Here is a 518,614-nt window from a genome sequence, read left to right as displayed (position 1 = left end):
TATGGATAAGATATGGAGCGGTGGTTTTAATTAAAAGTGGTTCTATTTCCTTCTATTCTACTTAATTTACCCCGGAATTAATTTGTTTGCAAGCTGGATTAGAGTGTATAAATTTCTTAGATAATAAAAAAAAATAGTATATCAAACCATTCCGTTACAAGTAATGCAGACAGGATTCCACAGAGCACAAGTCATACGTTTTAGTTACTTTTAACAATATCTACTTAGTAATGTAGGTAATATGGGTGTCAATTGTGGTTTACAATTGTCACTGACTAGGATTTCTTTTCTGCTCTGTCGGATAATAAAAACATACATTATTGTTGACCGTCTTGAAAAAGGAAGTTCTCAATGCGACCGTATTTTTGGTAAAAAATCAAAACCTAGGTAGATACCTAGTTGACAGAGCGAGCGAAACGAGTGAGGTCTACCAATCAACTTGGTGTGAAAATACATATTTTTGTATGTATGATTGTAACGCGATAAATTACAAACTGTAGTTCTGATTTTTGAATGAAACATAAGGTATGTAGGATCTGTCAACAGATTTTTTTAGGTTTTCACTCGAGGTCTAAATTCGCGGCGAGCGAACGTCTAGTTTTATATGTAAACCGAATTTTTGGTTAACCCATAGTAACAATATGCATACAGACGGTTAAATATAGCAGAGTAAAGTGTTCCATGTTTTATCAGCAGTAAATCTCAGTTGTGTTGACTCGAATGTTCGCCAGTAATTGGGTCGTTTCGATCTCGTTTGCTTAGCCCTGTGGGTCGTAAACACGTGTTACGCAGCTCAAACAACACAACACCCACGCATAAACACAATGCGTTCGTAGAAAGCGCGCGTCATCATGAAACGTGAAATGGAATGGTTTTCGTAATTCAAATTTTTCATGGCGGCCAGTGATCGGGGAAATTTCAACATTTTTTATTAGCGTCGGTAATGTTACACATTCGAATTGAATATTAAGGCCCGTATTACGGAAAATTTCGCCGCCAAAAATTTTTTAAACATGAAATCAGATGAGATTTTCTCAGGTCCGCAGATAAAAAAATAATCTATTTATTTTATTTTTATGGCGCCATGAAGTTACTTTATCAGTAGATAATTTTTACAGTTGCATTTCTTGTGGAAAGTTTCGCTTATCGAGTTATCAGTGTGTTGAGAATTTTCCCCTAGATATTTAATCAGTACCTAGGTACTTGTTATATTTTTATGGTTAAAAAACACATTGACTACATCTACCTTCTCGAAGAACGACGTAATTTTTTTTACATCAAAGAGGAAAAGTGAGTTCCAATTGGGCATCATCAAATAGATATTAAATTCAGTATTTATTCACAAAATGAGCCCATCAATTCATTGCCCATTTGTATAATTGTTATCAAAAATACAATTTAAAAAGAAACTGGTATTTAATTTCATTAACTTCATTACTATATAGATCTATTTATTATTATGCTACCAGCGACCCGCCCTGGCTTTGCATGGGAAGCTTTTATATACATATATAAACAATATTAGAAACCTTCTCTTCAAAATTTCAAATAAGCGCGAGAGAAAATATGGTGACTTTCTATAATTTGCAGTGATAATGAAATTGTTTAAAAAAAACATGACGTGAGGTGAGGTGATTGGGATAAGTAGTATCTTATCTACCCTAATTAATCAATTTAATCCGATTCTTGTATATATTTTTACACTAAATTACTTCTTATTATATTATATCTATAGGTATAAATATATCATCAAAAAATTTTAGACAAAAATAGCTTAAAAATTAAATTTAGATAATTAACTTTACCGCAATGGCTGGATGCCCCTGACAAACTCTATTTGCTTAGTTATAATATATTCTTTTTATATCTTAGTGATAGAAAGTTCCTTCCCATTTTGCTCCTTACATTCTGCTAGCAAGATGAAATATGTTATCATTTAAGAAATTTTTTTAGTACTTAAAATTTTAGGGATCTAAAAGGGATAGGCTTACAAACTTGGGATGCTTTTTTAGGCGATTGGCTAGCAACCTATCACTATTTGAATCTCAATACTATCATTAAGCCAAACAGCCGAACATGGCCATTCAGTCTTTTCAAGACTGTTGGCTCTATCTACGACCATATGTATGTATGTATGTAAAAGTTTTACAAGAACAGGATGGAATTTTTACACAGATGCCGTGGTCGAATTTAGTGTAAGACAAGTCCATCTCTTTTCCATTTATATTATGAAATGTTTGTTTAAGGATAGGCTAAAAATCTTGGGATTCTTTTTTTAGGTGATGTGCTAGCAACCTGTCATTGTTTGAATCTCAATTTCATCATTTATCCATACAGCTGATGTTTTTTTCTAGTCGTTTAGAGACTCTTGGCTCCCGTATTCATGGGATAATCACGTCTAAAAACGTCGTAAACGTGTGATTATCCGATTTTTTTAACTTCTTTCTTGATTTCCAGGATGTAAACCTAATAAGTACTTACGTAGTTGCCTACTTTTGGGGGCACGCCCCATTTTGACGTCAAGATTTACGTAGGTACATCGGAATTGTTTATAAAAATGTCTACCTATTTTATGTTCTCATGAAACGGAACGCTTTGATGGAGTTTCAGTAATTTTTATTGTCGTTTTATGGGATGACGTTGGGACATGCTTGGGATACGTCAGCGATCACCTTGGTTGCTCATCAGAATAAAATAGTTACTAACCATTTAGTTTAGATGTGTGACCGTGTGATGTTCAGCAGAATAAAAGGAGTTATCAGGTATCAGCTGTGGACATATCTTTTATTACATGATTATCATCTATGATTATCGTGTGGTTCCCGGCACCACATGAAAAACAATTTGGTCACTCTTTGATGTCGTAAAAGGCGACTAAAGTATATGCTTACAAACTTGGGATTTTCTTTTGGGCGATAGGTTAGCAACTGTCACTATTTGAATCTCAACTCTATCATCAAGCCAAACAGCTGAACATTGCTTATCAGTCTTATCAAGTCACCTGGATCTGTCTACCCCGCAATGGATAAAGACACAATTATAGTATGTATGTATGTAGAAAATGTTATATATTCTGACATATTTAACCTACAATGTACTAACCACAGGGCACATAGCCACGTGTATATGGCCTTCTCAATCTGCGCCCTATGTTACTATCATACCATAAACAACAGTCTAATCGGTTTGTTCTTTGACCCACTTTCCTTGTTTACAATGCCATACGGTAGGGCCCAATCAATGGGCCGAATAGATAGCGGTATCCAAGGGCCTTCCGTGTTATACCTTCGAATAATTTTAATTTTCGAACGTAGGTGTTTTATTTTTATGAAGCTAGTACTCAACTATCTTTTCGAAAAAAAAGAGGTTGCTTGTCAACATTTTTACACACTCATTTCACATTAATCTATGTTGTTAATTGCAACATACATACATATAATCACGACTATATCCCTTGCGGGGTAGACAGAGCCAATAGTGTTGAAAAGACTGGTAGCCCACGTTCAGCTGATGGCTTAATGATAGAATTGAAATTCAAATAGTGACAGGTTGCTTGTCCATCGCCTAAAAGAAGAATTCCAAATTTATAAGCCGATCCCTTAGTCGACATCCATGGGAACGAGATGGAGTGGACCTATTCTTTTTTTATTGGTGCCGGGAACCACGGATTAATTTTTGTAATTAATCCGTGGTTCCCGGATGGATTTATTTCGTACATTAGTATTAGTTACATTATTAGTTTGGTACAAATTTTTCATACTGTCGATAACATTATTGTAAGATGTTAGATAAGTCAAATTAATGTAAACGTAAAGCAAAGTCAATCTAAAATAAAGAACTTATTATTAAAAAAGATAAGATGCAAGTTACACGGAGATTGGAGAAGTTAAATTGCATTGCAATCGATTCATTTATTTTATAACTACTAATATAATAATATATATAATATATACGGGACAAATTACACAGATTGAGTTAGCTTCGAAGAAAGTTCGAAACTTGTGTTACGAGATACTAACTTAACGATACTATATGACTATCCTACCTACATGTCAGTAAATTTAGTAAATAATTACTTCACTAACATTGGTAAGAACTTAGCCGAAGCTTTACAAAATAGTCAAACTCAAATCGACGCAGCACCGATGTCAGCCCCCGTACGTGATTCAATGATGCTATATGAAGTCGATGAATATGAAATAGATTCACTCATTACTGGCTTACGATCTGATTGCGCTGTTGGGTGGGATGGCATCTCTGCTCGTATTATAAAATCAGCGCGGCAAGTTTTTGTCCCAGTTATGACTTATATATGCCAACTTGCTTTGTCAACTGGAACATTTCCCAGGGCTTTTAAAAAAGCAATAGTACATCCTATTTTTAAAGCTGGCGACAAAGAAGAAATAGCTAATTATAGACCGATATCCATATTAACTGCTCTGTCTAAAATTTTAGAAAAAGTGCTAAATGATAGGCTGGTAAAATACCTAGACTCTAAACATATAATAGCAAGTAATCAGTTTGGTTTTAGGAAAGGCACCAGTACCGAGGATGCAGTCAATGAACTCGTAGGTACGGTTGTCAGAGGCCTTGATGAGGAGAAAAGGTGCATTGGTATGTTCCTAGATTTCTCCAAGGCCTTTGACACTATTTCAATACCTCTTCTGCTGTCAAAATTAGAAAATATTGGTGTGCGCGGCCTTGCTCTTTCTATATTTAAAGACTATTTACATGAACGGACCCAATATGTGAAGATTGGGGATTTTATTAGTAATGAGAGAAACTTGTCCTACGGTGTACCACAAGGCTCGGTACTGGGCCCTACGCTTTTTATAATATACGTAAATGACCTCTGTAAACTTGATATTCCAAATTGTGAGGTATACGCTTATGCCGATGATGCAGCCCTCATAGTAAAAGGCTCAAACTGGCAAAATGCTTTTGCTCATGCTGAACATTCATTAACAACCGTTATGTCCTGGCTTAATAAAAATTTGCTGACCTTAAATGTTCAAAAAACTATGTGCATGACATTTTCGATAAATTCTTCGACTTTGCCTTCTGATAAAGAAGTGAACATTAAAGCCCATACATGCAGTAGAAATATACCTGATTGTACCTGCTTATCACTTGTTAGAACAAACAGTATTAAGTATTTAGGGGTACACATAGATCACTTTCTTACATGGGAGAAACATATAAATTCATTAGTGCCGAAAATAAGAAAATTAATTTATCTTTTTAAAAATTTAAATATGTGTGCTGATATGAAAACCTTAAAAGTTGTTTATTATGCTTTGTGTCAATCTGTTCTAGCATATTGTATAACCGCTTGGGGTGGTGCTGCAAAATCCAAACTTCTCCCGCTGGAGAGAGCACAACGCGCTGTTCTCAAGGTCATGATCAAAAAAAATTATCGATATCCTACTGAACAACTTTATGCTGATACCAAGGTCATGACGGTGAGGCAGCTCTTTATTCTGCTGACACTCATAAGAAAACATGCCCAACTCCCATATGACCCCACACTTTTCATTCGCCGACGCAGGACTGTTCGTGTATGTTCAATCCCCCGACACAGAACAGTTTTTGCCTCTCGGTTCTTTGGAATATTTAGCTGCAAGATTTATAACAAGGCACACAAAACTATACAAATCTACCCATGCACCAAAAGAGAAATAAAGCGTAAAATACAGGAGTGGTTGTTGAAACTGAATTATACTGAAACTGAAAATCTCATATACAGTAACTTTTGAAATTTCTATTTAAAACCAAGATAGCACAATTTGATTAATGATTATTGCAGTATGTATACATCATAGTTGATAGATTCTTTTCTTGCTGAAGTACACAGACGTACACATATATTAGTAGTGCTCAATATATAATAGTATCATAAATGTTTAACGTCGTATACAAGTATAAATATATAAGTATAAATATATGTATATATACCTATATAAAGATATTTAAGTATATAATTATAGACACTAAGGCGGCTGAGAGCATTTCCGTAGCTACATTGTATGTTATAACCTCACTGTAGCTAGAACACAATTCCCAAAATACAGAAACTTCTAGTTTGGGAATTACTACATTCAAACCTTTTGTTTTCCCTTTTGTATTGTTTCTAACAATTAATTCTTAAAGATGCAATCGTGTCTCATCCTACTACTCGAGATACAGGTTTGTTCCTAGTTCGATGGTAGGGAGGGACAACAGAGTTGCTTTTCTCATTGTTACTATGTACGCAATCTGATTGTAACATTATTGTTAAGAAGCAAGTTCAATAAACTTATTTTTTTTTTTTTTAATATTTTTTAATAAATACGTATATAGATAAACATCCAAGACCCAGGCCAATCAGAGAAAGTTCGTTGCTCATCATGCCCTGGCCGGGATTCGAACCCGGGACCTCCGGTGACACAGACAAGCGCACTACCGCTGCGCCACAGAAGCCGTTTGAAACCACTTATGAACTACTATGTAAATTTCTGTGCAATAAAGATATTACAAACAAACAAGCAAACAAACAAATTCTAACCGACGCTCTAACGATGTGGGAAAACATCGTGAGGAAATCTGCATTGCGTTTCATGCAACCGAATGTGTTACCATAATTGAAACTTTTTCACGAAGTTCGGGTGGAGTCTTTTTCTCTGTTTTAGTAACCACCCCTGGCTGGATCGTGGTGATAGGCAGGTCCTAGTCTCCCCTCTGGTGCTAAGTCAGTCGACTTTTTATTTTAATTTTCTCCCACCTAAGGTTGGACTGGAAGAGATTGCTTTAGCAATAAGCCCGCCTTTGTACCTCATTACCTGTGTTTTTTGTTTTTCTTTTTCTTATAAATCAATAAAGAGTCTATCTATCTATCTATCTACATATTTATCTAAGTTCAGAGGTAAATCTAAAATTATAACCAGCAGCAGTATGTTGATCTAACATCTAACTAATAAGTAGTAGCTAATCAAAACTCAAATAACGTTTCATGAGTCGGAATTAGCTCATAAATAATATAATGGTTATCAGGGGAACTGCAGGCTCCATTCATAAAGTTATTTGTATGCAAATTGTTCACGAACTTAGCTTTAGGTGAATAAATAATGAGATTATTATGTTCAGTTAATATTTGCGGTAAAGAAAATACGAAGGTTATTTTTATTAAGTGCCGTGTGTTTACCCGGCATTAATAGAAAAAATAATAGGTCCACTCCATCACTCTCCCATGAATGTCGTAAAAGGCGACTAAGGGGTAGGCTTATAAACTTGGTATTCTTCTTTTAGGCGATGGGCTAGCAACCCGTCACTCACTATTTGAATCTCAATTCTATCTTAAAGCCAAATAGCTGAACGTGGCCTATCAGTCTTTACAAGTCTGTTAGCTCTGTCTACCCCGCAAGGGATATAGACGTGATTATATGTGTGTATGTTTTTTATTATCAAATTTGTACCAAACCAATATGCAAACTGACGGTTATTCATCATAACCTGGAGAGAAAGACAGAAATGACACTATTATATATATTTTTAAATCATATAATCCCAATTCCAATTAATATCATAAGTTTATTTGTGTGTTTCTCGGGTTATAAACTGAAGTAATCTTCTTGAAATACATATATACGTACGTATAAGTCATTCGTAGATATTATTCACGCAATTAAGAGTCAAGATAAAGACATAGGGTACCTTTCATTCCGGTAAAAAATATCACTCCTGCGGGATTTGCGAAAAACCTGTATTCTTAAGTAGGTGGCGCCAAATTCGTCACTTTTTGTAAACGGCGTTTAATTAGTTGCTTTTTATAGGTGCTGCTTATTTCGTCGTTTTTGTATAGATGACGTCACAATCGTCGTCCGGCGCCAAAATCCCGCAGGGAAAGCTGCGCGTAACAGCTAGTATTATACATACTTTTTCAATCATATCTTTTGAAAATAACAATACGTAATAAATTGAAACAAATGGAGTAAATTGAAAAAGTATATAAATGTCGATAACACGATATGATTATACCTACGGTGACGCAGATGCAATGCATACTGAAAATCATTTATCGCTTATCGCCTTTAGTCGTGATGGAGCGATAAACTTAATCTTAGAAGCTTAACTGAAAATTAAACTGCCCTATTTAAATGTCAACGTATATTTATTTTCCTATTATGGAAATAGTTACAAGATTATATTTAGTTAAGACCCTTTCAGTTGTAAGTAAAATTTACTTTTGATGCACCTTTTAGGCGATTACCAACTTTTTACTTTTTAAATCTCAATGCTATCATGGCATACGCTGAACTTTCAGTATTTTCGCAACTGTAGGCTATGTCAACCCAGTAACGGATAAACACGTGATTGTATGTATATAGTGGATAGTGACAATAGTTTCCAGCCCATCGCCTAAGTTAGGTATAGAAAACAAATCTTTGTAAGTTTTTAGTGCCATTACGAAATAACAGTGATCGTCACACCTCTATAAAATAATCCGTACAGCAATGGACTATCTGCACAGCTCTGAAAGCGTCATTGAAGTGCTCATGCGCTCACACTTGGATCCCAGCCAGATACGACCACCGTAAATAGTATTATGCCCAAATAGAATACGTTGAAACCAGTACAATCGAGATTCTAAAATTGGAATCTGGTAGTAGTGATTTTCTTTGAAACAAGATCAAATTCCAGTTTAAAACGGACACATTCCTACGAAATATAATTAAAAAAAAATAGATAATTTGAATTTAGAACGTTAAAACGTGAGTTTGGTAAATATTCTTTTTTTTGTCTTTCAGTACGTAGGTACGTAAAAGATTAGGATTAAAAACTAGTAAACCATAGAGCACTATTTTAATGTGCATTGAATAAAGCAGTCTTTTGTAAATGTATAACAATTTCAGATCGCAGTTTATCTTCGTACATACATAAACACCATGACGTCTTTATTCTCATAGGGTAGACAGAGCCAGTATTCTTAAAAAGATAATTTCGTTTACTTGACTTAGTTAGTGACTTAGTTCGTCACTGCTTCGGTAGCAGCTGTCCGCGACATTCATCACTTTGTCATATGACTCTTACATGACGAAAACATTGTTTCTCGAAATTCATCATTAAAAGTCCACTCTTATCCGACAAAAAGAAGATTATTCCTGTAACAATTGAGCCGCTCCCATCTGGTTCAGATTGCACGAACAAATTGTCCGGGACAATTGCGATCATTAAAAATGGTTTGCATGGATCATGAATTAATGAATCGTTTCGTAAGCGCATGATCATGCCTTACGTATGTACCTAGTTACTTTAAAACAGGCCTACATCTCGCGGTTTCGTTCACGTGTAAATTTGAAGTTACAACAAGAAATTAATTATTTAGTTCCGGTGACCACACGGTGATTTCATGAATGAATGAAAAATATAAATATTTTCATTTCATAATTTAAACAACTTATAAAACCGCGACTCCGCCCGCGTGATATGTCCTTCTCTGTACACTTCACCATATTTTTGCAAAATTTCGTGGACATTGGTTAAGTGGTTTTTACGTAAAATGCGAACAAACAAACATACTTCCACATTTAGGTAAAATACACTTATGGATATGATTAACAGTACTATATGGTTAACAGCAGTTCAAAATAAGACAACTCCATATATTTCCCATAGATGTTGTAAAAGGCGACTAAGGGAAAGGCTATTAAACTTACATTAGTAAGCCATAAAACTGAACATGGCCTTTCAGTCTTCGAGACGGTTCGCCCTGTCTAACCCGTAAGGTTTAATGACGTGATATGTAAATAACATAGCAATATCATATTTTAAATCAAATTCAACACATTCGAGAACATTCTTTGACCTTTGAACCTGAAGTTCAAACGTCTAGAGTTTGCCAGCCAGGAAATTAAATCGTCAGCGGCGTAACGAACCGTAACGCTGTTGAGAAATTGTGGCTGAAATTTTTTTAATAAACAAAATTGTTTTACCGAGAAGTGTTGTTGGAAAAGAAATTTTCTTTTAAATGGTGTGGTGAAATTGAATTTTAATTAACCGACAGTACCGTGTTGCTGTAAATTTTAAGTAGGTACCTACAAACTGAAATGAACTGAAGACTGGTCTCATTAATTAGTTTTACCAAGTAAAATTAATTATTTAAGTAAGAAGGTAAATTACCGTTTTAGGTTATGCCGTGTGGTTACCGGCACTTTTGAATAGAACAATTTCATATCTGTCCCATGGTTTAAATTAAAAGGCTACTAAGGGATAGGCTTATAAACTTGGGATTCTACTCTTGTAGGTGATGAGCAACCTGTCACTATTTGAATCCACCATGAAGCCGTACAGCTGAACGTGGCCTTTTTAGTCTTTCCAAGACTCTGTCTACCCCGCAAGGGATATAGACGTGACTAATGTATGTATCAACTTTATAAGACTTCACTAAGGTGAGGTAAACCCAACTACATACCCGATGCTCGTTACAATGCAAATAGCATCCTTTTCCACCGCACAAAATGCAAATTTGTCTAAGTAATTAGTACACAAAGTCACCTCCTGGCCAAGTTCAATAACCTTGGCACCGTTAATACAAACTTTATTCAACCCAATAGATCAAATATGATCAGTTATTTTTGGCCGCAATTGAGAAAATAAATGTGGACGTGATAATGAGGACTTCATGTTTTTATTGACAGTTATTCTCAAACTGTTGGTTGAATATCTCCAGAGGTAAGGTTACCACTCGATTTTGTTAGGAGTCAAGAAAGGGTGCGCAAACGCACAAGTAGAGTCATGGGTAGTCAAGCTAAAATTTTCAACTCAATAAAATCTTCAACTAAATTTTTCAACTTTTAAATTATTCATAAATAATAAAGGTATTAAACGCGCACATAACGTACCTTTTGTTTTATCTCAATAGACATGCGATACTTATGATATGACTAGAGGCCGCCCGCGACTTCATCCGCATGGAAACCCTATCAATCCCGCGGGAACTCTGGGATAAAAAGTAGCCTATGTGTTATTCTGGGTCTTCAGCTACCTACATACCAAATTTCATGGTAATCGGTTCAGTAGTTTTTGCGTGAAAGAGTAACAAACATCCATACAAACTTTCGCCTTTATAATAGAAGTAGGATATGCGCATTATATACCTGTCTTATTTATAAATAGTATAATGCAACGTTATATAAAAATCATTTATAACTGTTTAATAATTATAAATTTTAAAACTAGTAAACGCCAATTTTTTTTTAGCTGTAACAATTTAACTATGGTGACTAATATTCCTAATCTGCTGGCCATGTACTTCTGAGTCATATTCACAGATCATCATTGGAGTGCCAATAGATTCTCTCGCAATAAGGAAAAACGTCAATAAAAAACCTGCACATTCAGGCAACTGAATGAGTAACCAAAATACGCGTTAGGTTTCCCTGCACAAGTTGCGGAGGTCAGATGGGAGTCGCTTCGTGTAAAATCCTGCCTAATTCAATCCCGGACCATAGTCAAAAAAGCGCACCTCGGGCTCTGATCTAGAGAGGTGAGGATGTATCCGGGACTTAAGCCAGGAGGCAAGAAGAATATAGATCAGAAATCGAAGAAAATAGCTAACCGCAATAATTTTTTTCTTAATTATTTTTTTTCATTGTCGGTGTAAAACGGGATTTTTTTTTCAATAGTGAATTAGGCATTTGTCTTCCATTTCACCTGATGATAAGTGACGATGAAAACGAAGATTTACATGCCTATCCAAGAGAATCTTGTCCATGACCAAAATTTCGTAGGTATATTCCAACTGCTTTCTAGGGCTAGAATACATGAATATAGTTAAGTCTATATCCCTTGGGGGGTAGACAGCGCCAATAGTCTTGAAAAGACTGATAAGCCACGTTCAGCCGTTTGGCTTAATGATAGAATTGAGATTCATATAGTGACAGGATGATAGTCCATCGCCAAAAAACGAATCGCAAGTTTATTAGCCTATCCCTTAGTCACCTTTTACGACATCCATGGGAAATAGATGGAGTAGTCCTATGCGTTTTTGTTTTGCCGGGAACCACAAGGCACAAGAATATTCGAAAATATTTTTGTTTTTTTTTTTTACTCCGGAGAGTCGGCAACCCTACTCCACATTATTCGCAGGCCAAAACAAACACATCCCGATTGAGTGTTGATGATTCGAGAATGATCCAGCGCTTATCCCTGTCACAACATCGATCGCCCTACATACGTGATTGAGTGTCTGGCCGTCATGGCTAGAATGATCCAGTGCAGTAATAATGTATTACTCGTATACGCTCGTAAAGAAAAACACGCAATGCTGCCTTCAATATATGTGGTATACCTTTGAAATTGTTTTTGGAAAATGCTATGAAGGAACATGAACGACGCACGATTCTTCTCCTTTATTGCAGCTCTTTAGAATCCACAGTTTAGGATCCATTGAATCGTCCTTCGTGATATGACGCCATGTCACGATTTTTAAATTTTAAAATCATAATATGACCTTAGTACATTGAAACATTAAAACATACCTATCCACGCCAATCCCGAGGCGAACGAAATAATAACTCCAAAATACTCTCTGATGGCAAGTGGTTACCTTACACTAAACATCAGTCACTAGGAATTTTGACTTATTGTTTGCAGCGCTTCTTCGTGTAGCCTGAAAATATATTTCCATGCGAATCGCAATGTGTGTTTGTCCAGCACATCATATCGACTTACATCGTAAACATCACAGATTTTCAGGGAACAAACATGTCACTAGTGGAGCATTTCCGAGGTGTTACGTGTCACTCTTTATGTTTTTACCGCGGCTTCGCTACTAAGGGATTTAAGTATGCATATAGTCACGTCTTCATCCCTTGCGGGGTAGACAGAGCCACCAGTCTTGAAAAGACTAATAGGCCACGTTCAGCTTTTTGGCTTGATGATAGAATTGAGATACAAATAGTGACAGGTTGCTAGCCCATCGCCTAAAAGAAGAATCCCAAGTTTATAGCCTTCCCCTTAGTCGCCTTTTACGACATCCATGGGAAAGAGACGGAGTGGTCCTATTTTTTATTTTTATTGGTGCCGGGAACCACACGGCCTATTAAGAATGTAGGTATAGCGAATAAATAAATATTTACGGGACAAATTTCACAAATTGAGTTAGCCTCGAAGTTAGTTCGAAAATTGAGTGACGAGATACTTTGCCGGGATGTGAACCCGGAACCTACGAGTACTGTGTCACAGGCAAGCGTACTACCGTTACGCTACAGAGGTCGTCAAGCAAAAAGCACGAAGAGTAAAGATAGGACAAAAAATATTAAGTCCGTCCATCCATATAATCACGTCTGTATCCCTTGTGGGGGAGACAGAGCCAGCTGTATTTAAACACTGATAGGCCACGTTCAGCTGTATGGCCTAATGATAGAAATGAGATTCAAACAGTGACAGGTTGCTAGCCCGTCGTCTTTAAGAAGAATCCCAAGTTTATGAGCCTATCTATCCCTTAGCTACCTTTTACGACACCTATGGAAAAGAGATGAAGTGTTGATGAAAAATATTATAACCTTACAAAAAATCTGTAAAGTCAGAGTCATAGATAAAAAAAAAAACTTGAGTTTTATTCTTCTTTTATTTGCCATATGTATAATGCTCAATGACACGTGTCAGCTGTACATCGATTAATCTACACACTTTCTTTTTTACACAGTTCACGTGGTATACAATTATATGTCCAGTCCAGGTCAGTAGCTATTGTGGTTATTCAGGCCAATCAATATCCGTAGGCCGTGAAGCATAATTGTATGGGACATTGAACGCACCTGGTGACGCTCCCATTAAATTTTTATTCCCATAAAATTCTCCAAGAGTTGACATAGTAACCTACATACATACATACATATGATCACGTCTATATCCCTTGCGGGGTAGACAGAGCCAACAGTCTTGTAAAGACTGATAGGCCACGTTCGGCTATTTGACTTTAAGATAGAATTGAGATTCAAATAGTGACAGGTTGCCAGCCCATCACCTAAAAGAAGAATCCCAAGTTTTTAAGCCTAGCCCTTAGTCGCCTTTTACGACATCCATGGGAGAGAGATGGGAGTGGTCTTATTCTTTTCTTAGTAACCTAGTAGCTGTATTCAGAAGTAAGCAGGAATAATACCAAATATTTATGTGATTACATTTATTTTCTTATCAGCAAACCGACAGAAATTCTCACGAGTCAAACGTAAGCAGAAGAATGATTCCATTGTCAATTCATATAGACCGGTTCTCAAAAACAAATCATCGATATTAGAATACATTCTTATTAAACCTTTTTACTTTACAACATATAATAATATGTTGAAACAATTTGTAGAATAAATAACATATAAAACTTATGTAACATAAATTATTGCTAACAAACCTAATTGATTTATTGTGGTTCGCGGTACTGATGGTTTTGGGACTGAAGACCGGACGAAGTGGAAGTCTTAGAGCAATGTCAATGTAATGTAGACTGAAAGGTGCGGTGCGTTCACGTTCAGTTGTGTGGATTTATGATGGAATTGAGATTAAAATAATGGACTGGTTGCTAAGAAGAATCCCAAATTGATTAACCTAGTCCTTGATTTTTTTAAACTTATTATTAACTAGAGGCCGCCCGCGACTTCGTCCGCATGGAAACCCTATCAATCCCGCGGGAACTCTGGGATAAAAAGTAGCCTATGTGTTATTCTGGGTCTTCAGCTACCTACATACCAAATTTCATGGTAATCGGTTCAGTAGTTTTTGCGTGAAAGAGTAACAAACATCCATACAAACTTTCGCCTTTATAATAGTAGTAGGATGGATTTTACAAGCAGATTTTACTTTCACTCCCAAAGTGACTTGACATACTATTAGATACTAAGCCGATTCCCCGAAAAATATGTATACATATATTTTTTGTAAGTACCTACTGAAATATTTTTCCGTTACACTTTTGAAACAACATTATTTATTTATGTGAAATACATATTTCAATGATTAATATCACACTTCATCGGAAAAGAACTAAATAAAATGTTTCATTTTACATTTCAAAGGAGAAAGATAAAATATTCACGACTCCAGAGTTCATTGAACCGTCGTCGGCAGCCATGATGGATATCTGGAAACTATCGTGGAAATTGTGGAAAAACTTGGCACGTTTCTGGGGTTTAGTCTGAATTTTATCGCGGGTCTGAGGTGTGCACACATTTATGACTTCTTTATTTTATGTGTTTTCAAATCAAATGGTAGATATGAATATATGTGTATTTAATTGTAACTTTCTAGGTACTTACGTACATAGATATATAATGTTGACTTAAGGTCGAATAAAGGATCAAAGGTTTCTTAAAAAATACTTTGCTGAAATTAAGCAAAGTTAGCACAACGGAATATCTATACTTATGTATATTAAGTACATCAGTAAAAAACCATTTTAAGGTTATGAATACATTTATATATACTTTTATAAAACTACTCCAAACTTTGATTACTATATTGACAACTTAATTAGGTATGTAGAAACTTCTGTATAAACCGAAAAATATTAGAAATAAATGTATTCCTTTTATATATATTTTCTTATAAATTTCGCATCACAAAATGAAGAAAGGTTGAAAAGATCACATTTTAATATTCCATTCAATACCAGTGCTCCACAAACACGACGTAAAATCCGTAAAGGCCGCAATAAATTCTGCAGGGGATGCTAGGATCCCGTAGGATTATGAAGAACCCCACCTTCACGACTTCCAGCGGTGTGTCTCTGTAGGTACATCCCTCCTATAACCATCGTAATATGTATCTTGATGTAAAAGTTATGAAGGAGGGGGCGATTCCCAACGGTCTCGCATCTCTGTACATCCCTCGAAATATCCTTTCCTTCTATAACAATCGAATTTGTTGTCCTATCTTTTTGTATTAGAACCACAACCAGAACCACACGGCTATCTATGTTGTGAAGAAACACTCTGTTTTTATGAAATTGCTTCTGTTTTACAAATCAGAAAGCTAACAATTTGGCTCTTACAAATCACGGTATCGTCTTCCTTCGGACAAACTCAATGAATTTATTGCTATATACATTTACGGTAGGTACCTACATTCAAAGATAAAATAATCTCCCGTCAAACGAACCTTCCTTCGGACAAACTCAACGAATTTTTTGCTATATAGGTACATTCTAGATAGGTAGGTACATTCAAAGATAAAATAATCTCCCGTCAAAAGAATCATCAGGCTACAGTCCATTTCTGAACTGGACGTCATCGATGTGTAACAGCCCGCCTTCAGGATGACAAGAATGAGAGAGGGCTATTTCTTACTTAAATACATATGTAGTATGTCTTATTTTCACGTGTTCATTTTGTAAAAGCTATTAAAACTCCATACTTATTTCAAACTTTATTAAAACCTAAAGCTAAATGTTAACATTTTGAGCGCCACTCGTCAAACGCATTTCCGTGCCAAAGCAAAAAGTAAACCAGAATACCATAATGTTTCCAAAAGTCGATATATGGATATCGACTCTTGGTAACACTAACACGCAATTACCTATTATTGTTGGTTGTTTTGTCCAATAAATGTGTAGATACTTATTATCTGAACTGTTATAAATATTGTAGTATCTCCCTCTATTTGTTAACCTAAAGCTACATATAAAACGCATTATTTACCAGTCACTTAAAAAATACCAAACAGATAATTTATCCAGCACGGATAGCCACCACGTGATAACTCGTTATTTTCAGTGTTACAAAACAATACGACTCAAGCGCCTCTGACGTCAATACTTTATTCCGCGTAACTGTTAACCGGGATAGCGCCGGGATCTGGGTTATGTTAACGTGGTAACGTTACGGTTTCAGTGTTCAACTGCATGTTTTGACATGTTGGATATAGCACAGGCACAGATTATGTAAAACTTTACAGATTAAAAAACAATATTCAATTGTTTTTAGCGAAAATGAGAGAGGAATCCCAACTGATACATACATACATATAATCACGTCTATATCTCTTGCGGGGTAGACAGAGCTAACAGTCTTGTAAAGACTGATAGACCACGTTCAGCTATCCCAACTGATATTACCTATAAAATTAATAGTTTACACATAAGCATTAAAATATGGCTATTTTATGCACTAAGTCTAGAGTCAACCTGGACATGTTTGATGAGAATTATAGCATATCCTGCAATTAACCAACATTATACCTAATAAATATTTTAAGACTGAATGTTAAATGTACAACTGAATTGTTGAGCATATCAGAATAATAAAAACATAGAACTATAAGTGCCGTGTGGTTTCCGGCACCATTACAAAAAATAATAGGACGACTCCATCTCTCATCATCATCACACGGATGTCGTAAAAGGCGACTAAGGGATGGGCTTATAAACTTGGGATTCCTCTTTTAGGCGATGGTCTAGGAACCTGTCACTATTTGAATCTCAATTTTATCACTAAGCCAAACAGCTGAGCGTGGCCTATCAATCTTTTCAAGACTGGTGGCTCTGTCTACCCCCTAGGGATATAGACGCGATTATATGTATGTATGTATGTGTATGTAGAACTATAGAAAAATCACCTGTTTGAAATTTATTCTGCTGTGATTAGTGCCGTGTGGTTCCTGTAGTATATGAGTACTAGATCACTTTTCTTGATGTGATAAGAAGTGACTCAGGGAAGAAAGAGAGTTACTTAAACACAACAAGCCAATTCTATAAACTCTTTATTTTTGCAAAAAGGCTATAAAATTGCTACTGAACAATAAATAATTAATAGCGTCATTAAAATGGAATACCTATGTAGATATTAAAAAATGTTATACCTACATATACAGCTGTTAAATAGAACTTCCGTGATTTTATAAAGACGATTTTTACTACATTTTTTTATATCTACTAGAGGCCGCCCGCGACTTCTTCCGCATGGGATCAATCCCGCGGGAACTCCGGGATAAAAAGTACCTTATATGTTATTCTGGGTCTTCAGCTACCTACATAACAAATTTAATCGTAATCGGTTCAGTAGTTTTTGCGTAAAAGAGTAACAAACATCCATACTGACATACTCACAAACTTCGCATTTATAATATTACTATGATAGTAGGATTCCTCCTGGCGTTGGGAAAAGAACCCAGGGGTTTACACGAAGAAACACCCCTCTGACCTCCGCAACCTTTGCATTGTTTTCTCATTATGTTAACCCTCTCTTTAAGAGATTTGACATTTATATTCAGTTTAGCAGAATACTACCCGCAACTGACGAGCTTGCATGCATGGAGTTATAATGTGAATGAAGCGAAAGAAGTATGCAGGGATCGTATGCAAGTGAAAAGATGTAGTCTTAGCCTACCCCTAAGGGAAAGAGGCGTGATTTTATGTACGTATGTTATGTTATCAGAAAGGTCTCATAAGCTTAAAAGAAATTACATAATTGTAAGGGCTTATTCTAAAAGCTTCGCATGCCGAAGTGCCTGTTAATTTTAAATCAGATCAAATCAAATATTTTATTTTCTCTCAAATCTTAAGCAGTAAGTAACCTTAACATTACATAGTTAAAAGATTATGAGAGATTGGTGTCTGAACTAAGCAGATGCTTGTATCTCAGAAAACCAGTCTACCTCCACTGGTAGTTAATAGAACTCATGGTATCTTAATGTACAATCTCATATGTTATAGAAACATGCATAATTTATAACCGTCAGAATTGTTTACATTCATAGCATTTCAATCATGTCTCCGAACTGATGACAGAATGTAGGCTTGGAGCTGATACGATAACCCAAATAAACAAGTGTACTTTATACATTTAGGTAAATAGTAAACAGTCTTCATAACATTTCACTCACAAGTTATAAATAACACTTTACAAGTTATTATATTAGGTAAGTTTATTATAAGGCCAACATTTGAATTTGGATTGAATAATTGCATCCATGAAAAATTCAACAAATATACATACATAAAGTCATGTCTAAATCTCTTGCGTGGTGGATAGAGCCAAAAGTCTTGAAAAGCCTGAAAGGCCTCGTTTAGCTGTATGGCATTAAGATGGAAATGAGATTTGTGATTCAAATATTATCAGGTTGCTAGCCCCTCACCCATAAGAGTGTATCCCAAGTTTATAAGCTCGTTCCTTTATCGTCATGTACAACATCCACGAGAAAGATATGGAGTGATTTCACTCCAAAGTGCCGGAAACTACACGGCACACGGCGATACAAAACTGTTATATCGACGAAAACCTATCAGTATGAATTTCTCACGTCTTATATACATATGTATACATTTATCATCATACATCATAGGTGTACACCGGTTGCGTCCTTCCTCAGAAGGTGATTTCTAATTAGACACCTCAATTTAAATCTACTATCACTTGGCCTACTTACCTTTTCACAACTATCTGTACGAGACTCTTATCATGCGCACACACATCAGGATATCTATTTTCGTCGCACATTGTCTTTGGCTTCCGTATACTAAAATAGATGTGTATTTATATGCTGACACGATATGCCATGCAGCCTTTGTTTGCTGAACTTGTTTTTAGAAGCCATAATTATTATGTTATATATTATAATTGATATACCTATCTATATGTCATTTTATTTTTTGTAATCGTCCACGATTTAGATTTAAGAGATATATATTTGTAAATTGGCTTCCGGTGAAAATCCTGCAGTGTAGTTTGTTCTTTTGGTTCTTTTGCTTTGGAAGCGGTAGTAGTTATAATAAGATTTAAGTGATGTGACGTCAATAAGTGATACCTTGTATCCAATTTTGTAAATAAATCTTTTCTATTTTTGGTTGTTTTTTTCATGTAATTTGTTAAAAAGTATGAGATTTCAAACAATTCTTGCATAAACATTTTTAATGATACATATCTACTTAAAACATATCCTGTTTTGAACTCTGAAAGAAAATAAGAAAAATAGTTTATTTTGTCAGTACATAGTGTTTTTGTAACTACTGTTGTGCAAATATCCTGTCAATTTAACACAAAAATAATATAACATTTATAATAATATATCGTTTTATTGTGTAACTTTTACCATATCCTATTAAGTATTCAAGCGGCTAATAGTTCCTAGGGTCCTAGAAATAGGTCCATTTATGTCCTATAAACGAGTACCCGAATGTCAAGTCATATAGAAGCAATATTGAAGCAAATAAAATTGAATACATAATTGCAAAAAACCTTCAGCTGTTTCGGCGAAAAGCGTGGCATCATTAGGCGTGCCTAAATTCTAACAATTAGGTGTGAAAATTAAATAAATTAATCATTGACGTCACTCGGGTTTTGAGGCACTGTTATTTTTCAGTTATGTGTAATTTGATACATGTAACATGACCTTCTTATACACCTTCTATTAACAAAATCGTTAACCAATACCCATAATCAAAACATTATATTTATATGTTTGTGTTTTGTCCATCGTTGTTTGTCACTTTAAAATTTGAAGATTTCTCCTGTAAAATGATATTTTATAATTCCTTACCCTTGGTTTTCCTTTCCTTTAAAATCTATCAGGTTATGGGCCCTGAATATGCGATAAACTCCTAAAATAATATTGTCGCGGGAAAATATAAGTCTTCCCCCATGCACTCTCGAATTTTTTTAAAGATAACTCACGTATAGTACCTATACTATATTCTTTTATTCTTTATATGTATAAGGACATTTTATTAACAACTAAAATTTAAGGCCGAACTAAAACATTAATTAAGTATAATTACTTATGTCTAATATTATTAAATACTGTCTACTTCTTTAATGTTCGTGTACCTTTATTTCAGTACCTAAAGATTTTAACTATACATAAGCTTAGAAGGTACTGTTACGTGAGTGTACAATAAAATATTTATCGACGAGTGCTATCAAGAAATCGAAAAACCATCGACACCACATATAACTAAATTATTAAGACGTATACAGCAAGTAATCATTAATTTCCTTGAAAACATATAACAGATTTTTTTATTAAGGAAAATTTGATACCAATGACGTCCAAAAAATCGATAAACATTTACGAGTTCTCTTTAAAAGCTCAACTCCTTTCATAACAGCCAAGAAGTGGGAAAGAAATGTCTTGAGAAATCATAAAGATCCTGAAATTCTGCGAACTGTAAGTCCGGGAGTGGTAACAAAAATGGAGGTTGTGAATTTTACTAAGTATTAAAAATGCGAGAAGTTTATTAATTTCACACTTTCGGGCCTGAAAAGATGATACGTTTGATAAATGCGACAGCATTTTGTCCAAACGACAGAATTATAATCCTTGCATATAAGTATCCAAAGATCAAATCATTTCAAGAGTATCGGCAATCTGAAATGAAGAGAGAATGGATATACATACCTAGTAGTTGAAGCGAGTGAAATATGCAAGAATCGTTGTAAGTAGGGTAATTTTATTTATAAGCGTATACGTTTATGTAATTTAATCTATACTAAGAGGTATATTTTGTCTTTAGTATATCTTTGAACCCGCTAACAGCTGAGAATGCAATCGGTGGTATACCATGTCAAAATAGGGACTCCAAATATTTATCACGTCCTTGATCTTGCGTTACGACAGAGTTCATATTATTTTTTTCTTCGAATCTGAATCCCTGGCTTCCCGCCAATACTACGGAGATACGCAGTAACCTGCCACTAAATAACTAATTTTCTGTATAATTAGCCGTAGTGATAAATTAGTTAGCACAGAGGCTGTTCAGCCTTGAGTTTACGCTCATAGTAAGTGGATTAGTTTCCGTCTTGGCAACCTTGATCATCATCACATCGGCTTGGCAAGACTACGGGTCGTCAATGAATCTGCTGGTTTTGTTACATTTTAGATTACATACCGTGTGGTTCCCGGCACCAATACAAAAAAGAATAGGACCACTCCGTCTCTTTCCCATGGATGTCGTTAAAGGCGACTAAGGGATAGGCTTACAAACTTGGGATTCTTTTTTAGGCGATGGGCTAGCAACTTGTCACTATTTGAATGTCAATTCTATCATTAAGCCAAAAAGCTGAACATGGCCATTCAGTCTTTTCAAAACTGTTGGTTCTGTTTACCCCGCAAGGGATATAGACGTGACCATATGTATGTATGTACATATGTAGATTACATACATACATATAATCACGTCCAAATCCCTTGCGGAGTAGACAGAGCCGACATCTCACAAAGACTTTCAGCCACGTTAGATTTATGGTTAAAGGATCAGAATGATATGTAAGAACAGTCATTAATAATTTAGATCCAATACGGGTTAGGTTCCCCTGCAAAGGTTGCGGAGGTCAGACGGGAGTCGCTTCGTGTAAAAACCTGACTCACCTAATCCAGAATCCATGGTCAAAGGCAAACCCCGGTCTCCTCTCCAGAGTGGTGAGGATGCATTCTCCGGGACTAAAGCCAGGTGGACGAAGAAGATGCCTACCCGGGCACCCCTGTAAGATCAGCGTTGGTTCTGTAGCATATTGTTTACAGCCAGCATTATGCTGAGGGGCACCCTTTCAGGAGCACCATACTACATGTCTATTTTTGTACATATTCTTGTTTCCTTTTTTTGTCTTTTTGTTATGGTATTTTATGAATAAATTCTTTTTATCTTTTTTTTTACTTTTTAAGTCATGAACGATCTAGCTGTACCAAATATCTATAATGTATCACAACGTTATAAAAACGAATTATAAAACAAAAATAGCTACTATGATTCACAATCGACACATTCAATTGCATTGGCGTGGTCATGTGACCGCTATCACTTGGCAGCGGCGTGCCGTTTTCATCAGTGGTCACATGGTCATGGAGTCTTACAATCATTTGATTTTATTGTTTTATCATCCGATACTATCAATCAATTAATTGTATAGAACTGTTGTCAATTCAGAGCGTTGGTAGTCAAACCATGGATGGTCACAGGTCAGACGAGAGTCATGAGGCGCACCCCGTTGAATTGTATGGATAGATTTAGAATTATTTTCAAAATTGGATACAAGGTATCACTTATTGACGTCACATCACTTAAATCTAATTATAACTACTACCGCTTCTAAAGAGTACCTATGTGTAGAAAAAGCGGCGGAACAAACTACACTGCAGCATTTTCACCGGACGTTAATTTACAAATATAGACCTCTTAAATCTATATTTGTGAATGTTAATATACATATAGATAAGCTCTTCTTATCATGCGTCTGTCTTTAATAGACTTACGAAGTCTCATTATAAATTGGAATTCCACAAACTAAACCTGTTATTCACCCTTACCTCAATTTTGTATGCGATCCTCTTAATGACAGGTTGGCTGGAAGAGATCCCACTAAGGGATAAGCCTTTGTACTGTACTACTGTTTAAATTTTTAACGTACTCATTTATTGAACAATAAAGCATTTACTTACTTAATTAATTAAAAATCTCTTTGTCTCCTTTCTCTGTTTCATCTGAGTCTTTCATTCTCGTCGCAAAAAAGAACAATGTTGATTTGTATGCTGTGACTGCAATCAATAATCAAATATTGGCTTGCAGCCATAATATAAACGGTTTTTAGGATACAATACTTGTACGTAATCAATAGATGTACGATATGATTCGATCTTACCAATATATGTAATGTAGTGCCGTATGGTTCCCTGCATCAATAAAAAAAGAATAGGACAACTCCATCTCGTGCCCACGGATGGCGTAAAAGGCGACTAAGGGAGAGGCTTATAAACTTGGGATCCTTCTTTTAGGCGATGGGATAGCATCACGTCACTATTTGAATCTTAAATAGATAGATATTTAATCTCAATTCTATCATTAAGCCAAACAGCTGAACGTGGTCTGTCAGTCTTTTCAATACTTGGTAAGTAATTGGTAATTATTATTGGTAAGTATTTGTACTAAAACTTTCTATGTATAAGTATAAGTCTAAATATAAAGTCAAATGAATTATAAGTTCTTTTAGAATTTAGTTAAAAATATCTGTTCTCTCATTCAAGATACTGACGCACTAACCCCGAAGTGGATTTCGTCTCAAAATCGTTTATAAGTCGAATCAGATGCCCACTTGAGAACAGGGTCCCTACTATAGTTCTTACGATACTTATTCCGTTTTCGAAGTTCGTAATCGATCTGCAAAGAAGTAATCAAAATATAAAAGTGAATATATTGTAATATATATCGTATGAAAAACTTATCCTACTTCGCTATTATTAAACCATAATATACCTAATGCATATAATATGTAGTTGTTTTAAGCTCTAGATTTGCCAAAGACAACACGATGACACAAACATTCTGTAAAAAGAAGATTTTGTAGAATCGAGTTAAGGTATTGATCTGCACTTGTTATAAATTTGATCACCTTTCTTCTTATGCTTTCCTTTAAAAGACTTGATTTCCATTTTTTTAACCGTAACCTTCGATCACCAGAGCACGCGGTATTTAATTTCACTTTTATGCCGAAGAAATATTACGTTTCGTTTTCGTCACAAACGAAGTTCGATCGATCGAGGTTCATGGTAGTATCGTGAGCTCAAAACCAAAGACTATTGGGATCAAAATAAACGCACTTGGAGACAGCACGGCGCTTCAATATAGATACTGACGCAAGTCTGTCTGTCTGTAAGCATGGTCATTATCAAGTGACACTGGACGCAAATAGTGACCTGAAAAATATACGACCCTGGAGATGGTGCTTGTCAGCAGCCGCTTTGATGTCTGAAATGTCACTGGCTTGGTATCGATCACAGTTTTTTTTTAAATAACTGCAGTACTCAATCTTCTTTTTTCAAAAAGACGATTGACTCACTCTATCTATCACAGTCATAGAAATCGTCATAATTAGTTGTTTTTTCTTTGATCAAATTGACCTGAATGGATTTGTAAGAAATCTTCCCTTGGTTAGGTTTCTGATACATAACATCTGAAAATTTCTTTCTTTCTTTCATCTAGATGCATTAAGAAGATTAAGAGGCTAGGCTAGTGGAGTTTCTACGTACCTGAAAATTTCATCTGGGTGGACTAGGGGACCTTGATTAGATAATATAGCTCATCACATCACCTTTTGAGGTGTTTACAAATATAGAAAAGTTCAACAAGTTTAAATAGAAATGTAGTGCATCTAAATAACACGTAAGGTAAATAATTATTACATACATATAGTCCCGTCTATACCCCTTGCGGGGTAGACAGAGCCAATAGTCTTGAAAAGACTGATAGAATAATAATAATTATTTAAAAGTGGACGGTGCAACTGATGATTTCATGTATTTATGTATGTACATATACGAGACAAATTGCACAGATTGAGTAAGCTTCGAAGTTAGTTCGAGACTTGTGTTACGAGATACTAACACAACGATACTATATTTTATAATAAATACGTACATAGATAAAAATCCAAGACCCAGGCCAATCAGAAAAAGTTCATTTCTCATCATGCCCTGACCGGGATATGAATCCGAGACCTCCGGTGATACAGACAAGCACACTACCGCTGAGCCACAGAGGCCGTCAAAAAATAAGAGAGAAACGTACCTACTACTTCGAAGTATTACATTTCACGTCCATGTCACCATTTTCCACGAAAATTACCAGCTTCCGTGCAATTAAAACTTGGTTACTCCGATGATGTGTTCATTACACCAAGTGGCAAAAAAAAACCACTAATTTATATGCCAGCGACCACATTAATTCGGACCAGAAGAGTGAACCGGTGATCATTTTACCGACTAACACCCCAGACACTACGTCTCCGTTTTTATTGATATATTTAGCATTTTGTAGGTGGTCTCAGACGTTATTTACGAGGGTAAGGAAGTTTTTATAAATTGATGGTACTATTTTGTTGGCGGTGATATCAACCGTATTTTTAGAATTAATATGAATTTCGCTCGCTTGGCAACAAGCAAATTTTTTGTCGTCATATTTTTTATTTTTTAATTTATGTGCCTATTGTCACCATTCAACAAACGCAATTTTTTTTTTATTTCAAATTGTTGACTTCTAAGCTACAGCTACAGCTAAGGGAATAGGCACATTAATTTAGTGCACCTTTTAGCATAATCCAATATGGAAGGTCACCCTGCAAAGTGACATTCGCTTCGGGTGAAAATCTGACTCACACTATCCAAGATGATAACTAAATATCTCACCCTAGACTCGTCTCTATAGATATGATGGTGTAAGCCGGACTAACTCCAGGAGAAAAAAAGAGTCAATTTGCTTTGACTTTGGACTTTAAAATAATTATTACAGATATGATTATTATACGAGTTTCTACTTTTCAAAAACACCGTATACTTCTTTTCTTTATGGTTTAGTTTAGCATTTTTATATTATATTTTCATTTATATTTAATAATTATTATTTGCACCTATTTTCCCTGATAACATTCGAGCATCTGAATTTAAAAAAATGGTTTTATTATACTAACAGAAGCGCACCGCAAAAACCAGGTTAATTTCGCAATAAAGTCAAAAACGAAAATACATTTATCCTCATCAGATAGACATTTTTTTACAAACTGTAACAGTTTACAAACAAAATTCGTTGGAAGTAATCCACATAAAGCGACTTGGCATGGAAACGAGCGATTCATTTTATCTCATAATAAATAGATTATGGTTACCAAGAAATTATGTCATATGACGAAAGTTCACGAGAAACATACCGCTGTAACCGTGTTTTTAGGTCATTGTTACAAAGTATAGTTATCATAGAAACATAGTCGCGTTAAAACCATACAATACTAAAAAAAACTTGATTAATTGAGAGATAGCTGTCAAATTAATTCATTATAAAATCTTTGTCGCTCTTAACATAATCTTCTAGCGACCTGTCCCGACTTCACAAGGGTTCTTCCGTCTTTCCAACATTTCAAACAGGAACAAAATCCCTCCACAACTTTCCGAGATTAGCGCATACATACAGACAGAGAAAAAAAATTAATTGAATTTTTTTTTGTAAAGACTAATTGAACATACCTAAATACTTTTTTCATGAAACTAAAACAATATCAATTCTTTTTTTAAACTTCTCTAAATAAAACAAATGACAATTTTTTATTTTTGCGAGAAAGAAACATTTCTCGCAATAATTAAAAATATAATCATTTAGGTATTACTGTTCTCTTAATATTTTGTGGCACCGTTAAATTTGCATACATTTGAAACTGTGAAATCGTGGGTCGCTGACCGTGTGTCCAATCGAAATAGGCCGGCCGGGTGCAGTGACGTCAGGGCACGTTAGGTGGAGTTGGTTCTGTCCACCTTGGAATACTAAATATCGTGCGCGCAAGCCCAAATGATTCCTTTTCACCCTTGCCTTGAATTGAAAATCTGTAAGGATTTTTTAATAATTATTTATAGGGTTTTCAATAGGTATTTATAGATACCTATAAAATTAGAAACAGTTCTCTGTTGAAATAAAGGAAAATTTGCAAAAGTGCATTTCTGTGTTTAGAAAATCTTATTTTTACTACCTAACGTTTTTGTCTTTTATTAATGTTTCTCATTCATTTTAACGGACGAAGTCACGGCCAACAGCGTCTACTAAACAATTCATTTCCAAGAGTCACAGATGGTGAAGATAATATTACGTCAACTATCGGTTGCGTTTGACCTTCGTGTGCTGTATCGGGTTTTTTTTAATGAACAAGCAGAACATAATTGTATTTGCTAAGTACAGGAAATGTTCAGTGCTGGTCGGCCACGGGTTTCCCATGTAATTTTATGGTTTGATGTTTATCTTACTGATATAAGCATTGTAGTTTCAGTGGGTAGAACAAACATTTTTTCGGTGACAATTAACGCAAAATCCCTATAAATACATACATACATACATACATACATATAATCACGTCTATATCCCTTGCGGGGTAGACAGAGCTAACAGTCTTGTAAAGACTGATAGGCCACGTTCAGCTATTTGGCTTTAAGATAGAATTGAGATTCTAATAGTGACGGGTTGCTAGCCCATCGCCTAAACGAAGAATTTCAAGTTTTTAAGCCTACCCCTTAGTCGCCTTTTACGACATCCATGGGAGAGTGATGGAGTGGTCCTATTCTTTTTTCTATTTGGTGCCGGGAACCATACGGCACTCCCTATAAATACCTATTAAAAATCCTTAGAGATTTTCAATTCAAGGCAAGGGTGAATAGGAATTATTTGTGGGCTTGCGCGCACCATCTTAGGCCTCATCTTGTTTACCACCAGGCAGATTGAGGTCAAACGCACTCAAATCTATTACGAAAAAATCCTTAACCAAGCATTTACACTTGTCCATACATACATATAATCACGTCTATATCCCTTGCGGGGTAGACAAACAGTAGACAGAGCCAACAGTCACACTTTCCACTTGCCACGATCTCTACATACTTCCTTCGCTTCATCCACATTCATAACTCTCTTAATGCAAGCTCGGCGGTTTCGGGTACTCTTGACCTGACCCTTTACCAGGACGTCCTTAATTTGATCAAGATACGTTCGTCTAGGTCTTCCCACTCCGACCTTTCTCTCCACTCTCTCCTTGTATATCTGCTTAGTCAACCGAACCATCTCAACATACCCTTTTCTATTCCTGTAACTACATCTTTCACATCACAACATTCCCTTATCACGCTATTCCTTATCCGGTCACTCAATTTCACACCCATCATACTCCTTAACGCTCTCATTTCCACTGCATTTATTCTGCTTTCGTGCTTCTTTTGCCATACCCAACTTTCACTCCCATACATTAATGTCGGGACCAACACGCCCCTATATACACAGCCACAGTCACAGCCATGCTTTTTATTAGGATATCCATAGATGATATACTATTTTTGACTGAATAAGATACATTGAAAATACTTAAAAAAAACTTATAACACAAAATCGATTCGTTCCATCGCTACACACGTGTAAGTCGATTACAAATTTAACGTACGTATGTATGCAATTTGTGACGCGTGGACAAAACGCTTATCATCATATTACCTAACTCTTGGAAATGCAAGTTGCATATCGCAACAAGTGCAATGTCGACGTTTTCTGACGACGCAGGTGTATCGTTACTAGCACGTGCTGGAATGAGGTCATTGACATACATACATATAACATACATATATATGGTCACGTCTATATCCCTTGCGGGGTAGACAGAGCCAACAGTCGTGAAAAGACTGAATGGCCACGTTCGTTCAGCTATTTGGCTTAATGATAGATTAAGATTCAAATAGTGACAGGTTGCTAACCCATCGCCTAAAAAAAGAATCCCAAGTTTGTAAGCCTATCCCTTAGTCGCCTTTTACGACATCCATGGGAAAGAGATGGAGTGGTCCTATTCTTTTTTGTACTGGTGCCGGGAACCACACAAAAAAAATGTAAAAAGCTTTAAACTCGGAATCCACCAATCAGGCGATGAGAATCAACTTCTCACTATCACTGGTTCTTAATTACATAACGCCATCCAGTTGTGGCATTGTCTTGACTATCGGCTCTGTCACCTCGTAAGGGATAAACACACTAAGCCATATAGCTTAACGTGCCCTTTTATCTCTTTGAGACTGTAGCCTCTGTCTTCCCCGTAAATGTGTGGATGTGATTAGACATGTCATGTCATAACACCATCAGTTCATAAGCCGGAAAATTAACGAGCACGACAGGTGGCTGTATCGTGACATTACACAATATGTTCAGAAGGTCAGTTGTGGAAATCTTTAAACTTTTGACGGCCTCTGTGGCGTAGCGGTAGTACGCTTGTCTGTGACACCAGAGGTCCTGGGTTCGAATCCCGGCCAGGGCATGATGAGAAAAGAACTTTTTCTGATTGGCCTGGGTCTTGGATGTTTATCTATATAAGTATTTATTATAAAAATATAGTATCGTTGAGTTAGTATTTCGTAACACAAGTCTCGAACTTACTTCGAGGCTAACTCAATCTGTGTAATTTGTCCCGTATATATTTATTATTATTATTTATTATTTAAAAGGATAAGAAAATATACGAAGTGTCATATGCAGGTTGAACATGACAGATCGTGTAATTTTTTTTCCTAGTACATCATACATTACTATTTTGATATTTTATGTATGTATATGTATTTTGTACGTATTTTATTTATCTTGTATGTATTTTATTTGTAATGATGTATTTTGCAGTAGGCATGTGCACTTCATCGCACCATCAACTTAAAGTTTTTCTGATTGGTCAGCTAAAAGACTGGTAGAGAATGTCAAACGGCATTAAGTCCGCCCTTTGTATATTTTTTGTGCAATAAATATAATAAAGTTTAAAATAAATACATACATATAGTCACGTCTATATCCCTTTCGGGGTAGACAGAGCCAACAGTCGCTTAAACAGTAAATGGCCACGTTCATACTCAAATAGTTACAGGTTGCTAGTCCATCACTTAAAAGAAGAATCTCAAGTTTATTATTCTATCCCTTAGTCGCTTTTTACGTCATCAATACGTGAAAAAAAGGAGCGGTCAATGAATGAGCATTATAAGGAATTATTATTTTTTTACAAATTCATGGTTGCTTTATCAACTTTCTGTTATACTTATGTTGTGGCGTCTACACAGTCAAAACAAACGAAGGCCTTGGCCCGCTCGTCGCTCGTCGAATGCGTGGGCGCACTCTATTCCTGTTTCGGTAATGTTTATTCTAATTATTTTCAATATTGCCGTGATATTTGTATTTTGGTCAAGTAGTCACCGAATTTACCTTGGGTAAGTCCAAAAAATATGGATAATGATTAAGCAATGTTTGTAAATATTTTTTAATGTATAATCCTTATAATCTATGCATAATATGAATAAAGCTTGATGAATAAGTGCTTTATTAAGATACCGCCGTGGTATGCCACAGAAGCAGTTAGTAATCTATGAAGTTAATATCTCTCTATGAGTCTATCTATCTATGGATTCTTTTGTGAATTGAGATTTCGTGAAAAATTTATTTCCATTTTGACTGCCGGTTTGAAACTTACAACACCTCACTCTTCGCGCGTGGCTGAAATATCTCGACATTGACTGATGAATTTGATTTATCACGGGATAAGTTATCGATTTCGATATAGAATCATTATAAACATCACTCAATGACGTTATCGTATTATTATATCGACTGTTTTTAACCGACTTTAAAAACGGTGGTTCTATTTTATCTGAATAAAATAATATTTCTACCTAATAATTGATAATTTACCATATATTCAAAATAAATTTATCATACTTCAAATAAAAAAAAAAATATACATACATACATATAATCACGTCCTTATCCCTTGCGGGGTAGACAGAGCCAACAATCTTGAAAAAGGCTGATAGGCCACTTTTGGCTGTTTGGCTTAATGATAAAATTGAGATTCAAATAGTGACAGGTGGCTAGCCCATCTCCTAAGAAGAATCCCAAGTTAAAAAGCCTATCCCTTAGCCGCTTTTTACAACAAACATGGGAAGAGGTGGAGTGGTCCTATTCTATTTCATTCTATTAAAAAAATTATAATTAAAATTAAAAACGATATGTATATCGTTTTTAAGTAGTTCCTATTCATCTACATATTTTTAAGTTGGTTAAATAATAATACTCTTCTTGATCAGCTGATAAGACTCAATTTTATCAAACTTTATCAAAGCGACCGGTATTCCCGCTAATTTCTTATCCTCAATAATATTATTGGAATAATTGTTACCGTCATTGATAAGAAAGTAATATTTATTGAGGTGTGATTCACAACAATTATTATAAATTAAATTAGATTATTATTTTCTTCCAAATCTTAATTATTTCATTAAGCCATACAGCTGAAAGTCTTTTCCAGACTGTTGATACTATCTATCCCGTATGCGATAAAGATGTAATAACATGAATTTTTGTAGTTTTTTAACAAACAATATAACTTGTTTTCGGTAGAATCAATACTAAGGCTAAAGATTTAGTCCATATGCATGGATAAATGAAAAACAATCCGTTTTCCTCCCAATTTTTCCGAAATTAGTCCAGCGTTTAACAGTTAAAACCTAACAGACAGACCAACAGACGGATAAATGATTACTAAACACGTGATTTACAACTGAAACCCCAATTGAAAATATTACTTTGTTTTACCATTTTTATCAAAGAACTTTTTTATCTGATTGACGGCAAAGATACCAATATAAGATCGGGGTGCGGTTATCACCAGCCATACTATATGTTCAAAATTATGATTAAGTCTCAATATACAGTACCTATCATATAGAATGATGAAGATTTTTGTGTTGATTAAATTTTCCGTATACCTACAAAGTTGTTTTTCTTTTATTTGATAGATGTCCAGTAAGAAAATTGATGGAGTTAGCTGTAACAAAGACTAATTTTAATCTTAGCCAGTTTTAGATTATTTATCGTTTAATATTATGGTATCTGTCTGATCATGCGGAGCTCGGGATTTTTTTAAAAACTGTTGTAAATGACATCAGAAAAAAACAATTATTAAAATTATTTTGGGTGTAAAAATGGGGAAAACGAATTTTCCCAGACGTGGGTTCCAGATAGATTAATTTTTTACCCCCGGGGTCCACCTACATATATTTCAAATTTTAATTAAATCGTAAAAGTCGTTTTCAAAAACGTGAGTACAAATTTGTTTGTAATGATTTATCTCCAAATGTACTTGGTCGATTTTGATGTTATTTTGCACAGTGACAGACAACTTTTAGTAGCAACGTAACATAGGCTTTTTTCCTGAAAAGAACGTAAAAGCTAGTCCGTTTATAATAAATTCTTTATAATAAATTAATAATAAATTCTTTATTGTCTTGAAAAAAAAAAAATTACATTTTTAGAACCAAGGTTGGGCCTTTCTTTTAAGTTATATAAACCTGTGTTAGAAAGACCCGCTCTTAAATAATTAAATATGTGTTATTTGCAGACAATGTGCAATTACAGGTTTTAGTGCTTAAAAACAATAAAAATAACAGGAACAAACATGCAAATAACAGAAAGCAATTATACAATTTAAACTAAACATTATGGGGTGGAATTTAGTTAATTCTAGATAAAAGTGATTCGACTTCTTCATATGTTTGGGATTTCAGCCAGTTGTTTATAAGTATTTTACAATTACGGCTAGTTAGATGGTATATATTTAACTCTCTATTTAACTGGTTATATAGATGTGAAGATAAGTGTAAAAATTGTCTTTTGGCAAAAGCGGTTTTGAATACATATATTGGGGCTACCACATGCTTCCTACGCTTTAACAAGAGTCTGGGGTCGAAAGACAGTGACTTATGAAGTTTTAGTACTGTGTTCAATATGAATAGTTTTCTTACGGTCAAAACGTCGCTCAGTGTGTACAGGGTCTCTGTAGGAAAACGATAAGGTTTAAAATGAATAACCTTTAGCAGAGCTCGTTGTGCCCTTTCTAGGTCTAAGTATTTGGTTCTGTTTGCGCCACCCCAAATCGGAATACAGTACCCGAGAACAGACTGGACCAGAGATATGTATATTTGTTTCAATAATGCTTTATTGGCGATATGTCTTAAGGTCTTAAAAGTCCATGTTAATTTTCTTATTCGGCTCATAAGTAATTCCAGGTGTGAGTGCCAGGATAAGCGTTGGTCTAACATGACGCCGAGGTATTTTACAGTTTTTTCCTTTGTGATAGCTGGACAATCACAGGGCAAGTTGGAAATGTAATTGCAGTTATGTATTTTTATTTCAAAGTCTTCTGCTGGTTGAGTAGAGGTATATTTAGTGAAGCACATATAATTTGTCTTACTTTTATTCAAAGTGAGTAAATTTGAGTTAAGCCAATTCGACACCCTGATGAGACCCTCTTCCACCGAATGCCGTACCCTTTCCCACGTATCTCCAACAAAGACCAGTACGGTATCGTCTGCATAGGTTTATACATTCAAACTACAACTAAACTCTCCCTTGACCTTGAAAATGTTCCCAGAAATAAACCTTACTTAGTATCGGATAATCCCGTATACATCTTTATTACTTTTGACAGTCGTAACTACGAAATTGGTTCCGTCCCCTTGACCATGCTTCGAATCTTGGCCCGTCAGGTCGTTATTCAGACACACCCTCGCTGGAACCAGGTCAATGTTAGACGGACAGGAATAGATTATAGGAAGCTGCGTGTGAGTTAGATCCGTTAATATTATTATTATTTTGTAAGGTTATTTTTCCTTCATTACACTTAAGATGCACTATTATTTTCTCAATTCCATCATTGGGCCATACCACAGAAACAGTGATAAATAAATATAAATATATATCTAATATAAATAAATAAATATATACGGGACAAATTACACAGATTGAGTTAGCCTCGAAGTAAGTTCGAGACTTTTGTTACGAGATACTAACTCAACGATACTATATTCAATAATAAATACTTATATAGATAAACATCCAAGACCCAGGCCAATCAGAAAAAGTTCTTTTCTGATCATGCCATGGCCAAGATTTGAACCCGGGACCTCCGGTGACACAGACAGACAGTGATGGCCACAGTGACGTGACCTTTCAGTCTCATCGACCGTTGGCTCTGTTTACCACGTGAGGGATAAAGACGTGATTATATGTATGTATTTTATTTGCACTTTAGAATAGGACCCCTCTATCTCTTTCCCACGGATGTCGTAAAAGAAATAAATAAAAAATTCTAAGGACTGTTCCCTTGGGATTAACTTGTTAAATACGCGAAAGAAGCCGTAGGCAAAAACTAAATCTATCATGAATATAAATATTTGACTGAATAAACAACTTTATGATCTAGATACGAAAAAGCGATTTTACCTATATGTCTCATAAATATATATCTTGATCATATTATCTAAATATATTAAATAGATGTATATGCATACATTCTACCGACAAAATGACAACACATTGTTGTCTGTCTGAAGGTCGAAATGACGGTCCGCTAAACAGGTGTTCACCTTAAAAAAAGTCATTAAAAATAAAACAAAAAAAATGTTAATGAAATATTTGACAAATAGGTACCTAAAGTTTTATTTTGTTATGAAACCAGATTGCAAATTTTGTCTTTACACATGTTGACCATGATAGTTGATTAAGTAAGTCAGGTTTTTACACGAATCGTCTCCCGTCTGACCTCGGCAGTCTTTACGAGGGAAGGAAACATTGGACGATGGAAAAAGCTGCACTACATGTGCATTTTTTCTTTCCTCATGTTTTTATTTGTGTTTTATTACGATTCTTTAAAGAAAATTCTATGTTGCACCTCGTATAATTAACTAAACTTACCTACTTTACTACAGCTGTGGTAGCGTGCCAGAAGGCCAGTATTATACTCGATACTAATATACATACATATGTACATATGTACATATGGTCACGTCTATATCCCATGCGGGTTAGAACGAGCCATCGCCTTAAAAGAATCCCAAGTTTGTAAGCCTATCCCTTAGTAGCCTTTTACGACATTCATGGGAAAGAGATATAGTGGTCCTATTTTTTTTGTATTGGTGCCGGGAACCTCACGGCACTAATATTTATGCGAAAATAAATATTAGTATCCAGTATAATACTCGTACTAAGTAAATATAAATATATACGGGACAAATTACACAGATTGAGCTAGCCTCGACGTAAGTTCGAAACTTGTGTTATGAGATACTAACTTAAAGAAATTATATTTTGTAATAAATACTTGTGCCGTGTGGTTCCGGGCACCAATAGAAAAAATAATAGAATCACTCTATCCCTTTCCCAATGATGTCAAAAAAATGGAAAGGTTTATAAACTTGGAATTCTTCTTTAAGCGATGTGCTAGCAATCTATCACTATTTGAATCTCTATTCTATCATTAAGCCCGACAGCTGAACGTGGCCTATCAGTCTTTTCTGAACTGCTGTCTCTGTCTACCCCGCAAGGGACATAGACGTGATTGTGTGTGTGTGGTTCCCGGCACCAGTACAAAAAAGAATAGGACCACTCCATCTCTTTCCAATGGATGTCGTAAAAGGCGACTAAGGGATAGGCTTACATACTTGGGATTCTTTTTCTATCATTAAGCCAAATAGCTGAGTGTGGCCTATCAGTCTTTCCAAGACTGTTGGCTCTGTCTATCCCGCAAGGGATATAGACGTGATTGTGTGTGTGTATGTACCAATATGACGTTTTGTTCGTCTGTCACACATACATGTTAACATATTCAAACCACATTAAATCGAGTTTAGACGCTTAAAATCTAGTTACATGATAATTGCTTATGTAGCCTTTCATGCGTATTTGTTTTCAGTGATAATGACGTAGCTCTGATGTGATGATTTGTCATCAGATCGTTGTCAAGTGATCTCGTTCAGACCTATAAATATATATATAATAAAATATTTATTTTATAACAGTTGCGTGCCGTGTGGTTCCCGGCACTGATTGAAAAAAGAATAAGACTACTCCATCTCTTAAACACGGATGTCGTAAAAGACGACTAGGGGATTGGCTTATAATCTTGGGATTCTTCTTTTAGGCGATGGGCTAGCAACCTGTCAAATCAGTTACGAAATAAACAAACAAAATATTCAGATTAACTTACATAAGAAAACCAATACAGCAATCTTTGTTAACATATGTCATACATATACGCTTAACATATGCGTCATATTTTTCCTTTAAGCGCATATACGTAATTAAAATTTTCACATACAATGCGAGGAAATACGAATGGATGAGAAAAAATTGTATCGACATTTATCGATAAACGTTATTGAATGACGTTTCATGAATATTCCATAAACGATTTGTTATGTATAAGATGAAGAATTACATACATACACTAGCTGGCCCCGCAAAAGTTGTTTTGCATTTTGCGGGTATGAAAAATAGATGTTGGCCGATTCTCAGACCTACTCAATATGCTTTTGCACAAAATTTCATGAGAATCGGTCAAGCCGTTTCGAAGGAGAACGGGAACAAACATTGTGACACGAGAATTTTATATACAAGATACTAATATTATAAAGCTGAAGAGTTTGTTTGTTTGAACACGCTAATCTCAGGAACTACTTATTGGTTCGAATTGAAAAATTCTTTTTGTGTTGAATAGACCATTTATCGAGGAAGGCTTTTTAGGTTTTATAACATCACTCTGCAACTATTAGGAGCGAAGAAATAATGGAAAATGTGAAAAAAAAAAAACGGGGAAAATTATTCATCCTTGAATGATAGAATGCTTAATGATAGAATTGAGATTCAAATAGTGACAGGTTGCTAGCCCATCGCCTAAAAGAAGAATCCCAAGTTTATAAACCTATCCCTTAGTCGCCTTTTACGAAATCCGTGGAAAAGAGATGGAGTGGTCCTATTCTTTTTTCTAATGGTGCCGGGAACCACACGGCAACAATAAGCATAATACAAATAAACTAGTCCTATTAAATATTGGCTGTATTCTTATACAATAAACAAAACTATAAAAAATCCTCACTTATTCAAATTAAAAGACGCCAGCCTTGAAATCGATTTAGTTGCCATGCTGCCTTTTGCTTCCAATATTTCAAGCGATCCTGTTACCACCTGGTAACACTGTTGACGACCGGTTACGTATCACTTTAGATGGATATTATAATAAATATCACATAAAAGTTAGGTATTTTTGGCGAAACTCTCTTGTTCTTAAACCTTTAATGTTTGAGATGGAAAGCAAATGCTTAATCCAATAATGAATAAAAAATAAGATCATTTTTGTAATGCATTGTAATATGTTTAATAACTACACATATTTACCATGGATGTCGTGAAAGGCGACTAAGGAATAGGCTTACATACTTGGGATTCCACTTGTAGGCGATAGGCTAACAACCTTGAATTTCAATTCCATCATTAAGCCTTACAGCTGAAAGTGTCCTTTCAAGACTGTTGGCTCTGTATATCCCGCAAGGGATATAGACGTGATAAATGAATGATTTATTACATACATCATCCCCAAGATACCACCCTTCACATATAAATAAGTCTCTCTACAATAGGTACCTAACGCATTAAAATCGGAGTAATATACCACGTGATACTATTGTAACAGATTTTTTGGCAATATCTTTCAAGTAAAAACATCGGTCAGTTACAATCTATACTAATATTATAAAGTTGAAGAGTTCGTTTGTTTGTTTGTTTGAACACGCTAATCTCAGGAACTACTGGTTCGAATTGAAAAATTCTTTTTGTGTTGAATAGACCATTTATCGAGGAATGCTATACTATACTCGTAACATCACGGTAGGCTATCAACTTTTAGGAGAAAAGTAATAATGGAAAACGTGAAAAAAATGGGAAAATTATTCATCCTTGAGGGCTTCAATGATGCCCAAAATAACAATTCCACGCGGACGAATTCGCAGGCACAACTAATTTTATTATATGTAAGATGTTTCTCTCAAAACGTTTTATTTATCAATGAAAATTGACGTCACAAAACGATAAATTATTCATTGTTATGTTGCAAACTGTATTATTTAATTCATTTTTATTTATAACATAATGTTTTGAGAGAAAGTTTAATGTACTGAATCCGATCACTGTACCGCTAACTGCTTTAAATAAAAACACCGCAACGTGCTTTTAAATTTTAATTTTTTTTAAATAAAAATTTTGCTTTTCCATATATTCCGTGGAATTTTCGAGAAGTAAAGTATAGCTTATTATGTTACTCTAGAAGGTTTTGTCTGTTTCTATGCCAAATATCATCAAAATCGGTTAGGTAGTTTTTCTGTTTATTAGCTACCTCTAGAAACAAAACTAAACGAATTTTGTCTTTAAAATATTAGTATGAGTTAACTTTTGCCCTAGACCTCGCTTCCGTAGTAATTTCTGTGCTCCTTCCATAAATTGATCCAGTTGTGTTTATTCTGAGCCAAATAAAAATACAAATTTGTTTCTCCTTATAATTCTGATAAGGTACATACAAGTTCCATGCGTTAAAATAAATTACATTTTATTTTGGATTGAATGCTCTAATCTAACATGACAAATAGTCATTCTTTGATCGGAAGAAAACAGGGACTTTGCACTACATCCATTATTTTACGAATATAGCTCAGTTACGATTTGGGCAGTTGGAAAATAAAATAAGCATTTTATGACAAGACTAACTAATATTAATGGCCCGGGACTGATGGTCGTATCATGCAATTGTTTTGAGGAAGTGACGCAAATACGCAAGGAAGATAGTTATTCAATTGACAGAAATAACATTCTTAATTTATTTATAGAGTGATCCTATTCTTTTTGAATTGGTGCCGGGAACCACACGGCACTGTATTAGATTGAAGGGATAACATCACTCATCAGATGGTACCGTTAACTTATAGTTTAAACCTACTCGTATTAAATTACATTTTCTTATACAATCACCACGCACGCAACGACCTACCTAAAAGCCATAAAAATATTACGCAAGCAATAAATCCGATGGAATAAACTATAAACCACTATACTGCATTGTTAGCCCACTTTCTGTAATGTAGGTCCTGCCTGCGTCATCGTGCAATACTTATAACTGGGGATGTAATCTGTGACGTCACGGATCAATACCGCCATTACAGGACGACTGAAAGGTCAACGAACTCGGAGAACTTATGTAATTGGCACTATCAAAAAGCGTGATATCTATTTGGTTTCTTTATTTTATACTAGAGGCCGCCCACGACTTCGTCCACGTGGAATCAATCCTGTGGGAACTCCGGGATAAAAATGTTATTCTGGGTCTTTAGCTACTTACATACCAAATTTTATCGTAATCGGTTCTGTAGTTTTTGCGTGAAAGAGAAACAAACATCCATATTGTTCATATAGGTACTACCATCCTGACATACTCACAAACTTTCGCATTTATAATATTAGTAGGATAATACATTTCTTTTCATTAATTTATAAAGAGGTATGAATATGTGATAGATATATGTATGCCCTTCATCACCTGGCTTTGGTCTCGGTTCCATCCACACCACTCTGGAGAGGAGCCCGGGGTATGCCTTTGACCATGTATCCTGTAGTGGGTGAGTCAGGTACGAGTAACAACTGTAATTTTGTCTGGTAAACCTAACCCATATTGGATCATATGATTACACATCTCGTTTCTTGAATGTGCAGGTTTCCTCACGATGTTTCCCTCGCAATTAGAGCATCGGTTAGTTATCGAACTAATGTATATAACTTCGAAAACAGTCATTAGGTGGGATTCGAACCTGTGCCCTTTTTGCGCAACACGCATGTCAACCTTACCGATTCGGCCACCGACTCTCTACGATATTCATAGATAAATGTATGCCCATATAAGTTATATTAATTTAAGCAGTTAAAAAGGTGTGTAATCATAACATAAAAATCGATTATGTTCACATTCCAAAAATGGTCTTTCGAAATCTACAGGGCAGGTTGGTGACGTTTTCTGAGTCAGAATTCACCAAATATGGAGGGACCTTGCCGCTTGAGAGTCAAGGAAACACGTCTTGTTAACCGTATGTCACTGATGATTGGTTGTATCATAACAAACTGTTACGAATCGAAGGTTACGACGAGCATGAGTGCTAAATAGTTTGAGAGGTTAGTTTTGTTTTGACGTAAACAAACAACTTAGGTACGACAAAAGTTAGATATATATTTAATACACATTGTATAAATCTGATCAAAAATACAAAAAGTGAGAAATGAAAATTATGATTTGGTTAATTCAAAAATGTTACACTAGACAAGGAAAATAGGTTCCATTTCCTTATTGCGCACACGCACCCGATTAAATCTCTATTGATTTCTGCCATTGTATATACTCGTACAACCATTGTTGAACATAGCAATGGGAATGTTTAAAAATGTCTATTGTATCACCATTTTGAAACAGGAAACTATTTTATCTTAAAAATCTAACTTAAACTACGGTAATAACTTTCAATCGAACTATAAACTGTCATGTCAACTTGATAAGGATTAATTAAATAAAACATTTTGACATACGCCGCGACAGCTGATAGCAATTGTCTCCAGGCAGGAATCAAACCCGGAACATTGGCATATAGCGACAACCAGTGGTATTTTCCTCTCACCAGACCGGACTGAAACTCATTTGCATTCAATCCGCTTTGTTTTAATTATTTAATTATAAGATCGAATAATTTCATTCATATTATCAAGTCAATATTCTTTGCGGAGTAGACAGCGCCAGCGGTCTTGAATGACTGACAGGCCACGTTCAGCTGATATAATTGAGATTCAAATAGTGACAGGTTGGTATCGGCTTAAAAGGAATCCTAAGTTTATAAGCCTATCCCTTAGTCGACTTTTACGACATCCATGGGAAGGGATGGAGTGCTCATATTCTGTTTTATATTGGTACAAGGAACCACACGGCACTATAGTGTGTACATACATACATAAAATCACGCCTCTTTCCTGGAGGGGTAGGCAGAGACTACCTCTTTCCACTTTCCACGATCTCTGCATATTTGTGATTTTTGTTAGGCATAGATACATTATAAGAAAAATCACATAGATATTTTCTCAATCTCTGCCTACGGCGCCGTCGCTCGCGTCAACAGTTTAGCGGAAATTCCTTATAAACAGGGTTTTATAAGCAATCAAAGAAAAGAAACATACAAAAATACCCAATATACAAAGTTATTTCCTTTTTTTTTACTTTGTACACCTTGTGAAATAAAATATCTATTGAATTAGAGTTCGGCGAAAATGTTTTAATTACTTTTAATATACTAATTGTATGATTCTATACAAATTTTGTCAAGTTCTTATTACCAACCAAACCAACTAGATTTAAACCTGGGAAATGTGGGGATATTTATTTTTTTACTCTGTTCACTTTTTTTGTCGTTTATAACATTAGCATATATTTATAATAAGGTCGTTTATTGTTATATTTCCAGAATTAATACGTAGGATAGATGGATATGCATTTTATACTACCTACTTATAGACTACTTAATAGTATTTATGTTATAAGGTGTACCTTACCTCAATAACTGAACAGTCAATATCCTTGGCAGTTTCCATTGTTATTGAGTTGGTTGGATAATCACTATACCGAAACCTACTATTAAAAATATTCTAGAAGATTTTGTCTGTCTGTCCGTCTGATCGCGGTAATATTACTTTGATCTATAAAGTCACTGAGAAATGACTGTAGTCTACTTCTTCAATACTGCATCTATGTATAATAGTAATAATGAAATAGCTGAACGTGGTATCAGTCTTTCTTCAAGACTGTTGGCTCTGTTTACCCCGCAAGGGATAGAGACGTGATTATCTTATACGTACGAACGTAGGTACTTCTTCAAGTATTGATATATAGGTATACATACAGTCTGAAAACGTCATTTCATTAATACATTACTGTAAAGTGGTGTCCATAGTTTACAGCAAAAGTAATTACATATATCTTTTATGTTATATTTTAGCTAAAAAATTAAATATAGTAATTAATACCGCGTATTACTTAAATACTATATATAAATTCGAGCTACATTAATAATATCGTCTGAACTATTTTTAAATGTAACCAACATACCTAACTAGTACCTAACAATAACATAACGAAAACATGTTGATTACTTAAGACGAATACAATAACAACTTGAGACCTAATTATAAATAAATACAATAAAGATAACCTATTTTCTTCTTAAAATTAGTATCCTCTTCACAATACCACCAAAAAAAAAGAAGAGTATTGACTATTTGATATCTGTGCACCTTTGCAGTCAAAAAAAAAGTTAATAAATTTTGATTCGCTCTTTTCGTGCTTTTTTTTAATATCTCTAGATCAAAAAACGCCAAGCAAAAATGTACAGCTTATGGATTTTGTGATTTTTTTTAAATGTTTTCTTTTTCAGAACTATTATTTACGTAATGATTTTTAAAAGGAATAATTTTTCTTAGTACTTTAAAATTAATTTATTGTTTTTTTTTACTAAATTGTATCAACAAGTCTTGTTTTTCTGAGGCCAAGCGAATATGTACTAGTGCCATATTCGGTGTTCGCCTGCCAGGTGCCAAGTTGGACAGATGAATAAAACATGTCCGTATGTTTGTTACGTGAGCGGCTACATATGAATATATTTATGATTTAGAAAACAGTTGAGATATAAATTTAGAAGTACAGTAACTTCATGTTTTATTAAATTGTAACAGTTTATAAAAGCTTGTATAAAAACGTGATAACTTGTGTACCATTATATTATGACTACTCTAAAATAGAGGCTTTGGACTTATTTAGCTGCTCATAGACTGCGCTTACAAAGACAATAATGTTCAAATTGTGTTATAGAAATTAAGCCTATAATAATAACTGTATATAAATAAATATAATAAAAAGGACAAAAGAACAACAAAAAGTATTTAATCAACATGGCAACACAAAAATACGTAAAACAAAATGGCGGCCACAGGGGTGAAATGTACCTGACCTTTACACAGTTCGCAAACAAATTGAATCTGCTTGTAGAGTCTAGACGAGTGTCGTCTGACGGTAATGAACTTTTGAATATTAATACCTGGTCATGAATTTAGTCTAGGTAGTTTCTTGCCCGGTGAAATAAGCCAATGGTTTTTGACATTCTTAAAAATGTAAAAAAAAACCACTGATGAAATAACAAGATGACCAAAGCACTTTGGACCAAATCACGATGGGTGTACGGGTATATATAAGGTTCGACTGGCAGAGAATACCAAATAGCATTAAGTCCACCTGTTGTATATTTTACGTGTACAAATTTAAAGAAACATATATATGTGTACCAATAGACTAAAGTCTTTCAGAAGTAGTATAGGAAATAGGATACGTTAGCAACAAAAGCACATGAGTTGTCCTGATTCTGTTAATGATCTTAGATTTGATTGTTGGAATTGGACAGGAATGCTGAACGAAACACCAATAAAAGTTTCATCACCAACCAACGAACTAAATATTAAAAGGTTTACACGACCCACGAGACATATCACGTGCTGAAAATGTTACAAGTTATTCAGGAATGATGAATGAAGGACATGACACATACATAGATTGCATCATGCTTTTTTATTTAAACTTCATTGTAGGTACAAATATTATAATGCAATCTGTCACTATGTGAATCAACTATCGCCAGGAGAATGATGACTCTTTAACCAAAGTTTATCAAATACAATCGGCTGAGAAGAAACGTCAGTGCTATGGTTTTGGTTTACATGAAGGGAGGACCATGTTTCTCTGCAGACTACTGTACTTCTATTCCCTTCGTTCCTAGTCAGTGCGGAAACGTTAGTTTCATTCTATTTTCATCAGATTTACACTAGTTCAAATTCAGAAATTCAGTTTTTCCCATTTAGAAAATCGGTCAAGGTATTTGGTAATACGTAGCTACATGCGCATTTTCGTAATTAGTAGGGTGTCTGACACACGTTTTGTTGTAAATTGAATTAGTTCGTGCAAATAAGGCGCAGTAAGGCGACCTAAATAAATACATTCGCACTGTCACTGCAAATACACGACCTGAGAGTAAATAGCTCTTTTGTTTATTCATTCATTCATATAATTCAAATATTTTATTCATTATACTTCATATCACTTAACAATTGTCATATCTTTTGGTTTCACAACATACAATCACGTCTATATCCCTTCGGGGTAGACAGAGCACGCAGTCTGAGTCTGACTGATAGGCTACGTTCAGCTGTAAGGCTTTGAATTGAGATTTAAATAGTAAAAAATTGCTAGCCCATCGCCTAAAAGATCCCAAATTTATAAGCCTATCCCTTAGTCGCCGTTTACGATATCCTATGCAAAGAGACGGAGTGGTTCTATTCTTTATTTTATATTGGTGCCGCGAACCACACGGCACGGCCTTGTTTGTTTATAAACTCTTTAATGCACGAAACCATTTGTATTACACAAAGACGAATACAATATTGCAATATGAAAACAAAACGTGCAACGGCGGACTGATCCCTGGAAGATATCTCTTCCAGTAAACCAGATATCTGAAACGAACATTATGCGCGGGTAAGGGGTGGAAAATTAAATAAAAGATAAAATCAAGCGAACGAAATTCGATTTGGAATTTATTCTCCACACCTAAGAGGAGTCCGGGATACCTTCTTGACCATGGATCCTGGATTGGGAGCAGCTAAACCTCTGCAACCTTGAGCAACCTTAACTGCACTACATGATTCCTATTCCCTTAGTCACCCTTACGACATCCATAGGTAAGAAAATTAGGCTGGCATATATTTTATTCTAGCCTCTCCATAAAAAAAGAAAATAAATGCGGTAGGAATACCCCTTCTAAATTGACTTGTCAATGTCCCTTGTTTGACATAAAACAATATAAACAAGGATCAATACCCGGGCAATCTGAGGCTGGAACACGCTCTCAAAGGGGTGTAAACAACCATAGACATACATTCAGCTAGATAACTCACAACGCGAGTTATCATTCACGTTGTGCGGGTCTTGGCGAAAATTCCTTGGTCAAATACTGAAAAACAATAACACAGCCAAACACATAAAGCAAAAGTATTCGTTAGTATAGTTATGTATTCGAAAGTTTTCGTTGAACGTGACAAAAGGTATGATGTGGTCCTTGTCTAGTCCTCTGAGCTTTATGATTTACCAATAAAAATTTTAAACAGCAAAAAAATAACGATTTGCTTATTGTTTTAGTAAGTAACTTCGTGTGCCGGTTAGGCCTTCGGGAGATTTTCATTTTAATTATTCTGTTTTTCTGCTTACTGTAATAAAAAAAAAATCATCCCTTCTCAACTAAATTTATCATGTAAATGTGTTAGCTATGACAGCAGATGAAACATATCATTTATCACCATTTATCCTCGCAATTAGACACCCGAAGTTCTAAACAGACGCGGGATCTAGCCAGATCTATGTCTTTGTAAACCCTCCCCGATCCAATGTGAGGACAACGCCCTCTTTACTCTCATGCGCCCTCTTGTCTGTAGCAAGGTTGTTGGAATTTAATTATATCACAAAAATTCTGACGAAGAAAATCAATCCTTTGATATTTTTTTTAAGATTTTCTAATGATCTCTCATCACTCTTAAGTTCGTTTGATACATGGAAAAGCCATGAAGTGCATAACCACACGGTTCGTCGACAGTGCATCAATGATAAAATACAACATACATACTGTATACATTTGGTCACGTCTATATCGCTTGCGGGGTAGACAAAGCCAACAGTCTTGAAAAGACTAAATGGCCACGTTCAGCTATTTGGCTTAATGATAGAATTGAGATTCAAATAGGGACAGGTTGCTAATACATCGCCTAAAAAATAATCCCAAATTTGTAAGCCTATCCCTTAGTCGCCTTTTACGACATCCATGGGAAAGTGATGGAGTGGTCCTATTCTTTTTTGTATTGGTAAAATATATCACAACTTAGAAAAATCTGAATACCTATTTGATAGAGCAAACTCCACAGCACATAACGGCCATACTACATTGCAATTTACACCGCTACCATTGCTGACCTACATATACTTGACAAAAGATGATGCGGCATTCTGTAATGATGACATAATTGATTGGGTGTGTAATTGCTAAATAAGGAATTAGCAGTCCTTGACCGATTCGTACAGTCCACTACAAATCACGCCGGCCAATGGACTATATTTATACCTAATTTATTCATTAAATTCAAATTTTCATTCATTATTATAGGATACTATTATATCGCTTAATAATTGTCAAATCTTTTGGTTTCACTAAGTTTACTGCCGCTTCCAAGGCGTCAGTGCAGAAGAAGCGGTAACAAACTGCACTGCAGCATTTTCTTCAACAACGTCAACTTCACAAATATCCAAACTTAGAATAGAATGTGGACGAGAGAATACATTGTAAAAACTTAATTTTCCCTTTTTAACTTTATAGTTAGCACCAAGAGAAAAAGAATAGGACCACTCCATCTCTTTCCCATGGATGTCTTAAAAGTCGACTGAGGGTAAAGATTTTTAACTTGGGATTCTTCTTTTGATACGATGGGTTAGCAACCTGTCACTATTTGAATGTCAATTATATTATTAACCCAAACAGCTGAACGTGGCCAGTCTTTTCAGAGTCCTATCAGTCCGGTCTCCGGTCTCGAGATAAAATTTATTAATTGATATACGATATATGATAATGTATAACTAATTTAGCAAACCTACACGAATATGTAGGTTATATATCGGTTGTAATTTAATTTAATGCCGTGTGGTTCCCGGCACCAATACAAAAAAGAATAGGACCACTCCATCTCTTTCCTAAAAGGCGACTAAGGGATAGGCTTACAAACTTGGGATTCTTTTTTAGGCGATGAGCTAGCAACCTGTCACTATTTGAATCTCAATTCTGTCATTAAGCCAAATAGCTGAACGTGGCCATTTAGTCTTTCAAGACTGTTGGCTCTGTCTACCCCGCAAAGGATATAGACGTGACCATATGTATGTATGTAAGTATGTAATTTAATTATATTTGTCCTTTGTGCATATAATAAGTTACATGGTAAATTTTGCATAATTCTACAGTGCATTGCTGTAAGTGCAAAATTATGATATGAAATAACATCAAAACAAGTACTGTTTTGTTGGTTAATTACCAATAACTGTAGAACAACAGCCTGTGTTATTGAGGGAACAATCTTATCACTATAAAAACAACTTGACCTTTGCATTAGGTATGCAGTTGTAATGACTGATAGGCATTTACAAGAAAAATATTTCTTGACATTTTATATCGGGAGTTGCATACCTGTAATAATAAATTGATTATTATAACGCAACCTCAATGCTTTTTTATATGCGCTGACTCTTTGATTTTGGATTATCCTTTATATTTTGGTTGACTGGAAGAAATCCCACACATACATACATACATAAAATCACGCCTCTTTCCCGGAGGGGTAGGCAGAGACTACCTCTTTCCACTTGCCACGATCTCTGCAAACTTCCTTCGCTTCATCCACATTCATAACTTTCTTCATGCAAGCTCGGCGGTTTCGAAGAAATCCCAATTGGTATAATTCCGCCATTGTACATATATTATTTTATTCCAATAACTGTTTTGTTATTTGTTTTTATGTGCAATAAAAAGTTTACAAACAAAAAAACTAACTAGTTTTTATTTCTTATCGTGGCCTTTAACTGAGAGTATTTAATTTTTACTCAAACTTTACTATTAGATACTAATAGGAAAGGTATGCATTTTCTTGTTAGTTTCTAATTACGTATTTAACTTTAAACTTGTTTTGTTGCTTCCCAAAGGAACAGGGCTATAACGATGCCAATTATATTACTTAGGAATTATTTGTAATGATATTCTTCTTTTAGGCGATAATCTAGCAAACATGTCACTATTTGATTTTCAGCTCCATCAGTAAGCCATATAGCTGAACGTGGCCTTTCAGACTTTTTGAGACTAAGCTGTGTGTACCCCTGAGGTCCCCGTTAGGGATTTAGATGGGAGGGATGAAACGTTATTATATGTATATATTTATGAATCCAATTCGTACTTTCGTTAATTCAGTTACTTATTTTTAAATTTTGGTAGTAAAATAAATACTTACGGATTGTCTAAATTTAATAAATTCTAACACCAAAGTGTATGTTTACTATTCAGTTCTTGGCATTAGGCTTAGCGTTCATTAATTTCCTCATATTTTCATAAATTTAAATAGTGTAATAATAAAATACTTTGCCAAAATTTCATTGAAATTCAATAAAATTATCAAGATCACATGATGTTTCAAGGGAAGAAAATAAATTTCAGTTTTAATTATTGACTTATTGAGAATCTTGTAAGCATTTTGTTTTGTGTTAAAACTTTACTGCTTAAACCTTATTATCTCAAATATTTATTTGTTCTAATAAGTTATATTTACTTATCTATTGCGTAGTTACAAAGAGGACATGCACCTCTAGTCCTCTGTTATCACGAATGTTAACACAACCAATTAATTCATTGAGACACAAAATAAGAACATTAAACTGTCTCTCTCTTCTGCGTGATTAAATCTTAGTGATTCCCTTAAAACTATGACAGATTCGTACATACCAGGATATTAAATAATAGAAGTAAATTTGTTTTAAAACCACATTTATTCTCAGTTAAACATTATTCCTTAATTAATCTTATCACCTAAATTGGTATCAAATGCTTTGGTATTGCAGCTTTTGGTTCAACATCACTAACGTTCGACACATTTGCGTCCAAATCACATCGGTGAATCACAATCACAGTCCACTGGTTCCGAGCAGATGGCGAGTCCCTGGCCCTGGGTTGGAGCCATGTCATGACCTGGCCTGGCCGTGCAGAGCTTCAAATCTTCGTTCCAAATACATCGGCGAGGTGATCAAGGCTCTTCATCTTCAGACAGCGATGGCAGAGCCAAGTGCCGTCGCATTCTCTCTCTGCGCTGCGGTGATAGAGACTTCTGTCTTCTCAGCCCTTCTCCATGCAGGATGAAAGACTTAGGTTCAGCCTCGTAAGCCTCAACCTCGGAGTCATCTTCTACCAGGGCCGGCAACGAAGCACCCCGCATCTTCTGGCGCCTCGGGCAGTCCATTGTGATGCACTCTTCCCGGCCACGAGTTTTAGAGATGGCGGGATAAACGTCGGCGTACAACGCGGCAACATTTTCTAGTTTCACAACCATTGTAAATTTTTCAGAGTTTTCCTTGGCGTGCGTTCGCTGCGAGCGCTCAGCGAGGAGTGAGGGGAGACGAGCCTCCCCGCTTTATTTATAGGCTCGCGTCTGTGTAGTAAATTGGTTTGTGTGCATTTCGTCTGGCGTCACGGCGCTACGCAGAGCCGTCGTCCACTTGGAAACCTGCGTTAATCTCAAATATTCTGTGACATTATATGCTCTCATTGTTTGAATAATGTTAATATTAGTATGACAAGTTACAGCCCCGGCGCCGGGTAGTCTGATGTCCAATTTGCATGGTTTATTAGTAGTTGTCGAGTTAAACGTCAGTCATCGCATTGTTTTGTCATGCTTTCCGCTCGTGACTCCTATTGTTTAACGAGGGAGGTTAAAGGTGCTGCCTTTACCTCGTTGCTGGATGTCGTAAAAACCGGTTAATCCTTGAATTGTCTGACGCTAATCCGAATACTACAATAGTTGTTCATATTACATGACGTAGAAGTGTTTACTATATTACCTCCCTACATTACTATCAATGAAGTAGTTGTTACACGTAAACTTGGTCTTTCAATCTTTTCAATATGGGGTAGACAGAGCCATCAGGGCTCTGTCTACCACATAAAGGATAAAAACGTGATTATATGGAGAAATATGAACTAAGGGATGGCTAACTCATCGCTTAATATAATAATCCAAAGAATCGAAGTTCTCAATCACAGAATACGGCTTCAATAAATCAATGACGTAGGTACCATGTTAGTCTTGAGTCTAAATTGTTTGATCATTTGCGGGAATTCTCACAATTTTGGCCTGACGACAAGCAAAGGAAACATCGTAAAAGATTCGCAAACCGATCGGTTTCTACCGCATACATGTCTGTTGGCTTATTGAATTGCTTTCTCGGAATACAACAGAAACTTATACGCAAACCGTGTCGTTATAATACCTTGTAACCATGCCACTGACTTTTATCGCATGGTGATAAGAACCCGTAAATAAATGTTTTTATTTGTATAAACTATACGCGGCTGAGTGAAATTATTTTCGTGTTCAGTATTTAGTCCCTCAGTACAAAATTTCCTAGTTTAAATTTGAAATATTATTATAGGTATTAACAAGAGTAAGTTATGTCAAAGTTAGTTCAATAAAATCTTATATATATTATCGACCTTCATCAGAAATTGCGAAAACAATAAATAGGTACCTACCCACTTGAATTTATTGTTTTAAATTTTTATTACGTTTTAGGGAACTTTATCACATAATGTAACAAAAATGTCCAAATTGTTTATTTTTATTTTTTACGCCACAAAATCTTTATTTTTGTGTAAGACTCTATAAGAACCTCCTTTTACATAATGGGTAGAAATTATAATGTTACGAGTTGTTTATATAACTTTGATTTTGATGTGACTCTTGTTAATAATTAATTGATTTGTATAACCAATGCTGATGTGTACCTATGCTTGGTATGTTTGTAAATCTACGTATTCAAACCAACTGTTTATTACATACCTACTTAATGTTGTGGTGGTAACCTCATTTTAGTTGATAATATAAAGAACTAGCCGTGCCCGCGACTTCGTCCGCGTGGAATAGTTATTTTGGGCATCATTGAAGCCCTCAAGGATGAATAATTTACACTCATTCATTTTAATTGATTGATTTTTTTCATATTTTCCATTATTTCTCCGCTCCTTATAATTGAAGCGTGATGGCCTAAAGCCGTCCTCGATAAAAGATCTATTCAACACAAAAATATTTTTTTCAATTCGAACCAGTATTTCCCGAAATTAGCGCGTTCTAAAAAACAAACAAACTCTTCAGCTTTATAATATTAGTATGGATGTAACTTATTAAATGTTTATTTATGAAACGTTTTCACAATGTGACCCTTTTTGGTGAAATATATGTATAGTTTGAAACCACTTTACCTCACCGCTCTGGAGAGGAGCCTGAGATATGCTCTTGACCATAAATCCTGGATTGGTTGAGTCTGGTTTTTACACTAAGCGACTCCCATCTTAACTTCGCAACTTTTGCACGAGAACCTTACACGTATTGGATCATTGTGACACATCCAGTAATCTGAATGTGCAGGTTTCCTTATAATCCATGTAGGTATTGCATAATATCAATTTGCAGTGTACACAATCCTTTACATGACTCACTCATAGCATAAAACAGTATGATACGTCTCGACCTGAAGGAAGCCTTCTAAGATCAGTATAAATAGCACTCCACTGGCATTGTGACCTTCTGACATGCATCTGTGACACCTGTGACCTTATTTACCTCAATATATTTATAGGAATGTAACATATACATATAATCATGGCTATATCAAACTCAAATTCAAAATCTTTCTATAATGGATAAATCCATTATTATAGGATACTATCATATCGCTTAATAATTGTCAATTCTTTTGGTTTCACAACATTGGTTGACGTGAAATAGATCACTTAAAACTAAGTTTACTGCAGCTTCCAAGGCTATCAACAACTTAAAAAGACTTACTACTTTTCAAGGCTAACAGTCTTGAAAAGTAGTAAGTCTCGAAACAATTATTCATAGTCTACAATTAAAATAAGCAGTGAAAATATGGGATAGAAGACGTCAATACTTAGTTTATTCAAATGGCATGCCAAATAACTATTACACTATACGTTTACATAATTAATAATCACTCTGAATGTGTACTATTTACAATCGTGATGCGTAATGCTATCATAATAGCTGAAAATGGAATATTTTACGCGCGTGAAATTTAAATCTGAGGCATTATAAACACATGTCCCAGACACGAGTCGAAGCCATGAACGACATAGTCGACAACGTGAGACTAAATTTATAGTCCTGCCTGTATGTCTGTCTGTCCTGTACCGTGTGGTTCCCGGCACCGATAGAAAAAAGAATAGGACCACGCCTTTTCTTTCCCATGGATGTCGTAAAAGACGAGTTAGGGATAATTTTTTAGGCGATGAGCTATCAATTTTTTAATTAAGCCAAATAGCTGAATGTGGCCGTTTAGTCTTTTCAGGACTGTTGGCTCTGTCTACCCCAAGGGATATAGACGTGACTATATGTATGTACTAATATAAAAATAAAATAAAATTATTGTGAGTCGTCTTTACTGAATTTACATGATAATCAATTTATCAAACTAGCTTTTGCCAACTGTTTAGTCTTTGTGAGTCCTCACTGGACGAAGCAAATTTTATTTATTGTAATAAAAAAAATTTGCTTCGTTCAGTGAGGTAAAATACCACAGATTAACAAATATGGAATTTATTAAGTACCAGTCGAACATTTTTCTAATATAAATACGGTCGAATTGAGAACCTCCTCCTTGTTTTAAAGTCGGTTAAATATAATATCCTTTATTTGTCCATATATTCTCGATACCAACATACTCCTGGCTAAGTCCCGGCTGTGACCCCTCTGGAGAAGCCCAGGGTGCGCCTATGACCACGAAGACCGTGATCATAAGATCGGGTAAGTCAAATATTCACACATTGACTGGTACCGGAAATCATTCATCGCACCGCATCATTCTAACGAATACTAACCTATTATTTACATAACGTAAATAGAAAAAAAAAATCTTTTTCTCTGAACCGGTAAAATAATACTTACCAATTATGTTTTTCCGATACAGAGGTATGGAACAACAAACATGTTTGTTATTCTTCACACTTTTCCTTAACAGTATTTAGTTCTATGAATACTCTTCATTTTCCGCTATTCGACGCCTTGACTTAGAAATATGTTGATGTCAGTAGATATTAAGATAAACAGCATTGAGATAATACATGCATGGATTCGTCATTAAAATTCTCAACACGGCAAAAATCTATTCGTAATAAGAACAGTGAATTTAAACCATACATTTCGACCATCCATATTAGGTTTAATAAATGAATAGTGTTTTTTTGCCTAATTTTTTTAAAAAACATTGTTTCTCTGATGTCTAAGCTCTGCGGGCTATCAATCGTTTCTTTATTCTTTTAATTCTTTCATACCTATGTTTAATTGAATGAACAAAAGTAAGATTTTATCACAAAATCGCTATTAAATAATACATACATACATATAGTCACGTCTATATCCCTTAGGGGGTAGACAGAGCCAATAATCCCGAAAAGAAGGTCGGCCACGTTCAGCTGCTCGGCTTAATGATGGAATTGAGATCCAAATAGTGACAGGTTGCTAGCCCATCGCCTAAAAAAGGATCGCAATTTTATAAGCCTATATCCGTGAGAAAGAGATGGAGTGGTCCTATTCTTTTTTGTATTGGTGCCGGGAACCACACGACACCTTTTAAACAATTGCAGTAGATAACCATTTAGAAATAACACATTCTTCGTCTTGGGGTTTTCGTCAATACATCAAAAATAGCCAGCAATACATTATAAGCATATAATGTTGAAAATACAGCCGAAATAAGTGGAAGGATTTCGTCTTTTGTCGTATATATACTGTTATTAAATGATATCCTTAATGGATATTAAATTAAAAGTGAATCCTTCTAATGTTATACACGTGATAGTTAGTAAGGATGTTTGTCTGATCGTTATTCCTTCACGCAAAAACTATTAAACGAATTTTCATAAAACTTTGCAGTAATATAACCTAGACATTGTAATAAGTTAACAGGTAGTAGCTAGCTTAGTATAATTATTCTGTTGTTCTAGAATAGCAGTGGTTTCTTTAAATAATGAAATGTCTGCTCTAGCGGTAAACATCTCAATGGTAACATTGATATTGTTAGCGCCCCAGTTTTCAGTTATTCTGAAGTAACAGTGGTTTCAGACGATGAAAATAGGTCAATACACTTGTAATAGTTTGGACACAGAGTTAAGAACGCCACGGCCTTTGTTTTTTTATTTTCTATTTAATTTAACTAGTTTCGGTCGACATCGTCCCAAATTAGGATTAAAATTAAATCTTTCCCCTGGTTTTCCAAAAAAGTAGCTACTATGATGATGGTTAGTCCATCTTTATGCTAAATATCATCAAAATCAATCAGGTTAACCTAACCCGTATTGGATCCATCATGGTTACACATCCAATGGCCTGAATGTGCAGGTTTCCTCACGATGTTTTCCCTCACTGTAAGATTACAATACGAATTACTTACACTCACTTAAATTTACTCCTTTTACTAACACTACCTTTGGTAACTACTTGAAAAGAATAAAGGAAAAGAAGAAAGAAGAGATCCCCACATGAGATAAATCTGCCATTGCAAGTGATTCATTCCTTTTATAACTATGTAGGTAGGTACTATTTCTTGTAACTGTAAATTTCTGTTCAGCAAAGATATTAAAAACTAACAAACAAATAAATTTATATAACAAAGCTAATTCTTTGAAATTCAGTACAATCACATGGATATTCCGGTGTACCCTATTTCATGGTCTTGAAAACTACAATTGTCAGACGAAAGCAAAACAAATCACCAACCGAGGTCGCGTGCGGTAGCTAGTTGACAAAAAAAATTATCAATTATCACAACTTGTCAATGTAATCAAGGCAAAACAAATTTGTTTACATCGCTGAATTGTTTTTTAACGATCAAATAAACAATTAATCAATATTTCAATGCGTTACTAATGATGAATTGATATGATGATAGGAGATATCTTGCGGCTACGTAACAGTTATTAGTTAGATAGCAAAATAATTATTGCGTTGAATTTATATTTTACTAGCTGTGCCTGCGACTTCGTCCACGTGGAATAGTTATTTTGGGCATCATTGAAGCCCTCAAGGATGCTCCTTCCCCGATTTTTTCACATTTTCCATTATTTCTTCGCTCCTAATAGTTGCAGCTAGACGTTATATAGCCTAAAGCCTTCCTCGATAAATGGTCTATTCAACACAAAAATAATCTTTCAAATCGATCAGTAGTTCTTGAGATTAGCACATTCAAACAAACAAACAAACTCTTCAGTTTTATAATATTAGTATAGATAAATCTAAGTGCCTATTTAAACTAAAAAAAATATTCTAATAGAATTATACCCAGAAATATGTACCTACAACTTACAAAAGAAAAAGAAATGAAAATAAAGTTGAAACGCCTGTGCAATACCATCTTGCCGTCTTCGGGTCTTCCCATACTCCCTTAGGGGAGTCGAAGTAGATTGGTGAGGGCTTTTGGCCCTCTTCAATGGCATCATCGCTGCCAACGACTGTAGGCAGGTCGATGGGGCGGCCGTGACGGCCTGGGTCTTCACGTCTTCATACACTGGGAGTTCCCATCGGCGGCGGCGTCGTCACTGGTCGACGACGTCTGCCGCAAGGCAGCGAGGGGAGGGTTTCACCCGACGGCCCGGAGGGAGCGGAGTGGAGCGGCGCGATGCCGTGCAGGTGGCTGTGTGATGACGCGTCTGTCCTCTCGAATATCTAGGTTCTCCCACTTCAGGTCCCTGAGGATCGTCGAGTTCCTCACGTAGCGCGGGGCTCCGACGACTGCTCTGAGACTTTGGTTCTCTTGGGCGCTGAGTCTTCTCCTGTTGGTCTTAGAGCAGAATGCGTACCACGCCGGGGCCGCGTACGTGAGGCGGGATCTGACGTACGTTTGGTAGATCCCGATTTTCGTCCTCAGGGGGAGGCTGGAGGAGAGAACTGCGTGAGGTCTCCCCCTGGCTGCCTTGGTCATGAAGCTTGCGCTCGCCTCCTGCCCCTTTTATACCCTGCCGCCGCTAGCCGCGTCGAGCGCGGTAACCGTTACGCAAAAATAATCCTTATAGCATGATTCAGTATTTACGCACGATGGCTTGTTAGGGTATTTTATTTCATGTATAAGTTTGGTGTTTCTATACCGATTTCGATGATTCTTTTTTTATTGAATAGGTACTTATATACATTTTTAAGAATTACGAATGAGTGTGCGTGTTATTGGTATTATAAACATTAGAGTAAAGAAATATAATCAGAAATCTCCGAACTACTAAGCTATTAGGAATTACACGTGTTATTGTGAGTCAACCATAAAAGATAGACTTATGCTGTCGTGGGATATTTTTTTAATAATTTTATGTAGAATATTTCCGTTATACATGGTTTCGCTGTATCTTTAACCATTAAAGCTGCACACGCGACGGAAGCTTAAAAAATCAAGTAACTTCTCCCATTTTCCCAACATTTCCTTTCACTGCTCTGCTCCTAGTGATTGTAGCGTAATGAAAAGTATACTATAACCTGCTCAGGAGTATGAAGAATAACTGTACTAAGTTTCGTTAAAATCTGTCAAGTAGTATTTGTTTCTATAAAGAACATACAGACAGACAGACAGACAGACAGACAGACAGACAGACAGACAAAAATTTTACTGATTGCATTTTTGGCTTCAGTATCGATCACTAATCACCCCCTGATAGTTATTTTGAAAATATATTCCATGTACAGAATTGACCTCTCTACAGATTTATTATAAGTATAGATAGTAGAAATTATAGTAGTATGTCCTCTTTTAGGCGATGGGCTAGCAACCTGTCACTATTTGAATCTCACTTCTATCATTGAGCCAAACAGCTGAACGTGGCCATTCTGTCTTTTCAAGACTGTTGGCTCTGTCTACCCCGCAAGGGATATAGACGTGACCATATGTATGTATGTATGTATAGTAATATGTAAAATCAGATAAAATTCTGCAAATGTCTCGAATTTTACAATTGGATTTGATGCTTTTGTAAGTATATCCCGAACGGGCAGAGAAAATTAAAAGAGTCAAAATACTGGTCCACACTTAGTTCACACACTAATATACTTGGGATTCTTCTTTCAGGTGATGGTCTTGCAATCTGCCACTATTTAAATTTCAAGCTAAAAGCTGTGCGTGGCTTTTCAGTCTTTGCGAAATTGTTGGCTCTGTTTACCCCATAAGGGATAAAGACATACATATAGTCTATATTCCTTGCGGGTTAGACAGAGCCAACAGTCTTGAAAAGACTGATAGGCCACGTTCAGCTTTCTGGCTTGATGATAGAATTGAGATTCAAAGAGTGACAGGTTGCTTAGCCCATCCCTTAGTCGCCTTTTACGATATCCACGGGAAAGAGAAGGCGTGGTCCTATTCTTTTTTTATTGGTGCCACAAACCACACGGCACTAATACATGATTATAAAGATAAAGACATGATTATATGTACATACATTTATATATATGTTCCTAGTTATTGTCAAAAATCACATGGCAAAAACCTGTCTGACCTAACCTCATTAAAGGGTAAAATTTTCCGACAATTAGTCGAGTGTTACAGTATTATTGACATGTCGGGTCGTTGTACGGGTTGACCCGAATGGAAAGTAATCAATTACCATCGTTCTGACCAGTAACAGTGTATGTATGATTCATTTATGCCAAATAGGTACCTGCCTCCATAGCATGCCAATCGCGACCTTTTTTCATCGCGCGAAAAACTATCGCTGTCCCGTTTCACGTCATAATAAAAAGCGAAACAGCTATAGGTTTTCGCGCGATAAAACGGCGTCGCGCGTGTCATGCCACGGGGCTGATAAAGTTAGCACTTTATTAAGTTTTATGATACTAACTGGAGCAAATATGACCATATAAACGAGTGGATAAATTAGTTTTTACTTTATCATGCTATTTTTTACGAATAGTAAGAAAAGTATTTGAATCTCAGTTCTATCATAAAGCCATATAGCTCTATGTGGCTTTTCAGTGTTTTGTAAACTGTTGGCTCTGTCTACCCCGGGGTCTACCCAGCAAGGGAAAACGTCGTGATTGTATGTATATAAAGAAGTTTTCCGAAGTTATGTACCTACATTCGTTTGAGTACTAACTGATGCTCTTACGGCGAGGTAAAACATCGCGAGGAAACTTGGACATTCAGGCAACTGGATGATTGATCCAATACGGCTTAGGTTCTCATTTAAAGTTTGTGAGATGGGAGTCGCTTTGTGTAATAAAGCATCCGCTTTGAATAAAAACCAGGTTCACCCAATTTAGGATCCATGGTCATAGGCATACCCCGGGCTCCTCTCCAAACTGGCGACCGAGACTAAACCCAGGAGGAAGAAGCTATTTTTGTTCATAAGAAAGGAATAATACTAGACAAAAACCACTTACAATACGAGTACTTAGTGTTTTAAGATTGTCATTGTTTACAAAACTGCAATCTTGATTTGAGATGACGTGTAAATAGTGGCGTGTCCCGTGACTTTCATCGTTTTAATATATACTTTTTGTCAAACAATTTTAAGAGTATGGATTTTCTGTTTTCTTTTTCTTTCTTTCCTGGCTTTAGTCCCGGTTGCATTCTCACCTCTCTGGAGAGGAGCCCGGGGTGTGCCTTTGACCATGGATCTTAGATTGTAGTGTTGTTTGATGTATAGATTTTCTGTGACATGTTAAAAGTTGATCCGTTAATTGAGCGGCTACTTCACTACAGACAGATGGAAATTTTTGTAAATAGATATTAAATGATGTAGTTAAATGTCCAAAAAAAACGGGTCGAGAGAGAAAATTACAATATCAATACATACAAAAGCAGCTTCGGTCGCATCTAACGAAAAAACCTCACACATTTCCGGTACCCATGGGAATTTCCGAAATCCCCTTTAGTTTTTTACGTTACGAGTATAGACGGAATCCCAGCTTCCTCCCCCAGTAATTTCGGTTGTACATTGTCTGTCAGTCAATTATTTAATCAGTCAGTAATTTATGTATTTAAGAATGAACAACACAGACAAACCGTAAAAACAATGTTTAAGTAATAAATGTATTAATCGATAAGGCCCTACAATATCTTATCAATAAATAAAATCGAGACGTTATGATCGAGTGACACAGATAATCACAAATTTGACGTGGATTAATATTATATTTCGAAGGCAATTGAAGGTTAATAAAATTGGTGAAAAAAAAAACACCAAAAGAGATTTATGCAAACCTTTTTTTAATTGTATTTAAAGACTAGCAAAAAGTAGTAGTATCAGCCAACGTCCCGCCCCTATTCATGACTCTACCAACATTCCGGTTATAAGAGCCGAATCATTGAGTATTCGTTAATTATACCGTTAATAATTTTTAAGTTTGACCTAAATAGAAGTTACCTCATCTTCCACTATTTGATAAAATTACCCAATGAATGGTCTTCAGTAGGATATGAAAAAGAATTTAAACGAAAGCGGAATCCAGTGTCCAAAGCATTCCAGTTAAAAGAAAGATTAAGAAAGATTAAATCTAGTATGGCAGATTAAAAACAATTCAATAATACATATAGTACTGATAACTCAAGCTAAACGGAAACAAGAACCAACATTTATTTTATTCTTGCTGACTACGACGAATCCTGGAATCGCAATTTCCCAAAAGACCTTAATCATAAAAAAAAACGTGATTTAGCGCCGCGTGAAATAGCCATGTCAATCAAACTGGAGATTTGCTCCTTTTGTACCTACCTCTTTTATCCTTTATAAATGGTTTTATTTAAAAAACCTTCTTCGTGTTGATTAATAAACCAGGCCAAAGAAGACGGAAAAATATCTGAAAATAATAAATATCTGAGTTCTCATAAAGTTTCACTAATGACAATTTAGGCTCAGCGATGATTGTTTCTTAAAAAATGGAGGAGGCAGAAGTCCAATGAAGTGAGGTGAGAAATATCGAAGAGTTTTTTTACTTAAGAAATGCAAATATGATAAGTTACATTAATCAATGATTTTCTTCACAGGTGTGGAAGGAAAGAACCGCGAGGTTATTCGCGATCGTTAGGAAGGCGTTGTCTTATCTATTATCTCTCTTGATTTGAAGGTAAGGTTACCAGCAAAGAGAGACAGAAGCTAATCTCAATATTACTTGTTCGTGAATAGGCCGTTAGCAATAGCAATAGCTGTGAAGCCGTTTCGGCGTTGTTTGCTGAAATTAAAATTGTTGGTCACACTTACGAAAATCTGACCGAAAACTTGGGTCTCTAAATTTTTTGCCACGTTTTTAAAGAACTGGCGAAACTGTGGGGTCAATACTGAAACTCAAAATTGAAGTAAGTTCCAAGGAGAACAAACCAAACGTCGGATATTTGTCGGAAAATCGTGTTTTCGAGGAAGACATCGCTCGCCTTAAGTCGGCTGGCGACCGCCCAAAAACACCTATTTACTTCATTTCGTGTTTAAAACGTGATTGTTTTAGACTAATAAACTTCTTTATCCTCATGATCATCTCAACCCATCTCTCTTTACTCCTAGCCACATGGTGCTGGGGTGAAAGTAATATGCCTAATAAGTCTAGACTTAAATATACCTAAGCCTACTAAAATATTGGCACACTAAATGACCTCCAAATATAAGTACCTACGTAATTCCCTAATAAAATCATATTAGACTGAACTGATAGTACTATGAATTTTATAAATATCTCACTCACTTTTTATGAAGAGAGTTATGAATGTGGATGAAGCGAAGGAAGTATGCAGAGATCGTGGCAAGTGGAAAGAAGTATTCTCAGCCTACCCCTCCGGAAAAGAGGCGTGATTTTATGTATGTATGTATGTATCCCACTCCCATCAGGTACCAGCAATGAGGATATAAATCTCGGATTTCTGGTTTCTCGCGGACGAAACCGCTATTTAGTGATAGATTTTTATTACAATTTATACCTTGTTTGTCATGTCGATGTCAAACAGGTAAGTATTTTTAATAAGTAAATATATGTGTAGTACTAAACAAACTAGCAAACTCCTGTTATTTATTCGGTCCGGGCATCGCAGGTCATTAACCTGCAAAACCTTTTTACGACCTGCAAACGAAGGGCTAAAGTACTCCCAGCAAATTGATGTTTACATCAAAATTGGAGGCAACGCACGGCGCTACGCAGCAGACCCACACAGAGTAATTAACAGCTACAGAGTACGCAGTTACATGAATACTTTTTACGAACAAAAGGTGGGTATTTCTCTTGTCTCTCGTGTGGTTTTCGTTACCATTCCATTTATTTCCTATTGATGGTGTAAAAGGCGACTAACGGATAGGCTAATAAATTTAGGATTCCGCTGACACTATTCCAATCTTAATTCTATCATAAAGTTAAACAGCTGAACGTGGCCTATCAGTCTTTTCATGACTGTTGGCTCTATCTATCCCGTAAGTATGTATGTATTACTCTTGTCTTATTCTATCGACAAGTTTGTCGAAACATTTTTAATTTTTAAAAAATATCTGCGAAATTAGTTTAAGTTAGTTTTTACCTAGAATTATTTAATATGATAAAACTATTGCGTAGGTACACTTTACATACCAATGAAATTAAAATTTGTGCATCTCATAATAAAATGACGTTTTTTTCCAGTCTGCTCGCACGAACGCAAGAAAGAAGATTTTTCATCTTTTTTTTTTATCTAGATATGAGCCTTTCATTCTTTAATTACTCTATGTCCGGACAATGTCATAGACTTACAAGTAATGATATTCCAAAGTTAATTTATTCTAAACTGTAATTAGCTAAGAAACAAACAGTCTGAAAGCATTACCAACCTAAATGCTTCTAAATGCGTAGTTTGTTTGTGAAAAAATTCAAAAGAATATGGACACAATGAAAATAAAATAGAACTTGCAAATTTTTATGTCTTATATTTATCTAAATTTGCACATCGCTATTGAGTTTTAATAATAGTTGTTTTCGTCCGTACACCATTTTACGATTTACGAATTCGTTTGTTCAAAAAAGTACGTCTATATCTCTTGCGGGGTAGTCAGAGCCAACAATCTTGAATAGAGTTAAATGCCACGTTCAGCTGTTTGGCTTATTGATAGAATTGTGATCCAAATAGTGACAGATTGCTAGCCCATCGCCTAAACGAGGAATCCCAAGTTTGTGTATAAGCCTATCCCATAGTCGCCTTTCACGACATCCACGGGATAGATATGGAGTGGTGAGTGAAATGATTCTTTCTTATATTGGTTTATCGATTTAGAGAGTGATAAATAACAAACCTGGTTATTTTTTGTTTGTAGAACGTACCACGAAACGCATACGCAAGTCATCAAACTTGTGTGCGTAGGTATGTCCGTTTGTTTTTGTCTGGGTTCTGCCTGTATGTACATATTTTGTAAACTGCTTGCCAACGATTATATGGTGATTTTTAGAAGTTTAGTAATTACTGTACACTTACTTCCCTTGATATTGAGTTGGCACACTCGTTAATAAGTAGTTTTAAAAACCACACACAAATACACATATAATCACGTCTATATCCCTTGCGGGAAGGACAGAGCCAAAAGTCTCGAAAAGACAGAAAGGCCACGTTCGCTGTATCTGCTTCATGATGGAATTGAGATTCAAATAGTGACTATACAAGAGAAATCCCAAGTTTAAAAGCCTCTCCCTTGGTATGTATGCAAACCATATAGACCGTTTTCATACGTTAGAAGTACCTTAGTACATATAGACTCTGTGGCGCAGCAGTAGTACCCTTGTCTGTGACACCGGAGGTCCCGGGTTCGAATCCCGGCCGGAGCATGATTAGAGAAACCAACTTTCTCTGATTGGCCTAGGTTTCGGATGTTTATCTTTATAAGTGTATTAAATATACAATCGTTGAGTTAGTAGCTCATAATACACGTCTCAAACTTACTTCCAGGCTAACTGAATCTGTGTATCTAATTTGTCCCGCTATATACTTTATTTACTTCATAATTACTTTGAAAAAAAAAGCATAAAACTACGCGTTATAGTCATAGACGTGTCCAAATTGATGTTAGGGTTTCTATTTATAAATGGCATTGGATAATGAGCATGAAAACTGTAAAATTTCTGATATTATTCAGACAAAATTACACTTTAAAATACATAGTAATTAAGTATTTATCAAACGCTAAGAATTTTTGTGACTTTGCTCTAAAACTTATTATATTTAGGGGAGACCTGGGTGAGTTGTGACAGAGGAGAGTTGTGACAGCGATGATTTCTGAAAATTCGTGACCGTTAGCTGGACGGCAACAGCGCACAATAGTCTCTCTTGTGACGCGCTATTTGTCGCAGTGAGCACGGGGGCCCATGGCAAGTGGTTGCAAGAGCACGACGACGGCACGAAAAAATATCCAAAAAGTAAGTTTTTTTATTAATGTTTTGATTGTGTTCATATCACAACCTATAACACTAACATGGGTTTTCATTATTTTTTTATGGAGCATGACTATTTAAGTTTCTAAGCATGGTAATGTTTTATTGTGTATGCATCTTGTTTCGAATTTACAAAATAATATTCCGACGGTGTCCTGATTTTTGCCACCTAGGAGAGTTGTGACACGCTGTCACAACTCTCCTAGGTGGCAAAAATACGTCTAGAGCTTGTACTCCTCTTGAGCTACTGTCTCTAATGTGTTCTCTCCAGAATCAGTTAGGCCGTTAAGTACCAAAAGCTGCACCAAGAAAAAAGAACCAGCCTAATAGACGCAAGATCAAGTCAGCGGTGCTAACCAACACACCTATCAAGAATGAAATTGCTGCTATAAAAGAAAAAAGGAAGTTAAAAAGTATGAAAAAGCGTGTTTTGACCGAAAAAGAGAAGAAATCTAAGAAAGCCAAGAAAATCAACAAGAAAGGTGAAGGCGATTTAGATGAATATGCGGAAAATGATTGCTTTTGCTTATGCTGCCTTGAACCTTATAAAAATAGCAGATCAAATGAAAAGTGGGTTCAGTGCCTTGAATGCAAAGCCTGGTTTCACGAAGACTGCACTGGAGGCGAGCTGCAATATGTCTGTCATAATTGTTTGTCCGATTAGATTAATAATTTTACCTCCTTATAAAACTAATTATCTCTTATCAATAACATAAAATAATTAATGTTTTTTTTATGTTTAATGTCATTCTAGTTCCTATATTCAAGACAAAAATGATAATTATATTACTTTTATGCAAAATTATGTGTTTTTTGGTTTATATACCCATAATATTATTTGTATTTATCTAGAAATAAAATTGTCACAACTTACCTCGGTGTTAGGAGAGTTGTGACAAAAGGAGTACCTCCAGTTTTTTCGAAAATTCTCAGAAACCTTCCACTTTTTATTGACTTATGTGATAGTTTTTGAAAGAGTAAGGGTTACGCTATAATATGATATAGAGTTTATAATTGTGCTGTGATTCTCCGACGAGATAAACTCCTTAAAGCAAAAATTGTCACAACCTTCCTAGGTCTCCCCTATGTTAAAACCATAAAAAAAAAGTTTTTGCACATTAGTATGTAAAGGATCTCATATCTGCCTATAATGACAAAATAATAAATTATAAAAACTTCACATCCAATGTATCCATTATTATTTATTATTTTTGTAATGGAATTTATTATTATTTAATTTATTATTATTATTCAATGTATGTACTTATTAAAATGTAATTTTTGTGTCAACGATATGGGTCTAGAAACCTGGAATAAATGATTTTTATTTTTATTTTATTTTTTAATGTATTTTCTCAAAATATTAAAAATGTATAAAGAACAAGCCACATTTAGCCCCGCATCTTCGCCCTTACACTTACACAAGTGAATTTAACGCTATCCACAACAGAGTACCATGTTTGTCGCAAATTTCACGTGGACTATTTATAGTTTTTACCCGGATGAAAAATACCCTACGTATGTCCTTCTCCAGACTCCTAATTATTACGCGAAATTTCAAGAAGATTGTTGAAGTAGATATCGCGTGAAATAAACAAACTAACTTAGTTTCGCATTCATAATATAAGTTGGGATTTTTTTCATAGGAAAATCTTCTAGATACCTACTTTTTATATCTCCATCTTAAGCTGAAAGTACAAAGATTTATATTTGTATCTGCTAAAAGCCAAAATAGACGCTGTCAGCTGACATCAAGGATTAATTTATGTTAATTTAAAATGACAAGCATACGTTAACCGAGTAAACATAAGTGACGTTAATATGTACCAATGACGTCACGATGACGTATGGATAGAAGCCTCTTTTTTAAAAATAGAAGCTGCCTTAAAATTATCTTATTATCTTATAAATTACTAGCGACCCGCCCCGGCTTCGCACGGGTGCAAAATTATAAATGTTATTATACATAAAAACCTTCCTCTTGAATCACTCTACCTGTTGCAAAAAAGCGCATCAAAATCCGTTGCGTATTTTTAAAGATTTAAACATACAGACAAACAGATTAAATAGCGACTTTGTTTTATACTATGTAGTGATATTAGAAATGCGTTTTCGAATAGTTTTTCTAAAAAAAATCTTGCCTTTCTTTACACTTTTCTGCCGTGAGCTTGCTTGAAGAAATTTCTCTAGATAAAAGTAGTGCCCTTGTACTGAATTTCTTTATTTTAAATTTTATTCTTATTTTCCTTGGTGTACATAAAAATATATAAACTGGGATTGTGTCAAGTGGAAAGATGTTAGCTCTGCCTACCCTGCCGGGAAAGAGGCGTACTTACATATGTGTTTGTAAATCTCTTCCAGGAAACCCGAGACAAACGTAAAAAAACTTCGAGACGACTCATAGACGGCGCCTGATAACAACTGATATCTTGCAACATATAAAGATTAGCAGGTTATCAATTACAATTTATATATCTACTTACAATAAAATTAAATACGCAGAACGCAGTGTTCATTAATACGTAATATTTTTTTGACAACTCATTCATGTATTGATAATTAATGTAGGTATTTCAATTGTCTGGAATTTTCCATTTACTTACTATAAAAGTTGTTGTTGGTTTCCAAATGGATAGGTAGTTATATATGTACGTGCGATGTAGGTTAAGAAGTGTATAGTATATCTTTTCCCTTTTTTGTCACAATCTGATTTAAATTTGTGTCTAACTTTCGAGAAATGTGTATTTTAGTGTAATTTCAAAGTATATTTGCGATACAGCGAGAAAATTGCCGCCATCTTTGGCCAAGGGTGCCATATTCATATTCATAAGATTGATATATGTATAGTTTTAATTTTAGCTTTTGTTTAATTTATTTTCTAAATAAAAGTATTTATGATATTATAACATTAACGTCCATATCATGACCTTTTTTAAGTTGGTTAATTAAATAAGACCATTTCTCCGCTATGTATTTATGTGCGTGTAAATGTACTTACATATAAATATTTATACATTATATGTATAATTATTATGTATTTTATTTAATTCTCAATTCCATTACAAAGCCTTACAACTGAACGTGGCCGTTCAGTCTATTCAAAGTTGTGGTTCTGTCAACCCCGCAAGGGATATAGATGTGATAATAAGTATATATGTAACTCACTTAAATCTAAACATTTTTTATGACCAGATATCTAACATCCTCTTCATATTTGTATGTTACAGAATTTAATTGTACAAATTAATAATAAGCAACATGATAAGTGAACTAACACTATCCATTTCTTGAAAGTGCAAGTTTTATCTAAATATATCTACCAACGTTTAATTAAAATGCGAACGAGTAACAAACACATTTATTAATAGCGCGATAGCAATTAATCTCTCTTTTATTTATAATAAGAAAATACGAATAAAAATAGTCCCTATTTTTATTCGTCTATAGTGTAAACAAAAACAAACCAATGTTGTTTGAAACTGCGGTTTTTCCGTTGTAACTAACCTAGGCTGCTGGTTATAAAGAACTTTAGTCTACTTCAGCGGTCACCAACAACCTATCCTCAGGCGACTACTTGCTGGATATCGTGTCTAAGTATAGGTAAACCCACGCCCTCTTAAACATTGTAAAACTAATCCTATAAAGGTTACGTGGTTATTGTACATACATACATATGGTCACGTCCTCATCACTTGTGAGGTAGACAGAGCCAACAGTCTTGAAAAGACTGATCGGCCACGTTCAGCTATTTGGCTTAATGATAGAATTGAGATCTAAATAGTGACAGGTTGCTAGCCCATCGACTAAAAAAAGAATCTCAAGTTTGTAAGCCTATCCCTTAGTCGCCTTTTACGACATCCATGGGAAAGAGATGGAGTGGTCCTATTCTTTTTTGTATTGGTGCCGGGAACCACACGGCACTAGTTATTGTATGGATTTTTATATTAACTCTCATCAAAGTTAACAATGAATCAGATTGTGACGGTTTTGGCGGGACGGGTGTTGAGACTTTATTGTTTTCCCAAATTTGATACAAGGTATCACTTATTGACGTCATATCACTTATTACTACCTATAACTACCGATTCCAAAGCGCATGTGTAGAAGAAGCGGCGGAACAAACTACACTACAGCATTTTCACCGGACGTCAATTTACAAATGTAGATTTCTTAAATCTAAATCGTGGACGAATGCACATTGTCTACATTCAAAAACATGAATGAATGTAAAACTAATGATTTCAATACGAATATTTCGTCAAATGATCTGTGTCCCCCACCTCGAGAAAAGAGCCTGGGATCCACATTTGACCACTTTTTAATCTCATAATTATATATAATGCCGTGTGGTTCCCGGCACCAATACAAAAAAGAATAGGACCACTCCATCTCTTTCCCATGGATGTCGTAAAAGGCGACTAAGGGAATAGGCTTACAAACTTGGGATTCTTTTTTTAGGCGATGGGCTGGCAACCTGTCACTATTTGAATCTCAATTCTATCATTAAGCCAAATAGCTGAACGTGGCCATTCAGTCTTTTCAAGACTGTTGGCTCTGTCTACCCCGCAAGGGATATAGACGTGACCATATGTATGTATTATGTATTATTATATATTAATCTGTTAATATGCCGTATTCTGGATTTCAACACAATCATTGAGTAATAATGGTCAGTATATGTGGTCACTTATCGCTACTATGTTGATCTTGTGTGCGGAGGTCGGACGATACGGCGATCAAACAGACACAAAAACTTTCCACTGTTTGTTTGTTTGTTACATTTATACATATAATCTCTTTTTTACCCTTGCGGAACAGACAGAGCCAACAGTCTTGAAAAGACTAAAACTCCACGTTCAGCTGTTTGGCTTAAGATGGAATTGAGATTCAAATAGTGAAAAGTTGCGAGCCCATCGCATACTTATAAGAACAATTACACTCATTTTATTAATAAGCCATTCTCTTATTGTTTGTTACCATGTTAAATGAGCACATTTTTTTATTTCTTTTGAGCTCAAATTACGCACGATTTTATAATCTTTTGAAATTCATAACAACACAACAAGTGGTAAAGTTAGACAGAACTAATAGTCAGGAGACTCGAAGGTCTCTTTCCAGATATGGAGGTATAATTAATTCTAAGGAGTTGCATTAATTAGCGAAGAAGTAGTCTTTTAATTCCCTTTTTTACTTTGAAATCACTAAATTTTAAATACTTAACAAAATTTTTCTATAAAAAACAGGAATAGAAAAGGATATGTTAAGATGGTTTGGTCATGTAGAAAGGATGAATGAAAACAGGTTGACTAAGTAGATATACAAAGAGAGTGTGGAGGGAAAGGTCGGAGTGGGAAGGCCTAGACGAACGTATCTTGATCAAATAAAGGACGTCCTGTTAAACGGTCAGGTCAAGAGTACCCAAAACCGCCGAGCTTGCATGAATAGAGTTATGAATGTGCGAAGGAAGTATGCAGAGATCGTGGCAAGTGGAAAGATGTAGTCTCTACCTATACCTCCGGGAAAGAGGTGTGTTTTTATGTATGAGTTAAGATTTAGGTATATTTCTGAGTAGCCAATGTTCTTACAAAACAATAATATTTTCCACACCAAGATTGAACCCACGACCCTTTCCAAGTAGCGACTTACTCACAGACGCGTTGATTCGCTTTTATCTAGATAGTTCTACACACATAAACATCACGTCTTTATTCCGTACGGGTTTGACAGAACTAAAAGCCACAACACTCAGATTAAAACAAAGTGACAATTCCTAGCTAATAGGAGAATCACAAGTTTATAAGCCTAGCCCTTAATTGACTTTTACTGTCTGTCGGGAAGAGAAGCATTGATATCGGTACCTACATACTATGATCGCTACCAGACTTTACCTAGTAGCTAACAGAATTTAAATTTGAATTGATTGGACCAAGACGGAAAATAATCTTTTTCAGTTTGGTCTCGGTCAGTGGCACGAATTGAATTTATTTTAACAGCCAGGATTAGTTTTGGGGAATCGGATAAAATACCTAATTTTAGGTTATGAATAAAAATACGAGGTACTTATGATTCAAGCAAGTAAAATCATATTGTGTCTGCCTACTAAGAAAAGAGTCGTTATAATTATGTACTTACTAATGTATTAAAAAGTTTATGCTATAAGTCACATTTGAGCACCGAAAGAATCCTACTAATATTATAAATGCAAAAGTTTGTAAGTCAGTATGGATGTTTGTTACTCTTTCACGCAAGAATTGCTGAACCGATTACGATGAATTGTAAGGTGATTGGTATGTAGGTAGCTGAAGACCCAGAATAACATAAAGGCTACTTTTTGATTGGATTGATAGGGTTTCCATGCGGACGAAGTCGCGGGCGGCCTCTAGTATTTAATACTACAACAATTTTTTTAAGACAGTACATACATACATATAGTCACGTTTATATCCCTTGCGGGATAGACAGAGCCAACAGACTTGTAAAGACAGAAAGGCCTCGTTCAGCTGTTTGGCTTGACTTGACAGATTTAAGACAGTTCATTTGAATAGGCATTTTCTTATCAACGAGTCACGCCACGCCATGTTTTATCAGTAGACAGCAATGAAAACATGTTCTCAACATAATCTTCTAAGAACAATCTTGTGTAAAAACTTGAATACCACAGCTTCGCAAACCAAAAAAAACCCTGTTAACTGCCGTTGCACTAGGGGATTCGGGATATAAGTAGTCTTCCCAAGGCATGAGTCGTTATTCCGTGTTGTCTGGAAATAAGCAACCTTTTATGTTTCTAACTGGTCACAAATAAAAACTTAAATAAATGGAATGACGAAATAAAAAAGTGACGATCGGAGGACTAGTAAAACAGCAATTGTTAACATTATAAGACCCGATCGTATTGTTTTTGTAATTGATTTATCATAAATATAAAGATCTAAATTAGAAGATACAGGAAGAGTGGAGATTTAGTTGCATTTCTTGTTATATTCTTCCCGTTACGGGAAGTATATAACAACAAATGTAATAATAATATGTTGCGGGAATCCCGTAACATATTATTATTACAAAGTGCATGAACAGTGTTCCTATGGATCACCTTTCGATTCCATCATCAGCTCAGCTCCATGTCATAATTATTATATAGGTGTACCTAATTAAAAATGATAGAAACATCTGAAATGGTCGGTTATACAAAAACATTCAGTCATATTTTTTTCTACTTTAAGATGAAGCATCGCAAAATATTGTCTTCTTCTTCCTCCTAGCATAAGTCCCAGTTACTTATATATATACTGGTGGCTCTGTCTACCCCGCAAAGGATATAGACGTGACCATATGTATGTATGTACTTAAATCCTCACCTATCTAAAGAGGAGCCTTGGGTGCACCATTTTTGGTCATGATCCTGGATTGAGAGAGTGGCGTGTGGTTCCCGGCACCATTACAAAAAGAATAGGACCCTCCATCTCTTTCCCACGGAAGTCGTAAAAGGCGACTAAGGGATAGGCTTATAAACTTGGGATTCCTTTTTTAGGCGATAGGCTAGCAACCTGTCATTATTTGAATCTCAATTCTATCACTAAGCCAAACAGTTGAGCGTGGCCTATCAATCTTTTCAAGACTGGTGGCTCTGTCTACCCCGCTAGGCATATAGACGTGATCATATGTATGTATGGATGTATCCTGGATTGAGACTTTTGTCTGATTTACATAATCCATCTAAAATGACAAAGCGGCCCCGACTGACGATGTATCTATCACCTCATCGTTGGAGCATGCCAAAATATTGCAGGTGTATATGGTAATAACAAAATACCTATACAGGTTTGCACATACCTAAGTAAATGAAATATCTAACAGTCGTTTATGCCAATATAATGGGCTGTAATCAGACAAATATCAGTTGGCATTCTTTAATTGTATACTTTATCTACAAAATAACCGGAAAACGGGACTAAAAGTCCGCTAACAGTAGATTACTAGTAATATTTATCAAAGGACTTCGCCTAATCCAGGGTTGGATTGTTAAAAACTTGAATTCAATATAAATAGTATCGATGAGCGAAAGATTAAAGTTTTCAACAGCAAAAAATACAAAAATAAAATAAAAAATTTAAAAAAATTTTTACCTCACAAAAATTCATGCCTAAATTGAAATCTGTCATAGTAGTTTGCTTTGTGCGTTGCTATCAGTCACTCAGTCAACATTTATATTATACATAGCCAACAGTCTCGAAGAGACCAATGGGCCGCGTTCAGCTGTTTGGCTTAATGATAGAATTGGGATTCAAATAGCGACAGGTTGCTAGCCCATCGCTTAAAAGAAGAATCCCAAGTTTATAAGCCTATCCCATAGTCGCCCTTTACGACATTCATGGGAAACAGATGCAGTGGTCCTATTCTTTTATTGGTACCACACGGTACTTATATCTTGTAGGTAACCACATTTATATCTATAAGTAGGTACTACATGTTAACCGCAGTTCCGCTCGCGTGAAGATTATATTATCGTTTTTCCTGTTCTAAAAACCTTCCTATGTTACTTTTGAAAGTCTTTTCTATATCTGTGCAAAGTTTCGTAAAAATCTGTTCAGTAATTTTTAAGTTTATTCGTTACAAATTAAAATTGAAATCTTTTCATTTTATAATATTTATATTGATATACATACCTAGATATAAAAGTCAGTAGAGTTGTATAATAAGTAAAGAAGTACATTACAAATATAAAACAGTAGTACAGTACAAAGGCGGGCTTATCCCTAAGTGGGATCTCTTCCAGCCAACCTGACAATAAGCTCGGATACACAATTGAGGCAAGGGTGTATACTTACCTTTAGTTGTTCTAATCCGGCCCTGCCGCAGATGCAATATCAAAAAGCAGTAAACACGGCCGATAAACACTCGATATCGTATCTAATAATAAATTAATCGTACTGATAGCGATTCTAATAACTCAACCCTCTTGTTAAAGCTATATTTAGTCGTGATCCTGCTATGGTATCATGCAATTTTGTTGTTTTAGACCGTCTAAAACGAGAGGTTCTCGAGTTAGTAGGACCATAAAAAACGATTAATTCTCAGAATCTCCAGTAGACGATGACTAAGTACCTATATGCTTTAAATTATCCTTGAGGAAATATTATTTGTATCTAATGTTGGAATCACAGCACTGTACCACTTATACATAAGAGTGGTTCTTTCGTTTCGTCCTAATCGCCTTTCCAGGTCAAAAGTCGTTAGGAATATTGTAATCAACCGTATTTTTTTTATTGAATAAAGTAGGACGTACTTTTATCTTAAATATCCATCATCTATATCAGGTTTAAACCCCATAACAAAAAAAATTTTAGAACAGAAACATGTATTTTTTTCATTCCTCTCCTTGTTCAAATGGACCCTCAGAACGTTGTGACACACTTTTGTTGACTTTCCTAGGAGAAAAGTACATATTTTTTTTTCTTTTATACTAATGTATTCACTGACTATTATAAACCTGCAATACAGTATTTTTTATAAGTGTTTAATATAGAAAGAATCGACTTCAAAGTTTTGTCAACCCAAAAACTACATTGCCTTCCACAAAAATATAACATTAAAATTTTTATGCACGTACAATACTATCTATTTCTTGCCAAACAAAAGACGCTCCCGCGCACCTCAGTCCGTCGATACAAGTCCTCAGGAGAGGTCACACGCTGCCCAGACAAAATATTTTTACGATTTAATTTCTGAAAACAGCGTTTGTCACGAGTAAGTAAACATTACTTTCCATAGTTTTTGTATGTAAGTGTAGACGTAATAAAATAATTTCAACTTTAGGTAATTAGCATACTGTAGGGTCTAGTTATCAATTAATTATGAATATCTAGCCTTTATTAATTTATGAGTAAATTCAGGAAATCTGCTCAAACTTCATTTCTTTCCGTATAATTCCCATCCGTTCCCTCCATTTTTTTAAAGGAGGGCAATGAATCACTTTGGATTGTAATGATTTTTTTTTAAATATAAAAAAAATTAAGCTCAAAGATTCCGTTACATACATACATACATACAACCCAAGCTAATAAAAGCGTAGTAATTAATATGTACCTACCTATGTCTCTTTGTTAAATTTTTTCTATTATTTTGATTATATCGAATTATAACTTGTGTAAGTATTATGTCAGTATTATTGAACTAACCTAAAATTAAATCTGTACATTTTGTAACCTACCTAAGTACTTATTAGTAAATAATAATTCCCCGCTACTTTTTTCTTTCTGCCTGCCTCTCTGTCTGTTCGCAATAAACTGAAAAACTACTGAACGAACGGAATAAGTAGTTTATAATTACTAATTAATAAAGAAGGTTTCGTGAAATATTCGGTTATTTTGCTTAGTTTTGTTTTTTAGATACATCTGCAATAATGTCGAAGCCGAAGAAATAGGAAACTAAAGAAGAAAAATTTGCTAAAGACAGATTGCGAAAGAAGGTAAAATACGCAGAAATCAAGGCGGATCCTGAAAAATACAAATTAGAGAAGGGGAAACAAAAGAGGAAATACCTTGTAAAAAAAGAAAAGAAACAAGTCCTAAGTATAACAGAGATGACGGCACGACAAAAGAGGGAGCAAAGGCGATGATGGCGAAAAAACTCCAAAAAATATTTAAATAAGCTAAAAGAGCAGAAAAAATTTCAAAGAATTTTAATAGACAACTCTCCACCCAGTAGTGAAACTGAGGAAATTATAAACATCCAGATCCTACAATACGCGACCCTCTTGTGTTACAAGAAGAATCCACATCAAGCCAAAGTACATCGAAGTCACATTTAGTGCATCAAAAAACTAGTATTTCAAGCGCAATGAGAAAATTGCGATACAGATCTAAAAAAGCAATTACAATCTTACAGAATGATATTGACAAACTAAAAAAATGAGAAAGCGATTTTAAGAAGACATTAATTTATGGAGCGGAAGTTACAAAAATATAAGATTCAAGATAGCATAGAAAAGAAAGTAGATGAAGTCATAAAAAACATAAATAATGAGAAGGTACAAGAAGTGAAAAAGAAGTTTTTGTTTAATGAAACAGTTTGTCGAGGAGGATCAGAAAAACACAAAAGCCTTCCGAAAAAAGAGGAAAGAGGAGCTTTTGCTGGAGATATAATTGATAATTCGAGGTTTAAAAAGTATGGGATATTGTCAAATATTACTTTTGCTATGAAAAAAAATTTTCTACAAGACGATGTAAACAGTAAAATGGCGCCAGGAAAAAACGAATTTATTAAAAAAAGGTGCATTAAAAAAACAAAAAATATATTTAACCGATAATATGAAAAATTTACATGCGAAGTTTTGTAAGAAATGGGGCCATATACATTACTCAGTATTCTGCAAATATAGACCATTCTCGATAATTCAACCTTCATCAAAAAGAGACACGTGCCAATGCAAGCTGCACTCTAACATTGAACTTTTTATTAAATTTTTAAAGGAAGCTAATATAATCACAGAAAATTCTTCATTTGAGGTTTTGAACAATTTATGTTGTAGTGTGTACGAAAGACATTGTTTAGAGAGAAAGTGCAAAATCTGCAAAAATAGAGTCACGACGTACCAGGAATTTGACAATCGGAAAACTATTATTTATCATGAATGGATTTTTGAGAAGCAAGACTACGTAGGAAAAGATGAAAAAAAAAACAAGAGAGTTACATTAAAAAAGAAAAAGGAAGATTTACCACGTAACGTCATTATGAAGTTCGAAACTCTACTGGCAGTTTTTTGAAGAAACAATAGTGTTTTGAATATAACAATGCAATATTCCGCTATTAAGAATCTGCAATGTGATTTATCTCCTAGTGAAGTCATATGCCATATAGACTTCAGCGAAAATTATTTATTAAAATATAATGAAGAAGTACAAAGTTTTCATTTCGGTGGAAGCCGCCAACAAATCTCTTTGCATACAGGAGTTTTATATTTTTATGATCAGGAAACCAAAGTAGTCATTCATAATTCTTTTTGCACAATAAGCGAAAATATAATGCACGATGCTTCTGAACATGGCCCAAGAGTTAGTCCCAATTTTATCGGTAAAATTTTAAATAGAGTGCAAAGTTCTCTATAGTATAAAATATTTTTTTAAGGAAAGGTCAGGGCAAGTCTAAGAAATTTGGATGGCCGCTAATTAGCGATGATGAATGAATGATGAATTAGCGATGATGAATACCCGAATCACAAATTTTGCAACGTTTGAATGAGCTGGAAGAATTTAGAAGAGGGCAAGTTATGTATAAAAATTTACTAAATATTAATTTTAAATAAGTAAAAATGACTGATTGTAACTTTGATTAGACTGATTACTAATTTAATTCTTGAGAGTTCCTACTTATTGTTTATAATGTTAACTTATCCGTTACATTTTATAACATTTTTAATGTATGGGAATGAAAGTTTGGTATGGCAAAAGAAGCACGAAAGCAGAATAAATGCAGTGAAAATGAGAGCGTTAAGGAGTATGATGGGTGGAAATTGAGTGAACGGAGGAACAGCGTTATAAGGGAATGTTGCGATGTGAAAGTAGATGTAGTTACAGGAATAGAAAAGGGTATGTTAAGATGGTTTGGTCATGAGGAGAGAGAGAGATCATTCTGATTATTCATTACTTTCCATACAAAATCATTACATTCCCGTCATATTTAATTTTATTTCATTACCTTCCAAATTCAAGCATTACCTTCCGTACTTATTTCATTACCTTCCGTGGGTTCATTACATTCCAGCTATTTTCTTGACAATGAAAGCTTTTTCATGAAGGCCTTTACTGATAATCTATACTTGAAAGGTACCCGAATGATTATATGTAACTTAAAAATCGATTAAAAAAAAAATATTATTCAAAATCGTTGAGATTTGAACGAAACGGAAGAATCACTCATAACTATGTACCAATCTTTACGACTACCTACTTACTATATACATACATTAAACCAAAGTCAAGTCTGTCTGCCAATTCGTCCGTCAATCCGTTGCGTTTAAAAAAAGTGTTTACAACACTCTTCTTTGAAACCACGCAACGGATTTTGCTGCAGTTTACCACCGGTATTACCTATAATTACGTTTTTATCACTTACGGGGTCAACAGTCTCAAAAAGACTGGAAGGCCACGTTCAGCTGTATAATGTTGGAACTAAGATTTAAATAAAGACAGGTTTCTAACGCCTAAAAGATGAATCCCAATTTCATTAACCTATTCATTAATCGCCCTTTACCACATCTAAAGAGAAAGAGTCGAACATTACATCTATCTATTTCAGTTCACACCCTACTTTACAAATGATCCACATTCATCTATGAATCATATTGATTACTTGCGTAAGAAGGCAGATGTTTTGTGACTGACTGACGTAATTTCCTAATCATTGTTCCTTGTGTCACAGGCTCACACATTAATTATTCTCTGATCTTAAGTAAGATCATATATTTATATTTTTTTAATCTCTACAAAACAAATAGACTTAAAATATATAAGTAGCCCGTGGCATTGTTACGTTATGTGCCCAAGCGCATAAAGGGCAATGGCTGACCGCAATTACCTCTGAATTCAAACAATTCCACCACAACATACATATTAATATGTATAACGACTGCCCTCCCACTGAACTCCAGGTAGGTACGACGGCTTGTAAATTTGACTTTTAAAGAATTTGGCCGAATAAATAATTTCTTTATAAAAGCTATTTATTGACTGTGGAAAACCAGTCTTTCTATCACAATATACATATATATGTATATAATACATATAGTCACATCTATATCCCCTGTGGGGTAAACAGAGGAAACAATCTTGGAAAGAGTGAATACCCTATGCTCGTTCGTAACGTTTAATGGAATTGAGATTCAAAAAGTGACAGGTTGCTAGCCGATCGCCTACAAGAGGAATCCCATTGAATCTCAATTATATACTAAAGCCTAAAGCTGAGCGTGTCCTGTCTCTCAAGACTGCTGGCTCGGTCTACTCCGCAAGGGATATAGACGTGATTATGTGAATGTATGAAATGAATGAGAAACCTGATTTACCTACCTATTCTCTCAAAAAACTGAGCTTCAATGTTTTGAACTAATAGTAGACTTAAAGGAACTTGTGGTTAAATAAGTATAGGGAAATTATCGTCAGGTCAAGAGTAGGTTATAATTAAGTAATTATTTTATCAGCTGTGAATTGACCCTGAGCCCGTGCGGTCTTTACATTGTTTAGGTAAACACTATTGTTACTAACATTTGTTTTTATGGTGCAATATTTTAGAGGACAATAATATTTATACAAGTATTTATACCTACTTTTATTATTGGAAGTTATGAGGAAGTGGTGAATCAGTTGACGGTACAATACAAATACAATACAACTCCCTAATCAAAAAAAAATGGAGGAAAATCACAAAATGTTGTTTCTTTCATTGGCCTTATTTGAAGAGGTGGAAAGAAAAAAGTTTATTCCATGTGATTTTTCCATTCTGATATTTCTTATTTTGAATGCGTTTCGAGTTTTTTTAGACCAGAGGTCTAGATGAGTCTCATAACGAAAGTTAACAAAAGAGCATTTATCACTTGTAAATATTTGTGTTTTCTAATTTTGAAATGAAACTATTTTTTTTTTTATAAACGTAGCAATAAATTTATTAATATTATATAAAGGTAAACAGGTACAAAGGCAGTGAGCAGCGCCCGCGACACGAGCGCCATCTCTGTATCAACGGCGGAAGCTGCACGAAGACGATTTGGCGCGCTGGATTTTTTTTAGCAGGATCTGAAAAAATGGCGCCAAATTATTAGTTTTAGGCCATGGATACAAGTTCAACAATAGTGTCAAGTAAAATTCTGTCTATCCCTTGATGTGTTAAAGAAATCCAAGGGTTTGCCAACAATGTTTCAAATTAATGACAACAAAACTCTCTTTGCCTGTTGCGTCCAAATTAATAGATGAGTTCTGTCTACCTGTACCTAATTACCTACACGAAGCCAACCTCTTCTGTCTACCAGCGGCCTTGTGACAGGAGTTTGAATCACGTTTATTGCACACAGTGAAAAGTGCTTATGTCAGTATCACGGTCGCCTCTTACGACATCCATTGGTAGAAAGATATAAGAAATGTTATTCAAATGTGCCCGGAACCACACGGCTCGGATGAGACACACGTTATCAATCACAAAATATTTTTCTCCAACAACATTAGTGCCTCTAATGTGTTATTCAACGCAGTGAGAACTGCTGAGATAAACATAATCCCGGAAGCTGGTAATCATCACTTAAAATAGACATCAAAATCAACTAACTGTCCGTCTACATCAAAGACTTGACCTTACCGAAACGCAATCTAGCAATAACGGTGTAAAATATCTAATGGATGTTTGATAAACAATAACAAATTTGAGTGAAATCACTTACGCCAACAGTTTGCGAATTTTTAAATAAACTTAACTTTATCTAATAATCATACCTCTTACGCGGGTAGACAAAAACTACAAACACAAAAACATATGTCTGACGAAAAATCATTCACCTTTACCTATGTATCTATAAATGGGTTAAACATCCAAGGTGACGCAACACATCCTTGCCAACTTGTCAAACTACTCAGTGTACATAATTATACCCTTTGTGAATAGAATCATTAAAATCCCTCCCCACCAATAATCGCCATCATCTAATACCGTTTTCCACTCTGTTAAGGCGCTTTTGCCTAAAAAAATTCTTGAAAATAACAACCTGCAAAATCTAAAATTGTATGAACTCTTACCATGTTATCGTGATCAATTTGTTTCTGCTGCTTTTTTCTCATGAGCGCCGCGGGCGGCGTGGGCTTCCTCTGCGGCGTATCCCTCGGGGGAATGGAAGATTTCCTCTGATTCCTCGCGCTGAGGATCTTTGTGAGGAGGATGTGGTTGTGACGCTCGATCTCCCGCAGCCTCTCGTTGGTGAAAGACATGTTGACTCGGCGGGTTGACGGGACTGATACGGATCTAAAAGAAGTGATTATGATATGTAACTTTAAGTCGTGAATGTCAAACTTTGAGGAGGCGTAAGAAGCTTATCTGACCGTGAATCGTGGCCGCATTTACGGAGGGGCTTTTTCCAGTGGTGTCTTCTTTTGGAATTATGTACTGAATAAACAAAATTAATGCTTTGAACAAAATCTACAGTGAGCACAGTGGACTATTATAGAAATGATATTCTGTAAACTCTGCCGAGAAGACCTAACACGTTATTTTATTCCGAGATAACGACATAGCCAACCGGTCATCTTTTTAATAACCCTGGAAAAATAATCAATTTTACTAAAGCCCAAATTCCACTTACCCATAATCTGTTCTGCCAGATATCGACCCCGGCGCCCTACTGAACACGGAAGACTGACTTTTCGATAACTTTGTCGACTGACTTAAACATTTGCTAGGACTCTCACTGACTGTTTGATGTGTCTCTGTTTTCACTGACTCTTCTTCATCTGACTTGTCTTCCTCGAATTCCTCATCAGAATACGCGTCTTCCTTGTCTTCATTCTTTGAATCGTCTTTCGCGTTTTCATCATCCGATGATTCATACACACAATTTTCGACGCAGATATTTGGCGGTCTTTTCACTGCGTCCACGATGCATCCCATGTCTTCGAGTGATACGTCAGTCACGCATTTGGACAGTTCATCGACCTCGTTGTTGTTTTCCTCCTGATATTTGGAATTTCTGTTAGAATCGCCCGAGGAGTACTGTGCGTCAATGTAACCGCTCACTTCTACTTGTGACTCCCTGCGTGCCATTGTGTGGGCAAGCGTGCGAGAATTCGGCTAAAAAATAATAAAAATAATTGCTACTTTTACAAAATTACATAGTAAGCTTGGGTATGATTGTACCTGGGATATTTTGTATTAGAAGGGAGAGAATCGGTAAAGCGCGCGTAAATCCAAAGGCTAAATAACTACTTAAAAGTTTGTACAGTGTCTATCTAGGTTGAATAGTGCGTTACAGTGACGTACATAGACACACATACATCTATCACGTCTCTGTACTTTACGGGATAAACAGAGCCAACGAGCCGCCAGTCTTAAAATGACTGACAACATTTTTCACGTGGTTCACCTTAACTTGTTACAATCTTTTTGTAATTTTACGTAGGGAAATTCACTGACAATGTTTATTTCGCATGAAATGTACGACACTGAAGGGCAGCTTACACATTAAAATAAAGAAATATAAACTAGATTTACCGATTTAGTAAATCTAGTTTATAACTAACTAACTGCGCCTACATAATGAAATAGGACCTATCAAAATGTAATTACTTTATTCTACAAAAAGAAACTAAGTCACTAAGTGGAAAATGAAAAAAATACTTTGTTTGGTAAAATATTTATACCTACCGTACCTAAATATGTTGTATTTTGTTAGATGTTTTATAATTTTGCAGTGTAGGTATTTGCTATCTCGTTACAAAATTGCTTGCCACTAAGGATGAATAGAAAAAACTAAATCTTCGAAAATAACACAACAAACAACTTGCAAATCTTGCAATGACAAAATTATTTGTTTTTTATCTCACAGGAATTTTGAAAGATCCTCTATCTACTATGTCTACAATACACGGCCAGTAACAAATAGTTGGAACACTTTTTAAACACCCACAAACACAGTTGAAATCTTCAAAACAGCAATAAATAATCAAAAATCAATAATAATAAAAAGTTCCTAGCAACGCATAAACACATCAAAACAAATATCGCGCTTTTGGCAATAGCTGCGTTCCAATATCGATAGAAATAAAAGAAGAAATCTACACACGTTCATGATTTAATTATTTTTTAAGTCGATGAGTTAGCAAAGGTATTATTTTGCAAAAATATCTATTTATACAATGAATTTCACAGCAGAATTCTAAATAATAAAACAATAACAACTTTGCTGTACAATTATTACATAATTACATAACCTCTTTATTTTCAAAAAGTTATGATTATGACTGATATAGGCTTGATATCGGTACAATGTAATCTTAAAACATATTGAATTACGTTTTTTATCATTACCAAATTAATGTTAAGATTAGCGATACCAATTAACTTTATAAATAACGATTCCAATTAGCGGTATAAATATTGTTACCGTTATGTGAAATGAAAATCTGTTCGGTTTTATAAAATAAACTATAGGTAAAGGTATAAAATATACCTAAAGTTTGTACCTGTCGCAACGAAACTGTACGAAACGCGACGTGATTAGAGGTGTTTACGGCACGTAACATTATATGAGTATATACGGTAAATGAAGCCAAAAATATAGTTACCCAGCATAACAGTACTGAATTTTTAACGGTAACCCTGTTCGACATTAACAACGATACCAATTTTTTGACGGTAATTCAAGCCTTGGTTTACAGCCTTCGAAGTTTAGTGGACAACAGCCACACAATTTCTTTGCAACCGTTTGTCTTCTCTGTTTACGTTTGCAACCAACTGCCCAACCCTACCTATGAATGAAAACATGATTTGACATTGACATAAAAACTGTTCGTTCCGTTCGTTCTGACTGAAGTTCATTCACTCCACAGATTCATACATTCATTGCATTGCCATTTGCCGTCATCAATCAAGTTCTCAAGTTCATTCTTTCTTGATTTCATTCACAAAAAGGAAAACCTTTGGTTTGGGATGGGAAATTCGGTGGTGCGATAATGATTTTTGTTAACTAATAATGTTAAATTAGTTAGAAATAACAAATTACACTGAAAAAATGGTGACTATAATAAAAAATCAGTTGCTGAAGCATCTATCAAGGTAAATTCGCAGTTAAGATATTACGGTGATAAATCATATTAGATTTAATTGAATTAATTTGCACAGTGTTAATTAAACAAGCCCAGTTTAATCATAGCATGATATAATTTATATTTGCACTGATATTGTATCGTATTATGCAGTATCCAGGTCATGAATGGAACATCGTAGTTAAACACTTCTTTGTCTTTACTATTTGTTTTTCTTTTGCATAGGTTTACGAAGAACCTTTCGCCAGAACAGATCTCGTTATCAGCTCTGAGGGGGTCTGGTGAGCTGCAGGATCTGACCCTGGATGAGGAGTTGCTAACAGACCTGTTGGAATTGCCAGGCTGGGTGCGGCTCACTTCAGCTAAATGTAATAGAGCCTCCTTCAGAATACAATGGACGAAACTCAAGACAGTTCCTATAGTACTGGTGAGTACTACCCACTGAGGTATAACAGCAGCTAATATTTTTTATTTAAAACATATTGAAAATCAAAAACACAACAGAACATCAGGAATCACATCAGGCACAAGCAGTCTCTAATGGTGGTCATATTCAAGAGTCTTTTGGCGGGTTTACTATGAGATGTACCAACCAAGTCTGAACTGTTTACATGTAGAATTAGTGTACATAAAAATATGATGGACAATTTACTTGAATGTGTTAATGTTATTGATACACTAGCTTTTACGTAGTGCTTTGCTCATGTTGGCAGAAAAAAAAAATGTTCCTCCCAAAGATCTTTTCAAAATTTCGTGTAAATCAGTCCAATAGTTTTTGAGTTTATTCATTACAAACATACAAATATTTATTTTTAATGTGGAAATTTTGAAATAATTTTTTTCATAAAATATTTAAGGGTCACAGTTATTACCCCATTTGAAATTTGCTGGTCCTTTGCTTGGTATACAAGTAGAAATTGTTTCAATAATTTTTTTAATTTTTTAAAGGTGTCGCAAAAAAATATTTAAAATATTTTTTTTGTGACACCTTTGCAAACAGCTTTAATATGCAAAGAACTGCTGAACTAATAAACTGAAGATAGGTTTTATAAAATTTACAACCTTGTTTTTGTTTTCATAAGGTTGGTAATTAAGGTTGTAAATAATACAACTAGCTGTTACCTACTACTTCACCTCATTTAACCTAAAGTCATAAACTACATTTTTGAAATCAACAGGGTTATTTCGCTACGAAACGGGATAGCGATAGTTAATCGCGCGTTGAAAACGTCGACGCGCATGCCTTGTTAACCCGCAGGCGGGCAGAGTAGCCATTTTGAAAACATTAGTCTGAGAGAATTTTACATTTATGCTGTTGGCTTTCATAGAACATTACCTAATGGTAGACTGGTAGATAAACAAACATACATATATTAACATCTATATCCTTTGCGGGGTAGACAGAGCCAATAGTCTTGAAAAGACTGAATGGCCACATTTATCTGTTAAGCTTACTGATTGAATTGAGATTCAAATAGTGACAGGTTGCTATCCCATCGCCTAAAAGAAGAATCCCAAGTTTATAAGCCTATCCCTTAGTTGCCTTTTACGACATCCATGGGAAAGCTATGGAGTAGTCCTATTCTTTTTTCTATTGATACCGCAACCACACGGTAGATAAATGTGCTAGCATTAAGTCCTATTATTTATGCTTTACATTTAAATTTTATATGATAAAGATTAAATAAATTTATAATAGCTTATAAACAGATGAAGAAGTACATAACAGAAGCTTAATGGTTGTTCATTCAGTAATAACTTGACAATTTGGATTGCAAATGTGAAATTTGATTGAATGATATGAATATTTATCAAAACTCACTGAACACAAAACAGTGAGAATACAGAAATACTAGACACAGATAAAACAGGGTGCCGTGTGGTTCCCGGCACCAATACAAAAAGGAATAGGACCACTCCATCTTGATGTGTAAAAGGCGACTAAGGGATAAGCTTACAAACTTGAGATTCTTTTTTAGGCTAGCAACCTGTCACTATTTGAAAAAAAAATTGGGTCCCAATCCAGGCCTGCTGCTGGGTCATGGTCAAAGGTAGATTCTGAGAAGCAGGGTAAATGCAAATTATAGTGCAAATATCCAAATATGTATTAATAGTGCAAACAATGACAATAGAAGAATGAGAGACATAACAACGAAGGTGGATCAACAAACAATCTAGGAGACAAATCTAGTTTTTTTTTTTTGTTTATAATGTATAGTCTCTGGCATTGATATAAAGATCATTGAACTGTAAATTATGTTGACACTGATACGAATTTCTCTTGCGGAAAATGTAAATTTAGCTCATCTTATCATGTATGATGTAAAAATAAAATGACTGAGTATAATGAAGTGAACATAAAATACATGCATAAAATCACACCTCTTCTCACTGGAGGGTAAGGCTAGTTAAGTTTCATTGAAAGAAGTTTTAAAACCGTTTGTGCCGTGTAGTTCCCGGCACCATTGAAAAAAAGAATAGGACCACTCCATCTCTTTCCCATGGATATCGTAAAAGGAGACTATGGGATAGGATTACAAACTTGGGATTCTTCTTTAGGCGATGGGCTAGCAACCTGTCACTATTTGAATCACAATTCTATCATTAAGCCAAATAGCTGAACGTGGCCATTCAGTCTTTTCAAGACTGTTGGCTCTGTCTACCCCGCAAGGGATATAGACGTGAACGTATGTATGTATGTATGTAAGTTTTAAAACAAAAACGCTAAACATTTTTACAGTGTTTAACCTCATCTCCGTTTCTGAGATCAAGGACAGACGAACAATGAATTCGGCGGACCGTGACCGGCACTGGTGCTGAAATAAACGCTAATGCTGCATGCATACAAATGATTGATTTGATAGTGACCATTGTCTCGTGATAACGGCTGCGGGTAGAACCCGTTAATGCATAAAAACGTACCATAAAAACAAATAGCAAAAAAAAGTCGCCCATGTTACTCTTTAATGTCTGTTCTATAGCTGTGCCAAATTTCATGAAAATCAGGGTCCAGTAGTTTTTAAGTATATTCGTTGCCGACATACAAAAATACTCTTTTGGTAATCCGTAGTCTTTGCCTACCCCAATGGGATGGATGTAGGTATAACTACATCCTGACTAATAATATAAATGCGACTGCGCTTGACGGCCTGTGTCATTGTGTCTATGTCTCTTAAATAAATATTGTTTATATAGGTACATACGTATAGTCATATATATATCCCTTGCGGGGTAGACAGAGCCAAATAGTGACAGTAGCTACACCATGCCTACAAGAGGAATCCTAAGTTTATATGCCTATCCCTTAGTCGCATTTTACAACATCCGTGCCGTGTGGTTCTTCTTTTAGGCGATAGGCTAGCGATCTATCACTATTTGACTCTCAATTCTATCATTAAGCCAAAAAGCTGAACGTGGCTTATCAGTCTTTTCAAGACCGTTGGTTCTGTCTACCCCGCAAGGGAGATAGACGTGATTATGTGTATGTGTGTTGTTTGTTAGTTTGTAACATGTTAATTGATAATACTGTGCCGACCCCACGTAGAAAGTGGGAAAATGTAACGACGAAAATGGGATAAGTCCGCCATTGTACATATTCTTCTATATCCAATGACTGTTTTATTTTTGTTATATTTATTTTTATGTGCAATAAAGAGTTTACAAACATAGAAAAAATATGTTAACTTGATAAAGTACTCCTTTGTTTCAGAATCTAGACGAGGTGCACATAGCATTAGAAGTGTGTACTGAACCTCGAGAAGTGAACCCGACAGCGGCCGGTGCGGCGCCTATACCTGGCAAATACAGCTACATCCACAAGGTATAGAATAAGGTTTTTAATTTATAGTTTATGGTATCGTAATTAATCAGTGTCTGTCTGTATGCCGTGTTGCACTTCGTACCAACAATCTCGAAAAGACTGTATGGCTAATGATAGGATTAAGATTCAAATAGTGACAGGTTGCTAACTTATCGCCTCTTAAAAGAATCCCAAGTTATATTAAAATAATGTACAAAATCTATGAGCTAATTTTTAACATAATGATCTCTTATTTTCGTATGGAAGTGTGGGTCAGTTTTATCTGCCACGACATAACTATTATATTCTACAGTTCCACTCAACTACAGCATATAGTCATAGCCTGATAACCACTGATAACAGTTTGAACGAACCTCACAAAACCTCTAGAACGGATGATAAAGCATGTATTATGGCTTAAAATGAGTCATCGCGGTTATAATACATTTAGTGTAACAAGTGAATAATAATCTGTTATTACAAGTATAGCTAATGACCATATCTTAATTAACCTAGATTAGCAAATTATTAAACGTTTTACTACAGTGTAGTTTGTTCTGTCGCTTCTTCTACACATGCGCTTTGAAAGCGGTAGTAGTTAGTTATAATTAGATTTAAGTGATGTGACGTCAATTAGTGATACCTTGTATCCAATTTTGAAAACAAACGTTTGTATTTTATAACCGACTTTAAAAAGGGTTCTTAATTCATTCTAAATCGAAGTCTTCCCCAAGAAGAATACTAAAGGGACAATGTCACGATATAGACACCTTCGGCTTGTCGGCCTCGGTGGCGCAGCGGTAGTACGCTTGTCTGTGACACCGGCGGTTCCGGGTTCGAATCCCGGTCAGGGCATGATGAGAAAAGAACTTTTTGTGATTGGCCTGGGTCGTGGATGTTTATCTTATAAGTATTTATTATAAAATATAGTATCGTTGAGTTAGTATCTCGTAACACGAGTCTCGAACTTACTTCGAGGCTAACTCAATCTGTGTAATTTGTCCCGTATATATTTATTATTACCTTCCACCTGGCTCCTCCTTCTAGTTTGGTTTCCTTCCACCCCAAGATTGACTGGAATAGATTGCATTAGAGATAAGTCAGCTTTTTATTTTAAAATACGTTTTGATTACAGGTAATAGACGGTATATCGGTAGCTGTGAACCAAGTGCAAATCGACTTCAATTGTGATGCATTCACCAGCAGTGTTCAGGTAAACGCAAATAATACGAACGTATTATTTGATTGTTGTAAAATAAATAAATGTTTCCCACTAGAATGAATGAATGAATACAAATAAAAATTACTCGTAAAGGTTCAGGTCAAAAGTGCCCAAAACCGCCGAGCTTGCATGAAGAGAGTTATGAATGTGGATGAAGCGAAGGAAGTATGCAGACTTTGCCTACCCCTCCGGGAAAGAGGCGTGATTTTATGTATGTTTGTATAATACCTACAGAAAATAAAATTTCACGGCCAACAACACGAGATGGCCCGCGGTACCGCCCGCGTGTAACGAAAAATTCATTCATTCATATAGTCACGTCTATATCCCTTGCGGGGTAGACAGAGCCAAAAGTCTTGAAGAGACTGGTAGGCCACGTTCAGCTGTTTGGCTTTATGATAGAATTGAGATTCAAATAGTGACAAGTTGCTAGCCCATCGCCTAAAACGAGAATTCCAAGTTTATAGGCCCATTCCTTAGTCGCCTCTTACGACATCCATGGGAAATGAGATGGAGTGGTCCTTTTCTTTTTTATGTTGGTGCCGGGAACCACACGGCGAAACATCATTTCTTCTTAGTCGTGTCACTCTTGACAGAGTGGTCGTGGTCATCATGTAGTGTTGGAGGCGGGCGCCAATGTGCGCCCTACGATGTCCCGCCATCTCTCCCTGCTGGAAGTCATCCTGCTGCACTCGTTAAGTGAACCGCCAATCACAGACTTTATACGGTCGGTCCATCGCATAGGTGACCTCCCGCGCGGTCGAGAGCCTTCTACTTTACCCTGGACAACAAGCCGTTCTATGGAAATATGGAAATCGAAACATCATGCTAATATTTTAATTTTTTTTTCAGATCTCAAGGGTGACGGTGGAGTCGCGGACGCCAGATGGTCGGAAAGGTGACCTAAGACTGACTAGGATCAAATCGCCCGACACGGGGCAACTACTTATTTTTAAGGTAACTGAACATTAAAGAAACAACATCATCTATCTACATAAATATATAATAAAGTCTTCTTCCTCCTTTAGTCTCGTCTCTGGAGAGAGCCCGGGGTTATGCCTTTGACCATGGATCCTGGATTGGATGAGTCAGGTTTTAACACGTAGCAATTCCCGTCCGACCTCCGCAACCTTTTCAGGGGAACCTAACCCGTATTGGATCGATCATGGTTACACATCCAGTCGCCTGAATGTGCAAGTTTCCTCACGATAATTTCGCTCACCGTAAGAGCATCAGTTAGGGTATATATATAAGAAAGTAAATGACTGAAATACAATAATTATAAAAATAGATCGTTTGACATAAGATCTTCAAAATCTGATAGCGTTGCGAAAACGCCGGCCGCATTGCCCCTATGAATTGCAACACTTATTTTTAGTCAAAGAATAGAATAGAATAGAATAGAATAGATTTATAGCGTAATAAAGTAGGCCAGCATTAACATAATCCTAAAACAGGAATATCCAGGTGCAAAAATATTTATAAAAATGGTTCATGGATGTATTTTGCGACTGTAATAAGTTTGTATTTTGTTCCAGGAATTAGAATGGCAAAGTGCCCGGATTGAAGCCAAAGCCCACGGTTCAGTGGGAGCCAATTTACCCCCACTAAGGTTGTTATTGGGCAATACGCATTGCAGAATAGTCATAAAGAAGAGGCTCGCTGGTAATTTCCTCTTATACTTAACTCTCAGTTTTGTAAATTTTCTTTACCTACTTCAAAAAAAAGGAGGTTCTCAAATCAACCGTTTTTTTTAATTCATTACGAAGTTTATTATTATCATAATTTCGGATCTAAGTAAAATTAAAAAGAATTGATTCGTAAAACACCATTACAAATATAGAACAAAAAATAAAAAAAAAGAATATGTACACGTTTATAAGTAGACAGGTAAGATGGTGTTCCCGAAAGGGTAGGTACCCCCCTCAGCATAGTGCTGATGCTGATAATCTAGATCCGAGGCAGATTGTGGTCAATGTGACAGAACTTAAATGTTTTATTTAACAGTAACGAAACATGATTGTCATAATTTTGTCGTGTAGTTCCAAACCGCGCCGAGCTAAGTTCAATTATGTCTGTCTAAACTTTAATGATATTATAATAAGTGAAAGCAGAAAGTGTAGTGAGTACGTTTTAGTTAATTTCTTGTAGATAAAATCTGAGATACACATAAGTACATACATGACACAGCTAATGATTCGAATAGAATAGATTTATTTTTCAAAATTGGATACCAGGCATCAGTTAATGACGTCACATCAATTAAATTTAATTATAAATATTCCAAAGCGCATGTGTAGAAGAAGCGGCGGAACAAAAATTCACCGGACGTAAATTAAAATAGAAGAGAATGAGCTGTATACATACACACATACATATGATCACGTCTTTATCCCTTACGGGGTAGACAGAGCCAACAGTCTTGAAAAGACTAATAGGCCACGTTCAGCTGTTTGACTTAATGATAGAATTGAGATTCAAATAGTGACGGGTTGCTAGCCCATCGTCTAAAAGGAGAATCCCAAGTTTATAAGCCTATCCCTTAGTTTATATTATATATGTTTAGCTATGATTCGCCTTAGTTGCACAGTACCTCAAATAGTTTAATAATGAATGTGGTGGTGTCCAGACTGCGCAGTGGTGGCGTCGCGGCTGGCGCTGCGGCCGGAGCCGCTGTGCTGGGCGCTGACGGACGGGCAGCTGCGCGCCGCGCTGGCGTGCGGCGCCGCGCTGGCCGCGCCCGTGCGCCGCGCCACCGCGCGCCACACCCGCGCCAAGGCGGCCAGGAAGGTCACATACATCCTACTACTATTATAAAGGCGAAAGTTTGTATGGATGTTTGTTACTCTTTCACGCAAAAACTACTCAACCGATTACCATGAAATTTGGTATGTAGGTAGCTGAAGACCCAGAATAACACATAGGCTACTTTTTATCCCAGAGTTCCCGCGGGATTGATAGGGTTTCCATGCGGACGAAGTCGCGGACGGCCTCTAGTACATACATAAAATCACGCCTCTTTCCACTTGCCACGATCTCTGCACACTTCCTTCGCTACATCCACATTCATAACTCTATTCATGCATGCTCGGCAGTTTTGGGCACATTTGACCTGAACCTTTACGAGTAATTTTTATTTGTATATTTTCTGTAGGTTTTATATATACATACATAAAATCACGCCTCTTTCCCGGTGGGGTAGGCAGAGACTACCTCTTGCCACTTGCCACGATCTCTGCATACTTCCTTCGCTTCATCCACATTCATAACTCTCTTCATACCTCGGCGGTTTCGGGTACTTTTGATCTGACCCAAAAAAAGGAAGGAAGGTCACACTTACCACTATACCTATACTATACTATACTATGAGAGTGTTTGTTTGCTTTGATGACTGGTAGAACAAGATGAATTTTTCTTTGTTAATGTATGTACGTGCAATGTTGAAAGAGCGAGCGGGAACAATATTTGGCCCGTGACTGAAGTCTCGTAAATACAAATTTGAGTAAGTAACGTTATTTGATAGTTTTCTAATACTATTGATTAACGACGATTTTTGCGACATCACTTACTTCACACATCAACTGTCAATCATAGCGAAGAAAATGACTCGCTCAGCCAATAGCAGCGAAGAACTTAATATATGTATCTAAATCGCGCAAAGAAAGATTTCACGAACATCATCTGTCGCGCGGTTCTCTTTAATCTTCACTTTGGTTGCGGTCTAGCCGAATCATCTTTCCCGATACACGATCATGCGAGAAACTCGGATTTCATACATGAGAAAATACCGAGAAACAAAAGTTTTATTTCATCCAATTGCAATTTTTCAAAATATGCTTTCCTCCCTTGACACATTTTCACAGATGGTTCATATTAACAAGTTTCATCATGTAGGTAAAAATAAAATACACATAAATAATTTTCTGTAATTCTTTATCTCAGGTCGAAGAACCAAAAGAACAGATCCACACCAGGGCATCGGGCACCAGCGAACGAGACATCTTGGCCCGAATGTTTGCCAAACACGACGTGCGAGAAACCTCGTATCACCTGTTAGCACCGAGAATAGACTTGCACCTGTGCGACGATCCCGGCTGTGAGTAGACAGAGAATCATATACCCGCGGACAAAAAATATATATTATATATTTAATATAATCATATATTAAATATATAATTAAGCGCCGCCTACATAAGAATACATGTTCTCCGATAACCCTACGGGAACTATGTTCTTACTCAGGACGAAAATGTCCTACTCCTCTTTGTCTTTCTTACTTTATTTTACTTTTACTTCTTACATATGTTAGTTTATTTTTTGTTTCTTCAAAGAAATTTACGTTTATATAATTAAGAATTCAGAATGTTATTTATGTATACGCAAAATTTCAACAAGATTGGTTGAGTAGATAACGCGTGAACAGACAACAAACAAACGAAGTTTGCCGAGACAGCTACTTTATTTTAAAATATAGTATCGTTGAGTTAATATCTCATTACACAAGTCTCGAACTTACTGCGAGGCTTACTCAATATGTGTTATCTATTCCGTATATATTTATTTATTTATTATTAATTTCCCAGTGGGCCGATCTGAAAAGCCATCTTTAGCAAATGGCGGAGCACTACAAGTGACCCTGGTCAGCATGCAAGCGGACCTGTTCCCGTATCACAAGGCGACCAATGACAGGCGGCATTGGAGGGGATACAGGTGAGACGCCATCTTGTTTCCGTTGTCAAATTATTTACTACTTCTCAGAGAATGAGGTCGATTTAGTTCTACGGTGAGAATCACAATACATCTATTTCTTCCTCCTGGTTATAGTTTCAGTTTCATCCTCAACACTCTGAAGAGGAGCCCGAGGTGCGCCTTTGACCTGGATTGGGTGAGTCAGGATTTTACACGAAGCGACTCCCATTTGACTTCCGAAACCTTTGCAGGGGCACCTAACCCGTATTGCGTCATCAAATTTTCTGAATGATGTTATTTCTCACCTCGGCAATGTATCAATTTCTATTTTCGGTGTTATGTACGTTAGTTTGAATACTAACCGATGCTGTTACGATTAGGAGATGATGGGGGAGGGGAAGAGGATCGTGAAGAAACCTATATAATATATATATATATATATATATATATATATACGGGACAAATTACACATATTGAGTTAGCCTCGAAGTAAGTTCGAAACTTGGGTTACGAGATACTAACTCAACGATACTGTATTTAATAATAAATTCTTGTAGAGATAAACATCCAAGACCCAGACCAATCAGAGAAAGTTCGTTTCTCATCATGCCCTGACCGGGATCTCCGGTGTCGCAGACCAGCATATTACCGCTGCGCCACAGAGGCCGTCACATCAGTTTAATACATATACTACTCTGTCAAGAAAGTAGCAGGAAAAGATCAATAATACACAAACTGTTTGTTATTCATCCAAATTTATTTTATCACCTTCAAAATATGCTCCTTTAGAAACGATACACTTACGCCAACGAATAATCCAATCATCAAAACATTTTTTAAACGCTGTTTCCGGAATTGAGGTCAGTTCTCGCCGCGAATTCTCTTTTATGTCTTCTACCGATTGAAAACGGGTGCCACGAAGTGGTAATTTGAGTTTAGGAAAAAGAAAAAAGTCGGCTGGAGCCATATCTGGTGAATATGGTGGTTGCTCGATGGTATTTGTTGAGTGTTTGGTTAAAAATTCGTTCACAATGATGGCCTTGTGCGAAGGTGCATTATCATGGTGCAAAATCCAAGAATTTTCTTTCCACAAATCTGGCCTTTTTCGTCGGATTTGCTCTCTTAAACGCCGCATAACACTCAAATAATATTCCTTATTTACCGTTTGACCTTCCGGCAAGAATTCCGAGTGCACAACACCGCGATAGTCAAAGAAAACAGTCAACATGACTTTGACTTTTGAACGACTTTGGCGTGGTTTTTTCGGTTTCGGTTCAGTTGGAAGGCGCCACTCCGAAGCTTGTTGACTAGTTTGCATGTCAAACTCGTAAACCCACGTCTCGTCACCAGTAACAATGCGTTTCATGAATGTTGGGTCGGAATTGACTCGTTCTAGCATGTCCTCAGCGACTCTCATGCGATTGAGTTTTTGAAAAAAATTCAGGTCTTTTGGGACTAGCCGAGCGGCAACATGTTTCATACCCAAATTATTAGTTAAAATGGTACGGATCGACTCGTGAGATACAGAAAGTTCGGTGGCTATCTCTCTCAAAGTTGAATGAGGATTTTCAGTCACTATTTCCTTCACTTTTGCGATGTTAACTTCAGTTGCAGACGTTGATGGCCTACCAGAGCGAGGCAAATCTTCCATCACATCTCGACCGCTTTTGAACGCTTTGTACCACTCATAAGCACGAGTTTTTGATAAAGTCGATTCACCGTAAGCCTTCTGTAACATTTTCAGTGATTCCGAACACGATATTCTATTGGCAATGCAAAATTTAAGACAAACTCTTTGTTCGATGTTTTTATCCATTATGAAATTAGCAATACACACTAGATATGATATAACTAAAAATAGCACTGTATTTAATGTAAACAACAGATGCAACTCAAACTCCGCGCCAAAATGGAAAACAGTTGTGCCAATCTAACAACAAAAAAAAAACAAAAATTTGAATTTGGAACCATAAATAAATAATCCATTCCCGATACTTTTCTGACTGAATGTATATATACATATATGGTCACGTCTATATCCCTTGCGGGGTAGACAGGGCCAACAGTCTTGAAGAGACTGAATGGCCACGTTCAGCTATTTGGCTTAATGATAGAATTGAGATTCAAACAGTGACAGGTTGCTGGCCCATCGCCTAAAAAAATAATCCCAAGTTTGTTAGCCTATCCCTTAGTCGCCTTTTACGACATCCATGGGAAAGTGATGTAGTGGTCCTATTCTTTTTTGTATTGTTACCGGGAACCACACGGCAAATTAATGATTGCATTTTAACAGGGAATCAGCAACGCCGCACAGTCAATGGTTGTCACAGGCGTTATCGTCGTTCTGTGCGACCCTGCTCGACTCTTTGGATCCGCGACCGTTAACGCCAACCAATAAGGTACATTTATTTTCATTTCTGAATGTAGAATAGAATAGAATAGATTTATTTTCAAAATTGGATACAAGGTATCACTTATTGACGTCACATAACTTAAATCTAATTATAACTACTACCGCTTCCAAAGCGCATGTGTAGAAGAAGTGGCGGAACAAACTACACTGCAGCATTTTCATAGGACGTCAATTTACAAATATAGATCTCTTAAATCTAAATCGTGGACGAATGCACATTGTCTACATTAAAAAACATGTATGAATGTAGAACTGATTATGTCAATACGAATATTTCGTCAAATAAAATAAATATAAAATAAAATATGTACATACTGTACAAATTATGTCAAGATGTAGCCTGACAGATTTCAATGGGATATGTATGTATACGTGATTATATAAATGAACGAATTTCCATTTCCTAATTTTAACCTTGCTCGTTATGTGAGTAATTTTTTTCTCTGGAATAATTAAATATGACAAAATGATAAAATAACTGAGAAAACTTGACTATAAAGAGCTAAATAGAAGGGATACAGCAGGGAACCGTGTGGTTTCTGGAACTTGAGAGCACCACTCCATATCTTTCCCATGGATGTCGTAAAAAACGCCTAAGGGAACGACTAATGAACTTGTAGTTCTTTTTGTAGGCGGGTAGGCTAGCAACCCGTCACTATTTGAATCTCAATTCCATCATTTAGCCATACAGCTGAACGTGGCCTTTCAAAAATTTCCAGACTGTTGACTCTGTCTACCCCGCAAGGAATACAGACTTGACCTATATTATCCCTTGTGGGGTAGACAGAGCCAAGAAGTATTTATTTATTTATTTGGAAGACCAACAACCGTTTACAAAAAATAGCGCCACATATGTAAAACAAATGGTCAATTATAGGTCCTCACAGATACTACTAAGTATGTATATCTTAAAGTGCCGTGTGGTTCCCGGCACCAATAAAAAAAAGGAATAGGACCACTCCATTTCGTTCTCATGGATGTCGTAAAAGGCGACTAAGGGATAGGCTTATATAATTACTTAGGATTCTTCTTTTAGGCGATGGGCTAGCAACCTGTCGCTATTTGTGTCTCAATTCCATCATAAAGCCAAACAGCTGAACGTGGCCTATCAGTCTTTTCAAGACTGTTGGCTCTGTCTACCCCGTAAGGATATAGACGTGATCATATGTATGTAAATAAATAAGTATATCTTAAAGTAAAATTCCTTTTACTTCACATCGCAGCCGCCGAGTCAACCGGAGAAGTTGGGAGAGCCGCTGTCAAACGGCATCGGTCACAAGCCGCCCAGCGCTTCCAGTACTCCGTCCAGTAACACTACTACCTCACAAGGTGGGTTCGCAGTTCGAATCCCGGATAACATAACCGGTCCGAGATTGGAAGGCCCCTAAGTCAAGTCAAGAGTACCCGAAATCGACGTGCTTGCATGAAGAGAGTTATGAATGTGAATGAACGCAGTGCCGTGTGGTTCCCGGCACCAATACAAAAAAGAATAGAACCACTCCGTCTCTTTCCCATGGATGTCGTAAAAGGCGACTTAGGGATAGGCTTACAAACTTGGGATTCTTTTTTAGGCGATGGGCTAGCAACCTGTCACTAGTTGAATCTCAATTCTATCCTTAAGCCAAATAGCTGAACGTGGTCATTCAGTCTTTTCAAGACTGTTGGCTCTGTCTACCCCGCAAGGGATATAGACGTGACCATATGTATGTATGTATGTATGTATGAAGCGAAAGAAGTGTGCAGGGATCGTGGCGAGTGGAAAGATGTGGTCTCTGCCTACCCATCCGGGAAAGAGGCGTGATTTATTTATGTATGTATGTATGTAGATTGGAAGTCCTGGTCTTGAAGTACACCAGAATATGTTTTACAAATCCCGCGTGTTGCGGGATAACGGATACGGAAATAGCGATGCGCAAATGCTTTAAAAATTCAGTTGATGATGTTATACCTATAGCCTAAAGCCTTCCTCGATAAATGGTCTATTCGACGTAAAAATAATTTATTAATTCGAACCAGTAGTTCCTGAGATTAGCGCGTTCAAACAAACAAACTTTATAGCTTTATAATATAAGTATAGAAGTATAGATATAGATTTAGGCGCCCGGACAAGTGACAAGATGCGGTTTCTGCCTACCCCTCCAGGGAAGAGGCGTGATTGTTTGTATGTAATTTAATTTAAGATTTACACTCCATTTCAAAACACACATTGGCTATTATAGGTACTGATTTGTATTGTTTAAGTAAGATTTTATATGTAAATCTACAGAAATGGCGTGTCAAACTGTTTCAAGCAAGCCGGCAGTCGTGAGGCAACCGCTGTTATATCGATGTATGAAGTTTGATGTGATTGCATGTTAAGACAGAATGATCCGTAATCTTTTAACCATAATAATAAAATAATCTTAATCTATTAACATTCTCTAACAAAGACAGTTATTCTATTGTATCAGTGGCTGTAAACTTTTGTATATATATATAGATATATATATTACACATTTTCTAACCAAACTGTTTAAAAATGCTCATGAATATGTTAACTGCGTATATATGATTTAAAAGAGAAGAATAATCGCTTAAAAGCTGCGCAGTTATTATAAAAGGAACCATTTCTAATCAGATAGTAGTTCTAGCAAAAGGTCAGATCAAGAGTACCCGAAACCGCCGAGCTTGCATGAAGAAAGTTATGAATGTGGATGAAGCGAAAGAAGTGTGCAGGAATCGTAGCAAGTGGAAACTGAGGTCTCTGCCTAACCCTGCGGGGAAAAGGGCCAAGGTTATTAAATCACCAACTCTTTCCTGGAAGGGTAGACAGAGCATACATCTTTTCACTATCTATACTTACAGACTTCTTTCGCTTCATCCACATTCATACTAATATGTATAGTATAATTGCTAATAAATATTAACCTTCTATGTCATCTGTATATCATACACATTACCACGTCTATATCCCTTGCGGGGTAGACAGAGCCGAAAGCGATGAAAAGACCGAAATGATCAAAAATTATGAATAGATATCGGATTTCATGTAAACATAACCATTCTAATTTTCAGAATATAACCATAAAAAAAAATATCCCGTGTGGTTCCCGGCAACAATACAAAAGAGAATAGGACCACTCCATCTCTTTCCCATGGATGTCGTAAAAGGCGACTAAGGGATAGGCTTACAATCTTGGGATTCTTTTTTAGGCGATGGGTTAGCAACCTGTCACTATTTGAATCTCAATTCCATTATTAAGCCAAATAGCTGAACGTGGCCATTCAGTCTTTTCAAGACTGTTGGCGCTGTCTACCCCGCAAGGGATATAGACGTGACCATATGTATGTATGTATGTATGTTCTTCTTGATATTTTTTTACATACATACATATGGTCACGTCTATGGTCCCTTGCAGGTGACAGGTTGCTAGGCCATCGCCTAAAAAAGAATCTCAAGAAGAATACATTAAATATATAAATATTATAATTATTATTGTTACAGCGTCGCCCACTCGCACTCGTATACTGCAACAGCTTGGCAAACTGATGACCACGTGCCTCGTGTTGAGGATAGATGACTACACCGTTTATAAGGTGAGATTTGACAACATTTTTAATAGCTGATCCATTATTATTACCAAGGTCATGACTGATTATCGGCGTATTGCTCTATAACTATGAACTCGTTGAGTTATGACCATTTTGTATTGCTGCAAGACATACCCCTTTTTTATTTGTTATTTTACGTTACGTTATGTTGTATACTGTTTGTGTAGAAAATCAAATAAATAAATGAACTATCCATCTATTATGGCCGAAAGGCGCACACACCAGTAGTGTGACAGTTGTCACAGATTATCTCACGAAATGGCGTGTTTACTGTCACGCACGCATGCGTACAACGATATTTTTTCAAGCCACAAGAAATTAGAGTAAGATATTATGTCACAAAGGAGTTGTGTAATAGATCACAGAAAGATAAGTCGTCTCTATTGTGGTGAATTTTTTAAGGAAAATGATTTTTTTGTGAGTGCCGTGTGGTTCCCGGCACCAATACAAAAAAGAATAGGACCACTCCATCTCTTTCCCATGGATGTCGTAAAAGGCGACTACGGGATAGGTTTAAGAACTTGGGTTTCTTCTTTTAAGCGATAGGCTAGCAAATTTAGATAATCATTCTTGTTAATTAGTTTTATTAATTACTTTGTGAAGGTGTCTACGGGATCAAAATCAAGGGAAGCCCCCCGGCCGCTGGTCAGCGCTGAGAAAGCGACCTTACCAGGGGACGCGGGGCTGCTACACGCGGAACTCACATTCTTCTATTACCCTGGCGATGTGTGTTTCCCTGGTAAGTTAACATTCAGGTGTCTAGAGGATCGAAATCAAGGAAAGTGCTCCGTCCGGTAGTCAGGACTGAAAAAGCGACCTGCCGGGGCTGCGACACGCGAAACTCACTTTCTTCTATTACCCTGGCGATGTCTGCTGTCTCAACCCTAGTACATACATACATATATTACTTTATCCCTTACGAGGTGGACAGAACATAAGAAATTGCGGGGCATTTAGTTGATGAACAGAACCAAAATAGTGACGGGTTGCTAGTCGCAAGGTAGTCTCTGCCTACCCCTCCGGGAAAGAGGCGTGATTTTATGTATGTATGTATGTATGTATGCTAGTCGCATCGCCTATTGATTATGAATGCTTATGTAATACTTATTCCATGAACCGACATTTTCGCACTTTTTCACTTTTTCCCTGGTATACACTTAAATTACATGCACTCAATATGCATCTCGGCTAACTTTGAAATCTATACTAATATTATAAATCTGAAAGTGTGTTTGTATTGTTTCTTTCACATTTAAACCACTGAATTGATCGCCTTGAAGTTTAATACAGTACCTGGTTGACCGAGCTTTGCTCGGTCTACCAGAGATGGCGCTGATATAGTTTCTTAAAACGCGGTTTTTAAAATGTTTATATATCTTGGGAACCGAGCTTTTCTCGAACCTAGGACCTTGATAAATCGATTCCTTGAGCCGAAAAGCCCCTAATCTGTAACAATTCCGGTTTTAAACAAATGTTAGACCCATATTCTTTTAGATAATTTTTTTATCTCTTTCCCCAGTGCCAGCGCCGAAGCTCTACGTCCAGGTGTCTCCGGTTCGAGTCTCGGTTGACTCGTCCAGTGTGATATGGCTCGGGGCATTCCTCCCTCACGTGGCCAGAGCGTTGGATAGTGGTGATGATGATGGGAAACCTGCTTATATGGATGTGCGGTGTGAAGCTATCATGCCTAAGGTACCATACCTTCCATTAAAGATTTTGTAGGGTCAAGAAAGGGTAAAGAAAGGGCCGTTTGGTTCCCGGCACCAATTCAAAAAAGAATAGGACCACTCCATCTCTTCCCCATGGATGTCGTAAAAGGCGACTGAGGGATAGAGGGATAGGCTTACAAACTTGGGATTCTTTTTAGGCGATGAGTTAGCAACCTGTCACTATTTGAATCTCAATTCTATTATTAAGTTCAATTCTACCAAATAGCTGAACCTGGTCATTCAGTCTTTTTGGCTCTGTCTACCTCGCAAGGGATATGGACGTGACCATATGTATGTATGTATGTAGAAAGGGTACTCTGTGAGGAAGCCAACGTGAGAGCAGCGAACTCTAGCCACGATTTGGTAAATCTAACACTCGTTCCAATCAAAAGCCTGGTGTTAGTCCAGGTTGCGACCTTACCTTTCTAAAGATGAGCCCGAGGTCTGCCTATGTACGATCCCGGATTGAGAAAGCCAGGTTTTTACACGAAGCTGTTGCATTTTTCCAAACTCCGCAAGGAATTCCAGTCCATATTGGATCATGATTCATATCAGAGCTGTGACAATATTTGCCTGAAACATGTGCACGAATCTGCGGGCATGTTTCCTTCACCGTTAAAACTTCGGTTAGCAATAAAACTAATGTACGTTACTCGGAAAAGTGTCGTCAGAGGACAACAGACATTCGCAATTAATATTGGACCGTAATTTGGTACGTTATTAGTAATAGTTCCTTGGGGAGGGAAGCTATTTCTTTTGAAATATCTATATTTTTATTTCGATTATATTAAAATCGTTCCGTTTCATTCCAGATCGTTCTAGAAGCCGGCTCTGAACACGTCTCCCAACAGCGGGATCGGCCCAAGGAATTGCAGATTTGCACCGCTCGGGCTATACTCACCAATGTGCGAGAGTCTGCGAGAACTAGTTAGTTAATTATCAATTATTATATTATAATTTGTATAAGTAGGAACCGCGCACCTAGGGCTCCTCCCCAGGGAGGTTAGTATGTAAGCGGAAATAACACAGGAGGATAAAGAAGAATGACCCTTTCCATCATGTCTCCTATCTCGGGTCTGCTGGAAGAGATTTCTTTTGAAATAAGCAGAACCCATGTAATTTTGTTTCTTGTGTTTAACGTTCTCGATGTTTAAAATTAGTAAATAATTAAATGAATGAGAAGGATTAACTAACTTACCGTTTTTGTACTATGACTTAAGAATAAAAGAAGTGTAATGAACTTGATCTAATAAGTTATTTGTTTTATTGTTCTCATTATAATTCCTTGTTTTCAGATGGCGCGGGTACTAGAGCAGACTTGGCCGCCATTTTGTCGGCGTTGAGGCGGACAGCGCCACCTCGCGGAGAATTCCCGTGTACACCTGAAGATTTGGATCCGATACACGAACAGTTTATATTGCACGCTGACAGTAAGTTCCGACAATATTTACATGAATACATAAAATCACTCCTCTTTCCCGGAGGGGTAGGCGGAGACTACATATTTCCACTATTGTATAAATCTATGGTTTATCTGAACAATGAAAAGGGATAAATCAAAACGGTAGCCATGATAAAAACACGAAATCATTGTAAATTTGAAGAATCTGAATTTTTCACTCGACTTACAAATATACCTTTTTTGATCGAATCTGTTCGTATATTAAAAATTTTATTTCAAATTTTGTCATATAAAAAAAGAAAAACTTGAATAAAAGAGAAGAGGAAGTCGAATTTATTTGACGATGTCGAAGTTAACTTTTCGAGATAATATCACGAACATTAGAACACCTACATACTGACTTTTGATCATTAAGTGTCTTTTTTTTTTCATTATATTATTTACTAGCTTTTGCGCGGGGCTTCGCTCCCGTGGGTAAATCTATAAAAAGTATGTCACTCTGAAGGTCTGTGCTATATCTGTGGCGAATTTCGAGTGAGCGAAAATATTTAATGACTTAAACGAGAATTTAAGGGATTCCACAACTTTGGCTTCCTTTAGAGCGCAAGAACTAGCACGAAGACTAAATAGTTATATTCAAAACAAGAAATGTCAATTATAGATAAAAAATTAAATACACAACTGCGACGTTTGTATCCATTCTTAAAGTTTGACATACTGTCTGTATTAGTTTTAGGCTAATTGTAATTTATGTATTTTTATGGGTCGATAAATATCTTTAAACCGAAGTTTTTTGAGTTTATTCATTGCAAAACATACAAATATTTTCTCTTTATTATTAATAGCTCTGCCCGCAACTTCGACCGCGTGGAATAGTTATTTTGGGCATCATTGAAGCCAAGCCAATCAAGGATGAATAATTCTCCCCGTTTTTGTTAACTCCTTATATTTGCAACGTGATGTTATATAGTGATGGCTATTCAATACAAAAATAATTTTTCAATTCGAACCAGTAGTTCCTGAGATAAGCGCGTTCAAACAAACAAACAAACAAACTCATCAGCTTAATAAATAAAAGTATAGATTAAATAACTCACTTCTTTTTTCAGACTTGGACGACATAGACCGCGGCACGGCCATGTCGCCGGAGCTGCTATGGAAGGAGTGCCGCAGCGTGTGGTGCGCACGAGTGGAGCCGCTGTGGGCGGACTTCTGCGGCGCGAGGGCTACCAACTACAAGCCTGCACCTCTACTGGACGCCACGCCTTTCACTGCTTGGGTTGGTTTTGTAGTTATCTTACATACATACATACATATAATCACGTCTGTATCCCTTGCGGGGTAGACAGAGCCAACAGTGTTGAAAAGAGTGATAGGCCACGTAGCTTTAAGATAGAATTGAGATTCAAATAGTGACAGGTTGTTAGCTCATCGCCTAAAATAAGAGTTTATAAGCCTACCCCTTAGTCGCCTTTTACGACATCCATGAGAAAGGTATAGAGTGGTCCTATTCTAAGGTGCCGGATACCACACGGCACATCGAATGTAATCGTAAAAAACTCGTATCACATTATAGATATGCTTCGACGCCGGTTTCTCTCGCATTTCCGTCGTGGCTCGAGCGTCGGGATTGGCTGGTCTCCAGCTCAACCACTATCAGATGCTCTTCCTCTTGAGACAGTTGGAGAGAGTCTCTGACATGGCCGCTTGGCTGGCACACGACGCCGATAGGCAGCCGGACGCTAAGAATGGGTGAGTACTATCCTTTTTACAAACCCATCGCCATGTAAGTAGTTGTGTTGGAAGAGAAGTGATAAGTTAGCTGTCGGTAACTATGCCATTTACAAAAGGATATGCTATAGAAATAAACACTAGCGCCATCTACGTATGTTTGAAAGAATGTTGCGGTAGCTCTTCTTCTTTGTCCAACCCATTGTTTGGGGTCGGGTCTCCTCAATAATTTGCGCCAGGGTAATGTCAGCTTTCCTGGGTTTTCAAATCGGGAAGTTGGGCTTTTAGAATAGAATAGATTTATTTTCAAAATTAGATACAAGGTATCGCTTATTGACGTCACATAACTTAAATCTAATTATAACTACTACCGCTTCCAAAGCGCATGTGTAGAAGAAGCGGCGGAACAAACTACACTGCAGCATTGTCATCGGACGTCAATTTACAAATATGGATCTCTTAAATCTAAAACGTGGACGAATGCACATTTTCTACATTAAAAAACATGAATGAATGTAGAACTAATTATGTCAATACGAATATTTCGTCAAATAAAATAAAAATAAGTTTTCTTTTTTTAACTTTCTTTTAAATTTTCAACTTTCTAAACAACAACTTTCTACAAGTCTATGTCGATGCTTGACCACCAGATCAATGGCGGGCGGCCTCGTCCACTTTTAGCTTCCAGTAGGTTTAAGGCGTCTTCCATCACATAGGCCTCATTATATGGCCGTACTTGGGCCTTCTTTGCAATTGGTGCTCTTCAAAGCTTCCGCGGATGTATTTATTGCGTATCCTTTCTAGTCGTGTCAGACTTCCTTAGGTACTTACTTACTTACCTCCGGACCATCTCAGCATCTTTATTTCGTTCTCGTGAAGTGTTCGTTCATGAGTCTTTGGGTGTCCAGTATTCGTAACTGGACAGCATCGCACGGAAATATATTGAAGTGTTTACTATTAAGTGTTTTATGTTTATAAAAATAGATGGCGCGGAATCATGTGAGGAGTGCGCTTCTCCCGCGTTTGCTCTTTACCATTGCAGTGTCCTTCTAGTTCTGTATTTCCCACCCCCTATTCTAGGTGATCTGACGATATACGTTACAGTACCTTGCGTAGCCTGTGCTTATGTCGGACTCAACCATCTCCCTTTTCCAAAATGGTGGCATAATAAAAAAAGAACGTACCCACAAGTGTCCATATCTCATGTTCCTGTGGTCATTTAAAAAAAATCTATGGTCCGTCTTTTCAAGATTGTTTACCCCGCAAAGGATATAGACGTGACTGTATGTATGTTCTTTTCAGAGCAATTGTAGTAGGTCTCGTGGTACCAGCGGTGGAGTTGACGCTAGTGCTGCCTTCCAACTGCCCGGGACAAGAGTCCTCCCGGGACCTTGACAGTGTGCCCCTGGACTCGTCCAGCCTTCAGGATATGAAGATGGGTGAGTATTCGAACTTCATCACTACATAGTATAAAACAAAGTCGCTATTTTAGTCTGTTTGTCTGTATGCTTAAATCTTTAAAATTACGCAACGGATTTTGATTCGGTTTTTTGTAACAGGTAGAGTGATTCAAGAGGAAGGTTTTTATGTATAATAACATTTATAATTTTGCACCCGTGCGAAGCCGGGGCGGGTCGCTAGTGAAATTATATTCGTTTTTCGGTACAATGAAATTAAAGTAAGTTAAGTAGCTTTTAAATTTAAGAAGAAGAGTATGATGATATAAAATTTTCGTGTCACAATGTTCGTTCCCGTACTCCTCTGAAACGGCTTGATCGATTCCATGAATTTTTGTGAGCATATTGAGTTAAGTCTGAGAATCGGCCAACATCTTTTTTTCATACCCCTTAGTGATAAGGGTTGTACACCCTTAAACTAGAAATACCTTCAAAATTATTTATATGGCAAAACAACGTTTGCCGGAACAGCTAGTATATTATAATATTGGACATCACGGCGTGGGCAAGGATTCCACCCGTACATTGTCGATACCCTTCACACTGCAATGCAATCTCTTCCAGTCAACCATTCTTGCTTAATGTATATTTTTTTTAATGAAAATTTTGCCTTATTTTATTGCTTTTGATAATATTTTTGTCATCGTAGTTATCCACTAAATAAAAATAACGACACAGGTTCGGAAGCGACGATGGCGCCATCTATGCAAGACCGTGACAGCGGAGTATTAGCCACCGCGTCTGTGGAGGTGTTCACAGCCCAGACATTGCCCGCTGATGAGGTCCATCCGCCCAGCCCTGGACTCGGCTTCGCTGGTGAGTTCCCATCATTGGTCATCTTGTCTTTTGGAAGAAGCGTCTTCGCGGTAGACAAATCCAAGAATCGGGGTTTAAAAAAACTTGGAGATATCATTCTTCAGCCATTAGTCGCGATTGCGTCCTCAACAGAGAGACCGAGTTGCCACTGTTACACTGTCAAATCCTGGGTGTCTGTGATAGAACATCGAGAAAATGAAATTCTCGGTAAGATCATTTACAATTTGCAATTTTGAACTAAGATTACAATAAAACGAATCTTTACAATAGGGAGCTATACAAAAGTAGTGTGGCGCGTATGACCAGAGACAGGTTATTGAGGAAACGAAGGGAAGGCGCTAAATGGCGTGCAGTAAGGCCTGGAGCGGCTGCATGGCTGTGATTGGACGCGTAATCATCGCGTGATATATAGTTATCTTGATTGGTAGTCACGGCGTAAACACTGGGTGTGAAGTTTAGATTGACTAGAAACTTTTTGCCTGGTGCAATAAAGAATGTTTTTTTTTTTCATATTATAGTTTCCGTCGTTATTATCCTGGCAATTGTCCTGGTTGCATTCCCCCCAGAGGAAAAGAGCCCAGGGTCCGCTTACGAACAGGTTTCTCGTTTGTGCAAAGCAGGTGATTACTACTAATGTCCGGTTTTTATATGCTAACAAGAAATTAATCCTCTTTGGGGCGCGGTATCCTTTTCTATATGATTCTTTGCCTATCCCCCCGGGAAAGAGGCGTGATTTTGTTATGATCCCGGTTGCACATCTAGTTGTCTTAAATTGCAGGGTATCACTTCGAAATTTTTACCTTCGAAACTAATTTACAACCAGGTTTTAAACTCGCCTTTGCTATAGCTTGACTTCTTGGATTTGGTTGAGTAATAACCTGAAGTATTGTATATTTATTTATTTAAACTAATCGGGAAAACTTACGACTATAAAATTAACAATTATATAATTACAAAAAAAACAACTACAGCCCATATACAGTGTCATCGTAGTTAACTCAACTACCAGTAAACTAAATCTTAAAACCAACGAGAAATAAGGTCATTTATAAATACTGCAGATATTAAACGCGCACGGTACTCACTGTAGGCAGTATAGTTATTAAAGTTATTTATTCCTACAGAAGAAAGAAGAAGAAAAGAGGAGAAAATAATCAGTATAAAATCACTATATTATTCAACATATAAATTAAGAACCTTTGACAATAAAAATTATTTTTGACATATCTCTAACAAACAACATCATATTCTTCTGCCGCCGAGTTGTTGACACGCCAAATACCGTCACAAAACACATTAACAGAGTCGGTATTTTGGAACGCGGCCGTATTACGGTAAAATGCATACTTCTTTCGCTTCATCCACATTATAACTATCTTCATGCAACCTGGCAATTTTTTTTGCAACAAGACAAAATATGCTCTGATCCCTTCTTTCTTCGTGTCGTCTCATGTATAACCCGTTTCAATAAAGAAACGAATCTAAAATGACGGCCAAACTCATGACTTCTCACTCGCACACTAATCCACGTCTACTCACACACGGTGGTACTGCATGCGAAAAAATGGCCTAATTTATAATAATAAGTTCTTGTTTTATATTTACGTGTAATTATAGGTTTATTAATTATATCATATTGTTTTATATATACATACATATGGTCACATCTTTATTCCTTGCGGGGTAAACAGAGCCAACAGTCTTGAAAAGAATTAAATTGCCACGTTCAGCTATTTGTTTAATGTAAATTTATATAATGTACCGTAGTTTTATTAATTATGTTTTTGATTTAAAAAAAAAAATATAATAACTACAAACTGTAAACAAACCTCCTTTTTTTTTGCTAACTCTACAATTTGTCACTGCGAGTACTTGACGCCATTTCGGATTTAACAAACATTCACACATATAATCACGTCCCCCCTTGCGGGGTAGACAGAGCCCACAGTCCCGAAAAGACTCACAGGCCACGTTTAACACGTGTATCAGTCATATCATCAGTCTTTTCAAGGCCATTTCGGATTTAAACAAATTCAAATTCGCATAACAACACCGGCCCGCCGTCAGGTTTCTCGTCGATGCGGCGCGGCCTGACGTCGCTGGACGGCGCGCTGGAGCCAACAGTCCCGAAAAGACTCACAGGCCACGTTTAGCACGTGTATCAGTCATATCATCAGTCTTTTTAAGGCCATTTCGCATTTAACAAATTCAAATTGTGATAACAACACCGGCACACGAACAGGTTTCTCGTCGATGCGGCGCGGCCTGAAGTCGCTGGTGACGTCGCTGGACGGCGCGCTGGAGCCAACAGTCCCGAAAAGACTCACAGGCCACGTTTAGCACGTATATCAGACATATCATCAGTCTTTTCAAAGCCATTTCGTATTTAACAAATTCGAATTGTGATAACAACACCGGCACACGAACAGGTTTCTCGTCGATGCGGCGCGGCCTGACGTCGCTGGTGACGTCGCTGGACGGCGCGCTGGCCCGCGAGGACGCGCGCAGCGACGCCGCCTCCACCGCCAGCTCCGACAGCGAGCGCTACGTGCTGGTGGGGCTCGCGGCCGAGTCGCCCGACGACGCCGATGTCGCCTTCCGGTGAGATGGATTGAATCTTTAAAACTACTTATATGTTGCATGGGTTTATATGTAATATAGTCAATTCTTTGCGGGTTACACAGGGATTCGTAGGTCATGTTCAACTGTTTGGATTGATGATGGAATTGAGATTCAAATAGTGACAGGTTGCTAGCCCATCAAATAACCGAAAATTTATAAGCCTAGCCCTTAGTCGCACTTTTACGACATCCATGGGAACGATATGGAGTGTTTCTATTCTTTTTTTTTATTGGTTTTAGTTTAAATTTTAGTGAAGTTTCATAAAAACTTTTAGGTTCACGTCAGAAGTCAAGATTTTGGCTTGTTTGGTTTTGCCGAACGATTGGCAGATTTTATCTCTAATGCTTCAGCTTTAGATCATAAGGGAAACTTTCAAAGAACTTCGAAAGTATTATGTGACGCTAGATGACGCTGATGTTACCTTCTGTTGAGACGGTCTATCTTTATCATCAAATAATTGCCACTTGATTGTAGTCCCTCGTCAGATCAATATTAGTGTTATTTCACTTACGAGAATGCCGATACCTTGCCGAAATCAAGTGAGAAATGTCGAGAAACTATGGCTTTCTCGTTACACGTCATAATAAAAAGCCACACGGGGGCACATTTTTTTATTTAAAGTCTGAATTTAGGACAAAGCGAAGTTATGGAGAACATTTGAAGTGCGCAAATCGCAATATTACAAATCGAATTAATAGTAATAATCGTATTTGCTAAATTCTTTCCAGGGAATTTGAACACGGCCGCGCATCGAGCGGCGTCGAAGTAGCCGCTGAAGTGGTGGAACGGTCATCGTCACCGAGCGATCACTCCGTCACCAGTTCCTGTAGGAGGAGAGACGTGGTGAGTCATCGTATGAAGGATAATTAATCGATTTTGATGCCTGTCTGTGCAATTCTTTTGTTCTTCGTCATCCTTCAAGTATAAGTCTAAATTGCTTCACGATTCTATAGATATGTCAGTACTACTAATGAATATGGTTGTAGGAAGTAAAGTCACAAAGTTGGTTATTCCTACGGAAGATAGAAGGAGAAAAGAGGAAAGAAATAATTCAATTTAAAGCACAATACCATGGCAACGGTTGCTATGGCGTACGTAAACAAAGTTGTCTACAATGGTACTCCAAAAAATAGCAGTACTGTTTTTTTAACAGTATTGAAATTTTGTGGGCAAAAATTTCGTTTAATAAAGCTAATCATGTACTCATACAAATGGAAAGAAAAAAATGTAGGATGTTATGCCTATGTTTATTGTACCTTTTTCATACCAGAAAAATGCGATTTTTGTTTAGGAGAAAGATAGTACATGAACGAAGTTGCGACTGAAAACTAGTTATACGTTCACAAAACATATCACTCAGATATCAACGTGTAAACAACATTTTTTAATTAGAACCTCCCCCTCCCCCCATTCTCCGCCCCCACAATTAAAAAAGAAAAAATAAAACTAACATTCCACTCAGATATCAACGTGTACGTGGCGTCTGAACAACATTCACATAATACATCAGAGCGTCGCCGGTCATTCCTGCGTGAGGCTGGTGGGCGACGATCTCAACACGGACGAGTGTTGCGCCATACCCTGGGATGAGTTCCAGGTGTGTACCAGTTATATGTGTGTGTGTGTAATGTGTGTATTTTGGGTTTGATTCGCTTTGGAGATGGGAGAGGTAAATAAATATGTTACGCGTCAAATTAAACAGATAAATCTAACGTTTATGCTCTTTTTTTTTGTGTATTTTTTTTTTGGATTCTCACCTTTTTAAATTCTTTTCGAACGGATAGCTTTTATTTTCTTGTTAACTTTTTCCCATCTCTGATTCGATTTTTAGTGTCTTTCCATCGAGCTTCGAAACTAGAAATCAAAATAAAGTCCTACCTTAGATTTCGAAACAAAACATTACTCTTTTTATAGATACTAGAAGACTAAAGTGTATCCAAATGTTTGCAGAGATTTAGTCAAAGATTTACCTAATAATTTTGAAGCATTCCATTTTATTCTTAAGATAAAAGAAAATTGTTAAAGACAGGTATTAAAATATTGGAAAAAATATCGTTCTTGCTGGAAAGATACTTTTTATTTTTAAAATTCACACGATTAATTTTGCTACAGTTTGTTTTGTAGGTATTTTAAAGAAGTTAACAATATTACCACGTGACTAGGGATATACTGCATATGGCCATCACACCAACAGAAAATTTGTGATACGACCCCAATTTTGATTGGCCGAATAGTGCAAGTCACGTAGATTTTGTTAAACTTCTTCTAAATACCTGTTTAAACAGACTATAGTCTAAAGGTCATGCATACGTAATTCACAAAATTTGAAGATTAAAACAATTATAGCATATGAAAGGAGATACATTTTATATTACTTATAAATTAGCTAAGGTACACGGTAAAAGGGGCCGTTGGGATATTTATATTTTTAAAAAAAATCTTAAGAATTATAATTACGTACGCCTGTGATCTTTGATTTAATGTGATTTAATATAAAAACATTGATTTAATTTTGCAAATAAATAAACTGAATATAGAAATATTTCACATACATTCCCTCATTTTAACATTGACATTAATTTAATCATTATTATTTTTAAACACCGGCAATTGATTTTGTCAGTCAATATTTACTTTTCGATACAAATTTGTAAAATTTTAATAAAATAAAAAACTTCTTTCAGAAAGATAATCAAACAGTGATATCATTTTTAAAAACATAATATTTTACAAAAAAAAATTGTTAACTTTAATTACATTGGTATAATTTTTTTTATATTTGTAATAACGCTCTAGTTTGAGACATCTGTCCAGAAATATTGTCATTATCAATTGCTGGTAGTAATCAAAATTTAATTTGTAACACAAATGTAAATTAAGAATCATACATAAAGGTGTTAATTAAGAGTAACCACTAACAATTCTATGGCATGTCTTAACATTTGTCAGTCAGTATATACTTTTTCGATACTATAAAATAGTATTTAATCGGACGACAAGCGTTTACCATGGTTGAATAAAGAGCTTCATTGATTTCCACCAACCCAGCAGGTCACTTATTTTTTTAACTAGCTTTTAAATTTCCATCTGAGTTGAAAATCATTCAAAAATAAAAAGAAACAAAACAACTAAGGGAATGGCTTACAAAAATTGGGATTCCTCTTGTAGGTGATGGGCTAGCTACCTGTCACTATTAGAATCTGAATTCCATCATAAAGGCATACAGCTGAACGTGGCCTTTCAGTATTTTCAAGACTATTGGCTCTATCTACCTCGCAAGGGATATAGACGTGACTATATGTATGTGCGTATGTAAACAAAATAAAAACAATTCTCTTTGTAATATTTGTACGTTTTACAAATGAGATTAGATTCAGTTATATCGACTGATTATAATCGGTTAATGTCATATAAACTCACAATCTTTTTCGGACGTTAATCGTTCATAGTCTCTCAGATAATGTCGTGTCTGAAGTTGTATTTATTATCCAATCTGGAAATACTTAGAAAACTTTTTCGTTGGACCTACCAATCTAGCTCCCTCTGTTTACATACATACACATAGTCACGTCTATATCCCTTGCGGGGTAAACAGAGCCAACAGTCTTAAAAACTTAAAAACCACGTTCAGCTGTTTAATTTTTAATATGTTTGACTTGCGGTTTAATATTGGACTTAAGAATGTCCTGTATGACCTTGACCATGGTAAATGCTCTTTCTGCATGACCGTGCCACCGTATCACGTCACAATCCATCGTAATACCCCTAAGATTTACAGCTGATTTGGGCAATAATGTTAACGGGAGGTAAAAGCACTTCGTTTACAACTAAGCTTGAAAATATTATATTGTTATGTTGCCTGACTGGCTTCGGAAAATGTTGGCAACATTACTTAATGGAACGACTTAATGGGCTTGATTGAATAATATTTATAAAAGACCCATATGAACTGAAATACATACTATATGATTTATTGCATAAAACTTTTGAATTGAATTGAATTATAAATATTTCACTTTAGCGTTGCTTTTTTAAGGTAGGTATATTTATATTTCGGGTATAGTACACGCTAAACAAGTTATGACAATATTTAGACAGTTTTCTAACATATTTGCCGCAACCAAAAAAAAGACTTTTAAAAATCGAAGCGCCTTCACCCCCCGCCCGCCACAATTGTCTATGCATCCGTTTTTTTAACTCCGTGTCTGTGTTCTCTATGGCTCATCGCCCGCTCGGCTATCGTCACCGAAAGAACCGTCTCAAGGTACTAAATTAGTGCGACCACGTCGCTATACCACCGAGTAGTTGTTACGTGCTAGATCGTAGGTTTGTGTCGTAGCCAAGGGGGTTTGGTTGTGTGAGTGGATGAGACGGGGATATTTCTGTCACGTTCTCTTTAATTTAAATTTTTCGAAGCACACGGCTGAAGGTCATTGATAAAATTAACCTGTGAAAACTTTTGAAAAAAGATTAGTTTGTTATGGCCTATTTACATTGACAGAGTAATTGGAAACAGTGTTTTGGGGATTCTGCGTTTAAACTAATCAAAGGTTTTAAAGTACATTCGTGCTGATTAAGTAACTGTGTCAATGTAAATCAGCAATAATATTTTAAAGACGTTCTTAAATTAAAAATGGTTCTATTACTCTACAAAAAGAAAAAAAAAACAATATCTAATCAATCGAGTGTTTCAATTTTTTATGTGGCTGGAAATGTCCCTAAAATTGCTTCTATTCTCCTTGTATGTTATCTAACCTATCACTTTAGCTTCACAAAGCCATCCGAAGTTCACACAGGTATTGTATTATTAATTATAAATTGATTTAAACACACGTCGTTTTATGCTCAGTGCGAGTGGCTATTTCGTTTTAAGTATTAAATTTAAAACACGTTCTGAATCAGCACTCAATAGAAACTTACCGGCTATCATATTTTACTTTTTACTTGTTATCAAGTAAGTTGCTCACACTAAACACTAATCTATGTATATATCTATGTATATAGCCGTGAGAATGTAACCCCATTAGGTACCTATGACGTCATAAATTTTAAACTTGAAATAGACAATGGGGTCTGTAAAACAAAATATTTTTGTTACAGCAGAATGAAATGGTAACTGGGATCTTGAGTCTATACATACATATACTTTAGTGATGTTTATTTGGGTTAAGCCTGTAATAACACGCTGTAATAGATAAATGAAAAAGAATATATATTGTCACGTCTATATCCCTTGCGGGGTAGACGGAGTCCATCAGGAACAGATTATGAAATATATATAGATTTCTACATTTATCTTCAAAGCAATGTTTTTAACAATTCTCTGCTTAATACTTTTATTTTTACTTTTTTTATAATTTGCATAAGGTGAGTTGCATGTATGTTATGTTGCACATTCACCACATTGCACGCATGTGTATGTGAAGATTTTGGTTTTTAATATGTATAAAGTCGAGTATTTATGAAGTCACATTTAAACGTAAGCTTAAAGTTCAAAGTTATAAAGTCCTCCTTTGAGATAATGACGTGGTTATGCGATTATTTCTTAGTTAAATTTTTTCATCAAAAACAAAATATAACGCATGAGTGATGATGACGCTTGAATGATCTTGGATTCATAGATTTCCTAAGAATACAAACAGGTTTTTATAAATTCCAAAAAATTTAATAGTCAACTCTTTTTCATACAATTATATTGATAATTTTCTTTTCTTACATTCTTCATAGTGGTATTTACCTACTGTATTTTCATATGTCTCAACTATCATTTTTGCCTAGTTACTTAATTACAAATAATTATTTTAACTGTCTAAATGTGGCTTAATACATAAATACACGACAAATGAAAAAATATAACGAATACACAAATATACGTCTACAACATTTGAGTGGCTTAAGTGTGTGTGTGTGAAGGCTAGTACACAAACAGTTTAGATACAAAAAAAAAATCATATCAATAATACACTAGGTGTTAAGCTTTTAAATAATTTCGTTTTAGGAATCGCTACGTTTATAGTTTTACTTTAAATCCATTTATTGTAATTTATCTTTTCAACTTTTTACTTTTTTCTATGGATAGCCTGGAAGAGATATATAGAGAAAAAGATAGAATACCCAGTATTATTCATAAGTTATAAATAACTAATCCTTAACATATGCTAAGGTGATGCACAAAAGGCGGCCTTTTGTTTCTGTGACGAGGCTACTTATGGTTTCAACTTTTTTTATGTTCTTGCCGTTTTAATTTTGCATTAGTGTCTTTATTTTTAATTCGAATGTCAATCCACAAATATCGTAGCGATTCCAATCGTTAAAAATACGAAAACATCTCAACTTTTCTTCTATTTCGTTTAGAACAAATTCGCGATGCGCGCGCGCGCATTCTCCGAACCAGTGACAGACGAAATGGAAGAGTTGGCGCCGCGTGAGACGCCGCGGATCGCAGCTAGACTTATAAGGACACAACTACCTAGGCTTCTCAATGATAAGGTATGGTATTCTTTTACAAATTGAGGAATAACATCTGATAAAAAAAAGAATGACTTGATATCAGAAGTGAAATACATTTTTTTTTTTTTTCAGGGTATACCAACAGGCTTGGCGCCTTTCGACGAGCTTCTAGAAGCTAGAGTGCGAGAGCTGAGCATAGCGCTTAACATGAGCACAGCATTAGCTTTAGCGGAGTTTATAGAGGACGAGGTGGTGGTGCCACCGATGCCCTTAGAGGTGAACCTTGGTTGATAGATAGTTATCTTTAGAAAATTCTACATCTTGTCTTTGGAAAGTTCTAGAAGCGTGAAATGGAACGTATGAAGCGTGTTACGAAGTGGTGTTGCTAATTATGTTTTTATAGAAAAAAATAATAATACTTGTTTTGTTTGTTTGTTTGTTATATGTTTATTGCACAGACATTTATATAGTTACAAGATATAGTGCATAGTTATAAAAGGAATTAATCAATTGCAATGGCGGACTTATCCGCATGAAGGGATTTCTTCCAATCAGCCAGCAAACAATAAAGGAACTAGATAATTAGAATACTAAAAGTTTTGTCTTTGGAAGCTTCTACCATGAGCTCTCAATATGAGCCCTCCAGTGTTGCCAGTTACACACACGAAACGAAAAACAAATGACCGTTCTACCGTGCCGTGTGGTTCCCGGCACCAATACAAAAAAGAATAGGACCACTCGTTCCCATGGATGTCGTAAAAGGCGACTAAGGGATAGGCTTATAAACTTGGGATTCTTCTTTTAGGCGATGGGCTAGCAACCCGTCACTATTTGAATCTCAATTCTATTATTAAGCCAAACAGCTGAACGTGGCCTATCAGTCTTTTCAAGACTGTTGGCTCTGTCTACCCCGTAAGGGATAAAGACGTGATCATATGTATGTATGACCGTTCTACATTTCAGGTTCTGATAGACAACGTTAAATTACATCTCATAGAAGATCGTCCGACCCGTTCCATATCATCCCCCCCGCCCCAGCCCCTGGACATCGACCTTACAACCCTCAAACTGACCAGGGATTCGGCCGGAGTGGTCCGCTTAGGGCCGGTTTCCACACCCTCGACTAAAGACCTCCCGGCGACGCCGCAGCCGCAGCCCGAGCTGGAGGAAGCGAGACAGCAGATAGAGAGGCTGAACAGAGAGAACGAGGAGTTGAGGAGGAGGCTGGTCACTTTGGCCAGGATCGCTGAGGACAACAGGGAGCTCAGGGCGTGAGTGTTACGCTTGTTACGTTAGGTTTTTTTTTTATTTTTAGTTGGCAATAATTTCTATGTTTGGCTATACTAGGTGTTAGTGTGGACAGGATAAATATAAAAAATTAATATATACGGGACAAATTACACAGATTGAGTTAGCCTCGAAGTAAGTTCGAGACTTGTGTTACGAGATACTAACTCAACGATACTATATTTTACAATAAATACTTATATATATAAACATCCAAGACCCACGCCAATCAGAGAAAGTTCGTTTCTCATCATGCCCTGATCGGGATTCGAACCCGGGACCTCCGGTGTCACAGACAAGCGCACTACCGCTGCGCCACTGAGGCCGTTAAAAGGATTACGTTAATGGATACCTGCTATTCGATACAGGTATGTAATGTTAGGTTAAACTGTCAAGGCTTGAGGCATCCATCTGATCATGGTCATCCGACTGTTTTGGAGACTTTAGAAAGAATCTGGGATTGGGGCTAGCGAAAAGATGATCAACTCTATAGTAAGTTAGTCATCGTGTATAAAGAACCATTAGAAAAAGAATAGGACCACTCCATCTCTTTCCCATGGATGTCGTAAAAGGCGACTAAGGGATAGGCTTATAAACTTGGGATTCTTCTTTTAGGCGACATGCTAGCAACCTGTCACTATTTGGATCGCAATTCTATCATTAAGCCAAACAGCTGAACGTGGCCTATCAGTCTCTTAAAGATTGTTGGCTCTGTCTACCCCGCAAGGGATATAGACGGGTTTATATGTATGTATGTATGTTCCCGGAGATAGGCAGATACTACTACTTTCGCTTCATCCCCGTTCTCTCTTGTAATACCCGAATCAATTCGATCATTAAACCATTTGACTGAACGGTGGCCTTAGAGTCTTTCTGAGACTGTTGGCTCTGTCTATCACGTATTTGATAATAACTGATAAAGACATGATATGTCTATAATTAATTGGGAAGATGATGTTAAATCATAAAATATGCCTATGGCTTAAGAAAATAATAATTTTATTTACAGTAAAGTGGAAGAGGCCTCAGTTTTAAAGCAATGTGCGCACGCGGCGCAACAGGAAGCTGCCAGGTTGTTGGCCGACAAACAGGAGCTTCTGGAAGCTATGCGGATCCTACAGGTACTTTTCATTAATATACATATATATATAATTTCACTACTGTCAGACAGACGCACGCGCATGCGCAGATCTACGCAATCAGTGTAGGTTTGTTATAAGTAGGTAACAGTTGAATTACTAATTAAGTTATCTTTGTATTTAATATTAGCCTATAGCCTATAAGTATTTCTAAACAATAAATAAATTATGGATCACAAACACCATACTTATTTTTCAGGAACAACAAAACTGTCGCGGCAAAAGATAGCGATCCCGAAGCGGTCAGCAGCATAGCTGTCTAGACTGTACGGCTTGCTGTGGTGACCAGCGCAATTAGACGGGTCAGGAGTAAGAACTTGTTGTAAGCTACGCGTCAAAGTGGCTTGGTCAAGTCAGTTCACTAGCCATTAAAGATAGACCCATGGATGTGTATAAAGTGTTCACAGCGGCGACTCATGATAAAGTGGTGAGAAATATTTGGATACCTATGAAGATTCAGATTGAAGTCACATTCAGAAATTTAACACAGTTGAGACTAGCCATCGTAAATAGACGCATGGATACTAAACAAGTATTCAAAGCGCCGTCTCAAAATAAAATAGTTTGACATGAGAAATTTAACGCAGTAAGACTGGCCAATGATAGAAGCATGTTGATAACGATGCGTCAAGGTAAATTGGTGGAGTGTTCATTTCACTAGCCATCAAAGATAGACCTAATCTACCTATTAAGTGTTCATAGTAGCGACTCAAGATATACTGGTAACCATTGAGAAATTCTTTTAAAGAATTTAATACAAGCCAATTATAAGTCATCACATCGAGTAAAAAAACATGTGTATCAACGCGTCAACATAAAACTACCATCATAGATAGGTAGACCTATCAGTAAATAAAAATTGTTCACAGCAATGTCTCAAGATACAATGGTTTACAACATCGGATTAACTGATTAAAACGTTTTGAAAAATAATACCTATATTATTAATAAAAAAGTTTTAATCAGTTAATAGTTGTTCGGTTATAAAACCACCGAAAATAGACCCGTTGTTTCTTAGAAATTGTATGTTGAATAAATCATAAGTTAAAATGGATTATCGGCGAAAGGAATAAACACAGTAAAGACTATTTGTAATCTATGGATTATAAATATATATACATATATATCCCAATTGTGATTTACATTTTTGAAGTACTTACGGAAAGCATTTACTATATAGAATAGATATATTTATTGTAAATAATGTTGGAATCAGCCGTGTCATATCAAATTAAGAAAATTATAAAGAGCTGCGTATTCATGTGCATTGGACTGTAATCTTTGAAGACATGCTTTCTTTTCGTTTTTTTTTTTTATTATTTCTTTGATTATTATTGTTTATTATACAATATTAACTTTCGCCCGCGGCTCCGCCCACCCTATAAAGTACCCTATATTTTTTTTGCTCTCCACACTATATTTTTACAAAATTTTATGTTGATCGGTTGACGTTAAAATCGGAAAACAAACATACAAACACACTTTGACATTTATAATGTTGCTTACAACAAATATCAGTAAAGTTAAAGGAAAATATTCATCCAGGGAATCTTATCCCAGTGGGATGGCTTAGTAAATTAAGAACTTATAGAAAATTGGCTGGCGTGTAAGTCTTAACAATTTTTCTGGGTCATAATTTTTGAATACGCAGCTAGTTTAGAAAATAAATGAAAAAAATTAATAAAAATCGAGAAATTAGACCATCTCGTATATTTTATTATCGTCGTAGTTAAACCATCATATACTCGAGTTGATTAAACATATTATCGTGTCACACCAAAATTTTCTACTGTATTTAGACGCCAAATGACCTTTGAATAAGTTTTGGATGAAAATATTTACTTATCTTTTAGGCAGAAGTGGGCAAAAGGGTTTTGCCAATGAAGAGAACTGAAAGTCACAATCACTTTTAGGGAATTCCTAAAAAAATAATATTTTGATTCCCTTTCTTTAGGTATTTGTCTATATGTCTGACACATCGCAGCTCCCGACTAATAGATTTTTTTCTTTGTTTGATAGGTGACTTAGCCTGTATTTTAAGGAAATCTGTCCAAGATGGCCGCCGCCACAAAATGTCCGATCACATATTTTGCCACTACTCCCTCAATATGGGTATCAAATTAAAAGACTTTAGTAGTAGAATACTTCTTTATAATAGCCAAATGAAAAACTATTTATCTTTGTCGTTACCTTTTCCCACCCTTCACGTGAGGTCGGCACCGTATGTTAGTTTTTATTTCACTTATCTTACTAGAAAGTTTTAGCTTTGATTTCATGACCGGCTGCCTGCTTGTCGTCAACCCTCTGTGGTGTACTTTTGTGGCACCAAGATGTATGTGATCTTTTCCCTTAGTCGGCTTTCACGACATTCACGGGATGAGGCTCTATTCTACTCTGCCGATGACCACATAGTTAAACACACAAAAACAAAATTATATCAGTTCAATTACTTTAATTTTTCATTGAACGTTTCGCCTATCGTATTCAAAGGTCAATGGCATATTTAGGAATAAGAAATATCGTATACATTTTCTATATAAAATTTAAATTGTTGCCATATATTATTCTCGTATTCGAATTGTAAATAAATAAATTTCAGCTCTTGTATGTGTCATATGTTAACGTTATATCGACAAAAATATCTCAACGTTTGAAAAAATTGGTTTTATATTTGTAAGTCATGTGAAACATTTTTACGTTTATTATGCAAAATAAAAGTTATACAGTCAAATCGAATAAATTGAGCTGGCCCCAGAGTAAATTGGAGTTATATGTTATGGGTTACTAAATTCTAACTCAACGACTCAGTTTGTTATATGTATATGACATGAAATCAATAAAAGATATAAATTTTTCTCTGAAATAAAGAATATCAAACAGATATTATTTTCAAAAAATAATTCTATAATATATTCATGATTGGTTGTTGGCACAGCCAGTTTTTGTCATCTTGCTTTTTCAAGAAATCATTACATCAATGATCATTTTTTTTATATTTTTTACAATCTTATGATTGTAACTTGACTTGTGATTTATTAAAAAAAAAGTGTATAAGAACTCTATAGAAAATGAAAATCACACCAATTTTGTCCAAATTGATGTGTAGTGTGACTGGTCCCAGTCAGAATATTTATCCAGAATTTTTAAATATATTATTATTTTGGTGCCAAAATTTCTTAACTGGTTTTGATGTTAATTATTTAAAATATTTTTTTACATGATAAAAGTATTTTGTTTCCTTTTTTCTGAGTTTTAAGAATATATTTTCTTTTCATGTGTAGCTGTTATAATATTTTAGTGATAGTTTAAAATTTAGTGAGATTTTTAGATGATGTATTTTCAAAGATTTTTATCTGTGAATGTGTACGCGTCGAGTCACCTGTTATGGATTTGCAATTTATTGCATTTTATGTAGCTATGAACTGTATACCTACTTGTAGTTATATTTATCCCCTTTTTACTATGTGTGTTAGGATTATTGACAAAATGTGCCTGTATTTTTAATTAGGTACTTACGAAAATTTTAGATCTACAAACTTTCCTTTGAAGGGTTCTCACATCTGGGTTTTGTCTGTCCCAAAAGAGGCTTAGAGTGAAGACTATGGTCATTGTAAATGTATGTAAAAACTGGGAATTAGTTTTCTTTAAAAAAAAAGCCATCATATTATTAATAACAGAAAGTTTGTAGATCTTAAAACCCTGTTTTATTGAATATTCGCTTATCGTGGCTATACCATGCCATTTTGCCATATATTGTATTAAAATAAATATGTATTCCAAAATAAATTTTTATTTTATGTCGTTGTAAATATATTTTTTATTGTGATGCTAAATATTTTTTTACTCAATATATATAGACAGATATATGCAGAATGGAATTTTCTTTTTTGGAATGAAATAAGAGAATCAAGCCTAAACATTAATATTTTTTAAATAAAAATTACGTCTTGGCCCCTTATATGGCAGCAGGTTTAATAAATATAAGAAATGTTTCTCAAATTTTTCACTGTGGTATGACTATGAGTTTTCTATTGATTAAGTCACGTCATGCTTACTGGAAGCCAAAGTTAAAATACTTTATTGTTTTTTATTATAATGAGATACAATAAGAAATGTTAAATTTCAATCTGATTTTTTTATGTATATAGGTATGGGTTTGGCTGCCAGTACTGCCGCATTAAAGGGGTTAAAGTTTTTTTTTTATTCATCAAGATTTTTAATGACATATTTTATTCTTGTAGCAATATCTTGTGTTCATCAAGTTTTAATACAAGATCGTACATTAAAGTTTGAAGCATTATTATCAGTTAATCAATAATCTGGCAACTGGCCCCACCAGTTATTTGTGTATAAACATCTTTTAATAATAAATTGTCCAAATGACAATGAAATGTAAATCAAATACCGTTGCTTGGTTTTAAAAAAGAAAGCTTAGAAAAAGGACGAAAATAGAGAAAATTCCGGAAGTGGTGGAGAAGGCTTCCATTGTGTTAATTTTTTCTGTCTAGTTTGTACTTGGATCAGTTGCCAGAAAACTGAATGAATATAACTTATGACAAATATGATCATCTTATATGTATGAACTGTTGTTGCGAACTGTCTAGCTACGATGGAATTGTTAAAAATAAACCTGATAATCTTATAAACCGGGTTTTATTGATTTCCCTGTAGTTAATTTATCTATACTAATCACGAAGTGTGGAATACTTATATTTCAATGAAAAATTTGGATCTATTTTGTAGAATTTCGGCGTAAAAATATATTAGGCCAAGGAAAATGTAGCAACATGTATGTATATCTAGCTACATGCCAAAATATTCCGAAAGGAGAAATGACATTTGTATTCTAATGATAGAATTACCTATTTGGTATTTTTAAATAAACTGTTGTCTCTATGAAAATGCTCCATGTAAATGATTAAAAAAATTTAAAAATGACATTCGACATTTTGTGTTGCCATTTCATAATCGGTTGTTTTAAACAGGGAGAAAACTACAGAAGTTTGAGAATATCAAAAACACTTCGTAAGATGTAATTTTGATATTACTCTTTATTTCCTATAAAGAATGGCTTGAAAGGAATGAAAAAAGCCAAAGTTGTCTTATAATAATTTGTTATTAATAAAAATATTCAAATTAACACAGTTTCTATTTAGATTCTTATTTGAAATTTTTTTCTGATTCCAGACTCATGTTTACCGGTCTTAAAATTTATTTTTTATCGGTTTCGTTTAATAAAGAACATGTTAATGGCACTCGAGGAAAAGCATCCAAAAAAAGGTCACTCTATTCCTTACCATGGATGTCGTGAAAAGGCAACTAAAGTATAGGCTTATACTTGAGATTCCTCTTTTAGGCGATGGGCTAGCAACATGTTACTACTTGAATCTCAATTCTATCATTATGTCAAACAGTGGAACTGATGACTCTGTCTACCCCACAAGGGATATAGACGTGATCAAATGGATTTTTGTATGTAAGGAGAAATGAATTCGCAAAAAGTGTTTTCGTTGTTGCTTAAACAAATATATAATTTACCTTCTACGTATACCTACAATGAGGTAAGATGGTTTATTTTTTTTAGGTTGTATAACAGGCAACACTGCGACAAGTTTTTATTTTATCACTCACACAAAGAACCCAGCCGGCCACATCCTAAAGTTGGATTTAAAGTATGGCCGCTAGGAACACACATACAAGAAACTAGTATTTTCTATAAACTATAGTGCCAGTATTATGAATATTATTAATAAGAATCATACAAAATGGATGTGATGTGATCTATTTAGTAGAATCCACAAAATTTTATCCTTATCCAAGAATATTAATGGCTGTTAGATTGTTAACCAATAACAGATACGAACTTTTATTTTCTAAATTACTGCTTGCTGCGCTGTTTGTAGGTTACAATTTGTAAGTTACAAATAACATTAAAACCAATAACTACAAAGTAGGGAAATTTTAAAACGCATACTAGCAATAGAAATACACGTGAGTTCAAAATAACGTGACTTTAGTTTGGTACTGGCAACATTTTTAGTGATGGCCGATATTTCAATTGGAATGGATGCATAGAAGCGTTTCTGAATTTGAGTGTTGAAGTAAACCGATATTGCCAATTTGGTGTTTATATTGTGAATTTGATTTGATAAAAATATAAAGACATCATTGTGCAAATTGTGTGTTACGTGTTGACTAAAGTGTGTAAACTTGATAGAAATAATTGTTGTGTCCATTTTCTAATAGGATTGTGGTTGATCTGACTATTGGATTACTGCTTATTTACTTGTTTAGGAATAAAGGTAAGTGGTTTGTTCGTTTTATATAGTTATTAGGTATTCTGTGTTCGCGGGACTGGTTTTTGCCACGAACGCTGGCGTGATGTGTCGCGCAGCGGCCGGGCTCTGGTTGAGATAACGGCAGATTAGAAAAGATTGCACGGAATCTGATAACATTCCTTTCCCTTTGAAGTTGAGAGGTTCTTATAATTCCTTAGTTTAATAATTTACTATCTGAATCAAGTGTTCTAATGTAACCCCTGATGTACAATCTGTTACTCAAATTTAAGGTATTTCGGTAATTTCCGCTCTATTTCCCGTATATAAACCGAGAAATCTTGAGTGAGAGGCGTTAATATAATATTTTGTGCGGTGTTTTTAACCGCATGAGTCATAAAAACACTTGAAACTGTATTTACGCCGTTTGTCATCCTCTGCATAGTTTTCATTCATTTCAATTAAGATTACAGAGTACATGACTTCTTTCAGTTTCTCCAAACAAATGTTTCATTCTTCAAACATTTGATTTGGTAATACATTCCTATAGGAAATTTTGATTTTAAAGAATAAACTCAAAGAACCTGTACCATCTGAACCTTCAGGAGTATCATAACTAACTTTCTTTTTTTGAAATTTCCTATGGTACTGAAGCCTCCACTCAAAAACTAATTGACCAAAGTCTATTTTAAGACTTCATTAGCCCCAAAACATAGTAGTTTTCCACTGAAGTTCTACTTTACATTATGTACTGCATAACACTGCAAGTCACTACTTTACATTATGTACTGCATAACAATTTACTTATTCCTTGTCTAAATCAATGGGAATTAGCACAGAGATAGACTAGACCCTCAGGATAATCAAATTATACTTTTTATTCCTGTATATCTCTTTAAAATGGTGTCCAAGACATAACTAGTCAACAGTGATCTTGAAAAAGGGCATTAATTATTATTATTGCACACAGATTGAATTGATGGGATAATTCAAAACATCTTCACTACCAATAATTAGCAGTAGATAGAATCATATGCTATAAATATGGCTGATACATAGATAATGATGACAGATTAGTTATAACAAATGTATACTAAATACCTATGATGTGTTATAATCAAGGCTACAACTTGTTATCATGTAATATTTGTATTAAGTAGTCATTTTATAGTGCAGTACCTACATACTTAGATAATTTTTTATGAAATTTATATTTTAATATTAATTATCATTTTACTAAAAGCGTCAGGTTCCAATTATGCAAGTTTAATGCCCATTATGCAGGAACAGGGCAGTTTGAGACTATTAAAATTACACATCACATCTTGTCATATGATTTAACAATATGGAAATGACGTTGAGCATTTTGTCTCAATGTGAACTGTCTCAAGTCCCTTCCACCCAAAGCGAGAACTGAACCCCTCTTTAATTATTTTATAGATCGGTCTGTGATTATAATTCAATGTTTACTTTATCTTGCACATTTAAAGTCCTTGTGACCATTGCTAATCACTTTTAATTACTGTCAAGTGATAAGGAAGACCTTCAGTAATTTCACTGTTCAGACGAGGCAAGATATCTTTTACAATATTTCCACCTGTACCTATATTTTTGGTGCTCGTGAGTTTGTACAAGTGGAAGATTGTCATTGAATTGAATCAGGTTTCTTACATAATTAGGCTTGATGGGATTTACAACAAAATCGTGTCAACACAATCTATCAAATGTTATAATTTATGTTTAAATTACAATACCTGTAATTAATATTGGTAGGTACAAACTATAGTAGAACCGCCTAAATGAGTCCTCGCCCGCGGAGTACAGGGGCGCGGGGGTATGACGACGAAGGGGAACGAAAGAGGTGCGGGCGGCGGTCGAGCGTAGCGTGTAATACAAGGGGCGAAATGTTACTGGACATTTCTTGAGATATGTGACGTCATAGTGGTTAGCGGCAAACAGGTGAAGATTTTTATTAAAAAAATAATAATGGCTATACAAAATTTGAATGAAACAACTGTAAACTATACAACGTGTTCCTTTTGTTATCCCATAACTCCATGGTATCAACGAGACCACGTACATGAATTAAATAGCATAAGCATTTTTCGATTATTGTTATTTTCAAATTTTTATTTTTCATACAAAACAATTCGATAAAAATGTGATTTTATGATATATAGGTATGATATGTAGGTAAAAAAAAGGTAATAAAGTTATGTATGTAATATTTATTTATGCAAAATTTATCAAAATTATAAATCAATCACTTATGTCCATAATATCACTATCACTGGAACTTGATTCTTCACTTTCACAACAGCCATCATCAGAATCATCAGAATCGTCTTGCACATTAATAATAAAATCAACAACTTCATCTAGGACTCCATCATGTTTGCAATATTCGTCTTCGATTTTAATCACGTGTTTAACACAATTCTCCCATTTCTCTTTGGGATATTCAGCAAATAATCTCTCTAATATTTCTTTTTTCTGGTCCAAATTAGAGTCGATACTTTTTTGTGCTAATTGTCCTTTGATATCACCCCAGACCAACTCAATTGGGTTCAGGTCTGGGTGATATGGAGGCAAACGCAATACTTCGTGTCCGTTTCTTTTCAATACCTCGTCAATTTTGTAAATATCTTCTGTGAAATTACTTTTAATTAATTTATATAAGTCATCCTTTCTAAGTTTTTCATCAAAAGGCACGTTATGTCGTCGTAGCCATTCTTGCATAGTTGGCTTGGTAGAAGCCATAGTTGGCTTTTTCTCTTCTCGAACCGAATGATAAGCTGCGTTGTCCATTACTATGACAGAATTTTGCGGTATATTAGGCATGAGCTTTTCATTTATCCATTTACTGAAATTTGCGAAATTCATAGAATCGTGATAATCACCTGTTTTACATTTGGATTTGAATATCACAAGGGCTCCGTCTACAAATCCAATTTGACCTCCACAATGTACGATGATCAAACGGTCCCCTTTACCAATATGAGATAGAACGCCAAGTTCATCCTTTGATTGCCAACATTTTGAAACGTTATGAGACGCGTTTACATAAGTTTCGTCAAGGTATAAAATATGTCTTCCTTCTCTACGATATTTTTTAATAGTATTTAGGTATTTCCACCTCCACGATGTGATATTTGGCTGTTCGATAAGGAGTTTCCTTTTAGATCCGCATTTCTTAAATTTAAAACCTAGATCATGTAATAATAGCCTTAAATATTCCCTGCCGCAGTGTAATATATTCTCTTCTCTAAGTACAGCGTTCAAAGTTTTCAGAGTAGGTATTTTTTTGAAAATTGTGTAAAACTGAGTGACTTTTCTTCTTACCACTCCTTTTGTGAAATCGTCTATTTCCACTCTTTTTCTACGAACCTGTTTTGGTTTTCTCGGTGATTTAAATCTCTCGTTGTCATTTAATGCTTTCCCTTGTTGTACAATTCTAGATACAGTCTTTTCTGATAGTCCAGTAACTTCTGCTACAGTTTTATTTAAAGGTATATCTTGTTTATATTCATCAGAATTTGGGTCGAGTTTCTTTTTTCTAAAATATTCATATACGTTAAACGCCATTTGTTTGCACTGACTATTAATTCTATGTCCGAAAATATTTCGACTCATCTTGAGAATGTAATCTCATGTATAATTTTCACAAGGCGTCCGCAACTGTCAACACGTGTGATCGCTAACCGCGTAGCGAGCGAACTGAGTTTTTACAAGAATGCGCCCGCCGCCCGCACCTCTCTCGGTCCCCTTCGTCGTCATACCCCCGCGCCCCTGTACTCCGCGGGCGAGGACTCATTTAGGCGGTTCTACTATACCAACCTTATTTAAAGTTTACTTCAATTCGACTTTAAATTACGCAGGCAAACCCCGTAATGAATAAATATATATATATATATTTCTTTATTTTCAGATAACTATGTATGATCCATAAAAATATTAGTACAAGAGACTTAAAATAATTATGTTAGTACTTACTCTAACTTAAATTATTTGATACCTGCCAGAGAAATCAGGAGGACGACAAAGACGTGATGTGATATTTATGTATAAATTTAGCTTACCACACATTTGACAAAGTCATCCCAATTTCTGACGAAGATATTCGATATGGAATGTCTCCCTAACGCGTAAAATATCATCGCGTGATGGCGCTCACACTAGCCGGTTCCGTGTCTGAGTCGGGACCCAATTTGCCGCGGGATACCGCAAATGTTTCAGCCTAGTGTGAATCGAGAAATCTGCGGTAGTCTCACGCGCAAGTAATTCGAAAGTAGGTGGGCGGAATTTTTGCTGATTATAAAATTTTAATCCAACACCTGGCGTTCATGTGGTGTTTCAAATAAGCTACTTTTTTTTTAAATGCAAGAATGTAGTTCACGTTGTGTTTATTCTTATTACTGAAATATTTTATAAATAAATAAATTCATCGATCAATAAAACTCTTGCGTTACTAAGCGGCTGGATGACATACAGCATACAGCCGAAACGACTTATTGTGAGTAGGAAGCTAAAATTTGGCATGTATGTTTGTTGGGAAAATAAAAAGAAAAATAGAAAATAGGAACATACTACCGCTGATTGCATCTTTTCTTCTGCTAAATCCAGATACACATCTGGCTAACGCAGGCCAATGAATTTTGACGCTAAAATGTTGGTGTTGGCGGTTGCTGAACCTTCCTAATAGGAACTAACAAAGAATACTAGGAACCTCCTTTGGTTGTTCCTGTATGCAAGTAGCTTATGATAACAACAAACATACATATCATCACGTCTATATCCCTCGCGGGTTAGAACTAACAGTTTTGAAAATACCGAAAAGCCACGTTCACGTGTATGCCTTCATGATGGAATGGAGATTCAAATAGTGACAGGTTGCCAGCCCATCGCCTACGAAAAGAATCCCAAGTTTATTCGACTTACCCTTCTGATAACAATGACATTATGTATTACATATTAAAAGTAAAGAACATTCTATCATTTCTCTCACAAGAGTTGTATGACAGGAAGATCCAACTCTGGCTGTCCAAATAAACTTTCAGTGTATTGACCGTCTCAGACCGTAACCTATTTGGCACACCGCCACGTTTCATAAACTGCACAGTTTTTATTTTAAACCTCGTAATAAGCTGTTAAATTTGAGAAGCTCGTTATTTTAATTAGCGCCGTATAACGAAAGTTGGTGTATAAAATTAATAATTTTAAATAAAATTTATTGCATACAAAATAAAGTTGAATGCTTCCAAAAAATATGTACAAGCAGTGCCAGCTGGTTCTAATACTGCTCTGATTTAAAAAAAAAAACAAGGTTAAATGTAATAAACTTGGGATTCTTCTTTTGGACGATGGGCTAGCTACTTTCGTTTTCTAAATCTCATGTCCCTCACCAGACCCTCAAAATATTACCAATATTAACATATATGTCTCAATTAAGATTTCAATGAAGCCATTTTTAGCAGTCTTTTGCTCGTGTCATCTCACCTCACGGTCTCTTCCACCACCTCATGGTCTCTTGGTATGTCATCTAATCTCGCCTATCACACTAGTCCAATTGTGGAAGTCACTGGGTATCCATTTAATAACTTATCTGGTAGTTCCAAAATGCCGAAGTTCCAGGTCCAGTTATTCTATATAATTTTATGTATTCTGTTAACTGTACATGGTGTAGTTAGTGCAGTTACAATGGCTACCTGGTGACAGGCGAGCCGACCTTGCAGCGGCCGACCGTGCCAGTTCCCAAATTCCGACAATACCACAGTTTACACTCAGATATGCAAGTTATACATTTTACGTGTACCTAGATATATAATCGACCAGAGTGCCGATGGTCGAATCGGTAAGGTGCCCGGTTAAAATGCGTGTGGCGCAAAAAAGCACAAGTTCGAATCCCACCCCGGCCAATGACTATTTTCGAAGTTGTGTACCTACATTAGTTTGAATACTAACCGATGCTCTTATAGTGAGGGAAAAGGAAAATATTGTGAGGCATCCAGCACATTCAGACAACTGGATGTGTGATCATGTTTCTAGATCTCATTATAGATCTCTCAAATACATTTGATCAGTTGAGGATGGGTTTCCGCTTGCCACAATCCCTGCATGTTCTTTTTTGCTTCATCCACATTCATCAATATTTTTTACGCAAATTCGTCGAGCGCTATTGATCTGATAGATTTGATCAAGGTACTAGGCTCGTTTTAACATATATATATTATATGGATATACAGAGGCAACATTAAATATAAGATACTTACTAATTTTTGCATGAGATTGGAAATCTTACAAACATTTATAAATCGTGTATAAAATGTATGACTAATGGCATTCAATATTGGAATTTCAAACTGGTTCATCGATGGTATGCACAATTTGCGAACCAGCCAATTAGGCACATTGCTATGTAGACCAGTATTGTGCAATAACGCTATGGTCATGACGCAGAATAGTATAGTAATATAATAGGGAGTACGAAGGTAACGTGCCGTGTAATTCCGGGCACCAATAGAAAAAATAATAGGACATCTCTTTTTCCCATGGATGTCGTAAAAGGCGCCTAAGGGATAGGATTATTTTAAGCGATGTGCTTGCAACCTGTCGCTATTTGAATCTCAATTATATTACATACAATCACGTTGTTATACATATAATCACGTCTATATCCCTTGCGGGGTAGACATAGCCAATATTCCTAAAAAGACTGATAGGCCACGTTCAGCTGGCTTAATGATGAAATTGAGATTCAAATAGCTGCAGGTTTGGTTCAAATGGTTTCCTTGGCAGCTTAGCATAGCATTATAAGTAGGTGCTTTTATATAAATTGAAAAAACCTCCTATGGGACTTTGTCTCGGTTACTTCTCACTTAAACACTCAGCCATCGACATCATTTACATATATGTACACATCGTTACACAGTATTAATAGTTGTCATTCATCGACTCCCGCGCCGACCTTGGTGTAATAATTTCGATGAACGCTGGAATCACGCTCCACTGACTGTTGCGACATCTTCCGCACACTGAGCGCACATAATATCATCACGTCTGTTTATCGTAACGGGTAAGACAAATCCGTAAAACGAATGCTCCTTCTGTTGAGAAGTCGCGTGGCAAAAAAAAGAGGTTTTAAGAAGACACTCTTCTTTTTCGTCTTCTTCCACCTGCCGTTAGTCCCGGTTACATCCTCACGTATTTGGAGAGGAGCCCGGGGTCCACCTTTGGACTATCATATTGTATTGGGTGGGTCATGTTTTTGATGAAGCGGCTGCCATTTGACCTCCGAAACTTTAGGAAACCTTACCCATATTTGAGCATGGTTACAATATGCAGTTGAATGTGCAGGTTTCCTCACGATGTCCGTAAGAGTATCGGTTAGAACTCAAAATAATGTAGGTAACTCAGAAAAGAGTCATCGATCAATGACCTAGTAAGGTTTTAAGGCGACACTCCCTGGGATAATAAATGATCCTTTCTTAATGTTACTCCCCCAACCTCACGAACCCACTTAAAGCAAGTAATTGGCGATCACAAACAATCTGTCTTCGCTTAATTAAGATTTCCGAGGTCATTGCACCCGGAACAGATGTCACCAGCTGTTATTGAGCGAGACTCGGTTAACTAATTGTCCCGATTCCCGGTGTAAGGATTTTTTTAATTTCATTAGGTACTGTTACCGATTTTACAGATCATTGTAAGATGATCCAAAACGTCCGAGATAAAATAGAGGTACTTACGTTACGTGCGCGTTGAATACATGTATCATTGGAAATTCTTTAATGTTGGCAAAAGTATAACTGTTATTAAGTATTTTTTGATATTATCACGTCTACATCCCTTGCGGGGTAGACAGAGTCAGCAGTTTTGAAAAGTCTTTCAAATCTGCTGGCTCAATGCTGCATGATGAAAGGTCAACAATCTTTAAAAACTAGTATAAAAAATCACTGATAAGGGTGTCCTATTAAAGTGTGTGTAAGCTTTCGTATGGAATCATCGATTTACCCAGAACTTTATTCTCAATCATTTCGGAACATGATGCCTTTGTTTTTAAGATTCTACATACATATACACATATGGTCACGTCTATATGCCTTGCGGGGTAGACAGAGCCAACAGTTTTGAAAAGACTGAACTGGCCACGTTCAACTATTTGGCTGAATGATAGAATTAAAGATTCAAATAGTGACAAGTTGCTAGCCCATCGTCTGAAAAGAATCCAATGAATTTTAAGATTCTCTCTGTAAAATTTCACGCATTTTTTTTTACTTTACGTTGAAGACATGTTTAGTTTAAAAAATTTTTTGGAACAAGTAAAACATCTTTAGTTTAAAATTTTTTGGAACATGATATATTCGTCATATTTGTCTATCTCCGCAACCTTTGCAAGGGAACTTAACCCGTATCGGATCATGGTTACACTACACATCCAGTTACTTGAATGTGCAGGTTTCCTCACGATGTTTTCCCTCACCGTAAGAGCATTAAGCTGCATACTGAATGTTTTCAATTTAGCAAACGCTAAAGTGCCGTTTGCGTCATACCTATAGCGCAGTAAATAATACAGCCGGGTAATAACAGAGCCGCGCAAAGTATTTAAATAACACCTAGTTTTATGGCAAATACGGATGTAGATCGAGTTAAACACACCTTTGTAATGGCCACATTTACTGGCTTCTAATGATTTATGGTTAATTTTACTTAATTTTCATGAATGCCGTGTGGTTCCTAGCACCATTCAAACAAAGAATGGGACCACTCCGTCTCTTTCCCATGGATGTCGTAAAAGGCGACTAAGGGATAGGCTAACAAACTTGGGATTCTTTTTTAGGCCATGGGCGAGCAACCCAGAATTGAGATATATATTTATTAAATAGTGATTATTTAATAAATATATATCTCAATTCTATCATTAAGCCAAACAGCTGAACGTGGCCGTTCAGTCCTTTCAAGATTGTTGGCTCTGTCAACCCCGCAAGGGATATAGACGTGACCAGAAGGCGTTTTATATATATTTCTTTAATTATACCTACCAACCATGTTTGTTGTGTTTTCATCGTTGGAGGTAAGCCCCGGCCGACCGCAATCCTGTAATAGCATTAGCCCGCAGTCTTCTACTGAGGTCGCGGGTTCGAAGCCATGTTTGAGCGTATTTTTATACTCGGAGGCATAATGCAAAGACGAGAATTGAAACCGCAGAGACTGGTTTATGAAAGGGTAATTATAGCCTGCCTATTATAAAAAAATATATCAAGGAACAATTCTAGAGTATATTAATTGCTGTTTTCTTGTTTAGTATTCACAAGTAATAAATATCCCTAAGGAAAAGGCGAATAAGGGATAGGCTCATAAACTTGCAACCTGTCACCATTTGAATCTCAATTCTATCATTAAGCCAATGTATGTTTTTGTCGTTGTAACGAATAAATTCAAACTACTATTATTCCGATTGTAATAACATTTGGCACGGAGATAGACAAGGCATTTAAGTTTTCATTATTTCTTCTTTTATCCTACTACTATTATAAAGGCGAATATAAAGGCGAAAGTTTGTATGGATGTTTGTTACTCTTTCACGCAAAAACTACTGAACCGATTACCATGAAATTTGGTATGTAGGTAGCTGAAGACCCAGAATAACACAGGCTACTTTTTATCCCAGAGTTCCCGCGGGATTGATAGGGTTTCCATGCGGACGAAGTCGCGGGCGGCCTCTAGTATTATATAAGTATATTTAAACTAGCTGTGCCCGCCATTTCGTCCGCGTGGAATAGTTATTTTGGGCATCATATTTAGTTTTGCAAACATCCTCCTCGGCTTTATCAATTATAGCTGCTAATTATTATGCGACTTGGCGACGACTTGGCCCACATCATTACCCGCGACCGAACGGAGACCGTATATATGCGTTTAGGGTGAGAGGTTGTGCGTTTGTTTGTGCAAACCAATGTTAGCATATATCTCCAAAACTACTGGTCCGATTTTAATAAATAAAAGGTCAGGCGGTCACGCGTATTAGAAAGAACGCTGGTTCGCCGTATTAAATGTTTCGCTGCAAATTGCTTATAACGACTATATCTCAAAACCTATTCGTCTGATTTATATACTGTAAATGGCAATTTTAGTCTACATGAAAAGCCGAAAGTAATAAACATATTTATTTGGATAAGGATTAATACTGAATTAAAGAAAATTGGTTTCAAAATAACTCATGTTTATAATGAAAAAATAATCTTAAAAAATTAACATAAAAGTGGTTATTGTAAGTAAACCTTAAGAGATAGATATATGCTCTCGCGGACTTTTCTGTGGCAAAAAATGAGTACTTCACATCTTTAGTACATTGTTTTACTATATGTTTGTTGGTTTGCGCAGCGTTCGCGTGGAAAGCTCGCAGATGGCCTACTCATTCAACTTTCACCTGCATTGTTGACGTTTCCCGTAGGAAATCCGGGATTAAATGTAGCCTATAGCCTTCCTCGATAAATAGACTATCTAACAGTGAAAGAATTATTCAAATCGGTTCAGTAATTTCTGAGATTAGCGCGTTTAAACAAACAAACAAATAAACAAACAAAACAAACTCTTCAGCTTTATAATATTAGTATAGATATGCAAAAAATGCTTTTCAATGCCACATATTCCAAAAAAATTTACCTACATACATACATTTAGTCACGTCTATATCCCTTGCGTGGTAGACAGGGCCAACAGTCTTGAAAAGACTGATAGGCCACGTTCAGCTTTTTGGCTTGATGGTAGAATTGAGATTCAAACAGTGACAGGTTGCTAGCCCATCGCCTAAAAGAAGACTTCCAAAGTTATAAACCTATCTCTTAGTCCTCCAGGAAAGAGGCGTAATTTTATGTATGTATGTATGTATCCCTTAGTCGCCTTTTACGACATCCATGGGAAAGTGAAGAAGCGGTCCTAATATTTGTTTTATTGGTTCCCGGCACCCGGTCCTTCTTTTTTTTGTGATTTTATACTTTAGCGTTGCGGTCAACTTTGACATTACGGTAGCATTCGCCTTTTTCTTGTCAAGGCGCAGATACATAGATACGCATCGTGCGCCGGACCTCGGGGTGCCCTTTATCGAGATAATCAGGTCCCCCATGGCGACCAATGTCCCCGTCAAGATTTAAGTCAGAAGGTCGTTTGTTGATTGTGCTCTTGTTAGTTTTAATTTGTTTTTATATTGATAGTGTTGCAGAGTTTCAAGTGTTTGATTTATGCTGTGATGTTGATTAGATGTCTTTAAAATAATATATTTGTAAAAATCTTGGTTTAGTGTTGTCTCATACGTACATATAATCACGTCTTTATCCCTTAAAGAGGAGACTGAGCCGACAGACCGATTCTCGACCCCAGATGATCCCAGAATATTTTTAAACAGTCCGCTGAAAGTGATTCAATTTATTTAAATAACATCTTCCGTTTAAACTTTATAATGATTATTCCTAAAAAAGTATGAACGTAACGAGGCTGAGCTTATGAAATTAAAAAGCAATTTCGTCTTCCTAAATCATAGACAATGACATCGCGTGCCTCCGAGCATTGACCAGCCGTCATTATGGCCGAAAATGGCGGCCATGGCGGGAGCATCCATCAGGGAGTTGTCAGCTTTCGTTGTTCAGAACTTCCGATGATTAAAGACTATGGAAAGATTCGCGTTTCTGTGTTGAATGAGAGATAGCTGAACTTTTGAGGCTTTAAACAATTTCCCGATTCATAACTATAAATGCAAAGGAGATTTAAAAAATCAGCTACAGTAAACTCGTATAGCAGTTTTATCAGAGCTGTGTAGTACAAGTATCTAAAAAGTAATAAGTCAAAGGCGACCAAGTAAAATTTCATAAAAATTAATTGGCAATTGGTTGTTACGTAAAAAAGTGCTTTTAGTGAATGTGAACTCAAAGTTGGAATAATATACTAATAATGCGAGTGGCCCGACACGCACTTGACTGGTTTTTTTATGCGTATCTCAAATCCTGAATAGAAAACACACTACGTGCGTTCGATACGATTGACCAGTTTTATCAGTGCACCGCACAAAATACTGGCCGGCAACCACTTTCTACGTTTAAAAAGAAATCAACACGTCCCGGCTAGATTTAAATCAGAGCTTGCTTTTTTTTTTAATCATTCCTCTTTGGCCTGGCTTGCAAAATGTCCAACGTGTACACACTTAAACAATGTCATTTGTGCCTTTTTGCGTTTGGTTTAAAGTTGATTTTTGTTCAATGTTACATGATGAAGGGGGAAATATGAATGGTTGCCGAGGGCTGGCCAAGGACGCTTATTGTGCAGATCCGGTGGCGAGATGAACGGCTCGGATGCTGCGTTATGTAACGTAGATTACGTATTCTCTAGTTTGTAGGTCGTTGTCTATGGTATGGCGACTTATGAGTGTATCTGGCCGAGTTTGGCATTGGCATTGTTATAATTTTTAACCCGCAACCGAAAAGGATGTGTGATGTATCCTTCCTGCACCTGTTATTGTCGGGAGGCTGGTTCCTGAGGATTTCATTTGGAATAAAAACACTTGATTTTTATTTATGTAATCTATGTGTGTAAATAAAAACAACCTGAGAATTAACCGGTTAAAGCTCGACTCGTGACTCTCAGCTTAACCTCATAATGAACTGCAGTAAAGGTTCCATCTTTACGACAATCGCATTCAGACCGCAATCGTGTTAATGTGCCTTTATTTTTTTATTTATAAACTAGCTGTGCCCGCGACTTCGTCCGCGTGGAATAGTTATTTTAGGCATCATATTTATTTTTGCAAACATCCTCCTCTGCTTTATCCATTAGGTATAGCTGCTAATTGTTATGCGACTTGGCGACGACTTGGCCCACATCATTACCCGCGACGGAACGGAGACCGTATAGTGAGATGAAAGGCCTTTGCCCAGTATTGGGATCTTACAGGCTGATACTTTACTTTACTTTAAAATAGTAATATCTTCTAAGATGTAAAGCGGTCAGGCGGTCACGCGTATTAGAAAGAACGCTGGTTCGCCGTATTTAATGTTTCGCTGCAAATTGCTTATAACGACTATATCTCAAAACCTATGCGTCTGATTTATATACTGTAAATGGCAATTTTAGTCTACATGAAAAGCCGAAAGTAATAAACATATTTATTTGGATAAGGATTAATACTGAATTAAAGAAAATTGGTTTCAAAATAACTTATGTTTATAATGAAAAAATTATCTTAAAAAATTAACATAAAAGTGGTTATTGTAAGTAAACCTTAAGAGATAGATATATGCTCTCGCGGACTTTTTTGTGGCAAAAAATGAGTACTTCACATCTTTAGTACATTGTTTTACTATATCTTTGTTAGTTTGCGCAGCGTTCGCGTGGAAAACTCGCAGATGGCCGACTCATTCAACTTTCATCTGCATTGTTGACGTTTCCCGTAGGAAATCCGGGATAAAATGTAGCCTATAGCCTTCCTCGATAAATAGACTATCTAACAGTGAAAGAATTATTCAAATCGGTGCAGTAGTTTCTGAGATTAGCGCGTTTAAACAAACAAACAAAACAAACTCTTCAGCTTTATAATATTAGTATAGATATAATTTTACTCCTCTGCTTTTGGATAATGGTGAAGTGGCGAATACCGTTAACATGTTTTGATGTCCATATCTTGTATGTTTCAAAAACTGTACCAACCGAACAGTGTTTGTATGTATCTCTCTCCCATGGATGTCGTAAAAGGCGACTAAGGGGTAGGCTTACAAACTTGGGATTCTTCTTTTAGGCGATGGGCTAGCAACCTGTCACTTTTTGAATCTCAATTCTATCTTAAAGCCAAATAGCTGAACGTCGCCTATCAGTCTTTACAATACTGTTGACTCTGTCTACCCCGCAAGGGATATAGACGTGATTATATGTATGTATGTATAAACATTTACACAAAACACTGAAGCCGTCCAGGCCGACGCTTAGTTCTTGGCCCTTAGAGTAAAACGGATGCGCCGTGGTAAACCGGTATTTTTGGGTAACGCATATCCCTTGTTGATACCGGTACTTTTTCCTCCTAACGTTAGTCCCGGTTACTTTCTTACCTCTCTAAGAAGAGAAGAGCCCTAACTCCGCCGGTGACGAGAAGACGAGGGCGATTGGCAATGTCCCTCCCTCCAAAAATTTTAACCGACTTAATTGTGTCTAAAGTGAGTTATGTTTTTGTTCGCAGAGTCAGTGATAAGTGGGGTGTCATCGATGAGATACCGTTAGACAGAGCGTGGCCACGCCGCGAGTACTCACTTGTAAGTTGTTTTTACTTGTCTATACTAAATAATAATAGATGAATTACTTCATGAATATTAAAATAACGAATCGTGTGATTGAGGAAAAGAGGTGATGGACTGGCGTCTAAATTACTAAGACCTTTTAAATTTCGGAAATTAAAAACTAATGATTTCAATACGAATAATTCGTCAGAGACCTACAAAGTCTAAGAGTGCGAGAGCCTTCTTTCCAAAAAACGTGAATCACACGCAGGTAGAGCTGCGGTCTACTCGTAAGGATACTTCAAAACGCGACAACTTAAACACGTTTTTATCAAAATCACTTAATCAACTTTGAAAAAGATTACTCTTCACCGCATCTCGGAAATCCTTATCACCCCACTTTATTCAGAACCAGATAGCCGTGGTCAAGTGTAAAAATCTTGTACTTCAGAAGGAACAACTTGAACACCTTCTGATCTAAATCGGTTAATAAAATCTATGCTTATATTATAAAACTGAAAAGTTTGTTTGTTTGTTTGAACGCGCTAATCACAGAAACTACTGGTTCGAATTGAAAAATCATTTTTGTGTTGAATAGACCATTTATCGAGAAAGGCATTAGGCTATATAACATCACGCTGCAACTGTTAGTAGCGAAGAAATAATGGAAAATGTGAAAAAACAAAAACTGGGTTAATTATTCATCCTTGAGGGCTTAATAACTGCTAAATAACTATTCCACGCGGACCAAGTCGCGGGCACAGCTAGTTTGCAATAAGATGACTCCACCATCTCGGACATCCTCATCACATGACTTTGTTCACATTCAGACGGCCGTGGCCAAGTGAAGCCCAATCATCCAATGAGCGAGGGTCGTTGCACCACTACAATGTGATTATCAATTTATGACTTGGTGTTGCCAAGGGAATTATTCTGCAGTGTGAATGTGATCTATACATGCAGCTTGTTGTGATGCTGACAGACTTTTGAACTATTTGTCAATTGCTTTACCCTAACTAATAACGAAACGAATATAAGTTAGACGGCCTCTGTGGCGCAGCGGTAGTACTCTTGTCTGTGACACCGGAGGTCCCGGGTTCGAATTCCGGCCCTGGCCCAGATGATGAGAATCGAACCGGGGATGATGAGAAACTAACTTTTTCTGATTGAAAATATAGTATCGTTGAGTTAGTATCTCGTAACACAAGTTTTGAACTTACTTCGAGATTAATTCAATTTGTGTGTAATTTGTCACGTATATATTTATTATTATTATATTATAAATGCGAAAGGAAGTAAAATTTTTTGTTGTCTCTTCGCGATACGCGAATGTGCTTAAGTTATCCATTATCAGCACATTACTATACAATAGACTTAGAAGTTATTGCCAGAAAAATTACACTATTTCTATGTCGTAGGCTGATACCGTAATCAGATGTGACGGTTGCTTATAGAAGAAGAAAGAGAACTCCAGAAGTAACGGAGATCCTAACGTTTCGAGTAGTGACCACCGGCGGAAGTGCGAAGACTTTTCCATTGTCACGTCATAGTAAAAAGCGAAACAGCATTTTTTTATCGCGCTACAAAAGTCGCGTGTCATCGCTACCATGGGCAGCTAGCTCTAGAAATGCACCAATGCAAACGATATTCTCTCCTTTTGGGCTAGAAGAAAGACAATTATTTCAAGAGGATCGGTTCTTTTTCGTTCAACAAAAATATTTGAAGAGTTCTGCACAGATACAATTTATGCATCGAAAGTATTTTTGGAAACTTAACTCTGGTAAGGTCTGTTTTATGTGATACGATTCGTGTTGAGTATCTCAACCACGGGAAGACGTGTAGTGGTTCTACTTCGGAAACCGCAAATATTCCACATTATAATTCAATTTAATTTCCAGCTTAGCCTTGCATACCTGAAGTCTATAATAATATGATAATGAAATCAGGTCTTTGCCCCTACGCGTCTCGCCTTCCACTTGACATAACTCGTTTAGCAGTGGACACTTACCGTTAGTCCAAAGTGTGACTTCCTAACTTCACGGCAGCATGTGAATGGCTCTTGGATTAGCACGCTTCTGAGGCATGTTGATACCTTGTTTACATATACATATAATGTTCAGCTCAGGTTGTTGAAAATCATCATGTAAGGAAAACAAAATTCTTGTAATTACGAGTTACATGAGAGGAACTTGCTACGTCATTATACTCTGTGATTTAACTGGGACATAAATATATACATATACCTATATCACGTCTCGATCCGGTGTAGACAGGGCCAGCAGTCTGGAAATATTTTTAAGATACTTTCAGCTGGATGACTGAATGATGCAAAATATTCAGTGATATGTTGCTAGTCCCTAGACAAATTTCATTTTTCAAGAATAAATATACATACATAATACATAAAATCACGCCTCTTTCCCGGAAGGGTAGGTAGAGACTACCTCTTTTCACTTGCCACGATCTCTGCATAATTTCCTTCGCTTCATCCACATTCATAAATCTCTTCATGCAAGCTCGGCGGTTTCGGGTACTATTGACCTGACCCTTTACCAGGACGATCAAATTAAGGTAATTTGATCAAGATACGTTCAAGAAAAAACAAATGACTTTAACAAACAAAAAAAATAAAACAAAACACTTAGTTATAAAGAGTGAAATGAATTGCAATGAGTCGTAAATTTCGCATTACATCCGCGGCCGTAATAATTTGCGTGTAACGCCGTTGTTCGCGAATATTGCTTCTTACGATAATACATCAAAGCTGTGATTACTTCACGCGTGTTATAACGCTTTGGCGAGTACCTACTAATTATTTTATGACGAATTTCAATATAGAAACAAAAATATTAACTGTAACTCTTTTCTTAGTTACTTTCATACCCTTCATTGGTAACTATAACTAATGCTTTTACATAACACTGGCTGACCAGTCGACCTGATATAACAACGCCCAAACCGCAGTGTATAGAGATTTGAAATTAGGCACGTTTAGGTTACATATGTGCACTAAGACAGGGATTCCCGAAATTCCCGCCGGAACGGAAATTAAATTTTTATCATTTAACTTTCTACATATATACATACATATGGTCACGTCTATATCCCTTGCGGGGTAGACAGAGCCAACAGTCTTGAAAAGACGGAATGGCCACGTTCTGCTATTTGGCTTAATGATAGAATTGAGATTCAAATAGTGACAGGTTGCTAGCCCATCGCCTAAAAAAGAATCCCATGTTTGTAAGACTATCCCTTAGTGTCTCCTTTTACGACATCCATGGGTAAGAGATGGAGTGGTCCTATTCTTTTTTGTATTGGTGCCGGGAACCACACGGCAATTAACTTTCTTCATTATCGTTTTACGTTTAACACTCCCAATAAAAGACGACGATTATGTAACGATACTAGTATCTTCACGGCCATCCCGACATTGAAAACCGTGTATGTTTTAAATAATATGATATAATCTATGAATTATGCGAGCGTGCAGTGAGTGTGGTGACTCACCTTCACAGCACAATGTCGTCTTGAACGCTCTAATTATTTTAACTTATTTTTCTATTTACATATACATATGTATGTATAACAAAGAGGCTCGTTGGTTATTTTCAAGGGCAGGCTTTGTATCCTCCAAATTATATGATCGTTGTTTTTCTATTAAGTAAATTTAAATTCTCTTGTTTTGACTACAGTATGAAAGTAGGTGGATATGTGTAAATAACGCGTGAAGAGGTAACAAAGGAACAAACTTAATTCCGCATTAATTATATTAATTAAGATTGCTCTTACGGTGAGGGAAAACATCGTGAGGAAACCTGCACGTTTAGACAACTGGATGTGTAACCATGATCGATCCAATACCGGTTAGGTTCCCCTGCAAAGGGAGTCGCTTCGTGTAAAAACTTGACCCACCCAATCTAGGATCCATGGTCAAAGGCATACCCCGGGCTCTTCTTAAGAGAGGTGAGCATGAAACCAGGACTAAAGCCAGGAGGAAGAAGATATTATTTAGGATTGGAATATATTTTTGTTGGATAAAGTTGTTTTTAGTTTCATTGAGTGCACACAGTCTGCAGTTGTGCCGTGTAGTTCCCGGAACCCATAGAAAAAAAGAATAAGACCACCCCATCTCTCTCCCATGGATGTCGTGAAAGGCGACTAAGGGCTAGGCTTATAAACTTGGGATTCTTCTTTTAGGCGATGGGCTGGCGACCTGTCACTATTTGAATCTCAATTCTATCTTAAAGCCAAATAGCTGAGCGTGGCCTATCAGTCTTTACAAGACTGATGGCTCTGTCTACCCCGCAAGGGATATGGACGTGATAATATGTATGTATGTATGCACACAGTCTGCAACATAGTCTACATATCGTAACGCGCCGATTAACGCACCGGTTACGCGAATCACTCCATTGTAATGGAAAATTGACTTGGCACCCCGATGGTTGGGTAATCGTGGCTTCACACTTCGAAATCAGTTGCTTAACTACATTGATAATGTAGTTTACTCTTTATTGCGCGATCAAGCTTTATAAAAACTCATGTGTAGCGGCAACACGTACGTCGTAACGTATAACTGAAAATACTGGGCGTAGGATTTCCAGAAATTATGATGGAAGGTTTTGGAAGATGAAATGAAGGTGTAGAGAAGCATTGTTTCGGGCGAGAACCATTAAGAGAAGATTTTCTGGCAGGCTATGCCTGACACCACAGCTTCCTACGATGTTAAGTAGGAGATTGTAATTTTTCTATTTTTAAAAACAAATTCTTCGTCGTGATTGGCTGATGACGTGTGACGTAGAGATGATGCGTCACACTTATGTAAAGAATCTACGCCAGTGATACAAAAACATAATGCGATCCTAGTTTCCAACAGGTAATAATATTGATATTTCCATCTTTCAAAATTGATGACAGGCGGTCGGAAAATGAAGAAAATTCTCTATATAATCGATATCTAAGTTCGATAGTAAGTCGCGGGAGCCGGCTATTTCAAACTTATCATATAAATCCCAAATGACTGCCACTGAATCTAAACTAATACCATATCGCACTTGTATTAATACTGTTTGTTTATCAACCTCTCTATACATAGCTATACCATACCATTCAATTGCCATATCGCGATAAAATCACTTGTGATGTGACTCATACATATGTGTAATGTAAAACATAATACTTTTATATGTATAAGTAGAATATTTTCCATCTTGATGATTTCCATCTTCCAAATGCAGTTGAACGTGGCCTTCGAGTCTTGTGACTATAAGCCTTGTCTATCCCATAAGAAATAGTAGTCGTTATTTGATTATTTCACGCTTGAAACTAGAGGGGTAGGCAGAGACTACATCGACGTTGATCAGTTCAATACAGTGCTCATGATAATGTAGCCTGATAAATTTCATTCGATTTTCTCTTGTTTTTACAGTGCCACGCGAAAGTTGGTCAAGAAATTATCGTGGTTATGTTCGTGTGAAAAATAATGCGCTCGTGAACCGCAAGCGATGACTTATTGAGACATATAGGTATTTTGTAATATTTTCAAAAGACATCTGTGGGTTGGTCTACAAATGTTGGGTTTTTTTCCCCGCGACTTCATTTCTACACATACACGTTTGGAATCTTCAAAAGACAAAGCAATAAACGCATATAACCACGTCTATATTCCAGCGGGGTCGACAGAACCAACAGTCATCAAAAGACTGAAAGGCCACGCCCAGCTGCCTGGCTTAATGATAGAATTGAGATTATGACAGGTTGCTAGCCCATCGCCTAAAAGAGGAATCCCAAGTATATAAGCCTATCCCATAGTCGCCTTTTACGACATCCATGGGATAGAGATGGAGTTGTCTTATTCTTTTTTTCTATAAGTGCCGGGAACCACACGGCATAAATGCACATTGCACGAGGAATTAATACTCGTTCTACAGCCTTATTCATGAATATTTTATCTACTTTTAAACTATTAGGTAGGTGTGGTTTTGTTATTGCTTACGCGAAAGCTAAGTTAAATATTTTGTTACTCTCATACGATTTATAATAAGAATTTGCTAGCTTTATCCCCAAGCTGTGATCTTCTTCGTCCTGGCTTTTTAGTCCCAATTGCATCCTCACCACTCTGGAAAGGGAGCCCGGGGTATGCCCTTGAACATAGATCCTGGATTGGGTGAGTCAGGTATTTACACGAAGCGACACCCGTCTGACCTCCTCAACCTTTGCAAGGGAAACTAACCCGTATCGGATCGATCATGGTTACACATCCAGTTCCCTGAATCTGCAGGTTTCCTCACGATGTTTTCACTCACCGTAAGAGCATAGGTTAGTTTAACACGTTCATCGCCGACTATTATTTTACAAAATCATAAAAAAATGTCATTGGTTTTTATGATTATTTATAGGTTTATTTGTTCATATATAAAAGTTTTACAGTGATATTTGTTTATTTTGGCTTTATTTTAGGGTTTTTTTAAGTGCCGGTCATTATGACCCGGCGCGGCCTAAACGGAATAATTATTACATTCAGGCCGTGCCGGTCACAATGCCGGTCAGCGTACTTATGTACGCGTAATTTTCGATCGATGAGACATAGACAAACGTTATAGACACGTCTACTACGCACGGGTACCGCGCGCCTAATGGATGCTAGCGCGGGAGTACACCGTGCGTGCGGTTGTTGTTCCCGCCTCCCTTCACCCCTTTCACCTCTCCCTATGACTCAAGCCAATCACGGATTGTTTTTGTTAGTTCGCACCTTGTTTTGGTCATCAAATGCACACTAAGATTTTGTTTAGCAGAAAAAATAGTTTTATTGTTAAAATGGACACTTTTTTTGACTTTGAGTTTACACAAGAACAATTACATGTAATTGACAGTTTAGAGAGGTCACATTGCAGTACTGACCATGTCTTATGTGAGGGTGATGAAGTGATAAATATTCCACGTACCAGAAAACGTAGAGTTATTTTGTCGGACAGTGAAGAAGATGACCGTGATTTGTCTCCAGCTTTATCCGGCCATACACCTGAATGTGAGTGGTACCAGCCACGTGGTAAGCAGCCTCGTTTAATTCCTTTTACCGAAATACCGGGACTGAAACCTTACTCACTTCGAAATCAACTAGCCAATGCTACACCTATTGATTTCTATTCCCTCTTAGTCACTGACCAGTTATTTGAAAATATAGCACATCAGACGAATATATTTGCCCAACAGAGTATCGATAAAGGTGGCATTAAAGATAAGTCGAGACTACGGCTCTGGACGCCAACCGACAAAGAAGAAATGAAACGATTTTTAGGCGTGATTATTTGGATGGGTATAGTGAAGTTACCAAAAATCGTAGACTATTGGTCTAATGATGAAATGTTGGGTCAATCTTTTGCAAAAAAGACTATGAGTCGCAACCGCTTCGAAGTTTTGCTTAGAATGCTCCACTTTTCCAACAACGAAGAAGTTCCAAAAAATGACCGGCTGGGTAAAATACGAAGATTGGTTGAAATATTGAACCAAACATTTTCAATTCATTATACTCCCGATGAATGTTTATGCGTCGATGAAAGTATGATACCATTTCGTGGGCGTATCATTTTCCGCCAATATAATAAGTCGAAAAGACATAAATATGGCATCAAGCTATTTAAATTGTGTACTACTCCTGGCTATACGACAAAGGTGGAGGTATATGGAGGAAAGACATTAGATTCACAGGATAATACTCCAACCAACGTTGTCTTGAATTTAGCACGTAACTACTTTGGAAAAGGTCATACCATGTTCGTAGATAATTGGTATACAAGCTTAGATCTAGCTGAGAAGTTAGTTCAACACGATACTCATTTAGTAGGGACCCTACGAAAAAACAGGAAGAACTTACCAAAGGACGTCATGACTGGAAATCTGAAACCGGGTGAGTTTATGGCAAAAGAAAACAACAACGGAGTCACGGTTATGAAGTGGAAGGATAAGAGGGACGTGTGTTTGTTGTCAACCAAACATTCAATTGGTTTTACAAAAAAAAAGAACAAAAGAGGGGTTGAAACAATTAAACCGAAAATTGTGATTGATTATAATAAAGCCAAAGCAGCCGTTGACTTGTCTGACCAAATGAGTGCTTATTCGAGTCCATTGCGAAAGACGTTAAAGTGGTATAAGAAGCTCGGTATCGAATTATTACTCAATACTGCTGTAGTAAATGCAAGAGTACTATATGAAAGTACAACGAAGAAGAAGATATCTGTCGTCAATTTTAGGCGACTGTTGGCAAAGCAGTTGATTGAGGGTAGTCAAGAAAATACGGGATTGACCACACCACGACCCAGAAGACAAAAACACGAGCTTAAGAAAAAAGAAGGTGCAGCAGTATCAACAAGAAAATTTTGTCGTGATTGTTACAAATCAAATGTTGAGTTGCATGGAAGAAATGTCGCCAAGAACAAAACAAAGAAGGTTTCTTGGTTTTGCACTATTTGTCCCGGCAATCCCCATTTATGTCGTCAATGTTTTGACAAATGCCACTAAAATGTTTAAATATCCATTTAGAGTTGAATTAATCTTTAGTTTGATTGTTGTTCGTATGACGATTTGTAATTGTGGTTTGATAAAAAACGTTCCTAATACATATTTTTTGTTCTATTGTCTTTCTTTTTTTCTTAAATTTTGATAAAAACATGCCTAAAATTAATAATATTCTGTTGTCTTTTCATTTTTATGCATAAATGCAACTTATAACAGAAATAAAAATATATGATTCGAAATCCTATGTTTTTTCATTAACTTTTTTCTCTAAGTCCTAAAAACAGGTATGCCATCAAAAAATCAAAAAACCAAGTAGTTACAGGTGTTCATTGGGGCCGCGCCGGTCACATTGTATGGCTGAATACACAGATTTTGCATTCTGCGGCGCGAACGGGCTTCGCAAAGGTAGGTCTGGCGTGCCGGTCATTTTGATCCCCCATGGCCCAAATGGCTAGATCAAGTGCCGGTCATTTTGACCCACCATGGCGATGAACGTGTTAAAAACAAATACACGTAATTTCGAAAATAGTCATTGGAACATGGCCGAAATGGGATTCGAACCTGGGCCTTTTTGCACAACACGCATTTTAACCGGGCTCCTTACCCATTCGACCACTGACGCTCTGTCCTTAGCTTTGAAAAATATATTTACGCACTTGCGAAGCGAAACCCAGTAGTAGATTACTAATGTTTATAATAATCTTTGATTAAATCATAATTCCAATTATTGTTCTATAACAGGTATAGCATGCCGCCCGATGACATCATTGATGATGATCATCATCAATGGTATTGTTTGATTAAATAGTTCGCCTTTTTTATATTCTTTGCAATGTTATTGAAAAAGGTTATGCCCTACCTTTTGTTGCAGTAATTTATTTGTATGATGTAATGGCTCCGTGATCTAGCGTTTGACTTATGATCTTGAGGTCGGTGTCTTCAGTCTCACGGGAAACGTATTTTTGTGATTGTTCCCGTCTTTTTAGTAATAATACTAGATGTCGCGGCAAACGTTGTTTTGCCATATAAATATTTTTTTAATTTTTGTGTAAATTCTTAAGTAATTTCTAGTTAAAAAAAATGTTTAAAGGGTGGACAACCCTTATCACTAAGGATTATGAAAATAAATGTTGGCCGATTCTCAGACCTACTCAATATGCTCACAAAATTTCATGAGAATCTGACCGTTCGGAGTACGGGAATGAACATTGTGACACGAGAATTTTATATATAAGATTCCATCCGTGTACCAAATTTCGTCATAATCCATCCAGAAGATTTTGCGTGAAACATAGATTCACACATTTTTATAAACTTTCGCAAATACATACATATATATTAATAGGATGCGAGCTAATCAGCAGGCGACAACTAGTAATTAATCAGCTAATTATATATATAGATCGGCGGTCGCGATCGGAAATGCACGATCGTCTTATCAACCACAATCGCGTTTAACAGTGTTACTTATTTGCTGATTGCTTGGATGTCGCCTGCGCCGCGGTCTTATAGGGTTGGCGACTGATGCCACTTTGACTTGATCCGGGATCAAGTCACCATCTTGAGTCGAGATGATGAGTGAAAACTTAGAAGCAATTTTATCGCTATTGTACAATAGATAATTAATAGGTATGTATAGGTATGATGATAATAGTTTATTGGTTATGGATCGAACTGTTGAATCTATTTGGATTCTTTTACATAAGATGCCCTGTTATTTTTACCACTGATAATGCTCACTCTATATATTTCTCGTTGAAGATGTAGATGTGAACAAACACTCAAGATTCAAGCTGAGTTCCCTGTTTTTTGTGTTTCTCCTGTTGTTATTTCATTCAAGCTAAAATCATGGAGGTCAAGATTGTCCTTGCGATAACCTGACCTTAACACACCTATCAAGAGAACGATGATGACCTGAAAGGCTCCTTTACGCTTTTTTTTATAAAACACTCGCATTAGCAAAAGCTAGGTATATAAAATGTTTGATTTTTTCAGGCAGCCCTGACGTCGTGCAATGATTTAGTTTGTGGCAAGCCTGCGGTTAGCTGGTCTTTGACCTTGAGAAGTAGAAGATATTTAGTATATATATATATATAAATAAATGGCGTTGTAAATACTTTACATAATCGGGATTAATTACATATAACAGAATTTAGGAAATAGTAATCTTAGGTGCCGTTTTAGGTACATATGCAAAAGAAACGTAAATTTGATTAACTGTTTATAATAATGCTAGCAGCTTTGTATTATTATGTCAAAAGTACGTTGACAGAGAAAAAGAAAAAGTAGCGTGTTACGCGTTTACATTTTATTTTATTATGTCTTGTAAACAGTTAGACTTGTTGCATTCTGCATTATCCGCTAGTGAAAGTGATGAAAGAAAACAGATGCGCTGTTTTAAACGCGCGCAAATACTTTCAGCTCTTCATTATTGAAACGATCGCCTTTATATTTATCTTCTCTTTGAGATCTCTCTGTGTGTTATTATACATGCAGCATGCATGCAGTCAGTTACCACTTGTCACGATCCCCGCATACTTTATTCAGCTTCATCCACATTCATTATCATTAAAGCTGATCGGTTTTGGGTAGGTACTCTTGACCTTTTACCAGGGCGTTCCCGATTTGATCGAGGCACCTTCGTCTAGGCCTCCCCGCACCAAGGTTTCCATTCACACTGTGTATGCAACAAAGCGCTATCAATTTTTTTTGCTTAATTATCAGCGCTCAAAATATGGCAAAACCTCGTCCATCTCAAGTCGTTGACTTGTCAATTGTCGACTCCGGCAGAAGCGCTGCAGCAGGCTTCTTCGTCTACTACAGTCTTCTGCATGATGGAGAGCTTGAATCATCGGCATTTGGAGTACCCCGGTCTCCACTTGCCTTGGCGGTCATGGCATACCTATCAAATAAATTTAACATACATATACATACATACATACATAAGGTCACGTCTATATCCCTTGCGGGGTAGGCAGAGCCAATAGTCTTGAAAATACTGAAGGCCACGTTCAGCTGTTTGGCCTAATGAAAGAATTGAGATTCATATATTGACAGGTTGCTAGCCCGTTGCCTAAAAGAAGAAGCTTATAAGCCTATCCCTTAATTGTCTTTTACGACGTCTATGGGAAAGAGATGGAATGGTACTATTCTTTTTTTGTATTTGTGCCGGCACTTAAATTTTTCACACAAAAATTTAAAATATATAATTATTACGGTAGTCGTTGAGAAATCTAAGCGCCTACTTTCAATCGAAACTCAAAAGCTACATTTAAAATTCCTAACATAGTTACCAAAAAATTATCACAACATAATTGGCCAATCTGAGAATGAATGCCGGACCTAAGGGCGACTCGATTGCGTCTATCGATTAACATTCGGGTTATATCGATATCGTGGACAGGTTTGATGCGATCACTTTCTTCCACGCCCACACGTGTAACACATACCCACTTGAATTTGCATTTTATTAAAAGAACAAATAAAAACATTCATTTACAATATTAACAACATTTTAGTATTTGTAAATTTTTTTATACAAACATTGCTTAATACAAACATTAGTTAGTTTATAAGCCTACTAGCTGTTGCCCGCGACTTCGTCCGCGTAACCCACACTAAAAATTACGAAGTTTCATACAAACTTGCAATCCCTATTTCACCCCCTTAGGAATAGAATTTCCAAAAATCCTTTCTTAGTGGATCCCTCCTAATTAAAATCTACCTTCCTGCCAAATTTCATCTTTATTGGCTCAGTAGATTTCGAGATTTTGTGATTCCTAAGTGAGTGTTTTTCGCTTTTATATATATAGATCCCTTAGTCGCCTTTTATGACATCAATGGGAAAGAGATGGAGTGGTCCTATTCTTTTTTTCTATTGGTGCCAACTAATGACATTTTTAAAACGAGGTTATACTAAAATCACTATCTGTGTTTCCACTAATAATCCTACTACTATTATAAAGGCGAAAGTTTGTATGGATGTATGGATGTTTGTTACTCTTTCACGCAAAAACTACTGAACCGATTACCATGAAATTTGGTATGTAGGTAGCTGAAGACCCAGAATAACACATAGGCTACTTTTTATCCCAGAGTTCCCGCGGGATTGATAGGGTTTCCATGCGGACGAAGTCGCGGGCGGCCTCTAGTAAATGCATAAACCTGTGTAGTTTGCCGACTCAGCGTTAGGGATTTCTGTTTTTTATATCTTTTTCATACGTGTTTCATGCAAATTTGATGCCTACTCGTAGCAAACCTAAAAGGCAGGGCTGCCATATGTGATCAAAGACACTGATACGTGCATAAAAAACTGACAAATTTTAATAAATACATCGTAATTATGGAAATCTCGGGTGAAAGTTGCAGGGCCCTAAAAGATTGTATGTAAATTTGTGACCGTAACGGAAAAATTGTCACGTTGAAAACGATTTTTGGAATACTCATTAGTCATCGTGATGGTGAACCCTGAAATTTTGTGAAGTCTTACTCATAACATATATATATATGTATAAAGTTGAGATAAAATTATGAGTGAGTGCATAAAGCGGTATCGTTTAATCTCCCTAAGTTTTATTTTAGTAGTAATAGAATATTAGTTATACAATTCAATTAGTACTGAAATTGGTTATTTATTACAGGCTCCACCTAAGTATCTATATTTTTTTAATGTATATGTATTTAAAGTAGCAAGTTTTTGTTGCCAAGGGTGACAAGGATTCTTATACGTATAATAAAGTGCCCCTATTCAGATGTTGCCATATCAAAAATTACGTGCAAATTTATAGAAAAAAAATCATAATATTTTTTTTTACTCAACGCAACTTTTGACGAATGACATTCGGTGTCAAATATCTATTCAGCTATTTTCGCACAGATTTCACTGACAAAACATATTTTTGTGCTTCGCTGTCTATTATTTATGTGCATGGTCTTTTGTGGTGTTAATGAAACGCCCTTGGTCGCCAATGAAGCGTGACAAAGAACAAAACCGTACAATGCCGTGGAAAATTTGACGAATAACTAAACGCAAATACGCGTTTTGTTCAAAAGCGCAGTATTTTCACTTTATAATTGAAATTTATACTATGTCGTTGTTCACCGCGAACTTAGACCTCGCGAGCAATTTCATTTTTTTACAAAATTGTGTATAACTCAATAACTACTTGACCGACTTTGATGATCCATGCATACTTATGCATGTATAAGGCATTTATAAATGCCACGGGAGCAGAAAACGGAGTAAAGATTCGTAAAGAGAGCAGAATGGTAAATTATTAAACGTTTATCTGGCAACTATGAATCATAAATATAAAACATTTATGTTCTTATAGGTACATACATAGCAACTCAGTGAGATTGAAAGCGTATTAAACTATTCCATACAAACTCACAGTTTACAGACTTAAAGTGAAATTTAAGTGGCCAGCGAAAATTTCATTTTTAAACCAACAGAGGTGAAGCCTACGCGATGTACGGCCACGGAATTTTAAGTTTGTCCATAACCACTATAAACAGTCATTATTTACCGTTTGAGCGAAGACGAAGAAAGTCGCCTCCGATGTGGTAACGATTATTTTCTCAGCGAAAGGCCGAGGTATTATAATCTTGTTAGCCTCCAAGGTAATTCTTTTAGCGACGCACAAATCAAACGTATGTACGTATATACAACCTTGTTATAGCTTCAGTGTTGTGTTTATATTCCATAGGCGGAAGCGGCAGCGGAAGATGATGAAAAAAAGTTTGTTCATTTACTTCTAAGACGTCGTGTATTGTTATTGCGACCATTTTTTTTAATTATGGGACATTTCAACATCACGTAGGTAATAATTGTCATATCTTTTGGTTTCACAACATGACACAACACAAGCGTCAGTGCAGAAGAAGCGGTAACAAACTACGCTGCAGCATTTCTTTAATGACGCCAACTTTACAATTATCCAAACTTAGAATGGAAGTGTGGAGGAAAGAATACATTGTTAGGATTTATTCATTTAATTGAAATTTAAAAATCGCATCGATATTTTAAAATTGAAATGCGTGAGTTACCGAAAGTGCAGCATTCCTTTTATTAACTTCCTCTACCGCCTCCACTAAGTCCCAATCCTAACCTTAACAACAAACAATAGGCGTAACGGTTAATCAGCGCACGCGCCTAAACAATGGCGACTCGAAACAGAGTACGAGTATACTTAGTTTTATTGCTTTATACTACGCATCTTCTCTGATATAATACTTTCAATTCTGCTTTCTTCAACCGATATCGGTTATCTCTGGCGAAAACATTCCGAGTTTTTGAGATTGCCGCTAGTTTGTGAGTGCGTCAAAAAGCATTGCTTTTGGAATGGTTATTTATAATGATTTTGTATGTTAAATCTTTGCTTAGTTATCAAATTTTATACAAGATAAATGAAGTTGTACCATCTGCCTTATCGACTGCGTTAACATCTTGATTATTTGTAGTTAAGCTTTTCTTTTTCTTAACTTTTATAAAAGCAACCGATTTGTGGAGTAAATAGATATTTTTCTTCTCTCTTCATAATTTTTAATATGGATTGAATTTGACAATAATTTCGGCCAACTCTGTTCGGTAACAATCAAAGGGCGTGGCGCTGCGCACGAGTCACTACAATGCGTCGTCTATGATTTATTTACATAGACCGTTATGCACTTGCGCCTCAATGTAATTTGAACTGGTTGTGTTGTGACGTTTTGAATTATCATCAAATAAGCTATTTTATCCTGCCTGAATTCCTTGGTTATTCGTAGGAGCTTTCCTTATTACGTTCAGAGCTGTTAGTTTCGTCAGAGCAGTTAAAGTAAGGGTAAGCTATCTGAAAGACACCACATGTCATTAATCATTAAGTTTTAGTCACCTCGCACGTCATTCACTGGAAAAGACAATAGTTCAATTCTTGGGACACGCATAAGAAATTATAACAATTTACAACTATTAAATTTACGACTTCATCAAACTGTTGTTGGTAGTGAATGAAATATTCACCATGATACATGCGTCGTTCTAAATATCGTAATGGCGGGTCCACATGCGATCGAAAGTGGCCGAGACCTGTAATTATAGTTCGTCTGTTTGTGTGTTGGTACCGTTATTGTACTTACTAATAACCACGCATCAGACTCCACTTGGATTTCTATTAGTAGGTAAGTAACTATGAATGAGCCGTGTGGTTTCCGGCACCGATACAAAATAAAAAATAGGACCACTCCATCCATGACATCCATTCCCATGGATGTCCTAAAGGGTGACTTATTTAATTATAAAAGAAAGATATTATATAAGTTAATAAAGCATATTTTATCAATCCCCATGTGTCTTCATTCGTAATAAGCAAAAAGCTGGTTGCATTAAAAAGCATACAAAACCGGAGCCGTCCCATTAAAAGCCCGTGGGATGCCGGGGAACACCATAAATATAGGCGAGAGTTGGGTAAAGCTGTGAACGAATACACGCGAGTATTGTAAGTGACAGTAACTGTTTCCGTCAGTCGTTTTAAAAAACTCGAAGTTGTAGGAAATCGAAGAAAAAAATGGTGTCTTGTAAGGAAGCAGACGAAGAGAAAATTATTTTTTCACAGACACAAATTGTGCCTAAAATATAATTTCATTAAGAATGAAATTCTTTTAACCTTTTAATTTGATTATTTAATTTCTAACAAGATTCAAAACGGAAAGGCGTCTTTAAAAATTTCAATTAATAATCGTTCAATTCTATTTCTAAATTCCCAACGAGATTCTAAATTCAAAATGGAAAGTGCGTTTCGTGTACACTTAACTAAGCGCATCAGTCCATTCCCAGCTTTATACCATTCCTTCCTTGAGGCAGGTCGGGGCGCATTCCACAGCACTAACCTCTATATCAGAATAGGCGGGCTATTCACATAAATATAAGGTGCATGCCGTTACACAATAATGAGGGCACAGAAATGTGTACTCTCTTTCACTTATGTGTGTCTCATTTAGGTAGATAATATTCAAAGTGAATTCAATTCAAATTAATAGAAATAAATTCTATAAGAAACAAAATAGTTCACTTTGAATTGTGTCGCTTAACTTCAAAGTCGGATAAATCCACTCTACACTTTTAGAAGATATTCAGAAAACAGTGATAATAATATACACACTTTGATTTCTAAGGCAGTTTTTATTTTAAAATGGCAACAAAAGTTAATAAAACCGTCCCTTTCTTAAATTATAATAATTTATCAATTCGTCTTTGCAAAAATTTAATTTTAAGATTGGATCTACCCATATTCGATATAATGGAATGCATTTTATCCATCTTTGAAAAAACTTATGATGGATTTATATTATTTTGATTTAACCTGTCTGGATTTAACTAGATTTAAAAAAATACGACCCGAGCTAGGGATGTGCTCTATGTGCTCATGACGATATCACGGTAAATTATCAAGGGTCAAACGTGTTAGCTAACTGAATAGAAAGAAAAATAACATAACTTCCTAGTTATGTTATTTTTCAAACCATTTTTTTTTATTAAAATAAGGTGTGACAAAATTTATTAAAAACGAAGTTTTTTTTTTTTATTAAAAGAGTGAGTAACAAAATAAATTATTTTAAACAAAACTTAATACTTCTTCTGAGTCATCATCTGCAATCTCTTCTTCGAGCGTTGGTCGCCCTATCACATTTTGACTGTTGAGCATATTTTTATAACTAAAAAAACTAACTAACTAACTGCGGCAACGAAGCCCAATCTTGTTCAAAGTGAGTTTTCAGCAATTTGCGAACATCAGTGAATTTTGGTTCATTAATCGGAACTCCAATTGCATATTCTCTGGACAATTACTTATACAGATAGTCCTGTATACCTACTAAAAGATCGGAGAGGTCGTATGTAAAACAAAACTTGTTTCATATTTCGTCACATCCAAATTATTCTGTAATAGTAGAATAACACAATAGTAACTGTAGGTAATTGAGTCGATAATGGCTAGCCACATCACTAGCGCTGTCTGAAAATTTCAAATAACGCTTGCATACGTATTACAAATTTACCGAATATTCGCTCTTTCCTCTTTCTTACGGCGAGTTTTTATATTAGGCCGTTTACGGGCATTACTGGGTGACACAATTTTAATAGAATTATCCATGGAAACGAAGTAATTACCCAAAATAAATAATAAAACACGGGAGCGCAAGTTGTTAAAAGTCGTAAACTTTACGTCAATTGTCGGACATATTGGATAAAAGCAATGCGTTGATTGGTCGTCATGGATATACCATCATTTGAAAAAAAATGGACAGTGGATATATCTGGCTTTCATAAAATGATATGACTTTGACTCTTAATTTCTCACAAACTATGTGGATTTATACACAACTGACAAAATAGATTCAAAGCTTGTGTTTTTTTCTTTTTAACGATATCAAAATCTTAAAAATCATTGAAGAAGGATTTATCCAAGTTTGAAGTTATGCGACACAATTCTCCTCTACGTTCGTTCTTGCGTAGGTACCTTTATATTGCAAAACAAAATTAGAAATAGTAAGTATTTGATTGATTACAAAATGAATAAAGTATTAAGATCAACCGATTGACTGAAGTTGTTCCAATCGATTCCATTTCATTATCGATTTACTAGAAATAGAATAAGGTTCAAGAAATTTAAAGCTACCGTGAGGAAGTCGGTGGCATGTCTGTTATTTTAATAATTTGTGCTTCAAACGGGCTCGTCCGCTCATATTACATCCAAGATGTAAGTAATAACATGAAATAACATTATGACATTTTTTGTGTGAATGTATAGACATCCGCTTTTAATATCAATGATAAAGACTGTATCAAATCTTATCACAAAACATTGCATCACTTTTTCTTATTATATATTTTATTTCGTATCTACCGATTTGATTATTATTTTTTTGCGGTAAACTTGGTATTGTATTTGGAATAAAATAAAAAAAAAAACAGTGTTTCTTCTGAGAAACAACTAACTATGTATGTGATCCGAGGTGATTAATTAACTGTCCTCTTGTATGACAATATGACAATTTAGAATTTCTAAAGATCAAAATATTAAATTAAAAAAAAATTACGTAGGTTAGCTAAATGTTGCGAAGTGTAGCATTAAAAAAAAAACCCGACATTCTCACGGGAATTGGAAATAAACGAATTTTTAGATTTAAATGGGCGGGTTCTGCTGGCATAATCTAGTTAATTACAAAATTAACGTACAAATCTTGGATTACAAAAATGCCCTTCCTTTTCAAAGTTTTTAAGCCCAGGATACAATAACAACAACAACGACCGACCAAGGCGAGTGAAACGCGCCATCCTTAATTCGGATTTGTTAATACATACATAATTGCGTTCCGTTCGCGGGAAATCGCATTAGTGCGCGGGCGCCCGGCGGAACCGTTCCGTTCTCTAGTTTCACCATTGAACCCGCGACTTTTACGTCCGATACAGATATATTATATACTGTATTCACTCGTCCTGTTGTGTGTTGCCCATTTTGTATTGTGTCTTGGATTTGTGGTTTTGTGATTTGTGTTTTTTTTTTGTGTGTGTGTGTGTGTGTGCTATTGTATATTCTATCGCAGTGTGAAGCTTTGCGAAAAGGACGTTGTAAAGTTATTAAACGATCTGCTGTGATAGGATGAAAATACCTGATACAGAGTGAGTTATTGTAAATTAATTGTTGTTTTCTTTATTTGATGCAGTTTTTACGCATTGGTATTGGATGTGGTTTACACTGTTTTCCTAGACAATTATGGAACGTAGACACATATAAAAACATCGTGAGAAGTCGGTCCAGCTAGTCTCAAATATATAAGTATATTTGTTGACAATTTAGATTTGTTATGCCAAAACCGTAGGTCATAAATCACAAGAATCTCTAAAAACCATTATCTGCAACACATATGATATGATTAAGAAATGCCATGAATAATCTTAATTGCACTCGATGAAAAATATATTGTAATAAATTAGAGTGTACCTACGTTACTTTACATTTTATTCAGTTAAGTGACTTTATCTTATGCCTGTTTTAAATTTCAATCAGTCCAATCACAATTGCCCTCGAGTGTACACTAGTAAACCTGTCGAAGTTACGACGTCCCGTCCCCGGTACGGCCGGAGCCGTAACTAGACTACGGGATAATTGAACGGGTCAGATGAACGAGTACATAAACATGCACTTCCAGCACGGCCTATGCTATAAATAGAACTGTTTGCTTTGCAAGTGATTGTGCTGTCGTGGCTAGATGAGATTTTTTCTGATAGGAATTACGTGTTCGCTAGAGAAGGAATTTTAATTTTAAACAATTAAAATAACATTCGGATTTTGTTTTTATTTTGGCTTCACTACTTATAAATAACAGACAGTTAGACAGACAAGCTTTGTCAAATAGCCACAAAAATTCAGAACTAGATATCTGCAATTATTTCCCCTCTCATTTTGGGACATTTCTGAATATAAATAAAGTAAGAGTAATTATTAGATTGTAATTTGATGTTTTTTATATTTTCTATTTTCCACTATTACATATAAATATTTTCCACTTTTATCAAAAGTGGAACAAAATCGCCAAACTTATATAAAAATCAGCATCTTCCGTAACAAATATTTTTATAACGACGTAGGTACTAATTGTTATCTGCACCTATAAAGCTATTTCCCAAGAAAATTGATGTTCTTTTCAATCGATTACAATTAAAAACGTGTGTGTCAGGTGAAGTCGTAACGAAAGTAACGTTTCGCCACCAACCGCTGCACTACTAACCGTATCGCTATATGAATGAAATCGATTTGTATCATTTCGCATTTCCTCAACTCGAGCGTGACGATTCTCGATACTTATTATTGCTATTGCCCGGTGTTTCTCAAACTTTAGTTACACATTATCTTAAGAAAAGTGGATGAAGTTACAGCAAAAACCAATTAAAAATTAACTTTTCGATTAAAAAAAAATGCTTTTAATTATGTTGTATAATTTTTAAAAAGTACCTTTTTTAATTTTACTTGGGTGTATTTTACAGTAAATGCATTTCGTGACATAATATTATTATTATACGTCTCCTTATTTCTAAAAAACTACTTAAGTTGTTATCAAGGTCAACCAATTTGTATGGTCTAGTAAAAAATGTTTTCACTTTTTGCTATTTGTTTCTATTGCACTATTTTATATAAAAATGCACCCTATGTTTGTCACCCATTCCATGGAGTCACCAAGGCCATGGTTTGTGCACCACTGACTCGGGAAATTACTTCTCTGTCGCTCAACTGTTTTTTATTTTCAGTGGGAAAGAGACAGAGTTGTCGCACAATCGTTTTCCAGTCCGGGTAATGTCATTGCGCAGTAGATCTCGTGGGAATTTCTTCTTACACGCATGATGTATATGTGTTTATTATTCTGCCAAGTCAATTAGACCACTGGCTGGCCGCTTCTTTTTCTCATATTTAATACGCCCTTATCGAGATAAATCATTAGCTGTAATGAAGAAATGTTTAATAAAACTTTCAAAAACACTACAGAAAATATTTTTTTTTAGGGGTACTGTTATCTTAAAATTCGTAATAAATAATATACTATAGAAATGGTAAGTGTTGTTAAATGTGACGTTGCAACAGAAAAGTCGATGACCACACATCATTCAGATAATCAATTTCAAATTTAAAATACAATATGGCATTACTGTTGACTTATTTTATTACGTTTTTTAATAGCTTACGCTACGTCATATATTAAATGTGTAGGTATAAATGATTTAATCTTATTCGCCTTGTTCTACCCTTCTTCTTCCTGGCTTTAGTCCATCCATCCATAGGTTACATCCTCACCACTCTAGAGAGGAGCCTGGGGTATGTCTTTATCCATGGATCCCGGATTAGGTGAGTTGGCTTGTATGAAACCCACATTATGAATTTTGATATTGAGTGAACAAAAGCGATATAGCGAGTCTTAATCTGAGATCAAACGCCGCAGTTTCATTATAGCTATACTCTGCTAAACTAATACAGTAGTATACCACTATTATTAGTGTCTGTGTAAGTGTGAGTGTGGAAAACATCTCTTACAGCTGCATAAACATACGTTAGAACACTAGTTTAAATGAAACAACAGTAATATTATTATAGTTGATGGTCCCACAGTCGTTATTTTAATCACTATAACAGAGGTTGTGTAATTCTTTCATTTTTCTTTATATCTGGCGGCCTATTACTGTTATGGAAATATCACCAGGCTGTGCACAGTAAATAGCATCACTTTTATGATTTGCGATAGAGAGGATGAATATATTAAGAGTAATCATAATAGCACAGATTCAAATAGGCCCTTTATCTTCTTAGTGCTGTGGGATTCTAACTAAACATTGCTTATGATATATCGTGTTTGTGGTAGATATATATTCATGTCCTTGTTTTTGTTATTGGTAGAAATGTTATTTTCCACTCAATATTCTAACAACAGGCCAAAGAAATTCAAAAGTAAGCTTTCCAAACCCAGGTAAATATGAAAGAGTTCGTTTTGATCATAGCCTGACCTGTTCTGAACTGATGATACTGATACTTGCCATAGCAATCATCATGCAACTGTTACGTCCGCAACACAATTAGGTAATACAATAGGTTTCCAACACTCGATATGTTAACTCATGAATCAGCCGTATCCACAGCAAGGTCGCTTCGCTTATAACCAGCTAATTGTGTCTGCACACCGGAATTCTACCCTTAAAACTTTAGTTGTAAAGACGATTTTAACATATTCATGAGGAGTTCTTGTAAATTTTGAGTTTTCTCGACTGCACACGTATCGTTCAGTATTTGTGCGTGGTTGGGTTGAGATCCTTGTCGAGAAACGATGAATTAAGTCTTTCTATATTGTCAGTGATCAAATTAATATTTGCTAATCTTAAAAATTAGTTTTAAGACCGGTTTAAACTCTCACAAAGGAAATATCTTCATCTCAGGCTCGGTGTTATACTAACTTGTCGTAGTTAGTATAACACCGTATTAAGTCGGAGTTGTTTTTAAGTCTTTTTATACCAATTCTCCTCGTTTGCATTTATGTTTTGTGTGACATTTTCGAAGATAGATACTTCTTAACGCAAGTGTAGTGTAGTTATGACGTGATCTTTTGGAATTGCGCCAAAACTGACGTGTTTACGTATAGGTATTATTCTGTGATTCACTTCCTACATGACCCCGCGGTCGAGAGCTGTTAAAATTTGGTCGTAAACGTTACTTAGTCTTCAGGCTCTTGTTAGAAGTTTTGTTACTTATTGTAAACTTTATGATTTGTTTGTTTCTGTTAGTTAATTTCCGTATTATTTTTAAACTTAACTATTTTTGTCTTGTTGTCTAAGAACAAGGATCATCCTGATCATGTTAATGTGAAGTCTAACCTCTGGAACTTTGTGAGTAGGAGAACTGTTATACTGTTGAATCTTAAATAACTTTAATGTTTCGTTAGGTGTCAAGTAACAAAATAAAGATGTTAAAATATGCTTTTTAGGGATCAAATTTCTAGAAGGAACAAACTAAGAAATTAATGTTAATCGATATACAATTAAGATAAACTAGAAGTTGTTAATTTAATAGAAGCATTTGAATTTCCAAATGGAAATGTTCTTACAGGTTCAAATATCTCTATCTCCAATAACGAAGTGTAATTTAATTATTGAGGTCGTTAAGTTACTATCGAGGCCCGCATTCCGTTCAAATTACATCTAAACGCTACGTATTTCATTAAAATCATCTCTGAATTCCACAAACAGATTCTGACAACTAAATTGGACGCAAAAGACCGTTCGTTTGCCAGTTTTATGTTTTTGATGCTCAGTACAAAGTTAACAAGTTTTGATAATTACTTTTGCAAATTTATATAATATATCTTGCTTGGTATTTATATTAAATCACACATAATTTGTACATTTAAATTTACAAAGTCATGCATAAACCACCGGCCATTTTGTTCTCATACTTCGCAGCAATTCTTATTCAAAACTTGTTTCAACAAATAACCGTAAATTAAAACTTATTAATATTCAAACTCATATTTATATTTCGAACACGACAAAAAACTAGAAAAAAAAGGACGATTAGCGTTCGGATACGCGCTGGTATTCTTGTCTATGAATAGAATCGCGTTGTTTATTTACCGCTGGTATCACCGTGATAATATCACCTCGCGGCCGTGGGAGGAACTTGATGATCTAATGCGGTGAGACTGGATACGCATACCAGTTAGTATAATAGCCTGCTCCTGGGAGGTTATACGCGACCATCCTGCTACGAGTGTATCCCGAAATATAGAATCGATAAAAATACTAGTTCCTTTTTCAAACTGGTTATCGCTGTTCGGATACGTGGATAGAACATAGCTCGGGAATTTTTGATGGAACAAAGTTTACCTTTAACTTGGTTCTTGTAAGGCAGTTTTTGACATCAGTGAAAGTGTGTTTCAGTGAAATGACTTACTTAAAGTATAGAAGACGCAGACTGAGAAGATGTAAGGGCAAGCTGTATCATATGCTCCACTTTTTTGGGTAATTTTCATTTTGATTTAAATTTATTGGCAGAACATACATACATGTCAAAATTAATGGCGATCACGTACTGGCAAGCACAGCGTAGGAAAGCCACTACCTACTAGCTGTTCAAAAGACCATATTAAGGATGCAGTATTTGGATAAACGCCGCTTTTAACCGATAAAGTAAAGTTAAGTAAAGTAAAAATCTTTTATTTTCTCCAACAATCGTACATGAAAAATACATAGGTTATAATAAATTGTTGTTACCAACACCGATTGAAAGAGACTGGAGACTGATGAAGGCAGGACCCGTGTTACAGTACTCCAGATCTTTTGAGGGAGACAAATAAAAGTCCCAGTAGTGAACTTTTTCGGCTGAGTCTAAAACGGTTGATGGTACCAACACTCGATTGATCCATGAACGGTTCGCCCCCAGAATCTTTAACCCCTGAACGTTTCACCCACAAACGTTTCGCCAACGTCCTTACCTCACATTAGTTGTTTAACATTAGTTGACGAACATTTGTGGATCGATTGAGTGTTTCAGACTCTTTTTGGCTCGCTCTTAAGATGCCGCTCTCTTATCGGCCCTGCACCGGCTTTGAAAACCTATATAGCCGTCTACATCTAACTCCTCACTTATTAAGTTGGCACATGAACCGTAGAGAAAACGAGACTTTGAAATGACATTGTCGTTTTTAAGGCGTTCTCATTTGTTTCGTATATATGTCCAAATATATTGATCTATTATTTTTTTCTTTTAAATTTTCTTCCCGAACAATATCACGACATCCATGGAAAGCTATGGAGTGGTTCTATTCTGCAGTGTCTTTTGACGTCTTTGTATTTTAAGAAACAATAATAAAGTCAACCGAGATTTGCTTTTTTTATCAAAAGCTTTTATTTAACTTGCAATGAATTTTAATTATAATTCTTAACATTTGTATTCAGAAATTAATTGATTAATGTTGTAAAGTTCATGTGTATTATGTACCTAGTGGTTTGTCATTAAAACTAATTACAGTTATTTCGCCTTTGGCATTGAACTTGACATTTTGCAAACACGCCAGCAATGCGGCCGTCACAGTATATCAAATAGTGCTAGTGTATAGTGCATAGCTGTGCCGTGTGGTTCCCGGCGCCAATACAAAAAAGAATAGGACCACTCCATCTCTTTCCCATGGATGTCGTAAAAGGCGACTAAGGGATAGGCTTACAAACTTGGGATTCTTTTTTAAGGCGATGGGCTAGCAACCTTTTCTGTCAGTCTTTTCAAGACTGTTGGCTCTGTCTACCCCGCAAGGGATATAGACGTGACCATATATATATGTATGTATGTTACATAGCTTTAATCCGCGACTTCGTTCGCGTGTAGATTGTAAATTCATAGGGTACAGTTTTTGTATACTCTCTGTGTATGTAAAAAAACTTATATTATTATTCCAGGTAGTATTGATTTGATAGTCCCAGTGCAATATATTTTTAAAATCAATAGTTTAAGTTTTTAAAGAAATTTACCTATTATTATTTACGTCTGTGGTATAACAAATCCTCAAAGTATACAACATGATGGTCCATTTTAAAGTTCAAGGGACATTCTACCAGTTTCATTAAGTAATAAATATTTATGAAATCACATAGCAGCGGTGGTACCATTCGTAAGAGTTGCGTACGCGACGTTAGGCTGCGACAGTATGATTTTTTTTAAGTAATCTTGGGCTCCGTCAGAATAGACATGATCCAATATCATACTCTGGGCGTCATGAGAGACAATTACAGAAACACATTACAGAACATCTTAATAGAAGCTATTATGTATTATGTGTGTTTGTATGTATGTTTGTCCGCGACTACAGACGAAATAATAATACATTATACCAATCGGAGAACCACCTTTTTTTGAAGGCGAATAAAAATACTTCTTGACTTGACCTAGTTCTGAGTAATAGTTTCATTAATCATTCCACAAAATAAACGAAACAATTATCTGGATTCGGAACTGATTGGTCAACTTTAAATTGAAATTTCAACAGCTATAAACACTGATAATGTTAATGTGTGTTAATCTGGTTGTTATTACAACATGGCAAAGGCGGTCTTTTATTTCACTAATCCGATTGAATTATTCACATAGTGGGGACAAGTGGGACGATTTCGTACTATTAGTAGAAATGGTTTCAATTCTGTGGGACAATACTATGGAACTAGTGAGATGCGGTGTGGTTCCCGGCACCAATAGAAAAAAGAATAGGACCACTCCATCTCTTCCCCATGGATGTCGTAAACGTCGCGACTAAGGTATAGGCTTATAAACTTGAGATTCTACTTGTAGGCGATGGGCTAGCAACCTGTCACTGTTTGAATCTCGATTCTTTAAGCCAAATAGCTGAACGTGGCCTATCAGTCTTTTCAAGACTGTTGGCTCTGCCTACCGCGCAAGGGATATAGACATGATTATTATGTATGTATGTAGTGAGATAGACTATTACATTCATAAATTCACTCCTCATTCCTCCTAAAGATGTAGTCTACCTACCCCTGTAGGTAGAGACTCATACTGCATCTCACCATCTTCATCCACATTGACACTACTCGCTTTCGTGCAAGATCGACGGTGTAGGGTATTCTTGACCTGACCTTTTATCAGAGTGTCTTCTAGTTGTCCAAGATTTTGGATTGATACCATGTATTTGTGTACCTTTTTAATATGTATTTTATCCTATGATGTCCTCAAAATGTCGAGAAGGGCCCACCGGAGGGTTTTTAGTGAGAAGGCTGGCACGTTAGATGCCAGAAGACTCCATTCCATTTCAAAAAATCACTATATATGAATCTCAATTCCATATTTAAGACTATTATATTTCTTTAATTTTTTTTTGTGGCGGCCAATCCTACACAAACATTAAGCTAAACCAAAATCGGTAACTCACAATTTATATGTTTTAACCTGTTTGTCCTTCTAATGGGCCGATGTTCGTTTTTGTGTCCTGTCACAATATTTACAAACATGAGGGTTCTTGGAGTATTTTTCCCCGGCGCATAATATTAAGCACTCTCTTATTAAGTTTTCCGATTCTGCCCCAATGTGGGTAATTTTTGTCAGGTTTTTTGTTACATACGAGTATTTTGTAGTGATATTAAATGAAGTCGCTCGCTGAATCTGCAGATTTTGATGTCGTATTCATTTTTACACAAATATACGACGCAAATCTATACAAAACACTGCTTAAAGGATTTTAGCTAGATCTCAAATTAACCGTGTAATCAGAAGTACTCATATAATCCAAATTATCATATCTGAAGCCTTATTAAAGGAAATCACACAAATAAATTTCAGAATTGTGCAACAGAGACTGGGTAATGTATATCACAAATTACCTGTAACTACACTGTATGTACTGTACTACTGTATGTATGTATGCTAATTCGAGATTAGTATTAGCCTAATTGGAGCGTGTAATGCTTCCTCTCTTTTCACTTATTGCTCAACATAGTTTTGAATGACGCATAACGTTGAAAATTTATATAAATCGTATTATGTGACGTTCAGGTAAAACGGCGTTGTTGGCATGAGTGATGAGGGATAATTTAAAAATTCATAGACTAACGACAATCTTTATTGCGCACTAGTTTTACATTTTTAACACTTTGCGACGCGGAAGTTCGACCTAACAATTTCATTAAATGACGCCAAAAATTCCATACAAAATTCATCACGGACATAACCGTACTGTTATAATAGTATAAAATATATTGAACTCTACCTCGAAAAACTACGTCTATAGCCGCGGAGCGGTTTTTTAAGTTGTCCAAGCAGTGTTAAAAAGTAGATCATAAAAATAATTCTCCATTTCACTAATTCAGGGTCATGAACAAAAAGCGCATCACGGGCTCCTCTAGAGGTGACTGTTATCCAGATTCTAAGGGCACAAGTGTATATCTAAAAACTGGCGTATGACATTTTTCAGTTAGAACTGCCTTGTATTAATTGGGTATTTGTGTGGGTTGATCGCTATTGGTACAAACATACAGAATACAGACTGATATTATTATTTTTTTTACAATTAATTTTCTCTTGTTCCAGAGGGGCGGTGTGTGAGTGTCGCACCGCCATGTCCCACCACAGCGACGAGCAGGCTCTCCTGAGCGTGACGTCAGACTCTTTCTGGGAGCCCGGCAACTACAAGCGAACCACACGGAGGATAGACGACGGCCACAGATTGTGTGGCGAACTACAAGCGCTGGTGCAGGAAAGAGCAGATATAGAGAAAACTTACGCAAAGAGTCTAAAGGGGTGGGCGAAGAAATGGAACGATCTTATTGAGAAAGGTTAGTAACTCGTTGATTTGAATTAATAGTTCTGTTCTAAACTTTGACTTCTAGTCTAGTCCTGAGCGTGACGTTAGACTCCTAATTTTATTCTGAGCGTGATGTCAGACTCCTTATCTTGTCTTGAACGTGACGTCAGATTTCTTATCTAGTCCTGAGCGTGTCGTCAGGCTTCGTCTTGTTCTGAGCGTGACGTTCTAATTATTTGGGCAATACAAACGAATCTTATAATTATCCTTGCAAGTCCTCCAAATGAACTTAGCTTAAGCATTTTTGAAACTGTTACGACGTGATATATGTATTTATCTTTAGAAAACCACCATTCTTTATAGATAATTGGCTTAAAAATTTTACCGTGATTGTCATAAAATTGTCACCTAATTGAGATTTAGCTTTAGAGTTTGCGCATAATAATTTAAGTCTATCAAATCGGCTTCCGTATAATTAACGTTCAGTATAATGAACGTATAATTTTATTACACTGGCTATATCTTAAGTTTACAAAGCTACGGGAAGTTTAATCGGGCTTTTATATGCGCAGTGGCAGCCTATTGGGAGCTAATGAAAATACGATGAAAGCGTTACGTATTGTATCAGGGACAAATACAACGATTTTGAATCGAATCGAAATCGAAACGAATCGATGCCTAAATGCTTACCTAATGAGATAAAGACGTAATATATGTAGGTACATATACAATATTCGCATACAGGTGTCTGGTTAATAATGTTGCCATATTAATGTAAACATGTGGTAACAGTTGTCCAATCGACCGGTTAAGCGGTTGGTTGAGACAACACCGTTTCACAATGGACGTGTCCACACTTGCAATTCAGTTATGTGAACCGTCTGACACACATAATTTATGTGAAGCAGATTGGTGGGCGAAACGTATAATATATTAACGTCTTTGGCGCTGACGGGCTAGACAGAGCCAACATATTTGCAATGAAATAAAAAGCCGCGGTTAGCTGGTTTAATCACGATGTTGAGTTTAAAATCTATCATTAAGTCAAATAGCTGAACGTGGCCTGTCAGTCTTTTCAAGATTGTTGAGCTCGTGTCTACCCCGCGAGGGATATGACAGTGACTACATGTATTTATGTAAAAATCATAAATACTGCAAGTTCTAAAGTAAAGGTAATGCTAGTAAAATTTATTCATCCTCCTTATATTTATAAATGCGAAAGTTTGTAAGTATGTGTGTGTTTGTTTTCTCTTTCAGGCGAAAACTTAATAAAATTTTGTACACGCCTAGTTTTGTATCTGAAATTGTGTGTTTTTTTCCCGAAATTTCTACGGGTACAAATCTCCTGGACGCAGTTAGTTGTCCATACGTCTATGGGATACCAACATTATGTAGCGAACATTTGTATTTCTGTTCATTTTTTAAATCGAATTGTCTCAAAAGCTATTTCGAGTTTATTTGGCACAGAGACAGAAAAACTCTTTAGTAGAAAAAAAAGCTACTGTTTTTTCGGGAAATTCCCACGGGATCAAAGCAAAAGCAAACAAATTTTATCCACACGTTGTCAATATTTATAATTAAATATTTTTTTTGTCTTCAATTTCACGTCACATCGCGTTTTATGAACTTTGGTCCAAGTAACGTGTTCACGTATAGTAAAAATTTGTTAACACTAGTTCAGAATTCACGCGAAACGTCAAGCATAGGTATTTGTAATTATTTAACGAAAAAGGCATGTTAAGATGGTTTGGTCATGTGGAGAGGACGAATGAAAGCAGACTGACTAAGCAAACATACAAGGAAAGGTCGGAGTGGGAAGGCTTTTAGACGAACGTATCTTGTTCAAATTAAGGACGTCCTGGCGAAAGGTCAGGTCAAGAGTACCCGAAACCTGAAGAAGATGAAGCGAAAGAAGTATGCAGAGATCGTGGAAGTGTAAAGATTTACCCTTCCCCTCCGGTAAAAAGGTGTGATTTTATGTATGTAGGTATATAAAATGTTGAATGACATTATCCACCAACGCCGCCGCTTAAACGAAAACGGTGTAAAAGCTAGTTCGTTTATTACCACTAGACCATCATACTACTTGACTAGTTATTGACTGTTGGTTCTGTCTACCCCACAAGGGATATAGACCATCCATACAGACCAACTATATTTATGTATGTATGTATGTATCGTTTCCCACTAGCGTTAACGTAAACGCATCGAATTTCACTTGTTTCGAACATTTTTCACGATTACACAATCGAGTACAAAGTGGAAAGTGTTGGAAAACGAAAGGTAATCGAGTGTTCGGTAATCGATCACGTATTCGGTTCACAGGTGCGTATTACACATACATACAGTATGTGTAATACACAGTGTGTATACAGAACTGTGTTTAGCGCTGATATCTTGTCGTGTCTTGGGCTAAAGCCCTTATCTCTTAAGTCTTGGGATTTCGAGGCATATTTCAGCCTTTCGACAGAAAATCCAAGGGCGTATTTACACAAAGACTATAATCCGCTATACTAATATAATAAAGTTTGCAGAAGATCTTAGTGAAACTGTGACACAGAAATGATTTACATATACATATTTAAAAATGTAAGGGATGATTACCGTCCGCGTAACATGACACGCGCGATTCCGTTTTCATAGGCGTTGCAATCGGAACAACTATCGCTGTCCCGTTTCACGTCATAATAAAAAGCGAAACGGCGATAGTTTTTCGCGCGATAATAACGGCGTCGCATGTACCCATGGTACGGCGGGTGATCGACTGAAATAAAGCCTGCAAAGCACAACCCATGCCGTTAAAACAAATTTTGAATTCCATTTCAAATTATATGAAAGTGAGAGTTCTTATTATTTTTTTTGGTGCCGGGAACCACGCGGCACTACGGTAGATTCTTTATGGCCTACATTTCCCGCGGAATCGGAAAACTACCGGGAAATTTTCGTTTTACGCAGACGTAGCTGCGGGCGGTGTCAAGTTTTATTATAAAAGCCAACGAGTCTCACCTTAGCACTAGACAAGAATAGATAAAATCTCGCTGCTCCGCCCGTGGCGATGTAATTTGCGTGTTAACATCCTCAGTTCATGTCTGTGATGGTTATCTGTGAGATATCATCATTGTTCCCTTTAATGTATAAATAAATAAGTATGTATTAAACCTTAATACTTGTTATTTTAGCAAAGACTGAGGTATAAGGCTTATAAATTTAAGATTTTATCTTTTAGGCGATAGGCTAGCAACCTGTCACTATTTATCTATGTAATTCTATCATTAAGCCAAACAGCTGAACGTGGCCTAACAGTCTTTTCAGGACGGCTGGCTCTGTCTACCCCGCAAGGGGTAGAGACGTGATTACATGAATGAATGATTATCTCAACCACTAGACCACCGATACTCTCTTCTCTTAAAAATGAACCTTACTCCAACAAAGTAAACAAACATTTATTCATTCACATGATGTAATCAGTGAAGTAATAATAGACTTCGGCGGCACGATAAGTGTTTTGTTTTGTAATTCACCCGACTGGGCTTGTAAAGAGGTGCATAATAGTATTCTTTTACATACAGGTACTTACGCGAATTGACATTGTCGGTCTACGTCATACGTAAAGTTATCGAGTTTAATAATGAAATGTCATGAAAAAGTCTTACTGTAATCTGTTATATATGTCTTTGGTGGACAGCACATCAATCATCGATATTTCCAAAGATATTTCTTCGTCTTCATGAAGTAATTTAAAAAAATTTAAATATATTAAAATTTATCTAATGGTATAAAAATAAATAAAATCGATCCGTTAAAAATTTCCAGCTCGTTTCCCACTAGCGTTAACGTAAACGCATCGAATTTCACTTGTTTCGAACATTTTTCACGATTACACAATCGAGTACAAGTGGAAAGTGTTGGAAAACGAAAGGTAATCGAGTGTTCGGTAATCGATCACGTATTCGGTTCACAGGTGCGTCTCGCAATTACAACTCTATACGTACGTTGATTTTATAAGGGCTGTTTGTTGAATACTAATAAGATAGAACAGGAATTTTTTTTTTAAACTGATTTGTATTTTGATCAAAATTATCAATTTCGAGCACTGTGGGATAAAATAATTGATTTTTTTTTTAACTAGGTACGCTCGGTAGGTGCTGTAATTTTTATTTTTTTAGGATAAAAATTTTTAAATAAAAATTCAATGTTTAATAAAAAAATGTTTTCAGTTGATAACTAAACAAATGTTCTCTGCCAAAAGAAACAGATTATGAAATACGAACGTAATCAACCTACTGAAAATTGTAAATATGGACCGTCGTTTTCGTCGTGTTTAAAGAACACTCAAAAAGTGTATTAGATAACATTTAATTTAAAATGCGGCTGAAAATAAAAATAAATTCATTACACAAAAACTTATTCGAATGTTGAACGCCGCGGGACGCCAAATCACCATTTAAACGTGACAGAATTGCTCGAAACGAACTGAAATAATTTTAGCAACCCCATTAAAATGCGAGTTGCATGCTACGGAAATCGAAAGTGGCGAATAATCGATAAAATTGAGAAGCAGCGCATCGGCGGCATGCGAATCGACTCGCACCTGTTACGTCGCGTTGGCGAGTGTGATTCGACTTGTGAAAGTAGTTGCAGCACAAAACTGATGCAGCATAAAAATTGGCACAGAAGGCGAGCTACGTCTACGTGCCGTTGTTTGGTTAGATCGCATTATTGTTTGATATTTAGAATTTCTACGGGTAGTAATTAGAGCTTTTGATTTTTTGATGTTTTTGATAAGTTCAAATTGATTTGCAAACTCTTAAAAGAGATGTAAGATTTATTGGTTTTATTTATTCATTAGATGGAAGCGTATATTTGATTCCATGTAGAATGATTGTTTGTTGGGAAAATTAACTATCATTTTTCAGTTTTCACTGATATTATGTGAAATTAATAAGGGAAATCAATGTAATAATCATAATAACTTATGATTTTTTAAATGACGTGTTTCATCTTTTTAATCATAACCGTGAGGTTTTTAAGTTTAATCACAATAATATCACGCCAAATTTCAAAATTAAAAATGTCGCACGATGATTGAAGTATATCTTCTGTCTTGCATTTTGCTATGTCGTTGTTTATTATGGATGTAATTATGCCAGGTCTGCCTGCGCCTGCGCACCGTGATGTAATTTGCGTATGGTTGCCCTGCCACTTGACTATCTCGTCTCGTCAGTATATCTTCGACTTTTAAGGAACTATTTAATTTATTTAATCATTATTTACGGGTTGTTTTTATAAGTGGTTGGATGATGTAATATGTACGCGTATGTATTTATTTAACTTCTATATGATCGTAATCGTTCGTTCACTTTTAGTAGTAACTTACAGTTATTACAAGAAGTGAGTTAATGAGGAAATTATTAACTCATAACTGTATTTTTAACCCACTTCAAAAATAGAGAAGGTTCACATATATACATACAATCACGTCTTCATCCCTTGCGGAGTCGACAAAGCCAACAGTCTTGAAAAGACTGAATGGCCACGTTCAGCTATTTGGCATAATTATGGAATTGAGATTCAAATAGTGACATGCTGCTAGCCCATCGCCTTAAAAAAGAATGCCTAGCTTTCAAGCCTATCCCTAAGTCGCCTTTTACGACATCCATGGGAAAGAGATGGAGTGGTCCTATTCTTTTTTGGTATTGGTGCCGGGAACCACACGGCACCAATACAAAAAAGACACATTACACACACACACACACACACACGTTTTACGTAATACATTCATATGATTGTGTTAACTGAACCTCAATAAGTTATGTGCCAAACCGGTCATCGGACAGTTACCTAATAATGATAAATGTCGTGGGTGTTTTTATAAGCTTACTACATACATATGGTCACGTCTATATCCCTTGCGGGGTAGACAGAGCCAATAGTCTTGAAAAGACTGAATGGCCACGTTCAGCTATTTGGCTTAATGGTAGAATTGAGATTCAAATAGTGACAGGTTTGCTAGCCCATCGCCTAAAAAAAGAATCACAAGTAGATAAGCCTATCCCTTAGTCGCCTTTTACGACATCCATGGGAAAGAAATGGAGTGGTCCTATTCTTTTTTGTATTGGTGCCGGGAACCACACGGCACATTTTATATGTACCAACATAATAATAATATAATCTGGTTTCTTATAAATTTTGTTCGTCCCAGGTCCCGAATACGGCACAATGGAAGCGGCGTGGAAGGGCGGCATGGAGGAGGCGGAGAGGTTGTCAGACTTACACCTGGGCGTGCGGGATCGATTAGTCAATGATGTCATAGCGCAAATCAAGAACTGGCAGAAGGACACCTATCACAAGGTATGTTTCTTTTAAATAAATAAATTTGATTATGGCTGGCTGAATAACAGGGCTGTGATTTGGCAACAATAAATATAGAACACTTAAGAGAACTTAAGTTAACTTTACTTATTTGAACACACTATATAGATAACTTGTTCAAATCAGCCGACGGCCACAGATTGGTCGTTCCTTTTTGAGTACTGGTAGATACAAAATGCCATAGGCTTAGAAACGTATTTAACAGATTAAGTTGTATAAATTTTAATAGAAAAGATTTATTTTCAAAATTGGATACAAGGTTCCTATCACTTATTGACGTCACATAACTTAAATCTAATTATATTGTAGAAGAAGCGGCGGAACAAACTACAGTGCAGCATTTTCATCGGACGTATGTAATAAAATACATAAATAATAAAATAGAACCTGTCACTATTTGAATCTCAATTCTATCATTGAAGCCAAATAGCTGAACCTTGCCTATCAGTCTTTTCAAGATCGTTGGCTCTGTCTACCCCGCAAGGGATTATTCGCTATTTACCAAGTAAAACTTTAAGTTAGTGGTGCGATAAAGTGCACATGTGCATAGCATACTGTAAAATACATACATAACTTTTGAGTGCCGTGTGGTTCCCGGCACCAATAAAAAGAAGAATAGGACCACTCTATCTCTTTCCCATGGATGTCGTAAAAGGCGACTAAGGGATAGGCTTACAAACTTGGGATTCTTTTTTAGGCGACGGGCTAGCAACCTGTCACTATTTGAATCTCAATTCTATCATTAAGCCAAATAGCTGAACGTGGCCTTGCAGTCTTTTCAAGACTGTTGGTTCTGTCTACCCCGTAAGGGATATAGACGTGAAGATATGTATGTATGTAACTTTTGAGTGAATATAGTTACGACTCGTAGTATGATTGATGTGCTTGGGACGTTGAAACTAAACTATTATTGATACGGTCGGTTTATTGACGGCTGATTGATAGCCGGGGCTGTCACTGTGGATCGTCGCAAACACGAAGGTAACACTAAGTATTCTTCTTCTTCTAAGTGATTATCTATACTAATATTATAAAGCTGAAGACTTTGTTTGTGTTGAATGATTATAAATTTATAAAGTGGTTTATAGGTGTATCTATAAACATTTCGTTACCAACTGTCTTTGTAAACGTACATATTTCCTTTTTCCGCCACTAGGTGCGCTACTTTCCTTGTCTCTGCTCTCTGTTTTTTTTGTAAAGTGTAATGCAACAAGTGAATAAATAAAACATTGGTTAACAAAAAATCTACGAGTTTAATTGAAAATATTGCCAATCCACAAAAGTTTGTTTGTTTGAACGCGCTAATCTCAGGAATTACTGGTTCGAATTGAAAATTTTTTTTGCGTTGAATACACCATTTATCGACGAAGGCTTTAGGCTATATAACATCACGCTGCAACTATAAGGAGCAGAGAAGTAATGGAAAATGTGGAAAAAAACGGAGCAAAATTAAACATCCTTGAGGGCTTCAATGATGCCTAATAACTTTTCCACGCGGACGAAGTCGCGGGCACAGCTAGTAGAGTTTATACAGTAACATTATATAATTATGATTCATATACATTGCTTGCCTGATCAAATTATATCATATGTATATGTCCACAGTTTTAGGGTGTGCCATACTTCAAAAGGTAATAATTTATCCCCTACACGGTCACTCGTTTGTCAGTGGTAAACTGCAATCTTGAAAATCGCGAAGTGAGCACATATTGTTTACATACATACATAAGATCACGCCTCTTACCCGGAGGGGTAGGCAGAGACACATCTTTCCACTTGCCACGATCACTGCATACTTCCTTCGCTTCATCCACATTCATAACTGTCTTCATGCAAGCTCGCCGGTTTCGGGTACTCTTGACCTGACCCTTTACCATGACGTAGTTATCCTTTTATTGTTTAGTTGACTGAAAGAAATCTATCTGCAAATGATATGTATGTCCCATAGGAATTGTATTTAGTACCCTTTTAGCGTCACAAGCATGGCTTGGCAGCGTGCCAAATCGACGAGGTCTAGCTTCACTTTGTATAATGAATATCAATGTTACGTATGAGAGGGTACTCTCTTATCATAGAACATGCTCGATTACATACATATAATCACGTCTTTATCTCTTACGGGTAGATAGAGCCAACAGGGACTGAAAGCCGACGTTAATTTGACTCGTCATTTGAACGTGGTGTTAGAGTTGTTACGTATGTATACCGCTTTTAAGGCATAAGATTTTTTTGAGATAACATAACATACAGTCATGTCTTTATATCCCCCGCGGGGTAGTCAGAGCCAACAGTCATCAAAAGACTGAAAGGCCACGCTTAGCTAGCTTAATGATAGAATTGAGATTCGCCTCGCCAACCCCTTAGTCGCTTTTTGTAACATCCATAGGAAATAGACGGAGTGGTCCTATTCTTTTTGTCTTCTATTGGTACCGGGAACCACACGGCATTTTTTGAGATACCTATTCACAATTTTGTAAAAAATTAAATTATTCGCGAGGTCTTAAATTAGTAGTGAACTATATTGTATAAAAACGACTAGTTATATAAAAATTAATATATATTTTCTTTTATTTTCTTTAAGCTGTCATAGAACATTCAGGTGCATATCATTCAATAGTTATGCACCGTTGTTGCATGTCTAAATTTGCCGACAGAACAATGCCATTGGTAACACGAGTTAACTCATCAAATTACCGATCATTTTGCAAACAATAAGCGAGCGTGATGATTCATCGTCGAACTAAACGCTAGTTTACACGTTATAATGTTGGAATAAAATAGCTTTTATCTTTTCATTGGGGTGGTTATTTCTCTTGTAGTGGTACAAGAGAAATTACCTCCCCAATTACCTATCAACAATTCTTAGTGACTCATTCATATAGTCACGTCTATATCCCTTGCGAAATCCCTTGAAAGATTGTCTTAAAATTGAAAATGCTGACTGAAAAAACTGATAATCCGAGATCGTAGTCATAGGCGCACCCCGGGCTCCATTCCAGAGAGGTAAGTTTGGGTTGGCGCAACCGGGATGATAATGAGCTAAGAATGTGATGAATGAAACATTTTTATCAAACTATTTTTTATTATAAGAATATTTTCAATAAAATTACGAATCGTATCAAGATTGTTTCCCTTTATTTCAATTCCTAAAGAAATGGACTATAATTATAATTTACTAGAGGCCGACTTCATCCGCATGAAAACCCTATTAATCCCGCGGGAACTCCGGGATAAAAAGTAGCCTTTTTCTGGGTCTTCAGCTACCTACATACTAAATTTCATCGTAATTGGTTCAGTAGTTTTTGCGTGAAAGAGTAACAAACATCCATACTGACATACAAACTTTCGCATTTATAATGTTAGTAGGATATTATAATTACTTATGGAAAACCCGATTCCATAAATCAGTGTGCACGAACCTTACTTGAATAAAACAATACAAGTAGCTTCTGGTGCATCCTTTTAATATTAATCTCAGCCTTGAATATTATGACGAAATGCTGAATAACACGCCATAAATAAACCTCCTGCTCTCGGCTCCTACATAATAATCATATGCTAACTAATAGATTATACAAAATGTGGACGTTGTTATATGATCGAATCAAGATGGCAGTGGAATTCTACAAGATTGGGACTGGAATTTTTTAACTTATTATTTAATCAAACATTAACAACGATTTTTGAAGCGAAAATAATATACATACATCAATTCACACCTTCTTCCCAGAGGGATAGGCAAAGACTATAAAGGCTAAGGATTAACAAAGACTCTTAACTGATAGGATTATTAATTATTCTATTGAAATAAATTATACTGCAATTTCTGTATTAATGCTCCTGTATGTTTTTGTATACAAAGTAAATCATTGTTTATTTGTTTATTATTTTTTCGCGTACATAATACTCTATGCCAAACAGCTGAACGTGGCCTGTCAGTCCCTTCAGGACTGTTGGCCCTGTCTACCCCGCAAGGGATATAGACGTGACTATAATGTATATATGTATAATACTCTATGCGCAAACATTATACACAGTTATGTATATACATACACACATTACATATAAGTATAAATCACGCCTCTTTCCTGGAGGGGTAAGCAGAGACTACATCTTTCCATTTGGCACGATCCCTGCATACTTCTTTCGCTTCATCCACACTAATAACTCTCTGCATGCAAGCTCGTAGATTTTGAATACTCTTGACCTGACCTTTTGCCAGAACTACCTACTCCGATTTTAGTATATAATTATTATATGCTTCTTCCTTTTTCTTATTAAACTTTTCATTACAAAGCTGCATGTAACATCATTATGCACAATGTTAAAAATAAAACCATTGCGTAACTCTCTAATAACAACATACATAGGTGGAGGACGTTTCCGTCTGTCTGTCACGGACAAACGTCGTCGGACTTTAAAGGAGAGCGTGCTATGTTTTATTCATGACTCGCCATATTTGTATGTGGAATTAATGATACGTGAGTTATGCTGTTTTTATATACATGTATGTATGTATGTATATGCAGAAACAAATTTGTTTGTAATAGCTCGTTACGGTTCAAGTTTAAAGTCAGGTGAAGGCCGGCGGTAAATTTTTTAACTCTGGATCCCAGGTTATTTACTCTACATACATAAATTACTTCACATGAGCTTTGGAAGCGGTAGTAGTTATAATTAGATTTAAGTGATGTGACGTCAATTAGTGATACCTTGTATCCAATTTTGAAAATAAATCTATTCTATTCTAATTACGATTTTTTTCCGGAGGTTTAGGCAGAGACCACATCTTTCCACTTGCCCTACATAGTTTACCCTACAAAAACAATAAGTAGTTTAAGAAAAGCGGCTTCATTCAATTATTTATTTATTGTCATGATTTTTTTACGTACTTACTCATAGCAAAAAGTTAGAAACCGTTATAAAAAATTAAACTTTCTTCTTGGCGTGTCAATATTATTTCGAAGATTCACTATACACAGTTCTTAAAATATGGATTGAATAAAATTACAATTATAGTGCCTACAGATATACGTACTAATATTATAAACGCGAAGGAATTTTGTATGTTTGTAACCTCTTCACACTTAAACCACTAGACCGATTTCATCAAAACCTGCATATGTATAAAGTAAAGAGGACTTAGGGTACCTTTCACACGGGTGGAACCGCGGACGAAAGGTAGTAAGATTATAAAGTACTAACAACAAAGAATTTAGATAATAAATTAAACAGGTGTTATTTTATAACAAGCTTTATTTTAATAACGTTTAATAAATATAAATCTACATAAACGAGAAATTTTTTTCTCGCTAACCAAATGAATTACCCGTCCGACTAATATGAATAAGCATCGCAGTAAATTGTCTAGTTAGTTCATATTAAAATATTCCCAGGGCATTCGTATTGAAATGAGCGAAATTCCTGGTTGTAATCGTGCTGTGTATTCCGTAATCGGTAAATTAACTTTCTACGCAAAAAGATGCAGATGCATTCGCTACTAACAAGCGTTAGATACATTATGTTACGTCTATAGCTCTTACGAGGAAGACAGAGCCAACAGTGTAAAAAGACTTGCAAAGATTCAGTGAGACGGCGTAAGATAATGATTTAATTGAAATTCAGATAGTGACAGTTTGCATGCCCATAACCCAAGCTTATTCTTATTAGCCTTTCCCTTAATCGCCTTTGATGACATCCATGACAAAGATAATGAGTGGTATTATTCTAAAGTCCGGGAACCACATGGCATTAGTTATTTACACAACAAATGAATTGCATTAGAAAGGAATGGATGTTCATAAGTTTTGTATTGATGATTTATTGAAACAATCATTTGAATTGACAATGTGGATGTACTAACATCAACTCAAACATAATACCTATCGCATGCCATTTGTAAATACCATGGCACAAAATATGCTTTATTCCAAAACAAGTCACCTTTGACATCGATCACATAAGAACATGTTCATGGCTTTTTGATTTGTATGTGCTATATATAAGCTAATAGCATTTACCTGCTGTTTCGCCCGCGACATATTAGCGCCACCTTTAAAATAATACAGGTTTTCTCGCAAAATACAGGGACCAAACCCACGGGAACTATACAGTTAAATCTATTTCATTATAAAAGTGGGCGTATGCCCTTTTAAAAATAAACAAGTAATAGATAAACCCTTCGGCATAATTAAAATAACATTACACACTATCAAATGAAAGCTCGTTTAGATGCACTTAGTGGCTAAACGAACCGGACTTCACAGACCACTGTCGTCATACAAATAAAACCGCATCAGGACCGAATCACGGTATATCGCATGCAACTAATTGCATCGAGCATTTGATATCGATTACCGACATGACATCGCATGCACTCGCATGTTAACGAGATAAAAAAAACAAGTTTATTGATAGATAGATAACGCATTTATTTGTTTATATGTGTATGGTTATTATATATGTACTTGTATGTGTGTACTACATATAAATAGCTAACAACTAAGCAAGTTTATAATGACTATAAAGACACACATTTGAAACTTAAATCTAAGTTACGTATGTGTTATTGAAATCAATAATTTTATACTTAGTCATTTTTTATTTTTAATGTAGATAATGTGCATTCATCCACGGTGTAGACTTAAGAGATCTATATGACTAAAACCAGGAGGAAATAGAATAAATCGCAGAAATTTAATAAGCCTGAGATCCAAAAACTACTTCGTAAGTTCGAACTCACCTCTCTGGAGAGGTGCCCGGGGTATGCCTTTATCTATGGATCCTGGATTGGGTGAGTTAGGTTTCCACACGAAGCGACTCCTATCTGACCTCCGCAACCTTTGCAGGTAAAACTAACCCCTCTACTGAAATTCTCCTGATATTATAAGGATTATTTGTTTTAGCTTCAATCTATCGTTTAACATATCATAAGAGGCATAGAGTTTTTAATCAATTTTTTTACCTGTCATTGTAAACCATAATCTTATTCAAACATTGATTAAAATTTTATCTTAGAATTTCTCAAGTTTTTAAAATACAACTCCTTTCCGAAACATTGTTTTTATTGAAAATCGAATTAAAAACGACAAAGGTGTAAACAGTCCTTCTAATTTTTTTTAATTTTACGTGGTCATAATATTTAAAAAAGGCCAAATATAGCGTATGCGAGATGGACCAGATGATCTGGTGAAGTTCGCGGGGATAAGTTGGATGCAGGTCGCCTCCAACAGAGGTGGAAGTCATTGCGGGAGGCTCATGATCAGCATGGACGTCCCACGGCTGAAATGATGATGAAGAAGACGAAAGAGACTTCTCCAAGAATATATAGGGTCATTCAGACTGTCTGAAGAGCGCAGTGTCCCCTCAAATGATAAAAAGTAAAAACAGCGTGCGCTGAAAAAATATATCTTTTTAATATGTGTATTAAGTAGATTATCATGGTCTTAGAAGTATTATATGTAGACTTCGTGACTTGTAGATAAATATTGATAAGATCGAGAAAATTTCTTATAAAACACATATAGCCATAACGTGTTTGTTCGAAAGGTTTCTGGCTGTTTTCTGACTTATCTGCGTTAATTTTATTTGCAAAATAAAGTTCTTTCTGTAAGGAAAAACATTCAGGCAAAGTTGGTTAGGTGGGATCAAACCTGGACCTTTAGGCCAGGAGAATGATAATACATACACACATACTTGTAATCACGTCTATATGCCTTGCGGGGTAGATAGATCCAACAGTCTTGAGAAGACTGATAGGCCACGTTAAGGTATTTTATCTTAATGATAGAATTGAGATTCAAATGAAGATAGGTTTCTAGCCCATCGACTCAAATAAGAATCGCAAGTATATAGATCTATCCCTTGTCGCCTTTTACGTGTGAAGTGGAAATGTGAAGTAATCCTACTCTTTTTCTTAATTAGTGCCAGGAACCATACTGCACTAAGATAAAAATTATAATAAAAGACAAAAAAAAAATACGTTGCGTGAAGTCTTTACTTTTTAGTCACTTGGTTGCATGAATCCCCCTCTATATAATTCAGCGGTACGTTGGCGCATTGCCAACTCTGCGGCGCCGAAAACCTGACCTTTCAATACAAGTGGGCAAAAAAGTTGTTACAGCTGTTTTATTTAGGTCTGTTCTTAAAAAAGTATTATTTCATTGACTGTGTGGGACTACAGAACTAGGATGCAATCGGGACTAATAGCAAAAATGGCATATTAATTTTTTTGTTATATTTTAAAATGTCGCTTGGTGACCACGGATCATTGTAACATGATTCGAAACGTTCGAGATAAAGGTGCCTACGTTACGTGCGCGTTTAATATCTGTGTTATTCATAAATAGTAATATGTATTCCATGTGAATTTTGATGTATTTATATATAGCAATATTTACATCAGAAAATGTATTCTGTGCGTCGATAGTGTGGAGCAAATAAGTTATATAATAATGTTCGATAAAAAGGTATGATATACCTACTCACAAACGTTCATATCTTAAACTGAAATGAATGAATGAAGTCTAGTTTACTCTTATCTCGAACACGGATACGAGAAATAGTACACGTTGAAGTAACTACAGTGTCATTGAATTTCGTCATGTTTGCCTTAGAAATACAAAGCCTTATAGCATGTAGGTTTAATGTTAATAGTTGCCTCGATATCATTGCTCAAATATGCGCCAAATATGCGTACTATCATCAGAGCAAACAGACTAATCGCCAGGCAAGTGTAAAGTGACGTCAGTATTGTACTATGTACTTTTTATTACCTTTTGCGGGCAATTTCGTACATACGGCTCAAGAGATACCTGGGTCATTTACCATACACTGATCAAGGCGACGTGGCACAACTATCTCCTAAGCCCACTGTACGCGTGGAAAATGTAGAAAGATAAATTATACTCTTGAAGACCTTTCTTAAAAAAATATGACTGTAAGTGTTTATGTTTTATCTGTATGTTGATCTTGTAACATAAATTTTATCAATTACGTGCACACACGTACAGATCTTAATCTTAAGTGTGGATATGATAACTTGAATGTAATTAATATTGTATTGAATGTGCCGCGTGGTTCAGTAAATAATTTTTATATATGTAATACATGCGATCATATTATCACGTCTATATCCCCTGTGAGGTGGACAGGGCCAAAAGTCTCGAAGAGACCAAAAGGCCACGTTCAGCTGTTTGGCTTAATGATAGAATTGAGATTCAAATAGGGACAAGTCACTTGCCCATCGCCTCAAAGAAGAACCGCAAAGGGTATAGCCGGATAAGTATGACGATCTGGCCTCCAAATGAGAACCTTTATCGAAACTTATGTTCTAATATCGCCTTGATGTACAAACACAATTTATGTACTTTTCGCGGCCAGCTTTCGCTTTGACCTTGAGATATGGGAAAAAATAATCGCACGCATGACTTTTATTCAAAGTCATATATCTCAAAAATTAATTACGCTAGAGAGATGAGACCAACGCGAGTTTTTAGATTACATTGCAGAGTATATCATATATTATTTTCAAATTTTTAGAGTATATTTATATATAAAAAAAATTAAAAAATAAGTAAATCATAATTTTTTTTTCATGTTCTCTGAGACTTACAATCACGAAAATAATATATGTTATGCTCCTTTACGTGCCCTATTACTCATAAAAATTTGGTAAAAAAAAAGTTGGTGCAACACTTTGAAAAAAAAAAATAATGTGATTAGCGCCTTCTACTATACCCTTGTTCTATAAGGCCTACATTACATTTTATTCATTTTTTCGAAGTGTTGCACCAATCATTAAAGCAGAAGTAAAATCAAGGCATATAAATAGTAAAGTCTATCGTATTTACATTCACTATATTTCCGATGGTAATGATTACAATAGTATTCTCCGTTATTGGTGTGATTGTCCCAATGGCAACCGTACAGTGGGGTGCTGTTCACATACAGCAGCTATTATTTATTATCTGTCATATGGACGATATTTGTCCAAAATTTTGCGTCCTTCTGAAGTCCTCACTAAAATATTTGCTACTCAAAACGTTCCAGTAATAATTACAATAGTGACGATGATTAATTTTTTTCTCTTTTTGCTATTTTGATTAACACGAAAAGTAATAAAAGTTGTGATAAATATTGGACATTGGTTATTTTTTCTTTTCTTTTTGAACAATTATTCCAACGCTTATCAAGTTGGTGCAACACTTCGAAAAAATGAATAAAATGTAATGTAGGCCTTATAGAACAAGGGTATAGTAGAAGGCGCTAATCACATTATTTTTTTTTTCAAAGTGTTGCACCAACTTTTTTTTTACCAAATTTTTATGAGTAATAGAGCACGTAAAGGAGCATAACATATATTATTTTCGTGATTGTAAGTCTCAGAGAACATGAAAAAAAAATTATGATTTACTTATTTTTTAATTTTTTTTATATATAAATATACTCAAAAAATTTGAAAATAATATATGATATACTCTGCAATGTAATCTAAAAACTCGCGTTGGTCTCATCTCTCTAGCGTAATTAATTTTTGAGATATATGACTTTGAATAAAAGTCATGCGTGCGATTATTTTTTCCCATATCTCAAGGTCAAAGCGAAAGCTGGCCGCGAAAAGTACATAAATTGTGTTTGTATATCAAGGCGATATTAGAACATAAGTTTCGATAAAGGTTCTCATTTGGAGGCCAGATCGTCATACTTATCCGGCTATACCCTTTATAAGCCTATCCCTTAGTCGCCTATAGGGAAGTGATTGAGTGGTCCTATTTTTTGTATTGGTGCCGACAATTCAAAAAGAAATAAATATGTTAATTTGTTACAAGAGAACATTACAAAAATAGCAACATTGAACTGATAACAATTCTGTGTACCAAAGTGCCGTGTGGTTCCCCCACATTTTAATTCTTTTTGATTTTCTTTCAAAAAGAAGTGGTCTTTAAATTGCTTTACCATATACTTATATAGAATTTTCTTATACTAACATCCCGCACAAAATTAGCATTCTCATCAGCGCATAGCTGTCGAAAGTGACACTTGGTATTTACATGAAGCGTATCGTGTTTGTGCTGACAACTTGTAACTGGCAATTCTCGCGTATTCACACTCAGATGCTGACTTGACGCCTATAGATATAGAAATGCGTGTTATTTCTTCATTGTTATCTATATTAATATTATAAAGCTGAATAGTTTGTTTGTTTGTTTGATAGCGCTAATCTCGTACTCGTTCTCGTTCGTTCTCGCTCATCTCGTTGTCACTACTCCGTAAAATTGACAGTCGCACACTCCCAAGTCTCTTACAGACCGTTTGACGACGACATCGTCATTATGAAAGGTAATAAAACAATCGAAAGTCACCGGCGAGAGTGAGTTTTTAACTGCAATTAAACGCATAATTATAAATACGTGTGCCATGACAACCATGCGAACTGTTAACGTGCTCGCTTATGTAATAGTGCGCATGCGCAATTCCGTCGCAGTATCAACTACACCGTGTGGTTCCCGGCGCCAATACAAAAAATTATAGTACCACTCCATCTCTTTCCCATGGATGTCGTAAAAGGCGACTAAGGGACAAACTTGGGATTCTTTTTTAAGGCGATGGGTTAGCAACCTGTCACTGTTTGAATCTCAATTCTATCATTAAGCCAAACAGCTGAACGTGGCCATTCAGTCTTTCAAGATGTTGGCTCTGTCTACCCCGCAAGGGATATAGACGTGACCATATGTATTTATGTATGTATCAACTACACGCAATATGAAGCGTGATGTTGCATATATTCTGTTCATTAAAATGCACCTATGTATTGGATGGAAATGCTGTAAATGCGTTTGTCGGCGTTTGGACAGTTGAGGTGTCCGGATAACTTTATCTGTTATTCGTCCGCATGGATGGCATCATTGAAGCCCTTAAGGATGAATGATTTTTCCCGTTTTTTTATTCAAATGTTCCATTATTTCTTTGCTCCTAATAGTTGCAGCGTGATGTTATAGCCTATAGCCTTCCTCGATAAACGGTCTATTCAACACAAAAATAATTTTTCAATTCGAACCCGTAGTTCCTGAGATAAGCACGTTCAAACGAACAAACTCTTCAGCTTTATAATATAAGTATAGATGGCCGAATTCTTATTATCGGCAATTTTGTGATGTGTTTCACTTGAAGGTTTGAAGCGTGCTATTTTTCCCTATATCCCACTAAAATTATAAAGGGGAAAATGAGTCTGATTGTTACCGCTTCATGAGTTATCTTCTGAATCAGTCTCCATGAAGTTTCGCCTATATATGAGTAAGAGTCTGGGGAAGGACATTGTAGGTAGTGGTAGGTACTACCTACTTTAGGCGATGGGCTAGCAAACTGTCACTATTTTAATCTGAATTCTATCATTAAGCCAAATAGCTGAACGTGGCCATTCAGTCTTTTCAAGACTGTTGGCTCTGTCTATCCCGCAAGGGATATAGACGTGACCATATGTATGTATGTATGTAACTTAACAACTTTTTCTTTAAGAGCCGTGTCTTCACAAACATAACATACAAGTGTAGACGTGCTCTCGCATCCAATACGCCGTCTCCCATGTCAGCCTTAGTGTTTTACTTGTATATTCCTGTCCCAGCAGCATGACACGCGCTACGCCGTTTTTATCTCGCGTAATAACTATCGCTGTTTCGATTTTTATTATAACCTGAAACGGGACAGCAATAGTTTTTCGGGCAATGAAAACAGGCGCGTGTATTTCTGCTGGGAGAGAAATACATATACAAATATAACTTAACAACTTTTTCTTCAAGAGCCGTTTCTTCACAAACATAACATATGTATATATGTTAGTGTAAACGTGCTCTCGCATCCAATACGCCGTCTCCCATGTCAGCCTTAGTGTTTTATCACTTCGTACCGTTACGCAACCTTTAGAAGCTGTAAAATGTATTCAAAGATATTCGGATACGATAGTGTACGATATAATTAATTGTTTTTAGTTGTGAGTGCGCAATGGTCGCGAATTATTAATTTTGAGATGTAATAGTACCTACCTATGCGGTGGTTTACGAATTACTTTTCTTCAAGAGTTATCATATGCTTTCCGTCAAATTTATTATTTGTCTCATATTAAATTTAGTTTAAGAAAACCCGATTTTAAACACTGCAAATGTTTTTATAAGCGTACTATAGCGCACGTATGCCAAAAAGAAGAATCATATGCGTTTAGTAATATATGGTCTTGTTATATTCTATTCCTCTTTAAGACGGCCTCTGGCGCAGCGGTAGTACGCTTGTCTGTGACACCGGAGGTCCCGGGTTCGAATCACGGCCAGGGCATGATGAGAAAAGAACTTTTTCTGATTGGCCTGGGTCTTGGAGGTTTATCTATGAAGTATTTATTATAAAATATAGTATCGTTGAGTTAGTATCTCGTAACACAAGTCTCGAACTTACTTCGAGGCTAACTCGATATGTGTAATTTGGCCTGTATATATTTATTTATTTATTGAATAACAACACCATCAGTGGCTTATTTTAAGAAATCTTCTTTTCAACACCAATTTTTTAATTCGTATTACTTAAGTTTGTAAACAACGACGGCATGGGAGCACCTTGGCACAATATAAACAGAATTTATCAGAAGTTAGTAGCGCTACATGATAGCTTAGCGAGATAAACTTGGTGATTCACCGGGGATTAAAATAATCAGGTCTAGGCCAGAACGTTGCGATCAATACTTATACATACATATGGTCACGTCCATATCCCTTGCGGGTTAGACAGAGCCAACAGTCTTGAAAAGACTGAATGGCCTCGTTCAGCTATTTGGCTTGATGATAAAATTGAGATCAATTCTTATACAAATATATATATATATATATGTATATTAATTTCTTCATTATCATTGACGCAATTATTTTCTATAATATGAGACCCTTTCTCTTGAGACAATTCATCAACAGAATTGTCATGCCTCTAATTGAATATTATTATGTAAATTTGTAATTAATTTTCTCGGGTATCAAAGTTGTCAAACTTGGAATGAATAATGTCTTTACAATTATGGAACCCGCGTTTAACTTTTTAACCCTTATTTTAAAGCTTTGAAAACAATTGTTATTTTTAATGTAGTTTTAAGTCTTTCTATTAAACATACATACATAACTAAAATCACGCCTTTTTCCCGGAAAGGTAGGCAGAGACTACATCTTTCCACTTGCCACGATCTCTGCATACATTATCTCTTTTTATCTCTCTCTATTAAATACGAGTAAAATACGACGAACGTATCATTTGTTTACTTTTTCATGTTTTTATTTATTAAAAATGGGTTTCTTTTTGTCCACAGTCAATGATACAACTGAAAGAACGGAAGGAAATGGACGAGGCTTTCAAAAAGGCGCAGAAGCCGTGGGCCAAACTCCTGCAGAAGGTGGAGAGGACGCGACTGGAGTACCACACGGCCTGCAAGCAGGAGCGGACGGCGCAGAACCAGGAGAGGAACGCCAGTGGTGACAGCTCGCTGAGTCCTGACCAGGTTAGTGGGTTTTATTTATTTATTTACGAGATATGTATATTTATAGTTAAAAATATTGATACAATTAAACCGCAAGATAGATTGAATGTCATGTAATTTCCTGATTCGCGCGCATCTGTCACTACATCACAGACAAGAAAATAGGATTATTAATAAATATTTATAGATAGATATTGATACAATTAAACCACAAGATAGTTTGGCGACGAACGCCTCGTGAAATCATGATGCGCGCGCATGATAAGATGTAGAAGATGATAATGTAGTTTCAGGTTTTTTATTAAAGTTACCCGAGTCTTTAACGCGACTCCCGACAGCTAAAGGTTAAATTTTGTGGATCACGATCAAAGAGATGTTTAATGTTATTTTTTTTTTTACGTAAAGATAATTTTCCCAAAGTTTTATATCAAGAACCGTATTTATTTCTACCACATTGTGTCGTGCATAATCCCAATATGCAATTGCATTCAACGTTTGTTAAGCTCGCTTTGTCCACGGCCAATAGAGCGGAGCTTCTATACTTTAACGTTTTATAAGTCTATATTGACTCGAACCGTCCGGCTGGAAACTTTACAGCCTGAATACGGAGTTGTGGCAGTTTGAAGGCGTCTCTTAATTGTTTTCTATTCATACAGCAATTACACCATTTAGAGCTGAATAAAAGTTTTTATAGGGGTGTATTACGTAATGTTTGTAAGGCATTTAAATAATAGTCCTGTTGTTTATTGGATGTGAAGCTATTTTTGGAATTCTTTTCGATTTGCCAAGACATTTTGAACGATTTGGCTTATAAATAACACTGCTGTAGTGAAAATTTGTTTAATTAAATTGTACTCTTAATTGTAAAATGACAAGAAATATTTTCTAATTATTTATTGAAAATTATGATGTAGTCTCTGCCTACCCTCCGGGAAAAAGGCGTAAACTTACTTCGAGTTTAACTCAATCAGTGTAAGTTGTACTGTATATATTTATTTATTTATTTTATGTATGTATGAAAATATTTTCTATACTTACTGTTCTTCAAACATCAAAATCTCAACATGTATTACATTGAGAGAGGGATTGCTACAATCAAGTCAACTTGTCATTGTCCAATCAGACCATGGATATTTCTATTTTTAACTATTAATATTAAATTTTTATTACCTGACTGAAAACTGTGTTTCATCGAAGTTATGATGAAAACATAAATAATTCCGTTGTATCAGAAAAGTTCATCGGTATAACAATAAAACTTGTTTATCCAAAGATCCCGAGGGCTAAGCTATCTAATATGGGGTTTGGGGTTGGAGGTAACCTAATTTTGAGGGGGGGGGGGGGGGGAGGGGGGGGGGGATTTATCAACGGCTAAGTTAATTACGGTGCTCCACGCCGCGCACAGTCTGCGGTGTAGGCGTGTGGCCGTATGTTGTTTATACTGATACTAGATACGCTGTTAACTTGCGTTTACTTTGAATGTTTTCAGGGATATGTGTATTAAGAAATATATATTGACGAATTAAAGTTGTTTTGTTGTCACCAGTCGAACTTGTTTTCATTGTTTAAAATGGTCTAATTAAATGATTAATAAGGATTTCCAAGTTGTCATTAAAAACTATCATTAAGATCGTACCAGCCGCTCTTTAGTTATGAATGGTGTAACTAATACAACTTTCTTTTGCATACATACATTTTATCTCGTCTATATCCCTTACGGGGTAGATAGAGCCAACAGTCGTGAAAGATAGGCCACATTCAGCTGTTTGGCTTAATGATAGCATTGAAATTCAAATAGTAACAGGTTGCTAGCCGATCGCCTTAACCCGGCGTCATTGTGGTAGAAAACAGATACGCGAACGTTGAGGTGGGTCAACATTACCCATATATTTAACTCATGGTATTTTTAAAATTATTAAGTGTTATTATTATTTCTGTTATTACTTTAGTCCTAAGGTATTTAAGTTACGTTAATAAAACATAATAATAATAATTAGGTAATGTTTTATTAGGTATAATCAACTCTTACATAAACTCTTAAAGATAGGAACAAAACAGAGATCTCTTGAATTTCAATGACATTACTACACTAATATCCAGTCTTTTCGGTTACAAATGGCATTTTTATAAACTTAACTTTAATATCTTATGAACAAAAGTTAACAAAACTAATTAGAATCTTCATTGTAAATGCAATCACTACAGAAAGATACTATATGTTCAGGACAAATAAATTTATGGCAAGCTTGACATGTGTGCTTTGTTTTGCGATCTTTTTTTGCAGGACACACTTGACATCTTTTACGGGAATTGGGTATCTTTGCAGGTGGCTCCTCTGATGATTCACCAACAAATTCCATGATTCTTTTGCGCATTTCCCGAGGCAAGCGATTCACATTCTGGCGGATTTTCAAATGCTCACTGACTAGAGCAAGGCCTAAGTTTTTCACAAAAAGCGTCGCTTCTCGTTTGGTGTGTTATTATTTATGCGATGTATTATAAGCCCATTAATTCCAGACATATTTAACATGGCATACAGTGCCATCTTTGCCAAGATATCGTGACTGCGATACTGGGTGGTCTTGTTGCGTCGACGGCTCACGGTTTGGTCTAGCTTGTATTTCTTTTCTTCTTTCGGAGAGCGGGATATTGTCATCACTACTATCCGAACTATGGTCCGAACATTCTTGCTCTGTATCACTTGGTTCACTGCGAACACTAACATGATCCTCTTCATCGTCATTATCAGGTAAGTCGTCCTCCGTATCAGACTCCTCTAAAACTGCGATAATACGTTGATTTTCTCTCTTCTCTCGGTTCATTGTATTTTATAATAAGTACCTATTGACAAAATTTTTATTTTTAGCAAAATTCTAGGCAAATAGCAAAAAAAATAAGTCAATAATACACAAAGAATCAATAAACAATAGTAAAAATCAATCAGTAAACAAAGGCGCATAATTGTTACGTCAATTGTGAGGACGGGTCATATTTACCTTTTTTCAAATTGCACGCGTGTAGCTCCCAGCGCGGTCGCCGCCGAACTGATTTCGCATTAAAAAGGTTTAGAGTGCCGTATTGGCTCCAGCTACTGCAAAGAACGGCAACGTCGTGCACGTACTTACCAAGTTATTATAAATTGTAAACAAGACGGGTTATTTTGACCCAACCTCAATGACCCCGGGTTAAAGAAGAATCCCAACTCCCTATTCCTAAGTCACCTTTTACGACATCCATGGGGAAAGATATGGAGTGGTCCTAATCTTTATTTTTATTGGTATCGCGAACCATACGGCACTTTCTTTTATATATGTACTTTGTATGTTCTTGAAAAAAAAAACCCACAACACATTCACACGAGTATCCTCTTGAATATACAGTTTGTTATCATATTTTATCATCTGTTATCTGCTGATTGACGTTTGACGTGCAGATTACTCCGAAATTCAGTGGTGTATCGTAACATTATCGTTTGTATCCAAATAATTATATCACTGGTAAAAAAATCATAAAATTCTCCTGAAAATGGTGTAAAAAATTCATAATCTTATATATAAAATTCTCGTGTCACAATGTTCGTTCCCGTACTCCTTGACGGCTTGACCGTTTCGGAGGAACTCTTGACCGATTCTTATGAAATTTTGTGAGCATATTGAATAGGTGTGAGAATCGGCCAACATCTATTTTACATACCTCTTAGTGATAAGGGTTGTCAACCCTTTCCAATTTTTTTTTCAACAAGAAATTACTTATAAATTATTTATATGTGAAAATAACGTTTGCCGGCACAGCTAGTAATTATAAATAAATTTTATTTATTCCAAAAACAAGTATTACAAATCACTAGTTAATTGGAGCTTTCTTTAAGCTTTACACCTGTAGTCATGAGACTTCTTTCTCATATTGCTATATATCATCAATGCTATCCAGTTTCCTTTTTGCAATAAAGATCACTGTCAGATCCGTCGATGACTGCACAATCTGCACATTCCCCGTTTTAGATATACCTACGAATGTGTCGAATGACGCAGGCCGGTATTCGGGTCGGTATGAGAACCGTTCCGTTTCTGATTCATCGAATTCCTAACATTGTGCTGCCGGACAATCAGACGATAGTTTGGTACGTACATTCATATAATCACGTCTATTTCCCTTGCGGGGTAGACAGAGTAATCTTGAGAAGACTGAGAGGCCTGTGGATCCCGGTAATTTAGAATAGGAGCACTCCAGCTCTTTTCCATGGATGTCGTCAAAGGCGACTTAGGATTTTTGTTGTACCTACGCGATGGGCTAGCTCTTTTGAACCTCGATATCATCATTAAGCCATACAGCTGAACGAGGCCTATCAGTATTTCAAAACTGCTCTGTCTACCCCACAAGGGATTAGACATGATTATATGAATAGTTATATAAAATCACGCCTTCTTCTTAAAGGTGTAGGTAGTCGAAAACTTCATCTTTCCACGATCCTTGCATAATTTCTTTTAAGAAATATAGAGAAGTGTTGCGCCTAAGTCATGTAGGTATTACTCGTATCGGTGGAAAAATCGATGTGAAAATGTATCCGTGTTGAATTAAAATTAAATATGTAAGAAAAGAAAATTACACGTTGTTAGCCTTGTAGGTTTATGTCGGCTGTCAATATTAATATGTGTCATGGATAATTTCATATCTACAACATTTCTAGTAGTATTTCCTTATTATAATTATTCTTAAGTTATGTTGACATCATTAAGTGATACTTTGTATTCTATTTTGAAAATAAAAAGTATATTATTAAGTTCAACGATGTCAAAATTTCCACGGGAACAAAGCTGTCTTTGTACTAAATGTCATCGTTGTAATCGTTCCCAACTCTGTTTCAAACTACTAATAGGATAGTCAGTTCAAATTAACTTTGTTAATTAGTAGAAACTTGTAGCAACCGAACAAAATTATATTCGGCCCTATTATGAAGGGAACATTTCATGAGTCCATATTATATTAGCATTGAATGAAAGTAAGGAAGTTATGGTACAGGATTCGGATATCATTTTATGCTATATAATTATGATTGTACTAGTTTGGCTACATCAAGTAGTTGAATATAACCGATGCTCTTGTGATGTAGAACAAAACTGTCAGGAAACCATTAAGTGCACTGAAACCAATGTAGTTAGGGCACAAAAATTTAAAATTCTAAATGGCGTAACAAATGTTGATACAGATTGGAGTATAAACAACTGCCTCGTTTCCCCAGAGACGACACTCAAGTTAGCAGTAGATTTTCCTTTTGAAGGCGGTGGAGCCAATTACTTGAATCTAAATCTTCAAGAAGTCTTGAATCTCAAGAATCGGGGTCATAGCTTCCTTTCGATACAAAAACATCGAAGGATGATGACTGATCTTTTTCTTTATCCAATCCTATTAGATTATTTTGAGTTCCGATCTTCTGACTAATTTGCGCCGAGAAAATCTGGCCTGTTTGTCACATCTAGCAATTTGTACCAATAGTAATAATGACTTTAAACAAGAATGGATCAACATTGTCATAGCCACCATATTCAACTACACATGCTATTTTATATGATTGGTGGTAAATAATTCCGACACGGCGAAGTGGGTCGAGTCCTGAACTGAACTGACCTAAGATCGATAACACCCTGCTAGACTGCCCCACCATGCTTTTAGCCCAGATTTTGTGGGCTAGATTCGTTATAGTCATTTTACCAAATTTATTCCAATTTATGAGGTCGCCGGTTGCATGCCTTTAAGATTATTGAATATTGAAAATTTTTCTCTTTTGGTCATCGAATTTCAAGCCAAGTACCATAAAAAGAAATACTCGTATTATAAATTTTTTAATCAATGCTATTGGGTCAGTAAAACACAATGAGACATACTCTTAAAATGATAAAGTATTCTACAGTCAACTGTCTGGCTTACACTAACAGCATCGGTCATCAGTGTTAAACATGAGTCGAAAACATTACTTATTCAATTTCACCTATTAACTATATGTGATATATCATAATTATCCTATTGATGTTCATTATCTTTCCCGTTGCCGAACAGAGACCACATCTTTTTATTTGCAACGATCTCTGCATACTTTTTTCGCTTCATCCACATTCATAACTCACTTCTTGCAAGCTTGTCGGTTTTGGGTACTCTTGACCTGACCTTTGCTAGAACGTCTCCGATTTGATCAAGGTACGTTCAGGCCTTCCGTTGTTGTCTTATCTTGTTAATTTCAATGTTATAGTAGCAATAAATACGAGTGTTTATATTCTTATTTTAATGCATTCAATTCAAATGAACGAATTATCTCGTAAAATAACGATTATTATTGTCTACGTAAAGTCAACACGCGTGCAGCGAGCCGTCACGATGGTCAGCCGTGACACCAATGCATCGCTGACAAACGATGATTTCATCATTAACCCTTATTAAGGCACTAGAGAACGTTTCAAAGTGATTAGTGTACTTATCAACTAGATTAATGAATTGATTTTTAAAGAAAATAAAAGCACCATCTTGTATTATGCAAACACCTAATTTTTGGGTTAATTAAAGTTGCATAATCTTTTTTGGGGGTTCACGGTTGCGAGGACCCAAGGTCCATCAGTGAGTCATGAGTGAGAAGGATAATTATAGTGGTGCCTGACCCCCGTCACCCAGAGGTGACTACTTACCTCTTTAGTATCCACGGATGAATTTTCAAACTATCATTCTCAGGAAATATGTAAATATTGATTGTATACCACTTCTACTGCAACTGATTTGATTTTGAAACAATACCCTCTGATTAAGGAATCTGTCTCCAAACGATAGTAATCAAGACTCAACTATCTCTTAAATATTTTACATGCAGGAAACAACATAGATAAATCCTTTTCTCAGCGATACCGCATTTATTACAATCAAACATGGTCTGTTAAGAATGAAAGTATTTCTGCCCGCACGAAAATAGTTTCGTGACGTCATCGTTTGGAGAGCTCTATTTCTGAACTCTTCCATTTTATTTATTTACATAAAGACTACTATGTGGTTCTCGCTAGTTTAAAATAGGACCACTCCCATATCTTTCTCATGTTAAACATTACCTACGCTCATCTCCTCCTGACTTTTATCACGATTGCGTCCTTCAACTTGCATGAAACTCCGCATCCTGTTAACAGGTGAACCTAACCTAACTTAGATCTTGATTTTTGCACAAGGTGAATCCTTATTCTCTAAATCGACTCGCATTTCTTCTATTTTAATATCCACAGGACTAACTTAGATCAATTTCTTTTCTGCCAGAATCAACAAGACAAATTTCATCTATTTAATCGAATCAGCATATTAATAGCGCTCTTTAAATGGTATTCAATGGTCGTCTTTGAGTGTCATACAAACCATTCAAACTCAGTAGACCAGTCACGGCTCTCCAGTTGTATTGTCCGTTACCATAATGGCTTCCTTTCTTATTATTCGAGTGTATGGACAGGCGGATCGTGCGTGCCTGATGTTTACACTGCTTTGGTGATGTTTGTTTTATATGCATTGAGATCGGTGATGTCTAACATTACATGCTTAAGCACCCAATTCATTACTGGACGAATGAACGCTGCTGTGGAAATGAGAGCGATGTGTTGTTAAGAGTGATAATGAGCAGCGAAAGGAGCTATAGTGACAGGATACTTGTAAGGTTGATTCATGTTGAGAGGATGTGAATCAGACTTCGAAATGTTATATTTTTTCTCTCTCTCATGTCTTTGCGCATTCCCTTTGGCACCCTATACCACAGTGCTGCAGGGCCCGAGGTCCACTTTCCTATATTTATCTTTTTATTTTGTCTGGTCTGCGGCCTCGTCATTTTCGGACCATTAGCACGCATATTTTCTTTGACGACGTTAAGTCTTTATCTCTTATTGGGTACAAATCAGTGCGTTTAGTCTCGAAAAGACTGAAAGGTCACGTTCGGTTGGGTTGGGTGTCCTAATGATGAAATTTCAATTTAGATATTGGCAGGCATTTATGGCTGATTATGCAGAGATCGTGGCAAGTGGAAAGAGGTAGTCTCTGCCTACCCCTCCGGGAAAGAGGCGTGATTTTATGTATGTATGTATGTATATTGGCAGGATACTTTCGCATCGCATGAAAATAATCCCAAGTATTTTAACACGCACACGAACACACTAATCTCTAACGACCTTGAAGAAAATTTCAGCAAAATGGACATTCACTTCATTCTTCCCAACTGAATACTGTACAATTATTAAAAAAACCCCACAATTAGTCCGGCCACCGAAGACCTGTCACACATTGTTTCACACATATCACTTATTATGTAACTGTAATTGTACTTATTAACTAAGCCCAACATTATCTTATCGCCTTCGTGCTGTTTCTTTTTTATTTCTCTTTTGTTTGAGACAGTAAAAATGTTATAACCTGAAAGATTGTGAGGATTTATGAACGATTGTCTCTCCTCTACGTTTACTAATAATATTTACACATTTTTTCGGTACCGGAACCCCAATATCCTCTTTTGAAGTACATCTAGTTATAATCCATCCATCTATCCATATAATCACGTCTGTGTCCCTCGCGGGTTAGACAGAGCCAGAAGTCTTTAAAGACGGGCAGGCCACGTATGGCGTAATGATGGGAAAGAGATGGAGTGCTCCTATTCTTTTTTATATTAGTGCCGGGCACCACACGGCAATAGTTATAATCTAGACACATTAATTATCCTCCTGGCATTAGTCTCGCTTTCGTCCTTACCTGTATAGAAGAGCCCATCTGATAATTTCACCGCTTCATCACCAATACCTGATCTAGGCAAATTTCGAAATAATTAAATGAACGTTGTTTTGACCACTTATTATATAGAATTACCTATAGACTCGTTCCCCCCTTTTGTGAAAACCAGAGGGGCGTTTGGTCAACGGTTGATTAACTCACAAAGAACGGCCGAACAAACTGATTGTTTCGTATTAATGAGACGGAACTCTTTGTTGGCCCAGTGAACCAAAACTTGTAGTTGGACATTACACATACAGCTTGTAAAAAATATATGTAACAGTTAGATGGGGTAAGGGAAATTTTCTTTAGCAACTTTATCTGTACTGTGAATCTTTCTTTTTGCCCAGGACCTCACTCCCGTGGGTATTTTCTTCAATAAAAGTTTGTTTGTAATATCTTTATTTGGAAAAAAATATACAGCTACAAGAAATAAAAAAGTACTAAATCGAAAGTAATAATTGTAGAAAATTAGTATCCTTACTCCTGAACTCCTCAAGACCAGGCCAGTCTACCACATTTCATCTTTCCAGCGTCACTTTTTCCTATACCGACGGCGATACCTACTGTAGCGGCTGTTCAGCCTCCATGGAGAGACAGACACTTGGACTGAACTTTTAGATGAACAAAACTGACTGACATATGAAAATGAAAGGACAATCGAATTTTGACGTAAGACGACGACGAAACCAAGACGCCTTGAACATCCGAAAACCTAGAGTTTTATTCAGACCGACCTACTAGACCCTCGGCGCGTTCACCTACTATTCAGTGAAACGTAGTTATTTCATGATCTTTGTTTGATTTTAGTTTAGGCTTTTAATATCAATAAACTGCTAGATTTCTTCAAGAAAACTTTTATTTATTAAGTACAACTAAACAATGACAATCATTCAATATCGCGTTCTCTGGTAACGAAAAAATGGCGCCGGTGACCAACTTAGGAACTAAAACTTTCGTTCAAAAACGTAACTAAACTTTAATACTTTGATTACGGGGTTTTCAGAGCAAGAGTTAATAAGAGACCTTTCCTTACTCACCACCAGAATGTGCTCAATCGCACCCAAACTTTCAATAAATGCGCTTTTTTATACAGGCGGTTTTAATACATACATACATATGGTCTCGTCTATATCCCTTGCGGGGTAGACAGAGCCAACAGTCTTGAAAAGCCTGTATGGCCACGTTTAGCTATTTAGGCGGTTTTAATGACCCATCTAAATTCGTAGCATGTTGATAGTCGAGCACGTGTAACGCAAAAAGTCCTTGGGAATCTTCAATAGTATATAAGTCTCAAGTTCGACAGTCTGAACCCTTCTTTTATGGGGTACTGAGGGGAACCGCGCAGCTGTGCCCTTTGTCGGGAGTCGGGGAATCACCGAAACGAATGTATGGATGGAATTTAAATTCCAAGGTTATCTGGTTGAAATATTTTTTTTAATGTCCAGATAAAACATACCAGTAGATAGATAGGTAAAACCCTTTATTGCACCATAAGATTAAAACAAATAACACAGATTGTAATATAATGTTATGTGTAAGTACTCTATTATGAGGCTATACATCTAAACGTGGCGGGGTAGACAGAATCAGTCTTTTCAAGACTTTTGGTTCTGTCTACCCCTGTCTACGACGTGTCTATATGGGCTTCACTTTTATTTGTCTTTTTATCTAACAGCTTCAAACTTGTGAGTTGAAATAAACGAATGTGAATGAAAATTCACCCTAAATTTTTCCTAATCGCAGAGCGTTCGTAACGGATCGCATCGTCAATCGAATGATTAATCGATTGTAAAATTGCGTTCCCTTTTAACGAGATTCCGATCATTCGTATACGATATCGTATTATGAGTAATTGGTGTTATTTATATATGCTTTTCAAGATTATCAACGGACTATGATAAATTGTATCTTATTATGTCTGAGTTCTAATACGTATATAGATCGTTACGTTATTTCCAATTCTACCTTTTTAACTTTGATCCCGACTTTATTAAAGCTAATGCGAATTTATATGTTTGTTTGATTTAAGTCAGCTCTTTACGCTTTCTTTGCCTTGTGAGTAATAGGAAACTATTGCAAATAATTGATTTGTTGAGAGTGCGACACAGATATTGGATACTAAATGTCCGTTTAAAAGGTTATTTTTTTATTTATTAAAATTCTATTCTATGTACCTACTACGTAGTTGTTACAGAAAGGGCTATATGTATATATAAAAACAATGCATAAAATTAACATATAAACAAGTTGTATGTTAATTTTATGCATTGTTTTTATTTATCTTGTGACTCCCACATCCCTCAATCATTAAAACCGCTCCAAAATTCATCTCTCCTCTCATTGGTCTACTGGAAGAGATCTCTTTTGAAACACCTTTGTACTAGAATCACTGTTATAAATGCTCCTGTATATAATTTTGTGTACTTAAATAAATAAATAAAAAATTAAAGAGATTTATTTACCAAAACGCAATAGTACCTACTGTTACCCTTATCTCGTATATTACCTACTACTTTCAACCCTTATATACTGTATTTTACGAAAACTTTCATCTAAACAGGGGTGCGTGTTTTGCAAAGCCATGGGTGTTGGTGGTGGCGGCTTACAATCTCATCGGGGGATAATCCGATTTCGATTCCTGATTTTTTCCTGTCGTTCTTTTTTTTTTGTTTTATATGGGGTTTCAATTAAGTTTTGAAAATGTTTTAAAATAACATTCGCTCGCACCTTGGTTTCAAATTGCCTAAAATCCGTCATTAGACAATGTGTCGTTTTAAGCTTGGTTGGTACCTATGTGTACACAGTGTAAACAGGATAAAGCATACATTTGGCTTACGTAGGTATACATACATACATATAATAATCACGTCTATATCCTTTGCGGGGTAGACGGAGCCAAAAGTCTTGAAAAGACTGATAGGCTACGTTCAGCTGTTTGGTTTTATAATAAAATTGAAATATTATTATTCATATAGTGACAGGTCGCTAGCCCATCGCCTAAAATAAGAATCGCAAGTTTCTAAGCCTATCCCTTAGTCGCCTTTTACGACGTCCATGGAAAGGAGATGGAGTGGTACTATTATTTTTTCTATTGGCGCCGGAAACCACACGGCACTAGATTAGTAATGAACTTATCATATTCGCACAGGAACGTCGGCATACTGATAAACAATAGTTATTGTCGATGTTAACTATCGATTGTATTGGAACAATGAGAAACATAAAAGTTGCATCCCGCTCGGGTGCCATACGTGTTGGGTTACTGAGGTAATAAGATACTTAAAACGTATGTTGTGGTTACCCAAACAACAAACTTTTATTGAACCTCACTCCCGTTCAATAAAAGTTTGTTTGTAACTACATATGGTCACGTCTATGTCCCTTGTGGGATAGACAGAGCCAAAAGTCTTGAAAAGACTGATATGCCACGTTCAGCTATTTGGCTTAATGATAGAATTGAGATTCAAATAGTGACAGGTTACTAGCCCATTGCCTTAAAAAAAACAGAAATCGCAAGTTTCTAAGCCTATACCGTAGTCGCCTTTTACGATAGCCATGGGAAAGAGATGGAGAGATCCAATGCTTTTTTGTATTAGTGCCGAGAAATACACGTAATACTTTATTTAAAAAAAAAATGACATAGGTAATAACAGAAGTAGTATTAAATAGTTATTGTAGAAAACTTCTGAACTCATCAAAACTAGGCCAGTCTGCCAGATTAAATTTTCCTAGCGTCTCTTTTTCCATAAACTTGGATTTTTTTTAATATACTAGAAAACTCATCTCGCCACTTTTCTCCAATTCGTACAATTGATAAGAACGTCACGTTTGACGTTATCACGTAGCGATAACGTCGCGTTCCATATCGTTTATATGTATGTATATCGTCTGTTGACAGCCTTCGTAAAACCATTACATGAAATGGTACGCGTAACAGCGAGGTAATCTCAACATTATGCGAATGACACCTCATTTGTTATCCGGACTAAATAATAGAGCGAAAAGATTTGTATGTTTGTAACGAATAGGTAAATAATAAAAAAAACTAAACGGATTTTGATGAAATTTGGTACAAGGATAGAATAGATCGTTAGGAATAAAATAGGCTATAAATTAATCCTGGAAATTCCCAAAAGCTAGTACATACAGAAAATCACGTCCTTTCCCGGTAGAGTAGACAGAGACTACATCTTTTCGCTAAAAACGTTAAAAGTCCACGTTTACTTAAGGTGATGCTTCCTTTAGGATGTCTACGATTTGATCAAAGTAATAATACATAAACAACTTTTCCAAAACTTCATCCGGCCTTTTCATTACATCAAAAATAGACAATATGGTTAAAATACATTTGAAAGGGTAAAGGGTCAAGTCAAAAGTACCCGAAACCGCCGAGCTTGCATGAAGAGAGTTATGAATGTGGATGAAACGAAGGAAGTATGCAGAGATCGTGGCAAGTGGAAAGAGGTAGCCTCTGCCTACCCCTCCGGGAAAGAGGCGTAATTTTATGTATGTATGTACATTTGAAAAAGGCCAAATTCTATAGCAAAATACCAGAAAGTGATCCCAGCCATCATAAAAACATTCACTATGTCTAACAGCTCTCATAATCACCTCACATAACTGCATGTCTGGGAGGCCGCAGGAAAGCTAGTCTGGTGTCCCACATACATGTCACCTGTGTTATATAACGTCAAAGTATTCTGTAAGTACTCGTTTTGTGACGTGAAAAAATGTTGTCTGTCATTGAGATATATGGTTTATGACTTGCAGATACTAACATTATTTACTCATTGATTAAATGTAATTAAAAAAGAAAAAAAAAACTACTTTGGTGATATAAAATTGAAATCTTAACATTTTCGTTATTTCTCAATGATTTTTGTTATTACATATGTATATTTTGTTCCTGATTGAAATGTTGGAAAGGTGATTTTTTGAGGAAGGTTTATATCTATAAATGCTACCAGTGCTAAGCCAGTCCGGGTCGATAGTTATAAATAAAATATTTATATGTAGTTACTTAATTGTTAGTAAGCATATACAATGTTGTCTTTAACAGAGTTCTTAATCTAAAACCAACCCGAAAATGCATTCGGGTATACAAGGTATACAAGGAGTGTAGAAGGAAAGGTCGGAGTGGGATGGCCTAGACGAACGTATCTTGATCAAATTAAGGACGTCATGGCAAAGGGTCAGGTCAAGAGTACCCGAAAATGAATGTGGATGAAAGGAAGGAAGTATGCAGAGATCGTGGCAAGTACCCCTCCGGGAAGAAGGCGTGATTTTATGTTATGTTAACATTTTCATGATATTTTATATAAAGAATAGGAATGAATATAGATTCAAAGATGTCAACTGTCTAAACCTTAGTTCTCAATTCGTCTCTAAAAACAAATTGTTCAACACTTGTAGCCGGCAACATCACGCCACCAATACCTGCATATTTCGTACTGGCGTGTTCCCATGACATTGTAACGATAGCACAGATTCTATGCTGACTTTCTTCAATGCACTCGTTTGCCGCTCGACTCTCAACCTTTTGCGGTTCAATATGCAAATTGCTTGATCGGAGATAACACGAGACTGTTCCGTCTCTGTCAAATAAATTGTCTTCGGCAGTACTATGATACGGAATGTAATGATTAGTTTAGATATTTGATTTTCGCAAGGATTCTCTCTTATGTTTGTGTGTTCCCAGTTCAATTCTCTGTCGTTATGTTTTCACAAAGGTTGGCAATTCAACTTTTGTCATTCTCGAAAACAATCTGTGGTATTATTTTAATTTGTCAATTGAACACTACAATTTACAGCAAGAATGTACCATGATTTTTTTTATTTGATCCAAGATTTTTTTGCTTAAACTATTTAAAACACAAGTTAAATTTAAGACATCAAGTAACGTTTATCGTCCAACGTTACTACGGTCGCCCCATCCCTCCTTATATCATAATAGGGGTCGGGGCAGTGTCCCGTGAAAACCGGCGCTTCCTCGGCTTGGGGTAAACCCGGAAAGACCGGACTGGGTTATTCCCCAACCGTCATTAACATATTTCGTGCGGCTAAGTCCCTGAGCATTATGTAATTTGAAATTCTTCATAAATTTAGCATTTCGCCGGCAATGGAATATTTTGTCTCGGAGTTGACAAAAAAATGGTTGAATTGATGCAGTTTATTTATCTTAAGATCAATTTTGAGGACTGTAAGACTTTTCTGATATACAAGATTAGGATATCGCAGTACATACACATACACCATCAGAACTGGTTGGTGATAATAAAGTTTCGAAAGTAAAAATTGTGTTCGTTCAAAGAGTCTAGGGAAAGAATACACAATCTTGTCTTTTAAAATGTGATAGACATGTTTTGCATAACAGGAACGTGCAACAAGGGTGAATACATTTACATTAGACTGTATGAAGAGCGTAAGCACTCTGCTGCATTTAGTCGAGAAATGAGAAACGAAGGTTTACATACATCAAACTTGAAAATGAGCATCTGCTCTTGCAATAATGGCCCCTGAAAATAAGTTAAAACCATGATTAATCTGAAAAAGTCCTTGAAAACTGTTTGGAGGGTAACTGAAAGTATTTAGCGCCCCCCTCCCCCCACTCCACTCCAGTCATTAGTCAAATCGCCGGTAATTCCCGCTCCAGCTGCCACCAAACGTCCGCGGGCTTAATTTACTATCTGCCGAGGTTTTTAAATGGTAAATGTGGTTATGCTCAATCTATTTAATTTACTTTTACAATTGAACGGGTGATGTGTGTTTGAATTAACTATATTTGTGTATCAGGATATTGATTGAGAACAAATTAAAACATACAGATTTTGGTCCAAAGGTTCGACTGGTAGAGAATGCCTTGTGGAATTAAGTCCACCAGTTGTATGTACATTTTACGTGCATAAAGTTTAAATAAATAAATAAATTTTGAGATTGATTTAACTTGGGATCCTTCTTTTAGGCGACAGCCTAGCAACTAGTCACTATCTGAATCTCAATTCTATCATTAAGCCAAACAGCTAAACGTGGCCTATCAGTCTTTTTAATATTGTTGGCTCTGTCTACCCCGCAAGGGATATGGACGTGATTATATGTAAATTTTGAGAAACATCTATATTGAATTGTAATTAACCGCAGAAATTTTCAGTACGATTTGATGACTGATCGATAAAATTTTGTTCGTTGCCTCTTCACGCATCATCTATTGAACCAATGTAGGTATCATTTAATATACTATCGATTACAACGATCATATCTCACAAGTCTGATAGTCAGTGGTCACCTATCTAGTGCACCATTTCCGATTATCTTATCTAGATCTTGGAAGAAACTATAGCAGCAGCAGCACGTGCAAATGTAACAAAAATTTTCCTTTGCAATGTCATCAGATACGTGAGTATCAATGATTTTGTTGTCATATTTAGAAGAATTGTCCGATTCAACCTTAGTTTTATCTTTAAAACAGAAATTCCACACGCTATTTTCTTTTATTAAAAATTCATTGTTAGAATATTTTTCTCACTCATCCCCATAAAAAATCACATCTGTGGTACATTGCAGTCCCGAGCAATAGCAGAAGGGTGCTAAATATTTGATGGCGCTCTTAAATTTATGCCTTGATAAGCTTTATCGTTTTATGTTCTGTTGTCGTGTGGTTCCCGGCACCAATACAAAAAAGAATAGGACCACTCCATCTCTTTCCCATGGATGTCGTAAAAGGCGACTGAGGGATAGGCTTACAAACTTGGGATTCTTTTTTAGGCGATGGGCTAGCAACCTGTCACTATATGAATCTCAATTCTATCATTAAGCCAAATAGCTGAACGTGGCCATTCAGTCTTTTCAGGATTGGTGGCTCTGTCTACCCCGCAAGGGATATAGACGTGACCATATGTATGTATGTATTTTCTTTTATTAAAAATTCATTGTTAGAATATTTATCTCACTCATCCCCATAAAAAATCACATCTGTGGTACATTGCAGTCTAGAGCAATAGCAGAAGGGTGCTAAATATTTGATAGCGCTCTTACATTTATGCCTTGATAAGCTTTATCGTTTTATATTCTGTTTTCACAAAGTTTGCGGGTAACTGTAGCTGCAACATTTACACCCACATTTTCGTCATTTTGCAAGTTGCCGTTCACGTCTCCAGCCCCGTGGTATGTCATTACCGAGACCGCAGCTCTGCGGTGGCTGGCATTGGCCCACATCGGCCAGGAAATCGAATGTCACGTTCAATGGTGCCTTTAATGCTGGCCTGGTAGCGAAGATAAAACATTGCGTGTGCCGGCTGCTTCTCTCTCTCTACCCGTGCGCATTGTAAAAGCAAATCAAGGGAGAGGCTTACAAACTTGGAATTATTATTTTAGGCGATGGACTACAAAGATGTCTACTATGTGCCGTGTGGTTCCCGGCACCAATACAAAAAAGAATGGGACCACTCCATCTCTTTCCCATGGATGTCGTAAAAGGCGACTAAGGGATAGACTTACAAACTTGGGGTTCTTTTTTAGGCGATGGGCTAGCAACCTGTCACTATTTGAATCTCAATTCTGTCAATAAGCCAAATAGCTGAACGTGGCCGATCAGTCTTTTCAAGATTGTTGGCTCTGTCTACCCCACAAGGGTTTTAGACGTGACCATATGTATGTACATATGTTCATACATATGTTTCATCATTCAGCCGTGCAGCTGAACCTGGCTTTTCAATATATTCAAGGCTGTTGGCCCAGACTACTAAGGGATGTCATTACCCAGACCTCAGCTCTGCGGTCGCCGGCATTGACCCACATCGGCTAGGAAATTGAATGTCACTTCCAACGGTGTCTCCGGCGCATCGTCTGTTTCCTGTGCTCATTTTCAACCTATTTCGGTATCATTTTCAATTATTGTATCATTAGGTATACATACATACATAAAATCACGCCTCTTTCCCGGAGGGGTAGGCTGAGACTACCTCTTTCCACTTGCCACGATCTCTGAATGCTTTCCTTCGCTTCATTCACATTCATAACTCTCTTCACGACGTCCTGGTAAAGGGTCAGATCAAAAACAGTCAAAAGTACCCGAAACCGCTGAGCTTGCATGAAGAGAGTTGTATCATTATTAATTTTATTAATAGAACTAACTTACAAATCTACTTCTTCTTCAACTTCTTTTTTATTTATTTGATATCATTTTTTTTTCAAATCATTAGTCAACTAATTCTTTGTCACTACTGGTTCAATTAAAAGTAAAACTTATTCTACTGTTTGTTATGATGAAGTGGGATGTGGGATACGGTAGTGAAGAAGTAAGAGGAACAAGACTATTAATATTAATTAACTCTTAATGAAATCTGATCAGACACAACAAGACTTAGAAATAAATCTTGTTTTATGTATGTATATTTTTCTGTTACTTGTTTGAACTTGCGAACGTCTTAACATGCAAGTGTTGGCCCATAAATATATAATTTTTATCAATAATTTATCAAGGGCTACATGAACTTAGCATGGAAGTATATAAAAACTACATTTAAAAATGCAACTAAGTGGCCAATATCAATGATTATGGTTATCGCTTACTAAAAGATACAAGGCGAGTCATTACTTGGAATCGTTATTAATTACCATTAAAACAATATCGTAATTATCAATGTAGGTTAATAGGCGGTAAGCTGCGATTAAGGTATAGTTACACTGATACGATCATGTTGTATCAAATCTTTTTATTACTAGACAAGCTTCTGTTCAATATTTGGTACCCGAGGGAACCATCATAAAAAAGTATTCTACGTTTGATATATTCTACATATATTTAGACCTCCTTTAATTAAGTAGACTATAAAAATTATTTCATCATATTCAGACAGTCTTTCGCATTTGTGAATTAAGAATTAAATTATATATTTCAACAATTTATCGTTTATGTCAAAAGATTTAGGTTAAACTATATAGGAATAAAGAAATATTCATTATTGTATATTTAAAAGATATATTATTAAAATCGTATTATTTAAATATTAGAGAGAGAGAGAAGAATTTCCCGGATTTTCCACATGATTTTTTATTCATTTATTACTAGCTACAAGTGAAACGGCTCCTTTACACGCGGATCGCTCTTCATGATAAAAATTCAATATTACACGATAATACCCGACGATTACTAAACAATTTGATTAATTACAACTGTCACTTTTAACCTTTAACTGGTAAATTAAATTGTTTTGACGAATCCACTCGTTTTGTGATAACGAAACGGAATTAAAAAGCGGTATTGTGCAATGTGATTTTTATCTTGTCAATATTGTACATTTTATATTGTTATTGTTGTTTTTATTAGTTTTTTTAATATATACCACAGAATTTTTGGTCTTTTGGATTTTGTAGCATGTAAATAGCACATGTATTAATGAGACACATTTAATTGAGTACCAATTTATATTTAGGTTTTTATTAATAAAATGAAATGATGACTTTTTTATCCCCCCTCGTCAGGCTTTTGAGTGAAAAACCAAACTAAAAGTGGAAAAATTTAGTCGGTGCCTACCCTTCCGGGAGAGAAATGTGATTTTATTTATGCATACATATAGTTATGTTTAATTATTGTAAGGTATTATGTGTTTATAACATAAAGAAATAAATTTAACATTCTTGTTTGTTTATAAATACTTTATAGTACATAACAAAACATGAAAATTTCTCAAAAAAATGCACTTTGGCGGACTAACTCCTATGAGGGATCTCTTTTTTAAATGAGCTACATAAGTGTTACTATTATGTATAATTGTGTTATTGAATGCGTTGTACCGTGTACTTGTATTTAACTGTCATAATATTCTTCTTTGTAATTTATTAATAAATTTCTTCTTAAATGTTAAAACTTACCTCTTTGTTTCTGGTACGACAGCGGGCGGCGTCGGTAAGCGTACGTGTTTGTTTGATCCCTATATTGTTGTTGTTGTTTTTGTTGTTGCATGTTGTTGTCGCATTGTTGTTGCCTCCTGTTGTTACTATCATCCAATATATGTAGGTTAAGTTCCTCTGCTAAGTTTGTCAGTCGTGAGTCGCTTCGTGTAAGAACCTTAATCGATTCATGGTTTGAGGCGCACCCCAATCTCCTCCACAGGAGAGGTAAAGAAGAATGTAACCGAGCCTAACGCTGGAAGGGAGAAGATTACCTCTTGTCGCATTCTTCTGTTGCCAATTTAGCGTCTAATTTGCATGTTGTAGATTTTGCAGCTTGTTGTATGAATGCGCCCTTATCTGCTAACTCCGTTTGTTGTGAATGTGTCTGCAATATATATAAGCTTTCTCTCTTTTGTAACTAATAATATATCTCTGAAATAAAAACAGGAGTTTCGTTGAAATTGTTTTATTTAAAGCATGAATTATTAAAATTAAAAGTCTGCTTCATATTTGTCTTAATCCCACAAAGATTAGTACCATACCCGACCGATCAGAATTTTAACTTATACTGAAATTGGAGTTTTAGTCTTTTACGCGTTTGCTGGCTCTGTCTCTCGCGTAAGGGTGTCGTAGACGTGATACATACATACATATGGTCACGTCTATATCCCTTGTGGGGTAGACAGAGCCAACAGTCTTGAAAAGACCGATAGGCCACGCTCTAGAAGAAGAAGTGATAACCATATGTATGCACTATTAGTAATATGAAGGGATTTATGTGCACCCCACTGTACATAAACCGTCGCTATCCAATTAGGGCGAAGCGCGACCGGCGCCGGCGGAAGCCGTCGTGACAATTTGCCAGTTAATCTGAAGCAAACTCGGCGCACTTCATGAAATTACAACCACTTCATTACCTACAAGACTTGGCCGGCGCTTCGTTCCCGTGGGAATGTCTAGAAAAAAAGCTAGCCGGAGTATGCTCGCGAAGGTCTAGTTCGACTCAGTGCTAAATTAAATAGGTGTAAATGGGGGTTTTTTTTAACAATAATAACAACCTCTTCTCTTTATTTATTAGTAAGGATTGATATGAATTTCGTACATAATAAATAAGAAAGTTTTCGTATAGGTACGTGAAAGTCCGAACTAATGGCGAAAGATGTCTATCACTTTCCTTAGCGTAAAGTAAGCAGGAATATCTCAAAGCAGACGGTTGCGGTCTTTGCTTATTTTTGAGTTATATGTGCGGTGGCTTTGCTGATGTGGCTCATGTCGATGTGACAATGAAAAATGGCGTAATCATTATAATAAATGCTTCTGAAGTAAAAACTGTGAATAGTTTCACAATTCAGCTTAAAAGGTCGCCTACGCTCTTTAATTTAGACGCTTGCTTATAAGATAGAGTATTTAGTAAAAGAAAAAAAATCAATAAAACCGAATTCAAATAAACTCAAGCAATCTATGTAGGTATTAGGGTAAATTTGTTCTGCGTTCAATTAAAGTCCCCATTTCTTGTATCATTTACTATGATGTTGGTATAAGATAGATAGATAGACTCTAGTGAAAAAAGAAATAAGATATTAATGAATATGAAATGTATGAAATCAAACAATTTCTATCACTGTCACAGTGATCAAAATCATCTCGGTGTTTGCCCAAATGACTGGGAGGGAGGAGGTCGTAAAAATTCTATGACGAGAAACTGTTTTTGACGAGAAACCAATCGCTGAGCTCTATTTTTTGCAAAATTAAATCTGATTGGTCGATTTCTGTCACTGTCCCGTATACTAGCAGCATATACCAATCAATTAACCTCAAATTTTAACTTACAAACATCTCTATTCCAGGTTAAGAAAATGGCGGAAAGAGTTTCGAAATGTCGCGAGGAAGTTGCGAAGAACCGGGAGAAGTACCAAGCTGCCCTGGCGGAGATCACCGCCTACAACCCTCGGTATATTGAAGATATGACCGGAGTTTTCGAGCGTTGCCAGCAGATGGAGGCTCACCGGCTGACGTTCTTCAAAGATGTGCTCTTCAGCTTCCACAAGTGCCTCAATATTAGTCAGGAGCCACAGTGAGTATAATAATATAATAATTATAATCTTTATTTTTCTTCACTCACATAGAATTACACACTTAAAGAATAAGACGTAAAGTGAACTATGCAGTTACAAAATAATGATCTATGTGAGAGACTGGTGTCTGTACTTGGAAAACCTGTATGACAGATTACTAGCCTCTCCTACTCTGAATCAGGTGTATACAATGCAGGAAAACAATTATACTTTTTAGGTGCATACCTACTCTAGTGTGGAGAAAAACAAAAAATGTAATTATTAAAAAAAATAGTACAATTATACATGCACAATCATCAATATAAATCATGTCAGGGGAGGTTCCGGGGTCTACCTGTTACCACTATCCAGGAGAAGAAACAATTAAATACAATATCCAACCACGTCAATGTTATCGTTCCACCTGCTGTCATAGAGTCAAGCTATGTTTCAGACTGAAGATATATAATCTTAATTTATTATTCGTGTTAATTTAATTATCCATAATGACGTTAGAGAATACTCTCTCTTACTTCTTGTAGATAATTTCTATGAAATCTGGTCCAAACAAGATAAAATATAGTTTGAACAGCGCCACATTTTCCCCCAAAACCCTTCTTCACATTCACTGTCGTCAAAGTTTTGTCAAAAAATTCCAGATTACCACAGATATACGAGGAGTTCCACCACACGATAAACAATGCCGATCACCAGAAGGATCTGAAGTGGTGGGCGAACAACCACGGCATCAATATGGCGATGGCGTGGCCCCAGTTCGAGGTAACATCATCAATCAATCAATCAGTCAATTCACCTTGTCTGTGAAGTGATTAACTAACGACACGACCATTGATTCATTCCTAAATCTTGTAATTTTCTGTTCCTTCCTAGCTTCAAACTACCCTCGTATGCGTTATGTTGATTTAGAGTTTAATAACGCATGCTCAGACCAGGCGAAAAAATATAGACGGCGCAGTGACTGAAATTTGATTACTTATGTAATTCGCATTTCAAAGTTGATTCGATAATTTCTTATTTTGAATTTTTTCTTTATACAAATGAAGTAATAAATTGATCGTTAGTTTTATATATTGTGCGTTAGTACCTAAATATCCCTTTGACATACTACTACATATAATTGTGTTTTTTATTTATCTATCAGTCAATTAATAAGGCCCAAATGAGAGTGAATGACAAATGAAGACAAAAATATAATTTTAAGTATACGTTGATTGAATGATATTCATGAACAATATACTTGTTACAAACTAAATAATTAGCATAGCCGTATAACGATTATCATTATTTTATTTCTCACTATACTGTTTAAATTAGAAGTGCTATATGAATAAGTCTTAAAAATAAACTGATTTTTCGATATAAACTTAATTTTATCACTGCACTCAGTCTTAATTTATCGACTTGGTCTGAGTATATGATTCTCTTATGTACGTATGGCGTCGTTTTAACTCCTAGCTTTTATTTTCAACAGATATTTAGTTAAAATAGCATGTTCTATCCTCTTCTTTCATTAGATTCGATGCTTTTGAGACATAGTAGATGCGAATGAACAGAAGGTTAAATTCATATATATTAATTGATTTCAATTATAAAATTAAATTTAAAAAAAATGTCTTGTTAGTTCAAATTAATTGATACAATAGATTAAATCAAATTACAATACTTATATTCCTATAACAATAGTTATAATTAGACTAAGATATAGATTCGTAATCACGTACAACCTACTGGTAATCATCTCTTAAGGGTCATTAGAGCATTTTAGATAATTTGGGGTTTTCGTCAATTCAATCACCATTATATTTTACCTCGTGGGCAAATACTACACTCATGTTTACTGATATTTGTCCTAGTTTCTGGGTGTGTTTCGCTTTTAAATTTGTCTTTTTGTCCATCGGGGCTCTTTCATGTTTTTAAATGTTGTTTCAACGAAATTTTTTTATCGATTATTCGTGAAATAACTGTAGGTTTGAAGAGCTTTTTAAGCCAATTTACATGAGCATTATGAGTATATTTTTGATTAAAATATGTGCCTTTTTTGAGCGGAAAATTGATAACCTGAGGATTCCCAGTTCCGATATACGATTTTGATAACCTTCTGTTTCGTATTTACTGTGCTCAGTACCGTGTAGAACTCGCCCAGTATTTGCTGAGCTGTATTTGATCGAATTCGATAAACATTCCGTGCCGACGTCCGCATACCGCGCCAAACGCGATAAATAGACGCAATTCACACCTGGATTATCGTTGGAAATTTTGTTTCAAATACACTCACGTAGAGAATTCTCTATATTTAAATACGTTGTTGAATATCAGTGATTGGAATAGGTGGTATTAGAGTGACTACTTTTCTATAGAACACGCAGTCAAAATCCGTAGCAGAAAATTTGGTGAAAATTATAATATTTTTTTTATTTGAAAGTAAGATTTTCAATGTTATTTCTCAATTAGTGAGTCACTAAAAAAAAGTGATTTTTGTGCCAAATATTCCTGAATTATTCTCATGTTCTGATATTTGTGAGTCATCAGCGCACCCCTCAGATTAGTTACTCGGATGGTATAATCCAGAGTAAATAATAACTTCCTTGTTTAATGTAAATATACATACCTCACCTATTTCGATCACAGGTTGTTATTATTACTCACGATGTATTTGAGTAGACAGTTCAGTGCAAAGCAGGTAGTTTCGTTTCTAATCAAATTAGTATCACTTCTTGAAATTGTGAATTCCGTACATTAATCAATAATTCTCAGTCATAACTGGAATATTTTTTTCAATTATATAACAAGACGTTTAAAAAAATTAAAGGGATTTGAAAGAAGATTCAAATAGACATTTTTCATTAAATTTAATACGTTCAAAAGGTTGAACCGGAGGCCACTCCGATCCAATACAAATACCTCCCAGCGGCCGCGTCGGCCATGATATCCAGCGCGGTCCAACCATGGCCCTTGTGGTGGTCTCGGACCACTAGACGCCTGCGGCTCGCCCTGCCTTCTTTCTGCTTCGGGGATGAGAGGTCAACGAGGTCGAGCCAAGTGGCGCCCTCTAGCGTCTGCTACGGGAGCAGCCGTTTCTATAGCAACCCTCTAATGGTATGCTGTCACGGTGTACGGTTTATGTGCGGCCACGGTGAAAGAAAGAGACGTACTGTCACCTCGGTGAAGTTTCGTTGGGAATTTAAGAAACGGCAATGTAGAGACGCAAATATTTTTTGCAAGCACATCTACTTAGTAACAGTTTCTCGCTAGGTGTCAGTTGTAATACATCAATTGATTGCATTTATACTATTGTAACTATTAATTTTTCACATCTAACCACGCCGACCGATTGTCGAAAAAATTATCAATTTCCTAACGTCTTAAATTATTATTAATAAAATTTGTGCATACTACATTCTTATAAAAAGTTATTTTTAAATCCCTCAATACTTTTAAAAAATGTGGGTAAATACTCATCATTCCATATAACCGCTTAATTCCCAACGGATTTATCCGAGCATAACAGTACCTTCTTCTTTTTATCGTGTGTAGGTTTTAACTGGCCCCGTACACATTCAAGTTAATTCTTGAAAGCGTAGAGTTAGTGAGAACCCGCTCTAAGCACTTACGCTCTCTCTATGACGGCGATATGGCAAAATATGTACCTATGGGGAAATAATCACGGGCAAAATGCACGGAATCACATCGCACCCTTAAGTGCGTTTTTATAGCACGTCAAGTCCATTTAAATTCGCATTCAATATGAATGACCGCAATGCAATTTTTGATGTGTGATACCTACCAATCTACACCAAATCATGTACTGTTTTTTTGTCACGTGGTATAAGGTTTACACCCAGCGATTATTTCGATTTATTAATAAGGTTAACAAAATTTCAACGAAACTCGTTAGGTGGTTTTGGTTTATAAAATAATAAAGATTTAAAATCACGGTCAGTTCAACCCGACTGATATATACTTTTTTAAACCTTTTTCATCTACCGAAGTGTAATGTCGTCACTCCAAAATTTTATTTTTATGACAAACAGTTTTTCATAATTACTCATAAGGTTTGTGTCACACAAACGTACACCGTGACAAATTACAATAGAGTGCAATTTCGCTCGCATTCACTTGCAATCTGCACTCCACAGATCACTCTCATCCTCACAGAAAGCAATTAATTTTGATATATTTATGCAAAAACAAAAGGTTAAGTCACAACGGAAATAACGGTTTTGGAAGCAATATAATTGGACGTTGAATCTTTGTCAGCTTCAGGAATCAGGAATTAGATTCGTTTTATAAATTATATTTGTATGGCGAAATGTCAGATTAGGTGCAAAATTGCGAAACAACAAAAAATACTTGGTAAATTTACAAAAATTAACCTTATACATTAGTCGCATTAAAATTATAGAAACTAGTATTAGCTAATAAAAGAAATAAAAGATTACTAAATCATTTATTTTTTACTAAAAGTGAAACGAAGCGGGCCATTCCAATTTTAAAAGCTTATGACTTAACATAAACTTTGTCTATTACACATTTTTTTTGTTTATGCCATTTAGGTTCTTCTGCCTCATCATATTTCCAAATATTTTATCTTGATCATATTTAATTGAAACTGTTCAGCAAATACATTCACAACTAAATAGATCAACTATTCGAATTTTTCTACTTCTGAAAATTTCATACGCCTTCTTCAATTTCTTTTAGTTTGCATTATGTCTGTAAGCCACTTGTGCTATAGTGAATCTTAATGGTTAATCGCATGATTAGTACGGTCTGAGCATATTGGTACTATGTTGGTTAATATTAAATGTAAGCCCTCTCACTCATTTGATAAATAAGTTTAATAATATTTTTATTTACTTGAAACATTTTTTGAACTATAAAAACAATAAAGAATTAAAACTATTTTATTTTATTTTTACTTTATTACCTAAAACGGTTTTTGATAATTTCTTTTAGAAAAGTATGTACCTATCAGCTTTTTCGGTTATTTATTCAGTTTCTTTCAAAAATAATTATAAACATTTAGAAAATAATTACTGAAAAAATGCATGAATTATTAAATATAAAAAACTCAATAAAATAAAGATTTAGGGGGAGATAATTTTCATATGTATGTGTTGGCATTAATACCAAAATGCTTTCGACCAGTGTTGCCCTTTCATGCCCCAGTTTTCCGCATAGCCCGTACACAATGTGCGTCGCTTGAATATAATACCACCTGGCTTTGACTGGAAGTGATACAAGTTTTATTTTTATTAATTTTATTATTTTGAGTTTGCATTTGCGTACGACGAGGCGTTGGGACTTCATAATCAATAAGTGTATTTTATTAAATTTTTAAGTAAAACGTACACAGAAAACAGTGATCTGGTTTCGACTATTGCATTTAAAAAATATATATTTTTTAAGCATTAATTGGCATTATTTTAAAATATCGTTATGTCACTCAACCTTTATTAAATTACTAGACAACAAAATAATTTATTCGTTCGTCGTTCGGAAGATAGTCAATAATTCGTTTTCCCTCAATATGAGTTTAACCCAAATGCGTATAGCGCAGGTGTTTTGGCACTGACCATACGCCTCCTATACTTTATCGCGCGTCAGCTTACATGCCAAGCATTTAGTTACAACAAAACTATTCTCTCTCAAAAATTTTATCAATTTCAAACGAGTCTAGCCAGATCATGAAATGTCCGAATGTCCCGACGCGTCGTGATCATGCTTATGACCCACCAGGAGTACACCGAGGAGTTCCGGGACATCGCCAAGGGCAAGTCCAAGGAGAGCCTTCCCACCGGGCCCATCACGCTTCTCAACCAGAGGCCGGTCAGCGAAGACGTACGTCAAGTGATCACAGATGATTTGATGTGTAACAAACATCCTGTCCGGAACGAAAAGGACATTTGAGTAACTGATTAAAAAAAAACAAACCTGCAAATAATCATAACAAAGATATCAGGAAAACTGATTAATTACATTAATTTCCCTAAAATTTGGGAAATACTTTGAAACTGACAACACTACTCTCGAAGGCGTAATAAAATCAACATTATATAGATGTTCCCCTAAAAGTTATCGTTTAAAATATAATTAATTTTTGAACATGGATTTTTGAACTGGTTAACAGGACCTCGTTTCGGACAGGGCTTTTGTTACATATAAAGATATTGCGACGTATGCATATTAAAATTTTAGGCATAATTTGAACTGAACTTATAACCTTTTCTTGGCATAATAATCGTTTTACATATAAAAAATTATGCGAAACTATAATCAAAAAGTCCAAACAAATTTATTAAATTATGATGCTCTGCGCAAGTAATATTATTATTATTAGAATAATTGAACATACATTCAAATGAAACATAAGCTATAGCTATATTATATAGCTAGATAAAGCTTAGGTATTAAACGACTTTAAAGAAGCTTATCTGACAGGTGATATTATTGTTTTTAAAAAAATAAAATATAAATAATTATAATAAACAGCCAGTGCAAAACATACAAGTTTACACGCAAGCTTAATGCATACGTCGTTATATTTCAAAAGCGGAATAAAAAAAAATAAAACAATCAACCAATAATAAATTGTGTGTGGAGAGCGGAACCTGCGATGCGAGGTAAAGAAGGCGAGGGGTCTAATCACAAAAAAATATATCTCTAACATTTTATATTGTTTTTATGAAAAAAAAAAAAGTTTTTTTTAAAAAAGTATACAAAACAATAAAAATAGTTCGAGGCTGCCCAGGATTACATTGGCTGAACTTCTCGGTACGTATTTGTGCTTAGGCCCTTCTTGGATTAAAATGAGAATGCATGAGAGAGGGCAATGACGTAGTTTTACGGTAAAGGTCATTCTCATTTCGATCTTGCAATAGCCGTAAGTGTGCTTTTTATATTGTTTTTATTTTTTATAATTATTATTTTATTTTATATCGATGTCGCATGATGAATGTCGCTTGTCTCTCAATGCATATAGGTAAGCATGATAATAATCGTTAACACTATATTATACATAATGTTTATGTACCGAATATATATTTCTGTATACAATCGATATTTTAATAATTTTTATATATTTAAATAATTTGGTAATAAATACATATATAGGTATATATAAAAAGTCCCCTTAATGAAATATGATCCAATTTAATCAATATGTTTTGGAATTACCTTTAACATAATGTTTTTTTAGAAGACCCAAACCAAAAAAGAAAACAGCTTCTATTAAATTGTGAAAATATAACATTATTTTTAAAATTGGTTTAATTTTTTTAATATATAATTAGCAATTCCAGTACAGTACAGTACAAAAAAAAATCAAAAAAAAATTAAAAATTCCGAAGTAAAAACTTTTTCCAATTGAAATTGGTTCTTCTAAAAACACATACCAACTATTTTCCTTCAAAAATCTATATATATACCTATAAAACATACAATGTCACAATACAGGAGCTGCCGCCAATCAATGCGAACAACAAGCCGAGCGGCAAGGCGGCCAACCACACTGACGGACCGCAACCGCCCGCGGCGACGGTGGCGAACAGCACCAACAATACAACCGCAAACAACACAATAGATAAGAAGACTATTAGCGCGCCTATAGCTGTCACGTGAGTTTTATTATTGCATATAGAGTGATTTAAATGCCGTGCGGTTCCCGGCACCAATACAAAAAAAGAATAGGACCAAACTCCATCTCTTTCCCATGGATGTCGTAAAAGGCGACTAAGGGATAGGCTTACAAACTTGGGATTCTTTTTTTTAGGCGATGTGCTAGCAACCTGTCGCTATTTGAATCTCAATTCTATCGTTAAGCCAAACAGCTGAACGCGTGGACATTCAGTCTTTTCAAGACCGTTGGCTCTGTCTACCCCGCAAGTGATATAGACGTGACCATATGTATGTATGCTTTAAATATATGCATTTAGAGCTTGATATTTATCTGTTGTTAGTGTGTAATGACTGTGATGAAAGATGTATGGAAAATCGGAATGGAAATTGGAGCCGTATAATAGGCTATTTTACACCATGTAAAAAAAAATATAAAAATGCACGTATCTTATAGATTTTGTAAAAAATAAAAGAAAAACATCGATCATTATTCATAAAAGTGCAATATGGATTTTATAATTCAATTTAAAAAATCCTCTTTTTTAATCTGTTCTTCAAAAGTCGAAAACGCTATCCGCCATGTTGGGTACTGACGTGACGTCATACTTTTAGTAAACAAATATCGAATCGAAAACATATTGATGATGTCAGGCTCTGTTTATTTTGAAATTTTAAAATTTCTATCACGTTTTTGGGTTTTTACTCTTTAATAATTTAATAGAATCATGGAAGACGGTTTTGTGAAAGCAGACAATATAAATCTACCGAGGATTAATACGTTGATGGTGGCGAAATTTTTTGCGTCCAATCCCGATTTCTGTTTTGCTGAGTTAAGAAATGTTAAAACAGCGATGTAAGTATTTATTGTATTAAACATTCTCTTACAATACACAATTATAATAGGTAAATTATTACACAACCAATCCAACATAACCTATTTTGGATCTCTTCTTGCTAATTTCAACCAAGTGTTTCTCATTTTAATATCACTTGGCAGTGGAATCCACAATTTTTCTGGTGTTTTTATACTTGTATTCTTGCATTCAGGAACAAGACACCAACAATATGTATTGTAATAGGCTATTTGACTGTAATAAAAATATACATTTCTTTTATGTCATCAGTCTTAATATAATTTTTTTGGAGCAATTTGTAATAACGCGAGATAAAAATATTGCATTATTTTAACAAAATCCGTCTCAGAAAATTAGGTTTTTTTTTGCAGCTGTCACGTGACTAAAAACAAACGTGATTGGCTATTTCTATTATGACGTCAATTATCCATAAACAGACTGTGGATCGTACCGTTCCTTAGTGTTCGCTATTATTTTTCAAGATTTTATAAGTGTTTGATCGCTCAGGATTACTCAGATAACATAGGTTTTTAATAATGGAAACCAATTCCGCGAAAGCTGACAGTCGAAACCTACCAAAAGTGGACGCAATAATGGTTGGCGTCTTCTTCAAAGACAATCCAGATTTCTATGCTGCCGAACTGAGGAATGTGAAAACATCAATGTAAATATCTTGGTAACCACTGATCTTAGATCATGATCTGGAACCACTTCTTGCGAATATTCAAATCCATCGGCATAGAAAAAAACAGTTTCGTAGGAGATTTTATTGTTGTATTAGTGCATTGAGGCACTACACAACATTTATAGGAACTCATTTTAATAATTTTCACACATATGACGTGGCACAAGTTAAATAAAACAAGAGAAAATCAAAACTTTTCGAAACACCAACAAGCTTTGTATGATATTTACACGAAATTTACGTCACTGTATGCCATGGCCACCATATTGCTAAAAGTCGCGTTTTGGCGGCATATTTGAATATTTCATTTTCTTTTTCGATTTTTTAATAAAATAGCTGTAATAAAGGCAGAAAAGTATTTTTGTAGGGCTCCTTATAAACAAATAAATACCCTAAGATAGTTTTTAGAACTTTGTCAAATAGCCTATTCATTATTACAAAAATCTTTTTACTTTAGTCTTACGTAGAGCCGTATTGTTTACTAAAAGTATGACGTCACGAGTCAAAACAGCATGGCGGATGGCGTTTTCGCGCGAAAATACAAAATCATAAATAATAAATCGTTTTTAGAGCACTTTTCGGCTTCAAAAAATTTTAATAAAAAATCTATAGGTATAACACAGTCTCAGGATTGATTTAAAACAGTTTTCAAAAAAGAGTGTAATAGCCTATTGTTCCATATAGAGTTCGCACAAGAGGTCGCCTGCAAATTCGTCCGCGTTGAATCAATCTCGCGGGAACTCCGGAATAAAAAATAGCCTATATGCTATTCTGGGTCTACAGCTACTTACATAATATCATCGTAATCGTAATATACCAAATGTCATCGTAATCGGTTCAATAGTTTTTGCGTGAAAGAGTAACAAACATCCATATGGACATCCTGACATACTCACAAACTTTCGCATTTATAATATTAGTAGGATTATATTCAGTTTTCCTTCAATCCCTTTGTAGAAGCAACCATATATCCTTACAACCTTTGACGTACCTTCTTATCCCAGCATCAACCGACTTCAAATCTTCACCTGTCCGCCATCAGACCACGACCCGTCCTACCTCCGCCTGTCCCTAAGGCCGGAGACCAGTCGCAGCAGATACACCATCACGGATCTGACGGAATTCGTGTCTTTAGAGTTAGAATCGTCAATTACTTATTGTAGTTCTATCTTATGCCTGTATATTGTTCTTATAGAATAGGATAGAATCCATAGATACTAGTAGTTTAGAAACTTAACGGTTGAGTTTCGCAATTTCTCTACACAGTATCCAAACGTAACATTGGATGTGTATCTATATAAGTATTTATTATGAAATATAGTATCGTTGAGTTAGTATCTAGTAACACAAGTCTCGAACTTACTTCGAGGCTAGACTCAATCTGTGTATATAAAAAAAATATATATATATTACAGAAACGGCACGGCGTCAGCGCCTAAATCCAACAAGAGTTCCCCCGCCAAAGAGTCCGCTAAGGGGGCGGAAAATCCCTTCGAGGAGGACGAGTGGGACGAGGAATCGGGGGGCGCTCTGACCGACACCGGGGAGCCCGGGGTGCCGGTCAGGGCGCTGTACGACTACACCGGGGCGGAGAGCGACGAGCTGAGCTTTAGACAAGGTGAGCGATGGAGCGAAGAGATGACTTGTTGGATGTATAAAGACAATTACCTTGGACGAGCGTCAAAATTAAAAAGTTAATTGTTGCTTATGTCAACCGCTACGTGGCGCCACTTTTTTTTTCCACTGTCATGTCTGTCGCGTTGATTGTTTGCTACATTCTGTAATATCTTTTCTATAAATAACTAAATTTACTAAATAGTATTTATTTCTACATGACTCCTGCCCGATGGCACACGCGATGTCGTTTTTATCGCGCAATAAACTATCGCTGTTTCGCTTTTTTTTATTATGACACGAAACGGGATAGTAATCGTTTTTCGTGTAAACGGCGTCGCGCGTGTCATGCTACGAGGGTTGGTCGTTGCGTTATTTGTAATGAAATAGACAGTGAAAGTAGGTCTGTAATTTCCTAACTTGTATGAAGTAAAGCTATTTTTGGTTCTATTAAAAGTGTTTGCATCTAGTGGGCTGTTAAATCCTCTCTTTTTATGAACAAGTTCGGATAAACAATACCGATCTGATAAAAACAACACATAATGTATGTGTATGTATAAGAGTGAAAGAGAAGGAAGTATTATGTCGTCTCTAGCACACACGGCCACCATGATATATTTTGGACAGAGTTCATAATGTAAGGTACAATGAGCATGTGTGTCTGAGAGCCGATAAGTATCAAACTAACAAAAAGTGCCGTGTGGTTCCCGGCACCAATACAAAAAAGAATAGAACCACTCCATTTCTTTCCCATGGATGTCGTAAAAGGCGACTAAGTGATAGGCTCACAAGCTTGGGATTCTTTTTTAGGCGATAGGCTAGCAACCTGTCACTATTCGAATCTCAATTCTATCTTTAAGCCAAATAGCTGAACGTGGCCATTCAGTCTTTTCCAGACTGTTGGCTCTGTCTACCCCGCAAGGGATATAGACGTGACCATATGTATGTATGTATGCTAACAAATGTTTGGGAAGGCTATTAAAAATACGATTATGTTGTTGTTTTTCAGGAGACCTATTTGAAAAACTGGAAGACGAGGACGAACAAGGTTGGTGTAAGGGACGCAAGGACGGGCGCGTTGGACTCTACCCCGCCAACTACGTCGAACCCGTGGGACACTAGCGGCGATAAAGCGGCCACATCGCGGCGATATCGCGGCCACATCGCGGCGATATCGCGACAACATTGCGTCGTAATCGTATGCTGCCTAATTCTATGCGCCTACATCGATTTTAGTTCCGCGATATTTTTTTAATTCTGTGTATTGATGATCGGTGCGGCTTTGGATTTGAATGCATATTTGCTAATAGCAGAATATTTTTGTGCATAATATTATTACGTATAATGTGGATGAAGCAAAGGAAGTATGCAGGGATCGTGGCAAGTGGAAAGAGGTAGTCTCTGCCTACCCCTCCGGGAAAGAGGCGTGAGTTTATGTATGTATGTATGTATAATAGTTTTCTTAAAACAATTATGCTTAATGATTTTTATAGCAAGGCTTTACATGTGATGACTACATCAAAAGTCGTATCTAAATGAAAATAAAAAAAGCTATGGTAGATACGATTTTCTTTACAATTATGCGTAATAATATTTATGCTCCCCCAACCAAAGTCGTTTGGTATACAAGAATTGCTTATTGTAATCTTGTATTATCCAAGCCGTTAGTGGATTGGATTATTTAAAATCCAATAATATTCAGGCCATATTTCTATTGCCTAGATAAGTATTTATTACCAAATTGCACACATCGTTTCGATTTTAACAAACGTTTTAATGAAAAATAATACACTTTGAATAAAATGTATTTGTATCGTTTAAACTCGTTCAAATCGGATACGATGAATGTATTTTTGTAAAATCTACTTTGTTCTTGGTAAACCTGCTTTGTGGACGAAATACATGTTGGAACACGTGCTAGTCGCGAAATTATGTTATAGTACATACATACATATAACCCCAAGTAAGAAAAAGCAGCAAATCGAAATTGTTATTTCAAGAACAAATGTCTTATGATCTTATGTCTCCGCTAAAATCCATCGAATACTGTCTTTTTGACGTGTTTAAAATGTCGCAGTTTTGGACCCAAATTTTTGTACATTTTCTAAAAGCAATTTTTCGTTGTGTGAATGTCGCAACTATTAAAACTAGATGTTACAACTTGTGTGAAACAGCTGAACGAAGTTTACTCTTTTTGTATAAGTATTGAACTTTATAAAGTGAAAATTGTATAAATTGTTTTGCATTGTTGAATACCGCGCGGGATTGTAAGTTCAGGATATTTTTGGATGAAATTGTTTGTAAGTAGGTACAACGTGGAAACCAAAAATGTTTATTTGTATTAGTGACTTTTTACATGTGGTTTTACATTTATATCGATATTATCTCCGCTTTATTGCGAACTTCTCAGCGAATTGAGAACCTCTTTTTTATAAGGTACATCCAGCGCTGTATCTTGAAATTTCATTTTTAAAGCAATAATTCAGTTTAGCAAAATGCAAGAAAGTTTTTAAACATCTTTTGATCTAAAATAGACATCATTGGTGCAATTTACAATACTGTTCACCATTTTTTAAAGGGTTGTTGTTTTAAATCTTCTGAGATGTTGGCAAAAAAGCGGTCTATGTTTCTAAGTCGGGATGTATAGACGACGCTCGGTACCAACTGGAGACAAACCTGGATAAGCCAAAAAGCGTACAACACTCGGCATATAAGTTGAACCAAAATGATGGGCTCACAATGGATGACATAAATTTGTATAGCGTTGTTTTCAGATTGCATAACTTTTTTTTTCATAATAGTTTTAATAAAAATTATGCGAAACAGTGATTATGACAAAACGTATGGAAATATGTCGGTCTACCCATCCGGGAAAGAGGTATGATTTTTGTATGTACACTTTTAATTATGTGGCTCGTTTATCCAAATGGGGTCACCATTTGGATAAACGAGCGTAGGTCAACTTACACGCCGGACGCTGTACGCCAATATTGTAGGCAAACCAAACTTAGTGGCAATGGGATTTATATTTTGTGATATAGTGACTGTCTGTCACTGCACTTCAGTAGGTGTGGTATGTACATATACACTATAGTGTGTTGTCGTCGTGAATATAATGTAGGATGTATTTATTTCCCATTGTATATAATGTATAATGTTATAACTATGCGTATAACGGGGTTTGGGCGCTTACTAGCGAGTCCGGAGTAAAAATGGGCCTAATGTTGTTACTATCTTTTTTATTCAGATTATTGTATGCATAATCTAGGTAGGTGCTATGCCTAGTAAAACCTAGAGCCAGATTGGGCCTATGTAAGACTTAAGACATCCATCCATCATAGCAAAACTCTTCGTCATATTATGAACAGCGGATGGCATAAACTTCATTTCGCATAAAACCGTTTGATATAAATGCCATTCGAGTTTTGCCATTATAAATCGGTCAAACAATATTTTTACGCCAAAAATTCTTTTAAAGAAGTTAACCAAATAAACATAAAGATTTTGCCAAAAAGAGGAAATGTGTTTGCGAATTTTTCATTTCTCACTTTTATATTATGATTGCGGTCCGTTGTACGCTATGTAAACGCCCCCTCGTTGTTAGGTTAGATAATAATTATAATGAATGTCCTGATAATGTTTACCCTTTCTTTTCCTTATTTTTTACCTCGTTCTGATATTGTTGTACATGTTTAGACGGAAGTCATTAGTCGAGGACGCATTTTATCACTTGACTTGTAGTTACATTAGTCTTAGCTCTTGTTTTCGTTGTTATGGGTTCAAACCTCGTGCAAATTCTTTGTATTATATTATTATCAGAGAGAAAGTGGTTTTGGACCACTTGTGTTAATATATTAATATTGGTAAAATAAAATTGTTACATATGATTCAATGTGTTTGATTTATAACAAACTCTGTATCCTGTGGATGTTGTAGGTACCGACTTTAAATAACAAAAGCAACAACATTCAATACAGGTTAGGCCGATTTCAGAGTCACAAGTTACACTTGATAGTAGCCCCGTTTCAATAGTAACGCGGCTCGCCCGACGTCAGCGCTGCCAAAGTGCCTGTACTTTGCAACGAAACGCGATATTCGTTTCACAGCGCTCCGCCGGTCATAAGCGCGGTTTGAAACGCGCTGCTCAACGGCGCGTCTTGCCGGTGTCCCTCTAAAACCTTAGTGACATGCTGCAGTCATAAAAATTCACGAAATTTAACAGTTTTGTGCACTGGATTGCTTTTTCTGTAAGGCATAAAGGTATTAATAAAAACATTTTTTTTCAACAAGAAAGTATACATTTAATCTGTCTCTTAAAATATTAATATAAATAATTTATCACTCACAATACAGGGGGAATGAAAATCTTAACTAGGGCACGATTCATTGAAATAAAGATTGTGTGTGTTTCAATTTATTTTGTACTTCAAAGACTATATTTTCTTTAACTATTTATGGTAAAAATTATTGAAAATAATTTTAAGTATTGCTGCAAGCTACCAAGGTCTGATAATTTATGTATTCTTTGCGTTCCAATAGTTTTAACCAAATAATAATAAAAAGACGCAAAAAATATTAATAAAACTGGCAATACTAGCGCTAAATTTATTGTAAGCATATTATAAAACAACACTTATGTTTATAGAGATCAAAAAATAAAAAATATTAATAATTATACAACCTACAAAATCTAACTTACCTTTTAAATGCACTGATTTTATCCCGGCTACATTACGCGAAGGGTATTTTAACATAAATTTTGATTTTTAATTTATTTTATATAAATTTATGTCCTTAGTAACTATACGAGTTGCTTTACTTATTTCTAAGACGAAATTAGAATGTTATTTCAAATGGTATCAAAATACAATTAATATAATTTTGGCCAAAAGAGACGGATCAACAAGACGGTCACCAGGTATATTTACCTGCTTAAGTCTTCATACATCTGTAGGTATAGCGCCCGGCATATAAATTGAACCAAGAACTCGATTGAACTCTATGGACGCTGCACAAAAAAGATTTTTCACAAACTATGTCACATTCTAGGATGAAATTATATGCCGGGTGCTTTACCTGAAGAAATACCTGTGTCGTCCAAATCTTAAATTCGTGAAACGCCATTCGCGCGTAATTCAACCAATTACAGCGCTCCATAGGTTATGTTCGCAAAATGAACCGCTGAATTTGGTTGGTCTATCCTCGCACGTTGTTAATGAATAAGACATAACTTCCCTCTCTTTCTCTATGGTTAACCACAAAGAGTAAAAAGAATGTGTTATCGTTTATCGACGTTTGTGAATCGATCCTCAGGTCTTCTTTAGTAAAATCAAACAATTTTCTTTGAACCAACTTACAAAAGTAATGGACCTAACTACACAAACATGTGCTGTCCCCTGGCTGCGGCTGTCGTTTTTGACGTCGCAAATTGACGACGTTGTAACTATGTTCCCCCTGGAAATAGAATAGAATAATTACATATTTACATATAATCACGTCTATATCCCTTGCGGGGTGGACAGAGCCAACAGTTTCGTAATAAAATAGACGTAATGATGGAATTGAGATTCAAAAAGTGACAGGTTGCTAGCCCATCGCCTAGAAAAGTATCCCAAGTTTATTAGCGTATCCCTTAGTCGCGTTTTACGATATCTATGAAAAAGAGGAGTGATCCTATTCTTTAGAACATGTGAATTTTGTGTATCAAAGAACACAGTTAGAATCTTTTGAATTAAATATTGTTTTGATATCAACAACTTAATTTAAACACCTTTTACGAGTATTTTGAAAAGAAGACAGTGATAACCTATTTTGCATTAGGGTTACAATAGGAACTAATCCCGAACAATACGTCGGGTCAGGTCAGGAATAGGGTTAAATTCGAAACAATTTTTTTTATTATTATTCCTAAACCCACGACCCGATTAGGATTTCGGTTAGGTTTTGAATGGAGTATCCATAATTTATACTAATATTATAAAACTGAAGAGTTTGTTTGAACGCGCTAATCTCAGGAAATACTGGTTCGAACTGAATTATTATTGTGTTGAATAGACCATTTATCTAGGTAGGTAAGGCTATATATAAAATCACGCTGCAACTATAAGGAGCAAAAAAATAATGGAAAATGTGAAAAAAACGGGGTAAATTATTCATCCTTGAGGGCTTCAATCATGCCCAAAATAACTATTCCACGCGGACGAAGTCGTTCGTCAAATATGCATGAAAAAAACAATGAGTGTGGAGGAAGCGGGAGAGGTCTGCAAAGATCGTAGCAAGTGGAAATGGGTGACAGGCGTGATGATATGTATGTATGTATGAAGTCACCTCAACACTGACGACTCTTAATGGCTGCTTGGAGTATAGCTTGTGAGCCAGGGTCATGAAGATGGACTCCACCGTGTTGCATTCCGAGTCCAAGAGGGCCGACGTCTCGAATAACTGCGGATAATCACTACATAGTATAAAACAAAGTCACTATTTTAGTCTGTTTGTCTGTATGCTTAAATCTTTAAAATTACGCAACGGATTTTGATGCGGTTTTTTGTAACAGGTAGAGTGATTCAAGAGGAAGGTTTTTATATATAACAACATTTATAATTTTGCACCAGTGCGAAGCCGGGGCGGGTCGCTAGTATATACTATGACTAACTTTTGCCCGGGGATTTACTTCCGTGGGAATGTCCAGGATAACATATACATATAGTCACGTCTAAACCTTGCGGGCTAGACAGAGCCAATAGTGTTATAAAAAACTGATAGGCCACGTTCAGCTGTTTGGCTTAATGATATAAAGGTGATAGTGACAGGTTGCTAACCCATCGCCTAAAAGAAGAATCCCAAGTATACAACCCTGTCCCTTAGTGACCTGTTACGACATCCATGGGAAAAAGATGGAGTGGTCCTATTCTTTTTTCTATTGGTGCCGGGAACCACACGGCACGATATCCAGGAAAAAGTAGTATATTATAGTTACTCCTGATGTTTTGTCTGTGTACGAAATATCATCAAAATCGGTTCATAGTTTTTGAGTTTTTTAGTTCAAAGAAAAATGTTTTCTTTTTTTTTATATTATAAATTTAATTATCACGGCTCTTAGACAGTGCCAATGTCTCGAATATTGTATTATGGTTTACCGTTCGTTACCAAAACTTCCATTATTACCTTCGCCTTTTACGACATCTATGTAAAAGAAATGAAGTGGTCCTATTCTCAAGAACCTGGACCTATATCTCATTATTTAAAAAATCACATAAATATTTTTTTCCAAACTACGTTACGTACACATCACACAGCCAGCCAAATTAAATAAAGATTTTTCAAGATGACTTCACTATGTGTTCGTCTACAGACGCGTATTTTTGGTAAGTGAGGCCGTCGGCGCCGTGGCTTAGTTGGTTAAAGCGCCTGTCTAGTAAACAGGAGATCGCGAGTTCGAATCTCGCCGGGGCCTGTGTGATATGTTTTTTGGATGTTTTTTTTATTACATACATACATACATATAATCACGTCTATATCCCTTGCGGGGTAGACAGAGCCAACAGTCTTGTAAAGACTAATAGGCCACGTTCAGCTGTTTGGCTTTAAGATGGAATTGAGATTCAAATAGTGACAGGTTGCTAGCCTATAGCCCATGATAGTGTAAACTAAAAATATTATCAATTTGAATATATAGTTCACGTGTCTTTTCTTAATTAAGATACTTTCACGAGGGTAATTCAAGTGATGTACAATATGATATGCAATCAAGATTTTGAATTGTGTTGGATTTTTCTTTTCATAATAAAAATGTATAGACGTAATATATATAACATTAATGTAATATGTATAACAATACAAACATACACGGTTAGGTCATGTTGGAAAAATATTTTTTTCTGATTGTTCTGGGTCTTGAATGTTTAGCTATGTTAATAATTATGTATTTTTCAAAATATGGTATCGCTGAGTTAGTATTGTAGCGGGAGCGATGATTCGGCTCGACCGCCACCAAAGGGAAGATCTTCCGCCAGGCTAGGTGTTATGCCTGGGGAACCGCGGCTCCAACGATGTTGTGTCGGAGGTTGTATATATAGCTCCAATCCATGAAATCTTTGAAATCGCGTCTCAGATTCTTCGCTGCTATTGGTTGAGCGCGTCATTTTCTTAGCGATGATTGACAGTAGTTGTTTGATTTGATGTTTGTGGCGAGTGGCGTAGAGATGTCGCCACAGTACTCCCCCCCAAGACCGGAGGTCTGAAGTCTTGATCTTGCTGTGCAATCTGTGCTTCAGTTGTAGCTTGCAAGTGCCAGTTGTCTTCCAGTGAGTCGGAAGTTGCTCGAAGTCCTAGTGAGTCAGGAGTGAGCCGTTGCGTTGCTCGTAGTCTGCGGTGAGTCGAGACAGTAGAGAGCGAAGTCGACTTTTTGGCGCCGGGAGAAATCGTGCAGAGCTGCCACGCTGGAGAGAAGAGCGGCCGTCGAAGAGATCCAGGCGTGGGCTGCGGTAGATGCGTCGGTCGCTGAAGTCGATGAGAGTGAGTGCGGGTGGAGACAGGACCAGGAAGCTCGTTGAATTGGCTGCGTTGGACCTGCTGCGATACCCAGTTGCTGGCTTGCTGTGAGACTGCTTGCAGAGTGAGGAGTGATGCTGAGGATTGGAGTTGATGATGAAGAAGGTTGCTTCCAATCACGTCGGGGTCACCAATGTAGCGGGAGCGATGATTCGGCTCGACCGCCACCAAAGGGAAGATCTTCCGCCAGGCTAGGTGTTATGCCTGGGGAACCGCGGCTCCAACGATGTTGTGTCGGAGGTTGTATATATAGCTCCAATCCATGAAATCTTTGAAATCGCGTCTCAGATTCTTCGCTGCTATTGGTTGAGCGCGTCATTTTCTTAGCGATGATTGACAGTAGTTGTTTGATTTGATGTTTGTGGCGAGTGGCGTAGAGATGTCGCCACAGTATCTCATAGCACTATCTCCGAACTCTATACGAGGCTAATTCAATCTGTTATTTGTCCCGTATATATATATGCCGGGACAGCTAGTATATATATATATATATATATATATATATATATATATATATATATATATATACATATACTAGCTGTCCCGGCAAAAGTTGTTTTGCCCGATAAATAACTTTTAAGTAATTTCTAGTTAAAAAAAAGTTAAGGATGGACAACCCTTACTCTGGGGTATGAAAAATAAATGTTGGCCGATTCTCAGACCAACTAAATATGCTCAACAAATTTCATAAAAATCTGTCAAGCCGTTTCGGAGGAGTACGGGAACGAACATTGTGGCACGATAATTTTATATACATTCAGTCAGAAAAGTATCGGGAATGGATTATTTATTTATGGTTCCAAATTCAAATTTTTGTTTTTTTGTTGTTGTTAGATTGGCACAACTGTTTTCCATTTTGGCGCGGAGTTTGAGTTGCATCTGTTGTTTACATTAAATACAGTGCTATTTTTAGTTATATCATATCTAGTGTGTATTGCTAATTTCATAATGGATAAAAACATCGAACAAAGAGTTTGTCTTAAATTTTGCATTGCCAATGGAATATCGTGTTCGGAGTCACTGAAAATGTTACAGAAGGCTTACGGTGAATCGACTTTATCAAAAACTCGTGCTTATGAGTGGTACAAAGCGTTCAAAAGCGGTCGAGATGTGATGGAAGATTTGCCTCGCTCTGGTAGGCCATCAACGTCTGCAACTGAAGTTAACATCGCAAAAGTGAAGGAAATAGTGACTGAAAATCCTCATTCAACTTTGAGAGAGATAGCCACCGAACTTTTTGTATCTCACGAGTCGATCCGTACCATTTTAACTAATAATTTGGGTATGAAACATGTTGCCGCTCGGCTAGTCCCAAAAGACCTGAATTTTTTTCAAAAACTCAATCGCATGAGAGTCGCTGAGGACATGCTAGAACGAGTCAATTCCGACTCAACATTCATGAAACGCATTGTTACTGGTGACGAGACGTGGGTTTACGAGTTTGACATGCAAACTAGTCAACAAGCTTCGGAGTGGCGCCTTCCAACTGAACCGAAACCGAAAAAACCACGCCAAAGTCGTTCAAAAGTCAAAGTTATGTTGACTGTTTTCTTTGACTATCGCGGTGTTGTGCACTCGGAATTCTTGCCGGAAGGTCAAACGGTAAATAAGGAATATTATTTGAGTGTTATGCGGCGTTTAAGAGAGCAAATCCGACGAAAAGGCCAGATTTGTGGAAAGAAAATTCTTGGATTTTGCACCATGATAATGCACCTTCGCACAAGGCCATCATTGTGAACGAATTTTTAACCAAACACTCAACAAATACCATCGAGCAACCACCATATTCACCAGATATGGCTCCAGCCGACTTTTTTCTTTTTCCTAAACTCAAATTACCACTTCGTGGCACCCGTTTTCAATCGGTAGAAGACATAAAAGAGAATTCGCGGCGAGAACTGACCTCAATTCCGGAAACAGCGTTTAAAAAATGTTTTGATGATTGGATTATTCGTTGGCGTAAGTGTATCGTTTCTAAAGGAGCATATTTTGAAGGTGATAAAATAAATTTGGATGAATAACAAACAGTTTGTGTATTATTGATCTTTTCCTGCTACTTTCTTGACAGAGTAGTATATACTAGCTGTCCCGGCAAACTTTGTTTTGCCATATAAATAAATTTTAAGTAATTTCTAGTACAACCCTTATCACTAAGGGGTATGAAAAATAGATGTTGGCCGATTCTCAGACCTACTAAATATGCTCAAAAAATTGCATGAGAATCGGTCAAGCCGTTTCGGAGGAGTACGGGAACGAACATTGTATATACATATATGTAGTAAATAAATATATATATATAGTAAACAAATAAATTTTATATATATATATAAAATTTATTTATAAAGTAGTAATAATAGGTAGTAAATAAATAAATTGTATATATATATATATTTATAAAATTTATTTATTTACTAGACTAACCGGCATGCCATATTTGTCAGCCAACCGCTGGGCATACGTCGTGGCCAACCTGGACTCGGGAGTTCCGCAGTCACACTTGTTGCCGACCAGCACCCGAGGGGAGTTCATCAGGCCATGGGACTCCACTTCCTCCATCCAGCTTACTATTGACTGAAACATTTTTATAGCATTTCACAGAGGCCAGTGGTGAATTTATTTTTGTGCGCCCACAGTACATGCCCATGATAGACTTATATTATGAAAGAAATATAAAATATTGATGAAAATCTGAGTGAGGTAAAATTAGAGTGCCGTGTGGTTCCCGGCACCAATACAAAAAAGAATGGGACCACTCCATCTCTTTCCCATGGATGTCGTAAAAGGCGACTAAGGGATAGGCTTACATACTTGGGATTCTTTTTTAGGCGATGGGCTAGCAACCTGTCACTATTTGAATCTCAATTCTATCTTAAAGCCAAATAGCTGAACGTGGCCTATCAATCTTTACAAGACTGTTGGCTCTGTCTACCCCACAAGGGATATAGACGTGATTATATGTGTGTAAAATTAGAGTTCCTTAAAAATCTTCCTTCCATATGCAACATTTCGCCTGAACATATCCTTCTAGTATGGTAGACAGGAGTCTGTCTTTGACCACGATCAGGCTCAGATAAATCAGGAAAAGGAGTGTCTCCTGTCTGACTTCTTCATTTTCCTGTGGGACCATTTCTGAGAATACTGGACATAGAAAGTCTGACATTCATGACGGGGCACTTATTAGGTTGCACTAGGTGAAAGCGCTATGCCCTAACCGTGAGGAAACCTGCACAATCCAGACAACTGAATGTGTAACCATGATCCAATACAGGTTAGGTTCCCCTGCAATGGTTGCGGAGGTCAGACGCTTCATGTAAATAAGTGGCTCGCCCAATCGAGGATCCATGGTCAAGCGCTTACCCTGGGTTCCTCTCCAGAGTGGTGAGGATGCAACCAAGACCATAAGCCAGAAAGAAGGTGAAAGCGCTAAAAAAGTAAAGAAACCCTTACATGGAAGGTCTCTGGCTTGGTGACGTCGTAGACGATGACCACAGCATGCACGTTCCTGTAGTAATGCTGCACCATGGACTTGCGGAACCGCTCCTGTCCAGCGGTGTCCCATAGCTGAAGCTGAAATCAAAGTATTACATACATACATGCATACATAAAATCATGCCTCTTTCACGGAGCGGTGGGCAGAGACTACATCTTTCCACTAGCCACGATCTCTGCATACTTCCTTCGCTTCAACCACATTCATAACTCTCTTCATGCAAGCTTGGCGGTTTCGGGTACTCTTGACCTGACCCTTTGCCAGGACGTCCTTAATTTGATCAAGATAAGTTCGTCTAGCCCTCTCATTCCGATTGAAAGTATTTGATGTTAAAAATGTTGTTTTGGTGTTACTGGTGAAGATATAACAAATGGAAAATTTATGGTTACTGTCCGTATTTACAGGTAAAGTTACTTTTATGTAATGAACAGAAATGATATATGGCAATTTATGACTTTTAAAAAATGTATTAAATGAAGTTAATTATTTATGCCAATAATACAAAAGAAAAACCAGTTTGGGCTATCTAGGTATTGTGATATGATGCAACCTTATCGTATTAGGGGAAATTTGTAAAATTTGATTAGATCCACTTTATCTGAACATAGACAATTATACAAAGATCAAAATTGAACTTGAAATAAAAAATAAAACAATATTAGTTATCAGATGAACACACTGCCTTGAGGAAAACACCCATACTTGACGCAACAAGTATGGTGTTCCTCAAGGCAGTGTGTTCGGTCCTCTACTTTTTATTATACTATTAATGATCTAACTTCTATATGACATTAATTGCCACAATCAAATGCAACACTATTGATCTATATAATTCAAATATATGTATATAAAATGTTGACCACATAATTAGGTGGCTTGACAATAATAATCTAAAAACAAATATAAAATAACGAATTTAATGCATTTTAATCAAAGATAGAAGAAGTAATTTAGCAATAGGATAACAAAGTCATGTTATAAATGAAGTCCAAGCAGACACTTGATTCTAATTTGAATTGGAAAAATCATAAGATATAATCAGTAGATGACTTAGTAGTTTGAAATTTTTTTTTATCAGAACTTTCTAAACAAATAAATACTAATGAGCTTATAATAGTGTTGGCACGAAAAAATTTTATTATTATTATGGGACTTAAAATTACTACTACTAGCTGTCCCAGCAAACATTATTTTGCCATATAAATAATTTTTATTTTTAAGTGATTTCTTGTTAAAAAAAAATGTTAAGAATGGATAACTTATCACTAAAGGGTATGAAAAATAGATGTTTGCCTATTCTCAGACCTACTCAATACGCTCACAAAATTTCAAGAGAATTGGTCAAGCTGTTTCGGAGGAGTATGGAACAAACATTGTAACATGAGAATTTTATATACAGTTAGGTGCAGAACTGAGTCAATGTATCGCTATTGTTTAATTATATTTAATATAATCCTTATTTAATAAATAATAACCGAAAATTTTATGTTATTATTTGAATTTATATCGTTGTGTTAATTAACCATTAGATTTTGTCCTTTAACTATATGTCAAAACGTTGTAACATTTGATATTGATTGATTCACTTTTGCACCGTGTTTATAACCGACTTGCGCTCACACGTATAAACGCGTTTAAACTCGTTAGAATTGATGGAGAAAAAGCAAATTCGATTTGTTTATACTCAGTGTATTTATACATCGCACGAGGAATAGTTCAACGTTATACTTTTTTTTTCATTATAATCATGAAACCAACTCCGAAGAATATTGTAGAGTCTGCTAAACAGTTACTCATAAGTGGAAAATCGACAAGGGATATCGCTCATATGTTAAACGTGAGTCAATCTACTGTACAGAGAATAAAACTAAAGTGTAAACTTCCCGTGCCAAGTAATGTTGGTGGTCGTACTAAAAAGTTATCTGAAAGAGAGGTAAGGAAAGTTATTCACTATTTAAGATCAAGTGAAGCGTCTTCAGCATCAGAAGCAGCGGCGCTTTTAAGACAAGATACTGGCACGTCAGTAAGTAAGTGGACTGTTCGTCGGGCATTACACAATGCGAAAATGCAAGCTGTAGAGAAGAAAAAGAAACCTCTCCTTACAAAAAAAAATATTAATGCTAGAATAGACTTCGTAAAACAATATATGGACTGGTCAGAAAGTGATTGGATGAGAGTTATTTGGTCAGATGAGACTAAAATTAATAGATACAGCACAGACGGGCGAAAATGGGCTTGGAAAAAAGAAGGCGAACCTTTACAAGCCAAGGATTTTATTCAGACAGTGAAACATGGTGGTTGTAATATCAAACTCTGGGGCTGCGTAACAGCTTACGGCGTGGGACCAATATACAAAATCGATGGAAACATGAATGGAACAATGTATCTTAACATTCTAAAGACACATCTTATGGAAGCTGTTGAAAATATGCCATTTCCTGTGAGTGAAGTATTATTTCAACAGGGCAACGACCCCAAACATACATCAAATATAGTAAAAAAATGGCTTGTTAAAGTCCTTCCGTGGCCATCTCAGAGTCCTGACATCAATCCCATAGAAAATTTATGGGCATATTTGAAAAGCATGCTATTAAATGAATATCAAGCACCACCATCAAACCTAAATATTCTATGGGAACGTGTACAAGAACAGTGGTACAAAATTTCCACCCCAGTATTGTGAAAAACTTGTTAAAAGTTTGGTCAACAGGTTAAACGCTGTTAAAAAAGCAAAAGGTCTTTGGACAAAATATTAAAAAATGTTTTTATGATTATGTTTTTATGTTTTTCCAAATGGTGCAAAAGTGAACCAATTATAATTGAAATGATTATCTATGAAAGTTACTATAAAAACTTATTACAGTTTTTTAATTAAACTTATAATAAATAAGGTTTTCAAATATAATTATTTTTTTATTATTTTGTAGTTAATCCCAGTTTTACAAGCCTTGTTTTATTTAAACATAAGATACTGACTCAGTTCTGCACCTAACTGTATAAGTTAAATTACTTCTTGAAGATAAATTTTGAAACATTCATCATTCATATTTTGAAACATTTGTTTATTTTAATGTTGATAAGATATACTAAGAACCATTAATTTTCAGCTGGACAGTTTTAGATACCTACTTCTGTTTATACCTCCTCCTTGTAAAACATGTAGGACTCAACATAATTAACACAATGGACATATTTATATGCATGTTTAGCATGTTATCTTTTAGAGAAGCATTTGCCAGTGGCTTTGCTCATGCAGTTTTATTGCAAATTCCTTTAGAATATTACTTTTTTCCATGAAGAGTGCTCACTTATAAATTGGTTACTGCTCACTTATAATCTTTTAAACAGCAATTTTTTCCCTTCACTATGTCTAAATCTCAAAAGTCCCTAAAGCTAGATATGACTCTGGGCTCTGTCTAATCGGTATAAGATACAGGTTTAGGTATTTTTTTATTTAATGGTTACAATGTATAAAAGGTATATGATATGGTAATATGATGGTGCTTACTTTTATGTCTTCATTATTAATCCATATGGTTCTTTCCCTGAAATCCACACCTATTGTAGCTTCTGAGATATCTAGGAATTTCTGTTCGCAGAAACGGTAGGTTAAGCAAGTCTTCCCAACACCAGAGTCACCTAGCACTATAATTTTAAACACTTTTTTTTGTGTAAGTCCAGGTATTGCTTGGCTATTAGACATTATAAACAAATTATTATAATAAATATTTTAAAAGTTTAAGTTCCTATTTCAACCAACACAAAACATAATTTGAGAGAAAACGAAGCTCAACTGTCAATGTCATTGTCTTGTCATCACGCAGAACGGCCATTATTCTGACAAATCATTTTCAGTGGCATATTTTTCTACCACTCTCAAAATTACTACTAAAATGTTGTTTTCTGTGAATAAGTGGAACCTTATTCAAAATTCAACAATTTTTAGTCATTATTTATTTATTTTTGGTCGCTGAAAAAGGACCACCTTGGAGGCCAACGGCTATCTGAGATGAATCCGTACAGTTAGTGTCTTACATACATACATACATAAAATCACGCCTCTTTCCCGGAGGGGTAGGCAGAGACTACCTCTTTCCACTTGCCACGATCTCTGCATACTTCCTTCGCTTCATCCACATTCATAACTCGCTTCATGCAAGCTCGGCGGTTTCGGGTACTTTTGACCTGACCCTTTACCAGGACGTCGTCCGTAATTTGATCAAGATACGTTCGTCTACTTTCCCTCCACACTCTCCTTGTATATCTGCTTAGTCAACCTGCTTTCATTCATCCTCTCCACATGACCGAACCATCTTAACATACCCTTAGTGTTAGTGCCTTTCTTAACTTATTCTTAATTCTACGGTTTAGGAACTAATAGGGATGTGACATTGCTGATAAAAAATCGATTTTTATATAATCGATTTATTTTTTAAGTATGAAAAATCGATTAACAAATAATCGATTTTTCTTAAGAAAATAATCGATTTTATTATATTGATAGATTTTTTCCAAATTTTTCAATTTATGTCAAAATAAACGCCATATACATTATATCAATAGATTTATTCATTAAAAATAAACAACAGAATCAGTAAGTCCTTATACAGGGTGACATTTAATTCAACTGCATAAATTTAACTGTTAAGTGTACTCATCTAAAGGATATTTAAAAACGTAAAAAGAAAAAAATATCGGTTCATATTTCAGAAAGTACGAAAAAAAATAAAAGTATCAAAATCCACGATCCTAAATACGTAATATCACCCCGGCCGGCGGAAAAGCGACGCGTAAGATTCAGAGGCCAATGACACAATGCATTCAGCTGAGCGATCTCGACAACTCTGTACTTTACTTGATCTTGATACTAGAAAAATAATTTATTTTTCAGACATTTATTTACATGTTTAGTTTTAAATTATTTTTGTAGTATTGGTCTTAATAAAGCGTGTGACGTAGTTTTTGAGGGTTTTTTAAATGTGAAAATGATGAAGTTTAATTTAAATAAAAATAGGCTCAAACGGCTCAGAAGCATGGGTATAGTCTATGTTTAAAAGGATGCAGTTGTTTTAAATGTCACCCTGTATAATCAACACAAATTAAAGTTTATAACAATCAAGTTTGAAAAATGAAGTTTCAGCAACGAATAATGAATAAAATATCAACCGAATGTCGGTAAAATACTGTTCATCGACTAATTCCATCTAGAGAATGTTTGATTAAATTAATCATCTAAACTGTTTAAGAGCACAGAAAGAATGCACAAATGGCGTTAATGTAATATTATGGAGCTATGATAGTATTCTTTGGCAGTTCGCGTTCCGGGCTCAAAGCCAAAAACATAATTTCGGAGTGCATTTATTGGATGATTATAAAAATCGATTTTTAATCGATTATTAATTAAAAAAAAATCAAGTATAAAAATCGATTTTTACTTTAAAAAAAATCGATTTTTAATCGATTTTTTCCATAATCGATTTTTTTTTCACATTCCTAGAACTAACATTAGTCAGTAGGTATGTCTACTTCGCCCACTACTGTCAGAACGTCGCGGATGACGTACCAAAATTATTCAAATTCAAGTTCAAAATATGTATTCATTATTATGGGACACTTCATATCATTTAATAATTGTCATATCTTTTGGTTTTACAACATTGGTAACCGTTAAATAAATTACTTATAACTAAGTTTACTGCCGCTTCCAAAACGTTAGTGCAGAAGAAGCGGCAACAAATAGCACGGCAGTATTTTCTTCAATAACATAAACTTCACAATTATCTAAACTTAGAATAGAAATGTGGACGAGAGTACATTGTTATGATTAATTGATTTATACATTTAAATAATATACAATATTCACATTTAAACTTATTTATATAGTTTATAATAATATAGTTACATAGGTCCCTTTTATTCAATTTTCATTAATTCATTCATTTAGTCAGTTTTATAATGCAATAATGTAGTTGTTTAAAAATCGGATAATATGGGCAACATTGCAAGTAGAAAATGACATAAATGGCATGACAACATTCGCAGGTATTTAATTTTAAAATCTACTAAAATTAGTAGTATTTTCGGAATGTCGGATGTGTAGGTCTATTCAGGGTTGCTAAATATTATTACCGGAATTATTTAGAATCCCTTATAATTAATTGTTAATATTTGAGTTACTAAAACCTCGGTTATTGCTAGAAAGTTTTGATTTCGTGACTAACTAAATGGATGTGTTCCGTGGATAACCTCAAGTTTGGAGCAATCAATTTCCTTGTAATTGAAGTAAAAATTCTTCTGATTGCGATAAAGGAAAGTGTTGTTTATATTCCGTGAAGTGTACAGTGTATGGTGTTCTGGCATCACGATATCCTACTATTGTGGATAACGGGGATAGCGATTTCAGTTGAATATGTGGAAACCGTCGGTTTTGTGTTTAAAATGTGTGTGAAACTGTGTAATTTAATTACAAATAGTTTTTGTGGTGTAAGTGGTCGGATGTTGCCATAGGATTGCGATGTCCAGGCTCGTCGATTACTTCGTGATCGTGGGTTTCGACCACGAGAAGGAAAGTAAGTGGAACTGCTTTTATTTAACTTTTGCAGTTTTTGTTCTTGTTCTTTGAAGTGTACCAACAATAAGTTATTTACGCTCAATAATTCTCGTTCAGATCTGTTTTTAAAGGTCTGTAATCCTGTTAAAAAAGTAAAAACTTAGAGGTTCTGGTGAATCCATTTGGAAAAGTTTTGCTGAATACCATTATGACAGTCTTATCAGTATCTGATAAGAATTATAATTCATGAACCAAAATAATCTTGTTTAATTTGAAATTCTAAGAAATTTCAATTTCTCTTAGAATTGCCTAAGATTTACTACAATTATTCTGGAAATTCTGACAATCTTACAACAGTTTAGGATTCCTCACTCCCCATAATTAACTACTGCTTAGGTTAAAATGCTGTTATTGTAACTAAGATTAATTAAGGAAACATATGAATTTTCAAAATTAGTTTAGCAGTAGGGTACAGCCTTCCAATTTCCTCATCCATTGAGAATAGTGAATGGTGCAAATGATGAAAATAAAAAAAAAAAAACAAAATACAGGAGCACTAATACATTTTCAAAACAGTCGGGGGTAGATTAATTTGATCCAGCAGTTCTTAAAAAAACAACTACAAGGAGTCAGGTTCTACCCAGACCATACAAATCATTCTAACTGAATAAGAAAAAAAAACTTATAAGTTACATTTGAGGTAAAGCTTTTAAATTAAAAAAAACAATAAAAATATTTACACATGAAAACATGATGGAATTGAGATTAAATAGTGACAGATTGCTAGCCTGCAAAAGGAATCCCAAGTTTGTAACCCTATCCCTTAGTCGCCTTTTATGACATCCATGGGATAAATGTGGAGTGGTTCTATTCTAAAGTGCCGGAAACCACACAGCAATAAAGACACACATTCCATTGTAAAGTCATACAGCTTAATGTGGCCATTCAGTCTTTTCAAGACTGTTGGCTCTGTCTGCCCCGCAAGAGATAAAGACGTGATCATATGTATGTATGTTTGCATGTATTCATAGTGTAACAACCATAACATAACCACTGTGGCAAATATTGAGTACTAGAGGCCATATCATATCATATCAATCCTGCGGGAACTCTGGGATAAAAAGTATGTGATATTCTGGGGCTGTAACAACCCACATACCAATTTTCATCGTAATCGGTTCAGTAGTTTTTGTGTTAAAGAGTAACAAACATCCACACTGACATTCTGACATACTCACAAACCTTTGCATTTTTATTATTTATAATATAATAATATTAGTAGGATTCTTATGAGTCACATAACTCTCACTCTTTCTTTCTCATCCTTGCCCTTTTCCAGTTCCAGCCCCTGCTGTACTAGAATATTTCATACATACATACACATATAATCACGTCTATATCCCTTGCGAGGAAGACAGAGCCATGTTCAGCTGTTTGGCTTAATGATAGAATTAAGATTAAATAGTGACAGGTTGCTAGCCCATCGCCTAAAAGAAGAATCTCAAGTTTATGAGCATATCTCTTAGTCGCCCTTAACAACATCCATGGGAACGAGATGGTGTGGTCCTATTCTTCTTTTATTGGCGCCGGGAACCACACGGCCTACTCTTGCCCATGAATGTTACATCACATGGACCCCCATTCTCCAATTAGGTTTAATATAAAGTCCAAACAATCCAGAGGTCACTGACACGGCCAGGGTCGCCCTATCTGTGCCCTGTTTAGCAGTCACCTCACAGCTGACATTCCTATGATAGCGTATCTGGTCATGAATGCAATGCTTGTTGCATTTTTAATTGCTTGTAAGTACATAGTGCCGTGTAGTCTCCGGCACCAATAGAAAATAGAATAGCACCATTCCAACTCTTTCTCTTGAAATTGGCGGGATTTTTGGACTGATACGCGAGCAATGAGCAAACTCTAATTTATTTTGTCATTAGCGTGAAAGATGATAAAATTGTTTACGTGTAAATCTTTCCAAATTGGCACGTAGGCGCATTAAAATATATAAAAAACTAGCTGTACCCGCGACTTCGTCCGCGTGAAATAGTTATTTTGGGCATCATTGAAGCCGTCAAGGATGAATAATTTCCCCCGTTATTTTTTTCACATTTTTCATTATTTCTTCGCTCCTTATATTCGTAGTTGCAGCGTGGTGTTATATAGCCTAAAGCCTTCCTCGATAAATGGTCTATTCAACACAAAAAGAATTTTTCAATTCAAACCTTCCTGAGATTAGCACGTTCAAAAAAACAAACTTTTCAGCTTTATAATATTAGTAGGTATATAGATTGTTTCATAGAAATTAAAAAGCTTTTGAGACCAAAATATAAATCGAAAGTTTCCGACGTAAAGCTTTGAAACAAATCTGTAGAATGAGAGCAGACTCAGCGAGCTCTATTTAAGGTGGCCACTCAATCAAGGCCGTTTGAATTATATGTCAGTCAATTTAAAGAGACGCCGGCCACTTGACCAGATAACTTTAACCATTTAAATCGTGTTCATAATCAGACATTTTAACCGCTTTGAAATTAATAAAGGGTGGTTCTCAAATGTTTTTCAGCGATTATCTCGCGTTTCGCTGAAAGATTTTCAATGTGGTTTTCAGAAAAGTGTTTGTTAAACTTAGAGAAAAGTTTTCAAAATTTAACCGATTTGAAGGAAGTAGGATTCCTACAAAAGTTATAATCTAGATATATAATAAATTCGTTCGAGAAATCACGCGTCACTCTCGGAGCGATAGACAGAGATAACATCTTTCCACTTGTCACGATCCCGGTATGTTTATTTCGCATTAAAGAAAAATCTCAACTCTTTCCAAAATAGGTAGGCAGAGACTACTACGCGTACTACTTTAGCTTCATAGTCTTACTATTCATGCAAGGTCGACGTACTTCTGACCTGACCTTCTTGAAAGTAGTCTTGAAAAACTGAAAGGCCACGTTCAGCCGTTTGACTTATTAATAGAATTGAGATTCAAATAGTGACAGGATGCTAAAAGAGAAAATAAATAATTCAATATTCAGTATTACCAACTCAGTATTTTATTTTGACCCCATAATTCCTATAGTACCTACCTATCATCCATTTTCTTAATGCAAAAAAAAAATGTAACCTATATATCTACATACATTAATTTTAAGTAAACCTAATTCACTTGTGGTCGCGACGTAAAAAAGCTTGTAAATTAAGCCCCGAGGGGTGCCTAATTGGGCCCGCTGGGGTGGCAAATAGGTCAATCACGTCGAGAAGCTCCCATCAGCTATTTTTGATGCTGGCCGTCACAAATTTATCGATGTTCTTTTAAGTACTTTTTGGTATAAAGAAAAAAAAACGCTATTTGCATAAAAGCGCGGTTTATTGATACATCTCTGTGGCGCAGCGGTAGTTCGCTTGTCTGTTACACCAGAGGTCCCGTGCTCGAATCCCGGGCAGGGCATTATGAGAAAAGAACTTTTTCTGATTGGCCTGGGTCTTGGTTTTTGTCCCGTATATATTTATTTAATCTTCCCCTTAGGTTAATTAGCAAATAAATTCTCGTACATGCCATAATTGTCATGTCTATCCATTATGGGAAAGACACAGTCGTAACCACAAGATTCAAAGGCCAAGTTCAGCCGGACACCCCAATGATGGAACTGAAATTTAGAGAACTTTTTTGTGGTTGCCAGAACTTAGAGCAATCCATATCTTTCTCATAGAGATAGACTTGGGATTCCTTTTTTAGACGATGGGTTAGCAGCTTATCACTATATTTGAATCTTACTTCCATCATTAAGCCATCGAGCTTACTATTAACTCTGTCTACTCTATAAGGGATGAAGACGTATACATCTGTATGTGAACAACCCCATTATGGTACTGATCAAGGACTGGAATTTGATTTGCAAATTAACTCACAAGATGTTAAGAAATACGGTCTACAAATAAGATATAAACTAAGTAAGTAGTAGTATGACTCAACACAAACCGGTTTGAGTATTAGTTAGATAGTTAAATAATAAAACTACACCTCTGATTATAATATTATGTTAATAACGACTAACTGAGCACGTAATCATCTTACGTCTACTTTACAAATATTATAGTAAATTAGACGTAAAAGAAGATTATGTTTCATTTTTAAAGAATCCTCTCGTACTTTTTGATTATAAACTTTGCCGAAATTATCTCGCAATTATGTAAGTACGTATAAAAGTTTCCTTTTTATTCCCTCATTTTTGAGTTCAACCTAAAAAATATCGACAATGTGTAACAAAATATTGGTCTTGATTACGAAGCGTGCTTCTACGCACAGATTTTAAAAGTTAATCGTGGGAATGGCTTATAAACTTTGAATTTTTCTTAGGCTTACTATCTAGCAACTAGTCACTATCTCAATCGTATGTCACTAGTTAACTTTAAAATTAAATCCATATTCCGTAAATATGTATGTCTCCTATCTAAAAGAGGCCTTCGACTTTTGAGATTATTGGATTAGTCTAACCCGCAAGGGATAAAGACGTGGTATCGCCGTAAGAAGACTATCCAAACCTGCGCAGACGCAACAACCTGTCAGAACCAGCGCTGTCGGCCTCCAAATATGGCAGTGCACCAGTTTACCTTCTAATAAATTGCGTAATCTGGTCACTGCATCCGCGGTACATACACTCATATATACATATATACTCATATATATATGTGATATCCTAGGCAATGTTTCTGGATTGACTAACGCAAAATACAATATTTTAATTAACTCTATTATTATATGACTCTGTTTATATAAGATTTCCATTTGCGAGAAAGGAAAATTTTACGGTTATTTTTTGCCACAGTCGTTAACTTACTTAAAAAAAATTATGAGTATTTATTTCTTAAGTATTTTTAGTCAATATTTTAAATAACACCAACCCATGTTACTATTCCAAATTGAATTTATTTCAAAACAAACAGCAATTATAACACAAGTAATATTATGTAGACACTGACACGCCGCTGTTACACGTGTGTGGTCGAAGGTCATTAATTTAGGGCTCCGCTGACAAATTGGGCCAATTACCGGCCCTCTGAAATGGGCGGTTTTAACGTTCCGTAGAGCAAAATGATTCCTTTGCCTATACATATTTAAAACATACATACGTAAACATATGGCCTATTTTAGGAGTGCACATTTCTCTTAGAAACCTGCACATTCAACTGCAACTGGATGTGTAACCATGATCGATCGATCCAATACGGGTTAGGTTCCCCTGCAAAAGTTGCGGAGGTCAGACGGTAATCGCTTCGTGTAAAAACCTGACTCACCCAAGCCAGTGCCCATGGTCAATGGCATACCCAAGGCTACTTCCTCCTGACTTTAGCACCCGTTGCATCCTCACCACTCTGGAGACGTTCAGAGTGGTGAGGATACCAGTACTATAGTCAGAAGGAAGTATGTAGTATCACGGCTTGACTTCAATAGATCGCATACTTACAATTGTCTAGTCCGTGAAGAGGTTGCTTCATGCGTGTTACAATGCGTCGTAAAGGCTAGTTGGCCTACATCACAGACCACTGAACAACCGTTCTGAACGCGCGGTCTTTGCTCTGTGGTCACCAAGAAACACTGGTCTAATTATAACTTTAGTCCGAAATATGGAAGCGGTTTCTACTCCATTAATAAGAAACTTCATTGTTTCTTTGAAGAGGAGCTATGTTGACGTGTGATTCCAGGCGCGAATAGGCATTCCTTAACTATCCCATGGATGTCGGCTAAGGGGAAGGCTAATAAACTTGGGATTCTTCCTAGAAGCGATGGCCTAGCAACCTGTCACTATTTAGATCTTAATTTAATCATTAAGCCATGCAGCTGTACGTGGTGTTTCCGTCTTTTCAAGTCTCTTGGCTCTGTCTGCCCCACTAGGAATATAGACGTGATTATATATAGATACCAATTTCGGCATTATGACGCAGTGAAACCTAACCAATATTGACACAACGAGTATATGAAATATCAAGCATATGACAATAGTTAGCGAAGTTGATAGTTTCACATTAATAATGAACAAAATGTCAAAGGTATACTATCATGTACGTGTCAGTGATTCTCAATAGGGCTTCCTTGTCTTTTGTCCACATCTGTGGTCAACGTTCGCTATTGTGAATGGGCTTTGAAAAAATTATGAATAACTAGGTATAAATACATTACATATGATCAGTTCTATATGCCCTATAGGGTAGACAGAGCCAGCTGTGATGAAATTGAGATTCAAATAGTGTCAGGTTGCTAGCTCATCGCCTGCAGGAAGAATTCTAATGTTTATGAGGGATAGCCCTTAGTCTTAGTCTTTTACGAATTACTTGGAAAAGAGATGGAGTGGTCTTATTCTTAGGTGCCGAGAACCACACGGCGCACATACATTACACATAGTTAAAAGGTCCTACCTACCTTAACCTATAACTTAATCTATGTTATTTCTTGGATCAATAAATAAAAAAAAAACCTATCTGGTCTTATCTACCTCGTCGTGGGTTTATATGACGCTCTCCTTGTTCCAGGTGGCGGTCTGAGCAGCGGCGTTATCCTCCAACGTTTCCCAGAGACGAACTGGGACGATACTCCATTCCACGACGGCATTGAATGGGTAAGGCCAATCAGGAATCATAAAAATCAATGCTGATGATTTCTACGAAACGATTACATCATTATGAACACATCATTACTGATTTTTTGGGAACTCCTACGGCAATTTTCAAATCTTTCTCAGCTCATCTGTATGAATTTGTGATTAGTGGATGACGAAAACCGGTTAATCTCGGACAAAATTAACATGGATTCAAATTAGACCTATCATAAGCGTAATAATCATAAAAATGTATCTGAGAGCACGGTAGTGCCCCTGCCAGAACGAGCCAAGTGAAGCGCAAGGGGTCTACTCCAAAAAGTTTCGTCGATTTTTTGGACTCACAATTGCCTTTTACATGTGTAGTTCAGGACACGGTAGGACCTTCTGCCATAACCAAGCCGAGCCAAGCGAAACGCAAGAGCGCGAAACGTTTCGTCGTTTTTTCGAACCCTCATTGTCTTTTGTTTCTGCAGTTCTGCCAACCCCAAGGATGGGCGCTGTCGACGGAGCGGTCAGAACCGCGGTTCTACGTGTCTGTCCTGACGGATGTGGACGCGAACCGCCACTACTGCGCCTGCCTGTGCTTCAACGAGACTGTAGCCATCACGCCCACCAAACCTGCGGACGAGGTGAGTGGTGAGATTTGTCTCTGAAGTTCTGCGTACCTCAAAAATGGGCGCTGTCGATGGGGTAATAGAACTTAGTTTCTGATGGACGTGGACGCTTCTAATGCCAGGCGCATTTAAGCTAAGCGTTGTCGTTTTATTAAGATTTGTTTCTGAAGTTCTGATGGGCACTGGCTATGGAAAGTAGGCAGATTAGCTATGCAATTTAACAGGTATGAACAACCACGTATGTCCTCAAGAACAGGACACTTATTTTGTGCATAACTGAGTTTAGCAGCAAAGAATGTGAATCGTAACTTTTCAGACTAAAACTTGAGAATTATGAAACAACATTAATACAAATGTGTCTGTAAAAAGTGTCTGTGTATGAAGGCTTTTACCAAAATGCCGAGTAGAAAATACTGTCACTTTGTTGAATTATTGTAGTTCTATTAATAAATTTGGTCTACGTCATCATGTCAGCCTGCCACCTAGACTTTAATGCGGTAATGTATTCTGTTATGTCGATACGTTTGCCAAAATAAATAGTGTTATTTCTTCTTTTAGGCTATGTGGTAGCGACCTGTCTTATCTCTGAATCTCAATTCCATCGTAAAGCTAGCAGTCTTTAGAGTCTTGTGACTATTGGCTCTGTCTATCAAGGGTTAAAGATTCATATATCAACATATCGTTATATATTGTGTTAAAATTTTATATATATACCTATTTTTGCCGTGCCGTGTGATTCGTGGCGCCAATATAAAAAAGGAATACCCCACCCCATTTCTTTCCCATTTATGTCGTAATAGGCGACTAAGGGATATGCTTAAAAACTTGGGATTCCTCTTTTAGGTAATGGGCTAGCAACCTGTCACTATTTTAATCTATTTTTTCTACCCCGCAAGGGGTACCCCGCATGAAATATAATTTTTGGTTGGGGCGTCGCTCTTGGGATTTTCAAAGATCTTTCATTACGTCAGCTTTTGACATAATTATTCAATATTCAAAAGAAATTATTTATAAGCATGAGTATCTTTACAAATTTTCACTCATTACAATAACTGCGGTGCGTCAGAAAAAGCAAGCGACGCGGAACGCTGAGTCACTCATCGCCCCAGCGTCGTGATTGACTCACGAGTTATGTGCCCAAACATTATTTATTGTGTTCAGTTAAGACAATACAGGTGTATAGGCTGCTCACTAATTGATGTGAGAAGGGTGGTTGTACTGCGTCTTATTGTCTGTGAGCTCCAAATGCTCTTACAGCGAGATAAAATACGCTGAGGAAACTTCCGTGCCGTGTGCTTCCCAAAAGAATAGGACCACTCCATCTCTTTCCCATGGATGTTGTAAAAGGCGACTAAGGGATAGGCTTACAAACTCGGAATTATTTTTTTTTCGGCCGATGGGCTTGCAACCTGTCACAATTTGAATCTCAATTCTATCATTAAGCCAAATAGCTGAGCGTGGCCTATCAGTCTTTTCAAGACTGTTGGCTCTGTCTACCTCACAAGGGATATAGACGTGATATGTATGTATGTAGGGAAACTTCCAGGCAAATTGGTTGTGTAACCGTTATCCAACATGGGTTAGGTTCCCTTACAAAGGTTGCTGGAGTGTGAGTCGTTTCGTGTTAAAACCTGCCTTACCAACTCCAGTATCGTGGTTGTATGCTCCACTCCAGAGAGGTGAGGATGCAATCGGGAGAATAATGACTTTTTCTGTATGTAAATTCTTTTGGGCTGCTATTCTTTTGACTTTTGGCTATTAAGTACTAAACCGTAAGACATTAATTCCTGAAAACATACTGAGAAAATTCTCACCAACTTTACATTTATTTTATGACTTGGTATCCCGCATTACGATACAAAATGAGACGAGCAGCGTCCACGTCCCTCAGGAAGCAATAAATTCAATGGGAAAGTATACTGAATTATGAACACGATTGTAACTACTTACTGAGTACATTTCAGGAACGGCGCGGACTGTGATCAAAGACATTGCTTATTTGGACTGTAACGTCACTTTATTTTCGTATACTTTTGGAAAAATACGTGCTGTGACCGTGACGAATTAACTTTGTCCCGAATTCACAAGTTCCCGGTATAAATGTTGTACACATATAATCACGTATGTATCCCTTACAATTGCAAAAAGGTTTTAAGGCCAAGTTCAGCTGTATGGCTTAATTATAAAATTGAGATCCAAAATAGTGCTAGGTTGCTAGCCCATCACGTTGAAGAAGAATCTCAAGTTAATTGTTTATCTATTGTAGTTTTTATGTATGTATATTATAATTATTTTATTCTATATTTTTTGTAGGTTTAAATATATTTATTTAGTTTAACCCCACATAAAGTTCTCTTGTCAGACCCAATGGTTGACTGGTAGATAATGCTTCCAGCATTAGGTCCGCCATTTGTGCTATACATTTGTATTTTGTGCAATGAAGTTTAAATAAATAAATAAATGAATAATATGTCATTCCCTTGATTGATTTTACAATTTTCCCGGGAAGTGAAGTTATCTTCGTGGAAGCTTAAAGAAATTCGAAAAAGAGTTAACAGCAGTCAAATTAATTCGCGAGGTTAACGGGATGAGATAGATAAGAATAGTTGAGGTATGCATTCTATGCAATAAAGATATTACAAACAAACAAGCAAGCATTTTTATCTTTTTTTAGAAACGATTAACACTTGAAATGGATAGGAGATATTTTTAAATAAAAGTAACGTATTTAAGGATTTTAAAATAAATATTTCTGACGTCACCTCCGTTTGCGGATGACATTGACCATTACGTAATCACAACCACCACTGCGCTGCGCATCCGCAGATAGCGACGTGCAGTCTAGTCTGCCCACGCTTAAAGGTCGTTGGTGATAGCATACCGACCTAGTTTTATTTTATTTCCAATTGCATGTAAACTTCTCTGATATTTCTCATACATACATATAGTCATGTTTATATCCCTTGCGGGGAAGACATAGCCAACAGTTTTGAAAAGACTTAAAGGTCACGTTCAGCTGTATGGTTTAATAATGAAGTTGAGATTCAAATAGTCACAGGTTGCTAGTCCATCGTCGTTTATAAGCCTATACCTTAGTCCCCTTTTTCGACAAGCATGAGAAAAATGTGGAGTAATCCTATTCTAAAGTGCCGGGAACCACACGGCACAGGCGGATCAAAGAATTCCTGTATAGGTGTCACAAATTCGGGGTGGTTTCAAGAGGCACAATCCAGGAGTTTTAATTACAAAACAAGAAAGGGAGGTCCTTAGGACTCCTAGAAAACATGAGAATGCAGAAGTAAAGAGAGGGACGCTAAAGAGATTTTTGAAGGAAGCCAAGTTTGTCTCTTGCCAATTTGTTTATCTCTTTTTATTATCTCATCTTACGTAAATATTTATTAAAAATTTTGTCACGATTTATTTCTTTTATACGATATACAGAAATTGCTGATATGCTATTACCATTATGTAACCATACAACGATTTGTCACATCTCTTATCAGCGTTATGCAAGTAAAGATTGGAAAATATATAAATGTTTCAAGAGCGAAAATTCGGCCTTACAGAAAAATCGAAACCCGTCTTCCGTCGTCCGTCATCGAAACATCGAAATTCCTTCCATGCTTCTGTAACTAGTTATCGTATTATGTAACTCGCGACGCTGATTTTATCGCGCGAAAAACTATCGCTGTCCCGTTTCACGTCATAATAAAAAGCGAAACAGCGATAAGTTTTCGCGCGAAAAAAACGGCGTCGCGCGTGTCTTAAAACGGGGGCTGGTTAAATCGTGATGAAACGTAAATTGCAGTTTTACAACTTGTCGTGTACTAGGTACTCCGCACAAGGAATGCCTTAACAAGTCGAGCGAGTTTGAGCGGGACGGGTTTCGAGATGTGTACCTAAAGATGGACAAGAAAATAATGGAAACACTCCTGGGGAAATTACTTTAGGAAGTGGGGGAAACCTGTTTTTCGATTAATAGCTTGCAAGATAAACACTTGACGTGTTATGCGTGTGTGTGTCTTGAGGAGAAGTTAATATTAGTCGCAAATAACTAAAGGACCATTAACTAGACTAGTTTGTAAAATACGGTAATGGTGAAAATCTGGTGGTAATAGTTCAAGTAAAGCTTCTTCGTGATTGATAAATATGGACAAAGAAAAAGAAGATGCAACCACTACTTAGGCATACAGTAACGTGGCATGATTATATTGTAAGTAAACTACTTATTAGAAAACTTATTTGTAATACCATTTTTATCAGCGGGATATAATTATAGCGAGTGATTTCGCAGACAATATGTAGAAAATTAATTAACGTTCTTTGAACAAGACAAAAGTCGCCTTTGTGCTATTTAAAATATCAATTGAAAAGCTAAATTTCTAAGCATTTAAAATCGAATTTTTCAACAATGAGCCACCTACAAAGAAATTCATTTAACAACGCTGATTGATACGGATTCCAGATATAACACTAACGAACGATAGCTGTGCATAAACAATTCAAGCAATGTTTTAATTTAAACGACTCTAGTCCAAACTAACAGTAGTGGTTATTTATACGGCCGACTTTTATGATTCGTTGCAAAATATCGATGCTACAGAAACCGAGCACGAACATTGAGAGTTTCCCCGAATATTGTATGGTATTTTTGATAGGTTCGAGGTGTCTTTTCTTTCAATTTTTGTTTTCATCGGATTTATGTGAGTTTGAAGCTGAACTGTTGAACTGAAATCGTGCATGTCGTTGAGAATATTTTTATTATTTGGCATTATGAAATAAGGATGATATGTAATTCTTGGGGAAAGCGATGTGAATTTTTAAGTTTAATGTTGAATATGCAAAATAAACAAACATACATTAAGCCGTCTGATTCCCGGCACAAATATAAAAAAGGTAAGGATCACTCCATCTCTTTTCCATGGATGTCGTAAAAGGCGAATAAGGGATAAGATTATAAACTTGGAATTCTTCATTTAAGCGATGGGCTAGCAACCTGTCACTATTTGAATCTCAATCTCAATATTAAGCCGAACAGCTGAATGTGGCCTTTCAGTGGTTTCAAGACTGTTGGCTCTGTCTACCCCGCAAGGGATATAAGACGTGATTGTGACGTATCCCTTGCGGGCATCTCTGTATGTATACAACGATCACGTTCTTCCTATTGCACCGATCCCTGAAATTTTGTTTTGCATCATCTATCTGTCAATATATTCATGAAGGTTCATCGGTTTAGGGTACTGTTGACCAGCCCCTGATTTTATCAAAATAAGTACCTACATCTAGTTCTTTCTTGCCAACGTTTTTAGGGTGACAGTTCTCTGTGATCTCATTAATCCGTAATTGTGACTTTCTTTGAATATAAAGCAAAGTTTTATGGACAGCTTCCGGCGTTTGTTTTGTTTTGTGGAGTCAGAGCTTAAAATATTTATGTGATCTGGTCATTACGTTGATTTATTAATAGGTGTCGGTGTAATTAGTATGAGTTTGAAATTCATTTTAGAAACAAATTTGTTTATATGGCGTTACAATTGTATTTATGTTCTTGTACGTGCTGTAATTGAAGTTGCAAGAGCATTGTTATCAGTGACACCTCAGAGTTGTATATTAGTGACGTGATTTCGACACAAACAGAAAGCTACTCACTGTATTTGCTTCAAAAGATTAACATTTCTCCTCAGGACACAAATAATGTAAAGTAACATTAACATTTTATATAAATGAGTCGTCATTTTTTTTAAATTTGATTAACGATGTTTTGAAATGGTTAGCAGAATCAAAAATAATTCTTATTAAAGTAATCAATGACTTTCCTGGTCTGAAGTGACTATGGACGTCATTGTTTAAATGATCTGATGAACAATTCATGACATCAATAGTGTCCATTGCGGCGATGTCAATTGAAATAGTTCGTTTTAGTTGTTTCTTTTATTAAGACAACAGCTTTAATTATCAAACATCATCAGTTAAGAGAAAGGCTAATGATATTGGTTTTCTTCTTCTAGACGGTAGGCTAGCATCTTGTCATTATCTGAATCTCAATTCCACCATTAATCCAGTCAGACGAACGAGGCCTTTGTGTTTTTTCGAAAATATTGGCAAAGTCTACCCCGTAGCAATTGAAATTCCGTAATGTCTTCCTACCCCAATGGGAAACAGGCGTGATGGTGTATATATGGATGTATGTGTACCCATTAAGGGTAAAATATACATATTTAATATCATCGTTATTTTTTTGTTTGTCCGGGTTGAATCAGCATAAATTATGACCACAATCCTGTAGGCTAGTCAGATAACACGAAGCATTCATAACTTCGTCAATGGGGAAACGTAAGACAATTTGAATTTGGTAAAGAATTTAGTTGTCCTAGGTAAGAGTTGCTCATATCCTCTTACAACATCCGATGAAATAAAACCACGGTTTTTTAATCGTAACCATGCTTTAACATTTGCTTCATTTTATTGTTTTCTATATTTCGTAAATCAACCGCAATTATCCAATAGCATCCCGAATTCAATAAGGAAGCTCGCCATCCGGAAGAATGTCGTCCTTAGCCGGATATCGGCTTATCGGTCCCGTCGGCAATTTGTTCAGTCACCTGTGAAAGGGTTGCCCTTGTAAGGTTTGTTGAATAGCGATGCCCTAATTCGGAAATAGTTTGGTACATTATGAATACTAAATCAATAACTAAACCATGATTTTCAAGACTAATGCAAATTCTGTATCATCAGGGCCATTTTTGTCCAGAGCAACCGAAGTATGGTGGAACTGTTACGTATATAAATTCACGAGTTGTTTACAGACTATCCGACGCTATTTTTGGGTTATGGCAAAACGACTCTTGGCTTATTGCTTTTGGTCTTATTGGTTTGAAAGTGAAACTAGTTTACCTTGATACACCTACTCCCTAAAAGCTTTCCTATCTCCGATTTTCTTATACGAATATATACAATAATTCTCTCTACATGACCCATCGGTTGACTGATAAAAAAAGGACCTAGGCTATAGTCCGCCTATAAGAAATCCCCCTGGCGTTTGCCCTAGTTCAATCCAGTCCTGTTATTTAATACATAGTACAATGACATCAATTTATAAGCTGGAAATATTATCTTCTTTCACGTTTCTAAATCTTGAATCGCTCGTCAAGGCCGCCGCGCAAAATACCTTTACTCATAACACTCATATTACCGAGACCGCATTGTATTACGGTCACGCATTGAGTGCGCACGACGACGCTGCGTGCATATGCATTGTGTTTGGTCCTAAGTAAGAACCCTGTGGAGCACCCGATGTTCTGGAGAAATCGCTGTTTATATATTATGATTTTTTTTATATATTTTTTTCTAGCGCTGCTTAGATAACATGATGTGTTTGATTTATTATATTAGCATTTTTTAATGTGTCAATTGGTAACTTGTTTTAATGATCTTTGCTATCAAATGCTACTTAATGGTCATTAAATAAACTATTAACAATAATTATTAAGGATCTGTAAAACTCTGTATTACTATATATTTAAGAGTCCATACTTAATAACTCATCAGAAGCTTTTACCGGACCGCTAAACAGCGTGAAAAGATCGTATCAGTAACGCTTCCGCCACGTTGTGGTTGCAATTACGTCACCCGATGATGACGCTTTTATAGTGTAGGAAGCTATAAGCTGGTCACTGCTCGCAGTTGTAATGGAACCTAATATCAGACCACAAGATGAATCAAATTATAATTCACATAAATTGTCTGGCAGCAAAAAAAAAAATGTGACTGATGCTTCTCTTCCCGAAAAGATTGTAATAGTAGATACATAAATACATATAATGACGTCTATATCCCTTCCGTGGTAGACAGAGCCAACAGTTTTCAAAAGACTGATAGGGCCACGTTCAGCTGTTTGTCTTAATGATATAATTGAGATTCAAATAGTAACAGGTTGCTAGCCCATCGCCTAAAAGTAGAATCTTAAGTTTATAGACTTTCCCTTAGTAGCCTAATAGATTAATTAAAATTTGAGATCCATTAAGGCATTGAACTAGCCACCTGAATCTCCATTTCCATCTCTCAGTAACCATTTACCGGAACAATTATTTTTAATGGGAATGTAGGCAATACGGGGAAAACAAAAAAAAGAACAAGCTTAAGCGATGCCCGTAATGGCGGGACTAGCAGGAATGGTAACATTTTATGACGGAAGCCGTAAAATTGAAGAAAGTGATCGGGTGAAAATAGAACATGTATGTACGCATACGGATTATATTGTATGCAATTATATTTTCTTTATGTGAATGTGTGTTTTTTTTTTCAATGTTTAAAATTTGACGACGAACGTATCTCGATCAAATTTTCTCGGTTTAGGTCAAGTCAAGTTTATCCTAAACTTCGAAAATATTGAATGAAGCAAAATGAGTACACACGTGACGCAGGGATCGTGGAAAGTGCAAAGATTGATCCGGAAAAAGATGTTTATTACCCACTGCAGTTTAGTTTGTTCCGCCGCTTCTTCCACACATGCGCTTTGGAAGCGGTAGTAGTTACAATTAGATTTAAGTGATGTGACGTCAATAAGTGATACCTTGTATCCAATTTTGAAAATAAATCTATTCTATTGTAATCCCTACTAATATTAGCAATGCGAAAGTAAGTCTATTTGTTTGTTTGTTACCTCACGAAGGGTTATCTACTAAATTAATCTTCTCGAAATATCACGTATTATATAATTAAGAATCAGGAGAAGGACATTCGTCCCGGTAAAAACTATAGTTCCTGTGGTATTTGCGAAAAACCTGCATTCTTTTGTAGGTGGCGTTATTTGTCAATTCTCGTAGGTACCTAGATGGCGTGCGAAGTTACGGGTAAAAGTGTATGATTTGAAGCAGGGTTTGGCATGCATCACGACAATGGGCGTGATTCCAGTGAAAATTTTGTGGTTTTGGGCATCATTGAATCCCTCAAGGAGTTTTTTTTTAACATTTTCCATTATTTCTTCGCTCCTTATAGTTGCAGCGTGATGATAAATAGCCTAAAACCTTCCTCGATAAATGGTCTACTAACACAAAAAGATTTTTCAATTCGAACCAGTAGTTCCTGAGATAAGCGCGTTCAAACAAACAAACTCTTCAGCTTTATAATATTAGTATATATTAAAATCTCTGATACTAGTCCAAATGTCACAGGAGGATGAGATGTCACAATTGACCAAAAAAATAAAAATAAATAAACAAACAAAAGCTCAGTAACCGACGGATGATATCACATTGCCATTTAGAAGTGGGTCTTCCTGTCTGTACGTAAACGATGATCGAACGCAGAAAAAAATATATATTATTGTGGCATCATAGCTTTATTTGGAAGCTACTATTTATCACGCTACTATTTTGTGCCGTGTGGTTTCCGGCACCAATAGAAAAATAGAATAGGACCACTCCATCTCTATCCAATGGATGTCGTAAAAGGCGATTAAGGGACAGACTTATAAACTTGGGATTCTTCATTTAGGCGATGGGCTAGGAACTTGTCACTATTTGAATCTCGATTGTATCACTAAGCCAAACAGCTGAACGTAGCCTATCAGTCTTTTCAAGACTGTTGGCTCTGTCTTCCCCGCAAGGGATATAGACGTGATATAATGAATGAATGTTAACCTAAATTCAAACATTGTGTTTAAAGTCAGCAATTATACAATAAAAAATATTATCTTTAATATTTTTTTTCATGTACATAATAAGTATACCTATATTAATTTTGTCGTGATTGTTCTGTATCTCGATATCTAATTTAACCTGTTAATAGTCTGACTGATAAATAATTCTTTAAGCAGTCCACCCATTGTTATTTTACGCCTCAATAAATATTTGATTTTTTCCAAAATTTAATCAATTGCAAATACAATACAGCTTAATAAAATGAAATTTTGATAATCAGATAAAAAAAAATTCAAACACGCATACCGGAGTCACGCATCGGCCGTCGCTGGCTGTCGAAAGACAATTTACATAATGATACAGCCGCGTAGAAAATACGTTGCGACTTTAATTGAATCACTTTCTTGTTATATTAACTATTATTGGTAATTGTACTTCTTTTTTGCGTTTACAAACAAACACACACACGTAATGTCCAGACATGATCAATTGAATATTATTATAGCGTGTGGTTCGTGTAATTCTGCGATTGGCTTTTTGATTATGTTATGGTTGTCATTTAATTTTTCGAATGAATGAATTGTTCAGGCATTTAAATTTTTAATCATTAACATACATGAATAGGGCAGAAATTAAATATTTCAAGATAACGTTCGATATTATTGTCTTTTTTTTTAATATTTACTAGTACATATAACTTTTTTATCACTCTGAACATAACTTTAGATTCTAGATAGAGGGAGAGAAGACATTCTTCTATTTTATCTATTAGGCGACATAAAGTATCTTATAATAATGAATAAAAATTTAGAATTTTTGAATTTTAATTGTGCTCTTAGAAGTAGCGAGGCCGAGCTTGAATATTCATAACTAGCTGTGCCCGCGACTTCGCGTGGAATCTTAGTTATTTTAAGCATCATTGAAGCCCTCAAGGATGAATAATTTGTCCCGTTTTTGTCATATTTTCCATTATTTCTTCGCTCCTTATAGTTGCAGCGTGATTTTATATAGACTAAAGCCTTCCTCGATAAATGGTCTATTCAAAACAAAAATAAATTTTCAATACGAACCGGTAGTTCCTGAGATTAGTGCGTTCAAACAAACAAACAAACTCTTCAGCTTTCTAATATTAGTATAGATTCTCGAGCCTTACTTGACAAACTAACTAGATGCGCCGTTTTATTTTACAACACGCAGGTCCCTGCTAACAAAGAATCAAGGCTTGCTTTATGCACGTCAATGAATCAAGCCGTGACGGGTTGAATTTTGGCTACTTATTCATTATATTCTGAACCTGGCCTTTAATTCTTTTCGATACGATATAGACGTGACTGTTTGTATTTTTGTATGTATATATGTATTTTTGTATGTACCTACCTATATGTATATAAGAATAGGTAATGAGACAAAAACAAAGGAAAGGAGTTTACAAACAAAAATAAACTATATTACATACACCTTATTAATGAAGAAATCCAATGAATCAATCAAATCGAATGGAGAAATATTTGCGACACAAACGGATATACAGATATCACATATTATATTTGGTACTCCGCTTCCTTTCGCTAGGCTCACAAATATGTCGGTTACTAAGGCTAAAAAAAATAACGACTCTTATCTTTCGAACAGATGTGCCTTAAAAAATTGCGCCTTTATCTAACATTCTTCAAAACATATTCGGTAGATACGTCACCGGTAGCACCCTCGTATAACGACCAACTCAAAAAAAAAAACTGTTTCTAATGCCGTGCACCTGCCCCCACCTTAGCTGGTGCATCAGATGGCCCCTCTTCCGGTGGGCTCCGCTAAACGCATCGTGTCAACGTGTACGCTTGTTCTTTGTATTGTGGATTCATTCTTACAATAATACTAGCTGTCCCGGCAAACGTCGTTTTGCCATATAAATAATGTTTAAGTAATTTCTAATTAAAAAAATGTTAAGGGTGGACAACCCTTAACACTAAGGGGTATGAAAAATAGATGTTAGCCGATTCTCAGACCTACTGAATATGCATGCAAAATTTGGTTAAAATCGGTAAAGCCGTTTCGGAAGAGTACGGAAACGAACATTGTGACACGACAATTTTATATATAAGAAGATTTACAGTTTGATTTTAATATTTAGTAACGATGATTAATAATAGGGATGGTAATTATAGTTTTTTTTTTTTTATGTAAAAAGATCTTTAATCCATTATTAAAAAAATAATGGAAACAAAATTTTCACGAAACATCGATTCACACAAAAGAACTCATCGATAAGAGATATTAACTCCTTGTCGACATCTGTGGCGCAGCGGTAGTGCGCTTGTCTGTGAAACCGGAGGTCAGGTTCGAATCTTGGCCAGGGCATGATGAGAAACGATTTATTTTTCTAATTGGCTTGGGTCTTGGATGTTTATGTATATATATATTTATTATAAAATGTTGTATCAGTGAGTTAGTATCTCTTAGGAGAGGGCTTTATTTATTTCTAAACTTCCTTTCTTACGTATTTTTACAGGAGACACGGTAAAATGCCATAATTTACCGGTTTTCCTTCCTCATTGTAGTAAAATTGATTTCACCTGATTCTATTTAATTACCGACAATCTTGCGTCAGACCGAGAACTGTTTGTTAAGCCCTCCTGATTGGTTTGCTCTTAATCGGCTTAATGTTAAACTCTTTTCATTTAGGAATTTTGTGTATTATCGATCAGGTAGCTTTTGCTGACTATAATTATTTTTCACTAGCTGTGCCCGCGACTCCGTCCGCCTGGAATAGTTGGTTTGGGCATCATTGAAGCCCTCAAGGATGAATAATTTTCCCCGTTTTTTCACATTTTCCATTATTTCTTTGGTCCTTATAGGTAGTTGCAACGTGATGTTATATAGCCTTAAGCCTTCCTCGATAAATGGTCTATTCAACGCAAAACGAAATTATTCAAATCGAACCAGAAGTTCCTGAGATTAGCGCGTTCAAACAAACAAACAAACACTTCAGCTTTATAATTTTAATAATATAGATGTGCCTTTACTCGGGTTTAACTGCCAGCTAAAACGAAGATATTTTAATAAAGGTCACACGCACGCTAACAAGGGTTCAAGAGTTCACTGCCACATGACATGTAAATATTTACTCTCCTAAAAACAATTGAACATACATATATAATCACGTCTATATCCCCTGTGGGGTTGACAGAGCCAACAGTCTTGAATAGACTGATAGGCCACGGTCAGTTGTGTGGCATAATATTGGACCGAATTTGATTAAATTTAACAAAGAGATGGGCCAATTCCTTTTTCAACATAGTGATGTTTACATGCCCGGATAAATTAGTTTTGATGAGTGATTTTCCTTAGTCGACAATACTGCTACTACTTCTGCAGAAGTGGGCATAGTCAGTTAGTCGGTCAAGCTTTTCTTAAAAATTTACAAGTATTGATTACAGTCAAATCACTGCAAATGCGTAATATTACGCGTCATAGAATGCCAGGGTAACTTGATATGCGGTTGACTGTACATTATATAGTCAAAGGTGAAGTTATATTTGATATCGCCATCAAAATGTGTAGACATTTTTACAAGATAAAAAAGTATATCAAAAAAATTACATCAAATTTCCGAATGCCGTCTTGTTTTATGATGTGATACGTTTATTGAGGCTATCATGTCTTCTTTCATACGACATCAACGTTCGACTACGACCCACTGCCAGCCTGCCTTTCATTATGACGTGAAACGGAACAGCAATAGATTTTCGCGCGATAAAAACTGCGTTTGTGCTACATACATACATACATATGATCACGTCCATATCCCTTGCGGGGTAGACTGAGCCAAGTCTTGAAAAGACTGATACGGCCACGTTTAGCTGTTTGGCTTAATGATAGAATTGAAATTCAAATAGTGACAGGTCGCTAGTCCGTCGCCTGAAAGAAGAATCCCAAGTACCTATATAAGCCTATCCCTTAGTCGCCTTTTACGACATCCATGGGAAAGAGTCGGAGTGGTCCTATTGTTTCTTTTCTAATGGTGCCGGAAACCACACGGCACGTTACATGCTAACGGGGCTGATGTATGTATGTATGTGCCAGTGAGTTCATTCATGAGTTTACAGCTATAATTGAATGTGTAAGTTAATGGTTTTCAGCGGGTAGCCATAAATATGTCGGCATGTAGAAACTGATCTCGTTCACGACGGGTCAACGGCCTTGTGGTACGGAATTGTTGGTGAACTTGAAGATGTCAGAATTATAATGTAGGTACTAGCTGTGCCCGCGACTTCGTCCGCGTGGAATAGTTAATTTGGGCATCTTTGAAGCTCTCAAGGATGAATAATTTTCCCCGTTTCACATATTCCATTATTTCTTTGCTCCTTATAGTTGCAGCGTGATGTTATACAGGCTTAAACCTTCCTTGATAAATGGTCTATTCAACGCCAAAATATTTTTTCAATTCCAACCAGTAGTTTCTGGGATAAGCGAATTCAAACAAACAAACTTTTCAGCTTTATAATATTAGTATAGATTTTTTACTTTGAATGCGGCAAAAATATAAAAAAATATTGTGACCATTTATTTCATGACCTCGAGCCCGCAGGACTTCACAGACAATATAGCCATAAAAACACATTGGGATTTTTAACTTCTTAGTTACCGAATAATCGTCTAACAGAAGGACAGAAAAGGAAAGACATAAAGATGTGAAATAAATAATTTAAGCATATTTTAAACATTTTACCTAGTGTTGCCCAAATGCAAGAACAAGACGAGACTTAGCCAGTCTTGGTCTTGGTCTTGCGCCAATACACCTGGTCTTGGTCTTGGTCTTGGTCTTGCGCTCCCAGTCTTGGTCTTGGTCTTGGTCTTGCAGCAAGAGTCTTGCAAGTCTTGCAATTACCTATTAGTCTATTACTATTTATTAAAGTTTACTTTAAATCTTAGAAAAACGTATTAGAATTGGAACATTGTGAGCTTGAATTAACATAGCCATAGGTAAAGATCAAGCAGATTAATAAATAACTGAAGATTTGATAAGAAATTCGAAAAATCAACTGACCTACGATATATGTCGTTTTCCATGGAAGTAACTGTTTCTTAATAAACATTTATGATTTATAAGCTTACATTTGCTAAAACATGTAAAAATACAAATTAATTACAATAACTTGACTGTATTTTAAAGAACAATACTTATCTGTCTAGAAAGAGATTGAACCCTCAACTTATAAGAAATTTAATAAAAGAGTTTAAGGTTTTATCATTTATTTGAATAAAAAATAAAATACAACACAAATCAACAGCTTTATCATTAGGTTATGATACTTTATATCAATTTTTTGACCAAGAATGAATACAAAGTAATCATCTGGCTGACTCATCACTTAACCTATTTCTATGTTTTCTAATTACTAATGATGCTTTAGAAAATAACCTCTCAGCAGGTACTGAAGTTGCAGGTATTGAGAGAAAATCACGGGCCATTTTCGATAAAATCGGATACTCTGTCTCATGCGTCCTCCACCAATCTAAAATGTCTCCCGAGCTGGCAGTTCTTGGTTTTCTCAGGTACTCCTCCAACTCGTCTATCACTAAGCCTTGAAGACAAGATCCAGATGACGTCGAGGGACATTCATAGAGTTTATCAAAGTCTATTACGTCTTCATCTTCATCACATACTTTATTTTCTTTTTCTGGTAATTCCAGAGATTTGTTCAGTGAGTGTAGACTTTTATATTCTTCATAAAGTTCATTGAACTTGCGCAGACTTTCTGTTTTAAGTTGCTTCCCCCACATTGTCAGGTCAAAAGTCTGAGCCTTATGCCTTGGGTCTAAAATTAAAGAAGTACAATAAATCCAGTTGCTCTTCTTGTAATGTTTAAGCATTTTGTCTCGAGCTGCTTGGAAAGCTCGAATGAGCCTTTCATCCACTTCAGATCGATTAGGTTTCTCATCTAACTGTTTTACCATGGATTCAATTTTATCTAGCAAGAAATTGAATGATACAATGACTAGCGGTAATGTAACATATTTGTCTCCACCAAGTTTTGTACTTAAAAGTTTAAAGTTTATTAGAAATTTATGTAATTTTTCGAGTACCTGCCATTCATTAGCTGTGATTTGAAAATTATTTAATTCAGTGACAGAACTGCACAATATGTCAATGCCCGCTCTCACTTTTAAACCAAATCCAATCATATCATGTGTGGAATTCCATCTCGTTGGACAGTCAAGAATGGCATTTAGATTTGATGGCACGCCAGCTGCTTCACAAGCAGACTGAAACTTCTTCTTCACTATCTCACTTCTTTTTATTTTACTGGAAATACTGCGTAACTTTGTTACAGATGTACGCGAGTCAGCTCTCCAGTCCAGTTTTTCATATTCTTTGATACAGTTTTTTGCGTCTCATAGAATTCCTAAGCGTACCTACCTATACACCGAACTGTTACACCTAACTACTCAGTGAAATAGCGCTAAGTCCTAGCTGCAAGACGCAAGAGTCTTGCAGGCTATGTCTTGTTCTTGCTCAAGTCTTGCACGGTCAGTCTTGGTCTTGGTCTTGCGCCAATACACCTGGTCTTGTTCTTGGTCTTGGTCTTGCAAAAACGCAAGAACAAGGCCAAGACTGCAAGACCAAGACTGAATTTGGGCAACACTAATTTTACCTATCCAACTATCTGAACGTGAAGGAGGTCTAGGCTTGATGATCGCCATCAATGGTTTCGCATCAGTACATCATCAATACATCATCCTTGTTTCAAAATGATCTTGATGAGCACCAACCTTTCTAATAAGACGGCACCATAGAATAGAATACTTAGATTTATTTTCAAAATACCCGAAACCGCCGAGCTTGCATAAAGAGAGTTATGAATGTGGATGAAGCGAAGGAAGTATGCAGAGATCGTGGCAAGTGGAAAGAGGTAGTCTCTGCCTACCCCTCCGGGAAAGAGGCGTGATTTTATGTATGTATGTATGTTTTTTCAAAATTGTATTCAGGGTAGCACTTATTGACGTCACATCATTTAAAACTAATTATATCTACTACTGTTTCCAAAGCGCATGTGTATAAGAAGCGGCGGAATAAACTACACTGCAGTATGTTTACCGGGCGTCAATTTACAAATATAGATCAGAAGAAGTGACCTTGGAGTTGTTTCAGTAATGTTGGCTCTTTCTTTCCCGTAAGACATATAAAGAATACCCCTTTTTTGTCGATGGTTAACAATTTGTATCAATTATGTGATTGGATTAAAAAAACAGATTTCATAATATCTCCAGCATCCAATATCAAGGTTATTTCCCACGATATATTGTCTGTTCAGTCTGTCTCCGCCGAGACGAAATTTAGTTGGTACAGAAGTGAAGCTCGGTACATTTGTTCTTAAAACAGTCATATATTTCCATGGTATTACTAGTACGTATTTGTAGTTATATTTAATTTTTATTTATGATATAAGTAACGTCATAAACCCAACTACGACACTGAGAAGGGTCATCACGTCACGTCATGTCATTTTAGTGCATGTTTGATATTATATTAAAATCTTATATTCAATTTATAAAAAAAAACTTAATATAGTCAAACAGACAATGTTTAAATGAATTTTTTTAATCATTTTTCAAAAAGAAAATGGTCTGTTATATTGTGTGTGTAAAATAAATTTGTCATATTCATTTCTAGATCCTACTTCTACCTTACTACCTACTTACCTTATCCATAATGCTCATTTTATAAGACTCCAATTGATACTTGATTAAATTCTACTAATAAGAAAGACTGTTTTCATTAGATGTTTATACCTAGTTATCTAAAGTCCCCTAATAACACTGTGCTAAAGAGTTCTCTTTTTGTATTCTCCATATTTTATATCATCACATCGTAGCCATTGTTTTGTTTACATAGTTCAATGGCGATAGGAAGTGAACTATAAGGTTGTTTACCTCACTCTTATCAATGTGTCAATGTTTGTGTAATTTGTAAAGGAAACTCACTAGATTTAAATTGATTTTACAAAAAAATAAACCCCGTTATTTGTTATTAGTGAAAATAACAAACTGATAACACCACAATGACCCACTTTAACTCGCGTTAATTTTTTATCATAAACACTGTGTTTTTTTTAAATCAATTAATCTGTCTGCCAATACAGAGTCTAGATTGTACAGAGATAAAATCATGCCTCTTTCCCGGAGGGGGAGACAGAGACTATATTTTTCCAATTGCCACTATCTATCCCACCACCACCCATGGCTCTACCTACCTCCCGGTTATACAAGCCGAATCAAGTTCGGAGTTCACTGATCTCCCGTCAGCTCTCTGACAGCGCAACCTTTCTTGATTGCCTCATTCACAAATTCATGACTCTCCTTGTAAATATATTTTCATAGACAACCTGCGTTCATTCATTCTCTACTACTCAAATATACCCGATCCATTAGAGATACTTTTGCGGTTCGCTATTAATTTAAGCGTCATGTATTGCGTATCGATGTAAGAGAAATGTAAAATGAAAACAAATGTTTTAAAAATACTACGTTAATCAAAGAAAAAAGGTAAAAAAAAGTTGTCGTAAAAGGCGACTAAGGAATAAACTTGGGATTCTTCTACCCCCTTGACTATCCGCCGAGCTTGCAAGAAGAGAGTTATGAATCTGGATGAAGCAAAAGAAGTATGCAGAGATCTTGACAAGTGGAAAGATTAAGTCTCTACCAACCACTCCGGGAAAAAGGCGTAACTTTATTTGTGTAATTATAAAATTGATGATGGACCTACGGTCTGAGAAAGATTTCCGTTAAGAAGAAACTCGTAAATCCATGCTCACCACTGTTTCATCAACTGTCTGTCTGTCTGTATACAACTTTAAGACCTTGTATATAAACATTCCTTTGATCATACCAAGCGCCAGCGGCAGTGCAAGCCACAATACATTTTTGATCTTTATTCTTACAGTGCTAAGGTTGGAATTGTCAGTATAACGTGGTGTAGTACTTAGGACCTGTTTAAAATAAGCAGGGAAACTTGATATGAGATTGCTTGGTGTGTGAACATTTCCATCTTGGATGCTAATGTAAAAGATTAAATTTCTACTTGTTTTGTTAAATGATGGCTGATAAATATAAATACTAGCTTTTGCCCGCGACTTGGACCGCGTGGTTTTTTTATTCGCAATAAAACGTAAGTGAAGTCTATGTTCTTCTCTGTACCTGATTGTACTAGACAAGTAATAAGCAGCGAGAGTTACTTTCGCATTTATAATATTAGCAGGGATATAAGGCGACTAAGGGATAGACTAATAAACTTGAGATACTTCTTGCAGGCGATGGGCTAACAACTTGTCCCTATTTAAATCTCAAGTCTATCATAAAGCCAAACAACTGAACGTGGCCTGTCAGTCTCTTCAGGGCTGTTGGCCCTGTCTACCCCGCAAGGGATACAGACGTGGTAATAAACCTATGTTGGGATATAACGGAGGATTCTGACTGATTAAATGACATATCAACGCAAACACAAAACGCTGAGTCTAGAGTTCTAGACTTTAGACTCGGCGTTTTGTGTGTGTTTTGAAATTCGGCATGGTGGTCTGCGGGTGCACTTAGTGAGTAAGAGAGGATTTTATGTAATTCCTGCGGGAACAGAAAGAAGCGGGTTTTTTTTTAAGTGTGTGGAGTCGCGGGTTTACTCTAGTTAAAAATAATCATAAATAATTGTTCAACATAAATCCTTACCAACGAATTATAATATATTTACTACTTACCAGAGGCCGCCCGCGACTTAGTCCGCATGGAAACCCTATCAATCCCGCGGGAACTCTGGTATAAACAGTAGCCTATATGTTATTATGGGTCATCAGCTACCTACATACCAAATTTCATCGTAATCGGTTCAGTAGTATTTACGTAAAAGAGTAACAAACATCCATACTGGCATACTCACAAACTTTCGCATTTATAATATTAGTAGGATAACTCGTCTTACAAACTCTATGAAACCTCTTCAGTACCAATGCTAATGAATGTACTCGCCTCATGATTATTCGTACGGCGCGCGGCGCCGCCGGAAATAACATAGCTTCCCCGGGCGTTTAACGGTCTACGTTGTCTGAGCATAGTTACCTGATCCAGTCGACAGATAGAGCAATGAAGATTTTTGAACTAGCCCATCCATACTGACAATTATATATGCAAAAGTAACTTTGTATGTCGATTTAACTAAACCAATAAATCTATTTTGATAGGTACAGAGATAGATATGGAGAACATAGGCTAACTTTTATATTGCAAGAAAAAGGGGAGACGTGGTTAAAAGAGGGTATTAATGTTTGTCTTGAATGAAACCCACCCATCACCACCATCAAAGGGACGAAGTCGCTTAACGTGACCTTCGAGTTTTGTGACTAGTGATTCTGTCTAGGTCGTAAGGCATTAGGACGTGTATGTATGACATACATACACGTCCTAATGTATGCCCATACATTGTATGTGTCTGTATAGCGTAAAGGAAATCTATACTAATATTATAAAGCTATAGAGTTTGTTTGTTTATTTGAACGCGCTAATCTCAGGAATTACTGGTTCGAATTGAAAAGTTCTTCTTTGTTGAATAGACCATTTATCGAGGAAGGCTTAAGGCTATATAACATCACGCTGTTAGGAGCAAATAAATAATGGGATATATGAAAAAACGGGGAAAATTATTCATCCTTGAGGGCTTCAATGATGCCCAAAATAACTATTCCACGCGGACGAAGTCGCGGGCACAGCTAGTTATTTAAATTTATGGTTTTTTATTACAAAATGCTAATGTCGGATGTCCCTCATTCACTCGTCTTCCCTTTCCCGGTAAAAGGGCGCTGTGTCACGCGAATGACGCGCTAATTTCACTATTTAATTAACTCTGTTTTTAGGCTTATCATGATGACGATGTGTGGGAATGTCGGATTGAACAAAATTATGTATGTATATAATTTTGTCAACGACATTCTTAATAGGGTTAGAAAAAATGATAAATACGTGCCAATATACATATAGTCACGTCTATATACCGTTTCTGTTCATATTCTGCTTAGGAAACTTGAGTCAATGGGTATCCGTGGCACTACATTGGCATGGTTTAAAAGTTATTTGATGGATCGGAGACAGTGTGTTAGGATTGGTCAAAACACTAGTGGCATTATGCCCATTAATTTTGGAGTGCCGCAAGGCAGTATACTTGGACCAACATTGTTCCTCTTATACATCAATGATATTTTTGAAATAAACATCCCAAATTCTGACGTATTGTGTTATGCAGATGATACTGCACTTATATTTTATGGTTCGACATGGTCGGAAGTTCGTTTTACTGCCGAAAATGGCATGGCATTAATATCTCAGTGGCTCCAAGGAAACTTACTGACTTTAAACACCAAAAAAACCATGTACTTGTGCTTTCATAAAACTGCTACATCGGCACCCAGAGCGGCAGGAGTGAAAATACAAATTCATAACCCATCATGCAGTGCAAATATATGTCAGTGTGATACGCTTACTCACACTAAAGTCCTGAAATATCTGGGTGTCCACATTGATGAGAAACTTTCATATAAAAATCAGATCGAAGCTCTTTCGGCTAGAATAAGGAAAGTGGTTAGTGTGATGCGAAAATTAAGAAATGTTGCTGATATCGACACCTTAAAGACAATATACTATGCGCTCTGTCAGTCTATTATTGTGTATTGTATCTCATGTTGGGGAAGTGCTGCTAAAACTTTCCTTATTCGAGCAGAAAGGGCTCAACGCGCTGTCCTGAAGACAATGCTTTTCAAGCCTTACAGATACCCGACATCAACACTTTACAAAGAGGCTAGGGTCCTTAACGTGCGTCAACTCTTTATATTAAATACTTCATTACTAATGCACAAAGCAGTTTTAATATCAAGCAATTATGATTTTTTGTTAACTCGTAGAGTTTTTCGAGTTCCTACTCCTGTGGTCAACACTAAATTTGCAAAAAGATTGGGAAATTACATTGGAATACATATTTATAATCATATAGTTAAGTTGTGTGACATTAAGACCAGAACTGCATTTCAGGCTCGCAAAGTTATTTTTAAATGGTTAACAACATTATCGTACGAAGAAACAGAGAAAATAGTTGTTCTTTAAGATAACAAATGTTTTTATTATAAAAAGCACCGAATAATGTAACTTATATTTGACTGAGAATTCTGGTGTAAATAATTTCTTTAATACTTAGTTGTTTCTGGTCTCCTCGATACAGGCTTGCCTAGTGAGGAAACCAATGTTAGGTTATTTTTGCTAAGAAATGTCTGCAATACATGTACTTAATTAATGTAAATAGCTATAAGAAATGTTTATACTGTGTTATGTACTTGCAGGTAATAAATAATTTTCATTTTTTTTTTCATCCCTTGCGGGGTAGACAGAACCAACAGTTTTGAAAAGAATAATAAGGCCACGTTCAGCTTTTACGGCTTTATGTTTGAATTGAGAGTCAAGTAGTGATAAGTTTCTAGCCTATCGCCTACAAGAGGAATCCGAAATCCGATTCTCAGACCTAGTTAATCAGCTCACAAAATTTCATGAGAATCGGTCAAGCCGTTTCCGAGGAGTACGGGAACGAACATTGTGACACGAGAATTTTTTTGACAAAAATATGTTTTTGTTTCCAGGACGAGGAGTCCTTGGAGTCGGCCCGGCCAGTACCGAACATCACCCACCACAGCATCATGTATGCGCCCAAATGTCTCGTCATAGTCTCCAGGCAGGACTACATAGACACCTTCAGGGTAAGTCACGTTATATAACTATAGTGTTATCATACGTACATACATATGGTCACGTCTATATCCCTTGTGGGCTAGACAGAGCCAACTGTCTTGAAAAGACTGATAGGCCACGTTATTGTTTACTATTTGGCTTAATGATAGAATTGAGATTCAAATAGTGATAGGTTGCTGGCCCATCGCGTAAAAAAGAATCGCAAGTTTGTAAACCTATCCCTTAGTCGCCTTTTACGACATCCATGGGAAAGAGATGGAGTGGTCCTATTCTTTTTTGTATTGGTGCCGGGAACCACAAGAACTATATTAGTATTATCATAGGATATTTTATTTTATATGCCGTGTGATTCTCAACATTTTTTGTGGGCCACTTCTTGTCTATTGTAAAAGGCGACTAAGGGAGGATTTAAACCCTACTACTAATTTTATAAATGCGAAAGTTAGTGAGTATGTCAGTATGGATGTTTGTTACTCTTTCACGCAAAAACTACTGAACCGATTACGATGAAATTAGGTACGTAGGTAGTTACCAGCCAGAATAACGATGATTGGGTTTCCACGCGGACGAAGTCGCGGGGCGGCCTCTAGTACATTTATACATTGCAGCTTTAAACATGTTAAAATCTGCACTGGCAACTGCAATATAATATTATACATCTAATTACCTGATAACTCTTAACATGATTACAGAACTGTCTCGGCATCATCTACACGGTGTGGGTGGAGAACCTGGGTGTCCCCCTGGAGACCCTGGTGGGTAACCTGCTCGGCTGCATCCTGGTGCCCCCGCCCGGCGGGCCCCAAGTTCGGTTCAGCATCGGCGCGGGAGACCGGCAGGCCTTACAGCCGCCCGCAGCGCCGCCTATGCCGGTCACAAACACAGCTGTACATATGCTGCTTAGGTTATTGGGTGAGTGGAGAATTGACTAATTAATTTTTCTTTTATAGTATAGTACAGTACAGAGTAGTACAGAATATTACAGAACAGTACAGTACAGAACAGTACAGTGCAGAACAGTACAGTACAGAACAGTACAGTACAGTGCAGAACAGTACAGTACAGAACAGTACAGTACAGAACAGTACAGTACAGAACAGTACAGTACAGAAAAGTACAGTACAGAATAGTACAGAACAGCACAGTACAGAATAGTACAGCACAAAACAGTGCAGTACAGAACAGAACAGTACAGTGCAGTACAGAATAGTACAGTACAGAACAGTAAAGTGGAGTGCAGTACAGTACGGTACAGTACATTATAGTATAGATTTCTTTATGCTTTGGTGAGTGCCGTCAAATCCATGACCCGAATTTGCTTTGTTGGGTTGCAATTTGCTATTAAAAGCTGCAATGCTGGGCTGCAATTAAAAGTAAATTACTTGCTTTTTTATTATGAGTGTTCCTAAGAAAGGGTAAAAGGTTCACCTGCATGGTAGTTCAGCTGGTTGCTGTAATCATGTTTCCGTTCTATTACTCGTATTGTACATATATCTTGTACACTTTACTTATTCAATACTTTAAGGCCTATATCCTCTCTCATTTCTAGGTATACACAACTCGGTTACGCTCTGGTGCGTAGTGATGAGCGAGCACAAAGTGCTGCTGGTCTCGCTCGCGGCCGCTCGCTTGGCGGCCGCTTGCCGAGCGCTCGCTGCGCTTATGTTTCCGTTCCGTTACGCGTATTGTACATATATCTTGTACACTTTACTTATTCAATACTTTAAGGCCTATATCCTCTCTCATTTCTAGGTATACACAACTCGGTTACGCTCTGGTGCGCAGTGATGAGCGAGCACAAAGTGCTGCTGGTCTCGCTCGCGGCCGCTCGCTTGGCGGCCGCTTGCCGAGCGCTCGCTGCGCTTATGTTTCCGTTCCGTTACGCGTATTGTACATATATCTTGTACACTTTATTTATTCAATACTTTAAGGCCTATGTCCTATCTCATTTCAAGGTATACACAACTCGGTTACGCTCTGGTGCGCAGTGATGAGCGAGCACAAAGTGCTGCTGGTCTCGCTCGCGGCCGCTCGCTTGGCGGCCGCTTGCCGAGCGCTCGCTGCGCTCATGTTTCCGTTCCGTTACGCGTATTGTACATATATCTTGTACACTTTATTTATTCAATACTTTAAGACCTATGTCCTATCTCATTTCTAGGTATACACAACTCGGTTACGCTCTGGTGCGCAGTGATGAGCGAGCACAAAGTGCTGCTGGTATCGCTCGCGGCCGCTCGCTTGGCGGCCGCTTGCCGAGCGCTCGCTGCGCTTATGTTTCCGTTCCGTTACGCGCACGTGTACATTCCGCTGTTGCCGTGCGGCCTCGCCGAGGTGCTGGCGACGCCCACGCCGTTCCTGATCGGCGTTCATTCCAGTTTGAAGGAGGAGGTCTCGGAATTGGTGAGTGGGAGACATTTTTATTGATTGCTGATGGAATTGTGATTCAAATAGTCTGGAATTCTGATTGAATGATGAATTGATTGGTTGATAATTACACACTGTAATTAATTATTAAACATAGAAGTATGCTTGGGTCCAAAATTATATAATAAGTTGCCTGACTCTTTAAAAGACCTTAATAATAACCCTCTTAAAACCAAATTAAAGAATATCCTGATTGATAAATGTTATTATAGTATAGAAGAATTTTTGACAGATAAATATTTTTTTTTGTAAATAAATTTTTTTTTGACCAATTTTTTATTATTTATTTTTTAATACTTCACTTAAATGTTGACTAATTTAATTTAATACTTAATGAATCTTAATGCTATTATTATGGATTATTTGAAGAACTGCTTATAATTTTAATTTCTGATATTAATTTATGAATTAGATCCCCAATAACAGCTATACCTATATTGTACGTTTTGTTAAGAATAGGACACATTGAAACATTTATTATTATATATTTAAGATCTATGTAAAACATGTGTACCACAATAAAGATGATTTGATTTGATTTGATTTGATGCTTTAATATAGTATATTTCCACTACACATACATACATAAAATCACGCCTTTTTCCCGGAGGGGTAGGCAGAGACTACTTTTTTCCATTTGCTACGATCTCTGCATACTTCTTTCGCATCATCTACATTCACAACTCTCTTCATGCAAGTTTAGCGCTTTCGGGTACTCTTGACCTGACCTTTTGCCAGGACGTCCTTAATTTGATCAAGATACGTTCGTCTAGGCCTTCCCACTCCGACCTTTCCCTCCACACTCTTTTTATATATTTGCTTAGTCAACCAATACTATATTTCCACTACATACCTAAATCTTCAATAACTTAGGCGGCGCTTAAGTTTAAGTTTACATATTTGTGTTACACATACATACATATAATCACGTCTATATCCCTTTTGGGTTAGACAGGGCCAACAGTCTTGAAGACTGATAGGCCACGTTCAGCTATTTGGCTTTAAGATAGAATTGAGAATCAAATAGTGACAGGATGCTAGCCCATCGCCTAAAAGAAGAATTACAAGTTTATAAGCCTACTCCTTAGTCGCCTTTTACGACATCCATGGGAGAGAGATGGAGTGGTCCTATTCCTTTTTCTATTGGCGCCGGGAACCACACGGCACACATAGGTACCTAATATTCTCTCAGCTCTGAAGTAAACATAACATGTGTACATTTCAGTTGGACGTGATAGTGGCTGATCTCGACGTGGGCTCCCTCCACATACCCGCGGGCGTCAACATCCCCCAACCCGAGGGGAGGCTGCTGTCTTCCCTCCAGCACTCGCTGGCCCTGGTGCTGCAGCCGGAGCTGAGGTCCTGTGACTTCGCCTTCGCTCCCCCACCACCCAGCTCGTCTCCCCCTCACATGCTGGACAAAGAGATACGGGCTGTGTTCATGAGGACGTTGGCGAAGTTGTTGCAAGGTTATAGGTAAGTGAATATGAACGAGTCATTTTGAGACTTCTAGCCCATCGCCTACTAGAAAAATACATACATACAGTCACTTCTATAACCTTTACGGGGTAGACAGAGCCAACAGTCTTGAAAAGACTGATAGGCCACGTTCAGCTGTTTGGCTTGATGATAGGCTTGAGATTCAAATATTGACAGGTTGCTAGCCCATCGCCCCAAAAGAAGAACCCCAAGTTTATATGCCTGTCCCTTAGTCGCCTTTTACGACATCTATGGGAATGAGAAGGAGTAGTCCTATTTTGTTTTTTTATTAATGCCAGGAACCACACGGCACTACTAAAAGAATCCTAAGTTTATATAAGCCTCGGCTCGTACAATTTTTCTGATTTCAGACATTGCCTGACTATAATCCGCATACATCCGTCTCCGGTGCTCACGTTCCACAAGCTGGGCTTCCTGGGCAGCCGGGGGCTGTCGCAGTGTCCGTTCGCAGTCCGCCTTCTCGACTCCATGTTCTTCAACGGCCTGGTCGCTGAAAGAGGACCTCCTTGGAGGCCTACGGATATATGGGATGAACTTGTGCAGTTAGTATTCGTATACTGTATTAGCTGTGCCCGCGACTTCGTCCGCGTGGAATAGTTATTTTGGGGGGGATGAATAATTTTATCCGTTTTTATTTTTTACATTTTTCATTATTTCTTTGCTCCTTATAGTTGCAGCGTGATGTTAGATAGCCTAAAGCCTTCCTCTATAAATGGTTTATTCAACGCAAAAATAATTCAAACAAACAAACTCTTCAGCTTTATAATATTAGTATAGAATAGCTTATTCTTAATTATACGGTTTAGGAGGTAACATTAGTCAGTACTTCAACTCCGCCTTCTGTCAAAAGGTCGCGGATGAAGTACTAAATTTATTCAAATTCAAAATTTTTATTCATTATTACGGGACTCTTCATATCACTTAATAATTGTCATATCTTTGGGTTTCACAACATTGATTGACGTCAAATAAATTACTTAAAACTTACGTTTACTGCCGCTTCCAAAGCGTCCAGTGCAGAAGAAGCGGTAACATACTGCACTGCAGCATTTTCTTCAACACCGTCAACTTCGCAACTATCCTATAGAAATGTGGACGAGAGAATACATAAGATAAGGGATAAGTCCGCCATTGCAAGTGATTTGTTTCTTTTATAACTATATTCTATTTTCTTGTTACTGTGTAAATATCTATGCAATAAAGATATTACAAACAAACATTGTTCAAATTAATTGACTTATATGAAATTTTCATATTAATAATAAAAAAAAAAAATTTTATGTATTGGCTATTTTAAATAGATTTATGTATAGACTGTACTGAATTAAAATGTTTCATCCCTCACTGACATACATACATATAGTCACGTCAATATCAGACAAAATAGTAGACACAGCCAATAGTCTCGAAAAGATTGAAAGGTCACGTTCAGCTGTAAGGCTCACTTGTATATAAAAAAAAATTATTAATCTTTAAAAATATATTTCAGGAATTTACCAGAGCAGATGAGATTAGAGTCGTTGAATCCAGAGTTAGAATTGGTCCACATACAAGACTTGGCCATGCAACTACACCTCAACGAGAATCCTAATCCACAGGTATGATATAGTTTTGACTTTCATTTAAGGAGTTGTACTATACAAGTAAAGGAAATATGCTGAAAATAATAAAATATTTGCGCTGGTAAAGAAAAGATGATGCACGCTCAATACAGACTGTCATTTATTTTACTTATTTTTCTTATTTTAATTTACAAAATGTTTGTTCTTTACAAAGAAGTTCGGAACACTCTAAAGGAGTTCGTAACAACTAGGTCTAGTACAAGACTTTGTTCGCTATTATTTATATTTTTTTTTGGACAAATAACACAGATTGATTTAGCCTCGAAGTAAGTTCGAGACTTGTGTTACGAGATACAAACTCAACGATACTATATTTTCATAATAAATAAATACTTATATAGATAAACATCCGAGACCCAGGCCAATCAGAAAAAGTCTTTTGTCATCATGCCCTGGCCGGGATTCGAACCCGGGACCCCCGGTGTCACAGACAAGCGTAAGACCGCTGCGCCACAGAGGCCGTCAAGTATATGGCAAAACAGACGTTTTTTGTCGGGACATGTAGTATAAGAATGATACATTGGTTGTCGCAGCCGTTCCAGCAGCGGGTGCTGCGCCCCCCGGCGGGCGCGGCGGGCCGCGTGCTGCAGCCGCCGCTGCCCGCGCTGGCGGCCGCGCGCGTGGCCGAGCTGCTGCGCGCGCGCCTCGCCGACGGCGCCAAGTGCGGATACTACTTGCTCACATTACATGCAAACATACATACATATAAACGAACATATATACATTCTTACAAACATACACACATACAAGATACCCCGCAAGGGATATAGACGTGACCATATGTTTATATATGTTATGTATACACACATACATACATACATAATTGTATTATTGGTCTTTAATAAAGCGTGTGACGTAGTTTTAAAGGGTTTTTTAAATGTGAAAATGATGACGTTTAATTTAAATAAAAATAGGCTCAAACGGCTCAGAAGCATGGGTATAGTCGATGTTTAAAAGGATGCAGTTGTTTTAAGTGTCAGCCTGTATACATTCATACAATCATACATACAAACATACATCCATACATACATACAAACATACATACATACAAACAAACATACAATCATACATACAAATATACATACAGAATCACATCAATATCCCTTGTGGGGTACACAGAAAAGACAGTCTCGAAAAGACCAATAGGCCACAATTCATGATCAAAGGCATACCATAAGACTCTCCTCTCCATAAAAGTGAGGATGCAACCGGGATTAAAGCCTGGAGGAAAAAGAAGACTTAAATACATTATCAAGTCTATATCCCTTGCGGGATAGACTTAACCAACAGTCTTGAAAAGAACACAGCACACTGATATAAGTTCTAATGAGTGCAATGTTACGCATGGCGTTTGATGTCACTGTTACATAAGTGCCGTGTGGTTCCCGGTTCAAATATAAATAAGATCACTCCATCTCTTACCCATGGATGTCGAAAGAGACGGCTAAGGGATAGGCTTATAAACTTGGGATTCTTCTTTTAGGCGATAGGCTAGCAACCTGTCACTATTTGAATTTATTGTGGCCGATCAGTTTTTTCAAGACTGTTGGCTCTGTCTACCCCGCAAGGGATACTAAGGGAATACTAATAGTATTTATCCCTCAGGGTCATACCAACACGAGGCCCAGCTCCTCGTATAGTGCCGGTATCGGCTCCTCCCACGGGAGCCGACCACGAGCTGATGATGCTCAGCAACTCCGCCAGGAGACTGGAGGTCAGTATCAATTTACGAAGCTCATTAGAACCAACCTTCAACCACTAAGTTTGCCCTTGACCTCTGAGCTGTCGAACTTGCGATTCGATTTACACCTGCGTCGGCGCACTAACTACATTGTAACATTTTCACTGGACGTTAATTACACGGACGGATACAATATCTTCTCTCTTCTATTTTTAGCCCCTTAAACCAAATGTTAATCGAGATGCGCAAGCGCTGTCGCCAAAAGGCATAGGCCATAGATTAATTTATCCAAAAACAGAGGCCAATATTTTTATTCTACCCACTATGTGGTATTTAGTGGAAAAATAACCTAAAGCGTCAGACATAGCGTTTCTATATTAAACGCGTTAGAGCGTTTCACACTTGGCAAAGGGGATTGTTCTAAGTGTTTATCGATAGCCCTCTGACCCGCTTGGCCCGGAACTACAAAAATAATCTAAGGCGTCAGCGGCATAGCTTTTCTATATTAAACGAGTCCGAGCGTTTCACACTTGGCACATTCGCATTATTGTAAGAGTGATATCTATATGTACAGTGTGGTTCCCGGCACCAATACAAAAAAGAATAGGACCACTCAATCTCTTTCCCATGGATGTCGTAAAAGGCGACTAAGGGAATAGGCTTACAAACTTGGGATTCTTTTTTTAGGCGATGGGCTGGCAATCTATCTCTATTTGGATCTCAATTCTATACATACATACATATCATCACGTCTATATCCCTTACGGGGTAGACAGAGCCAACAGTCTAGAAAGTCTTTTCTAGACTGTTGGCTCTGTCTACCCTGTAAGAGATGGAGTGGTCCTATTCTTTTTTTTATTGGTGCCGGGAACCACAGGGCACTCCTGAAAAGACTCAATTCTATCATTAAGCCAATTAGCTGAACGTGGCCGATCAGTCTTTTCAATACTGTTATCTCTGTCTACCCCACAAGGGATATAGACGTGAACATATGTATGTGGGCACCGTTGCAGGTGCTGCGCGCATGCGTGGCGGCCATCTTCGAGGGCCGGTACGCGGACGCGCGCAAGGCGTTCCCGGGCGTGCTGCGCGCGCTGGCCGCCGCCGCCGCGCGCGCCGCGCTGGTGGCCGAGCTGGCCGCGCGCCTGCCCAGCAACAAGCAGCTGCTGCAGCACCAGCAGTTCGAGCTGCTGGCCAGGTCGGTGCCGTTCATCACTCAGCTCACACCGTACACTCTTCTGTTTTATGGCTTCCACCGGACTTTCGGTGATTCTGCCTATGTCATCGTTGGAAGAGACACGAAGTTACGGAATTGGAGTTTCTTTCTCTCTTTCTTTTCTATATTATGGCTTCTACTGGACTTGCGGTGATATGCCAATGTCATGGTTTGATGAGACACGAAGTTACGAAATTGGATGGTATACGATTTGAAAGAAGAAGGTTAACAAATATACGAACACAACAAGTAGGTATTGTTAGTAAAAACATTTTTAAATCGATATTTTTTTTATCGATTATCATAATAATCATTAAGACCGTCAATCGCTTAGCATTGAAACTAATGTACTTACCACTGGTACAGTCGACTACAGAGAAACTTTGACCACCTTCTAACCTTGGTTTGTAAATCGGGGGATTCATATTTATCTCAAACAATTGTCATGTACAGGCGCCTACGGATAAACATTTGTAGGATTCGAACATATGCACCTTGCAATAGGCACAGTTTTATGAATCAATGACAATATACCTATATGCATATATATATGTACATATATATCTGTATCAAAATGTTTAGTACAATTGACCTTCAACGACATTACATGAACAAGATTTTATCAAACGGAAGTCGCTTGTAGCTTATTTTGCCATGACACCAGATATTTTATTGAAAAGTTAGTGCCATAAATTAGACCAGTTTTCCACAAAAGAGGAGACGAGATGAGATGTGTTTTAAGTAACCAATAAGATTTAGTTATTTCAATTACCAATTACATCTCTCCGCTTAGCTTCGGTCCTTTTGTGGTCTTGGGGTGCATTAAGAGAGGATTTATCAGGAGCGCCCGCGGGATAGGGTATTAACGAAATTTTTAAAATTGAGTCTTAATGTATTGCGATAAAGCACACAATCCTTAACTGTCAAAATGTTGAGTTTTATATTTAAAGTGTGCTTTATTGTAATATTCAAAAATACATTTTGGTTCGGTTTCTTTTTCAGCGGGATTGTGGGTTTATAGATATACGTCGATCAGAATTTAGAATAGTCAGTTATCAGAAATATAGATGATTATATATTCATCTCTCCTCTCATGGGTCTACTGGAAGAGATTTCTATTGAAATAAATAGCACCTTTATTATAAACTTATTAAATACTTCTGTATATAATTGTTTGTACCTACGTTAATAAATAAATAATAAAAATAGATTAATAATGGTGCACATAAAAAAAAACTAAACGCAACTTTTCCAACAAATTTTATTCTTCCTCCTCCTTGTCGCAGACTTCGTCCGTAAAATTGGCGTACAACATTGCGCACGCTACTATAACACCATTCCTGTCTATAGTCGTGACCTTGGCTCTGAACTCCCCAATTATGCCGTCCTCTGGTAAATCGCAGAATTCAATCTGGAATCCGGAACAGGAGTGCGCGCCCTGAAACGTTTTCATTGCATTATGAGAATTTGTAATTTTTTTTTTTATTTTTGGCGGTAGATAACAATACTTTATTTCGGGATGAAATTCGATGTTATTATTAGTAGGTACTTGTTTTGTTAAGAACCTTATAATTGGAACCACTTCATATCTTTCCGATGGATGACGACTTTGAGATAGGCTAATTAACTTGGGATTTGTCTTTTAGGCGATGGGCTAGCAACCTGTCACTATTGGAATCTCAATTCCATCGTTAAGCCATACATCTGAACATGGTCTCACAGTATTTTCAAGACTGTTGGCTCTGTCTACCCCGCAAGGAATATAGACGTGATTGTATGTATGTATGTAGGTAGCTGAAGACCCAGAATAACATATAGGCTACTTTTTATCCCGGGAGTCCCCGCGGGAATGATCCCACGAGGGCGAAGTCGCGGGCGGCCTCTAGTATGTTATACGTACTGCTGGTATCTCATCAGTGGATTCTATTTGCATGCAGCCCATGAACGCCTCCACGTTTTTACCGCCGTTGTCCTTGCAGAAACACAGCATGCAATCATGCTTTATCATATTGTAGTCCTTCCATCCGCCCTCTGTCTGTTTTGCTACGTCCACGTGCAACTGAAAATTAAATAAATTCGTTCATTCATTCATTCGTTCAGCTATTGAACATGTCATTTCGAATATAGTCAATGTTCAGACAGTTATGGTGCTCGACTAAAATAAATGTTATGCACAGATTTTCAATCCTACATACATACATAAAATCACGCCTCTTTCCCGGAGGGGTAGGCAGAGACTACCTCTTTCCACTTGCCACGATCTCTGCGTACTTCCTTCGCTTCATCCACATTCAAAACTCTCTTTATGCAAGCTCGGCGGTTTCGGGTACTTTTCTTCGGGTCCTTAATTTTCAATCCTATCGGGATATTTATCTGAATTGTACATTAGTTGGTGTGCTAACCTTACGCTGATTAGAAACATCTTGAGGACATTGAGGCTACTAGATGTGTAACCAAAATTAAAAAAAAAAAAAACAAAATATTCCGTGGGATTTGATTTGAGAAATCAGAACTGTTTTCTTTTGTAAGTGTCGCTACATGAAATACTTACAGAGTAGCTGCTATCCAATACAAAGTCCAAATTCAGAGAGCCGTTGTATATTTCTACCGTTCGCGATATCTTCTGTTTCGCCACGGACCACTTCAATTCGTACAGTTCGGGATTGTCGCATTCCTCTATAGCGACAAAATGCCACATACCCTTGGACTGAAATTAAAAATAATTATTTTTTACAAACACAAGCTGTGCCCGCGACTTTGTCCGCGTGGAATAGTTATTTTGGGCATCATTGAAGCCCTCAAGGATGAATAATTTTTTTTCAGAAATAAGCTAAAAAGTTTGTTTGTTTATTTGAACGCGCTAATCTCAGAAACAATTGGTTCGAATTGAAAAATTATTTTTGCGTTGAATAGACCATTTATCGAGGAAGGCTTTAGGCTATATAACATTAAGCTGCAACTATAAGGAAAATGTGAAAGAAATGGGGAAAATTATTCATCCTTTAGGCTTCAATGATGCCAAAAATAACTATACCACGCGGACGAAGTTGCGGGCACAGCTAGTTATATATATACGCGAAATTAATTAAGATCGGTTCAGTAGGTAAAGCGTGAAGAGTCAACAAACAAAGTTTCTTCCGCATTTTTTTATATTAGTTGGGATTGCCACATTGGCATTTGAAAGCAGGTACTCTTTATAATTGAGTAAACGAACGGACAGCTTGCCCCTCTATGCTTTGGTATTTATGAAGGAGAGGGTCATTTCACTCGTCCACTAATGCTCTCATATTTTAGTATATACGGTTATAGAAAAATATATATATAAACTATCACACACAACGAATCCATCATCGCCTGTCGCCACAGCTACACACAGAAAAACACACACAGCTGTCTTCAACATATTGACTACAAAAATAATAAATAGGATGCTGCGTTAAATATGTACCTTTACGTGTCATGTCTGTATGTAGATGCTATCTGTGGGGAAAACTGACATAATGTTAGGATTCCGTGCCTTGATTAGATGCCTCTGTTTATTGCATATGTACATACATACATATAACCATGTCGATATGCCGAAGTTCCGATGAGACTGATGACAGGCCACATTGAGATTTTTGGTTTAGTGATAGTATTGAGATTCAAATAGCGACAAGTTGATAGCCCATCGCTTAAAAGAAATCCCAATTTGTAAGCCTATTCCTTAGTCGCCTTTTACAATATCAATGGGAAAGGGATGGAGTGGTCCATTTCTTTTTTTCTATTGGCACAAATTGGAAGTGTTATCTATCTAGTGAGAAATGTCCTCGGAGTACGGAACCTTAATAGGTAGCCTTAATTTGTGACAGAATGACATCGTGATAAGTGTGAAATGTTGATGGATGATAGTCATTAACCTGTCATGGTTGCCATTTTTATAATGCAATCATGTAAAGTATCATAAAGGTTATATATCATTTAATCAACGTTAATTAAACTATTGCGTTACAGGCAAAGTACAGTCGGAAATAGGAAATAGAAACTTGTCATGTAATTTAGAGTACCTATAGAAATTTCCCGGAATTCCTCGGGTTCGAATTCCGGCCAGGGCATGATGATGAGAGAAGAACTTTTTCTGATTGGCCTGGGTCTTGGATGTTTATCTATGTATATAAGTATTTATTATAAAATAAAGTATCGTTGAGTTAGTATCTCGTAACACAAGTTTGAACTTACTTCGAGGCTAACTCAATCAGTGTAATTTGTCCCGTATGTATTTATTTATTTATGGGGAATAGTAAAAAGGGAATATTCGTACTTTGAGAATAGGGATTGTACATACTTATATTCATATAATTACATATATATCCCATGCGGGGTACACAGAGCCAACAGTCTCGATAAGACCAATAGGCCACGTTCAGCAGGGTGGACAACCCTTATCACTAAGGGGTATGAAAAATAGATGTTGGCCGATTCTCAGACCTGCTCAATATACTCACAAAATTTCATGAGAATCGGTCAAGTCGTTTCGGAAGAGTAGGTACGGGAACATACATTGTGACACGAGAATTTTATATATAAGACATACATATATACGGGAAAAATTACACAAATTGAGTTAGCCTCGAAGTAATGGTACTTCGAGGTAATGGTGTTACGAGAAACTGAACTCTATGGTATATATGGAAACCTTACAATCATTTTGTCGTCGGCCTCCGAAATCGTGAACAACACAAGAACACAGAGGAGTGACACCAACATGGCTACAACTTTGCCAATCATAGCTCACACCCGGCAGATATATAAAGTATATTCTGGTTCATGACTAAGAGCCGTTTGATATAATCTGTGCATTGTTATTGGTGTGGGATGTCATTAAGCAGAGAGAATAGTTTCTAAATTGATGCTAGACATGGCATCTAATTATTTCGAGTGCAAAAAAATGGGGATCGCTTTATGCAAAATAGTAATAGGACAGTATAAGAATAACAAATAAATATATGTATATATATTGATAGTTTCAAAAATCTCGTTAGGTCTCATTATCTCTCTACTCTATACTAAGTATATGTTATTATTGTGTATTTATGCGTATTTGTATGTATTTATATATATTCTGTGTGCATTTTATTATGTTTAAACATTTATTTATCTTGCTCTGCGCTAACGCTAATCTCCTGTTTGGTTTCCTTTCACCCAAAGGTTGAGTGGAAGAGATTACATTAGCGATAAGTCCGCCTTTGTACCATCTACATATATCTGTTTTGTGCTGTTTTGTATGTTTTACTTTTATGGTGCAATAAAGAGAGATTTTATCTATCTATCTATCTATATATAAGAGCTGAAACATGTTCAGGGTGCGGTGGTCTATTGTTTGATAACACTAACAAATCCACATACCAAATCCTTTCTTAGCGATCGCTTACATAATAGCATCTATCTGCATGTCAAATTTCATCTCTCTCGGCCTAGTATTTTTCGAGATATCGCGATTGAGAGTGAGTAGGTACGTGAGTGAGTGTTTTTTTTTGCTTTATTTATTATTATTATTTTCATCAGATTAATGAACTGCGCTCTACAATTGACGAGTCCGCTCGACGAGCACTCCATAGCGGCGGCCATGTTGCCGCTAGCGACAGCATACTGTCGCAAACTCTGCACCGGCGTCATCCAGTACGCTTACATGTGTATACAGGTAAGTGGAGTTTATAATCCCACTAATGTATATTATAAACTAGCTGTTGCCCGCGATTTCTACCGCATAAATTTCGAATTTTTCAGTAAACGAATTTTTGCTTTCTATTATTCATTCTAAGTGTTCCTCTATCCATTTCAGTCAAAAATACTAAATGTACAGACAAATTATTTTTTCTGTTTTATTATATGTATAGATTAATGTGCCGTGTGGTTCCCGGCACCGATAAAAAACAGAATAGGACCATTCCTTCTCTTTCCCATGGATGTCGTATAAGGCGGCCAAGGGATCGATTTATAAATTTGGGATTCTTCTTTTAGGCGATGGTCTAGCAACCTGTCACTATTTGAATCTCTATTCTATCATCAAGCCAAATAGCTGAACGTGGCCTATCAGTCTTTTCAAGACTGTTGGCTCTATCTACCCCGCAAGGGATATAGATGTGACTATATGTATGTATGTTATATTATAAATGCAAAAGTAAGTCTGTCGATTTGTCATGCTCTCACTCCTGAACCACTGAAATGATTTTGATGAAATTTGGCACAGAGAGAGAGTTGATTCTGAGAAACAACTATTTATTACGAAAAAAGAAACCACGCTGACGACGTCGCGTGCAAAAGCTAGTGAAAGATTAATTTCTTAACATCAGTAGCTGGCCTAAATATTCTGTTGATTCCTTCTCCCGTTTCTTATCCTCGTCATTTCCCCCTCAGGAACATCCAGTGTGGACCAGCCAGCAGTTCTGGGAGGCGGCGTTTTACCAAGACGTCCAGAGAGACATCAAGGCTCTGTACCTGCAGAGCCCTACGCATCACGCTGTGCCTGGTCCAAGGTACCTATGATATTTTTTTTTTATATGCAAATGTGTTTTGTGGGCAATGAAAAAAATTGTAGATTTGATAAGTTTTCTACATTTAATTGTAGGAAGATAAGCGGTGATGGAGGTACCTATGATTTAATACCTATATCTATATACGGGACAAATTACATAGATTGAGTTAGCCTCGAAGTAAGTTAAGGACTCTTGTTACGAGATACTAACTCAACGATACTATATTTTATAATAAATACTTATATATGTAGATAAACACCCAAAACCCAGGCCAATCGGAAGAAGTTATTTTCTCATCATGCCCTGGCCGGGATTCGAACCCGGGACCTCCGGTGTCACAGACAAACGTGACTGAAGCTGCGACACAGAGGCCGTTAAACCTAACATAACCTTGATTATTTAAACCATCGCTGTAAAACGAATTGTGATTTGTATATGTCTATTTTTCTCTCGACACAAAGTATTTCAAGTTGCGTTCAGGTTATAATCATGGAAGCCTTATTAAATCTAAGTGTATATACTGTGAAGTAGAACAAACGCGATGGAAATGAGAGCGCTTAGGTTAGGAGTATGATAGGTATATTAGTCCTAGTCTATATCCCTTGCAGGGTAGACAGAGCCAACAGTCTCGAAAAGACGAGAATGAAGAACGAAGAATTGGCCACTTCAGCTGTTTGGCTTAATAATAGAATTGAGATTCAAATAGCGACAGGTTGCCAAAAAAGGATCCCAAGTTTATAAGCCTATCCCTTAGTCGCCTTCAACGACATCGACCGGAAAGAGATAGGGTGGTCCTATTCTTTTTTTATTGGTTCCGGGAACCACACGGCACAAATATCAAGAAACTAATCAAATTGCGACATTTTCAGGGACGATGACGAGTACATATTATTAAAAGCGCAGGAGCCCAGTGCGTTGGAAATTGCAGCGGAACAGATGAGGCTCTGGCCAACTTTACCTCAAGGTGAGGAATTTTTTATATATATTATATACATACTTACTTATAATCACGTCTATATCCCTTGCGAGGTAAACAGAGCCAGCAGTCCTAATGATAGAATATGTAACTATTTGAGGCAAAATAAGTTTTTGTTTTAAAACGATTAACAAAGAAACTAGTAAACCGAAACAAGCAGCCAAAAAATATTCTGTACATTTTTTATTAAATTTTAAGTCATTCGAAAGAAACAGAAAATTGTCCCAGACAAAACTCCAGTACAAAATAATAATTAGTATAGTATTCGCTTAGTTAATATCGCCTTTGATCGGCGGCGTCTTTGAAGCTAAGCTAAGCGAATAATAAAAAAAAAATATATTTTCAAAAACTCTTTACATAAGTAACACAGTTGTAGATTGGTGCCTCCTTTTAAGCTTTACGCCTGTGCCAGGAGACGCCGCTCTCCTATTAACTACACTACTTATAGCTATAATATAATAGACTGTAGCATCTCGATTTTATTTTTGTTTGTTTTTTTTTTTACAGAAAAACAGAGAGAACTAATAGCGAGCGAGGAATCGACGCTGTACAGCCAGGCGATACACTACGCGAACCGCATGGTGTACCTGCTGCTGCCGCTAGAGGGCGCCGGGCGGCGAGCCGACCACCGCGGCGACGACGACCGCGCCAGCAACAGCATCACCAACAGGTATCACTATCACTACATGTATGTCTGTACATACATATGGTCACGTCTATATCCCATGCGGGGTAGACAGAGCCAACAGTGTTGAAAAGACTGAATGGCCACGTTCAGCTATTTGGCTTGATGATAGAATTGAGATTCAAATAGTGACAGGTTGCTAACCCAACGCCTAAAAAAGAATACCAAGTTTGTAAGCCTATCCCTTAGTCGCCTTTTACGACATCCATGGGAAAGAGATGGAGTGGTCCTATTCTTTTTTGTGTTGGTGCCGGGAACCACACGGCATATGTATGTCTGTATGTATGCTTATATCTTTAAAACTACACACACGGATTTTGATGCCGTTTTTTTTTAATAGATAGAGTGATTCAAGAGGAAGGTTTATATGTGTATATATATAAAATGCTTAATATATTAGAAACACTGATAATTTTAAGATTTCTAATATGTAGTCGTAAATAAACAAGCAAACGCTGGATAAACTCGAACTACTACTAAATATTGTAAACCTTAAAAAGGTGTACAATAAAGTCCGCAATGATATATGTTTATCTCTTAAGGATAACCCACAATAATCAATTTTTATCCTTTACTTTTTATGAGAAATAATAACTTATTCATCCTTCTTCAATGATGCCCAAAATAACTATTCCACGCGGATTAAGTCGCGGGCACAGCTAGTAATAATATAAATAAATTATCAGATAGTTCTGTGATTTCCTGTTTTCTAGCTAATTTTTTGCTCATATTTGCAGTCAGGGCATTACTCTTTTGGGTAAACACATAGGTGAGAATTGAATCTAAAATATTTTTATTATAGTGTAGCGGAATCGGATAGTGCCGATGCGGAGTCTGGATTCGAAGAGGCTGACCCTGGCGAAGCCGGGAACAATGTTATCAAAATGGTCTCCAGATTTGTTGATAAGGTATTTAATAATTAAATAATTTCGAATTGAAATTGGTTATAGTGATGATCTATGATAGAGTATTCTGCATTACGCCTAACTTGATTAGCTAAATTAAGTCAAGAAATTACTGAAAAACAACCCGTTAAAAGTGTTTGAAGTCAAACTAATAAATTGAAAACTTGCTTTGCGTAAAAAAAGTCTTTTAAAAAGTTAGATGACAAACTTGAAAATCGCCTAATAATTGATTGCCTTACTAATTCGAGGGTCGCTATATATCCTTGTCTGATGATAATGCTTGAACTGGGTAATGTTTAAAAATAAATAATATATATTAATTAATTAAAATTACAATAGGTGTGTACGGAAGGCGGTGTGACAGCGGAGCACGTGAGATGTCTCCACCAGATGATCCCCGGTGTGGTTCACATGCACCTGGAGACGCTGGACGCCGTGGCGAGAGAGAGCAGAAGACTACCACCAGTTCAGAAGGTAGTATATGAAAATAAGGAAAATATAAAGGGCCCAGGTGACTACCCTGAGGGACCCTATAATAGTGGGTGCTTTATTCTTTTTGAGTAATGTTTTTGGTTTTATTTAACGATTGTTTATGACTATTTGTTTTGTTGTGAAGTAAAATAAAGAATATGTTATGTTCCACTAAGTCTGTTTATATTTAGATTTTTTTGTATGTCTTATCGAAAGAATTAGTAAATTCAACTATCAAAAAGGTTTGGGAACGAAACTTCAGACTGGAAATAAATAAGTTATCTTCTTCTTAAATTAAAGAGCTAACTCTTGTCGGAAGAGTTAAGTTTTTTCTCTGTTAATTTTAAAATAAGTAATAAATAGTGCCAAAATATTTGACTGCTTCATGCGTTTCACTTGAAGCATAATAGCTAACTTGAACACGCAAAGATGATACGAGGTTAGCAAGAAAAGAAAAGAAAACTGTGTGATTCTTTGATTTAATTTTTTACCGCGTGTGTGTTCATTGAAACTTTTGTATTACTGCATAATGATTGAAGAATTTTCGAACCAATAAGCTAACTAGCACATGTTTTACTTCTAATGCGGGTTGATGCGGTCCACAAAACTTGAGACAGCAATTTCACAGTGGTGCGCGTTGCGGCGTTAGCTGTCCTATATCTAGTATTCTGTAGGTTAGGGGGGAATATTAAGTCATTTGTTAAGGTTCTGTCGAAAGTATGAATTATATAGGTATATATTAATTAAGTAGGTATTGCGAGTTGTTACTCGCTAACTATAGGAATGTGTTCTAACCATAGGAAAATCAATACTTAGTTATATAAAGACAGTATCTATCTATACATATAATAAATCTGTAGAAGGGTCAATAGGCTATTTTACACCATGTAAAAAAAAATATAAAAATGCACGTATCTTATAGATTTTGTAAAAAATAAAAGAAAAACATCGATCATTATTCATAAAAGTGCAATATGGATTTTATAATTCAATTTAAAAAATCCTCTTTTTTAATCTGTTCTTCAAAAGTCGAAAACGCTATCCGCCATGTTGGGTACTGACGTGACGTCATACTTTTAGTAAACAAATATCGAATCGAAAACATATTGATGATGTCAGGCTCTGTTTATTTTGAAATTTTAAAATTTCTATCACGTTTTTGGGTTTTTACTCTTTAATAATTTAATAGAATCATGGAAGACGGTTTTGTGAAAGCAGACAATATAAATCTACCGAGGATTAATACGTTGATGGTGGCGAAATTTTTTGCGTCCAATCCCGATTTCTGTTCTGCTGAGTTAAGAAATGTTAAAACAGCGATGTAAGTATTTATTGTATTAAACATTCTCTTACAATACACAATTATAATAGGTAAATTATTACACAACCAATGCAACATAACCTATTTTTTGTATTGTTTACTAAAAGTATGACGTCACGAGTCAAAACAGCATGGCGGATGGCGTTTTCGCGCGAAAATACAAAATCATAAATAATAAATCGTTTTTAGAGCACTTTTCGGCTTCAAAAAATTTTAATAAAAATTCTATAGGTATAACACAGTCTCAGGATTGATTTAAAACAGTTTTCAAAAAAGAGTGTAATAGCCTATTCTGTACATTGAAAATATTGAAAAAATAAATAGCAGAGGGTGTCACTGGATCGATAACAAACACAAATATGTGATTAAAAAATTTTTTGTCTGTCTGTCTGTATGTTCAGGCATCACGTGAAAACTAACGGTTCGATTTTAATGAAACTTGGTATAATTATACCTTATTATCCTGGGCATAAAATAGGATACTTTTTATCCTGGAAAAAAACGAAGAAAAAAAATCTTAATTTTTCAGTTTTTCCATAGACGTTGTTCTGTAAAACCGCGAACACACGTTACGTTACCCGCAGTGGATTCAGCGCCGTAACTGTAGCGCCGAAAGTCGGATTTAGCTTGAACCGTTTGCGGCACACGCGGGCCGCTACTAATTACTATGAATAAAATACTACATAGTTACATTAATTTCCATCAAGCTGAAAAAGAGTATAATTGTTTAAAACACAATCAAAAGCATTATTTCAAAATTCTCCATGATTCCGGTTTAAGGAAAAAAAATATCCAAGGTCAAAGGTGAAAAAAAGGGTGCTTCGCGATTTTTTTCAAAACGGTAAGTTTTTCAAATCGGAAAATTACCTCAGACATTAATTGTAGATCATAAAGTTATCTATAAAAAAGGTATCAATAACTTTTTCAAAAAAGCTACCGCTTCTGAGATATAACGACGCAAAAAGTTGCAAGCGTCATAATATGCACACGTTTCCAAGCCACCTCTGAGGTAGTGTACTATTAGCGCGTTTTTTTTTACCTTTTTTAATATTAAACTTGAAAAAGTCTGAAATAGGTTAGAATAAACACGTGTTTTCACTACTCAGTGGCACTCAAGACTAACTTTCGCATTTATTATTTTAAAAAATTAGAATAACCCTAAGTGAAGAAAATCATCTTAGGACAATAATAGAGATTACAATTAAATCAAATTAAAACTAAAACTACTTATAAAAAGAAAGAAAAAAGATGACTACAAACAAAAATTTAATTTATAAATTGTAGAGTCCCTGCATAGTATCAACATGCGGGAGTGTGCCCAGAAGGCTGGCTGCATTGCCAATTTGAATGGCAATGCTGATTCTCTGAGCCAGATAATTTCCAGCCCTCCGGTCAAGAGATACCTCAATCAGCTTTTTCGACAATTGTCAATTGAGATACCTCAATCAGCTTTTTCGACAATTGTCGGAAAAGCTGATGGGCAAATAGGCCCCCCGGTCCCAGAGTTTCTACCCCAAAAGTTTAAAAAGTATAGGTATTACCGATACCTACATATTTGCGCCTTTTGAGGTATTTTGCCTCATTTGAAGCAGAACCGGCCTTAGATTTAGTAACCTGAAGATGAGACGGCGCAAGTGTGTCGACACAAGTAGCATTCTACACCAAAGGCCGCCCCAATATCCAGGGTACCAAAGTCATACCATCCGGTCTCTTGGCATCATCCCGAGCCAGACCGTTTGGTTCTAGAACGGCTGGAACATGGATGGTGGCAAGAGCACGGAGGATTATATTATTTAGGGCGGCATGGCGCCCTAAACGGTCGGCACTCCTAGGGCATGAGAGGCCGTGGTGTCCATAGCCGTCAACGGTATCCCCGCAAGGACTACTATTATTAAAGTTTTGTATTTTATTTACAATTATAGATTATTATAGTTACTATTATAAAAATTTAAAATTTCTGAGATAAAGCAGGTACCTATACGACCCTAGCCACGTACACAATTAAACAGAGAGACAGATGTTGTCTCAAGGTTTCACTACAGTATAAATGAAGGGACTGGGTTTCATTATACTTATGTATATTTTATATTTTGAATTCAAGTTAAAATTACCGACAGAACAATATTTTTACTTATGTTACTGCTACACAGAGTATATACGAGACGTGCTTATGCATATTATGATGCTTGCAAGTTTTTTCATCGTTATATCTCAGAAAGGGTGGCTTTATTGAAAAAAAATATTGATTCCTTTTTATAGATAACTTTATGATCTACAATCTATGTCTGAGGTAATTTTCCGATAAAACTTACCGTTTTGAAGAAAATCGTGAAAAACCATTTTTTTTACCTTTGACCTTAGGTAATTTTTCTTCCTTAAACCGCAATCATGGGGAATTTTGAAATAATGCTTTTGATTGTGTTTAAAGAATTAAACTAATTTTCAGCTTGATGGGAATTAATGTAGCTTCATTCTTATTTTTTGGTCTAAATTGACCGGACTACTTACTACAGAACGCGAACTAAACAGCAGTAGCTCAATAGAGGGATCTCCTTAATTATTATAGGCCTAGCCGTAATTGGGTCCAATAGATATTTTTAAGATATCATTGTCAGAATTACTCAAAATGGAGAAATAAACCATCCACGCGAAGACCGACATCCGCGCGGACGGAGTCGCGAGGGGAAGCTAGTTTTTAAAATAAAATAGCAATGTTTCATTCCAAATTCAATTCAAAACAGACTGTAAATATTACAATTACAATTAAGGTAGGGTAGGCAATGGGCTAGCAACCTGTCACTATTTGAATCTCAATTCTATTATTAAGCCAAACTACTGAACGTGGCCTTTCAGTCTCTTCTAAACTGTTGGCTCTGTCTACAGTCTGTATGTAGGGTAGTGAAAACTATAGGCACCTAACATACATAGTAAGAAACTCAGCACTATAGATTTGCCTATTCCTTTAAATACAACATTCGAAGTAATCGTATAGATATGTTACATAAAAATAACCACCCACTTTGACAGTGTCGCTGTCTAGCGCCATCTGTGCGATTGAGAAGATAGTTTGGCCGTGAAGCTAGGTAACACACATAAATAGTATGTATCCCTTAGTGGTACAATGCAAAGGTTTCTTGATCCTTACTTGTATTTTTCCTACTAGCTTTAGTTCCGGTTGCATCCTCATATCTCTGAAGGGCTTTAACACTAAGCGACTCCCATCTGACCTCCGCAACCTTTAGTAAACCTAACCAATATTGGAATTGTAAAGGTCAAAAGAGGTTTTGATCTTTAATTGTATATGTATATACTAGCTGTCCCGGCAAACGTTGTTTTGCCATATAAATATTTTTTAAGTAATTTCTACTTTAAAAAAAATATTAAGGGTGGACAACCCTTTTCACTAAGCTGTATGAAAAATAGATGTTGGCCGATTCTCAGACCTACTCAACACGCTCACCAAATTTAATGAGAATCGGTCAAACCGTTTCGGAGGAGTACGGGAACGTACATTGTGACACGAGAATTTTCTATATAAGATATAAATATAGTTAATAAAGAGTTATGAATGTGGATGAAGCGAAGGAAGTATGCAGAGATCGTGGCAAGTGGAAAGAGGTAGTCTCTGCTAACCCCTCCGGGAAAGAGGCGTGATTTTATGTATGTATGTATGTATATAAATATGGCGTGGTATTGTAGCCGCGGATAGCGCCGCCGCCGCTGGTCGCGGGCGAGGCGCTGGCGGGCGGCGCGCTGCGCTGCGCGCTGGCGGCGGACGGGCGCGGCGACCGCGCGGCGCTGCTGCCCGCCGACGGCGCGCTGTTTCTCACCAACTACCGGGTCGTGTTCAAAGGGGCGCCTGCTGATCCTTTTGGTGAGAAATTTTGTCATTTGATAGTTCTTGTTAAGAGTTTCTCATCGTGTTTCTCAATACCCAACAGGGTTTATATTGTACCTATTCAACTGATTTATTTAATGGTTTGCAGTTAAGATTTGAATTGAAAAGATTTGAGATTTTACTATTTCGTCATCCTTCTGAAGTCTAGATTACTAGTACTATAATTGTTTTAAATTTTAGTCCTGGCGTATATAAAGAATGGCTGTTTTCAAAGATGCAACCGATAAATACTCGAGATTCGAAAATGTTTTTTGCACATTTAGCTTCTTGAAATTGCATATTTTAAAGCTAGTTTCTTATAAAACTTATGTATAATTTTGTACATGTTTTTTTTACATTAACTCGTACTCATTCCCGCAGCATGCGAGCAAACCGTGGTGAGATCGTTTCCTCTCTGCTCACTGACGCGAGAGAAATCGGTCAGGACTCATCATTTACCTCATTTGGAGCAGTCTCCTCAAGAGGGGCTCCAACTCAGATCAGCCACCTTCCAGCTCATCAAGGTAAATAGCTTTATTTCTCAGTTTTGGCATATTTTATTAGTTTTTGTGGCGCCTCTGAGACACTGAGAAACCGGTAGCATTTATTCAATTACTATCATACAAGCTCATTAAGGTAAGAAGCCGAATATTTCTCAGTTTTGGTAAATTTTATCTGAGACACTGAGAAACCGATCAGAGCTCAACTCATTAAGGTGTTAGGTACCTTGATATGTTAAAAGATAGCTGATGAAAAAAAAGATCTTAATTCTTTAAGAGAAAAATCACACGACGTGCTACTGCGGCGACCCCACGTAAAGAGTGGGAAAAGGTAACGACAAATAATAAGTAACCGTGTGAATTTTGGCGACTAATATCGTTTTCCCTTAAGCAGTATAAGCATCTCTGACAAATTTTAAAATATAAATATGTACGGGACAAATTACACAGATTGAGTTAACCTTGAAGTAAGTTCGAGACTTGTGTTACGTATTTTATAATAAATACTTATATAGATAAACATCCGAGACCCGGGACAATCAGAGAAAGTTCTTTTCTCGTCATGCCCTGACCGGGATGCGAACCCGGGACCTCCGGTGTCGCAGACAAGCGAACTACCGCTGTGCCACAGAGGCCATAAAATTTTACATAAGTCCTAGTTTTCAGCTACTCGTTTAATCTGTAAAATAGTTTTTTACTACACCTAATATAATAATTATTTTTTAAATATATCTATATGATAATTTACTCTGGTTTTTCACAGGTGGCACTGGACGAAGAGGTGAGCAGTGAGCAGGTGGAAGCGTTCCGCAAGACGCTCGCCAGGCTCCGCCACCCGGACTCGCCCACGTCGCACTTCGCGCTCGCCAACAGGCAGCGGGAGACGCAACAGAAGCATCAGATCAAACATCACACTCTCAAGTCAGTTTGTTACTTATTTACATACATACTTGAAGTCATGTCTTTATCACTTGCGGGGTAGACAGAGCCGTAAGTACCGAAAAGACTGACGGGCACGTTCAGCTGTTTGGGTTAATGATGGAAATGAGATTTAAAATAGTGACAATGACGCCTTTAAAAAGAATCCCAAGTTTGTAAGCCTATCCCTTAATCGCCTTTTACGATATCCATGGGAAAGAGATGTAGTTTTATTTTTTGTATTGGTGCCGGGAACCACACGGCACTTGCGGGTTTTCTACATACATACATACATACATATGATCACGTCTATATCCCTTGCGGGGTAGACAGAGCCAACAGTCTTGAAAAGACTGAATGGCCACGTTCAGCTATTTGGCTTAATGATAGAACCGAGATTCAAATAGTGACAGGTTTCTATGCTGTAAGAAATGTAACACTATGATTTTACTTTAAAAAAAAAACACAAATCATTATTTTTCACAGAGGATTCGCAAAGAAAACTTTATTGAAGACTGCGCGGAAAGCTGGTCTGAAACCTAAACCTTCGAAGCGACAGAAATACGTGCTGCCGTCGGCTGACGCCAGGTCGTTGACCTCGCCCCCCCTCATGTCCTCGCTGTCAGCTGATACGTTGTCGTGTGAGTATAATGTGCCGTGTGGTTCCCGCCAAAGTGCCGTGCCGTGAGTATAAAGTAACGTAAATATGCCGTGTGGTTCCCGGCACCAATAGAAAAAAAGAATGGGACTTTTCCATATCATTCCCGTAGATGTCGTAAAAGGCGACTAAGGGATATGGACGTGATTATATGTATGTTATACTTCTTCTTAATGCAAGTAATTACTTGTGTATGTTCGTGAAATATAGGATATCCTGAAATTCTCGCGTCAATGTGAATCCTGTTTCTTTTTTATTTTAATTTATGACAGCATAATTCAGGGTCGTCCGGGCGGAAGGTCAGGTCAAGATTACCCGAAACCCACCGGGACTAAAGCCAGGAAGAAGAAGATCCTCTAAAGACCGTCTTCTTATCAACCGGGACTAAAGCCAGGAGGAAGAAGAACCTTTAAAGACCGTCTTCTTATCAACCAGGACTAAAGCCAGGAGGAAGAAGATCCTCTAAAGACCGTCTTCTTATCAACCGGGACTAAAGCCAGGAGGAAGAAGATCCTCTAAAGACCGTCTTCTTATCAACCGGGACTAAAGCCAGGAGGAAGAAGATCCTCTAAAGACTGTCTTCTTATCAACCAGGACTAAAGCCAGGAGGAAGAAGATCCTCTAAAGACTGTCTTCTTATCAACCAGGACTAAAGCCAGGAGGAAGAAGATCCTCTAAAGACCGTCTTCTTATCAACCGGGACTAAAGCCAGGAGGAAGAAGATCCTCTAAAGACTGTCTTCTTTCCAGTGGAGGAGCTGGAGGCAGTGGAAGCGGGCACCACGGGCACGGGCAGCACAGACGACGGGCGTGGCACTCGCACCCTGGAGCGAGTGAGGGAACGAGGTTATGCCAGGGACTGGACGCGGGCCGGATTGGCGGATCCGCCATTCAGATTGGCGCACGCCAACGTGTTGTACACTCTGTGTAGGAGGTGAGTAAGGAGGAGTGATGAGCAAGGGATCCGGGCGAATATACTTGAGTGAAAGCGCATTGATAGAGAATATATCAATATTCTGTATAATATTTATATTCTGAATTTATCAATAGTGCAAAAAGAGATGTGTTATAAGTAAAAATCGGAATTGGTATATGGAATTGGGGTCAATGAACTGAAACGTATATATGGATATGCCTCCGTCCGGGATGGCGGGATTTGTAAATTATTAAGATTTTTTCCGGAATTTTTGCAAGTGGGATGAAGAATATATTAGTGGTAGCTTTTTGGTTTTCCCCCGACTTCGTTCACGTAAATTGTAGTCCTATGTTACCCGCGGACAATGTAGTTTACTGTAAGTGTAAGTACTGAAATGGAATCCCGGAAAAGAGGCTTATCCATGTTATGCTTTCTATGGTAATTCATGATGCAAGTACATAAAATCAATCTACCTATTCCGATCTCTGGGTATAAGTAAAATTTTAAATTGAATATCATATGTTTTTTTTTTTTATAAGGTAATTAAATTTTTGTCTCTAGTTACCCAGCAGTGTTGCCAGTGCCGGAGAACATTAGCGACGAATCATTACGACGTATGGCGAGATGTTACCGACAGGGGAGACTGCCCGTCATTACGTGGCGACATCCCAGGACGCACGCCTTGTTAGCCAGGTAATTCTTAACTTGTTATCACATCCTGTCACAGAACTAGTTGATTTCTTATACCCAGTTATTACATGCAGTGTTTCCAGTGCCAGGGTAGCCACTTTTGGAGAACCTGAGCGACGAATCATAACTTTACAGTTTATTTTCTACTACATCGTAAAGTTTATTTTCTACTACATCGTAATGGATGTCGTAAAAGGCGACTAAGGGATAGGCTTACAAACTTGGGATTCTTTTTTAGGCGAAGGGCTAGCAACCTGTCCCTATTTGAATCTCAATTCCCATGTGGCCATTCAGTCTTTTCAAGACTGTTGGCTCTGTCTACCCTGCAAGGGACATAGACGTGACCATATGTATGTATGTACATCGTAATAATTTAACGTTAGAAAAATGTTACTTACTTAGAATAGATTAATTTATTTTCAAAATTGGATACAAGGTATCACTTATTGTCGTCAGATATTTAAATCTAATTCTATCTACAAAACGCATGTGAAGAAATAGGTGCGGTATAGTTATTTTTCTGTTAATGATATGATTATATTGTAATAGTTCTGTGACAAGTGTGTATTGATTTTTTTTTCTGTTTTTCTTTTTCTTATGGTTCAATAAAGTCTATCTATCTATCTATTGTCCTCCACAGATCAGCAGCGCCTCATCACAAAGGCGTGATGGGCATGCTGAAGGCGACTCACCAGACGCCAGCCACCGCGCCCAGTGGCACTGAAACCACGTCCAGTTTGGAACAGGTAATTAAGGCTGTTTGGACAAGTTGTTCATGTAGTTTGGAACAGGTAATTAAGGCTGTTTTGGACAAGATGTTCATTTAGTTTGGAACAGGTAATTAAGGCAGTTTGGACAAGTTGTTCATGTAGTTTGGAACAGGTAATTTAGGTAGTTTGGAACACGTGATTTAAGCAGTTGGGAACAAGTAATTTAGGCAGTTTGGAACACGCAATTTAGTAAGTTTGGAACACGTTATTTAGTAAGTTTGGAACACGTAATTTAGGCAGTTTGGAACACGTAATTTAGGCAGTTTGGAACACATAATTTAGGCAGTTGTGAACACGTAATTTAGGCAGTTTTGGAACTGGTAATTAAGGAAGTTTAGAACACGTTATATAGTCAGTTTGGACAAATTATTTAGGTAGTTTGAATCAGGTAATTTAGGTAGAATGGAACAGATAATTTAGGAAGTTTTGGAACACGTTATTTAGGCAATTTGGACAAGTTATTTATGTAGTTTGGATCAAATAATTTCGGCGGTTTGAAACAGGTTATATAGGGTCATGTTACTTTGAAGGCGACTGTACATTTATAAATTTATGTTCATCCGCAGGAACGGTACCTAGCGACGCTAGTTGCTTGCACCCCGGCTTCACGCGGGGACCTGGCCGATTCCAGTCTCAGTTTGGACTCTATACTGATGTATGACGAGGGTCCTCAGCATACGCCATTGTTGAGCAAAGCCGCTGGTACACTTAGGTATGTAGAATACATACATACATATTTATATACATACGTAAATATATATACATACATATATACACGTCTATATCCCTTGCGGGGTAGACAGAGCCAACAGCCTTGTATAGACTGATAGGCCACGTTCAGCTATTTGGCTTTAAGATATAATTGAGATTCAAATAGTGACAGGTTGCTAGCCCATCGCCTAAAAGAAGAATCCCAAGTTTATAAGCCTACCCTTAGTCGCCTTTTATCCATGGGAGAGAGATGGAGTGGTCCTATTCCTTTTTTCTATTGGTGCCAGGAACCACACGGCACATAGCTATATGTATATATATATATATATATAATCTCGTGTATGTCCCTTGCGAGGTAAACAGACCCAACAGTCTTTGACGGCCTCTGTGGCGCAGCGGTAGTGCGCTTATCTGTGACACCGGAAGTCTCGGGTTCGAATCCCGGCCAGGGCATGATGAGAATTGATCTTTCTCTGATTGGCCTGTGTCTTGGATGTTTATCTATATAAGTATGTATTTATTATAAAATATAGTATCGTTGAGTTAGAATCTCGTAACACAAGTTTCGAACTTACTTCGAGGCTAACTCGATCTGTGTAATTTGTCCCGTATATACTAAAACAGTCTTGACAATACTGAAAGGCAACGTTCAGCTATATGACTTAATGATGGAATTAAATTCAAGTAGTGACAGGTTGCTAGCTATCTAGCTAGCCTAAAAGAGGTTCTCCTGCAAAGGTCGCGGAGGTAAGACGGGAGTCGCTTCGTTAAAATACCTGACTCACCCAATCCAGGGACATGGGTGTAAAGACCCACTCCGGGCTCCCCACCAGAAAGGTGAGGATGTTACCGGGACTAATGCCAGGTTAACGACGATATTAGTTCTACATTCATTTATGTGTTTTAATGTAGACAATGTGCATTTGTCCACGATTTAGATTTAAGAGATCTATATTTGTAAATTGACGTCCGATGAAAATGCTGCAGTGTAGTTTGTTCCGCCGCTTCTTCTACACATGCGCTTTGGAAGCGGTAGTAGTTATAATTAAAGTTATGTGACGTCAATAAGTGATACCTTGTTTCCAATTTTGAAAATAAATCTATTTTATTCTATACAGTAATTTCTTTTTTTAAGGGTATTTTCTTCTCAATTATATGCCAGTTGCCGTGTGGTTACCGGCACCAATAGAAAAAAGGGAATAGGACTACTACATCTCTTTCCCATGGATGTCGTAAAAGGCGACTAAGGGAAAGGCTCATTTAATTAGAATTCCTCTATTAGGCGATGGTCTGTCACTATTTGAATCTCAATTCTATCATTAAACCAAGCCGCTTGAACGTGGCCTTTTTGATGACTGTTGGCTCTGTCTACCCCGCAAGTCTAATAAATTCCAACTCTAATAAATAAATAACTTCATTACATCCTACCGGATCTTCCGTGATGCCTTCTATCAATCTCAATACAGGTTTATTCTTAGTTTGATGGTGGATGGCTGAGCGTTGGACCCGCTTAGAAAATGTATTACCACCTTTTACATGAACGATGTATGTATGTACATAATATGTTGTTGAGATGAGTCAATAGAACATTGTTTTTTTTTTCAAGTAATACATACATATGTTCACGTCTATATCCCTCGCGGGGTAGACAGAGCCAACAGTCTTGAAAGGACTGAATGACCACGTTCAGCTATTTGGCTTAATGATAGAATTGAGATTCCAATAGTGACAGGTTGTTAGCCCATCGCCTAAAAGAGGAATCCCAAGTTTATAAGTCTATCCCTTAGTCGCCTTTTACGACATCCATGGGAAAGAAATGGAGTGGTCCTATTCTCTTTTGTAATGGTGCCGGGAACCACACGGCACCATTTCAAGTAATAATCGCGCAAAATAAATGCCATTACTTCCTTGCCATTAAAAACTGATCGTTCAAATCTCATTTGACAGCGTGCTGGGTCGCAACAGCGGCGGTAAAGGCGGTGCCCGCCATTTCGGCCGCTGGGGCTCGCTTAAGGACCGGCGGCAACCCTCCCACCTGGAACTGTACGCGCCCAGGCACAGGCTGTCAACTGCCGACGTGGATTCAGGTGAGATATTATGGAGATGGCGTTTCGATAGGTTGATACATGCATAAAACTTATGTGTAGTCGCGTTTATATATATATATATATATATATATAAGACTGATATATACTGACAAGACTGTTGGCTCTGTCTACCCCGCAAGGGATAGATATATATAATCACGTCTATATCCCTTGCGGGGTAGACAGAGCCAACAGTCTTGAAAAGCCTGAAAGGCAACTTTCGGCTGTTTTTCTTTCCGATAGAATTGAGATTTACAGGTTCATAGGTTGCTAGCTTGCTATAGTCTACAAGAAGAGGAATCCCAAGTTTATTAGCCTATACCTTAGTTGCATTTTACGACATCCATGGAAAGGATATGGAGTGGTTGTATTCTAAAGTGACGGACAACCACAAGGCAATCTTATCTTTTTTTTGAACGAATGTTAATATTTACAGTATGCGGCGAGCCGGGCCCTCGTCGGGCCTCGCTGTACGTGGTGGGGGAGAAGGGGTTCGGGTCCGGGGTCGCGGTGGCGGGCGTGGAGCTGGTGCCCGTGGAGTACCCCGAGGCTCGCAGCACCAAGCACGCCTTCAAGAAGCTGATGAGGGCAGCGGCGCCTTCAGCCGCCCCCACTGCCGACCAGCCCGGCTTTTACAAGTTAGTATACTTCGGGATTACTTCCAATGGACAGTCGGTCTTCTTCCACCTGGCTATGGTCCTAATTACATCCTCATCATTCTGGTGAGGAGGCAGCGGTACGCCTTCGACCATGGATCCGGTTTTTACATAGAGCGATTCCCACCTGACTTCCGCAACCTTTGCAGGGAAACTTAACCCGTATTGGATCGATCAAGGTTACACGTCTAATTGCCTGAATGTGCAGGTTTCCTCACGATGTTTTCCCTTACCGTAAGAGCATTGGTTAGTGAACGGGCCCAGGGGCTGGAAGGTCTTGTCTCTTGGGCTGTGAAGAGGAGCCGGGAAGACCGAAGTGGCATGACGTCAGACCCAAGGATACATAAACTGATAATCCTTCTTTTTAAACCAACATTATGATGACAATTCTCTCCTTTAACAGACTGATAGAAGACTCCGGGTGGTTATGGCAACTCCGCCAGTTGTTCCAGTTGTCTGGCGCCGTGGTGGACCTCCTGGACCTTCAGGGGTCCTCCGTATTGATCTCATTGGAGGACGGATGGGATGCCACTGCCCAGGTGAGGGAATCAAATTTGATGTTGGCTTGATTAAATGATGATATTGGGGTTTGTATACAAAAATATTCTGGGATAATTCAAAAATTGACCAAGGGTACTGGATTGGGTGAGTCAGGTGTTTTACACGAAACTACTCCTATCTGACTTACGTAACCTTTGCATGGGAACGTAACCCGTATTGGGTCATATGGTAATACATCCAGATGCCTGAACGTGCAAGTTTCTTCACGATTTTTCCCTCACCGTAAGAGGATCGGTTAGTTATATGACTAATGCACATAATTTCGAAAATAGTCAAGGTACATGGCCGCAGTGGGATTCGAACCGGTGCCTTTATGCATAATCGCGTTTTGACCATTCTATGTTATCCATTGACTTTTTACCATCACAGATATCGTCTCTCGCCCAAATCTGCTTGGAGCCGTACTACCGCACCCTGGAAGGCTTCCGGTTGCTCGTGGAGAAAGAGTGGTTGGCCCTGGGTCACAAGTTCCAGCAGAGATGCAACGTGGGAGCTACCCCACAGCAAGGATTCACGCCAACCTTCCTAATGTTTCTTGATGCTGTTCATCAGGTAAGGATCTCGTGGAGAAGCAGTGGGTTCTGGGTCACTCAGATATGCAATGTCGGAGCTTCTCCACAGCAAGGATTCAGACCAATCTTAATTATGTTTCGTGACGCTGTTCATCAGGTAAGAATCTCGTGGAGAAGACTAGTTGGTCTTGTGTTATAGAATAGAATAGATTAATTTTCACTTTATCAGTTGGATACAATGTATCACTTATTAACGTCACATCACTTAAAACTAATTATAAGTTCCAGCAGAGGTGCAACGTGAAAACTACTCCTCAGAAAGGATTTCCTCTAACCTACCTACATACATACATACATAAACTAATGCTCTTTGCCGGAGGGGTAGGCTACATCTTTCCACTTACCACGATCTCTGCATACTTCCTTCGCTTATTCCAACCATCTTCATGTTTTTATATGCTGTTCATCAAGTATCTCTTGGAGACGAAGCATTTCATACAATTGTTTATAATTAATCAGAAAAGTACTAATAATAAATATACCTAATTAAATAATTTAAACTAATATTAATTATTTTATAATAATAAAAAAAAAAACTATTCTAAATTTCAAGCTAAAAACATTATTGTTTAAATTTTGACCCCTAGGAAGGGTTCCCATCACGCAGGCAGCATTCCCGCGCTGTATTGCAATAGCAATACAGCGCGAAGCATTTTATCAATTCAATCAAAATAAACTGTCATTGCACTCATTAGTAAATTATACCATATTGACAATTCACTTTTGATTTTAGCTACAGAAGCAGTTCCCTCTCGCGTTCGAGTTCAACGACTACTACCTCCGCTTCGTGGCGTACCACAGCGTCTCCTGTAGGTTCAGGACCTTCCTGCTGGACAACGAGGCTCAGAGGGCGGAGCTGGGGATCACCGCGGCTGATGACAAGAGGGCAGACACCAGCAGACTGGTGGGTATTGTGGTTAAAGGGGTTTGGGTTCCAGTCCCGTTGTAATTACGAAAGTACTACTCAAGAGCAGCGCACTTGTTCCAGGATTCGGTGACAATAACCAGAAGATAGGTAGAGCCATGGGTGGTGAATATGGGGTTCGAGTACCGTTGAGATATGGTGAACTAGCTGAAAAGTGTGATCATAGTTGAAACTGGATCAAGTTGGCTGAAACCTTACATGAACCTGGAAACTCATCGCTACTTACAAATTATAACGGCATTATTACTTGCGGGGTCAAGACAGGGCCAAGTCTTGAAATGTCTGTATGGCTGTATAATGAAATTGATCTTCAAATAGTGACAGGTTGCTAGCCCATCGCCTTCAAGAAGAATCCCAAGTTTATTAGCCCTTATCCCTTAGACACCTTATACGACATCCATGGAAAAGAGACGAAGTGGTCCTTTTCTTCAGTGCCGGGAACCGCACGGCACCAGTTCTATATCATCGCTACCAGTTCTGTTTTTATATGTAACTTACGTTACCAATTGTTACAGACAGCGCACATTCTAAACCATTAGACACACAGGTCGCATTCATTTGCCTTATGTGGTCTAGGGTTCAGAGAGGATTTCCCGAAATTCCCGCAGTAATGGGAATTAACGTTATTTTCCGTATTAAGGGGGCGGAGCTGCGGGCTTCTTCTAGTAAAGGATAATTTCTTTATCTCTTACTAGAAGATTATTATTTACATTAACTATTTTGCTCCCCCCTCACAGGGAGTAGAAACGGGCGCGGGGTCCGAGGAGGAAGTCGGGGCCGCGTACGGGGGTCACTGCCCCCGCCAGCAGCTGGGGCAGTCAATGTTCGACTATATCGAGAAACAGCATCAGAAACAGCCCATCTTCTACAACTTCCTCTATACGCCCGACTTGGACAACCCGGTAAGTGAATAAATAATCGTGATGATTCGACCTCGAAGATCTTCCGCCAGCTTGGTGTGATGCCCTGGGGAACCACGCGACAGACGATGTTGAGTCGGAGGTTGTATTTATGTCTCAATCCGTGAAATCTTTGTAATCGCGATTTAGACTCTTCGCTGCTATTGGCTGCGTCAATTTCTTCGCTATGACTGACAGATGGTGTGTGACATGAATTTTTCATATGTAATACTAGAATTTGCGCGGGTTTTCGCTTCCGGGAGAATTAAAAAAAAGTCTTGTCTCTTGTCTTAATATCATCATAATCTTAACAGTATTATTTGAGTTTATTCGTTACATACATACATACATATAATCACGTCTATATCCCTTGCGGGGTAGACAGAGCCAACATTCGTGTAATACTGATAGGCAACGTTCAGCTGTTTGGCTTTAAGATAGAATTGAGATTCAAATAGTTTACAATAGTTAACAGGTTACTAGCCCATCGCCTAAAAGAAGAATCCAAAGTTTATAAGCCTACCCCTTAGTCGCCTTTTACGACATCCATGGGAAAGAGATGGTCCTATTCTTTTTTGTATTGGTGCCGGGAATCATACGGCACTGTTTTTTTTTAGTTTATTCGTTACAATTAAAATATAAATTCTTTCCTTGGATGTAATTACTATCTTCATTGGCCAGGTCCTAAGGCCTGTATCCTCCATCAACTGCCTTGAAGTGTGGGGCTACTATGTGAGCGAGGAGTTGTCTCACGGCGCGCCGTACGACCTCGAGGTTCTGACACCGCCGCAGGACGCGGGGCCAAGGCCTGTACGCACCGCGGGGTAAGTAAATGTACACTGTGAATTGTTATTGGTATAGGAAATTTTTCACAGAATATTTGGCAGATGAAAATGAATGGTGGACTAATATTATAAATGTGAATGTAAATTTATGTATTTGTTTGTTGTCTCTTCACGCGTTATCTACTGAACCAATCTTCTTGAACATACATACATAAAATCACGTCTTCATCCCTTGCGGGATAGACAGAGCCAACAGTCTTGAAAAGACTTAGGACATGTTCAGCTGTTTGGCTAAATGATAGAATTGAGATTTAAATAGTGACAGGTTGCTAGCCCATCGCCTTAAAGAAGGATCACAAGTTTATAAGCCTTTTCCTTTATTGCCTTTTAAGATATCCATGGGAAAGAGCTGGTTTGATCCTATTATTTTTTCTATTGGTGCCGGGGACCACACGGCACATTATTTTAGTATACATTGATGATATTTGTTCTCATCCTAACAGATATGATAGTATATCCCGGACGATGCCGGACGCGTTCACGGGACTTCTGGAGCGGATCCGACAGCTGGAGCTGGAGCTGGGGCACCTGCCGCAGAAGTGGAGGGTGAGATGGGAACAGCTGGAACTTCCAAACACCTTGGAATTACAGGTTGGTTTGTGTTATTATATAAGTCTTCAAATTTAGACGTGTTAATAGCCATTCAAGTAAAAAAATTCTGTTGAAACTGGAGCTTGAGCACCTGCCGCAGAAGAAGAGAGTGAGATGGGAACAGCTGGAACTTCCAAACACCTTGGAATTACAGGTTGGTTTGTGTTATTATATAAGTCTTCAAATTTAGACGTGTTAATAGCCATTCAAGTAAAAAAATTCTGTTGAAACTGGAGCTTGAGCACCTGCCGCAGAAGAAGAGAGTGAGATGGGAACAGCTGGAACTTCCAAACACCTAAGAATTACAGGTTGGTTTGTGGTATTATATAAGTCTTCAAATTTTGACGTGTTTATTCATTCAAGTAAAAAATTCTGTTGAAACTGGACCTGGAGCACCTGCCGCAGAAGTGGAGGGTGAGATGGGAACAGCTGGAACTTCCAAACACCTTGGAGTTACAAGTTGGTTGTCTAAATATATATAAGAACACATTGACTGACTGTTAAATTGCCTCGCTGACCAATCGGGTCTAGAGATTTGAAATTCGGCATGAAGGTTCCTTATGTGGTCTGGGGGTGCACTAATAGAGGAAGTTCTGAATTTTCCGAGGATTAGAAAATTTATATGATACGAAACCTCGGAAATAAGTCAATAAAATAACAGCGAAAAGTGATTCTAACTCCTTGTGGATTGTGATCCATTTATACTATAATTAGAATTGAAGCTCAGACACTTGTAGATGTGGAGAGTGAGATGGATGCAGCTGGAGCTGTCCAGCACCTAAGTGTTGATGGAATGAAATAAATGTGTGTGTTGTAAACAAATTGGTTTCATGCCTTTAGGCGTGAAATATCCATTTCGCGATGGATTCAATTTGAGATATGTCCAATTCGCGATACGTCCAAAATTTACTTCTGCCTGCAACAAAAAGCAAAAATATTTCGCGCTATTCGCGTCCTCGTAATATGGCGCTCATGTCGCCCCTTTTTTTATCTGTCCCGTAAAAATGGCTTCGCGCCTGCATACTACGGGGGCTATCTATATGACTACCTACATTTTTACAATCTCTTCCTCTATTACCAGCGCAACGCGTCGATGTCGTCGGGCGTGGTGCGGCGCGCCAGCCTGGCCCAGCACAAGCGCTGCACGCTGGAGCTGCTGGTGCGCGGGCGGCTGGCCGCGCTGCCGCCGCCCGCCGCGCCGCAGCACCGCTGGAGCGCCGGCAAGCAGCCCGCCGCGCCCGACTCCTGCCGCCACTGCCGCGACCTGCTGTGGGGCCCGCTGCAGGTGAGTGCTGCAGGCGAGCAGCCCGCCGCGCCCGACTCCTGCCGCCACTGCCGCGACCTGCTGTGGGGCCCGCTGCAGGTGAGTGCTGCAGCAGGCGATCAGCCCGCCTCCTGCCGCCACTGCCGCGACCTGCTGTGGGGCCCGCTGCAGGTGAGTGCTGCAGGCGAGCAGCCCGCCGCGCCCGACTCCTGCCGCCACTGCCGCGACCTGCTGTGGGGCCCGCTGCAGGTGAGTGCTGCAGGCGAGCAGCCCGCCGCGCCCGACTCCTGCCGCCACTGCCGCGACCTGCTGTGGGGCCCGCTGCAGGTGAGTGCTGCAGCAGGCGATCAGCCCGCCTCCTGCCGCCACTGCCGCGACCTGCTGTGGGGCCCGCTGCAGGTGAGTGCTGCAGGCGAGCAGCCCGCCGCGCCCGCCTCCTGTTCCGCCCACTGCAGTTGAAAAATACTTCTACGGCCTTCATTTTCGTCCCGGTTATATCCTCACCTCTGTAGAGAGAAGTCTGCAGTGTACCTTTTTACTATGATTCAAAAAGGCAGTGTCAGCAGCCAGCAGGCTGACGCTCCAAACTCCTATTGTAATTGTCTACTGTCCAGTTATTTCTCCATTATCTTATAGCCATTGTGTAGTAAACATAGTCGAATCTGGTTACCAAAGATCAACTACGAACGTGGATTAAAAGATCGTAACATCGAATGGTGTTTTTTCTGTTATTCTTTTTCTTATGGTACAATGAAGATCTATCTATAATTATTTTGTTATGTAACAGAACGGCGTTAGGTGCGTTGACTGCGGCGCCGCGTGCCACGAGCGGTGCGCGGATCAGTTCTCGCTGCCGTGCACTAAGTACAAGGCGCCCCCCACCGCGGACCGGGCCGCGGACCATCGGCCGCAGACCAACAGTGAGACATGCATACATACATCTGCCGTGGTATAACTAAAATGCCGTATGCAAATCAGGATTTACACCTTTTTTACCAGTAAAATAAGAAAAAAAAATCACTTTCGATCTATATATACGACTTTTTGGTACCTTTAAGTCATAAATAGGCGTTGTCATTGATGAATGGAATCAGTTTAAATTTTTACCGCAGTTTTTGACGTTTTACTTAAAACCGGGATTTGGCAGATAACGGCATTTTATTTTTTGAAATTTTTTGGGAGTCTTATAAAGAAATCGGTACAAGTGGCCACAATTCAAATATATATCTATTCTTTTCATTGCATTAACTAAGACCAGCTATGTTTTGGTCAATAGTCAGAAAGTTTCTTTTTTTTATAAATAATATAAATTTATATATGTCAGTCCCCGCTCACCGGAGGGTTAGGCAGAGACTACATAATGTATATTGATTGTGTTATATTTCTTAACAGGTGTGACGACATTACAGTCATCATCGCAACAATACTACGAGCAGTTCTCGTCGAACGTCGCCGAGAATCGAACCCACGAAGGGCATCTGTACAAGAGAGGGGCTCTACTCAAAGGGTGGAAACAGAGGTCAGGCGTGATGAAGTTATTTTCACTTAAAATAAGATAGGCTTTTAGGCAGCTTTGTTATACATACATACATACATAAAATCACGCCTCTTTCCCGGAGGGGTAGGTAGAGACTACCTCCTTCCACTTGCCACGATCTCTGCATATTTCCTTTGCTTCATCCACATTCATAACTCTCTTCATACAAGCTCGGCGGTTTCGGGTACTTTTGACCTGACCCTTTACCAGGACGTCCTTAATTTGATCAAGATACGTTCGTCTAGGTCTTCCCACTCCGACCTTTCCCTCCACACTCTCCATGTATATCTGCTTAGTCAACCTGTTTTCATTCATCCTCTCCACATGACCGAACCATCTCAGCTTTGTTATTTTATTTTATTGAACTTAAGCAATTGCTAACGTTAATTTTCGCTCAAACTTAGATGCTTAGTTTTAACCGACTTAAAAAAAAAGAGGAGGTGGTAATTTGACCGTATTTAAAAACATCTAAACTGATTGGTTAGTCAGACTTAGAATTGTAACTAACATTGTTGTTTACAGATGGTTCGTGTTGGATTCAATCAAACATCAGCTGAGATACTACGACGCTATGGAGGATTCGCACTGTAAAGGTTTCATTGGTAAGTTTCGTTAAAATTTACAATGAGAAACATCGAGAAATCTCTAAAGTAAAGTAAAAAGAATTTATTCACAAAACACCATAACAAAAAGACAAAAAAAGGAAACAATTATATGTACAAAAAAAGGCATGTAGTATGGTGCTCCCGAAAGAAAGTTCAAGTCTCTAACCCAGCAGATTGTTCTATAAATTAATGGTTAAATTCCAATTTAATAATATTTGAATCTCAATTCTATCATTAAGCCAAATAGCTGAACGTGGCCATTCAGTCTTTTTAAGACTTTTGGCTCTGTCTTCCCCGCAAGGGATATAGACGTGACCATATGTATGTATGTTAAAAAAATATTTTTATCAAATCCATGTACGAGTAATAATAGCATTAAATATTATGCACGAGTTAAAAATACTATTAAGACAAACCCAATGATTATGTATATAGTTAAGGGTCAATATTGTAATGAAATTTCCTTTTTCTCTTTCAGATTTAGGGGAAGTGATAACAGTGAGCCAATCCCCGCCCGCCCCGGGGCCGCCCAAGAAATGCGACGAGAAATCTTTCTTTGATGTGAGTTGCCATATCTCTTGATACCTGTACTTGTTAAGACCGCTCATCTTAATTGTGAATTTTGTATTAATATGAGACTAAGCTAAAAACATACATATATACATACACATAGCAGACTTTAAGCTGTATGGTTTAATGATGGAATTCAGATTCAAATAGTGACAGCTTGCTAGCCCATCGCCTACAAGAAGATTCCCAAATCTATTAGCCTTTGGTCGCCTTTTACGACATCCATGGGGAAAATATGGAGAGATCATATTCAAAAGTACTTGGGCCACATGTTCTCACACCTAAAATAAGAATCCCAGGATTATTAGCTTTTCCCTTAGTTGTCTTGTACAATTGCATGGGAAGATAAACAGCCGGCACATATATACTATGTTTTTTTCTCTCCACTACCCGACCAACATAGCAGTTAAATAAATGAGAATATGTTTGTATCTCTTTCAGTTGCGCACGAGTCGACGCACGTATAATTTCTGCGCGAGTGACGCTAACGCTGCGCAGGAGTGGATCGAGAAACTTCAGGCGTGTCTACAGTGAAATTATAAAATAAACTTTCAAACCAAAAATCTTAATCGATACTGTATATATAACTTAATTTACGTTGTAGATTGTCGGGAAATAAGGATTATATTCGCTCATATAACGACTAATCGTTTTAGTTGACGACGTTTATCTTCATAGTTCGATAATAAGATAATGTGACGTCCTTTTTGTGCGACGAATGTTTACCTTCCTCTTGAAGGTCCTTACTTCCGGAATGTACCGCAGTTACAAATATTGTGACCATTCAATATGTATATTATATATACTTATACTTGCTTTGACTCAAACTTCATGAAAGTTTAATCTTGAATTAATTTTCTCCTTGTTTCTAAGAGACATAGAATGATTTAGGATTCTATTTGGATATTAAGAGCGCGTTCAACTAATTGTGAGCAAAAAATTTTGAATTCCCGTGCGAAGAAATAAAAAATTAGTCTTCATAGACAAAAACAAAGTTAAAAGACCATAGATAACCTGCAGTTTTGAATTAGCAAAAAACGACAGAAAAAAACATTGATAAAGGACTGATCTGACATGTCACAAATGCGATTAACATTGTTTTATTTATTTGTCAATGATAAGATATTCATTGTGATTTTAAAGTAAATACGTGTTTTTTAAACTGAGGGTTAATTTATGTTGACATATATCTTGTCTCCTTTTCGCTTTGGTTAAACTCTGAGTTAGAGCAAGAAGGAATGAAAGTCATACGCCAACGTTTGCGAAGATCAGATATAGCTTTTTGGACTTTAATGAGACTAGGAATAGATATAATGCAATAAATTCCACAATTATAATTTCCCTCATAATCTACCTAAATTTGGGGAAAAAATCCCGGTTTAATAAACTGTGTAAAAGCGCACTTATTGCAAGTTATTCCTATATTTCCACTCCTGGATTGTGGTCATAAAACCCGGGACTCTCCCCAGGGACATACTCGAAAGAAACACAAGAGGAAATATGACGATTGTATAAAGGCCGCCGTGCTTAAAGCTTTTGTTCAGGGGTACTTCGGGTGAGTGTGCTATATGGCAAACAACTTCATGTTAAATTATTCAAATGCGCCGACTGCGGTGTGTACGGCGCTGCCAATTCTGCATTTGTTTTTAAACAGATTATGTTAGATTTTTCAGGTGTATTGACGACTTAAACTCGACTTCCGAAGCACAGAAGTTATAGAGGTAGTTTAAAGAAATTATGTAATGCCCATCATTTGTTCACCTGTATTGAAGTTACGACTTATTGACGCTTAACGGGACTTGATTGAGTGAACTTGACATTTACTTAAGATCTCCAGTAACCATCGGTAGCCTGTACCGATAGCATATTTATATCTTAGGCTAATTTTCAAAGGTGGGTCGTAATAGGTATTGAGTATTTATTACCTTTCATTCAAACGATTCTTACGTAATTTAGAAATATTATGTTCAGGAATTAACATTGTCATGTGAAATATAGGATTGGATTTTCGTTACAAATTATTTAAATACATAAATTTGTTATGAAAATATGTAGTATACGAATAGCTTTTACTGCCATATGATACACGAGCGAAGGTAACCGTATCGGAATGGTACATTTAACAGATTTTTGTATAATACAGTAGTTGATAATACCACAGTGAACCGACTTTTTAGTTTCCAGCCGAGTATAATTTGTTGGCAGAGCATAACTTTTTATTTTTATTTAAAAAGGAGTTTAAAACGTTATTTCAACTAAAGCGGAATTTTATTAGCGCCAGTATGGCCGCAACCGCCTTGTTCTTTTTTTTTAAAAAAGTAATTCTTATTCTGCTTTTATAAAATTTAATTTTGAAAACCAGGTGAATTTGTTTTATGTTGCATTTTAGGCATTTTGGATGGTATTATTAACTCTAGATAATTCCTGCTAAGCATTAATTTTAACTAATATACTCTACCTATACCGATCACATGTAATATTATCTACAAAATAGTGTTAAAATATTGTTATGTTGGATATTTGTAAATATTTTATCTTAATTGTTGTGTAAAGACTTCTGTTCCATTATTGTATTTCCGTTTATGTAACGCTTGTATGATTTTTATATTCGGATTTATATTGTAATGTAGGCGTATATTGTAACTATTTAATGACTTCGCGTGCGTATAGGCAAAGAGCCCATTGTAAAAAATCCTACAACATACGATAACATCGTGATCGTCCATCAAGATAATTTTGACGTAGGCTAACTTGCAACGGGCTCGACGACTAGTAAATAATCGTGTATATCCGCTAATGTTAAATTTATAATTTCTCGTTGTTATAGTTACACAAAACGTTGGTATGTTTTGTTAGCCTGGCCTTAGCGCGTACGTGTTTAGTTCTAAATATACATTTATATTCTTATATGGAAGATATTATTTTTATTACGGAATCTCGTTCGAGCCTGGCTCACCCTGGGCTCGCACTAGTGTATTGGGATTTTTGGCACAATATTCAATACATACATATAATTAAGAAATTGGTGAACGACAAGATATTAATATGTTATACCTTTTATGAGAATCTCTTTTTCAGGATAATTTCAATCTACAACATTCTTGAGAAAGCGAATTTTAAAATATCAAGTTTCAATAGATCTATGTCTGCAATGCTGACGATAACGATGATAAAATTCTGTTCATCTTTTCATAAGATACGCTTAAACAGTCGTAGTTTAAAATATGATTTATAAAAATAAAAAACGTTATAGGTAAATTTTACTTTACATAATGTCATTGTGCTGAAAATCCTCTAATTGTTACATATTATATACTCATTGATTTTGTACGTTTTTTGTAAATACTAATTTTGTGTTGACATATCATTGTGCTGCCCTCGCGGTTCTTTGTAAATAACGGCCAGAAGCCGCGAGCGGAGACCTAGCGAATGTTACTACTGCCGGTCGAACATTTTTTTTTCATATCAACATTTAATGAAATTCTAAGTGACACGTTAAGATGTAATAATACTCGTATGCAACATTTTTTAAGTTGGACCACCCGACTATAAAACTGTGAATTTTTCATTCAGTTGTTTCTAAGTAACTGTAAAACGTACAAATAAAAGGTTTCACTTGTATGTATGTATATTGAAATGATTATCAAATTTCAGCACATCATTTTCAATTATGTTACCTATACCTACTTAGGCAACTTTATCGAAATCGTGTCTAAGTGAAATGAGTAGATTTTCTCTTTGATAATTACACCATTCAACTATAAATTCACGTATCTATTGCGAAATCACACATGTATGTGTTACAAAAACTACCAATAAAAAGTTTATTTAATCTACACAGGTTTATCACTATGTTTATATGTCGGATTTGGACTGAAGGCAAAATGTTTCTTATTTCATCACAATGTTAAAATGTTCGACTTGTGAAGACGTGGAAGGTGCGCTATAAAGATTATTCGTGCCAAAACGCACTCAGTGCTGTAATAGTTCAAGATATACCTAATTGCACTTTTGGTAACTTTGTACATGAGGCTGATTTCATATTTAGGGGGGCTTGGTTGGTTCCCTCGAGTCATAAACTGTTTTCCGATGGTCATTTGACCTACATGCAGTTTAACCGACATAATTCGTCGACTGAATGCATACATATATAATATCACGTCTATATCCCTTGCGGGGAGGACAGAGCCAACAGTCTTGAAAATACCGAAACTCGCGTTCAGTAGTATGGCTTTATAATGGAATTGAGATTCAAATAGTAACGACTGAATGTTCTCCTAATTTTCTGTTCACGAATCGTCGCAAGAATGAAAAGTCTCCTCATTACAAAAATAATTTCATCCACACCTCCGCTCCGGTGTAATGTATAGTTTGTGTACCTTTCATCGACCCCCCCCCCCCCAAATTAGTAGATCAGCCTCTTAGTAATGAAACATAAGTGTTACTATGTCTTGCAATATTGGCAATTCCTCACTAGTTATCGAAAGAGAGAATTGAAAGAACCTTTAACATCACTTGTTGAAAATGGATAAAAATAGAGAATTGAATAGACTTAAAGTCCGTAAAGTACAACTTGATCTCTGTGACAGATGTTGGATGTATACCCATTTTATGGTATTTCTTTTACCCACCTACGAGATCAAGTTATATTTTAAGGACTTAATATAAGTAAGTATAGTACTTTTGCGTCACGAGGAATGTTTGACGCAAAGCCACCAATCCCAGATAGAAATAATAACAAATTAAATTATTAATAATAAATTTAATAATTGTATCGTTCAGCCAAACACCTGAGCGTGGCCTTTCAGTTTTTCAAGACTGTTGGTTCTATCTATCCCGTCGTAACTATATCCCTTGCGGGATAGCGTGTGTATGGATGTCCCAACCACCAGATGGCGTTTTTTGACATGAGGTCATGTCTCTGACAAATTGTTGTCATTTTTAAAAACTTTTACTTAGTTTGACTTGTTTGTTAACAAATATTATCTTAAAAGCGTTGTGTTATTTTTTACCAATAGCAATACTGCATTGCATCTGAATACTGATGCATCAAGTGCTGACATTTTGAAAAACCCTTATTATTTATACAATGTGTTTGATTTTTCCTTTATGTAAGATCTATTGGAAAAGTCTATATACATATACAAAAAAAAGCTCTAATAAATAATGTCTTTACGTTGATACACACATATTTAAAGTAGGACTTACATGGACTTTAGACTTTGATAGTACATTTATTTAGGCATCCAATAATTACTGGTCAGTAAGAGAAATCATTCATGTTTTCAAGGTCAATTTGTCATAACAATATGTAAGAGGGATCGGTGGATATACTTATGCAAAAGTAGCCTTGGTGTTGGGGATACTATATGCTGTGAGATATTCTGTAATTATTGCAAGTGTTAACAAGCTTTAAAATCAGGGATACAATGTTACATACACACCTACATAAAATAATATGAAAACGCAAAGGTTCACTGTCGCTTTGCTTAATAAAATCTAATATATAAAGTTTGCTTTCCATGAATGTTGTACCGTGCAATAAAAAGTATGGACGATGTGTGCAGTAGATGTAAACAACAGTTTATCGATGCATCGCATTACATCAAATAAAGAGATTTTTAAACTATATTTTTTATTTATTCCTGTGAGAAATACCTCTACGTACCTGAAATTTCATTAAACAAAATCTAGGTAAGTAAAACGAAACCGCCCAGCTTGCATGAAGAGAGTTATGAATGTGGATGAAGCGAAGGAAGTATGCAGAGATAATGGCATTACGAATGTTAACTTCTTAATCTTAATTCTTCTGTCCGGTTCTAAAGTCCTTTCAAACTGTTGGCCCTGTCTACCACGCAAGGGATATAGACGTGACCATATGTATGTATGTATGTAACTTCTTAGCTGCCTAAGCTCTGACTGATCAGCGCACGCCCAACCGGCCACGTTTTTATTTTGAGTATTAAATGCATTACTATAAGTTTGGAAATACTCCTTTCTCGCTCGAAAAATTGATTTCCCGCGGCAGATGCCAGTGTAAATCGAATCGCGAATTCGGCAACTCAAAGGTTAAACAATCATGAATGTAAAAAAACATTGTTTCTGTATGTGTGAATCTAATGGCGCATTGTACCTTTTAGAAAGGACGCGAGACAAATATGCGTAATCGGTCCCCAGCTGAGTGTGACCCCAATATACACACGAGACGCCGGCCGAAGCCCTACACGATGCTTAGGGCTCCCACGTACTGAGGGGCGCCACACTGTTGTTTGGGTGGTGCACGGTTATTATGTTACAATATGGTTTTTAAGCTCAAATTTGTATTATGTACACATTAATAATATCTAAATTACGAATGTTCCTATGGTACGTAGTGATAATATTCTCTTTGTTATGGGAATTTACGCATATTTAGGTATGTCTTAAGCGAATATGGAAGAACAGAAATAAATATCTACTTTTAGTGAACCGTTGCGTCTTGAATATAAAAAAAAAACTAAATTAAAATCGCATCATCCGTTCGTGAGCTATAACTCAGACACTTCAAACTTATAACACCTCTCTTTCATAGAAAAGGGTGCGTAGCGTAATTTATGTTTATGGGGTGTCAAAGGGACTTCGCCCTGATTTGTAATATGGTAGATACGGCACTGGTCAAAGCCCGACTGAGTTCGCGTGTACTAAACGCCCTGCGCCTGCGCCCCGAGACACCGGCCGGCGAACGAAAACGATATCAATTTACATTTAGTAAGTTTATTTAATTCTGCGTGTAGGTACGCTGTGTCAGCGCGCAGTGGATTGTGTTAAATAGTATTAAGTTTGTGGATACAAAAAGTATGATGTGAACTAGTGAATACTCTTGTTTAAATACCTTGGTGAGTGTCTATTTATTTATTGATCTATTATTTATGAGACAGTATATTTTTTTTGTAAGTAGGTATAATTGTTTTGTTGTCAAGAATAATGCCCCTATACGGAACAATTTGTGTGAGTGTTTTTTTTCTGATTAAGCATTACATTATGTATAATAATATACATGTAAACGTACACAGTCAGAATCGGAATTTTTAAATGATATAATTATAGTAGGTACCCAGATATTTTATAAAGAATTGGCGCGAATTTCAAATTTAAAAACATTCTTGTATAGGCGATGAGCTAGCAACATGTCACTATTCGAATCTCATTTTTATTCTCGTGCCAAAAAGCTGAACGTGGAATATCAGTCTTCTCAAGACTCTTGACTCTGTCTACCCTGAAAGGGATATAGACGTGACTATAATAATATATAAGACGTATAATAATATAAGTAAAATGGGACATTATGAAATTGAATAAAAAAATTATAGGTAGGGTGATTGCGCTGGTTTTCGTCCAATTAGCGGAGTTGCTAGCTTTCAGACGTAAAAATAATATGATAAAGTATCCTAATTAAAATAGCTCATATTTGTTTAAATACCTCATATAGTCTATTTTTGATAAAAATAAAGAAACTTTTAATTATAACTACATTGTTTTTTATATAAATAATTAAATGTTAAATGGCAGATTTCACTAGTTTTCGTCCAAAAAATTTGGTTTTCGCCCTGGTGTGATCTAGTTTCCGTCCAGTATGTAAAAAAGAGTAAAAATGCAATGTTAAATAAAAACTGTCTTTATAATCTATTATTTAATCAACAAAAATATTTATTCTTCAGCAGTAGATTTCATGCTTTTTTTATTTCCCCGAATCCATCTATAACAATTAATTTCATAGTTTAGTACCTACTAGAAAAACCTGTACGAATTAACAAGAAAATGTGTTAGAAGTAGATTCCACACTATTATGGACGAAAACTAATACAAAAAAAATTGCTGTTTAGTTTTCGTCCATGCCATTTAAACATTTTTTTAAACAAGCAATACCGAGAAACTATTGGACGTTAACTAAATATCTTGTCAAATAGCCAATAAAGTTCATATCTAAAGAAAACACATATTTTTTTATAGGTCTGAAAAAGTAAAATGAACATTCCAAATATTTAGCTTGCTGTTTTAGTTGCCGTCCACGTGGACGGATACCAAATAATTGGTAAAATAGGCATGTCAGTATTCGTCCGCAAACTTTTACTAAGATTACTACAAAAACATTGTAAAATAACCTGAACATAATGTTAGTTATACTCTTAAATATCCTTACATGCCAAAATATTACCCAATCTATGTGAAATAGTCATAAAACCCACCACGGAGTGTTCCTGCACCAGCTATTTTTTTTGTATCGGCAATGACGTCTACGCAACACGAACACATGCCGGCCACTGTGTTTAATTTTTTCGAAGTTTTCACTTGACAAATTGGATTTTGTGGTTGTTAGAACTGTTGCTTAAGTATGAAGGATCGTGACAAGTTGCAACATGCGTGCATAGGTGTGTTATTCTTTTTATATGCGTTTAAAAGTGAAATGGACGAAAAGTAGAACTGGACGCCAAACCAGCGCAATTACCCTACTTATTTTTTTAATAAATATAGAAAAAACTAGATTATAATAGATAGGTAATGTATGTATGTACCTATATAGTGCCATTATATGTTTAATACGAAATTAGGTAACCACATTATCATTTCAAATTAAATCGATTTCAACCGATGACCTGTGGTGTAAGAGGTATATACATATGTATGTAGATACCAACCTACCCACCTAAATTAAGTTAATGCAAATCATTTTAATTGTCTTCGCAAACATGTTACAAATAAATGTGTTACCTACACACAAGTTGGCTTCTTATACTATATGAATTTTATAAAAGTAGATAGGACCCCAACGCAATCGCCTACAATAAAAATCTCTTATCTTTTATTAGCGTTTCCCTTGGTCGTCTTTTACGACATCCATCGGTAAGATGAAGAGTGGCATTATTCTAAAGCGCTAGAAACTAGCACTCAAAACAGTGCACTTATATTATTGAACATACAATATGTATATGTTGTATTTCCTCTATTATGAAAAATAAATAAACTGTTATTTAAAAACTATTTTGCGCTATATTTTTGCCCTTTGCTTCGCCTGCCTGAGTTTGTAGAAAATACAGCATAATATTTTTATAATACACACACACACACACATGATCATATATATATCCCTTGCGGGGTAGACAGGGCCAACAATTTGAAAGGACTGATAGGCCACGTTCAGCTATTTGGCTTAATGATAGAATTAATATTCAAATTGTGACAGGTTGCTAGCCCATCGCCTAAAAGAAGAATACCAGGTTTAAAAGCGTATCCCGTAGTCGCCTTTTACGACATCCATGGGAAAAACATGGAGTGGTCTTATTCCTTTTCCATTCGTGCCGGGAACCACACGGCACCTTTATTTTTATTATCTTTGTTATATGTATATTATTATGTATGTTTCAGATAGACTTAAGTAGTCTACAGACATGGCGACAGTTAGGAAATTATTTGGAGCCCATCGTGTGGCCTGTCGCCTCTTTAGAGATGACCGCGTAAGTAAATTATATACATACATACATATGGTCACGTCTATATCCCTTGCGGGGTAGACAGAACGACGAACGTACGAAGAAAATGCTGCAGTGCAGTTTGTTACCGCTTCTTCTGCACTGACGCCTTGGAAGCGGCAGTAAACTTAGTTTTTAAGTAATTTATTTGACGTCAACCAAGTTGTTAAACCATACGACAATTATTAAGCGATATGGAGGTATCCTATAATAATGAATAAAAATTTTGAATTTTGAATTGAATACGACCAAATTCGCAATCTGTTTCCAGACCCTGCTGTCTTGTGTCTCCGTGACACTGGTCTCCAACCGTGATGCTCATGCGCAGAACATTACCAAGAATATGAGCTACATCAGCAATGAACAAGTTAAACTTGCTGTGGACCCTAATACGATGAAGTAAGAGATTGTATAGAATGTATTTTTATAAATTACTGCATGCCAAATGCATCTTTTACCCAAATTATTGAGAGAATTAATAATGTAAATTTAAATAATAAATCCACCATAGTAATATTAATTGGTAATAGTTTTAAAATTGGCAGGAAAGATATAATTAACTGTTTTGAATCTTTGAATAAATTAAAAGTTAACCAAATAATTTTATGTGCTTTTCCATACATGAGTTACCAGTCTCCAAAACTTAATAAAAACATTCACCTACTCAATAATTTTATGCATTCGTTGACATGTCGTCACAGTGACAAATTTGTGTTTTTTGACACAAACAATTTCATAGGTGATTGTTTTAAGACCAATGATAGAATATTTCTATCCAGATACCATAAGAACAAAATTGCTAGAGTAGAGTAGAAAGAGTAGAGTAGAGAGAGTAGAGTAGAATAGAATAGATTTATTTTCAAAATTGGATACATGGTTACACTTATTGACGTCACATCACTTAAATCTAATTAGAACTAACTAACCAAAGCGTATAGATTTAAATAAACAAACCAATGGTTTTACTTATCATATAGTATCACTTTACATACTTAGTCTATCCTGTAGGGCCTATTATAGGAAGGAAAGAGAAGATAATTTGTAACTGAGATCCAAATGGGTTTGATTCCCCTGTAAAGGTTGCAGAGGTCAGCCGGGAGACGATTCGAGTAAACCCTCGTTTACCCAATCCCGAATCGTGGACACAGGTGAACCAGGGTCTCCTCTCCAGGAAGGTGAAGATGTTGATGATACATACATATGGTCACGCCTATATCCCTTGGGCGGAGACAGAGCCAAAAATCTCGAAGAGACTGTTAGGTTACGTTCAGCTCTTTGGCTTTGTGAAAGAATTGAGATTCAAGTAGTGACAGGTTGCTAGCCCATCGCCTAAACGAAGAATCTCAAGTTTACAAGCCTACCCCTTAGTCGCCTTTTACGACATCCATGGGAAAGAGACCACCCCTCCTATTCTTTTTCTATTGGTGTTGGGAACCACATGGCACATGTTGATGATAAAATGAGATAATAGAGTCAGATTATTAAACAAACTCCGTGACTCTGCGTTAGGAGATCCTATTTTGGCTTGCTTCAACAATTATATCTTAATCTTCTCTGATATATTTTCAGGTTAACCAAAGACATAAAGAGACCTTTATGCATAATAATGAACTGGATGTTACAACGGCCTTCACACGTGATGAAGTACGCTTCACTGTACCTGGAGCAGGGCTTCGATGTGGTCTCCGTGTCCTGCACACCCTGGCAGCTCATGTGGCCGAAGACAGGATCCCAGGTATAGGTTATATCTTTTTAGTAGACCTTCGTCTGTCAACTTTTTATGGCATAGTAAATCTTCTTCCTCCTGGCGTTAGAACATCTTTAAACATGGATTCTGGATTGACAGAGTCAGGTTGTACATGAAGTAGATGATAGACGAAGATGATGATAGATGTCCCATCTAACCTCGGCAACCTTTGCAGGGTAACCTAACCCGTATTGGACCACGGATACGTCCAGTTGCGAGGACCTGGTGTCTGCTTTCCTACATTTAATGAGTAAACAAAATACTGTGTGTGTGTAGTGCCGTGTGGTTCCCGGCACCAATACAAAAAAGAATAGGACCACTCAGGATCTTTCCCATGGATGTCGTAAAAGGCGACTAAGGGATAGGCTTACAAACTTGGGATTCTTTTTTAGGTGATGGGCTAGCAACCTGACACTATTTTAATCTCAATTCTACCATTAAGCCAAATAGCTGAACGTGGCCATTCAGTCTTTTCAAGACTGTTGGCTCTGTCTTCCCCGCAAGGGATATAGACGTGACCATATGTATGTATGTATGTAACAAAATACTGTTTGGCAGGTGGTGGGTTCCAACCTGATGAAGTTCATGCAAGCCAACAGTCACAGCCCCCTGGTGGTGCACGGATTCTCCGTGGGTGCCTACGTCTGGGCTGAAGGTCTGGTGTTCGCTATGAAGGACAAACAGACGTGAGTGAAAACATTTTTATATATATATACAAATATTTTTAAAGAGAATGGATATAACTCTAAACAAATATGGTTTGACGGCCTCTGTGGCGCTTGTCTGTGACACCGGAGGTCCCGGGTTCGAATCCCGGCCAAGACATGATGAGAAAAGAACTTTTTCTGATTGGTCTGGGTTTTTATATATATACAAATATTTTTAAAGAGAATAGATACCCATAACTAAACATATAGCTTGCATGAAGAGAGTTATGAATGTGGATGAAGCAAAGGAAATATGCAGAAATCGTGGCAAGTGGAAAGAGGTAGTCTCTGCCTACCCCTCCGGGAAAGAGGCGTGATTTTATGTATGTATGTAACTAAACATATATGGTTACAAAAACACACATAAGTACATACTTAATACAGAAACGGTTTTTATGAAATTTGGAACAGAGTGGAAATACCTACATTAACTAATGTATATAATCTGGGAACTTACTAATTAACTAAATTATCCATACTACAATATAAAAGAAAAAAAAATAGAATACAATTTGAAAGCGTGTTTGTCCGTCTTTCAACGTCAAATCTACTGAAGCGATCTCCGTGAAATTTTGCATACATATGGTGTGAATTACGAAGAAGGTATAATTATTGATTCTATTCTATTCTAAGTTTAATTAATATTGTGAAGTTGACGTTGTTGAAGATAATGCTGCAGTTTGTTACCGCTTCTTCTGCACTGACGCCTTGGAAGCGTCAGTAAACTTAGTTTTTAAGTAATTTATTTGACGTCAACCAATGTTGTTAAACCATACGTTATGACAATTATTAAGCGATATAAAGTATCCTATAGTAATGAATAAAATTTTTTAATTTTTTTTAATTTTTTAGCCATGTCCGTGAAATTTTGCATACATATGGTGTGAATTACGATGAAGGTATTCATTGATTCCAGTTACCAACCGATGCTGGACCGCGTGGTGGTTCAGACGTGGGACTCCGCGGCGGACATCACAGAGATCCCGGTGGGGTTCCCCTCCGCCGTGTTCCCCAATAATAAGTTCCTACAGACCACATTCAGGACTTATATTGTGTGAGTTATCAACCTTTTGAATGCAGCATGTAAAACTGTCAAACTATACTGAAAATGAAAATATTTTATTTGGAAACAAGACAAGAACAACTCTATAACTATTTATAATTATTAATAATGTGGCCGTGTGGTTTCCGGCACCAATAAAAAAAAGAATGGGACCACTCTATCTCTTTCCAATGGATGTCGTAAAAGACGACTAAGGGGTAGGCTTACAAACTTGGGATTCTTTTTTAGGCGATGGGTTAGCAGCATGTCACTATTTGAATCTCAATACTATCATTAAGCCAAATAGCTGAACGTGGCCATTCAGTCTTTTCAAGACTGTTGGCTCTGTCTTCCCCGCAAGGGATATAAACGTGACCATATGTATATGTATGTATTAATAATGCAAGTACTCTGCGCCAACGCCATCTTCAATCTCCTATCTGGTTTCCTGGTTTTCTTCCACCTAAAGGTTGACTGGATGCGATCAGCGACAAGTCCGCCTTTGTCCCATCCCCTTCTTCTGTATGTTTAAATCTTATGGTGCAATAAAGAGTTTTACCTATCTACATCCTCACTTCTCTAGAGGAGCTCAAAGTACACTTTTTGGCCATCATTGGGTAAGTCAGGGTAATTTAACAGCATTTTATAGCGCAGTGAAGAAATGCTATTGAACCCGGACAATATTTATCACAAACACATTTACAAATCTATAGCACAATTGGCGGACTTAATGCTGGAAGCATTTTCTACCAGTCAACCATTGAGTCTGACAGACTTTATTTTAATAATAATAATTCTGATGTATATCAAGATGTATGTTGTGTTGGTGCCGTGTGGTTCCCGGCACCAACACAAAAAAGAATAGGACCACTCCATCTCTTTCCCATGGATGTCGTAAAAGGCGACTAAGGGATAGGCTTACAAACTTGGGATTCTTTTTTAGGCGTTGGGTTAGCAACCTGTCACTATTTGAATCTCAATTCTATCATTAAGCCAAATAGCTGAACGTGGCCATTCAGTCTTTTCAAGACTGTTGGCTCTGTCTACCCCGCAAGGGATATAGACGTGGCCATATGTATGTATGTATGTATCAAGATACACATCCCTTTTCACATTCCAGCTACCACATGAAGAAATTCTACGACACAGCGACCCGCCACTACGAACTGGCTTCACAGACCTTCCACCAGACCCCGTGTCGTGCGCCCGCGCTGTTCCTGCTGTCCCGCAGCGACCCGGTGGGCACAGAGCGCAGCAACCGGGACGTGTGCGACTGCTGGGTCGAGTTGGGAATGAAGGTACTTTTGCTCTGTTTAGTTACAATGCTATTTGAAGAGGATGGTGTTCGTTCATCTACTCGAACTTTTTTGTTTTTTATACATTTAAACGTATAAAAAGCAAACGTGCTTTTTTTTCATACATTTAAATATTTAAAAACACTAGTGCAGTGATATAAACGCATCAGGTGTAAGCTGCTAGTGTATTAATAGATAAATAAATTAAAAATAAATAAATTTAAGTGGCTGTGTCCGAGGTTCCCGGATGGACCCAGTGGGCACAGAGCGCAGCAACCGGGACGTCTGCGATAGATGGGTCAAGTTGGGGATAAATAAATAAATGTATACGGGACACATTACACAAATTGAGTTAGCCGCGACGTAGCCAAGTAATTTCGTAACTTGTTACGAGATACTAACTCAATACGCAAAACAGAGAAGTGAGTAGTGGATTCCAAACCTCTCATGATAAAATACATACATATATACATAACATCACGCCTCTTTCCCGGAGAGTAAGGCAGAGACTACATCTTTCCACTTGCCACGATCTCTGCATACTCCCTTCGCTTCATCCACATTCATAACTCTCTTCATGGAAGCTCGACGGATTCGGGTACTCTTGACCTGACCCTTTACCAGGATGTCCTTAATTTGATCAAGATACGTTCGTCTAGGCCTTCCCACTCCGACCTTTCCCTCCACATTCTCCTTGTAACTATATCTGCTTAGTGAACCTGCTTTCATAAAATTTTCTTGCTTGCCTGATAAAATAATGTTCAAATATACTTATTCTTATTGCAGTGCACCTGGAAATGCTGGGACCGTTCGCCGCACGTCCAGCATTACATCAAGCACCCGCAGGAGTACCTGGCCCTTCTCTATGCACATTTGGACAAACATGGACTTATCTCACAACCAGACAAGATGCGGGCTAGGTTATAGAAAATTTGTTCGGCTTTTTGTCATTAATAAGTAGAAAATGAAACTTCTTTTGGCGTTGTCGGTTACATACATACATACGAATAGCCGTCTATATCCCTTGCGGGGTAGACAAGGCCAACTGCCTTAATAATACTGAAAGGCCGGAAAACACGGCAAAAATAATATAAATAAGTGTGCCTTGGGCCTAGATATAAAATAATAATAATAAATATTTATATACCGGAGTTAGCCTCGAAGTAAGTTCGAGACTTTTGTTATGATAAACAAACTCAACGATACTAAATTTTATAATAAATACTTTATAGATTGACATCCAAGACACAGGCCAATGAGAAAAAGTTCATTTCTCATCATGCCCCGGCCGGGATTCGAACCCGGGACCTCCAAAAGAAACATTGAAGCTAACGAATAAAGCACGCATATATGAGTAAGAACTTTACGGCAATATCAAATAAGAAAGCTTACGCCATTTCGGGTCAACTTATTTTCCGAGTATATATTTTAGTAACATTAATGCGCGTGAGTCTCGTTGTTTGTTTTCGCTCAAGTTTCTGCAGTAATGTACTAAAAGAAATCATTTCAATACAAGATATAACAAGAGAAAATACTGGCTAAATTATGGCGTGTTTTTATAACAGGCCCTTTAAATGAAAAGTTGTATACTGAATAAGTACATCTATCGTTATGAATGCCAAATAATATTTTTAAGTAAAACTTTTACAAATTATTTAACTTTTCAAGTAAACTTTAACAAAGTTATCTAGTCTAGTTGGCAAAGAAATGAGCATAATTCAACACCGAATTATTCAAATTATAAAAATGTCTACTTATATTTAAATTAACTAACATGGTATAAGCATTTTCTAGGTATAAGGCTATCTTTTTTCATATATTTTTGTACTTATTTCTTTGAAGAATAAACTTTTAATAAATAAATCTCTTTTTAATACAAGCACTACATTCAACGTAACTAAAAATAAAAGACATTACATACACAGTTATTATTTATTAACAAAAGTTTAAACTTATACAGTCCGTAACTTATCACCCCAAACGATGACCTTTTAGGCCCCGAAGCAAGGGGTCGATCGAAAATACACTTATATGACTGAGCCACGTTCAGCTGTATGGCCTAATGATGGAATTAACATGCAAATAGTTGGTTGCTAGCTCAATGCCTAAAAGAAGCTCAAATTTATTAGCCTTTTCTATCTTATCTACTCGGGAAGTGAAGCGGCTGGCACACACTATGTTTTTTATTTGCTCCCAGAAAAGCGTGGAAGAAAGGAAAAAATAGAAAATATATTTAATTATATTTGTGCCGTGTGGTTCCCGGCGCCAATACAAAAAATAATAGGACCACTCCATCTCTTTCCCATGTATGTCGTAAAAGGCGACTAAGGGATAGGCTTACAAACTCGGCATTCTTTTTTAGGCGATGGGTTAGCAACCTGTCACTATTTGAATCTCAATTCTATCAGTTAGCCAAATAGCTGAACATGGCCATTCAGTCTTTTCAAGACTGTTGGCCCTGTCTACCCCGCAAGGGATATAGACGTGAGACCATATGTATGTTTAATTAAAAATTTCAGTGTATATTCATGGTGCCAGTCTTATGATGTGGCGCTTTCCTCCTCTTCTTTTTACCCCCCTCCTTATTCACCCTCTGTTTGGGCTGTTTCACCCTCTCCCTCATGGCCTTCTTCAGCTTCTTCGCCCGCCAATTATTCTTCTTGTCCATTTTCACATTCTGCCTGTGCACGTCCGCCTGCGCGCGCAATTTAAAATTGCTCCTCATTTTATGCTGACTACCCTCTTTCGATGTCAACCCTGTGTATTCGTCTTCAACCGGCCTCCTCACAAACTTGCCGATACTCGAATCTTTCTCATTATTCTTCTCAAATCTCTTCTTCTTCAAATAACTCTCATCGGGCACAGATAGCTTTCTCTTTCTGTTTATCCTCTTCTTGCCTTCCGCTTGGTTGTCTTGTTTGCCGGTACCCTCCTTTTTGGCGAGTGGGTTGTTGGCTATAGACTTCTCTAGACGCTTCTTCCTCGCGTTCAATGCTGTACGGTCTTCAATTGAGAACGATACGATCGGTCTCTGGAATAAAATAAAAGCAATTCCCTTTGTTAACAAACTACTAGTAGAGAAAGTACCATATATAATTCTCCATGGCGTAATTCTCATATGCGAAATAATATTCTTACTAGCAACATACATCATCTTCATTCATTAATTTAGATAATGTGCATTCGTCCACGATGTAGATTTAAGTGATCTATATTTGTAAATTGACGTCCGACGAAAATGCTGCAGTGTAGTTTGTTCCGCCGCTTCTTCTACACAAGCGCTTCGGAAGCGGTAGTAGTTGCAATTAGATTTAAGTGATGTGACGTCAACAAGTGATACCTTGTATCCAATTTTGAAAATAAATCTATTCTATTCTATTCATCTGCGATAAACTAGACGCATAGGCGAGTGAAGTCGCGGGCAACAGGTAACATGTTATAACTTACATTATTCTTGTCGAATATGTCCGGGTTGTTGTTTAGTTTACGCAGACAGGTTAGTGCGTCTTCATGTCGCGTGAACATCACGAAACCGTACCCTTTCGACCTGATAATAAAGTTCATTATTATTTATGTATGAAAGTATAATCGCAGAAGTTAGTTATTCACTACGAAAGACAGAAGGAGAAGAGAGGAGAGAAATAATCAGTATTATAATTTTTTGACTGTGTGGTTCCCGGCACCAATACAAACAAGAATGGGACCACTCCATCTCTTTCCAATGGACGTCGTAAAAGGCGACTAAGGGATAGGCTTACAAACTTGGGAATTCTTTTTTGGCGATGGGCTAGCAACCCGTCACTATTTGAATCTCAATTCGGTTTATAGATATTTATTGACTCATAAAGAATACAATAATTCACTTATAATGAGTCTAAAACTAATTTATAAATAATTCGTAAAAATATTGACGCAAATAAACAATGTAGTTTTCGAAAAAGTTAAGTAATTTACAAAATTTTGGTGTAGATATAATTTTTAAGTCTTCCTTTAAACAAAGTCAAAGATTTTATGTTTTTTAAGTCCTTAGGTAAGTCATTAAACATTTTTGCTCCTTCATATAATATATCACTCTTTCCATATTTAGTTCTAGGTGTGGGTAATTCTATTGTTAAGCCAAACAGCTGAGCGTGGCCTAACAGTCTCATGAAGACTGTTGTCTCTGTCCACCCCGCAAGGGATATAGACGTGACCATATGTATGTTGAAAATGTGTAAACAAGGAAACGAGTAGCAGGCAGTGTATACTGACGGGTGCTTCCCGTTGCGGTCGGGCGGCGCCCGCAGGTCGCGCATGACGCGCGCGCCCGCCAGCTCCGCGTGCCGGCCCGCTGCGCGTGCGCACAGCGAGCGCAGCGCCGCGTCGTCGCAGTGCGGCGGCAAGTTGGACACCACGAGGCGGTAGCGGGACACGAATCTGACGGCAACATTGTGATCTTATGAAAAATATACCTTACTACCCTTACTTTCTCATACACTTTACAATAGATTATTTTTTTTTTCTTAAACGCACGCTTGTGTTTTGTAAGTGTATCAATATTGATAAGTGTACCGATCAATGCGCCGTGCGATTACCAATATTTTAAAATAGGAAAAATACAACTAAGGGAATGGTTAATAAACTTTTGACATTCTTCTTGTAGACGACGGGCTAACAATTTGAATTTCAATTCTATCAATAAGCCATACAACTGAACGTGACCTCTCAGTATTTTCAAGACTACTTTTTCAAGACAAGTTGCCTACGTCTATATAGACGCAAAGGATATCCCTTGCGTCTATCCTACTACTATTATAAAGGCGAAAGTTTGTATGGATGTTTGTTACTCTTTCACGCAAAAACTACTGAACCGATTACCATGAAATTTGGTATGTAGGTAGCTGAAGACCCAGAATAACACATAGGCTACTTTTTATCCCAGAGTTCCCGCGGGATTGATAGGGTTTCCATGCGGAAGAAGTCGCGGGCGGCCTCTAGTATAAACATAATTACATATATATATATATATATATATATATATATATGTATATGTAATTATGTTTATACTAGAGGTTAAAGTAAGTAAATACTAGTTAATAAATGTTGATTTGTTACATATATATATATATATATATTTGTATGTAACAAATCAACATTTATTTATAAACATTTTATATAACACACGCCATCAACCAATGTGGATGAAGCGAAGGAAGTGTGCAGAGATCGTGGCAAGTGAAAAGAGGTAGTCTCTGCCTCCGGGAAAGAGGCGTGATTTTATGTATGTATGTATGTATCAACCAATCACAGCGAGAACACGACGCATTTGGCCAATAGCAGCCAAAAAGTCAGTGACGATACATCAAAACGTCAATCTAAATCGCAATAACAAAGATTTCACTGATCGAAACATAGAATACAACTATGTCCGTGGAATGGTTTACCCATTGACACACGCACCTCACAAACAATAGGTACCTTCAAAACGAACTTGAAGAAGTACTATCTCTCTTCTTAACTTTGTTAATGGTAATATTCATTTTAATCAACCTATTTTTATATAGGTATGTATATTATTATGTATTTATTTATTTTGTGTTTATTTATTTTATACTAGAGGCCGCCCGCGACTTCGTCCGCATGGAAACCCTATCAATCCCGCGGGAACTCTGGGATAAAAAGTAGCCTATGTGTTATTCTGGGTCTTCAGCTACCTACATACCAAATTTCATGGTAATCGGTTCAGTAGTTTTTGCGTGAAAGAGTAACAAACATCCATACAAACTTTCGCCTTTATAATAGTAGTAGGATGTATGTATGTAGTTTTTTTATTATACACTAACTAACATCTCTTAAGTATGCTGCCTACTCGGTTCTAGGATTTTACCTTTCACTACCCAAAGGTTGGCTGGACGAGATTGCTTAGCGATAACTCCGCCTTTGCTCAACGTATTCATAATGTACGTTTCTTTTCTACTACATACTTATGTATTTTTTTTTATGGGCAATAAAGATAATTTGTATTTGTATTGTATTGTACAACCTCCCGAGTCAACGTCGTCTTTCTTTTGTTGAAGAAAATGCTGCAGTGCAGTTTGTTACCGCTTCTTCTGCACTGACGCCTTGGAAGCGGCAGTAAACTTAGTTTTTAGTTACTTATTTGCCGTCAACCAATGTTGTGAAACCAAACGTTTTGACAATTATTAAGCGATATGTAGTATCCTCTAATAATGAATAAAAATTTTGAATTTGAATCTGTCGCGCGGTTCCCCAGGCATCACACCTAGCCTGGCGGAAGATCTTCCCTTTGGTGGCGGTCGAGCAGAATCATCGCTCCAGCTACAATCTACTTGACCATGTTGCCCAAAGATAAAGGATAGTGTACACACCTGTTAAGATTCTTCAGCATCTGCGTTTTGCTCCTCTCCAAGGCCAGCCGTTTTGCCATATCTGATGCTGAGACGCCAACCGCCGCCTTGGTGCCCGCCACGATTACTGAAAATATCGTTACATACATACATATGGTCACGTCTATATCCCTTGCGGGGTCTTTCTCCAAACTCTTAATTATATATGTGCAAATTTCAAGAAAATTGGTTCAGTACATAACGCGTGAAGAGGTAACAAACAAATAAACTTACTTTTCGCATTTACAATATTAGTTACTAGCTGTGCCCGCGACTTCGTCCGCATGGAATAGTTATTTTAGGCATCATTGAAGCCCTCAAGGATGAATAATTTACCCCGTTTTTTTTTTACATTTTCCATTATTTCTTAGCTCATAATAGTTGCAGCGTGATGTTATATAGCCTAAAGCCTACCTCGATAAATGGTCTATTCAACACAATGAGTTTTTCAATTCGAACCATTAGTTCTGGAGATTAGCGCGTTTAAACAAACAAACAAACTCATCAGCTTTATAATATTACATAGATATAATATGGACGGTGGAGGCATTCGAAAGATCAGAATCTTCAGGTACATTACCTCCTTCCTTGACCAGGTAAAGGTTCCTGTTGTCTTTGGGTTGCTTCTTATTCTCCCTGGAAAGGTTCTCCCTCTTCAGCGCCGGCTTCACCATCAAGACTTGACCTTCCAGGCGGAGCTGGTCTTGTGGTAACGCGAGGAATTTGTCAGCATCTTCTTTGGTCTAGTCAATAAAAAAAAATAAGGTAACGATGTTTTTTTTTCAAGGAAAATATAACTTGTAAAGTAGGAATTAACATTTCATTTACTTCTTTTTAATTTAGACTAGCTGTGCCGGCAACTTCGTCCGCGTGAAATAGTTATTATGGGCATCATTGAAGCCCTCAAGGATAAATAATTTTTGCCGTTTTTTTTGACATATTCTATAATTTCTTTGCTCCTTATAGTTGCAGCGTGATGTTATATAGCCTAAAGCTTTCCTCGATAAATGGTCTATTCAATGCAAAAATGTTTTTTAAAATCGAACCAGTAGTTCCTGAGATTAGCGCGTTCAAACAAACAAACAAACTCTTCAGCTTTATAATATTGGTATAGATGACTCATTGAAGTTTAACTTTTATTAAAGGCTTGAGTGTACCAGGCTCAAAGCCACCTAAACAAATTCACTCACAGAGAATTACCGTTATACAATAAAAGTTATATAATTATAATACTTATTTTGATTGACTGGAAGAAATCCCGATTGGGATAAGACCGCCATTGTACATATTCTTCTAAATCCAATGACTGTTTACTATTTACTGTTACCTTTTTTTAAAAAAAATTTGGTCACGTCTATAACCTTTGCGGGGTAGACAGGGCCAACAGTCTTGAAAAGACTGAATGGCCACGTTTAGCTGTTTGGCTTAATGATAAAATTGAGATTCAAATAGTGACAGGTTGCTAACCCATCGCCTAAAAAAGAATCCCAAGTTTGTAAGCCTATCCCCTAGTCGCCTTTTACGACATCCATGGGAAGGCGATGGAGTGGTCCTATTCTTTTTTGTATTGGTGCCGGGAACCACACGGCACCTTTTTTTTATGTGCATAAAAGAGTTTACAAACAAACAAACAAACAAAACATTACAATACAATACTCACAGTGAACTTCACGAACCCAGATCCCTTGGAGTGTTCCGTCATTTTGTCCACACAGACCAACGCATACCTCACGGGGCCAGTTCGTTCAGCGAACACCTTCAGCTGGTCATTGTCCACTGAGAACGGTATGTTCGTTATGAACACCGTACAACCGTCTTCTGCATCGTTCAGTTTTATGCTGAAATAGAAAAAAATAATCTTGAAGGCTAGTTAATTGATATTTATAACTGTGTGTGGTTCCCGGCACCAATAAAAAAAAAGCATTTATTCTGCTTTCGTGCTTCTTTTGCCATACCCAAATTTCACTCCCATACATTAATGTCGGGACCAACACGCCCTAATGCACAGCCAGTCGAGCCTTTTTGGATAGTTTCTGACTGCTCATAAAGGCATGCAAAGCTCCATTCACCATGTTCCCCGCGTTCACTCTCCTTTCAATATCACTATTTCACTTGCCATCTGATGTAAACTTTGATCCTAGATATACAAACTCAACTTTTTTTTTAGAAAAGAAACGAATGAGAATGATAGGAATATTGAAATACATGACAGTTTCTGGAACTGCTTTGAGGAAGTCGCAACAGATAATATGCGAAATGTCCACCTCATCATTAGATGAGGTGGACGTGGAGAAGAGTGCTGTGGCAAACCAGTTGGATTTTTATTTGAAAACAGTTCACTCTTTCAAATAAAAATCCAACTGGTTCGCTTACAAGTGGTGGTTCGCAAACGAAAAACAATTCCCAAACCTTTTGAAATTTGCTAAAGTTTATCTTTCTTCTCCTGGAAGTAGCGTCGATAGTGAATGGTTATACGTATTTTTCAAGTTTAAAATATCCCATTTTATGCCCAGGATAATAAGGTTTAAATATACCAAGTTTCATCGAAATCGAACCGTTAGTTTTCACGTGATGCCTGAACATACAGACAGATAGACAAAATATTTTTTAATCACTTATTTGGGTTTGGTATCGATCCAGTAACACCCCCTGCTATTTATTTTTTCAATGTACAGAATTGACCCTTCTACAGATTATTATATGTATAGATAACTTACCACTGGTCAATTTTAATTACTAAAGTATTGTAATTTGGAAATAGATACATAATTTTGAGTAATATACGTGCCTTTTTTACATGATTTGGTATTCGGTATTCGGCCGAATAGTACCTATTATTCGGCCGAATACCGAATAGCATAAAAAGTGGCCGAATAGGCCAAATACCGAATAATTGCCGAATATTCGTGGCATCTCTACCAGGAACCATACAGATTCTATGTTTGGTCTCAAATTAAAACCTACTAATACTTACCGTTGTCTGCCTGCTTGTGTGCTGGTCTCACTTTGTCTGTCTTCGTCATCATCATCAACATCATTTTCTTCATCATCATCCTCTTCCTCACCATCGTCATCACTGTTATCATCAGATTCCTCATTCTCTGAATCACTTTCTTTATCTGAATCGTCAGATTCACCTGAGAATAATGAGATTAATGAGTCAAGAAGCTATACATATATAGGATCACGTCTATATCCCTTTGGGAGTAAACAGAGCCAACATTCTCGTAAAGGCAGAAAGCCTACATTCAGCTTTATCGCTTTATGATGGAATCGGGATTAAAATAGTGAAATATAAGTTTGGAATTATTCTATTTTTCATTTTAATTGGAATAGATATGGTAGTACTACAATAAAAGAGTTTACATATATGCTTAAACTAAAAATGCAGTCACCATATTAACATTTTAAATATGGTGCAAACAAAAGGCACAGAAAAAACTTATAATCTAGTAAAACTTGATTTTTATAAACTTAGACAATTATGAGGCAATGAATATTATTATTTATTAACTATATTATCAGTATTGATTTATTGACACCACAATAGCTACTTTTGCTGACGACACCGCTATTTTAGCAAGTAACAAAGATCCGTCCATGGCGACACAAGTACTTCAAAAAGGCTTAGATGAGACAACAACTTGGTTGCAAAAGTGGCGCATTAAAGCTAGTGCTTCGAAGTCTTCCCATGTCACCTTCACACTACGAAAAGGCAACTGTCCTCAGGTGAAACTGGAAAATATTGTACTCCCACAACACAACAGTGTACGGTATCTGGGACTGCACCTAGACAGAAAAATAAAAAAAAGAGGGATGCAGTAAACATTCGCTATGGAAGTTTCCACTGGCTGTTGGGGCGAAATAGCAAGCTATCAGTAGACAACAAACTCCTAGTGTATAAAACAATTCTCAAACCAATCTGGACTTATGGACTACAACTTTGGGGTAGTGCTTCTGACTCCAATATCTCATGCCTGCAAAGAGTGCAAAATAAAATACTCAGAAACATCAGTGGCGTGCCCTGGTATGTTACGAACGCAGAAATCCATGAACACCTGGAAATTACTACAATAAAGGAAGAACTCCTAAATGTCGGCCTGAGGTACCGGGAGAGGCTCGTAAAGCACCCAAACATACTTGCACAGCAACTCACAAACCGCAGCTATACAAAGCGATTAAAGAGGAAAGACATCCTATAAATCGGAATGAGTAGATATCCTCACTGGGGGATACACTCTAATGTCAAGAGCCTAAAACACATTTGCTAAAAGTGGATGCACTGATCGCAAATATATACATATATAAAAAAAAAAAAAAAAAAATATTATCAGTATTCGGGTAGAAATAGCAGTTGATGAACAGCAGCTATTTTAATAACATGATCACTTAGCATAGATATCATGAAAGAGAGAAAGAGCATGAAACATTGAAAGGACTCTGCGTTTTTTTTTTTAAATTAAAAGGAAATTTATGGTATATTTGGTCTCTTTCAAAGGTGATCCTTTATTCCGCCAACTTGGTGCGTAGTTTTGGTAGTAAAATTAAACTCTCAAATTAATATCTCTTAACAACATTACATTTAACAGCAGCAGTAATTTAAAAAGATATTGAATCCTTATTATGATTTAAGACAAGAGAATTCATGACTCACTTTTAACTTCCTGCTTCAAGTCCTCGCCCGACAGGTTTATAGGTTTGCTAGCATCATCTTCATCGGTGTCAGACTCCTCCTTCTTCACAGCATCCTGCATCTCCACTTGCTGGTTCACTACATGCTGCATATACTTGTCTTTGGCCACAGCCCAGTCCACAGAAATTGGACGGCCTGGAAGAAATTACAGTACTTAATAATCAATTTAATAAATATACATATAGGGGAGAAATTACACAAACCCAGTAAGCATTGAAATATAAGACTTGTGTTAAGAGATAGCTAACTCAACCATACTATATTTAAACAATATTAAACATGTTCATTTCTCATCATAATGTTGGCTTGCGTATGGATAATAATGAGACAATAGTCAAAACAAGTGAGGTTTGTATGATTACTCTGAATATATATATCTTCGCGCCTGATAAAAGTAGTGAAGTGACATATCAGGTCTTTCCGAAAAAAAAAAGATCAGGCTGTCTTTATGCCAAAGAGAAGAGAATACTCACCTAAATATGGCTTCATGTTTGTGTTCAAAAGAGCCTTCTTTGCCATCGGTACGTTCTTGAAGTGCACAAATGCGCAGCCAACCAACTTCCCGTCTCCTTTCTTCAATAATTTCACCTCTAATACAGTGCCGTAAGGTTCGAAATGCTCCCGAAGGGACTCCTCTGTCGCTTTGAAGGAAACATTACGTACAATAAGGCGTGCGTTGCGGTTGATTCTCATTTTGTTTGATTCTCCTTTGATTGGCTTGGAATCAGGGTTCGCTTCTGAAAAAATAAAGAAGAAATGAAAAAACTTAATATTTGTGTACCTACCTATGTATGTGAGTATTGTGGCAAGTGGGAAGTTGTATTTATGCCTATTCCTTTGTGATCATAGGAATGTATCAACTAGTAACAAGATATTTACAGACATAGGAACCCGGGACTTTCAAGGCAAACCCACTAAATACCGCTATGCTAAAAAGGACGACCGAAGTTGAGTAAACAAGGCAAGTGATATTCATAATAATACCTGACTACATCATACCAGATACCAGATTGTCCCGTATATAAATGGGTTAGAATAGTAATGGTTATCAAAAGAACAATAGAACTCGTGTTGTGCGTGTTGTTCTTTCTATTCACTTCTGTTAGGTATTTAAACTTGAAGACAATGACAGCTGACAGAAATTATTGATTAATTACTTGTTTTAATTTTTAATTACTTAACCCTTAACCACCTAGCATATATTTTTGTCACACGACCACCTACCATACGTTTGAGGGACCCCAGGACAAAAATTTTTTTTTTGTTAAATATTAAGTAAAGGTATAAACTTGAATAAAAATTATGTTTGGTGCATTATTATTCTATTCATTAAAAAAAATAGGAACATGAAAATCAACAATATTTTTTTAACTTCAATAATTGACATTATCTCTTATTTACGGTTAACTTTCTAACTGTTCTAGAAAATTACATCCACAAAAAATATTTAAAGTAATAGGCAATTATTCTTATATTTTTTTTATAATAGGCTATTTGACAAAGTTCTAAAAACTATCTTAGTGTATTTATTTGTTTATAAGGAGCCCTACAAAAATACTTTTCTGCCTTTATTACAGCTATTTTATTAAAAAATCGAAAAAGAAAATGAAATATTCAAATATGCCGCCAAAACGCGACTTTTAGCAATATGGCGGCCATGGCATGCAGTGACGTAAATTTCGTGTAAATATCATACAAAGCTTGTTGGTGTTTCGAAAAGTTTTGATTTTATCTTGTTTTATTTAACTTGTGCCACGTCATATGTGTGAAAATTATTAAAATGAGTTCCTATAAATGTTGTGCAGTGCCTCAATGCACTAATACAACAATAAAATCTCCTACGAAACTGTTTTTTTCTTTGCCGATGGATTTGAATATTCGCAAGAAGTGGTTTCAGATCATGATCTAAGATCAGTGGTTACCAAGATATAATTACATTGATGTTTCCACATTCCTCAGTTCGGCAGCATAGAAATCTGGATTGTCTTTGAAGAAGACGCCAACCATTATTGCGTCCACTTTTGGTAGGTTTCGACTGTCAGCTTTCGCGGAATTGGTTTCCATTATTAAATACCTATGTTATCTGAGTAATCCTGAGCGATCAAACACTTATAAAATCTTGAAAAATAATAGCGAACACTAAGGAACGGTACGATCCACAGTCTGTTTATGGATAATTGACGTCATAATAGAAATAGCCAATCACGTTCGTTTTTAGTCACGTGACAGCTGCATAAATAAACCTAATTTTCTGAGACGGATTTTGTTAAAATAATGCAATATTTTTATCTCGCGTTATTACAAATCGCTTTAAAAAAAATAATATTAAGACGAATGACATAAAAGAAATGTATATTTTTAATACAGTCAAAAAGCCTATTCAATTAACAAGGAATTTAAAAAATAATAAAAACTCTCAATAAAATAATTAATTTAACAAAATTGCAGACGCCAAATTTAGAGCTTTTCGCGACAATTAGAACAATTTTTATTTGAGCATTTAAGGCAAATGGACGCTTTGCATTCGAAACACATGTATTGTGTTTTGCGATTCTTTTTGCATTCACAAGTAGAACAATTCTAACGACCGGATAATCACTCTTCAGCAGTGCTGATGCATGAAACAGCTGCTGGAGGGGTCATGCTGATCTGGAGTATGCATTGTATGCTAACACGTATATCTCGTTGCAATTTCACGTGCCATATGCGGTCTTATTAGCTGTTCAGCAAGTTTCTTCAAAAACTTGAACCTGCTTTCAATCTTTTGTCCTAGTTTCTGCACAGACAGGTCCAAAACATAGCAATTTGAGGCAAGAAATATCAAGTAATCTGTACAATATTGCCAATGGCCACCTACGAAAGCGACGACTAATTCGAGCACCTTTGGTCTAGAAGATACACTCCAATTTTGGTTTGGTTATAAAATAATATGATCTCTGGTTTCTTCGTCACTTCGTCGACACTTAGAGAATGGTGCATGTTTGAAACAATGATGACTGCCTTATTTTGTTTTGGCACATATGACACTCGGAATCAGACGCACAACTTTCTTCTGGGACGTGACTAATTTCGACCGGCTCCACATCGCTGCATTCGTCATTTGGTATTTTTTCATCATCTGATAAATTATTTTCCAACCACCGCTCAATCACAGCGTCCCTAAGAAACTATAACTAAAACTAAAAACAAATATACATAACAAAAAAAAATCACGTAACCTCCTAACAAGGGTCTGTCAGACCTACTCTGGTATTTAACTACTCACCTGAGACAAACGCGCACACTTCTAACCTTGACGAGCCGTTATGCGGTACTCAGGGGCGCAGGGAAAAGGTACAGGAATGAACGAGTCGATACAACACTCTGGCGCAAAAATATTCACAATAATAATATCAACAGGATCTGTGAGACGTATGGTAGGTGGTTAAGGGTTAATCTATTTCGAAAAGATTTATTACAACTAGGTTTGGTAATGAAAAAAATAAACCGATTTATGCAAGCTTGTTTTTATCCCATGCCGATTGTAAAAGTAAGTCAAGGAAAAGGCTATGCTATGATTGACCTTAAATAAATTGACATATACATATATAATCTATACTAATATTATATAGCTGAAGAGTTTGTTTGTTTGAACGCGCTAATCTCAGGAACTACTGGTTCGAATTGAAAAATTCTTTTTGTGTTGAATAGACCATTTATCGAGGAAGGCTTTAGGCTATATAACATCACGCTGCAACTTTTATGACCAAAAAAGTAATGGAAAATGTGAAAAAAAAAATCCTTGAGGGCTTTAATGATGCCCAAAATAACTATTCCATGCGGACGAAGTCGCAGGCACAGCTAGTCATATCTATATCCCTTGCCTGTTTTATGATAGAATAAGGGTTCTAATAGTGACAGGCCTATCACCTAAAAGAATCCAAAGTTTATAAGCCTATCCCTTAGTCGCCTTTTTGACATCCATGGTAAAGAGTTGGAGTGGTCCGATTATTTTTTCTACAGGAACCACAAGGTTTTCTTACTATTTTTATATGTGTATGTATGTGTGTACTAAGGAAATTATGTATATTCTACAACATGCTTCCACATGCTGCACTCAAACAAAAAGATCCTAGAATGTGCCAATAGCTTATATTTCCTCAGAATATGTATGTTATTCAACTTTTAACTTATGGGCCAGCTTTTATTGCAATTCAAATCTTACCTATTCAAATTAAAAAGATTACAGGTAAAGTTTCTTCCAAAACTTTTACAAATCAATGTGACCTATTATAAATTCATTATCTTCTTTTCTATTGTTGTATAGTGAATACCATCTACAATAACACAAAATGCCCATATTTTTTAATATAATTTTTTGTGGCTGTATAGGAACACAGGGTTTAACATTTACTTACTCTCCATGTTATTCTTTTCATCTTCTAAAGGAGCACTGTCAAAATGCTTGCGTTCTTTATTTGCATTATGAGTAATTTGTTCAGCATATCTATTCTTTGGAACCGCCCATGCAACTTGTATTGGACGATCTGTAAGTTTAAAAAAAAATTTTCTGTGTTTATCTGGTGTTAATATGAACCGAAAAAGTTTATAATCTGATGTAAAGGAACTTTACCCATAAAAGGCTTTTTATTAGTAGCAGCTATGGCTTTATTTGCCATGGGCACATGTGTATAATGCACAAAACCACATCCCACCAGCTTTCCATCAGGTTTTCGCAACAATTTCACCTCCTCAATGGTTCCATACTGCGCAAAATGTTTCTTTAAAGCTTCCTCGGTTGCTTTAAAGGAAATGTTTCTGACAATCAGACGGGCATTTCTGTTAACACCATCTTTGTATTTAGTGTTTTCTGAAGAATTTTCTTCTAAAGTTTCTGGAGCCATGTCAACGACACATGTGGCAGGGAGAAGTAAATCCAATTCAATAACCTCTAAATGTAAGGTAAATTATTATTTGCACGCACAAAATAAGTTAGGCAATATTCACATGAAACAAATTAAATAGAAAGTAACTACCAAACAGTAATGTTATTTCTTGATAAATATTTATTTTTATATGATTATTTTACATTTAAATGTAATTTCATGAGACAGGAACTCAAACACATTCTCCAACTCTCATTTCGAATTCGATTGACATATTTTTTTGACATTGATATACCCCTCCTTCTAGGCAAGTGAAGTGCGAACGTACATATAACAAAGTGCGAAAGAGCAAAAATTTTGCAAAAACACTAACTTGATTAAAATTTGTTTAAGGGTTCTATGCTTTATCTTTAAATGGCAAAGAATTCCTTACCTTCTACAAGTAAATCAATGTTTAATTTTTTTATTAACGTTTGGTACATTGGTTTTACGAGTCATTGTTTTGGTTGCTTTGTGTTTTTTACATGTCAGTCATTGGTCAGCTGTTACTGACAATTCAGATCAGCTGTGTCTGATCTGATTGTTAAATGTTGTTGGTTGACAGAGATTGTTGTTATAATTATATAAAATAATCGCTTCCTCATCAGAAATGAATTCTCGATATATATTGCGCACGTGCAACAAACTATTAGGACCCCTATTTAGCAGAGGGTCTGGTACTTACAAAATCGTCAAACGGCCAGACCCGAAATCTTTAAAAATGCCGGCGCCCGGGTCAGCGCCTAAAATAATGGACATAATAAAGGAAAAAATACGTTTGAATGGCCCTATGACTGTCGCAGAGTATATGCATATTGTTATTACGAATCCTACTGAGGGTTATTACTTGAAGAAAGAGGTTATTGGCGGAGCTGGGGACTTTATAACCTCTCCAGAAATAACACAGTTATTTGGTGAAATTCTTGGGATTTGGTTCTATTCAGAAACTCAAAAGATGGGAACTGGCAAGCCATTGCAGTTAGTTGAACTGGGACCAGGAAAAGCGACTTTATTGGTTGATATGTTGAGGGTGAATAACTATTATTGCAATATTCTAGGTCTCCATTATGTAGGTACAGAGCCACAAAGGTCAGATTACAATATTACTATGTACTCCCAAGTAAGAGCATAGCTATAACAGAAGTAACTAGAAAGTGTGTACTCTGAGAGACAAAGTAAAGGTCATAAAATTCTGTGCATAATATGGTCAATGTATGTTATCAATATTATAATTTTTATTAGGTACTTGGCCGCGTCGGCTACGATGCACGCACGCTAAGCCTCCATTTAGTTGAGATATCAGAGACAATGCAGTTGGCTCAGGCCACCCGCCTCTGCATCTCACACAGACCTATGGAAGTTGATTCACCACACTATTACGAGGTAACATTTGGATTTTATTCTTAATTGTGTATCAAACAAAATTGTAGTTGGTTTCCATGTTGAAAAATATTCTTTCTCAAACTCAGCCAGGTCTAAGAAGTTCCCATAACATATCATCGACGTCTTTAAATTCTGTCAATATGGGGCTGGCTAGCTGGATGATTTGCTAAGTGATTTTCGACATACAAGTTTACCATTAAATGATAATTGTATTTATTTACAGGGTGAAACCGTCAGTGGTATGAAAGTGTACTGGTACAATGATCTGAAGAAAGTGCCTAATAACTTTTCCTGGTACATCGCCCATGAGTTCTTTGATGTGTTGCCTATTCACAAATTTGAGGTGAGAACCATACAATATTGTAAACAAGCTGGTCAGTTTCTTCTACATACATACATACATATGTTCACGTCTATATCCCTTGCGGGGTAGACAGGGCCAACAGTCTTGAAAGGACTGAATGGCCATATTCCGCTATTTGGCTTAATGATAGAATTGAGATTCAAATAGTGACAGGTTGCTAGCCCATCGCCTAAAAAAGAATCCCAAGTTTGTAAGCCTATCCCTTAGTCGCCTTTTACGACATCCATGGGAAAGAGATGGGGTGGTCCTATTCTTTTTTGTATTGGTGCCGGGAACCACACGGCAGTTTCTTCTTATATTTGTAATTCTCGTTTGTATGCTTGTCACTTAGGCAATCTGCTAGGTACTATAGCCTCCAACCATATATATCCTCCAAACCTAATTTCTATATGTTGCCTTTCACTGATCGGCTTGCCACCTGTCATTCTTTCATTGGCCTTAGGACTTAATGGGGATTTATTCTGTATATTCTACACTTTTGAGATACAGATGAGTTATCTGTTTATGTGTAGGTTAAAAGACACTTTATTTTTTAAAAGAATACAACCTTACAATAATATCAGAGCATTGAGTCATATATTTTTTCATATGAAAACTCGATAAATTGCAGAAAACAGAAAAAGGCTGGCGGGAAGTGTTAATAGATTTAGATTCAGCTGGAAAACTTCGGTACAGGATATCGGCCGAGGAGACCAACTCTGTCCGGACTTTGATCAGGCCTCCGTTGGACACTGGGGAGAGGACGCACTTGGAGATCAGCGCCAGGAGCCTGGGTATCGCCAGGCAGTTGGCACAGAGGGTCGATGAATTTGGGGGAATAGCATTGATTGCTGATTATGGACATGAAGGAGAGAAGGGTGACACTTTTAGGGTAATCATACTTTTTAATAATAACATACATAGATAAAATCATGCCTGCTTCCTGGACGGGTAGGCAGAGATTACATATTTCCACTCGCCTTGATCCTTGCTTACTTCTTTCGCATTGTCCACATTCATAACAGTTTTCATGTAAGCTGATTAAATAAGCTTTTTGCCAATTAAAGACAAAATTTATATTATTGTATGTAAAGATAGATGGGGATAGAAGAGACTGTCAGGACAAACATAGGCACCTTTTCTTTCTTGGAATATCCACAATAGTATTGCCAAAAAGTCACAAAATACTTTATATCTTTCTTTATAATAAGTGCTCAATAAAATGATCCATGAAGAACATGTCCATTAAATGTCAATATTCTAACTCTCTAAGCCTGATTTTTATTGTTCCGATTCCAGGCCTTCCACAAGCACAAAGTGGTTGACCCCTTAGAAAACCCAGGCGACTCTGACTTAACCGCAGACGTGGACTTCAAGCAGTTGAGAATCGCCGCGTCCAAGTCGCCGACAGCAGAGAACTACGCTATAGTGGTGGGGCCGGTCAAACAGATGGATTTCCTAAAGAGGTCACAGGCAGAACTGCGGTTGCAGGTGAAATTACTTTATAAAATACATTTCTAAACTGGAGAATCTGCTGTCAGTGTGTGAGATCTGTCATTTATAGATCCGGCTTGAAGGACCAAAAAGATAAGTAGGCTCGAAAGACATTGTGAGAATTGACATTAAAAATATGTCGCTTGAAAGACCTAAACTCCTGAAGCCTAGTTCAGAAATTTGCTGAGTCCGAGGAACCTACGAAACATTGAAACAATTTCGATTACATGTCTAGGGATCCGGCACGAAGGACCATAACAGCGTAGAATGTTAAAATCTATATCTTTGCTTTTATCTTGCTTATATTTTAATGAGGTTTATTAATAGTAATTTTATTTTTCAGGTTTTACTTGAAAATGCCAAGACAGATGAAGCAAAGGAACAGCTTAAGAGTGCGTACGAAATGCTAATAGACCCCAAGAAAATGGGTGAGAGGTTCAAGTTCATGGCCTTCTACCCTTCTATGATGGGAGACATCCTTGAGAAATATCCTCCACTTGGGTTCTCCACACCAAAAACTACTTCATAGGATTTAATTACGACTTAGTTTTTTATTTTATTTATTAGTTGTTTTATTAAAAGTAATAATGATTGTTTAGTTGAGTTTTATTAATTTGTGTAGTCATCCATCCAGATCAGAGGTGTATGAAATCCAAATTGATTTTTGTGGGTATATCAAAATATATTGTGTCACATTTGTCATCGAAATTTGAACCAAGAAATAACATGGCCTTTCCATAAAATTGTCTATTACATAAAGGGGACACATACACACACACACTGACAGTTTGATTTTCATCAACGCACCGTATACCACAGGCCCATACCGCTGGATCTAGTGACTTCTTTGGTAGTTGGTTTCTCGTATGAAATTTCAAAATAAACAGGCTTTTTCAGTTCACGGAATAAAGCTAAGGGCGTACTCTTGTTCTAATCTTATAAGAAAAAAAACTAGCGATCCGCCCTGGCTTCGCATAGGTAGTTATAATTTATATCACAAACCTTTCTCAAAAAACCCTCTTTACATTAGAAACAGGAAAATATAAAAAGAATAGGACCACTCCATCTCTTTTCCATGGATGTCGTAAAAAGCGACCAAGGAATGGGCTTATGGACCTCTGATTGTTCTTTTAAGCCATAGGCTAGCAACCTGTCACTATTTTAATCTCAATTCTTCCATTCTTACAGCTGAACGTGGCGTATCAGTCTTTTCAAGACTGTATTGGCTCTGTCTTCCCTTTTTTTTAACTTTTAATTCGAACCAGTAGTTCCTGAGATTAACGCGTTCAAACAAACAAACAAACTCTTCAGCTTTATAATATTAGTATAGATAAGGATAAATCCTATGGATTGGATATATATCTACTTATGTAAGTGTACAGCAAAGACAATAGTGCATAGAGCCGTCTTTGCTTTTTAATCTGTATTTTGGGATGTCAATTTAAAAAACAAACAAAATATTTTTATCTGTGCATTGCGCAGTCGATCATCTTCTGCTGTGATGTCGTATTTTTATTTTTGTTCTTCATAAATTCTACGGAAAATAAAATAGAACGAGTAATCTCGTACAATTATATTAATTATTCTATATTTATTCGGTAATTATCATTACACTAGTCGCTGTATTACGTTTCATGAAATATCACGTTGTGATGAAATGTCATTTTTCCATGGATCTATGACATAGTGAAAATTTGCAATCGGGAATATTTTACACAAGAAAACTGATGAGATTCATCTGTTGGGCAGTTTTGAATGCTTTCTATCGAAGAGTTTGAGTTTCCGAGAAAAGTCGATTTGGATGAGTTAACGTTTTCTAAGAGTGAAGGTGAGGTGCGTTTCTTTTGTTATATTTATTTCGTTGTGCATGTTATCTCTTGGTGTGTAAAATGCAATGGATATGGATGAAATGATGATTTGGACAAATCATTTCCATGGTAGGTACTGCCTGATGGTCAGATTTCAAAGAAACTTTTTAGACTTTGTATTGTCGACCTGCTTGCGATCGCCAGCCCTTTCGAAATATTCATGTAATACGTTTGAAACTGGATAGTATTAAATAGTAGTTCTTTTAGTATAAAATTAGATATTTAACTAAGCTGTTTTTAGTTATATGAATTACAAACATAAGAAAAATCTAATATGACTATGAAGTTATACTAAATTTTTTGGTTTAATCTGTACAGAAATTATACATGAAAGGATACCCTGGGCGGATGTAGAGTCGACCTGCAATGCATGTTAGGTTCTTTCAATAAAATTAACTTATCTCTATCAAAAACCTGTTGAAATTAATGAATGCACCAACAAATATCAGTGTAAACAGGTCCTTGTTCAGTTTCATTTGATAAAAAACCACGGTAAAATATATATATTTTTTTGTTGTCATTTCCTAGTTTGCATTTCATTGTTGAGTTTATATTTCTTTGACATTTTGGAAAAATAAGTTACAGTCAGGTCAAGAGTATCCAAGATTTACGAGCTAGTTTGAAGAGAGGTATGAATGTGGTTAAAACAGAAGAAGTGAGAAGGGATTGTGGCAAGTGAAAATATGTAGTGTCTGACTACCCCTCTGGGAAAGAGACATCATTTTATTTATTCAGGGCAAGCTCATATTATGAAATTTTCCAGATATAATATTTTTTTAATTTATAAATTTGAAATAAAAAAAAATATATATCTTTACAGCCAAGATTAGGTTTAATATTTTCATTATCATCTCAATATACTAGTTTCTTTGTTCTCCAAAGAATGGGTGAAGTCATGACCCGCTCCATGTTATCTGTTTAACCAAGTTAAACTAATTTGAGTTAAATTTAATTTGGATTATTGACACGGAGATATCAGAGTGGAGTTTGGAACATAGTAGTCGGGCATATGAAAATATAACTATTCTTACTTGCATCTGGCAAGAGGGAAAACTAAATTAATAGTATATACATGCCTTGTGTTACCTATTCTTAGAGGTGTGTGTGCGTGACTAATAATAAAAATCAAAATTCTTAAATTTTATGCTGCAGTGTAGTTTGTTCCGCCGCTTCTTCTACACATGTGCTTTGGAAGTGGTAGTAGTTATAATTAGATTTAAGTGATGTGACGTCAATAAGTGATACCTTGTATCTGATTTTGAAAATAAATCTATTTTATTCTATTTAGAAATGTGGACGAGAGAATACATTGTTCAGATTAATTGACTTATATGAAATTTTAATAATTAATATATACCTATATAATATGTAATTAGTCCAGATTATTTTGAGGATAGTTGTGCCATCAAAAATATAAGTATTATTCTTTTCCTCTTGGCATTAATATAAAAGAATCAGACTCACATAGGATTATAATAAAAGCTGCACTAGATAAATATGCCCACTTCCTTAGTCGCCTTTTACGATATCCATGTTAAGGAATTGAGTGATTTTATTCTCAGGATCACTCGACACTCGGGTAATACGTAGAGTGCAATAGTCAATCTGTTTCAGGTGCGGTGACTGACTGACCGGAGATGAGTTCTCCGCCGCCTGTTCAACTAGAGGTGGAGGTGGGTGACGAGTCCATGGAGGAGGAGATGCTGGTGGCAACTGACAGGTAACAAACTTTTTTAGATGGAGCGAATTTCCTTGAATTTCTAGCCAAAAAATGGAATGTCTACTCTTTAACTTCTATATAAAGTGGCTGTTACCTGCAGCGCTGTTTAATGTTTTCCCGTTTCCCCGTGGAAATTCCGGGAGAAAAGTTTCATGTAATGCTGACTTCTGCCGCCTAAGCATGGCACGCGCGACGCTTGAAAAACTATCGCTGTTTCGCTTTTTATTATGACGCAAAACGGGACCGCGATAGTTTATGTGCGATAAAAATGGCGTCGCACGTGCCACGAGCTATCCGTGGGAAAGAGATGAAATCGCCTCGTTCTGAAGTGCCGGAAACCACACGGCACATTTTGGTCCAATTTACTTACATCACATCTATATTGTATTCATTGCGGGGTAGACGGAGTCAACAGTCTTGAAAAGACTGATAGGCCACGTTCAGCTGTTTGCCTTTACACTTTACAGCATCCATTGGAAGGATATGGAGCAGTCCTATTCTGAAGGGGGGAACCACACGATTCAATTTAAGTTACGGGTATTTTGTTATTCGCCCTGGAGCAGACATTCCACTCATTTCGATCCTTGATATTGAAGATATCGATTGTTCAACAACAGAAACGATTATAATCCATTGTTTTGGTGAAAAACTCATTGTTCTGGCTTATTGAACAATGAGCGTAGTTATTTTGCCTATTGAAATCGCCTGCATTGCGGAATTAGGTAATTTATAACTAGTTGATTATTATACTATATTCTATATTATATATAATTAAAAAAAATTACAGAGAATAGAGATCAATGGAGGACGCTCCACTTAACTCCGCCGACAAAATTAAACTCTTAAACTTAAAAAGGAGGAATCTAATTTTTTTTAATAAATAAATAAAATGACTCTATACCTATGTAAAAAGCCAACGCACACACATATACAAAGGGTTTAGCCGGATACGTATGACGAGTCGGCCCCCAAATGGGAATCGATATCGAAACTTTTGTTTTAATATCGACTTGATGTTCAAACACGATTTATGTACTTTTCGCGACCGACTTCCGCTTTGACCTTGAGATAGAGAGCAAAATATCCGTATGCTTGACTATTACTGAATGTGATATATCTCTGAAGCTTATTAAGATAGAGAAGAGAAACTAACGCGAGGTGTTAGGTTACATTACATATATCACATAAATATTTTTATGATTTTTAGATTAAAAAAATTACATAAAATAAATAAAAAATAAAAAAAATCTTTTTTTTTTCTGAGTTCTCTGTGACTTACAATCACAAAATTAATATATATTATGCTCCTTTGCTTGCTCTATTACCCATAAAAATTGCTTAAAAAAAAAGTTGGTGCAACACAATGAAAAAAAATTATATGTGATTTCTGTCTTATGGTATACCCCTGTATTATAAGGTGCACTTTACATCATTGTTTTTTTTTTCGAAATTTCACATCAGCTTGTTTTAAAACTTAAGTCAATAGTCTTAAGAGATGGGATATTAGTTAAAAAAGAAATGAAAAAAAAATAGCCAGTGTTCAATACTTATTATTATTACTTTTTCGTGTCAATCAAAATACAAGAAACAAAATATTAATCATCGTCACGTAATAAATCATCTTCATAAAAATATTTTCCACTTAAGTGCATCGAATAGCAACGATCACCTTTTGGTATAAAAATCTGTTTTTTAATAAATAATTGTATTCGTGTTTCCAAACATTATATTTTTAAGATAAGTTGTTTTTTGTCATATAATGCAATACTTGTGAGTAGATGCAACACGTTGGAATGGAACTTCAATATTATCATCACTCAGATGGTATTTATATGTAAAATCACTGTCACTACTGTTATCAGAATCTTCAGAATAAACGTAAGTTTCTTCCGGCACTTCTCTAGTCGCTAATTCTTCACCAGGTTCTTTTATGCTTAAAGAAACCTCGTTAAATGCTGCACATTTGGAAGTACATAGAAGCTTTTTTGTTACCATATGGGATAAGTCGACACTTCTTACAAAAAATATCATTAACTATTACGATTCACTAAACACAGTCACTGAACACTTTAGCTTCTTCTTCATTCTTTATAATTTTTTTATAATCAGGAATCTTACACAAGTACTTGTTACAATTTTTACACTTTCTCGACATGATTACTTAGTAATGATTTGGTTCGATAGATAATAATTTCAAAATGCTGATACAAAATACCTATGACAGAATTTAAGTAACAAACCGCCTTCTTGTGTAATACAAATGACTGCGACTTTAGCTATAGCTAAACAAACGATGCAGTAAACAGCGCGATAACAAGTTCGAACTTGTTTGTTTATACACTCACAAGGCGCGAATCACATATAATTTTTTTTCGTTGTGTTGCACCAACTTTTTTTTTACGCAATTTTTATGGGTAATAGATCACGCAAAGGAGCATAATATATATTAATTTTGTGATTGTAAGTCACAGAGAACTCAGAAAAAAAAAAAGATTATTTTTATTTTTTATTTATTTTATGTAATTTTTTTAATCTAAAAATCATAAAAATATTTATGTGATATACTCTGTAATGTAACCTAACACCTCGCGTTAGTTTCTCTTCTCTATCTTAATTAGCTTCAGAGATATATCACATTCAGTAATAGTCAAGCATACGGATATTTTGCTCTCTATCTCAAGGTCAAAGCGGAAGTCGGTCGCGAAAAGTACATAAATCGCGTTTGAACATTAAGTCGATATTAAAACAAAAGTTTCGATATCGATTCTCATTTGGGGGCCGATTCGTCATACGTATCCGGCTAAACCCTTTATTAAAATGATATTAATTTATTATAATGTAAATTAGCATTTATCATAGTTGTAAAAAAAAAAACTTAACAAGAATCCTTGAGAAAGAAGGAAGTTAAATAAAGAGGTTGCGTCGCAAATTGCCATATCTGCGATCAGGAAAGCGCGAATAACGACTTGCATCACCGATAAGGTAACGCTACAATGTCAAACACGTGCCTCTGGTTTATAAACTAGTTTTCCGCCGTGGATGCGGGTTTACTTACCGTGCAAAAAAAAAAAAAATATACCATATAGGTAAAAGAGGTTTTGTTTGGCCACAAGCTTACAGTAGTTGAACGTGGCATTTCTGTTTTTGCGAGAGTGAAGGCTCTGTCTGCCGCGTAAGGGATAAAGACGTGGTTATATGTATGTATGTTGTTTGGCCACAATTTTAAAAATCATTAAATAATTATAAAAAATAAGGAATTTAAGTTGAATTTTTTTTTAAATTAATTTATTTTTAAAGCAGAGAATAACAGGCTTTTTGTCGTATAAAAATAAAATATTACAGTCTTCAAGTCCAAAGTCCGCAGGAGTTCAAGATAAAAATATACAACCTTCCAGAGTTCATTGCGAAGTCTGGCGTTCATTTTCACACGTGATAAGATAATATACGTTATAAAATAATATACGTTATTAAAAAAATAAGAGAATGATTTTATGCGCTAATTTAGTTGTTATCGCGTTTTGTTGTTGCGTATCGCGGTGGAACTGATAGAAAAAGATAGCTGCACAATAAAAAGATGAGGTCCTGATAGAAAGAGATGCTGCACAATAAAAGGTGTTACATACACAAGCTCAAATAAGCCGTGTGGTTTTCTGTACTTTTGAATTGAACCACGCCATATCTTTCCCATGGATGTCGTATCGTAAAAGGCGATTGGCGGATAGGCTTATAAACTTGTGATTCCTCCTGTAGGTGATGGGGTAGCAAACCTGTAACTATTTGAATCTCAATTTCGTTTTTTCGTTCAAATTTTCAATTGAACGTGTCCTTTCAGTCTTTTCGAGACTGTTGGCTCTGTCTACCCCGCAATGGATATAGACGTGTTTATTTATAAAAAAACATATTCGTTCAGTTTTTGCCGATATTTCAATCTTAAGTCAATAAAATTGCCATTTTACCGTTACCTTTATCGATTTTTTTTCCGTTACTTCTAAAGATAAGGCCGTTTCGATTCTTATAGTTCGTTGTACAATTTGACCATGTTGGGCAAAATGTCGACAGGAGTTTCTTCTAACACAGACACAATTACATGTACATATTTGGCATCATTGAAGCCCTAAGGATGAATAATTTGTGTTTCTTTTGTCTCCTTTTACGACATCCCGTCATGGCGAAGGCTCGGAATGATACTATATAAAACGGCGGTTACCGCCCGACACGTCTATGCCTTCGCCACTATAATTAAAACCAATGCTAATTATCATACCCGTGTGGTACCCGGCACCAATAGAAAAAGAATAGCATTTCCCATGGATGTCGTAAAAGGCGACTAAGGGATGGGCTTATAAACTTGAGATTCTTCTTTTAGGCGATGGGCTAGCAACCTGTCACTATTTGAATCTCAATTCTATCTTAAAGCCAAATAGCTGAACGTAGCCTATTAGTCTTTTTAAGACTGTTGGTTCTGTCTACCTCGCTATGGATATAGACGTGACTATATGTATGTATGCTAATTATCAATTGAAATTGCATCTGTGTCGTCCAATATGTATGTACATATATTTTTATTATCTTTATACAATTATATCTTTAGTTACCCATTTGGCAATCGATATGACTGCCTATCACACTGTCACATCAATTAATGAAACAAATATAATTTGAAATTATTATGAATAAAAAATTTTTTTTATACTGAAAATGCATCTTGAACTTTAGATAATAAAAAGTGACGGTCTCTGTGACGCAGCGGTAGTAAGCTTGTCTGTGACACCGGAGGTCCCGGGTTCGAATCCCGGCCAGGGCAGTGAAAAGAACTTTTTCTGATTGGCCTGGATCTTTGATGTTTATCTATATAAGTATTTATTATAAAATAAAGTATCGCTGAGTTAGTATCTCGTCACACAAGTCTCGAACGTACTCAGAGGCTTATTCAATCTGTGTAGTTTGTCCATACGGGACAAATTACTTATATATATTTATAATATATTTATATTTACATAAACAAATGGCATAAAGTGAAAATCATTTGCATTGCCGGTGTGGTTCCCTGCGTTTTAATAGAATTGGATCACTCTATCTCTTACACGTGGATGCCGTTAAAGGCGACTACGGGATAGGTTATTAACCTTGGGATTCCTCTTGTAGGCGATGGGCTATAAAAAGAACAAACAAGCATATAAAAAGAAATGTAACAAAAAATAGAAAACAGTCATTGGATTAAGAAGAATAACGTCTTTTTAATCCAATGACTGTCTACCCCACAGGGGATATAGATATGACTATATGTATATGAAAATCAATTAAAATAAACCTCGGAAGCGTTACAAATTGGTTAATCAGCTGATTGGTCTTAGAAGGGGGAAAGTATTTTTTTCCTTTGGTTTTTCCTTGTTTTTATGGAAACTTAGGAACAATCATTTTCATAGTCCTCACTTGGCTGTGGAAATTTCCTGAACGCAATAAAATTAATTAAGTTGAAGCCTAAATTTTTTGCACATTAAATTTTTATAATTGTCACACGGTGTGACTACGACCTTGCACATCGAGTTCAATGTCGGCCGCAAGGTCTCCATTAAGGGAAGAGCTGTCTTGATGACTCCTCGTGTCAACGGCGCTGGCGTGCGGCCAGCGGCGCGCTCCCGATGCAAATGGCATTTCGAACTTTGCGCGCTCGAACTGGACGTTCCAATTTTGAAAAGTTTTTAAAGCGGAGGTTTCTTTTATTCCGATTTTGAAAAAATATGAAAAAAAAAATTAACTACAGATTGATGTATCTAGGCTACATTTAAAGTCAGTGTGACTGTGGCTCCCAAAAGAAAGGCCCAATTGCGTTATTTTGTTTTATCAAGTTTTACAATTACATAAAGCCCTTATGGAACAGTTTTTATTATCTATGTATCTTTTATTCAGGCTTAAATTTTTTTAATGTCATTGTTGTATGTAAGCAAGTGCCTACTCACATTATTAATTTTAATTTTCAATGTTTAAGTGGAATCTTTCAATCTTTTTTATTTAATCTGAGAGAAGAATGTAATAATTTTAAATGTAGTAGACATGAAAGAACTTTAAAAATTGAAAAAAGAAAATCAAAAGTCACGAATCACGAGTCCCACGCACGTGATACAGTGGGCGGCAAGTAGTCTAAATAAATGTACGAAAATATCCGTTACGTTAGTATTAACGGCGTTAAACGACGAGTCTAGTTCCTCCCGTCCAATTTAGAAAAAGATAATTTCAATTTGCTCAAATGTTCTTGATAAAGTTGCTTTCCCGCCTTCAATCAAATGGGAGTAATGAGTTTAGCCTAAATAGCTCTGTGAGTTATGCAGATATTGCTCGTAAATTATGTCTTGGACTCATTTGCGTGATAGGTTTATATTATGAATCTAAATTTTAAGATTAGATTTTACCTACTTATTTGCCCACATTAATATCAGAAAGATAATTGGAAAGACGGAAGAATGTTTACCCGTCATTGGGATCCCATCTATCTCTACAGTATAATTCATCAAAATCCGTTTACTTTTTTATGCATTAAGTCAGTTTTATATTATAAAGAGTTCAATACATCATGAGTGCGTATATGTAAGTGTATTTCTGCACGAAAAATTTAAAATTGTGAGGTTTAGTGACCGCGAATTATGAACCATTTGTCTTTAACAATAAAATCTAACGAGTTCACTTCTCTCGGGCACTTTTTTTTATAAATAGAATATCCTGTATAGTGGCCTCACGCCAAACGTGTATTCGGAATTTTCGGCCAGTGTTTTGTTTACCTGCCTGCGCGTTAGTTGCGAATTTGTGAAATAATAAGCGCGCGAAATTGTTCAATATTTTTTTTCGTAATTTTTTAATTTCAATATATGTACACCTACCTATTTATTATAAAAATAACTTGTCCTCTAAAATTTTCAAGGAATATTCATTATTTGTACCAAAATAAAAACAAAATTATATTTGTTGAATCACGTTTTGAAGTGAATGTTTGTTGAATCACGTTTCGAAATTTTAAACATTATTCAGCCAATGAACTTGTGCACTATTCATTCAAACAAACAGTGCCTTCTTGGTGAAGTCATCATAGTGACTTCATAATGTGTTTTTTTACATATATTCCCATTGTGAGTCGCATATGACGGGATCTTATATTTATAAATAAAGTAAGAATAACAAGTGATAAATACCGCAGATTTTGGAAATTAGTAAAAATAGTTTTATTGACAGTCGGTAAAAATTCTTAAGATCCGAATATCCAGTGCTTCTAAACATGAAGTGATAATGAGTCGGCCGAAACAATGATATGAACTACAATAAAAATATCTTGGAAAGTGAATAATAACGAAACTTCTTGTTTCAACATCTTATATAAGTATTTCCACATTGTTGTGACCAGTGAATTATTTTGAAAATGGACTTAGCAAACTGACAATGGGACAACTGTGATGAGTGAAATAAAACGAAAATTCTTCTAATTTCCATACCTTATTATTTTCTTTTTAAAAACAGTGTTTCTAAAACTTGTTAGTGACAATGAGTGTGAACCGTACGATCGCCGCCAGGTTCACGTTACCAGCGCGCGCGGACGCCGTGGTGGAGCTGTGGCGGTCCAAGATGGCGGAGGGGGTGCTGGCGCCGTCCCACTTTCAGGACCACTGGCGGGTCACGGTGCCGAGGATATACTCGCCGCAGCCGAACAGGACATGTTTGGGTGAGTTATGTTCTCTTCATCTTCCATCTGGCGTTAGTTCCTGTAACATCTGTAGAGGGTCCCGAGGTGTGCCCGTTGACCATAATTATTGGAGGAAATTTTTTACACGAAACGACTTTTGACCACCGCAACCTCTGCAGGGGAACCTTACCTATTTCGGATCATGTTAACACATCCAGTTGCTTGAATGTGCAGGTGTCACCTTAAGAATATCGGTTAGGACACAAACTAATGTACATGACTCAGAAAAGAGTCCTGGCTTCATAGCGGGGACAAGTGAGTTCTATTAGTAATCCACGCTATTTTATTTTTTAAATACTTTTCATTAAACCATTTTTAAGTTGACGATTAAAACATAGATATTAGAAACGGACAGACGCGGCGGGGCACTTTGTTTTATAATAAGCAATTATAGTGATAGGATAATTACGTGTTAGAATAGATAACATAATTGTACATACAATTTAGTTATCTGTAATAAGTACTCTAATTAACCTGCATTGTGTATAATAAATATAAAATACATTTTATACAATAATAAAAAAAATCTCCTGGCATTCATCCAGGAGAATGAGATAAAGATGAGCCCAGGGTGCGGCTTTTGACCATGTTTCTAGATCGGGTAAGTCAGGTTTTTACACGAAGCAACTCCCATAGCCTATACATGGGTATAGGCTTCTATTATATATGCTAGGTATTCGATCATGGCAAAAGTTGCACTAAATGAATGTGACTATTCCCTTAATCGCCTGTTACATCATTCATCGGATAGAGATGTAGTGCAACTCTGATAACGACATGGTACAAGATATCGGTGTTATTTTGTTTTAAATAGCCTCAAGGCCAACTCTATCTCTGTACTATATTACATCAAAATCGGTTCAGTGGTTGAGCGTGAAAGCCTAACAGAAAAAGTTACTTTTCCATTTATAGTAATAGTAGGCATTGACGTAAAGCAGATGAGAAAAGTATGAAGTTTCTGAAACAGTAAGTTTATTTTATGCATACATACCCGTAATAACATCTGAATTTCAGTTGATAGAGTCAACAGTCTTGAAAAGACGGACAGGCCACGTTTAGCGGCTCGGCTTACTTTATGTCTCCTTTTGAATTCCAGATTGGTCATTCGACGAAGAGTTAGCCTCGAAGCTGCTGATCCAGCCGATGGAGCAGTTCGTGTGGGGCTCCAGCGAGGGCTCCAAGCCTGCCCCGAGGCGCTCCACTCTCTGCGGGAAGGTGTTCAAGCAGGGGGAGCCCGCTTACAGTTGTAGGGAGTGCGGTATGTATTGAAAATATAAATTTTTGTGTAACATTGCACCAATATCAGTAGTATCTGGTATCTAGTATTTAGTATCGACTATCTAGTATCAGGTATCCAGTATCTAGTGTTAATTCGACGAGGAACTAGCATCGAAGCTGCTGTTCCAGCTGATGGAGCAGTTCGTGTGGAACAGTTGTAGGGAGTGCGGTATGTATTGAAAATATCAGTTTTTGTGTAACAGGGCACCGATATCAATAGTATCTGGTATCTAGTATTTAGTATCGGCTATCTAGTATCAGGTATCCAGTGTCTAGTGTTCATTCGACGAGGAACTAGCATAGAAGCTGCTGTTCCAGCCGATGGAGCAGTTCGTGTGGAACAGTTGTAGGGAGTGCGGTATGTATTGAAAATATCAGTTTTTGTGTAACAGTGCAGCAATATCAGTAGTATCTGGTATCTAGTATTTAGTATCGGCTATCTAGTATCAGGTATCCAGTATCTAGTGTTCATTCGACGATGAACTAGCATCGAAGCTGCTGTTCCAGCCGATGGAGCAGTTCGTGTGAAACAAATGTAGGCAGTGCGGTATGTATCGAAAATATCAGTTTTTGTGTAACAGGGCACCGATATCAATAGTACCTGGTATCTAGTATTTAGTATTGGTCATCTAGTATCAGGTATCTAGTGTCTAGTGTTCATTCGACGAGGAACTAGCATCGAAGCTGCTGTTCCAGCCGATGGAGCAGTTCGTGTGAAACAAATGTAGGCAGTGCGGTATGTATCGAAAATATCAGTTTTTGTGTAACAGGGCACCGATATCAATAGTACCTGGTATCTAGTATTTAGTATTGGTCATCCAGTATCAGGTATCTAGTGTCTAGTGTTCATTCGACGAGGAACTAGCATCGAAGCTGCTGTTCCAGCCGATGGAGCAGTTCGTGTGAAACAAATGTAGGCAGTGCGGTATGTATCGAAAATATCAGTTTTTGTGTAACAGGGCACCGATATCAATAGTACCTGGTATCTAGTATTTAGTATTGGTCATCTAGTATCAGGTATCTAGTGTCTAGTGTTCATTCGACGAGGAACTAGCATCGAAGCTGCTGTTACAGCCGATGGAGCAGTTCGTGTGGAACAGTTGTAGGGAGTGCGGTATGTATTGAAAATATCAGTTTTTGTGTAACAGGGCACCGATATCAATAGTATCTGGTTTCTAGTATCAGGTATTTAGTATTCATTTGACGAGGAATTAGCATCGAAGCTGCTGATCCAGCCGATGGAGCAGTTTGTGTGGAACAGTTTTTGGGAGTAGGTTATGTATCGAAAATATCATGTAAATTGCCAAGGTAGAATTTGAACTTTGAACCACAAGCGTTACTTGTGCGTTATTTTATATTTCTCTCGTAATTACCTATAATTCAGTTGCAGCGTAAACAGAAAGTTGTCCTATATTTCTCTCACTCATACGTGTCTTAAATTCATGTAGATGTCATATATACATGTGCCGTGTGGTTTCCGGCACCAATACAAAAAAGAATAGGACCACTCCATCTCTTTCCCATGGATGTCGTAAAAGCCAACTAAGGGGTAGGCTTACAAACTTGGGATTATTTTTTAGGCGATGGGCGAGCAACCTATCACTATTTGAATCTCAATCCTATCTTAAAGCCAAATAGCTGAACGTGGCCTATCAGTCTTTACAAGACTGTAGGCTCTGTCTACTCCGCAAGGGATATAAGGGATATATGTCATACATACATACATAAAATCACGCCTTTTACCAGGAGTGGTAGGCAGAGACTTCACCTATATGTAGATGATGTCTTTTTTTTTTCAGGAATGGACAACACATGCGTCCTGTGCGTGGAATGTTTCAAAGTTTCCGCTCACAGACACCACAAATACAAGATGGGCCAGTCGGGCGGGGGCGGGTGCTGCGACTGCGGCGACACGGAGGCGTGGAAGAGGGAGCCCTTCTGCGAGTTGCACGCGGTGAGTGACCCTCGCGGGGTGGACAGAGCCACTGGGCTGGAAGACAGTGAAGGGATACCACAAAAATTTATTAATTTTTCCAAATTTAATGATTTATTTCAAAATTGGATACAAGGTATCACTTATTGACGTCATATCACTTAAATCTAATTGTAACTACTACCGTTTCCAAAGCGCCTGTGTAGAAGAACAAACTACACTGCAGCATTTTCACCGGACGTCAATTTACAAATATAGATCTCTTAAATCTTAATCATGGACGAATGCACATTTTATACATTAAAAAACAGTACCCGGTTGACCGAGCTTTGCTCGGTCTACCAGAGATGGCGCTGATATAGTTGGAGCCGTTTCCGAGATCCTGATTATATGTATATATACAAAAATTGCTCGTTTAAATATTATTAGATGAATGAATGTACATATTGTCACTGTGTAATTTGTCCCGTATTAATATAATTCATACTTCCTTACCTCTCAAGTTTATTAAATATTTCATTTATAGTGATAATGTAATTTTTTATTAATACTGATGATGTTGTCTTTCCAGGCGCCGTCTGAAGAGGAGCAGTCGAGCAGCCACATCAGCGAGGAGGTGCTGGAGCGCATGAAGATCGTGGCGTCCGTGGTGCTCTCCTACTGTCTGCGGCTCCTCACCCACGACCACGCGCCGGGGCTGCCCAACGACCTCCGGTCAGTGTGATGAAGATTACTTCATCATCAGACGCTAGGGGCAATGTATCTGTTGAATATGTATTGCACCTTCATGCTTTTAATAGACAATGTTCTTTGTCATATTTGTATTTGGGATTGTATTGCGAAAATGTTGTTTATCTTAGTTACCATGTATATCTTCTAATATAAATGTTTTAGCCCTTTACCTCTCGATGTATAGTTTTCTCCCCCAACAATGGTTATGGGCCCAGCAGTATCAAAGCTAAAAAGAGTATTTTGTAGAAAATACGTATATACATAGATATGGTCACGTCTATATCCCTTTCGGGGTAGACAGAGCCAACAGTCTTAAAAAGACTGAATGTAGAAAATATGGATAAATATACATATTTTGTGAAAATGTTTTAAATACCTTACTGCCTAAGTAACGTTGTTTATTTATTTTCTATTTTTTTTTTTCTTGTGTAACTGTTAGCAAAATTTTGAAATGTATTTAAACTGCATTAGTACACAACAAACCTTTGTGGTTTTAACCTAATGCATTATGTGTACCATTGTAATTGTTGTTTTTTTTTAATGATTATAAATAAATAAATAAGTGTTTCCCGATAGATTTGAACTTTGGACCGGTTGGTAGTTTGCCCGTATTCAAAATTTACCCATAAATTTGGTAAAGAGTTTTGGACTAATTAATGCCTACCTGGCCTATGTTGTACGTGAGATTAATATTTGTTATAGTATTTATTTTATTTACTAATTTATCTTTAAGAAACAAAATTACATAGGTTCTGCTTATTTCAAAAGAAATCTCTTCCAGCTGACCCGATATAGGACTATAGGAAGTAAAATGATCTGTGCTCCAAGAGCATATATTTTTCTCCAAATAGTGACAGGTTGCTAGCCCATCGCCTAAAAATTAATCCCAAGTTTGTAAGTCTATCCCTTAGTCGCCTTTTACGACATCCATGGGAAAGAGATGGAGTGGTCTTATTCTTTTTTTTTTGTATTCGTGCCGGGAACAGCACATCGCAATTATAAGTGCAAATAACCACACGGCACGCCAATTAGGTGATGCGCTGTTGTATTAATATTGTTTTTTTTTATTTTGTTTTCAGATTGAAAGACAACGAACGCGATTTACTACAAATCCTGGACCAGCCGGATTGTTACTGCACAGTTTTGTATAACGATGAGACCCACACGTTCGAACAGGTGAATTTATTATTGGATTGTTTGTGTACTAGTAGGTATTGATGACGGTTATCGTAATCGTAAATATCGATTAAGGTTATAGGCATATTCAGCCAGTTGTGCAAGCTTCCATGCTGTAGGTATATATATTTACTTATATGTACATATTTTTTTTGTATTGTTTATATCGTTTTTTATATTCATTCATTCATTAATTCATATAATCACGTCTATATCCCTTGCGTGATAGATAGAGCCAACAGTCTTGAAAAGACTGATAGGCCACGTTCAGCTATTTGGCTTGATGAATTGAAATTCAAATAGTGACAGGTTGCTAGCCCATCGCCTCAAAGAAGAATACCAAGTTTATAAGCTTATCCCTTAGTCGCCTTTTACGACATCCATGGTAAAGAGATCCTATTCTTTTCTCTATTGGTGCCGGGAACCGCACGGCAAATGTACTCACGGCGAATTATATTTCAGGTGATAACGACTCTGAATCGCGTACTGAGTTGTAACCACCGCGATTCGGTGGAGCTGGTCACGCTGATCGACCGCGAGGGCAGAGCACTCGTCAAGTGTAACTCGTTCCAAGTCTGCGACAAACTCAAAACTGATATCGAGACGTGAGTATAGCTCGTCTGTTTCATTCGTTCGTTCGTTCGTTCGTTCGTTCATTTTAGTTCGTTCATTCGTTCATTTTAGTTCGTTCATTCGTTCATTTTAGTTCGTTCATTCGTTCGTTCGTTCGTTCGTTCGTTCGTTCATTCGTTCGTTCGTTCATTCCTTCGTTCATTCGTTCGTATGATCACGTCTGTATCTATTGCGGGGTCAGTCTTGAATGACTAATATGTCATGTTCAGCTGTTAGCTGAGTTTGTTTCTCATTATAAATTAATAAATATATATAAGGGACAGGTTGAGTTAGCCACGAAGTAAGTTCAAAGTGTTACGTGATACTAACTCAACGATACTATATTTTATAATTAATACTTATGTAGATAAATATTTAAGACCCTGGCCAAACTGAGAAAGTTCTTTTCTCATCATGCCATTGCAGGATTCGAACCCGGGACCTCCGGTCAAGCGCACAGAGACCATCTTTTTTTACCTATACATGTAAAAACCAATTAAGAGACTGTATGGGCAGTAAAACGAAAAAAGCAATTGAAAACATTATTGAGGCATAAATAGCAAGAGGTTGCTCTTAATTACTAGAAAAACTATCATTGTATGCGATATACATACTCAAGACTGAATTTATATTAGATTTTTATGAACTGGCCACTTGTTAATTGACACAAAACTAATATTATAAAGCTGAAGGTTTGTTTGTTTGAACGCGCTAATCTCAGGAACTACTGGTTCAAATTGAAAAATTCTTCTTGCGTTGAATAGACCATTTACCGAGGGAAGGCTTTAAGCTATATAACATCACGCTGCAACTATAAGGAGCAAAGAAATAATGTAAAATGTGAAAAAAAAAAACGGGGAAATTTATTCATCCTTGAGGGCTTCAATGATGCCCAAAATAACTATTCCACGCACGACTTATTTTATTTACGCGCGAAAAACTATCGCTGTTCCCGTTTGCACGTCATAATAAAAAGCGAAACGGCGATTGTTTATCACGCGATAATAGCGGCATCGCGCGTGCCACTCTACGGGGGAAGGTAGTTTGTTACATCTCCTCTCTCTCTCTATCGCAAAATTAACCACAAACCTAGAGAGAGAAGATGAGCTAAACTCCGCCCGTGCCCCCCAATGGTATAGTATGTGATGTAACGCCAGCTGTACGGCGATGTTCGAAAGGTTCACGTCCCGGCTCGGGCCCAGCCTCAAGGTGCTGGTGATGCACGCGCACGTCATCGCGCACCAGCACTACGCCATGAAGCTGCTCACTTGGTGAGTCACCTGGTTTTTTTTTCTTTCTAACTAACTAACTTACTGTTTTTTTCTTTCTGACTAACTAACTAACTGGTTTTTCTTTCTAACTAACTAACAAACTGTTTTTTTCTTTCTAACTAACTAACTGTTTTTTCTTTCTAACTAACTGTTTTTTTCTTTCTAACTAACTAACTAACTGTTTTTTTTCTATCCAACTAACTAACTAACTGTTTTTTTTCTAACTAACTAACAAACTGTTTTTTTCTTTCTAACTAACTAACTAACTGTTTTTTTCTTTCTAACTAACTAACAAACTGTTTTTTTCTTTCTAACTTCATGAAAAAAAAAACATGTTGCCTTTGTAAGTACAGTGAGCTCGGAAGATAGCTGTGTCACCTCGCTTTGATTGGTATATGGGAGGTGGCCTTGGTATCTTGTGAGACGTGTTTACTAGTAGATTATCTGTGACGTTTTCGTTCCTGTGTGAATTTTTGTACTAATAAGTCTTCATGTTTTTTTTTTTTTATATTTGTCTCTCAGTACGAAGTTTTGATCAAAATCGGTTGTATGTTGCAACCATTAGAAATGCCTATTAATAATATATATGTGAATAAATATTTTTTTTTTTTTTTTTTTTCTTACGGTCTGTATATTACGTTTTCAAGCCACTAAATCAATTTTGCTGAAATTCCGTACAGAGATGAGATGAAGCTATGCTTTTACAATATGTCTTCTTTCTTTTTATTCTTCTTTCCCCACTCTTCACGTAGGGTCGGTACAATATAATGACGTCTTTTTTTTTAAATCATAATGTACCCTCAATTGAAAAAAAAAGGTTATGTCATTTGCCGTCTAATTAGTCATTCCTTTCCTACTCATACTTTCCTTTATTCTTTTAATCCATCTCTTTTAAGATCGTAACCTATTACTTAAACAATATGACTTGCCGGTAGACTGGAAGAGATCCTTTCACGGGATAAGTCCGCCATTGCAAGTGATTTGTTGCTTTTATAACTATAAACTATTTTCTTGTTACTATGTAAATTTCTTAAGATATTAAGTACTGTTGGGGGAGAAAAATATATTTCGAGAAGTAAAGGGCTAAAACATTTTATATTAGAAGATACACATGGTAACTAAGATAAACACCATTTTGTGCAATACTATCCAAATCCAAATATGACAAAGAACGTTGTTTATTAAAAGCATGAAGGTGCAATACCTAAGTCCGTCATTGCAAGTGATTTGTTTTTATTTTATAACTATGTACTATATTCTTGTACATATACATATATACATATGGTCACGTCTATATCCCTTGTGGGGTAGACAGAGCCAACAGTTTTAAAGAGACTGATCGGCCACGTTCAGCTATTTTGCTCAATGATAGAATTGAGATCCAAATAGTGACAGGTTGCTAGCCCATCGCCTAAAAAAAGAATCCCAAGTTTGTAAGCCTATATTCTTGTTACTGTGTAAATTTCTTAAGATATTACAAACAAACATATCTTCTACCATCTGTCCCACATAATATGTAGGCTGCAAAACTTCGTGAGTCAAGAGCCGAGTCTCCGTCTCACCGTGAGCCAGGTGGCCCTCGGGAACTCCGTGTGGGACGCCAGCGGAGCCCTGTGCGGGGGCGGGGTCGCCGGCGCGGTGATGCAGAACGACTTCCGCATGTGGAAGGCGGCGAGGACCGCCTGGCATAGACTCCTCATAGCCACCACATTGATGGATTATACCACGAAGAAGTCTATGGCCATATTGTTCACTAGGAATTATGGTGAGTGAAAATGTTTTTTTTTTTTATTTTATTTATTTAAAACTTTATTGTGCACAAAAATAGAAATGTACAAAAGGCGGACTTAATGCCGTTTGGCATTATCTACCAGTCAACCAGCTGACCAAAAAGAAAAAACCTATAGTAACTATACTAATATTATAAAGCTGAAGAGTTTGTTTGTTTGTTTGAACGCGCTTATCTCAGGAACTAATGGTTCGAATTGAAAAAATATTTTTGCGTCGAATACACCATTTATCGAGAAAGTCTTTAGGCTATATTACATCACGCTGTTACTATAAGGAGTTTAGGTTAGGCCTATATAAGCCTATACCTTAGTCGCCTTTTACGACATCCATGGGAAAGATATGTAGTGGTCCTGTTAAATTTTGCATGGTGCCAGGAACCACACGGCACGGGCACGGTTTTTATACTGTGAAAGATTTACGTTTGCGTTATTTTAGATAAAGTTTGACACTAATGTTAATTGTGATTTAATTGTTCACATACATACATATAATCACGTCTATATCCCTTGCGGTGTAGACAAAGCCAACAAAGCCTTGTAAAGACTGATAGGCCACGTTCAGCTATTTGGCTTTATGATAGAATTGAGATTCAAATAGTGACAGGTTGCTAGCCCATCGCCTAAAAGAGGAATCCCAAGTTTATAAGCCTATCTCTTAGTCGCCTTTTACGACATACGTGGGAAAGAGATGGAGTGGTCCTATTCTTATTTGTAATGGTGCCGAGAACCACACGGCACGGTTTTTATACTGTGAAAGATTTCCATTCATGTTATTTTAGATAAAGTTTGACACTAATGTTAATTGTGATCTAATCGTTCACCGATCGAATGGTCGAATCCCCAGGTTCGATCCTGAAGGACTTCATCCGGGACGACCACGACCACTCGTTCTCGATCTCGTCGCTGTCGGTGCAGCTGTACACCACGCCGACTCTTGCGCACCATCTCATCGCCAATCACGACGCTCTGTTCGTCGTGCTCAACACCTTTATCAGCGAGTGTAACAGACGGTGTAATAACAAGGTGATTTTAAATCAAGTCAAGTCAAGGGGCCTTGTGCTGACTAAAATCTGGCTCACATACCCAGGATCCATCCAGGTCAAGGGATTACGTGAATAATACATACATACATAATACAAAATCACGGAGCGGTAGGCAGAGACTACTCCACTTGCGACGATTACATCACTTCTTTCGCTACATTCACATTGATAATCAATTGTTATTTAATAAATATATACGGGACAAATTACACAGATTGAGTTAGCCTCGAAGTAAGTTCGACATTTGTGTAACGAGATACTAACACAACGATACTATATTTTGTAATAAATATACTTCTATAGACAAACATCCAAAACCCACGCAAATCAGAGGAAGTTCGTTACTCATCATGCCCTGACCGGGATTCGAACCCGGGACCTCCGGTGTCACAGACAAGCGCACTGCCGCTGCGCCACACGGGCCGTTCAACTATTTAACTACGTTTCAATCCACAGGGCCGCCTCGAGTTCGATCGTAACGTGCCCACCGGCTTCAAACGCGCCCAGTTCATCCTGTACGACGTGAAGTACCTGCTGAGCTCTGTGCCGGGCTCCTTCGACGACGAGCTGCGGAAGGGCTTCCTGCACGGCCTGTCGCTGATGATGAACCTGCTGGTCATGATGCAGGGCATGGACTCCGTTGTCAGACAGGTGATGTTGCTAGCGGGTTCATTATGACGATTGAAAAAAATAAATATATATATACGGGACTTGTTCACGGATTGAGTAAGCCTCGAAGTAAGTTCGAGACTTGTGTTACGAGATACTAACTCACCGATAGCATATTTTATAATAAATACATATATAGAAAAACTTCCAAGACCCAGGCCATTCAGAGAAAGTTCGTTTCTCGTCATGCCCTGGCCGGGATTCGAACCCGGGACCTCCGGTGTCAGAGACAAGCGTACTACCGCTGAGCCACAAAAGGCCGTCAAAAAAAAAAAACAAACATACAAAGACGTATAAAAAAAGACGGACGGTGTTTTACTATTCGGCAAAATGAAGCAGTAATTGTATATACACGCCTCACGCGCACGCTCTCACCAATAGTGTGACAGTCGGCCGCCATTACGTCATAGATCTCATTTTCTGTCACTCACACACACGCGTACAATGCCGCCAATACGATGCTTCACTTTTGTTTTTCAAGCCACACGTCTGCCTTTTTTAAACCTCTATTCTCAAGACAATATACAATGGTGTGGCGATTTGCCGCTATTTCTGTGTGACGCCGTGCCTCTTTGAAAGCCGCAAGCCGCCTTGCCGCACATAAGAAAGATAAGAGATGGAGGGGAGACACCTTCCATCTCTCATCTTTCTTATCTGCGACGTTTTACCTAAAACGCCACATCATAAACCACACGGCACTTCCTTAATTTAAAAAAATTACAAAATATTAAACTGTCCCAAATACATTCCAAATCTAATTGAAAATGCTGCAGTGCAGTTTGTTACCGCTTCTTCTGCACTGACGCCTTGGAAGCGACAGTAAATTTAGTTGAAAGTAATTTATTTGACGTCAATCGTTGAGATACAAGATACATACATACATACATATGGTCACGTCTATATCCCTTGCGGGGTAGACAGAGCCAACAGCCTTGAAAAGACTGATTGGCCACGTTCAGCTATTTGGCTGATAATGATAGAATTGAGATTCAAACAGTGACAGGTTGCTAGCCCATCGCCTAAAAGACGAAACCCAAGTTTTTAAGCCTATCCCTAAAGATATTACAAACAAAAAATAAAGATATTACAAACAAACAAACATAATTTAGAATTTGAATTATATACTCGTACCACATACACACTTTCACATACAAATACAGTTTGCATATATTTTTTTATTCATTTTGTATTATTTTAGTACTCAGCAATAGTTACGTAACGAGGGAGCGAGGTCCTCTGACACGGGTATTCTATACTTACTAGAGGGCCTCAACAGCTGGCTTTGTAAAACTGTTTTAATGAATTTTTCATCATCCCAAGTTTGTAAGCCCTATCCCTTAGTCGCCTTTTACGACATCCTGGGAAAAAGATGGAGTAGTCCTATTATTTTTTGTATTGGTGCCGGGAACCACACGGCACGTTTTCTCATCGGTTAGTATTGAAACTAATGTATTTAACTTTGAAAGGAGGCATTGGTACATGGCTAAGGTGGGATTTGAACCTGTCTTTCTGCGCATCACGAATTTTAACCGGGCACCTTACCGGTTCGACCCATGACGCTCTGGATGGCCTCAACAACTGGCTTTGTAAAACTGTTTTACTGAATAAACGAATTTTGAATTCAATAAATAAATATATACGGGACAAATTACACTGATTGAGTTAGCCTCGAAGTAAGTTCGAAACTTGTGTTACGAGATACTAACTCAACGATACTATATTAAACGGTTTTATTTAGCTCACCCCGTTTGTTTTATTTATTCTTTCTTGGGTCAAATTTAGTAATTCAAATTTCACCCTCTTCCTGTCAACCGATTAATCTGAAATTTTGTATACACTTTGGATTTTGGTGACAATATAATTATGTTTATTCATTATCATTATAAATTCAAGATGGCCGCCGTTACAAAATGGCGGATAATTTAGGTTTCATTAATCCCATCAATATGGGTATCAAATGAAAGGGCTCAACAAGCAGAATACAATATACTATAAAAAATTGAAATCCAAGATGGCGGCCTCTATAAAATGGCGGATAACTTAGGTTTTATCAATCCCATCAACATGGGTATCAAATGAAAGGTCTCAACAAGTAGAATACAATTTACTATTCAAAATTAAAATCTAAGATGGCCGCCGCTACCAAATGGCTGATAACAATATTTTATCAATCCCACCAATATGGGTTTCAAATAAAAGGGCTTGACAAGAAGAATACAGTGCACTACACAACCTCAATATTTAAGACTAAACGTCAAACAATACCCAGCAGTGGGATAAAATGTAGCCTATGTTACTCCTGAAGGTTAAGTCTATCCCTGTGCCAAATTAAAAACTAAAAACTAGAAAATAAAAATAGGTAAAAAAACTTTTTAAGTAAAACGGTTTTATGTTAAACATACATTGCAATGTTTAATATAAATGTACTAAAAACCAAAAAAAAATAATAAAATAGATACAGTCGTGGGAATTATAAATATATGCATAGACTAGACTAAAATAAAACCGTGGGGCACGTCAATTGTCTACAATCGTTGATTAAAATGTTTGTTTTGTAATGTTACACTATAATTAGGCATTTGTTCAACCGAGAACGATGGACGTGTGATAAGTAGGGCTAGAATGTGGAAACAAGTTAGCAAGCTCGATTAAGCGAGTTTTAGGGTTTCATAATGTTGAACGAGTAGTACTTTTATCATAAGTTTTGTCGATTAAAGACAAACTACGAGCAGTGAAACGATTCCTCGCTAGCCAGCAAAATAGTAAGTAATTTGCGCACCGTCTGCGGGCCAACTGCCTAACGACGAATTAAACGATTCTTCTATCGCACATTAAGTCTATAATTTGTAGACAATTGACGTGCCCCACGGTTTTATTTTAGTCTAGTCTATGCATATATTTATAATTCCCACGACTGTATCTATTTTATTTTTTTTTTTTGGTTTTTAGTACATTTATATTAAACATTGCAATGTATGTTTAACATAAAACCGTTTTACTTAAAAAGTTTTTTTACCTATTTTTATTTTTATAATAAATACTTATATAGATAAACATCCAAGACCCAGGACAATCAGAAAAAGTTCTTTTCTCATCATGCCTTGACCGGGATTCGAACCCGGGACCTCCGGTGCCACAGACAAGCGTACTACCGCTGAGCCACAGAGGCCGTCCACAACCGTCGTAATTAAACTTAACATAACAAATTTGGTGTTTCCTCACCAGGTGGGCCAGCACATGGAGTACGAGCCCGAGTGGGAGTCGGCGTTCAATCTCCACGTGAAGCTGGCGCACAGCATCACGCTCTGCATAGAGTGGTGTTGCGCCGAGAAGCCGCTGTGCGCCGCCGCCTACCGCATGGCGCTGCGGAGGCACCACGAGACCACGCAGTTCCCGGATACAGTGGTCAAAGGTCAGGGAGTCGGATATAAAAGTATCATTTTCTACCACCTGTTTTTTAGTCCGGGTAGCATGGTCGTCAGGGTTACAGATCCTGAATGTGCAGGTTTGCTCATGAAGTTGTTTCTCATTGGTTGGTATTGAAACTAATGTACTTATCTTTGAAAAGAGGCATTGGTACATGGCTGAGGTGGGTTTTGAACCTGTGTCTTTCTGCGCATCACGCATTTTAACCTTAACAATTCGACCACTGACGCTCTGGAAATTACACAACCTATTCTACTTATATTATAAATGGGAAAGTTTTTCTGAGTATGTAAGTTCGTTATTCTTTCACGCAAATATTACTGAACCGATTACGATTAAATTTTGTATGTATGTAGCGGTAGACTCAGAATGAAACATAATACTTTTTATCCCGGAGTTAGAATCTCAATTCTATCATTAAGTCAAATAGTTGAACTTGGCCTATCAGTCTTTTCAAGACTGTTGGCTCTGTCTACCCTAACAAGGGATATAGACGTGACCATATGTATGTATAACTTTTAAAATTTGTCATGGCATGACAGTAGTTTACGTATCGAGTTACGATAACGAACCGTAATATATATCCTAGAATTAGCTGTGCCCGCGACTTCGTCTGCGTGGAATAATTATTTTGATGCATCAATGAAGCCGTCAAGGAGGAATAATTTTCCCCGTTTTATTTCACATTTATCATTATTTCTTCGCTCCTAATAGTTGCAGCGTGATGATAAATAGCCTAAAGCCTTCCTCGATAAATGGTCTATTAAACACAAAAATATTTTTTCAATTCGAACCAGTTGTTCCTGAGATTATCACGTTCAAACGAACAAACAAACTCTTTAGCTTTATAATATTAGTACTGCTCCAAATCGCGCTCCAAAATTCATCTTTCCTCTCACGGGTCTACTGGAAGAGATTTCTTTTGAAATAAGTAGCACCTTTGTACTAGAATTACTGTAATAAACGCTCCTGTATATAATTTTGTGTACATAAATAAATAAAAAAATAATAAATTAGTATAGAGCCTTCCTCGATAAATGTTCTATTGAACACAAAAATAATCTTTCAATTCGAACAAGTAGCTCCTAACAAACAAACTTTTCAGCTTTATAATATCAGTATAGAACAGAGAGTCCCAAACTTATTTTGTCTACTGCCCACTTTGAGAATAAATATTTTTTTAGCGCCCCCATTTTTTCACCTATTTAAAAACCACTATAACTTCAAATTAGTTTAATTAATTATTTTTAATTATTCTGGGTCTCTTACCGCCCCCCTTGAGACCTGCAGCGCCCACAAGGGGGCGTTATCGCCCACTTTGGGAAAGACTGGTATAGAATAACGTTCACAAGTTTTGGCCCACAGAATTGAGCAACAAGAGCGCTTCAGTTATCCCGTACGACGTGTCAAGTGAGCCGGTGTCGATACACCGGCCCCTGTCGCGGTTCATCGCCGGGCTGCACCTGCAGCTGCACCGGCACGGGCTCTCCTACCACAGCAAGGAGTTCCAGCGGCCGGACAGGGCCAGACCTCCGCCCGAACAGGGGGGTGAGTCTGTACAATAGAGAATACATACATAAATCAAATGCCGTGTGGTTCCCGGAAACAATAGAAAAAAAAAATTGGACCACTCCATCTCCGTCCAATGGATGTCGTAAGAGGCGACTAAGGGGTAGGCTTATTAAATTGGGATTCTTCTTTTAGGCGATAGGCTAGCAACCTGTCACTATTTGAATCTCAATTCTATCTTAAAGCTAAATAGCTAAACGTGGCCTATCAGTCTTTTCAAGATTGTTGGCTCTGTCTACCCCGCAAGGGATATAGACGTGATTATATGTATGTATGTATGTATACATAAAACCACGCCTCTTTTCCGAAGAGGTAAGCAGAGACTACCTCTTTTCACTTGCCACGATCTCTGCATACTTACTTCGCTTCATCCACATTTATAACTCTTTTTCGATGTAATTTCGGGTACTCTTCGAATTACCCTTTTATTTACGGGACAAATCGCACAGATTGAGTTAGCCTCGAAGTAAGTTCGAGACTTGTGTGAATATTTATACGAGTATAATGAGAGTGTTTTTTCTCTGTCATTAGATAAAAGCCAACCTGACAAGAGCAAGCCATCACCTGTTCAGCTCATTGGTGAGTGCATATCATAATTAAATAGTTAATCAGTACATAATTCAGTTAATTTTAAAATTTTGTTGCGCAAATCTATGCTGAAGAGTTTGTTTGTTTGTTTGGACGCGCTAATATCAGGAAATACTGGTTCGAATTGAAAAATTATCTTTGTGTTGAATAGACCATTTATGGAGGGAAGGCTTTAGGCTATATAACATAACGCTGCAACTTTTAGGAGCGAAGAAATAATGGAAAATGTGAAAAAAACGGGGCAAAATTATTCATCCTTGAAGGCTTCAAGGATGCCCAAAAATGCTGTTCCACGCGGCTGAAGTCGCGGGCACAGCTAGTCTTAGATATTGAGAATTCAAGGATACTTAGAATAGAATCGGTTTATTTTCATAATTGGATGCAAGGTATCACTTATTGAAGTCACATAACTTAAATCTAATTATATCTACTACCGCTTCCAAAGCGCATGTGCAGAAGAAGCGGCGGGACAAACAACACTGCAGCATTTTCACCGGACATCAATTGACAAATATATGTCTTAAATCTGAATCCTTGACGAATGCACATTGTCTACGTTAAAAAATGAGAATGAATAAATAAGTCTTGTCATAACATTTACAATGACACTATCTATTTTTGTGACGTGTGATTCCCGGCACAAAAGGCAACTAAAGGAAAAAGCACATTCATCTAAGCTTCTACTATCAACATCTATGCGTTAGTTTCCCTGCAGAAGTTCAGAGTGCGGAGTCGCTTCGGGTAAAAACCTGACGTTTCAAGGGAACTTAATCCATATCATGGTGAACGCTCATTATGAAACTGTTTGTTTGTAAACAGAGCCAGTACTCCAGACCATGGCGATGATAGCCCAGGTTCACGCGGGCATGTGGCGTCGCAACGGATTCGCGTTACTGAACCAGCTGTACTTCTATCACAACGTCAAGTGCCGCTCCGAGATGTTAGACCGGGACGTGGTGATGCTGCAGGTGAGTGTTGTCACAGCAGCAGATGCTGGAACAGCTGGGCTTCTACCACAACGTCTGGTGTCGCTCCGAGATGCTGGACCGGGACGTGGTGATGCTGCAGGTGAGTGTTGTCACAGCAGCAGCTGCTGGAACAGCTGGACTTCTACCACAACGTCAGGGGCCGCTCCGAGATGCTGGACCGGGACGTGGTGATGCTGCAGGTGAGTGTTGTCACAGCAGCAGCTGCTGGAACAGCTGGACTTCTACCACAACGTCAGGGGCCGCTCCGAGATGCTGGACCGGGACGTGGTGATGCTGCAGGTGAGTGTTGTCACAGCAGCAGCTGCTGGAACAGCTGGACTTCTACCACAACGTCAAGTGCCGCTCCGAGATGTTAGACCGGGACGTGGTGATGCTGCAGGTGAGTGTTGTCACAGCAGCAGATGCTGGAACAGCTGGACTTCTACCACAACGTCAGGGGCCGCTCCGAGATGCTGGACCGGTAAGTGGTGATGCTGCAGGTGAGTGTTGTCACAGCAGCAGCTGTTGGAACAGCTGGGCTTCTACCACAACGTCAAGTGCCGCTCCGAGATGCTGGACCGGGACGTGGTGATGCTCCAGGTGAGTGTTGTCACAGCAGCAGCTGCTGGAACAGCTGGACTTCTAGCACAAGGTCAAGTGCCGCAAGTGTCAGAAACCGCACGGCACTTTCCGCACAGATTGTAAAAGTTAATGATGAGAAAGGCTTATAAACTTGGTATAGGTAGGTACTTCTTTTTGGCAATGGGCTAGTAACCTGTCAATGCGCCCTACAAACCTAGCAAAATGTTTATTAGAATCTCAAGCCATACAGCTCAACGTGGCCTTTTAGTCTTTTCAAAACTATTGGTTCTGTCTTCCCCGCAAGGGATATAGACTTGACTATATGTATGTATACGTATCATATGGCAATGGCGGACATATCTCATGAACTCTTTCATGGTCATATTGTTTTTTTTTTTTTTTTTGTTTTTATTTATTTATTTATGTACCTACACAAAACTTAAAATGTATAATGTTTTTATTACAGATGGGTGCGTCTCTGATCGAAAGCAACGAATTTATAATACACGTTCTGAACAAGTTTAATCTGCTCGACTGGGCGGCTTCGGACTTCGAGCAGCGGCGTGTGGAAGACGACGAACTGCGGTACACCATCAGCATGGTCGAGGAGTTCTTGGGGTTGCTCATTACCAGTAAGTGATACCTACATTGGTTTGAGTGCTAACCGATGCTTTGACCGCGAGGGAAAATATATCTTCTCCTTGTTTTCTTAGTTTATTGGTCTCGCATAGTTTGGTTTTACTTACTTTTGTCGGGCGCAGTGGCTGTGCGCTCGTCTGTGACACCGGAGGTCCCGGGTTCGAATCCCGGCCAGGGCATGATGAGAAACGGAACTTTCTCTGATTGGCCTGGGTCTTGGATGTTTACCTATACAAGTATTTATCATAAAATATAGTATCATTGAGTTAGTATCTCGTAACACAAGTTTCGAACATACTTCGAGGCTAACTCAATCTGTGTAATCTGTCCCGTATTTATTTACATTTACATACATATATACATATAATCACGTCACCCTTGCGGGGTAGACAGAGCCAACAGTCTTGAAAAGACTGATAGGCCACGTTCAGCTGTTTGGCTTTATGATGGAATTGAGATTCAAATAGTGACAGGTTGCTAGCCCATCGCCTAAAAGAAGAATCCCAAGTTTATAAGCCTATTCCTTAGTCGCCTTTTACGACATCCACGGGAACGAGATGGAGTGGTACAATTTCTTTTTTTTATTGGTGCCGGTAACTTTTACTTACAGTTTATAGGGTTTACTTACAGTAAATAAATAATGCCGTGTGGTTAATTAATTAAATATGTACGTGTATCAATCTGTACAGTCGTGGGGTCCCGTTGGGTGCCCGGCGTGGGCGAGGTGACCGCCGAGGAGCGCACCAAGAAGGAGATCATACAGATGCTGTGCGTCAAACCCATGCCCCACTCCGAGCTCAACAGGTAACCTGATTTTACATACATATGGTGACGTCTATATCCCTTGCGGGGTAGACAGAGCCAACAGTCTTGAAAAGACTGAATGGCCACGTTCAGCTATTTGGCTTCATTGATTCAAATAGTGACAGGTTGCTAGCCCATCGCCTAAAAAAGAATCCTAAGTTTGTAAGTCTATCCCTTAGTCGCCTTTTACGACATCCATGGGAAAGAGATGGATTGGTCCTATTCTTTTTTGTATTGGTGCCGGGAACCACACGGCACTGCCGGGAATCACACGGCATTATACTACGGCGTTATACTATTTGTAAATATAAGCCATAGCAACGGTTGCCGTGGTTTTGTTTGTTAGAAAAATGACAAATACCTATATAATTTAATTCTCAAATATTCTTAATTTTATGTTAATTAATATAGTAATTTTAAACTGATTATTTCTCTCCTCTTTTCTCCTTTTATCTTCTGTTAGAATAACTAACTACGTAACTATACTTACTACAAGTTTGAATACGCTAACCGATGCTATTACGGTGAAGGAAAACATCGCTAGGAAATCTGCACAATACTGCACGTTCAGGCAACTGGATTAATAACCATAATCCATCCAATACGGGTCAGATTCCCCTGCGAAGGTTGCGGAGTACGCTTCCTCCAAAAACCAGCTTGTAGCTGGAGCGATGATTCGGCTCGACCGCCACCAAAGAGAAGATCTTCCGCCAGGGTAGGTGTGACGCCTGGGGAACCGCGCGACAGACGATGTTGTGTCGGAGGTTGTATATATATATATAGCTCCAATCCGTGAAATCTCTGATATCGCGATTTAGTTTCTTCTCTGCTATTGGTTGAGCGCGTCAATTCCTTCGCGGTGATTGACAGTACATAGTTGTTTGATTTGATGTTGTGACGAGTGGCGTAGAGATGTCGCCACAATGTTTGATTGATGTTGTGACGAGTGGCTTAGAGATGTCGCCACAAGCTAAATTGCACGGCATAATGAATATTACCTCCCGGATCATACAACCGAAGTGTTCCACAGATCGCTGCCAGAGGACCAACTGCACGAGACGGGACTCGAAGCCGTTATCCACGAGGTGGCGGACTTCACCAAGCCCAGCAGTGGTAACAACCGTGGGTTGTACAAGCTGAAACCCCACCTGTACGAGGAGTATGACACGTTCTTCTATCATTACACGAGGGAGGAGCTGTCCAGGAGTGAGGAGGAACAGAGGAACAGGAGGAAGGCTGCTGGTAAGTTAAAATACATACATACATACATACGATAATTACGAGAGAAATAGAAAATAACGCGCAAGTAATGCTTGTGATTCAAGTTCAAATCCTACCTTGGCAATTTACATTATTTTCGATACATACCGCATTCCCTACAACTAGACTCACTAGATACTGGATACCTTATACTAGATACGTACCTACATACATACATACATATAATCACGCCTCTTTCCCGGAGGGGTAGGCAGAGACTACCTCGTTCCACTTGCCACGATCTCTGCATACTTCCTTCGCTTCATCCACATTCATAACTCGCTTCATGCAAGCTCGACGGTTTCGGGTATTAAAGTTAAAATTAAGTTAAGTAAAAATAATAAATAAATAAATGTATATACGGGACAAATTACATTGATACATTACATAATTATTGAGTTAGCCTCGAAGTTAGTTCGAGACTTGTTTTACGAGATACTAACTCAACGATACTATATTTTATAATTAATACATACATTTGTAAAGCATTTCATGCATTTCTTTAATTTTGGGTACCATTTGACCGGCGGCCTCGGGTTCGAATCCTGGCCAGGGCATGATGAGAAAAGAACTTTTTCTGATTGGCCTGGGTCTTGGATGTTAAGTTACGAGGTGTGTTCAAAAAGTATCGCGAATTTTGAATTTTCGCGGGTTACGTATATTCGAATTTCGATTTTTTTGTGGCGTTATGTTGGTACTCATGTCTCTCACTTATGCCGACAAGCTCGGCCATTTTGAATGTTCACTTAATTGTTGACAGCTGCTTTGCTTGCACGTGTTTTGGATCGTCTTCGATTTTTACCTATTCAAAAAAATGGATCAAAGAACCTGTATCAAATTTTGTGTGAAAAACGAAATTAAGTGCGCGGATGCATTCCGAATGTTGACTGTGGCATACGGAGAAGCTACCTTAGACCGAAGCAACGTTTATCGGTGGTACAAAATGTTCTCAGAAGGCCGAGAAGATGTGAACGACGAAGAGCGTGCCGGACGCCCGAGCACTTCAACAACAGACGAAAAAATTAATGAAGTGGAGAAAATGGTATTGGCCAATCGTCGAATCACCGTTAGAGAAGTTGCTGAGGACCTAAACATATCGATTGGCTCGTGCCATTCGATTTTTATCAATGATTTGGGCATGAGACGCCTGGATTTGTGGAAGAACAAAAATTGGCTTTTGCACCACGATAACGCCCCTGCTCACACATCGTTGCTTGTGCGCGACTTTTTGGCCAAAAACAACACACTAATGATGCCGCAGCCACCGTATTCCCCAGATCTGGCCCCCTGTGACTTTTTCTTGTTCCCTAAACTGAAGAGGCCCATGAAAGGACGACGTTACGCTACGCTTGACGAGATAAAGACGGCATCGAAGGAGGAGTTGAACAAGATAAAAAAAAATGATTTTTTGAAGTGCTTCGAAGATTGGAAAATCCGTTGGCACAAGTGTATAATATCTCATGGGGATTACTTTGAAGGGGACAAAATAAATATTCATGAATAAATAAATAATTTTTGAAAAAACACAAAATTCGCGATACTTTTTGAACACACCTCGTATATAACTATTATACAAAAACTAGTATCGTTGAGTAGTATCTCGTTACACAAGTCTCGAACTCACTTCGAGGCTCACTTAATAATTATGTAATGTATCAATGTAATTTGTCCCGTATATATATATATGTATATTTATTTATTTATTATTTTAACTTTAGTATCTCGTATCACAAGTCTCGATCTTACTTCGAGGCTAACTCAGTGTTATTTGTCCCGTATATATTTATTTATTTAACCGCACCTTTGTCCAAAACATCAACGGAATGATGACTAATAAATAAATACAAAGTGTCATCATAATATTGCCAGGCCTACCCGAGTGTTGTCCGCCGCCAGTGCTCCCCAAACTGTCGCCGCCGTTCACGTTGCTCGCGAGCTTGCTGCAGAGCGACGCGGCTCTGCACGTGTTGAAGTGCGTGTTGGGGAGGGCGCTCGATTTGCGTGCCAGATCATTTTCGGAGACGCAAGTGCATAAGGTAATGATAATGTATGATCGCCTTCGAAAACAAAATGGTGGTTGTCAGTTTGAGCTGTATGTATGTAGGTATGTTTGTTTGCGCGATTGTTTTGCGTTTTAACTGAAAGTTTTTGATGCCGTTTTCAGGAAAATGTTTATTACGCCTATGAGAAGGTTTAGGGAATTTAATCGACTTCAAAAAAGGAGGATATCGATTGGAGGCGGTTCTCTTTTTACAAATGTTATATTTTCTATAAATTCATATGATATCCTAGGTTTATATTGTTAACATACAAGTCAAACTAAATAAAAGCCTTTAATAAAAGACGACATTGACGGACTAATTGACTATCATATCTACGCATAGCATGAGGTCTAGAGCTTTCAAATTTAGTTGGATGTTCTAAATATGCAGCCGAACGAAAATTAATATATCGAATCACGCGGGCTGAAATCGCGTGCGTATTCTAAGTTAATATACCTATAGAAAAGATTTATATATATATTTTCATCTTCGTGCCGTGTGGCTCCCGGCACCAATACAAAAAAGAATAGGACCACTCCATCTTTTTCCCATTGATGTCGTAAAAAGCGACTAAGGGATAGGCTTACAAACTTGGGATTCTTTTTTAGGCGATGTGCTAGCAACCTGTCACTAGTTGGATCTCAATTCTATCGTTAAGCCAAATAGCTGAACGTGGCCATTCAGACTTTCAAGACTGTTGGCTCTGTCTACCCCGCAAGGGATATAGACGTGACCATATGTATGTATGTATGTTCATCTCTAAGTAACTTAAATATGCTCAAACTCTAGTTTGAGCATATTTAAGTTAGTTAGAGATAGTATTATTAGGAATAAACTAGAGTTTATTCCTTTAAAAACATTTATTACAGGCGCTACATCTAATGGGCTACGCTATCCGAGACGAGGAGAGCGGCCATTACGAATTCCTGGCGTTTGCCGAGAGCGCCGAACGCAGTGGATTGTTGACGATGCTGCAACAGCTGGTTAACAGTCCTAGGGTCGATGCCCATAGGCACTTGGCGAGATGGTTGCTTCAGAAGATGAGGTAAGTTTAAAAAAATATATATTCGATTTACGAAGGGACCTAGTATAGTGCCTTGGGGAACACCAAGTTTTTGTTCTTAAATATCCCTGAATACATACATACATACATATCATCACGTCTATATCCCTTACGGGGTAGACAGAGCCAATAGTCTTGAAAAGACCGAAAGGCCACGCTGAGCTGTTTGGCTTTCTGATAGAATTGAGATTCAAATAGTGACAGGTTGCTAGCCCATCGCCTAAAAGAAGAATCCCAAGTTTATAAACCAATTCCTTACTCGCCTTTTACGACATATCCCTGAATTTCGACTTTTTCGAAATTATTTTCAAACAGTCTTAAACATCTAAATCTATCTAATCTATTAATTCTAATCTTGTTATTTAAAAATGGATAACATCTCACAGAAAACTGCTCGGGCACACCGATGAGACTGAAGACGGTGTTAACATGGAGACCGACCAAGAAGAGAAACCGGCGGCCGAGGAAACAGCAGGCAAGTAACTTACTTCACGTCTATTTTATTTTATTTTATTTTTTTTATCTTTATTTAGGCAACAAACAGTTGTTTACAAATAGAAATTAACATAAACTATGAGTACAATTTAAAGACCTATAGTGCCCTAAAGTGATGTACTTATATTATAAAAAGGGTTAATTACATGGCAGGAATTTGTAAATAAAATCAACTAAGAATAGCTTACCGCTGCCGCTGGGAATAGGAATTCTGAAACTAATATTCTGCAACGCAGAATTAGCTAAATTACACCTCTAAATAATATGTGCAGGCAGCCGAAGTTTAATTTTTACTTATCTCCCGAACTAGCCTTTGTTCGCGGTTTCATTCGGATACCGTCGAAGTCAAGACTCCATTTAGAACTTGAAAGATTTATATTGATTAAACACATGTGGACTTCGCCATTTAATTTTATATAGACCTTTGTTGGGATATGTGTTGCTCAAAATCAAAATGACATTCAAAATAAAAGCCATCGCAGGCATTTTTCAGGTCATTTTACATTTCAATGAATTTAAGTTATACGTACATACATATAATCACGTCTGTTTCCCTTGCGGGGTAGACAGAGCCAACAGTCTTGAAAAGACTGATAGGCCACATTTAGCTGTTTGACTTAATGATAGAATGGAGATTCAAATACAGACAGGGCTTTTTTTTTCTTTTCTGATTATACTTCACTCAATAGGATTACTATTTCTTAATGTGGTAAAACTTTCAGAGGCGGAGAAGGCACGCCGAGCGAAGTTGGCCGCGGAACGGCGCGCTAAACTGATGGCGCAAATGAAGACGCAAATGAACAACTTCATATCGAACAACGCTACGCTTTTCGAGGAGACAACTACTGAGGTATAGTGTACCATTTGACCTACCTAATATAAGAATTTAAACTAGTTTATATTAGTTTTGATTCAATTAGATTTATAATTAGTCATATTTAAAGTACGATTTTTTTTTTATATTTGGATTTTATGTTTAATGTTTAATATACTTGAAATGTGCCGTGTAATTCCCGGGTACCAATACAAAAAAGAATAGGACCACTCCGTCTCTTTCCCATAGATATCGTTTTATTCGTTTGGCTTAATGATAGAAATGGGATTCAAATAGCGACAGGTTGCTAGCCCATTCGCCGAAAACAAATAATCCCAAATTTATAAGCCTATCCCTTAGTCGCCTCCTACGACATCCATGGGAAGGAAAGTCCTATTTTTTTTTTCAATCCGGGAACTACACGGCAAAACAACTGTTTAAATAACGCTGCAATGCGACCAACATTAGAACAATGTGTGTACGTTCTTCGCGCAGGTGACCCGGGAGGAGCAGGAGCAGCGCGCGCTGCCGCGGGGCGCGGCGCTGGGCGTGTGGGGCGGCGGCGCCGCGCAGCCCGCGCGCGTCTGCATCATGTGCCAGGAGGAGGTGCGGCGCTCCACACGCCTACACACGTACACACGTACACACCTACACACGTACACACCTACACACGTACACACCTACACACGTACACACCTACACACGTACACACGTACACACGTACACACCTACACACGTACACACCTACACACGTACACACCTACACACGTACACACGTGCCTCACACGGCCTGCGCTACAGACATACTTCGCGTAGCATTCTACATACGTACCTCGCGTAGCATTCTACATACATACCTCGCGTAGCATTCTACATACATACCTCGCGTAGCATTCTACATACATACCTCGCGTAGCATTCTACATACATACCTCGCGTAGCATCCTACATACATACCTCGCGTAGCATTCTACATACATACCTCGCGTAGCATTCTACATACATACCTCGCGTAGCATCCTACATACATACCTCGCGTAGCATTCTACGTACATACCTCGCGTAGCATTCTACATACATACCTCGCGTAGCATTCTACAGACATACCTCGCGTAGCATACTCTACATACATACCTCGCGTAGCATTCTACATACATACCTCGCGTAGCATTCTACAGACATACCTCGTGTAGCATTCTACAGACATACCTCGCGTAGCATACTCTACATACGTACCTCGCGTAGCATTCTACATACATACCTCGCGTAGCATTCTACATACATACCTCGCGTAGCATTCTACAGACATACCTCGCGTAGCATTCTACAGACATACCTCGCGTAGCATACTCTACATACATACCTCGCGTAGCATACTATACATATGTACCTCGCGTAGCATTCTACATACGTACCTCGCGTAGCATTCTACATACATACCTCGCGTAACATTCTACATACATACCTCGCGTAGCATACTCTACAGACATACCTCGCGTAGCATCCTACATACATACCTCGCGTAGCATTCTACAGACATACCTCGCGTAGCATTCTACATACATACCTCGCGTAGCATACTCTATATTATGTACCTCACATGGCTGCTCTACATACATAACTCACACCGCCAGCTCTTCATACGTATCTAACATGGCTTAATCTACATACATACCTCACATGGCCTGCTTTAAATACAGATCTAACGTGGCCTGCTCTATATACCTCGCGTAGCATAGTCTACATACATACTTCGCATAGAATACTCTAAATACATACCTCACATGGCCTACTAGTAGTCTAAAGCTGTGATACAGACATGACTATATGTTATGTTGTATAGTATTAATCTAGTTTCAATTTGATTAAAACGTCAATGTGTTAACGTACCGGCCGTATCTCTTTTTCTCCTAATAGTGTTCGCATCCACCATATTGAACGTCCTGTTGTTTCTAGCACTGTTTCGCCGGCGTAGTGCCATGGCGTATGCTCATAATTATCATGTAACAATTTGCAATATTAACCTGAGGACAATGACTAAAAACAACATCAGATTTTTGTGTTTCAAGGCGCGTGTGGAAGCAGCCAAATCTCTGTTAGTGCTTGTAGCGTTCGCCAAACAATCTACCGTACTGAACGAGCGCGAGTGGGCTCCAACGGCGTGGTACCGTCAGCATCACGCGCGTTGAGAACACATAGTATCAATGAGTCGGTCAACGTTTGTTCGTGACTGTTTGTAGGCGCGCGTGGAAGCGGCCGGGTCCCCGCTGGTGCTGGTAGCGTTCGCACAACAGTCCACCGTGCTGAACCGCGCGCGGGTGGGCTGCAGCGGCGTGGTACCGTCAGCATCACGCGCGTTGAGAACACATAGTATCAATGAGTCGGTCAACGTTTGTTCGTGACTGTTTGTGCCAGGAGGAGGTGCGGCGCTCCACACGCCTACACACGTACACACGTACACACCTACACACGTACACACCTACACACGTACACACCTACACACGTACACACCTACACACGTACACACGTACACACGTACACACCTACACACGTACACACCTACACACGTACACACCTACACACGTACACACGTGCCTCACACGGCCTGCGCTACAGACATACTTCGCGTAGCATTCTACATACGTACCTCGCGTAGCATTCTACATACATACCTCGCGTAGCATTCTACATACATACCTCGCGTAGCATTCTACATACATACCTCGCGTAGCATTCTACATACATACCTCGCGTAGCATCCTACATACATACCTCGCGTAGCATTCTACATACATACCTCGCGTAGCATTCTACATACATACCTCGCGTAGCATCCTACATACATACCTCGCGTAGCATTCTACGTACATACCTCGCGTAGCATTCTACATACATACCTCGCGTAGCATTCTACAGACATACCTCGCGTAGCATACTCTACATACATACCTCGCGTAGCATTCTACATACATACCTCGCGTAGCATTCTACAGACATACCTCGTGTAGCATTCTACAGACATACCTCGCGTAGCATACTCTACATACGTACCTCGCGTAGCATTCTACATACATACCTCGCGTAGCATTCTACATACATACCTCGCGTAGCATTCTACAGACATACCTCGCGTAGCATTCTACAGACATACCTCGCGTAGCATACTCTACATACATACCTCGCGTAGCATACTATACATATGTACCTCGCGTAGCATTCTACATACGTACCTCGCGTAGCATTCTACATACATACCTCGCGTAACATTCTACATACATACCTCGCGTAGCATACTCTACAGACATACCTCGCGTAGCATCCTACATACATACCTCGCGTAGCATTCTACAGACATACCTCGCGTAGCATTCTACATACATACCTCGCGTAGCATACTCTATATTATGTACCTCACATGGCTGCTCTACATACATAACTCACACCGCCAGCTCTTCATACGTATCTAACATGGCTTAATCTACATACATACCTCACATGGCCTGCTTTAAATACAGATCTAACGTGGCCTGCTCTATATACCTCGCGTAGCATAGTCTACATACATACTTCGCATAGAATACTCTAAATACATACCTCACATGGCCTACTAGTAGTCTAAAGCTGTGATACAGACATGACTATATGTTATGTTGTATAGTATTAATCTAGTTTCAATTTGATTAAAACGTCAATGTGTTAACGTACCGGCCGTATCTCTTTTTCTCCTAATAGTGTTCGCATCCACCATATTGAACGTCCTGTTGTTTCTAGCACTGTTTCGCCGGCGTAGTGCCATGGCGTATGCTCATAATTATCATGTAACAATTTGCAATATTAACCTGAGGACAATGACTAAAAACAACATCAGATTTTTGTGTTTCAAGGCGCGTGTGGAAGCAGCCAAATCTCTGTTAGTGCTTGTAGCGTTCGCCAAACAATCTACCGTACTGAACGAGCGCGAGTGGGCTCCAACGGCGTGGTACCGTCAGCATCACGCGCGTTGAGAACACATAGTATCAATGAGTCGGTCAACGTTTGTTCGTGACTGTTTGTAGGCGCGCGTGGAAGCGGCCGGGTCCCCGCTGGTGCTGGTAGCGTTCGCACAACAGTCCACCGTGCTGAACCGCGCGCGGGTGGGCTGCAGCGGCGTGGTACCGTCAGCATCACGCGCGTTGAGAACACATAGTATCAATGAGTCGGTCAACGTTTGTTCGTGACTGTTTGTAGGCGCGCGTGGAAGCGGCCGGGTCCCCGCTGGTGCTGGTAGCGTTCGCACAACAGTCCACCGTGCTGAACCGCGCGCGGGTGGGCTGCAGCGGCGTGGTACCGTCAGCATCACGCGCGTTGAGAACACATAGTATCAATGAGTCGGTCAACGTTTGTTCGTGACTGTTTGTAGGCGCGCGTGGAAGCGGCCGGGTCCCCGCTGGTGCTGGTAGCGTTCGCACAACAGTCCACCGTGCTGAACCGCGCGCGGGTGGGCTGCAGCGGCGTGGTACCGTCAGCATGGCGCGCCGCGTGGCTGCCGGCGGGCGTGGGCGCGCAGCCGCACGTGTCGGGCTGCGGGCACGCGCTGCACGCGCGCTGCTGGCGCAAGTACCTGGACAACGTGCTGGACAAGGAGAACAGCAGGTAATGTGAACGTGCTTGAGTGGAAGTGGTCAGAGCAAGACGGGACATGAATTTCGAAGTACGTAAAATTTCTGTTTTTTTTTTTCTTTATAATGTCGGGTAGTTACATTTGTCTGACCGCTGTGAAATCTTCTTACGATATGACTAAATTTTTTTTAAAGAAGCAACAATAACATAGACTTCCTAGCACTGCTGTTAATAAATCTGTGTAATCTGTTTCGTATATATTACTTTGTACTTTGTAGCCTTTATACCTCATTACCTGTTTTTTTTCTATTTTTTTTTCTTATGATGCAATAAAGAGGTTATCTATCTATATATTATTATTCAGCTCATTTCTCTTTTTAGAACATTTAAAAATTTATATTAGTAAGAGCTAGGGTTAGGTATATCCTAAATAGGATTGTTGTGTAGGACTGATGCCTGAAGTAGGTATCCTAAAAACCTGTCTCACAGATGACCAGGCCACCCAATACCTGCTAGCATTCTTATATTTTGTATACAATACTTAATTTGCAAATAGACGAAGAGCATAATGGTCGAACGTAGAACTGAAAACACGCCAAGATGAGAGAGATATAGAGAATATATCATAACACGTTAAGAGATCCGTTGATTAAGAAGAAAATTTACATTGTTATGTGACGAATTATCTTTCCAAAGATTATACCGTCTCCGTCAACCGGCCGCGTTCGACGTGGAGAAGAAAGAATACCTGTGTCCGCTCTGCGAGAGACTGTGCAACACTGCCTTGCCGCTGCTGCCCGCCCCCCCACTCCTGGCCGGCTCCCCCCCACCACTGTCCGAGGAGACGTACGCTGAATCTGTGGCGCTGATATTGAAGTTGAAGCATCAAGTTTATTCGGAAGCGGTACATGTTTGTACGGAGTTCTGTGAGGAGATGCATTGTCAAGTAAGTTTTTTTTTTCTGCATGTATACTGTCGTGCGTGTCTTAGAGTTCTTCGAGGTGAAGTTATTAAGTCTCATTATGCGTTTACCCTTTTTGGTTAACCATTTTCTTTCTTCCTCCTGCTTAACACCACCCTCCCACGCACTCTCTCTGAAGAAACTTTAGGCAGTACCTGTGTCTGCTGTCAGGAAGACAGCCTGCCAAAACGATTTGTTTCTTTTATAACTACCTATGTACTCACTATTTTCTTGTTACTGTGTAAATTTTTATGCAATAAAGATATTACAAACAAAACAAACGATCTCTGAAGAACGTGGAGAAGACTCCGTAGCCTTTATATGGAAGGCAAAGCATCAGATGCGAGAGACTGCGATTTCTGAAGAAAATGAAGAAACGGTTTAACGCGGGACTTCCCTCCCGTGGCCTATTTCCGACTGTGTATAAAATTTTATCAACATTGATTTATTGGCGAGGCGACTAAGGGACAGGCTTATAAACTTGGGATTCTTCTTTTAGGCGATGGGCTAGCAACCCGTCACTATTTGAATCTCAATTCTATCATTAGGCCAAACAGCTGAATGTGGCCTATCAGCCTTTTCAAGACTGTTGGCTCTGTCTACCCCGTAAGGGATAAAGACGTGATCATATGCATCTATGTTGATTTATTAGTTTTTGAGATTTTTCATTACAAAAATACAAAATTTTTCTCTGTTAAAAATTATATGTGTGGATTGATTAATAATTTATTCCAGGCGCGAGCCAAGAGCGTAGGAGCGATGTCATCGGATATGGAGGAGGAGACGGCTGAAGAGTGCGAGGTGTACGTGTCCACCCACTCGGAGAACCTGCTGCCCCAGGAGTTCCTGGTGCACTTCCAAGGCGACATCCCCGTCTACAACGACATGACCAAGTCGCTCATCGAGAACTTCGCTAGTGTAAGTCGTTTGGTTAGATTTTTCAGACAATGACAATTCACCAGAAAAAAAATGTTCGTTTAATGAAATTGACGACACAGTATCATGTTGTTTTTTAGGAGTTTTTAGTGTGTGTGTAATTAGAGTGATATCTCGAGCTATTAAGATATAATCAAGTCGCTCATAACACATTTGGTGAGCACTAGCTTTTTGAGCTTAGAACATTTCGTGAAAATATATTCTTTAAGCAGATGATCTCCTCTATATTCCATAATGATTGACGAATGTTGAACTTATTTTGTGATAAAATTCAACTTTGCTTTTGTTTTATTGATTATGGAAACACGTGGTAAAATGGAAATCAAGAAGGATTCATATCAGATTAATAATTCGCCCGCCTTATAAAAAAAATTGTTTGTCAAAAGACATGGCTTCTGATAAAGTGATCAATGATTATTTGTAATTGTCATTTTCCCAATCAAAAGATAAATCTTTCCAGAAATTGCCCGGTCTGTGCGGTCTATCGGAAACCGGCGGTATGGTGTCCATCGCCGCTCTATACCGGGCCACCGCCTACACCATACTCAGCACCAACTCGGTCCTGCAAGCTGAATCCAGGCCCCTACTCGGAGAGATTCCCGCCAGGCATAGAGACGCGTTACAAGTGTTAATACGGCTCGCCGCGGCCATACCGTCACTGTGGTCGCAGCCTAAACATCTAGCGCACCACGCATTAAGCTCCCTGAACACTCTAGAAGCAACCTCGCCATTAACCCACGAACCATTCGGAACTTTAATCGCGCTAGTGTTAACCGTACCGTGCCTTTTCTCCAAACCGGCCGGGCCGGCGAGACCCACGCATTTGGCGAGGCAAATCACATTACAAGCCTTCAGGGCGACCATAACGAGGGCGCTGATAGTTTTAGACGTGTCGGATTGCAAAAGCGTGCCCATGGACGAAGGGGAGAGTGTGGACAAACAACCCAGACTTGATTTAGAAAATTTGTTGACAATCATGAAGGAACTGCGCAGGGGCAATTTGGACATTGAAGACCTTAACCCGTCTGATGTGTGGGACAAAGTCAAAGGGCAGTGCAGAACGTTTCTGCGATGCTGTTGTCTGTTCTATCACTTCTTAAGCGACGTAATACCGCCCACGGAATTGACGACAGTCGACGGTGACACTTGGGACATCATGTGCGGTTATTTAGACATGCCGTTGACGTTCAAAGAGTTGATAGACTGCCCCCTGGCCAGAAAGAAGGCTAGGGAATGGTCGGATATGTCAAACGATTGGTTCAATAATGAGATCGCGAGCCACATAGTGGTTGAGCCGAGTGAGCCTCCGAAGTTGATACCGTTGCCTGAAGACTTTTCGGAACTAATGAACGTGGTGTCGGAGTTCTCGTGTCCTAATTCTGAGAGGGAAGATAGCAAGTATCCGACAATGTGCCTCGTTTGCGGACAGATACTGTGCTCGCAGAGTTACTGCTGCCAGACTGAAATACGGAAGGTGAGATTGTTAATTTTATTTTATTATTGTTATTATTTCGGTGACAATTTATCTTAAAACCAAATAGCTGTACGTGGCCTATCAGTCTTAACAAGACTGTTGGCTCTGTCTACCCCGCAATGGATATAGACGTGATTATATATATGTGTATTTTGGTGACTACGTCAAATTGCGAAGACGTATGGCGGATTGCAGGACCAGAATTATAGTGGCGGAGATTGCAGCTGGAAACTGCATGCTGATAGAGAGACTTAATAAAAAACGACTTGATATTAGGAAAGTAGCGTTATAGCAAAAGCTTACGTTTAGAGTTTTTTACCCTAGAAAGGTTAATATATTGTGTAGTACAGAAAAAATACTCATGCGTTCTCGTCTGTGCGAGTATGCATTATCATTATATTTCAAAATGGGTTACACTTACCTTATTGAAATGTATGACGCACTACAGCTCCTGTTGACGACTCATAAGTTGCCATCGGAGTGTTTTGCGATCTGACTAAAGCATTTGATTGCGTAGATCAAAGAACTCTTCTGCTCAAGCTCGCTCATTTCGGGTTTGACACTACTGCCGTTGGAACTAATTGAATCATATATTAGTGATAGATTACAGACGGTAGATTTAAATTTTTCAAAATCGAAAGGAGCGAAGTTGAAAATAGGGTACCGCAAGGTTCCATTGTGGGACCTTTCGTCTTTCTGGTATATATTAACGACCTATCTTGCATGATTGAGAAACAGACTGGCAACTGATAATGAAACTTGACATAATGGCCTCTATGCTTGTGTATTTTTGACATGGTGTTGACAATTTGTACAGTGTGTACATATTTTATTTTATCTTTATTTATTATTATATTGGTATTGAAATAATTAGTTCTACATTTAAGATTTAAGATTTTAGTAGTGATAAGTTTGGGAAACTAATTTCCTTTAAATTGTAAGCAATAAACAATTTATAGGTTGAAAAGTAACATCGTTAGGTAATAACTGATTGATTTGACATATCAATGCATTGCACAAGTGATTTGAAATTTGGCATGTATGTTATTCTGTCTTAGGGTGCATTAAGAGTGGATTACTCTTAATTTCTGCAGGAAATGAAGTTATCGTTTATTTTTTTGTTTTGCGTATATTTTGTTTGTAAATATAACTTGAAATTGTTGGAATTTGAAGCCGGGGAGGGGCAACACAATGGGCACGGAGCACGTGGGCGCGGGCGTCGCTCACGCGCTCCAGTGCGGCGCCGGCGCCGGCGTGCTGCTGCGCGTGCGCGACTGCGAGCTCATGCTGCTGGCCGCGCCCGCCCGCGGCGCCATGCTGCCCGCGCCCTACCTCGACCGCTACGGCGAGACCGACCAGGTAACTGTGTGTACACAGGCTGCTGCGCGTGCGCACTGCGAGCTCATGCTGCTGGCCGCGCCCGCCCGCGGCGCCATGCTGCCCGCGCCCTACCTCGACCGCTACGGCGAGACCGACCAGGTAACTGTGTGTACACAGGCTGCTGCGCGTGCGCACTGCGAGCTCATGCTGCTGGCCGCGCCCGCCCGCGGCGCCATGCTGCCCGCGCCCTACCTCGACCGCTACGGCGAGACCGACCAGGTAACTGTGTGTACACAGGCTGCTGCGCGTGCGCACTGCGAGCTCATGCTGCTGGCCGCGCCCGCCCGCGGCGCCATGCTGCCCGCGCCCTACCTCGACCGCTACGGCGAGACCGACCAGGTAACTGTGTGTACACAGGCTGCTGCGCGTGCGCACTGCGAGCTCATGCTGCTGGCCGCGCCCGCCCGCGGCGCCATGCTGCCCGCGCCCTACCTCGACCGCTACGGCGAGACCGACCAGGTAACTGTGTGTACACAGGCTGCTGCGCGTGCGCACTGCGAGCTCATGCTGCTGGCCGCGCCCGCCCGCGGCGCCATGCTGCCCGCGCCCTACCTCGACCGCTACGGCGAGACCGACCAGGTAACTGTGTGTACACAGGCTGCTGCGCGTGCGCACTGCGAGCTCATGCTGCTGGCCGCGCCCGCCCGCGGCGCCATGCTGCCCGCGCCCTACCTCGACCGCTACGGCGAGACCGACCAGGTAACTGTGTGTACACAGGCTGCTGCGCGTGCGCACTGCGAGCTCATGCTGCTGGCCGCGCCCGCCCGCGGCGCCATGCTGCCCGCGCCCTACCTCGACCGCTACGGCGAGACCGACCAGGTAACTGTGTGTACACAGGCTGCTGCGCGTGCGCACTGCGAGCAGAAAATATCACCCTGGCCGGCGGAAAAGCGACGCGTAAGATTCAGGGGTCAACGACACAATTCATTCAGCTGAGCGATCTCGACAACTCTGTACTTTACTTGATCTTGATACTAGAAAAATAATAAATTTTTCAGACATTTACATGTTTAGTTTTAATTTCTTTTTGTAGTATTGGTCTTTAATAAAGCGTGTGACGTAGTTTTTGAGGGTTTTTTTAAATGTGAAAATGATAACGTTTAATTTAAATAAAAATAGGCTTAAACAGCTCAGAAGCATGGGTATAGTCTATGTTTAAAAGGATGCAGTTGTTTTAAATGTCACCCTGTATAAAGTATTTACTATATTAGAAGAAAGGAATTTATTAACATTAACAATTTTATCGATTCAGAATATATAAATACCAATGTGCAGGGCCTGCGGCGCGGCAACCCGCTGCGGCTGTGCGCGGCGCGCTACGAGAAGCTGCGCGCGCTGTGGCTGAGCCACGGCACGCACGAGCACATCGCGCGCGCGCTCGACGCCAGCATGCTCGTCGCGCCGCCCTGGCAGAACATGTGATCGCGCGGCCGGGTGAGTGGGACGTGTGACGTTTGTAGGTCTGATGCGCAGGCGACATTAGCATTCACACTTTTTTATTCGTCTGTATTCATTTATCGATCTTTTCAAAAGGTTGAGCGACAGTACATGTCATTGCGCGGCTGCGGCGGGTGTAAGTGTGACGTATGTGGGTCTGATGCGCACGCGACATCTTCTCTTTCTTCTCTTCACACTTTTTTATTCGTCCGTATTCATTTATCGATCTTTTCAAAAGGTTATCTATATGTTAATATTATAAAGCTGAACGCGCTAATATTAGGAACTACTGGTTCGAATTGAAAAAATATTTTTATGTTGAATAGACCATTTATTATATAACATCACGCTGCAACTATAAGGAGCGAAGAAATAAAAGAAAATGTGAAAACAAAACGGGGTAAATCATTCATCCTTGAGGGCTTCAATGATGCCCAAAATAACTATTCCACGCGTACGAAGTCGCGGGCACAGCTTATTTTTCATGAAATCTTCTACGAAGGAAAAATCGGTACTCACCTTTCCATTTACCACGATTATTACATATTTCCCTTGCTTCGCCCACGTTCATTAATCTGCTTACGGGTCAAATACTTCTACCACTTATAAGAATAGAACCACCACTCCTCTTTCCTGAAGGCAGAGGGTACATCTTTCTACTTCTTTAGCTACAATCATTCTTATTAACTCCTCAGCTGCCTGATCACTGCACTGGCCTCAACTGCTTAAGTTCTGATCAGTGCTCGCTCTACCACGGTCACGTTTTTTATTCTATTTGCATTACTACAAGTTTGGTAATACTCTGTTCCCGCTCAAAAAATTGATTTCCCGCGGCAGAAGCGGGTTCGGTAGCTCAGTGGTTAATGATTTCACGAAATTTTGCAAGGACAACCTTGTCGATTGCATACAGGCCATTCTTCTGTTAAGCCGCTATGACAAAAATGTGATCATCATCATATATCCACACTGCCAACATGATGTGATACTAACACCGACAATGCATCGTCTTAAATGCTGCTGCGTCTTTTGACATTTATGTCACAAATCTATACAGATACATGAAATATTAGATTGGTTGACTTGGCAAGAATTATTATCAAAAAGTTCTGGCTAGTTTTTATTATTTTTCCGAAGGCAGATAGGCAGGTTCCCTGCATACTTCTTCTTTCGCTTATCTACATGCATCAATATTTTTATGCTAACTCGTCAATTTAGTGTATTCTTGACCTGACCTTTCACCAGAACGTCCCCGATTTGAACAAGGTAGGTACGTTCGTCTTAGCCTTCTCAAAAGTTCTCAATTTCATTGCCAAATAGTAAAAATGAGTCCATAATGTTGCAATAACACCTTACGCCTTTTATGATATAGTTTAATTGATCGAATACAATATGAAATTATTGAATAATGTATAATAATGATAGTTTCAATATTGCTAGTTTTGCTATAGTATTGTTATAACACCAATTTAATTATAATAACGATATAGTAAAGACAAACATAATTGAATGACATGTTTTCGCCTTAAAGTCCAAGAATGTAAAGTAGCTTATAGTCATTATGTTGAAAAGATCGACACTGTTCTGCCCTTTCACAAAAAACACATTATATATGTCCTTGTCTTACTGACATGGTTGATACGAGACAGCAATGTAACATGGCCGCTTGGTAGACGTATGTAAAAGCAGGTTTTAATATAGTGAATAATTTCAATTCACTAATACAATAAAACTATTGTAGTCATTGTAAAAAATATCTGTACAATAGAAAATTGACTTTATGTTCATAGTAATAAAGAAAGTATTAATATGCATGTGTAACCTCTGAATTGAGTGTAAGAAATCTGATTTGAGTGTAAGGGCCGCTAAAAATCAATGCACAAAACAACGCTTGTAGAAATCAACCAATCAGATTAAGTTAGCAAATAATGTTGCGCTCTGATTGGTCAGTATGTAATTGAATGTAATGTGTCAATTTTTCAATTCGGTGCAAGAAGCAACAGTGCTAATGTTATATTTTATTACTTATAAAAGTACGCCCGCGTTAAAGGGAAACTTCCTATAATTCCCCCGGGATTTTCGTGAAATCCCAAACCGCTGGATCTAGTGCGAGATCTAGGTAGATTTGAGATTTGAGAGAGGTTTGGGCTGTGTGCGTTGATGTGTCAATCAGTCAATTTATTTTCTTCTATATATATTAATAATATACAAATTGTTATTGATAAAATAATTGTTAGGCAAAGTGGAGGGAAAGAAGTCGGCCGCATCAAGTATTTATAGTAACGATTTTTGTGTGAAGTATATTTGTCTTTTTATGCTCATGCTCTTTTGTTTATCTTAATATCGTAAAAATGAGCTGGTCTCGTAATGTTTAAAATTTTTAGAGAAATACATAATTAAAAAATAGCGTCTGAAATTTAAATTTATTAGGTTGGTTCTGTAGATAGTAAAGTGAGGTTAGTAAGAAGAAATTCGCCTTTTAGGACTCAAAAAAAAATATTTTGTTTTTGGCAAGAATTTTAATAGTTTAGCAGTTTTTTTTTTTGGCAGCTAAGTAGTTGTTGTTTTAAAATTTATTTATCACTGGTCTTTAAAAACTTCGATATCAATTTGAATTTGACATGAAAAAAGTAGCTTACTTTTTTGTGTGCGAGAAATTATTGCCTCTATCAACCAACTCACTATGCGACTGTGTGAGCGAGACGGCATAATGAATTGTGAGAGATTGAAGAAGACAGATAGATAAATTCTAAGGTATTTTTCTTGAATTTAACAAGTCATTTGTGGACCTAAATTTCCACTAGTTTGGTTAACGAAACGAAAATAATAATTCTGAGCTATAATCTTATATGCCAAATAGCAATATATTGATAATTGATATTGGCACTTTTTATAAGGTCATTTTTGGTTATGTAACTCTATCTAACTTTGTATATTATAGACAGAGACTATAGATTTTATCATTAGTTATGTTTTGAAACTAATTGTTCAGGAATGTATTATTAGCGAGAATCAGAGATACGTACTGTAAAACAATATTTGGTAACTATATAGCTGTTTTACAGGGACTCTTGTCGGCTCCTGGACTATATAGTCTAGGAGCTAGCAAGTTTGGGCTGTGTATATATAAATATATATTATAAAATTTTCTTATGTACAGTGGGCCATATTAAAAGACACCAGGATTTAATTGAGGCGCGTTTCGTACACGCATACGCTTTTTATTATATAAACTACGTAAAATTATAGGAAAATTAATCCAATCGTGAGTTTAATTCGAAGGTGGTACTCTTTTCTATGTGGCCCATTGTACATAGTCTATGGTTTGGCCGCTCTGCGGCGGATGAGGCTTGTGCCTGTGATTATTTATGACTATAGTGAATAAAAAATAAATATACTGGTTAAACCAGATCTGTTTATACACTATATGTTAACTATGTAACTGAAAATACGTATTAAATTCTATATAATATTGCCCGTTAATTTTTTTTCAGTTAAATAAAACTATTTTACTGATGAATTACACTACGAAATATTCACTATAGTCATTATATCGATGATATTAATACGGTAATTGTAACGTGCATATTCTGTTAAATATTTTGTGCAATCAATACTTACATTTGTTTTCGATCGCGTGTGGTTACTAATGTAATGTTAGCAAATAAATTAGTTTGTAAATTGAATGTTATATTATTTGATTTTGCCCGCTAAAATCCTAATTTATTTACGTTGTTACATTTATATCCCTTGCGGGGTAGACAGAGCCAATAGTCTTGAAAAGACTGATCGGCCACGTTCAGCTTTTTGGCGTTACTATATTTAAACCAATCTACGAAAATTTATATTTTCATTAGGTTTATAAAATTATTCAATTGACAACTTTAGGAACCAAAAGGACAATATAATACGTAGTTCATATTACCTCCCAGAAAAAGGTATTTTAGGATCTCGATAAAACAATTTCCTATCGTATTCCACCCCATGTTCCCGTATATGTTGTCCTGCCCGGAGTACAAGTCACATGAGAATTGTTTCCTCACAACGTATGAAAAAAAAAAACCTTTGACCCCGACGTGATTTGAACACGCAACCTTCTGATCTGGAGTCAGACGCGCTACCGTTGCGCCACGGAGTCGCTGTGGTAAATTGCGAAAATTCACATCTATACATATAAACATGCTGTCTCAGGTAAATAGGATAAATTACATAAAGATAACGTTAATCATATAATCAATTTCAATGTATTTATTGCATACCTATCGTTTTGTACAATTCAGTTCTAACTTCTACAATAGTCACTAATTTAATTATTGGTACAACATGAACCCCGTAGGATCATATCAAACGGATGTTATATGTGAAATGGCAAATATACTTCTCTACAAAAAGATAATATCAGGTAATTGTTTTTTCAAAATTTTAAATTTAACGGGACAAATCCTATAACCCTAATCCTTTAAGGTTCCTAAGGTTTTGCCCCCCTGGGAATTCACCATAACAAAGTAGCCTGTATTACGTCTAAATATCTAGCCTTATTATTATTTGTACTTAATTTCGTCAAAAAAAAATCGAAACTAGTAAGCAATTGAGTTCTAATTTAAAAGTAAAAATCTATTGTATTAGTATCATTAGTATGGATGTGGCCTGGATTAGAAAATTGTCATAGGTACTAATGTTATTGTTACGGTCGACAGTTTTATTCAGAGCCCAATGTATATATGTATGTTCATTTCAGCGGGGAGTACCTAGCAAGTATGTTAAATTTTAAAAATCTGATCGATTTTTGTTTAAATACTTTACTGTACCTCCAAAGAAATCTGCATAGTATAATTATTCCTCGCCGATTCATTTATTTTATATAGCGTAAAAGACCCAGTGTTATTAAAAAATACACTATGTACCTACTTATGGATATAAAAAACAATATTTTTAATGAAAAACTAAAAAGGTTTTAAATAATTTTATTCACGACATAATATAAATCTAAGAATAGTGCATAAGTTTTTACTACGTTATAAAAATCTTAAAAATAAAACATCTTAACTACCCGAATAGGACACCGATTGCTGGAGCTCACAAACATGACAATTTTTATCACCGATTTTACCCAAAATGTTCGTCAATTCTGAGCAATATGTAAATAACAAAGTGTTATACATATATTAACAATATTGTTACATAAAATAGTAGACTTCACACTTTTTTCCTTCAAAAAACTACAACTAAGTGAATAAATTCAATGTAATATGTTTGTTCTATACTTAAACTAATTAACAACTACATACTTCGTCTTTAAGTAATCGTAAAACGACGCAATCTTAGTAAAATTACAAATATTGTTGTCATGTAAAATGAAAATTATTTTTGTAGATATGAAAAAAAAACTACCTACAATGGAATATAGTAACATAGTAAGGCATCTTAAATTGACAATTATCTTAGGTAAACATAGTTTTAATTTAAAAGAGTCATTTTTTATAACAAACTCCCAACCAAACGTTTGTAGGTATTTCTGCGATAAATTAAACTTCCATGTCACTAAGTTCAAGGACATGGTGTTACATGTAACCCTTCGTTAAGTTATATCAACCGCAGACGAATCCGCGGGCAACAGCCAGGTAACACATTACACCTCATTAGACTTGAGAAAGGACCTTTTCAACCGACATGCACCAATTCGGTTCATTAAATTAAAGTCGTTAACAAAAAAAATCAAAAAATCACAGAACAATAATAAGAAAGAACGGGTAACGTCCAAAGTTTAAATTCTTCAAAGGCGGTAGGCAGAGATATATTTAAAATTTATTGAGTCCCATAAAATTTAAGGCTCACTCAATTATTTAAAATAAATTCACCGCGGCCTTATAAAGGTTTACAATGAAACAATATAGTTGCACCGACTTTAAACTTTTTTTTTCCATAAAATTTACAAACACATAACTGAGGTGCGATTCTTATTAAATTTGCTAATATATGTGTAATACATTATTATTTCTCTTTCTTTTTATTTAATTATACTCTTACTTTTGCAAATTACTTTCGGAGCCATGTCAAAATCATTTATTAAATTCAGAATTAAAAGTCAAGCTTTTTTTGATAAAAAAAAATGTGTTACCCATTAATATACACAAAAACATATATGAATGATGAACACAAGGAATAAAAGTACATAGGTTCTGATAATTTCCAAAGAAATCTCTTCCAGTAGACAGTTATTTTTCATTTATATTTTGTTTATATAAAAAGAAATCGAAATTAAATATCTGGTACAGTAGTGTATACAGGAAATTTAGAATCAGAATCACACCTTAGTCTAACATAGCCAATAAAACGTACTTGGATGATGTCTAAATATTTCGAAATCTTATTTGGTTACGATTCTTTTTTGTCACCTAAATTAAAAACTGAAAATAATTCGCCAACTTTAGCCGGATGAGTCAGTAAGTCACCATTTCTTTATACATTAGATATAAGGCGTAAAGTAGCAAATTTTGTACGCCACAAGTGGGCCAATTTTATATATACATATATTATATATATTTTCCAATATTTTTAATGACGGGGTGATTCAAACGCCATTCCAATCCAAGTACGATCTACACACGGAAGTAAATTAGGACTGGAAGCTAAAATTATTTTTAACAAAATTATAATACAGAATAGAACAATGACTTTGAAATGTTTTCTCCTCTGTCTCTTTTTTTACATAAAAATATAACTTATCAATCCTATACCGCGTTGACAGAGTCTATAAAACAATTTGTCTCTTTCTAATAACACTATAAAATTCGAAATAAGAGAATGAGATAATTATTTTCATGAAATACACCTCCATCCTCTTGGCTAAGAGGTTAAGACGTCTACAACGCCAGATGTCTTTAGATGTCTCGGTAATAACATCCCGGTTACTACATCCCAACTTCTCTGGAAAGGAGCCCAAGGTAAGCCTTTTAATTTACACCAATAAGAAAAAAAATTAGAGGGTGATATACATATATGTTCAAAGCAGTTTGAAATGTTAAACAAACTCTTTATTGTTATGTTCTTGTTTATCTGTGGTGCGGCGTACCATGCGCGCGCATCTTGAAAATGGCATTCGTATCCAAGCTATCCTGTGGTTTTATTGCATGATTATTTATAAATATTTATAAAAATATCAGAGGGGTAAAAGAAAAAACGTAATTCCGAGTCATTTTAACATTCTGAAAAATTTGAATTCCGACGTCCAGACCGTCTTCCGTGTAGGTACCTACACAAGTTGTTCACGGCATTATAACCTTAACCGCATCTTCTCCGGCTGCGAGACGAGCCCGTAAGAGTCCAGGTGGGCGTAGAGAGCGGCCAGGTACTCCTGCGGGTGCTTGATGTAATGCTGGACGTGCGGCGAACGGTCCCAGCATTTCCAGGTGCACTGCAACACATATATATACATACATATGGTCACGTCTATATGCCTTGCGGGGTAGTCAGAGCCAAGAGTCTTGAAGATACTGAGAGGCCACGTTCAGCTGTTTGGCTTAATGATAGAATTGAGATTCAAGTAGTGACAAGTTGGTAGCCCATAGCACAATACATACATAAAATCACGTCTATATCCCTTGAGGGAAAGACAGAGCCAATAGTCTTGAGGATACTGAGAGGCCACGTTCAGCTGTTTGGCCTTATGATAGACTGGAGATTCAAGTAGTGAGGTTGCTGGCCCATCGCCCAAATGAAGAATCCCAATTATATAAGACTAAGTCTTTCATGTCCAAATAATAGGATTTATAATCTATACTTAATATTATAAAGCTGAAGAGTTTGTTTGTTTGTTTGAACGCGCTAATCTCAGGAACTACTGGTTCGAATTGAAAAATTCTTTTTGCGTTGAATAGCCCATTTACCGAAAGGCTTTAGGCTATATAACACCACGCTGCAACTATGCGGAGCGAAGAAATAACAGAAAATGTGAAAAAAAAACGGGAAAATTATTGCACCCTTGATGGCTTCACACGAACTCGCGGGCACAGCTATCAGTTACAAAACTTGACATAACGGAAAATGTGAAAAAAAAAAACGGGGAAAATTATTGCACCCTTGATGGCTTCACACGAACTCGCGGGCACAGCTATCAGTTACAAAACTTGACATAACGGAAAATGTGAAAAAAAAAAAACGGGGAAAATTATTGCACCCTCGATGGCTTCACGCGAAGTCGCGGGCACAGCTATCAGTTACAAAACTTGACATAACGGAAAATGTGAAAAAAAAAACGGGGAAAATTATCGCACCCTCGATGGCTTCACACGAAGTCGCGGGCACAGCTATCAGTTACAAAACTTGACATAACGGAAAATGTGAAAAAAAAAACGGGGAAAATTATTGCACCCTCGATGGCTTCACGCGAAGTCGCGGGCACAGCTATCAGTTACAAAACTTGACATAACGGAAAATGTGAAAAAAAAAACGGGGAAAATTATCGCACCCTCGATGGCTTCACACGAAGTCGCGGTCACAGCTATCAGTTACAAAACTTGACATAACGGAAAAAGTGAAAAAAAAAAAAAAAAAAAAACGGGGAAAATTTTCGCACCAAAATGATGGCTTCAAAAACTTGACCTCACCTTGACTCCCATCTTGACCCAGCTGTCGTGGACAGACTTGTTGCTGGACTCGGCCCCCACGGGGTCGCTCTTGGAGAGCAGGAACAGGGCCGGAGCCCTGCACAGGTTGGTGTGGAACATCTGCGACGACCTTATGTAGTGGATGGTGGCTGCTTCGTGGAAGGTCTTCAGGTGATATCTGAAAAGTAAATATATATATAAGTGAAGTGTGGTTCCCGGCACCAATAGAAAAATAGAATAGGACCACTCCCATCTCTTTCCCATGGTAGTCGTTAAAGGCGACTTACGGGTAGGCTTATGAACTTGGAATTCTTGTAGTGGGTGAAGGGCTAGCAACCTGTCACTATTTGAATTTCAATTCTATCATTAAGCCAAACAGCAAACTTGTTAGGTGAATGAATAAACAAGAAATAATAGTTATTTATATTTAGTACTAGCGACCCGCCCCGGCTTCGCACGGGTGCAAAATTCGGAAAAAATTATACATAAAAACCTTCCTCTTGAATCACTCTACCTGTTACAAAAATCGGCTTCAAAATCCGTTGCGTAATTTTAAAGATTTAAGCATACAGACAAACAGACTAAAATAGCGACTTTGTTTTATACTATGTAGTGAAGAAATTAGTAGTTTAGTTTTGTTATAGGAAAAATACAAATCATTTTTCCGTCATCATCAATGAAATCACATTGTACATAGTTGACTTATAAAACTTCTCGAGATAAATTCGAGACGTGAGTGCGTTATCTCTCGTTTGCAGACACTACTACTTCTGATAAATTAAAAAAGGAACCACGATAAAATTAACTGTTTATACATAAACTATTTTCAAGATATTGTAGGTAACTTGGGTATTCTCAAAATTTGCTACAAATCATCTTAAGATGTAATGTGTGTGTAATCATATTAGTTATGAGTTGAGAAATTATGTGTAATATCTAACTAATATGAATTCGTGTAGTTCACTTTGTATATAATATCTAGATATCGCGCACGTGAAAAGTACTCTATGTCGTACTCCATACTATATGTATACGAAATTTCATGGAAATAGGATTAGTGGTTATGACGCAAAAAATGGACAAACAAAAATACTTCCACATTTACAATATATTAGTATGTATTTGTCATCTCTCCATGCTTAAACAATAATCAATTCAATTTGACAAAAGAAACGAATAGTACTATAGTATTCACGCGAGCGGATCCGCGTGCAAAAGCAATTTATTTATAAGAAATTCACTTTAATTGTCGTTTACCTAAACATTACGATAACGGACGTTCACTGTTCGATAACACGTTTATCTCACAACATATTTAGCGGAGATAAGAGTCTGGCGATTTTATTGTTATCACAATATTTTCCATGACACATTACTATCTTTTACTATTTAGGTCATACATAGAAGAATATAAAATAAGAAGAAATATATAATATGATATAACGAAAATCTTTACATAATTAATTTACCTATTAAATATGATTTAATAGATATATTTAATAGGTAAATTAATAGGCATTTTGTGTAAATAAATTAAGTTATATCACAAAACAGTGTCTTTCCTTCGTGGTAATAAAATATTAATAATTATATCACCGTCGTCAACGTCAGTATTAATGAAAGCAACGAAATGTATATTTATAAATGTAAAATAAAATAAAAATATTCATATATATTTATATATACATACATATGTACATACATAAAATCACACCTCTTTCCCGGAGGGGTAGGCAGAGACTACTATATTTATATATATAAACTAGAGGCCGCCCGCGACTTCGTCCGCATGGAAATCCTATCAATCCCGCGGGAACTCTGGGATAAAAAGTAGCGTATGTGTTATTCTGGGTCTTCAGCTACCTACATATCAAATTTCATGGTAATCGGTTCAGTAGTTTTTGCGTGAAAGAGTAACAAACATCCATACATCCATACAAACTTTCGCCTTTATAATAGTAGTAGGATTATTTACATAACTTTATATATATTGATAGATAGATAGATAAAACTCTTTATTGCACCATAAGAGTAAAACATACAAAACAACACAAAGCAGATATAGATGGTACAAAGGCGGTATTGATTGATTATATTGATTACTTACTCCATGTAAGCCCTGAGCGTCTTCTGCATGATTCTGTTCTTGGGGAAGACGGCCGCCGGGACGCCGATGGTCAACTCGCTGATGTCAGCCGCCGAATCCCACACCTGGGCCACCACGCGGTCCATAGCTGGTTGCAACCTTGAATATCACCAATAACTTTCGTTAAAAGAGAACAGGTTGACTAAGCAGATATACAAGGAGAGTGTGGAGGGTAAGGTCGGAGTGGGAAGACCTAGACGAACGTATCTTGATCAAATTAAGGACGTCCTGGCAAAGGGTCAGGGCAAAAGTACCCGAAACCGCCGAGCTTGCATGAAGAGAGTTATGAATGTGGATGAAGCGAAGGAAATATTCAGAGATCGTGGCAAGTGGAAAGAGGTAGTCTCTGCCTACCCCTCCGGGAAAGAGGCGTGATTTTATGTATGTATGTAAAAGAGAATCCTCCAGCCGATATTCTCCTTTTTTGAAGTCGGTTAAATTTCTTACACTTTTCTGACGTGAAAACCGCATCAAAATCGGTTAAGCGAAACGCGGGATAATCGCCGACAAACATACATACAGGTGAAATTGAGAACCGGCTTTACTTTTGAAGTTGATTAATAATCATCCAATCATCCTTATGTTGGCCCCAACACTAGTGTACGGGCGAAAAAGTTGGGGGATGGAATGAACGCAAAGGAAATGTGCCAAGTTGAAAGCACCCAACATGCTCGCATTACAAGATGCCTCCGTAGGCCGACGAGAGATCCTGACTGGACGTCGCAAAAGATGTCGCATCCCTTAGTCGCCTTTTACAACATCCATGGGAAAGGGATGGAGTTGTCCTATTCTACTTTTTTTTAATTGGTGCCGGTTACCACACGGCACCTTTTTACATTATTAATATGGGCATGTTGACTTGACAGCCTCTGTGGCGCAGCGAGCACTGATTGAGTTAGCCTCGAAATACTAACTCAACGATACTATATTTTATAATAAATACTTATATAGATAAACATCCAAGACCCAGGCCAATCAGAAAAAGTTCTTTTCTCATCATGCCCTGACCGGGATTCGAACCCGGGACCTCCGGTGACACAGACAAGCGTACTACCGCTGCGCCACAGAGGCCGTTATATATATATTAGAACATTATATTGTTATCCTACCTCTCCTTATCCTTCATGACCTCGACACACATTTCACCCATGATGTACCCGCCGACCGAGAACCCGTGTACCACCAGTGGCTGCCCGTTGTCGTTCTCAGCCATCAGCCTGATGGCGTCGCGGGCTACCAGCTGAAAATACAAAGATAACTCTCTTAAGCTTATAAGTTAACTTATTAAATTGGTAATTAAATAGGAGCCGTGTGGTTCCCGGCACAAATACAAAAAAAGAATAGGACCACTCCCATCTCTTACCCATGGATGTCGTAAAAGGCGACTAAGGGGTAGGCTTATAAACTTGGGATTCTTCTTTTAGGCGATGGGCTAGCAACCTGTCACTATTTGAATCTCAATTCTATCTTAAAACCAAATAGCTGAACGTGGCCTTTCAGTCTTTAAAATACTGTAGGCTCTGTCTACCCCGCAAGGGATATAGACGTGATTTATAGGATACTTCATATCGCTTAATAATTGTCAAAACGTATGGTTTAACAACATTGGTTGACGTCAAATAAATTACTTAAAACTAAGTTTACTGCCGCTTCCACGTCGAGTTAAACAATCCACCACTGCTGCTGATGAGTCCGGGGTGCGCCTTTGATCTCGGGTTTTTGCACGTAGCTGAACCCGTCAGAGTCTTGGTACCGGTACCAAAAAAACCGGCTCTATACCGTTATTTAGAGGTTTTTTTTTCATGTCGGTACCCGTTACAGTACCGGTATTATACTTTAAAAGTACCGGTACCTAATTAAGGTATTACTAGACCATAACTTTATAACGCAAATGATTACAAAATAACAAAATCACTTCTATTTATTTTTCACGTTACGTCGTTTGATTTTAGTAAATGATTTTGAAACGTATATGTGGTTGGTACTAGTAGTACTGATACCGGTATAGTACCAATATTATTATACCAATACTATTATACCGGTACCGGCAGTAAATGTACTTCAAAGTCAATACATATTGTATATCAAAGTCAATGGTACCGGTTTCTAAATATAGCCGAATTACAAGCCTTGATTCCCGTCTGACCAACGCACATATTTCCATCATGGTTACACATCCAGTTGTCCGAATCTACAATGCGAAATTTTATGTGAAAAACGGCCATTATAGAGTACTATAGGCCGCCCGCGACTTGTCCGCGTGGAATCAATCCTGCGGAAACTCCGGGATAAAAAAGTAGCCTATGTGTTATTCCGGGTCTTCAGCTACCCACATACCAAATATCATCGTTATCGGTTCACTAGTTTTTGCGTTAAAGAGTAACAAACATCCATACTGACATACTCACAAACTTTCGCATTTATAATATTAGTAGGATTCTAGTCCAGACACCTATAGTATCTTTATCCAGTGTCGCGATGACCGCTGGCCAGCCAATTACTCTCCAAGGTCTCGCTGCGACTACTCGACTGATTGAACTGTATCGTACCTATTGGACATTATTAGCGTGTACAAGTTTTTATATAAAGTAAGTACGCATCATATACATACACTGGCTGTGCCCGCGACTTCGTCCGCGTGTAATTGCTATTTTGGGCATCATTGAAGCCCTCAAGGAGGAATAATTCTCTCCGATTTTTTTTTTCACATTTTCCATTATTTCTTCGCTCCTAATAGTTGCAGCGTGATGATAAATAGCCTAAAGCCTTATTCGATAAATGCCATATTAAACACAAAATTATTTTTTCAATTAGAACCAGTAGTTCCTGAGATTAGCGCGTTCAAACAAACAAACTTTTCAGCTTTATATTTTCGTAATACGCGGGTGAAGTTGCGGGTGGGTTCCGGTTATTTCTATAAATAAAAACGTTATCTCCGGATTATGAAGCGGTTATAACATTGCATTTTTATCTGTTACGGTAGGACCTAGTTCCTTATCAAAAATAAAGATATGTTGCAGATTGACGTATGGCTTAAAGATATAATTGAAATTCATATAGGGACAGTTTGCTATCTCGTCGTCTAAAAGTAGAAACTTTTTTGTGTTGAATAGAATATTCAACACATATCGAGGAAGACTGTGCTTAAAAAAAAAATATTTTTGTGTTGAATAAACCATTTGTCGAGGAAGGCTTCAGGCTATATAACATCACGCTGCAACTATAAGGAGCGAAGAAATAATGGAAAATGTGAAAAAAAAACCAGGGAAAATTATTCATCCTTGAGGGCTTCAACGATGCCCAAAATAACTATTCCACGCGGACGAAGTCGCGGGCAACAGCTAGTTATTTTAATAAAGCGAATCGGATTTTGTCCAGCAGAAAATTTAAACACATAACCTAGTTAAACCACGCAAGCATATACCATTCGCAATTCTATTCTATCAATACATACCTGTGACCCCTTCAGGGGCCACATGAGCTGCCAGGGTGTGCAGGACACGGAGACCACGTCGAAGCCCTGCTCCAGGTACAGGGTGGCGTACTTCATCACGTGCTTCTGCCGAGCCAGGAGCCAGTTGATCATAACGCAGATAGGCTTGTTTGGTAGCTTGTCAAGTCTGATGAGGAATAAAGAACAGTTACGACTCTCAATCTCTCAATTTTGTGCTGTTTTGTTTTACTCATATTCGTACCGTGTGGTTCCCGGTACCAATACAAAAAAGAAAAGGACCACTCCATCTCTTTCCCATGGATGTCGTAAAAGGCGACTAAGGGAAAGGCTTACAAACTTGGGATTCTTTTTTAGGCGATGGTCGAGCAACCTATCACTATTTGAATCTCAATTCTATCATTAAGCCAAATAGCTGAACGTGGCCATTGAGTCTTTTCAAGCCTGTTGGCTCTGTCTACCCCGCAAGGGATATAGACGTGACCATATGTATGTATGTATGTATTTGTTTTACTCTTATAGTGCAATAAAGAGTTTTATCTCTCTCTCTATCTCTCTCCGCTTCCTCCTCCTGGCAATAGTCCCACATCCTCACATTTCTGGTAAGGAACCCGGGGGAATCCCGACTGACCTGCGCATCATTTGCAGGGGTGGGTAAGGTCAAGCCTTTTCTAATATTAGGCTTGTTTGACAGCTTGTCAAGTCTGGTGAAGAATAAAGAACCTCAACCACTCTCCATTTCTTCCTCCTGGCCCGGTCACATCCTCACCTTTCTCGTAAGGAACCTGAGGGTCTTAACAAGAAGCTAACCACGTCTGACCTCCGAAACTTTTGCAGGGGTGGGTAAGGTCATGCCTCTTCTAATATTATACATACATACATATAATCACGTATATATCCCTAGCGGGGTAGACAAAGCTGACTGTCTTTAGACTGAAAGGCGACGCTCGGCTGTTTGTATCATAAATAGCTACCTAAATATATATATTCAATTATCTAACAGGTTTCTAAATTAAGCTTTTGATATGAGAAATGTAACAAATCCAGGCAAAAGGTGAACATGCAATAAACCGGTTTCGATTTCGATTTTGCAACAAATAACTAGTCACTAATTTATGTATCCTTTCAAAATCCACTATTTATTTTTAGCAGAGCTCTTGTTAGAAAGTCCAAACATCAGATAATTTTAAGGGAACGTTATTTTTGCTATGTCCATGATAATTTTTGATTTGGAATAAATGGTCGCTTTATCGCTATTTTTTTTATATCTATCTAGCAGATGAATATAAATAAAATTAAAAAAAAATAAATATTAAAAAGCCAAAAAAAAATGTTTCAAAATTAGCAAATCAGATTACGCTATGACCGACCTTTGTGACAGATGTCTTTAAGCGGACTTTACTCTATAATATTATGAAATTAACTGATTTATATCCTTTTAAAGACAAAACCCGGGGAATCCCGGACAGATGACAGAACAATCAATCACCCTCATTGCACGTGATTTTCAATAAATTGCGAAAGGTATACACTGTGTCGTGATGTTGAATAAAACATACTTACATACAACTTTCCGGCTATTTATTTATAAGCAGAGGTCACTGTTTTTGACATGACAAATTAGCTATTTTGAATGCAAATTTTGGATGCGTAATTTACACGAAATGTCGTCTAGAACTGTCTGGAACCATGGTTGTTACACAATATGAAAGTACTAATTCCCTTACGGGGTCGACAGAGCCTACAGTCTTTTGAAAAGGTCATGACTACGTGCTGTGTGGCGTAATGATGGAAATGAGATTCAAATAGTAACACGGGTCTAGCCAATCGCCTACAAGAGGAATCCAAGTTAACAAGCCCATCCCTTAGTCGCCTTTCTCGACATCTATGTGAAAGATATGGAGTGGTTTATTCATAAGTGCCGTAAACCACACGGCCTTTCTTTAATTTCTCTGTTATATGAGTCGTTTTTTTTTCTTTAAATTTGGACTTTTACTTTTGTTCACTGCATTCATGTAGTTCACTGTACCCGTGTCTGAAATTATTTATGAAGTACGTAAAAAGCTTTTATTCTGATGTTGATGTTACACAAACATATCGCTGACTTTATCGAGCTATACAAGGTAGGTAACAATGAGCTCAATTGGTGACCAATCAAGCTATGGTTTACCAAGCTGTTGCAAACAATATAGGTATATATTATGATCGATATGTCTAGCATCATAATTTTTTTAATTTGGGACACTTTAATATATATTTTTTATTTTGTTGTTTTATTTTTCACGTTGGTGCCCACGGAAGGCCAGCGTTGTGGTATATACCACGACAAATGCTGAGCAGGGGGTACCATTTTGGTACAAAAGTTGTTATAGGCTAATGGTGCCGTGTGGTTCCCGGCACCAATACAAAAAAGAATAGAACCACTCCATTTCTTTCCCATGGATGTCGTAAAAGGCGACTAAGGGATAGGCTCACAAACTTGGGATTCTTTTTTAGGCGATAGGCTAGCAACCTGTCACTATTCGAATCTCAATTCTATCATTAAGCCAAATAGCTGAACGTGGCCATTTAGTCTTTTCCAGACTGTTGGCTCTGTCTACCCCGCAAGGGATATAGACGTGACCATATGTATGTATGTATGTTATAGGCTAATAAAAATAAAAGGCACATATCTGTCTCTACATGGACTTTGGCTCACTAAAAATAAAAGGTCCGCTTTAGCGTATCGGAGGCAAATGGAAAAAAAGTAGCCACGCGTACGAGGCATGATTCCAATACCTGATAATGATGACGCACTCCGCAAGGTCAATGATCGACTTTACGTACAGATTCCTCTTTAGAAGCTTCTTTATAGCTGAACGTGGCCGTGTTCAGTCTTTTCAAGACTGTTGGCTCTGTCTACCCCGCAAGGGATATAGACGTGACCATTAGTATGTATGTATGTTCTTCTTTAGACTAAGACTTTCATTACCTACCTTTCTTCTTCTTTTGCTCAGTCTTGCGTAACTTGATAAGCGCCACTTATTCTTTTGTTGGACAATCAAAATGCAGTTGCGCTTACTTTTTACATACATACATATAATCACGTCTATATCCCCTGCGGGGTAGACAGAGCCAAAAATCTTGAAAATACTGATAGGCCACGTTCAACTGTTTGGCTTTATGATAGAATTGAGATTCAAATAGTGACAGAGGTCGCTAGCCCATCATCGCCTAAAAGAAGTATGCCAAGTTAATAAGTCTATCCTTTAGTCGCTTTTTACGACATTCATGGGAACGAGATGGAGTGGTCGTATTCTTTTTTTTTCATTGTTGCCGTGAACCACACGGCACCAATTTCTATTTTTATTTAAAAGTAAAAACTGTTATCAAACACGACCTTTTTCGATGACTCATGAAAAGTTTATTGGGAATCAATCTTATCTTTAGAATTTTGATCCTTAATAAATTTTTACGAACTCAACTAGGTCGAAAGGCCACAAATTGTGTGTTGAAATATGTTAATATGTTTTTGTAGATGACCATTATTTACAAATCAGTTTCAGACTTGTGTAACTGTGAACTCTAAACATCATTGTTTAAATTATTGTATTGTACTACCTATAGAGAAACTATTAAATCACCAACTATTACAGCAGGCCGATTTTCTCATCAGCTGAGTTCTAGATAGACATAACATACGTACATATGATTATATGTACGTATGTTATGTCTATCTAGAACGTCTATATCCCTTGCGGGGCAGACAGAGCCAACAGTCTTGAAAAGACAGATAAGCAAATAGTGACAGGTCGCTAGCCCGTCGCCTAAAAGAAGAATTTCAAATTTATAATCCCATCCCTTAGTCCCTTTTAACGACATCCATGGGAAAGAGATGGAATGGTCCCATTCTTTTTTTCATTGGTGCCGGGAACCACACAGCACTGCCGGGAACCACACGGCACATAACTACATTGAATAAACAGTCTATTCCTTATACTTACCTTAGTCTTTGATTGACGACTTTAATATCAGTCTCCAGTATTTTTGTTTCGATGGTCTAATAGGTGGCCGGTTAAAATGAGTGACGTGCCAATCTACCAATTTTTGAGGTTATGTACCTACATTAGTTTCAATACTAACCAGTGCTCTTACTTCGAGGAAATCTGCACATTCAGGCAGCTGGATGTGTAATCAGCGGTTGCGGAGGTCAGGTAGGGTCAATGTTGAATATGCAACCGGGTCTAATAAAGCCAGGAGGTAGAAGAACGTTCGTGAATCCTACTTACTTCATAGTGGCGGGGTCGGCGGTCAACTTGACCTTGTCGTTGCTGATGTACTGGATGTTTTTGGTGATGTCCTGCGTGTGCGCACCCCGGTCCATGGTCATCATGGCGACCGGCGCGCATGACAGCAGCGGCCGGAATGGAGACTGTAACAAATTTAACAAGTGGTTTGTAAATCACAATCCCGACTAGACTAGACTAGAGAATCCCGATAGATAGATAAGACTGCCATTGCAGTGCCGAGTGGTTCCCGGCGCCAATAGAAAAAAGAATAGGACCACTCCATCTCTTTCCCATGGATGTCGTAAAAGGCGACTAAGGGGTAGGCTTATAAACTTAAGATTAAATAACTTCTTTTAGGCGATGGGCTAGCAACTTGTCACTATTTGAACGTCAATTCTATCTTAATTCCAAATAGCTGAACGTGACCTATAAGTCTTTTCAAGACTGTTGGTTCTGTCTATCCCGCAAGGGATATAGACGTGATTATATGTATGTATGTAAGAGTAAAACATACAAAACAGACTTATCGTTAATGCAATCTCTTATATTATGTGAAAGAATGTGTTGAAATTTATGTAAAGAATCGCTTCATTTCCCACTATTTGTCATCCTATTAAGTCCATACATTAAATAGTATCAACCTCTTTTTCACATGTTACTGGCCAGTTATAAAAAGTTACATGTTTTGTTTTTTATTAAGGAACTTGAGTGAAAAAATTTGAATATCAAAAACTAACTACGCAATAGTTCATCAAAGAGATACATAATTTAGGTCGCTTTTATTTTTCAATATATATTATTTAAAGTGTGTGTGCGTTTTTATTTGTTGTGAAGCTCTAATATCGTAGTTCGCGAATTGAACAGAATGTTTTTTTGTTAACTCTTCACATCTAATGTAGCTACTGAAACGATCTCCATTAAAAAAGTTAACATATGTACATACATACATACACTTAGTCCAAAGTACGGAAAAGGATATAGGGTACCTACACACGTGATTTTCACAATATTTGGCACATCGTGACAAGTGGAAAAGTGTAGTCTCTGCCTACACCTCCGGGAAAGAGGCATGATTTATGTATGTATGTTTGCATGTAGAATAGACCTTCGGATGTAACATAGGCTATTGTTTTTCTCGAATTTCCCACGGCAGCAAAGCCCCACGCAAAAGCTAGTATTTAAATAGATTAGAATAATTTATATCATACTAGCTGTCCCGGCAAACGTTGTTTTGCCATATAAATAATTTTTATTAGTAATTCCTAGTTTAAAAAAATGTTAAGGGTGGACAACCCTTATCACCAACAAATTGATGTTGGCCGTATCTCAGACTTACTCAATATGCTCACAAAATTTCATGAGAATCGGTCAAGCCGTTTCGGTGGAGTATGGGAACGCACATTGTAACACGAGAATTTTATACATACACTACATATGTATAAGATACAAATTACTTAATAAAAAAATAATATTTTATGGCATCATAACATCACGATAACTGGCTTAGTCAATAGGTATCATGTTAGATTTGAAGTTTGAACGAAACAAATTATATTTTCGAAGCAACCACACGTAACCTGTGTTGGAAACTGGCACGTGTATCTAAAAATAAAACCAGTTTAACACTTGCGTCGCGTGATCATGCCAAAACTATCGTACGACATCACCAGGTAAGGAAGATGTATGAAACATTGCAAAATAATTAGAAACATACATATATATATAAACATATGATCATGTATTCATCCCATACGGGGTAGACAGAGCCAACGGTCTTGAAAAGACCAGAAGGCCACGTTCAGCTGTAATTATGGTACATACATACAAACATTCGGTCACGTCACGTCTTTATCCCATGCGGGCAAGACAGAACCAACAGTCTCGAAAAGACTGATCGGCCACGTTCAGCTATTAAGCTTAATGATAGAATTGTGATTCAAATAGTGACAGGTTGCTAACACATCGCCTAAAAAGGAATCCCAAGTTTGTAAGCCTATCCATTAGTCGCCTTTTACGACATCCATGGGAAAGAGATGGAGTGGTCCTATTCTTTTTTTGTATTGGTGCCGGGAACCACACGGCACCATACTCTTAATTAGTTAAACCTATTTACGCGAAATATCAACAAGATTAGTTCAGTAGATAACTTGAGACACACAATCAATAAACAAACTTACTTTCGCATTTAAAATGTCAGGATTGCTTCCTATCAGTCAAATTTAAAACTCCTTAATTTTTGGAGTCGGTTAAAAATAGTTGTGTAGACTATTGACCGAACCCAATGCCAGCCACGGTCAAGATCACGGCTCTCAAAAACTATGGCATTGAAAATATTAGACGACCATTATCAATACATATAATAAAACAGTAAAAATATGTTATCCGTACATTTAGTATTTTTGACTGAAATGGATAGAGGGACACTTAAAATGAATAATAGAAGAAAAAAAAATTTATTTTGAATTGTTTGTCTGTCTGTCTGTCTGTATGTATGATCACGTTTATCTTCTAAAGTACTGAACCGATTCACTTAAAACTTTCACCAATTGCTTTGTTTTATTTATGTATCCTCCTAGCGTTTGTCTCGGTTCCATCTCCACATCACTGGAGATGCCTACGCGCAACAAAGCCTGCCTCCGTAGCATGACACATGCGTCGCCGTTCTCACCACACGAAAAACTATCGCTGTCCCGTTTCACGACATAACAAAAAGGCGAAACAGCGATAGTTTTTCACGCGATAAAAACGTTTGTTGCGTGTAGGCATATCCAGTGAAGTGGAGATGTAACCGAGACAAACGCATACATACATTCATATCACCACGTCTATATCCCTTACGAGGTAGACAGAGCCAACAGGAGGAGCCGGGAGAATGACCATCAACAAATATATAAAACAAAGTAAAATTTATCAAGAATACAAAGTTCAACATTAACAATCATGTTATTTAAAATTAGGTATTATTACAGGGACATTGAGTATAATATTGCATGCAATTGACATTAGGAACAATTCTATTGAAATTGTCATTCTATTCTGTGTATTAAGAGTTTATTATTAAAGGCTATTTTGGCTTGATACACATTTAATGGACGATAATGCACGCACATTATACATAGAACAAATACAACGAGACATGCAATAGGAATCCAAAATAGAAAAACTGTCTATGCGAAAGGCTGGCCATAGATGTTATAAAATATTCTTATATAGTTATAGTATAGTGTCGTGTGGTTCCCGGACCACTCCATCTCTTTCCCATGGATGTCGTAAAAGTCAACTAAGGGATAGTATAAACTTGGGATTCTTCTCTTAGGCGACAGGCTAGCAATCTGTCACTACTTAAATCTCAATTCTATCATCAAGCCAAACAGCTCAACATAGACTATCAGACTTTTCAAGATTGTTGGCTCTGTCTATCGCGCGAGGGATATAGACCTGATTATAAGTATAAATAAAATAAAATGAACATGAACTAAGGAGTATTATGAATCTTGTAGGTACAAACAATCAAAAACAAAGAAACAGCGTAATCTGAATCAATCTGAAACAGCGTAATTGAAATGTCATTAGTAACCCCGCACATCAAGTCATTACGAGAGAATACATTACATAAAATAAAGGTGGTTACCCTAATAATGTATTTATGAATTTAACAATGTACTGTTCAACAGACTTCAAAGAAAGAGGTTCACTGTTCGACTATATTTTTTAACACTATGCAATAACATGCCGTGTGGTTTACGGCACTTTAGAATAAAACCACTCCATGTCTTTCCCATGGATGTCGTAAAAGGCGACTTAGGGTAAGGCTCATAAATTTGGGATTAATCTAGTAGGCGATGGGCTAGCAACCCGTCTATTTGAATCTCAATTCCATCATAAAGCCATACAGCTGAACGTGGCCTTTCAGTCTTTTCAAGAATGTTGGCCCTGTCTACCTCGTAACCCGAGGGTTCTTTCTTTGCTTAAAGAATTAGTCTGTCTATTAAGCGGGGAATTGCTGCCAGCATATTAGGCACGTCGCCTCGATGAGACGCTTTGGAATAATGTATTTCTTTATTTACCTATAATTGATTTAATTATTATTAATGTTTTTTTAATAAAAAAGGCGCTTGTATTATTAACATGAACATTCAACTGCCATGAGTAATAAATTTTACGCATAGGAAATCGCGGCCATTCAGTCTTTTTAAGACTGTCGGCTCTGTCTACCCCGCAAGGGATTTAGACGTGACCATATGTATGTATGTATGTATGTAGGAAATCGCGGGCAAAAGCTGTTTTACTGAACTAAATAATGCAGTTTGCATAACTCTGTCAATATTAATTAACTGCACATCTAAGATTAAACGTGATGAATGTCTGCTCTGTACATGATTACTATAACTCTATGTTGCATCGAATATACATTCCAGTCACGAAATAATTCAACATATACGGGTACTATGTAAGTATGTGAATATAATACCTATATGAATGTCTGAGGCGTCCACCAACAGGTTGGCATAGTAAGCATCATGCAAATAATGATGTTTATATTGTACTAACTATTTCGCAAATCCCTCAGGAACTACATATACTTAGTTTAAAACAACTATTGAAAGGATTTTCATGAAACTTTGTAGTAATTTTACTACGATAGACATTGGATCAACATAGTTAAAATTTATAGACAAGGCGGACAAAGTCGCGGGCCACAACTAGTATACTCATAAGCTAATTTCGAAGGCTATTTTAAAACATCAAAAACAATTACGTACCTATAATGATATGTTGTCATTTCTTACATATAAAATTATGAATAATTATCATCTGATATTATTCAATTTGCACTCCACATGTCAAGGTGATAGGCTGATTATCATAAATAAGCCTTTGTAACAGAAAATAACACTGTGTATCATTGTTACATTAATCTTTTAATCTAGATATATTTGTGGTGACATCAAACAGCAGAATTTAACGGTGTGCCACTCCATCTCATAACCGTGGATGCTGTGAAACTTAACTAAGGGGAAAAGTATGTGCAACTTGTGGCCTGTTGGAATTCGAACCTATACCTCCTAGTGCATTTTATTCAGATAGTTTAACCTTTTGACCTCCGACACTTGACCGAAAACCCATCCATATCTATATTAATCTAAAATAATACTAATAATAAAGAGAAATGATTTGTATACCTATTTGTATGTCTGTAAACAATAAGCTTAAGAACTACTCAACTGATATTTGGCACAGATATAAAAAAGACTGTTGGGAGTGACATTAGGCTACTTTGTTTTTCTAGGATATCTTACGGGAGCGAAGTCCCGTGCAAGAGCCAGTAAACTTAGTATTAAGTGTTGTTCAAATGTCCCATAGTTTAGAATTTGGGTTAAAATAATTGCGGTAAAATTGGATTCATTCCATAAAATTAAATTTATCTTTTATGAAACAAAGATTCAAGACTTTGATCCTACACAAAGAAAAACAGATAATGTAATTTCAGCAGCTTACATTCTTTGTTCACTAATAAATATGAGGCTTTGTGCATCAAGTAGGTCTGTGACCTCACACAATGAAGCTGCAGTTGTGCTGCAGTTTTTTGACATGACTATGAAATATTTATATAAAAATTTGTTAAATTTCAATATTTTCTCTGACATTAAAAATTCAATAATTTCTCAAGACATTTTTTTCCATAAAAGACAACTAAGATATAAGCTAATAAATTTGGTTTTCCTATAGATGATAAGCTAGAAACTGCTCACTATTTAAATCTCAATTACACAAGAGATCCATAGAGCAATAATATTAATGAATTAACAATATTATTGTATAGAAAAACTTGTTACTTACATTTTTGGTAATTCTCAATCCAACCCTGCCATGGTCGACTGCCAAAGAGACCATAGTCTTGAACACACTCATCTTGACTGTAACAAAAAAAAAAGAAAATAGGTATTACAAGAAAATAAATAAAATATTATGAAAATAAAAATTTTAATTTGAATTTGAATTCTAAAAATATAATAAATAGTATACAACATTACAAGTAATTAATTAAAAACTACACACACAAAGGTACTCTGCTTAACCCAATGGTACACCCTTAGATAATAGTATTAAAGTAAAGTACCCAATGTCCGACAGACCACCAATGATCCACACATAAAAAGTAAAATAAAAAAAGGATATACTAATATTATGTATTTGAACGTAAACGAAGAATAGGTTTAGACAAGGTTCATCCAGCTCTCATTGCAAGTGTCACTTTCTACATTCGGTTATTTTGATAAAAATGGTGGAGCTTTAAATATCGACCGGCAGAAGTTTTTAACGGAAAGCCAGTTTTATTAGCAAAATCACTAAGGAGGTGAGTAAGGTTTATTGCTCTTGGGTGTCCATAAATAGAACATGTCGATTACTAGATCTCGATTATTGGAACATGTTGAAAACTGGTTGTCGGTAAATAGATTTCTGCAGTCGAATATTAGGCCAAAAATACCATAAATCTATATTGGTATATCTTGTAAATTTTTATATCACCTTCATTTCTACTTAAATATATCATGCAAAATACCCTAAAATTTTACTCAAAACTTCAAAATATGATAAAATAATAAAAATAAAACAAATATTGTTAAAATACTAGAGTTCGTGCGTTAAAGTGTCAATGATTGGGGGTTTTACCATAGCATTGAGTCCACCTATTGTACTTTACAAATTGTAATTGTTACAGTAAATATTTAATAAATAAACTACATCTTTATCCCTTACATGAGTAGACAGGTAGAATGGTCTTGGAAACACTGTAACACCACCTTATAATGTATTTCTTGATGGTTGCAAGCCAATCATGAGATGATAATATAAGTAAAATAAAAACCCCAAGTTTGTTAGCCCTGCCTGTGAATGACTTTTGCAATTTGCACAGGAGGAGAAGCAGACAGCACAATTTTTTTTTAGCATGGAAGCTTTCACTACTTGGATGCACTAGAGGTTAGCAACTATGCACTAATTGATATGAAATGGACTCTTTGTGGTGAATTTTGGGAGTTCTTGGGGTCAACTGAATTGTATTTATTTATTAAATTCTTAGTCATGACTTCAAACTGAGACAATGTTTTGATTGATTATAATTTTTATTTAGTTTTTGTTCTGTGAATGTTGATTTTTCACCAATAAATAGTTTCTTTACATTTTTAATTGACACAAATTATCATCTTTTAACTGTACGGCTTAATGTTGGAATTGTAATTCAAATATTGACAGGTTGTTAGCCCATCACCGACAAGAATCTCAAGTTTATTAGCCGTTGCCTAAGTCGCCTTTTGCAGACAGCAATAGGACAGATAGAAACCACACGGCACCACTTATGATACCGTTACCAATAACAAGCCTTCTTGCCCACAAACTAGTAAATACTGCTGATTTGCATTTGTAATTACATTTTAACTTTGCACCCAAAAAAAAACCAGAAATCCAAAAAAAAAATGTTTTCTAAATATCTCTGTTCTAATTACTTACAGATAGAGCGATCGAAAACTTACCTCTTTGTCAAATTAAAAGTCCCAAAGTGCTAGCTAGGAATCCAACAAGAATAATGCAGCGGCACTGCGGCAGTAATTTTCACTTTATTATCGATTCCCGGTATATTTTGTAATTCGAATTTAAGTTAAAACTCTTGAAAACTTATTTAAATTATATTGACTCGGGTATTGTGTTTGATACGATTAAGCTAAAACAAATAAGTGAAACACCGTATGCACTATTTACACCCACACACCACGACTACCGAACGAAAGCACGCACGCATCAGATCCGATCCCATCACACCACACGCACTCGACAGCTGCGTGATAGTAGGGTCACCCTGGCGCAACTCTAAACAAAAAAAAACGATTGTATGAAACAAACAGGAATTTTCAAGGCGTATATGTGCGAAAGACTCTTCATTAAATAGTATTATATAGAGACAACTGGCGGCTTTCAAAATTTGTCGGATTATCTGAGCCGCCAGCTGACTGTCCAATCATTGACATTTCTCTGTGACCGTGAGTGACGCTCGTTTGTTGTTGTTGTTTTATTTGAAAAAGTTTTTACACAAAAACTTGTAGATTGGAAAGCCAAAAAGGGGATTTAAAGACGAGGTTTCCAGTAGATTATGATCAGTAAGCATTAATATTAGACATAAATTTCATTGTAAAATAAGAAAAAAATAATAATTTTGTAACCTTATTTGCATATAAACAATAGTGCTGACAAGTAAAGAGGGATTTTATCAATAATTTTCATTTTAATGTATGGAAAGATTACAAAAGAATCCATACAAATATTGTTAATGTGAAAGTGTGTTTGTTTGCTCGTTATTCCCTTAATCATGAAATTTTTCATACATATACCTAATGTGAATACGGAGAAGGAGATAGGGTACTTTATAATTTAGTTGTACCGTCTTAGTAGTACGTGGGCGATGGCTGGCAGTTTATAATTTAGTCTGTCGAAGGGAAAGCTTATATGGTATATTAATATGATGTATGTACTTACCCATGATCACTGGTTTAAAAAATACATCTTAAATATTGTAACAACTAACAAGGTTCTCTGAATGTTCATTCAGATCTTAACATAACAAATTAATTAATATGTGCAATACAGAATTTGCATGTAAATTTTAATCTAGTTTTTTTTCAGCTATGAATGACAATGAAAGGCTGCTATCAGAAACAAAAATGTGATGAATTTACTACCTGTTGAAACTTAAACCAATTTAAACATGTATGTGGCAATAATTTACTTACAAAAGATTTCAAGCAAAATGCGTATTACGTTATATATATTTGTTGCTTGATGTTGGCACAATGATACACTGTCATTTTATTTGCGGCCTTCATGTCGGCAAAATTCCATTCATTTCATACTAAAGTATTTCCTTTTTTATATTGTAACTCGACTCTTAAAACCGTAGAGGTTAGTGATGTGAAAAGAAAATGAAAGAAAACTAAACAAACCACAGGTCATAAAGCCCGTCACACGCGTAGTTATATCAAAATATTAATACTAGTTTTCGCCCATGGCTCCATCCACATGAACTTTAAGTAGCTTTGACGTGAAAGACCAACAAACAAACACTTTTTCACGTAAACAAAATATATTATTAGCAACTAGGGGCAAAAAAATATTATATATGCACATTTGATGTTGACGAAGCTGTTGTGAATATTTTGTAATATTTTGATAAATAAAGTCATTATCTGTATGCACATAATTGTTGAATAAAAGGTGTGTAGTATCTATGATTAGTGTCATGTATGATAGCTACAATTGTGATGAGCTTCTAAACGTAGGTATTGGACTTATATGGATGGTATAGACATTGACAAGACAACTCTTATCTGACAGAGAGCAACGTCAACATATCATAATGTCAACAACACGTGTGTGCGCGTTTCTGTTGTGATGTGATTATATTCGGTCGTTTCATTATTTTGTACTATTCCATTAGGCACATATTTAATTACGTGTAGAATTATTTAATTAATTGTCTTGGGTTGGCGTGATATCCTATCAATCGTTATGACTGGGACCCAATTGTTTCATATTTTATAATTAATTACATAAGTGCAGCTGAGCTGTTAACTCCCTACTTTAATGCAACTATCTTGCTGCTCACACAACTCAGTTATTTCAAATGGATGCTAACGATGGTAAAGAGTTCGCCGAACTTGGCGTAAAATCATGGCTTATCAAACAGCTTTACTCCTTAGGTAAGTTCTTATCTATTTTGATCTCACATTGATGACTTTACATCCTCACAACTCGTATGTGAGCCCGGGGTGTGCCTTTAACCAAGATCCTAGATTAGGATAATCAGGTTACACGAAGCCACTCCCGTCCGACATATTATCTATGATATTTTCAATATAATGTTGTCTTTATTGTAACCAATACATTTGGATTTGCATAATTATTACAATGTTCAACCCCCGCAGTCTTCAGGGGTATCCTTATTTGATCATGACTAGGTACAGATGCTGTTGCCTGAATGTACTTTTTTCCTCATAATGATTACTCTTGATTACTTATAAGCATATGCTATGCTATGCTCTTAATACTTTTATTATGAGCATATGAGAGATATAAATTATCTCTTAGAATATTTACTTCAAAAGACATACTTAGTGATTCTTATCTGAAAAGTCTGGATTCAACGCTTATATTTGTTTGTTGTCTCTTAGTGTTTTTTTGTTATTTTCAAAGACTCATACTCAAATTTGATTTCAATCAAATTCCAGGAATAAGAACACCAACTCCGATCCAAAATGGGTGCATAACAAAAATACTTGGTGGTCATGACTGCATCGGAGCGGCCAAGACGGGGTCCGGTAAAACATTTGCGTTTGCGTTACCCATACTGCAGCATTTAGCCGAAGATCCTTACGGAATATTCGCATTAGTACTTACTCCTACACATGAGCTAGCATATCAAGTAAGTTCCGTTGTTTTCCCATTAGTTAAAAAAAAAATTTTTTTTGACCTTGATATCGCAATGTTGAAAATGAAGACTAAAGCACATTCATTTAATGCAACCTTCCATAGATAAAATGTAGAATGGGCCAGCTGCTTCTCTTATCATATAGACTGTAAAGGTCAATTAAAGGATAGGCTAGGCTATATGTATACTGTGGATTCTCCTTTTAGGCGATGGGCCAGCAACCTGATACTATTTTATTCTAAATACCATCATTTACCCATACAACAATCATGGCTTATGGGTAACCAAAACTCCTCTCACATATATACATATTTGTTCTTTACAGATAGCAGACCAGTTCAGCATCCTTGGCCAACCACTTAAACTACGAGTGTGCATTGTCACTGGTGGGTCGGACCAGTTGGAGGAGTCTTTGAAATTGGCTAAGAAGCCCCATATAGTAGTTGCGATGCCTGGACGACTCGCAGACCATATAACGGGTTGCAACACATTCTCGCTGAAGAAGATTAAGTATCTTGTCTTGGATGAGGCTGACAGGTATGTGAAATAAAGGTGATTTTGTTGAGCAGACAAATCACAGTGATTGAGTTAGGCTCCAAGTAAGTTCCAGGCTTGTGTTATGAGATAACATCTCAGGGATACTTCATTAATAATTACTTATACATATAGACAAACATCCAAGATCCAGGCCAATCAGAAAGAGTTAATTTCTCATCAGACCCTGGGTTTCGAACCTAGGACTTTCTGTGTCACAGACAAACAGAGAGAAATTATTGCCCAAGATTTTATTATTTTACAAGTGAAGTTATTTTTTGCAGGCTTTTCAGCGAGTCTTTCCAAGAGGATCTGGAGACGATATTCAACTCGTTGCCACAAAAAAGGCAGAACCTTTTATTTTCAGCCACGATCACGGATGATGTTAGGGAGTCCAAATTGTTGCCTCTTAACAAGGACGTAAGTATTCATATTGAACACATTCTCTTACTTTGGTGTATATATTATACTAGCTGTGCCCGCGACTTCGTCCGCGTGGAATAGTTATTTTAAGCATCATTGAAGCCCTCAAGGAGGAATAAGTTTCCCCGTTTTTTTCACATTTTTCATTATTTCTTCGCTCCTAAAAGTTGCAGCGTGATGATAAATAGCCTAAAGCCTTTCTCGATAAATGGTCTATTAAACACAAAAATAATTGTTTCAATTCGAACCAGTAGTTCCTGAGATTACCGCGTTCAAACAAACAAACAAACTCTGCAGCTTTATAATATTAGTATAGATCTTCACAATGTATGTTTCTACTATACATGTAATTTTTTTTTTATGGGCAATAAAGATAATTTGTATTGTATTGTCCGCTGTACATATAATCAGGCGTGACGGATTATAGTAACTATATACATTTTCCCTTCAGCAACTATACACGTGGCAGGATTCGGATGAACAGCTGACCGTGTCAACACTTGACCAGCGTTACGTGGTGTGTCCGGCTTACGCTAGGGACGTGTACCTGGTGCAGACGCTGAGGAAGTACCGCGAGACCAAACCCAGCTCCCACGTCATAATCTTCACTGATACCAAGAAGTGAGTGGATGTCTTTGTTTTTTTTCGGTACCTACTTACATACATACATATAATCATTCTATCATGAAGCCAAATAGCTGAACGTGGCCATTCAGTCTTTTCAAGACTGTTGGCTCTGTCTACCCCGCAAGGGATATAGACGTGACTATATGTATGTATATAATCATGTCTTTTTGCCTTGCCCTTGCGGGGTGGGACCAGAGCCAACAGTCTTGAAACGACTGAAAGGCCACGTTCAGCTGTTCGGCTTAATGACAGGTTGCTAGCCCATCGCCTACAAAAAGAATCCCAAGTTTATTAACCTATCCCTTATTTTATATCCTAATTGATGCTGTGTGGTTATCGGCACTAATTGAAAAGAATAGGACCACTCCATCTTGTTCCCATGGATGTTGAGTAATGGATAGGGTTATAAACTTGGGATTCTTTTTTTTTTTGGTAGTATCTGTAATCAGCGTTCTTACGCTTCAAGCAAAATTGTTGAGGCCGCAGTGTCAGCTCTAGTAAGACCTTCAGTGAGTGTCTCAGCTCATGATACATTTAGCGGATATCCTTCCTCTTTAGTCCTAATTAAATTAAAAAGTTTTAATTTGCTATTTATAATAATTATACACATATGTGTATAATTTTTATAAATAGCAAATGTGCACGTAACGTACCTTAATTTTATCTCGAACATTTCGAATCATGTTACAATGATCCATGGTCACTAAGTGACTAGGTTGCGTGCGCGTTTTATATCTCTATTATTTATTTATTTATTTAAAACTTTATAGTACAAAAAAAATTATTAAAGGCGTACTAAATGCCGTTTGGCATTCTCTACCTGTCAACCAGCTGACCGAAAAGAAAAACCTAATTATAAAACTGTTAAAACTTATTTATAAATAGTATAATGCAACGCGGAAGTTAAATATCAGTTATGGTTCTAGGAAAGAATGGAGAGATCATTTTAACATACATACATACATATTTGATAGAAGATAGAGGTCAATGCACTCCAGCTTAGGCAAAATGTATTTTCTTTGATAGACGATAGAGGTCATTGCACTCCAGCTTAGTCAAAATGTATTTTCTTTGATAGAAGATAGAGGTCAATGCACTCCAGCTTAGTCAAAATGTATATTCTTTGATAGACGATAGAGGTCAATGCACTCCACCTAAGTCAAAATGTATTTTCTTTGACAGAAGATAGAGGTCAATGCACTTCAGCTTAGTCAAAATGTATTTTCTTTGATAAAAGATAGAGGTCAATGCACTCCAGCTTAGTCAAAATGTATTTTCTTTGATAGAAGATAGAGGTCAATGCACTTCAGCTTAGTCAAAATGTTTTTTCTTTGATAGAAGATAGAGGTCAATGCACTTCAGCTTAGTCAAAATGTTTTTTCTTTGATAGAAGATAGAGGTCAATGCACTCCAGCTTAGTCAAAATGTATTTTCTTTGTTAGAAAATAGAGGTCAATGCACTTGAGCTTAGTCAAAATGTATTTTCTTTGTTAGAAGATAGAGGTCAATGCACTCCAGCTTAGTCAAATGTATTTTCTTTGATAGAAGATAGAGGTCAATGCACTCCAGCTTAGTCAAAATGTATTTTCTTTGATAGACGATAGAGGTCAATGCACTCCAGCTTAGTCAAAATGTATTATTTTCTTTGATAGAAGATAGAGGTCATTGCACTCCAGTTTAGAAAAATGTATTTTCTTTGATAGAAGATAGAGGTCAATGCACTTCAGCTTAGTCAAAATTTATTTTCTTTGATAGAAGATAGAGGTCAATGCACTTCAGTTTAGTCAAAATGTATTTTCTTTGTTAGAAGATAGAGGTCAATGCGCTCCAGCTTAGTCAAAATGTATTTTCATTGATAGACGAAAGAGGTCAATGTACTCCAGCTTAGTCAAAATGTATTTTCCCCAGGGAATGCCAAGTCCTATCGATGATGCTGAATGCAATAAATATGGACAACGTCTGCCTCCACGGCTACATGAGGCAGAAGGAACGGCTCGCCGCCCTGACTCAGTTCAGGAGTAACCTGAAATGCACCCTGGTGGCGACCAATGTGGCCGCCAGGGGCTTGGACATACCTACCGTGGATTTGGTGGTCAACCACAAACTGCCTTTGGAGCCAAAGGAGTATATTCACAGGTGATTTTGTTTTTAAGTAGGTAACCGAGTGTGGTGCCCGGCACCAATACAAAAAAGAATAGGACCACTCCATCTCTCTTTCCCATGGATCTCGTAAAAGGCGACTAATTGAGAGGCTTACAAACTTGGGATTCCTTTTTAGGCGATGGACTAGCAACCTGTCACTATTTGAATCTCAATTCTATCATTAAGCCAAATAGCTGAACGTGGCCATTCAGTCTTTTTAAGACTGTTGGCTCTGTCTACCCCGCAAGGGACATTGACGTGACCATATGTATGTAGTAACCAAGTCGAGGATTGTTGGTTAGGTTTCCTTTTTTAACCTCAAATGTACGCCGTGTGGTTTCCGGAAGTTTGAGAGAGGATAACTCAATCTCATTCACATGGATGTCGTAAAAGTCGACTAAGGGAATAACATGGTGTGTCTAAGCTGTTCCCGTGTAGCTTGTAAAAGTCAATCTGAAAGATTAATAAACTTGGAACTCTTTTTTCAGGCGATGGGCTAACAACCTGTCACTATCTGAATCTCAAGTCCATCACTAAGCCGTACAGCTGAATATGGCCTTTCTGTTTTTTTGACATTAGCCTCTGTTAACCCCGCAACCTCCCCCTAACTAAGTCATCAGATACATACATAAAATCACGCCTCTTTCCCGGAGGGGTAGGCAGTGACTACCTCTTTCCACTTGCCCCGATCTCTGCATACTTCCTTCGCTTCATCCACATTCATAACTCTCTTCATGCAAGATCGGCGGTTTCGGGTACTACGTCATCAGATGATGGTTAGTAATAAGGAAAGCTTTACAAATATAAAACTTGTTTTTTTTAACAGAGTGGGAAGAACGGCCCGCGCCGGCAGAAGCGGGATGGCGATATCTCTTATCACACCTTACGACATACTGAGGCTGGGTCAAATCGAGGAACAGATCAAGACTAAACTTGCTGAGTACAAAATAGACGGTAAGTTTATTTTAACTTCATATATGGTCAAATCGGTAAGGTGTCTGGTCAAAACGCGGTTGCGCATGCGCATGCGCATCCATGTACCAATGACTATTTTGAAGTAATGTACATTAGTTAAAAAAAAATCGGCGTATTGCTCTATAGCAATAAATACGTTGAGTTGTGACCTTTTTGTATTGCTGCAACTCACACCCTAATTAATTTGTATTTAATATGAAATTGTAAATTGGGTGTAGCAAATCAAATAAATGAATTATACATACATACATATGGTCACGTCTATATCCCTTGCGGGGTAGACAGAGCCAACAGTCTTGAAAAGACTGAATGGCCACGTTCAGCTGTTTGGCTTAATGATAGAAATGAGATTCAAATAGTGACAGGTTGCTAGCCTTGTAAGCCTATCCCTTGGTCGCCTTTTACGACACCCATGGGAATGATAAATGAATTATCTATCTATTTATCTAGTTTGATAACTAACCGATGCTCTTATTGTGATTAATTTCAGACGACGAAGCAGTGAAAGTATTCACCACGGTCAGCGTGACGCGTCGCGAGCAAGAGGCCCAGCTGGACAACGAGGAGTTTGAGCGGAGGAAGAAGGATTACCGCATAAAGAGGTGGATCCAGGCCGGGGTGGACCCTGACATGATGGAGGAAGGGTGAGTTTTTGTTGGTTACAGCTGTGACTTGGATTAGGGGGTCGCCGGTCGAATCGGTAAAGTGGCCGGTTAGTGGTTTAAAGACATTTATTCTCATAAAGACAAGTTGTCACTTACATGAGAACTTAAATTACTATTTACAATAATGTTGAAGCTTGCATGAAGAGAGTTATGAATGTGGATGAAGCAAAGGAAGTATGCAGAGATCGTGGCAAGTGGAAAGAGGTACCTAGTCTCTGCCTACCCCTCCGGGAAAGAGGCGTGATTTTATATATGTATGTATGTATGTACAATAATATTATAGATGTTCGTTCGTTGCCTTGAAACGGTTACATAATAAAATAAAAGTATATATATTTAAAAGTTAGATAGAAAGAAAGAAAAATCTTTATTTGGGGCAAGATGTAACATTACATTTTCATCCACAAACATAGAAATAAAAAATAAAAAATACATGATGCGACCAAAAGGGTTTCCACTCAGCATATGCATGTGTATGATGGATGAGGTTACACAATGCGCTGATTTTCAGTGGAACCTAGTACGGAGGCTTTGCCATTCAATATGAAGGACACATATTAAAAATATCAACACAAAATAACAAGTAGACAGCAGTGCTAGGGAGTTTATGTATGTTGAGAATCAGCGTGAGTGTAACTATGTTAACTACTAGATCAAAAAAAAAATGAAATAAAACAACAAAAATAACAAACCACAATTACAAACTTACTATTAAGTTATTAAGCACAATAGCCCGTACACCCAAACTAGTTTTACACTTTAAAATGTATAGGCACAGGTTCGAATACCACCACGGCCGTGTATGTTTGTTTGTTGTTTGTAAATTCTTTATTGTACATAACAAATTATAAGTAATACATAAAAATACATTAAAAATAGTATGTATGACTATTTTCGAAGTTATGTACATTAGTTTGAATATTAACCGATGCTTTTACGGTGTGGGAAAACGTCGTAAGGAACCCTGCACATTCAGGCCACTGTATGTGTAAACATTATCGAAGCACTACTGGTTAGGTTAACCTGTAAAGGTTGTGGAGGTCAGACGGGAGTCGCTCTGTGCAAAAACCTGACTCGCCAAAAATCCAGGATTCATGGTCAAAGGCGTACCCCGGGCTCCTCTCCAGAGTGGTGAGAATGCAATGCGGAACTAAAGCCAGGAGGAAGATGATAAAGATCAAAGACCCGAGCACACTTAAAGCAGGATAGAAGTACCGCATCTGCCTACCCCTCCAGGAAAAATGATTTTATGTAGGCATGTATGTAAAATGTGCCGTGTGGTTCCCGGTACCAATACAAAAAAGAATAGGACCACTCCATCTCTTTCCCATGGATGTCGTTAAAGGCGACTAAGGGAGAGGCTTACAAACTTGGGATTCTTTTTTTAGGCGATGGGCTAGCAACCTGTCACTATTTGGATCTCAATTCTATCATTAAGCAAATAAGATGAACGTGGCCGATCAGTCTTTTCAAGACTGTTGGCTCTGTCTACCCCACAAGAGATGTAGACGTGACCATATGTATGTATGTGTGTTTCAGATTCGAGGAAATGCGACGTGAACGAATAAAAGCCGCCAAGAAAGCTAAACTGGCGAAAATAAAAGAGATGCAATCATCTGGCCAATGGAAAAACGAAAAGGGACAGATAGATAACCGCCTCCAACCGACAGAGATGGAGCATATCGATGCCTCTATCAGGGATGGGATGAAGAAAGTGAATAAACGTTTGATGAAGAAAGATGATAGGTTTAAGAATGTTATAGGGAAAATTTGTAATATTAAACGGAAAGCGGAGAATGTGAAGGAAGTGAAAACAGAGAACCTGCCGAAGAAGAAGAAGAAAGTTGTTGGGAATAAATGATAGTGCAATATTATGTGTTTTCTTGGACCACTCTCGTCCTTGCGTGTTCAATTTCCTTTTACATACATACATACATATCATCACGTCTATATCCCTTAAGGGGTAGACAGAGACAACAGTCTTGAAAAGACTGAAAGGCCACGTTCAGCTGTTTGGCTTTTTGATAGAATTGAGATTCGAATAGTGACAGGTTGCTAGCCCATCGCCTAAAAGAAGAATCCAAAGTTTATAAACCAATCCCTTAGTCGCCTTTTACGACATCCGTGGGGAAGTGATGGAGTAGTCCTATTCTTTTTTCTATTGGTGCCGGGAACCACACGGATCCTTTTACTCAGAAATTATTCGATCTTGTTAGTTCTTCGGAAGCTATTTTGTTTGTCTTTATGCAGATGTAGTTAGTTTGTAGGCGAATTTATCCGTCTATCCCATTAGTCAATGAGTTGTGGTCGGAATATATCCATGGTCGGACAAAAGTGAAACGATTTTGTCTCAGTAAAATTATAGAGAAAAAGTGATGAACGGAGGACGCTTCACTTAACTCCACCGTCAAGAGTTAGCTCCTAAATTTAAGTAGAAGAAGTACTTAAACTACGATACGTTGAAGAAAGATTTCACATCAGGGAATATTTCTTCAAATACCGATGGTATTTACCTCTTTTTAAAACTTGGCAACCTTTCTTAATTTACTGATAAAAGAAAACAGTGTTTAAGTAGATAATAATTTATTTTATACATTTGTAAAATTACAAATAAATACAACAATAATAATAAAAGCGAATATCGTATCGATGGCAAATAATTTGGCACAAAATTTAGCCGATAAGCTGTTTAACATAATTGTATATTTCTTTCCATCGCATTTTCTAATGTACAAACAAATTATATAATCCTTTATATATTTAAAATTGCTTAAATTATAACTTTGAAACCGCATTATAAGTTTAATGTTATTTGCCTTAAAAATATTTAAAAAAAGCGTGTGCTATTTCTCTTAACAGACAAAGGGACATGATATTTGAGGCGTTTGAAAATTTGGGCGTGACTGGCAATTTTATTAAATAAAAGTGATATGCCAACGAGTTTTTTACTACCACAAAGCGTAAACCGTTATGCGTTATCTTTAGTGAATATCTTTTTTTAAATGAGAACCGTCATCAATAATATCCTTCTTTTGTGAAGTCGGTTAATGTCTAAAACCTCCTAAGTGTAACAAACACTTACCTGAAAACCGCATCAAAATTGGTTACTTAGGCGAAACGCGAAATAATCGCGGACAAACATATCTACATACAGGACTAACCAACTGAGAACCATCTTTTTTTTTTGAAGGCGGTTAACAAAACCTGACCTCCCAATTCAGGAGTATGGTCATGTTAGTAAAATGTTAAAATCTAATGCTAGCATATGGTCTAAGTGCCAAATGTTTTTAATACCACAGGGAAGGCCACACCATTCGGCTGGTAGGTACCCAGTGGTAAAAATAGTCTGACCATAGAGTTAAAATCATCCATAGAGTGCATAATTAATATACATTCCCTTCAATCAACTATTAGATAAGATTTTACAGAGGAGAGATGCCAATTTAAATATTTTGACCTTTCTAAAACGGATCTTAAAGTATTTCAATAAAGCACATAATCATTTAATCTAAAACTACTCAGTGTCTGCTTTAGTGTTTATACTTTAAGATGCATATTTGACTGTACTGGCAAATTTGTTAGTTTCGGACACCTAAGTTCATAGTACGTTTATGGCGTATCTAGTAGTACAATAAACAGCATATCAACCTACCGCAATCTACTGCAAATTCGCCCTCTATTACAGCTCCATATAATTCCATGTAGGGTTACTTGATATGCGGTTGTACATTGGCGAGTGTTCGATATGATTTTACCTTTTCTTGTGGTATTTATTTGTAGAACTCTCTGACAAGGGAAATAATACATCAAAATTTTATGCACCATTAAAAATTTGCATCTAAGCGTGACGTGTTACGTAAAAATCAGGCAATTCTTACCACGTAAATGCAATATAAAATCTATGCAATAACAATTCCTCTACGGAGCCTATAATGTAATATCACTTAATGGAATAACAACGGTATAATTAAACATACATTCAGTGTTGCCAATAAGATAAAAGAAAAAAAGTTTTGAGCAAACGAAAAATAAGTGAAAAATCAGAGTATTTTAATTACTAAATTCAGTAAGTTGATTTTATTTACAATTTTAATAAGTTTCAAAATAAATTATGTAGACATTCATCTGACAATAAAATAAAATTAAGTATTTTTCTATTATAAATATATACTTGATTTCTATACTTCGTGTGCAACACTACGGAAGAAATTCGACTTGGCGTGATAAATAAAAGTGATAACTTTGCAAATAGCAAATAAAATTACAAATTTTCATACTGAATTCGCTAATTGTCCAATTTTAATTGACTGACAGTTTCATTCAAGCCAGTTGCGATCCAGTATGGCCAATGATTTTAAAAAAATCCTGTATTATTTGGTTTATTGTATTCACCAAGTCAAATTTTCTTATGTCTATAATACAAAATATGTATGAATAATAAAATTCTTGCGTCGGACATAAAGCAATTATCAATTAATACTTGTTACAGCAAAATGTGTCTTAAAACTTACATGTTACATACTACTTATTTTGCTATTATCGCATCTCAACTATAAAGTTATATGAAATAGTAAGCTATAAATTTTGAGTTATGAAATCATCGTATTTTATCTATATCTTTTTATTTCAACGGAATGTTTGATAGGTGTGATAAACTATGTATCCATTGAAAATTCTTCCTTAAAGACTCGACTATAAGGCTTAAATTTCAATTTCTTACTAGTGTAGTTCGTATCGCCGCTTCTACGCTTTGGAAGCGGTATGTAGTATAGTAACCTTAATGAACAAGTAATTTTTTTTTGTGAAAAATTAAGACTATTATTATATGGGTGTGACATCGGCAACGTCTTTAAGACACCCCTGTACGCTCAAATTTACATAAAAATGTACATTAGTACAGTGGAGTACATAAATGTACAGGGCTGTGGTGTAAACTATTAATTTATCTACTAATATTAGATATTATCTTCATTCAAGCATATTTTTGGACAAGAATAAGGCTATCAAGCGTTGTCTATCCTGACTGCTGGTAGACCAAACAATACTCGACCTTATTGTTATAATGTTAGAATTAATTTTTATTTATCTGAAAACTGCAGTGATTAAAATAGTTTTTGTACTAATAAACTATTGTTTCTTGCGATATTTCTGCGAGTATAATTTACCTACCAGCAGTGTCAAGTAGAAATTAATGGTCTCTGCCTGCCCCTGTGGGAATCAGACGTGATGTTATTATGTACATATAGTCCTGTTCCATTTCTTTAGGTACAGTCATTACTTGAAATGTCAATGTAAAAGGAATTTTACATAGAAATAATAATGAAATCTGTCATTAAATTTTATTTTGTATTTAGTTTTCAATAAAATTCTGTAAGTTATTAAGTTACGTTCGAAATGCTCCATAATAATGGATAAAAAAAAAGATTTTGAATTAAAAAAAGAACTTACTTGTCTATCAAGTCACTTCACCTTTATTATTCAGTACCAATGGCGCGTCCCAAACCCTGACTCAAATACTAACTCTACGAAATCATAAGTTTCCAAGTCAGGAATTGGACGCGCCACGGGTTAAAGTAAAAGACTATATGTATGTATAGCTTTTAATGATAAGGTCGCCTTTTGCTACTATGTTTTTAATACATGATTGTGAATTTGCTGTAATTTATTGGCGTGCAATAAATGGTCATTGTATTGTATATAGAACCAGAAGTAAAGTAAGCCAAAGTATAAAAAGTACAGTACAACCACTTTTAAAAGTCGCTTCGTGCGGCGCATAATAGCGAAACCTACCTTCAAATCAAACCGAATGAAAACTCAATATAAAAACGACCTTATTTCAAGCACATTAAGCTTCAAAGTCCAAAAACAAAATGTCTCGTGCTATCTCGCTCGTAATGCCGGAGAGTTCAGTTGGAATATAGTGTTATAAAAAAATTGGACTTCTGCTAAGATACATCGGTATAACTTATACGTACATACATATAATCACATCTATATCCCTTGCGGGGTGAACAGAGCCAACAGTCTGAAAAGACCGATAGGTGTAACTTAAAGAAGTGGCAATACTGTAAAATTTAATGAAAATTACTCTTTATTCCGACATTTGTAGCAGCGAATTGATGGCGGCGTCTTTGTTACCACCGTTCGCCTCCAACACTGACTTGATAACTTCTTTCTCCATGCTCGGGAACATTTCTTGGATCTGAGAATTAGAAAAATAAATTTTGACAAAAAAACAATATCATCAAGGTATATTCTTTAATTAATTGAATATAGTAGGAAATTTGTAAATGATGTCGTTAAAAACAACTAAAGAATAGGCTTTTAAGCTTGGCATTCATCTTTTAGGCGATCGGCTAGCAATTTATGATATTAGTATAGATTATATATTTTGGTCCGATACAATAGAATTAGCCAATTTCAACATTACATTACATACATACATTTTGAATTGAATTAATACAGTGGGCCTCCAAAATCAGACAAACATTATGCAGTGCATTATCGGACTATCGAATTTGTAGGATTATAGAGCACTGCCTAAGAACCCCTATAGCCTTGATTTTTTTTACAAAAGACTACCTTGTAATCCGACCAATTACATATCTATATATATATTTCTATATTAATATTATAAAGCTGAAGAGTTTGTTTGTTTGAACGCGCTTATCTCAGGAACTACTGGTTCGAATTGAAAAATTCTTTTTGCGTTGAATACACCATTTATCGAGGTAGGCTTTGGGCTATATAACATCACGCCGCAACTATAAGGAGCAAAGAAACAATGGAAAATGTGAAAAAAAAAACGGGGAAAATTCATCCTTGAGGGCTTCAATGATGCCCAAAATAACTATTACACGCGGACGAAGTTGCAGGCACAGCTAGTCCAATGATAAGATTCTACGTTTCAACTAAGTAAAACGATACTTACGCGTCGAGCACAATAGCGGTGAAGCGTACAACTTGTAATCAAACCATATCTCTATTTAGTTTGTGTTCAAACCCGCATGATCAACATTAGCTAATATTGTCAAATATATTATACATACTTAAAGTATATATAATTATACTTACATATTATGCAGAGATCGTGGCAAGTGGAAAGAGGTAGTCTCTGCCTACCCCTCCGGGAAAGAGGCGTGATTTTATGTATGTGTAGCGGGAGCGATGATTCGGCTCGACCGCCACCAAAGGGAAGATCTTCCGCCAGGCTAGGTGTGATGCCTGGGGAACCGCGCGACAGACGATGTTGTGTCGGAGGTTGTATATATAGCTCCAATCCATGAAATCTCTGAAATCGCGATTTGGGTTCTTCGCTGCTATTGGCTGAGCGCGTCGACTTCTTCGAGATGATTAACAGTTGTTGTGTGATTTGATGTTGTTGACGAGTGGCGTAGAGATGTCGCCACATATGTATGTATACTGAAAGACTGTCGATCTACATGGGGCGCCGGATTAGACAGGAGCTAGATTATCAGAGGTCCAATGTATTAGTATGGAAAAACCACAATACCTGTTGCAACTGCTCCTCCGTGATGGGCTGCGGCTGAGGCGGTTGTTGCGCGTTCTGTTGGGCCTGTTGGGCGTACTGTTGGGGCTGTTGGGGGTACTGCTGGGGCGCGTGCGCGGGGTACACGGGCATCGCGGCGTACCCCATGCCCGTGCTGGGCACCACCAGCATCGGCTGGAACGTCGCCACGGCCGCGGGGCCCACCTGTGGGGCAAATATACACGTACAGTGTAGTTTGTTCCGCCGCTTCTTCTACACGTGCGCTTAGGAAGCGGTAGTAGATATAATTATATATATAACTAGCTGACCCGCGCAACTTCGTTTGCGTGTATCCCGCTACTTCGACAAATACAGTCAACGCACCAACACATATTGGATACTAATTTTTACTACGCTTTTATTAGCTTGGGTTGTATGTATGTATGTATGTATGTATGTATGTAACGGAATCTTTGAGCTTAATTTTCACTGATTTCTAAACGTCTGATCAACTTGAAACTTTGCACACGTATCAAGGACCGATGACAATGCAATATTTTGATAAGAGTTTCTCATTATCCTTATTAAAACTGCCAGGATTAATAAATTCATTTTTAGATCCTTCGTATGAGAGTAAGAGAGACAGAGATAGCACCAGTGCCAGTAATCTCCATACAAGAAACCAAGAAGTTCTGACGTATAAGGAGTCCAAAAAGAGATGTAATATATTTCCATATAATGTTACTATTAACCTGAGGCTTTTTTATTTCATCGCATCGCTCCATTTAGAATTACCATTAGAAACAATAGTAGAATTAGTAGAATATTTTAAAACAATAAAAAATATATAAGTAATAAAACAAAAGTAATAAATGAAAATTGAACAACTAAATTTACAACAATACAAGAATAAAGTTACTACCTACAGAACTTTGCGATATTTAATACGTATTTAACATATTAATGCGATTCTTGAATTAACATTATGTAACTTTTGCATATTTATAATAGCAACACTGTAATACTCGCTTGGAAAATGAGTGACAGTTTGTTTATTTATGTAAAATAAGTTTTGCAGTAAGTTTTGAATTCGATTCTAACACCTGTAAACTTTCTTTCTGTTTTTTTACCGGTGCCTGTGTATTTACCTATTTGCACTTTGTTTTGTGCTGATAACTTGTCGTTATTTGGAGTTTGGAATCTTCCGTTGAGTCGAGCTTTGTTCTTCCGGATATTCGTGTGATTTTATCATCTGAGATTGGACTCTGACTGTGTTCACTGTGTTGTGCAGATATTTTGAGATAGGACTCCTGTAAAAAGTACCTGATTATTTGAGATAGGAGTCCCAAGTTTGTGTTTGTTTTTGTGAAAGACAGATTTTACTACAAAAGTGCCACGATGTCTTCAGATAAACATTGTTGCGTTCCTGGTTGTAAAGGCAGTGGAGGTATGTTTGAAATATTTTTGTTCCTGTATCAATCTGCCTCTTAATCTTGTGGTTTGATTCCTGGCAAGGCCACAATCGAAAATTGTTATGTTTGCTGGATAGTCAAAAATATTATTAACAGTGATTTATCACTATAAAATTCTTTTCAACTGGGTTTAACAATCATCATACATACATGCATACATATAATCACGTCTATATCCCTTGCGGGGTAGACAGAGCCAACAGTCTTGTAAAGACTGATAGGCCACCTTCAGCTATTGGGCTTTAAGATAGAATTGAGATTCAAATAGTGACAGGTTGCTAGCCCATCGCCTAAAAAAGAATCATGATGATGAGAATATTATGAGATTTAATCCAATCAGGCCACATATAACTTTAAGAAAGTTAGTTGTGAAAACCTCCGGCGATGGGCACATGGTTGCGAAAGTCATTTCTAGTAAGATAGTTATACAGCGTAGTAGAAGTAGTAGGAAGTTAACACTTCTACCAAAAAATAATTGTATAAAAAAACTAAAAAACTAGGCGTTTTATTGCTAATCAAACTAAAAAATAGAAAATAAATAATAGTTTAAAAAAAACTAAAAAACTACGCTTTATTGCTAATCAAACTAAAAAATAGAAAATAAAATGTAAAGACAAAGGAATTATAAAACAGTAGTAGCAAGTCGAATAATCGGTTATAGTCAATTACCTCCGATTAAAATTATAACAAAATTAAATTTATAAACAAAACAATTTAAATCAGAGTAAAAAGCGTGGGGTGCATTTTACTTCATTTTCATATCTCTCTTGTCATAAATATATGCTAATAGAATGATTTTAATATTTACTACATCAGGCACCCCACGCTTTTTACTCAGATTTCAATTGTTTTGTTTATAAATTTAATTTTGTTATAATTTTAATCGGAGGTAATTGACTATAACCGATTGTTCGACTTGCTACTACTGTTTTATAATTCCTTTGTCTTTAAATTTTATTTTCTATTTTTTAGTTTGATTAGCAATAAAGCGTAGTTTTTTAGTTTTTTTTAAACTATTATTTTCAATTCACAATAACTTCTCTTTCCCTTAACCGCGTTTAAAATATTAAAATGTTTTTTGGTTTCTGTGACTCTTCTTTGATCGCCCCCCCTATCAGTTTTTGGAAAAAATATTTAAGTAATGTACAGATTTTCCATAAATTACGGTTTTATATTTATAAAAACTAATCTTACTAATAAGTGCGATTTAATACTAACCTTAGAATACAATACCTACTATTATCATACAATTATTGTTGTCGCGCTGAAAAGCACGTTTTATTTTTCTCAAAGAGCTGCGATAAATAAACGCGTCCGATCGCTTCCAATTTCAAAGTGCTAATGGGGAGCCGCTGTTTTTTTTTTTTTTTTTGACTATGAGAACATAGTTTGCCTGAGGGGCATTTTACTATTACAGCGGGACGTTTTTAGGCGAGGGCTTGACGCTCCTCCTAACAGCCTTAAGGGAGCCGCATAAGTTTATTGCTCACCATAATCAATTACAGTTAAGTTAAATAGAACAATATAAAAACTTAATTTTAAGATAATTGTAATAATTAATAATCAATTGTTCAATTAAAGTTATGTGACGTCAATAAGTGATATCTTGTATTCAATTTTGAAAATAAAACTATTCTATTCTATGTAATCCCGTCCATATCCCTCGCGGGGTAGACAGCGTTGGCTAAAACCATTGACCAAACAATCTTAGCATACATACATTTAGTCACGTCTTTTGCTCTCGCGGGGTAGACAGAGCCAACAGTCTTGAAAAGACTGGTCACGTTTCTTTATTTTAATATATTATTTAATATCAAAGGTTAAGCTAAGGTGCCGTTTGGTTCCCGGCACCAATAAATAAAAATAATAGAACCACACCATCTCCTTACCATGGATGTCGTAAAAGGCGACTAAGATATAGACTTATAAACTTGCAAATCTTTTTTTAGGCTATGGACTAGCAACAACATGTCACTATTTGACTCCAAATTCTATCATTAAGCCGAACATCTGAATGTAGCCTATAAGTCTTTTTAAGACTGTTGGCTCTAGACGTGATTTTATGTATGTATTTATGAAGCGAAGGAAGTATTCAGAGATCGTGCAAGTGGACAGAGGTAGTCTCTGCCTACCCCCCCCGGGAAAGAGGCGTGATTTTATGTATGTATGTATTTATATACATGACTTACCGAATAGCTAAGTACAAGGTTAATCATCCCCTCCATACCGTCTCCTTGTTTTCCGTTCAGTGGGTACCAGTCTTCATGAGTTTCTCCCTGTAACATGAAACAAGTCTTGTTTACTTTTCATGAACCTCAAGATTCATTGACGGCCTCTGTGGCGCAGCGGTAGTACGCTTGTCTGTTTCACCTGAGGTCCCGTGCTCGAATCCCGGCCAGGGCATGATGAGAAAAGAACTTTCTCTGAATGGCCTGGGTCTTGGATGTTTATGTATATTAGTATTTATTATTAAATAAAGTATCGTTGAGTTAGCATCTCGTAACACAAGTCTCGAACTTACTCCGAAGCTAACTCAATCTTGTGTTATCTGTGCCGTATATATTTATTTATTGAGATTTATTTGACGTTAAACAATGTTGTGAAACAAAAAGACATGACAATTATTAAGTGATATGAAGTATCTCATGATAATGAAATAATATTTTTGAATTTGAATTCTTCTTGTAGGCGATGGAGCAAGCAACCTGTCACTATTTATTATTTATTTATTTATTTGGGTTTGCCAACGTTTGTTTACAATATTTCTTACTTGCTAAGGTCTTACTACTTTATTTAACTGTAACAAACACTTAAAGGTAACCACGACATGCATTATAATTTTTACTTAAGTAATATATATTAATCAAAGTATTTCCTAATTGTATAAACTTAACTAAAATGCTTCATAGCAAGCAACCTGTCACTATTTTAATCTCAATTCCATAACGAAGGCATACAGCTGAACGTGGTTTTTCAGTCGTTTCGAGACTGTTGGCTCTGTCTACCTAGAAATCGATATAGACGTGACTATATGTATGTATGGTAAACATGACAAGCACTGCATGCTTTTGTGAGCAGAAGTAATAAAAGAATCGTTTGGCGGCGCATATAAGAGTTTACATTGTTTGGTCATGTCGTGAGGATTAATGAAAGTAGTTTGACGTCATTTATGCAACTGGATGTCATTCATCTAAATGGGATGCTACTCTGGTGACATCTCTGACGTCACACGCCATCAGCCAATCAGAGCGAATGAATGTGACGCGCCCCGCCAATCACAGCGAACTGGTTTAAATCGCTAATAATATTAAAGATTCATTCATGTTTTTTAATGTAGACAATGTGCATTCGTCCACGATTTAGATTTAAGAGATCTATATTTGTCAATTGACGTCCGATGAAAATGCTGCAGTGTAGTTTGTTCCGCCGCTTCTTCTACACATGCGCTTTGTAATCGTTAGTAGTTATAAATTGATTTAAGTTATGTGACGTCAATAAGTGATACCTTGTATCCAATTCTGAAAATAAATCTATTCTATGGATTGGATCATAAATACATCCACCAGCTCAACATCGTCTGTCGCGCGGTTCCCCAGGCATCACACCGGCCCGGCGGACGATCTTCCCTTTGTGGTGGTCGAGCCCGAATCATCACCGCCGCTAGTTCATCACTTACGTTCAACACAGCCGGTGGTATGGTGATGTGGGCCCAGGCTATCAGTTCATCCATGGTGAAGGAGCACTCGTCAAATATCTCCAGATATATTGAGTTCACGCCGGGAGGTAATAAACTGTTGACGACAATAAATAACAGAATCAAAATATGGCGTGTGTTTTCCGGCACCTTAGAGATAGAACCGCTCCATATCACTTGGATGTCGTAAAAGACGACTAAGGGATAGGCTTGTAAACTTCGGATTTCTCTTGTACGCGATAGGCTACCAACTTGTCACTGTTTTAATCTCAATTCCATCATAAAGTCATACAGCTGAACATGGCCTTTCAGTCTTTTCAAAATTGTCTTTGTCTAACCCACAAGGGATATAGACGTGGCTATATGTATGTATTTAAATAAAAATATATTTGTCTTATCTATGTGTATGTATGTATGTATGTTTTTCCACCATGACATTGTGGCGACATTTCTACGCCACAAGTCACAAAAACAAAATAACGCGACGCTAACAGTCAAAAACAGCGAAAAGTCTAAATCGCGCAAGCAAAGATTTCTCGGATTGGAGCATATATACAACCTCCGACACAACATCGTCGGAGCCGCGGTTCCCCAAGCATAACACCTAGCCTGGCGGAAAATCTTCCCTTTGGTGGCGGTCGAGCCGAAGTAACGCTCCCGCTTCAAACCTGACTCTGAAGATCAAACACTTCGGAACCTTCTGGTTTAGATTAAGCATATGCCTACTCTCAACAAATAGCTGGGAGATAGATAGATAGTTCATTTATTTGATCTATCTATCTATCTATCTATCAAATACTTTGGAACCTTCTGGTTTAGATTAAGCATATGCCTATTCTCAACGAAATAGCTGGGAGAATAGATATTTTTCATTGTTCTCTGAGCGAGTTTACAAGAACTACGATATTTGTTCTACGTTATAATTTTTAATATTGAGTAAGAATTTAATGTATAAGGTGCTCTTTCTATCGCATTGGTTTTTATGACTGTAATGATAGGATAAGTTTTGATGAAATAAATAAATAAAAGTGCCGTGTGGGTCCCGGCACCAATGAAAAAAGAATGGGACCACTCCATCTCTTTCCCACGGATGTCATAAAAGGCGACTAAGGGATAGGCTTACAAAATTGGGATTCTTTTTCAAGGCGATGGGCTAGCAACCTGTCAATATTTGAATCTCAATTCTATCATAAAGCCAAATAGCTGAACGTTGCCTTTCATTCTTTTCAAGACTCTGTCTACCCCGCAAGGGATATAGACGTGACTATATGTATGTATGTGTGTATAATTTTTAATATTGTGTAAGAATTTAATGCACATCTAAGGTGCTCTTTCTATCGCATTGGTTTTTATGATTGCAATGATAGGATAAGTTTTGATGAAATAAATAAAACAAATATTTCCACTTACCAATGTATGACTTTGTTCCACCTGGGCGTTTTCCCGCCGCTGGGATCCGTGTGGGTCTCGTAGATGCAGTGGCCGACGCGCAGGCGCACGTACGGGTCCATTCGAGTTAGGCCTGCAATATTAATAATACATTAACTTAACGCCGTGTGGTTCCCGGCACCAATAAAAAAAGAATAGGACCACACACTCGATCTCGTTTCCATGGATGTCGTAAAAGGCGTCTAAGGAATAGGCTTATATAATAACTTGGGATTCATCTTTTAGGCGATGGGCTAGCGACCTGTCACTATTTGTATCTCATCTCAATTCCATCATAAAGCCAAACAGCTGAAAGTGGCCTATCAGTCATTTCAAGACTGTTGGCTCTGTCTACCCCGCAAGGGATTTAGACGTGATTATATGTATGTATGTATAATTAACTTAAGTGTTAAGACCGCGATGGATAAAACCTCACTTCTCTGGAAAAGAGCCCGGGATGCGCCTTTGATTGATTGAGCCAATTAAGGTTAGCACTAAAACTAATGAAAGATCTCATGATAGTCATTGGTACATAAATGCGGGGGCAGTATTTGAATCTGCGCCTTGACAGTTTTTCATTCACACATACATATCATAACGTCTATATCCCTTGCGGGGTAGACAGAGCAAACAGTCTTAAAAGACTGAAAGGCCACACACAAGGCCACAAATGCATAGTTTATGGTAACGCCCACAAATGCATAGTGTATGTATGTAATAATCTCACTGTTCAAATTTCTATGAATGGAACATTCAACCTCTATGTGTTGCTGTTTGTTTGATGCTAGCCAAGTGCTGGCCAGTTATAAAAACAATATTAAATTTTTTATTTGATGGAATGTTGGTGAAAAAAATTCGATTTTTTTTTGGCATCTAAACAAAACCAAAAACATGCACTTATTAAGTGCATGTTTTTAAGTCTTAAATAATGTTTTAGTGCATTTCATTTCATCTAACCAATAATTGTGATAATCAGTGCAAAAATACAGTGAATTGCTTCGCCACAAGTAGCAGTTTCATTTTTTCCATTTCCAACATTTCAGTAACAAACACTCACCATAATTTTTGACCAGTTTCGCTTGTGCTATTGTGATGCTCAGTCTTGCTGTCAGCGGGGGACCTGGAGGAGGTACCTGGGAAGATTTAATATTCATTAGGAATATTGGAGCTGATCCATCACTGGATGTGCAAATGTTCAACAGAAAAAAAAAGACAACAGATGTGTTAAAAGCGCAAGAGTTGATTGCGAGTTTAAAAAAAAACACATTATTAATAGTTTACCTCGGTTCTAGTAATTATATTGAAGAGATAAAAGATTAGGATTACTCCACCTCTTTCCAATAGATGTCATTAAAAGGATAAGCTTATAATCTTGGGATTCTTCTTATAGGTGATGGGCTAACAACCTGTCACTGTTTGAATCTCAATTCTATCATTAAGCCAAACAGCTGAATGTGGCCTGTCAGTCTTTCAAGACTGCTGGCTCTGTCTACCCCTCAAGGGAAGACGTGATTATATGAATGAATGAATGAGATTAGTTTTCACATTTTGTAGCTCATTCAATAAGTGTGCTTATTTATCTCGTTCATTTGTTACTAGCCGCGACTTCATTCGCACTAAAAGTTCACTGATAATCTTTCATTTTTTCCCCTTATTTCCCTTTTATCGCAATAAAAAGTAGCCCATGTTCTTCCTCAGGGTCAATTCTATATCAGTACATTATGTCATCAAGGTCGGTTCTGTGATTTAGGCGTGAAAGCGTAACAGACAGACAGAGTTACTTTTGGATTTATAATTAATGTAGTAGGAACTTCTGTAATGTGACCAAGCCTAATTCTGCCAAATAGTAGAGTAGATGTGGTCTCTGCCCCTCCGGGAAAGAGGCGTGATTTATGTATGTATGTATGTATTACCGTAGAGCCACATAGTTGTTGCTGCAACGCCAGAGCAGCCTGGTAGTCTGCGTCCACGGTGTCAGTGGCCCCGTCTGTCCGCAGGAAACCGGTGGGCAGTGGCCCCAACAGAACCTGTAATGGAAACATTATATTAATTAAAACTATATAAAAAGTACCGTGTGGTGCCCTGCACCAAAAAAAAAAAAAGAATAGGACCACTCCATCTCTTTCCCGTGGATGTCGTAAAAGGCGACTAAGGGATAGGCTTACAAACTTGGGACTATTTTTTGGGCGATGGGCTAGCAAACTGTCACTATTTGAATCGCAATTCTATCATTAAGCCAAATAGCTGAACGTGACCATTCAGTCTTTTTAAGACTGTTGGCTCTGTCTACCCCACAAGGGATATAGACGTGACCATATGTATGTATCTATTCTTAGTTGATATAACTTTAAACATTTATTTATCTTGCTCTGCGCCAACGCCAACCTCCAGTTTGGTTTCCTTCCACCCAAAGGTTGACTGGAAGAGACTGCATTAGCAAGAAGTCCGCCTTTGTACCTACTGTTTTGTATGTTTTACTCTTATGGTGCAATAAGGAGTTTTAAACTATCTATTTACCCAGTTACAATAATTATTAGGTAACAATCTGACCTGATTTTATAATGGCTTTAAACTTTCTAGAGAATTTAAAAAATTTAAGTATTATATACAAATACAGTGCCCCCACTATTTTACTTAAGTTGACAGTTTCGGTTTTATGTCAAAGGATTTGTTTCTGTAAAATAGACTTATTTTGCAGCATAAAAAAACAAAGACAGATTTACAAACAATGGTCACATATCTGTGTGCGAGATAAAGCATCAGATATCATTATAATAAACCTACGTATTAAGTCGTTTGAGGGCCGCTCTGGAAAATTCCGTCTTAAATTTCCGTTTCTTAGTGTAAATCAATATTGTCAGCAATTCATTAAAATATATACTTAACTACTGATCAGTTTCGACCATTAATTTAAACCGGTCAGAGAACTTGTTTATTTAAGTCGATTTCTAGATAAACGCAATAGGTAGGTACAAAACTAAAATGATTCACCGCTGTTTTTCCTATCATCATGAAAATGATACCATTGCACTTCGATTAATATAGAAAAAATTATGGATCCACTAATACTTACCCTGCGGCGACGCTCTTCATTTCTATCATCCGACACAGTAGAAGTCATTATGGTTTAATTTTTGTCACAATTAGCTCAAATTTATCACTATTATTTACGAAAATGATGAAAACGCAAGCAAACACGCAAAAACCTACTAAAAACAGAGACTGACTGACATCAACTGACATCGACTTTTTTTTGGGTTATATTTTCATTAGACTTAGGCGTAGATAAGCTCCAAGAAGTTGAAGGTTTATTTTAACGAATTTGATTGATCGCTTCTGTGCTTCACCAGATGGATCGTCTGGTAGTGCATGCACAAAAGTGTACAGAGTAGGCAGAACCAACAGTCTCGGGAAAAAAGGCAGAAAATACTCTCGTATATACAAACAATCAATAAAAAAAAGTTCTTGCATTTGCTTTGCTTCGCAATATAAAAGTTCCTATTTGAAGTTGACGTTGGCGACAGGAAATGTCAAAATAAAGCAAACTGCAATTGCAATGTTTTGCATGTTACATTTTGATGTTTTTTTCATTAAGTTTTTATTTAAATTTAAAAAATTTACTCAAAAGTGCTTTATTTTCTTTGGTGCGTCCGCGTCTTTCAATTTAGTGTAAAAGACATATACGTTTATTATAGTTTTCTAAGTTTTACTCTGATACATATGCTAACATAAAGTGACTTGGTTATATTATCGATTTTAGTGCTCTATATAGCATGGATATCATCAAAACTCCTAAGGTAAGAATAGAAGCTAAAAAAATCCTCCTCATTTTTAAAATACATACCCACAATTATATTTGCGAGTTCCAAAACCTTTTTGTTTGATTCGTAAATATCATGGCACCACGTACCTAGATACTTACCTAAATTGAATGGCACAGTAAGTAGTCAGCCGAAACTGCCCTAAAAATCTTATCTTGTTTCAAGCATGTGTTTATATGTATGTTTTGATCGGATTTGCGAGTACCAGTTTTTTTTTTTAAATACTTTGTCATAAATTTATCATTGATATGTAAGGGAACAGCTGTACGAGTTATAATTTCAGTGCTCTGTGTTTTAGCTCATTTTCAAAAATTCATTGTGATCCTTGTTTGGGTCTTGTCTTGTCGTCCAGAGAAAAAAAAGGGTTCTGTTCAAAAGCTCAAATTAAGACTAACTTGGCATTCTTCTATAGGTGATCTGCAATATTTCACTATACTAAGGCAAAGCATGATATTTTGTGCCTTGTGACCATTGACTTTGCCACCTTTGCTTTCCTCCTGGCAGTAGTCTCGGTTACATCCTCACCTCTCCAAGCCCAAGATGCACATTTTGATCATTATCCTTGATTGAGTGAGTCATGTATTTACTTGGCTTTGTATACTATTAAGGATAAAAACATGTTTATGTGTTACAGACCTCTTTCCCACGGATGTCGTAAAAGGTGACTAAGGGAATAGGCATATTCATCTTGTGCAGCTTATAACATGAATCAATATTTATAGGTTAGGTTATGTTATCTGCCTTGGTTCTGTTATCTGCATTAAACAATAACTTTGATATAGGTATGATAAAAGATACATAAATACTTAAATTACATATATCAATATCTGATTCAGCGAACAGCCTTGAAGCCCACATTCTGATTGGTTTAATGATGGTATAAAAATGATTTTTGTTACATTTTTCATTATAATTATGTATATGTGTGTAGTACGGTCTCATTATTAAAGTTTACAAAAACCTGTGGGTGAGGCCCACTAATAAGAAGAACGGAATTAAGATTCACGTAGTGGCAAGCACATTAGCTGTGCCCGTGACTTCATCCGCGTTCATCATTAAAGCCCTCAAGGATGAATAGTATTCCCAGTTTTTTTAACAATTTCCATTATTTCTTCGCTAGTAGTTGCAGCATGATGTTATATAGCCTAAAGCCTTCCTCGATAAATGGTCTATTCAACACAAAAATAATTTTTCAATTTGAACCAGTCGTTCCTGAGATTAGTACATTCAGACAAACAAAGAAACTCTTCAGCTTTATAATATTAGTATAGTATAGATATATAGATAAATGTATATAAAATAAGGCAATGTACAAAAGGTGACCTTATCACATTATGCAATCTCTTCCAGTCAACCACAAAGAGATGATTACCTGAAATTCTCGCAGAAACGAGAGTTAACTGGACTAGTGGAATAGATTATAATTTAATAGTTACTTTAAGGCCTAATTTTAAGTGTGGTTATGTGTGTTGTGTGTGTGTGAGTGTGATCTAATTATATGTATGTGTGTCAGGTAGGGTGTCTTAGGAAGTGATGTAACACTAATCTGTAACATATGCAGTGAGTTGATGCGAAATATCCCTATTTTTTATATGGACTTCACGGTTTAGCGATGTTGCGTCATAGTTGTTACAACACACGTGAGCTTACTGAAAAGCGAAATTTGGAAACATCTTTGTCTCTTTTACACCTAAAAGCGATCTCGGTACTGCGCGCATGCCCGCTAAAAAATCGGTTCCGCCCCCGTTTATTACAAAATGGAACTTAATACGTGGACAGTAAAGTTCAAGATGCGACGATACGTGGCAGGGGTTCTTTTGTGCCACCATTCCACGTTCAAAAATGAGGATATTTCGTGGAGGGTAAGTTTGCCATTCATGTCAGTATAGGTCCGTGATAAGGACGTAAACGTACGTTAAGGCGTTGCAAAATTTATTGTTATTTTAGCGTATTGTAAAAATTACCTGATTGGATTTTCTTTATTCTTTTTTGGAATTTTGTGCTGTGTAAGTTTTTATTGAATTCTGAAGTGAATAAATGTAAGTTTTGATAGTGGACGCAAAGTTGGTTGTTTGAAAAATGGCGCTAAGTTCGCTGACTCCAGCGGGCGTGCTGGGTGAACTTGGTCGGTTGGCGAATTGGTTAAAAGGCGATTGTCTCACTTCTGAAGAGTATGCTGGGTTGGCGGTCACGGAAAAGGTGAGATCAGGGTTATATTAAGGTCTATTCCCACTCATCAGGACCATGCCAGGTATGTGGTTCTTCCGGAATAGAATAGATAAATACATACATACATACATACATAAAATCACGCCTCTTTCCCGGAGGGGTAGGCAGAGACTACCTCTTTCCACTTGCCACGATCTCTGCATACTTCTTTCGCTTCGTCCACATTCATAACTCTCTTCAAATTTTCTTCAAATTCATAGATAAATAAATTGTCGCAAAATCAGTACATTATCTACGGATTTGGTAAGTCTGTGCCCGAGTTGGCAATGGGGTTAATATAATTGAGTCAGCTAAAAAAAAGTAAAAAGTATACATTCAAATGGGGGGATACCAGGACAACCTAGTGAAGTTGCTGTCACCGGCAACAATAACAGTAATCAAGTTTCTGTCCCATTTTATCAACAGACGAAAATATTGAGGGATTCGAATCGGATTCGGGGAACGAGTATTTGACATAGAACGACCTTGAGAAACAAATAAAGTTCGAATTGACGTGAAAGAAGAAGTTAAGTGGAAATAACACTTCGTCGGGTTAAAAAATAAATTTTCTGAATTACTTACTTTTTTAATGCTTACTCCCAAAGAGAATATCGTATGGAGACCTGCACATTTCACCGAACTGAATGTGTTACCATGATCCAAAATTGGTTAGATCCTCTTGTTAACCGAGGCAGTGTTCTTTCCTAACTTTCTCCCTCCCTCAGAACCCCAATTTCCTCACAAGGGGAAACCGACCAATAGCTGGAGTTGACATTCATAAGTCACTTCATGCAAGCTGGGATAATCGTCCCAGTATTCCTGATCTGGGACAACTCAATTGGACTTGTAGGATAGACCTGGTCGGTTTAGGGTACGCTTGACCTATGTGTGTCAGAATGGCGGGTGTACCTCACGGATTTTAATATCTGTTTTGGATTAAAAACGTACTTAATGTGTAACTCAGTGTACCTCTCCTAAAAATCTGTGTACCTCCTTCTATGTAAAGATTTTAAATAAAATAGGTACACCCGCCATCCTAACACACATCTTGACCTGACCTATCGCCATGATAAGTGTTTGTTCTAAATTTGTCCAAACCATATTTAGAGGTCACCGGTGGTACGTTAAAAATCTGTGGAATTTGAGGCTTAAATAAATAATTCGCGCGGCAAACAAATTGGAATGTAAATTAGGACGCGGGGGCTCAAAGGGATACATTTTCTAAATATAAACAAATTCGGCAGACCTGTGTTGGATTACACGTATGAGGAAACCAGTAGACTGGACGTGGAACCATGTGGTTAGGTTCCCCTGCAAAGGTTGCGGAGGTCTGACTCTCTGGCTGAGGTTTGGGACAGCCAATGAAATGTTGGATGAATTCTGATTTTGTTCGATGATGGGTTCCATTAAAGCCGGATTCACATTACGAAATTAGTGGTTTGAAATTAGTTTGATAAATCTAATTTGACCGGTAATTTCACGAGTAAATGTTCAGTTTTACAATGCATGCATTACTTTCCATCTCAATTTCTATTTTATGGTTCGTAAAAAAAAGGCGACTAAGGGATAGGCTTACAAACTTGGGATTCTTTTTTTGGCGATGGGTTAGCTACCTGTCCCTATTTGGATCTCAATTCTATAAATAAATCTTTTCAAGACTGTTGGCTCTGTCTACCCCGCATGGGACGTGAATGACGATAAAAGTTATTAAAAAGAAACCTTTTTAAGGTACAAATTCATTAAAACTAATGTGAATTTTGTAAATTGGAACCAACGTATAATACATTGGTTTCATTTTCATAAAAAGGTAATATGAACATCTGATATTATACTTTCAAAAGCAAAAGTTCAAAGTGCATGTTTGAAATGCATTGAGGATACAAACTTACATGCGCTGGAATTCCAATCACGTTTACTGCAAATTGTGATGTACGCGTTTGTAGTTTGTTTTGCAAAATATGGAGAGAGCAGAATGTATCAATAATTATTCATTTGTCCATGATATTTTCTTCTAAACATACATTTAAAGTGCTGTCTGCTTCCCGGTATCCCTTTCCAATGGATGCCGTAAAGGGCATATAAGGAATAGGCTAATAACGTGGGATTCTTCTTTTAAGCGATGGGCTAGCAACCTGTCACAATTCGTATCTCAATTCCATCATTAGGCCCTGCAACCGAACGTGGCATTTCAGTCTTTTCAAGACTGTTAGCTCTGTGATATCCATGAGAGAGATATGGAGTGATCCTAATCTTAAGTGCCAGCAGTCAGCAACCTAATCTAACCTGACCTTTCAACGAAAATCTGTGGAAAATCTACATGGTGGCTATTTTTCTGTACACTTCTTATTTTGTAATTATTCGGCCGCGGAAATGAATAAGGCGGATTTGTCAGTGTCTATGGTTTTAAAAAGCCTTTTTTATTAAAAAAAAACCCTTGTAAAAGTGTGTACTTTTCGGTTTGAGAAGGGTCGGCTGAAAAGCGTGCAAAACCTTCGCTATATCATTTAGCTTACCACCAGACAGATTTATGACTAACGCACTAAAATTTTATATTAAAAATATATGTATATACCCTTAGGTTGTGTAACTATGATAAAGTACTTAATTCTTATTATACATTAATAGCTTTTAATATTAATAGCTTTCGCCTTTCGTAAAAAGCGCCGTATGTCCCTCTCAGTGCTCCACCCAATATGTACGAGTATGCAAAATTTCATGTTAATCGGTTCAGTCGATTTGACGCGAAGGATGGACAAACAAACACGAATACATTTTCACATGTATCGATTAGTATGGATTTCATTCAAACAATTGCCAATTAAGTCATTCAGGGAATAGGTACAATTTTTTTACATTTTTGTGCAATAACAGTTTTTAATTCAAATAAACAAATACGAGTAAATCTTAAATGAAATCTGTGATGCATTTATATGGAAAGTAAGTAAAAAGAAAAATACTTTTATATCAGACTTGTAGGAGAGAATTCCTGATTTTAAACTATCGCCTTGCATTATACTATTAGCAAATAATACATACAGGTATTCAGCGCGCACGTAACGTACCTTAATTTTATGTCGGAGGATTTGAATCATACATACATATGGTCACGTCTATATCCCTTGCGGGGTAGACAGAGCCAACAGTCTCGAATAGACTGAATGGCCACGTTCAGCTATTTCTATTTCAGATTTGAATCATGTTACAATTATCCGTAGTCACCGAGCGTCTGTGTGAGTGGTCACTCTGTGACCACGGATAATTGCGCGTATTATTAACAAATAACAGAATTCTTTATTTTTAGTCTGTGGTTAACACTATATACAACATTAAGCCTAACAGCTGAATGTGGCCATCAGTCTTTCAAGATTGCTGGCCCTGTCTACCCCGCAAGGGATATAGACGTGATAATATGTATGTATGTATGTTAACACTATATTAAAAATGCCATAAAACCTTATGCCAACGGTATTTGGCTCGTCGTTCCACGCCATTGTTCCAAAGAGGTCATGGTATTAGGTCACACATTAATTCAGGAGAATCTAATCCATTTTGTGCTCTTCAGGCATATCCGGTATTCAGGCCAGGTTAACAGATAAATAATATTTTATTGTGCCGTGTGGTTCCCGGCACACTGGAAAAGGACACTCCATCTGTCTCCCATATATGTCGTAGAAGTTGACTAAAGGGATAGGCGTTTATTCATCAAGCTTCTATGCTGGTCTGGTGGCGAAACAAAAACATAGAGATGCAGATTCTACTTCCGTGCAGATTGTAAAAGTTATCAAGGGAAGAGGCCTACCTTACAAAATGTTTGCATTTATATTATGCCGACCTTTTAGGACCACATAAACAGCATTTCTTTTTTAAGGCACCCGTATAAATATTCCAATGATTTCGACAAAAATTAAAATAAGGGTTGGAGCGAAAGGCTTATAACATTGGGATCCCTGTAGGCGATGGGCTACCATCATGTAACTATATGAATCACAATTCCATCAAGTTAAATGTCGCCATTCATTCAGAAGATTATTGACTCTGTTTAAAGGATATAGATGTGATTATGTGTACGTATGTATGTATGTAAAAGAAGGGTAAAAATAAGAGAGGGAAAATGTTAATTTCGTATCACCTTTCCCGATGAGGTGGGATGTGTGTGACCTCCAAACGCCGTGACTAGGGTCAGACAGTGATTTATGTTAGAAAACTCGGGAGAATTGCGTATATAGAGAGAGGTAAATGCGAGTGACTTGGCCCATTACGCTTACCCGAAATCATTGAACGAATTTTGTTCAGACGATTTGTGACGTAAGCATTAGAAGAGTTTTTTTATTCAGATATTCTTTTGTAGTTAGGCTTTAAGAAAAAAAGCTTCATACATATAGTAATGTCTATATTCCTTGCGGGGTAGACAGAGTCGTTCTGCTATTTGGCTCGATGATAAAATTAAGATTTAAATAGTGAAAAAAAGAAGAATCCCAAGTTTATAAGCCTATCCCTTAGACGCGTTTTTCGACATCCATGGGAACGAAAGTGGTCTTATTCTATTTTAAAAAAGGTTAGTTTGTTCTTAATTTCAAGAGCTCAACATTGTAATGTATGTATTTTGTAATGCACAAAGTAAGTCCGTTAATTTTTCTTTTTCTATTGTTACAGGTATGTACTTGGAATCGACTTAATCAATATGATAAGAGAAGTGATTTGAAACACGTCCTCGCATTATTATTTTAAAAAACCCGCATTCGGGTCTCAGAACAGGTGGAGTGTCAAAAGTCATTTTTTCCAATCATAAAATGTCTGAAAATATTGGATCTCTTTTTCGATTAAGTGTATACTAAAAAAAAGATCATCACTAAAAGTTTATTAAACCAATCGTGTTCGGGCCGAGACGGGTGAAAACATGTATTTTTTGGCACCCTCAACACTTTTGCATCAAATAAAATTCCAACAAGTGAATAGTTTCCTTAATCCTACCCACGTTTGTGGATTTTAGCCCAGCTTTGATCTAGATACGAGCAAAGAGAACCGCAGCTCAAAGGGAGCGTATTTGGGTTCCAGGTAAACGGAGATAAGTACGATTGTTGATTTTTACGAATTTCCCATTCGTACTGGTATCATGTCTTCATTTTTTTTTGTTGATCCGAAATATAAGGAAAACGTTATTCTTTTCCACCAGTAACTGCGGTTATTTTCCCCTCAGTAATACATACCGTCATTGTTAGGAGAAGCATATTTATTACGTTGCGGAATAATCAAAAATTATATTTGTTGTTCCACGTTGGGCGCCAAATTTCATTTTCAGATTTCGCCGAATAAAAGATAAGAAAATTATTGAAGATCTTTTTCGTAGAAATCTTTATTCTAGTATAATTTTCATAATACTTCTTTGTAACAAAATGAAAGCAATTTAAATTTTGTTTGCCCACGTGGATCATTAAGTTTAATAAGGCTGCTGCTCGTATTTACATGGTCTGAATTTTATTACGATACGGTTTATGACGAAACAGGGACAATATAAACGGAGTGATTTATATTTAAAGTAGCTATCTCTAAGGTCAGGTCTATAATATTGGGGGCTAGCAGAGTTAAACAATTCTATAAATTCTTTATAATCGAGTAAAAATTGTACTCGCAACATTTGCAGTGTTTTATTTTTGCGGCCGCAAATTAGCTTTTTCAAAATGTCTTGCATCTGATTGCTTACAAATAAGTCGACAGTGTATTAGTTTCCTTCGTCTTATAAATCTCTCCTTATGTAGACATGTTTATAAAAATAATAATTTCATTGACAATTACATTAATAATACATTTGTCACATATTAATACTTTCCTTAGGCATCTTAAATTTTCCCTCGACAGAGCTTCTAAACAAAACAATTGACTACTGACCAATTCTGCCGGTTCTGCCATTTGGTCGATTGCAACCAAAAATACGATCATTTTTTCCAATAAGGAGTATCGGCCAAAGCCGCGGGTAATAACAAGTACAAATATTTTCTGCTCACAAAAGGGCGATCGTTCAAATAAGTGGAAATATTCCATTGTTGATCTGAAGCAAACAGTTCCTTGGATACCTGTATTGATTTACAAACGCTTTTGTATATCAACCCCCAGTGCGAAACGGGGGTGCGTAATTATGATCCGAAAGCTTGTAAGGTCTTCTCTGATCCCTTGTCGGTGGCGCTAAGTGGAACTTTTTATATTCTTCTCCATTTTTCATATGTCAATAGTTTTATAAGCTACTAGTGGTAGTTGTCTGTAAAATTTGAAAGGTACCCTAGATAATAATAAAGGCACGACGTCACCACTTTTTAGTTACGGAACCCTAAATAAACATTCACACGAACGAACAACCTTCTTCATTTTGATGTTGGTCGAAAACAATTCACATCGTGCAAGTAAAGATAGTTCCCTCTAATTGCTACACTAATTCACTCAAATTCAATTAAACTTTGCAATCCCTGTCGATTTCAGACTATTACTGGAGTACTAAGAGCAATGAGTTAGACATTTTGCTAACTTCTAGTGCTAACCATGAATAGAGAAGCGAAAAGACACTCTAATGCGCTCACAACACGGTTTAATATTGAATATAAATACTTTTTAATTACGGTTTCCATCACAATTATCTTTGATTTCCCAGAAGAAAATGCACTGGCATCAAGATTGAACATTTTACGCAATGACTAAAAAAGAGTGCTACGAAAACGTTTGGAAAACGTTTAGCCGACAGCTGGTCAACTTAATGGTTCTTATATGGATTTCCCTGAAAAAGTCGAAAAAGTCAGACGGGAGTTCCTTCATGTAAAGACCTGATTTACTTAATAAATTACATCAAATTCACAATCATGTATCAAAAACATAGCAGCAAAACTCAATCTTATCACCAAAAGTGAACTCTTCCAGGTAACCTGTAAATTGTCTGGGAATATTGGGAATAATGCTTGCTGAATCATAATGGGGTTTTCTCAGTTACAAAATGTTGTTGGTCCATTATACTAATTAAAGGGGTCAGTCAGGTCAAGTTAAAGGGCTAGTATTTCAGTATTCCAGCTGTACCTCCTGGTAGGGATAGTATAATTTATTTTTGCTCCAGCCATGCTGCTTCTCTGGACCGAATTTTCAAAAGAAGTGTCCTATTTAAAAAGTGCCGTGCGGACCATTCAGTCTCTTTTCGTTCGTGGAGGTCGTAAAAGGTGACTAAGAGACAGGCTAAAAAACTTGCTATTCTTCTTTTACGCGATGGGCAAGCATCCTGTCACTATTTGAATCTCGATTCTATCTTAAGCCGAACATCTGAACGTGTCCTATCAGTCTGTATGATATTGTTGGTTCTGTCTACCTTGTAAGGGATAAAGACGTGATTATATGTATATATATATGTGTAAAAGAAGTAACTACCATATTTATAATGCAGTGCAAGATTACTCGCTTTTACGAGGCCCAATTTTCTTGAGCGTATATCTTCCGTGTGAGTGACGCTATCGTTTTATGGCTACCTCCCCAAGTCTCAAATTTTCCAGGCATTACGTATCTATGTCATATGCATGCATAATCACGTCCATCAATCTTGCGGGTAGACAGAGCCAACAGTCTCGAAAAGACAAAAATGTCACGTTCAGTTGTACACGTGATGATTACAACTAGTCCTGATTTATAATTTTTGACGAAATAAAACTCTGGACTCGATAAAAAGATGTGTATTCGGAAAAAACGTTTAAAAAAGGCGGGAAGATTTTTCTTCCTTTTTTTTTACAATGGAAATTGCGCACAGATAATTAATTGGCGCAAACAACGCGTAAAATGTTGGAACTGAGATTTAAAAAGTAAATTGCTAGCGTATCGCCTAAAAATGAATCCCTTGATTGACTTTTACATTCAGCAATTTTAAATTTTATCTATTTAGTTAGTTGATAGAATCACACATTTTCCTACGTTACTTTTCTCATTCTTTACGTTGGATCGGTACAGTATGTTAAGGTACATACATACATATGGTCACGTCTATATCCCTTGTGGGGTAGACAGAACCAACAGTCCTGAAAAGACTGATAGGCCACTTTCAGCTATTTGGCTTAATGATAGAATTGAGACTCAAATAGTAACAGGTTGCTAGCCCATCGCCTAAAAAAAGGATCCCAAGTTTGTAAGCCTATCCCTTAGTCGCCTTTTACGACATCCATGGGAAAGAGATGGAGTGGTCCTATTCTTTTTTGTATATCAAGGTGCGTACAGATTATGTAACAATGTTGTATAACTTTGTTCTGTAACAAGTCCACATTATCTGATATCTGGTTTATAACTTTGCAACATGTAACAATACCGGACACATTAGATTTATAAGTATTTTATCGATTTTTCTTACTACTAGTACACGTAACATTTTTTCAAATACCAGTTTCATCTGGAAATCTTTCTCTTGGATTTGTTTTCGAGGAATTCCAAATATTTGCAAGAAACGTTAATTTAGGAAGATGTTTACCAAGTAACAACGGTCGGTATCACAAATATTTTTTGTCTGAAATTACATTGTTTTGGGTCGAATTAATTCGAACAAAGCAGTTTAGACATCTCGTTTGTTATTCTTCATGTTGGAACTTTGATCTTTTGAAATACTTCGACAGTGTGGACAAAAGCTAGTTCAGGTAATAAGAAATCTGTTTAACAGTTACTTATTTTAAACTTAAAAACTGTTTATTTGAAACAGAAATGCATGAACGGTGAAGCCTTTGATACTGGAAATATTGATATACGATTAGCATATAACAGTTATGAAGCTAACTTGGTATAATTTATATTCTTTGCTTTAATCGTATAGGATTAAAACCTTGTTAAAAAACGAAGTAATAACAAGATCGTATATTTTTACGATTTTTAAATTTTATGAACAAGTTTACAATAATTAAATACTTTTTGGTATTGTTTATAATTCTCAGATTCATTTATTTTTAATTTGACTATATTCAAAGGTCAGATCAATCATTCTTTTGTGTCATTTAGAAATAAATATTTATGACAATCAGTTTACATGAAAATAAATTGACTAAATTATGTTTTGCTTTGGAGAAGAATTGAAATGTGGTTGTGAAAAAACTACAAAGAAAACACAGCTAGTTGCATCCGCGGGATGTGCAGATGATAATGCGGCAGTGGCTTCAATGCCCCAAGATTGGATACCCAAACGAGGCGGTACAACTCTGGCTAACTATCTGAAAAATCGTCAACATAACCATGATAATACTTTTCGTGATCTTACCAAGGAAACTGCAAGACTCAACGAAGATATAAATAGTAAAGTCCGAGCCATCTCCGAAGAATTATTAGAGCACATTAGATTCAATGAGAAGAATATTGATTACATTGTAGATACGTGCAGCCATAATCAAGACACTTTATGTCCAGAAGAGAGAAATGAAGCCTTGAAACAAGTAAGAGAGTTGTATGATTCGCGGGCTAGTGATATTGTGTCTTTCAGACTTGATGCTCAGTCTTTGGAAAGAGAACGTGCAGAAGGACTAAAGAATATACTTCGCGATCAGTTTCGGCGACTTATATACGTGGGTCACCAGTCCCCAAAAGAACTGCTACATGAATTTGATGATATGCTTTATGAAATTAATCAGCAGTTATTAAGTAACAGTCGAGCTTACGTGGAACTTGAAGCTCAATTACGTATGCAAGCAGACGAAGCGGTGATTTGTGCCAAATCATGTCTTAACCAACTCTGTTTAGGTGTAACCTTATCGCTCAGAAGACGCAGTGCTTTAACTTGGCGCGACGAAAAGACACCATGTGCGAGAAGACGACCAGCCACTGGTTCAATCGATGCAACAGATAAACGGTCGTCTCAACCATCAATAGTAAATACAATAAAGAATGCAGAACAGTTTGATTTGTACGTCTCTCACTTGGTAGATGCTTACCGTACAGCTGTCTATAAAGTCATTACAGGATTCCACGGTAAGTTATGTGATTTACATGGACGTCTGGGCAGTTTTGATTCAATAAAACAAGAGCACAGTATGCTTGAATACACCGATATTAAAGGGATTATTGAAAACGTCATGCATAGACTTTCGACAAATGTTAATAACAATACATGCACAAGCGATGAATTGCTTGAAATGCAAAGAAGTTTGTATTCTTTGGGTGAATCTTTACGTGACACTTACACAGTTCTGCACGACGCAGGCCATCTTTGGGATGCTCATATGATTCGAACCGCTTACGCACAAAAATTAACTCTTGCAGCAGTCGAGGATATTCTTACTAATCATGATGCAGTTGAATTGGCTAACGAAGTGAACTTCAATATAGCTTTAGAACAGTTAAGATGTATGGCAGATCCAGATAAACTCAAAAATCATTATGATTTTATAGTCGAATTGCTTAATCGAACTGCTGAGATGTATCAACTTCATCACCAGATTGAGTCCGACCGTCTCGAACAATTTATGTCGTTTCCTGTTATTAAAGCCAATATTTTGATGTCTGAATTTCATTGCTTTTTAGAGAAGTATCCCAGATCAGGTTCTAACCAGAAGATTGGCGGTCCTAGTAATGAAAATATGTCTTCTTTAGTCATGCAAAGCACTATGCCTACTGTTACGGCGCAATTGCCTCGTGCAATATTTCAAACGAAACTGAACGAAGTAGCACTGCAAAATTGGAGAAATGGTTTTCTGGAGACTTTCGAAAACAATATTTCTTTTATTCCTGAAGAACTGTTGCGTCAAGCTCGTAACTGGGTTGATGAAAAATCTGCATCTCTTGCCATGAGGTATTCACTTAAAATGGTTTCCCATAGTATTCGTTTGGAGCGACTGAAGGCGGCACGGGACATGCGGCTAGCAGAACTACGTCATCACGAAGCTCGACTAGAATCGCATTTACAAGCACTTAACGATTTGATCGATCGCTTGCCCATAGAGACTGCGGAATGTTTGTCAGCCGATTCCTCGGACGTGTATCCATTTTATAATTGGATAGACCGCATCCAAGAGGATATGGATCGTTTGCTTGCACAAGACCCTTTAGAACCAGAAACGAAACGATTAAAAATGCAAAGTTATGCGGCACGTCTCATAAAACATAGGAAGCAATTTGAAGAATCTTTAGAAACGGCGGCAGACGCTTGTAAATGGAAAGCGGAGTGTAAACTTCAAGAGGCCAGAGTATCCAATGTCAGATTTATGGCACAGCTTCAGTTGTTCGGCCAGGGAGGGAAATATGCTCCACAAGAGGCGGTCAGGGCGTCCGTGTCTTTGATGAGGGTAGCTGATTCTCTGGAAGCCTGCATGTCGCGAACATTGGATACTTTACAGTATCGCCGATCACAGTTGCTGTCAATTGCGGATCAGAGATTGTCTCCGCTACAGAAAATTGTTGAGGAAGTCGTTAAATCTAACAAAGGTGGTGGTGCCGGCGCTGATAGGCGCAAGTCTCCTACGAGGAAAAAATAAACTTGCATTTTCTAAGTATATTTGCGAATAAAATTATTTCTTCATGAACAATCTGTACTGAATTTTCCTCGTACATCTTCATTAAGATGACTGCCGTTAGCTGTCACAAATGTGAAAGGCAGCTGCCGTGTGGCTTAAGGAATTCATTTTACTAAAGGGATTTCAGCAAAGCTTAATGGTTTTCTTAATATTTTGGCGGCCGTCTAGTTATCTGGTGACCTGGATTTACGCTCAAGCGTGTCTTCTAAGCCGCATTTTTTTTATCGGGCAACCGACTACTTCAACGAATATTGAAGATATTATGCGACCAGTGTATTTTTAGAATTTCAATACGGTTGAGAGTAAAGTTTATTTCCCACCATGTACACATTAATCATCTAAATATAAATAGAATTCGTTTCGTGATGTAGGCACATTCATAAACTTTGAATTCCGTCACGATTTGAGCTGTATCAGATTCGTCTTACCGTTTTATTGCAGGCGCTGAGGTCCAAATAAAGAAAATACAGAAAAGACACGTTAACACGCCCGTTTAGAGCTTCGGTGGTCTAACTGTAAAGTTGTCCGATTATGCTGGACATGAAAGCATAGGGTTTTTACAATTTTTTGGGGTTTTCAACCATTCCTACTTCGGCTATGTATTAATTATTCTTTTTTGAGTTATGTTTATTAATTGTTGTGCTTACCAATGATCTTACGGTGAGGGAATAATCGTAAGGAAACCTGCAGATTCAGGCAACTGGATATGTAAGCCTAGTCCAGTATAGGTCAGGTTGCGGGGGTTAAACGTGAGTCGATACTTGTGAAAACTTACTTACCCAATCCAGGCACTACTCGGGCGCCTCTCCAGAGCGATGAAAATCTTACCGGGATTAACGCAATAAGAAAGAAGAAAAAACCGAATGGATTGAATATTGTATCTAATATTTCTTGTATTTTTTATTTTGTGACGGGGCGATATGCCCCGCAGATATTTTACGGCCGTTTGGCGTCAAATTTCGTCAGAACAATCTTACGAACCCGATATATACTCAATCCAGGGAAGTTGTCCCATTGCGTCCAACTGGTTGGACCATGGTTTGGGTCACCGAGGGACAACTCAATGGGATTAGTAGGATAGACAGAACCTTTACTCTAGGCAGTTGTTGATAAGCAAATACACAATTATGGTGTGAATGGGAACATTGGAAGGTTAAAGTCTACAGTAATGTACCTTAGATAACTGGATGACGTATTGGCGTAAGGTCAGGCCAAATGTACCATTATACGTATGAAGCGAAAATTAATGCAGTGATGGCCGCAAGAACAAAATGTTGTCTTTGCCTACTTATACAGAAACGAGTTGTGAATATTAAAATCTTAAAGTCTCACAGAACTGAAACCTAAAGAATAAGCCGCATTATGAATACAGTAGACCGAGAAATTGTCTATACAGATGATTTACCGACATTATTATTAAGCTTTTCAATTTGATCATAGCTTTTTAACAAGAGCGGTGTGGAAATTACGTAATTTTCTGCCCTTTTCATTAGAGTGCACAAACAGGAAATAGTGTATTCCGAGAGCTGCCCTTTCATTTTCGCATCGAGTTGCCAGAAAGGGGTGTAACTTTTGTACGACTAGGTCAGAGAATTGTTAATTTTGTTGTTAATTTGTGAAATTCACTTGACTTACCTCCATATGAACTTGGGATTCCTCTATAAGACGATGAGTTACCAGCAACTATATCTGAACCACAGTTCCATCATTACTTGATAGCTAAACAATGATTCCAGCCTGTTGAAGTTTACAGTGAAAATTCTTATTTCTATAAATTGATGTTGTACAGCCTGTTTTTATTGGAAGTGCCATGATGTTCTCATAACTTTTTTTAGGTTACCTACGCATACAAGTATTTTTTTCAATACCATCCACTGTTTAATTTAAGTTTTTGTTAACCACATAGAAAATGATACCGCGCAGTGTGGTTCCCGGCACCAATGAAAAAAAAAATAGGACCACTCCATTTCATTCTCATAGTGGATGGATCGTAAAAGGCGACTAAGGAACAGGCTTATAAATTTGGGATTCTTCTTTTCGGCGATGGGCAAGCAACCTGTCACTGTTTCTAGACCGAATAATGCTACTTTGGTAAAGTGCTTCATACCTCTTTGCAAACGAAAACCGAGAATATAATTATTATGAGGCATAGCACACGTTACTTCATGCCAGATTCTATCTATAGGGTTGTCAGTGAATAATTCATAAAAAAACATTTATTTACTTCATACATAATTTGGAGTGGGTCGGCCTAGACGAACGTACCTTGATCAAATCGGAGATGTTCTAGCAAAAGGTGTGGTCAAGAGTACCCGAAACCGACCTAGTTTGCATGAAGAGAGCTTAATAACAGATTAATGAGGATGAAAGGAAAGAAGTATGCAGGGATCGTGGCAAGTGAAATGATGTGGTCTCTGCCTACCTCTCCGGGAAAGAGGCGTGAATTATGTATGTATGTACTTCGTACATACTCTGAGACTACATCTCTTCACTTGCCACGATATTCATAATTCTCTTCATGCGAGCTCGTCAGTTTTTTTTAGAGTACAATAAGTTATATTTTCTGTTTAAAATAAAAGCTTAATAAGTTTATTATTTATATATATTTTTAATCGGAAGTTTTATGTGTCATGTTTTAAAGTTACTCTGAAAATATGGCTGGTGTCAACAAAACACCCTGTATAAATTAAATAAATAAAATATAAATAAATATATATGGGACAAATTACACAGATTGAGTTAACCTCGAAGTAAGTTCGAAACTTGTGTTACGAAATACTAACCCAACGATACTATATTTTATAATAAATACATAAGTATTTTAGTATGTGTCTTGGATGTTTATTTATACAAATAAATAAACATCCAAGACACAGGCCAATCAGAGAAAGTTCTTTCCTCATCATACCTTTATCGGGATTCGAACCCGGGACCTCCGGTGTCACGGACAAGCGTATTTACCGCTGGGCCACAGAGGCCAAATTGTGGCATATTAGTATTTTAAACCGGTGGTTAGCTAACAATTTATGAATGAAACCTTGGAAAGTACTCATTCTTTACCCGACCCAAAAAATCCTAAATCAACAACGAAAAAGTACCGAGCATTGGTAACCCTAAATTGAGAGTATTCATAAGTACGTACCTATGTATATGAAACCTTTATGAGGATTTACTCCCTATGTTGCCTTTATGAAACGTGAGATATTATGTTACTTATAATATATTCTGTATGTTAGGAATGTATTATACAGTGGCGTTGTATGTTTAGTAGGTATCCAATTCGAAACGATGTTATATCTTTTAAAGAATATTTTTTATTTAATTTTATTCCCGTGATTCAACGTCTCAAATTAAGTGAAACCACTGCTAATATATTGAGCGTCGCTGTTCCAAACGGAAAGGTGCCTGGTTAAAATGCGTGATGCGCAGGGCGCAGGTTCAAATCCCACCTCGGCCAAGTTTTCAGAAGTTATGTACATTAATACGAACACTAACCGATGCTCTTACAGTGAGGTTACCTGCACATTCAGGCAACTGGATATATGTAACCATGGATCTAATACGGGTTAGGTTTACCTGCAAGGGTTGCGGAAGTCAGATGGGAGTCGCTTCGTGTAAAAACTTGACTCTCCCAATCTAGGATCCCACGGTCAAAGGCATACCCCGGGCTCTTCTCCAGAGAGGTGAGGATGCAACCGGGACTAAAGCCTGTACTAAGAAGAACTCTGCTAATATTCTTTTAATTATTAATCAAAATCAATGTTCTCTTGACCTTTGCAATGCCAACTTCTGAAGTATCAATTTCCCCAGACGTTTTATTTGAAGACTTCCAATTAAGTGTGTATTGTAGGAAGACGTTCTTGGCAAGTAATTGGAGGAACTTATTTAAGCCTCTTATATAGAGGTGACGAAATGGTGTGGGTGTTTACATTATGTCGTAGCCTGATCTTTACTTTGGTTATTTTATGATCTGTTTAACCATGGTTATGTTAAAACCCATATTGTTATTTTAATCTTTTCAAATTAAGGAATATTTCATTATCTTGAACTCTTGAGGTATCTGCTTAAAAGGTATTACTTACCAAAAGTAATTATTTTGTCAAATTTCATTGTTATACCCTTATCAGTTTCCTACTTATTTATGTTACTGATAGTACAGTCAACAGAATTTCTATTTAACCCAGCCAAAGAATATACAATATAATAACTGTTTATTGCACCATAATAAATTACAGCAAATTCACAATCTTGTATTAAAAACATAGCAGCAAAAGGCGACCTTATCACTAGAAGCAATCACTACCAGGTAACCTGTAAGTCTAATAAAGCTGAAGAGTTTGTTTGTTTGAACGCGCTAATCTCAGGAGCTACTGGTTCGAATTGAAAAATTATTTTTGCGTTGAATAGACTATTTTTCGAGGAAGGCTTTAGGCTATATAACATCAAGCTGCCACTATAAGGAGCAAAGAAATAATGGAAAATGTGAAAAAAAAACGGGGAAAATTATTCATCCTTGAGGGCTTCAATGATGCCCAAAATAACTATTCCACGCGGACGAATTCGCGGGCACAGCTTGTAGAAGATATAGTCTATATAAGATATAGACGTAACATAGCAAAGATTTTCCCAATGTAAATAATGGATCCTCATTGTATTCGGTTGCGGTCAAGTAGTCTCGAATTGGTCTTGTTAATCTATTTGCAGAGATATTTGGAGGGCTCAGATATCAAATAATAGGGTCCGATGGATTACCGGGTATTGAGATATTAATTCTAACCATGTAACGATTGGGATCGATGTATCGATTTGATATGGACATTGATAAATGTTTCACGAATACCTATGTCCGATTTGTGAAGTATATTTTAATGAAATTGATCCGTAGTTTTAGAGATTAAAACAGACAAAACTGAAATGCCAAGTTGAAGTAATGCTACTTGTTATCCTATTAATGATTTTGTAAGGATGTGTGTGTGTGTGTGTGTGTTTGTTGTTCTTTCACGCAAAAGCTATTGGACGGATTTTGATCGAAGTCACATTTGTTTGCGGCAATCAGTACAATCAAGATCGTCGCCGGGGTCCAAATCTCTTGTCGGAATCCTTCCAGCCACGTCACCGGATTATTTATCTGTTTGCTATTTTCTAAAAGTTGACTGGTAGAGAATGTTATTAGCATTAAGTCCACCTATTGTACATTTGAGAGTCAATAAAGTTTTAGAAAAATAAGTCGTCGAAATAAATATTTAAGCAGAGTTACGCTAAACGAATATTCGCTCTTAGTACACACGATTCTTTAGCGATGCTATAAAACGATTTATCTAAATTTTACACCGTCGGCTGCCAAGCAAATAAATACTTCCTCTTGATAATTTTAGTGTTATAATATAATGGTAAAGATAATTTTAAAGATATACTGAAAATACTGTAAAACAATAAGGATTCAAGCAGTGGCATAATTTAGAAGTATGGAAATATTTACAGGTAGATTGTATGTGTTTGCGTTAAAAGTACTTTACACTTCCCATTTGATAAAAAAATAAGTGACATGCACGCTTACTTTAAAACAGGCCGACTTATATTTAATATTGGAATAGATATAGTAAAACCTGAAAGAAAAATACTTTAGGTTAATACTAGCAACCCGTCCAGGCTTCGCACGTGTATTTTTAAGTAAAACTTTGGTCGCTGTGTTAGGATACAAGTCCTGTATACGTACGTGTTTAGATACATATATACACACATAAAATTACGCTTTTTCCCCGGAGGGGTAAGCAGAGAGATTAGATATTGAGACTTAAGTTATTGTGAAATAAGCATTTAGAAATACTTCCTACAGGCACTTTGTATTCCTAAGGCCGCTATAATACTAATAACATAAATGTTAAAAAATTGTATTTTTGGTAGCAACGAATAAACTCGAAAATTGGCTGATTTCAACGATAATTAGCAAAAACATAGACAAAACTTTCAGTAAGAATATAGACAAATTTATTTCGGGAATTCCCACGGCGAGCTAAGCGAGAAATTCTAGTTCTAGGTCGTTTTAGAAACGTTTGATAGCAGCGTTTATTACTTGTCCAACTATATTAAACCAATTGAAGAGTTAATCTAAATGTAACGGTAACCTCAATAATGCAGTTATTCGAGGTAGGTTTACCGTTACAAACCGCAGAATGCAATGATTAGATAGAGATATAACATTAGCTCAATAGTTACGAATTGTTTCATAATTAGGTACTTAGCTAATATATTATGATAATTTTGGGTACAGTGGCCCAGAAACATAAATTTAAATCATTAAATCACAGTGTAACAACATCTATACGTCTACAATTCAAAGGCGGTATACATTTCCATGTGGTCCACTGTAGAATTGGTGTATCAAGAAAATATGTAAGCAAATTCAATATGTTTATTTTGTGAATGAGTTTAATTCTTAATTTTATCATTTGGACTATATTATCTAACCTTTGTACATTCCTCATTTCGAGAGTCAATATAAGTGTATGTGTAACTGTTTCATAAACAGTTGTAATCTGGTTAAACATAATGAGTTACGTTATTGTGCGTGTTCTATGTTGAAATAATCATGGAAGAAGATTTTCACGAAAAGGGCGAAAATTTTAAACATGTTAAACAGTTGTCACATGTCAATTACGATGTGTTATTGTCATCGGCCGGTGAATTTGGACGTTACCAGTATTTTCTCTTCTTCGCCTCATTCCCCTTTTACGTCTTTGGTGTTTTTGTGTACCTTGGACAAATATTTATGACTGAAACATCTCCAAATCACTGGTGTTGGATACCCGAACTGGAAAACTTGACGGAGTTTGAAAGGAGAAGTTTAGCCATTCCCACGGATGATAAGGCGCGTTTTGGATACTCACAGTGTAGCGCCTACGTGGCCAATTGGACCGAAGTTCTAATTACTGGAAATAAACCAGACCACTCATGGCCAACCACGCAATGTTCACATGGTTGGGAGTTCAACAAATCGGAAATTCCATACGTTACAATTTCAAGTGAATTGGGATGGGTGTGTGAAAGAGACAGTTACCAAGCATCGGCTCAGTCAATATTTTTTGTTGGTTCAATTGTCGGTGGATTTGTGTTTGGATATGTCTCTGATAAATATGGAAGACTACCAGCCATCGTCTGCTGTAACATGTTGGCTTGTTTGGCTGGCATAGGTAGCGCTTTTGCAACTAGTTTTACGATATTCGCACTTTGTAGATTCCTTGTAGGCATGGGGTGGGATAATTGCATGATGATTATGTACCTACTATCACTCGAATATGTTGCACCGAAGTATAGGACTCTGAGTGCTAATTTGCCATTTGCCATATTTTTTACTTCGACCCTTGTCACTTTGCCTTGGATAGCACTAGCCTGCAATAACTGGAGGACATTTGCATTAGTTACGAGTATACCATTAGGTTTAACATTATTGACCCCTCTAATTATTCCGGAGAGTCCCAGGTGGCTGCTGTCTAAAGGACGACTCGACGATACTGTGAAAAAGGTAAAACACATAGCAAAAGTTAACAAAGAAGTCGTTCCATTAGATATGATTGACCAGTTCAAAACATATTTCAACCAACATCCAAAAGAAGAAAATTATACTATATTAGAGTTAATTAAGAGACCGCTCTTAAGAAAAATGTTTTTATTGTTGTGCTTAGAATATATGTGTGGAATGGTCGTGCTTGATGCTCTGATCAGGAGTGTTGGGTCTCTACAATTTGATTTTTTTGTATCATTCACTCTAACATCACTTACGGAATTTCCATCTATATTGTTACTTGCTTTAGTTTTAGATAAAACAGGAAGGAGACTTTTGACAATTGTCGCATTTTCCTTATGTTGTGTGTTTAGTATTCTTATAGGCTTTGTCGATAAGGGTTTTGTTTCCGTGATTTTTGTTATTATATCTAGACTTTTTGTGAATATGACAACAATTACGTGTGCTCAATGGGCTCCTGAAATGTTACCAACATCTGTACGGGGTTCAGGCGCAGCATTTGTTCACATTTGTGGTTACGTGGCAACTATTAGTTCTTCATTCATTGCTTATTTATATGTTGTATCAAATGTGATTCCTCCAATTATTATAGGCTGTGTAGCAGGCTTGGGTGCATTCATAGGTTTTATATTACCAGAAACTGCAAACATAGATATGCCACAGACTTGCGAAGACTCTGAAAATTTAATGAGAAATCACAATGTTTGGAAAATTTTGCCATGTAGAGCGAAGTTAGGTAAGAAAGTTGAAACAGAGACCGGATAAATTTATACAATATTCTTATTTAGAAACATGTTGTTGAAAAACTTCTGTAATCATTAACAAAGCATGATGTCTATAACTGGCTGATAACTTTTGGTTATGAAATATGCATATACAGTACTTTTACGTGATCAAACAGAACAATCGAACATATGATTATGTTAGACTACGTGAAGTAGATACTTTGCAGGATTCAAGCGAATGGGTGAGACCGTTTTTCTATATTTTCACGATCTTAAGGAGATATCAACATTGTTTGAAGTGCAGACCTAGATATCAACATTGTTTGTAGTGTATATTTATCACATCTTTGAATAAACAATAATTAAATAAAGGTTGCAATTTTTATTTTTTTGTTGGTGGAAAAGATCAAAGTCTGCAAAAGACAGTTCGTAGTTAATAGTTAAATATACGTGTGGCTCCCGGCATAAAAAAATAGGATCACTCCATCACCGTCGTAAAACGCGACTAAAGGTAGTGCTAATAAACTAACTTGGGATTGTTATTGTAGGCGATGGGCTAACAACTAATTCAAATTCAAACGAACGTGGCCTTTCGGTCTTGTCAAGACTGTTGGCGCTGTCTACCCTGTAAGGGATATACTTAGACGTGGTAATATATACATACATACATACATAAAATCACGCCTCTTTCCCGGAGGGGTAGGCAGAGACTACCTCTTTCCACTTGCCACGATCTCTGCATACTTCCTTCGCTTTATCCACAAAATATATAATAATAATATATAATATAAGTGGTAATATATATGTTTGTAAAATGCTAACAAACTACTATATTTTCGTATTTATAAAATTTGTACCTCGGTGTTCGCCTGCCGTTGGATTCAGTTGCATTTTTAAGGGGGAATCTCGCGGTTTATCTAATGACTCCGATCCAAAAGTGGGTAACTATCGCACCACCATCCACGGCTCTACCAACTGTCCAGGTATACGAGCAGAATCATGATACAGTGTGGTTCCCGGAACCAATACAAAAAAAGAATAGGACCACTCCATCTCTTTCCCATGGATGTCGTAAAAGGCGACTAAGGGATAGGCTTACAAACTTGGGATTCTTTTTTAGGCGACAGGCTAGCAACCTGTCACTATTTCAATCTCAATTCTATCATTAAGCCAAATAGCTGAACGTGGCCATTCAGTATTTTCAAGACTGTTGGCTCTGTCTACCCCGTAAGGGATATAGACGTGATGATATGTATGTATGTATCATGATACAGTGCTGCATGCAAACCAGTGGTCTCGCGTTTTCTCTCTAACAGCTCACCCTTTTTGGACTGCCTTTAAAATCTGTATAGTGTCCTTTAATTCTGAATATATCACCCATTCCAGGGGTGGGTACTGACTCGATTCGACTTCATTGACCTACGTAAGATGCCTTTGAAATAGCATAATATTCGTATAGGTACATACTGGTAAGTAAACATATCGTTTGTCGCCGTAAATTTTATACCATCTTCAAATTTCTGTAAAATCCATTCAGTTTTATCACGGTTTTTCAAGATTTTAGTGTCGTGTGGTTCCCGGAACCAATACAAAAAAATAATAGGACCACTCCATCTCTTTCCCATGGATGTCGTAAAAGGCGACTAAGGGATAGGCTTACAAACTTGGGATTCTTTTTTAGGCGATGGGCTAGCAACCTGTCTCTATTTGAATCTCCATTATATCATTAAGCCAAATAGCTGAACGTGGCCATTCAGTATTTTCAAGACTGTTGGCTCTGTCTACCCCGCAAAGGATATAGACGTGACCATATGTATGTATGTATGTTTTATCACGGTTATATTTCCGAGCGCAACACAATCCAATAATTTGGTCGTTTGCTCGCGGAATCGGATATCCTTCAATAGCAACAATCATATTAACCTTATCGCCCTTCCACGCGCGTCACGTAATGACCCATAAATTCCTGACGGCTGCTCATTCCAGGGTCATGACAAGGGTTGCTTCTGGAATGGTTTATTTTTCTATCTCTTGGTGCTAGACCCGGTTACATCTTTACCTCTCTGGATTCTATTTGAAAAAGTTAGGTTTTACACAAAGCTATTCCCATCTGACCTTCGAAATTTTGGCAGGGAAATTAAACCCATATTGGATCAAGGTCTCACATCTAGTTGCCTGAATGTCCAGGTTTCCTCTTTAAGGACCTGTTAGCACGTAAACTAGTATCTCAGACAAGAGTTATTGGTACTCTATTACCTCATTAACTGTGTTTTTTTCTGTTTTTATTTTTCTTATGGTGCAGTAAAGAGTCTATCTATCTATCTATCAACATGGCCAAGATAGGATCTGAACCTGGGCCTCCATGCGCATCACGCTTATCGATTCCATCACCGACGCCCCGTATTAAAATGTTTATCCCGACTAATATAATAAATGCGCAAGTTAAAACTAATTAATTGCGACTAATATAATAAATAAACTTTGTTTGTTTGTTGTCCCTTGACATGTTATCTACTTAACCGATCTTCTTTTTTAAATTAAATAATTAAGAATCTGGAGAAGGACATAGGGTACTTTTAATCCCGGTGAAAATTAGTTAGTGCCCGTGGGATTTGCGAATAACCTGTATTTTTATATACTTATTTCTATTATTCTTATTTTGATTTTGACCGAGCCTAACACATCTGAGTTTTCGCTTGATGCGAGTACAAACACAAAGACAGACAGAAAATTAAAAATAAACACATTTCTTGGATCTTTTTGTACCTAACCCTAGCTAAAACTCAAGTGGAGATAAAATACAACCATTAATATTTATCAGTGAGGCAGGTTGTAATGATTTTTCAATTGTTTCTTTTTATCTGGTTACATCATACTTTGCAATGCCGTGTGGTTCCCGGCACCAATACTTAAAAGAAAAGGACCACTTCATCTCTTTCCCATGGATGTCGTAAAAGGCGGCTAAGGGATAGGCTTACAAACATGGGATTCTTTTTTAGGCGATGGATTAGCAACCTGTCACTATTTGAATCTCAATTCTATCATTAAGCCAAGTAGCTGAACGTGGCCATTCAGTCTTTACTACTTAGGACTGTTGGCTCTGTCTACCCCACAAGGGATATGGACGCGACCATATGTATGTATCATACTTTGTTTTTCTCGCTAATCATTGAGTGTGGAAATTGCATTCTAAGCAGGCATCCATGATGCGTCTTCTTTAAAATCATAAGTATGTTGTTGAAAATTTGAACTTTTCATGCACTAATACATGTAATTTTTAAGTATATGCATTAGGAAGACGTTATAAGAAATCCTTACTTTATTTTTTTTAATTCCTTCCAAGCGTAGTTATGAACAGCAGAATTATTTCTTCTAAGTAATTGTAAGACTCTAATCACTCTGAACGTCACGAGAATTCACAAGCTTGAAAAGTAGTTCCAGTTTTTACAATCCATAGTTGGTCAATGGTCTAGCAAACTGTCGCTATTTGAATCCCAATTTAATCATTTAGCCATACAGCTCAACGTGGCCTCTCAGTCTTTTATTACCTCCGTTCCGTACTGGCTCCGTCTACCGCGTAAAGGATAAAGACGTGATTATATGTATGAACTAGAGGCCGCCCGCGACTTCGTCCGCATGGAAACCCTATCAATCCCGCGGGAACTCTGGGATAAAAAGTAGCCTATGTGTTATTCTGGGTCTTCAGCTACCTACATACCAAATTTCATGGTAATCGGTTCAGTAGTTTTTGCGTGAAAGAGTAACAAACATCCATACAAACTTTCGCCTTTATAATAGTATAGTAGGATTCACAATCTTACCTGAACATAATTTTAGTCCTAATCATAAGGTTCTGGCCTAATGTTCATGTAAGATTCGTACATTTACGAGCTAAACCTCGAAGGCGAGACGATTTGCCGCGAATAGAAATGGCGGCTTATCGCCGACACCCTTACCCGAATCTGACCTTGATGTGGTGCCTTAAATGACGAGAGACAGCGTGTTTTAAACCCAGAGTAGCGGCTGCTTTAGAAAATTCCTATTTAAAAGTAGCCTTGGATTAATTTCCATGATCACCATAAAAAAACAATGATAAATTTAGAAAATTCCTTTTTAAAAGTAGCCTTGGATTAATTTCCATGATCACCATAAAAACAATGATAATAATTATAATGTATGTTCCTCTGCAAAGTTTGCGGAGGTAAGTCGGGAGTCGCTGGATTATGATCAAAAGGCACACTCTGCTCCCGAAGCACGCGCGACGCCATTTTTTTTTATAAAAAGCGCGAATTGTAGCTGTCAATGCGCTTTGGAAGCGGTAGTAGTTACAATTAGATATAAGTGATGTGACGTAAATAATTGATACCTTGTATCCAATTTTGAAAATAAATCTATTCTATTCTATTCAATGCTTAATTTATTGACTCACCAACAGTATACACAGTTAATATGAAAGAAATAGTTTTCGGATTCGTGTAGGTAAAATAAATCAATTTTATATATGCTAGACTTTACTTACGAATTGAGCGTCACCTGCGAAAGAATACAAAAACGCAAAATTTCAAGAAGATCGGTTGAATAGATACCGCGTGAAGAGGAAACAAACTAACTTATTTTCGCATGTATAACTTTTTATATACATACATATAATCACGTCTATATCCTTTGCGGGGTAGACAGTGCCAACAGTATTGAAAAGACTGATAGGCCACATTGAGCTATTTGGCGGAATTATAGAATTGAGATTCAAATAGTGATCCCAAGTTTATAAACCTATCCCTTAGTCGCCTTTTACGACATCCATGAGAACGATATGGAGTGGTCCTATTCTTTTTTTTATTGGTGCCGGGAACCACATGGCACTATGTATGTATGTATGTATAACATTAGTTAGAATGGTATGTAACATGTGACTTGTACCACAAACTAGTCCCGACATTTGTCTGTGTCAGAACAAGGGAGCAGCCTTAGCTTGTTCGTTCCACTCTGTTCGAAATTATATATCAAATGTTCCCAACAATGGAGCCCTGAAAATTTTGCGTCGGGATTTTCCAGTGTATAAAAGTTGGAAGTACCTACGTGGGTTCTATTACTTTTTGTGATGTACATCAGGTCTTACATACTTTTACTAACATTATGTGGAACAAAGGATTTTATTTAAGTATACATACTTTTTTAACGAACACAATTATAATTTTGACATATTAAATGCATTGATACGTTATTAGTTATCGCATGCGGCTCCGCCAGCGCCGCCGTGTAATCACACACTAAATATAAAATATAAATATATACGGGACAAATTACACAGATTAAGCTAGTTATATATATAAGGATAATTGATAGTGCCCTAGAGGGACGCCTCCCATTGGCTGAACAACAGACTAAAGTTTATATATGTATAACAACAGATTAAAGTTTGTATATAAGTCAGACATCGCCCGCTAACAACTACACAAAGTTTAAGTCAAGGGAATAATTAACACTTTGTTACAACTGACAGGTTAACCTACTCCCACGGGCAACAGGCGTGATCGAAGATATATATTTCATGGATATTAATTTGTGAAAATTTCAGCTTTCTAGCTATCACGGTTTATGACATACAGCCTGGTGACAGACAGTCCTGTTTTCACCATTTATGTAGATACTTAACAGTGTAGTTTATTATAAAGAAATATAGTCACTTACAATACAAATAGCCAATTACAAAATAATACATGTTTTTCACAAATCCCACGTGCACTATTGTTTTACCGGGATGAAAAGTACCCTTTCTCCTTTTCCTGACTCTCAGTTTTGTATACGCAAAATTTCAAAATTGGTTCAGAAGATAACCGACATATACGGATACATGGCCGAGGTGGGATTCGAACTTGTGCCTTTGCTTTGTTGCGCCACACGTTTTTTTATCCTTGCACCTTACAGATTCGACCGACGACGCTTCCAGACTGACTTGGTAGTCCAAGCATTTCAAGTCTAAGTCTGTGTCTGTGACACTGTGGTAGTAATCCCAATCACGATGTCAAATCATTTATGTCTTACCATATCTTTCTATCATTTCGGATAAGCAAAGAGATGGAGAGAAATCCTACTAATATTATAAATGCGAAAGTTTGTGAGTATGTCAGGATGTCAGTATGGATGTTTGTTATTCTTTCACGTAAAAACTACTGAACCGATTACGATGAAATTAGGTATGCAGGTAGCTGAAGACCCAAAATAACATATAGGCTACTTTTTATTCCATAGTTCCCGCGGGATTGATTCCACGTGGACGAAGTCGCGGGCGGCCTATAAACAATACTCTTTATTTAGCTTCGTGACCTCAGTGCGATATTAATGCCTTTTGCCTTTTAATTTTACGTAAAAAATTAATCATTGCTTCGATTACACCCAAAGGTAGATTAAACAATTTTCTTTTGTAAATTAATGAGTTTTATCCTCCTTTTGACAAAAAATGCCCTCGTAATCTTCATTAGCTTTAATAAAAAAAACCTTCTCGAGAGCTCAAGAAAGCCAATTAGGAGAGTTTCTAAACATTCATATTCTGCAGGGCCCTGTCATAGAGTAATGAATCGTCCAAGACACGAGAGCGCGCATTTGGGAACTCTGCGTTATTAAACTAATAAAAAAAAATCTTAATAATACATACATACATATACTTTCCCGGAGGGGTAGGCAGAGACTACCTCTTTCCACTTGCTGCGATCTCTGCATATTTCCTTCGCTTCATCCACTTTCATAACTCTCTTCATGCAATCTCGGCATTTTCGGGTACTTTTGACCTGACCCTTTACCAGGACGTCCTTAATTTGATCAAAATAATATCTTAAATAGATCTTAAAAATAAATAATTCATAAGTTTAATAAAAGCTTCCGTGCTGGTCTGGGGGGGCCTAAAAATAAAGTTCTTTACAGTAGACCTATCAAATTTTCTTCTTTTGGCCGGTCTATCACACAGTAGGTCCCGGTTTCTATTCCTGGCCAGGGCATGATGAGAATCGAACTCTTTCTGATTGCCGTGTGTCTTGGATGTTTATTTATATAAGTATTTATTATAAAATATAGTATCTCGTAACACAAGTTTCGTACTTACTTCGAGACTAACTCTGTATAAATGTGTGTAATTTGTACATACATACATATAGTCACGTCTATATCCCTTGCGGGGTAGACAGAGCCAACAGTCTCGAAAAGACTGACAGGCCACGTTCAGCTTTTTGCTAATTTGTCCTGTATATATTTATTTATATTCTTCGAGACTTGGCTCTGTCTTCCCACTATATTGTATGTAACACCTTTCAATGCGCACTCTATCTAGAAAAACAACTTGATTCCCTCTTTACAAAAATCTGGTTGTGTTGAAAGGGGAAGTAACACGACTCCCAGAAGCCCAGTTAACATTTAGATTAAGCCGTTGTAGTTCTCATTATCTCCTTTGGACGACCGCAAGTTGTAATGGCTTCGGCAAAAATAGCTAGATCAAGTCTTATTTTTGTCTTGTTAGGTTTAACTCACACGGGATTATTAAGAAACTAATAAACTTATGATGCCCCTGACGTTATTAAGAACGTAAATTGTCACCGCCATTATGTTTTTAATAATACATACATACATATACATTCAGTCAGAAAAGTATCGGGAATGGATTATTTATTTATGGTTCCAAATTCAAATTTTTGTTTTTTTTTGTTGTTGTTAGATTGGCACAACTGTTTTCCATTTTGGCGCGGAGTTTGAGTTGCATCTGTTGTTTACATTAAATACAGTGCTATTTTTAGTTATATCATATCTAGTGTGTATTGCTAATTTCATAATGGATAAAAACATCGAACAAAGAGTTTGTCTTAAATTTTGCATTGCCAATGGAATATCGTGTTCGGAGTCACTGAAAATGTTACAGAAGGCTTACGGTGAATCGACTTTATCAAAAACTCGTGCTTATGAGTGGTACAAAGCGTTCAAAAGCGGTCGAGATGTGATGGAAGATTTGCCTCGCTCTGGTAGGCCATCAACGTCTGCAACTGAAGTTAACATCGCAAAAGTGAAGGAAATAGTGACTGAAAATCCTCATTCAACTTTGAGAGAGATAGCCACCGAACTTTCTGTATCTCACGAGTCGATCCGTACCATTTTAACTAATAATTTGGGTATGAAACATGTTGCCGCTCGGCTAGTCCCAAAAGACCTGAATTTTTTTCAAAAACTCAATCGCATGAGAGTCGCTGAGGACATGCTAGAACAAGTCAATTCCGACCCAACATTCATGAAACGCATTGTTACTGGTGACGAGACGTGGGTTTACGAGTTTGACATGCAAACTAGTCAACAAGCTTCGGAGTGGCGCCTTCCAACTGAACCGAAACCGAAAAAACCACGCCAAAGTCGTTCAAAAGTCAAAGTCTACTGTCTCAAGTCGACTGTTTTCTTTGACTATCGCGGTGTTGTGCACTCGGAATTCTTGCCGGAAGGTCAAACGGTAAATAAGGAATATTATTTGAGTGTTATGCGGCGTTTAAGAGAGCAAATCCGACGAAAAAGGCCAGATTTGTGGAAAGAAAATTCTTGGATTTTGCACCATGATAATGCACCTTCGCACAAGGCCATCATTGTGAACGAATTTTTAACCAAACACTCAACAAATACCATCGAGCAACCACCATATTCACCAGATATGGCTCCAGCCGACTTTTTCCTGCTACTTTCTTGACAGAGTAGTACATAAAATCACGCCTCTTTCCCGGAGGGGTACGCAGAGACTACCTCTTTCCAGTTGCCACGATCTCTGCGTACTTTCTTCGCTTCATCCACATTCATAACTCTTCATGCAAGTTCGGCGGTTTCGGGTACTTTTGACCTGACCCTTTACCAGGACGTCCTTAATTTTTATCAAGATATGTTCATCTAGGTCTTCCCACTCCGACCTTTCCCTCCACACTCTCCTTGTTTTTAATAATCATAAAATAAATTGGTTTGTTGCAGTTGGAGAATGTGCAGTTGCTGGACAAATATAACCTTCGGAACCCATCGAAGGGCACGTTGTACTTTGCGACCACACACCTCATATTCGTCGACCATGAGATGAGGAAGGAGACATGGGTACGTCTTCCCCTATTTTGACACTGCTTCTGTGGCGCAGCGGTAGTGCGCTTGACTGTGACGCAATAGGTTCCGGGTTCGAATCCCGGCCAGGGTATGATGAGAAACGAACTTTTTCTGTTTGACCTTGTTTGGTCTTGGATGTAGGATGTATAATAAGTTATATGTTGCTACCCTATCTCCGTACCAAATTTCGTCATATTCGGTTCAGCAGTTTTTGACTTTACATAGGTACATACATATAAACACGTATTGATATTCAAGTGACTACCCGTTGTTGCTAGCCCATCGCCTAAAAGAAGAATTCCAAGTTTATTATCAACCTAACAACATGGTTTCTGAGTTTATTCGTTAACAAACAAAAACGCAAATCTTTTCTCTTAATATTATGAGTAGTAGGTATGGAATGGCCATCAACAATGTAAAAAATTATCTCGTCCCAAATATATTCTGTCGGCTGTATATTTTTAAGCGTTTTCCGATAATTTGATACCTTTAAGTAGAGACCGATTCTGTCGTTAATATGGCTATAAGATTCGGATTACCATAATCGTATTGGCGTTGTTATATTTAGGAGTTTCACTTGCAAAAAGGTTCATCGCTCAATCAATAGAATAAATTGAGAAAGCTCTTACAAAATTATGAAATGAGATCATGTGTATTTGTGCCGTGTGGTTTCCGGCTTCATTCGAAAAAAAGGAATAGGACCACTCCATCTATTTCCCATGGATGTCGTAAAAGGTGAGTAAGGGATAGGCTTACAAACTTGGGATTATTTTTGTTAGGCGATGGACTAGCAACCTATTACTATTTGAATCTCAATTCTATCATTAAGCCAAATAGCTGAACGTGGCCATTCAGTCTTTGCAAGACTGTTGGCTCTGTCTACCCCGCAAGGGATATCGACATGATATTACATATCGTTTGTGTCAGCTTTACTGAGAAACATTCCGATAAGAGTGAGTGACAAGGGTTCTTAAAACATTCCCCAACAGACGCCGCAACGAACAATGTTTTGAAACCACCCGGAAAATCTTAAAATACTTTGAATAAACTTCTTTGTTTCACAATCTTAAAATATCATTAACCTTTGCCATTTTTGCCTTTGAAATATCCATTATTTTTGTGACAAGCTTTTATTCGAGTTTTGATTTTAACACCGAGAGACGAACCCCGCGGCCAACCGCTAACAACTTTTTTAATTTACTCACCAACTTTTTTGTGCCTTAAGAAGTTTTGAAGTTTTGTGAGCGTAAAAATAGTGACCTGATCCCGCCAGATTATTTTTTTTTTTTACTCATTCTTATCTTCTTTACTCTTTTCCCTTATATTAATATAAGAAATTCCTACTAGTTACAGTCCAAAGGTATGAAATGAAATCCCATCTCGGCCATGTACCAATGACTTTTTTTCTAAATTATGTACATTAGTTTGAATACTAACCGATGCTCTTACGGTGTGGAAAAACATCGTGAGGAAACCTGCACATTCAGGCTAGGTTTACCTACCAAGATTGCGGAGGTCATATGGGTGTCTCTTCGTGTAAAAACCTGACTCACCCAATCTAGGGTCCATGGTCAAAGGTATATCACGAGCCCCCTTTCCAGAGGGGTGAGGATGCAACCGAGACTAAAGCCAGGAGAAAGAAGGCAGCAAACGAAATGAACACATACTTTCCCTTACGGGGTCAGAGCCAAATAGGCACAAGACTCAAAGACAATATTTAGTAGGATTCTTAAATATTGTCTGTTGTAGTGACAGAGTTATTCGTCTAAATGTAGAATTAATTGCGCCGTGTGGTTCCCGGCACCAATAAAAAAAGAATAGGCCTACTCCATCTCGATCCCATGGATGTCGTAAAAGGCCACTAAGGGATATGCTTATAAACTTGGGATTTTTCTTTTAGGCCATGGGCTAGCAACCTGTCACTATTTGAATCTCAGTTTTATCATTAAGCCCAACAGCTGAAGGCGGCCTATCAGTTTTTTTAAGACTTTTAGCTCTGTCGACCCCGCAAGGGACGTGATTCTATGTATGTATGCATGTAGAATTAAAAGCCGTTCCGTTTATTAACTTTTTGTTGTTTGAATGGAAAAATGGAAAAAAAACCTTAAAAAAATAATCTGCATTTTTCGCTTCCAGATACTCCTAATGCACATATCCTCTGTGGAGCGACTGCCTATCACGACCACCGGGTCTCCTCTGCTCGTGCGCACCAAGACATTCCAGTCGGTCTTCTTCGTTATACCTAGGGAGAGGGACTGTCACGAGATGCATCAGACCTTGCTGAGGCTCAGTCAACCAGGTAAGTCTGATTTCGAATGTTTGCAAGGGATCCTGGAGAGGAGATCCGAGATCCACTCGTGGTGGTTTCAATATGACCTCCGCAACCTTTGCAGAGGAATCTAAGTGGATCATGGTTACAAATTCAAGCTCAAAACTTCTTTATTATGGGGCACCTTAAATATCACTTAATAATTGTCATACCTTTTGGTTTCACAATATTACATACATACATACATAAAATCACGCCTCTTTCCCGGAGGGGTAGGCAGAGACTACCTCTTTCCACTTGCCACGATCTCTGCATATTTCCTTCGCTTCATCCACATTTATAACTCTCTTCATGCAAGCTCGGCGGTAAATTCACAATATTAGTTGACGTCAAATAAAATTACTTAAAACAAAGTTCACTACCGCTTTCAAGGCGTCAGTGCAGAAGAAGCGGTAACAAACTGCACTGCAGCATTTCTTCAACAACGACCTCACGGTGTCCTCATTCACTGTAAGAGTGTATTTTCTTTCCACCAACAGTTCACATCGACGAATTGTACTGCTTCCACTACAAGTCCACGCCCGAAGACCTGCCTAAGTCAGCAGGTTGGAACTTCTTCGACATCCAGACCGAGTTCCAGAGGATGAATGTTCCCAACGAGCATTGGGTGCTGTGCACTGCTAATAAGGATTATGAGGTACCGAATCCCTTGATTAGGGAATCAGTCTTACATACATACATACATATGGTCACGTCTATATCCCTTGCGGGGTAGACAGAGCCAAAAGTCTTGAAAAGACTGAATGGCCACGTTCAGCTATTTGGCTTAACGATAGAATTGAGGAAATCAGTCTTCTAGCGATAAAACTGCGCACACCTCTTATGCTACCATACTAGAGAGCGGCCTGGTAAAAACCTGACTCACTCAATCCAGGATCCATGGTCAAAGGCATATCCTGGGCTCCGCTCCAGAGTGGTGAGGATGCAACCGGGAATATAGCCAGGAGAAGGAAGAAGACAACAGAGCGGCCCCGTACTTTTAACTGTAGTAGGAAGAGATGAGCAGAAAGACATTGCTAACCCATTCAAAGAACAATTCGGAGGGCACCCTCTATTGAAAATTTCATAGGAAGTCGTTCTTGAGGATACATAATTAGCACCGCCCCTCCAATTTTGAACGAAGCCAGTTCGGGTCGCTAGTTTTCCATATGTAGGTATTTTACGTGTTTTTTTTATTTCAAACGTTAGTCACAGACATTACTGATTTCTAATGTATAATGAACTTATAACAAATTTATTTTTCTTTTACATTTATACATACATACATACATATGGTCATGTCTATATCCCTTGCGGGGTAGACAGAGCCAACAGTTTTGTAAAGACTGTTAGGCCACGTTCAGCAGACAGGTTGCTAGCCTATCGCCTAAAAAAGAATCCCAAGTTTGTGAGCCTATCCCTTAATCGCCTTTTACGACATCCATGGGAAAGAAATGGAGTGGTTCTATTCTTTTTTTGTATTGGTGCCAAGAACCACACGGCAATTTAAGTTTATATGTGATTTATTTTAATTTTATTTATATACATACATACATACATACATAAAATCACGCCTCTTTCCCGGAGGGGTAGGCAGAGACTACCTCTTTCCACTTGCCACGATCTCTGCATACTTCTTTCGCTTCGTCCACATTCATAACTCTCTTCATACAAGCTCGGCGGTTTCGGGTACTTTTGACCTGACCCTTTACCAGGACGTCCTTAATTTGATCAAGATACGTTCGTCTAGGTCTTCCCACTCCGACCTTTCCCTCCACACTCTCCTTGTATATCTGCTTAGTCAACCTGCTTTCATTCATCCTCTCCACATGACCGAACCATCTTAACATACCCTTTTCTATTCCTGTAACTACATCTTCTTTCACATCACAACATTCCCTTATCACGCTGTTCCTTATCCTGTCACTCAATTTCACACCCATCATACTCCTTAACGCTCTCATTTCCACTGCATTTATTCTGCTTTCATGCTTCTTTTGCCATACCCAACTTTCACTCCCATACATTAATGTCGGGACCAACACGCCCCTGTGCACAGCCAGTCGAGCCTTTTTGGATAGTTTCTGACTGCTCATAAAGGCATGCAAAGCTCCATTCACCATGTTCCCCGCGTTCACTCTCCTTTCAATATCACTATCATACTTGCCATCTGATGTAAACTTTGATCCTAGATATACAAACTCTTTCACTTGCTCCACTTTTTCTCCTCCAATCAAAATATTACATGCTGTCATTTCTTTCTCCATTTCAAAAACCAGTGTTTTAGTTTTACTTACGTTCACTTTCATTCCTTTCTCTTTTAAAGCTTCATGCATACAGTTTACCATCTCCTGTAACTCCTCCGCTGATGACGCCAGTATAACCTGATCGTCGGCATAGAGCAGACATTTGACGAGTAACTCATTCATCCTTAATCCACTTTTAGACTCTTTCAAATCTGTCAAACAGCTATCCATAAATAGGTTGAACAGCCACGGTGACGCAACACATCCTTGCCTAACGCCTTTCTCAATCTTAAACCACTCAGTGTGCGCTCCGTTTATCCTGACACAAGCACTCGAATCCTCATATAAGGATTTCAGTGCTCGTATTAAGAGACTGCTCACCCCATGCATAGAAAGTGCTGACCACAATTCATTCCTCTCAACTCTGTCATAGGCCTTTTCCAGATCTACGAATGTGCAATAGACTTTTTGACTCTTGGCCAAAAACTTTTCGGCTATGCACCGCAAGGAAAAGACCTGATCAGTACATCCCATTCCCTTTCGAAATCCCGCTTGAGCATCCCATATTTTGTCATCAGTTTCATTCCTGACTCTATTAATCAATACCTTAGCATACAATTTGCCGACGACGCTAAGCAGGCTTATACCACGATAATTTTTGCAGTCCAGCTGTGACCCTTTTCCTTTGTAAAGTGGATTTATTTATATATTTAAACTATTGTAAATCTAGTTTATTTATATTCGAATGCAATGTGTATATGTATTGTTTTATGAATAAATCTAATTAACTTTGTAAGTAAAACTATATTCTTATTTTAGCTATGCGACACATACCCCAGCGAGATATACGTGCCGGCCAAAGCGACCACAGCAATACTCCTCGGCAGTGCCAGCTTCAGATCCAGAGGTCGTCTGCCGGCGCTTGCTTACCTTCACCACAACAAAGCGGCTATAGCACGGTGCAGCCAGCCGCTGAGTGGATTCTCCGCCAGGTCAGTACAAGAGTCAAGTAGACTACAGAAGATATACACGCCATACCGCTCCAAAATTCATCTCTCCTCTCATGGGTCTACTGGAAGAGATTTCTTTTGATATAAGTAGCACCTTTGTACTAGAATTACTGTGTTAAATGCTCCTGTATATAATTTTGTGTACACAAATAAATAAAATTAAAATAAGATATATTTATACTAATATTATAAAGCTGAAGAGTTTGTTTGTTTGGCGCGCTAATCTCAGGAACTACTGGTTCGAATTGAAAAATTCTTTTTGTGTTGAATAGACCATTTATCGAGGAACGCTTAAGGCTAGGTGTATAATATCACGCTGCAACTATAAGGACCGGAGACATAATGGAAAATATGAAAAAAAACGGGAAAAATTATCATCCTTGAGGGTTTCAATGATACCCAAAATAACAATTCCACGCGGACGAAGTCGCGGGCACAGCTAGTGTATACATAAAATCAAGCCTCTCTGTACTGGAGGTGTAGGCGGAGACTACATTTTTCCACTTGCCACGATACTTGCAAACTTCTTTCGCTTCATCCACACTCATAACTTCCTTCATGCAAGCTCGTCGGTTTTGGAGTACTCTTTATCTGATCTTTATGACAACGAGGATACTTCTAGGCAGTGCCAGCTTCAGATCTAGGGGACGTTGCCATAACCTTATTACAATAAAGCGGCTATAGCTCGGTATAGCCAGCCGCTGAGTGACTTCTCCTTCTACTTCCTCCTGGCTTTTAGTCCCGGTTGCATCCTCACCTCTCTGGAGAGGAGCCCGGGGTATACCTTTGACAATGGATTCTAGATTGGGTGAATCAGGTTTTTACACGAAGCGACTCCCATCTGACCTCCGCAACCTTTGCAGGTAAACCTAATCCATATTGGATCCATGGTTACATATCCAGTTGCCTGAATGTGTTGGTTTGCTCACAATATTTTCCCTCACCGTAAGAGCATCGGTTAGTATTCAAACGAATGTACCACCCAATCAGTTTTTAAAATTTCCTGAGATTAGCGCGTTCAAACAAACAAACCAACAAACAAACTCTTCAGCTTTATAATATTAGTATAGATGTACATTTTGACCAAGGAAAAACCATCATTATTCTATTATATTCTGCAGATGCATGGAGGATGAACAGATGTTGGACCTGATACGACGAGCGAATCCCAACTGCGGCTATATGTATGTCGTGGATACTAGGCCGAGGGTAAATACAACATTACAATATGCTATGATTTGGAAATTAAAAAAAATATATATTGACAATGTTCCCGTTAAGGTTTTGTCTATACACACGGCAAATGTCACCCTAATCAGCCGAGCGGTTTTTGAGTTTATTCATTACAAACAGAATATATAAATATTTATATAGAATATAATCACGGCAAGGATGTGTTGCGTCACCGTGGCTGTTCAACCTATTTATGGATAGCTGTTTGACAGATGTGAAAGAGTCTAAAAGTGGATTAAGGATGAATGAGTTACTCGTCAAATGTCTGCTCTATGCCGACGATCAGGTTATACTGGCGTCATCAGCGGAGGAGTTACAGGAGATGGTAAACTGTATGCATGAAGCTTTAAAAGAGAAAGGAATGAAAGTGAACGTAAGTAAAACTAAAACACTGGTTTTTGAAATGGAGAAAGAAATGACAGCATGTAATATTTTGATTGGAGGAGAAAAAGTGGAGCAAGTGAAAGAGTTTGTATATCTAGGATCAAAGTTTACATCAGATGGCAAGTATGATAGTGATATTGAAAGGAGAGTGAACGCGGGGAACATGGTGAATGGAGCTTTGCATGCCTTTATGAGCAGTCAGAAACTATCCAAAAAGGCTCGACTGGCTGTGCACAGGGGCGTGTTGGTCCCGACATTAATGTATGGGAGTGAAAGTTGGGTATGGCAAAAGAAACATGAAAGCAGAATAAATGCAGTGGAAATGAGAGCGTTAAGGAGTATGATGGGTGTGAAATTGAGTGACAGGATAAGGAACAGCGTGATAAGGGAATGTTGTGATGTGAAAGAAGATGTAGTTACAGGAATAGAAAAGGGTATGTTAAGATGGTTCGGTCATGTGGAGAGGATGAATGAAAGCAGGTTGACTAAGCAGATATACAAGGAGAGTGTGGAGGGAAAGGTCGGAGTGGGAAGACCTAGACGAACGTATCTTGATCAAATTAAGGACGTCCTGGTAAAGGGTCAGGTCAAAAGTACCCGAAACCGCCGAGCTTGTATGAAGAGAGTTATGAATGTGGACGAAGAGAAAGAAGTATGCAGAGATCGTGGCAAGTGGAAAGAGGTAGTCTCTGCCTACCCCTCCGGGAAAGAGGCGTGATTTTATGTATGTATGTATGTATGTATGTATAATCACGTCTATATCCCTTGCGGGGAAGACAGAGCCAACAACAACAACTATCAAAAGACTGTTAGGCCACGTTCAGCTTTTTGGCTTGATGATAGAATTGAGATTCAAATAGTGACGGGTTGCTAGCCCATCTCCTAAATGAAGAATCCCAAGTTTATAAGCCTATCCTTTAGTCGACTTTTACGACATTCATGGGAAAGAGATGGACTATTCTTTTTCTATTGGTGCCGGGAACCGCATGGATTTTTTATGTATGTACACATGTGTGTATGTTTTAATTTGTTTTTTTTTTTAGATAAACGCCATGGTGAACCGCGCCGCCGGTAAAGGTTACGAGAATGAGGCATTTTACGAAAATATCAAGTTTCAATTCAGCGGTATTGGAAATATACACGTCATGAGGAAGAGTTTGCAGAAACTTGTCGAGAGTAAGTTTAAAAGATATCAACACTAAGATGACAATTGTATGATGACGTTATTGAAGAAAATAGTGCAGTGCAGTTTGTTAACGATTCTTCTGTACTTTATGCTGTGGTACTAAACTAAATTTTTAGTTATTTATTCCAACACACCGAAAATAAGTATATTATTTGGTGCCGTGTGGTTCCCGGAACTAATAGAAAAAAGAATAGGACCACTCCATCTCTCTCCCATGGATGTCGTAAAAGGCGACTAAAGGATAGGCTTACAAACTTGGGATTTCTTTTTTTAGGCGATGGGCTAGCAAACTGTCACTATTTGAATTTCAATTCTATCACTAAGCCAAATAGCTGAGCGTGGCTTATCAGTCAGAGTGACCATACATATGTATGTAGGTATGTATGTCCGCCATTGCAACTGATATGTTTCTTTTATAAACTATGTACTTACTATTTTCTTGTTACTGTGTTAATTTCTATGCAATTAAGATATTACAAACAAACAATCAAACAAGATATTTTTTTATATATTTCAGCGTGCGAACAGAACTCTCCCACCATGTCGTCATTCCTGAGCGGATTGGAGTCGTCTGGTTGGCTGAAACACATAAAGTGAGTGTCACAACATGCCCGCCACTTCACAATACAACCATCTTTTGTAAGTCGTTAGAGCCGACTAAGGGAATGACACATTAAATCTAGTGCTGAGTGTCACAATACTCGTACGCCCGCCATTTTAGAATACAACCATCTTTTGTAAGTCGTTAGAGCCGACTTAGGGAATGGCACATTAAATCTAGTGCTGAGTGTCACAATACTCGTACGCCCGCCATTTTAGAATACAACCATCTTTTGTAAGTCGTTAGAGCCGACTAAGGAAATGGCACATTAAATCTAGTGCCGAGTGTCACAATACTCGTACGCCCGCCATTTTAGAATACAACCATCTTTTGTAAGTCGTTAGAGCCGACTAAGGAAATGGCACATTAAATCTAGTGCGGCTTCCACATGATAAGGTTCCACAGGGTAAGGTGACCCTGCTAAGGTTGCGCAGCTCTGACGGGAGTCGTTTCGTCCTGACCTGACCTTACATATATATAAGAGCCAACAGGTAAAAGTAATGTACAGATGTTAAGAAGGTTAAAAAAATAGATGAAAAGCTATTAGTATCAAACGAAAGCGAAAAGTCTTGCCAACATAAAGGCCGTAAGTAAACTTGTCAATTCAACATTGCGCCAACATCAAGAAAACAGGAGATAAAAAGAAATAAAAAGTACATAAGTTAAATAATAAAAATAGTGCCGTATGGGTCCCGGCACCTACAAAAAAGAATGGGACCACTCCATCTCTTTCCCATGGATGTCGTAAAAGGCGACTAAGGGATAGGCCTATAAACTTGGGATTCTTCTTTTAGGCGATGGGCTAGCAACCTGTCACTATTTGAATCTCAATTCTATCATTAAGCCAAATAGCTGAGCGTGGCCTATCAGTCTTTTCAAGACTGGTGGCTCTGTCTACCCCGCTAGGGATACGGACGTGATCATATGTATGTATGTATGTAAGTTAAATACATTTTGAAGGCCAAATGGGTGTCAAAAGAACATAACATTTGTTTGTCCGTCTGTCCGTATGCCTTCTCTATAAAACTAATTCCATATTTAAATTCCCAGATCGATACTGGACACGTCATGGTGGATCGCGTGCGCAATAGAGAGCGGGGTGAGCGTGTGCGTCCACTGCAGCGACGGGTGGGACAGAACCTCGCAGGCTTGCTCGCTCGCCGCACTGTTTTTAGAACCACACTATCGCACTTTCAACGGGTACCAGGTACATAGTCTATTTATTTATTTATTTAAACTTCATTGCACAAGATACAAATGTATAGCACAATTGGCGGACTTAATGCTAGAAGCATTATCTTACCAGTCAACCATTTCAATAGTCGTTATCTTTTTCCACTTTTAACGTGGGTTCGAAACAGTATGTTGGTTTTTTACAATTACTTCTGTCACTCGCCTTCTCACTGGTCACTCACTTTCTACTCATACTATCCTTCACGCCGTCCATCCATTTTTTTCGGTCTTCCACTATTTTTTTAACCTTCCAGTTTTATATATAAGGTTTCCATAAGGTAAATCTATACATACAGTAAAACTCCAATTATCCGAACTCCGACTATCCGAATCGCCGATTATCCGAATCAAATCAATCAATCCGAAAACGGTTGAAGACCGCAAAACCGCTTACATTGACGGAGATGTTTAAAAAACAATGATTTTTATTTCTAAACTTGTACATAAGTACATTTTATTTATATTTAAAACATGTGAAAATTTCATGTTTCTTTCATTTAATTCAATAAAAAAATAGTGCAATATCAAAACGTAGCTTTTATTCTCTCCAATGGCAATTTAAAAAAAAAATCCGATTATCCGAATATTTGATTATCCGAATGGGTCCCGGTCCCCATTAATTCGGATAATTGGAGTTCTACTATACAGTAGACAAAATATTTTTACTGTTTTAGTGTATACTAAAATATTTTGTCTGTACATTTAGTAATTTTTGACTGAAATGGATAGAGGGACATTTAGAATGAATAATAGAAAGCGAAAATATTTTTTTTTTTAATTTCTTGTTTGTCTGTCTGTCTGTCTGTATGTATGATCACGATTATCTCCGAAAGTACTGAACCGATTTATGAGTTTGAGTATTTTATTAAAAAAAAACTGAAAATCAAAATACTACATACTTATAATAAAACGGTAAAAATATTTTGTCTGTACATTTAATATTTTGACTAATTTTTTTTTTACATATTTTGTCTGTCTGTCTGTATCTGACTGTATGATCAAGATTCAACTCGAAACTTACGCGGACAAAGTCGCGGGCAACAGCTAGTATCATATAAATATATATCTTCTTCTTGACATTATTCCTGGACATTCTCAACACTCTGGAGAGGAGAACTAGGTATACCTTCGACCATGGATCCTGGAATTCCTGGATTGGGTGAGTCTGGTTTTTTTACGAAGCGACACCCATCTGACCTCCGCGACCTTTGCAGGGGAACCCATATTAAATCATGGTTACATATCCAGTTGTATTACAGGTTTCTTCACGATTTTCCCCTCGCTTAATTAGAGTCTTTCGGTCGCCTTTTACGACATCCATGGAAATTATATGGAGTGGTCTTTTTCTTAAGTGTCTGGAACCACACGGACGATCTAGAAGCCGGTGGGCTAGTGACCTCAATTCCATCATTAAGCCATACAGCATGAACCTGATGTGGTACTTTCAGCCTTTTCAAAACTGTTGCCTCTGTGTACCGCGCAAGGGATATAGACGTAATTATACGTTCCGGTTTTCGGCATTCGTGTTTGTCTCAACGAAATAGCTGGGAGAATAAATATTTTTCATTGTTCTCTGAGCGAGTTTACAAGAGCTACGATATTTGTTCTATGTTATAATTGTTAATATTGTGTAAGAATTTAATGTATAAGTTGCTTTGTCTATCGCATTGGTTTTTATGACTGCAATGATAGGATAAGTTTTGTATTAAATAAATTGTTTTCTCTCACCCTGACAGCCGTCCAATAAACTGATACATACATACATACATATGGTCACGTCCATATCCCATGCGGGGTAGACAGAGCCAACAGTCTTGAAGACTAAATGGCCACGTTCAGCTATTTGGCTTATTGATAGAATTGAGATTCAAATAGTGACAGGTTGCTAGCCCATCGCCTAAAAGAAGAATCCCAAGTTTATAAGCCTATCCCTTAGTCGCCTTTTACGACATCCATGGGAATGAGATGGAGTGGTCCTATTCTTTTTTGTATTGGTGCCGGGAACCACACGGCACTGAAATAAACGGCAATAAACTGATTGTTGTGTATATACCCCCAGGCGCTGATAGAGAAGGACTGGCTGTCGTTCGGTCACAAGTTCACGTGCCGGTGCGGGCACATCGCGTCCGACGGCAGGGAGGTGTCGCCAGTGTTCACCCAGCTGCTGGACTGCACGTGGCAGCTGCTGAGGCAGGCGCCCGAGGTCAGTTTCAGGACCACGGTGCGCGTGGTCGATTGATTTGCTATACATACATACTGTAGGAAGTATAGTTGTAAAAGTTATTTATTACTACAGAATAAAGAAGCAGAAAAGAGAAGGAAATAATCAGTTTTAAATGTCTATATTATTCAACGTATATCTCAAGAACATCTAACAATAGTGCCGTGTGGTTCCCGGCACCAATAAAAAAAAAGAATAGGACCACTCCATCTCTTTCCCATGGATGTCGTAAAAGTCGACAAAGGGATAGGCTTACAAACTTGGGATTCTTTTTTAGGCGATGGGCCAGCAACCTGTCACTAATTGAATGTCAATTCTATCACTAAGCCAAACAGCTGAGCGTGGCCTATCAGTCTTTTCAAGACTGGTGGCTCTGTCTACCCCGCTAGGGATACGGACGTGATCATATGTATGTATGTTGAGATAATTTCTATACTTGTCTCCAGGCTTTCCAATTCAACGAGCGTTTTCTGCTGACGCTACACGACCACGCTCACGCCTGCCAGTACGGGACCTTCGTAGGGAACTGTCAGAAAGACAGGCGGGACTTAAGGTAATGTAAATAACTAGTCCGCCACCTTGGCTGTTCCGCCGTTTTTATTTGAGAAAGACGTCACTAGCTTACAGTGATACTATCCACCATCTTGTGTGACCCGTTATTTTGAATTGAGAAACGCTTTGATGCTAACTCACGTGCATTGTCATTCAAACCTCTTACATAATTCAGGTTAGAGGTCTTAGTCGGACTCCGGGCTCTTCTCTTGGAAGGTGTAAAACCAGGATGATGATGAGAGAATGTTTAAATTTATTTTTTTGTGGCGACAACACTAACGTCACACGCCACCAACCAATCCAGCGAGAATACGAAGCGCTCAGCCAATTGCAGCGCAGAGACTGCTGAAACGTCACACGACACCAACCAATCACATTTGCTAAATGGTTATTTATTTATTATTTATTTATTTATTATATTAAATATTTCATGGATTTCATGGATTAGATCATAAATACAATCTCCGACTCATCATTGTCGCGCGGTTCCCCAGGCATCACACTAAGCTGACGGAAGATCTTCCCTTTGATGACCGTAGAGCTCGAATCATCGCTCCGGTTACATTTTTTAACCGACTTCGAAAAAAAGGAGGCGATTCTTAATTCGAGCAGTATTTTTAATATTTTACAATTGTAAACTAAAATAAATATCCCCAGACTGTTATGGAACAGTTTTATTGGTATTAAAACTTACTTTTAGGCATTCTCAATACACATATAAATACATATAATCACTTCTTTATCCCTTGCTGGATAGATAAAGCCAACAGTCTTCAAAAGACTGAAAGGCTACGTTCAGGTGTTTAGCTTAATGATAGAATTGAGATTAAAACATTGACAGGCTGCTAGCCCATCGCTTAAAAGAAGAATAAATAAAATAAATATATACGGGACAAATTACACTGATTGAGTTAGCCTCGAAGTAAGTTCGTAACTTGTGTTACGAGTACGATACTTAAATCAACGATACTATATTTTATAATAAATACTTATATAGATAAACATCTAAGACCCAGGCCAATCAGAAAAAGTTCTTTTCTCATCATGCCCTGGCCGGGATTCGAACCCGGGACCTCCGGTGTCACAGACAAGCGCACTACCGCTGCGCCACAGAGGCCGTTAAGAATCCCAAGTATATAAAAGCACATCCCTTCTCAATCTCAATTCAAATGCTTTATATGTATTATTTAAATTTTTCAGATTATCAGAGCGTACATTCTCTCTGTGGGGATACATGGCGAACCATCTGAACGAGTACAAAAACCCACTTTACAACCCAAAGGCCCATCCCGATGTCTTGAAGCCGAACTTGAGCGCGCAGAGCATAAGGTAACATACATACATACATATGGTCACGTCTATATCCCTTGCGGGGTAGACAGAGCCAACAGTGTTGAAAAGACTGAATGGCCACGTTCAGCTATTTGGCTTAATGATAGAATTGAGATTCAAATAGTGACAGGTTGCTAGCCCATCGCCTAAAAATGAATCCCAAGTTTGTAAGCCTATCCCTTGGTCGCCTTTTACGACATCCATGGGAAAGAGATGGAGTGGTCCTATTCTTTTTTGTATTGGTGCCGGGAACCACACGGCACATAAGGTAAATATGGGAAAATCCGAAAATCTGTTGAAAAACTATTTTATTTTTTATTGGACTTACCACTGTCGTTAACTATTCAAGCATTCATACATATAGTCACGTCTACTTCCCTTGCGGGGTAGACAGAGCTAACAGTCATTAAAAGACTGATAGGCCACGTTCAGCTGCATAATTCCCGTTTCAGCGGGAATTTAAAAAATTCTTTCTAAGGGCATCCCTAGACCACATAAAGAATTCACACGCCAAATTTCAAGTGTCAAGACTCATCAGTTTGGGTCTGTGTGTTGATATGTTAGTCAGTCGTTAATTTTTTTTTTAAATATATACATATATACATAAAATCACGCCTCTTTCCCGGAGGGGTAGGCACCGACTACCTCTTTCCACTTGCCACGATCTCTGCATACTTGCTTCGCTTCATCCATATAAATATATTTAGAAGATAAAGTTGAAATTGTACAAATCTCACATTCGGCATGTTTCATCGTTTTACCAGATTCTGGCGCGGCATGTACTGCCGGCATGAGAGCGGTGTCCACCCGCGGGAGCCCCTCGGCGACCTGCTGCCCGCCGCCGTCGAGCATTGCTCAGCTCTCGAGCACCACATCGGATACCTCACCAAGGTATGACCGCTTAGGTGGGAGAGTGTGGAGGGAAAGGTCGGAGTGGGAAGACCTAGGCGAACGTATCTTGATCAAATTAAGGACGGGAAGACGAGCTTTGCATGCCTTTATGAGCAGTCAGAAACTATCCAAAAAGGCTCGACTGGCTGTGCATAGGGGCGTGTTGGTCCCGACATTAATGTATGGTAGTGAAAGTTGGGTATGGCAAAAGAAGCACGAAAGCAGAATAAATGCGGTGGAAATGAGAGCGTTAAGGAGTATGATGGATGTGAAATTGAGTGACCGGATAAGGACCAGCGTGATAAGGGAATGTTGTGATGTGAAAGAAGATGTAGTTACAGGAGTAGAAAAGGGTATGTTGAGATGGTTCGGTCATGTGGAGAGGATGAATGAAAACCAGGTTGACTAAGCAGATATACAAGGAGAGTGTGGAGGGAAAGGTCGGAGTGGGAAGACCTAGACGAACGTATCTTGATCAAATTAAGGACGTCCTGGTAAAGGGTCAGGTCAAGAGTACCCGAAACCGCCGAGCTTGCATCAAGAGAGTTATGAATGTGGATGAAGCGTAGGAAGTATGCAGAGATCGTGGCAAGTGGAAAGAGGTAGTCTCTGCCTACCCCTCCGGGAAAGAGGCGTGATTTTGTGTGTGTATGTATGTATTTACGTATGACCGCTTCTTCCTCCTGGCTTTAGTCCCGGTCGCATCCTCACCACTCTGGAGAGGAGCCCGGGGTATGCCTTCGATCATGGATCCTGGATTGGGTGAGTCAGGTTTTTACACGAAGCGACTCCTATCTGACCACTGCAGGTTTAATTTTTTTAATTATTCATGAAGATTTACAGTCACAATGAGAGAAACATAAAAATATTATTTTTGAATGTAGAAATGTAAGTTTTTAAATTGTTTGCAGAGGATAACAACGTTCAAGAACCTCCTCTCCGGCAAGAGGGATAAGAGCACAGACTCCACTGTTGTAAATTATCAGAATGGTAATGTTAATTCTATCGATTTGGAGAGCAAGACTGAAGCGTTGCAGATTGATAACAAGTAAGTATATTGTATATATATATATATATATATATTTATTTTATAGTACAGTGCCGTGTGGTTTCCAGCATTAATACAAAAAAGAATAGCACCGCTCCATCACTTTCTCATGGATGTCGTTAAAGGCGACTAAGGGTACAAAATACAAAATACAAAATCGTTTATTTCTTAAAGCACATGACACAAGAAATATGATTGGAGTCTCCTTTTAAGCGTGCAAGCCTGTGCCAGGAGACTCCGCTCTTTCATAAAAGCAAATTAACCTTGTAAAGTACGAGTAAGGTAATTAAATAAATATATAATGTGCATTTGAAAAAGTGTTAGATTCGTATACTAAGGTAAACTATACTTTATATTTATGTTAATATACATTTATCCTTATACTATAGTAAAGCCTCAGTCTGTTCATAACTTTTCGTTTTAAGCCATCCAGTAATCACAAACTTACATTCCTTATACAATTTTCTATATATATTATTTACTCTGTTAATTTTGTTATATAATTGGGCTGATATTACATAGAATTGTCTTCGTGCAAAATATGTTCTAGTTTGTGGTATTTTAGCTACTATGTATCTCCTTCTTCTTGTTTCAACTTTAGGATCATATTCTGTAGTTTTATGCTTATACAGTACACAATGCAAAATATACAACTGTCTAACCGTAAGCAGATTACACTCATTGTATAAGAGTTCAGTTGAATATCGCTTTTTCTTAAAATACATAATTTTGATCAGGAATCTCTGTGCTCTTTCTAATCCTATAAAATGAGTCTTTGCAGCATTTCCCCAAACTGAAATACAATAAATAAGAATGCACTGCACAAGTGATATATAAATATTGTTCAGAAGGTTTTTGGATGAGCACTGTACGTCTAAACCTCTGGGTACCACATAACGTAATGATTTAAATATCCAGGACAACTTTCTCACTCTATTTATTACGTGATCTACATGCGGGTACCATGATAATCTTTGATCAACCAGTACACCCAAGTACTTAACCTTATCTACTCTGTCGATGATAGGACAGCAGCAGTCAGGAAGATCAGTATTTTGGTTACAAGAATGGATTTTTATACGGTAACCTTGATTAGGTTGATTTCGTGAGTCAATACCAAAACAGATGTAATTAGTTTTTGCAGTGTTAAGAGTGAGCAAATTACTTTTGAGCCAGCGTGCTACCTGGGCTAGCCCTGTCTCAATGTGTGTACGTGTACTATCCCATGTAGTGCCACTGAAGACAATGGCAGTATCGTCCGCATATGAAAAGATTTTCGCATTTGGAATATTCATTTCACAGAGATCATTTATATACAAAAGAAACAGGGTGGGACCCAGTACACTCCCTTGAGGAACACCATATGTAACATTTTCTACCTCACTCACACAGTTTTCAATTTTAACCGTTTGCTGTCTGTTACTCAGATAGTCTTTAAACAGAGCGAGTGCCACATCTCTGATACCTATTCGTTCTAACTTCCGTATAAGAATGGGGATAGAAACGGTGTCGAAAGCACTTTTCAGGTCCAGGAATACAGCAGAGCATTTGACGCCTAGATCTAAATTACGTGCAACCAGAGTTGTCAGCTCAATTACTGCATCTTCCGCCGATTTTCCTCGTCGGAAGCCAAATTGTTTTGACGAAAGTATTTGGTATTTGTCAAGAAAATTTATTAATCTAATGTTAATTAATTTTTCCAAAACTTTCGATATAGCTGGTAGAATAGATATTGGCCGATAGTTGCTGACATCGTTTCTATTACCTCTCTTATGTATAGGTGTGATAATGGATTTTTTTTAGTGGCAACGGAAATATTCCCTTCAAAAAACAAAGATTTACTAGGTGAGTCAGAATCGGAACAATTACATTTTTACCTAGTTTCAGGAATTTTGTGGATATGTTGTCCCATCCAGGAGCACTGTCCGATTTGAGACCCATCAGTACACCGCTCACTTCATCACAATCCGTTGGCAGTAGCACAAATGTATTAGGTTGTTGTGGAATATTATGTAACATTGTATTAAGTTCAGCTTCAGAACTTGTCTGAATCTGCGTAGCTAATTGTTTACCAACATTTGCAAACACTTTATTTATATAGTTAACAGATTCCTGATTTGAGGGTTTAATATGCAACAATTCAGAGTTTTGACTATTATTTTTGTTAGTATAAGTAATGCTTCTAATATTTTTCCAAAGTTGTTTATTATTATTTAAAGATTTTGATAAAAGTTCTTTTTCATAATTTCGTTTTAATTTTTTAATCAGATTATTACAATAGTTCCTATATCTTTTATAAATGACTTTAGTAACTTCATTCCCAGGATTATTTTTACATTCTTTCTGTAATTTGTTCCGATTTTTTATACAACGCAATATTCCTGGGGTGATCCAGGGTTTTATTATTCTTTTAGATTTAGGTATATTAGTGGTAACAGAATTTTGATCCAAGCAATTTTTTATACATTTAATTAACTTCTCTATTATTATTGTGGGGTCATCACAGAACAGTAAGTCATTAACATTGCTTTTTTCCAACGCAACTACGGCACTTCCGAAATCAGTTTTGGTTCTAGATTTATTCACCTGTGAACAACGCGGTACTGAGGAGATGGAGAGAAAAACAGTTTTATGGTCTGTTATACTAGTTTCTAAAATAACTATACGTGCGGTATGTTTTACTTTATTTAATTTGAGCATTATATGATCTATGCAATTTTTATCATTCGTTTTAAAAGTATGTCCTGCAAGTATCCCATAGTTAGATAACATATTCTGGTACAGTATTCTGTTTTTGCGTTCATGAGATTCTTCTTTAGTTTTAAACTTAATGTTTATGTTTAAGTCACCCGCGACAACTATATTATTTCTAGAATTTAAAGATATTAGATGGGACTCTAGGGAATTTATGAACGGTTCGGCATTTTGTTGTGATGGAGACCTATATATACCCAAAATGACAGTGCCCAGTACATCGACTTGAATACAGGAAGCATGGGTAAGTATGATTTCCTTCACTTCGTGCCTAAGTGTATTTTTAATATAGAGAACAACACCATCATTTTGGTTTAAGTGACGAGTACTATGATACATGCAATAGCCTATCATTTGAGGTATGTTTTTATTATCATTTAATCTACATTCTGTCAATATAACAACATCTATATCAGTCTTTAAAGTAGCCAAAGTAAGGGTAAAATCGTCAAAGTTGTGATCAATACTTCTTATATTTTGTGTTATTACAGTAAGGTCCCTTTTGTCTACTTTAATAGTTGAATTAAATTCACTAGGGCTACAAATAGTGGAAGTGGCTATCTCCATATTGTCTATGTCATTTAACGTTACCAATCGTTCATCCATTATGATAATAAGTTAGGCTGCACGTCAAAATAAGGCCGATGTGACATATACAGTAAATGCATTTCATTTTAATAATTACTGAATTTTGTGGTTTGTACGATTTTACTATCATTATTTGCATACATAGATGTTCAATCGGTTTTAAACGTAAATATGTATTTAAGAAATAGTTACATAAGGGCTGTTTAGACAAATGACAGAAGGTGTATACTTTCACCAAATGTGAAAAAATCCGAAAGTTCAAAAAGTGCACAGATCCGTTATAATAAATTAAATATATATTTGAATTGTATATTTTAAGTATATAACTGTTATATATATATGTATATAACTGTTATATATATATGTATATATAGTCCAAAAGCCGTGTTGATGGTATGTAATAAAATGAATTTTTTTTATAAATGAATTATTATTATATGATTGTATCAGCTTATTTTGATATCTAATAAAAGTTTTCCATATAAGTGAGAATAAGAGACTGAAATTATCATAAGTGATATGTATGTTACCCCTAGAGTTAGCAATTAACAACAACAGACTAGGCAAAAGTAAGGCAGTGTACACATAGACATTTTTAATATTAAATAGTAAACATGCATGTATTACAAATGAATAGCAAAATTGCTTTAATTTATTATTGTTATAAATCAAGTATGGATATTTAAGTAGTTGTTGAGTGACTTTGAATTTTGTGAGTGATAATTGTCTTTTCAAATTTGTTAAGAACATTGAGATAAAAAATATTACCTTCATTAAGTTTAACCATAGACGTACATATAGTTCATCGTTATTCATACACACGTTAAGCTGCAAAAATAGTCATTTATCTTGGAATAAGCCTTGGACTTGCTCTTCAGTCCTAATATTTATTATTGGAGAATTTTCATCTTTTCTAACGAATACTTTTCCATAAGCCGTCCAACAAAATTTGTAACTCTTCGACTTAGCGAGGTCACGGGCTAGGAAATGGAGACGTGTTCCTTTTGCTGTGAGGTGTTCTGATACGAATATTGGAGTATCCTCCTGCGTTTTGTAGCCCATGTGTTTGGCACATAATTTATTTTGATGTTTCATGTTAAAAAATTTTACCTTCTTTAGGAATTCCGCTTTTAAAATAGCAGAGTTAGTCTCCACAATAATTGGAGTATTCTTCTTTTCAGGATGATTTCCTCTCACTCGATAAATGTCCTTAATGTCACAATTTCGTAATGAGCAGTCCACAGTCTTGAACAAGTTTGTGACATTTTCTATGAGGTCCTGTTTAGTCTCAGGGTTCATCTTTGGAACATTTTTTATTTCAAGGTTTGTTTTACGACTCGCTATAAGAATATCTTCGAGTTTGCTTTCCAGGATGTTAATATAATCTCTATTTTTCTTAGATTGCACTTCAAGCTCATTTATCTTCGTCTGATATTCCTTATTTTGCTCCACCAGAAAATCCATAGAATTTTGAATTTGTTTATTAAAATCTTTAATTTCTTTTATTTCTTGTTGAAGGGGTTTCATTATATTACATAACTCTTCTCTAACTATAGTCCGTAAATCTGTTGAGGTGCTATCCATGCACTCGTCCGTAATCCGGCGCCGTTTGTTATCTCGTTGCGTAATGTTAATAACATCCTCCAAAGATCCAGAAAACTGGCCCACCTTATCCATGTCCGTTTCCGAAAAACTTACTGACTTATTTAGTGGCGGAGAGCGCATTAAATTAGGCATACTTTAAGTCTGCTATTAGTCAAAGCAAAACAAAATAACGGTAACAAGTAGCTAAGCGTTCTCGTAGCAGTACAAAGGCGCCCCTGTCGTAGACTCGTAGTAGGTATTGGGTCGTAGCTTCAAGCTCATGCGTCAGCCGGAATCATTCGGTATCACTCGGCACTAGTCGTAGCTGCGGTCGTAGCGTATGCACACAACGGAGTGAGAAGAATAATATATTTGACCCTTTCGCGGAGGTGAAGATGCAGTCCCCGCGCTCGCTTCAACTTGCCGTGCCACGAAACTTGCCGTAGAACGTCGCAGGTGCAATAAATATTGCTATTTGTATTTTCGCACTTGTACACGTTGATTTAAACGCGAGTTTAGTATAAATCAAGTTCAATTATTGGGAAATTAACGAGTAACACGTCTGCTCAGCACACGATCTTGGACGAAAGAGGGTATCGCTTATAAACTTGGGATTCTTCTTTTAAGCTGGACTAGCAACTTGTCAAAGGCGAACAGCTGAACGTGGCCTGTTAGTCTTTCCAAGACTGTTAGCTCTGTCTACCTCGCAAAGGATATAGACGTCCGCGGCTCCCAAGTTAATAAGACCAAGAGACTCGTTAAGACAACTCTTTAAGAAAATAAACATACCTACAGTAGCGTCCCAGTACATTTTTGATCTTATAATGTATGTTAGGAAAAATACCTCTTTTTTTCAAAAAGTTAGTGCCACAACTGATAGAAATTTACGTAATAAACATAAATTAGTCATGCCGTTTCATAGGCTTAGCAAAGTCAGTAAATCATTTATGGGGAACTGTATACGATTTTATAATAGGTTGCCGGAGTCTGTTCTTGATATGCCCAACCGAAAATTCAAAGAGTATGTAAAGAAAGTACTTTGTGAGAAGGCTTATTATAGGACTGATGATTACCTTAATGATAAAAACATCTGGCTCGAGCTTGGCACAGGAACCTCGTAATTAATTGTAGTTTAATTTGAACTTATATCAAAATTTCAGTACACTCTGTACATAAATCTTTTTAAAATTGGCAATCCATAATATATATATATATTTTTCTTTTTTCAATATTAAATCTCATAAATATATAAATCTCCCGTGAGCAATGTATTCTCCCGTCCATATTCTATTCTAAGTATAATTTAATATTGTGAAGTTGACGTTGTTGAAGAAAATGCTGCAGTGCAATTTGTTACCGCTTCTTCTGCACTGACGCCTTGGAAGCGGCAGTAAACTTAGTTTTTAAGTAATTTATTTGACGTCAACCAAGTTGTTAAACCATACGACAATTATTAAGCGATATAATAATATCCTATAATAATGAATAAAAAATTTTGAATTTTTTGAATAAGCTTTTCCCTTAGTCGCCATTTACGCCATCCATGGGAAATTATTTTTATTTTTTCCTATAGGTGTCACTACACGGCACGACCTGTTTATAACATGTTTTGTAGGTACATATTAAGAAAACAAACATACATAATGTTATTTTTTTCAGATTGTTATACGATAGTGGCGCCACCCTTTCTGAACTAGAGTGCGCCAATCACGACCATCCACTCAAGGAGAGCAATAGACCGGACAAAATTCCCCTCATAACCGAGGTGAGAGATGTTACTATGAAGAGTTTGTTTGTTTGTTTGTTTGAACGCGCTAATCTCAGGAACTACTGGTTCGAATTGAAAAATTATTTTTATATTGAATAGACCATTTATCGAGGAAGGCTTTAGGCTATATAATATCACGCTGCAGCTATAAGGAGCAAAGAAATAATGGAATATGTGTGAAAAAAAAACCGGGGAAAAATATTTATCTTTGAGGGCTTCAATGATGCCCAAAATAACTATTGCACGCGGGCGAAGTCGCGGGCACAGTTAGTAATAAACAATTATAGTCAACAAAATCTGCCAAATCGATAATACACAAAATTCCTCAATGAAAAAAGTTTAACATTAAGCCGATTAAGAGTTAGCTCGGTCCGACGTTAATATTGAGTATATTGTACATGTACAAAATTTTTTTTACATACTTCCATACATATGCTCACGCCTATATCCCTTGCGGGGTAGACAGAGCCAACAGTCTTAAAAAGACTGATAGGCCACTTTCAGCAGTTTGGCTTAATGATAGAATTGAGATTCAAATAGTGATAGGTCGCTAGGCTGTCGCCTAAAAGAAGAATCCCAAGCTTATAAGCCTATCCCTTAGTCGCCTTTAATGACATCCATGAGAAAGAGATGGAGTGGTCCTATTCTTTTTTCTAATGGTGCCAGGAACCACACGGTAGTGTAGTAGTAGTTCTTTTTTACTGTTTATATAATACATGATCAAACGAACTTACAAGTGAAGTTCGATCAGTATTATATGAGTCACTTTTTCGAAGATATATACCTATAAGGTAATATATGTGTTTTAATACATATGTATATTCCCTTATCTATATCTTCGAATAAAGTGACGAAATAATAATATGTATTTATATGCTTGTATGTATATAAAAGGAGAATGTGGAGGGAAAGGTCGGAGTGGGAAGACCTAGACGAACGTATCTTGATCAAATTAAGGACGTCCTGGTAAAGGGTCACGTCAAAAGTGAAGTTATTTTGATAGCTGAAGTTATTTTAAATAATAAGTCCCTTTAATCAACAATCAAACTGTTTTATTAACGAGAAATTACACACGTTCTTCACTTATTTTCTACGAGAGAGATGGAGGGAAGGAAAAAGCAGGGTTGCCAACTTAGCAAAAGATAACTTCAAAATCAGTACTACCAACTTAAATGTAGGAACATTGCACACATTATTTAATACCCTCTCTCAATGTTACACATTTAACAAACAAAATAAAATTCTAATCTTCAAACAAATACATATTCACTTTAATATTACATTATTCATACCACACTCTTTCAGAAACCTTACAATTAATTCTTTGCTTAAAGGTTTTGTCAACATATCAGCTGGTTGTTTCGAAGTACAAATATACTGAAGGCAAATCCTGTTATTTTTAACTAAATCCTTGATGAAATGATATCTAATGTCTACATGTTTCAAACGCTTTACAGACTCTGAGCTTGCACTTAATATAGCTGATTGACTGTCACAATACAAATTTACTGGACATACTTTTTGAAAACCAAAATCATTTAATAAGTTAACTAACCAACATGCTTCACTAGCCGCCATGCTCATTGAAACATATTCAGCTTCTGTCGAAGACAGACTAACAGATGATTGCTTTTTGGAGCACCAAACTATTAAACAATTTGAAAAAGTAAACAAGTACCCAGAAGTTGACTTTCGGTCTCTTAGGTCACCACCCCAATCAGCATCACAGAATCCTTGCAACATATTATCATTACATTTAAATACTAAACTATAGTCAATAGTATACTTTACATAACGTAGTACTCTTTTAAGCGCACTCAATAAAACATTATTTGCACACTTCTGATGCCTGCTCAACAAAGAAATAGCAAAACAAAGATCAGGCCTAGTACCAGAAGCAGCGTACATAAGGCATCCAATTATCTGTCTACAAGTTCTTTCTATATTTTTATCACAATTAACATCAGAATCAAATATCTTACTATTGAAATTTTGATCTAAAGGGGTCATCATTGGCTTGCAATTTTCCATATTAAATCTCTTCATTACATTTTCTAGATATTTCTTTTGTGATAATACAGTTATACCAGTATCTAAATTTTGTTCAACCTTTATTCCTAGAGAATCTGAAATGTACCCCAGGTCTTTCATCTTAAATTCACTATTTAGTACAATTTTTAATTTTACAATTTCTTCTTTGTCTGTCCCAAAAATTAATAAATCGTCTACATAAATTAAAACGAAGGTTTTATCTATGCCATTATACTTTGTATACAAACATGAGTCAGAATTAGACCTCACAAAACCTTCCTTAGTTATAACTGAATTAAACTTTTGATTCCAGCACTTAGGAGAACTTTTCAAACCATATAATGATTTCTTTAGTTTTACTATATTGTTACTTCCTATATAAGCCCCTTCCGGTAATTTAACATACACATCTTCTTTTATTTCCCCGTACAAGAAAGCTCCTGTCACATCCAATTGATAAATGGGGACATTTAATTTTGTTGCCACTGCTACAAACAATCTAAATGTGGATAACTTTGCAACTGGAGCATAAATATCACACAAGTCAAAAGACTCTTGCTGCTCAAACCCTCTGGCAACAAGCCTAGCTTTATAAGTCAAAACATTGTTTACATTTTTAACCTTAAAAACCCACTTGCTACTAATTATCTTTACATTATCTGGCACAACACAATAATCCCAAGTATCATTGTCTTTAAGAGTCTGTAATTCCCTAGCAATAGCTTCACTCCACTTACCCGCATCACTTCTGTTCATAGCCTCACAGTATGTAACCGGCTCACACTCATTCTCATCCAACTGCACATTATTACACTTAAAGAAGGAAGTTTGTTTTCTTGCTCGCTTGCTTCTTTCATTTGGAGGTGAACCAATTTCTTCCAATAAATGTTCCTCATCACTGCATGGTAAGTAGTCACTGTCACCTTCATATCCTGATCTATCCTCATTAACCTCCACTGTTTCATCTAAATCAGTCGTTATTTCATTTACAGGGCTAGGTTCTCTAGGAAGCTCACTGTCCATCACACATTCTTCTTCTAGGTTTACTAATGGTATAGATTTCGATATTTCGCCTTCCTTTATATGAAGTTTGTCCTCATTACTCTTTCGGTTTAAAAATACAATATCTCTTTTTATCTCCACTGTGTTTTTGGCAGGAAAATAAATTCTATACCCCTTTACATTTTCATCATAACCCACCATGAACCCTTTTTCACCTTTCTTGTCCCATTTCTTTCTCTGTTCCTTTGGAATATGGGTATACACTTCAGTGCCGAAGGCTTTCAATTGGTGAATGTCAAATTTCTTATTTGTCCATACTTCGAATGGAGACCTTCCAGTTTCACGGCTTTTCCCAGTTCTATTTATGATAAATGCTGCTGTATTCACAGCTTCCGCCCACAGTTTCTTAGGAAAATTTACTTCATGTAATATTGTCCGAGCTGCTTCTACCAAAGTTCTATTTTCTCTTTCAGCTTTCCCATTTTGTTCCGGAGTGTAAGGTACTGTTGTTTGGTGTGTTATTCCACGTTTTAAGAACATACTCTTTACTTCCTTGTTTATAAACTCTCCACCATTGTCACTTCTGAAACATTTCACTCTATTTCCAGTTGTGTTTTCAGCTTTATTAATGAAATTCTCAATGCAATGTTTAATCTCCTCTTTTGTCTTGACAAAGTAAACACTTCTATAGTTGGAATAGTCATCCTTCAATATGACGAAATATCGTGAACCGCCAAGAGACGCTTCTTCCATAGGGCCGCACGTATCGGCATGGATCAACTCACAAGTCTTTGTACTCACGTATTCACTCTTGTTGAAAGGTTGTCGATGTATCTTTCCAACTAAACAACTCTCACACTTAGGTTCAGTGGTTTGTTTGACAACAATGTTATGTTTCTGCAGGATATCTTTCACATAGGTAAAGTTCTGGTGCGCGAGTTTTCTGTGCCATTCAACTAAATCATTTGGAACTAATGTTACAGTGCTTGCAGTATCGCACCTATGTTTATACCGCAATTCCAAGTAATAAGAGTCGCCAATTCTTTCCGCTACTGCACAAACTTGTTTATTTTTGTAAAATTTGTATGATCTGTCATCTGTCACCATGACGTATCCTTTATCAGTGGCGCGAATGACTGAGAACAAGTTGTTGTTGAGTTCCGGTACATAGAGTACGTTGTCTATTACCGTGTCTATCCATTCGTTCCCATTCGACACTAGCACCGCCACCTGTCCGCGACCGAACACACTAATTGCCGCGCCATTTCTGACGATCACCGATTGTTCCGATGCACTTACAAATGTAGTAAACAATGCGCGGTTATTGCACATATGTTCGCTAGCACCAGAGTCCACTAACCACTTTGAATTATGCAGTTCATGCGATGAACTTCTCACTACAAACGCATTACTCTTTTTTTTGTCCTCTGTTTTTTGTTTTCTAAACCTACATTGCGCTTTGATATGTCCAAACTTTCCACAATAAAAACAGTTATTGTTTACCTTTTTCCCACTGTTATTATCAATATCTTTACACTCACTTTGATAATGTCCACTTTTGCCACACTTATAACACTTTACTTGTCTTTTATTTTTCACGACGAACGCAGAGGATGAACTTCCTTGGGACTCATTTTTTTCTTTCACCCTCTCTTCTTCGATTAATAATCTGGCCACCAAGTTGTCAATTGTTTGCTTGTCATCAGGTGCAGACTCCCACGCTGATACAAAGTGTTTATATTCATCAGGCAATGACATTAATATTTTAGTAATGACAAACTTATCAGAAATATCCTCGCCCATCTGTTTTAACATATTCCGCATTTCTTGAATCTTGGACACGAAAACTGACATGTCGATACCCCTTTCGTATTTGTATTGAAAAAATCGTTGCTGTATAATGTGTATGCTAGTTTCCGTCTTCTGCTCATATACACTTTGAAGTTTTTGCCACATTTCAGCGGAACTTGTGCATGTTATGATGTGCAACATAACCTCCTCAGACATTCGTGTGACCAACAACGTTTGCGCCTTGGCATCCCTCGTTTCCCATTGGCGTTTTTCGGCATCATTTTCGGGCTTAACAATTTTTCCCTCCACAACATCCAACAAATTTTGTCCTCTCAACAGAACCGTTGTCTGAAATTTCCAAATGCTCCAATTTTTGCTACCTTCCAGTTTGATCACATTCACATTATTGTTATTCTCCATTTTCCGACCTCGTTCACAATCCAGAACAAGTATTCCTTTATTTTTGCGTTATAGCACGCCGCGCCGCCGTGAGACTACAGCAGTTAATCTCACTTCTTTTTTGTTTCGAACTACGCTCTGCTACCATGAAGTTATTTTGATAGCTGAAGTTATTTTAAATAATAAGTCCCTTTAATCAACAATCAAACTGTTTTATTAACGAGAAATTACACACGTTCTTCACTTATTTTCTACGAGAGAGATGGAGGGAAGGAAAAAGCAGGGTTGCCAACTTAGCAAAAGATAACTTCAAAATCAGTACTACCAACTTAAATGTAGGAACATTGCACACATTATTTAACAAAAAGTACCCGAAACCGCCGAGCTTGCATGAAGAGAGTTATGAATGTGGATGAAGCGAAGGAAATATGCAGAGATCGTGGCAAGTGGAAAGAGGTAGTCTCTGTCTACCCCTCCGGGAAAGAGGCGTGATTTTATGTATGTATATATTGATATGCTTATTGAATAAAGATTAATTTATTTATTTTTACAATTTAATAGAAGGCAGACGACAGTATACCAGTGAATTTGGCATCTTTGGAGCACGAGGTGAACACAGTGGCTTTAGACTGGAAAAGCATTAAGAATGTAACAGAATGCAGTTGTTCCACGCCGCTCGACCACTTCAGCAGGAAGGTGAGAGGCTCTGTCCACCCAGTTGGGTGATAAAGACGGGAAACTTAGACGGCCTTTGTGGCGCAACGGTGGTGTGCTTGTCTGTAACACCGGATTCGATTCCCGGCCAGGCAGTGATGGGAAATTTACTTTCTCTGATCGGCCTGGGTCGTGGATGTTTTGGGTGTGAATTTTTGAGTTTTGTTTTTCATGAAACTTTGCAGTTTAGACTTTAGGAATGAAAGGAAAAAGGCAACTCATAAAACGCCGCCTACAAAAAGCGACGATTTTAGTGTCACATACAAAACAATACAGAACTATACTTTTACCGGGATGAAAGTTACCCTATGGCCCTCTCCAGACTCCAGAATTAATCTTCTTGAAATAACACACACATATATAATTAATACTAGCTGTGCACGTGACTTCGTCCGCGTGGAATAGTTATTTTGGGCACCATTGAAGCCCTCAAGGATGAATAATTATCCCCGTTTCTCACATTTTCCATTATTTCTTCGCTCCTTATAGTTGCAGCGTGATGTTATATAGCCTAAAGCCTTCCTGGATAAATGGTCTATTCAACACAAAAATAATTTTTCAATTCGAACCAGTAGTTCCTGAGATTAGCGCGTTCAAACAAACAAACAAACAAACTCTTCAGCTTTATAATATTAATATAGATATATGTGTGTATTATTTCAAGAAGATTAATTCAGTAGATAACCCGCGAATATGTCACCAACCAAACAAACTAGTGAACTTGCTTCCGCATTTATATTATTTAGGATTACGGCGAATGAAGTCGCGAACTGGAACATTAGTCTATATAGATATCGGAGAACGGTAACGGTAACGGTTGTAATACTTCCAGCACCACTGCTGGGGCTGCGGCCGCTGCGTGTGCACTCGCTGCGTGTGCGCGCGCGCGCCGCTGCCCGCGCTGGCCGCGCCGCGCGCCGCGCCGCTGTGCGCCGCCTGCGCACCGCGGACGCCCACAGCCGGTATGTTGTTCTCTATTTTGTCTTATAAATTTTTTATCCATAATTTAACGTGTCATAACGTTTTGTGACATAATCATCATGTGTCCGAATGATAAACAGCCCTAACGTAATTTCTCATAATATCAGTTGACCGAAAATCGAAATCTGTAAATATCATATAATCTAACTTTTTTTGATATAAATATAACAATCTATAATATTTAAAAGACATAAAACGTTTTGGTATAACAGTCGTAAGTCCTAATGTCATATCTCATACACATACCCTAAAATCTAAATTCTATTAATTGAAAGGGGAGGACAGGTAACACCCCCCCTTGCCTGAAGCCTATAGTTTTTTTTTTTTTACGATTTTTTAAAGTTTTCGTATAAAACGTATGCTTGTTATTTTTGGACAAACGATTTTCGGAGAAGAAAGGGGAATACCCGCCGGTATACATCTTCTTACCTTACTCCACTCCTACTCACTTTATTTGTTTACTAGCTGTGCCCGCGTGGAATAGTTATTTTGGGCATCATTGAAGCCCTCGAGGAGGAATAATTTCCCCGTTTTTTTTTTTCACATTTTCCATTGTTTCTTCGCTCCTAATAGTTGCAACGTGATGTATTATAGCCTAAAGCCTTCCTCGATAAATTGTCTATTAAACACAGAAAAGAATTTTTCAATTCGAACCAGTAGTTTCTGAGATTAGCGCGTTCAAACAAACAAACAAACTCTTCAGATTTATAATGTTAGTATAGATTACATTCATATGATCACGTCTGTATCCCTTGCCGGGTTGACAGAGCCAGCAGTCTTTTAATGATAAGCCACGTTCAGCTGTTTGGTATATGATGAAGAATCGAGATTCAAGAGATTAATTTACTTTTTATTCCAACAATAACAATTTTTAAAAGTACTTTAAGTGGACTTAATGCTATTAGCGTTATCTAACAGTCTACCGTTGGTTTAAGGAGAGAATGTTTGAGTGGGTGATAATAAATCTTCTTTCCCCTGGTTTTTAGTCCCGGTCGTATCCTCAACTCTCTGGAGAAGAACCTGGGGTATGCTTTGACCATGGATCCTAGATTGAAAAAAAATTACATAATGACACATATGTAATTTTTATATTAATAAACAAAATAATGTACAATAACAATACTTACTATACTATACTATAAACCTACACAAAACATATAAATATCTATATGCTATACTGTCGGTTGCATCCTCACCACTCTGGAGAGGAGCCCGGGGTACGCTTTTGACCATGGATCCTGGATTGGGTGAGTCAGGTTTTTACTCCGAGTCGACTCCCGTCCGACCACTGCAACCTTTACGTTACGTTTAACTCTAACATACATACATATGGTCACGTCTATATCCCTTGCGGGGTAGACAGGGCCAACAGTCTTGAAAAGACTGAATGGCCACGTTCAGCTATTTGGCTTAATGATAGAAAATTGAGATTCAAATAGTGACAGGTTGCTAGCCCATCGCCTTAAAAAGAATCCCAAGTTTGTAAGCGTATCCCTTAGTCGCCTCTTACGACATCCACCGGAAAGAGATGGAGTGGTCCTATCCTTTTTTGTATTGGTGCCGGGAACCACACGGCACTTTAACTCTAACCCGTATAGAATCGATCATGGTTACACGTCCGGTTACCGTACGGCCGTAACAGTATCGGTTATTATTAAAATTTATTCTGTTTTTTTTTGTTTCAGATCTCGTGTCTCCAACAAATTGAAAATTAGTAAAATTGTAAATAGCAATAAATACATGGTGATAATTTTCTTTATGTCTTAAAAAAAGTTGATGTGATAGATTCTTTTGTAATTTGATCGGAAAATAGGATCATTAATTTTATTAATATGTAAAAAAAAACCATGACAGACTATTTTGTTCTTAGATATTTTTGTCAATACGTTGATACGTGAATCATACGATAATTTTTTTTTAAATACCTTTGTTCATTTTTATACAAAACCAGAATCAAAAAGTTATTGTCATGTTAGAAAATAATTATTTATATCTCCCTTCTAATATTATTTATGAGAAAGTAACTCTGTCTGTCTGTTACACTTTCACGCCTAAATCACTGAACCGATTTTTATGAAATTTGGTGCAGAGATGAACCTGAGGAAGAACATAGGCAATCTTTTTGTTGCGAAAAAAGAGACCACGCGGACCAAGTCGCAGGCAGAAGCTAGTGTACTATGAATTATATGCTGTGATATAAATGCATTTTTATTGCGTTTCATGAAAAAAAAACTATACAAATGCATACTATGTTATGTAACATATTGTTACCTGTGCATTGATTTGCTGCGAAATGGCTTAGAAAAATTAGGAATAAAATTCTAATATATAGATTTTTATGGAGTTCGATTGAGCCAAAGAAGACAAAAGCTTGGCTAATGAAAGTTCCTTTATTTTGTATATAAGTATTTCCCCCTCAATGTTAAATACTTTTTTCTACTCAATCAAGTATGTGTCTATTATTTTTTAATGTTATGCATTATTTTTGTAGATCATGAATAAAAATGTGTAATTTACCGACATAAAATCTATTATAGTTAGCTGATAATCGCGATGTATGTAAATATTGATTATTTACAGGATAAGCAATCAAATAATGAAATTGGAAAATAAATAATATGTATATCTAGTAAATTTCATTATTTCTCTATAATATACATTGTAGAACGAGCAGTTCTAATCTAATTAAGGACGTCCTGTATATACAAGGAGAGTGTGGAGGGAAAGGTCGGAGTGGGAAGACCTACACGAACGTATCTTGATCAAATTAAGGACGTCCTGGTAAAGGGTCAGGTCAAGAGTACCCGAAACCGCCGAGCTTGCATGAAGAGAGTTATGAATGTGGATGAAGCGAAGGAAGTATGCAGAGATCTTGGCAAGTGGATACGAGTAGATGTAGTCTCAGCCTATCCCTCCGGGAAAAAGGCGTGATTTTATGTATTTATATTTGCTCGTCATCGCTCGAACAGAAAGTGAACGAGATTGTTTATTCTACACGAGTGGAGCTGCAGGACAATTTAATACAAATTATCACGACTACCTACATCCCTTGCGTGGTAAACAGAGCCAACAGTCTTGAAAAGACTGAAAGGCCACGTTCAGCTGTAGGTATGGATTAATGAATTGAGATTCAAATTGTGACAGGTTGCTAGCCCATCGCCTAGAAATCTCAAGTTTATAAGTCTTTACCATAGTCGTCTTTTCCGACATCCATGGGAAAGGTATGAAGTTACTTTTCCCAAGTTCCGGGGACTACTCACAATTTAGTTGTTTCATAAAATCCAATAAAATAATAAAATTAGCACACTCGCTATTGAGCACCATTAGTGACTTTTATTTTTATTGCAATTAAACTAACGACCTGTTGACGTTCGTTTGGGATTTTTTCATACATTTTTAGTTCTACGAAATGGAGGGACGCATTTTTTTACTGTTTTGTTTGATAGCACTCGTTCAGTCCGCGAAGAAAAGAGACGTAGCTGATGTTATTAGGGAGAAGATGATGGGTATAGAGGCGGTACATGACTTCAAGATTGATAAGAATACTAAAATATCACATAATAAGTTGGAACAGAGGAATCAAGCTAAACAAGGTACAACTTACTATCTTAAGAAACCTACCTATCTCTATCAAAAATTACAGTTCCCACAATGTCTAATGAGGACTGCAACTCGGTTAATATTTCCACAACACAATACAGCTGCTTTTCGTGGCAGCTTCCGATACGCTGCTACGAAGTGTTGGAACAATCTTCCGCCACCTGTGCGTAACTGCACTACGGTATCACACTTCAAAGATAAACTGAAAAGTTACTTAATACAATCTCAATCCAACACATAACAGCAAACCTTTACATACCCTTTGCATTTTTCTGTAGTTTCCTTCTGCCTACCTTTTGTCTACCTTGCTTCAACAATAAGAACATAGTTACACTCACGCTCATACTCAACATATATTAACTCCCTAGCACTGCTGTCTTCTTGTTATTTTGTGTCGATATTTTTAATATGTATCCTTCATATTGAATGGCAAAGCCTCCGTACTAGGTTCCACTGAAAATCAGCGCATTGTGTAACTTCATCATACACATGCATATGCTGAGTGGAAACCCTTTTGGTCGCATCATGTATTTTTTTTTTATTTTTATTTCTATGTTTAAGAATGAAAATGTTATGTTACATCTTGCGCCAAATAAAGATTTTTCTTTCTTTCTTTCTTTCTTTCTAACTTTAAGTACTTACTATGTACATACTTGGTACGTAGGTACATACATACATACATATAATCACGTCTATATCCCTTGCAGGGCAGACAGCCAACAGTCATAAAGACTGAAGCTGAACGTGGCCTTTCAGTCTTTTTAAGACTGTTGGCTCTGTCTAACCCGCAAGGGATATAGACGTGATTATATGTATGTATGTATTTTTATTTTCACTAAAAAGTTCTTATTACGAACCAAACTTTCTCAGAAACTTTTCTACAACTTGAAAATACCCATTTTCAGCTGAGCAGAACAGAGACCCTGACTGGTCCTACAACTCCATACCGTCAGAATTGAATACATACGTGACAGAATTCAAAATTAACATGAGCGAGTGTCTCAAAGAAGTGCAGATGAATGATAAACGGACAATCAAACCGATGTCGCCTATCAGAGAATCGCCAATACACGGACAATGTCTCATAGCTTGCGTTTTGAAGCGAAATGGTGTGATTGAAAATGGGAAAATTCATAAAGGTATCAGTTATTCTTTAGCGGTGTAAACAGAGTCTCGAAAGTTAAGGTCCCGTTCAGCTATATGGCTTAATGTTTGAGATTCGTATAGTGATAGGTTGCTAGCTCATCGCTCAAGTTTATTAGCCTATCCCTTATTCACCTACTACGAAAGGTTGGTATTTCTATTGTCGTTGAGAATGCTTCGTCGCACTCAAAATTCGTCGAGCCGACTCGCGCGACCTAAAATGAAACCAACAAATCTGACATGAAAACATACACGTTTTTCGCTAATCCCAGAGGAGCTTTGAATTTATAGCGGGAACGATGATTCGGGCTTGACCACCACAAAGGGAAGAACTGCCACCCTTGGTGTTATGCCTGGGGAACCGCGGCTCCGACGATGTTGTGTCGGTGCTTGTTATATGTATATTCCCTAATCCGTGAAATCTTTGCTTGCGCGATTTAGACTACTCTCTGTTATTGGTTGATAGCGTCGCGTGATTGACTGCCGTGACTAGAGATGTCGCCACAGTTTTAGCCGGGAAGGAAAGCACCTTATGTACTATTCCAGACTCTTAATCTCTTGATAAGGTAGGTATATACATAAACGTTATTAAATTCCATGAATTTGACTCAGTATAGGTATAACGCATTTAAAAACAACAAACTTACTTTTGCATTTATAAGTTAGGATTTATAATAAGTATAATAAGTATTAGTTGGGATATGTGTGCAGCGTTGTGATATCTCTGTCACAAACTAAATAGAGATTGATCTCTGTGCTGCGTGAACTGACCCTAATATAATTACTATTAGCATTTATATTAGAAAGGATTGATACATGTTTTCGTTTTCAGAAAACCTTTTAAAACTGGTGAACAAATTTTTCGAAAAGGACCACATCATGATCAAGAAATTGGAAAAGAATTTGGATCGGTGTATTGAGATCAGTGTTCAAGCAGAGGGCGAATGTGCCATGGCTTCTAAACTTAACGATTGCACCAATGATCTGATGATCCACAACAAGCGCAAAATTTCTGTTAATTATTAGCTAAGATGATTTTTATTTAAATAATAAACTTCTAACAAGATCATTAAGGATGTGTTTTTAGAGGAACAATGAAAACCGCATCAAAATCGCTTCGGCGTAACGCGAGATAATCGCGGACAAACATACATACAGGTCAAACTGATAACCAGATTTTTCATAAAGGTAGTATATAACTTAATATTCTGTGAAAATGTTAAGCGTTTAGATGGCATGTACTACATACCCGTTACCATTAAATATTTACCAAAAAGACAGTGCTTATCGTTTAACCCTTCGTAAGCTTTAGGCCGTATCCGGGCATGTACTAGGAATGCTTTGTTCCGGATCCGTCCAAATGCACTCGTCGTAGTTTTTACACAAATATAATATCTAATAACAAGAAATAAGGTGTTTTATTATTTGAAATGTATTTCTAACGAATGAAGCCGTCATAGACAACTGTCAAATATGAATTTCATCCGTTCATTTAGCTAACCAAGTCATTTCAAATTGTGACTTCGTTGTGTTGCAAAGTGACTGAAGAACGTGTGAGAAAACTCGTCTTTTTTGGCTGTAATTACAAACAGGTATGTAAATGTTTTTATTTCGTTATTATATAGTTACTTTCGAAGCAATTACGTGTAAAAGTTTATAGATTTAGTAAAAAAAGAAGGATTTTAGCTTTTTCAAAAGTAGATGGAGTGTGTTACATATTTCTTTCGTGTTAGTTTATGCATTATATCCAATACCTCTGTAATGGATATAATTGGTTTTAGATAGTAAATTTATTATACTATTGAAATACACTAACTTTTTTACAATAAATACATGGATTTTGTAAATATCTTATATTTTTCAAGACTGAGAATCCGTTACACGCACACATACGCACTATGTCCGCCATCTTACTTGTGTCGTACACTGTCTGTGTATTGTATCGCGACGCTAATATACAGCATGCTTTCAAAAGCCTCTGTGATTTATTCATTGATTGAAACTAAATCTACGAAATTTATTTTATTGGTTTTAGTCAAAATGTCGTTTGGTTTTGATGACATGATGTCATGATAGTTGGGAGATGGTATACAGGATCTACGCTCCGGTAACTCGTATCGCGCTGTGTTTTAGCTCGTTAGTTTTGTCTCCGTGAGCACTTTCTGATGAAGTGACATCGAGGGTCTGATGATGCAGTCGGAAGGTGGTATACAGGATCTACGCTCCGGTAACTCGTATCGCGCTGTGTTTTAGCTCGTCAGTTTTGTCTCAGTGAGCACTTTCTGATGAAGTGACATCGAGGGTCTGATGATGCAGTCGGAAGGTGGTATACAGGATCTATGCTCCGGTAACTCGTATCGCGCTGTGTTTTAGCTCGTTAGTTTTGTCTCCGTGAGCACTTTCTGATGAAGTGACATCGAGGGTCTGATGATGCAGTCGGAAGGTGGTATACAGGATCTACGCTCCGGTAACTCGTATCGCGCTGTGTTTTAGCTCGTCAGTTTTGTCTCAGTGAGCACTTTCTGATGAAGTGACATCGAGGGTCTGATGATGCAGTCGGAAGGTGGTATACAGTATACAGGATCTACGCTCCGGTAACTCGTATCGCGCTGTGTTTTAGCTCGTTAGTTTTGTCTCCGTGAGCACTTTCTGATGAAGTGACATCGAGGGTCTGATGATGCAGTCGGAAGGTGGTATACAGTATACAGGATCTATGCTCCGGTAACTCGTATCGCGCTGTGTTTTAGCTCGTTAGTTTTGTCTCCGTGAGCACTTTCTGATGAAGTGACATCGAGGGTCTGATGATGCAGTCGGAAGGTGGTATACAGGATCTACGCTCCGGTAACTCGTATCGCGCTGTGTTTTAGCTCGTTAGTTTTGTCTCCGTGAGCACTTTCTGATGACATCGATGTCTGGTTTGAATACATGCTAATAATTTTATTTTATTGACAGATTAAAATGGAACCCCAAACCCCAAGTACTTCCAGAAGCATGTTTGTCGGCTTGGAGGTGACTAGAACTCCTCAGGGATCCCTTATTCGGGGCAGAGATGTAGTCTTGGAGACATCTGGATCAGGGAGGATTAGAGTATGTTATTTTCCAGTTTTGTTAACTTTCCCTTTTACTTTAAAAACAAAAACTGATTATTTCGTATATTTTATTACAGCCTTGGCGGCCCCAAAATTTATCTGTGGAAGGCGAAGCCATAGAGATCGTGGATGAGTTGGTCCATGGCGGCGAAAAAGTAGCTGCTGTAAGAATGGTTTTCTTTTTTTTGATAACTTTAGTAGATGTTCAACTTTTTTTTAACTACCAAGATAATAATATGTCGAGATGTATACTAACTTATTGCTCACTTATTGATGTCTATTGTAAGGATTATCGAAACAAAATATTACCTATTATCACAACATGCAATGTTATTTACAAAATAATTATTTTTTAGGTACCAGAGGAACGTACGAAAGGTCAGCCGCGTAATCTTTTTGGCCGAGAACCTGTAAGTTTCATTTTCATAACACTCTTTGAAAGTATAAATTACTTGCATTGAGAAAGGGATTTTTATTTATTGCCGCTCTCATCGTGCACCGGACTATCTGATAGAAATCTAGTCCATCCAGTAACTAAGGTAATGTAACTAAGGGTGTTTGGTTTGTGCTTCAATAACACAATTCTGCTAAAATTGGCAATGCGGTATGAATGTATTGTAACTTCATTGATATAAAGGTGTTTGGTGTATGCTCAATAACGTAATTCAGCGAAATTGGCAATATGGCATGAATATATTGAAAGTTAATTGAATAAAAATGAACAGGAATCTCTATTCCTGTTCATCGTTGGGATACACTAATTATTCCTTTTTATAAAAATATTGTGGTTGGCATCTCTAACAATACCCGCTTTTGTTATGTTTGTGTGTATGCTTGCATGTGGTTTAGGGTTTGGTTTTTTTAATAGGATGAAGACATACTGGATCCTGAGCTGGCTGAAGAATTAGCCATCGACTCTGGAAGTGATGAGGATGCCGAGGAAGAATTGACTCTCGATCAGTTACAGCAGATGTTGGAATCAGATGACGATTTTATTGAAGATGAAGTTAGTGAGGAGCCATTGACTTGGTCATCTGATTTTAACGAATTTAGAGGGGTCAGGGAGGACTTCAACGAAGAAGCTGGTCCTAAAATTGAGGGAACAAGTCCTTTAGGCTTGTTTACTCAAATTTGGGACCAGCCTCTGATGGATTCTATTGTCCACGAAACGAATCATTACGCTTGGGAAACAATAACCGGTTTCTTTGAAACCGGAGACTCCATGCCAAGTAAATCTCGCATGAACGACTGGGTGGAAACTTCGGTTTCCGAACTATATAGGCTTATAGGTGTGATGATATTTATGTCAATATGTGTAAGAAGTAGGTTAGAGGAATATTGGATGACGGGTGTGATGGGTATGCCGGAGTTTCGAAAACTGATGTCAAGGGATCATTACGTAATGCTCTTAAAATTTTTGCACTTTACTGATAACAACAACATACATGTACAGGGGCGTGATAAGAAAATAGCTAAAATAAAACCTATTATAGATTATTTAAATAAAAAATTCCAGTCCATTTACGTGCCTCACAGAGAAGTATCGATAGACGAATCGTTGCTGCTTTGGAAGGGTCATTTAAGCTGGAAACAATGCATTCGTTCCAAAGCAGCTCGATTCGGTATCAAAAGTTATGAACTCTGTGAGGCCGTAACTGGATACGTAGTAAATTTAATTTTGTATGCCGGCAAAGGCACGACAACTGCAGAAACGGTTTACGGGTTTACTACATCCACTGCCAAAATAGTCCTTGAGCTTTTCAAGAACTATTTAGGCAAGGGATATACCCTGTTCATGGACAATTTTTATAATTCTGTTCCTCTGACCCAATTTCTAAAAAAACATAAAACTGACGTAGTCGGTACTCTGAACCGTCGCCGAAAAGACACGCCCGTAGAAATCCAAAATTTGCAGGATAAAAGGATGGCTAGGGGTAGTGTGGTAAGTAGACACTGTGGTGATGTATCCGTCATAGCATGGAAAGATGTGAAGCTTGTCACCACTGTATCTACTTACCACAAAACAGATATGGCTCCAGGGCACAGGGCTGGCCAACCCTGCTCCAAACCAGTCGTGGTCCATGAATATAATAAATACATGGGAGGCGTCGATCTCAAAGATCAAAAGCTAAGCATGTATTTATTAGAAAGAAAGAGGGGAATCAAATGGTATATTAAAGTTTTTAGACGTCTTTTAAATATATCTATTTTAAATGCATATATTATATATTGTGCTAACATTGGCCAGCATAAAAAAATGACTCACCGCCAATTTCGTTTCAAGCTTGCTGAAGAGCTCTGCTTAGAATTCGGACAAAACGTCTCCTCACGTTCGCGCCAGGTCCCCATCCCCACCTGTAGCAGGCTGAACAGGGATTTTAATCATTTCCCTGTTCATAATGAGGTGACCGAGGAGCGAACCAAAAAACAAGATAAATTTAAGAGGGGACGTTGTGTTAGATGCAGGCAAAAATGTAACATCGCGTGCAGTCATTGCACGGTGTATATTTGTGTTGGCCAATGTTGGCTTGAGTATCATACTTTAGAAAATCTATAGTTTGTAAATTACTTCTGTAGTTACATATATATAAAATATATAATTAAATATTATCTATTTATTTATATTAGTTATATATTTATATAAAATGTGTGATGTAGTAGTCAACACACCAGACTGCTACTTCCAGGTCTCGGGTTCGATCCCCAGTCAGGTCAAGTTGGTAAATTATCTTTTTCATATTGACTTCTGATCTTGGGTGTTTATCTATTTATGTATACATTATTTTATTTTTAAATATTAATATTAGGATTATTGTTTAAAAATACTTTTTTCTCTTTGATCCCTTCTTTCTTAGGACTGCACTGGTTTGGTCTACGGGTTATAAGATACATAGAATGAATATACAAATAAAATAAAAAAAAAAAAAATTCAAAGCCCTTCAGGCGAGTAGGCGACCAATACTGTTGAAAAGAGTTTCTTTCGGCGTTTCTTCTCTTGCAGTGGTCGGTTACGAAGCGCTAGTAGTCTTTAGCTTTGAAAGAATTAATAATTTTAAATTTGAGTTTTGAATACATATCTATTTAATTTATCTAAATCGATAATTTTTACATGTAATTTGACGTAAAAAAGTGCCTACAAAGGCCTATTTTCTGAATAAACGTTTGAGTTTGGTTACAGTCGGCTTGAGCTCGATCGAACGCATGCGTGTTTTGAGTCCAAACATGCTTTGTTTAAAATTTAAGTTGACGTCATTTAGAGACACTGCTGCAGTGCAGTTTGGTGCCTATTCTTCTGTTATCCTATTCTTCACTTGCGCTTCTGAATTTGTGTAAACTTTTTTGCATATGAATATTCTGCAGACTGTTTAAATAACACCCTTTTAAAACGTTGTTGTTATCAGTAAAGTGAAATGATGGGAATCTAAAATTTCGATTCCTACGCAAAATTTTTTTGTTTAATTTGAATTCATAATTCATTAAAAATAAGTATTTTTTTTTACAAAACAACCGACTTCAACACTATTCCCTATCTCAAAAATTACTGAACCGATTTTGATGAAAGTATTTTTTTTCAATAAGTCTTTATATATTACATAGTTCTTATCATTATAGATTTATTGAAAAAAAAAACTTATCAAAAACAGTTCAGTAATTATTTTTACAAAATTGTAATTTTATTTTTATTTTTTCATTGGTAAAAATAATTCCTAGTATGTACTATGAATCATTGGTAAAAATAATTACTAGTATGTACTATGAATTGAATAGGTTTAGAGTAGTGGAAACCAATAAACATTGTACATTTTTGTATTCCAATAAAAGAAACATTTTAATCAACATTTTATTTTTATTTTTACAAGACACTCTTTTCCAAATTACTAACGTGCACAACTAAAAACAAACATCCTGTAGATATGCCCAGATCCGACCTAAAGCAGTTAGACAAACATTGACAGTGGACGGATACGGCCATCAGCAGTTAGGCGTTAACCACATGCCGCCATTTTGTCCAGATACGGCCATCAGCAGACAAGCAAGGCAAACAAGTCACGCACACAGACATACATTTTTCTAGTTTTTGGCTATGGTTTTTCGCTCATTTTCTCTAGGCAAGCTATATATGTCTGATATAAAAACGAAACTACAATTTTTCGTGTTTGCCACACTGCCCTTACAGTTGAGCAAAGACAAATGTAAGTGAATGAACGAGCCAATTGAAAAAATGATAGTTTTCTAGGTAAGTTTTCAGTTTTTAGTAGAAATATACTATTTTAAGACATTTAGATACATTTTACTTGTTGTTTTGTGAAGCCAAATACATTATTTACGATTACAATGCCTCAAATAAATCTACATTTCAATATTTTCATGGTAATAGAAGTATAAAGTTTGCGTTGTAGAAGTTGCAAAATGGCGAAATCGTGATTCTTACTGGATTATTTGTGAAGACGATTTTAGAGAATTTTACTTGGGACATAATAACTTTTTGGCACCATTAAATTCCTCAATTATTGGACTTTGTGGAATAGTAAACAAAAACAGAATATATGAAAGATGTAAATTGCAAAATCAGTAAAATATTTACAATGGATAATTTTTCGGTAAGTTTTGAATTCAGTGACCTAAATATAATAAACGCAAGTGTTTTTTCGCATCAAAATTTATTGCATATGATTCTTCATTTATATATCTTTAAAAAAAAATAAATTTTTGGGTAGGTCCCAAATAATTATATACAGATATACAACAAAATCTAAGACACTGCGCGCCCGTCCGCCGCGGCGCTTGAACGCCGCAGACGAGGTGCGCAGTTTGCGTATAGCCGCCGCAGCTGAAGGGTTAAACATTTCAATTTGATTTATCGCGGTTCCAAACCGTTCAAGAAAAAAGCTGGCAATGTTGATGTGCTTAGCACACAATAGCAAAATAGCGACTTAAAAAAACGCAACGAATAACAAAGCATTTAATCTTACTGCGTAACTGCTCTTTCAAGCAAACTACGTTTGAAATTTTACCAAAAAATAATTAAACCAATTAAAGTTTTGTTGTGCAACTATACTACAAGCAGCATACTACACTGAATGGGTAATCATTTCATGGACGCCTCCAGTTTTATTTAATAGATGCCATTAAAATCATAGTAACTAGTTTATGCAAACTATATTATTCTCATTTATAATAATAAAAAAATTTTACTCATATATTAATATTAGCTATTTCTCAAATTATATATTATTATTACCTCAAAAAAAAAATATTTATTCTGCTACCTATTATAACGATCACCTCTAGTGCTTAGAGACTACACAACACTATGCACGTCCACGATCGCTCTAGGGATGATCGGTATTAAGAAAACATCGATATTGACATTGAATCAAAAGTATCGATGTGCGATAAACATCAATTCAAAAACATCGATGTAAAACATGGAAACGTAAAATATTCATGTTTTTTATAAATATAATAAAACCGTCTATTATATTTAAGAAAATTAATTATTGTAATTGTAAAAACAAATTTTAAACAAAAATATTAACAATCCCAGTATCTTATGTCCACATTTTGTAAAAAAAATAAATTTGACAGATTTTTTCCCTTCATATACCAGCAACGTAACCGACTTTGCTTTAAGGAGTTGGCCAGCTTTAGAAAAAAGCCTTTTAAAGCTGTGGATGTTACTGTGCAACACAAATACTTAAGAGAACTTTTAATTTTGATAGGTGGATTCTAGCATTTTCCATAGGAGTAATGAGTCTTGTTTTAAATCAGCTGCCGGACTTTTTAAATAAAATTGTAATTCCATAGGCATATTTGTGTCACGTTGACCAGACAAAATTTTATTCGTTTCTATAACAAGTTTATAATTTTTTTTTCGACATATTTATTCATAAAACATCGATGTGTCGATAATATTGAAATCATAACATCGATGTCAAAACATCGATGTTTCCCAGCATGTTTATTCAACATCGATGAATATCGACATCCCTAGATCGCTCTCTCGCTCGCTACCTACCTACAGTAAAAATAATTGCAGTAATAAACGAAAAAACCATTAAACAAATTCATTAGTGTCAATTAGTGAATTATATCTGGAGTTATTTATAGGTACCTAGTTACTGTCAGTTATTCATGATTTTCTTGCAAAATTGATTTCAAAAATGGCATTTATCAGTCCTATGCCGCCAAATGATATTTGAGTTGAGGTTACAACCGTAAGTCGATTTACTTTTTGTTAGTCTGCCGTTGGTATTCTGGTTTGTTTGTTTCGTACAAAGACATTATACATAGTAAAATGGCTTTGTTTTCGTATTAAAAGCTGGTCTTTCAGTCTGTGCGTTTGTTCTAGTGTTATACTTGTTAAGACCACATTTTGACCATGGGAATGATGCATTACATTATGCTATTGTCCTTTTAACAGATATAATGAAGTTCCCTTCCACTTATTGGTTTTGTTGGCTTGTATTTTCCAAAATACCAATAGCATAGTCAATGACTAGCTGTTGAATAATGCTTTTGGTAAAATGCAAATGAAATCGTCCGCCTTACCACAGAATTGTCTTTGTAAAGTAAATATCAGAGCTCATGGTTCCCAATAATCAAAAACTATGTCCTGTGGACACAATCTAATCATAAATGACATTAATCAGGTTCATTAAGAAGGTGGCTAGGGGAGAGGGGGGTAGTTTTGAATTTTTTTTTAACTTTGTGTTACATCTAAAAATTCTCTAGTTCTTAATCTTTTTCCCGTGAGGCTTTGGGCATTTTACCCCACAATCCATTCGACCCGCAGGGCGAATCACCCAAGCACTGTTTCTGAATAGGTTGGTTCAACCTGCAGTATGTACTGACAGTGGTCTGAAACGCCCAATGTTCTTTTGAAATGGGTTGTTTCACCCCACACCTAAAAAAAATAAGGGGTTCAATTATTTCTACATATAGGAAGAAAATCAAAAAAATCAAAAATGTTTTATTTTCTGAAACAGATAATGATCTTATAACTAGGTGTTGGAGTCTCCTTTTAAGCTATCAAAAGATGCCTGTGTCAGGAGGCTCCGCTCCTCTTATTAACATAACAGTAATTATGATCTAGTTACTTGTATTGAATTACAAAAAAATAAATAAAATCAACTAAGAATACAAAAACTTATTATTAAGCAACCACATAATCCATGAACAGTTCCGCTTCAGAATAGGTAAGATTCAATAGCCATCTATTTAGAATATCTTTTACAACATATTGAGGTTTTGAGTATATTTCTAGTTGTTTGTTAGCTTTGTTGTATAGATAACAAGACCGTTTATCATATTGAATACTGGCAAAATGGGTTTTTGTAATTGGTAACTCAACGACAACACAACAAAATGGATTGGGATAGTAAAAATACAATATATAATGTAAGAATTATTATTAAAAAAATAAAAAATCATAATAACTACAACTTTTTATAAATTATGGTATAAAATCACAGTTTCATCAACGTTAGTTCAGTAAATTTTACAATAATTAAAATGAAGATGACGGAGCCACCTCGCAAAACACAAATATTGTTGAACCAGCCCTTAGTACCTGGTTTGTATCTGTTGGTACTTAAATGAAAAAAGTTCGTATCTCAAAGACTTCAAAAATATCGATTGTGATATGTGGTTCCTCCATCTTGACGTCAAAATGGAGGAACCACCTTTGTTTCTTATAAAAATATAATGTATACCGTCAAGATGACCACACGGACACTTAGTACCTGTTTTGTACCTCCCAAGATCTTATCGCTATAATACGAAATGAAGAAGCGTGAAAGATGATGAATTGGTCGCAGCACCACAACCAAAACTCTCGGATTGAATGAAATGTGTGGACTCCCATGGCGACGAGTAATTGTTATTAAGATATAGCAAAAAGTCAGACTTCGTTAAAACTTGTCGATATCAAAATAAATCATAATTTCAAATCTGTATGTAGGTATTTTACCTGGGAAACAATGTAACAAAAATATTAGGCGTATACGATAGTAATGTATAAATATCCTAGCATTTATTCACTGTCTTGAAAACAATTGTTGCAAATATAATCAAAATATGCCTGTCCTTTTGTGCATTTGACACAGAAGTAATTTTTGCAACCGATACATTTAACTAATTCACTTAATGACACAATTTTTTTGCACTTAGTACAAGTTACTTCACGTTTTATAGCAAACTGTATTGACTTTTTAGCAGGTTTGGTATGAAATTTTAAATTTTTCAGTATCTAAACCAGCATTTGATGTGGATGGATTGGATACACAACCGTTAGTTTTTTAGCAGGTTTGATTTGAATGTCAGAATTTTTCAGAGTATCTAAACCAGCATTTGATGTGGACGGATACATAACCGTTAGTTTTTTAGCAATTATATCACTTTTTTTCCCGCTCCTTTTCCTTTTTTTGTTACGGTTTCTTTTTTAATATTTTTAGCTTTTTCTTTTTATTTTTGCGTTTAATTACGTCTTCGTGTGTTATGGTGGTTTTGAGACAATAACACTATTTTGGTTTTATGACCAGGAGTCGGCTAATAACAATAAGCTGTTTACCTTTTCTAATGTAGATAAGTATTTTACGGTGAGATACAAACAATTAAATATAACAAAAATGTTTTTAAAGATCTTTTGTTTGTGGATTTTAACAAATGTGCAGGTGGCCAAATACTTTCGAGCGGTAGTGTATATGGGTTCTGAACTTCTGACTATATTAAAACAAGTTTTAAGTAATATATAAATCAACTTTTATTAACTTAAACCTTAACATTAAAAATTTCTTTTTACTTTATTCTTAGGTGCAACATTTGTTAATAAATTTTTTATCTGTTTTGACCATATCAAAAAATAATAAAAACAAAAAAACTTAAAAATATAATAATACTATAGGGCTTTACGTATCTTCCCCTTAATAAAAAAATAAATTCTTCGTGAGATTAAATGAAAAAAAAAAAAAATGACAACTACTATTTTATATAAGGCATGGCTACACAAATTTCTTTTTTGTACATGAATCTACAAATAAATTTGCAACATCTATCACACTTGCGATTGTTTATTGTCAATCTTAGGACCACATAAATAACATCTTCCTCTTTTTCGTGACCCACTTTGAGTGGAAGTTTCATTTCCTTGTTGTGTGACATTTTGCGGTATATCAACAGATGGCCCCAGGAAATTATCGATTCTATTCTTCAGATCCATTGAAAATGAAGAATAAACTGCTCTTCTTTCTATGACAAAAGGCCTTATCAAATCTTGTCCTATTTGTTTTATGTAGTGATTGCGTTTCATACGTTTTCCACTATTAGACGCCTTCCATAATACAAATCCATTTGCACTGGCAATGTTCAGTATAGCCGCAAAAATTACGCATGGCCATCGTTGGGTTCTTCTAGAAACAGAATAATGGACGCATTTTTGGTCCAGTGCCTCAACGCCTCTTTTTGCGCTATTATAAAATATAATTATTTCTGGTTTTCCACTGGTATCGTCTATACATAGAATTGTCATGATGAATTGAAGAGATCATCACGACGCTTGAGTTTCTCTTTGGTACATAAGATGCCAGTGTTTTGTCCGTTACGAAACCAAATAAAGAAAAACCGATTTTGACTCCGATTTCCCACATGTGTGGATAATGAGAGTCAGCCCATGGGGTAATCGAAGTCAAATCTCTGAAACATGAGGTCGTTAGAAAAAAAAAAAAAATTACCGAAATTTGCCCATAAATCAACAAACTTAAAAATTAGGCAACCGGCATAAAGAGAAATCTTTAAAAATTAATCGACTGTGCAAAAATCACAACGATAGCGACTAGGATCCTGTGCACTCTTCATGAGCCCATTCACCACAAAGACGGCAACGATACCAGACTTCTCTCGGTTTGCCCTGTTCAAAACATATCGAGCAAACAGACTGATCTTCATGCTCATCCTGAGTGTTTTGTGGAGTTTCAATGTTTTCTATGTCATTATCACCACTTTCTTTGTAAGGAACCTGTTCATCAGCCGATGATTCAGATGAATTTAATTTAAATAGATTTTTTTCTTACTTATTTATTTTATTTATTTACTAATTTATGTACACAGAAAACATCGAGACTGATAAACACAAGAAACAAAATTACAAAGGTTCTGCTTATTTTAAAAGAAATCTCTTCCAGCAGACCCGAGATAGGAAACATAATGGAAAGGGTGACAGGCGTGTACTCCACTCACACAACTAATAATAGACATACATAAACAAATAAGTACATATATAAAATATAATAAAATACATATATAAATACAAAATAATAAACTTACATAAAATATGTACAATATATACCAAATTAGCAAGGCTTGGAAAGATAATAATTTTTAATTAATTTTTTAAATTGGGACAGTGATTTAGAGTCACGTATCTCGGTAGGCAATGAGTTCCACAATCTAACAGCATGGACAGAGAAGGAGTTGGAGAAAGTGGCCGTACGATGCGTAGGGAATTTAAGCATGGTCCTACGATGAGACCTACATGGAGTATCGACAGG

At 36.9% G+C, this 518,614-nt stretch overlaps 18 protein-coding genes, 1 long non-coding RNA gene and 2 other non-coding genes across 34 annotated transcripts; 13 read left to right on the top strand and 8 right to left on the bottom strand.

The window, feature by feature from the left end:
* Positions 1-49,051: 49,051 nt before the first annotated feature.
* On the bottom strand, positions 49,052-49,695 carry LOC132903044 (uncharacterized). Its single transcript, XM_060950294.1, has one exon. The coding sequence runs from the start codon at positions 49,625-49,627 to the stop codon at positions 49,325-49,327; it is 303 nt and encodes a 100-aa protein (XP_060806277.1). The 5' UTR covers positions 49,628-49,695; the 3' UTR covers positions 49,052-49,324.
* Positions 49,696-72,897: 23,202 nt separating this feature from the next.
* LOC132903103 (uncharacterized) lies at positions 72,898-75,439 on the top strand. Its single transcript, XR_009657318.1, has 2 exons — positions 72,898-73,456; positions 74,098-75,439. It is a non-coding gene; the product is annotated as an uncharacterized LOC132903103 (long non-coding RNA).
* Positions 75,440-78,357: 2,918 nt separating this feature from the next.
* Positions 78,358-82,181, bottom strand: LOC106136636 (uncharacterized). Of its 3 annotated transcripts, none has more exons than XM_013337248.2 (4): positions 82,024-82,181; positions 80,046-80,530; positions 79,486-79,708; positions 78,358-78,495 (listed from the first exon to the last, which is right to left on the bottom strand). In XM_013337248.2, the coding sequence occupies exons 1-4, from the start codon at positions 82,066-82,068 to the stop codon at positions 78,439-78,441; spliced, it is 810 nt and encodes a 269-aa protein (XP_013192702.1). In that variant the 5' UTR covers positions 82,069-82,181; the 3' UTR covers positions 78,358-78,438. The 3 variants fall into 3 exon arrangements, with proteins under 3 accessions (XP_013192702.1, XP_060806151.1, XP_013192703.1); XM_060950168.1 differs by lacking the exon at positions 82,024-82,181 and adding an exon at positions 81,104-81,728; XM_013337249.2 differs by lacking the exon at positions 82,024-82,181 and adding an exon at positions 81,109-81,728.
* Positions 82,182-82,316: 135 nt separating this feature from the next.
* LOC106136635 (bridge-like lipid transfer protein family member 3B) lies at positions 82,317-121,365 on the top strand. The gene is made up of 28 exons (XM_013337247.2): positions 82,317-82,513; positions 82,729-82,930; positions 86,213-86,323; positions 87,438-87,515; positions 88,377-88,481; positions 89,063-89,189; positions 90,154-90,314; positions 91,467-91,620; positions 92,108-92,234; positions 94,507-94,612; positions 95,850-95,955; positions 98,111-98,202; positions 98,821-98,956; positions 99,737-99,909; positions 100,739-100,853; positions 101,222-101,356; positions 102,438-102,607; positions 102,905-103,080; positions 104,362-104,498; positions 105,195-105,332; positions 107,762-107,933; positions 108,683-108,797; positions 109,417-109,551; positions 114,309-114,443; positions 114,537-114,680; positions 115,368-115,675; positions 116,701-116,812; positions 117,030-121,365. The coding sequence occupies exons 1-28, from the start codon at positions 82,470-82,472 to the stop codon at positions 117,057-117,059; spliced, it is 3,744 nt and encodes a 1,247-aa protein (XP_013192701.2). The 5' UTR covers positions 82,317-82,469; the 3' UTR covers positions 117,060-121,365.
* A 1,478-nt stretch (positions 121,366-122,843) lies between these two features.
* LOC106136631 (protein kinase C and casein kinase substrate in neurons protein 1) lies at positions 122,844-222,961 on the top strand. 5 transcript variants are annotated; one of them, XM_013337239.2, is made up of 12 exons: positions 122,844-123,132; positions 137,321-137,393; positions 165,476-165,720; positions 171,892-172,040; positions 186,400-186,588; positions 206,231-206,248; positions 208,077-208,303; positions 208,943-209,063; positions 214,044-214,145; positions 215,760-215,920; positions 218,876-219,078; positions 220,084-222,961. In XM_013337239.2, exons 3-12 carry the CDS (start codon positions 165,504-165,506, stop codon positions 220,194-220,196), a joined length of 1,500 nt encoding a protein of 499 aa, XP_013192693.1. In that variant the 5' UTR covers positions 122,844-123,132; positions 137,321-137,393; positions 165,476-165,503; the 3' UTR covers positions 220,197-222,961. The 5 variants fall into 5 exon arrangements, with proteins under 5 accessions (XP_013192693.1, XP_013192694.1, XP_060806198.1 ...); XM_060950215.1 differs by lacking the exons at positions 122,844-123,132; positions 137,321-137,393 and adding an exon at positions 156,255-156,531 and having other exon boundaries at positions 206,231-206,242; XM_013337237.2 differs by lacking the exons at positions 122,844-123,132; positions 137,321-137,393 and adding an exon at positions 156,255-156,531.
* Positions 222,962-223,362: 401 nt separating this feature from the next.
* On the bottom strand, positions 223,363-234,896 carry LOC106136621 (putative Ras-related protein Rab-33). Its single transcript, XM_060950359.1, has 5 exons — positions 234,623-234,896; positions 231,072-231,191; positions 230,046-230,195; positions 225,402-225,515; positions 223,363-224,528 (listed from the first exon to the last, which is right to left on the bottom strand). Exons 1-5 carry the CDS (start codon positions 234,815-234,817, stop codon positions 224,445-224,447), a joined length of 663 nt encoding a protein of 220 aa, XP_060806342.1. The 5' UTR covers positions 234,818-234,896; the 3' UTR covers positions 223,363-224,444.
* Positions 226,454-226,527, top strand: Trnat-agu (transfer RNA threonine (anticodon AGU)). Its single transcript has one exon. It is a non-coding gene; the product is annotated as a tRNA-Thr (tRNA).
* A 2,288-nt stretch (positions 234,897-237,184) lies between the features above and the next one.
* On the top strand, positions 237,185-309,051 carry LOC106136609 (myotubularin-related protein 13). Its single transcript, XM_060950214.1, has 40 exons — positions 237,185-237,683; positions 244,184-244,269; positions 244,725-244,880; positions 267,166-267,282; positions 267,967-268,186; positions 269,433-269,674; positions 270,924-271,174; positions 271,549-271,740; positions 272,688-272,796; positions 273,354-273,481; positions 274,426-274,534; positions 275,515-275,699; positions 281,262-281,397; positions 282,114-282,232; positions 283,102-283,196; positions 283,716-283,878; positions 284,696-284,801; positions 285,138-285,272; positions 290,290-290,464; positions 290,849-290,991; positions 291,731-291,888; positions 292,372-292,526; positions 293,293-293,476; positions 294,020-294,151; positions 294,789-294,894; positions 295,485-295,630; positions 297,577-297,716; positions 298,153-298,354; positions 298,776-298,911; positions 299,303-299,485; positions 300,239-300,409; positions 301,168-301,332; positions 302,011-302,153; positions 302,618-302,765; positions 303,847-304,050; positions 304,817-304,949; positions 305,422-305,548; positions 306,089-306,168; positions 306,650-306,732; positions 307,183-309,051. Exons 1-40 carry the CDS (start codon positions 237,629-237,631, stop codon positions 307,273-307,275), a joined length of 5,811 nt encoding a protein of 1,936 aa, XP_060806197.1. The 5' UTR covers positions 237,185-237,628; the 3' UTR covers positions 307,276-309,051.
* Positions 276,979-279,113, bottom strand: LOC132903104 (uncharacterized). The gene is made up of 4 exons (XM_060950461.1): positions 279,055-279,113; positions 278,269-278,424; positions 277,618-277,776; positions 276,979-277,155 (listed from the first exon to the last, which is right to left on the bottom strand). Exons 2-4 carry the CDS (start codon positions 278,413-278,415, stop codon positions 276,979-276,981), a joined length of 483 nt encoding a protein of 160 aa, XP_060806444.1. The 5' UTR covers positions 278,416-278,424; positions 279,055-279,113.
* Positions 309,052-313,438: 4,387 nt separating the features above from the next.
* LOC106136623 (uncharacterized) lies at positions 313,439-322,881 on the top strand. Of its 2 annotated transcripts, none has more exons than XM_060950255.1 (8): positions 313,439-313,616; positions 316,148-316,232; positions 316,519-316,646; positions 317,817-317,982; positions 318,553-318,680; positions 319,618-319,755; positions 320,864-321,041; positions 321,825-322,881. In XM_060950255.1, exons 2-8 carry the CDS (start codon positions 316,167-316,169, stop codon positions 321,963-321,965), a joined length of 945 nt encoding a protein of 314 aa, XP_060806238.1. In that variant the 5' UTR covers positions 313,439-313,616; positions 316,148-316,166; the 3' UTR covers positions 321,966-322,881. The 2 variants fall into 2 exon arrangements, with proteins under 2 accessions (XP_060806238.1, XP_013192683.1); XM_013337229.2 differs by having other exon boundaries at positions 316,144-316,232; positions 321,825-322,880.
* Positions 322,882-322,964: 83 nt separating this feature from the next.
* LOC106136652 (RNA-binding protein 28) lies at positions 322,965-337,242 on the bottom strand. 4 transcript variants are annotated; one of them, XM_013337273.2, is made up of 12 exons: positions 337,133-337,242; positions 336,730-337,047; positions 336,515-336,643; positions 332,591-332,854; positions 332,079-332,252; positions 330,399-330,561; positions 329,085-329,262; positions 328,005-328,167; positions 327,407-327,512; positions 325,290-325,454; positions 324,486-324,585; positions 322,965-324,069 (listed from the first exon to the last, which is right to left on the bottom strand). In XM_013337273.2, exons 2-12 carry the CDS (start codon positions 336,998-337,000, stop codon positions 323,554-323,556), a joined length of 2,229 nt encoding a protein of 742 aa, XP_013192727.1. In that variant the 5' UTR covers positions 337,001-337,047; positions 337,133-337,242; the 3' UTR covers positions 322,965-323,553. The 4 variants fall into 4 exon arrangements, with proteins under 4 accessions (XP_013192727.1, XP_060806235.1, XP_060806236.1 ...); XM_060950252.1 differs by having other exon boundaries at positions 336,730-337,238; XM_060950253.1 differs by lacking the exons at positions 336,515-336,643; positions 336,730-337,047 and having other exon boundaries at positions 337,133-337,224.
* Positions 337,243-337,528: 286 nt separating this feature from the next.
* On the top strand, positions 337,529-340,802 carry LOC106136627 (protein arginine methyltransferase NDUFAF7 homolog, mitochondrial). The gene is made up of 6 exons (XM_013337232.2): positions 337,529-338,051; positions 338,264-338,404; positions 338,628-338,747; positions 339,379-339,639; positions 340,047-340,238; positions 340,585-340,802. The coding sequence occupies exons 1-6, from the start codon at positions 337,632-337,634 to the stop codon at positions 340,768-340,770; spliced, it is 1,320 nt and encodes a 439-aa protein (XP_013192686.1). The 5' UTR covers positions 337,529-337,631; the 3' UTR covers positions 340,771-340,802.
* Positions 340,803-341,706: 904 nt separating this feature from the next.
* Positions 341,707-388,687, top strand: LOC106136634 (E3 ubiquitin-protein ligase UBR1). Its single transcript, XM_060950432.1, has 30 exons — positions 341,707-342,069; positions 343,724-343,829; positions 351,389-351,537; positions 352,655-352,816; positions 354,636-354,790; positions 355,341-355,483; positions 356,581-356,677; positions 357,140-357,282; positions 358,447-358,560; positions 360,081-360,325; positions 361,195-361,373; positions 361,850-362,044; positions 365,288-365,474; positions 366,854-367,036; positions 367,589-367,636; positions 368,465-368,613; positions 369,662-369,827; positions 370,524-370,638; positions 371,669-371,880; positions 373,768-373,934; positions 374,810-374,985; positions 375,390-375,478; positions 376,221-376,348; positions 376,808-376,918; positions 380,712-380,944; positions 381,608-381,857; positions 382,608-382,790; positions 383,269-384,282; positions 385,456-386,481; positions 386,938-388,687. The coding sequence occupies exons 2-30, from the start codon at positions 343,747-343,749 to the stop codon at positions 387,082-387,084; spliced, it is 6,249 nt and encodes a 2,082-aa protein (XP_060806415.1). The 5' UTR covers positions 341,707-342,069; positions 343,724-343,746; the 3' UTR covers positions 387,085-388,687.
* Positions 388,688-391,162: 2,475 nt separating this feature from the next.
* Trnaw-cca (transfer RNA tryptophan (anticodon CCA)) lies at positions 391,163-391,234 on the bottom strand. The gene has a single exon. It is a non-coding gene; the product is annotated as a tRNA-Trp (tRNA).
* An 810-nt stretch (positions 391,235-392,044) lies between these two features.
* LOC106136566 (uncharacterized) lies at positions 392,045-413,392 on the bottom strand. Its single transcript, XM_060950216.1, has 8 exons — positions 413,103-413,392; positions 411,409-411,485; positions 405,568-405,710; positions 401,303-401,468; positions 398,958-399,088; positions 397,810-397,947; positions 395,703-395,880; positions 392,045-394,510 (listed from the first exon to the last, which is right to left on the bottom strand). The coding sequence occupies exons 2-8, from the start codon at positions 411,478-411,480 to the stop codon at positions 394,370-394,372; spliced, it is 969 nt and encodes a 322-aa protein (XP_060806199.1). The 5' UTR covers positions 411,481-411,485; positions 413,103-413,392; the 3' UTR covers positions 392,045-394,369.
* A 1,566-nt stretch (positions 413,393-414,958) lies between these two features.
* On the top strand, positions 414,959-423,293 carry LOC106136565 (probable ATP-dependent RNA helicase Dbp45A). Its single transcript, XM_013337158.2, has 9 exons — positions 414,959-415,319; positions 415,848-416,041; positions 416,373-416,584; positions 416,866-417,001; positions 417,456-417,625; positions 419,540-419,767; positions 420,600-420,727; positions 421,239-421,392; positions 422,953-423,293. The coding sequence occupies exons 1-9, from the start codon at positions 415,244-415,246 to the stop codon at positions 423,272-423,274; spliced, it is 1,620 nt and encodes a 539-aa protein (XP_013192612.2). The 5' UTR covers positions 414,959-415,243; the 3' UTR covers positions 423,275-423,293.
* A 686-nt stretch (positions 423,294-423,979) lies between these two features.
* Positions 423,980-438,740, bottom strand: LOC106136568 (toll-interacting protein). Its single transcript, XM_013337162.2, has 8 exons — positions 438,570-438,740; positions 437,410-437,523; positions 436,554-436,629; positions 435,479-435,590; positions 434,051-434,165; positions 432,564-432,650; positions 428,927-429,127; positions 423,980-427,615 (listed from the first exon to the last, which is right to left on the bottom strand). Exons 1-8 carry the CDS (start codon positions 438,615-438,617, stop codon positions 427,505-427,507), a joined length of 864 nt encoding a protein of 287 aa, XP_013192616.1. The 5' UTR covers positions 438,618-438,740; the 3' UTR covers positions 423,980-427,504.
* Positions 438,741-439,050: 310 nt separating this feature from the next.
* Positions 439,051-502,918, top strand: LOC106136564 (myotubularin-related protein 6). Its single transcript, XM_060950373.1, has 18 exons — positions 439,051-439,293; positions 470,256-470,372; positions 472,515-472,677; positions 473,187-473,344; positions 475,752-475,924; positions 477,064-477,151; positions 478,603-478,735; positions 479,263-479,338; positions 480,397-480,553; positions 482,639-482,782; positions 483,247-483,353; positions 484,553-484,681; positions 485,449-485,575; positions 486,487-486,623; positions 493,209-493,314; positions 499,102-499,236; positions 500,087-500,216; positions 501,921-502,918. Exons 1-18 carry the CDS (start codon positions 439,270-439,272, stop codon positions 501,941-501,943), a joined length of 2,127 nt encoding a protein of 708 aa, XP_060806356.1. The 5' UTR covers positions 439,051-439,269; the 3' UTR covers positions 501,944-502,918.
* On the top strand, positions 459,527-461,641 carry LOC106136567 (carcinine transporter-like). Its single transcript, XM_013337161.2, has one exon. It carries the CDS (start codon positions 459,613-459,615, stop codon positions 461,308-461,310), a length of 1,698 nt encoding a protein of 565 aa, XP_013192615.2. The 5' UTR covers positions 459,527-459,612; the 3' UTR covers positions 461,311-461,641.
* Positions 502,919-503,734: 816 nt separating the features above from the next.
* On the top strand, positions 503,735-506,037 carry LOC106136563 (uncharacterized). 2 transcript variants are annotated; one of them, XM_060950372.1, is made up of 3 exons: positions 503,735-503,828; positions 504,741-504,974; positions 505,811-506,037. In XM_060950372.1, exons 1-3 carry the CDS (start codon positions 503,735-503,737, stop codon positions 506,002-506,004), a joined length of 522 nt encoding a protein of 173 aa, XP_060806355.1. In that variant the 3' UTR covers positions 506,005-506,037. The 2 variants fall into 2 exon arrangements, 1 of the variants encoding a protein (XP_060806355.1); XR_009657312.1 differs by lacking the exons at positions 503,735-503,828; positions 504,741-504,974 and adding an exon at positions 505,436-505,544 and having other exon boundaries at positions 505,811-505,919.
* A 238-nt stretch (positions 506,038-506,275) lies between these two features.
* On the top strand, positions 506,276-511,067 carry LOC132903042 (piggyBac transposable element-derived protein 4-like). Of its 3 annotated transcripts, XM_060950243.1 has the most exons (4): positions 506,276-506,570; positions 507,931-508,065; positions 508,145-508,231; positions 508,424-511,067. In XM_060950243.1, the coding sequence occupies exon 4, from the start codon at positions 509,038-509,040 to the stop codon at positions 510,622-510,624; it is 1,587 nt and encodes a 528-aa protein (XP_060806226.1). In that variant the 5' UTR covers positions 506,276-506,570; positions 507,931-508,065; positions 508,145-508,231; positions 508,424-509,037; the 3' UTR covers positions 510,625-511,067. The 3 variants fall into 3 exon arrangements, with proteins under 3 accessions (XP_060806226.1, XP_060806227.1, XP_060806225.1); XM_060950242.1 differs by lacking the exon at positions 506,276-506,570 and having other exon boundaries at positions 507,726-508,065; XM_060950244.1 differs by lacking the exon at positions 506,276-506,570 and having other exon boundaries at positions 507,725-508,065; positions 508,145-511,067.
* The last annotated feature ends 7,547 nt before the right edge of the window (positions 511,068-518,614 follow it).

This window comes from Amyelois transitella, chromosome 21 (assembly GCF_032362555.1).
Source record: "Amyelois transitella isolate CPQ chromosome 21, ilAmyTran1.1, whole genome shotgun sequence".
NCBI classification, from domain to species: domain Eukaryota; kingdom Metazoa; phylum Arthropoda; class Insecta; order Lepidoptera; family Pyralidae; genus Amyelois; species Amyelois transitella.
This window is presented reverse-complemented; position numbering and strand designations above follow the sequence as displayed.

Coding starts and splice junctions, on each gene's coding strand:
- LOC106136566 (XM_060950216.1), bottom strand. CDS start 411,480: ATGAGTGTGTTCAAGACTATGGTCTCTTTGGCAGTCGACCATGGCAGG. Junction 405,711..411,408: donor GATTGAGAATTACCAAAAAT/GTAAGTAACAAG, acceptor AATTTGTTACAG/TCTCCATTCCGGCCGCTGCT. Junction 394,511..395,702: donor GGGTCAAGATGGGAGTCAAG/GTGAGGTCAAGT, acceptor TATGTGTTGCAG/TGCACCTGGAAATGCTGGGA.
- LOC106136623 (XM_060950255.1), top strand. CDS start 316,167: ATGGCGACAGTTAGGAAATTATTTGGAGCCCATCGTGTGGCCTGTCGC. Junction 317,983..318,552: donor GGCCGAAGACAGGATCCCAG/GTATAGGTTATA, acceptor ACTGTTTGGCAG/GTGGTGGGTTCCAACCTGAT. Junction 321,042..321,824: donor GGGTCGAGTTGGGAATGAAG/GTACTTTTGCTC, acceptor TTCTTATTGCAG/TGCACCTGGAAATGCTGGGA.
- LOC106136636 (XM_013337248.2), bottom strand. CDS start 82,068: ATGTCGAACAGGGTTACCGTTAAAAATTCAGTACTGTTATGCTGG. Junction 80,531..82,023: donor ATTCAGTACTGTTATGCTGG/GTAACTATATTT, acceptor ATTATTTTTTAG/CCGAATTCTCGCACGCTTGC. Junction 78,496..79,485: donor AAATTGATCACGATAACATG/GTAAGAGTTCAT, acceptor CCATTTTTTCAG/ATCCTGCTAAAAAAAATCCA.
- LOC106136627 (XM_013337232.2), top strand. CDS start 337,632: ATGAATTCTCGATATATATTGCGCACGTGCAACAAACTATTAGGACCC. Junction 338,052..338,263: donor TATTGGTTGATATGTTGAGG/GTGAATAACTAT, acceptor AATTTTTATTAG/GTACTTGGCCGCGTCGGCTA. Junction 340,239..340,584: donor AGGCAGAACTGCGGTTGCAG/GTGAAATTACTT, acceptor TTTATTTTTCAG/GTTTTACTTGAAAATGCCAA.
- LOC106136634 (XM_060950432.1), top strand. CDS start 343,747: ATGAGTTCTCCGCCGCCTGTTCAACTAGAGGTGGAGGTGGGTGACGAG. Junction 351,538..352,654: donor GCCGAACAGGACATGTTTGG/GTGAGTTATGTT, acceptor TTTGAATTCCAG/ATTGGTCATTCGACGAAGAG. Junction 374,986..375,389: donor TGGTTGCTTCAGAAGATGAG/GTAAGTTTAAAA, acceptor AACATCTCACAG/AAAACTGCTCGGGCACACCG.
- LOC106136635 (XM_013337247.2), top strand. CDS start 82,470: ATGGTGACTATAATAAAAAATCAGTTGCTGAAGCATCTATCAAG. Junction 107,934..108,682: donor GACGCCGATGTCGCCTTCCG/GTGAGATGGATT, acceptor AATTCTTTCCAG/GGAATTTGAACACGGCCGCG. Junction 109,552..114,308: donor TACCCTGGGATGAGTTCCAG/GTGTGTACCAGT, acceptor TATTTCGTTTAG/AACAAATTCGCGATGCGCGC.
- LOC106136631 (XM_013337237.2), top strand. CDS start 156,512: ATGAAAATACCTGATACAGA. Junction 172,041..186,399: donor AGAAGGACACCTATCACAAG/GTATGTTTCTTT, acceptor TTTTGTCCACAG/TCAATGATACAACTGAAAGA. Junction 219,079..220,083: donor CGAGCTGAGCTTTAGACAAG/GTGAGCGATGGA, acceptor GTTGTTTTTCAG/GAGACCTATTTGAAAAACTG.
- LOC106136652 (XM_013337273.2), bottom strand. CDS start 337,000: ATGGCTCCAGAAACTTTAGAAGAAAATTCTTCAGAAAACACTAAATAC. Junction 327,513..328,004: donor TTACCTGGTCAAGGAAGGAG/GTAATGTACCTG, acceptor CGATATTTTCAG/TAATCGTGGCGGGCACCAAG. Junction 324,586..325,289: donor GACCGCAACGGGAAGCACCC/GTCAGTATACAC, acceptor CTTTATTATCAG/GTCGAAAGGGTACGGTTTCG.
- LOC106136565 (XM_013337158.2), top strand. CDS start 415,244: ATGGATGCTAACGATGGTAAAGAGTTCGCCGAACTTGGCGTAAAATCA. Junction 416,585..416,865: donor GTCTTGGATGAGGCTGACAG/GTATGTGAAATA, acceptor TATTTTTTGCAG/GCTTTTCAGCGAGTCTTTCC. Junction 417,002..417,455: donor TGTTGCCTCTTAACAAGGAC/GTAAGTATTCAT, acceptor TTTTCCCTTCAG/CAACTATACACGTGGCAGGA.
- LOC106136563 (XM_060950372.1), top strand. CDS start 503,735: ATGATGGGTATAGAGGCGGTACATGACTTCAAGATTGATAAGAATACT. Junction 503,829..504,740: donor GAGGAATCAAGCTAAACAAG/GTACAACTTACT, acceptor ACCCATTTTCAG/CTGAGCAGAACAGAGACCCT. Junction 504,975..505,810: donor AAATGGGAAAATTCATAAAG/GTATCAGTTATT, acceptor TTTCGTTTTCAG/AAAACCTTTTAAAACTGGTG.
- LOC106136567 (XM_013337161.2), top strand. CDS start 459,613: ATGGAAGAAGATTTTCACGAAAAGGGCGAAAATTTTAAACATGTTAAA.
- LOC132903044 (XM_060950294.1), bottom strand. CDS start 49,627: ATGGTTGTGAAACTAGAAAATGTTGCCGCGTTGTACGCCGACGTTTAT.
- LOC132903042 (XM_060950243.1), top strand. CDS start 509,038: ATGTTGGAATCAGATGACGATTTTATTGAAGATGAAGTTAGTGAGGAG.
- LOC106136609 (XM_060950214.1), top strand. CDS start 237,629: ATGTCCAGGCTCGTCGATTACTTCGTGATCGTGGGTTTCGACCACGAG. Junction 268,187..269,432: donor TATGCTGCTTAGGTTATTGG/GTGAGTGGAGAA, acceptor TCTCATTTCTAG/GTATACACAACTCGGTTACG. Junction 283,879..284,695: donor AGCAACAGCATCACCAACAG/GTATCACTATCA, acceptor TTTTTATTATAG/TGTAGCGGAATCGGATAGTG.
- LOC106136621 (XM_060950359.1), bottom strand. CDS start 234,817: ATGTCTAATAGCCAAGCAATACCTGGACTTACACAAAAAAAAGTGTTT. Junction 225,516..230,045: donor CTGACAAATATGGCATGCCG/GTTAGTCTAGTA, acceptor GATTATCCGCAG/TTATTCGAGACGTCGGCCCT. Junction 224,529..225,401: donor TAAGAGTCGTCAGTGTTGAG/GTGACTTCATAC, acceptor TTCTATTTCCAG/GGGGAACATAGTTACAACGT.
- LOC106136568 (XM_013337162.2), bottom strand. CDS start 438,617: ATGACTTCTACTGTGTCGGATGATAGAAATGAAGAGCGTCGCCGCAGG. Junction 437,524..438,569: donor ATGAAGAGCGTCGCCGCAGG/GTAAGTATTAGT, acceptor TTTCCATTACAG/GTTCTGTTGGGGCCACTGCC. Junction 427,616..428,926: donor CGGAGGAGCAGTTGCAACAG/GTATTGTGGTTT, acceptor TCTAATTCTCAG/ATCCAAGAAATGTTCCCGAG.
- LOC106136564 (XM_060950373.1), top strand. CDS start 439,270: ATGGATATCATCAAAACTCCTAAG. Junction 473,345..475,751: donor CTGCTAATAAGGATTATGAG/GTACCGAATCCC, acceptor TTCTTATTTTAG/CTATGCGACACATACCCCAG. Junction 484,682..485,448: donor TTGAGCGCGCAGAGCATAAG/GTAACATACATA, acceptor TCGTTTTACCAG/ATTCTGGCGCGGCATGTACT.
- LOC132903104 (XM_060950461.1), bottom strand. CDS start 278,415: ATGTGGCATTTTGTCGCTATAGAGGAATGCGACAATCCCGAACTGTAC. Junction 277,777..278,268: donor TATTGGATAGCAGCTACTCT/GTAAGTATTTCA, acceptor TTTAATTTTCAG/TTGCACGTGGACGTAGCAAA. Junction 277,156..277,617: donor CCACTGATGAGATACCAGCA/GTACGTATAACA, acceptor AAAACGTTTCAG/GGCGCGCACTCCTGTTCCGG.